The 572,291-nt window shown below is 52.7% G+C and overlaps 8 protein-coding genes and 1 non-coding gene across 15 annotated transcripts; 3 read left to right on the top strand and 6 right to left on the bottom strand.

Annotated features, from left to right (window-relative positions):
* The first annotated feature begins 18,535 nt into the window (after positions 1-18,535).
* On the top strand, positions 18,536-61,280 carry SLC6A9 (solute carrier family 6 member 9). The gene is made up of 14 exons (XM_065409266.1): positions 18,536-18,582; positions 24,486-24,653; positions 48,986-49,142; positions 49,604-49,735; positions 51,088-51,343; positions 52,446-52,578; positions 54,096-54,230; positions 54,913-55,016; positions 55,592-55,829; positions 56,123-56,257; positions 58,114-58,213; positions 59,248-59,348; positions 60,336-60,506; positions 61,089-61,280. Exons 2-14 carry the CDS (start codon positions 24,624-24,626, stop codon positions 61,278-61,280), a joined length of 1,884 nt encoding a protein of 627 aa, XP_065265338.1. The 5' UTR covers positions 18,536-18,582; positions 24,486-24,623.
* Positions 61,281-78,644: 17,364 nt separating this feature from the next.
* Positions 78,645-81,453, top strand: LOC135882366 (von Willebrand factor C domain-containing protein 2-like). Its single transcript, XM_065409262.1, has 3 exons — positions 78,645-78,959; positions 80,779-80,908; positions 81,269-81,453. Exons 1-3 carry the CDS (start codon positions 78,645-78,647, stop codon positions 81,451-81,453), a joined length of 630 nt encoding a protein of 209 aa, XP_065265334.1.
* A 2,821-nt stretch (positions 81,454-84,274) lies between these two features.
* B4GALT2 (beta-1,4-galactosyltransferase 2) lies at positions 84,275-90,431 on the bottom strand. Its single transcript, XM_065409364.1, has 6 exons — positions 90,119-90,431; positions 89,138-89,373; positions 88,031-88,221; positions 87,441-87,563; positions 84,981-85,085; positions 84,275-84,425 (listed from the first exon to the last, which is right to left on the bottom strand). The coding sequence occupies exons 1-6, from the start codon at positions 90,414-90,416 to the stop codon at positions 84,275-84,277; spliced, it is 1,104 nt and encodes a 367-aa protein (XP_065265436.1). The 5' UTR covers positions 90,417-90,431.
* A 17,111-nt stretch (positions 90,432-107,542) lies between these two features.
* ATP6V0B (ATPase H+ transporting V0 subunit b) lies at positions 107,543-121,336 on the bottom strand. Its single transcript, XM_065409127.1, has 8 exons — positions 121,210-121,336; positions 113,585-113,633; positions 112,468-112,551; positions 111,876-111,953; positions 111,088-111,157; positions 110,064-110,115; positions 108,364-108,554; positions 107,543-107,891 (listed from the first exon to the last, which is right to left on the bottom strand). Exons 1-8 carry the CDS (start codon positions 121,274-121,276, stop codon positions 107,865-107,867), a joined length of 618 nt encoding a protein of 205 aa, XP_065265199.1. The 5' UTR covers positions 121,277-121,336; the 3' UTR covers positions 107,543-107,864.
* A 1,754-nt stretch (positions 121,337-123,090) lies between these two features.
* DPH2 (diphthamide biosynthesis 2) lies at positions 123,091-129,697 on the top strand. Its single transcript, XM_065410077.1, has 6 exons — positions 123,091-123,243; positions 123,731-123,843; positions 124,529-124,749; positions 127,757-128,398; positions 128,914-129,087; positions 129,573-129,697. Exons 1-6 carry the CDS (start codon positions 123,091-123,093, stop codon positions 129,695-129,697), a joined length of 1,428 nt encoding a protein of 475 aa, XP_065266149.1.
* Positions 129,698-134,429: 4,732 nt separating this feature from the next.
* IPO13 (importin 13) lies at positions 134,430-194,511 on the bottom strand. The gene is made up of 20 exons (XM_065409204.1): positions 194,443-194,511; positions 180,566-181,302; positions 167,772-167,912; positions 161,584-161,725; positions 156,014-156,180; positions 155,296-155,416; positions 153,939-154,086; positions 153,359-153,540; positions 151,928-151,954; positions 151,065-151,199; positions 150,247-150,390; positions 149,628-149,708; positions 149,011-149,148; positions 148,481-148,577; positions 146,549-146,601; positions 136,996-137,062; positions 136,796-136,854; positions 136,278-136,367; positions 135,686-135,867; positions 134,430-134,637 (listed from the first exon to the last, which is right to left on the bottom strand). The coding sequence occupies exons 1-20, from the start codon at positions 194,503-194,505 to the stop codon at positions 134,541-134,543; spliced, it is 2,871 nt and encodes a 956-aa protein (XP_065265276.1). The 5' UTR covers positions 194,506-194,511; the 3' UTR covers positions 134,430-134,540.
* Positions 194,512-200,332: 5,821 nt separating this feature from the next.
* ARTN (artemin) lies at positions 200,333-209,174 on the bottom strand. Its single transcript, XM_065408831.1, has 5 exons — positions 209,151-209,174; positions 208,310-208,412; positions 201,759-201,826; positions 201,279-201,468; positions 200,333-200,757 (listed from the first exon to the last, which is right to left on the bottom strand). The coding sequence occupies exons 1-5, from the start codon at positions 209,172-209,174 to the stop codon at positions 200,333-200,335; spliced, it is 810 nt and encodes a 269-aa protein (XP_065264903.1).
* Positions 209,175-234,960: 25,786 nt separating this feature from the next.
* ST3GAL3 (ST3 beta-galactoside alpha-2,3-sialyltransferase 3) lies at positions 234,961-570,486 on the bottom strand. Of its 7 annotated transcripts, none has more exons than XM_065409115.1 (11): positions 570,366-570,486; positions 494,399-494,446; positions 470,286-470,328; positions 434,290-434,382; positions 370,575-370,669; positions 358,978-359,041; positions 339,455-339,550; positions 336,480-336,666; positions 292,280-292,426; positions 263,341-263,487; positions 234,961-235,050 (listed from the first exon to the last, which is right to left on the bottom strand). In XM_065409115.1, exons 1-11 carry the CDS (start codon positions 570,484-570,486, stop codon positions 234,961-234,963), a joined length of 1,131 nt encoding a protein of 376 aa, XP_065265187.1. The 7 variants fall into 7 exon arrangements, with proteins under 7 accessions (XP_065265187.1, XP_065265189.1, XP_065265188.1 ...); XM_065409117.1 differs by having other exon boundaries at positions 292,280-292,336; positions 570,366-570,480; XM_065409116.1 differs by lacking the exon at positions 494,399-494,446.
* Positions 545,520-545,625, bottom strand: LOC135883188 (U6 spliceosomal RNA). The gene has a single exon (XR_010561626.1). It is a non-coding gene; the product is annotated as a U6 spliceosomal RNA (small nuclear RNA).
* Positions 570,487-572,291: the final 1,805 nt, after the last annotated feature.

The following is a 572,291-nucleotide window of genomic DNA, read 5'->3' as shown; positions in this document are numbered from 1 at the left end:
GGTGAATCGCAAGACGCCGGGGGTGCAGGGCCCTGAGTCCCCCCACACTCCGCGACACCGGTAAGCAGGGGGGGTCAGTGGGGCTGGTAAGCGGGGGGGTCAGCAGGGCTGGTAAGCTGGGGCTCAGCGGGGCTGGTAAGCGGGGGGGGTCAGCGGGGCTGGTAAGCAGGGAGGTCAGCGGGGCTGGTAACTGGGGTGGTCAGCAGGGCTGGTAAGCGGGGGGGGTCAGCGGGGCTGGTAAGCAGGGGGCTCAGCGGGGCCGGTAAGCTGGGGCTCAGCGGGGCCGGTAAACGGGGGGGGTCAGCGGGGCTGGTAAGCTGGGGGCTCAGCGGGGCTGGTAAGCTGGGGCTCAGCGGGGCCGGTAAACGGGGGGGCTCAGCGGGGCCGGTAAACGGGGGGGGTCAGCGGGGCTGGTAAGCTGGGGGGTCAGCGGGGCTGGTAACTGGGGGGGTCAGCGGGGCTGGTAAGCTGGGGGCTCAGCGGGGCTGGTAAGCTGGGGGCTCAGCGGGGCTGGTAAGCTGGGTGCACTGTTCCTTTGGGAACAGCGGATCTGTCAATACTGCAAGTGTCCGCTGGGCCGGGGCTGGTCCCTGCAGGGGGCTGCTCGTAGGGCTTGGGGGTGGCTGTGCCTATCACTAACCTGCAGAGGGATAGCAGGGCCAGAAGGCCGTGGGGCAGAGCTTCTGTTGCCTGCAGCCGGTGGACCTGGGGAGCTGACCCATGGCTGGGAGCCCGTGGGGAGCTAGGTGGCCGGGCACGGGAGCCCATGGAGGGCTGGGTGCCTGGATATGGGTGCCCACGGGGGGCTGGCGGCCGGGCGTGGGAGCCCATGCAGGGCTGGGAGGCTGCTGGGTGCTGGCATCCCAGGGCCTATGCGGATCCCTACGCATGTCCATGGAAAGCGCCTGCCAAGCGCCCAGGGCCCGGCTCGCCCAGCCTATGGCTAAGGAATGAGCGGCAGAGCCATCATCGGAAATTGGTAATTACTCGACACATGGGAGGGTGCAGAGGAGCCAATTCTGCATTGCCCGGAGGGGGATCCCAGCAGGGACTGGCCTGGGCATTCCTGGGCTAGCGGGGAAGCCGAGCGGAGCTGACTTTAAAGGAGCAATTCACAAACACCGGACGATCAAGATACAGTTGGAGCAACTCAGGATGTCCATGCGCTCTACGGCACTTCCTTGCTACGGCAGCGTACGCGGGAGCCAGTGAATGCAACTTCCTGGGGCTTCCAAAGAGCGTCTGACCAAGCCCCCCTCTCCCCCCCCCCGGGAGAGGCTTAGGAAAGGTGGGGGGCATGGTTCGAGAGGGAAAGTGTTGTCTTGGGTCTGAAACCGGCTGGGGACAAAACACACAGTGTGGAGAACTGCTCAGGTCCCAACATGGTGAAATGCTGACAGGGAACCCGAGGCCCCAGCGTTCTGTCCCAGGCCCCGATGTCCTGTATCAGCTCCAGGGTTCTGTCCCAGGCCCCGATGTCCTGTATCAGCTCCAGGGTTCTGTCCCAGGCCCCGATGTCCTGTATCGGCTCCAGGGTTCTGTCCCAGGCCCTGATGTCCTGTATCGGTCCCCATGTTCTGTACCGGGCTCGCACTGTTACCACGTTTATTAACAATCTGGAAGGGGGAGGAAGCTAAATCTGCAGCCGACCCGAAAGGACTGTGATTAGTCAAGCCCTGGAGAAGAGATCAAACCCCCCTGGGATTTCTTCGCTCTCGGGGGTGGCGGGAGCCGAGGAGGGAAATTCACCCCAGTGCAGAGGGCTGATGCCAGCATGAGGCACCACTTACGCTATGTAAGCAGCACTTACGTGGTGCAGCCTAGACCTGGCGTCAGCTCCCTGTCCCCTCCGAGAGCCCCAGCCCGGCAGAAGGCAGCGCTCAGCCCGGCTGACCGGGTCCTGCAGAGCCGGGGGTCATGCACCCTGCAGGCCGCTCGGCGTGGGCTCTGCGTGGGCTGTCGCTGGGGCAGGGAAGCAAACAAGCAGGAGGGGGAAGAGAAATTCGGGAAATGTTGCATAAAGCCACGGGGCGCAGCTGTGGGCAGGTCTGGACGTCCTGTCTCAGGCAGAACAGAGGGGCTCAGAGCCGGATGCAGTCAGACGCCTGGAGAGGGTCTCGCTCGAAGGGGGTGGAACTGGTTACTTCAGAGAGCTGGGGGTTGAGCAATACCCTCTAATGACCGGGGTGGAGATGCTGGGTCGCGCCCTCCAACTTACCATGGGTCCAAGCACAGCAGGGCGGGCAGGGGAGTGGGAGGGGAGAGGCCACAGAAGCCCAAACGGAGAATGCCGGAGTGTTCTCCACGACGCAGCCAGGGCCTATGGGTTGGGAACTCGCTGCCACACGAGATCAGTGAGGCCGGGAATTGGACTCCCAAACCAGCGCCCCCTGCCAGTGCTAGAGAGATGTGCAGTCACCCGCATCTTGGGGCTCTTCGCACGTCCCCTGGCAGGACCCACACCAGGGCCAGCCCCACTGCAGAGCCGCCCACACCCGTGAGGCCGAGCTTTGGCGTGGGCCCTGCACGTGGCGGGGACAAGGCACTTTCCCACCCACCCCCAGCACAGACCCCGAAGGGTCCGGCTTTCCTCTGAGAATGAGAGACCCCAGAATCCCAGCAGAATCAAACAGACTGATCCCCCCGCTCGCTGACTGCCCGTGGTTAGTGCCCCCCACTCCCTCTGGGGGCAGGCGATCACCGAATGCCCCACCAGGGGCTTTCCTGCAGCTGCCTCTGGGTGGGGGTGGGCACCACTCCTCCCGCTCCTCCCCCTCCCTCCTCCCCACAGGCAGGGCTGCCCCTTTCCCCCAAAGGGAGGGGAAGGTCAAGGCAATAGCTCCAATTCCTTATTGCTCAGCACCTGAGCAGGCGGCAAACTGGTTCTGCTGCATTCAGAGACCAGGAGCCTGGCCCCTAGCAGCCGGCAGTGGGGCCTGGGCTGCACTGGCCCAGTGGGAGCTGCAGCAGTGGGGCCAAGGGAGAGCTGGGGTCTCGGGGCTGGCTAGCACCCTCAGAGGCTGGGGACAAAGGGATGATTTTGACTGGTTTCCCCCCTCCCCACCCCCGGACTCATGCTGCACCGGAACCTGGCACTTTTCACCCCTGCCCCACTACATCCCCGCTGCACCCAGGGGTGGGGAAAGGAGCAGCGGGGTGGGGCGTCGCTAACGGCACCTGGACCCAGTCCCAGCTCCACTGCGATAAATAGAGGAAAGACAGAGGCCTAGCGCTGGGCTCAGCCTGCATGAACGTCTAACCCCGCCGCTCTGGGACACGCCGCGTTCAGCACAGCCCCAGAACCCAGTGGGCCCCCACCTCCCCGAAAGCCCTGCCTGGGTGCCTTGCACCCCAAACCAGCCCCCCTACAATTGCTAGGGAGGCGTGTGATCAAACCCACCTGGGCCCCTGTGACGTTATTGACATAAACTGGGACCATATAGATCATTGTTGCAACCAAGGTCCTGTAGTGGCACCCAAATCTTGTATAAAGGGGGTCAAAGGGGGTGTGTAGTGAAGCCATATTGGTTAACCGGGAGGTGGGCGGGCTCACCCGCCCACTACTAAAGGCCCCAGAGGGAGAGGAACCAGAACAGCCACTCAAGTGGGCGGAGCCACCACCACCTGTTCCCGCCCCCCGGAAGTCAAGGGGCGGGACAGGAAGTATAAAAGCCCGGCCCCAACACTCAGTTGGGGCCGAGCGGCCGGGGAGGACAGACGCTCCTGCTTGGGCTCCCGAGAGACGGAGCCTACCCCGAGCCCGGTACTTGGACGCCGACGGACCGAGCCTCCCCCGAACCAGGCACCCAAACACCCAGCGCCGCCCAAACCTCCCGCTCGGCAGGTACCCCGAGGTGGACTGGCCCAGCCTGCCCCGAGCGCGGTACCCTGAGGTGGACCGGCCGAGATTGCCCCGAGGAAGGTACCCCGAGGTGGACTGGCCCAGCCTGCCCCGAGCGCGGTACCCCGAGGTGGACCGGCCGAGATTGCCCCGAGGAAGGTACCCCGACGTGGACTGGCCGAGCCTGCCCCGGCCGAGATTGCCCCGAGGAAGGTACCCCGACGTGGACTGGCAGAGCCTGCCCCGAGCACGGTACCTCGAGGGGCCACCCGAACCTGAGCCGGACCCGAGACCGGAGGAGCGGCCCGACCTAGACAGCCCCCAGCAACCCGAGGAGCCCATGGTGTGGGACCCCGCTGCCGAGCCCAGCGAGGAGCAGGTACCCAGGGAGGAGGAGATGGGAAGTAGCCCGGGGATAGCAGACCCCGAGCCTATGTCAGTGTGTTGCGGGCAGGATCCCCACTGACCCCGTGGCAGACGGACTGCTGTGGATAGGGCCCCGGGCTGGAACACAGTGGAGTGGGTGGGCCTGTGTTCCCCCCTGCCACCCCCACGCCGGGTGGCAGTCTCTCCTCCTCCCTACCTGAGGGCCTGAGCCTAGAACTGCTGTTTACTGCCCTGCCCTAATTGAGGGCCTGGGCTTAACTTACTGACTGTGTTCCTGTGTGTTTGCTCAGCCCCTACCTGCGGGTCTGAGCCTAGCACTGCTGTTTGCTGTCCCGCCCTGACCTAGGGCCTGGGCTGACCCCAACTGACCCAGTCCCTGGCTAAGGGCCTGGGCCCCCAGAGAGAGAGACTGATTGGTTGCAGCCCCCCCCCGACCCAGGGCCTGGGTTGTGGTTACCTGCCTGCTCACTCCCTGACTGGGAGACTGGGCTTACTGACTTTGTGAGTGCTCCGCTCCCGCGACCAGGACCGGAGCCCCTTGAACCCTGGGGTATCACCCCGCCCTGAGCTAGCACACGGGCTTATTTGACCGGGCAAGTGTTCAGCTCCGGCTGCCTGAACCAGAGCTTAGGACTGGTATACTGCCCAGCCCTGTCTGAGGGCTGGAGCCCCTTGCAGCCGCAGGGAGCCTTTTGTTTAGCCCCTGCCTAAGGGGCGGAACCCTTAGACCTCCCGGATCCGAGGTCGGACTTGGCCGTACAGTGAAGCGGCCTGGCGCCCGACGGCCCTTAAGAGGGCGCAAACCCCCACACCGGACTATTACAGGGTGTCTAAGACAAGGTTATGGTTTGCTGGTTATGATTATGCTGTCTATATGTGTGTATCAGTTTTGTAGTTGAAGTTATGAATATTGGCTCTATACTGTCTGTATGGCAAATTTATGCTATGCTTCTGGGTGACATCCCAGACAAACTAGGATTAGCTCTGCCTAGCCTGCTTGATGGCCCATTAAGGGCCATCAGCTATACAATGGACCCATTAAGAGAAGGCAAATATGCCTTCAGACTCAGCAAAGTATGCAGGGACTGGCCCATGTAACTCCAGACTCCATTTTGCTGTAATTTTCCACAGTAAGAACAAAGGGGTGTTCTTACACCTGGAAAAGACTATATAAGGCTGATGCCTCATCTCCATTTTGTCTTCAATCCTGCTTCACACCTCTGGAGGAACTTTGCTACAAACTGAAGCTTTGAACAAAGGACTGAGGACCCATCCCAGCGGGGGATGTATTCCAGAGACTTGATTTGAACCTGCAGTTTATTCTATCGCTGCTGCAAGCCTGAACCAAGAACTTTGCCATTACTTATGTAATTGATTCCATTTAACCAAGTCTAACTCTCATCTCTATCTTTTTCCTTTTATGAATAAACCTTTAGATTTTAGATTCTAAGGGATTGGCAACAGCGTGACCTGGGTCTGGGGCTTGGTCCTTTGGGATCAGGAGAACCTTTTTTGTGTATATTGGGATATTGGTTTTCATAACCATTTGTCCCCATAACGAGTGGCACTGGTGGTGATACTGGGAAACTGGAGTGTCTAAGGGAATTGTTTGTGTGACTTGTGGTTAGCCAGTGGGGTGAGACCGAAGTTCTCTTTGTCTGGCTGGTTTAGTTTGCCTTGGAGGTGGAGAAACCCCAGCCTTGGGCTGTAACTGCCCTGTTTTAGCAATTTGTCCTGAATTGGCACTCTCCGTTGGGTCCTGCCAGAACCGCATCGTCACAGCCCCCTTAGCTCTCGGGGGGCAGGGGAGCTTAGGAGGGGAAATTCGCCCCCAGTGCAGAGGGCTGGTGCCACGTCTGGGCACCTGGCATTCAGGCCTCTGCCCGCGGGGGGAGGCGGAGGGGCGTTTCTGCCCTGTGAGACGCACAAGGCTTCCCCCCCTGCCCCCGGTGCTTTCCATCTCAGATCCCAAAGCATCGGGCAAGGCCTCGGCCCCCCTCAGACCCGTCCCCACCATCCACAACAATCGATTGTGGCCTATTGAACACTGCCCCCCCCCCAGGGGTTTCCTAGGCGACCAGCAAGCTGTCCCGAAAGGACGTTGTGGAAGTACAACGTGAAAGCAAGAGACACGCACTGGGCTTCGGCTGGGGGCTCTGCCTGGCTGGGGATGGCCCCACGCCAGCAGGGGAACGGGCCTGGGCTGGTGGCACGGGGGCATCGGTGTGAACGGGGTTATAGCTGCCTGCTGGCTCGCAGACCAATCCCGTCCCACCCCCCACTGCCTGCCCTCTCCCCATTGCAGTCACTGTGGGGAGCTGACCGGGGGGGCTGCATTGGGGCAGCAGGGCACGCGGTAGTACCGGAGCATTGCCTGCAGCCCAGCCCCAGCCCGCAGCAGCTGCCCAAGCTGAGGGCACCCCAGTGATTTATGCCAGGGGCGGGTCCAGCCAACAGTCTCCCCCCAGTCACTCGGGCCCAGGGCTGCAGTGCCCCCATGGCAATGCCATGTCATTACATAGTCACCATCCCTCAGCTGGGCACCGCGAAGGCACCGCCCCGAGGCCTCGCTCGGCAGGCCCGGGGAGTGGAGGCTGTGAGGCCAGGGGGACAAGGGAGATGGGGGTGGATAATCCATTGGTCTCAATAAACCCCCCGCCAGGCCGTCGTGAGCAGCCACTGGGGTGCCAGTACCTGGCCCTGCACCTCTCTGGCTGGGCTCCCCCCAAGCAGCGGCTGCATCTCAGAGTTGTGCCCCGGGCCTGGCTGCACCCGGCAGTGGGAGCCTGGCGCTGCCCTGCTGAGAGGAAGCCAACAAGGGCAGAGGAGCTGAGCTTGTGCCGCAGACCGACCCAGGCCCTGGCACTTCAGAGCCCCCTGTGGCTCGCAGCACGTTGCCCACAGAGGGACCAGGCCCGGTGGCTGGGACCACATAATAGGATTGGGGCCAGCTGGGGGCCCTGGCACTGCTCACGCCAGCAGAGAGACTGGGCCTTTGCTGCTCTTCAGGGGACTGGCCATAGAAACCGTCCCCTACAAAGCCGCAGCGTGCAGTGGGGTGCAGAAGGAGTTGGGGAAGGGATGCAAGGTCAACGCTGCTTCCAGGGGACCCCAGCCCGGCCTGCTGCTGCCTCACAGCGAGAGCATCACAGTCGCTCTGTACAGCTGGGGACAAACCCCCCAAGCCAGCCAGCCCCCCGGCCGTCTCCTCAGGGAGCCGGGGCACAGGCCACTCCACTGGTGGATGGATGGGGCGCAGGGTCCCGGGGGGCTGAGGTGTTCAGGAGGCAGCCGGCAGAGGAGGGGTTGGCTTGAGCATGGTTTTAGGGGGCCTGGGAGGAACGGGGCAGCTCTGGGAAGGGCAGGAGGGGGCTGGGCCTTGACTCTCCGGAGCTGGGAGAGTGAAACCAGGATTCAGAGATGTTAGTGCCGGGGGCGGGGGGGAGACGACGAAGGGGACAGGTGTGATGCTGGGGGAGGCACATGGCAGCCTGGGTGCTGCAGGCAGGGCGCTGCTCCTCATGGTTGGTGAGCATGGCCTGGGTGTCTCAGCGCCGTCTGCCGTCCCCAGATGGCACCGTGCTGTGCTGTGCCACTCGTCAGTGGGCGACAAGACGTGGCAGCAGGAACATTGGCTGTGACAGGCTCATCTGGGCCACACTGAGGGATCTGCCTGGTCTGGGAGCCACATCGCAGCTTGGGGGGGGCTGGGCCACCTGCACATGAGAGGGGCTGGAGTCTGCAAGGGGTGGGGCGGGGAAGGATCGTCTTCTGCTATTTGTAACAGAGGTGGGAACAAACTCCTTCCCTGTTGTGCGTGAACCAGGCCGTGCCTAGGTCCTGTGCCAGGCGCCCTGCACAGGGGTGCTTTCCGCCCATTGGGCAGGGCACCGTGACTCTAGCCTGCAGCTACCAACCAACGACTGGTGCCAAATTAATGCCACATGCCCCCCGCCTTCCTCCCTGTCACTCTGCCTAGGAGCGAGAGGTCTCTGCAGCCCAGGGACGGGGATGAGGAACATTGCAGACGTCCTGAAGGTGGTCAGAAAGCAGGACCCCAGGGGTCTGGGTGCATTGAAACATCCATTGGTTAAATGTGGGGGTGAGGAATTCGAGATCTGCAAGGGGCCACATGTGTAGGAACATGGAACTGCCAGGCTGGGTCAGACCCCAGGTCCTGCTAGTCCAACAGCGGCCAGTACCCACTGCTCAGGGGAAGGGGCCCAATCCCCCCGGCAGCAGAGGTAAGATAATCTGCCCCCATGATGGTCTCATCCTCAGCTCTAATCGTTCGAGGTTTGCTGAAACAGCCAGATGCCAGGTCCTACATGTAGGAACAAGGGATTCTGGCCACACCCACAGAGAGGGGGACTGTATCCTGGGAAGGATCCAGGGGGCAGAGTGGACAAAAAACTCCTCGTGAGCTCCCAGGGCCATGCTGTGAGCCCAAGGGCTGATCTGATCCTGGGGTGTATGGACAGGAGAGTGGGGGGCAGGGAGGGGAGTTTACCTCAGCATACGCCACTGGGGAGATGGATTCTGGGCACTGTGGCCAGTTCTGGGGTACATGTTTTTAAAAGGATGTTGAGAAAATTGGAGAAGGTGCAAAAACTGAATGGAGGGCTGGAGAAAACCTCTGGCAGCAAGAGCCGGTGAGCTCGGGCTGTTCAGCTTGTCCAAACGAAGAGAGAGGTGACTCGGTGAGAGGGCTTAAGGACCTTCCCAGGGAGAAAATACGGTACTAGTGGGCTCTTTAACCGAGCCGAGAACGGCTGGCCAAGGACCCAGGACTGGACACTGAAGCCAGACAAATTCGCTCAGAGATCAGCCCACATTTCTTTTTCTCTCTTTTTTTTAAATTTTGGATTATTTTCATTTGTCCTCTAGTTTTTGAGGCTCTATGGTTCACATTTTCAAGTGTTTTGCTGCAATCACAAAGGCTAGAAATGTCCTGATTTCTTCTTCTTTCAAAACAAAAAACCTCCTCAGTTCAGTAGTGTTAACAGGCTCACAAATCCTGCCATGTAAATATCAGAAACTCAACCATCATTACAACAGTGAGCTTGTGCTTAAAGAGACATTGGACAATGTCAGATCCTTCTGTTTAACAGGGTGTCACCATATTGAAGAGTGAGTATCATTAAACACCTGTGTCGTTTCTAGTTCAGTGAAATCTCACCAGATCAGGTATGGCTGTTCAATGTTAATATTCAAAAAAAATGGCCAGGTGTGCTGGGTGTTTTGCAGGAGAATGTACTTTGTCTGTGTATTGAATAAAGGTAACCAGATACGTAAGTATCTCTCTACCCTCTGTTTTGCTGGGTACATAATTTTTCCATAACCACTGTAACCCAAGCGCCCCAAGTGTAATGCTTCTGAGAAGCAAACTCTTCCTGAAGGCTCTGAATCAGAGATTGACAGGAGGTTAGTAATCCTTTGCAGGTCCCCTCCGCACCCATCTATCAGAGTTTGCCTAGGAAGAATGCCACCCAACTTTCCTTTAATTACTAAGGGAGGAAGGGAAGGGAGAGGATTAGAGCCTAAATCCAACAAACACACAGGCAAGCACACAAGGTGGTAACTACAAAAACAACAAGGAGTCCGGTGGCACCTTAAAGACTAACAGATTTATTTGGGCATAAGCTTTCGTGGGTAAAAACCTCCCTTCTTCGGATGTTTGCTACAGGGATTGGTTCCTGGGTTGGTATTTCTGTGGTGTGGTGTGTAGTTGCTGGTGAGTATTTGCTCACCGGACATTGACTCTTATCTGAGCTGGATCAGACGCCTCCCGAGGAGTTCAGGTGAGTGTCCCACCCTAACCCCTTTGCGCCGTCCTGGCTGCAAGTAAGGGCCTACCTCTGCAAGTGCGCTCCCCCAAAACAACAAACCCCGACAATAAGGCACTTACTGGTATCAACAGCTGTCACGGGCTGACAGCTGATCCCCACTGTTAGGGAGAGAGAGAGATCCTGATTGCTACTGTGCTTAAAATCACAGCTCAGCAGCAGGGCCGGCTCCAGGGTTTTGGCCGCCCCAAGCAACCAACCAAACAAAAAAAAAAAGCCGCGATCGCGATCTGCGGCGGCAATTCGGCGGGAGGTCCTTCGCTCCGAGCAGGAGTGAGGGACCGTCCGCCGAATTGCCGCCGAACAGCTGGACGTGCCGCCCCTCTCCGAAGTGGCCGCCCCAAGCACCTGCTTGGTAAGCTGGTGCCTGGAGCCAGCCCTGCTCAGCAGACAGGCACCTTCTCACTCTCCTGAGAAAGAGTAAAAAAAAACCCCTCCCCACCAGACCGGCTTCCCTAAATACCCTTCTGGTTGCTAGGCAACTCCCCCTGGTAGGTTCCCGCTCTTTTTGTGCTTCCCGCCCTGTGCCTTTTGCAGGGAACTGAAACTTTGCAAGACCTATGCATAACCCAACTTTGCAAAACCTATGCATAACCCTTCTTAACTGCATGCATGCACCCTACATGGATGTGTCCCAAGCATGCACAATTTAACTAAGGAACCTCATTTTTTACACCACAACCTCCCACGTTTTTAACCATTCCTCGATGGTTGGGCTGTTTTTCTGTTTCCAGTGAGGACTGAGAGGCCACTAACAGCCAAGCAGCCCCTAGCAGCTGAGAGGTTAATTCTTCATCCCCGCCGTGTGACCTTTTCTGCTAGGAAGCCGCAGGAGGATTCCCAAAGGCTCATTTGGCAATACCCAACCGTTTGGGATGTTTGGGTACAGATTGCATCCCAAGACTCTCCAACGACTGGCCAGGTTCTCCATCTCTGCACAAAACCTCCTCTTTCACCACCATTTCCCCATCAGTGTGTTTTTAACCTGCCTTGTGCGAGGTACCACTGAAACCATGTCTTAAAGACATTTTCTTTTTTGTGCTGCAGACTGAGGTCACTGGTGTCCTCTTTTCCGGATCAAGCCCCATTCCTCTGGGCAGGGCCGGCTCTAGGATTTTTGCCTCCCCAAGCAAAAAAAAAACCAAAACAACCTCCGGGAGTGCAACTGCCAAAGCAAAAAAAAAAAGGTGTCCGGAATTGTGCCGCCCCTGAAATTGTGCCACCCCAAGCACGTGCTTGGTTTGCTGGTGCCTAGAGCCGGCCCTGCCTCTGGGGTAATTTGTCTCCCCACATCCTTTTCCCAGCAGGTCACATATGGACACTTTTTTTGTTTGGAAAGCTACCAGCAAAGGCTGGTTTGAATTAGTTCTAATTTTTTGTTTCCTAATTGACCAGACGCCATGGCTTCTATTAAAGTTAGCTGGCTGTCTAGGTGTTCTAGAAAGTTGAGAAACCTAATCATAGAATCATAGAATCATAGAATATCAGGGCTGGAAGGGACCTCAGCAGGTCATCTAGTCCAACCCCCTGCTCAAAGCAGGACCAATCCCCAACTAAATCATCCCAGCCAGGGCTTTGTCAAGCCGGGCCTTAAAAACCTCCAAGGAAGGAGACTCCACCACCTCCCTAGGTAACCCATTCCAGTGCTTCACCACCCTCCTAGTGAAATAGTGTTTCCTAATATCCAACCCAGACCTCCCCCACTGCAACTTGAGACCATTGCTCCTTGTTCTGTCATCTGCCACCATTGAGAACAGCCGAGTTCCATCCTCTTTGGAACCTCCCATTCAGGTAGTTGAAAGCAGCTATCAAATCCCCCCTCATTCTTCTCTTCTGGAGACTAAACAATCCCAGTTCCCTCAGCCTCTCCTCATAAGTCATGCGCTCCAGACCCCTAATCATTTTTGTTGCCCTCCGCTGGACTTTTTCCAATTTTTCCACATCCTTCTTGTAGTGTGGGGCCCAAAGCTGGACACAGTACTCCAGATGAGGCCTCACCAATGTCGAATAAAGGGGAACGATCACGTTCCTCGATCTGCTGGCAATGCCCCTACTTATACAGCCCAAAATGCCGTTAGCCTTCTTGGCAACAAGAGCACACTGTTGACTCATATCCAGCTTCTCGTCCACTGTGACCCCTAGGTCCTTTTCTGCAGAACTGCTGCCTAGCCATTCGGTCCCTAGTCTGTAGCAGTGCATGGGATTCTTCCGTCCAAAGTGCAGGACTCTGCACTTGTCCTTGTTGAACCTCATCAGGTTTCTTTTGGCCCAATCCTCTAATTTGTCTAGGTCCCTCTGTATCCGATCCCTACCCTCTAGTGTATCTACCACGCCTCCCAGTTTAGTGTCATCTGCAAACTTGCTGAGAGTGCAGTCCACACCATCCTCCAGATCATTAATGAAGATATTAAACAAAACCGGCCCCAGGACCGACCCTTGGGGCACTCCGCTTGAAACCGGCTGCCAACTAGACATGGAGCCATTGATCACTACCCGTTGAGCCCGACGATCTAGCCAGCTTTCTATCCACCTTATAGTCCATTCATCCAGCCCATACTTCTTTAACTTGGCAGCAAGAATACTGTGGGAGACCGTATCAAAAGCTTTGCTAAAGTCAAGGAATAACACATCCACTGCTTTCCCCTCATCCACAAAGGCAGTTATCTCATCATAGAAGGCAATTAAGTTAGTCAGGCACGACTTCCCCTTGGTGAATCCATGCTGACTGTTCCTGATCACTTTCCTCTCCTCTAAGTGTTTCATAATTGATTCCTTGAGGACCTGCTCCATGATTTTTCCAGGGACTGAGGTGAGGCTGACTGGCCTGTAGTTCCCCAGATCCTCCTTCTTCCCTTTTTTAAAGATGGGCACTACATTAGCCTTTTTCCAGTCATCCGGGACCTCCCCCGATCGCCATGAGTTTTCAAAAATAATGGCTAATGGCTCTGCAATCTCATCTGCCAACTCCTTTAGCACCCTCGGATGCAGTGCATCCGGCCCCATGGACTTGTGCACGTCCAGCTTTTCTAAATAGTCCCAAACCACTTCTTTCTCCACAGAGGGCTGGTCACCTTCTCCCCATACTGTGCTGCCCAGTGCAGCAGTCTGGGAGCTGACCTTGTTCGTGAAGACAGAGGCAAAAATATAATTGAGTACATTAGCTTTTTCCACATCCTCGGTCACTAGGTTGCCTCCCTAATGCCTGACTTGAAGTACTAGTACCAGGGGAAAGTGGGCCAGTTAAAGTTAGTTTTGATCTCTAAATAAGTTAGAAAAGTGTCTTTACTGAATGGCTGGCCATCCGTGTGTATTCCAGGGCTCTCCCGATCTTTGAAGCTCTCTGGTTCATGATTTGGGTTAAGATCTGGATTATTTTCAGTGGGTGTCATTGGTGAGGGAAAAGAACTGATCTGATCTCTAGTTCTAGCCCAAACCCACAGAGCAGCCTTTGCTAAAGGAGGTGTGTACATTTCTGGTGGGATTTTTTTTTATCAATCAGTGGTAGCCGAGGGATGTTTACACTGCTCCAATTTTCTTGTTCCATAAAGACCCAGGGTTTGTCAGGGTTAGAGCGCCCCCCGTACTGCTTTGAGCGGGCTAGCTTGATAGTACCAGAGAAGATTTGAAACAGTGAGTCCACCCTGTTCAATGGGCATCTGCTCTCTTCCCTGGTCTTTTCTTATTCCGTATAAATTCTAACAACACCCTTTGTGTCCCTGCTAGCGTTTCATCTGGGGTAACAACAGAGAGATTCGGAAACCGGAAAGCTATCCTTAGCAGAATAGTCCTTTTGACTGTGGCTATTCTTCCCAACCCAAAAATCGCAGGCTTCCCCGAGCACTCCAGGGGAAGTGCTCTGTTCATTTGCTGACGCCGTGTCTTCACATTTAAATCATGGAGCAATTCTAGGCTGTCTGAGATTTGAATTCCCACCGATCTTACAGAAACTGTTGCCCATTTTGTACCCAAATGTTTTTGGGAGGAGAGACTTTTCAGAGTCTGGCAAGTTTCTAGGTAACATTTCAGATTTGGCGTAATTGATTTTAAATCCAGACGCTTTCCCAACATCCTGCATTTCTCTAGAAACGAATTTTAGGGAAATATTTGGGTTAGATAAAAATATTATTACATCATCGGTATCGAATGCTGTTTCCTGATGTGTGCCTGCACCTTTAATTCCTGTGGCCCATTGTTCCTTATCCTCTGAGCAAAAGGCGCTGTCACCAGTGCACAAAGTAAAGGAGACATAGACACATTTCTAACATCAAGCGGTGGATTCCCCATCTCTTGATGAAATTCTCTGGCCTGTGCTATACAGGGGTCAGATTAGATGAGCTAATGGTCCCTTTGGGGGAGGGGGTGGTAATATTCCTTCTAAAACTCTTGGCTATTGTTTAGTATTTGCTGTTATAACTCAGTCTCACTATCCAGAGAAACGTCTGATCGATTTTCAAATCTTGCTAAGTTATGGCCTCAGTGATGTCCAGTGGCAGTGAGTTCCACCGGATATTTGTGTATTTCCTTTTCTTCGTTTTGAGTTTGTCCACTTTCGTTGTCACTGAACTGCCCCTTTATTCTTGTGTTCAGACACAGGGTAAACAAATATTCCCGTCTAGTGTGTGTATTCCATTCATCCATTTCTGTCCTGCCCCTTCTGATTCACCCCCTCTCTTTTCACCTCCCATCTTTTCTGTCTCTCTTCAGATGAGTTTATCCAGACCCGTCATTCTTGTCTCCCTTCTTTGAACCCCCCTCTAATTCTTAAGACTTGCATCTGAAGAAGTGAGGTTCTTACCCACGAAAGCTTTATGCTCCCAATACTTCTGTTAGTCTTAAAGGTGCCACAGGACCCTCTGTTGCTTCCTCTAATTCTTGTGGAGTAAGAATTACTACTTAGCTGGAGTAATAGTGGCAGAATACGTCCTTATTGGATTTATCTAAAATTGACATTTTAATGGCTTTTAACTGTGGTAAAAGAAAGCCCCGTGTTATTTCTCTGCTGATTCACCCTTCTGAACAGCCAGCCTGGCTAATGGGCTCTAGGAACCTGAACTAAACATTCTGGAACTCAGGATTTTAGCCACTTGTAGTCATCAAAACTCCCCAGTGTGTCAGGTGTGTTACTGGGGAGCTTTTCTTTCCAATTGGGAGGTAAGTGGGACTGTGCTGTAGAGCGCGATTCCTTGGAGAGGAGTGGGGCTGCAGCTTGCAAGCAGGGCCCGGCACTACCTGCTAGTGGGTAGCCTACAACGGCTCTCTGGCTATTTACCCCGGGGAGCTGGCAGCTCAGAAGTAGGAAGGCGAGGCGGATATGACCTGCCAGTGGTTCTGACTCGGGTGAGAATTCCCCAGCGTTGCCTTAAAGCCATTAGCCTTACAAGAACTGTCCTGGAGCAAAGGCAGCCGGGCAGCTTTGTCCCCTGGTCTGTGCTGCAAACCCCAAGTGTGATGCAACACAGAGAAAGGCCAGACCAGACCTGCCCCCACCCACTGGCACATCGACCCCATGGCATTGCTGTGCCCAGCACAGCTCGGAGGATTTTGTCAGGGACTCAGCCCCTCTCTCTGGACACCGAGGAGTCTGGGCTAGTGGTGAGAGCTGAGGAATGGGGGTCCCCGCTCTGTCCCTGACTCCCTGGGTGCAGGGAGGTGTGGGGGCGGGAGGCAGGTGTGAAGTAGCCCTGTGCTGCCTAGGCAGTGCCCCTGAGCCAGGGAGCTCCCTTGGACCAGCCCGCAGCCCCAGGTGTGGCATGGAGGTAGGGGGGCTGTAAGGTCTCAGCGCCGGCTGGTTCCGCTGGCTTCTTCCCTCCCCTGCTGTGGGTAAGTTCCCAGGCCCCCCAACCTGAAAGCAGCACTGTCCCACCCTCGCCCGAAGAGACGCCACCTGCATGCAGCGTGGGGGCTGCCCACGGCCTGTGCCCTCTGGGCTAATGGGCTGGAGAGCACCTGGCCGGCAGCAGCACTGGAGAACCCGGGCACCTGTGCAGCTGAGGGCAGAAATGGAGACGCCCACACACAGAGGCCATGGAGACACCAGGGCTGTGACCTCGCCACAGCACATATGCCCGGCCAGACTGGGCCTCATTCAGAACTGGGTGGCAGACCCAGGGTCGCTCCGTGGGGACGCTCTCCCCAGACGCAGAGCTGACCCCACGGTCCCTGCGGGAGGCTGGGGCACAGTGCCGCAGGCAGTAGTGAAGGGGGCCCACAAGGCGGCCCTGCGGGTCTGGGGCTCTGTGTGTCAGACACTGTCACTCTAAGCAGCTGAGCGCCTGCAGCCCCTCAGTGCCCGGGAGGTGTCAGCCCAGCTGCCCCTGCTAACCCCCTTGGGGGCATGACCCGGCCTCCCAACCACCCCCAGCCCGGCACTCGGCTTGGCTTGCTGCCCCCAGCAGCTGTGGGGCGCTGCTGTGCCGCGGCTGGCTCCACTCCAGAGGTGGCTGCATGTCGCTGGCAGGGGGCAGGAGAGACGGGTCATGCAAACACACGTTTCCGCGGCGCTCGGCAGGGAAGGCGCGACATGAAAGCGAAGCCGCTGGTGACTCGCAGGCGCCCGGCTGTGCCCTGCCCCGTTCGGCAGAGGGCAGAGCGCGCATGACGCCGGTGTTTACACGGGGGCGCTAGGGCGCAAGGGAGGGCAGGCAGCGGAAAGCGGAGTTAGCAAATTCTCCGGCCTAATTCACTCGGAGCGCGGCAGGGGGAATCGGCGCAGCCGGGGGCCGCGCAGCCCCATCTGCGTCCCGGCCTCATGCGCTTCACTTGAAACATCTGGTCCGGATTTGGGGGGAGGCGAGGGGGGCCTCCTGCCGCCGCCTGCTCGGAGCCCGGCCGAGCGCGCGTCTGCGGCCCCCGGGCTCGCCAGGCTCCCGAGCTCGGGCCGAGCGGAGCAGAGCCGGGCCCGGCGAGCCCGGGCGGGCGCAAAGTCCTGGGCACGGCCCTGGCAGAGCCTCGGGCAGGGCTCGGGGTCTGTCCATGGTGCTGCGTGTGTGTGTGTGTGTGTGTGTCCCTGACCGCCGGTCTCCAGGGCGGTGTGTGTGTGTGTATCTGTGTGCAGGGCTCTGTGTGTCGCCAGGGGTGTGTGTGTGTATCTGTGTGCAGGGCTCTGTGTGTGTCGCCAGGGGTGTGTGTGTGTATCTGTGTGCAGGGCTCTGTGTGTGTCGCCAGAGGGGATTGTCTGTCCATGGCGGGGTGTATCTGTGTGTGTGTCCGTCCATGGCTCTGTGTGTGTGTGTCTCCATGGCTCTGTGTGTGTGTGTGTGTGTGTGCGTGTGTGTCTCCATGACGGTGTGTGTCTGTGTGTATATCTGTGTGCAGAGCTCTGTGTGTGTCGCCAGAGGGGGTTGTCTGTCCATGGAGGGGTGTATCTCTGTGTGTGTCCGTCCATGGCTCTGTGTGTGTGTGTGTGTGTGTGTATCTATCTGTGTCCATGGTTCTGTGTGTCTCCTGGCGGGTGTGTGTGTGTGTGTATCTGTGTGCAGGGCTCTGTGTGTGTCGCCAGGGGGTTTGTCTGTCCATGGCGGGGTGTATCTCTGTGTGTGTGTCTCCAGGGCAGGGTGTGTGTGTGTGTGTGTCTACCTAGCTATGTCCGTGGCTCTGTGTGTGTGTGTGTGTCTCCATGGCTGTGTGTGTCTCCATGGCTGTGTGTCTGTGTGTGTCCATGGCGGTGTGTGTCTGTGTGTATATCTGTGTGCAGAGCTCTGTGTGTGTCGCCAGAGGGGATTGTCTGTCCATGGAGGGGTGTATCTGTGTGTGTGTGTCCGTCCATGGCTCTGTGTGTGTGTGTGTGTATCTATATGTGTCCATGGCTGTGTGTATGTGTCTCCAGGGCGGTGTGTGTGTGTGTGTGTGTGTCTATATCTGTGTGCAGGGCTCTGTGTGTGTGTGTGTGTGTGTGTCTCCAGAGCGGTGTGTGTGTGTGTGTCTATATCTGTGTGCAGGGCTCTGTGTGTGTCCAGGGCGGTGTGTGTGTGTCTATATCTGTGTACAGGGCTCTGTCTGTGTGTCTCCAGAGCGGTGTGTGTGTCTATATCTGTGTGCAGGGCTCTGTGTGTGTCCAGGGCGGTGTGTGAGTGTGTGTGCGCGCGCGTCTCCAGGGCGGTGTGTGTGTGTCCATGGCTCTGCGTGCCCGTGGCGGGCTCAGCTCCCCGCCCCCGCCCGACACCGGGCTGTGTTTACACGCGCACTGAAGGAACGCGGAGCACACTCCCCCCAGCCCCCAGGAGGGAGCGGGGCCGCGGCGCGGGGAGGGTCGGGGCTGGAGCCGGCCGGCGGGGGGCGGAGCCGGCGGGGGGCGGGGCTTGCTCGCTTTTGCCCCCCAGCCTCCCAAACTTTCCTGCAACTCGGCAGCAGAAGCCCCCGCAAAGCAGCCGCCGCGTCCCCAGCGGAGCCCGGGCGGGGAAGGAGCAGCGGGGCCCGCGGGCTGGACCGGGGCTTCCCTGGGCTGACGCAACGTCCCCGCGGGGATCCACCTGGCCGGGCTGCGAGCCGGCTCCGGGCGGCATGGAGGGGGTAAGGGGCGGGCTGGGGTGCAGAGCCGGGGGGGACGGGGGGCTCAGAGCCGCGGGGGGCGCAGAGCCAGCTGGAGAGCGGGGTCGCAGAGCCGGGGGGGGGTCGCAGAGCCAGCTGGGGAGCGGGGTCGCAGAGCCGGGGGGGAGCGAGGGGTGCAGAGCCAGGGGGGCCGGGGGGCTCAGAGCCGGGGGAGAGCGAGGGATGCAGAGCCAGGGGGGCCGGGGGGCTCAGAGCCGCGGGGGGCGCAGAGCCAGCTGGGGAGCGGGGTCGCGGGGCCGGGGGGCGCAGAGCCAGGGGGCCGGGGGGAGGCACCGCAGAGCCTGGGGGCCGGCGAGGGTCGGACTGGGCGCGCCGGAGGCGGCACTTTGCCCCCGTGCGCTGGTTGTTGCCGGCTCGGCAGGAACGTGCTGCGGGGAGCCCGGGCGGAGTCGGCCCCGGGGCGCTGGGGTGGGGGTGGGGGTCGGTACACGGGGGGGTATCTCAGGCGCTGGGGGGGTCAGTGGTGCTGGAACTAGGGGGGCTGCCGCACCCCTGGCTTGCAGCGGTAACAATAAACAGGGAATCCGTGGTTTCCATGGTTCCCATCATCTGCACCCCCCACTGTCAACATTGCTCCAGCACCGCTGGGGGGGGGCGGTGCCCGGGGAGGGGGGGGCTGGTACATGGGGGGGTGCCCGGGGCAGGACATGGGGAGGGGCGGTGCCCAAGGAAGGGGGATGCCCGGGGGGCGGTGCCCAGGGAAGAGGGGGTGGTACAAGGGGAGGGGGCGGTGCCCGGGGAGGGGGGGCTGGTACATGGGGCCTCCAGGGTAGCCCCGCTCCTTGGTTACGTTAGTTGCTCTCAGGCTCGGCGAGCCCGACCTGCATCTTCCCGCCTCGGGTCGCCCGAGCCCGGCGGGGGCCGGAGCGACGCCCCGGAGCTAGCCTGGGTAGCCCCCCCATCCCCACGGGGCCCGTGCTCCGCCCGCTGGGGGCGGGGCAGGGAGACCCGGGGGGCCGGGGCGGGGGTCGGACGTAGCGGGGGACAGGGGGACCCCGAGGGGGGCGGGGCAGGGGGTCCCCCTCTCAGTAATTTTCCACCCGGCATGTGGTGGGGCAGGGCCGAGGAGTAACCATGTGGCGGCTGATGTAACACCCCCGCCCCCCTCCCCGCTGCTTAAAGGAGCCAGAGCCTCTACTGGGGAAGACCTTGGAGGACGTGGGGGGGCTCTCCTACCTTGGGGCCATTGACCCCCCCATAGAGACGTGGGGGCTCCCCTCCTGTGGGGCCACTGACCCCCATGGGGATGGGGGGGCTCTGCCCTGGGGTCAGTAGCCTCGCAGAGTCAGGGCAAAGTGTTATGTTGGGTTAAGACCTTGCTCAGAGCTGGGGTCCGTGGGTACCTAACCCCGGGCAGCAAGAGGAGGTGTGAGAGCCGCCGAGCTCCGTGGGCTGGGGGGGATCCCAGAGCTGGTCTGGGGCTGGAACACCTAGATCCCAAGGCCAGAAGGGGCCGTTGCGACCTGGTCTGACCCCCTGTACAGCCCAGGCCAGAGCCCTGCCCCCCATAACTCCTATTAGACAAGCAGCCAGCCCTGGAGAATCCACCCCAGCCTGGGGAAATTGTTCCAACAGTTAATTACTCTGGCGGTTAAACTCTCACACTGTATTGCCAGTCTGTCTGGCCTCAGCCTTCAGCCGCTGATGGGGGCCGTGATGGGGTGGCGCTGGTGGAGGGCGCCCTGCCGGGGAGCCGGTCAGTCACGCCCATTGCCCTGTGTGTGTGGGTGGGGGGTGGGCAGAGGACTTGAGCTGGGCTCAGTGAGGCTGGAGCTTCCAGGCGGGACGGGCTTGGAGCGCGTGGGCGCTGGGTGGTGATTAGGCGCTAGCAGCCGGAAAGGTCAGTGCCGGGGGTCTGGGGGGATTTGGGAGGGAGGGCAGGGCCTGGGGTGTTCAGCCCTGCCTGGGGGTGTCACGTCCCAGGGCAGACGAGGCTAGAGGGCAGGTCCGGTTATTCTGAGCAGCATGGATTCCCAGACCCTGCAGTGTGACCCATGGAGCTCCCTGCCACAGGGCCTGCAGAGTCCGGACCTGAGGCTGCGTTTACAGGGGGCTGGCTGAGTGTGTGAGCTACGGGAAGGGGCATCAGCTCTCATGCTTCAGGGCTCAGCACATGCGTCAGGAAGGCCTCTGGCTCCCTGAAGGACACAGGGCTCTTGCCACCCTCTGGGATGTTCCCCTCCCTTGCCTGTGGTTGGAGGGGGTTCCAGGTCCAGCCCCGAGCGGGAGCCAAACCTCCACTGAGCAACTTACCGAGGGTCGGATGCATTCTCCATTGCTGGCCACTCTGAAGTCACAGGAGCAGTTGGGGCCAGGGCCATGGTCAGGCATCTGTGGGTGACGCAGCCCCGGCCAGCCCTTAAAGGGGCCATGCACCCCCGAGCTCGTTCTCCAAAGGGCAGTTGGCTGGGCGCTGGCTGCCAATCCTCTGAAAGGAACAGTGTTCTCCCTCAGACCTCCAGCAGGTCTTGGAGAGGCAGGACACTACGCCGGAGCCCAGTCCCCTCTGAACAGGGACGGCACCGCTGCCCACTGCCTCTGGATCTAGTTCCGGCGGAGATGAGCGAGCCCCTTTAACTCTTAAAGGGATGCTACCTCTCCCCTTGGGTCTCAGCCCCCCGCATCTCAGTACGATGCCCTACGCCCCGGCCAGTACCGAGCGGAGAACGAGAACCGGTGGCCAGGCACACGTGTGTGGCACGGGTGGTGAAGGGGCACTGGGCAGCACTGGCTCTCAGAGCCAGCCCCGCTGCCAGACACAAATTCTAGGGCTCAGTACAGGGTACCTGGGTGACATTGGGCCATGCTAGACAGGGCGTCAGATGGGACAGTCACCGACGTGGTTCCTTCTGCTCTTGAGCTCCGTGCCTCTCTGACTCGGATTTCTGCTCTAGAACTGGGTCTTCACCAGTGCTTGGAGCAGGGCCAGTAGCTCTGGTTTATGACAAATTAAAGGATTGGGCCAAAGGAAATCTGATGAGGTTCAACAAGGACAAGTGCAGAGTCCTGCACTTAGGACGGAAGAATCCCATTCACTGTTACAGACTAGGGACCGAATGGCTAGGAAGCAGTTCTGCAGAAAAGGACCTAGGGGTCACAGTGGACGAGAAGCTGGATATGAGTCAACAGTGTGCTCTTGTTGCCAAGAAGGCTAACGGCATTTTGGGCTGTATAAGTAGGGGCATTGCCAGCAGATCGAGGGACGTGATCGTTCCCCTTTATTCGACATTGGTGAGGTCTCATCTGGAGTAGTGTCCAGTTTTGGGCCCCACACTACAAGAAGGATGTGGAAAAATTGGAAAGAGTCCAGCGGAGGGCAACAAAAATGATTAGGGGGCTGGAGCACGTGACTTATGAGGAGAGGCTGAGGGAACTGGGATTGTTTAGTCTGCAGACGAGAAGAATGAGGGGGGATTTGATAGCAGCCTTCAACTACCTGAAAGGGGGTTCCAAAGAAGATGGATCTAGACTGTTCTCAGTGGTAGCAGATGACAGAACAAGGAGCAATGGTCTCAAGTTGCAGTGGGGGAGGTCTAGGTTGGATATTAGGAAAAACTTTTTCACTAGGAGGGTGGTGAAGCACTGGAATGGGATGATTTAGCAGGAGATCAGTCCTACTTTGAGCAGGGGGTTGGACTAGATGACCTCCTGAGGTCCCTTCCAACCCTGATATTCTATGATTCTATGTCCCTCCCCACATGGGAGTGAGCAGGGGTGGGCGTGGGATGGGCAAGAGACAGTAGAAACCTGATTTGCCTACATGCAAATTGCCTGAGCCCAGTCTTGGTGGTGGCATTTTCCATCCTGGAGGATTGGTAGCTGGGACTGTACCCTTCGCTCACTACTGAAATGCAGCCACCTCTGGGGTGGGGTGCAGCAGCTGTTTGACCAGACCACAGTTTAGGACAGGCAGGGGAAGGAGGCTCCTGTATCCGTTTGCAGCCGGGGGCAGGAGGTTGCAGTTGCCCATGGTGCGGATCCAGGGCAGCAGGAGGGAAGGCAGCTCGGGGTGGCCAGTGTCCGTGTGCCAGGCAGGCTCTTGGTTTCCATCTCGCCCGGAAGCGCCGCTCTGAAATAGACGCGCCGTACTGAGTGCCCGGTGAATGCCGGGGCAGCGAGATGGCTGGGAGAGGTTTTCTAGCATCCTTACTGCAGGGGGGGCTTGGGACATGGAGCCGGATCCCTGCCAACCCCGGAGCTCGACAGCAGCTGGGCCCAGCTAGCCATGGGGGAGGGTGGGCTGGGGCCTCCTGGAGGGGAAGAAAGGAGTCGGGAGCATGGCCCAGGGCATTGGGATTGGCTTAGCACCCGGGATGGGTGAGTAACCCCCCCCCCCCCGCCGCCTGCTCTGTGCAGCGCCTGTAGCGCACCTGCTCCAAGCAGCCGGCACCCTGACCGGGCTGGGGGCTGTGCCAGGGTTCATGCCCCTGCCCGGGACCCCGTCCCTGCACCCTCGGAGCTGCTGGGTAGGAGGCAGGGGCTGGGGACTGGCCCAGGAGCCATCGGCTCTGGGCGGTGCCTCCTGCTCCTTATCTCACCCGCTCAGGCCCTGCTGCAGCCCAGCTGGCCTGGCTCTGGAGGCCCCGCACCCTGCTCCAGCCCCACCTCCTCCCAGCAGGCCAACACCCCCACCCCGGCCTGCTCCAGGCCCCACTCCCCCGGCACCTCCCCAGGCCGTAGCTCTCTCCGGCGGGGGCTCGAGCCACGCTGGGGCGCAGGACGAGGGGCAGGGGACTACGGGGGATTGCAAGGTGGCCCTGCCGCTGTGGGTGGAGCTGAGTCTGGGGGCCAGAGGGCTCCTGGCAGCCTGGCGAGCTGCGCTCCTGGCGCAGTGACCTGTGCGCTGGCAGCGAGGCAGGGCTCTGTCAGGGCCCGAGCGGGGGGCTCAGACTGTGAGCAGGGCGGCCCAAGCGTGTGGCGCGCCGAGGAATGGGGGGGTGGCAGCATCCCCCCAGGTCTGGCAGCAGCTGGTCCCCGGCAGCGGCAGTAGCACGCGCGGTGCAGCAGGGCAGAAGGAAATCGCCTCCCATCTGTGTCCTCCGCGGCAGCTGAGCTCCGGCCGAGTCCCTCTGCTCCCGCCTGTGCCAGGCGCAGCCACGTGCCGCCTCCAGCTCAGTCTTTGTGTGGGGCGAGCATGGGGCAAACTCCCCCCAGCCCTGCCTGTGCCCCTGGATCCCGACCCGCAGCCCCTGCCAGCCCAGCCCTGCCTGTGCCCCTGGATCCCGACCCGCAGCCCCTGCCAGCCCAGCCCTGCCTGTGCCCCTGGATCCCGACCCGCAGCCCCTGCCAGCCCAGCCCTGCCTGTGCCCCTGGATCCCGACCCGCAGCCCCTGCCAGCCCAGCCCTGCCCAGCCCTGCCTGTGCCCCTGGATCCCGACCCGCAGCCCCTGCCAGCCCAGCCCTGCCCTGCCTGTGCCCCTGGATCCCGACCCGCAGCCCCTGCCAGCCCAGCCCTGGCCTTCTCCTAAGCATAGCTGCCGGACGGTGGAACCATGCAATGATTATGTGATGGCAAGAAGTGACCCCCCAGAGACCAGCCTGACTAGAGGAACAAGCCCTAATCTAGGAATGAAAACAGATTTTGGAGGTGCAGGACAGGAGTCCGCCCCCCCCCCCCCGCTCCCCCAGGAGGGTAGGGGTCGGGCTGACCCCCCCCCCCCCGGGAGAGTAGGGGCGGGGGTGCAGGAAGAGAGTGCCCCCCCCAGGAGGGTAGGGGTGGGGCTGACCCCCTGGGGAGAGTGCCCCCCCAGGAGAGATGGGGCAGTGGTGCAGGATGGGGGTGCTCCCCCATGAGGGCAGGGGCACTTCCCAACCGGCTCCTCTCCCCCGTGCCCACGAGTCACTCCCGTCTCGTTTCTCCCCAGCTCTCTCCTGCACTGTCTGTGGACTGAGCCGCTTGGTGCCGACGTCTCCGTGCCAGCCGGGTGCAGCCAGCGAGACGGAGAGTGGGCAGGCGGGAGCCCCCGTGGCGGGCTGCGCAGCACACGCCCCAGCCCCCAGCCATGGCGGATAAATGCAGCGGGGGGTTACTGGTGAGTGCTGGGGGTCCCACTGCCTGGGTGCCCGGGAGGGCTTTGCTGGGGGTTGGATGGTGCCAGGCACCCTGCGCTCTCCAGGTCAGTGGCTGGCAGGCGAAGTCTCTGGGAGCAGCTGAGAAGGCAGAGCCCCCCTCCCCCGGTCAGCTGTGCATTACTGCGGGGGGGGTTGGTGGGGACAATGCTGCCTGACTCCCTGGAGCGTGAGATCTGACTGTTCTGGGCCAGGCTGTCACGAGGGAGAAGCTGGAACAGGAGTCTGGTGATCAGGACTCCTGGGTCCTCTTCCTGGTCCTATCCTGATTTGCTGCGTTCCACCCCTCCCATGCCTCAGTTTCCCCATCTGTCTGGAGGGGCCGGGGGAATGGCTGGCATTGCAGTTGCTCTGTCCCGGGGCCTGCCCATGGCATTTCCAGAGGCCCCTGCTGTTCCATTCGCTGTCTGGGCAGTGGTGGGGGGATTGGCAGCGCCACCCCATGGCCCAGTTGGTGCCGGTGCAAGGGCTGGGCTCTGCCCCATGGCGCCCTGCTGGACTGTCCGTGTGGTGGCTCTGGCGCTGCCCGTCCCCATTGTTCCGGGGGGTGGGGGTGGCGCCAGGCACGGGATTCGGGCAGGAGCTGAGCCGGCTCCAACTTGCAGAGCACAGTTTAGATCTTGGCGCTGCTGGCTCCCCTTGGAATGCATCAAGTGTTGATGGGGGGCTGAGACCCCCTCCCTCCCTCCCGGGCTCTGCCACCCTCTCGGGCTCCCTCTCCAGTTCTGGCTCAGTGGCGCGGTGGGTGGCGCGGGAAGTCTTGTGCATGAGCCCATGGTTGTCTCAGGGGAGGGGGGGGGGGGGCTGCGTCATGGGCTCGGCTGGCAGGGAAGGGCGGGGGCTGCCCTAGAGGTGCCAGGGCTGAGCACAGCCACCCCCAGAACAATGCCTCTTACTCAGGGGTGAGGGCGCTGGACCGGGAGCCGGGACTCCTGGGTTCCCTCCTGACTCACTGTGAAGGCTCCGTCCCGCTCTGTGCCTCGGTTTCCCCTGGGAAGCAGTAGCACGTAACCAGCCTGCTTTGTCACCACGAGCTGGATGGTCCCAGCTGGGCCCCCTCCAAACTTCACACATCCCCGAGAGCAGCTGGTCCCCCTGGGCCTGTCTGTGGCAGGGCCCTTGGCAGCAGTCGCTGTGAGCCCGAGGGGTGGCCCATAGAGCCTCCATCTCCCAGCATGCACTGCGGGGTGTGAGTGTGTGCCCTGTTAACCCTTCGTGGCGAGAGCCCCACCCCGACGGAGTCCTGCTCGCGTGGTGCACGTGTGACACCGCTCGCGTGGCCAGCACCCCAGGGATTGTCCCGGGCTCCTCTGGAGCCGCCGCAGCTGAACTGAGGAGCCGGGTTCAGGAGCCAGGGTTCCTGGCCTTGTGCGTCACGAGGGCTGTGCACACTCACTGGTGGGCTGGTCCCACGATCACCCGTGCCCAGCCCCTGTGCACCGAGAGCAGGAGTTGCTGCCGTTCCCATCAGCTCCCACGGTGCCCCAGGACCCAGGGGCCGATCGGCTCGCAGACCTGTGCTCTGACCACTAGGCCCTGCTTCTGTGACCTCTGGGGGGCCTGTGGGTGTGGTGCCCGTGGTATCGCCACTCCCAGGTGCTCTGCTCCTCCCTTATCACCCCTGCCCCGGGCTCCTCCCGCCGCAGAGCGGAGTTCCCTCCCCCATTGTGCTCGCCTGTGGTCCCCCCACCAGGCCTAGTCAGCCTCGGGGGGGTCTGCGGCCCGCGGGCACCTTCCCGTGCCCCTCTCGTGTTTTGCCGGGGCAGGGTGCAAAAAGGGCGCTGAGCGGGGGCAAAAGGCTGCAGAGAGCCCCGGGCGTGGGGCTGGGCAGATCTGTGGCGGGCAGGCGGCTGGGGAAGGGGAGGGTTGTCTCTAGTCCAGGGCGCTGTGTGTGGGGATACAGTGCAGCCTGCCAGGGCTCGGGGTCCCCCCAGGCAGGCCGGGGCGGGAGGAGAGCCCGGCTCTGCCTCCCCACATGGCCCCCTCCCCCGCGCGGGCTGGGGACGTGGCAGGAGATCAGTGCCTGCCCGAGGAGCGGCCTCTGCTGCAGGAAACGCTGGAGCAGCTGCAGAGCTCAGCCAAGCCTGGGCCCGCCCCCCGCCCGGGAGCCCTCCGAGGGGCTGGGGAGGCTCCCAGGGCCAGAGGCCGGCTATGGCATTTGTAACGGGCCCAGCTGCAGGCACCCGCGGGGGCGGAGGTTGCTCTGAGTGATGGGTGACTGCAGGTCCGACCCCCGTGGGTGGGATGCCAGGTCCTGCCCCGCTCTGCCCCCCATGCTGGTGCATCCTGTAGCCCTGTGCCCGTGTCCTGCTCCCCATCTCTCACGTACCGTCTGTGCTGAACCCCCTGCCCATGGCGCCGCCCTCTGGCACCCCCTCTGCCCCAAACTGCCTGCCCCAGAGCCTCCCCCATCTCAGCCTCTCCTGGGAGCCGCTGGCCCTGCCCCCTCCCCTGTCACTTACTGCCAGCGGGCCCCCAAGCGGGGGGCTGGGAGACCCCATCCAGCAGTGGCCTTTTGGGGCGCTGTGGCCCTCACGGCTCTGTGCCAAGCAGAGTGTGCGGGCTGTGCCCAGCTGGCGACCTGACCCACGTGTGCCATGGCCCCTGCTGGATGCTCTGCAGCGTCTCAGGACCCCTTACTGCTCCCAGCAGGGGAGAGTCTCCTGCAGCTTAGGGAGCAGCGCCCGGGGGCATCTAGGCCCCCCTCCCCCTGTCGGTGACTGAGCCTGGGCTCAGCCCAGAGCCCGACATCTGCCTCGCCTGCCCGCACCTGCCCAGCCCTCCTGTTTCCCTGGCAATAGGGTAAATGTCACCGGTACCCAAAGCAGCATCGCTGGGTTCTGGGGAAGGTGCAGGTCCCGGCAGGTATGGGAGGTCCCGGCAGATACAGGCAGCCCGGCCCCTCCCTGCACCTGGGCTTGGCTGTGGTTTTATTTTCCCCAGCAGATGGGAATAAAGATCCCAGGATGAATCGGCGGCTGGTCCCTCCCGCTCCCGCGGGCCTCCCAAAATAGCCCTGCGCCCCAGCCAAAGGGAACAGAGCCAGGACTTCCCTGGGAAGCATGGGAGCTGGTGGGGAGGGAGTGGGGTATGCCAGCGAGTGTGTGTAGTGCAGCTACGCACGCACGATCCTGCCTCTCGGCTGTGCACATGCGCGTGCGCTCTGCACACCCCCGTTCAGAGTAGTGTTTGTGTGAGCTGTGGGGGCCCTCGCGCCGGGTCTGGGCTTGGCTCCCGGCTCCATTCCTGCCCCGGGGCAGGTTGCTCCAGCACATGGGGCCACGTCTCTGCGTCCCTTGGGGATGGGGCATGCAGTGAAATGGAGAGGGGGAAATTCCAGCCTCCTGAAAGCACCAGGCGGGGTGTGATTAGCTGGTGGGACTCTCACACAGGGTGTCTCTGGGGCCCAGCGAGAGCTGTGGCTATTGGAGTATTTGGCGTTATCGTGGCTACTGCGAAGCCTTCTGTAGTCAGGGCCAAAGCCAACCTCTCGCTGTCGGAGACCAGGAGACCTTCTGGGGGAGGAGTACGCCGCAGCTGCTCCTGCGGGCCTGCGGTAGCCGGGCCAGGGGCTGATGGGGGTCGGGGCGGGACGTGCCTGGCGACTGTGGGGCCAGGCTGTTTCCCCGGTGGCTTTGGGAGGAGCAGATCCGGCCGGGGAGCAGGGCCCCAGACCCCTGCCACTTGTAGCAGCCTGCCCCTGCTGAACACCCCACCCTCAAGCCGAGATCTCCCCCTGGGCAGGCTGAGGAGCCAGCGACCCCAAGGCCATTGCTGTTGGTTTGAGGTGGAGGGGCCCAGAGGTGGCGGTGATGGGCAGTGGTATAAACCCCCTGATATTAGCCAGCTCGCTCCCTCGTGCTCCCTGGCCAGAGCGCGCGGGAATCTCGCCCTGCGCCTGCTGCAATGGGAGGCCTCTGCCCCTGGGGCGGGGCGCGGGGCTGCACTGCACAGGGCAGGCACCCCCCGTTGCCACTGCTCGGCTCTGGGCGCGCGCACCCGCTCTCGCACGCACGCCGGTGGCTCGTTTGGCGGGGGGCAGCCGCCGTGGGCCTGGGCTCAGCTCCTGGCTCGCTGGGGGCTGGGGGCCCCGAGTTTGGGGTGGGGGATGTCCTGTGCCCCTGTCAACGGGCACTCGGCCTCAGGTGGGCAGGGCCACAGGGCAGGGCCTTTAGTGCAGTATAGGAGCTCCCGACGCACACGCCGTGCCCGCCTGTGCCCACCCCCAGGCCCTTGCTCTGCGGGGCACCACGGGGTGGCTGGTTTGCTGGCATTGACCGCCCCACAGGTCACCAGGCTCTGATGCTTGCTGGCCTCTCCAGCCGCCCCCACCCCACCCCCCAGCACAGGGACCCCGTGCAGTGGGGCACAGGCTACCCTCGTGCTCACAGCTGGTCACGCTCATGTGCCTGTGCGCTCACGCGCTGCCCCCTGTGCGCTCACGCGCTGCCCTGCGCTGCCCCTTGTGTGTTCACGCGCAGCCCCCTGTGTGCTCACACGCTTCCCTGCTCCCTTTTGCCCTGGCACGGCTCCCTCCCAGCACCCCAGCCACTGCTTTGCACTTCCCTGAGCTGGGGGGAGCCCAGCATGGACACCTGAGTGTGCGTGGGGGGGGGGGGGGGGCTGGCACAAACACCTGTGCCGCGGCAGGGAGCCAGGCAGGCGTGAGGTCCCAGATCCGCTCTGGGTGAATCTTTAACAGCTTCCTGGAAAATGCCCAGTCCCAGCTCAGTTTGGGAAGGCAGCATGGGGGGGAGGGGGGGATAGAAGTCACCTGGCTGGCTCCCCCCAGCTCTGCTGATGCCCCTCAATCCTGCCCCGCTGCCCCCTCTATCCCAGCCCTGGGCTCCCCACCCAGCCCCCTTCCTTCTCTGTATTGGGCTTGTGACCTGGAGCCCCAGCCCGCAAGCAGGGCTGAGGTAGAGAGGGCCCCATGGGGGGCAAGCCAGTGGGGGTGGGGCAGGGCGGGAGCTGTCAGGGCTGAGGGGTGGCAGCCCACACCCCTGTTTGTTTGGGATGGGGTCGGTTAGGGCCCCCCCCGGGCAGCTGCTCCCAGCTCAGCTCCCAGCAGTGCCTGGGGAGTGGGGGCTCCCTGTGGCGCCCTGCCCTGGGCCAGAGGCCGTGGCTGCTGAGCTCTCGGGGCCATAAGGAAGGGAGCTAATCCCCTTGGACAGCCTCCAAAGCCATAGAAATAGCATCGTAAACCCGGCTGCAGCCGTGCCCCGGCCCTGCCCACTAATCCTGCCAGCAGGTGCATCCCCACCCCACCCCCCGCCGCTCACCATGGCAGCCTCTGACCCTGGCGGGGGGCCGGTGCCAGGTGTCTGGCCATGCTGGGCTGCAGCTCTGGGGGTGGGGGGCCCTGCTGGCACCTCCCCCGGGCGTTTCCGGGAGCTGCTGTGGTGTGGGGAGCTGCCTGCCCGGGGTCAGTCACACGGGTCCCAGCTCGAGGGCTGTACCTGGGGCCCCGGCTCGTGGACTCCAAGTCTGTGCTGCCCAGAGCCCGGGGGGGGGGCTGCCCCATGCCTCTGTGGGGCATTAACTGCACACCCCATTGCACTGCCTGCCCCAGGGCTGTGTCCCTGCCCCACGTGGTGCCTGCCCCCCCCCCCCCCCCGTGCTGCACTGACCCTGGCTCCCCCAGCGCCGCATCTCTGCCCAGCTCCCCCAGCGCCGCATCTCTGCCCCACGTGGTGCCTGCGCCCCCCAGCGCTGCACAGTACCCGGCTCCCCCCCCAGCGCCACGTCTCTGCCCTGCTGGCACCCAGCTCCCCCAGGGCCGTGTCTCTGCTCCACACAGCGCCAAGGAGAGCCAGGGGCTGTGGGGCGGGGTTGAGGGGCTCCGGCAGAGCAGGGGTGAAGTGTGCAAATCCCGGTCCAGCCCCCGGAGCTGCCATAGCCAAACTTCTCCCCCCAGCCCTGCGTGTGTGGGGGGTGTTCAGCACTCTGGGGGCAAGCTCACCCCCAGCCCGATGGGACCAATCCTCTGCCCCCTGCGGCACTGGAGGGTGGGGCCAGGGAGCCGCGCCCCAGGGTGTCTGTGCTGATGCCAGGGCGGGAGGAAGCAGGGCCCGAGAGCCAGGGGAGTGCCCTGCGCATGCCCCGTGCCCCGCCTGGTGGGCTCTTCTTGAATCCTGTTGGCTCTCGGGGGCCATAGAGGGGCCTGAGGACGGCAGCCCGCTGCCCCTGTGCCCAGCGAGAGGCCGGGCTGCGCAGGCCCCGGGGCTGGTACCCCACTGCGGGAGGGAGCTCCTGGGCTGGTGGGGCGGGGGAGAGGGCTGCTGTCTCATCAGGCAGCGCCCACCCCAGTGCTGCGGGGAGCTCTGGCCTGGGGGGCGCTGGGGGGTGCTAAGGGGTCTCCAGGGAAGGCATTGGCACAGCTCCTGTCCGAAGCTCTCCCGGGTCTGGTCCCGACGCCCTCAGAGGGGCTGCGCTGGGTTCCCGGGGAGCAGCCCCCCACCTGCGCTGGGGGGTCGCCCCAGCCGATGGGGCCAGGGCGGGGGGCTGATGGGTAAGGACGTTCTGTTTTGTTCTTGTAGCTGTGGGCTTTCTTTGTTGTCCGGCCCTGCCAGCGGCGCCGGACTCCTGGGCAGCTGCCGGGAAGGGGGAGGCGGGGGAAGGAGGGGTCGCAGGCTGGAAGGGGCAGGAGGAGGCGTTTGTGCTGCATCCGACTCTGAGTCCTGGCTCAGGCGCTGGTGCCACCTGGGTGCGGGCGCCCCTGGCAAAGCCCGGGGGGAGTTAAGGACAGGGGGGGCGCATCACAAACAACCCACCCCCGCCCGGCTGCAGCACAGCGCAAACCACACTTGGCCGGAGCGTGCTGCCCAGAATAACAAGGGGCTGCATGGGGGGGGGGGTTGGCACCGGGGGATTTTCTGCCTGAGCGCCCTGGGAAAATGGAGTCCGCGCCAGTTGAATGGAAAAGTCGCCCCAGGGCTGGCTGTGCCTGGCACCAGGCTCACAGCCCAGCGGTGCCGCCTCTGCACCAGCACCAGTGCCCTCCCCAGGCCCCCGCTCTGCACCACCCTCGGGGCTCACTGGTGCACCCCGGGGTGTCCCTTCGGGGGGAGGCGCCCGCGGTCGGGGCAGGCGAGCGGCAGGGAGGGCCTGGCCAGTCTGTGCATGCGGCCCCAGCCTTGGCCCACGAGCACAGCAATCAACAGGCGCGCTCAGCCCCCTCCACCCGCCCAGCTGCTGCAGAGTTTGGTGCCGGAGCAGAGGGGGCTGACCCGTCCCAGGGGAGGTCTCGTTCTGGTCTCTGACAGTGTTTTCACTTTCCCCGCCGGCAGCTTTATCAATGTCTCCGGAGAGTCTTGTTACCCGCGCAAACATCCAGTCGCTCTTGGAACCTCACAAAGGTCTTGGCCTCGACTTCCTGTGGCAGTGAGTTCCACCGGCTGATTGTGATTGCCTCTGAGTTCCCCCCCTTCCATTGAATTAAACGGCCTCTGGGTCTCGTGCTGGGAGCGAAGCCCTTCGTTTTCCATTTGTGTTTTGTTTAAAACTTCCCGGGGATGGATCAGGATAAAAACTGGGTGAAAATCAGTACAAAAAAGTAACTCTTTAGGTTTGTGGGTAAATATCAGCATCCATATTAGGGGATGGGAGGCAGAAAAAAGCAACGAATGAGAACATAAGAGTACTGAAAGCAAAAGCAGGTGAAGGCTGTGGTGTATTTCCCAGTGCACACTCACACACGCGTGTATCTTCCACTCCATTGCCTTACGCTGAAACAGCCTGGCCTTTACACGTGGATAGGTTCCGTGTTAACAACAGAGCCTGGATTATCTGACCAGGATCGCACCTTCCTGGGCTGGAGGGGTCCAAACTGCGGGTGACAATCAGTGCCCCCTGGAAAGGAGGGGCCGTAGCTGGGAGACGGGGGAACAGCTGGGTCCAGTCCCTGTCTCTGGCCCTGTCGGTATTTTATAGACTTTGATGCCGTCTTCTCTCTGAGGGCGCCGTCCCAGTCGTGTTCCAGGCCCCTGCTTGTCCCCGTCGCTTGTCTCTGCTGCTCTAGCTCCTGACGGGGTGGGGTGGCCGGTGCTGCAGGTGGCGTCCAGCTGAGGCCGCCCCACTGATTTCTAGGGTCTGGGTAATGGGGCCTGTCATTCCCCCCCGGTCTGTGGTTTGGGGCCAGAACAACCACCGGCGCTGTGTGACCCAGCCACACCCAGCGCGGGGGCAAGAGGGGACGGGCCCGGGCTGAGCACGGCTCGCTGCGCCATGGCTGTTGATGTGTTTCCTCGGGGCGTCTGATGGGAGCACGGGAGGGCGCGAGCACCGGGTGTGGGCGTTGCAGAGGGGTGCCCCGTGCCAGCGCCGCGGCTCGGATACAGGTGGCGATGGCCCGCACGGGACAGCTTTACAATTAGCATTTCGGGTCACCCGCCTGCCCGTCCCCTGGCCATTTCCTCGCTCCCCGGCCCCGTGCTGCTAGCTTCTCCCTGGCTTTGCCAAAGCTAGCGAGTGGGGGGTGGGCCGGGGCCGACCCGGAGGCCCGTGCTGCCTGGTGAGCTGGCACCCACGTGTCCCTGCGAGTGACAGCCCAGAGCTGGCCCGTGCCCATACATGTGTGCTGCTGACGTGTGATCGTGTGGCCCCCTCTGCCCACTCCCCGGACCCCAGATGGTCTCCAGAAAGCCCAGCCCCCCTCCCCGGTCTGTCATTCACGCCTCGCTGGGCACCTTGGACGCATTCTCCCGAAAGGGAGCTTGGCTGGCTCCCGCCTGCCCGGGAACAGCTGGGGTGCTCTGAGCTAAGCGGGGGGGCATATTGGCGCTAGCACGCTGGGGGGCCGGGGCAGGGGAAGAGAGGGACCCAGGCGTGACCCCGCCGCTGGGCAAGCACTGGGTGGGCGGGCAGCCCCCCACGTGGGCAGGCTAGGCTGGGCAGGGCTGGACCATGCCAGGGCGCTGGCAGAACTGTACCGCGGAGGGGGCGGCTGGTGACAGGGGAGGAGCTGGGTGAAGGGCTGGAGGGGAGACGGCCCCGGCCCCCCGCATGGGCCCAGGGCGCCAGGGAGGTAGGGGAACTCCGGCTCCCCAAACCGCTGAGCGGAGCCCGCCCGAGAGCCAGATGGCCGGGCTGATGGGCAGTGACCTCGCCAGGCGTTGCCATGGAGACAAGTGTGATGTCGCAAGTGGGGTCTGATGATGTCAGGAGAAGAGACTGAGCAGCTGGCGCTGGGCTCCTGTTCCACACGGAGACCCCTGGGGGGGCTGCAGCTCGCTAGGGAACCCATCCCCCGACCGTGCGGGGTGGTCCCTGCCTCAGCCCCAGCTCTCCAAGGGGCAGCCGCAGAGCCGGGCTCTGCAAGCCCAGCAGGCTGCCCGCAGGCACTAGGGCCTAGAGAGATGCGCTGAGCCCCCGGGGGGGAGGGAACAGTGCCCGGGTGCATCCTCAGCAAGACGTCCGAGCCCGTCTGCCCTGGGCACCGGGCAGCTCCACTGTGGGCAGTGCTGGAGCCGCCGTTCCCCCCAGGCCCTGCCGCGCACCCCTGGCCCCCAGCCCTGGGACCCCTCGGCTGCACTGCCCCAGGCGGGGCTGGACGAGTGCGTAGGCCTCTAGGCCGGTGACCCCAGTGTGTCCTCAGGGTGCTTTGGGCACCAGTGGCCGGCACATCCTGGGCCAGGCCTGCCCAGATCTCCTTTCTCACCCGGCACCCCAGCGCCAGCCCCCTCACTGCCCTGTGCGCCAAGATCAGGACCCTCAGGCTGCCCCTCCTGCAGCCCCCCACCGCTCTCTGACCTGCTCATCCCACCCCCACCGCACCCCTCCAGCCCCTTTTGTCTCCTCCCACGGGCCCCCAGCCACCCCCTCCTCAGCTCTCCCCCGCCCTGGCCAGGGGCAGAGTTTGGCTCAATGCTGTTAATAACAGGTCTCGGTCTAGCTCTGATTTACCGACGGTTAGTGGCACTTACACTACCGGGCACGTGGCATCACCAGTACAGGTCACGTTATTCCTCATTTCATCACCCTCCATTTTTGTTTTAACTTAATTGTTCGCCATGTTTAGCAGTGGCCACTTACAGCTCAACACCAGCATAGAAACCAACCCGACCCGAGTACCATGTGAACCCAGCTCCTGGGCTGCCCCTCGCCATCTGCCTCAGCACGGTCCCCTCCCGTGTTACCTGCCTGGCTCCTTCCGTCCCAGCCAACGCAGCTGCAGCCCCCGGCTACCGGCGCCGATCAGCACGTGGCCCCCGGCCAGACCCGGAGCTCTGGGGCCAATCTCTTCTTTTATAGGCTAGTAAAACTGAAACGGCCCCAGCGGGAGCTGTGCTGGGAGGCTCAGGAGCTGCATGTGGGGAAACAGGCCTGGACACAGAGAGCGCCTGGCGTCGCCACTCGCCCCCCAGAACGTGCCAAATAGACGGGAGAAATCTGGGTGCCCCCAAGCGTCACCTCTGCAACGTATCCAGTTTGGGGGGGACAACGCCCCCCAGTCTCTGCCCCGGCCCTGGCGCCCACCCGCAGGGGGAGGAGACGTTAAAGGAACACGACCAGCGAGCTGGGCTGAGCCAGGCCGCAGCCCTGTGCCCCCCGGACGCTGGCTCCCTGTGTGGCACTGGGTGCAGGCTGCCCGCTCTTGCAGGGGGCTGGAGGCTAAGTCGCCCCTGTCCCAGTCTCTTTCTAGCCTGCTTTGCCCTCCAGTCCCCCCTGCTGCTCCTCTCCCCAGCGTCTGGGAAGGGGCACTGCAGCCTCGCGCTGGTGGACGCCAATGTAAGCGCCCAGGCAGATGGGCACATGGCAGCTGCTCCCTCACCAGGGAGGCTGGTTCCCAGAGGGGCGGGCTTGGAACCAGCTTTCTGGGCTAATGAGCCACGTCTTCATTAATGGGGTGAGGAGCCGCTCGCCCCCTGGGGGCTCAGAGGCGGTTGTGCTGAGTGCCAGGCCCGGCATCCTGTTCTGCCACGCCTCCTCCCGCCACACCACCTCCTGCCACCCCATGCCGCTGCCACGCCTCCTCCCACCACCCCATGCCCCTGCCATGCCGCCTCCCGCCACGCCTCCTCCCGTCACCCCATGCCGCTGCCACGCCTCCTCCTGCCACCCCATGCTCCTGCCACGCCTCCTCCCGCCATGTCTCCTCCCGTCACCCCATGCCGCTGCCACGCCTCCTCCTGCCACCCCATGCTCCTGCCACGCCTCCTCCCGCCATGTCTCCTCCTGCCACGCCACCTCCCGCCACACCATGGTTGTGCTATGCCTCCTCCCCACCCCATGCTCCTGCCACGCCTCCTCCCGCCACCCCATGCTCCCGCCACCCCATGCCGCTGCCACGCCGCCTCCTGCCACGCCTCCTCCTGCCACCCCATGCCCCTGCCACGCCTACTCCCACCACCCCATGCCGTTGCCACACCTCCTCCGCCACCCCATGCTCCTGCCACGCCTCCTCCCACCACCCCATGCCGCTGCCACGCCTCCGCCCGCCACCCCATGCTCCTGCCATGCCTCCTCCCGCCACGCCTCCTCCCGTCACCCCATGCCGCTGCCACGCCTCCTCCCGCCACCCCATGATCCTGCCACGCCGCCTCCTGCCACGCCTCCTCCCGTCACCCCATGCTGCTGCCACGCCTCCTCCCGCCATGTCTCCTCCTGCCACGCCACCTCCCGCCACCCCATGGTTGTGCTATGCCTCCTCCCCACCCCATGCTCCTGCCACGCCTCCTCCCGCCACCCCATGCTCCCACCACCCCATGCCGCTGCCACGCCGCCTCCTGCCACGCCGCCTCCCGTCACCCCATGCCCCTGCCACGCCTACTCCCACCACCCCATGCCATTGCCACACCTCCTCCGCCACCCCATGCTCCTGCCACGCCTCCTCCCACCACCCCATGCTGCTGCCACGCCTCCTCCCGCCACCCCATGCTCCTGCCACGCCTCCTCCTGCCACGCCTCCCCCCGTCATCCCATGCCGCTGCCACGCCTCCTCCCACCACCCCATGCCACTGCCACGCCTCCTCCTATCACCCCATGCTCCTGCCATGCCTCCTCCCGCCATGTCTCCTCCCGCCACCCCATGCTTGTGCGAGACCACCTCCAGCCACCTCATGCTCCTACCACGCCACCTCCCGCCACCCCATGCTTGTGCTATGTCTCCTCCCCACCCCATGCTCCTGCCACGCCTCCTCCCACCACCCCATGCCCCTGCCACGTCTCCTCCCGCCACGTCTCCTCCCGCCACCCCATGCTTGTGCGAGACCACCTCCAGCCACCTCATGCTCCTGCCACGCCTCCTCCTGCCATCCCATGCGCCTGCCACACCTCCTCCCCGGCGCCAGGCACCAGCACTACTGGGACATGGGGCTGGAGGAGCCTCAGGGCTGAGCCCACCTGGCAGCCCCTGTTTGCCCAGGAGCCCAGAGTCCCTCCACCCTTGGGGGGCGTCGCACCCCACAGCTCCCCAGGCTGGGGGGCTCGGTCACCAAGTCACCGGGTGTGCATACGTGCCTGGTGTGCATGCGCACGTCGGGGGGTGCCACGGACTCACTCTAGCTGCTCGCCTCCCCTGTAGTTGGTAGCCCCCCACCCTTCCCCGGTCTGTGCCATGCCCGCAGGCCCAGCGCCAGCCGTCACCCTGGGGTGTGCTCCTGCTCCTGCCCCCATCTCCGGCCCCCAGCGGGGCTGCCAGGCGGGACGCCCGGGAACAGGTGGGCCAAGGCCGGGGCAGGCGAGGGCAGGGGATTTAAATAGCAACAGGAATCTGCACACAGTGTGGAGCCAGCTGGGCCGGGACACGGACACGGGGCCCCGAGCCAGGGGCTGCCCCATGGAGCCAGGCCAGGGTGACCTGAGCGGCGACCTGAGTGGCGTCAGCCTCAGCACTGGGGGGCGTTGGCAGTGCCCCAGGGACAGGCTGGGCCAGACGCCCCCATCCGAGAGGGCCGGCAGGAGGGGTGGGGGGAGGGGGGTTGGAGGCTCAGGCTTGGCAGTGGCAGGCGACACTAGCCCAGTGCCCGCAGCCCTGGCGCCGAGCTCTGATGACTTTGGTCTGAGCTAATTCTCCATTCCCCACCGTCGCCCTCGCCTGCCGGTGGCGGGGAGTTCCCCAGGCCGCTGCCGTGCGGCAGGGAGAAGGGGGGATCGTGGTGGGGGGAGCGGGGTGGAGATGGGGCAGAGAGGTAGGGTGCCCCCATAGTGAGACCGAGGCTCTCTCCCGGCTTTGGGCTCCTCATGGCACTGACCAAGCCCCATGCCCGTGGCCAGCGGCTCCGGGGGGGCAGGCGCCGAAGGGGCAAAGCCAGGCCGGGGGGGCCGGCTCAGCCAGGGGAAGGGTGTCAAAGGGATGGGGTGAGCCCTGGGACTGTTCCTGGCAGGGTGGGGCCCGGCAGGGCCAGGCCCTGAGCACTGGGGTGCGGGGGGGGCAGGTCCCCAGCAAGGTCCCAGCCTGCCCCTCTCTCCTGGGGTCCCGGATTCCTGGGGCAGGGTGGGGAGGGCACTGGTAAGGTCCATCTCTCTTGGGGGGAGAGGGAGCTGGACGCTGGCTTGGAGACAGGGTCCCCCCGATGCCAGCTGCTCTCGTGGGCACAGGTGGGGTGGCCAGCAGCCTCCAGCCCCCTGCACTGCAGGTCGATGCTGTGGGCCCAGGCGGGGGCAGGGGGGAGGGGCTGCGAGCAGCTGGGTCCCACTAATGAGGCTTCATTAAGGCCAAACTGCGCTGGCCGCCCAGCCGGGAAGGGGGGGGGGCAGCCTGCCACTGCCCCACTGTCAGATCAGTGCCCTGGAGCAGAGCCCAGCTGGGTGGGGCAGGTCTCGGGGGGTTCTCAGGGGGCAGAAGCATCTCTGGCCCTTGCAAGCCGAATCCCCATGAGCCGCAGACCCCGACCCACCAGCCCCTCCTGGAGCCCAGCTGCCCCGGTGCCGTCCTGGGGGAGCCCAACGGGCCTGGAACGCTGAGGCCAGAGCCACCAGCAGGGGGCGACCCTGGGCTGAGTCCCTCGGGGCCAGGCCACGATCCCGGGGGGCTGGGAGAGAGATGGCGAGTCAAGCTCCCCCTGCCCCCAGCTGGGATCCCTCACTCCCGACCCACAGCCCCCTACTAAGCCAGCCCTGGCTTCCCCCCCCAGCTCTGCCGGTGCCCCTCAATCCTGACCCCCCAAGGAGCCCTCTCTGTCCCTGTCCCGGTGTCACAGAGTGAGGGGGAGTCAGGGCCCTGCACCCCCCACTTCCTGCGATTCCCCAGGACTCTCAGGCAGCCAGTAAAGCGGAAGGTTTATTAGACACAGGAACAAGTCAAAGCAGGGCTTGTAGGTACAGAAGACAGGACCCCTCAGTCAGGTCCATCTTAGGGGGTGGGGATCCCAGACCCAGGCTCTGGGCCTCCCCCCCCCCCCCCGGCCAGCTCCAAACTGACTCCCTCCAGCAGCCTCCCCCAGCCACCGCCGCCCCCCCCCCCCCGCCCCTCCAGCCTTTGTCCAGTTTCCCCGGCAGGTGTCACCTGGCCCCAACCCCCACCTGGGCTCAGGTTACGCTGCCAGGTTTTATGGGTGGGCTCCAAGTGTCATCCCTCAGTGACGTCCCCCCCTTATTTCCCCTCCACGTCTAGTCTCAATGCAGACAGTAAACTAGTAAAACTCCCACGCAACATTCCCAGGTTAATACTCCCTGCTCCCTTCTCCATCACACCCTGTCCCTAAGTCTGTCACCAGCAGGGACCAGTAAATCCTTCTCCCTGGGGGTGGGGGAAATGGGGAAACTGAGGCACGGTGGGGTGAGCTGCAAGGGGTTGGTGGCATCGCTCTTCGGGAGTGCTCTTGGCCAGGTGACTTGGCCCAAGGCCACTGACAGGCTGGATACACTGGTGATAGGAGTGGTGGGGCCTGATCCTGATCTGACCCCTGCGGGGGCACCGGAGAGCAGGATCGGGGCGGGGGCAAGGAGCTGTTCTGGCTCCCCCGTGCTGTGTGGGATCTGGTGGGGCAAGGTCTCATCAAGCCGCGTAGCCTGCACCCGCCTGGCGCTTGGAGCTTGTGAGTGACGCTCCCGGCCCCCCCATCTCACAGTCCCTGGGGTGCAGCTCCCATTGGGTGCTGGCCTCGCTGACTGCGCTTGGCTCAGGTGCTGGAGCCCTGTCCTGAGCTCGGGCCACTACCCCGGCGACCCTCACTGCCCCGGCCAGAGAGCGGCTGCTTTGGGGTCAGGCTGCGTGGGTGTGCCATGGCCCTGAGCCAGGGGCTTGTGCCAGCGGGGGCCGGGGGAGCCCTGGGCACTGCCAGCGCCCTTGCTGGGGGGGTGAGCTGTTCTGCTAGCGAGAGAGCCGAGCCGGGTGGGGGGCAGTGCCACGCCGGAGGAGCTGAGCCGAAAGTAATGCCAAGTCCCCGAGCGAGCGAGCGAGGAGCACGCGGGGGAGGGGCCGGGGCCGCTCGCTCGCTGGCCGCGCTGAGCCCAGGGGTGTGAATGAAGCTGCAGAAGAATAGCGGCTCTGAGAATCTCCCCCAGGATGGCGGGCGCCGGCGGCCAGGCCCCTCCCTGCCCTGCTGAGCAGGTCAGTGGGGAGCCGGGTGGGGGGAGCTGCCCGGCTCTCCCTCACAGCCCCTTTGTGCCCACGCCAGTGAGACGGGGCCCAGGCTGAGGAATGGCTTTGTCCCTGCCCGGCTGGCAGCAAGGGGCGGGCCTGGGGGTTGCGTGTGGGGATGAGCCGCTCAGCCCTGCCCCGGCTCTGGGGGGTGGGCGGGCCAGGGGCGTCTCAGGGGACGGGGGTGCAAAATGGCATGGCCCCCCTGGCTGGCTTCCTAGGGGCACCAGCCCTCCCCAAGCCGAGAGCCAACCCCCCTGTGTCCAGCTGGGGCCTGGCTCCGGGCCACGCGGGCCCCTGGGCTGGCCGGGGGGAGCCACTTTCCCCGGCTTCTCTCACCAGCATCGCCGAGTTGAGCCGCCTCCCTGGGACCAGGGCACCGACTAGATCCCAGCACGGCCGCATGGGGCAGGGCAGCCACGTGAACGGCCCCCTCCCCGTCACACCCAGCCCCCCGTCACACCCACCCCGTCACACTCAGCCCCCTGCCCCATCACACCCAGCCCCCATCACACCTAGCCCCCTCCCTGTCACACCCAGCTCTGCCCCATCACACCCAAGCCCCCCTCCCTGTCACACCCATCCCATCACACCCAGCCCCCATCACACCCACCCCCATCACACCCAGCCCCCTGCCCCATCACACCGAGCCCTGTCACACCCAAGCCCCCCTCTCCATCACACACACCCCATCACACCCAGCCCCCTCCCCATCATATCCAGCCCCCATCACACCCACCCCCGTCACACCCAGCCCCCTCCCCCATCACACCCAGCCCCTGTCACACCTCGTTCCCTCCTTGCCCTGGTGCTGTGGGCTCCCACGCTCTCCCATCACCGAGATGCAGCCAGTTCTGGGCTGGAACGCAGCAGCCCTTTAACAGCCGTGTATCTGCTTAGGAAGTTAAGGCCAATCCAAGGGGAGCAGCAGGAGCTGGGGTGTCTGGGGAGCGTTTCGCTGGGGACGTGGGGAGGATGGGAAGCCCGGGGCCCTGATGGGCAAGCTGAGCTTCCCCCAAACTGCCCGGGTGGTTGGGACATGGCACGACCTGGCTGCGGGGTCTTTGCATCTCCAGGGCTGGCAGAGCCGTGGCGAGGGGTGTGGATGGCTCGGTGGAGTCAGCTGCCCCCAGGGTTTGCATCGGTTCAGATATCTCTGTGTAGACAGGCCCTCGTGTGGGGAGCCCAGGGCTGGGCTAGGAGGATGTGTTGTGTCTCTGCAGCCATCTCCTTGTCATGAGCCCACAAGCCCACAGTGCCAAATGATCCTGGCTCCCCCCCCACACACACACATGCACAGTTACACACACACACACACAGATGCACAGTTACACACACACAATTACACACACACAGTTACACACAGACGCAGTTACACACGGTTACACACAAGACAATTACACACACAGAGTTATACACAGACGCAGTTACACACACAGTTACACAGATGCACAGTTACACACACAGAGTTATACACAGACGCAGTTACACACACAATTACACACACAGTTACACACACTTGCTGTTTTCATCTGCTCATCTCAGGCCGCCTGTGACACAGACAGTTGCGGCTGCTGCTGGGTGGAGCCCAGCCAGCTCCGTGGCCGGTTCACGTGGCACAGGGGTGGCAGGAGGAGTGGGCCCAGTGCCGGCCCGGGCCCCGAGGGAGGCGCAGGCTGGCGGGAGCCGTCGAGCGCCCGTGTCCCTGTGCAGATGGGCGCAGGGCAGGCAGTGCCCCCCCCAGCGGGCTCCAGGAGCTGCCAAGGGAGGAGGGGCAAACAGACCCCCCCTTCCCCTGTGGCCGGGCTGTCAGCCCGGCACCCCTCCCCCGGAGCCTGCGCTGCAGTGAGGCTCCCTGTCCCGGGGCTGGGTTGGTGCAGTGTCCCCTCCCCCCAGCCGAGCTGGGGGGTGTCCCTGGAGAGAGGCTGCTGGGGGAGGGGCTGGGAAAGGGCTATTTGGAAACATTTTAATTAGCATCTATTTATACCTCACTGCCCCCCGCCCCAGCTCTCTGCCTGTGACCTCACAGCCATCCCCATGGAAACCAGCTGTGATGTTGGTGCCAGAGGCGGATGATGTCAGGGGGGGTTTTCTCGGTGCCCAGGGTGCCCAGGTCTGACCTGCCTGGGTCCCTGGCCCGGCGGGGGGCTCACAGCCAGGCCCCGGCACAGGGAGGGGGCTGCTGGTCCGGAGCCTGGGCCTGGTGACCCTGGTGGGACTCTGGGGTAACGCCGTGGAGACCCTGAGCAGGGGCAGCCCCCCAGCCTGATGGGCACGGGGGGGGCGGGGGCCATGCGCTGGCAGAGCAGGGGGCCTGGGCAGACGGCACCGGAAGAGCCGGCACAGCAGCTCGCAGCTTCCCTGGGTGCCCCAGTCACCGCGTCGGGAGCCAAAGGCCAACCAGCCGTTAGGGCAGGCAGGGCAGGGGGCTGGTCCCAGGCCCCCGGCAGAGAGGTCCCCAGCCATGTGTTGGGCAGCTCCATACGTGGGGCTTTATGCTAATTATTTAATGAGCCAATTTGCATCTAGTTCCCATAGGACTGTAAATTTCAGCTTCAGAAGCCGGGCGTCAGCGCAGGGGCAGCCCCATGGCACCCGCAGAGCCCACCCCAAGCGGGGCAGCGTCTAGGGTGACCAGATGTCCCGATTTTATAGGGACAGTCCCGATATTTGGGGCTTTTGCTTATATAGGTGCCTATTACCTCCCACCCCCGTCCCGATTTTTCACACTTGCTATCTGGTCAGCCTAGCAGCGTCCCACAGGGGCTCGGGCCGGCCAGTCTCCCTGGGCCAGGCGGGCTTGGTGTCACTGCGGAGCCTGCCTGTGATGTGGGTGCTGGAACTGAGCCCCCCACAGCTCAGCTCATGGGGCCCCCACTGTTGCTGGGTGGCACTGACTGACCCGCCGCTGGCTGGCAGGAGTCACCCACCGGGTGGGCAGGACCATGCCCAGGGAAACCCAGGGGGTGGGGCTCAGTGGGAGGGCACTCTCCCCCCACAGGCAGTGCTGGCACTAGGGGGCACTGGGGCAGGGAGCGGGGCAGGGGCTCAGTGGGGGGCGCTGGCCCCCATAGGCAGTGCTGGCCCCAATGCCCAGGGCAGCACAAGGGGGCACCTTTCTGGCCTGCAAGGAGCTTTCGGCCCTCCCCATCCCTAGCGGCCCCATGGCCCAGTTCCTCACGGGTTTTAGTCCCTCGGGGCCTTTGTCCCTTTCCTCCAGTGCCACGTCGTCCACTCGCCCGGGGCAAACCTCGGCTCCGGGCACTTCACGCTGGTGCTGCAGGTACCCGGAACAGGGGGGTTTCCTCCATTCCCTCTCCTGCCCCGGGTCACGGTGCTGGGTGCTGGTGAACTGCAGCTGCCTTGTCCCACCCCAGAGCTGGCTGCATTTCAGCCTGGCAGTTCGGTGTGAGAGTGTTCGGGGATCTTCCGGCAGTCAGGGTATTAGAGAAATCCACATGGCCAGAGCGAGGGGCTGAACTGCGCCTCCTGGTCGTGTGTGTGTGTGCGTGCGCACGCGCGTGTGCGTGTGTGTGCACGTGTATGTGTGTGTGTGCTTGGGTGTGGGTGTGTGCGCGCGTGTGGGTGTGTGCGTGCGTGTGTGTGCGTGCGCACTGGGGAAGGGGTGCCGTACACCCTGTGTTGGGAAGAGTCTGGGGAGATAGGACGGACTCCCAGCATGCCGACCCCTCCATCCCCCCTCCCGCCAGTTGCACTGGGATCTGCCCCTTGTGCTGGCACCAGGATCCGCCCTGCCCCACGACCCTGGTTGTGATCCGGGCTGGCACACACAGGATGTCACTCACAGTGCGGGGTTTGCACTCTCCCTGTTCCTTAGCCTCGTGCCAGTGATGTCCTGGGTGGCCGGGAGAGCCAGGCTGGACTCCCAGTGCCCGGGTGTGGCTCCGGAGGGAATCCCGATCCTCCCCCTGCGGCGCCTCGGGTGACTCCAGAGTGAGACGTGGCTGTGACTCAGGGCAGTCTGGCCTAGTGACCCAGCGGGGGCTGCCCGTTCCCACTCCCCGCACTGGGGTCGGGTCAGGGCTGAGTCTGGCCCAGGAAAACTTGTGACCCAGACGTTGAGCCAGTCCCTGCCGCCTGGAGCTCCCTGCAGGAGTCTGGCCCTTAGCTAGTTACCAGCCCGGGGGCGGGGGCGCACGGCCAGGCAGGGCTGCCTAGGGCAGGCGTGTGGGGAGCAGGCTGCCGTGGCAGGATCCAAGCCAGGAAGGCTGATTGCTGGTGCCTGCTGCGCCTGAGGCCAGACCGGGGCTGTGTGTGCTCCAGCCCTGCCTCACCCCCCATCTGTGGGGCCATCCCCAAGGGGCGGTGATGGGGCCCTAGGTGGGGAGGGCTCAAGTCACTGCAGAGAATTCTCTCCCGGGTGCCTGGCTGGGGGGGTCCTGCCATGCTCAGGGTCTAACCAATCGCCCGGTTTGGGGTGGGGAAGGAATTTTCCCTGGGTCAGATTGGCAGAGACCATGGGGGGGGGGGGTTCGCTTCCCCTGCAGCACGGGGCACAGGGCACTCGCTGGTTTGAACGAGGGTAAATGGCAGATTCTCTGTACCGTGACGGCCAGAGGTCGGGGTCTGTTACAGGAGGGGGGTGAGGGGCTGGGCCATGTGCGGGTCAGACCAGATCACGATGGCCCCTTGTGCCCTTTGAGCCGGGGCCTGTGACGGGCCTGTGAGCGCATTGGGCCGTGATTCCCGCCTGGCCGTCCTCCCGCGCTGCTCGCTGGGCCAGCCTGAGGGGGAGGCGTGTTTGGCGAAGGCAGGGGAAGGAGCCAGGATGCCTGGGTTCTGGCCCAGCCCTTGTGTGATGTCGGGCAAGTCCCTTCCCTCCGGGGCCTGCGGGAGGGTGCACGGCCCTGGCCCACCCCACCAGCGTCGGTGTGACTGGGGCTGACGGGCAGGACAAGGCTCTGGCACCAGGGAGGGCAAAGGGCTGGGATGAGCTGGCTCCTGTGTGTGTGTGTACCTGCACCAGTGCATGTGTGTGCGTGTAAGCATATGAGTGTGCATGCACATGTGCGTACATGCGAATGTGCGTGTGCACACATGTGTGCGTACATGTTTGTGCGTGCACATGTGTGTGTACATGTGAGTGTGTGCACATATGAGTGTGTGTGCACATGTGTGTATGTGTGTGCACATGTGAGTGTGCATGTGTGTGTGTGCTCGTGAGTGTCCCTGCATGTGTGCACATGCACATGTGTGTGCACCCACTGCCGTCAGCCGGACTCAGTCCAAGGGGCCTGGCTGTGAGCGAGGCCCAGAGCAGAGCCACCTTTGAGCCGGGCTGGTGCCAGGGACCACGGGGTGCAGTGGCTCTGGTTATGCTGGTTGCTGGGTTCCCAGTGGGGACTGTGTTGTGGCTGTGTTTGCTTCAGGGCTGAACTGGCTGGGGGCAGTGGGCACCTGCGTCTGTGCAGGCTGGGGGGTGAGGCGGGTGGGTGCCTGTCCATGGCTGGCTGTGGGAGCGACACGGACCGAGCTGGGGAGCCAGCCGGGGGGCCCGGGGGCGCTGGAGCCGTGCAGTGGGGGCGCGGGGCAGTGGGTGCTGACAGTGGGTTCATCTCAGCGCCGGGATGGGCTGCGGTGCTCCCTGGAGCGTGGGCAGCAGGGTGCCCCTGTCCAGCATGCCTGGCCTCGCACAGGGACTGCCCGCGGCTGGGCTCACGGCAGGCGTTGGCGCACCTCTCCCGGGGCAGGGCTCCTCCCAGGGGGCTCAGGCACCTGTCCCAGGCCAAGGCAGGTCCAAGGCAGGGTGAGGGCCGTATGCACAGCCCTGGTGTCCCACTGCATCTCATTGGCTGGGCATGACTGTGGCACCATCATGCCCCCCAGGACTTGGGCTCTGGGCCCCTCCCCCGGGGAGCAGAGCTTGGGGGCCCTGTCTGCCAGGGCGGGGGGGCAGATAGGGCCTCATGGCAGGGGGCCGGGGCGCTGGCTCTGGCCCCACAGGCTGCTTTGCCTCCTCCCCGCTTAGTGCTGCAAGGTGCCACCCATGGAGCCAGGTCCCCACATGCCATGCACCGGGCACTCCCATGGCACGGCTGCCCCCAGGGTCATCGCCTGGGTCTGAACCCAGCCCCTCGCGAGGGCAGCGCCCGGCCCCTGGCCCACGCACGCTGCTGCTGATTAGGCTGAACGGCTGCCAGCCTCGTTAGCGCTGCTTCCACTGCTCTGCAAGTCAACCAGGCAATTAGCCTGCGCACGTGGGCTGCACCCCCCATCCCCCAGCGCCTCCTCCCCCGTCAAAGGGGTCAGGGCCAGCACGCCCCATCTCGCAGAGAGGCTGGCAGCACCCAGTGAGACCCACTTGCCGCACGTGCCAGCCCCTGGCTCCCTGCCTGTGGGGGCGAGAGGGGCCCGGGCAGGGCAGAACAGAGGAAAGGGCCTGCGGGATGGAGGGGGACTGCGGGGGCTGCAGGAGAGACGAGGACAGCTGTTCCCCAAGCCAGGCGCTGCGCTCCATCAGGAGCCCACAGCTCCGTGCTGAAATGCCTGAGCAATTGTGCACCTCGTGCCCACGCCGGCCAGGCACCCAGGCATGTAAGCCCGGTAATGGGGCACGCAGCTGTGTGGCGCCGTCACATGCAGCCGGCCGGGGCCCCAGCCTCGTGCCTCGAGCTTGCCCAGAGCCCCGCCGTGGGTCAGCACGGAAGGCTCTAGGAGCGACAGAGCGAGGCATGGGCTGCCAGCCTAGCGGTGTGTGGGGCTGGAGAGCCGCCCTGGGCCCCTGTGCGCAGCAGGGAGGGCCCAGGCTCTGAGTGCCCCATGGCTTCATGTGGCAGGGCAGGGACTGGGGCCTGCTGGGAATGGGGCAGGCTGGGAGAAGAATGGCCCAAAGCGCCTGTCCTCCCCCCATGCCCTGTGAGCTGGGGGACCCCCATTCACAGCCGTGGGGCTGGGATCCCCACTGGCTCAATGGGGCTGTGGCTTGCTCTCTGTGAGTAGGACATCCCGTCCAGGCTGGGGCTGGGCGGTTCTCAGCGGCTTGGCGTGTGTGGGGTTGGCTCTCAGCAGATGCTGGGCTTGGCCGAGCCGTGCAGGAGAAGTGGCTGCAGCCGCCCGGCTGCTCCGGGCACTAATGGAATGACACGGTCCGGCGCCCCACGCGCCTGAGGCCGATCCGAAGCGATGGCTGCATTGGCATGGCGCTCGCAGCAGCTGTTAGCGAGCGGGAGGCTCACCCGTGGTGTGGGGGGAACGGCCGGCATTCCCTCAGCTCCCACTGCAGGGCCGAGAGCTCGCCTGGAGCCCCCGGGGCAAGGAGACATGGACAGGTCCCCTAAAGCCCTGGGGTGCCGTCTCCCTGCCCAGCCGGGCATGGGGGGCGCTGGCCCGGGGTCACTGCCAGGCCCAGCCTGGGAGCCCCCTCCCCGTATCTGGCTGGGCTCCGCGGGGGGTGGCTGAGCAGGAACCCCACAGCAGCAGATGGGGGACAATCCCCCTCCCGGCCGGGGGTCGGCTTCCGGACCCTGCCCTGGAGAGGGGGGTCCGCCCCTCCCTGTGCTGTGCGTGAGCGTGAACTGTGATGACTCTGGGCCCTCTGTCACCCCAACACACACCTCATCCCCCCAGTTCCACCAGCTAACACACGCTGTATGGCAGCTGTTCTCAGGGGACCCCTGGCAGGGAGCTGCCTTGTCCTGCAGACCCCAAGTTTCACCTCCCTTAGAAGTGCCTTGCTCCCAAAATCAGCCCTGGACGCAGTGTCCCAGCCACCAGCCCTCCTCCATCTGACCCTGCAACTATAAAAGCAAGCGACTCTGTACCCCACCCGGTTGAGACCCACTGCCCTGCCGACTGGGCCGGAGAAGGGAGGGGGAGCGCAGTGGGTCTCGGCCTGGGGTGCGGGTACCCCGGGGGCCCGAGCTCCTCCGGGGGGTAGGGATGTGCCTGGGCGGCATGAGAAGCACTAGCCGAGTCAGGAGTTGTGTACACGGCTGTGTGTGCTACACACGGACACACAAGGCCAGTGGAATATTCCAACCCACTGATTTCTCCTGATTCGGAGGAATCGCCCAGGACCGGCGGCCGGGCACTTCTCTAGTTTAGGTCTGAGTTTGGATCAAGGGGTTTTTAAGTGAGGTGTAATTTGGGGGGCGCCAGACACATCAGCCCCTGCCCTAGATCCCGCTCCCTGAGCTGGGGTGGGAACCCAGGAGTCCTGCCCCCCCCAACCCCCCAGGGCCAGCTTCCCCACCCCCTGGGCGCCCTCCCCCGTGGGGGTGTCACTTTGGCCCCCAGGGGAGGTGGGGGGGCTGGGGGGGTCAATCCCCTCCCCCCGCGGCTCCAGGCTCGCAGTGCGAGGCTCCGGCTGCCCAGCGGCCCCGCAGGCCGGGCGGGGGGGCGGTGGGAACAGAGGCGGCTTTGTGCTGCCTCCGCTCAGCCCTGCTTTGTATGGGCTGCAGCCTCCCGCTTCCCTGCAGCCGGGCGGGGGGGGGGGGGGAGAGGGCAAAGCTGGGGGGCCACTGCCACCTCCCCCTGCAGGGCCGGGGTCCCCTTCCCCTCCTCCTCCCTGCAGGGCTCAAGTCCCCCTTCCCCTCCTCCTCCCTGCAGGGCTGGGGCCCCCCAGCATCTGGGGAGGAGGATTGGAGCAGCCATGGGGGCCGGAATCGGGGGGGGAACTGGCTGCATAACACAGTATCTCCCCTCCCCCATTTTCTCCCACGGGGGGGGGGGGGGGCTCTTTCCAGCTGCGCAGGGCCCTGGGGGGCGGGGGGGCACCCCATTGCTAATGGCACCTGCCTCCTCTCTCCGCAGAATGGCGCCGTCCCCGGAGAGGTGACCAAGCGAGACGAGAACGTGAAACGGGGCAACTGGACAAACCAGATTGAGTTTGTGCTGACGAGCGTGGGCTACGCCGTGGGGCTGGGCAACGTGTGGCGCTTCCCCTACCTCTGCTACCGCAACGGGGGAGGTGTGTGCCCCAGTGCGGCCTGGCAGCAGGAGCGGGTGGGGTCAGCAGGGGGCGCTGGGCTGCGAGGAGCGGGCGGGGGTCAGCAGGGGGCGCTGGGCTGTGGGGTGTGGGCGGGGTCAGCAGGGGGCGCTGGGCTGCGGGGAGCGGGGGGGGCAGCAGGGGGGCTGGTACTGCAAGGCAGGGGTCAGCAGGGGGAGCTGGGCTGCCGGGAGCGGGCGGGGTCAGCAGGGGGGCTGGGCTGCGGGGAGCGGGGGGTCAGCAGGGGATGCTGGGCTGCGGGGAGCAGGGGGGTCAGCAGGGGGCGCTGGGCTGCGGTGAGCGGGCAGGGGTCAGCAGGGGATGCTGGGCTGCGGGGAGCGGGGGGGCAGCAGAGGGGCTGGTACTGCAGGGCAGGGCTGGCTCTCAGGGCCAGGGGGCAACGGGTCCCAGCCATGCCCTCATCCTCTGTGCCTCGCCCCCAGGAGCCTTCATGTTCCCCTACTTCATCATGCTGGTCTTCTGTGGCATCCCCCTCTTCTTCATGGAGCTCTCCTTCGGGCAGTTCGCCAGCCAGGGCTGCCTGGGCGTCTGGAGGATCAGCCCCATGTTCAAAGGTGAGAGGGCGCTCACGCCCGGCCCCGCGCACACTCACGCCCGCCCAGCGCACGCTCACACCCCCACAGCACACGCTCACGCCCGGCCCAGCGCGTGCTCACGCCTGCCCAGCGCACGCTCACGCCCGCCCAGCACACGCTCACGCCCCCACAGCACACGCTCACGCCCAGCCCAGTGCACGCTCACGCCCCCACAGCGCACGCTCACACCCGGCCCAGCGCACGCTCACGCCGCCACAGCGCACGCTAATGCCCCCACAGCACACACTCACACCCCCACAGCTCACGCTCACCCCCAGCCCAGCGCACGCTCACACCCCCACAGCTCACGCTCACCCCCAGCCCAGCGCACGCTCACGCCCGCCCAGTGCACACTCATGCCCGCCCAGTGCACGCTCACGCCTGGCCCAGGGCATGGTCACGCTCCCACAGCGCACGCTCACGCCCTCCCAGCGCATGCTCACGCCCCCACAGCACACGTTCACACCCACCCAATGCACACTCACGCCCAGCCCAGTGCACATTCACGCCCGCCCTGTGCACGCTCACGCCCCCACAGCCCACTCTCACACCCGGCCTGTGCACACTTATGTCCACTGTATGCACACTCACATCCCCCAGCACACGCTCACACCTGGCCCTGCACACACTCATGCCCAGCCCTGTGCATGCTCATGCCCCCCAGCGTACCCTCACACCTGCCCCAGTGCACACTCACACCTGACCCTGTGCACGCTCACGCCCAGCCCTGCTCATGCTCATGCACCTGCCCATAGATACTCTAGGGAGAACACTCTCAGGTTTGTACACACCCATTCATGCTCCTCCATGCTTTCCTACACCACCACTGTATGCATGTGTTCCCTCTCATGCACCAACATCCACAGGCTACACACACTTTGGCACGCTTGCTCCTGTACACTCAACCTGCACACTCACCTATTCATACACTCGTATTGCACACTCATGTGTACACTTCCTTACACACTTGTCCCTGTAAACACACCCAGCTTGTCCACTTACATGCACACACTCACACATTCCCTGCTCTACACAAACACGCTCATCTCTGAACAGCCTCATTGCATACTCACCTGTATGTTCACACGTGCTCTTAGACATACTCTTGTACATGCACATGCACACACATGTTTGTGTGATTGGTCCTGTATGCACACACATTTGTATGTGAACACAATTGTTGCACACTTACTTGCACACACCCACTTGCTCTGGTACAGCCCCACTCTTTTTGCACACTCACCCAACCCTCACTCCTGTTACACACTTGTACGTACACGCTCGTCCCCCCCAGGCCTGCCCCTCCCCTCACGTGCTGCCTCTCCCCCCAGGCGTGGGCTATGGGATGATGGTGGTCTCCACATACATTGGCATCTACTACAATGTGGTGATCTGCCTCGCCTTCTACTACTTCTTCTCCTCCATGACGCGGGTGCTGCCCTGGACCTACTGCACCAACCCCTGGAACACCCCCGACTGCTCTGGGGTGCTGGACGCCACCAACGGCTCTGCCGCGCCACCCCTCAACCTCACCCAGCTCCTCAACCACACGCTCAAGCGCACCAGCCCCAGCGAGGAGTACTGGAGGTGCCAGCCCCATGGGACCCCGAGGCAGAGGGGAAACCCAGGCCCCGGGGGACAGGGTCTCCTGACTGCCTAGGGCAGAGGGGATTGTACTCCTCAGGGCAAAGAGGGGTGAGGGCTCTGGGGGAGGGGCAGGGCTGCTGTGGCCAGAGCAGAGGTCCGGGGCGGGGCTCTGGAGCAGGGGGGTGGGGCTTTGGGGCAGAGGGGTGGGGCTCCAGGCAAAGGGGATGGGCTCCGGGGCAGACAGACGGGGCTCTGGAGCAGAGAGGAGGGGCTCTGGAGCAGAGAGGCAGGGCTCTGGAGCAGGGGGGTGGGGCTCTGGAGCAGAGAGGCGGGGCTCTGTAGTAGAGAGGCAGAGCTCTGTAGTAGAGAGGCAGGGCTCTGGAGCAGAGGGGTGGGGCTCCAGGCAAAGGGGATGGGCTCCGGGGCAGACAGACGGGGCTCTGGAGCAGAGAGGCGGGGCTCTGGAGCAGGTGGGTGGGGCTCTGGAGCAGAGAGGCGGGGCTCTGGAGCAGGGGGGTGGGGCTCTGGAGCAGAGAGGCGGGGCTCTGGAGCAGAGGGGTGGGGCTCCAGGCAAATGAGATGGGCTCCGGGGCAGACAGACGGGGCTCTGGAGCAGAGAGGCGGGGCTCTGGAGCAGGGGGGTGGGGCTCTGGAGCAGAGAGGCGGGGCTCTGGAGCAGAGGGGTGGGGTCCAGGCAAAGGGGATGGGCTCTGGAGCAGGTGGGTGGGGCTCTGGAGCAGAGAGGCGGGGCTCTGGAGCAGGGGGGTGGGGCTCTGGAGCAGAGAGGCGGGGCTCTGGAGCAGAGGGGTGGGGCTCCAGGCAAAGGGGATGGGCTCCGGGGCAGACAGACGGGGCTCTGGAGCAGAGAGGCGGGGCTCTGGAGCAGGGGGGTGGGGCTCTGAAGCAGAGAGGTGGGGCTCTGGAGCAGGGGGGTGGGGCTCTGGAGCAGAGAGGCGGGGCTCTGGAGCAGAGGGGTGGGGCTCCAGGCAAAGGGGATGGGCTCCGGAGCAGAGGGGCGGGGCTCTGGAGCAGAGCAGGGTCTCCGGGGCAGAGGGGGGGCTGGTGCAGCTGGCGTCTCACGCTCTCTGTCCCCGTGGGGCAGGCGGTACGTGCTGAAGCTCTCGGACGACATCGGGAACCTGGGCGAGGTGCGGCTCCCCCTGCTGGGCTGCCTGGGCATCTCCTGGGTCGTCGTCTTCCTCTGCCTCTTCAAGGGCGTCAAGTCGTCAGGAAAAGCAAGTAGATCAGTGGTCCCCAATCTTTTTCATTTGGCGGGCGCCAGACGACGAGCCACGGAGGACCGTGGTGGCGGACGAGCATCCGCCGAAATGCTGCCGACAAGCAGCGTCATCCAGCAGCACCTGGTCAGAGCCCCATGTCTCCGCGAGCTCCAGAAAATCGGCTGCATATCAGCAGCGACGCCTCTGGATGCTGCTGCTTGTCGGCGGCATTTTGGCGGATGCTTGTCTGCCGGCCAGTACGCGGGCACACTTAGACGCTCTGGTGGGTGCCATGGCACCCGCGGGCACCGCGTTGGGGACCCCTGAAGTAGAGTCTGTCCTCCTCCTCTCCTCCCTGTGCCTGGCCCCTCCCCTCTCTGTAGCTCCTCCTCCCCTCCCTGTGCTTGGCCCCTCCCCTCTCCATAGCTCCTCCCCTCCCTGTGCCTGGCCCCTCCCCTCTCCATAGCTCCTCCCCTCCCAGTGCCTGGCTCCTCCCCTCCCCATGCTTGGCTCCTCTTTCCTTGTGCCTGGTCACGGCTCTGTGGTACACCGCAGCTTTTTAGACTGTCTCTTGGACAGGGCTTCAGTCCAGCCAGAGCTGGTGTGGAGCAAAAGCCACTAGCCCCAGCGCCCGTTTCCGCCCCCCGGGGCTGAAGCCCCAAGACCCCCCTCCCCGTGGCTAAAGCCCGGAGCCCCAAGCTCCCCCCCACACCCCAGCCCAGCGGCTGAAGCCCGGAGCCCCACCCGCTGGGCCCTGGAGTTTCTATAGCATGTTCAGGGGTGGGGGTGGGGGGCTCCAGGAAATACTCAGTGGGAATTTAAGCCCTGCCCTTGAAGGAACCCTCAGGGCACCGGCCCCCCAAGGGGCCCTGCCCCCTTCCTCCAGGGCAAGCCCCGCAGCCCCACCACCTCCGGGCTCCAGCCCCCCTGCTCCGCAGTGCAGCTCTGTGCAGCGCCCCCCGACACAGGCGCCGGGAGGAGATTCTCACCGTCAGGAGGGCTCCGTGACCCCGGCAGCCCTGTCCGAATGGGCTGGGTTTGGCATTCACCCGACCTGGCCCCAGGAGTGCTGGGTTAGCAGGAGAGGCGCCTGCCGCCCTGTCCCGCTCAGTGCCGGCTCAGAGCCCCATGTGTTCGCCAGGCTGCGAGCCCCTGGCCGGCTGCGTGGCTGTGCGGGGATCACCCATCCGTTTGTGCGCCGGGCCCGCGGCTGACTCCAGCCCTGGCAGCTCTGTCTCGGGCGCCCCCGTCCCAGGGAGCAAACGAATCCGTGATGCCCCACAGGTAGCAATGCCGAGGGGGCTGGCACGGAGCCAAACAGATATTACCGAGAACTCCCACCTTCGTCACATGCGGCTCCCCGCCCCCCTCCTCCCGGCCCTGGGCTCGCTGAGCCGCGTTCCTGGGGCAGCCCCCCTTGGGGGTTCGAGTGGTGCCCCCGGCCGAGCCCATGGGGGTCCCCGCCTCGCTCCCTGGCTGGGCTGGACGGGGGCGGGGCCGTGGCTGAGGCGTGGCTCTGTCTGTCCGTCCAGGTGGTGTACTTCACAGCCACCTTCCCCTACGTGGTGCTCACCATCCTCTTCGTGCGCGGCATCACCCTGGAGGGCGCCGTCACCGGGATCATGTACTACCTGACGCCACAGTGGGACAAGATCCTGGATGCCAAGGTGGGTCCGAGCCTGGGGCGGCGCTCGGCCCTTCCAGCACCCAGGGCAGTGTCCGTCCCCACTCGGTAGGGGGTCCCTGTGAGCACCCCAGGAACGCCCCCCACCCCAGTACGGCCCTGTATGGTCACCAGGCCCCCCGCCCTGCCCCACAGGCAGACGGGAGGGGAAGGGAGAGACTCTGGGCCACACGGGAGTCTTGAGGCGGCAGCATTGGGTCCCACATGGGCCTGACCCCAGGCTAAACCCATGCCCCCTGCTAGACCAGCCCTGGGCTACCCCGGCCCACAGCTCCACCAGCGCCCCTCAGTCCCGACCCGCAGCCCCCTGCTAGCCCAGCCCTGGGCTCCCCCACCCACAGCTCCGCCAGCGCCCCTCAGTCCCGACCCACAGCCCCCTGCTAGCCCAGCCCTGGGCTCCCCCACCCACAGCTCTGCCAGCGCCCCTAAGTCCCGACCCGCAGCCCCCTGCTAGCCCAGCCCTGGGCTCCCCCACCCACAGCTCTGCCAGCGCCCCTAAGTCCCGACCTGCAGCCCCCTGCTAGCCCAGCCCTGGGCCGTCTCTGGCTACCAACCCTGGCTGTATGATGTGAGGGTGACCCTGGGCTGGGCGCCTGCCCCATGGCATTGTGGGGGCGAGACCCCGGTGCCCTCTCTGCCAGTGGTAACATCTTTGTGTCTGCCAGGTCTGGGGAGACGCTGCCTCCCAGATCTTCTACTCTCTGGGCTGCGCCTGGGGTGGGCTCATCACCATGGCATCCTACAACAAATTCCACAACAACTGCTACAGGTGAGCCCGGGCCACGCCCCCTGACTCCCACCCCCTGCTGGGCCACGCCCCCGACTCCCACCCCTGCTGGGCCACGCCCCCAAATCCCACCCCCTGCTGGGCCACGCCCCCTGACTCCCACCCCTTGCTGGGCCACGCCCCCAAATCCCACCCCCTGCTGGGCCATGCCCCCTGATTCCCACTGCCCCCTGCCTGGGCCACGCCCCCCGACTCCCACCCCATGCTGGGCCAGCCCCCCGACTCCCACCCCTGCTGGGCCACGCCCCCAAATCCCACCCCCTGCTGGGCCACGCCCCCCGACTCCCACCCCCCGGTCTCACTGCACCCCCCACTTCCCTCTGCCTGGCTGTGTCCCCCCCAGGCCACACCACGCCCCCCCCCAACCCTCACCCTCTGCCAGGCGAGTTCTCTCCCCAACCCTGGTGGCCCAAGCCTCCTACCCATTCTCACTCCACCTGCTCTGTCTGTGCTGATCCCCCGTCCTGACTGCACCCAGCCCCCACGCCCCCCAGCCAGCTAGGTTCCTGCCCCACGGCGTGCCCCCCCCACCACTCTCTGACCCGCCTGCCCTGCAGGGACAGCATCATCATCAGCATCACCAACTGCGCCACCAGCGTCTATGCCGGCTTCGTCATCTTCTCCATCCTGGGCTTCATGGCCCACCACCTGGGCGTGGACGTCTCCCAGGTGGCCGACCACGGGCCCGGCCTGGCCTTCGTGGCCTACCCCGAGGCCCTGACCCTGCTGCCCATCTCGCCCCTCTGGTCCGTCCTCTTCTTCTTCATGCTCATCCTGCTGGGGCTGGGCACGCAGGTACCAGGGCCTGGGGAAAGTGGGGGCCGCAGGGGGGTCGGGAGGGCAGAGGGGGAGAGTGGGGGGCACAGGGGGGTGGGGAAGGCAGGGGGTGAGGGGAGGGGCCCCAGGGGGACAGAGAGGGCAGAGGGGGTTGAGGGCAGTCGGGGGGGGGGGAGAGGCAGCCAAGGGGGCTGGGGGCAGCCTGAGGATCTGGGGGAGTTGGGGGCAGCCAAGGGGGCTGGAGGGCAGCCTGAGGAGCCGGGGGCACCATGTCCAGGCCAGGCACTGGCTGACCCTGGCTCCCTGCCTAGTTCTGCCTGCTGGAGACACTGGTGACGGCCATTGTGGACGAGGTGGGGAACGACTGGATCATCCGCAGGAAGATGTTTGTGACGCTGGGCATGGCCGTGGTGGGCTTCCTGCTGGGCATCCCACTCACCACCCAGGTACGGGCACGGGGCTCGCTGCCGGGCGTCCCACTCGCCAACCAGGTACGGGCACGGGGTTCCCTGGCAGGCGTCCCGCTCGCCACCCAGGTACGGGCACGGGGCTCCCTGCCGGGCGTCCCGCTCGCCACCCAGGTACGGGCACGGGGCTGCCCTGGGGGGGGAGCAAGAGGCCTCGCCCTGCTGGGCCCCCTTCAACCCGCCCCCACTGTCCCCCCAGCCCCCTTCCTTCCTGCCCCCTCGGTCTGTCTGCTCCCCGCCCATGGCCTCAGAGTGGGAGTGTTACGGACCCTGCCTGGCAGTGTAGCAGAGAGGGAGCCGGAGACATGGGCCTGGCGTGAGGCCTGAACCGAAGCAGGGGGCAGGCCGAGCCTGGCTGATGGAAAGCAGCGAGCAGAACTCCGGGTGTTGGCGATACCAGCCCGGCTCCTGCCAGGTTTGGTGTGTGCAGGCAGGCACCAGCTGGTCCCCATCGTACGCCCACTGCATCTCCTCCCCTCCCTTCCCAGAGGGCCATGCCTGTGCGATGCTGGGCTGGGTGGCGATTCCCCCTGCTGGGTGCCTTGCCGGGTGGGGATGGCGGTGCTGGGCTATAATAGCGGTGCCTGGCGGCAGTAGTGGTGCTGAGTGGGGATGGTGGTGCCAGGTGGCAGTGCCCACACCAGGTGGGAAGGCTGTGCTGGGTGGTGGTGCCAGGTGGCAGTGTCAGGCAGGGATGGTGGTGCCAGGCGGGGATGGCAGTCCCCAGACTGTCTCACTCTGACCCCTGTGTGACGGTGCTGCCTGTGGGAGCCAGCTGAGGTCACTCAATTAGGGTGAACTGCAAATAAAACGGGGCAGACAAACCCCAAACGCTGGTGGATATTCCAGTACTTAGATTTACCAACCAGCACAAAACAGCTCCTGTATTACCTCAGTGGTTACTCAGAAGTCCAAACAACACAGTTTCCTTAAAGTGCCCAGCCTCAGACCTCCACCCAGACACACCTGTCAGATATGATGGTGATTACTGAAAATCTTATCTCATCATATAAAAGAAAAGGTTCTTCCATTCCCAAAGGATCAGCCACACACCCAGGTCCAATTATAACTTAGGTCGTACCCAAAATACACGCTTAGAGCCAATGCTTGTTAACTAAAATAAAATGTATTAAGAAAAGAGATTAAAGTGTTGCTTAAAAGATCAATATACAGACAGACTTGAATTCAATTCTTGAGGTTCAGATTCATAGCAGAGATGATCTTGTAGTTGCCAAAAGCCCTTTTAGAAATAGTCCTTAGGTTATAGCCCAATGTCCATATTCAGGGTGGCTCCAGTCAGTGACTGGGGATCTCAATCCTTGTGGCTTAAGGTTTCCCCCTCTTGAACCCCAAAGCAGATCTGAGATGAAGCAGGATCATGTCCCAGGGTCTTTATACATTTCCTGCAGCCTGTCGGCCTGAGAAAACAATAGGCTCAACTCTCCTTCTCCCAAACATCCTGGCAATTAGCACAGGGTAATTTATCCATTAAACAGTTCAGATACAGGTTACCACAACCTTCAAAGAGACATAGAGACAATAATACTATTTCCCTCAAGTGTCTTCCTAAATGTTAATATTCCTTTTTTGATCTTTGAATCAACGCCATAGGAATAGACAAGACTTGTTTGCTTCCATCACAAGCCCTGAGCACACAGCTCCCCTTCTATCTCTAACAATGCCGGTTGCATGTCAAAGCTCTGTTCATTTACAGATCTTCCTAACCAGTCTTTAGAGTTTGGCCTTGGGTCAGGTCAGTCTGTGAGTTTCTGGCCCTGTCACCTTTCAGTGAGATATTATATTACACTCCTAACGTCACACCCTGCTCTCTCCAGGCTGGGATATACTGGCTCCTGCTGATGGACAATTACGCTGCCAGCTTCTCCCTGGTCATCATCTCCTGCATCATGTGCGTCTCCATCATGTACATCTACGGTACGTTGTCCACCTGCTGGCGCCATGGCAACGGTGGCCCATAGCCTCCGCCCCGCGATCACAGGTGGGGTTCCTGGCCTGTCAGCAGCCAATGGGAGCCCAGCTGATGCAGACACCAGAGCCACCAGGAATAGACTGTGTTCTGATTGGCTGGGCCACATGCCCAAAGAGCAGCTCTCAGTGCAGTGCCGGACTCCTGGGTTCCATCCCCAGCCCTGGGAGGGGAATGGAGTCTAATGGCACCGGGGGAGGGAGCCCGGACTCCTGGGTTCTGTCCCCACTGGTCCTGGCCTCTCTGTGTTGGTCTATGGGGTGAAGGGCTGAGCTCCCCAACGGGGGTGCTGGCGATGGGCAGGGGGTGCGGTCAGTACTTCATTTATTATGAAAGAGGGGCTGGGGCTCAAGCAATTGTTTTACATTCATAACTGATGTAGTAAGCCCAGCGGTGCCAGGGCTGAGACCTGCCAGGCCCAGCAGTGCCGGGCTCTAAACTGCCAGGCCCGGAGGTGCCGGGGCTCTGAACTGCCAGACCCAGCGGTGCCAGGGCTGAGACCTGCCAGGCCCAGCGGTGCCGGGCTCTGAACTGCCAAGCCCAGAGGTGCCGGGGCTGAGACCTGCCAGGCCCAGCGGTGCCGGGCTCTAAACTGCCAGGCCCAGAGGTGCCGGGGCTGAGACCTGCCAGGCCCAGCGGTGCCGGAGCTCTGAACGGCCAGGCCCAGCGGTGCCGGGGCTCTGACCTGCCAGGCCCAGCGGTGCCGGGCTCTGAACTGCCAAGCCCAGAGGTGCCGGGGCTGAGACCTGCCAGGCCCAGCGGTGCCGGGCTATGAACTGCCAGGCCCAGCGGTGCCGGGGCTCTGACCTGCCCGGCCCAGAGGTGCCGGGGCTCAGCCCTGCCAGGCCCTGGCACAAATTGAGCACTGGGCACGGTTATTCCACCCCGGTTCCCGGTTTCCCAGGGGAGGGTGCGTGCGTTCGGGGGGCATTGCCCGTCCCTGTGCCTCCGGGCGCTGAGTATCCCTGTCTGCCCCCACCAGGACACCGGAACTACTTCAAGGACATCGAGATGATGCTGGGCTTCCCGCCCCCCCTCTTCTTCCAGATCTGCTGGAGGTTCTTCTCACCCGCCATCATCTTCGTACGTGCTGCGCCCCTCCTGTAGCAGGGCTGGGCCGGGGAGTGCCAGCCCATGGGGGGGGCAGGGCAAGGGATATGACAGACCGTGGGGGAGGTGGATGGAGGGCTGTGCTGGCCCTTAGAGGGGTGGGGGAAAGGCGGGGGGATGCCAGCCTGGGGAGAGGCAGGGAAGAGGGATGTGCCGTGTAGGGGGTGGTGCTGGGAGGCTGGTGGGGGCGGAGGTTATGAGGTGGCGGGGGTGGAAGATGTCAGGCTGTGTGGGGGTGGTGAAGGGAGGCTGGGGGGTAGCAGTGATGGGGTGGCAGGGGTGGAAGATGTCAGGCCATGGGGGGGTGATGAGAGGCTGGTGGGGGCAGTGATGGGGTGGCAGGGGTGAAAGATGTCAGGCCGTGGGGGGCAGTGATGGGGTGGTGGGGGTGGAAGATGCCAGGCCGTGGGGGGGGGAGATGGGAGGCTGGTGGGGGTGGAGGTGATGGGGTGGCAGGGGTGGAAGATGTCAGGCCGTGGGGGGGCAGTGATGGGGTGGCGGGGGTGGAAGATGTCGGCCATGTTGGGAGGCTGGTGGGGGCAGTGATGGGGTGGCGGGGGTGGAAGATGCCAGGCCGTCGGGGGTGGGGGATGGGAGGCTGGTGGGGGCGGAGGTGATGGGGTGGCGGGAGTGGAAGATGCCAGGCCGTCGGGGGTGGGGGATGGGAGGCTGGTGGGGGCGGAGGTGATGGGGTGGCGGGGGTGGAAGATGTAAGGCCGTGGGGGGGGGGGGTTGGGAGGGCTGGTGGGGATGGCAATGATGGGGCAGGAGTGACGGGGTGGCAGGAGCTGGGGGGGCTGGCGAGGGCTAGCAGGCAGTGGGGGCTGACAGGGATGTGGGGCTGGTAGGTGTGGGGCCCGTGGGACACAGGGACCTGCTCCGCTCTCCACCCCAGTGCAGGGGCCTCAGGCAGGCCTGGGGTCCCCGGCTGAGCCCACACCCCCCTTCTGTGCCCCCCAGTTCATCCTGGTGTTCACGGTGATCCAGTACCGGCCCATCGCCTACAACACCTACGTCTACCCCCCCTGGGCCATCAGCATCGGGTTCCTCATGGCGCTGTCCTCCGTGCTCTGCATTCCACTCTACGCTGTCTACAAGCTCTGCCGCGCCGAAGGGGACACGCTGCTCCAGGTGTGGGGGGGGTGCTGCTCCCCTTCCCCAGCCCCCCAACCGCCCTGTGCCCCAGCAGCACCACGGGGCTGAGACGGGCTGTCCCCTTGTGCTGCCCTGGCCCGTGGGCCAGAGATCCAGGCCCTGCTGCTACTGTGGGATAGGCTCCGGGGCCCTGGCCAGCAAAGCCTGCCCCCCCCCCCCCAGACATCTGCTCCCCCGGGCAGGAGGCTGACAGGCCAAGCACTGGGAGTTGGGGCTGGGAGCCAGGACTCCTGGGTTCTCTCCCTGGCTCTGGGAGGGGAGTGGGGTCTGATGGGTTAGAGCAGGGGGGCTGGGAGCCAGGACTCCTGGGTTCTGTCTAGGAGGCAGTGGGGTCTAGTGGGTTGGCTTGGACTCCTGCCCTGGAGGTGGCTGGGGGTCCCTGCTGGCCCCTCGGGCCTGGCTGAATGTCTGGCTGCTCCCCGGCTTGGGGGTCACGGAGGGGTCTGAGGTGGAGGCGGGCGCTCGAGGCCCCCTCGCGTCCTGTCTCTGGGCAGGGGGCCTACGGGCACAGGGCCGGTGCCCAAGTGGCCGAGTTAACGCCCTTCTCCCTCTCTCTAGCGTTTGAAAAACGCCACCAAGCCGAGCCAGGACTGGGGCCCGGCGCTGGCTGAGCACCGGGCCGGGCGCTACGCCCCCGCGGCCCGCCTGGAGGCGCAGTCGTTGAACCCCGAGAAGCCGCGGAGTGAGGACGTGGCCCTCCCGGTGCAGGGCAGCAACGGCTCCGCCCACAGCCAGGACTCCAGACTGTGACCCAGCTCCAGCCCCTGCGCCCCCGACCTGCCCTGCTCGGTGACGCACTGCAGTGCCCCCGGCTGGGGGAGCCCAGGCTGCACCGGGCACCGCCGGGGGCTCCCCGTGTGTGTGTGTCCCCCTCCTCCCCTCCCCACGGTGTGTGTTCCCCCTCATGTTTACAGTAAGGGCCCCGCAGCCGGGCCCAGCGCACCGCCGGCAGGAGGGGAGCGGCTGCCCAGCCCCAGCCCGCCCGCGCGGGGCCCGCTCGGCAGGGGCCGAAGGAGCCGTGGAGGGCGTGTGGACCTCGGGGGAGCAGCTCGGCCCCTGCCCAGCCTGTGACTGGGGTACGGGGAAGCCGGGGCCCAAGTGTCCTGGGCTGGGGGCCGTGCCCTGTGAGATGGGGGCTCCCAGTTGCCACGTGGCCCAAAGCGGCACAGGGGCCACGAATCCAGCAGGCCGCACAGATGGGGCTCTGGGAGGAGGGGGCCCAGGAAACCAGCTGCCAGGGCCAGGAGGCGCCAGGCCCCGCTGTGGAGGGGCAGCGAAGGGGCGGGCAGTGGGGGGGGGGGCAGACAGCAGTGGGGTCAGGCTAGCCTGGCCCTTTGCTCTGTCTTCCAGGCCCTCCCCTCCTAGCTAGGCTGAAGCAGGGTGGGGGGCTGCAGCTACTGAGGATGGAGATGGTGTCAGGCTGAGACTGAGCAGGGGCAGAGCCCGGGGACGGGTGGCAGTGCCAAGGCCAGGGTTTTGTCTGGGGCAGGCAGGGTCCAACCCACCCGGCAGGACTCCTACCTGTGCCCCAGGCATGGCCCAAGCCGTAGGGTGGCACCATCTCCCCGCCAGAGCCCGGCGCGCCCCCCAGCTGGCGCCAAGGGTGGAGCACTTAGAAAGGGATGGCAGAGGAGATCCAGGGCGGGGGGGAGCCCCTTTTCTGGCATGCGCGCCCACACGCACTGCTCCCACCGGCCCACGCACGGCCAAGAGCACACTCCTAGGGCACAGCCACACACACACACACGGCACAGACATGCACGGCCCACACATGCACAGCACACGTGCAGACACGCAGGACACACACACACGCGGCACATGCACAGACATGCACAGCCCACACATGCACAGCACACATGCAGACACGCAGGACACACACACACGGCACATGCACAGACATGCACAGCCCACACATGCACAGCACACATGCAGACACGCAGGACACACACACACGGCACATGCACAGACATGCACGGCCCACACATGCACAGCACACATGCAGACACGCAGGACACACACACACGGCACGTGCAGACATGCACAGCCCACGCACGCACAGCACACGTGCAGACACGCACACACATACATGGCCCAGGCACATGTATATACACACGCCCATACACCCTCACCCAGCTCTCGCTCATGCACATTGCCTGGGGGCGCAGGGCCGGACCCAGCCATGTCCCTGACACGCTGTGAGCAGAGCGTCCCCCCCCCCCCGCTGTATCCCATGGGGGGCTGCAGCCAGGCTTCCTAGAATCATAGAATATCAGGGTTGGAAGGGACCTCAGGAGGTCATCTAGTCCAACCCCCTGCTCAAAGCTGGACCAATTCCCAACTAAATCATCCCAGCCAGGGCTTTGTCAAGCCTGACCTTAAAAACCTCTAAGGAAGGAGACTCCACCACCTCCCTAGGTAACGCATTCCAGTGCTTCACCACCCTCCTAGTGAAAAAGTGTTTCCTAATATCCAACCTAAACCTCCCCCACTGCAACTTGAGACCATTGCTCCTTGTTCTGTCATCTGGTACCACTGAGAACAGCCGAGCTCCATCCTCTTTGGAACCCTCCTTTCAGGTAGTTGCAGGTCGTTGGCTGGGTCCGTATGCCAGTGCCAGCCAGGTGCCTATGCCCTCAGCCAGCCGCTGCAGGCCCCAGCTGTTAGCCTGTGGCTGGCACGAGGGGGGGGGGGGTGTCTCCATTTGCTCAGCCCTGCCCTGAGGGGCTTCACAGAGCTAGCAGGACCCACGGCCTTGTCTGCTCCCTGCTGGGGGGGCTGGGCATGGGGCTGGGGGTGGCTCTGCCCCAGGGAGGGGAAGCACTTTATGGCCCAGGGGCCGGGTCCAGACCCTACTGCGAAGGGGATTGCTTGGCCCAGCTGGACTCACCCTGGGCCCCACAGCCCCCATGGTGGGGAGGGGCAGCTGGGGGAGGGGCAGCGCCCCAGCCTGCTGCTAAGTTGCACACGAGGCCCCTGGGGCCGGAAGCACTAAGTCGAGGGGGGGGGGGGCCTGCCCCCAACAGGCACTTTCCTCTATGTCAGACACGTATTAACGGGGGGGTGCTCCCCAGATCACTGACCGCCACCCCCCAAGGAGGTGCCCACGGCATGGGGCTGGGCTGGCTCAGACAGGCACTGGGCCCCGTTGGGCATGGGGGTGACCGGCTCCCAGCCCGCGTGGTGCCTGGGGGCGTGTTACAAGGCCTGGCCCAAGGGGGGGGGCAGGTACAGTCCTTTGGACACTCCCCAAACGCCCACGTGGGCCAGGCATGGCCTCGTCACCCCCATGCCAGGGCACCGAACAGAGCCGAGCCTGACGGGTGGGGCAGGGGGCATGCGGGGCCCTGCGGCTGCTCACGCCACCATTGAAACGAGTTTGGTGGGACGTCCCCGGGGACAGGGGCCACGGGCAGCGGAGCCGGCCCCGCTCCTGCCACCAAGGCAGCGGCTGGGGAATTTGCCAACACAGGGGGGCCTGCGGGGCCCTGTCAGCACCTTTCCCTGCCCTGCCCCCCAAGCCAACGCGGAGCTGCACTTCTTCCTGCATGGATCCTGTGCCCTGCCCCGTGTGCCAGTGATGCCCACGCGCCTCTTCCCGTCTAATCGTTAGCGCTACGGTGCTGGGGCCTGGGCCGCGCCGCCCGCACCGGAGACGCCCCGTGTAGAGTTTTAAAGTCTGATAGATTTTAATGAAATTTATATTCCTGCGTCCATGTGCCGGCTGCCTTTCTTGGGGGGGGCCACGCGTGAGAGACCCTGGTACCCTGCCCCCACGGCACTGCCCGCCCAGGCCTGGCCCAGTGCAGCCGGGAGATCGACGGGTCCTCAGGCCCCGATCCCAGGCACCAGGCCCTGCCCCACAACTCACTGGCGCTGGGCACAGGCACCCGGCAGGTCCCAGCTCCTAGCCCCATGCCAGTGGGCAGCTGTGTGGGTCCTGCCCAGGGTGGGGGAGGGCAGGGGGCCAGCCTGGGGGCAGGAGACCCAGCACCAAGGGCCCATCCCCCCCAGAGGCAGGAGCACTGAGAAGTGCCCAGGCCCCAGGCAGCTTCCCACCCCACACTGCCCCTCACCCCCACCTGAGCACTAGGCCAGTGCACCCTGCACAGCTCCCCACGCACCATGGTAGGGGGCAGCCAGGAGGGGGTGCTGCAGGCCAGGCCCAGTGCTCAGCTCAGGAGCTGCCCCCCGAGATGCGGAGGGGGCGGATACCGGATGGGGGCAATGCCCCGGCAGGTGGGGTGCCTCCAGGGCAGAGCAAGGCTGAGCCGGGGACACAGGTACCCAGCAGGGCAGGAGCCAGTGCCGGGGGGAGATGGGGCAGGACCCCCTCCCCATGCCAGCCTGCCCCGGGCTCCCCTCCCTGTGCCCCAGGACGGGCGGGCGAGGCTCCCTGCACTAGCTGGGCCCCGGGCAGCCCAGCAGCCTGAGGCGGCGGCCGGAGAGGGGGCGCAGGGGCGGGCGCTGCTCTGGGGGTGGCGAGGGGAGGAAGGCCAGGCTGGGCCCTGGTGCTGCTGGCGGGGGCACCAGGCGGCTGCAGGCTGGGCTTGCAGGAGGGAGCCCAGCTCCCTGGGGTGATGGCGTGGCCAGGTCCCGTTGCTCAGCATCACTGTCCATCTGTCCTTGGCCAGGGGCCCAGCCGGGGGTCGCAGCCCCTCCATGGAGCTCCCCAGCCAGGCCGCCCAGAGAACAGATGCCCCCGTCGGGGGGCACTCGGCCCAACACAGTGCCCGGGGCTCGCGGTGCTGGTTCTCTGCGGCCCGACAGGGACGGAGCGGCTGGTGCCAGGCGGGGGGACACGCTGACGGGGCAGCTGCAGACAGGGAGACAGTGCCATCAGCAGAGCCTGGCCGGGACGTAGCACCGTCCACCCCGCCCCGCCCCGCCCCACATCCCAAGCCTGAGACAGGCTAAAGCCCTGGCACCGCCCCAGCCTGCAGTGATAGCCCAAGGGCCTGCGATAATCCAGCAATGGGCCCCCCTGCAACCAGCACTGCCTATGTCCCTCACTCCGACCCGCTGCCCCCGGGGGTCCCAGCCTGCCCCCTGCAGCCCTCCCGGTGCCCCTCACTCCTCCCCGGAGCCCTCTGGGGTCCCAGCCTGCTCCCCTCACTCCGACCCGCTGCCTCCCGGGGTCCCAGCCTGCCCCCTGCAGCCCTGCCAGTGCCTCTAACTCCAACCCACTGCCCCCTGGGGTCCCTGTAGCCCTGCCGGTGCCCCGCGATCTGACCCACAGCCCAGCCCACCCCATCCCTGGGGCCCCCCTCTCTGCCCCACACACACAGCCCTGCCAGTGCCCCTCAGTCCCAAGCCTGAGGGGCTTGTATTTGCTGGTACGCAGGGGTCCCCCTGGGCAATTTCTTCAAAGGGGTTACCTGAGCTGTCGGGGGGCCGCAGGCTCAGGGCGCTGGACCTCCTGGGAGAGGCCAGGCCTGGGGTCCAACTGGCCCAGCTGCAGGTCCCGCTCCATGGCTCGTCTCTGCTCCTGCAGCTCTGCACGGAAGGGAAGCACTGGTGAGAGGCAGAGCCCGAAGCACTCCCCGGGGGGTGCAGAGTGAGCTCACCTCCCTCAGTGCCACCGGCTCAGCCTGCTCCTGGCTGCCCTGCACTACTGGCATTGTCCCTGTGTGGCTGTTAAACACCCCCGCACCCCTCCTCAGAGCCAGCTGCATCTCCGTGCTGGGGACGTGGCGGGGAGGCTGGGCCGGGGCACTGGCTGTGTGCTCCCCGCACGGGCACACCCGGGAGAGGTCGGGCGGGTCCCTTACCAGCCATCGTTGGCTCCTGCGCCGGCTGCACTGGCCCCGTGGCGGCCCGGTGTTCCTCCTCCAGGCAGCGCTGGGGAGAGGGGGAGAGAGTCAGAGCTCGGCCTGCCCCATTGCCCCTGGGGTGGGGGGGCATGTTTGTTATTGTAGGGTCTCTCAGAGTAGGGCGGGGCCCCTCCCACCCCCACCGATGGACACCCACCCCGGGAGGGCCTGCAACAGCCGCCCCTGCACTGAGCGCCTCCAGGGGCCGGACTGTCCCGCGGGGGCTGGCGCTGGTCCCTCACCATGGCACTGCCCGGAAAAGGCCCCGTGAAATATTTCACCAGCGCACGCTGCACTGGGAAACCCAGAACCCAACCAGGCTGCGGCCGAGGCCGCCGGCCCCCAGCAGAGGGCGCTGCCGCTTCACTTGGCCACAAACCCCTCCCCAGCACAGAGCCACAGAACCCAGGAGTCCTGGCTCCCAGCCCCCCCTGCTCTAACCCACTAGACCCCACTCCCGTCCCAGAGCCGGGGATAGAACCCAGGAGTCCTGGCTCACAGCCTCCCCCCCCCCTACCCAGTAGCCCACGCTGCCCCCCCCCCCAACGCCTCCTGCAGGGACTGCTCTGAGAGCTGCTGTTAGGGAGGGCTGCCCGGGACTGGGCCACCCCCTGTGCTGGTCCAGGCACCTGGGGATCTCCCAGCCCCTGCCCATTACAGCTCTCGCAGTGCCAGGGGCCACGGCTGTGCCCTGCGGGGCTGGCAGGACCAGGCAGGCCCTGAGTCCGGGCCTGCGGAGATCTGCAAGAAGCTGCCCCCTCTCTCAGCGCAGCCGGTGCGAAGGCCCCAGAGACCCCCACCTCCCGAGGTCTCAGCTCAGCCCACGGCCCAGCCACTCCGGGGGCCAGCGACGGCAGGTGCCCGCCACTGCACCTTCAGGGACCCTGCGAGAGCCCCCCCCACACCTGCACCAGCCCGGGGCAATCCAACAGCACCACCCAGGTGCCACCCACGGCCGAAAGGTACCAGCCGAGCTCCCGCAGGACATGCTGGGGCTCGGTGCCCTGCAGTGCCAGCACAGGGACCCCCTGCGGGCAGCACGGACCCTTCTGAGGACCCTTCCCCTCACTGCCCCAGGCTGGCGGGAGCCTGCCCTGCTCCAGGAGGTGCTGGGAGCTGGACCCACCCGCCCTGCCCGCTGCCCTGGAGCGTCTCTCCGGCTCCCGCCTGCAGCCAGGAGGGGATGGGAGCTGGCCAAGGCCTGGGCCCGGCCCTCAGCCAGGCTGGGAGGAGTCACCGACCCACAGCAGCACCCTCCAGCTTTTGGGAGCAGTGCCTGCGGGCAGCCTGGCCCCTCAGGGCCACTCGCCCGGCCCGGCCGCATCAGTAGCTGTGTGCACAAGACCCTCCAAGAGCAACGGGCCCTGGTGAGTGACCCACTCTCCCTGCCCAGTGCCCATGGGAGAAGAGCGGCACACCCAGGAAGGGCTGTGAGCCAGGGCCTGCCCAAGGCAGCCTTGGCACGGGCAGCTGGAGAGGCCTGGAAAGGCCACGATCCCCCCGGCTCCTGCCAGGGGGCCCCTTGTTCTAACAGAGGAAACCTGCGGGACCTCACAGCCAGCGCCCCACAGAGGAGAGGAGAGGAGCTGCCAAGGGCAGGGCTGAGGCGTCTGGGCCGAGGGCCCGGCCCAGGGCCTGGCTCCTGACCCTTCCCCCACAGGGCTCCCTTGGACTCTGCTCGCCAGGCGATCCCACAGCTCAGCGCCAGGCACGGCGCCTGCCAGCAGCCCTCCCCCTGCACACACGAGCCCTGGGGGCAGGGCAAGTCCATCCCTGCAGGGCCCAACAGGCTGCCCGGTGGGGGCCCCGGCCTGGCGCGACCAGAGATAGTCACCCGCCTGGTGAGGTCTGCAGGGTGGCTCGGGGCGGGGCGACTCTCTGCTCCTAGAAAAACAACAAGGAGTCTGGTGGCACCTTAAAGACTAACAGATTTATTTGGGCATAAGCTTTCGTGGGTAAAAACCTCACTTCTTCAGATGCAGTTTGGTTTTTACCCACGAAAGCTTATGCCCAAATAAATCTGTTAGTCTTTAAGGTGCCACCGGACTCCTTGTTGTTTTTGTAGATACAGACTAACACGGCTACCCCCTGATACTCTCTGCTCCAAGGCAGCCCGGGGCGGGGCCGGTGCCCCCTGCTGATCCCGCCATCCCAGGGGTCCTACCTGGAGGTGGTAGATGTGTCTCTCCAGAGCCCGGCACTCCTCCTCCAGCAGGGCCCTGCAGAAGAGACAGGTGGGTTAGGCGGGTGTGATGACAGAGAAGGGACTGGGGAGTGTTAACCTGGGAATGGGGCCTGGGAGTTTTACTAGTTTACTCTCTTCTGCTAACACGGGGCGTGCCTCAGTTTCCCTGGGCTGCACCAGTACGAGATGGGGATGGGAAATAAGGGGGTGACGTCACTGAGGGATGATACCTGAGCACGTAATGATGGCGGCTGCCCTGCGTAACCTGAGCCCAGGTGGGGGTTGGGGCCAGGTGACACCTTCTGCCCAGGAAACTGGACAAAGGCTGGAGGGGTGGCTGGGGGAGGGAGCAGGAAGGGGTTTCAGTTGGGTCTGGGCTCCCCACCCCCCAAGATGGACCTGACTGAGGGGTCCTGTTTTCTGTACCTACAAGCTCTGCTTTGACTGTGTTCCTGTCGTCCAATAAACCGTTGTGTTACTGGCTGGCTGAGAGTCCCGGGGAAATCGCAGGAAGTGGGGGGTGCAGGGCCCTGACTCCCCCTCACTCCGTGACACCGGGAATGAGGAGGGCCGGGACAAGGGTCAACGGCTGCTCTAAGCAGCTCCCTGCCGCGCTCTGGGGTCCCCTGGGCACAAACCCGGCACTCGGTCGGGCACGTGCGCCCTGGCAGTGGGACCTTGTCTCACCAGATGCCAGGGTTAACCCGCCTCCCAGGAACCCCCAGCCCTGGAGCTGTGTGGGGCACCAAGGTGGGCCCTGCCCCTAGGTGCTGGCTGCCCAAGAGCTGGGCTGGGCGGGGTGGCCAGGAAGGTTCAGGAGAGCGGACAGAGGACCAACCTGCCGGGGTGGGAGCCCATGTCTGGAGGAGGGGCTGGGCACTAGGAGGGCACCTGGAGGCTGGGTACAGGTAACCCCCAGTGCCCACGGCCTCCCTGACCCTGACGCTGGGGACAGGCACAGAGCAGGGAAGGAATGCACCCCAGGGGGCTAGTAGCAGAGCCAGGGACGGAGCCCGGCACCCCAGCCCTGGGCCAGGCCAGGCCAGGAGCAGCGCAGCGGGGTGGGGAGGGGCCCCTGGGATGGCAGGATCAGCAGGGGGCACCGGCCCCGCCCCAGGCTGCCTGGGAGCAGGAAGATTCCCCCTGCGCACGTCCACTGGTCGCGCCAGGCCGCGGCCCCCACCCGGGCAGCCTGCTGGGCCCTGCAGGGGTGGAATGGCCACTGCCCCCAAGTGCCCCTCCCCTCCAGGAGGCCTGGCTGCCCTCCAGCTGGCAGCACGCAGGGGCCAGGCAGTGAGGGGGCAGGGCAGCCGTGACAGACCACAGGACCACCTGCTTCCCCTCTGGCCCCGTCGGCTTCTCATTCCCCACAATCCACCCTTTGTTCTCCCCAGGCCGTGGGCCCCAGGCCCGGCCGCCAGGCTCTGCCACGGGACGCAGCACCAGCCCCGCCAGGGAAGGAGGCAGGGGGGTGCTGGGGCATGCCCCCCCCCAGGCACTGATATTCCCCTGCCAAGGTCCCACCTCCAGCAGCTCCCCCACAAGGGGCTGCTCCCCAGGGAGGGTCGAGATATTGACATGCCAACGCCGGGGAAACAACCCGTTACCCAGTGGGGAGCCAGACTCACCCCCAGCTCTGCGGTGCCCCTCAGTCCCGACCCGCAGCCCCTGCGATCCCAGCCCCGGGCTCCCCCCACAGCTCTGCGGTGCCCCTAAGTCCCGACCCGCAGCCCCTGCGATCCCAGCGCCGGGCTCCCCCCACAGCTCTGCCGGTGCCCCTCACTCCCGACCCGCAGCCCGTGCGATCCCAGCCCCGGGCTCCCCCCACAGCTCTGCGGTGCCCCTAAGTCCCGACCCGCAGCCCCTGCGATCCCAGCCCCGGGCTCCCCCCACAGCTCTGCGGTGCCCCTAAGTCCCGACCCGCAGCCCCTGCGATCCCAGCCCCGGGCTCCCCCCACAGCTCTGCCGGTGCCCCTCACTCCCGACCCGCAGCCCCTGCGATCCCAGCCCCGGGCTCCCGCCACAGCTCTGCCGGTGCCCCTAAGTCCCGACCCGCAGCCCCTGCGATCCCAGCCCCGGGCTCCCCCCACAGCTCTGCGGTGCCCCTAAGTCCCGACCCGCAGCCCCTGCGATCCCAGCCCCGGGCTCCCCCCACAGCTCTGCCGGTGCCCCTCACTCCCGACCCGCAGCCCCTGCGATCCCAGCCCCGGGCTCCCGCCACAGCTCTGCGGTGCCCCTCACTCCCGACCCGCAGCCCCTGCTATCCCAGCCCCGGGCTCCCCTCACAGCTCTGCGGTGCCCCTAAGTCCCGACCCGCAGCCCCTGCGATCCCAGCCCCGGGCTCCCCTCACAGCTCTGCGGTGCCCCTAAGTCCCGACCCGCAGCCCCTGCTATCCCAGCCCTGGGCTCCCCCCACAGCTCTGCGGTGCCCCTCACTCCCGACCCGCAGCCCCTGCTATCCCAGCCCTGGGCTCCCCCCACAGCTCTGCGGTGCCCCTCACTCCCGACCCGCAGCCCCTGCGATCCCAGCCCCGGGCTCCCCCCACAGGTCTGCGGTGCCCCTAAGTCCCGACCCGCAGCCCCTGCTAGCCCAGCCCTGGGCTCCCCCCACAGCTCTGCGGTGCCCCTCACTCCCGACCCGCAGCCCCTGCTATTCCAGCCCCGGGCTCCCCTCACAGCTCTGCGGTGCCCCTCACTCCCGACCCGCAGCCCCTGCGATCCCAGCCCCGGGCTCCCCCCACAGGTCTGCGGTGCCCCTAAGTCCCGACCCGCAGCCCCTGCTATCCCAGCCCCGGGCTCCCCCCACAGCTCTGCGGTGCCCCTCACTCCCGACCCGCAGCCCCTGCGATCCCAGCCCCGGGCTCCCCCCACAGCTCTGCGGTGCCCCTCACTCCCGACCCGCAGCCCCTGCGATCCCAGCCCCGGGCTCCCCCCACAGCTCTGCGGTGCCCCTCACTCCCGACCCGCAGCCCCTGCGATCCCAGCCCCGGGCTCCCCCCACAGCTATGCGGTGCCCCTAAGTCCCGACCCGCAGCCCCTGCTAGCCCAGCCCTGCCCCCACAGCTCTGCGGTGCCCCTCACTCCCGACCCGCAGCCCCTGCTAGCCCAGCCCTGCCCCCACAGCTCTGCGGTGCCCCTCACTCCCGACCCGCAGCCAGGGCGTTAGCACTTGGCTCTTGGCAGGAGCCTGCTGCAGGGCAGGGCGCAGCCATGGGGGCGAGGCTGGGAGGTTTCCTGGTGCAGAGCCCAGAGTGAGCCCACAGCAGCGCTGGGCTGGAAGGGCAGAGCTGAGGCACCGGGGGCATCGCTCTGAGCCCTGGCACGGCCCCCTGCTCCAGCCAACCCCTCCCCATGCCCCACTCAGGCGCTCACTCCAGTCCCCCTCTGCTCCCAGGCGCAGCCGCTGGGCCTCTCCCTGGCTCCCCGCAGGCAGCTCTGGGCCGTGGTGGGGCGGACGGTCTCTGCCAGCTCCTGGCTCACCTACCGGAGATGGGCCTGCGCCTGGTGGATGCGGGAGATGCTCAGCTTGTCCTTGAGGGGCTCCAGGCGGTGGACGAGGCCGGGGCTTGGGCTGGGGCAGAGCACAGACAGAGTTTGCCAGGGAACCATGTCGGGGGGGCCCTTTCCCAGAACCGTTAGGGGGGTAGGGAGCAGCACCTCCCGTGGGGGCAGGGCTGGCAGCTCTGGCTCGTCCCCCCCGACTGGGGTGGGGACATTCCACGCGCTCACAGACCCAGGCCCTGGGCTGGGCCCCACAGCCAGCCCCTAGGAACCCTGCAGAGAGAGGCTCAGCCCTGGTGCAGGGCTGGGGGGCAGAGTCGCTGGCAGAGAGGGGTGGGAGGACGGGAAGGGGATAGCAGGACTTTGAGTCCCTGGGGAGATGTCAGGGGCAGTTTGGGGCGAGAGATGTGCACACGTTCCCACTGTAATCAGAGCACCAGGAGCTGGGGGTTCGGAAGGAACCAGTTTGCAGCGTCCTGTCATCATTAGGTTCCAGAGTTACCAGACAGTGGAGACGACTGGGATGGAGCACTCGGGCGGGTGGCATCGTCGTGGTGCCCAGCTCCAGGAGAGCTCCAATGCAGGAGCCAGGGTCTGGCCTACACAGTGCTGGCCCCACACTGCCTGCACCACCCGTCCTCCGGCCACCCCCCGATGCCCCCGGAGCGCCCTGCTGCTGACCCACAGGAGGGAGGGCTGCCCGGGGGGCGTCAGTTCGTGGGTGGCCCAGTTCCCATCTGTCCAGTGGAGACGAGCCCAGCCCTGCTCCCAGGGCGGAGGGTGACTGAGGGGCCCAGACACCACAGGATGGGGGCCAGCTAGGTAGACCATCTGTCCAGCTGAGGGGCAGTCGCAGCGCTCGCTGTGCCCGGGCACAGACCCACCTGGTGGTGGTGCTCCCAGACAGGGACTTGTCCTGTCCTGTACGCTCCCCTCCAGCGTGCGGCCCCAGGGCAAAGCTGACCACGTGGGGGCTGTACTTAGCGATGGCCCCAGCTGTGTCCCTGTGGTGAGGAGGAGACGTGGCGTGAGCCCCCTGCCCTGGGTTGGGCCCTGGGGGGCTGGGCTGGGGAGCCCGGACCAGCCAGACCAGGCCACCAGCCCATGGGGGGGGCAGGTGGGCAGGAAGGGCTGGCATTAGGGATGCCCCCGAGCAGGGAGCCCAGGCTCCGGCCAGACATCGCCCGGGGCAGAGCGCCCAGCGCTGCTCATGCTGGGCACCGTCCCAGCCCAGGGCTGTCGGGATCGAGGGGCACTGGCAGAGCCGGGGAGAGGACAAAGCGCGCCCAGGCACAGGGAGCCAGCGGCAATGGAAAGGACCTGGCGCCCTGCTGCCTGGTGGGATCTTCAGTGCCCAGCCCGTCCCAGGGCATCTCCCCACTCTGCCCCAGCCCCCTCCAGCTGCGAGTGCCCCGCCCGTGACCCCTCACGCCTGGCCCAAGCAGAGTCTCCGGCGCTGCCGGGGGACTGGGCTGCCCCTGGTGCTGCACCTGGCTAATGTCTGGCTCCCAAAGCCCTGGGAAGTGCTGCCCACAGTGCAGCTGGCCCAGAGAGCGGCTAAGCCGGGCGGCTGCTGCGTGAGCTGTTCTGCAATCCCAGCCCCAGGCAGGGAGAGGGGCTCAGCCAGCCGCGAGGCGCGCGCAGCCATGCAGCCAGGAATTCCAGCTGGGGGCGGGAGCCGGCTGTGCGTGGGTCCTCGGCTCCCCACACCCAGCAGGGCCCTTCCAGCAGCACCGACCCCTACAGCACAGCGGGGGCAGCACAAGGGTGCCCCCCACACCGACTGGGGCATGCAGGTCGCAGGGTGGGACAGCTCCTGTAGCTGGGCAGCGATCAGGAAGGGCTGGGGGCCCTGGGGAGGCTGGAGTGAGGTGACGGGGCTCCATTGCTGGGTACTGAGCAGAGACAATTCCCCCCCACCCCGCACTGGGGGAGTCTGACAAAGGGGGAATTTTCTGTAGTATTTTCATGAAGCGTCTGTGTGCCTCAGTTTCCCCTCTATTGTCAGCGTTACCGGGGCGGGGAGGGGGACAGGCAGACCGGGAGACGGAGATAGGGATGGTGCAGCTGGCTGAGCCAGGATGGGCCATGAAAAAGGACTGGGGGGGGGGGCCAAGGGAGCTGGATTCCCCACCTCTCGGCAGGGAAGCTGAGCCCAGAACAAAGGACTGGTGGGGGAGGCTGCAGGAAGGAGGCGGGGGCGCCTGGGGGTCAGACAGACACAGGGCGGCTGACCAATAAACCCACCTGGCTTGGCCCCGTTGCAGGCGCTGGGGGTGCGTTTGTCCCTGCGCCGGGCACCAGGCTCCCCCAGGGGCGTCTCGGGGCGCGGAGCAGGAGGGGGCCCAGAGCTGTCTCGGAGGCGGTGGTGCTGGCCCTGGAGGCAGAACGGGGTCCCCTGGGGGTCTGGTGCACTGAAGGTTCCTCCCAGACACTGTTCCCAAGCTGGGGGCAGGGCACGATCCTGGGGCTTCGTGGCAGGACCCCCCCAGCCCAGGTACCTGCCCTCCTGGGACGCCTTCTGCTGGAGGCTAAGCAGCAGCAGCCGGAGCTCGCGTCTCACCAGCTCCTTGAGGTGTGGGGGGGCTGTCAGGAGAGCCCAACCCCCGGCCCCCTGCGGGGGGCACTGATCCAGCCGGGTGCAGGCCGAGCGCTCCTCCCGCCACAGCTCCACCAGGGTCTCCACCTAGACAGCATGGGGCAGGAGAGGCGTTACCTGGGAACGCAGCCCCGAGCCCCACCCCAGCCCCATGGCATCGCACCGGGTCCAGCCCCACGGCCCAAGGGGGACTCTGCATGGAGAGGGAGGGGCATGCAGGCGGCAGGGATGAGGACACCCCTCCCACATGCACCCCACACACACATGCAGACACCCCCCATCCCGTCCCCAGGCAGGAGCCCGCAGCAACGTCTGCCCCAGGGCACCGTGACTCCACAGCCGGGGCAGAGGGCACAGGACAGCAGCCGGCAGCATTCGGGCTCCCGAAAAGGCCTGAAGCTGCTGCCCCCCGCCCTGCCCCCCAGTGTCCCGCAGCCTGAGCAAGGAGCGTGACGAGCGAGCCAGGCCTCACGGGGCAGTCCCAGAGCGGGGGGGAAGGGTCAGGGGGCCCCCTCGCTTCCCGATGGGGGGCGGGATGGATCCAGACATGCATCATTCCCCTGGGGGAGGGGCGGGCCCCCAGTTCTGAGGCCATTGCCATGTAGAAATGAGTGCGGGAAGGGCTGTTTATGGGCCCGCAGAGAAGCACGTGAAAGGAGCTGGGCTGCAGCTGGGCCGTTGCCCCAGGGCAACACAGCTACGGCCCAGGGGCCTGAACGAGGGCGAAGGAGACACACACCCTGGGGGGGATTACATGGAACCCCTTCACCCAGGGGCCCCACCTGGGGCAGCAAGCCCAGGAGGGCGGGGGCCCTTGGGTGCGTGCTGGCAGCATCCTGGCGGGGGCCCGGCGGGGAGCACAGAGTGAAGGCTGCACAGTCGCTTACACCCCACGTTCCCTGAGTGCGGGGGTTTCTGTTCGGGGCTGGACTCTCCCCGCAGGAGGGGAAGAATGACGCTTCTCCCACTGGGGAAAGGACTGTCCCCCCCCTCGCCCAGCCCCACCCAGCTCACCGGGCAACAGCTGAGCCCAGCCCTTGGCATGGGACGAGGCCCCTCTGCAGGGGATCGGGGGGGGGGGGGGGATCCACATCTGCGGAGGCCGGTAGCAGCGCCAGCGAAGGGCCAAGCCTGGCCCAGGAGGCTGCAGGAAAGCCCGGGCCTGGCTCTCCGATGGGCAGGTCCTACCCCCCCCCCCACCTGGCAGGGTTGCCCAGCCCGGCCCGTTCAATGCCAGGATCCTGCCTCGCCCCACAAGGCCCCCTTGCCCCACTGGGCCCCCCCCCAGCAGGGGAGCCGCCTGCACCCAGCCAGGAGGGGCGCTGGGCTGGCTCTGGGTGGCTAAACCCCAAGGGGAATGAACTGCTCCTGTGGGATGAGGGCACCGCCCTGGGCAGGGGGCAGCGGGGGGCCGGACCCAGGGCTGGCGGGGGGGGGGGGGGCCCACCTCCGCGTGCAGCTCCAAGCTGCGCTCCACCACGTCCACCCCCACGATGCTCTTCACCTCGGGCTTCTCGCCGGGCATCACCTGCTCCTCCACCAGCCTCCAGAGTGAGGGCAGCGGCTGCCAGGGTTCCCCGGGGCCGCCGGGGGCAAGGAACATGGGGGCAGTGCCCACTGCGGGGGAGGGGAGAGGGGGGTCAGGCTGGCTCAGCGCAGGTAGGCCCCTGTTCTTCGGCTGAGCCCCACACCCTGCCCCCACCCTGTCTGCCCCCCACTGCCCCACACCCTGTCTGCCCCCCACCCCATCTGCCGCCCCGCAGCCCCACACCCCGTCTGCCCCCCCACAGCTCCAAACCCCATCTACCGCCCCACTGCCTCCCACCCTGTCTGCCCCCCACTGCCCCAACCCCCATCTGCCCCCACCCCATCTGCCCCCCCACTACCTCCCACCCCGTCTGTTGCCCTACAGGCCCAAACCCCGTCTGCCCCCCCACTACCTCCCACCCCATCTGCCGCCCCACAGCCCCAAACCCCATCTACTCCCCACTGCCTCCCACCCCGTCTGCCCCCCACAGCCCCAAACCCCATCTGCCGCCCCACTGCCCCACACCCTGTCTGCCCCCCATCTGCCCCCCACTACCTCCCACCCCGTCTGCCATCCCGCAGCCCCAAACCCCGTCTGCCACCCCACTGCCCCCACTCCGTCTGCTCCCCCACTGCCCCACACCCCGTCTGCCCCCCACTACCTCCCACCCCGTCTGCTGCCCCACTGCCCCAAACCCCGTCTGACCCCCACCCCATCTGCCCCCCCACTACCTCCCATCCCGTCTGCTGCCCCACAGCCCCAAACCCCGTCTGCTGCCCCACTGCTCCACACCCTGTCTGCCCCCCACCCCATCTGCCCCCCCACTACCTCCCACCCCGTCTGCCGTCCCACAGCCCCAAACCCCGTCTGCTCCCCCACTGCCCCCACCCCGTCTGCCCCCCACTGCCCCCCACCCTATCTGCCCCCACCCCATCTGCCCCCCCACTACCTCCCACCCCGTCTGCCGTCCCGCAGCCCCAAACCCCATCTGCCGCCCCACAGCCCCAAACCCCATCTGCTCCCCCACCCCCACACACACCCTGTCTGCCCCCCACCCCATCTGCCCCCCCACTACCTCCCACTCCGTCTGCCGCCCCACAGCCCCAAACCCCGTCTGCCGCCCCATAGCCCCAAACCCATCTACCCCCCCACTGCCTCCCACCCCATCTGCCGCCCACTGCCCCCCACCCCATCTGCCCCCCCAGAGCCCCCCACCCCTTCTGCCGCCCCACAGCCCCAAACCCCGTCTGCCGCCCCACAGCCCCAAACCCCATCTACCCACCCACTGCTCCACACCCCATCTGTCACTCACTACTCCTAACCCCCCCTCTATCCCCACCCCATCTACCCCTGCCCCATCTACACCCACTGCCCCCAAGCCTCCCTCTAACCCCCACTTCCCCCCACCCTGTCTGCCACCCCACTGCCCCACACCCCGTCTGCCCCCCACTGCGCCAAACCCCATCTGCGCCCCACTGCCCCCCACCCCGTCTGGCCCCCCCAGCCCCACTCCCCGCCTGCCACCCCACTGCGCCACTCTCTGTCTACCGCTCACTACTCCTACCCCCCTCAATCCCCAGCCTATCTAACCCCGCACAGCCCATCTACCCCTGCCCCACCTACACCCACTGCCCCCAAGCCTCCCTCTACCCCCCCCACTGCCCCACACCCCGTCCCATTTACCCCACATCCCCCACCCCATCTATCCCCTGACCCCCCACATCCCATCCACCCCACCTGCCCCATCTACCCCCCGCCCCGTGGAGCCCCCCAGGCCCTGCCCCACCGAACCCGCAGCCCCGGGAGGGGGGTAGCTCCGCCCCTTCCAGCCCGACGCTCCTCGCCCCCCCCCGTTACCAGGATAAACTCCCCGTCTCCATAGAGACGCCCCGCCCCCTCCCGCCAGCTCGGCCCCTTAAAGGGGAAGAGACCAGAAGGTGCCCGTACCCCCTCCCGCGAAGGGGAGGGGTGCGGTGGGGAGAGCAGGGGGCGGGGCAGAGTCCCAGCGGGACACGCGCTGCAGAGGGGGAGGGGGCGCAGGGAGCGGGGCTGGGCGAGGCTAGGGGGCCGGGCTAGGGGAGGGGGGGCGCAGGGGGCGGGGCTCGCAGTGGGGGCGGGGCGCGGGGAGTACAGGAGGCGGGGCTAGGGGAGGGGGTACAGGGGGCGGGTCTCGCAGCGGGGCGGGGGGTGCAGCGGGCGGGGCTAGGGGAGGGCGTACCGGGGGCGGGGCTCGCAGCGGGGCAGGGGGCACAGGGAGCGGGGCTCGCAGCGGGGGAGGGGGCGCGGGGAGTGCAGGAGGCGGGGCTAGGGGAGGGGGTACCGGGGGCGGGGCTCGCAGTGGGGGAGGGGTGGCGGGGGCGCAGCGGGCGCAGCTGGCGGGGGCGGGGCTCGCCGTGGGGGAGGGGCGCGGGGGGCACAGCTGGTGGGGTGGGAGCTCGCCCGGCCCGGCGGGACTCGCAGCGCGCTGCCCGGCGGAGCGGCCCCTGGAGCCATGCGGCCCCTGCTGCTGCTGCTGCTGGCGGCGGCGCTGCCGGGCGAGGAGGCGGCGGCGGCGGCGGGCCCGGCGGCGCCCTGCGAGGCGGGCGGCAGGCGCTACTCGGCGGGCGAGCGGTTCGTGCCGCCGGGCGAGCCCTGCAGCCGCTGCGAGTGCACGGCCCGGGGTCCCGCCTGCGCCCGAGCCCCCTGCCCGGCCCTGCCGCCCGCCTGCATCCACGTGAGCCGCTACCCGGCCGCCTGCTGCCCCCGCTGCGAGCGCGTCGGCTGCGAGCACCGCGGCCGCGTCTACGGGCTGGGCCAGCGCTTCCAGGTGCGCCCCGGCCGGGCACCGGCGGAGCTGCCCGGGGGGTGGATGGTGGGCACTGAGTGGGGCTGGGCACCGGGGGGTGGGCACTGAGCAGGGTAGGGGATGGATGCTGGGCATTGGGGGGTGGACACTGAACAGGGTGGGGGGGTGGATGCTGGGCATTGGGGGGTGGGCACTGGGGGGTGGAGGCTGGGCACTGGGGGTGGGCACTGAGCAGGGCTGGGCACTGGGGGGTGGGCACTGAACAGGGTGGGGGTGGATGCTGGGCATTGGGTGGGCACTGGGGGGTGGAGGCTGGGCACTGGGGGTGGGCACTGAGCGGGGTGGGGGGTGGAGGCTGGGCACTGGGGGTGGGCACTGAGCAGGGTGGGGGGGTGGATGCTGGGCACTGGGGGTGGGCACTGAGCGGGGTGGGGGGTGGAGGCTGGGCACTGAGGGTGGGCACTGAGCAGGGTGGGGGGTGGAGGCTGGGCACTGGGGGATGGATGCTGGGCACCGGGGGTGGGCACTGAGCAGGGGGCAGGGCTGGTTGGGGGGCACTGAAGGGGCAGGACGGGATGGGGCTGGGTGCAGGGCTGGCCAGTGTTGGGCTGCTCGGGAGGTGGCAGTGGGTGGGTGCCAGGCATCAGGGTGGGGATGGGCACTGGGCAGGGGGATTTGCTGCAGTCTGGGGCCAGGGTCTGCAGGCTTGTGCCATTGCCAAGGGGCTGGTGAAAAGGCACTGGGGCAGCGCCAGAGCACGACCTGGGTCAGTGGAAGGGCTGGTGGGTCCAGCTGAGAGCCAGGACTCCTCTGGGTTCTGTTCTGGGCTCGCGGGTTGGGGGGGATCCGGTGTGGGGAGCGGGGGAGCTGGGTCCGGCTGTCTGTGCCTGTGACCCCATCCCGGAGCCGACGGTGCGAAGCGCCGGGGCTGGCGGAGCGGCACTGATGTGACTGTGCAGGGGATTATATCGGAGCTGAGTCAGTCTGATCCCTGTCCCTGGGGCACTGGTGGGGTCTGGCCGAGGGCCCAACCCTGCTCTGGCCTGTCGGGAGCAAGGGGAGGCAGGACCCCGCTGGCCTACTCCTGCCAGGGGGATCCTTGGGCCGGCCAGAGCCAGGGAGGGGTTGGTGTCCAGGTGTCCCCAGGCTCCTATGGCCAGTGCCCATCTCCTCCAGGCTCAGCGTGCCCCGGGGCAGGGCCCCTCCTGCTGCCACGTTTCCTCTGCTGCCCAGATGTGCCACGGGGCACGTCCGAAACAGCCTGGCCTGGGAGTCAGAGCAGCTCCAGCCACCACCTCAGTTCTGGGCCCAGCGGGCTCTGACTACAGGGGTGCTGGAGCCAGGGTGCTGCCCGGGCTCTGGGGACTCCCGGCTTGGGGGCATGGAGAATGGGGAACAGAGACTTCCCCTGGAGCAGGCACCGGTTCTCATTCAGCCCCAGGGTGGGGGAACTGGCTGGCTCATGGGGTCGTTCCCATCTTGGGCTCCCACCTCCCCTTGTGGGATCGCTGCCCGGCCCAGGCCATCACCCCTCCGCGGGTGGGTGACCCCAGGGTCAAAGCCTGTCCCTGGGCCTGGCAGTGAGGACGGGGCCTGACTGCTGCTCGAGCATTGGCACAGGAGGGACCAGGGATCCCAGAGCACATGTGGGTTTGTGCCCCCTCGGCTGGGCCACCCGGCTGGGAACAGGACTGGTGGATTTCAGAGCGGGACCAAGGGGGGCACTGAGGGTGTTGGGAGCCGGGCACGTGGGGGGGCAGCCCTGTACCCCCAGTGAGGGAGCGGGGAGGATGCCCCCCTGGGGCCGGCCCACCTCTGACCCACGGCCCCTTGTCCCCAGCCCTCGGAGTGTGAGCAGTGCACCTGTGACCCGGACGGCATCGCTCGCTGCCTTGTGGCCGACTGCGCCCCCCCGCCCTGCGTCAACGCCGTCTACGAGACGGGCCAGTGCTGCCCCACGTGCCAGGATGGTGAGCATGGGGGAGGGGCTTTGGCTTGGGAGAAGGGGGTGCGACGGCCCCGGGGCGGGGGCATTTGCAGCCCCCCCCCCGAGAGGCAGGGAGTGGTGCAATCACGGTGGGGCCCTGGGCAAGGGTGGGGGAGGGGAGAGGTGCTCAGCTGTGGGGCGGAGAATGAGACGGGAGGGGAAGGGGAAGGCAAAGCCTGAAGTTTGGGGAATGGCCCTGGGTGGGGCTGGACAGGGCCCCTGGGGACACTGGGCTCTGCACTGCTGGGGGAGGCTGGCTGGAGGCTCCCGTGGCAGCCGGGCGGGCGGTACCAGGAGCCGCCCGGCCATGCCCACTGCTGACCGGAGCCCCGCACTCCCCCAGGTCCCAACTGCTACGCGGACAGGAGCCGGACGCGCGTCATCCCCGCCGGAGAGGTCGTCTGGGTGGAGCCCTGCACCCGGTGCCGCTGCCACGACGGCCAGGACGCAGGCTACTGGGAGGGCAACCGGGTGGCCAAGTGCGAACTGCTCCGCAACTGCGGCCCGCTGGACCGGCGCAACTCCTGAGCGCCCCCCTCCAGCTGGGCTGCAGAGCCCCTCCCCCCAACCCCATCCCCCACCTCCGGCTGGGCTGCGGAGCCCCTCCCCCCAACCCCATCCCCCACTTCCCGCTGGGCTGCGGAGCTCTGCCCCCTCCCCTCCCCCACCTCCGGCTGGGCTGCAGAGCCCCGCTGGGCCAGAGCCCCACCCGCACCCCTCCCCCACCTCCTGCTGGGCCGCAGAGCCCCCCCCACCTCCACCCCTCTCCCCCCCGCTGGGCCGCAGAGGCCCCCCCCCAATTCCCGCTGGGCCACAGAGCCCCGCCCCCCCTCCTGCTGGGTCCCTTGGGCCACAGAGCGCCCCCAGCTGCACCACTGACCCCTTCCCAGCCATGCCACTAGTCTCCTCTGGACCATGAGCCCCTTCCTAGCCCCATGGCTGGACCCCAGGCTCTTCCCCATCGCCCCCCAGCTGGGCTGCAGCAGGGGGCCCCCTCCCCAGCTCCAGCGCCTGCCCCCCTCAGCCCTGGTCAGGCTCCCTCTGGAGTCGTCCCCCCCCCACCCCCCCGCCGTGTGGCTGCGAGCCCTGTGGCAGCAAACCCACCCACCCCAGCCACAGCCCCTGCTGGGTGGGCTCCCAGAGCAGTGCCCCCGTGGGGTCGGGGCTACCCACACCAGCAGGGTAGACAGGGGGCACCCCAGTCTCCCCCCCCTGCAGTGCAACATCCACCTCCCACCCTCAGCCTTGTTGGGAGGACCCTGAAACCCAGCCCTAACTCGGGGAGCCCTCAGGGAGTCGGACAGAGGCTCCCGCGTGGACAGCCCTAAGCCACTGGCAATAAAGCTCCTTCTGGGTATGACTCCCTCTGGCTTCTTCCCGCCGGGACCTGCCCCCATCCTGGGACAGGGGGGCTTGGCTGGCTCTCAAATCCTGGGGTCCCCCAGCTCTGCCAGCAGGTAGGGGCTCGACAGGGCTGCAGGATTGGCCCCAGCACCCCAGGGGCCCAGGTCCGGAGAAATACTCTGCCCCCTGCCCCAGGCCTGCCCCCCAAATCCATAACCCAGGCTCTGAGTTTTTGCAACTTTATTAAATACAAAAGTCTGGTCGCTGGGACCAAAGGCTGCATTCAGGATACGCTCAAAACAGGTCAAACATTCAAATATACAAAAGTCAGCGGTGCCCCTGGCCTGGGCATGCTGCCTGCTGCCTTCCCTGCCCCCCCCCCCGGTGTCCAGAGGGGAGGGGGCCCACTCACCACACCGAGGCACTGGTTTTTTCTCATCGCTCCAGGAGAGGGCTGGGCTCAGAACTGGGGGGAGCAGTGCAGGGGAGGGGGTGTGGCAGGGTGCTGTGCCCCCCCACTCCCTGGCAGTGGAGGTGGTACTGGTTCCTTGCCCCCTGGCAGTGTTCTCGCACGCATCACGCTTGGGGCCCGGCTGGGGCAGTCAGCAAGGGATGGGGCTGGGGGGTGGACAGGTTAAGCTGTACATGGAGCTTGACGCCGGAGCAATGGCCCTGGGCGGGGGAGAGAGGGAGGGAACCCCGCAGGGCTCTGCCCACCACCAGCTCCTGCCCTCCAGGGCGGGCAGTGCCCATCCCCACCAAGGAGCCTTCCCCTTCCTAGGGCACCAGGCAAACTAGTTCTAGAGATAGCGGCCGCCTCCTGCCAAGGCCCCGGCCCCAGAGAAGAGCTGGGCTGGAATGTTCTGTGCTGTAAAAGGGCCCTTGGGTGGGTGCAGCAGCAGGCACGGCTGGAATCGGCAGGCAGGGGAGGTGCAGGACTGCTTGACAGGCAGCACCAGGGGACAGCGTGCAAGGGGCTGGGCCCCCGCCCACAGCTGGGGAGATCCACAGAGTCTCTGACCTTCCTTTCACCAACAGCCGTTTTGGTGTGTCTACCGCCCCAGGCTCCGAGACACCTTGCCCCGCTAATTGGAGCAGCCGCTCGGGGGGGCTGCAGGGAGGGAATGGGGCAGACAAGGGCTCCCCCGATTCTGAAACCTGCAGCGCGGCCCTCAGGCAGGGCCAGGATGGGAATAGTCCCTTTGAAGCCCCCCGGGATACAGTACATCCACACACACAGCCGCAGTGTGCAGGAGGGGCCAGCCCCTGAGTCCCTGGCAGGGGGGAAACTGAGGCACAAAGGGGGGCAGAGCTGAGACTAGGACCCAGGTGTCCTGGCCTGGGCTCTAAGCACTAGCTGACACGGCCGAGGAAGACAGCGAGAGGGGCTGCGTCTGTGCTCAGAGCCCTGTGCCCCACTAGGAGCAAGGCAGGAGGGGGAGCAGGTGGCAGGGAGCCGCACTGGCCCCTCTCCCAGCCACGCTCCCCCCCGGGAGCCCTGCGAGCGCCCACAGAATGAGCCCTGGCCCAGCTGGAGCTGAACCCGCGGGGCACAGAGCCCCTGCTGCCGCTGGCCCAGACTGAGCCAGTCAGGGCAATGGGGTGACACGCCCGGCCCAGGACCACAGCGCAGAGCATCCCCGCCCCAGGGAAGCTGCAGCTCAGTCCTTGGCTCTCCTCGTAAAGGGGGGGGGGGGGAGCTCGTTAGCCAGAGCCTGAAGCTCCCCCAGCCCCTGGCTGGGGCCATTTTGGATAGTGGGGGGCTGCTGCGTTGTCCCCGGCCTGCGGGGCAGGGCTAACCGCCACGCGGTGAGGGGGGATTCTGGGGTGCAGCCACGTCCAGAAGGCAGACAGAGTGGGCCGAACACGTCCTGGTTCGATCCGCACCCCCGGGCCACGGCGAGGCTCCTCTGCATCCAGCCCGCCCAGGGCACAGAGCCTCCCCTGCCAGGGCACGGCCAGCCCTGCACTCCAGCCTCATGCTCCCGTGGGCCGGGGGAAGGTGCTAGCCCCGGGCCGGGCGTGGGGGCGGCTTGCCGATGTCCACCGTGATGTTCGTGTACATGGGCCAGCGCGTCACCTCCACCAGCCGATACTGCAGGGAACTGATGCCGTCCCGTTTCATCGTCACCTTGGTGTTCTGGATCTTGGTGAACCTGGCCGAGGTGCAGAGAGGTGTGAGCGGGCGCAGAGCTGAGCTCTCCCCTGGCCAGCAGTAGCCCCGGAGGGCAGTGAGGCACAGCCCTGGGTGGCCCTTGGGGCTGCGGTCCCTGCCTGGCAGTGCCAGCCCAGTACTGCACAGGCTGGCTTCCCTCTCCCCCAGCCAGAGAGCACCGTGTGTGCAAAGGGAGCAGGGAAACTGAGGCACAGAGAAAGGGGGGGGTGCCTCTTCAAGGCCACACTGTGAGTCAGTGGCAGAGAAGGGAAGAGAACCCAGGCGTCCTGGCTCCCAGCACCACACCCCAGGGTTTACTCAGCAGCTGTCCCCACCATCTGCTGCCTGCTGAGGTGCCCATCTGGAGGCTCCCCCCGCCCCACTCCAGCAGCCTCAGCCTAGGGGGTGGGGTGGGCTCTTGGATGGTATGGGGGGGGGAGCTTTCCTAGGCAGGCTTCCCCCGGGCAGTGCCAAGCCACGGAGTCCAGGCAACACATGGGGCACTGGAGGTGGTGACCAGCTGTGGGGCTCGGGGCGGGCCGGGCCGGGGTCTCACCTCTGTGGGTTGGGCTCGTTGTGTTTGTCGCGCTCATGTTTGATCATGCGGTACCTCCCGATGTGGCCGCTGGGACGCGACACCTTCATGCCGTTCAGAGAGATCCTGGGGACAGAGCGAGCCGAGCTGGCAAGAGCGGCACATCGCTTGGGCCAGCTGGGATCTGGCACCAGCCCCGGAGGGCCCAGCCCTCTGCCATCGCTGCAAGCAGCAAAGGGATTGGGCCCCTCTGCCCCCCCCAGCCTGACAGCGACTGGCATGAGCCCCTCTGCCACAGGGCCTGTGCCCGCCCCACCGCCCGCCCCCACGGGAAGCAGGCCCAGCTGGCACCTGCCGCTCCGAGCATGACTGGGGAGCGGAGCAAGGGCAGGCCAAAGCCAGAGGCTCCTGTCTGCTCAGGGCCCACCTGCACCACCACTGGGACGCCAGCAGGGGGCAGTCAGAGCCAGGGCCCGGGAGCAGGACTGCACCGCTGAGCGGGGTGACGCCAGGGACTCTACTATCAGTACTAAAAAGCGGCTGCGCACTGGGGAGTTCAAGGCCTGGCTCCTTGTGTAATTTACACCATCAGGGAAACCCCTCAGCTTCTGAGGTCAGCTCCAGCTCCAGCTCCAGCACCGCGCTGGGAACTAGCCAGACCAGGGCTTCCGCCTCTCGCTCGGCCGGGTCAGCGCAGTCGCTGCCGAAAAGCCTTTGCCACTAGCCCTTTGGGTGCCAGGTTGTCTGGCAGGTGCAGAGGAAACTCCCCCCGCCCCCTCCAGCAGGAAAGCTTCCTCAAGGAGAGCTGCCAACCCCGTGCACAAGGGACGGCGCCAGATGGTCCAAGGTGGGCAGGCACCTAAAGAGGAAGCCAGGTGGCTAGGGGGGATTTCAAGAGCACCTGAGCAGGTGAGCTGGATTTCATGGGCGTCGGGCACTTCACCTAACCCTGCTTCCAAAGTCCCACTAGCCACCTAGCTGCACCTTTAGGCTCCTAAATCCCTTTGGAGCCTGGCCCCTGGGGAGCATAAACAATCTCAACTCAGTAACTACAGCTCGCCCGCCCTTGCTTTAACACAGCCCAGTTCAACGCCAAACACGGTCTGACGGGCTTCTTTCTTCTGGGGTCTCCAGCCACCAGGGTGGGTTTCAAGTTTTAACTGACCTCCAATTTCCATCCAAATCCAGCTTGACCCCAAGCCAGGAGTAAAACGTCCCCACTGAGCAAACCAGAGCCGTGTCCCTCCCCGGGCCCAAGGGACGAGTACATGCACACTGAGCGAGGGAATTGCTGAAATCAGCGCCCAGACAGCAGCCCCGGGCCGAGCGGGAGGCGCTCTGGGGTTACAAAGCCACGGGGTGCTGGCACCCCACCAATGAACAAAGAACTAACACGGACCAATGCAAACCACGACTGAACTCAGGGATTTCAATCAACCTGCCCTGCTGCCGAGTGGCTCCAGGAGCGAGGCCGAGCCACCTGGAGCCAGCCACTGCGGGGAGCTGCTGGCCCAGGGAATGGGACTCACCCAGCCCCCAACCACTCCCTGATCGATCCAGGCCAGGCACTGCCCTGCTCCATGCCCAGCCCGGCCCCAACACAGCCCCTCTCCCCATGTGCCCCCCATCCCAGCTGTGTCTCAGACCTGGCACCACACGTTGGCTTTGTCCCGTGGCAGCACTCGGTCACATCTCCACCTCGACGGCATCTATGTGGCCACGGAGGCTGCAAGTCCCACAAAAGCCGGCAAAGCGCCAGGGCAGCGAGAGCAGCTCAGGGGCAGATCCCGCACCGGGACCAGAGACGCCGCCGGAGCGCGCCCAGCTGGGCTTGACCAGCCCCTCCCAAGGTAGGGCCAGGGGACCCCACAGCTGCTCCCAGCGGGCAGCCTGGGGAAGCACAACCAGGCCAGCTACCCCACAGCTGCAGAGACCCCCTGGGGCAGGGCAGGGCACAGCAGCGTGACTCAGCCGTGCCACACCACCGAGGGCACGGGCACTGCCAGGCAGCTCAGTGGGGCTCGCTGTGCCGGGCACACCGGGCTGGCTGCACCGCTGGCTCCTCTCCCAGGCAGTGGGACAGACAGAGGCTGCAGAGACGGCGACTCCCTTCCACCCCCCCGGAACTGAGCACTCCGCCCCCCAAGTGCGGCACACAGGCCCTGCTGGCGGAGGCGAACGGGCAGCTGGAGTGGCAGCGAGCGGCAAGCCGAATGTCAGGCAGGACCCAGGATCCCTCACCCTGCTCAGCCCATTCCATGGGGCCACACTTCCCCAGCCAGCCCTGTCCATCCCGAGTCCGGCCGCAGGGGGGCAGAGCGCCGACGTCCGTGGGTGGGGCTGCCTGGGAGCCTGACCGATGGGAGGTGCTTTGTGGGGCAGGTGCCTGTTTCAGGGCCTGACGGTTGGACTCTGGGCCCTCCAGCCACAGTGGAGGGCTGGGCTCTGGGCTGGCACAGCAGCACTGGGGGGCTCACCCACCGGTTAAAGATGTCGTCGTCCTCGCCTCCCCAGCCCCAGTACTCGTTGGGGAAGCCGTTGATCTTCAGGAACTGGGACCTGCTCAGGCCTGAGACGCCCCCGAAGTAACCAGCGTATGGCAGCCTGCAGGGACAAGCAGCAGCCGGCGTCAGCGCGGGCACGGGCAGGCCAAGGGGGAGCCGGGGACCGTGCTCTCTTCCCCCCGGGGCACTCTCTGGGTTCTGCTCTCGCTCAGGAAGGGGGCCAGGCTCCCAGGCACCGAGAGCCTACAAGGAAAGCTGCTGCCAGCCCCCATCTCCCTCTCCCCCCATGGCCCGGTTCTCTGCCAATTGGCACCCCGTGCCCCTCTGCGATGCCCAGCATGGCACCTCCCCCACCCACTCCCACATCTCTGCCCTACTGCCTCCATGCTCCCCGCAGCCCCAGGGCACACGCCACCCCTCCCACTGAACCTCCCTCCCAGAGAGCCACCTCCTTGCCCGCCGAGCCGGGGCCCAGCACACTGGGCCAGGGCTGGCTCGCTCCGTGGCAGGTACCCGCCCTGGCGTCCAACCCCTGCCAGCTCCACCCGCGGCCCCGCCGGCACTCGCCTGAAGCTGAACTTGTCCATGGCGATGGCGAAGTGCCGCGGCTGCTCGTAGCACCGGTACAGGTTGCGGTCGTCCATGGGGACCAGGTCCACATCGCTGAAGATGAAGCAGTCGTAGTCGTCCTCGTCCTTCAGGGCCTCCAGGAAGCCCACGTTGAGCAGCTTGGCCCGGTTGAAGGTATCCTCGCCGTACTGTGCAGGGGTGGGGGGGACAAGTGTCGGAGGGGGGCTCCCAGGCCAGCGCCAGCCGCCCGTCCCCCCGGCACTACTGCCCTACACACTGACGCTTAGCCCAGCTGTACAGACAGCCCCGCCCCACCAGCCCCCGAGCACCCCACTCTGCCGCCCCCTTTCTGCACGCCGGGAGCAGGGCAAGCAGAGCCCCGGGGGAGGGCAGCCGGCCCCAGCACCCCAAGATCGTGCTGTCCCGCCAGGGAGAGGCGCTAGAATGGCCCTTCCTGGAGGGAGGCAGCCAGTGAGTAGTGACAGGAAAGGGCCCTCTGCCACCGGCCCTGCCCATGGGCCATGCCCAGTCACTTCTGGGCAGCAGCCTCGTGTCCCCGGCTCGCCCTGCTTGGCTGGAGACACCGTAACCCTGGGCACTGTCAGAGGGGCTGCGGGTCAGGATAGAGGGGCACCGGTTGGGCTGTGAGCAGAGCCAGGCCTCAAATCCGTCCGACAGGCCAGTAGGTCTCGGCATCACGCCCGACGCCAGCTGGGGCCCCCTCTCGTCGGCAGCTGCAGGGCCAGGGAGCCCGTGGGCCAGAGGGCTCTCTGGGCTAGCTGCCACGTGAGCCGCCCCGGGCAAACAGGTCCATTTAGCGCAGTTCACCCCAGGGGCACCCCTGGAACCCAGCCAGGAAGGGAGCCGAGCCAGCCGGGGGCACAGAAGAGCAGCCACGCGGTCTGCCCTGGGCTCAGCCGGCCGGGTGCACAGAGCCAGCCCGGCCATGAGTCCAATACGCCACGCACACGCCAGACTGCAGGGCCCTCCTCGGGCGGGGCAGTGAGTCTGCCGGGGCTCAGTCTCCCGCTGGGAATGGGAGACCCCTGAGCTGGGCCCTTGGCACCTGGGGGAGGGGCTGTTATCCTGCCCCCAGGCCCTCACCTGGTTGATGATGTAGATGCCGTAGGCGACCTTCTGCCGGCGCAGGATGGGGTGCAGGTAGTGCAGCCAGTAGCGCAGGTGGTGCTCCCGGTGGCGGAAGGGGATGAGGATGGCGACCTTCTGGCGGGGCTGGCAGTCCAGGGGCACGTACTTGCCGCCCTCCCGCACGTCTGGGTTCTCCCGCTGCACCCGCTCCATGCTCATGGGCGAGCTGAACTCGATGAGGAGCCGGCCAACTGCGGGGGGTTGGGGGAGCCGGTTACCAGGCGCCCCACCACAGCCCCTGGGAGCAAGGGGCAGGGCTCACCAGCAAGAGGGGGCGCTGTGACCCAGCTCTGCCCGTGCCCTCAGTCCTGACCCACAGCCCCTGGCACCCCCGCCCTGGGCTCCCCACCCAGGACTGGCAGTGCCCCGGGGGTCGGGTGCAGTCACTTCTGATGGGGCAACCCCTCCCATCGGCTCAGGCGCCACACAGGCTGGGAGCAGTCAGCTCTGACCCCCTGAACCTATGTACACTGAGCCCGGCCCAGCAGCTCCCAGCCCCCAGCCCAGCCAGTTCCCAGCCTGCCCCCCGGCCCAGCCCGTCCCCGGCTGCTCCCCGCCCCAGCCCTGGCCTGCCCCTGCCCCAGCCCCAGCCCCAGCCCAGCCAGCTCCCCGCCCCAGCCCTGGCCTGCCCCTGCCCCTGCCCCAGCCCAGCCAGCTCCCCGCCCCAGCCCTGGCCTGCCCCTGCCCCAGCCCAGCCAGCTCCCCGCCCCAGCCCTGGCCTGCCCCTGCCCCAGCCCAGCCAGCTCCCCGCCCCAGCCTTGGCCTGCCCCTGCCCCAGCCCCAGCCCAGCCAGCTCCCCGGCCCAGCCCGTCCCCGGCAGCTCCCCGCCTCAGCCCTGGCCTGCCCCTGCCCCTGCCCCAGCCCCAGCCCAGCCAGCTCCCCGCCCCAGCCCTGGCCCACCCTCGACCCAGCAGCTCCCCAGCCCCAGCCGCTCACCTAAGCCAGGCGGCACCTCCTGGCAGGGCGGTAAGGGCTTCTCGGTGCCAGAGTGGTTGGCGCTGGAGGCTGGGTCAGCGCCAGCCGGCCCACAGCTGGGGGCGGTGCCGTTGGGCCGGGAGGAGTTGGAGGACTGGGCCCGGGAGGAGTTCCTGCCGTTGAAGCGGCTGAAGAAGTCCAGGTGCTGGGCATAGACGTCGAAGTAGAGAATCATAATGATGACGAAGTGCAGCAGGCACAGCAGCAACACGGCCTTGCAGATCCTCTCCAGGGTCACCCCCAGGAGCAGCCTGGTCATCTTCCGGGCGCTGGCGGGCGGGCATGTGCGCCGAGCTCCGGGGCGGTTCCCGGTTCCCGGTTCCCCGCTCCTGCCCAGGGGACACCAACAGTCAGGACAAGGCCCCCGCACCCCACCCAGGCCTGGGAGAGGTCGGGTCCCCGCGTGTCCTGTGGACACATCCAGCCACGCCGACTCCAGCTGCTTGTCACTCCCCAGCCCCATGCTGGTCTCCCCCAGCCAAGTGGCCCCAATGCCCTGCAGGCCCCCCCAAGCCGTCTGCCCCGACATGCCCAGCCCCCTCCTGGGGCACAGAAAACTAGGTTTGTTGCCCCCACGCGGAGAGAAAAGCCCAGCTCCCCGGAGCTCCCGATCCCTCCCGTTCCCAGCCAGACCCGCGCCAGGAACCCATCACTTAACACAGAGGGGTTTAGGGGAGTTTAAATGCCAGGGATAAAGACAAACCAGCTACAAGCAAATCGGAGTCACACACGCTTCCGAGGGGCTCAGACTGAACCCTGCAAGCTGCAGCCTGGGGTCTTCCTGGTCCTCCTCCTTCCAGCCATGGCCGGCTCTCTGCCAGGGCTGCCGGGCGAGGAGCAGGGTGCTCACCTTATTCAGACCCCGGAGACTCTGAGCCCCCGGCGGAACAGCCCATCCTCCTCAGGTCGCTCGCACTCCGGCCCCTCGTGTGCGTCCAGCGACGGACGCCAATACCTCTGCTCGTCTCAGCTTCCCAAACACACTGTCCTGTCCTGCACTCAGGGTGAGCTCCTGCTGCTCGTCCCTTCCTGGGCACGCGGCTGGAAAGGGGGCGCCCACTGGCTTTGGGCACGCTCTGACGTAACTTCCCCGGAGACAGGGAGCCAGCTGCCTTCCCCCTCCCGTCTGGGGGAAAAGCAGACCACAGGAGCAGTGACGGGGGTGCCATTCACCGCCAGCGGGCACCTCCTCCCGGCCGCGGTGGGGCCTAGCTTGCCAGGTCCATGCCCCTTCGCTGTCCCTCTGCTTGCAGCCCCAGGAGCTGCCGCGGCCTCCTCGTGACTCAGCCTCCAGCTAGTCACGCTCGGGGTTTCCCCTTCTGGGGGCAGGAAAGTCTCTTCTGACAAAGAGGCTCAGGCAGTCTTCCTGTTCACTGCCCCGCCGGTGCCACGTCCCCAGGGGCTGGGCCCACCCTCAGCTCTCGGTTCCGGCTCAGGGACCTCTATTCAGCAGCCAAGGCCTGTTCCACCCCAGAGCTTGCTGCATTTCCCCGAGCCCTTTCCTAACCTGGCTCTCCCTCCCTTCCCTGGTGTCACCACTCGTCCTCCCAGCCTGCATGTCTCTACCACCTCCACGCCCCCCTCCACCCAGGGAGCCGCTGCAGCCTTTCCCCACGGCCTGCTCCACGGGCAGCCTCCTGGCTGCTCCAGGCCCGGCTGCGCTTCTGCCAAGTAAGGCTCCTCTGTCTTCGTTCCCCGCAGCCCCACGGGGCCCTGCAGGGCAGGGTTGGGAGGACCCCCCACCTCAGGGTCACAGACCCGAAAGCACTAGAGCAGGAAGGAGCGTATTCTCTCAGCTAGTGTTAATCCACATGCACACTGATCTTAACCACCAGCAGGGGTGGGACTAGACAACCTCCTGAGGTCTCTTCCAACCCTAAACTTCTATGATTCTCTCTCGCTCCTGTTCCACCGAGACCCGCAAGGCGCAGTCAGCAGCAGGGTGTGGATAGGGGGTGCTCGAGGTCACCCCCTCCACAGGGCCGGCTTTAGCAAGAGCGGGGCCTGATTCCTGGGGGCGGGGCTTGCGGCAAGCCCCGCCCCCAGGAATCGAGCCGCACTCCGGCCAGGTTCGCCGGGCTTGGGTCCGGCCCAGAGCCCCTCGGCGGCTGGAGCCGCGCCATGCCGCGGGGGTCGGGCCAAGCCGGACCCGAGCCGCGCCGCAGGGGCCGGGCCGGGCCGGGCCCGAGCCGAGCCCCGCCGCGGGGGCCGGGCCGGGCCTGAGCCGGGCCGGAGCCGCGCCGGAGCCGCGGGGGCCGGCGTGCTCGGCCGGAACCGGGGTCGGACTAGGCCGTGCCTCCCCGGAGCCCTTCTCGCGCCCCCCGCCACCCCAGCTTACCTGGTGCTGCCTGCCCGCCCCTGCTTCTTTTCAGACTTCCCGCAAACCTCTGATTCGCGGGAAGGGGAGGAGCAGGGGGCGGAGCATTCAGGGGAGGGGAGGAGGGGGAAGTGAGCTGGGGGCGGGGTGGAGAGCTGCGGCACGGGGCCCTCTTAGCGCGGGGCCCAATTCAGCCGAATCGGCTGAATCGGCCTAAAGCCGGCCCTGCCACTCCAGTGATGTCACTCCCCAGCCAGAGGGTAGAAAGGCCAGGCTGGGTCTGCTTGGCACCAAGTGGCTCTGGTCATGGCCCGCGTTCAGCACCGTAATGGGGGAATCGTCACCAAGTGGGTGTTTCCAGGGGGTCCCGCAGCTGCACCACTGAATGCTTTTATCAATGACCTGGAGGAAAACCTCAAATCATCCCTGATAAAAGTTGGCAGAGGGCACAAAGGTTGAGGGAGGGTGAAGACGACAGGGCACCGGTTCACAGCCATCTGGGGCACTTGGTAGGTTGAGCTCAAGCAAACAATATGCCTTTTAATACGGCTAAATGTAAACGTCTCTCTCTAGGAAGAAAGGACATGGGTTGTACGTACCAGGAAGCCGGGACTCTGAAAACGCTTGGGAGTCGTGGTGGACAATCAGCGGAACATGAGCTCCCGGTGCGACACTCCGGCCAAAAGGGCTAATTGCGAAGCTTGGATACATAAACAGGCAAATCTCGAGTAGGAGCAGAGGATCTGGATCTGGCCCTGCTGGAATCCTGGGTCCAGCTCTGGTGGCCACAATTCAGGGAGGAGGTTGGTAAATTGGGGAGGGGTCAGAGAAGAGCCATGAGAATGATTCAAGGATTAGAAAACCTGCCTTTAGTGATCGGCTCCAGGAGCTCCATCGAGTTCGTGAACAAAGAGAAGTTAAGGGGTGACTCGATCCCAGTCTACAAGTACCCGCAGGCGGACCCAGTATTTGGTAATGGTCTCTCCCATCTAGCAGCGGAAGCTCCAACACAATCCAATGGATGGAAGCTGAAGCTAAACAATTCCAGGTGAGGGTAATTAGCCAGTGGAACAATGTCCCGGGGCTGGGGAGATTCCCCATCCCTGGCAACTGCTCTAGCAGTTACCCGGGGCAGGTCTCTGGTGGTCAGACTAGGCGATCACAGTGGGCCCTTCTGGCCTTGGGATCGACGAAGGGGGCTGGCCGCGTGGCTGCTTCAGAGGCGATCGCCAAAGTCTTTCTTTAGAAATTGAGCGTTTTCCCCCTTGTTTGTCTTCAGAGCAGAGACAGAGGGTCTGGACTGTGCTTAGAAACCCCCGCCTGGGCCGCAGGCTGTCCCAGACGTGCCCTGTTCCCGGCAGGGGCAGCTTTACCAGGGAATCCTTTTCCACGCTGCAGGTCAGTCGGGGTTAGCAGGACGACGCGTTTCAAACCCTTTTGCCTCTGTCCCAGCAGCTTGCCTCCACCGCACGACGATCCAGCCAGCGCACAGACTGACTTCAGCACTCGTGAGCTCACAGGGGGAAGACACGGCCCCGTCAGCACCCCCCACCTGGCAAGAGACCAGCAGGGCCACTCACGGCCAGCACTATGCTGCACACTGTGGCCACCCAGAATGTAGTGACAGGTTATCCTGCTCCACACACACCCTCCTCAGCCGCTCTGGCGCTCAGAGACTCTCCCAGGGCCTATGACTAGAGTGGATTTCCTGCAGGAGAGGGGGGGGCGGCACAGACAGGCACCAGTTCGTTAGTCAGGGCCTGTGGTGCTCCAGAGCCTCAGCAGGCCTGTGTCCAGCCCTCCTGGCTGGGAAGAGCCTTGAGCCAAGTATATTGATACAATGCTGCTTGCCTGAGTCTGCAAAGAGCCTGAAACAACGGCTCAGAGAGGTGTGAAATGGCCCACCCATCTCGACAGGCTTGGCAACGCCCACGGTAGCATGTACTGCAGTTCAACAGAGGGTAACTGGAGCCCAACGCCTCCTTCAGCCTGACGCCTACAGATCACAGCTTACAGGGCAACACCCTAGCTTCAGCAGTCACCAGGTCCCGTTTCTCCCCCACTCCCAGCCTGCCTGCCAGGCGCCCCAGGCCCCCAAAGCCCCAACAGCCCCCACCCTCAACAACTTCTGGACTGCAGACATGGGTTGTCAATACAAACATCCACCACACACCAAAACGGGGGGCGTGGGAGCCAGAGCCCCAGAAATCGCCCATCACAACAGCAGAGAGGCTGCCCAGCCCTGAAGCCGAGTGCAGAGAACTGGCACAACTCGGATGTATTTTTATGAAAGGTGTGGGTGACTCAGTTTCCCTCTCCCCTCAGACGGTTACCCGCAGGCTGGGAAGGGGTTACAGTCTTTCCTGAAACGAGACAAGCAAGGCAGGGATTGGAGGAAGTCACCGATAGGCTGGATGAAGCAGCGCGAGCTAACATCACCGGGCATAATTCCTGAAAAGCACGCGAGAGGGAACCATCCCGGGGGGCGCTGCACAGACTGGGTCTGACAGGTTACCCAGCAGGCCCGGGGGGGAAGCGGTTTCTGGGTTTAGGATGTCTTCACGGCACTGCCACATTCTGACTGACCACCTGGGCCTTCTGAGGCTGCCTGGCCGCTGGCTAAGCCTGGGGGTTACAGGAGGCAGGTGCCGAGGTGATGAAAGGGAAGGACAGGAGGCACTGGAGTGGAACGGCAGAGGCCGCCCCAGGAAAGGATTTGGCTAACGGCCTGAGGGGGGCGCTCTCCGGGAGGCCACGAAGGGGTCAGAGGTGCCGTTCTCGCAGGAACTGGGAGGTGTGATTCTAGGAGAGCGGTGAATGCCAGCAGCAGTGAAAGCAAGTGCCGCGGAAGGCACACGCCAAGGGAAAAGCCGCTCACCCTTTTCACAAAGGACGAGGGAGCCAGACGGGGAATTGCTAGAGACACTGAGACATGCTGAGGGACAACCGGACTCTCAGGAGCTGACCGGCCCAGCTAGCTGACCTGCTCTGAGGACCAGAAAAGACACAATGCTCCAGAACCCCGGGGGCGGCCAGGCTGCTGGAGACACACCAGCCCGCCAGGGAAACCTTGCGGACAAGGCCTTCGGGGTGTGTGGAAGAGGGTGACAGAGGCAGCAGCAGTGCTCCATCCAGACCAGATTCACCACGTCAGCAGCAGTCGGGCACAAGCCGGCTACAGGCTGAGAAGCGACTGTAACTAGACACACACACTGTACTTGGAAGCCCTGCAGACCAGGAGCAAGAGAGACATTGCTAAGGACCAGAGCAGCTCTGCCTCCCACCCCACAGCACCCACAAGCCAGTTCCCTTCCTATTGTTATTATTTAAGGCAGACAATTCAGTAGCTGGGGCTGGGACGCTAGGAACCCCGGGCTGTGGAAATGCAGAGAAGGGCTAACAGCAGCAACATGAGCCTGGCCAGGTGGCCCATCTGAGAAATGTTCTATTTCTTCCCCCCTTCTAAAGCGTGTAGCTGGATCTGGTGAAGAAGGCCTGGACCAGGCAGGGTGTGTCGGCAAGCCGGCGTTGCTAGGGGAAGGAGGCTGGGTGGGATTTTAACAGTCCATTAGTGGAGTTTGCTGCAGCTGAGCAGAGCCAGGCCCGTTACTGGTTGTGAATAATTGACTGGGTCAATTCAGCATTTTCCCTGTTTGCAAACGGCCCATGAAAACAGCGATTTTCGTTCCGTTCTCTGGGACTCAAACGGCTCCGTTAGGGCTGCACAGCCAGCCATTCTGACCAGCCAGGACCGGTCGCCCAAGGCAGCAGCTCCCTCTGCCGCGGCCCGACTGGATGAGGGAAACTTTTGGACCAGCAAATACCTCTGTTGGAGCCCAAATCCCCCCCGTCCCGTGTGACCGCCGGGGGGGCCGCCCCAGCCACTCCCAGACAGAAACGCTGCTGGCACAAACGTCGGCAGAGCACAAAGAAACAGGGTCACGGCTGGTCAGAATTCAAACCCACCCTCCCCTCTGCGGGTGGCTGTCCTCACGGCTCCGGAGTCGCCGGGTGTGGGCCGATGGCCGGGACGGGTGCCCACGTGTACCCGTTACACACAACGTGATTTGAGCTCCAGCCCTGCACTTGTGGGTACCCCGTCCACAGGCCACTCGCAGCGGGACATGCTGCCCCCTAGGGAGCCCCATTCAGACCTGGCAGCCTGACCCATTCCCATCCGCAGTCTCTCAGGCGCTCAGAGCAGCTGCCCGGGGCCCCAGAGCAATGAATGCTGCTGGGAAAAGGTGAGCTGCATGCCAGCCCCCAGAGCAGCGCTGGGTCCCAGGGTCTGAGACAAGGCGGGTGAGGTCATCGCTTTTATTGTACCGGCTTCTGTCAGAAGCTTGTCTCTCGCACCCGCAACCTGGTCCGGCAAAAGCTATCACCACCGCCCCCCTTGTCTCCCTTCTGCTGAATGGCTCCAGATGCCAGAGACAAGGCCAGGCAGCCAGTCCTGGCAGAGCAAAGCCCTGCTGGGAACATGCAGACCCCATTATCTTCCCCGCGGCCCATCCCTCCAACGCCATTAGCCAGCCTGGAGCGGCAGCTCCCTGCCCCCCTTCCCTGGAGACCCCGCTTCCAGCACGCAGCCTCCTGCCTTGCCAAGGACGGAGCTGCCCAGAGCCCAGGCAGCACCCCTGGGCGATGCTGCACCCGCCCAGCGCTGCCCGGGACAAGGCCCCTCACCCAGCCAGGGGCCCAGGCTCGGCCCCCCCCAAGGCAGCCCCCCCAGGAGCTGCCTGGGGGACTGTGCAGGAGCCATTTTGGGTGGGGTGGGGAGATGGCTGTAGATAAAGGCAAGGAGGAGCCAAGCGTGTGTGACGGGGGGGGGGGGTTCTGCCGGGGCTAGCCCGGGGGGGCCCTAAGCGGGATGTCCCGTCCCCCCCCCCCAAACACTAGAACAGGCCCCGGGTTACAAACAGGAACTATGGGGCCGCTCGATCTGCGCCGGCCCAGCCCAGGGGGCTGCAGGGACGGGCCAGGAACCCTCGGCCAGGGGCCCCCCGACTCCCCTCCGCCCGCGGGGTAGCCGGGCAGGGACAGTCACAGGCCACCCACCCGGGGGGGGGGAGCCGGCAGCTGGTGGGCCCCGCCCAGCCCCTGGGGGATGCTGACAATGGGAAGGCCGGGGGAGGGGGAATGGATAGGTCTGTCGGACGGGGGGGGAGGAAGTGATGGTGAGGCTGGTGTCGGGACGGGGGGGGCGGTGATATCGGGGGGGGGCCGGCGATGGGGGAGTGTCGAGGCGGGGTGGGCGGTCGGTGTCGGGGGGGGCGGTGATGGAGGGGGACCGGTGATGGGGCGTGGGGGCGATATCGGGGGGGCAGTGACGGGCCAGCAGGGGCCGATATCGGGGTGTCGGGGCGGGGGGGCGGCGATGGGGGGTATCGGGCCGGGGGGGGCGGCGATGGGGGGGTATCGGGCAGGGGGGGGCGGCGATGGCGGGGTATCGGGCCGGGGGGGGCGGTCGGTGTCGCGGGGGGCGGCGATGGGGGGGTATCGGGCCGGGGGGGGCGGCGATGGCGGGGTATCGGGCCGGGGGGGGCTCGCTGTCGGACCGGCCGCACTCACCGGTCCGGGTGTCGGGGGCCGGGCGCCTGCGGGGACGCGGCGGCTCCCCCGGCCCGGCCGGGCTCAGTGCGGGCGGCTCCGGCTCCTCCGCCAGCCCCGCAGCCCGGCCCCGTCAGCAGCGGCAGCGCCCGGTCCGGGCCACGGGGCGCCCATCGCGGGCTGCGGGGCCTCCCGGCCGCTCCTCCGCTCGCAGCGACCAGGCCCGGCCGCTCCCGCACCGCAGCGCCGCCGCCCTAGGCCCCGCCCCCTCCCTGCCTCCGCTGCCCTAGGCCCCGCCCCCATGTCTAGCCCCGCCCCCGTCACCCCTAGTTCCGGGACCGGCCCCGCTCCGCCTCTGCTGCCCTAGGCCCCGCCCCCCATGTCTAGCCCCGCCCTGCCAGCACTAGTACCACCCCCTCTCTGCCTCCGCTGTCCTAGGCCCCACCCCCATGTCTAGCCCCGCCCCCGGCACCCCTAGTTCCGCCCCCGGGACCAGCCCCGCTCCGCCTCTGCTGCCTTAGGCCCTGCCCCCCATGTCTAGTCCCGCCCCCGCTGCCCTGGGCCCCGCCCTCAGGACTGGCCCCGCCTCTGCTTCCCCTAGTTCCGTCCTTGGGACCGGCCCTGCTCCGCCTCCACTGCCATAGGCACCACCCCCAGATCCGGCCCTGCCCCTGCTTCCCCTAGTCCTGCTGCCTCTCCGCCCCCCAGGACCAGCCTCGCCTGCTCCCTCCATAGGTCACGCCCTCTCCGCCCCCACAAAGACCGGCCACGCCCCCTCCATCCATAGGCCCCACCTCCAGGCCTGGCGACGCCCTTGCTCCACCCCTGCTTCGCTCCCTGCCCTCACCCCGTCCCTGCCCCCGATCCCCACCCCTTCCCTCGGTCCCTGCAGCACCGGGCACCACACCGGGACCCCCAGGGCTTACTCCCGGCTGGATCCCCCCCCTTGTCTGGGGACAGGGCCCTGGCGCTCGGGCACCAGTGACTGGGGACAGGGCAGGGTGGGGGCACTAGCGAGTGGCGGTGGGGCAGGGCAGGGGGGCATCAGAGGGGTGGGTGGTGCAGGGAAGGGGCACCAGGAACATAAGAACATAAGAACGGCCATACTGGGTCAGACCAAAGGTCCATCTAGCCCAGTATCCTGTCTTCTGACAGTGGCCAATGCCAGGTGCCCCAGAGGGAGTGAACCTAACAGGTAATGATCAAGTGATCTCTCTCCTGCCATCCATCTCCATCCTCTGACAGAGGCTAGGGACACCATTTCTTACCCGTCCTGGCTAATAGCCATTAATGGACTTAACCTCCATGAATTTATCTAGTTCTCTTTTAAACCCTGTTATATCCTAGCCTTCACAACCTCCTCAGGCAAGGAGTTCCACAGGCTGACTGTACGCTGTGTGAAGAACTTCCTTTTATTTGTTTTAAACCTGCTGCCCATTAATTTCATTTGGTGGCCCCTAGTGCTTGCATTATGGGAATAAGTAAATAACTTTTCCTTATCTACTTTCTCCACATCACTCATGATTTTATATACCTCTATCATATCCCCCCTTAGTGTCCTCTTTTCCAAGCTGAAAAGTCCTAACCTCTTTAATCTCTTCTCATATGGGACCCGTTCCAAACCCCTCATCATTTTAGTTGCCCTTCTCTGAACTTTTTCTAGTGCCAGTATATCTTTTTTGAGATGAGGAGACCACATCTGTATGCAGTATTCAAGATGTGGGCGTACCATCGATTTATATATGGGCAATAAGATATTCTTCGTCTTATTCTCTATGCCCTTTTTAATGATTCCTAACATCCTGTTTGCTTTTTTGACCGCTTCTGCACACTGCGTGTGTAGAACCAATGTGAATGAAATTGTTTTTAGTTATTCACTGTACCATTGTAACTTCTGTTCACCATTTCATTACACTTGCCATTTTGCCTACATTGTAACATTGTAACTTCTGTGCAATATTGTAATTCAAAACCCATTTTAAAATGCTGACTCCATTTTGTAAAAGGCTTGTGCTGCAGCCTCCATTTTTGCAAGCCAGACTGTAATTGTATTAGTCTAGTTGAGATGTGTGAATGAGGGATGCATGGGTGATAGAATCAACCTCCAGCACCAGCCCGGCCTGATGAGATAAAGTTCAAATGCCAACGGCTGAAGAACTAGACAACAGCCCTAACTCAAGCAAGAAGCATCCACCCTACAAAGAAAAAAACAACAGAAGGAAGATCAAAGCCAGGTCCCAGGCTGACAGTCACGCCTGCAATTGATGGGTGATCAAGCACCAAACCCAGAGGCGGCGTGACACAGCAAGACCTAGAGACTTTGGATCCAAACTAAAAGCCTATAAAAAAGGAAGGGTGAGATGAGAGACTTTGGGTAACGTTCTGCTATCAACATCAAGGAGCATCGGTGCCCGACACCGGCTCCTCCTCGGGCTCAGCCTTCCTGGCCAGTTAGCTGCCACGAGCTCCGATCCCAAGCTGCGAACTCAAACTACAATCAGGACCGGTAACTATCCAGCAGCTGCAGAACATTTTGGTGTGTGTGTGTGTGTGTGTGTGAGTGTGAGTGTATGTGTATAAGCATTAAGGTATTTGCTAATAGTTACAGATTAATAATAAATGTGGCATCTTTATCTTGTCCCCTTTAATAAGATCCTGCTAGTTTTTATTGGTATAACACGTGGACGTCTTCAGAGAACTATCCACGATGACTCCAAGATCTTTTTCCTGATTTGTTGTAGCTAAATTAGCCCCCATCATATTGTATGTATAGTTCGGGTTATTTTTTCCAATGTGCATTACTTTACATTTATCCACATTAAATTTCATTTGCCATTTTGTTGCCCAATCACTTAGTTTTGTGAGGTCTTTTTGAAGTTCTTCAGTCTGCTTTGGTCTTAACTATCTTGAGCAGTTTAGTATCGTCTGCAAACTTTGCCACCTCACTGTTTACTGCTTTCTCCAGATCATTTATGAATAAGTTGAATAGGATTGGTCCTAGGACAGACCCTTGGGGAACACCACTAGTTACCCCTCTCCATCCTGAGAATTTACCATTTATTCCTACCCTTTGTTCCCGGTCTTTTAACCAGTTCCCAATCCATGAAAGGACCTTCCCTTTTATCCCATGACAACTTAATTTACGTAAGAACCTTTGGTGAGGGACTTTGTCAAAGGCTTTCTGGAAATCTAAGTACACTATGTCCACTGGATCCCCCTTGTCCACATGTTTGTTGACCCCTTCAAAGAACTCTAATAGATTAGTAAGACACGATTTCCCTTTACAGAAACCATGTTGACTCTTCCCCAACATACTGTGTTTATCTACATGTCTGACAATTTTATTCTTTACTATTGTTTCAACTAATTTGCCTGGTACTGACGTTAGACTTACCGGTCTGTAATTGCCAGGATCACCTCTAGAGCCCTTTTTAAATATTGGTGTTACATTAGCTAACTTCCAGTCATTGGGTACAGAAGCCGATTTAAAGGACAGGTTACAAACCATAGTTAATAGTTCCACAACTTCACATTTGAGTTCTTTCAGAACTCTTGGGTGAATGCCATCTGGTCCCGATGACTTGTTAATGTTAAGTTTATCAATTAATTCCAAAACCTCCTCTAGTGACACTTCAATCTGTGACAGTTCCTCAGATTTGTCACCTACAAAAGCCGGCTCAGGTTTGGGAATCTCCCTAACATCCTCAGCCGTGAAGACTGAAGCAAAGAATCCATTTAGTTTCTCCACAATGACTTTATCGTCTTTAAGCGCTCCTTTTGTATCTCAATCATCCAGAGGCCCCACTGGTTGTTTAGCAGGCTTCCTGCTTCTGATGTACTTAAAAAACATTTTGTTATTACCTTTGGAGGTTTTGGCTAGCCGTTCTTCAAACTCCTCTTTGGCTTTTCTTATTACATTCTTGCACTTAATTTGGCAGTGTTTATGCTCCTTTCTATTTGCCTCACTAGGATTTGATTTCCACTTTTTAAAGGAAGTCTTTTTATCTCTCACTGCTTCTTTTACATGATTGTTAAGCCACGGTGGCTCTTTTTTAGTTCTTTTACTGTGTTTCTTAATTTAGGGTATACATTGAAGTTGGGCCTCTATTATGGGGTCTTTAAAAAGCACCCACGCAGCTTGCAGGGATTTCACTTTAGTCACTGTACTTTTTAACTTCTGTTTAACTAACCCTCTCGTTTTTTCATAGTTCCCCCTTTTGAAATTAAATGCCACAGTGTTGGGCTGTTGAGATGTTCTTCCCCCCACAGGGATGTTGAATGCTGTTGTATTATGGTCACTATTTCCAAGCGGTCCTGTTATGGTTACCTCTTGGACCAGCTCCTGCGCTCCACTCAGGACTAAATCTAGAGTTGCCTCTCCCCTTGTGGGTTCCCGTCCCAGCTGCTCCATGAAGCAGTCATTTAAAGTATCGAGAAATTTCATCTCTGCATTTCGTCCTGAAGTGAAATGTTCCCAGTCAATATGGGGATAATTGAAATCCCCCACTATTATTGAGTTCTTAATTTTGATAGCCTAATTTCCCTTAGCATTTCATCATCACGATCACTGTCCTGGTCAGGTGGTCTATAATAGATCCCTAATGTTATATTCTTATTAGAGCATGAAATTTCTATCCATAGAGATTCTATGGAACATGTGGATTCACTTAAGATTTTTACTTCATTTGATTCTACATTTTCTTTCATATATAGTGCCAAGTCTCCTCCCCCCCACGACCTGTTCTGTCCTTCCAATATATTTTGTACCCCGGAATGATTGTGTCCCATTGATTGCTCTCAGTCCACCAGGTTTCTGTGATGCCTATTATATCTATATCCTCCTTTAACACGAGGCACTCTAGTTCACCCATCTTCTTATTTAGACTTCTAGCATTTGTGTACAAGCACTTTAAAAGCTTGTCACTGTTTATTTGTTTGCCCTTTTCTGATGTGTCAGATTCTTTATGTGAATGTTTCTCATCTGATCTGTCCCTTACATTATCCTCCTCCATCCTCTGCTCCTGACTAGAACCTGGAGATTCTCTATCATTAGACTCTCCTCTAAGAGAAGTCTCTGTCCGATCCACGTGCTCCTCTGCAGCAGTCGGCTTTCCCCCATCTCCTAGTTTAAAAACTGCTCTACAACCTTTTTAATGTTTAGTGCCAGCCGTCTGGTTCCACTTTGGTTTAGGTGGAGCCCATCTCTCCTGTATAGGCTCCCCCCATCCCAAAAGTGTCCCCAGGTCCTAGTGAATGTAAACCCCTCCTCTCTACACCATCGTCTCATCCACGCATTGAGACTCGGAAGCTCTGCCTGCATTCTCTCCTACAGCTACCTAAGTTAATGGAGGGGTTTTGTTTAAATCAAGAAGTTTTGAATGTAGTTTAGTTTACAGGTTTTAAAGAACAGCAAGGGGCCCTTGCCCCCTTCCCAACTCCTCTTCCCAACTCCCTTGCGAAACTCCCTGTTAGCAGCCCCTGGTCGCTTGCGCATGGCTTTATAAAGCCCTGGCCTGTATGAATGCCCCGCCCACTGACTAAGGCTCAGCCAATTACCAGAGGATTTTAGCTTTCAAACCTTCCTTGGAAGCTCACAGCTTCCAGCTGCCGGCCACAGCACACGGTCCTTCAAACAACCAACCAGACAGACAAACACAAGCTCAGCACACAGCGAGTAACCCACAAACACACACTACACACAGCCACTTACCCCAAGGGTGTTGTATTTGCTCCTCCTTCACCTGGAGAACTCCCTTGCGACACTCCCTGTTAGCAGCCCCTGGTTGCAAAGCTCTTGCAGGGGGCACCAGTGGGTGGGTGGGGGCCCCAGGGGGCAGGTGGGATGGCACCAGTGGTGGGAGTGGGGCAGGGTGGGGGCCTGTGCACCAGCGAGTGGGCTGTGGGGCAGAGGGCCGTGCCCTGGTGGGTGGGGGCCTGGGCTCCAACATCAGTCTCCTGGGTAATAGGAAAGAGGAATTAGAAACACTGGTGTATGACACCCAATGTGCTACACATGGGCAGGTTTCCCTGAGCCCCGGTGGGGGGAGTCACCCGGCTGCAATGTTAAACTCTGGCTCCGCCCCATTTAGGAATGGGGGCCAGGGGTGTCACGGCCAGGCGGTGGCCCTCAGCCTTGGAGACACCATCCCCTGCTCTGGCATTACTGCTACTGCAGGACAGGATCCAGGGCATGCCTGGGTCACTGTCCCCATACATCCCAAAACGTGGGAGGGCTTGGCTAGAGCCCCCCACTCAGACAGGGAACAAGAAGAGCTGCTCCTCCAACATCGCAATGTGTAGAAAGAAAACCTGTGTGATCGGGGGGGATTTCAGGTTGTGGGCCAGGCTGCAGCGCTCAGTGGGCCAGTCTAAAACAGAACTTTCCACACAAACAGTATTGCAACCAACAAGAGCCAAGTTTGTATTGGACACTCTGATCACGCTGAATTCTTCACTGACCTAAAAACTGATGGATGCAGGGCTGCTATAGCCAGGTGGGACCCAGGCATTAGACCAAGCTGTCTAGGTCTGTGTAAGCTCAACGGAGTCTCTCTCACCCCCAGAGGTTGGGCCAATACACCCACCTTGTCTCACTAAAAAATTATGGTTGCCTGGTGTGACGTTGCACTCCATATGTGTATGGAAATATGCTTATGAGTGTGAACATAATGTAACTGGAATATGCTTTGCGCAAAAGGTATCTTGTAAGGTATCATTACAAAGCTTATAATTGACTGAGTGTGTTCATCCTATTTGTATGTATGTATCACTCTTGTATCTGAAACTATAAGTCTGGGGTCCTATTGTAATTATGCAAAGTGTGAGCCATTAACGGTGGTTTAGAATCTTGATGGCTCCCATTGACTAGGACAATTGGTTGTAGATGGTTTATTTACCTGCAAGCCTTCTTGGGGACCTGGGGGCCAACCCGTGAGTAATGAAGAATGAGGCGTTACAGTGGCATGTGACCATGTCACCTGGTACTGGAATCCATCTTAAACCTGGTGCTTTTCCATGTAGGAGGAGGGGTGGGGACCCAGAGAAACAAAAGATTCCCGCCTTGTGCCAAAGCCATGAAAGGGGATGGAACAGAACAAAGGGGGCTGCCAGTCATGAGAAATCCCCTAGTTACCACCAGAGCTGGAACTAACAAGGGCTGTACCAGGGGAAAGGATTGGGCCCAGGCTAGGAAGGAGTCTAGTCTGTGAAAGCAGCTTATTGGAACATCTCTGAGGGTGAGATTTACCTGTATTCAGTTTCTTAATGTATTAGCCTTAGACTTGCGTGTTTTGTTTTATTTTGCTTGATGACTTACTTTGTTCTGTCTGTTATTACTTGAAACCACTTAAATCCTACTTTTTATATTTAATAAAATCACTTTTTACTTATTAACCCAGAGCAAGTATTATTTCCTGGGGGAGCAAACAGCTGTGCATATCTATCAGTGTTATAGAGGGCAAACAATTTATGAGTTTACCCTGTATAAGCTTTATACAGAGCAAAACGGATTTGTTTGGATCCCATTGGGAGCTGGGTGACCTACTGAGTGGTTTTCAGTTAAAGCCTGCAGCTTTGGGGGCGTGGTTCAGACCTTGGGTCTGTGTTGCAGCAGGCTTGTGTGTCTGGCTCAACAAGGCAGGGTTCTGGAGTCCTAAGCTGGCAGGGAAAACGGGCTCAGAGGTAGTTTCAGCACATCAGGTGACAGTCCCAAGGGGGTCTCTGTGACCGAACCCATCACACCTGGGTGCTAGCAACCACGAACTAAGCTCATTTGCGAGCATGTGAGTGTCCCAACTAGCACTAGCCAGACTTGGGCTTTAAAAGGGCCAGTTTCCCAAGGCTGAAAACAATCGTGAGCAATGGTGGGTGACTGAGAGAACAAATGTCAACAAAACATGTGAAGGTGAGGAACTGCTTAAGGACGCAGCGTTCGACACCCAGAAACCAATTCTGCAATCATGACAGGCGCCTTCTTGGGTTAAAAGAGGGGAGGTGAAGGCGGCTGCTACCCAACCTCTCTCCACCCCTCCCCACCCCCAAACCAAAATGGAAAAATGAGAAGTTGGTAGCAATGAGTAGAAACTGGAAGTTAGGAAGTGCAGACAGTTGTTCGGGAAGCTAAAGGTATCAGCGAGGAATAGGGCCTGGAGGGGTAAGGACCGAGCAGGAATCCTTTCAATAGACGAGGAACAAGCCAAATCCTAGCAATGGGCCACAGCCAGTATTAGAGCAGAATAGTAAAATTGTCAATCACAGAAGTACTCAACAAATATCTCTCTTCTATATTTGGAAAGAGACAGGACGATACGTCCATATCTGAGTGTGATAATGAAACACTCTCTAGTCCCTCAGGAACTAGGGCGAATGCTAGACAGCAAATATTAAAGTGAAACCTTTGGAACCCGCAGTCCTGGATAACTTGCACCCAAACGTGTTAAAAGACTTGGCCGAGGAATTCTCTAAATCCCTTGTGTCATTTTGAACATGCTCCACCGGAGGACTGAGGAAAAGCTAACATTGCACCACGACTGAAAGGGGGGAACGGGGTGACCCAGGAAGCTATAACCCAGTTAGCCTGAGCCTGATGTCAGTCCAAGACAAAGTTGGGGCAAGACTGGTAGTGGGATGGAACCCTACAAGAATTCAAGGCTGGGAGCATGATGGGTTTAATCTACGGCCAGGGAGCTCGAGGTTAGCTATTAGAAACAAGCTGGCTAACTCCCAGGGGAGTTCCACTCTGGGACAGGCGTCCAAGGGCAGGTGCGGAAGCCCCATCACTGGAGGTGTTTAAGAACAGGTTGGATAAACCCCAGCCAGGGCTGGTCTAGGTTTACTTGTGGCTGCCTATTTCAGGCCTGTATTTCAAAACTTGTGCTCGGCTTCTGGGTGACACCCCAGACAAGTTGGTGTCAGCTCTGCCTAGCCTGCTTGATGGCCATTAAGGACCATCAGCTGTACAACTGACCCATTGAGAAAAGGCAGATACACCTTATGACTCAGCAATGCATGCAGGGGCGTGCCTATGGACAGGACTCTAAGCACCTGGCATTGGCCACTGTCGGCAGACAGGATTCTGGGCTAGATGGACCATTGGTCTGACCCAGTGTGGCCGTTCTGATGACATTACCTCCTTCCCCCCATGTCCACTGTGCCTCACTCCCAACCCTCAGCTCTCTGCCAGCCTGACCCCAGGGTCTCCCTCAGCTGCAGCAGTGATCTAAGGCAGGCCCCCCTTCCACTAACCCACTGGCACACTGGGCATAGGTCCATGCCAGCTTAAGAATTTTCTCCTTGTGTCCCCCCCTGGCATTAGCAGAGGGCAGCACCATGGCTGGTAGCTGCCTGCAGAGGCCAGCTCTGAGCTAGATCTGGGCTAGCCCGGCCACTGCTGGAAGAGAGCACCGGGAACACCAGTGCCATGCTCAATGCCATGTCCCCGTGGCCAGGCAGGGCTGGCAGTGCCCCGGCATGCCCTGAGCGCAGTATGGGAGCGCATGGCACAGACAGAATGCAGCAGACAGGGACAGGAACCATGTTTATTTCACGTGACACTGACTTACACTGGTCAATTGATTTGTACACACACCGGGAACACTCAGGCAGCAACCCCCCCAACCCCGCCCCCCCGGCTGGCTGGGCCGGCAGGAGGGAGCCGAATTCACACACAGATGATTATTTCTTCCATGGGGCCAGCAGGCAGCGGATCAACAGGGACGGTTCTATACACCTGGGCTCCCGCTCCCGACGCGGCGAAGCGACGCCCCCCGATCAGGAAATAGAAACATTAAATAAATATGTACAGTCGCGCCCGCAGGGGGCCAGGCTGGAACGGGCAGGGGCTCAGTCCCCCATTTTTACTTTAGATGTCTGCAGAGAGAAAGGAGACAGGTCAGAGCACGCCCTGAGCCCCTCCCAGGAGCACACCCTGCCAAGCGCCCCCCAACTGCCCTGATCAGGCAGCCTGGCTGAAGCTGCAGGACCCACAGGCCGCTCCTCCCCGATCAGCCCTGGGCACAAACTGCTCCAATTCCGGTGCCCAGTCAAACCATTCCCTGTGGCTGCTGGGGGGGGCCTGGCACTGCCAAGATGGGTTCCAGCAGCCAGGCCAGATGGTGCTATCACATGGAGCCACTGCATCATTCCCCCGCCCGTGTCCCCTGGGTGGGCTTCTCTGTTCACCAGAGAGCAGTGGCTGCACCCCTCCCATCACCCCCCTTGGGGCACTGAGGCCCTGCAGACACCTAGGCCTGTCTGATGAGCTGGGCAGCCCACGCCTGGGGCTGATGTGGGGCTTGGGGCCCCAGGAGCACGCTGGGCCCAGCGGGGCAGGAGCCGGTACCTGCAGGATGGCGACTATGACCCCGAAGAGCCCGATGGCGCTGCCGAAGATCTCCACGATCAGGATCTTGACGAAGAGGCTGGCGTTCTGGGCATCGGCCAGCGCAGCCCCGCTGCCCACAATGCCCACGCACACCCCGCAGAACAGGTTGGAGAGGCCCACGGTCAGACCAGCCCCAAACATGGAGAAACCTGGAAGGGATGGGGCAGGGAGCGGTGAGATGCAGCAGGCCCCAGGCCAAGGCCTGGCTTGCACAGGGGCTTGGCCTCCTCCTGTGAGAGCCCGCTGGGGCACTCCGGGCGCTGGCCCAGGCTGGGAAACTCTTAGGAGCTGCCAGGGGCAGAGTTAAGGGGACAGAGCAGAATATGAAGAGGACAAACCAAGGCTGCCAAATTCCAGCCATTTCCCTGAAGTGCCTTTGCCAGGCAGGGCCCTGTGCGCTCAGCCGGCCACAGATCTGCGCCTGCAGTGCCAAGGTGAGCTCAAATCGCCGCCACGCACCAAGAGCAGGTGACACTGTGCCTTTGGGGCAAGGGAAGCAGAGGTAGCGAACCCAGACCCCAGCTACCTAGGAAGATGCCCCCAGAGACTGGTCCCCCATCTATGGCCACATAGGAGCGTCTGAGAGGAAGCAACATTTTCCTGCCCTGTGGCAGCCGCCCTGGGTCCAGAGCCCGGCTGCAGGTGCCCAGTAGGGTGGAGATTGGGAGGGCACAGGGCGCTCTCCTGGCAGGCTCAGGAAGGGCCCCAGGGGCTGTGTGGTACAAGGGGTCACATCTTTTACAAATGCCAATTTCTCAGTCTCCTCTCTGGGAGCCTTCTTAAAAGACTGCTTACGTTTAAACATTTTCTAGTATACCCGACCTCCTATGGGGACTAAAATAGCAATGCTTATCTCTTTACTCTTATTTACCAATACCTCTTTTCTTGGAGCGAGAAAGCTACTTCTCCTCCTCTCTTTACCCGGCCTTCTACCACCAGGGGTGTGCATACTTTAATGATCAATCACTTCTTAATACTTTTCAAGGTTTACGATCACTTTTCCATACTTCTCAAAGTTTGTTTCATTACTCAATAAATGCTCGTGATACCTTTCCCCCTTTCGCAAGTCTCCACCGAACGGTTGTAGTTAAAGTGCTGCACAGGATCTTTTCAGGGGGAATAAGGCAAAGTCCCACATTTATGGGTAATACATGTATGCTATAGTGTGGATTGATACATGTATTACTAATAAATGTGGGGCTTTGCCTTACTCCCTCTGGAAAGATCCTGTGCAGTACTTTAACTACAACACTATCCAGCCAGCCACCCTGCTCCCAATGCTAGGCGAGGCGGGCGGCCCTTCTGACCAGCTGGGCCTGCAGGGGCGGAAGTGGGACAGGCCAGTGCTCCCCAGCCGTGCCTGCCCCAGAGGAGAGGTGCAGCTCCTAGGGCAGGGCCCAGACAGGGCTCACAGCTGCTCTCACAGGGGTCCGGTTGCCGCCAAGCATCCCAGGAAGGGCTGCACTGCACACACAGGGGCCCGTCGCTCACTGGGGGAGCAAACAAGGACCACTGTGCACACCTTAGGGGAACAGTATGCTGGAGCGTGCAGCGAGAACGGGCACTGGCATGGGGCCGGGGTGCAGGAGCCTCCCTCCACACAGGGCAGAGCCCGCTAGCCCCACAGGCCCCTCGACACGGGGCAGGGCACAGCTTACCTGCGTGGTAGTTCTTGGCGCCGATGGTCTCTGGGGTGGTGCCGCTGAAAGGCTGGAAGACGACACACGGCGCAGGGTTAGCGGCAGGGGTACAGCAGCCTGGCCAGAGCTCCCTGCCATGGGGACGGGCCAGACCCCCAGAGTCCCAGTCCTGGGTCTTAGCTCCCTGCTCCACAGGCCCCTCCCCGCTCCACACCGGGGCAGAGGGAGATTGCCCCGCACAGAACCAGCATCTGTGTCTGTCTGAGCGGGCATATGGCGGCAAGACACGCCTGTTAAGGCGTCGCCCGCAGGTTGGGACCCTGCTGTTGCGCTGCCCTGCCCAAGCCGCACCCCCTGGGCCGCATCGGACAAACGCACCCGGCTCCCCAGCGTGACGGGCGGGCTAGGGAGAAACGGCTCTGCCTCGGAGATGGGCTGGGACTCACAGCCACGTCTGATTCAAGTCACAGTGGGACCCGGGGCAAGTCCTGCCCTGCTCTGGACAATGGAGCCACAACCCTCCCCGAGAGGGCCAGGCCTGCTCCGGCTGTGAGCTCAGGCACCGCCCCTTGCCTGGGTTAGGCTGGACTAACAGGGTTTTACCAGAGCCCTGCCATCTCCCCTCCTGAAGCCCAGCTCAACTCCTCCATGCCACAGTGGCTTCTGAACCTGAACCCACGCACCCGTTATCCCAGCCAAGGAACGCCCCGTGGGCACCCAGCACCCAGCCCTGCAGGGCGCCAGGCTCTGCCCACTGCCACCCGCTCCCCGGGCTCCTGGCCCTGCCTCAGCTGGTACAGGCCCCTTAGAGCCAGGACCGCAGGCCAGGGGAGCCAGGGACACCCCATGTGGAAGAGGATCCCCCCGCCAGGCGCCTGCGCTGGGTTTGCTGCTCTGCCCAGCGATATTTGAGGGAAGCAGTGAAGAGACCCTGAGCCTTGGCTATGTCCCTCCCCCCCCCGGTACGGACGTGTCAGGGGAGACAGTGCAGAGCTCCAGGGGCTGCCTGGGGGGTGCCCCCTCCCCCCCCGCCCCCAGGCACCTCAGCCATGTTGCTGATGACGATCGCCATGATGATCCCGTAGATGGCAACGGCCTCACAGAAGATGATGCTGTGGATGAGGGGCAGCGTTAGCAACTGGAGCCAGAGACCCACAGCCCAGCCTCTGCCCCCCACAACTGCCTGTCGTGCTGACAGACGAGGCGTCTCCCCCATGCTGACACCACCCAGTGCATCTCCCCCTGCTAAGCCCCCCGGCCCCGCTGCGGAGACGCTCCAGCGGGGGGCGGCGCTGGCCCTTCGCCACCCCAGCACAGATGGGAAGCATCCAACAGGCAGACACAAGGGTGGGAGGCCTCATACCCCACACAGCTAACTCAGCCCCCACACCCCCATGCAGGCCACTGCACCGCCCCATAGCCCCTGGGGGCCTGCAGCCAGCCAGGGACAGGAAGCACTGCCTTTCCCAGCATGCACTGGTGCTTCAGGATGTTTCACATTTCCAGTCCGAGGGCGAGGAGCCCAGAGGCCCAGGCAGAAGCGGTTTCCTTCAGATCTGGACTGGCTGGTGCCCCCGCCCGCCGGAGCAGGGGGCGGGCTGTGGGGACAGGACCCAGCAGCTGCACAGTGACCCGGCCTGACCCCTAGCAGGGCTGGGATCCCAGCCCCAGACCAAGGGGCTCAGCACTCTACCGCACAGCCCAGAGGGGCCAGTGTGCTGGGGAAGCGTGAGCAGCTCCGGTGAATCGCTGACTAGCTCCCTGGGGCGCTGTCCCCCCAGGTGCCAGGTTCTGTCCCGGAGCACCACACTGGGGACCAGCTGTCCTTACCTGACCAGGTTCTTTGTTTTAATCCTGGGGGCCTTCACTCCCCCGCCGATGATGCTGGAGCCAGTGATGTAGATCCCCCTGCGAGAGACAGGGCAGTCAGTGAGGGAGCCCTGGGCGGGCGCCTGCCTGAACGGAGAGCTAGCAGCTGCCAACGAGGAGATGGTGCCTCCCTGGGGCAGAGCCGAGCGCCGACCGGAGAGAGCTCGCAGCAAGCTCAGCGGGAGCTGAATGCCCAGCTTGTCCCGCTCACACCCCAGGCGCACACGGTGAGACGGGCTGGGAAAAGCAATGGCACCCAGGGACACAGGGCAGTTGCCAGCCCGACCGGGACTCGCTGGCACAGAACCCACGGAGACCAGCCTGGCATCTCCCAGGCCACCAGCATCCCCGGCAGCTCTCCAGAGCCGTCAGCAGGAGCTGCCCCAGACCCAAGGTGCCCTGCTGAGATGTTGGAGCCAGGCAGCAGCCGAGGGGCTGACTCAGGCATGGCAGCACCCCCCACCCCCCCCGGGGCACATCTCCCCGGTCCCCCAGCAGGAGCCTCAGCAAACCCCACGGGACCAGCAGCCCCGGACAATGGGACCCATCTCACCAGGCTGCGCCCACCACGGACAGCGAGATGGCCAGGCCGATGCCCAGGTTGGACCACATGAAGGGGGAGGTTTCCGTTAAGAACCTAGAGGCAGAAGGGAACCTCGTTAGTGCAGAGTCAGGGCCGGCCCCGCCCGCCCCAGCACTCCAGGGGCCGACGGCCAGCGCCTCCCTTCCACGGGAGGAGGGCAGCAGGCGAGACGGCTGCCTGCTGTGCGGCCCCCCCCAGTGCAATGGCCACCCTCACGTGCGCACACAGCTCCTGGGGGCTCCAGCACAGGGCCCACCTGTCCTTCCCCAGCACGTGGCAGAGCCATGAGCTCGGTAAGAGACCAGCCCGACGCTGCCCCCCAAGCAGACCCAGCCACGCCTCATCCCCAGCCGTCACCCCCCAGAGCCCTGACGTGACCGGGCAGACTCCTCCTGCGGCGCAGCCCAGGCCAGGCAGGAGAACACTTGAAAGCCCTGTCCCCATTGCCCTTGGAGGAGGAAGGCGTAGGGCCGGCTGCTGGGGGAATCAGCCAGCCCAGCCCAGGGCAATCTGGATAGTGCCTGCCAGCAATCAGCGCCACAGGCAGCTGGCAGAGAGCACAGGAAGGGGCAGGGCAGGGGCAGCAGAGCGCGACTGGACGCTGAGGGCAGGGTGCAGGCTTTCCTGGTTGCAATGGGGAGGGGAGCAGAGCTGCAGCCCGGCGCCCTGTGGCAGGATCCAGCAGTGGAACGGGACAGTGCACAGCGGGAGTGAGCAGGGCGCTGGGCCAGCCGGGTGCAGCATGCCCTCAGTCCACGCCAGCACCGAGCGGGCTCCGAGCCATGGGAGACAGAGAGAGGAGCGGCTCCTACGCCAGGGGAGCGATGAAGGTTCTGGGTCTCTGCTGTCGGAGGTACAGTCTCTCCGCGCAGCCGCACGTTCTCCCTGCACGCCCCTGGCCCTTACACTGCCCGGGCCGAGGACGACTGCTGGCCAACGTGACAGAGCAGGTGCTGCTTTCTGGTCACCTCTGCCAGCTATCGCTCTCAGTGGGAAGCCCTGCTCGCTGGAACCTGCCCGTCTAAGCACCCGCCTAGCCCCGGGCAGGGCGCCCAGCCGCAGGGTCGGCACTTGAGAGCCATCTTACCAGGCCACATCGAAACGGAAGCCCAGGTCAAATATCGTGTAGCAGATACCTGAAAAGAAGAGCAAGAGGGAAACCTTCAGTCAGCCCGAGCCCCAGCCTGGCCTAGCTGCTCCCACCCTGCCCAGCCCGGCTGCTGTGAGCCACCCACACCAACCGAGCAGCCTGGCTGCCAGTGGACAGAAGGGCACCAGGAAGCCCCGGGCCAGGCAGCACTCTAGGGCACGGCCCTCCAGACAGACGGGGAGCCCTGCTCTGGGGAGCTTAGGGTGGGACGGATTCCCTGTGGCTTCCCCACGCCCAGGGCGCCCGCCAGCAGCTGTCCCGGTGATTCCCGCCACATACGCTGAAAGCAGCCACGGTCCAGCCTGACGACCACCTCATTCGCACACATAGGGGGTGTCGCACCAACGCTGACTGGAGACAGATCCTGCACGTGCTGCTACTGCGCCCATCACTGTGGTATCTGGCCGCTCCTCCACCCACAAAGCAGGGTCAGCGGTGAGAGACAACCACCCCATTCCAGCTGGGCCACGGGCGCCAATCTGGCCCTGAAGGTACAGATGAGGTCGCTCGCCAGCCAGGGCAAGGCAGCCCTTGGGGCCCAGCGGGGTCTGCCCGGCTCCCCCAGCGCCCTGCCCCTCAGGGAGTGCGCGTGAGCACTCGGCATGGCTGGCTCATTCCTTCCGCAGTGCAGAGCCCGGGCTCCTTTACTGATCCTCACATGCTGTCCCGTCACCCTGAGCCTGCGACCACACCCATGTGTCAGCGCCAGCACGAGTCACGGGGCGGACAGTCTGCACTTGGCTGGGCACAGCAATCCGGGATGGGTCTGGGCTGCCCGCTCCTGGGGCACTAGGTCTGAGAGCCCTGCGGGGGAACGGCTGCTGGCTTAGGAGCGTTGGCAGGTGCTGGCTGAGGATGCCACAGCAGCGGTGCTGGCAGGATATGAAGCAGGGGCCGAGCAGCGACCGGGACTAGAACTCTGCCCTTCCTGGCACCCAGAGCCGTGCTCTAACCACTAGACCACTGTGCCCAACCTAGTTACCACTGTGGGCCGCATATGCAGCTCTCTGTGTTATGTGGGCCCCATCCACACCATATAGACACTACCTGTATGGCCCTGAGGGTGTCACATGGGCGCAGCTGAGAGCTGATTGGGCCGCACGTGGCCCGCGGGTTGAGAATCACTGCACTAGGCCATAGTGCCCCCAAACCCAGAAATGAGCTGGAGCAGCCTGAGCAGGATGGAGGAGCATGTGCCAGCACCAGCGCACCCACCGGCCCCTTTGCTGAGGAGGATCCCAGGGTTGGCTGAGCCCCTGCTGGCCTAGGAGTGGATTCTAGGAGGATTGTGTTCCCGTGAGGACGTGTAGCTGGCTGTGGACTTACGGTCCCCTGCGGTGAGGCACCAACAGGTGGGGGATCCGACACCAAGGGCAGAGTGTCTCTGGTGCTCTTGGCCACAGCGTCACTTGGCCCAGCCATGCACACAGGTGTGCTGCACCCCTGCCCCTCCAGTCCACAGGTGGGTACGACCCTGCGGGGCTCCCTGGGCCGTTAGCCTGGGACACTGGCCCTCGCCCTGGCAGAGATCCGGGCCCTGCAGGAGCCGTGGAGGTTGCTGCAGCTTGAGGCCGCGTGGGATCTGCCCATCACCTCACCTTCCAACCCATGGCTTGTTCTCTTCCATGACTCCTGAAAAACACCTCTCTCCTTGCTCCAACAGCGCAGGGGGCCCAGCACTGTGGGGACTGGGGAGGGAGCTGCAGGGGACATGCTGGGGCAGGAGGCCACACTCTGGTGGGCGTGAGACTCACCCCCACTAGCAGCCCATTACGGAGATGCCGAGAGCTGCAAGGAGCCCAGCTTAGGCAGGCGGGCTAGGAAAGGCCCCCACACCCTGTTCTGCACATCCCTGGGCACCCCCAGCAGCGCCCCAGTGCCCATCGTAAAGGGGAAGGGGGGTCTAACTGAAACTGGCTCCCCGCTAGCCTGGGGCCATTTCTCCCATTTCAGTGGCTGGCGGAGGGGACTCAGCCCCCTCCTTCCCAGGACAGTCTTGCTTGTAAAGGTATTTCTGGTGCCCCAGCACTTGGCCTCTTCCCCCCAGAATTAATCTCCTGATTTCCAGACTACGGCGCTCCCTCGCACTCACAGCAGCTGCCAGGCACAAGCCCTGCTAGAGACACTAGGCCTAGAAACCCCTCCCCATGAAAACCACACAGCGCGGGGCCTGCTCCCCTGTTAAGCGCTTGCAATCAGCTGTCATACAATCACTAGAACCCACGTGGCGCGGGCATTGCACCGAAGCTCACCAACATGGCCACACCACCGAGAGCTGGTGACTAAATCCTTTACACGGTCTCTTTAAACAAACTCACACTGTTGTGAGGATGATTGGTTGGTTTCTGAGGTTTACATGGCAGGGACTCGTAAAACTTCCTAAATAAATAGCTTAACTCCCCCGACCCCCAAACCAGGACCTGAAAGCGTCCCACTCCCCAGCCAGCCAGAGGGGATAGGGGAGAGACCAGCCACCGCTCAGATTCAAGGCCAGTTGCTGCTCAGAGCCTGCCCAAGCAATAGCAGCAAGAAATTAACAAGCCTTGAGTCAGTTTCCTGACTGCCCCCAGGTCTCCCCGTAGCAGCAGGGAACTGCCCAGTGCCACGCCAATCTCCCTCTGCGCCCACTGAGCAGTGGCAGGCACTGGTGACGCCGCAGCGGGGCCAGAAGCTTGATACAACAGTGGAAGCGGCGCAGAGTTCTATGGCTGGCCAGGGAGGGGGACGCCTCACCCCACAGGTACAAACGCTGCGTTTTGAAGATAAGTAGCTCCGAAGCCATGAGTACTGAGCACTCCGCCAGGGAGTCCAAACGCTCCCCAGTCGGGGCCAGCTTGACCGGTGCCCAGAGCAGGAGAGGCTCTGAAACACAGCGTGCTGCGCAGAGGCTGAAGCAGTAACCAATTTCTGCCTGCAGGAGGAAAAGGCCAACAACTCATCTGTCAGGTCCCAGCCGAGAACCCAGGCCTCAAACAAGCACAATGAAGGGCCAGCAGCAGGGCCCAGCTCCATCCAATCCAGCTCCCTCCTTTACAGAGTTTGAAATTCACATGCACTTAACCCCCCCTCCAGTGCGGGAACATCTGACTCAGAACGGTTTCCAGCCCTTCCTTGGCCACTGGTTGTGAGAAGTCTCCCCTCACTAACAGCACATCTCCTCCACGCTTTCCAAGGGGCACTAGGAAGCGCAGGCTGGAAAATCGAGCTGCAGAATGGAGAAGACATGCATTATTTATACAGCCCCAGAACCATACAGGCTGCATCCCAGGCACAGAGGAGGCCGCGCCCCTGCTCCAAGGAGCAGATAACTGAAGGCAGCCGTTCCAGTCCTGGCATCACACCAGATACACGGGGCGGGTAACAGAGCGGAGGCTGGATGGCTGCATGGTGTATGCAGCATGTCAATCACACCTTCAGCAAAGCAGGGTTAGAAGGGAACACGGAGGAAGAGAGTGTGGCAAGTCACCTCCAAAACATCAAATACCTTCCCTCGTACGCCAAGGCCAGAATCCATGGCTTCGCCGGCCCCCGCAGAATTCACAGGCTCACCACAGGCCTGCGCCCCATAGTCACTGCCATAAACACAGCCCCAGCAGGGAGTGGACGGATCAGCAGGCTCACATCAGCCCAGCTCCCCTCCCCCTGCTCACTAGCCACCTATGCGCTGCTGAACCCAGGTTAGGCCTGGTCCACCAACAAGCTGCGCCGACTGAACTAGCTGTCGAGGGATCAGTGCAGTCCGGCCGGTGCCAGCCCCTAGTGCGGGCACTGATTTGGCACGAGTGCTGTATGGCTACTGCCAAGCCAGCGCTCACCCCGCACGCAGGCCAGCCTGGCACCTCGCAGGCCGGGCGCTCACAGGCTCCTTGGGGCAGGGAGCTGGCGTCCTGGCAGTCTCTAAAGCACCGAGCGCTCAGTGCACTGAGCAGACCTTCGTGGAGAGTCACCTGGCAGCTAACTCAGCCACCTCACGTGGGTCAGAACACACAGGGTGGCCTGCATGGAGGACGACACCCAGGCCCCCCCAGATGCCTTAGGGGGACTATTGGAACCACAAGCCCTGAGGGAAGGTGGCTGGCTGCCCTGGCCCCTCACATCTGTGGCCAGCCTCTAGCCGGAGGGACTCGCCCAGAGTTAACCCACCAGGCTGGCTGGGACGCTTGCTCTGGGCAGTGTCAATGCTCCAGCTGAGGGGACAGTCCTGGCTGCGTGCAGGGGAGTCAGGCCCGGCCCGGCTGTTCGACCATTGCCAGACAGCCAGTCCCCCAGGGACCCCCAGCTCTAGGCTCTGAATCACTGGGGTTAGCAGGGAGTTGGCAGCTCACGTGGTGCTGGCTCCTCACCGGACAGTGCTCAAATTGCATTAAAAGCAGCTCAGAGCCCACTACACTCTGCCTGCCTCCCAGCCTCTGGCCAGCAAGGGCTGGGGCTGGGAAGGTGGGCAAGGGAGGTGTCTAGCCCAGCCCTGCCCTGCTCCAGACCAGCCGGCTGGGTGTTGCTTCTGTCTGCGATGCCCAGGACCCACCACCCCGGCCCTGCCCACTCCTGCCCTCACTGGCTGGTAAGAACTCTGTCCCCAGCCTGTGATCTGGGACAAAGTGCAGGCCTCTCCAGGGACCTATCCTGGGCCCATGGGAGACACCCCCCACAATAGCCACAGGGCCTCAGTGGCTCGTGTTCTCCCCACGCTAGGGGCTGAAAGACTGGGGTCACCACGCACCGGTCAGTTACAGCCATCCTGACTACAATATGCCAAGTGGGGGCCCAGTGCAACCTGGGGGAGGGTGACTCAACACCCCAGGCTCCGGCTGCAGTGGCCACGGGGTGAGGAACCCAAGAGAGGAAGCAAAACTGTTCCCAGCAGCCCCGCCACAAAAGGAGGAAGGAACGAGTCACCCTGGCCAATTGAGCAAGCTGCACGGCACCCAAGGAACGGCCTGCAAAGGGGCAGTGCATCGCATGGGCCCCTTTCCCTTCTCCCCACCCCCGCGTGTGCCCAGAGGCCTGAGTGTCTCCGCCAGGGCAGACGTGTCTGCACTGGGGCTATTTACTGTTTTGGGTTCTGCAGTTCCTGCTCCACAGACCAGGGCCCAGCCACCAGGCCCAGCCAGTCTCAGCTGCCACTGACTAGCACAAGGCCAAACCCAAAGCAGGTTCCTACAGCACCTTCTCACTGGCTCAGAACATATTGGGCCCTGGGTTTATTGACAAAACATGCCGGGTGACAGACACCGGTTCCATTGTGTGCCAGCTCCCAGACTGCACGGCACAGGTGCGAGGGTCACTGCAGGCTGCGAGCCCTGGCGCATTCCCAGTGGGTTCTCTGGCACTTCGCTGACCAGCCAAGAATGCAGAAACAAAGGCGCAGATTGGTTCCGGCCTCCTCTTTACTGGAGCTGGGATTGCACAGGACGTGGGCAGTCAATGCCCGGCCTCAACTAGAAACCGTTCCCAGATGGCTCAGCAAGCCCACGTCACGATGTTGCATCCAGCACGTCTCCGAGAGCCGCCTGATTCATGGATTGCATTGAGCTGACTCTCGATGGGTTCACTTCGGCAGGGGGTGGATTAGAGCAGGGCAGGCCCACGGGACTTCTGGGGAGATCCTGACTGAGCCAGCAGCACTGTCACCTTGTTATTCAGTTGCCCCTTCGTCTGAGCACCGAGTCTGGAGTCTTCTCTCAGAGAGAAGCCAGGCTGTTCGTGCCCACCTCACTCGGCTACGAGAGCAGGCGCTAACCTGCAACTCCATCAAAGTACAGGCCTGACTAGTTGTCAGTGCTCAGCGATGCTCTGACCCTCAAAACCATGGTCACCGCGAGGATACCAGACAGTCTGAGCCCACTGCCGGAGAGCTGCCCTTCCATGCGGCATCTCCATTGCGCTGCAGAAGTGCTACGCCACCGGCTTCAAGCCAAAGCTTGGAGAAACTCGTGCACCTACTCAAAACAACATCATTCGGACAACTACTAAGGAGAGCCAGCTTCTCAGCCTGGAAGAGGCTGGGTTACTCCATCCGGAAAGCCACAGGGCCTGTTTTCCTGCAGTCCTGCTGCTGCCCCTCCTCCCCCTTTGAGCCAAATGACAACTTGTCTCGCACTTGATAGACCCAGACTAGCCCCCACAACACCACCCGTCACCCGTTTCCCAATGGGGAAGAGGTGAAGCAGGGCACCGGGTGGGTCAGAGAGCCAGGAACAGACCCCAGGAGGCCTGGCTCCCAGTTCTGTGCTCTGACTGGGAGACCTGTCCCCTTTAACACGAGGGCTTGAAGTGAAATGCCCCCCAAAAGTGACTATCTAGACCCAGCCGAAGACACTCCCGGGGGAGGCTCACCAAGAACAACTATATTAGTGCAAGAGTCCTTCGGGCTCAGCAGGGGAGAGAGACTCCTACCCCAGGGAAGTCTTAGCGGGAGAATCCTTGCAGTGAAAGGAGCCTGGGCCCTCGCTGGCCCACAGGACCTGTCCAGCCTCCCCCCAGCTCGTCTGCAGGACCTGTCCAGCAGACAGCAGTGACGCAGACCTGCCGCAGCCTCCCACTGATGCCTCTCAACCCTGTTCTGAAGAACCCCACTGCAGGTCCTTCCAAAGCCCCCATCACTGCCATGCTCAGGCTCCAGAGGTCATTCATTCCTGGCCTTTGCAGGGGCTGCCAAAGGGGACAGATGGGGCCTCTGGACTCACTAAGAACTGGACGGCTCTACCCCACCGCGGCAGACACTTGCAAGCGAATGTCCAGCTAAGGAACGCAGCCCAGGGGCCGAGCACACTGGTACAAACTGCAGCTCAGCCCACGCACCGCAGCCAGAGCCAAACCGGACAGGAGGAACGCTCAGAGCCCACCAGGCAGCTGGCCCAAACGTAGCTGCCTGTGCTACAAGAGGAGATTGGGAGCACCCCGCAGCAGGAGAGGCAGCGTCCCCCGGCCCATTGCCACAGTCTGGGGGTCGCCACCGGCCTGGGCTCAGCGTAAAGGGCGACAGGAACAAGAAGCCCTACGCTCCTGCCTGGAGCCAGCCCTGTGCAACTCTCCTGCCCCAGGAGGTGCCAAGCGAAGGCAAGAGGGCGCTGCCCTGGGGCAGGGGTGTGAGGCGGATCCCTACCCAGACAGAAGGGACTTCACGCACCAGGACTCCTGCCTCTGCCCCCACAGCCCCTACCCTTCCCCCCAACTCTGACCCCCACCCCATCCCGCTCCATATCCACCCCTCCCCCAACTAACCATCTCCCCCCGGCCCCCTCCTCTCCATGTCCACCCCTCCCCCAACTAACCCCCAACCCCCCAACTCTGAGCCCCTCCCCCAACTAACCCCCAACCCCGAGCCCCTCCCCCAACTGACCCCCTCCATGTCCACCCCTCCCCCAACTCTGACCCCCTCCCCCAACTGAGCACCTCCCCCATCCCCCTCCATGTCCACCCCTCCCCCAACTAACCCCCAACTCTGACCCCCTCCCCCAACTGACCCCCTCCATGTCCACTCCTCCCCGAAATGACCATCTCCGCCCCCCCGCCCACACCCCTCCCCCCAAGCGAGCCCCGCGCCGCGCCGCTCCGCTCACCCACGCCGGCCAGCGTGGCCCAGAAGGCGAGGCCGAGGCCCGTGTACAGCAGGAGCGGCCCGGTCATGGCGGCGGCTCCTCAGCGCGGACTGCGGGGAAGGACCGGCCGGGAGGCGAGCAGGTCACCTGACTCACACCATGTGACCGGGCGGGCCGGGCCTCCCGCACGTGACCGGAGCGAGGCTGGCGATTGGCTCCGGGGAGGGCGGGCGGTACCAGGGGATCAAACTACAAAGCCCAGAGTGCTCCGCGCCAGCTCCTTCCTCCCCGCATGTCTGTGCCGGCTCCTCCCATTGGCTGCGGCCGCAGCCTCAGTCCGAAACGTGATGCGATTGGCTCCGGGCTCTGGGGGCGAGATTTGCAGACGGGGCAATGCCGGCTCGTCATTGGCTGGCGCTGTCCTTGCCCTGGAAGCGAGTCCCGGGTGAGTCCACGTGGTTTGTGCTGGGGAGGCCGGTGAGTGCGAGCGACTGGGACCCCCGTGGGGCGGGGGCTGTTCACTCTGGGCCCTAGTGACGGCCCGACCTGGGCGCCGGGCTACTTACCCCGCTCCGCGCCTGGAACCCGCTGGGAGCCCCAGCCAGCCAGACCCCGCCCCCCCGACCTCACCCGAGCCAGCCAGTCCCCGGCCCCCCCGACCTCGCCCTCCTCCCCCAGCCAGCCAGTCCCCGGCCCCCCCGACCTCGCCCTCCTCCCCCAGCCAGCCAGTCCCCGGCCCCCCCGACCTCACCCGAGCCAGCCAGTCCCCGGCCCCCCCGACCTCGCCCCCCCCCCGAGCCAGCCAGTCCCCCCCCCTCGAGCCAGCCAGTCCCCCCCCCCTCGAGCCAGCCAGTCCCCGGCCCCCCCGACCTCACCCGAGCCAGCCAGTCCCCGGCCCCCCCGACCTCGCCCCTCCCCGAGCCAGCCAGACCCCGCCCCCGAGCCAGCCAGTCCCCCCCCCCTCGAGCCAGCCAGTCCCCGGCCCCCCCGACCTCTCCCTCCTCCCCCAGCCAGCCAGTCCCCTGCCCCCCCGACCTCACCCGAGCCAGCCAGTCCCCTGCCCCCCGACCTCGCCCTCCTCCCCCAGCCAGCCAGTCCCCTGCCCCCCCGACCTCACCCGAGCCAGCCAGTCCCCTGCCCCCCGACCTCGCCCTCCTCCCCCAGCCAGCCAGTCCCCTGCCCCCCGACCTCGCCCTCCTCCCCCAGCCAGCCAGTCCCCTGCCCCCCCGACCTCACCCGAGCCAGCCAGTCCCCTGCCCCCCGACCTCGCCCTCCTCCCCCAGCCAGCCAGTCCCCTGCCCCCCCGACCTCACCCGAGCCAGCCAGTCCCCTGCCCCCCCGACCTCGCCCTCCTCCCCCAGCCAGCCAGTCCCCGGCCCCCCTGACCTCACCCCCCCCGAGACAGCCAGTCCCTCTGACACCCCCCCAGTCAGCCAGACCCACACTCTGGAGCCGGATTGGGGTCGGCGCTCCCTCGAGACGAAAGGCCCTGAGTCCCCTTCCCCAGGCTAGGGAGCCAGGTCGGTGCAGGGGTCCCTCTGCGCTGGTGCCGGCTGGGGAGCTCTGCCCAGCGCTTTCCTGCCCCTCTCCTTTCCCGGGGCCGTGTGGGGTCCGGCGACACCCTCGCCGCGCGGACATTCCAGTGCAGAGACCGAGGCCAGGGCTACGCTCAGGGGCGTGAGCGCTGTGGGGAAACTGACCTAAGCCCCACGTGGCCAGTGCTAGGCTGGTGGGAGGGGACCCGGGGTACCTACAGCGACCCGAGGGGTTCCCCGGCACTGCAGTGTCTGCACTGACCCATCACAGCCAGGCCGCTGCAGCCTCTGGAGCGCGGACAAACCCTGAGAAATACTCGCGCTTCCTTCCTGATGGCCTGTGGTTGCAGGTGATGCTGGGGTAACCATGGCGACCCTCTTCAGTAACGATGGGGCCGAGGTGGTCCAGAGGGCCCTGCCTGCCAAGGAGTCGAGTGGCAGGACCCCCGCTGAGGCCCTCGAGGAGTTCTACGAGCTGGAGCGAGCCGCAGCCTTCGTCACAGCAAGCGGGTTTCAGAGGGTGAGTCACTGCCGAGGGCTCGGACGTTCTCCCCCCCCCAAGCCTGTCCAAGCGCCCGCATGGTCCTTTAGCTCCATTGGGTAGCGCGCTGGCGTCAGCCCCACCTCCCACCCCTGGGTGCAGGCCCACACCAGGCTGGCGCTGCTAGAGACCCTCCCACAGAGATGTGGCCCCATGTGCCCTTCAGCCTGTGCCGCTTCTCCAGACAGCTGGGGCAGGTTCCCTCGGGAGCTGGGGATTGTCCTGGCCGGCTCCCCTCTGCCGGTGGAGCAGGCAGCAGCCCCCCAGCTGTGAGGGGGTGTTACCAGGAATTGAATGACTGCTGGGCTCCCTGCCCCAGGCGGCTCACTTGGGCCACAGCTGGCTGTAGAGATTCCTGTTCTGCTCCATGGGGCGGGGGGGCTGCCCTGAGCGTGGCTGGGCAGGGGCTCCATGTGTGCTGGGCCTCGTATGTATCCACGTCTCCCTGCGCTGGCCCCGCCGGCAGGTTGCCCTGCAGTTCCCCGACGAGCTCCTGGCAGATTCAGCCGCCGTCGCAGCTAAGATGGAGGCGGCGACCGGCAGCAAAATGTACATCCTGGGGGATACGTCGTACGGCAGGTTGGTGCCCCACCCCCACCTGTGCTCAGGTTGGCCTCCAGCCCCAGCCCTTCCCCCGTGCTGGATCGGTGGGAGGGGAGAAGCTGCCCCCCAGGACAGGAACCGCTGTGCGCCCAGCCTTGTGCTGCCAGGTGCCATGGCCGATCCCCCTTTCCCCCCCCTTGGGCCCCTTCCTCCTCTTGGGGCTCAGAGGGCTCCCCCCGCCCTGTTTTTCCTCCTGTCCTGCGGCCCCTCTGGCTCTCTCACTTCTCCCCTAGGTCCTGTTAACACGCCCGTCCTGATCATTCTGTGCCAGGTCCCATTACAGTGAGCAGCCAGCCGCTCCCCCCGGGGGGCATGGCTCGTACCCCGCCCCCTAAGCGACAGCAGCTTTGGCATTGATTTGACTGATGGGTCGCCCGTGCCAGCCCTGTTGGTTTGAGGGGCTCCTGGCTCCGTGAGGAGCAGGGCGCATTGCTTACTGCTGGGCTGCCAGGCCCGTGGCCAGTGCAGGCTCCGGGGAGGTTGCCCAAAGCGATGCTGGGCCTGCTGTGACTGTGCCCAGAGTGGCTGGGCACCCTGGTGTCGGAGCGCAGGGCCCTGCGGGCGGAGGTGGGGGCAGAGGAGAGCAGCCTCCTGCGCTGTGCTGCCCGCGGCCCCCCCAGGTCGCCGTGTCTCCAGCTGACACTTTCCCTTCCTCCGGTAGCTGCTGCGTGGACGAGGTGGCCGCGGAGCACGTGGGGGCGGAGGCCGTGGTGCACTACGGCCCCGCGTGTCTGAGCCCCTGCAGGAAGTTGCCGGTGCTGCACGTGTTTGGCCGGCAGCCCCTGGACACGGAGCGCTGCGCGGGGGCCTTCCGGGAGCTCTACCCTGACCCCCAGAGCCACGTGGTGGTGCTGAGTGATGTGGTCTACGCCCACGCGCTAGGTGAGAGTGGCATCCGGGGTGGGCCGTGCGTGACGGGTTGTCACCCCCGGGTGCTGTCTGGGGGTCGTGGGAACCGCTGTGCCCCTGAACCATCCAGCTGGGCTGGCCTGTCTCACGCTGCTCCGCCCCCACTGCCCCTCTCCAGGCCCTGTTATCACCCAACGCGACAGCAGGTGGCGCCACACACCCAGCTGAGCTACCTGAGTGCTTCACCTAAGCCACAAGGACAAACAGGAGACACCAGCCAATTGCCAGCTCCCCAGCCCGGCACCCCTACTGGAGTCTAAACCCAGTATTACAGCGTCTTGCGCCGCATGTGGATCTGTACAGTTCAAGCTCATTAAGATAGTTCCCTCGGGCAGGGAGAGACGTGCACAACAAGCCTGCATTAACCAAGCGGAGATTTTCCAGACACTTCACTTAAAGTCACGCTGGTTAAGAGAAAACATAAAACAAGTTTATTAACTACAGAAAGAGACTGGAAGTGATTCTAAGGGACAGCGAACAGAGCAAAGCAGATACCTAGCAAATAAACAAAACCGCTGTCACGGGGTCCCCGGGCGATGCTCTGGAACTGCTCCCCACAAAGCCAGTCAGGACTTTGGGGAGCCTCCTTTCCCTCGGAGCAGACCGTCTTCAGGGCAAGACGCTCACACGGCTTCACCTCCTGGGTCTCTCCTGGGAGCATTCAGCATATGTCCCTCCGTGCGCTTCCCACAGTGAGTCCGCCCAGGCGGGGTCCTGGGGAAGCCAAAGGGTTCTGCACCCCCCACTTTGCAGTCAGACGTGACTCTCGGCCAGCCAGTAAAACAGGTTTATTAGACGACAGGAACACGGTCTAAAACAGAGCTTGTAGGTCCAGCGAACGGGACCCCTCCGCCGGGTCCATTCTGGGGCCCATCGAGGCAGACCCCCATCTGCCCTCCCTTCCAGTCCCCAGCTAGCTCCAAACTCTGAAAACTCCTCCAGCCCCTCCTTCTCTGGGCTTTGTCTCTTTCCCGGGCCAGGAGGTCACCTGATCTTTTTGTTCACCTTTAGCTATTTCCTTGCAGGGGGGAAGGGGCCCTGGCCATTTGTTGCCAGGGAGACAGAGTGTCAGTGATTGATGCACACTGGCCTTTCCCCACCACCTAGAGACTTAAGAAATGCATAGGGGAAACTGAGGCACCCACACAATATTCAGAGGAAACATTAAGAACAGGCCCACTTAGTCACAACCACAAACTAAGCCTAACATACTAGATAGGTGGGATTGGAATGATCTGTTTCTCACCCTGACGGATGGTCCAAGCCGGCCTGCAGATTAAGGCACAGACTGCAATTGCTGGGCAGCCTGGGTGCCTGTAATGGGGCTTTGCCGAGGTTCGTCCCTCGGCGGGGCTGTGGGGTATCCCACCGCCTCGCCCTAGTTCGCTGTCAGTCCTGGCTCTGCGGTAGTGTGGGACAGCAAACACTCGGTTAGGGACTCAGGCCCTTTACGCCAGGGCTGAGTCAATAGTTCTGTAGCAGCCCAGGCCCTAGGTCAGGGCGGGGCAGCAACCACACAGTCAGGGACTCAGGCCCTTAAGCAGGGGCTGAGTCAATGAGCAACAGGTCCCAGCCTCTCCAGGCCAGGGAAAAGGGGGTGTCTGCCACCCACGGGTTGGGTGGCAGGGGGGACGCAGGCCCTCCCACTCCACTGCGTCCCAGCCCGGGGCCCTAGCAGCGGCAGAAACTCGCTGCTGTCAGTGGGGATCCTGGCCGCAACACACTGACATGGGCTCTGGCAGTGCTGCAGCCAGATGGGGGTCGGCTGCCCCCGGGCTACTTCCCCACTCCCCCTCGTAGGGTACCTGGGCCGTACTAGTGTCGTCGGTGCTCTCCACCAGCATCGGCTCCTCTGGGTAGGTGGCGAAGGGCAGGCTCGGCTCCTCCTCGGGGTAGCCGTCACGGGGCAGGCTCGGCTCCTCGGGGTAGCTGGCACGGGGCAGGCTCGGCCAGTCCTCCTCAGGGTACCGGGCGAGAGGTAGGCTCGGCTGGCCTGGTGAGTCAGCAGGCCGGTCGCGGCCTGCGGCCGTCTCCCAAGCGGGAGCTCAGCCAGAGACGTCTGCTCTCTTCGCCGGCATGGGCTCCACTGAGCTTGGCAGGCGGGCTTTTATACTTCCGGGTCGGTGCCGTGACCTCTGAGGGGCGGGCGCCGAACCCGGTGGCTCCGCCCACGTTGGTATTAGGGGAGGTTCGGCCCTCAGCGGGGCTGTGGGGTATCCCACCGCCTCTCTACAGTGCCCCTCCCCCGTTCCAAGTCCTTTGTCTTTTGGAGCTTCTTCCAGGGGTGGGGGTGTGGGGGAGTGAAGACCAATCGTGATGTCTCTCCCTTTGTTCCCAGCCCAGTTTGTGGAAAAATACAGGTACCAAAATGGAGTTAAGTGTCATGTGGTCTGGTCACATGTCCTTGCTGGGTGCTAGCAGCCATTAGTCATTGGCTGGCTGCAACGTTCACCGGAAGGCTCAGCTCTTCCATGGCCCATTGACTTTGCTGATGGGCCATGGGCACTGTCTGGCTTCTTCCTCGCTGTACCTGACAGGCTGGCTGTGGGTGTCGCCCAGAATGAGCCCGTTGGAAGTACAGGTCCCTAGTCATATTTATAATTTCAGATACAAAACTGACCCAAAGAGGGTGATCCTATTCGGCAAATCAGCCCTTTTCCCGAGACCCCTCACACGACTAATCTTGTACCATAATCATACCACAGTGGGGAATCTGGGGTGCAGTGTCACAGCGTGCACGGGGGGGTCGCGTGCCCTCTCCGGGGCCCAACCTAGCCTGCGGGGGGGAGGGGGGGAGGGATCAGAGCAGCAGGAACCAAACCGGGTGGGCTGGCCAGTCTCATCCCCTGAGCTTCGCCAGCCCCTGCTGCCCCAGCCTGGGTCCCCCATACACAGGCCTGCCGATGCCCCTGCCTGGGGGGCTCTGTGCATGGGGCTGGCCTGCCTGGGGCCTGCTCAACCTGTCATCCCTCCCCCCCAGGTGAGCTGGAGCAGCTGCTGGGCCCGGAGTACCCCCACGTTGTCTTCTCCCGCCTGGCGAGTGATGGGGCCCCCGACTGCCCGCAGGGCCCGGGGCTAGTGCAGCAGTTTGGGCGCCTCTTTGCCGTGGCGGCGCGGCGCAGGCTGCAGGACTACGCCGTGTTCTACGTGGGCGCCGAGGGCCTGGCCCTCACCAACTTCATGCTGAGCTGGAACCGCTGCCCCTTCAGCTCCTTCGACCCGGCCACGGGCTGCGGGCGCCACGAGAGCCTCGACGCCAACCGGGCGCTGCTGCGGCGCCTCTACCTGGTGGAGCGGGCCCGGGATGCCCGCGTGGTGGGCATCCTGGTGGGCACGCTGGGCGTGGCCGGCTACCTCTCCGTCCTGGAGCACTTGCGGGACACCCTGCGCCGGGCTGGCAAGCGCAGCTACACTCTGGCCATGGGCAAGCTGAGCCCCGCCAAGCTGGCCAACTTCCTGGAGGTGGACGTGTTCGTGCTGGTGGCTTGTCCCCAGAACTCCCTGCTGGACTCCAGGGACTTCTACCGGCCTGTGGTGACGCCCTACGAGCTGGAGCTGGCCTGTAACCCAGCCCGGGAGTGGAGCAGCCTCTACGTCACTGACTTCAGAGACCTGCTGCCAGGTACCAGGCCGGCGCCATGCCAGGGGGTAGCGCCAGAGCCGCCGGGAGCTATTGTAGCGCCCCCTGCCGGGAGAGGCCGGGGCCGGGGCTGGGGCTCCCCCCCCCCCCCAGCCAGCGCTCCTGTCCCACTCCCCACAGCGCCCCCTGCCGGGGGAGGCTGGGGCTGGGCCCCCCCCCCCGCCAGCGCTCCTGTCCCGCTCCCCATAGCGCCCCCTGCTGGGGGAGGCCGGGGCTGGGGCTCCCCCCAGCCAGCGCTCCTGTCCCGCTCCCCACAGCGCCCCCTGCTGGGAGAGGCCAGGGCTGGAGTAGCCGGGAGCCCTGCCATACCCAGTTCTCACACGTTATCTGGCCGTAGCTCCCACCCTGACTCACTGGGTGAGCTGGAGCCCGGGAGGCTCCAGATGCAGGGTAACCCCAGTGTGGGTAGCTGTGGGTGTGGGCCCCAGCCTGGCAGGGTGGATTTGGGGCTGGCCGCCCCCCTGGAGGCTGCTCTCTGACGTCTCTCCCCCTGGCAGGCGGCTGTGCACATGTCGACTTCCCAGACACGGTCCCCGGGGACGTTCCTGACGTGTCGCTGATCACTGGGGAGCTGCGCGCGGCTGGGCTTTCCAGCTCCCCGGCCCCGGCCTCCAGCTCTGCCCTGGCCTGCCGGAACCCGGAGCTCGCGCTGGCCCAGATCAGCCCGGCTGGTTTGTGCTTTGCTTTATTTACCCCTCCCCGTGTCTCCGCTGCCCACCCTTTCCACCCCATAGAGTGATGCCAAACCTCTGCCCACAGCGCCCCCTGCTGGGGCTGCTGTATCCGAACCCCACCCAGCCCCTCCCACTCCCCACAGCGCCCCCTGCTGGGGCTGGAGTATCCGGAACCCCACCCAGCCCACCCCACTCCCCACAGCGCCCCCTGCTGGGGCTGGAGTATCTGGAACCCCACCCAGCCCACCCCACTCCCCACAGCGCCCCCTGCTGGGGCTGGAGTATCCGGAACCCCACCCAGCCCACCCCACTCCCCACAGCGCCCCCTGCTGGGGCTGGAGTAGTCAGGACCCCCCCAGCCCCTTCCAGTGCTCCTGTCCCTGCAGCACCCCCTGCTGGGAGAGGCCAGGGCTGGCACAGCCAGGAGCTCCCCCACAGGGCTGTGCCCGGTCCCCACTAACCGCTCCCTCCCTTGCTCCCAGCCTCCTTCCTGGAGTCGCGCAGTTGGCGGGGCTTGGAGCAGCAGCTGGGCCAGACGCCCGTGACAAAGGCCGTGTCGGGCCGGCGGGGGATCGCGATCGCCTACGAGGATGAGGCTTCTGGGTGACCCTGACCCTGCAGGACGCCACTGTTGGGAGACGGGCCCTGCGGGGCTCCAGCCTCCTGCCGTGGGTCGCCCTGGGCCCGCCTGCAGCTCAGTCCTGGGGCCGACGCGAACAGCTGCCCTCTCCTGCTGGGGCCTGGCATCGGAACCGGACTCGAGTGCAGGATCCCGGGGGCTGCCGGCGCGGCTCTGCCAGGGACGCTGGCCTGGGTTCAGCTGTGCGTTAGTGAACCCCATGGCGTCCGGGGTGCGACTCCGTGGGGTGGGCGGACACACGGACACACCAACCCCCCGCAGCCCACTCTGCCACCACCCCACATGGCCGCCGTGGACAGGGGCCACCTGGGAGTGACCCCCCCCCCCCCCCGCTACCCCAGCTGGCTGCTCCCAGGGGCAAGGGCTGGGCTGGGCAGGGCCTGGCCTCTGCCCTGAGCCTGTATCCCCCCCGCCTGCCTGACCAGCGCCGGGGGGCGGGTAGAGGAGCTCGGCATCCCCCCGGCTCCCCTTGCAGCGCTCGCCCAGCACTAGCCTGAAGCCAGCGAGGCAAAGGCAGCCGTGTCTGAGGGCAGGAGGCAGTGCCCAGGCAGTTGGGCTAACGGGGCCTTCAGGTAGTCTATTAACCCCTTCCTGCCTTGGGGGGAAAGGCGTCTGCCCCATTCCGTGGAGATGGGCTGTGTAGGGTTGCCAGCCCTCCAGGAGTGCCCTGGAGTCACCAAGAATTAAAGCTTAATTTTGTGAACGCTCGTGTCATGTGATGAAACCTCCAGGGACACGTCCCCCACACGGGCAGCCACAGCTCTGCTCGGGGGCTGTTCCCGGGCCTGGGCGGGGCGGGTCACACTCGCTGATCACAACGGGCCCTGCCGGCCGCTGGTGCTGCGCATTACAGGGCGTGGCACCAGCAGTGCTGGCTCTAACATCAGAGCAGCCAGAGTGGGTCAGACCAAAGGTCCATCTAGCCCAGTCTCCTGTCTGCTGACAGTGGCCAATGCCAGGTGCCCAGAGGGAATGAACAGAACAAGTAAGCCTCAAGTGATCCATCCCCTGTTGCCCATTCCCAGCTTCTGGCAAACTGAGCCGAGGGCCACCATCCCTGCCCATCTTGGCTAACAGCCATTGAGGGACCGATCCTCCATGAATTTATCTAGTTCTTTTTTCAACCCTGTTATAGTCTTGGCCTTCACCACATCCTCTGGCAAGGAGTTCCACAAGTTCACTGTGTGTTGTGTGAAGAAATACTTCCTTTTGTTTGTGTTAAAGCTGCTGTCTGGAATGAATGAGCCACTCAAACATGAACTCTCACCCTGTGTGACGGGGTGGGGATTTTTTCCTTTGGGACGACTACTGTGTGCCTCAGTTTCCCCTAAGAGCTGCATGGTTAACTAGGGCTGGGGAGATTGTTTACTCTGCAGAGAGCCGGCTGTGACCAATGCCTAGCCGGGGCCTGGCCCCATGCCATGGAGAGTCCCCAAAGACAACTGCCCAGACCCTGGGTACCTACCAACCAACGACCAGGGGCTGCCCTCTCTGGAAGGCAGCCCTTTGCAACTAGAGAGCAGAGGCCTGAGGAGGAGGCCAGGTGACAGTGGTTCCCTAGGAACAAGAACATAAGCCAAAGGGGGTCAGTGGGGCTGCTGGCGTCAGGGACGCTCCTGGCTGGGCTGCAGCAGGGCTCAGAGGGGAGCGCTGGACTCCAGACTAACCCAGAGGGACACGCTGTGAATTGCTGCTAACCAAGGACGCTGTGTCCAGAAACCCGCCTGCCCTTACCCCGGTGATGGAGTCACCCAGCGTCAGGGAATTGGGGGCTCCCTGCGGGGTGCAAGCCCAGGGGACTTGCTGCGGGCAGCTCCCAGCCCTGCTGGAGGGGCCGAGGTTGGTCCCAGGAGGGGGGGAAGCCAAGGGGCTGGTGCCAGCGAGCATGTGACCCTGAGGGGCAGACACAAGCTGTGGGTCCCCCAGGCAGCACCCTCCCAGGAGCCAGCTAAAGTGTCACCGCCTGCACTGCAATGCCAGCACTGCGCAGACGAACCAGAGGTGTGAGCCTGCCAGGCCCGGGCCCTCTGCGCCAGCCACCACCTGGGACTGGGTCAAACTCAAACACATCCCAGGGCAGGACGCCGCAGCACCAGGCCCCGAGGCAGACGGCCAGCGGGTGCCCCAAAGAGCTGGGGCTGACAGGAGGAGCCGGCCGGAGGTGGGTGGGTGGGGGGGGTGTGGGTGTGTGAGAGAGGGGGGGGGGGGAAGAGCAGGGGCTGGGGGACCCAGTGCTGGAGCAGCCCCCAGCTGGGCTAGGAGGGGCAGGACTCCGCCTGCTCCTAAGGTCAGCTGGTGCTTTCCCCCCCACAACCAGCCAGGCTCGAGTTCCTCCCCCTACTAGCCTGGAGAGGGGTGTGTGCTGCTCTGCCCCTCCCCCCAAAGCCTGTGGCCCCCCGCTCCGCACCTCTATCCATGGCCGCTAAGGGAGGGGGACATGGCACCTGGGAGGGCAAGGCAAGAACGTGTCTTGTGCAAACGACTCTGGCTGGCTGCTCGTTCCATCAGCCCTGCAGCAAGTGCCAGTGGCTGGCCAGCAGCCAGCTCTGGGGTGGATCATGGCAGCTGGCTGCCCCCTGCAGCACTCGCAAGGGGGAGGCCCCATGGTGGGATTGGGCCAGGACAGCAGGGCTGCAATGGCCCAGGGGGCTGTGACCTCCCTCCCATGATCTGCAGCAGAGCTGCCCAGCACCATGCTGGGGCCTTGGGGTCAGCGCTGACTCCGCAGGGAGCGGGGCCAACACAGCTCCCTCCTCCCCCAAGGCTGACAGGACGTAGCGCGTTTTCCCCAGCCCAGCCAGCAACCTGGGGCTGTTCCCACCCTCCGCCTGCAGCCCCGCAACAGGGTGCAGGAAGCAGCAGGCACATCAGCCACCCCCCCCCCCGCCCTGTGGTGACTGGGAGCCGACCCCCAGCAGGGCTATGGTGGCAGCAGCAAGCCGGGGGCACGGCTCAGTAGCCACAGGGCCCAGGCCCCTCTTGTCCCACGTTCAGGCTGGGGCCCGGGAGGGGCTGCCCTGGCTGTTCCGGCACCACTCCGGGCCAGGCTTGGGCCCTGCCTGGCAGAGCTGGGTCTGAACATGCCCAGCCAGCTGCCCGCTGTGCGCCCTGCCTCACCAGACAGCGGTCAGGACTCATCCTGCTGCACTCCACTGAGCCCCTGCTAAGGACAAGGCATGAGGCTGCCCCACACATGGGGGGCAGTAGGGAGATGCCCAAGGCAAGGTCCAGCCTTTGGCCCATATCAAAGGAAACCAAGAAGGCTGATGCAACAGCATCACGCAGTGGCAGGCTGAGCCACTGCAGGGGAAATTAAACCTGGCCCACAAGGCCCTGGGCCTGGCTCTGTGCCATGGGGCAGCCTCGCTCCTGACCCTTGAGAAACCCACCTGGCCTCCCTGTACCTGTGGCTGAAGAGAAGCCAGCGAGGCTGGGATGAACCAGGCAGGGTCCCATGTGACAGCGCAAACTGGCAGCATGTGGGTGCTGTTCCATGTGACTGGCGCACCCCTGAACTGAGCATCCCCAAACCCCGCTAAGCACATGAAGGGCTGGGCCCGGCTGCCCAGCTGAGGTTCAGGCTTGGGGGCAAGGCCGGGGGCGTGGCCAGCTGGATTGCATTCTCACAGGCCGGGTGAGCCTGCAGCCCTGGTGAGAACATGCCCTGCCCACCCCAGGGCACCCTACAGCGACCTCTCCCAGGGCTGAGGCATAGCTGTGCCCATCAGCTGGGCGCCCGAAGGAGCAGCAGCCCACACCCCTGCTTAGAGTGACCGCAGGGCGGTTGTGAAGAGAAGGGCGCTCTGGGAACTGGGCGTCGCTGGTCCCTAGACACACTCCAGCCCTGGCTGCCTACGCTTGGGGTGGCACAGGAGATGCTCCAGCAGCCCTGGCCCCTGTGAGAGCCTCCCCCCACCCGACCAGACGGACAAGTCTTCGCCTGCTCTGCTGCAGGCCGCTTCGGCTAGTGCGGAGTTCCAGTCAGATGCAGCGGCTGCTTGCTCCGTTCTCAGGCCAGTACCTGCAGCACAGCCACCAGCTCTCCCGGCCCTGGCCTGGTGCTTTTCCTCGGGCAGCGAGACAGGGGTCCCAAGCTACCACCTCTAGGGCGAAGCCGCTCCACGCAGCCGCACCAGCCTCATGCTGATTCCCCTGGGCTCCCAGGCCCCAGAGCCTGTTCAGAGAGCGGCAGGGTAAGGAGCAACAAGCCAAACCCCTGGCAGACAGCAGCTCCCAGCACCTGCGTGCTGAGCTCCTCGCCCCTGGGGTTGCAGCCTGAGCACCCCCTGCTGGCCATGCACAGAGGGGTACCAAGGCCATATGCTCCAGTGGAGAGGGGAGGCTCTGGGGGGTGCCCCTGGCGCTGGGCTGAGCAGGACCCAGGCAGAAGAAACAGCCACAGCGTAGAAATATCCTGACTATAATTAGGTGCAGGGCTCCCCCAAACCATACACACACGGCCAGAGGGCAAGGGCCCTGGTGCGGGACAGTCACCACCATGGACACGCTAGGGGCAGCTTTCTGCAGGGACTCCAGCCCACGGCTGCCCACGGGAAGGGCTGGCAGCCCAGCCACAGGTCCGTCTGTCCAGCCTCCCCGCCATGTCCTGCAGCCGCTGCCGCCCGCTCCCAGCCCCTGCCGGGGGAGCATGCTGGGGAACGGAGGATGGTAGCTGAGCAGCGTCCGGAGCGGGTTACTTCGAGGTGGAGGGTTATTCTACGAGCCGGATTGCAGCGGGGCAGGGAGGACGGGGGCTGCCGTGCGGGGAAGAGCTGGCCCGGGCGATCCGTCTGCTCTCCCGGTGGGGCTCTCAGTAGTCGGCCGTGTACTCTGTGCCATGCAGCCCCCGGCACAGCAGGGTGAACTCCTTCACCATCTCCTTCACACGCCGCTTGTTCACACGCTCTCTGCTAACACAGAGACAGGGACACGCGTGAGCCAGACTCTGCTAATACTCACCCATGGCCCACAGCCAGCCCGCTGCCCGTGGGACCAGCAGCACCGGCACGGCAGAACCAAAGGGGAGAGCAGGCTGGGGCAGCACGCAAAACCGGGGGGCAGGGGCCCCTCTTGCGGGGCCGGCCGGCATGCAGAGCCGGGGGGGGGGGCTCCCCTTGCGGGGCCGGTTGGCAGGCGTGCAGAGCCGGGGGGGGGGCTCCCCTTGCGGGGCCGGTTGGCAGGCGTGCAGAGCCGGGGGGGGGGGCTCCCCTTGCGGGGCCGGTTGGCAGGCGTGCAGAGCCGGGGGGGGGGGCTCCCCTTGCGGGGCCGGTTGGCAGGCGTGCAGAGCCGGGGGGGGGCTCCCCTTGCGGGGCCGGTTGGCAGGCGTGCAGAGCCGGAAGGGGGGGAGGGGCTCCCCTTGCGGGGCCGGTTGGCAGGCGTGCCGAGCCGGGGGGGGGGGCTCCCCTTGCAGGGCCGGTTGGCAGGCGTGCCGAGCCGAGCCGGGGGGGGGCTCCCCTTGCGGGGCCGGTTGGCAGGCGTGCCGAGCCGGGGGGGGGGCTCCCCTTGCGGGGCCGGTTGGCAGGCGTGCCGAGCCGGGGGGGGGCTCCCCTTGCGGGGCCGGTTGGCAGGCGTGCCGAGCCGGGGGGGGGGCTCCCCTTGCGGGGCCGGTTGGCAGGCGTGCCGAGCCGGGGGGGGGGGGGGCGCTCCCCTTGCGGGGCCGGTTGGCAGGCGTGCCGAGCCGGGGGGGGGGGGGGGCGCTCCCCTTGCGGGGCCGGTTGGCAGGCGTGCCGAGCCGGGGGGGGGGCTCCCCTTGCGGGGCCGGTTGGCAGGCATGCCGAGCCGGGGGGGGGGCTCCCCTTGCGGGGCTGGCCGGCACACAGAGCCAGGGGGGCGGGGGAGGGGCTCCCCTTGCACGGTCAGCTGGCATGCAGAGCCGGGGGGGACAGGAGTTGGCCCTGCGAGGGGCGCCTCCCCTCTGGGATCAGCCTGGGCTGTGAGCTCCTCGGTCAGCCCCACCTGAGGATCTGCTGGCTGAAGGTGTCCTTCTGCTCCGGGCTGACGCGGGCCGAGGGGAAGGCCTCCTGCTGCATGGCCTCCTTCATCCAGACGCTCAGGTAGCTGAAGCAGTGCTTGCTCAGGGCGAAGAGGATCTCTGCAAAGTGATCCATCAGGCTGCGGGAGGCCTGGCCTCCGACGCCCTGTGAAGCACAGAGCCTGCTGAGCGCGGGCCAGAGGAGCGCTGGACTGGCAGCACCAGCCAAGGGCCCGATTTTCAGGGCCCCTCCTCCTGGGGGGAGCCCTGGCGTAGCATCACCGAGTGCACCAAGAACACACTGCCCAGGGCGCAAGGAGCTGCCCGGGACAGTGCAGACCCAGCAGGCACAGGTCCATGGGGGAGGACTCAACGCTTGGCCAAGGCTGCTGAGGGGAAGCTACGTTGGCAGGTAAAACGTGCCCCAGGGTCTGCCCCCCCGACTCCTGTAGTACCCCCGGGGCCCTGCCCCAAACCTGCCCCCCTCCTGGGCCCTGCCTCAAACCCTCCCCCGCCCCTCTCCGGGGTCCTGCCCCAAACCCTCCCCCTCCCCCACTCCAGGGCCTGCCCCCTTACCTCCAGCACAGCCTGCAGCAGCAGCTTGCCATTCTCATGCACCACCTGCCCCACAGGGGGGATTTCTCCACACCGAGGCAGCAGCTCCGTCTGCAACAGGACCCGGGAAGTTCAGCCCGGCCCCAGAGACCAGCCCTTCAGGCAGCACCCAAGCAGCGAGCCCGGAGAGCCGCCATTCCCCCACCCCCAGGGCACGCCAAGCCCTTCCCCTCTAGCCCCTCCTCCGTAGCAGGGTCAGTGAATTTGGAGCAGAACCCAGGGGGGCCCCAGGGCCCAAAGGAGCAGGACGCCTGGTGCCAGCACCCTGCCGAGCCATGGGGGAGGGGCACAGAACAGTGCACGGCAGGGCCTGGCTGGCACAGGGGAGCAGCAGGAGAGGAGCCCTGGGATGGGGCCCGTCGGCCTGGGGCCCCCAGGGGACTGCATGGGAACAGCTTCCCCCAAGCAGAGCCCTACAGTAACGCTGGAATGCAGCCACGTGACCAGCACCAGCCACAAAGGGAAGCCACAATACTCACAAAAAAGCCACAGGAAGCTTTGACGGTCAGGGCCTCAGGGAACTTCAAGGAGAGGACACCTGCGGGGCAGAAGCCATCAGGGTTAGCAGCCAGAAGAGCCACCCCCCCTCCCCGGACCTCTCCAGGACACCCCCGCAGCCGCCCCACAAGGGGGAGGCGGTTCCCTATAGGGTTTGGGGCTGGCTGCCAGGGGTACTCACCACACTGGAACACCGCTTGGACGTCCAGGCTGCTGCACAGGAACAGGTCGGGCTTCCTTTTGAGAGCCTGCAAAGCAGACACAGAGCCACAATAACCCGCTCTGCAGAGCCAGCGGACACAGCGAACCCGAGCTCACCGCTGCTCCACCACTGGGCACACACTTACCTGGCGCGGCCAGTCTGCAGAGCAGCTCTCCCACAGCAGAAAGGGGGAAACCCATTTCCCCCAGGAAACACCCATCGAGCCCATCCCGGTGCTCCCCTAGGCCCTGGGACTCGGTGGCCAGTGGCCACGGCTGTTCCAGACACACTACTGGCACACGGACACGGACAGAGCTCCTCTCTTCCCACCGCGCCAGGGCCGAGCAGAGCCTGGCTCAGCAGGGGGTGGTAGAAGCACTCCGGTTCTGGCCACCTCTTTTCTTATGAAGAGAGGTTTCCCCCTTGGGGGGCTAACTGAGTTTACCGGGTCAGAGCAAGGGCCCTGCTTCCAGGGCTGAACAGTCACCCCCCTACACCTTGGTTCTGGGGCTGGGGGCCAGAGATCAATGGGGGGTGGCTGGAGAAGGGGAGGCAGCTCTAGGCTGCTTGGCATCTCCTGAGCAGCAAGCGGCTCTGAAGTGTGAGGAGCTTCAGCCTTCTGCTGCCTGGTGGGCTCAGACGTTTGCTGTTCAGCCGCCCCCATTGGTGGGAGGGACGCCCTATGCCCTGGCATGCCAGGCCCCCTCCAGCCAGACGGCTTGACGCCCCCCCCTCCCCCCTCAGAGCAGAGGCAGGGGATTTCTGCCACCAGTTAATGGGAAATGTAGGGATTCAAACCGAGCTGCTCCGGCGTGGGCCCAGCGGGAGAAAGCCAAGGAATTCCCTGATCCCGGAGCCCTCCCATGGCAGGAGGGACTGGCCGGGCAGAGGGGCAGCTTCTCGTGCCATTTCTACAGCCTGCAAGGGAGCCTGGAGGACACGCACTCCGGTGGCCTGGCTAGTGCCCAGTGCGGCCCGCCAGCACCACGGACAGCGCAACAGCGGATCATCCTTCCCAGCCTGGTCACCGCAGCACCGGGGAGAAACCCCCGCCAGCAAACAGGCCCCACGCCCTGTGCGCACAGCCGGAGGGGAGGGGCAAGCTACCAGTGACAAACACCAGCCAGGAAACCGGCTTCTGCCCCTGCTGGGCCTTTGACCAGCCTCTCGCCGAGCCGTGTGCCCAGCTACTGGGGCAGGCGCAGACCCAGACACCTGCCCGATTCCCATTGCCTGGGATAATGCCAGCCCCTCAGCGTGTTGCAGACTGGCAAGCAGCCCACCGCCCGCCATCCCAGCAGACTGCCCCCTGCCCTTCTCACAAGCTCTGCAGCGCGTCACCAGGCCAGCCATGAGCTGTGCTCCTCACAAACAGGGTTCTTTCTACAGCTGTGACTGGGGGTCTGACTATGCAGGTGTGTACAGACAAACAGGATGCAGCTCTCCATGCCGGGCAGTGGGAAAGGCTGGGACGTCTACCGTAAACAATAAAGTCGTTGCCCGGCCCTTCCCCTAGCGCGGCTGTGGTGACTGCACGGGGCTCTCCCCACAAAGCAGCGGGCTGGCTGGCCCGACATCCCTGCGTGACGGGCCAGGCCCGTGTTTGCAGGAACTTGCATGGATGGAATAGAAGTTTTGTGCTCTGGAGCGTGAGGACTGAGATCCCTCATTTCTAGCATAGTGTCGCTGCAGCTGTTCTCATCAAAGGGGACATCAGCCTCTGCTGACGGGCAGCTGTCTGCCTGCATGACCTGCTGCTGTGACTGCACAGATTACACTTAACCAGCGTTTCACACTGCAAAGACTGACCTCTGAGACACTACAGGAGTCGTCCAGGGACACAGGCCCGAGGAATGAAAGCCATCTACCCGGTCTGTGCGCCCACAGGACAGGTGCTATAATCAAGCAGCGCAGCCTGCAGCTGGAACTAGCAGATTTCTCTGCACTGGTTTGGGGCAGCTGACTTACCTGCCTCCACCTCAGCCATGTGTCAGTGATGCCAAGGAGGGGAAGCTCAGTGTAACATTCGGATGATCCGTTATATTCCTTGTACCTAGGGGCAATATCCAGGTGTATCCATGCACATCCCGTGCACGACCCAGGGAGGGATTCGCACCACACACTCGAAGCAGGAGACCCTTACTGGGTTTGTTCTAGAGCGAGGAGTAGATTTCACATGCGCTGAGGCCTGTGCAGGCCTCCCCCAGCCAGCGAGCTCTGCGGGACCCCTCCGTCCACCTGCCTGGAGGCAGGAACATGCACACGCTCCACGCACCAGCCCTGCTCGGGTACGGCCACACCGGAATAAAAGACCCACGGCAGGCCCACATCAGCTGACTCAGGCTCACGCTGCGGGGCTAAAAATTGCTGTGTAGACGTTTGGGCTCAGGGCTGGACCCCCTCCCCCTTTGTGGGGTCCCAGAACCCAGGTTCCAGCCTGCGCCCGACCATCTACACAGCCATTGTACAGCTCCACAGCCGGATCCCAAGACAGCTGTACCCAGGTCCGGTGTGGAGTTGTGTGCAGACGTATCCTTTGGGCCATGCTGGCGCCCAAAGTCCCAGAGAACAGCCAGGGCACATAGGGCCGCTCTGGAAGGGTGCAGGCCACCCCACAGCAAGGCCCAGGAAGGGAGCGGAGCTGCAAAAACAGAGGAAGGCAGGCAGGTTGCAGCCAGAGGCCTGGGGAGTGGCCATAGGAGGCTCTGTCCTCCTCGGAGAAGGCCGACGGGAGCGAGCCAAGTCCAGGAGAGGGCTCTGGGGCACTTTGCACAGACAGCAGATCCCTGGACACGCTGCCCCTTAGTGCAGTGGCCAAAGGCCTGGCCTGTCAGACAAGGCAGAGCTGCTTCCTTTGGAGGACGGGGTAGGGCACAAGGAGGGAGCAGCCAGCTCTTGATGGGCAAGGCCGGTGGGAGCTGGGGAGCTGACCCGGGCAGGGCCCCCTGCTCAGAGGTAGCTGCTCCATGGGCGGAGATGGAGGAGAAGCGTTTCTAGGAGGCTCACAGGAGCCATGGTGAGAACACAAGGGGCCAAACCGAAACTCCACTTCTCGACAGGCCCTTGCGAGCGGGCCTGAGATGTGAGCAGCTGCCCAGATGGTCTCTGTAGCTGAGCTCCAAGGCAGCAGCGGTTCCTACAGAGACTCGTAGCTGGGCCCGCTACTAAACCCAGCGTGGGGGAATCCCCACACCCATAAGGACGAAGGCTTTGAGTCTCATGCCATGGAAAGGGCGCCCAGGCTGCCGATGGCTTGTGTGAAATGGCTTCTCTCACAGGGATCAGCTGAGAGATGGGAGCAGCCAGCCAGCCTCCAGCCCGTTAAGTTCAGCAGCTCCACCTCCACTGCAGCAGGGCTCCTGCCATAGGGGAGTCTCCGCAGACAGAGGCCTTGGCCCAGCAGGGGAAGGCACTGAGAGTTCCCCCCACTCAGTACGCTCTGATCTACCTGGGAAAGATCTGCCCATGCCCCAACCAATGGAAGGGGAAGGTGTGGGCCTGCCACGGCTGGAGGACACACCGGGAGCTGCTTGCTGAGCTGGGATGGAGGCCCCATGTGGAGCAGCATTGCCGAGGGTTGCAGGATTCAGCTGAGCGAAGGGCTATTCTGCTCATCCCATCGGCCTAGTTCCAGCTTCCCACGGACGCAGGGGGCCAGGCTGGTCCGATGGGTGTGCTCTACTTGGGCTGAGAGGTGGAGAGTCTGGGTCCCGAGCAAGAAACTCTTGGGGCTGTCCAGGCAGTAACAGGCACCTGCTGCCCAACTGCGACATCCTGTTTGAATCAAGAGTGGTGGAAAAAGTGCCGAGGAGCTGGGCTCTCTGCTCCGAGCCTGGGCGCGTGGACTCTCTCCGGGAGCTCATGCCCCAGTCCTGCCCCCTTTGGGCAGGCTGGCATCCGCTGGGATTCTGGGTGAGGCTTCCTGGAAGTCACATGACTCCCCAGCAGCCCCCATTCCAGAGACTGATGGACTAGGGTGGAGAGCGCCACCAGGCCAGAGAGGAGGAAGGCCTGGAGGGGCCTCACCTGCAGCACAGTCCTGAGTCCCTGGCCTGCTGTGACCCGTGGACAGGAAAGGCAGGTCTGGAACATGGCTGGGGCCTCGGAGGCCCTGCTGCACCAGGAACCGGGCCCCCAGGCAGCTCAAAGCTTGGGAAGGAGCCAGAGTGCGCTTCTTCCTGCTGCTGACAGACGGCTCCGCTGAGACAGAGCCAGTGGGAAGAAGGGCTGCCCAGATCATGAAAAACATGGCCTCTCCTCCTCCTCCAGGCTAGGGGCTAAGAGGAGAGGTGAGTCTGATCTGTGTCCCACAGGGCCAGCGTCATGCAAAGGAGGCAGGGAGGCCCCATGCTGGTGTTGGAGCAACCGCTCCTGCGTGCACTGCTGGGTCTGAGCAGGAGGCAGAGCCCTCAGCCAGAAACCCAAACTTTCTGGGTGGCTTCAGGCCCGAGGCATCCACATTGGTCTGGAGGCACAAGTGCTTCTGGACCTTATAAAGCACACGGCAGACATGGGCAGTGGCTTGCTCAGCTCGGGAGGAGACACCAATCCCAGGCAGAAGAATAGAAAAGCAGGCCTGGGTTCAGTGGATAAAGAATGGTGATGTACTCAGTGCCAGACAGCATGGCTTTATGGACAGCAGGCTCTGCTACACAAAGCGCATTTTGTTCTTTGCCGAGATGACAAGTCCGGCTGGTAAAGGTGAGTGCACAGATAGAATATTTCGACTTTTGTAGATGTTTGGAATGAAATTCGGATTAAAAACTAGCACTACACACCTTCAAGAAAGCACGTGATAAATGGGTTAAGAACTGGCTAACTTCTTTCTCCTCCCCAATACCCTAAAGATCCATGTTCTAGAAACAGTGCGGTTAATATGTGGGAACCCAAGATTTCAGGAATCTGTTGCTCTCTCACTTCTGGTGTGTAGTGTTTTTAGAGGCTGGCACCTAGAATGTTTGGGTTAGTATAAGAAAGTGAAATAAATATTTTTTATATATATATATATACACATACATACATATATATATATACACATACATACATAGAGAGAGTGTGAGTGTGAGTGAGTATATATATATATATATATATATATATATAAATATATATATATATATAAAAACTAAATGACTGCTAGGAGCCGGGCCTGGGCGACAGGGGATGGATCACTGGATAACTGCCCTGTTCTGTTCATTCCCTCGGAGGCACCTGGCATCAGCCCGTCGGAAGACAGGATATTGGGCTAGCTGGACCACTGGTCTGACCCAGTCTGGCCGTTCTCATGTTCTTAAAGAAAGGAATTGTCTGGCTCACAGATCTCATCGAATGGGGTGTTTCTAGTGGGGTCCCCCAGGGACCGGCTCAAGGCCTGACACCACCGTCAATGGCCTGGAAGTTAACACAGAATCACCGCTGAGCAGATCTGTGGATGGCACGAAGTCTGGCAGCATGTTAAGTAATGAGGACAGGACAGTCATATGGAGCAAACCGGATGGCTTGGCAAGCTGGGCCCAGGGACCCAAACTGCTTTAATGCAGCCGACTGCAAAATCATCCATCTGAGACCAAGGAATGCCAGCCACCCCTGCAGCCTGCGGCTGTATCCTGGAAAAAGGATCCAGGGGTCATAGCGGACAAGCCACTCAATAGGAGCTCCCAGTGCCCGGCTGTGGCACAGGGGGATAAAGCCACAGAAGAGCAGGGAGTGGGAGGAGAGTGGGGACTGCAGCTCTGTACGCAGCATTGGCACAACTCACATTGGCGCACTGGGGGCCACATTTTTAAAAGGATGTGGAAAAACTGAAAAGGGTGCAGGAAAGAGACACTTGGTTTGGAGGGCTGGAGGAAATGCCTGACAGTGAGAGATTTAAAGAGCTTGGTCTGTTCAGTTTATCCAAACAAAGGCCGAGAGTTGACCTGACAACTATCTGCAGGTACCTTCCTGGGGAGAAAATCCCAGGTACTGAAGGGCTCCTGAACCGAGCAGAGAAAGGCTGGCCAAGGACCCAGGGCTGGAAGCTGAAGCCAGACAAATTCAATCAGAGATCAGGCCAGGTTTCGAATGGGGAAGGTGACCAAAGCGCCAGGGCAGGGGTGGATTCTCCATCCGAAATCTGCTGCACTTGGATGTGGTGAGTGAGGCCGTCCAGGCCCACGTCAGACCAGCTCCTGGAAGCAGAGTCCTCAGGAGGAGGAGATTTTGCCTTCCTCTGCACAAGGCAATTCCTCGAACTCCTGGGTTTGGGCATGTGGAGAGCTGCCTTGGCCTTCTGTCTAGAGAAAGAGGCGGCCAGAGAAGAGGTGGCAGCTCCGGCAAGCCAGAAGGGCTTGAGAGACTGCATTAAAACATGTGGCCTTCATCCGCAACGTGTGGTGGATAAACGCTGTGCCCCATGCCCCACGAGAGGCTGCAGTCCCAGAGGGGGATGCATGGGGCTGCAAGAGGGGGGACGAAGGGCAGGGGGATGACGAGCATCCAACGGATGCTGAGGCAGAGGCTGGCTTTGGGAGGGGTGGGGTGCAGTCACTGCCTGACCATGACCCTAACAGCCACCCCTGACCCTAACAGCCACCCATGGTGCGGAGTCCTTCCCTCCACTGACAGAGATGCTGGGGCAGGCAGGAGAGAGCAGGTATTCCCAGTAGAAACAGACACTGTGCCAGCTGCCAGCAGTGCTCCTGGGGGCAGGAAGGCTGGGAGCGTGGGCATCCACCAGGTTCTGGCAGGGCTGGGGCAATGCCTAGAGAAACGTGCTCATTCCGGCCTCGGGAGGCCAGCGGGTGTGGCATTATCCAGGATGGGCAGAGGGCACTGCATGAGCATCAAAGAACGGCGTAGCCAGGCCACGCCTTTGCTGCATCCCGGCACAGAGGAGGGGTCACCGCGGCTTGGGAGGGCTCGGAGGAGACCCCACATTTTCAAGACACCGCAATTGTCTCATGACTCTTATGGATTTCAATGGGAAGCGACCAGCCCCTGGGAAGTCCCTCTCACGGCAGGTGGGTAGAACTAGGCTGGGGTCAGAAGGCTGAGTTTCAAAACATCACATTTATGTATTGGTTTTCATTACACCAGTGTCAGGCAAAGCGAGTCTGTGAAATGCAAGATAATTCACCGCCCACTCCCTTGCCAGCTCCACCCACTAGAGGGGGCAGCCAGACAATCTACAGGGGAAAGCCAGGGCGGGCAGGAAGTTGGCAGGGAACTGGTAGCCAGGAATGCTAGGAAGAGCGCAGGAGGGCTGCCAGGACGGCCCCTGTACTAACCGCCCCGTTCCAGCACCAGCCAGTTCTGCACTTGAAAGAACTGGGCACATTTCAGAGGCAGAAGGGTGCTGGCCGAGACCCCCACCCCACACTCCCCTCCATGCTGCACTCGAGATCCCAGACACTCAGCTGTGCCCAGGCCCCGGCTGCCCAGTGCTCTTACTGGCTGCAGGGCTACAGCAGCTAGGGCAGGGGCTGGGAGGAGACGCACAGCTGGAAAACAAGAGCCACGTGGTGCCTGGGCTTGTATTGGTCTATGCTAGAGAGCGCAGGAGGGAGCGGAGCCCAGTTAGGAGCAACGCAGGACAGACGTACCTGTATCTACAGCCCACTGCAGTGTGTGCTCCAGCCACGCGGGTTTGTGGGGCCCAGACACATGCGCTGGTGCATCACTGTGCAGGCAGGCAGAGCACCTGTAAGAACATCAGACTGGAGGAAGAAGGTGGTGCCAGCATTCCCCACAGAGGGCGGGTCCCAGGCACCATGCACTGGAGCCTGGCAGCCCTGGCCTGGGGGCTAGGGGTTGTGACTCGCTGACCGGCCTGGCTCCCCTGGAGCAGCAGCATGTGCAGTCTCGATCCGCTCCCAATGGGGGACATGGCCACAGCGAGTGAGCCAGCCAGACTGGACCCACACACGACTCAGGCTCATCGCAACTGCGTCCAGCCCAACCCCACCCCACCGACTGCCTGGGCCAGCCCATGGCCACCATGTCTGTAGGGCCCTGGGGCTGGGATCCAGCCAACCCAGTCGGGAGGCTGCTCCACCCGTCAGTTCAGAGAGGCACCTGCACGGCTCCTGGCAGTGCAGGCACACATCAAAGGCCTGGCCATTTGGTTACCGAGGAGAGCAGCACGTCAGCTCCTTGATGGGGTTCCTTCAAACCCACCACGATGGTGAGGCCCAGGCCAATTCCAGGCCCTGGTGAGGGGTCCCCCTGTCCCGGGAAGCTGGAGCTGCACACAGCATTGTGCCCGGAGGCTGCCCCCCTCCGGCTGAGGGTGTTAGACGTTCTCTTGGGAAGCTGGCTCCCAGGTTGGGGCGAGGCGCCAGCATCCTGGGTCTCCCCCGACAGGTATATATACACACCAGCATAACACCTCTGCGCAGCCCTGTGCTCCAGCCCCTCCAAACCATGGGCGTTCTGACAGCTGGGCTGGCTTGGACAGTGCCCCTTGTGACGGCAGCCAGCACTGCCTCTGGCGAAGCACGCTCCAGGCGCAGTGGCCTTTCACACTGCCACGCCGACAGAGCCAACAGAGCGGAGCGCTCAAAGCCCTGTGCGGCCTGCCACCCTCAGCTCAAGACTCAGCAGCCAAGAGAAAGGCACCGAGCCGACGTGTGAAGAGGGGTGGCCAGCGAATGTTGTGTCAGAGACCTGCAGACACCAACTCTGCCGTCCCTGGGACAGGCAGCCCCGTCTCCTCCCGTGCCAAAGAGCCAGGCAGCATCTCCCCATGGGGCTTCAGGGCCTGCCCTCAGAAACTGCATTTCTAGCACCACCCTGCTGGGCTCGGGACTCAGCCTCCCCGAGCCAGTGCCCCAGGACTGCTCCCCGTGAGAGCAGGCTGCGGGGGGGCAGCACAGAACAGGTGCAGGGCTCTCCCTGAGCCGGACGCCAGCCTCCAGCAGCGGGGGCCCTGCCCAGGCGGCACAAGCGGCTCCCTGGACCCACGGGGCGGACAGGCTGAAGCCCAGCTGCCACCACAGACATCTTGCTCCCATCACCAGACGGCTCCAGATCGAACCCCAGATGCTGCTCCCCCTGCAGGCTTGGAGGGAGACTGCCTTGCTAAAGGGCAGTTTGGGGCCACGCTGCGATGGCTGGGGGCACTGCCCCCAACGGCAAGGGAGCTCTGTCCCCCATGAGAGAGCCATCTAGCTAGGCTGGTCTCGGCGCCAGAGGACCTCCCACCTGGCAGAGAGGCAGCTGGAGGAGTGGAAAACGCTCTAGTTTTCTTTAGAACAAGTCTGAGCTCGGAGCAGCATGCGGTATCCCGTCCCAGCTCTGGCCGCCCCCCGCATTTCGCCGGGAGGCAGCAGCTCCGAGACTCCTGCAGAGCAGGGCACTGCCCGGGGGATGGCGCAAACCCAGAACTAAAGGAGAATGTTTTGTTTTCAACTTCCACGGAAACAGATGGAGAAACTCGATATTCAACTAAAAGGAAAAAAACGTTGTCAACAGAAAGCTAAAAATAGGTTTAAATTGAATTAAATAAGAGAAAGAGAGAGAACAGAAAGTGAATGAATAAGAAACTAAAACACACCTGTGCCAGGAGTTGCATAAATGAATCAACAATATCAGGATGATCCCTGGGCCCTAAAAATATAATAAAGATGTAACTTAAGAGAAAATCATACAAACAGCAACTCAACATCATATAGTTATGTGATACAGAAAGAATTTACAAGTGAAAACAGGAGTGTGGGGGGACGGGGGAGGAGTGCGAGGGGGGAGGAGGGGGGGACATGAGCAGCTTGAAGCAAGTTAAAGAAACAAAACATACAAAAATCATGAAACTGGAGAACCCAAGAACAAAAAGAAACCGCAAAGGAAAGGGTCCGAAGCCCCCGGGACTGCGGCCAAGCGCCCAGGAGGAGCTCTTCGTGTCTCGGAGAGGAAGAGGAGCGGGAGGAGAAGCGGGGGTCGAGCTGGGCACCAGCTCCATGAGGAGAGTTAGAGCGTTTGCACTGGGGGACTGAACGGGTGTCTGCAAAACCATTTGGTCCTGAAAAGTAACTACAAATAAATGACAAACCTCAGCAAATGCTCAACAGGCCAGGAGGGGGCTCAGGCTCCCGCGTCCAAGTCACCGGAGCCTCCGGCACAGCCCCCCTCCCCGGCCCTGCTCCCCAGGCGCTCGGCTGGCTTTGCGATCCACTCTGCGTGCAGGAACCCGAGAGCCGGCTCCCCGCGTCCCTTCCATGCTAGCGCTCACAGCTTCGAGAACTCCACGCACGGCCACCTGGCCTCTGATTCTACACAAGCCTCTTTCAGCTAACGCAGGTTAGGCATTCAGTCCAGCTCCCTGGGCAGGCACAGCCAGCACGCACACAGAATCCACTTGCTCGGCTTAGGGCTGTTTGCCACAGAACAGGGTCCCCGGCTCCTGAAGGGGGTGAAGCCCCCATGGGCAGGGGCGCTGGACTGCACTCGGGCAGGCGGTCTCCCCTGGTGCTGGTTCTTGCTCATTTCCCAGCCCTTTGAAACGAGTGAGGCTATCTACCCCCCGCTCCTCAGAGCCGGGACCATCGCTGCCCTGGGGTGTGCCGTGCCCACTGGGACCTGGGCCAAGAGCCCCCCCCCACCCAAGGCTGCTCCCGCTGACATCGGCAGAGTTCTGCACAGACTTCCAGGGAAGCAGGCCCAGCCGTTTGCCAGAGACCCAGAACTATATCATTAGCACAGGCCCCTCACCCCAGCAAGCCCCCGAGGGCTCGGGGCACACCACGCCAGGGAGGGCCCTTGCCTCGCCCCAGTACGGGGCTGGCTGCATGTCCCCAAACCCGCTCGGGGGCAGCGCACAGCACAGCCGACGTAGTCGGAGAGGCCAGGGGCCCCGTGTACCCGGCTCCACCAGTGGCAGAAAGCGGAGCGGGCTGGCTCCAGAGCTCCCAGCTCCACCACACACCAGGGGAGCGGAACTCCTGAGAGCTCAGGTCAGGGGCGACCCTGCCCCCCAGGAATCCAGGCTCTGGGGTCGGCCCATGGAAGGGGAGCAGGAGCTTTGAAGAGGGATGTCCCTGTCTGCTCCTGCACCTGCTGGGTGCCGGAGTGACTAGAACACCACTGGCCTGTGAGAAGAACCCCGATACCAGCTTTACATTAACCCTTTGGTGCCAGCCAGCGCTATACGTCCCACGAGAGCAGCACAGGCGCGGCTAGAACTGCCAGCGAGGCCGCTCCCCACTGCAGGGCACCGCCAACCCTGGACTGAGGCCCTGCTTTCCTGCAACGTGCTCTCAGCGGCTTGCGTGGGGCTGGGCTGTGAGCTGAACTCACAGTTCTGTGCTGGGGGGAAGGAGACGCCTGTCACTTCCACTGGGCCGGAGGGGAAGGGACCCGCCTCCCAGGAGCAGAGGGGGCCCTGTGAGCTTGGCTAGGAGTGAAAATGGCCATTCCTGGGAAGACACCTGAGAGCCCATGCACGTAACAGGCTGACCAGGCCCCCAGCAGGAGGGAGAGCTCGTACACGTACCTTGCTGGAAGAGGGTGAGCGTGACGGAGGTGACGAGCAGGAAGAGGGCTTTGATGGGAGGGAAGTGGGCAGGCTCGTGAGCAAAGATGTGAACCAGCTGGAAGAGAGAGAGGGATGGAAGCTATGGGTGGCCTGTGACCCACCCAGGGCTGCAGGGCGTCTAGACGGAGCTGCGAGCCCAGCTGCAGGCGCTCTAGCCCAGCACACAAAGCGATGCCCGGCCTGCTTCCAGACTGGACGGGCAGAGAGACCCCTGCCCTTCCCCGCTTACAGGGGGCTGGAGGCCAAGGGAGCAGCTGTGGGGTCACCTCGACAACACAGCCTGCTCTCCGAGGTCAGGGGATCAGCCCCCAGCAGCAGGGCTGGATCGGGAGGCCTGTGTGGGATGCCCTCGCGCAGCAGGAGCAAGGGAGGCAACTGGAGAGAAGAGAACAGGCCACACCAGCAACAACAGCAAGTGGGGTTCTGGCCCCAGCTCTGAGATCCCAGCGCCTGGCACACGCTGGGGGCCCTGCAGCACCAACACTTACCTGCCGAGTGAGGTCCAGCGCAGACGCTTGGGGGATGGTGCTGTACATCTGACCCAGCATCTCACACAGCTGGGGAACCATGGGGGCAAAGTCGTCGAGCAGGGTCTTCACGGACTTCTCAAAGATGGCGCAGACGGACTGCAGAGACAGGAGGGGCCTCGTGCGTCACACTTCAAAGCATGCACCCAGCACCGTGCAGGGCGGGGCAGGCTGGGGGGGGGGGGGGCGCGAGGAGCCGGCATTACGGGCTCAGAGACCAGCCAGACCGAGAAGCATGCTGCATTGTGCAGATTAACGTCACTGGCAATGCACCTCCCTCCCGCCACCCACTATCCCAGCCCTGGGCTCCCCCAGCTCTGCCTGTGCCCCTCACTCCCAACCCACAGCCCCCTGCTAGCCCAGCCCTGGGCTCCCCCACCCACAGCTCTGCCGGTGCCCCTCACTCCCGACCCGCAGCCCCCTGCTATCCCTGCCCAGGGTTCCCCCAGCTCTGCCAGTGCCCCTCAATCTGCTGAACAGAAAGGCTCTGCCCAGAGCAGGAGACCAGTGGTGTCACCCAGCACCCTGCCCATCGGACTGGTGCGGCACGTCAGTCTGACCCAGCAGGTGCCAGTTACCTCCACCACCTGGGCATCGTTCAGCCACTTGCTCAGAACCTTCTGGATGAGCTGGAAGACTTGCTGCAGAACCACCACCACCTGCCAGGGAGGAGAGGGGACGGCTCAGTCACTCGGCTGTACTGCACCCAGCTGCCCTACCCGGAGTCCCCATCACGGACAGGGCTCTGCCCACGCCTGGGGTTCGTGGGTGTTAAACAAGGCCCAGACCCAAACCTTTGCGCATTCAGAGACTGCGACACCCTTCCCTCCCCCCCACCAAACAGACACCCCCCCACCAGGTGGGCAACCCACAATGCAGCCACCAGCCCGCAGCCCACGAGGATCCTGCTGAGAAGGGGCGAGGAGGGAAGCAGCGCAGCTGGGTTCCGCTAGCACCATCATCCACAGGACATGACCGGCGTTAGCTGCCTCTCCATTGCCTGGCCGTACCAGCCTCACGCTGCCAGCTGGCAGGGGCGGCTCCGGGTGGGCTGCAGGCCAGCTGCTCCGTGGGCGGCAGTGAGAGCCCCAGCAGGGCTGCCCTTCGCCGAGAGCCCCAGCAGGGCTGCCCTTCGCCCAGAGCCTGTCGCTAAGGGAGGGTGGGGAAGCGTTGGAGCCTAACATCTGCTACACCCACCGGGTTGGGTCCCTGCGGCACAGGCAGCTTCTTGACCTCTGTGCTCTCGTGGTCATCGTCATGGTGGCTGATGTCCAGCGTGGTGAAGAGGTTGGAGAGCAGGCCCAGGATGTGGATGATGGCCAGTTTGTTGGAGGGGTTGGGCTGGCAGGGGAAGCAAAGCTATCAGCCCCAGGCTGCCTGCACGTGGGACGGAGCCTCTCCCAGCCCAGAACCGCACCGGGATTCCCGCAGACGGCCCTGCCCAAGTCACTCCCCACACCTGGTCAATGCGTCCCCACCTTCACCCCGCCGCACCCTCCCACCAGCACAACTCCCAGCTGAGGCGCTCCAGTGACTTCCTGTGTGCTTCCCCTGGAAGACGCGAAGTCCCAGCTGTTGGCAGCAGCAGGAGGCGGGGAGAGAGGCATCACGGACGCTTGCTGTGAGCCAGGCCAGGTGGCAGAGCTAACACGCAGCCCGTCTGGCACCGGTCTGCCCCGTGACACCCTAGGGAGGTGGCATGGGCTCCACGTGGGACGACCCTGAGGAGCCAGGGGACTGCTGCCCATGAGAGCCCAGGGAGTCTCTGGTGCGAGGGAAGGAGGCTCTCAGATCCACCAGGGCCGAGGGGGTGGCAAAGGCAACCTGCACCCCAAGAGCCAGCCCCATGGCGAGGGCCCCACACCACTGGGTCTGACGGGGGGCTATGCCAGGAGGAAAAGCACCTTTTGTTCAGCAGCTCCTCCCTCCAAAGGGAGCCTCGGCCAGCTGAGCTGGGAGCGGGACCGGGCAGGGCTGGCCAGAGAGAGGAAGAACCCCAGGGGCTGGTGACTCACTGTTTCGTCAGCCAGCTTTTCCAGCTGCTGGATGTAGGGAGTGATGAGAGAATGCAGGTTCTTCAGGATCTCCTCCACTTGCAGCGCCGAGAGCAGGAAGCCCAGAGCCTGCATCAGCCACATGCACTGACTCGTCTGGGGAGAAGATTTGGGGGACAGGTCATGGCCCAGCCTGTCACCTTCAAGCCCCTGCCCCAAGCACACAATGTGGCCAGCACTTTGCTAAGAGCTCTGGGCTGGGGGAGAGGCCAGGGGACTCTGACGTGCTGCAGCACTAGAATATGCCTGCCCCGAGCTGGGTAGAGAGGGACAGCCACCTCCATGTCGCAAAGAACAACGAGTGCACTCTGGCTGCCACCTGCCTCTGTTAACTCATCAGAGTCGGCCCTCGGCCTGCCTGCTGAATGGGCGAGGTGGAGAGGCTCCTGGCTGGACAGAGGGGGAGCCCTGCCATCCCCTCTGGCCGAGGGTGGCTGGTAGGCAGCCCACAGAGCGGCAGGGAGCCATCGCAGACGTTAAGGTCGGAGGAACTGTGAGGCCCATTTCAGTCTGGCCCCGTGCGTCGCACCGAGGAGTGCTTCCCTTTCTGCAATGTGGTTTGCTGGCAGGTCAAGCTAGGGAGGCAGCCTGGAGATGAGTTGTGCCACTGAGGCAGCCGTTAGGTCTCCCGTTCCTGCTTGGGAGGGACCACACCTTCCCACGACAGCCAGCGCATGGCAGCTGCCTCGGGCTGCCCCCCTCCTGGTCTCTGTCCCTCTCTGCCTTGCCAGGATGCTGAGCTGTGCTGCGGGACCAGGGCCCCTGGGGGAGCCTGGCTCTGGGGGCTGGCGACACTACCGAGGAGGGGAAGGAGCATGCCTTACCTTGTGGATCTGCTTCATTAACACGTCCTGAAGGGGGAGAGAGAGAGTGAGTGAGGGAGGCTGAATCTCAGGAGTGCCCTCCCCCATTGCCAGGGGAGGGCAAGTTACAACTGCTGACCAAATTCAACTCTGTGCCGCCCAACAGACGGGCGCAGCGTGCAGCTCTCCATGGACCCGAGCTCTGGGCAGGGAGCGCTGCTGGGGCCCCCTCACAACCAGCAGGAGGAGGAGGAGTTAAATCCATCTCTCTGTCCCGGGCAGGGCCTCCTGAGCCAGGACAGGGGCTCTCCGGCCGATTCCGTTCCCTTGTGCAGCGACGGGTGCTGGGTCAGAGCACAGCAGGATTGCAGGGCCCAGACCCCGCTTCCCTTGGTCCCATCTGAACACCGGCTTGTTGACCAGACCAGACAAGCTGCAGGCCCCCCAGGGCTGCACAGAACCTACTGTGCATCTGACCAAAGTCTCCCACCAGAACCAAAACAATTTACCCTGGCCTTGGCCGTGGGGCTGAAACGGGCCAAGCTCTGGAGCCCTGGGGCTCTCACCTGCTGGCCCTACCAGTCCAAGTCCCAGAGGAAGGTCAGCAGCCGATCTGGGCGGTCTGCGCTTTCCCGCTGCACCTGACCCTGTGCTATGGCCCAGTTACGTGGCTGGACAACTCAAACCGCCCCCCAGTCTCACAGCTCTCCCGGTGCAGGACGTGCTGATGCCAGGTGTGCACCAGTCTGTGCTCTGAGTGCCGGCCCCGCGAGGCCGGGGCAGTGAGCGAGCACTGGGCTCTAGAGGCGGGGCCTTCCCTGGTTTCTAACAGCGAGGACAGGGCTCCCGTGAGCTCCTGGCCTCTACCTGCCATTTTCTGCTCACAGGTAGGGCGCGGCGGGAGCCCCATGGCAGCCCCACAGCCCTGGAAGAGCTGGGCAGGGCGTAAGGCTGGACTAGGAGCAAACGAACCCACTCTTTGCTCCTAGATCTTTAGTGCACAGAGCGGCTGATCTCTGGCACCGAGCAGGCCCCAGGGAACACCCCACGGAAGCACTGCAGAAGGGAGCTCAGCAGGCAGCTTAAGGAAGGCTGGGCTTCCCTGATAGGCGCCTCCTCCAGGGCTCAGGAAGCAGCCCACTGGATGGGCAGACCCCCACCTCGTGGCATGGAGAACAGTCCCCACCAAAGGCCCAGACTGAATTCAATGCAGTCCTGCCCCCTCGCTGGTGTCACTTGCTCAGTAGCCTGCCAAGTCGCCTCCCCACTACTCACTTCCGCTTCCTGCTCCGCTGTCCACTTCCGCCCCCTCGCCCCACGCTGCCCTTGCACCCTTGGGCCAGTGCCAGGTACGTGAGCCCATGCTGGGCAGCCCCAGATTCTGGCCTGGCTCAGGAGAACAAGGGCGCGCTCCAGGCTCCCCTTCGCTGCCCGGCCACACCTACGCCTTACCTGGGACACAGCAACGATGTTGGCGGCGTAGGGGGGCAGGTCGTACTTGCACTCCCGGCAGATCTTCTTCAGGGTGGAGACGCTGGAGATGGAGAGCTCTGGGTTGCCCAAGGCCTGGAGCACCAGGGGCAGCACGTTGTTGATCATGACGGGGTGGTCAGCCAGCCACTCGGACAGGGCCCCTGCGCATAGCGGACGGGAGGCAGGGTCAGTGAGTGCAGGGCAGTGCCACCACGGCGCAGGTCACTCATCCTGCTCTTACCTCTCACTGCAACAAGCAGCTCAGCCTCTTTCCCCAGGAGAGCCCTGCCAGACCCCATCCCTGCTCCCCGGAAAGGGCAGGTGGAGGGGAGACGCTCAGCGTCAAGGCAACGGAAGGCCTGGCCCTGCAGCCAGTGGCTTGTGGCACTCAAGGCACAACACTGCACCATGAAGTGCTGCCAATGGGGAGGAGGAAGCAGGGCCTAGCAGCTGGAGCCTGGGAGGAGGAGGAGAGGGAAGGCTCAGCTCCTCTGCAGGGCGCCCTCCCTCCCCTAGTGTGCACACCCCCGGCGAGCGCAGCCCCCCCCGGCCAGCTCACCGATGGTGAACATGACAGTGTCGGCCAGCTGCACGTTGCTGATACTGATCCGGGGGATGAGGCCAATCAGACCCGGCACCACGTCAGAGTAGTTCACGTCTATGGTCTCGGCGATGGACTGGAACCCGTAGAGCAAGGCTTCCGTGTGCTACCGGGGCAGACACACACCCCAAGTCAGAGCCCTGCCCCAGCCCCCACCCAGCTCGCTGCCCAGGTTCCAGCCCTGGGCCACAGGGACAGGGCAGCCCCACCCGTGCTGAGATCTGCAGCTCCTTTGCACACTGCTGGGGCTTGGTGAGTGAATTTCAGCCAGAGGTTTAAACAGTTACCAACATGGGCAAAAGGACTCCTGGTTTCACTGCCTGCAAGTGAGATGGGGGAGAACAGGGAGCCCAGGGCTGGGCTAGCAGGGGGCTGTGGGTCAGGAGTGAGGGCACAGGCAGAGCTGTGGGGGAGCCCAGCGCTGGGCTAGCAGGGGGCTGTGCGCAGGGAGGGACAGGCACCAGCAGAGCTGGGGGGGGGGGGGCAGGGGAGCCCAGGGCAGGGCTAGCAGGGGGCTGCAGGGTTGCTAGGAAGAATGCTGCCTTCTGTGGGCCATGCTGCTTTCCCTTGGCACCCACCTACACTGCAATAGGGCACAGAGTCAACCCCGGAGAGATGGGACCTCCAGTGGCAACATCCCTTTAGCAGAAACAGCCGGCTGACCCCACAAGCCAAAAGCCCCTCTACTCCCTTCCCATCTGCCCAAGCCTCCAGGGTGCCCTGTCCCCTGATAATTTCCACATTGTGTCCATCAGTACAGAAACATGGCGACTGAGGGCAGGGCTGGGCCCCCAGGGCCCCTACCCTGGGTGCGTGATTCAGAGCCATTGCTCGCTCCGTATCGCTGCCGTCTGCCCGAGCAGGGGCCCGGCCACTTGCACGCTGTCCCTCCAGACGGGAACGTGGGACACAGTCCGGCAGCAGGGGCAGCCTGCCCAGGGAGGCTGCAGCCATCAGCTGCTGAGTGCCGGCAGTGCCTGGGCTGTGAATTAGCACTCCCGCTGGCTGACCGGGACGCCGAGGGGAGGAGATGCATGCTGATTAGCGCCCAGCAGTGCCCTAGCCCCCTCGGCTCCCATGCCGCAGCACCGGAGCTGGCTCGGCCCGGTCCTGACACTGCTGAACGAGTTCATGGTGAGCTGGTAGACGAGACACCAGGGACCCTTCCGGATGCCCCCCAGCACATGCCCGGGGGTAACGGCTTCTGCTGTTCGTTCCCCACGCAGGTTGGTATTTTTGTTCTCCCTTCCTGTGCCAAGCCCTGTCCAAAGTGGGCGAGCCAGGCCCCAGGGCGCCAGCGCGGCTCCTCGCTCACCTGCCACGAGGACGGCTGCTCTGTGTTGGTGAGGAGGCGGCCCAACTTGTCGTAGAGGCTGCTCAGCAGCTCTGCTCCCAGCATCTCGTACACGTACATCAGGGTGTCAGAGATGTCCACCCTGGGGGAGGGAAGCACCACGGGAGTCACCGAGTGCTGCCCACCTTCCCCCGGCACTCTGTCGGTAGCGCCCCCCACCCCCACCCCAAAAGAGCTCTGGCCAAGAAGCTACCACAGCAGCACTGTGCTCTGGGTCCCTGGCAGGGGAGAAGGGGGGCAGTGCCTCCACCCCCCTGAATCACACCGCTGAGCACTGCCCCGCCCGTCACAGACTGCTCTACCATCTCCCAGCCGCTTCTTGAGGTGCTCTGAGCCGTCAGCACCCCAAGATCAGCTCCAAACCCCAACCCACTCCCGCAGCCCCTCCCCCAAGAGAGCCATTCGTGGTCCCCAGAGAGGTTTACACCGCACTCCTCCCCGAGGAAGCAAAGTGCCCACTGACTATCCCCAGGGATCCCCCGGTGGCTCTGCATTCCCTGGAGGTCAGGCCACCCCTCCAGACAGGTGGTTGTCCCATGCCATCTGCTGCCTGACATGCACACCGCCCCTCAGGGCACATCTGGGCACAGGACAGCATGCTCGCCTCCTGTCACCCCCAGGGGAGACGATTCCAGGCAGGAGGGGCATTGGAACCCCCCAGGGCATGGCCCCAACCTACCTGTAGATCCGGAACTGCTCCTTCTCGTCCGTGGACCAGAACCCGTACTCCTCGTCGGAGGGGAACTGCGCTTTGTGCAGCAGCACGTCCACCAGCTGGAAGTAGACGGGCCGGTAAACCTGCTGGTACACGGCCTGCTTGTCCGGCTCGAAGGACAGGATGTCGTCCTAGAGTGCAGGAACAAACCACATCTCAGAGAGGAGGAGGCAGTCCACCTCTGGGTCCAACAGCATTGACATCCCAGGAGCCCTCAGCTGTCTCCCCAGGGTTAGCAGGGATCTGCTGGAGATTCACCAACACCGTGAGGAACAGGCCCCTCCAGGGGCTGGCAGGGCCCGGGCAGAACTTGCTGGAGCCCCAGCCCTGCCCCAGCCAGGGATAGCTCTTGGGGCCGTGTCCCTGGAGGAGATGCCACGGGCCGTGGCAGACCTGCTGGCCTTCACAGCCCACAGCATGGCCCATGTCACGCCACCTGGCATGCTCTTCATTGGGCTCCGGGCTTGGGATCCAGGGCACACACTCCCCCGCATGCAAACTCTGCTTAGCCAATGCTTTCAGGGAAGGCTCACAAGACCCAGCCGACTCTGCCCCAGGAAGGGGGTAACTTCCTCCTCCCCACAGCACCCTCAGACCCAAGCCCCGAGAATTCCCTGCTCCTTGAGTGACAGCAGGGGCTGACGTGGACTCAGAGTAAAGGTCAAGGGTTCCACGCTCTCCCTCAGGGCTGCCTGGAGACCAGCCACTTGGCTGAGCCCTGGCTGGTGTCAGAGCGGCCAGCACTGAGCTGACAACCCTCCTTCCCCCTGCCCACAATCAGCAGCACCTTGGCAGCTGCAGAGCAGAAAGCAAAGGAAGGAGCACAGAGGTTGAACTAGGGGCTAAAAATAGACCATTACCTTGGTGGTGACATTCTGCTGCCTCTTTCCAGCGGGGGACAGAGGCAGACAGGAGCGTTTGCTCAGCTCCACTCCCAGCAAGGCCAGACAGAGCCTCGGGCTCTCCCCACCCCCACAGATGTGGGCTGTGATCTCATGTGACGCCAGCTAAGAGGGGCTGGTGCCTGGTGAATGCCATGGGAGCTGCAGGCTGGGGCGCTCGCCCAGCAGTCAGTACAGACCCCAGTGCCTGAGCACAGCGCGAAGGGGTGTTAGGCAGCTGTCTCCTGAAGAGATGCAGAGATTGCCTGCAAAGTGCCATATTCCCACAGCAGGCAGACACCAGGGCACATCCCAGTCCAGGGTTAACCCTGCGCACTGAGGGACCCTGGTCTCTCCTCACTGCCACGCAAGGGAAGCGGCTTGCACTGCAGAGTGGTTAGGACACGTCAGCTAGCAGGGACACAGCCTCACGGCCCTGTGCTTTTGTGCTCTGCCTCCACACAGCAGCCACAGAGAGATCAGGCCAAGGAGCTCGGCCATCAGCCGGAGCTCCAGGTCACAGCGGCCTCCCAAGTTCCCTGGGCTGGCCTCAGGCAGTCTGTTCGTGACAGCAGTGGGGAGCTCCTGGCCCATATCTGGCTGCTGGCAGCAGGATGCACGGCAGGCACTGCTTGGGGAGTTGGGAGCTGTGCTCCCTGCTTCGGCATAGAGGTACTGGCCAACATGGCAGCACAGGGGGCTGGGAGTGGCAGGGGATCTCTGAACCCTGGGCTCAGATCACAAGTGACCAGCAGGGCTCTCGCCATCCTGTGCAGGTTCTTCACCAGCCCTATCACTGGGGGGCTGAGCGCCGAAGCCTGGCAGGCTCAGCCTAGCCACGATACGCCAGTGACAAAAACAATGCCGCTGACTGTGTGCTAACGGAGGCCAAGGAACCACCAGTAAAACCACTCCTTCCTTCGCCAGGGATCCCTAGACAGCTGCCCCAGTCATCAGCTCACCCCACAACTGGTCCTGGGGATGTGGAGGATTCAGAGGAACATAAGAACAGCCATACTGGGTCATACCAAAGGTCCATCTAGCCCAGTCTCCAGTCTTCTGACAGTGGCCAATGCCAGGTGCCCCAGAGGGAATGAACAGAACAGGTAATCATCAAGTGATCCATCCCCTGTTGCCCATTCCCAGCTTCTGGCAAACAGAGGCTGGGGACACCATCCCTGCCCATCCTGGCTAATAGCCATCGATGGACCTATCCTCCATGAACTTATCTAGTTCCTTTTTGAACCCTGTTATAGTCTTAGCCTTCACCACATCCTCTGGCAAGGAGTTCCACAGGTTGACTCTGCATTGTGTGAAAAAATATTTCATTTTGTTTGTTTTAAACCTGCTGCCTATTAATTTCATATGGCTACCCCTAGTTCTTGTGTTATGAGGAGTAAATAACACTTCCTTATTTAACTTTCTCCACATCAGTCATGATTTTATAGACCTCTATCATATCCCCCCTTAGTCGTCTCTTTTCCAAGCTGAAAAGTCCCAGTCTGATTAATCTCTCCTCATACGGCAGCCGTTCCATACCCCAATCATGTTTGTTGTCCTTTTCTGAACCTTTTCCAAGTCCAATATAACTTTTTTGAGATGGGGCGACCACATCTGCATGCAGTATTCAAGATGTGGGCGTACCATGGATTTATATAGAGGCAATATAATATTTTCTGTCTTATTATCTATCCCTTTCTTAATGATTCTCACCATTCTGTTTGCTTTTTTGACTGCCGCTGCATATTGAGTGGATGTTTTCAGAGAACTATCCACAATGACTCCAATTTCTTGAGCGGTAACAGCTAATTTAGACCTCATCATTTTATATGTATAGTTGGGATCATGTTTTCCAATGTGCATTACTTTGCATTTATCAACATTGAATTTTATCTGCCATTTTGTTGCCCAGGCACCCAGTTTTGTGAGATCCTTTTGTAGCTCTTCGCAGTCTGCCTGGGACTTAACTATCTTGAGTAGTTTTGTATCATCTGCAAATTTTGCCACCTCACTGTTTACCCCTTTTCCAGATCATTTATGAATATGTTGAATGGGACTGGGCCCAGAAAAGATCCCTGGGGGACACCACTATTTATCTCTCTCCATTCTGAAAACTGACCATTTATTCCTACCCTTTGTTTTCTATCTTTTAACCAGTTACTGATCTTTGAAAGAACCTTCCCTCTTATCCCATGTCAGCTTACTTTGCTTAAGAGCCTTGGTGAGGGACCTTGTCATAGAATATCAAAGTTGGAAGGGACCTCAGGAGGTCATCTAGTCCAACCCCCTGCTCAAAGCAGGACCAATCCCAAACTAAATCATCCCAGCCAGGGCTTTGTCAAGCCTGACCGTAAAAACCTCTAAGGAAGGAGATTCCATCACCTCCCTAGGTAACCCATTCCAGTGCTTCACCACCCTCCTAGTGAAATAGTTTCCAATTGGGCCACTGTGTTGGGCCACTGTGTTGGGCCACTGTGGTGTTTTCCCCGCCACAGGGATGTTACATTTAATTATATTATGGTCACTATTACCAAGCGGTCCAGCTATATTCACCTCTTGGACCAGATCCTGTGCTCCACTTCAGACTAAATCAAGAATTGCCTCTCCTCTTGTGGGTTCCAGGACTAGCTACTCCAAGAAGCAGTCATTAATGGTGTCTAGAAATTTTCTCTCTTCATCCCGTCCTGAGGTGACATGCACCCAGTCAATATGGGGATAGTTGAAATCCCCCATCATTAGTGAGTTTTTAACTTTAATAGCCTCGCTAATCTCCCTGAGCATTTCACAGTCACTATCACCATCCTGGTCAGGTTGTCGGTAATACAGCCCTACTGCTATAGTCTTATTATTCAAGCATAGAATTACTATCCATAGAGATTCTATGGTACAGTTTGGTTCATTTAAGATTTTTACTTCATTTGATTCTACACTTTCTTTCACATATAGTGTCACTCCCCCACCAGCACGACCTGTTCTGTCCTTCTGCTAGATTTCGTACCCTGGTATTACTATGTCCCATTGATTATCCTCATTCCACCAAGTTTCTGTGATGCCTCTTATATCAATATCCTCATTGAATACGAGGCACTCTAGCTCACCCATCGTATTATTTAGACTCCTAGCATTGGTATATAAGCACTTTAAAAACATGTCACTTTTCAGCTATCTGCCATTACGTGATGTAATTGAATGTTTTTTTTTCATTTGACTGTTCCTCATCGGAGCGAAGATGCTGGGGCAGAGGAAGGGAAGGGCACACACAGGGTGGGGGAGTCAGTGAAGCCTGCCAGGGTGTGGAGGGCTCTAAGGCCTGGCGCCTCTGCATTGAGCTGATGTGTCATCACAAGGAAAAGGGGGATTGCAAAAAGCCCAGGAGGAGGGAGACCTGTAGCAAACTCCAGCCCTGTCCACTAGCTATGCCACCTGCACCGACCCCAACAGCCCAGGGTTAAGGCCATCAGATTCTAACAGGCCGGCTCCAGGAGACAGGCGGTGCTGCTGGAGGCCAAGCCAGAAGCGTCTTCAATGTTGGAGAAGACAGGACTGCAGGCCCAACAACAGAGAATGTGTCACCCCAGCTCCCTCTGCAGCTGGCAGCCGGAGACGCAGCCAGGGGCTGGACAATCAGGCCTGCTGTTGGGCAAAGCTGGGGTGTGAAGTTTTAATTAGCCATGCTAATGAGGCCCTGGAAGTGCTTGGGCTCTCCTTTCAGCTCAGACCCCAAGGGAACATGGGGGTGGGGCAACCGAGCCACAGGGCCTATGTTCCTAAGCTAACCTCCTGCAATGGCTTTGAACTGCTGGGGCCAAACTTTGGCCATGCAGAGCTGCAGGGAGGCAGACACTTAGAGGACAGGACTGCCCAGAGAGCCCCCGGCTGGCACACACCAAGCCCCTCTCCGCAAGTTCTGGCAGCCATGGCAGGAGTTCTACGAAGGACAAGCAGACCTGTGGCCCCCCTGCCCTGCACTAGAACAGGTGCCCGGGTTTGGGCTGGCATGGGGGAGGGAGCTAGGGGGAGGGAACAGCAGCAGCCTCTCCTCTGCCATGGCTGACCGGTGACGTGCCCCAGTCAGTTCACCCCCCAACCTCTCCCGGCTGGAGCTGGGCTCAGTTCCCAGCTCTGCTCAGCCACACCCCGACGGGGGCAGTACTGCAGGGAAAAGGGCCCGTTTCAGACAGTCACATGGCGGGGAAAGGCCTGGGTGCAGCACTCGAGCCATAAACGAGCAGGAAGCCCAATACCCATCTGTCGCAGCCCCTCACATGCCTGGGACCATGGGGTGGGGGAACGCCCAGTGTTCTAGCTCACACAGCAGCGACCCTGGGCCAGAGAGCAGTGTACGTGTGTTCCTGCACGCACGGCCCCCCCCCAGCCACCCCCAGCTCTGCCACCGAGCCACACTTGGTTGCAAGGGGAGGCTGAGCCCTGACTTGGCCATGAGCTGCTCAAGGCAACATCGCCCAGTGCAATCCATGCCTGGGGAGGGCAGGACTCCCAGCTCTCGCCCCCCCGCCCCTGCCACCCCTCCAAACAGATGAAGGGCTGCAGTGTGAGCTCTGAGGTGCTAATAGAGCCAGGGAGCATGGCAGTGACCCGGCCAGGTGCCCACTTGCCCACAGCAATGCCATTGCACAAGGGACAGTCACTCACCTGCAGCGTGTACCAGAAGGTGAGCGTCAGGGAGCTGGTGGTTTCGTTGACAGGGTAGTGCCCGGGGATACCTGTGCAGAACATGATCATGTTGACCAGCGCCAGGAAGCTCTGCCAATGCTGCACCTGGTCCAGCAGGGCTCTGGGGGGACAGCAGAGAGCACCAGGACTGTTGTGATAACTGGACCCACAGAAGAAGTGAGTGGAAGTTACAAAATTTCAATAGCCCACCACTACAAACACTGCTGGGGAAAGGCACCAACAGCAAGGCAGCCTGAACTAGTCCAAACAAAAAGGCCCCTTGATGGAACTCGAGGACTGCGTTAACACCACGGCTGGTACACAAGAACAGTGCGGGACCGGAAATCAAAGGCCAAAATGGGTGTATCAGAAATTAGGCCTAATTGGTGAACAAAATAAAGAGGGGATGGGCTATTCCACATACCACTCCCTTCAGGTGCTTGCAGAGAAAAGCCTCTGGGGGAAAATCATCAGCAGAAGAATAAGCTGTCTACTGACAATTGCTGCAGCAAGCTTTATCATGGCTGCCACTCCCACCATCTCCTGGGATCCCAGGATCTACCCTAACATTGCGGGGAGGGGAGGGCTTTTGTCATCCTGGGCCTGAGAGACGTCCTGGCCAGGCCAGGCCAGGCCAGAGAGGGGAACCCAGATGACATTGCCACCTGTGTCTCTAATGGTTCTGGCTAAACTCCCAACCACCTGGGATGGAGACTATCATACCCCACATGTATACTTTCTCTTCCCATTTTATTTCTTCTCTCTCCTATAGCTCTCCTTTTGCCTCCTGGCTCAGCAGAGTTTGGCTGAGCCGGCCAATACTGTCTATTCTGCACCACTGCTGAAAGCTTGTGACTAGAGAAGCAACTAAAATCAATGCCCTAAATAGCCCAATGCTGGTACCAGTTTGCCAGGCCTTGGAGTGGCTGATAAGAATCATAGAATATCAGGGTTGGAAGGGACCTCAGGAGGGCATCTAGTCCAACCCCCTGCACAAAGCAGGACCAATCCCCAACTAAATCATCCCAGCCAGGGCTTTGTCAAGTCTGACCTTGAAAACCTCTAAGGAAGGAGATTCCACCACCTCCCTAGGTAACCCGTTCCAGTGCTTCACCTTCACCACCCTCCTAGTGAAATAATGTTTCCTAATATCCAACCTAAACCTCCCCCACCGCAACTTGAGACCATTGCTCCTTGTTCTGTCATCTGCTACCACTGAGAACAGTCTAGATCCATCTTCTTTGGAACCCCCTTTCAGGTAGTTGAAAGCAGCTATCAAATCCCCCCTCATTCTTCTCTTCTGGAGACTAAACAATCCCAGTTCCCTCAGCCTCTCCTCATAAGTCATGTGCTCCAGCCCCCTAATCATTTTTGTTGCCCTCCGCTGGACTCTTTCCAATTTTTCCACATCCTTCTTGTAGTGTGGGGCCCAAAACTGGACACAGTACTCCAGATGAGGCCTCACCAATGTCGACTAGAGGGGAACGATCACATCCCTCGATCTGCTGGCAATGCCCCTACTTATACAGCCCAAAATGCCGTTAGCCTTCTTGGCAACAAGGGCACACTGTTGACTCATATCCAGCTTCTCGTCCACTGTAACCCCTAGGTCCTTTTCTGCAGAACTGATGCCTAGCCACTCGGTCCCTAGTCTGTAGCGGTGCATGGGATTCTTCCGTCCTAAGTGCAGGACTCTGCACTTGTCCTTGTTGAATCTCAGATTTCTTTTGGCCCAATCCTTTAATTTGTCTAGGTCCCTCTGTATCCTATCCCTACCCTCCAGCTTATCTACCACTTCTCCCAGTTAGCGTCTGTGACGGTACCTCCCATAAGGCTTTATGGAAATATGCTTTTTTATATATATAACATAACTAGAATGTGTTTTATGCTACATGCGCCATGTAACATATCTCTGTAAAGGTTACGATTTACTGAATGTATTAATCGTATTTGTATGCATGTATCATTTTTGTATTCGACGTTATGAATGTTGGCTGTGTACTGGCTTGATTTCTAAATAACCTTAGTAGAGCATTTGGTCAGCTCCTGGAGAAAGGAATGTTGAAATTAAGTACCTAATCAAGAAACACTTAAAGGACAATGGATCTTGGAATGCTCCAATCCACATAAGAAGTCTACTTGAGGACGTTCAAGGTAGCATGTAAACAATGGATGCTACCTGTAAAAACTGAGTCATGCATGGACATGTGACATGCCCAGGTGACTCCAAAACTCCATCTTGGAGCTGGACTTTGCATAGGAGAGAGGAGGGGGGTCTACACCCACAAGAGAAAGTCTATTTAAGCCCGTGGGAGACCCCTCCATTTTGTCTTCAGCTGGCTAAAGAGAGAGCCTCTCCACCCCCAAAGATACCTAAAAGAAACTGGAACAAAGGACAGTGACTGCAAGGGGTGTGAGTGATTGCTGGACCCAGGCTAAAAGGAGACTAGTCTGTAAAAGGGAGCATTCTGGAACTGGTGAGGATCTTATCTGTATTCAGTTTGATTAGACATAGATTTGCGCGTTTTATTTTATTTATTTTGCTTGGTGACTTACTTTGTTCTGTCTGTTACAACCTGAAACCACTTAAATCCTACTTTCTGTATTTAATAAAATCACTTTTTACTTATTAATTAACTCAGAGTATGTGTTAATACCTGAGTGGGCAAACAGCTGTGCATATCTTTCTATCAGTGTTATAGAGGGCGAACAATTTATGAATTTACCCTGTATAAGCTTTATACAGGGTAAAACGGATTTATTTGGGTTTAGACCCCACTGGGAGTTAGGCATCTGAGCGTTAAAGACAAGAACACTTCTGTAAGCTGCTTTCAGGTAAGCCTACAGCTGTTAGGGGATGTGATTCAGACCTGGGTCTGGGTTTGCAGCAGGCTAGCAAGTCTGGCTCAGACCAGGCAGGACACTGAAGTCCTAAGCTGACAGGGCAGGAAAGTAGGGGCAGAAGTAGTCTTGGCACATCAGTTGGCAGCTCCCAGAGGGTTTCTGTGATCCAACCCGCCACAGCGTCATCTGCAAACTTGCTGAGAGTGCAGTCCATGCCATCCTCCAGATCATTAATGAAGTTATTGAACAAAACCGGCCCCAGAACCGACCCTTGGAGCACTCCGCTTGATACCAGCTGCCAATTAGACATGGAGCCATTGATCACTACCCATTGAGCCCGACAATCTAGCCAGTTTTCTATCCACCTTATAGTTCATTCATCCAGCCCATACTTCTTTAACTTGCTGGCAAGAATACGGTGGGAGACCGTATCAAAAGCTTTGCTAAAGTCAAGGAATAACAAGTCCACTGCTTTCCCCTCATCCACAGAGCCAGTTATCTCGTCATAGAAGGCAATTAGGTTAGTCAGGCATGACTTGCCCTTGGTGAATCCATGCTGACTGTGGGCTGGGCCTGTGTTTCTCCAGCAGTGAGGATGCAAGAGAGTCAATATCATAGACAGAAGCTGCAGCCTCTCTCTCTGCTGCTCTTTTCTCTCCCCCTTCCATGTGTGTTCGTCTGGTTTCATCTTCTAGGAAACAGGATCAAACTTCAACAGCACCAGCTCCAGCCCAGCTCCACTAACCCCAAAAGGCCAGTTACTCCCGTCTCTGACACCATCTACCAGCCTGTCGAGTGAGGGGGTGGGGTCCTTCTAAAACAAGGGATGTTGTTACAACAAAAACCTGACTAAATACTTCACATTTCAAAGGCTTCAACTGGTTTTCCTTCTTTTCCTGTATCTTTAATGAAAGGTTGAAGGGTTGTTCCTGGTGTCTTTACCTTGGGACGGAGCAGTCCGAGGTCTCTGGATAGCAAACCCTGACCCTTGTTTAACACTGGACAGTTTCAGGGTCATGTTAACACTAGGGCTGTCATTTAATCGCAGTTAACTCACACGATTAACTAAAAAAAAAATTAACTGTGATTAAAAAAATTAATCGCGATTAATCGGACTGTTAAACAATAGACTACCAATTGAAATTTATTAAATATTTGTGGATCTTTTTCTACATTTTCAAATATATTGCTTTCTATTACAACACAATACAAAGTGTACAGTGCTCACTTTATATTATTACTTTTTTACAGTGCAAATATTTGTAATAAAAATGATAAACAAAAGAAACAGTATTTTTCAATTCACCTCATACAAGTACTGTAGGTACAACTGCTTTATCATGAAAGTGCAACTTACAAATGTAGGGTTTTATTGTTACATAACTGCACTCAAAAACAAAATGTAAAACTTTAGAGCCTACAAGTCCACTCAGTCCTACTTCTTGTTCAGCCAATCGTTAAGAGAAACAAGTTTGTTTACATTTACGGGAGATAATGCTGCCTGCTTATTTACAATGTCACCAGAAAGTTAGAACAGACATTCGCATGGCACTTTTGTAGCCGGCATTGCAAGGTATTTACGTGCCAGATATGCTAAACATTCATATGCCCCTTCATGTTTCAGCCACCATTCCAGAGGACATGCTTCCATGCTGATGATGCTCATTAAAAAAATAACGTGTTAAATTTGTGACTGAACTACTTGGGGGAGAATTGTAGGTCTCCTGTTCTGTTTCACCCACATTCTGCCATATATTTCATGTTATAGCAGTCTCGGATGATGACCATTTTGTTCATTTTACGAACACTTTCACTGCAGATTTGACAAAACGCAAAGAAGGGACCAATGTGAGATTTCTAAAAATAGCTACAGCACTCGACCCAGGGTTTAAGAATCTGAAGTGCCGTCCAAAATCTGAGAGGGACGAGGTGTGGAGCACGCTCTCCGAAGTCTTAAAAGAGCAACACTCTGATGCGGAAACTACAGAACCCGAACCACCAAAAAAGAAAATCAACCTTCTGCTGGTGGCATCTGACTCAGATGATGAAAATGAACATGCATCGGTCCACTCTGCTTTGGATCGTGATTGAGCAGAACCTGTCATCAGCATGGATGCATGTCCTCTGGAAGGGTGGTTGAAGCATGAAGGGACATATGAATCTTTAGCGCATCTGGCACATAAATATCTTGCGACGCCAGCTACAACAGTGCCACGCGAACGTCTGTTCTCACTTTCAGGTGACATTGTAAACAAGATGTGGACAGCATTATCTCCTGCATTTGTAACCAAACTTGTTTGTCTGAGCAATTGGCTGAAGTAGGACTGAGTGGACTTGTAGGTTCTAAAGTTTTACATTGTTTTATTTTTTAATGCAGTTATTTTTTGTACACAATTTTATATTTGTATGTTCAACTTTCATGATAAAGATTGCACTAAAGTACTTGTACTACGTGAATTGAAATATACTATTTCTTTTGTTTTTTACAGTGCAAATATTTGTAATAAATATAAACAAAGTGAGCACTGTACACTTTTTATTCTGTGTTGTAATTGAAATCAATAGATTTGAAAAATGTAGAAAACATCCAAAAATATTTAAATAAATTGTATTCTATTATTACCGCGCGATTAATTTTTTTAGTTGCGCGATTAATTGTGATTAATTTTTTTAATCGCTTGACAGCCCTAGTTAACATCTTTGGCTTTTTGGGCCCATATATTCCATCTACATGAATACAACAGCCCCCTGCGCTAATAAGGACCCAGGGCAAGGCCAAGCCCCACCGAAAGCACGGATATGCCACCGTGGCTGGGTGCAATCTCTGAAGTGAGGCTGTGCTGGTGCAGCTGGCTAGTCCGGACTCAGTCCCCCTTAAAATTCCCTTCTAGTGAAGAAGCCGGGGTAAGGTGCAGGCCCCGGTATGCCCACAGGCCTGCTCACCAGTGCAGCAGGCTGCCTCAGGAGGGGATGGGGAGGACGACCGGTCCCATGGGCTCCTCCATACACACTCAGAGGCGAGGTGGGAGGAGCAGCAGGTCTACCAAATGTGCTGTCCAGCCAGCAGACTGATCTCAGGGGATGGTCCGTTCAGCTCAGCATTTGAAGGCGACGTTCCCCCTTCACCCCCGCCCCCCAGGAAATCTGACACAGCACCATGCAGATTTGCCCAGCCACAGTGACGAGGAGGGGCGCAGTAGAGACCAAGTACCTGCTCTCTTATCCCCAGAGGGCATCATGGCATCAGTCCAAGCGGACATTCCCCCTCCACAAGAGCATGGGCACTTCCAAGGCAGCGCCAAGCCCTTGGATCCCCAACTCACCGGGAATGGTTCTCTCCCAGGGCCACGGCAATACGGCAGATCCCATGTGACGTCTCCATGTCTCCACCCTGGACAGCCTGGCGCAGCTGCTCCTGGAGGCCCAGCACGGGGGGAATGAGCTTCAGTAGGGTGTTCACGTACCTGCCAGCAGAAGAGAGCTTGCATCAGGTACAAGGAAACATTCACCCACCCCACAGGCCCTGTCCCCTGCCAGGAGATGGTCTCTCCTTCCCTTCCTCCCATCACACGGCCAAGTCTCTGGTTAAAAGTTACTGGTTAAAAGATAGGAAACAAAGGGTAGGAACAAACGGTCAGTTTTCAGAATGGAGAGAGGTAAATAGTGGTGTCCCCCAGTGATCTGTACTGGGCCCAGTCCTATTCAACATATTCATAAGTGATCTGGAAAAAGGGGTAAACAGGGAGATGGCAAAATTTGCAGATAATACAAAACTACTCAAGATAGTTAAGTCCCAGGCAGACTGCAAAAAGCTACTAAACTGGGTGACTGGGCAACAAAATGGCAGATGAAATTCAAATGTTGATAAATGCAAATTAATGCACATTGGAAAACATAATCCCAAATATACATATAAAATGATGGGGTCTAAATTAGGTGTTACCACTCAAGAAAGATCTTGGGAGTCATTGTGGATAATTCTCTGAAAACATCCACTCAATATGCAGCGGCAGTCAAAAGTGAACAGAACGTTGGGAATCATTAGGAAAAGGATAGATAATAGACAGAAAATATCCTATTGCTTCTATATAAATCCATGGTACACCTACATCTCGAATACTGTGTGCAGATGTGGCGGCCCCATCTCAAAAAAGATATATTGGACTTGGAAAAGGTTCAGAAAAGAGCAACAAAAATGATTAGGGGTATGGAACGGCTGCCGTAGGAGGAGAGATTAATAAGACTGGGACTTTTCAGCTTGGAAAAGAGACGACTAAGGGGGGATAGATAGAGGTCTATAAAATCATGACTGGTGTGGAGAAAGTGAATAAGGAAGTGTTATTTACTCCTTCTCATAACACACGAACTAGGGGTAGCCAAATGAAATTAATAGGCAGCAGGTTTAAAACAAACAAAACGAAATATTTTTTCACACAATGCAGAGTCAACCTGTGGAACTTCTTGCCAGAGGATGTTGTGAAGGCCAAGACTATAAACAGGGTTGAAAAAAGAACTAGATAAATTCATGGAGGATAGGTCCATCTCAATGGCCGTTAGCCAGGATGGGCAGGGATGGTGTCCCTAGCCTCTGTTTGCCAGAAGCTGGGAATGGGCGACTGGGGCTGGATCACTTGATGATTCCCTGTTCTGTTCATTCCCTCTGGGGCACCTGGCATTGGCCACTATCAGAAGACAGGATACTGGGCTAGATGGACCTTTGGTCTGACCCAGTACGGCCGTTCTTATGTTCGCCTTCTCGGCTCAGACGAGCCAGAGGTTGGCTCCTCATCACCAGAGGGATACTCTCCTCCCATCAGCAGGAGATGGGCTTGAGGAGGAAGTCCACGGGGGAGCCAAGGCCCTCCTGGACCATTCCCACAGCTTAACTCCTCTGGGAGAGAGGGGCCCAGAACCAGCATCGATACAGAACAGGCCTGTGGGGGTAGTCCCCAGCCCTCAGTCACCTCTAGGCTCCCCAACAACTCTCCAGCAGCTCGTGCTGCCCTGGGCAGGAGCCATGGGAGCTCTGGCCCCAGAAGAACGGGGGAGGGGGGGGAGATTAGTCATCCTCCCCTCCAAACTCTGTGTGCATGAAGGAGCCATGGGCCACTCTGCCATGCTCCTGCCCTCCCCAGGCAGGGTGGGCTGGCAGCAGAGCACAGCTACCAGACACTGGTCCTGTGCAGAGGCTCAGGCAGCTCACGCGCAGGGGCCTGCCTTGCAGCAACATCACACCAGTCAGCGTTCACACAAATCCATCGATTACGTCAAGGCAACGCTTGCCCCTCGGTCGCTGACTCCCCAGTCCTGCTCCGCAGGGAGCTCCGGGGAGGTACTTTCTGGGCCATTTGTAATGGAACGCCACCTGGTAGCTCCAAGTGAGCAGAACACCCAAGCCTAGGGACAGTGCCCTGAAAGCAGGGGTGGCAGTCCCCTGGCACCATGCACCTCCATCACCATTACACACCACGCTGCATGTGGGAGACACACTTGCTGCACCTGCACCGAGGCAGACCAGAGCAGCAGCTCCCACTGAGAGTCCAGCACTCAGGCCCCACTCCACATGGACACTGTTTGTACCCGCCCCCCAAGTAGGGGAGTGAGTGAAGTTTCCCAGGGAGAAACATCATCCAGATTTCACAAGCGGCATCAGGGAGGTCATGGCACCTGGGCAGTGCCTGCCTCATATGAATGACGGGCACCCCGCATCCGGCGCTAACAGAGCCTCTCCGAGCAGGCATCCCTGCGTGCGCAGTGCAGTGCAGTGCAGTGGTACTTTACAGCAGAGAAGGCACTGCATGCGCCCTGTCACATCCTGCCCTTCCCCAAGCCAGCCGTGGAGGGCTCTTGCCCCTCTTGCTGAGCTGGCCGCCTTTTCCCTCGATCAACTACTGCGTGCACGCCCATCTCCCAGGCCCCCGACAGCTGCCCCCACACAGCGCCGCAATTCCACGCATGTCAATCTACTCAGGGCTGCCAATAACGGATTATAACCATGGCGACAAGCGAGAAGTGACAGGGAAGAGCAGCTGATGGCCCCCAGAGAGAGGCTGTGCTGGAGGCGAATATGCAGCCTGTCAGTTACCTGGTCACCGAGGCATATTATCTGGAGATGCAGCTGTTCCGCCCTCCCCTGCCACCCTCACCCAGTGATAGAGAACATGCAGACACACAAGCTGCACGCGGTGTCCAGCACCCCCTGGCCCTTACTTGAGAGTGCCACTGCCAATGAACGAAGCATGGCCAGTGAAGTATTGGCTAGGACCAGTGCAGAGTGCTCTCTGGGGGCATTTTTATTATCTCTTCTGTAAGAGAAGGAAATGTAAAGAATTATGATGTACATGAAGGCTGAGATTTTGTGGCCAAGGAGTCTGGACCTTCCAAGTGAAGGCTCCAGGGGCAGGATGAAGAGTGGGGGGTAAATGCTTCCCCCACAGATCCTTTCCTATTTCAGAGACATGACTCTGCCAAGTCTTTAAAATGCTGAAAGACTCTTTACAAGCCCATGGAGCTGGCAGGGCTGGGCTGAGGGCTCCACTTGATTCAAAAGCAGTCTTCACCCTGAAGACCGAGAAGAGACCCCTCTGAAAACCACTTAGAGACCTCCCAGAACCCAGAATCAACAACATGGTCTCCTCAAACCACACTGGTGTGGAGATCTCAGGGACAAGGATAGAAAGATATAAAAATTAACATGGCACATATCAAATGGATTAAAAGCTGGCTGATAGATCTCAAAATGTAACTGCGAAAGGGGAATCATCACGTGGGCGTGTTTCTGGTGGGATCTCGCAAGGCCGGGGGTTGGCCCTTCACTATTTAATTTATTTGAATCAATGACCTGGAAGAAAACATAAAATCATCGCCGATAAAGTTTGCAAATCACATAAATATTGGGGGAGCAATACATAATGAAGAGAACAGGGCGTAGATACGGAGCAATCCGGATTGCTTGGTAAGCTGGGTACAAACAAACAATGCAGCGTTTAAATACAGCTATATGTAAATGTACACATCTAGGAACAAACAATGCAGGCCCCACTTACAGGATAGGGACTCTGTCTTGGGCAGCAGTGACTCTGAAAAAGATTGGGGAGTCATGGTGGATAATGAACTGAACACAAGCTTGCAGTTGGACGCTGTGGTCAAAAGAGCTCATAGGATCCTGGGGTGCATAAATGGGAACCTTGAGTAGGAGCAGAAAGGTAATTTTACCTCTGTCTTTGGCACTGGGTGCGACTGCTGCTGGAATCCTGTGTCCAGTTTTGGTGGCCACAATTCAAGAAGGATGTTGATAAATTGGGGAGGGTTCAGAGAAGAGCCATGAAAATGATTAAAGGATGAGAAAACCTGCCTTAGCGATAGACTGTAATCATCACCCCTCAACCTTCTTTATTAAGCTAAATAGATTGAGCTCTCTGAGTCTAAGTATCTACATGGGGAACAAATAGTTACAAATGGGATCTTCAGTCTAGCAGAGGAAGGTCTAACACCACGCAATGGCTGGAAGTTGAAGCCAGACACATTCAGACTGGAAGTAAGACGTAAGTTTTGACAGGGAGATATTTAACCATTGGAACAATCTACCGAGCGTCGTGGTGGATTCTCCATCACTGGCAATTTTAAAATCACGACTGGATGTTCTTCTAAAAGATCTCCTCTAGGAATTATTTGGGGGCAGCTCTCTGGCCTGCATTGTACAGGTCAGACTAGATGATCATAACAGTCCATTCTGGCCTTGGGACCTATGAAAATAAAACGGGGGCTTGTGCCTTTACCATATGGCAAAACCCAGGACAGAATGGGCCTGGGGAATCTGCACTAAGCAACTAGCACTGAGGACGTGTAACGGCAGGCAGAGAGCTGGCCACCCCAAAGCGAGAGACATTAGGATTCTGTGCCAGAGAAGATCATAGAATCATAGAATATCAGGGTTGGAAGGGACCTCAGGAGGTCATCTAGTCCAACCCCCTGCTCAAAGCAGGACCAATCTCCAGACAGATTTTTGCCCCAGATCCCTAAATGGCCCCCTCAAGGATTGAACTCACAACCCTGGGTTTAGCAGGCCAATGCTCAAACCACTGAGCTATCCCTCCCCCCAAGATGGATTTTGTTGCCCTGAATGACCTGGTGGAAGAGCCCCAGTATAAAGGAGGCTGCTCTCTCCTGAGCCCTGCTATCAAATTCCAATGCAATCAAACTGAGGACAGATCCTCCATCTAACCACCAAGCGAGGAAAAATGTCCCTCATTCTTCAGCCAATCTGATCTTCCCTGACCAGCAACCAGCAGCAGAGCTAAGGGACTTCTGATCGACGAGTCTGTGTGTACTCCACCAGGGGACGCTCTGGGCCTGGGCCTGCTCTCCTAGAGGAGCTTCCTCTTCTGGGATGGGAATCCAGTAGCCTGGTTACTGGAGAGGAGAGACCAAGAACAGCAAACGAGGACACCACGTGATCCACCCAGCACCTTCTCAGGGGACAGGAACTGCCCATTTCAAATGGCAAGCCTTACCTCCTGGCTCCCATCTCCCCACATGCTGGTGTGGAGTGGCGATGTGTCATCCTACTAGCAGAAAGAGACCAAAAACCTAAGTAATATCTCCCGGCCAATAGAAGGGGCTGGGCAGTGTAGATGTACCCGATGTCTCTCTGAATGAAGCTCCTGACAGTCTGAAATGCCAACATACCATGCCTAGTGGGGCTGTCGTGGTAAGAGATGGAACTGCTGGCTAGAGACAGACTGCGCGGCAGCATCTTGCCTGGGCCCAGGAAGGGCTGCTCTCTGAAACGCCTTATAGCTGAAGGCTCCCTCATCCAAAGTGCTAATGTTTCTCTCCCCACTTGCCATGCTGCCCATGATTGACACTGAGCTTCATCCAACCAAACAGCTTCCTTAGCCTGCTCTCAAACTCCAGCACAGACCGACTGCCATCCCGGGAGAAGTGATTAGGTGCCCTGCTCTGCTCCCGAAGCCCCGAACAGATCCCACTCACCCTGCACCAAGGGAAGTGACACCTTCACGGCTTGCCCTTGCCACAGCCTGGTGAAACTCCAGTAAATAGATGGCAGAGAGGTGCTGAAACCAGTGGAGGGGTGTCTCAACAGGCCCCTTTCCTTCCAAAGGACAGTTCCTTGTGGGAGCAGAAAGGGCACCGACTCCACTGGTCTCATCCCACCATGTGGAGATGACATTAGATATCGAATGGTCATTTCAGCTAAGGTTCCAGGGACCTGTGGCTTGCCATCAGCACTGCAGAGATGCCCAGGGGGCAGAGGGTCCCAAACTCCAGGAGAGCACTGGCTGGGAGAGTCTCCTTGCCCAGTGACAAGCTGAATTCCATGCCGATCCCATAGCGTGAGCCAAAGAGAGATCCCAGCAGATTAGCTCCATGCTGACAGCACTTTATCAGAATTAAAAATGAACTTCAAAGGGTCGTCTGGTCACAGATTATCTCAGTGAAGCAGGCCGAGGGAATGGACGGGAGGGGCTCAGAGGACCCAAGCAGAGGGAGATGGGAGGGGAGGCACACCTCTGAAGGCCTTTGAACCGTGAGGAGCACAGTCAATGGCAGAGAGGGAGTGGTCAGGGGACAGAGAAGGAAGAGTAGAAATAGATTAATAAAGTCACAGATTCCAAAGCCAGAAAGACCCATTGTGATCACAGGTCAAGAACTGGAAGTTCATGTTCCACTGATTGTTATTCCTGAAGGCATTCCGCGCCAAACAATTAAAAATTCTACACACACACACACAAATTCTGCACACAATATTTTAAAATTCTGCTAATTTTATTTGTCAAATCAATGTGGAGGCTCCAGCCTGGCAGCAGGGAGCACAGGCACTGGCTGCACAGAGCTGGGAGATCACTGTGCAGCTCCCCTATCCCAGGACATGGACTCAGTGATGAGGCTGCACCCAACCCAGACAGCGCGAGGACTGGGCCTGCCCCAGAAACACCCCAGTGCCCTGCCCCTCCGTGCCAGGTGCACCAGGTGTGGGCAGGCAGGCTCAGTCCGGCAAGTGTTGAGGGATCCAGGTGTGGGTTGAGAGCGTTCTGCAGGAAGGTCTGGGTGTGGGGGGAGCAGGGCTCAGTGGGGTGACAATCTAGATGCAGCTGGTTGGAGCTCAGTGAGGTGGGGATCCGGGTGCCGGTGGCTCATCGGGGTGGTCTAGGTACAGGGGGAGTGGGGCTCGTCAGGGGGGTGTGAAGCTCCGCGGGAGGGTCTGGGTATGAGGGGGTCTGGATGCACGGCTGTTGGTTGGATGAGAGAGCAGCTCCCCGTACAGTGATCCCTTCCCCTGCAGCTGAGGAGTGATGGGTGCAGAAAGCTGGGGGGTGGGGGAGTTTGCAGAGCTTCCTACAGCTGGGGGGGAAATCTGGGGGGTGGATCTGCCCCAGACGTCGTGCCGGGGAAGAGGAAGTCCTGTCCACCCCAGCCCAGCCGGGACTAGCAGCTGAGCCTGGCGCAGGGTAGGAGCCACCAGCCAGGTCTTCCCCAGTCTCTCCCCCTGCCCTACTGTGATTTACTTCTCTGCCGGCTGCCATGGGCACCCGAAACATACTGCTGGGGAAGGTCACATAACTGCTCGTGACTTCCCTTTGCTTCCCCATCAGAAAGTCATTTTTCCTCAGGGAAGCAAAGAAATCTGTGGGGGACATACATTCTGCGCATGCGCAGTGTCGTAGAATTCCCCCAGGAGTAGACTGTCCACCACGACCCCCAAATCTTTTTCAGAGTTCCTACTTCCCAGGGGGCCAGAACCAGCCCTCCTTGGGGAGGTGAGTGACTCACTGTGTGGAGTCTGTCACTCGATGAAGGTCCAGGTCAGTGGAGGAACACTAAGGATGGTCTCTGCCTGCAGCTCCAGGATGGGAGGCAGGGAGGGTGCACAAGCAGCACAGGCTAGGCACCTGCAAGAACAAAGAGCAGGGAGGAATGTGGCTGAGAAGCAACAGGAACCTCAGAGATGGATGTGGAAAGAGCCAGACAGACAAAAAGGTCAGGAGACTCCCTGGAGGCTTTTGAGAGAACTGGATGGGCTGTGGCTCCTCTCACCGCTGAGCGACACAGACAGGAGTGGGTGGCGCTGCGCGCATCCAGGAAGGAGAAGAAACAAGCGGGGCAGAGCCAGGGTGGACCAGCACCGTGTGCCCGCTGCTCGTGGTGACTCTGCCCGCTCAGAGTGCAGCAAGGAGGCTGGGGATGCAGTGAAGGAGGAGCAGTTACAAGAAGAAACACGGTTTGGCCCCAGGATACTGTCGGATACCCCCATTCAAACACACCTTGTCCCCTCCCAAGGCCAATGGAGTCCGATCTAGGGAACCTCAGGTCTCTCCTATGCTGCCAAAGCTAGACACAGGGAGAAACGCAGTGGGGAGTCACACCTAACAAGCAGGTAGATGTTCCCGCAGGTGAGACAGATGCACAGGGATGGCTGGCTGGTGTCCCACAGAACAAATGATGGGGGAGAGGGACACATTGGTTATGTCTACGCTGCAAACAAACACCCATGGCTGGCCCATGCCAGCTGACTCAGAGTTGGGGGGGCTCAGGCTAAGGGGCTGTTTAATTGCCATGTAGACGTTCGGGCTTAGACTGGAGCCTGGGCTCTAGGACCCTATGAGGTGGGAGGGGTCCAGACAAGCCTGAATGTTTCTTGGTAGTCCATCGAATCCGATGATGACAAATCTGTGAAGATCATCAGTTGTTGGTCTCATGGTGTGCCCTTTGGTGACTGTACAAGCCAATTCTAGAGGTGCACATTTTGCTGCAGATGGTGCATGGGAAGTTTGCGGTCAGTGGATTGTGTGCTGCTGATGCTCTGTGATGTCATTCGTGTGCCTCTTGTAGACGCCGGCAGCGGTCTTCCTCAAAGGCGATGCAGGTATTTCTGACTGTTGCACACCACTGTGTTCTGTCGCTGGCGGCGTCCTCAAGGTCCCTAGGTTTGATACTGCTGTACTGCAGATTGGCTTTGATGGTGTCCTTGTAATGTTTCCGTGGACGACCTATATGCCGGATGCCCTGGGAGAGCTCACCATACAGAAGCTGGCGGGGGATTCTGTTGGCATCCATGCTGCTGACATGACCGGTCCAACGTAGCTGTGACTTCATGATCATCATTTCGATCCTTGTCATCTGGGCTCTCTCGAGGACCTCGAGATTGGGCACTTTGTCTTGCCAGCGGATCTTCATGATGTTGCGGAGGCAGCGCATGTGAAATGCTTCGAGCTGCTTGATGTGACGCCTATATAGTGTCCATGTTTCGCACCCATATAAAAGAGATGAAAGAACAACAGCTCTGTACACAAGCAGTTTAGTTGACATCCGGATGTTGTGGTGATTTAAAACTTTGACACGCAGACAGCCAAGTGCCTGGCTTGCTTTGGATATTCGTGCATTGATCTCATTATCCAGTGATCCATCACTGGATATGACACTACCCAGATATTTAAAGTTCTCCACTACTTTCAGCTGAGTGCCGTCGATGGAGATACTCGGGACAGAAGCATTTGATCCAAGTGCAGGTTGATGGAGAACTTCTGTCTTTCCGAGGCTGATAGTTAGTCCGAAAAGTTGCGAGGCCTCAGCAAACTTGTTGACAATGTGCTGAAGATCATTTTCAGTGTGAGCCATGAGGGCACAGTCGTCAGCAAAGAGTGCCTCAAGAAGGAGTTTCTGCACTGTCTTAGTCTTTGCATTCAGGCGACGGAGGTCAAAAAGTGAACCATCGTGCCGTTATTTCAAGTATATACCTCGGTCCAGATCTTTCACTGCATGGTTAAGGACACATGCAAAGAACAGGTTAAATAGGACAGGAGCGAGAACACATCCTTGTTTCACGCCGTTGGTGATGTTAAAGGGGGCTGATGTGGCTCCATCAGACAATACTTCACCTGTCATGAAAAAGGCGTATAATCTGGACAAATTTTCTTGGGCAGCCAAGTCGTGTTAGAATGGTCCAAAGGGCTTCCCTGTTGACGGTATCAAACGCCTTTGTCAGATCTACACCACAATTAAACATCCCCTTAGCCCAAGCCTGCTGGCACAGGCCAGCCGCAGGTGCCTAATTGCAGCGTAGGCATACCCCGAAGGAGCAGACATCCACTAGCCTGCTCTAGTTCTACAAGACTTAGGGACCAGGGCAGCAGGGAGGGGGCTGTGAATCCCAGGCAGGAAGCTGATGGATCTCAGTGCCCTCGGGCCACAAGAGCGACCAGCATGATAAAAGAACCAGGAGGGAGGAGGGGGGGGGGCAGGACAGCAGCTTAAAGTGAGCAGAGGAAACTGGCTGCTGGATTGAGACAAACGGTAATGCACCGAGGCTACCGTCAACGGTCCACAGACCTACAGCCTACGGAGAGAGCACCTGTTACTCTGGACAGACAGGAGCAACGGTGTCAGCAGCAGCAGCAGCTCAGACCCAACACCCGCCATCACCAAGGAGGAGCACTCAGGCCCAGGTTCATGCATCCTAGCAGGCCAGACAGATGGAAACAGCAGGTGGAGAGAAGGGGAGTGGAGTCCCACCATCCAGCCCCAATGTTCGGACCTGCCACCTTGGCACGTCCTGATGGGATGGATCCTTTGCTACTGTCACCGTGGTCAAATCACCGCCTCAGCACTTCAGCTCCCTTATCCACAGAGCAGGGATAACACTGACCTACCTCCCCACGATGCACAGCTCAAACAGAATGATGTTTATCTGCTGACTGACGGCATGAGGTGCTGTATTAGCAGCACTAACACCTCCCCATTTTATATTTACTGCTGTCGCATCAGGACCAGCCCCCACAGCCCCCCACCGTTCATTATCACACCTTACTGACTGTGCGCTCAGCACTGTGTAAAGACCTAAAGACAATCCCTCTCCTGAGTAGCTGCCAGCTCAGAACAATGTCTCAGAGCAAGGCCTCATGCCTCACGTTGCCCCTCTGGTGGTATCCCCTCCCCCTGGAGATCTGTGCTGCGCAGTGCCTGGCACCGAGTCTGTGCTGATGACACGTCCCATCTCTGCTTTCCTGCCGCGGCAGCCCCAGAACGATGCACGCTGAACTGGACAGTCAGGTTTGCGCTCGTTCCATAGTGTTCAGTGCAAGGTGCTTTACACATTCGTAAGTGATAACATACACTCAGTGTGCCCAGAGCCTGGGTATCCTCATCCCTGCACACCATGGGAAAGGGGAATTAGAGTCCCTGCCTGCTCCAGGGGGGACAGATCAGAGTGCAGAGTCCAGCGGACCGAGTATGAGGCTGGGAACCAGGGACTCCTGCGTTCTAGTCCCAGCCTTGAGGCCAATTCCCACGTGCCGTTGGGCAGTCACTTGGCTCCCTGTGACCTTGGTTTCCCATCTGTGAGGTGGGGAGAACACAGAACTCCATCACGGGCTGGGGGAGGACTGGTTTATGAAGTGCTGTGAAGGCCAGTAGTGGGTGCTAGAAACCCCCTCCAGGTACCCGTGTCCTTGGCAAGGCTCTCCTTGTGGCTCCCCAGTCTGTCAATCCAACACCTCTCACCAGCCCCAAATTCACGTCCAGGGTAAGGGCTGGAGGAGTCAGTCCAGGAGAAGCTATCATAAGTCACAGGATGCTAGCTGGTATCCAGGGCTCCCCCTCCCCAACAGTGCCTGATGCGGTTTCTGGGGACAGGCAGGATGGAAGGACGGCACACAGGGTCAGCAAGTCAGCTGGGGCCCTGGGAAAGAGGGCGATGGTCTGGGGCAATTAACAGAACTGAACATGGCAGCAGCTTCTCTGGTTTTTCATATCACGCCCATCACCACAGTGTCTGAGCTCGCCTGGAATAGATTGTTTGTGCCCATTCTCATTTAGTGCTGGTAAAGGAGACTACAGCTCCCAGGAAGCAATGCTCCATCACGACCCAAACAATCAGGCTACAATGCATGCTGGGACCTTTAGTCTCCAGAAGCAGCACCTGTATCTTAGAGGCCCCTGTGAACCTTGGCCTAGACTTCAGCAACCTCTGCCCTAGAATCAGCGTATGCACCAACGCTGGGAATCCTGGCAGTTATTCAGACTCCTGGGGAAGAGCCGTAGCTTGACGCACAGCAGCACCTAGCTCACCCAGATCCCTAATTCAGCCCTTCTCCTCCCAGGGAAAATGGGGAGAGGTGCTAAGCAATGAAGCGGGAACGTGACCGATGAGACCCATGTACTCTCCATTTTGTGGGCATCAGTGTCACGGCCTGGAGGATGGCTGCTGCTCAGATACGGCCTAATTAGGGGCTCAGGGCACCGGAGCCATGGTCCAAGGGGGCCTCTCCCCTAGCCCTCGCCGTCTCACGGCTCTGCTCTCCAGGGAGAGTCGCAGCCAAGATCAAAGGGGAATTGACACACCTTGGACGTACAAAGAAGCTAGGGACACGGCGAGAGGAGACAAGCCTACATGAAATATGCTCTTTGGCTGCCCAGTGTCTGTAAAGCAGCCGAGCGGAGTCTCCCTGGACTGAGCTGAGCCATCTGTTTCTCAGCCAGGTGTTTCATTCCTCAGACACTGAGACAACAGGAAACCCTATCTGCAGGAGAGAAGAAGGGCAGAGCTGCATAGCATCTACTTCCTGAGGGCTCTTCAGAGAGCTGACAGCTGCTGCCCCTCAGAGACAGCGTCTGTCAAAGCAGGAGTCTGCGGAAGAGCTCATGGGTCAGTGGCAAGGGGCCTCTGCACAGCACCCATGGCGTTCAAGGCCCTGCTCTCCAGTCACTAGGGAGACTAAATGGCTAACCATGTCCCCCTTCTCCAGCCTGAGCCAGCTCAGCGTGCGGGCGTCTGGGCAGCCTGCAGTGGGACGGACAGGAGCAGTAACATGTATGTAGAGAGCTGGCAGCCCTGACCTCCTGGGTCTGTGGGTAAGGCAGGGGAAGAAGTCACCCAGACAGACTAGCACCGCATTGAAACCCTCAAGGCTGGGGCTTCTCTTCCCCTCTCCCAGTCTCCTATGCCCACGTGCGCCATCGCCATCATCCCTCCGTCTGCAGCCCGCTCAGTCCCGAGGCTTCCCCTCCACTCTCATATCCAAGGGGACCAGGCCATCACTGCAGGCAAACAGGCTTAAACGACGCAGCCTGAGCAGGGAATGGGGAATGCCGCTCTTACCTCTGGGCATCCGGTTGGGAAATGGCACTGACGATGGCCTCCACAGCCGTGTCGAAGAGCTCCGGGTCCTGCAGGGAGGCGAAGGCTGCCTGGATCAGGTTCTCGCAGTCCATTAGCGGGATCTCCAGCTGCACCCAGCTGGAGAAACACTTCAGCACCTTCTGCTTGATGAAACCCGGGGAGTCCTGCTGCTGCAGCAGCTGCTCCAGCAAAGGGAAGACAGAGCCGCACTCCTGGGCCAGGACACTGCGCACCTGCCCCTTGCGGTACTGAGGCAGGCGGCTGGTCTGGAACTCCTCAGGTAGTACGGTCAGCAGTTCCAGGAGTGCCAGGCAGCGTGCCCGTCCATCCACATTGGAGTCCTCCGCCTGGAACATGCGTACCATGTCCGCCACAGCACAGGGCCAGGCGTCAGGCATCATGCTGAGTGCCAGCGAGGCCAGCGCCACACAGAGCCGGGTAAGCACTATCTTGGAGCCACTGGCAAAGCGGGTGATCTGGCTGAAGAGTTGCGACTTGAGGCTCTCGTACTGGTCGGCAGGGATGTCGTTCCAGTAGCGGGAGATCTTGATGTGGAGGGCGCTGGCCCCAAAGTACTGGATCTCTGGCACCTTGTCCAGGTTGAGGAGGAGCCAGCTGAAGTGCCATGCCTGGGGCGAGACCTGTGCCTGCATCAGCCATTTCTGAGCCAGGTTCTTGTTCTCAATATTTGGGTCGTAATACAACTGATGGAGTGCCTGGAAGAGAGAGAAGAGCACATTGGAACTGGAGCAGGGCTGGGCCATGGCTCACCCTCAGCCCCATGGCCAGTCAACAGCACAAGGGACAGGCCCCCAAACCAGCTCTCCAAGCACTCGGTCACTAGGTCTCCAAAGACACCACCCCACTTCCCATGTCTTGGATTAGAACAGCTGATTTAAGCAACCTGCTTCACGGGACTGTACCACAGCACAAGGGGGGGAGAGGGGAGAGAAGAGCTGGAGAGAAGTTACCATTCTCCTCGCATCCCCAAATGCTAAGAACGTTTTCTTCTCTTACACGTCTGCGCTCACCGCTGAGCCAGTTTGTTCTCATTCTACCCTTCACTTAGTCTGGACCATGACGCTAACAGGCTCAGCTTCATTTCTGACTCATCACTGTCATCTGCTGCTTGTCAAGAACTAGCATAACACCCCCTCCTCTGTTTGGGCCTCAGAGGTCACCCCCTGCCCCCCAGTCTCAAAAACCTATGGAATTCCCATGGGGCTCTCGAGCCTCGGAGAGGAGGTAAACCCTCCTGACCAAACCTCCCCACTTCCCAGCATGAGATCAGACAGCAGGGCAGCATGGCGGATACGTTACAGTAGCAGGAGGGGGGATACAGGAAGAGGTTGACACAACGAAGGTGTTTTTAAACATTTGTGGAGGGGAGAAAATAGGAGCGAGTTTCTGAGAGACGTACAGGGAGGCTGTTCCAGATGGCAGGAGATGCCCAAGAGAAGGCTCTTGCCCCTCCAGTGGGATGCATGTGCAGACGCAGAAGAGGCTTGTCCTCAACGAAGAGTGAGCGGGGAAAGGGGGGGGGGGGGGGGGGAGAGACTTGTCCTGAGAGGCTGGCTGGCAGAAGCCCATGCAGAGCCTTAAGCCTACAGAGAGCAATTCTGAAATGAAAGAGGTCCCAGCTGGGACCGGAGAGGATGGAGTTTGGGCAAGAAAGCAGGCAGCAGGATTCTGGGAGGCTGTGCATTTCAGTGAGACTGCAGAATCCTGGGAGGGAGAAGGAGGAGGAAGCAAGAGGGATAGCATGAAACCAGGATTGATTGACTAGAACTCAGCTCCCTGCAGTCAAAAAAATCACTTTCTTTGCTGCCACAGTGCCCTTTGCAAGGGAGAAGTTGTACCAGGCTTGCAGGAAAGGAGCTCTCTCCTGTGCCATCCCAAAGTGCATGAGTCAGGCCAGTCCAAGGGGTCCTGCTGAATACCTCTACATCAGGGGATTTAAAAAAATCTCACATCAAACAGTGTGGAGAACCCGGTGAGTACTCTGCTAAGGGACCATCACATCTGTACAGCTCCTGGCACAATGGGACCCAACCTGGTCATGACCTTTAGGTGCTACTGCATTACAAGCACTGAATAATAATTGTCAGCAGAGGCCAAAGATAAGGCTGAACATATAACCCTAACTCTGCCCCTTTGCATGCACCATTATGCATTACATCAGAGTCTGTGATTACTCAATCATACAGTTTCTCAAATAAAATACAAAGGTATCATGCAGTTTTATCTACAAGCTTGTGTGCAGCAATTTGTAGTACAATGAACTCCTGCGTGCATGTCAAACAGTGTCCATTAAAGTCATTTAAGTGACAAGCACGCAGTAAACAATTCTTACACAACATTACACATAAAGTACAACATGGCAGACTACTGGTGAAAATGTGCTGGCACATACAGCCCACCCAACTACGAAGCTAATGCAGCTGCAAGCTCCTTCTCTGAGCTCTGACTAGAAGGTGGCAGTGGATGCTGATTAAAGAGTATGTAGTACACAGTTGCTGACTAGAGCCTGATCCTGCCACTGGCTCTGAGCACGCAGAGCCTGGTGCTTGCATGGACCCCACCAATTTCAGAGGGGGCTGACCAGCCAGAACCAGCTGCAGGATTGCAGTGTAAACTATTAAAATACTGTACCTGTGTTATACAGAGAAGACCTTAGCACGCAGTCTAAATCCACGCCTGGCTAGCGCACTGTGACACTGAGTAAAATGCGAGTGCACAAAACGAAAGCTAGGACAAGAGCTCCCTCCCGCGAGGCGAAGGCAAGACACGCGTCTACGTTATATTGCGGTATTTGGGAAGCAGTGTGCAATCAGGTAACGAGACGTAAGGGGGTAGAGTTAAGGGTGCACTGTTGACTTTGCCATTGGCACTTCCTGACGTTTGAGTGCTTGACCATGTACCCTGCCCATCCTCTCCACATAGCATTACACATCTAGCTATAGCAGCTAGGAGCCTCCTGAGACGCACAGTCCTCACCCAACAATGTGCTACCCGGAGAACCTCACTCCTGTCATGAAACAGACCTTGCATTAAGAAACCAAACAGGAAGGCAGCTAGAGACAAGCCGACGTGTTTGCGCTGGGGCTTGCTGATTTGGGTTCGATGTGGAGTGTTCTGACTGGCTGCGTTTGTGCCTGGAATCTGTCACTGCCTGCAGCATGCCAGCAAGAAATCCAGCAAGCAGATCCACTGGGACAGGCACCTACTGAAATCTGGTCTAATCTGACCCAATTTCTTACACTGGGTGCAGCAGTGCTCTCTCCCTACCCCACCATGTATTACCCAGGGCATGCCAAGCTGGGAGAGCACGCTTCAGGGCTACCTGTGCTCTACAGAACGCTCCCCGAGTGCATGCGTGCCCATGCCCCCAGGGAGCGAAGACAAGGTCACCGCAAAGTTCTCATGCCAGGGCACTTGAGAGGCAAGCGTTGGCACCTGCTGCTGTCTGACCGTCACTCCAGGCTGCTTCAGTCCTGCTGGACCATGGCTTCGGCTCTACAATGAAGTGCTGGTGATAGGAGACAAGCACATTAGTCTGATGCCAGGGAAAGAAAAAGGAATGAAACTCAGTGGGGGGGGAAGAGTGACAGCTCCAGGGAGGGCATTGTGGATTCTGACCCGCCCAGTATGTGTGTGTCTGACACCAGAGCTAGCTTCTCCACAGCTGACCAGGTAACCTTAGACCTTGTAAACAGCCAGGCCTGCCTGGCATGCCCTCAGCCAGAGGAGGAGGTTCCTCCAACACCTCAGAACTCCGCTGGAGTGAAAGTAAGGTAAGCCTGCTGTCAGCGTCTCTGCTCTACAATGCTGTGCATTATGCTGTGGTAAGGTCCTAGCTACCTGCACAGCGTAGCAGCCACCTGGGAACTCCGACAAGCCTCCCACTGTGACAGCTCAGGGCTTTTAATCTGGTTACGTCGGGGGGCAGGGAAGGAGTAACAAGCAAGCCCCAGAAGCCTGAGTGCCAGCTGACGGCTTTAGAGCTTTCATCCTAGTACTAATATTTTAAAAAGGGAGCGTTGGAACCTGCCAGAGACCTGGCATCCCTGGAGCCCTCCCCTCCCTTTCTTCGCCTTCTCTGAGCTTCTGAACAGAGCAAAAAAAATAGCAATTTGTCTCCCTGACAGCACTCTAGGTAAATAAATAAGAGTGGGGCTGCCGGCTCACCAGAGATGGGTGCCCAGACAAGACCGGTCAGTGGAATGGGAGGGCTGATAGGAGAAGTGAGAGATTCTCAGCTCCATGCAGTAGGGTGTAAGGTACGGAGTCAGGCCTGCACCGCACGTACCGGGAACGCACTGTATGTTCTCACACTAGCCTGCTGTCCCCCAGGAGCCTCATGAAAGCAAGATGCCGCATCTCTGGGGGTTTATCTGGCTGAGCAAACAGAGATAATACAGGTGCTGGTGCAACGCCTGTGAAGCAGGAATGGAAGACACCAGGCAGCGAATTCAGGAGCACAGTGCCTGTATGCAGGGCATGGCCCCAGCGACCTAGCACTGGCAGCCCCCACAAAGCAAAGACAGTGGGGGCTGCACCTCTAAAGGAGGGCACTGTTGGCTGGCAGTAGCTATCATGCTGCTATTTCCAGAAGGAATCATTCTTGGGTTGTCTCCTGCAGAAGATGCTCCTTTCCCACTGGCCAAAGGCAGACCCACGCAGCCAGCATCCTATCCCTGCGTCAGCCCTGCCTACTGCCACCAAGCAACGGAAACCATGGCTACACCAAGCAACCAGAGCTCCAGGCCCCCCAGGAAAAGCCAACCACCTTCCCCCCGCCACGACTGGATAGGCTGAACGGAAAGGATCCCTAACGAGAGCAGGCACAAAATGGAAATTCCCAGCTCACTGCTCACCAAGCACAGTCACTGGGGACAAGCCAGCATCATCTTCATAGGACTCCCCATGTACAAGCCCATTCTCTTCCAGACCAAATGGGCAGCCTGCTGCTCCCCACCAGCAGGGGCCCAGCGATCCTGCAGGGTCGTGGGCAGCCAGCCCTGCCTCCCCTGGGTGGAAGGTGGGTGACACAGGCCTTGCCAATGGCCCTGAGTCAATCCTGCAGTAACCACATCATCCCCTCCCTACACAACATACTGGGGGCCTCCAGCCAAGCCAGTGACTCCTCAGGCAGATCATTCCCAACTCAGTGACGGCAGGTTAGGCCTGAAGCCTCAATGGACCATGCTGAGGCGATGGCATTCGGCTTGGTTATTTCTGCGGTGGAGGGGAAGAGGGAGGATATTACAGCAGCAATAGCCCGCCCTATTGCAGCAGCCCAGGGAGGATAGGAAAACACCTGCATGGCATAGGTGCACCAGCAGAGCTGCAAGGGAGCGCAGGACTGGAACAGCAGGGAGGCCGCGGGTCAGGCCCGAGCAGCCTCGGCAGGGGGCTGATGGTGAGGGGAGCTTCCTCAGCATTAGTGCACACTGTGCTTCTTTCCAACAGCATTGTCACTTTCAGGGACAAATTCCGGCAAACATGTCAGAGACAGAATTCCCGCTGGCCTCCCTGACACACAGATTCCCCCACCCCGCAACAAGGGCAGAATGCAGGACAGGATGCAGCTGGCAGTGAAGGTTCCAGGCCAGGCCCTGCCAGGACAGAGCACCAGAGCTGGGAACTGGACAGCCACACTGACATCCCACTTATTCGGCAAAGGAAGGCACTAAGAACTGTGGCAAAGGTTTGTCCTGGGTGGAGTTTAAATAAATCTAATGTTACTATAGAAGGTACTCTGGGAGCAAAGGAACTTGATGCAATTCTGAATGTCCCAGGGACCCTCAAAACGCTTCCCCACAAACACCTGCCATCACCTCTGGCGAGGCCATACGTCCATCCAAGCCATGTCTCTGCTGCTTTGGGAGAAGATACAGCTCCGGAGATGCTGTTCTCAGCAACACACTGGGAAAGAGAAAGCCCATCCAAATCCAGCCCTGTGCCTCAGAAGCCTCTGCAGATCTCTCTATTCTGGCATCAGTAAATGGGCAGTAACATTTTCTGAAGAAAGCAGATGCACCTGTCTTTCTATTCCTCAATCTCCTAATCTGAAGGCAGACACAGCAGCTGTCACAGCACCCATCTCCAGTATCTCTCTGTCTCAAAGGAGGTGATCAAAACCAAATCTGACTATCCACGGAAGAGACTTTGGGTGTCTGCTCCCCAAAGACCCACTGGGAAGGCTGAGTGGAATTCACGCAGCCCTATAAATGTGTCAGAGAGGGCACATCAGCAAAGCATTCCAGCACTGCAAAGGGGGAAAGGCGGAGAAGCAAAGGGCAGGATGCAGAAAGGAGATCAGCCATAGCTCCAGCAGAAAGGGAGCAGGTGCCACTGGGGTTTCCACAGAAGCCAGGATATGGAATCAGCCAGGAAAGTTGTGGGCTTCTTTTTGTTTTCCAAGGTGCGAGGTATATGGGGCAGATAAAATACATCTAAAGCAGGGGAAGAGAGGTTTAGCCTCCTTTCCCTGTCCCCAGCCGCAGTGTTGGGTACTGCAGATCTCAACCCAGCGAGGACCAAAAGGCAAGACAAGAGTCCTACAAGACTCCGCTTTAACAGGGAGGTGTGGCCAGCAGAGGTCAGGTGCCAGCATGCAACAATCCACCTAGACCGGAGAGGAGGCCATACTGCAGTGTAGTGTACGCCTCCCAACTGGAAAGGAGGCTGCTGCCGTTAGGGGCAGCCCTGCAGTGGGCTCTCTGCCTACCATGCACAGCAGCTGCAACGCACAGGCTATGCCTCGGGAAGCAGGCCCCGAGGACTGGCTGGTGTTCTTGGCTTGTTGAGCCCTTCCTGTCACCGAGCCAACTCTTCCACCTGTGCGAGCTCAGCCTTATTCACTGGCAGGTGCGAAGGGAAGGGGAAGCCAGCCCAGGCCCCCTGGGAGCGCACAGCAGCCAGGACTGACACATGTGCGGCCACACCGGCTTGCACTCGTTTAAGTCATTTGGTTTTTAAAGTGATTTAACTTAAACCAGTGCAGCTTCTGCCTGTAAAGCCTGTCTTAAGAAAGCAATGAAGTTCTAGAGCCCAGGAGCTGGGGCTGGGAGACCCTCTGACAACAAGGAAAACCTTCCTGAGCCTCATCAGCCAGAGATGGGGCCTCTCCCCTCCTGCCTGCCAGGAAAGAGCGCAGCACTGAGAGACCAGAGCAGGATTACGGGCTGCACATTTCAATATGGTTCCAAAGAGCTCTCCCAGGCACCTGGGGTGGGGGTAGCACGTGGCACTGTCTTGGGAACCAATAGCATTACCTGCTGCTTAGCTGTTGGCGGTGAGCTTTCAGGATAAATCAATGGCACCAGCAGGATTGTGAAGGGAGACGTGGCCGAGCCCATGACTGCCGTGCCTAGGAAACCCTCACAGCCCCACCTTGCCCACCACTGTTTTCTCTCTCTTTGGCAGTTTCATGCAAGCAAAAGGTGCTGGATTCACACACCATAGAGCCTGTATATCCACAGAGCAAGTGCAGCACAGACCACAAGTGCACCAGCCCCCTATACAGGCAAAAGAAGATTTCCAACTTATCCCTGGGCTCTGCTGAGACACCAGTAAAGTGTTTAAATTGCAGCCATTTGTCTGGATGGAGGCCACCCCACCAAACAGTCAGTGTATAATAACCTTCCACCATTACTCGGGGCTGGCTTAGATCTCGTGGCCTGGAGATGAAAGGTTCCACAATCCATTCCCAATTCCCTCAGGCCATTCATATTCCAAGCACCAGTGTTTGCATTAACCTGACCCAGATGGGAGTCAGAACCTCCCATTTCTAGTCCTGTTGGATGTCATTACTAGAGCTGCCCGAACACTCAAACGGCAGAGAAAACCCAACCCAGTACAAGCGCTGTCTATTCATTAGAATCAACGGACAAAGCTGCTCCCTCAGGAGCCCTCCCAGGAGTCCAGCCCCCAGCAAGAGCCCATTTTTCACTCCGTTCGTCTCGGAAGAGTCCAAAACCCTGCTCTGGAAAAGCAGCGTTGCAGGAGATTTTCCTGCTGTCTCTGCAAAGGGCTTTTGAACCCCAGGGCTTTGCTTACACTGCACTAAGCGATTCCAGCCCCATGTCTCTAGAGCTGCCTTTAATTCTTATTGATGCCCGACCTGGGCAGTGACTCTGCCCCCGAAACCCCACCCCCACCAACAGGGCCACCCCCCCCAAATTGTCAAGCCCCTCCCCCAGAACAGCTCACCAGCAGTTCTGAGCCCACCCAGCACAGAGCTGCAGCTACAGGAAAGCACAATATTGAGATTGCCAGGCCTGCCAAGGGAAAGGCTCAGGCAGGCTGGGGGAAGGGAAGCAGCGGATCACATTCACCTACTCCCAGATTGCAGGGAGCCTCATTCCAGAGCAGCAGGGAGAGCTCCATTTCCGCACACAGCACCTCACCCAGCACATGCTGGGCTAATCACCACCCGGAGTGCCACTGACCTTTCAGAAAGCCAACATTTGTTCTATTGTTGGCGCAAACAAAAGAGCCGTCTCTGTCTGTGTGCGCCCTTGGGGGAAATTCAGGAGCAGAATGATCCAGCAGACTAGAACATATGCAGATTAGACTGCAGAGCTCGGCGTTTCTAGAGCACTTTGCAGAGATTCACTAATGCTCACTACCAGCCCCACACCCTTCCCAGGGGCATTGTCCCCACTTTGTAGACCGGTGGACCTGGGACACCCAAGGCACAAAGGATGGCAGTGTCGGAGATGGGATTAGAGTCCTGACCATGGCCACCTACTAAGCAGAGGAGTAAGCCTTCCAGACACAGACCCGGGACAAACGAACAAGGTGCCCACAAGCAAGCGCCCTGGTGAGAAAACCAGTATCTGTTTTTTTCTGGGAAAGGGGAGGATACTGGGATTCCCACTGGCTGTCTCTGGAGCTTGCGACTGGATCCATCTGTTGAAGCAGCCCCTGGAGAGTGCACATCTAATCCATTTTAAGCTCGTCCATTCCAGAGATATGACTGTGAAAGAGAACCTCTCTCTCACTCCCCTCACCCCTCAAACCAAGCACCAGAGCCTTTTGGCTGCTGTAAGGAAAGTTCTCTGCTACTCTGCCTTCACCAGCAGTCATTTGTGTGTTGTCCTCGACTCCATGGTTAACTCAAATGCCTGGCTGGCCTTGATGCTGCTCAGAGCTTTTCCAGGAAGCAGCAGGAGCATGCCCGCTGGATTCTAGATAGCATCAATGCAACTGACCACACCCTGTTTCATTTTACTCTGCCACTGCTTAGGAGAGCCTTGAGCAGTAGCAGAGGCACTGCGGCTGGCTGGCTGCAGGCTCAGGCAGATCTCACCTTATCAGTCACACTCTGAAAGCTCTTCATAATTGTAAGAGCTAGAAACAGGTTGATTTTCTGACAATGAAAGCTTAAGTTCTGCAGACGCTGCTGGTGTAGGACCCTCTCGCTCACCAAAGGCAAGTAGACAAGTGGGGTGCTCAAACCCCAAAAAGAACCAGGTCCGTCCCCCCCCAGCCTTGGGTCCTTGGAACAATGTCCTGAAGAACACCTGTTCACTGGGCCACTCAGCTCCCACTTCCTGTCCATCATTTTCACCATGTTTAATTTGTCTCAGACAGCAACAACAGACAGGTCAGCTTCACCTTCTGGCTCTCTAGCTCCAGACAATGGTTAAGCCAGTGGCTTGCAGGGGCAAATACCAAATATTACCTACTACCTGAATGACTCTGATCAATCTCGCTGTGCTCATGGCTAGTGTAGAAATATAATTGTCACAAACAACTGCAGTATCTCAGGAACAGAGCAGCCACCACATCCAATCAAACCCATGGTCTGGTTACACCACTGTCCTGTCTCCACAAGTGGGCTGGGCCAGATGCTTCAGCAGAAGGCACAAGAAACTACCTACTGGGCAAGTAGGGAATGACCTGATTGCTTGGCACCTCCCACAACACATACACACTTCCCATCAGTAAAGTTGTATTTATGGATGCTCTATTATCCATATGCACGTCCAATAGTTTTTCTTAATCCTACTAAGCTCCTGATCGTAACGTTCCCTTGTAGCAATGAGTTCCACAAGTTAATTACATAAACTATTTCTTTTGCTCAATTTTCCATTTGTCATCTTTCAGTGGAATTGGCTGGCCCTTGTTCTCATGACAGATGGTAGGGAGTACCCTCCCCACCATCTCTAGTTCAGTCATCACTACTTATACCCTCTACCACACCCCCTCTAGAACTGCTCTCTTTGTATGGAAGCTTTTCCTTGCCTGTAATCATTATTTTGCCTTAGAGCAGGTTGTAAGATTCCCCTCTTTTGTATCTGTCCAGTGCTTGACACAATGCTTGACACTGCCCCCCCACAGTTGGGGGTCTCCAGGCTCTAGTGTGATCCACAGTAATTTAGCACATGGTGTCCCCAACCCTTCGGGAGGACATGTGCAGCCAGAACCCTCTTTTCACTGACATTGTAGAACATTCTTACCAATATTTCTATTCTGTTGAAAAGCCTTTTAAAAAACATAACTGTGCCTAAAACGAATTGCCAGTGCCCTTTTGTTTCTAAAGCAGAAGAGAGATCATTAATTATTCTTTATATTACCATAGCATCCAGGAGCCCGAATAATGGACCAGGAGCCCACAGTGCTAGGCACTGTACAAACACAGATTCTACCTGGGTTCTACTCCCAGCTCTGGCGCTGTATAACCTGAGGTCGGCCACATCACCGTCTCTCTCTCTCTTTATACAGGGTTTACCTTCTCTGCAGAGACTGACGATTAATTCACGTTTGTAAAGTGCTTTAACATCCTCAGATGAAGTGTCCTGTAGAAGTGAGGACTATGTTACTACAGAAGGAATCTGGGGGTCATGGTGCACCACTGAGTCAACAGTGTAACCTGGTTGCAAAAATAGCAAACATCATGCTGGGATGCATTAGGCAGCAGTGTTGTAAGCCAGACAAAAGTAGTAATTTTTCCGCTCTACTCTGCGCTGATTAGGCCTCAGCTGGAGTATAGTGTCCAGTTCTGGGCGCCACATTTCAGGAAAGATGGTGACAAATTGGAGAAAGTCCAAAGAAGAGCAACAAAAATGATTAAAGGTCTAGAAAACATGACCTATGAGGAAAGATTGAAAAAACCTGGACTTGTTTAGTCTGGAGAAAAGACGACTGGGGAGCCGGGGGGACGGGACGACGACGACATGATAACAGTTTCAAGTACATAAAAGGTTGTTACAAGGAAGAAGGGGAAAAATTGTTCTCCTTAACCTCTGATGATAGGACAAGGAACAATGGGCTTAAATTGCAGCAAGGGAGGTTTAGGTTGGACATAAGGAAAAACTTCCTGTCAGGGTGGTTAAGCACTGAAATAAATTGCCTAGGGAGGTTGTGGAATCTCCATCATTGGGGATTTTTAAGAGCAGGTTGGACAAACACCTGTCAGGGATGGTCTAGATAATACTCAGTCCTGCCATGAGTGCAGGGGACTGGACTAGATGACCTCTCGAGGTCTCTTCCAGGCCTACAATTCTATGATTATACAGTACACACAAGTCTGCTCATCTGACCCCTCTGTGGGCACGGGAGTGGCAGGCTACTAAAGTTGTTTTCTTGATAGCCCACTGGGCTGCTGCATAACGAACAGAGCATTACCGCACCCAAATACTATCAACAGGCATGATAGAAGTGTATATTATAGTTAACCACCATCTCTAGAATGGCATGAATCCAGTGACAAGGGAGCAGGGTTTGCAGCACATGGATCACCCAGTTAGCCACAAAACCTATTCTAAACAAAAAAAAAAAAAAAAAATGGGATGACCGGGTGGGAACTGCTATTGCAGAAGGCGGTGAAAGTAACTAGTCCGTGGCCCCTTGGCCTATTTGCAGGAAATGCTGGGAGCCTCCCTGGGAGGATTGTCAGTCAAAATACACACCAATGTCATGAGCAAGTGGGCACTGCTGCTCCATGGGGCAGAAGAGAAGAGGAGCATTCTGCTCAGAGAGCTCCTGGGGTGCGGGGAGAGGAGTGGTGCTCGCGCCAGTGGCTAGAGCAGAGGACTGGGAGGGGGTTGTTTTGTTGAGTTTGGGGTTTGAAGAGAGAAATTAAAAGTTTAAATAACTTGAATCCCTCAGCAAAACACTACACCCAAATTCTACCCCTAGCTTTACCACTGACCTCGGGCATGTTACTTGACTGCTCTAGGACTGGATCTCCTCCTCTGTGAAATGAGGAGAATGCTCCTGACCTACTTCACAGGTTGCGCTATGAGGTTTTCTCAAATCCTCCCACCACAGCAGCTCCCCAGGGCAGATCAGCCGCATGTCAACCAACCCTGCTCAGAAGACGGTGACATCTTTAGAAGACACCTGACCAGTGTCTGCATTTCAGTTTCCATCACTGTGATTACAATTAGTGCGGCACCAGCAGGGAATTCTGGGCACCAATTTCCCTAGCAGAGACAAGGCCTTAGGGGACCTCAGAGCTGTGCACTGGAAGGATGGAGATGCTGAATCTTTCACCGAGAGGGCCTTTCTCCAGAACGTTATGATGACAACACCCCCGTCCCCCTGCTGCTGAAGGCTGGCTCCTGTAGTGTCATTTCACTGGCATGCCAGACAGCATCTGAATGTCTAATGTACAAAACAAGCAGGGGAAGAAACACGCCTTCCAGCCCTTTATGTCCATCAGCAAGGAAGGGCACAAGCCCACATTCTTTGTCCCCTTTGCAGGTCACCTTTAAGGGCTGTCTCCAAAGAGGGCCCTGGGGTCACAGCCCGAGAGGAAGGCTAACGGGGAATGGCAAAGTGAGGCAAACAGGCAGGAGCAAACCACCGTGGCTGGGTAAAACCCGCTGGCCTGCATCAGCTCTCGTCACTGACCCCAACAGCAGCACACCCCCTTGGTGGAGGCAAAAACCAAAGAAAAACCCAATCTGGCTGCTCCACAGGGATGCCAGCTGTCATGGCGAGGCTCCTCCACGCCTCCATGGGGAGCAGTCACCTCCATGGGGAGCAGAATCCCCAAGCCACCCAGCTCAGCCACAAGCAGCGACAGCTCGGCAAGGCACAGGCAGGCTGTGGACCGGCCCTGGCACCCAGGCCAGCGCCCACCTGCCAATGGGGTGGGGTGATGCCCCAGGGCAGGGGGGCCCAGCCGGGATGCCCAGAGCAGTCACAGTGCTGGGGCATGGTGATGCTCTGGGGCGGGGGGCCAGGGCAGTTGCAGCGCTGGGGGAGTATGGGGAATGATGGCCAGGGTGCCCTGCTGGGGGGGGAGGGGCAGTCACAGCACAGGGGGGAGAGGCGGCAGGGGGGGTGATGTGCGGGGATGGGGGGGCCTAGCTGGGGTGCCAGGGCAGATCTAGCCCAGGGCAGTCACAGCACTGGGGGTGGGGGTGAGGCGGGGGGGGGCAGCTGGGTGCCTGAGGCAAATGCAGCACTGGGGGGAGGCAGGGAGGGCAGCCAGGTGACCAGGGCAGAGCCAGCCCAGCCAGACACAGTGCTGGGGGGGGGGGGGGGGCATACCTGGGGGGAGGGTAGCCGAATGCCCAGGGCAAACACAGCACGGGGGGGGGGGGAAGAAACAGGGCGATACCCAGGGCAGACACAGCGTGGGGGGGGGGCAGGGAAGAGGTTCGGGGGGGGACAGGGCGATACCCGGGGCAGACATAGCGGGGGGAGGGGGGCAGGGAAGAGGTTCGGGGGGGGGACAGGGCGATACCCGGGGGGGCGATACCCGGGGCAGACACAGCGGGGGGGGGGGACAGGGCGATACCCGGGGCGGACACAGCGCGGGGGGGGGGGGGGGGAACAGGGCGATACCTGGGGCAGACACAGCGCGGGGGGGGGGGGGCAGCCCCTCTCACCTGCTCCACGTTCTCCACCGTGAAGTCCAGGCTCTGCGGCGGCGCCGGCCCCCTTCGCTCCATCACTGCGGGGGGGGGGGGGGGGGGGGGGCTCGCGCTGCCTGCGCCTCAGCGGCCCCGGCCCGGCGCGGGGGGGCCCGGCGGGGGCGGCAGCGCCATGGCTGCGGGCGCGAGGCGGGTCGGGGCGGGGGCTGCCCCCGCGGGGGGGCGGGGGGGGGTCGGTCTGTCCGCGCCCTGCCCCACGCCGCTCCCTCAGGCCGTCCCTCCCGGCTCGGGCTGGCGCGCGGGGGGGCGGGGCGTGCGAGGGGGCGGGGCGCTGGGGCACGGCGGGGGGGAGGGTCCGAGGCCTGCGGGCGCCGCGCTCGCGCCCCGCCGTTGCTCCCCTGGCTGCCTGACAGCGGGGCCGGGCGCCGGGCGGGGGCCTCGCCGGGCGGGGTCTGCCCGCCGCGCTGCCTGACCGGACCGGACCGGACCGCCGCCCTGCCGCTCCGCCGCGCTGGCTGCCGCAGGCCCGGCCCCGCCCTTCGCTCTTGCCGCCACCAGTCCCCGGCCCGGCACCTCTCCCCGCAGGCGCAGCCCGGCCGACCGCAATCAGGACCCCCCAGGCGCGATGCACCCTGGGAGTTATAGTTCCCTACCGTTCTGGCGCCCCCTGGCGGCTAGACGGGAGCGGCGTGCCGCTGGGCACCGCCCTGGCAGCCTAGCGCCGGGGGTTGGGGGCGTGATACACGGCCAGGGGCGTCACTGGGCGCTGTGCTGGGGGTACATGGGGTGAGGGGTCACTGGGGGGCTGTGCTGGGGGCATATGGGGGTCACTGGGCGCTGTGCTGGGGGTACATGGGATGAGGGGTCACTGGGGGGCTGTGCTGGGGGCATATGGGGGTCACTGGGGGCTGTGCTGGGGGTACATGGAGCAGGGGGGTCACTGGGGGGCTGTGCTGTGGGTACATGGGGCAGGGGGGTCACTGAGGGGGGCTGTGCTGGGGTACATGGGGGTCACTGGGGGCTGTGCTGGGGGTACATGGAGCAGGGGGGTCACTGGGGGCTGTGCTGTGGGTACATGGGGCGGGGGGTCACTGAGGGAGGCTGTGCTGGGGTACATGGGGGTCACTGGGGGCTGTGCTGGGGGTACATGGAGCAGGGGGGTCACTGGGGGCTGTGCTGTGGGTACATGGGGCAGGGGGGTCACTGGGGGGCTGTGCTGGGGGTACATGGGGTGAGGGGTCACTGGGGGGCTGTGCTGGGGGTACATGGGGGTCACTAGGGGGGCTGTGCTGGGGGCACATGGGGTGAGGGGTCACTGGGGGGTTGTGCTGGGGGTACATGGGGGTCACTGGAGGTCTGTGCTGTGGGTACATGGGGCAGGGGGATCACTGGGGGGCTGTGCTGGGGGTACATGGGGGTCACGAGGGCTGTGCTGGGGGTACATGGAGCAGGGGGGTCACTGGGGGGTTGTACTGGGGGTACATGGGGGTCACTGGGGGGCTGTGCTGGGGGTACATGGAGCAGGGGGGTCACGGGGGGGCTGTGCTGGGGGTACATGGGGGTCACTGGGGGCTGTGCTGTGGATACATGGAGCAGGGGGGTCACTGGGGGGCTGTGCTGGGGGTACATGGGGGTCACTGGAGGTCTGTGCTGTGGGTACATGGGGCAGGGGTGTGTGACGTTAGGAGTGTAATATAATATCTCATTGAAAGGTGACAGGGCCAGAAAGAGTTAATTACCTCCCAGACTGACCTGACCCATGGCTGAACTTTAGAGACAGGTTAGGAAGATAGGTAAATGAACAGAGCTTTGAAATGTAAGTCTGCATTGTTAGAGATAGAAGAGGAGCTGTGTGCTCAGGGCTTGTGATGTCAGCAAACAAGTCTTGTCTATTGCTATAGCTTTAATTCAAAGATCAAAAAAGGAATATTAACATTTAGGAAGACACTTGAGTGAAATAGTATTATTGTCTCTATGTCTCTTTGAAGGTTGTGGTAACCTGTATCTGAACTGTTTAATGGATAAATTACCCTGTGCTAATTGCCAGGGTGTTTGGAAGAAGGAGAGTTGAGCCTATTGTTTTCTCAGGCCAAAAGGCTGCAGGAAATGTATAAAGACCTTGAGACACCATCCTTCTTCATCTCAGATCTGCTTTGGGTTTCAAGAGGGGGAAACCTTAAGCCATAAGGATTGAGATCCCCAGTTACTGATTGGAGTCACCCTGAATATGGACATTGGACTATAACCTATGGACTATTTCTAAAAGGACTTTTGGCAATTACAAGCTCATCTCTGCTATGTATCTGAACCTCAAGAATTGAATTCAAGTCTGTCTGTATATTGATCTTTTAACCAACACTCTCTCTCTTTTCTTTTTTAATAAACTTTAGTTTAGTTAATAAGAATGGTCTCTAAGCATGTATTTTGGGTCAGATCTAAGTTATAATTGGACCTGGGTGTGTGGCTGATCCTTTGGGGTTGGAAGAACCTTTTCTTTTATATGATGAGATAAGATTTTCAGTGATCATCATCATATCTGACAGGTGTGTCTGGACAGAGGCCTGAGGCTGGGCACTTTAAGGAAACTGCGTTGTTTGGACTTCTAAGTAACCAGTGAGGTACTATAGAAGCTGTTTTGTGCTGGTTGGTAAATCTAAGTACTGGAATATCCACCAGCGTTTGGGGTTTGTCTGCCCCTTTTTCTTTGCAGTTCACCCTGATTGAGTGACCTCAGCTGGCTCCCACGGGCAGCACCATCACAGGGGGTCACTGGAGGACTGTGCTGGGTGTATATGGGGCAAGGGTCACTGGCCAGCCTGCTGGCTCTCATGGGACGATCGCTGCATGTTCCTGAGGGTGGGGTAGCACCCCCCTGCGCCTGCCCCACACACACACACATGGGGAACGTGTCCCTGACCCCATCAGTCACTGGTGGATTCATGCCCAGGAGCATGGGTCTGTGACACTGGTTGCCATTTTCCATAGAAATGCTGTTCTATTCAGGAATGCTGCTGAGCTCTTGGCCTGCCACCTATCCAGGGGCAGAGAGTTCCACAGGTGAATTAGTCAGTCCCACTCCCTGGCCATCCTGTGTCTGTACAGCACAGTTCTCCTTTGCAAGGCAGGGGCAGAGCTGCCTGGAGCCCCACCCCTCAGCATGGCCTGGCACCTGGCCTCTCTGGCCAGACCAGGGGTAGGCAACCTATGGCACGTGTGCCGAAGGCGGCACACAAGCTGATTTTCAGTGGCACTCACACTGCCCGGGTCCTGGTCATCGGTCCGGGGGGCTCTGCATTTTAATTTAATTTTAAATGAAGCTTCTTAAACATTTTAAAAACCTTATTTACTTTGCATACAACAATAGTTTAGTTATATATTATAGACTTAGAGAAAGAGACCTTCTAAAAACGTTAAAATGTATGACTGGCACGTGAAACCTTAAATCAGCGCGACTAAATGAAGACTCAGCCCAGCACTTCTGAAAGGTTGCCGACCCCTGGGCCAGACAGTAGCAGCCTGCTTTCAGTGCCCCTGGCAGAGCCCCCTTTGCCCCCCGCATAAGCACCATGGCTGAATTGCATTTGACTCCAAAGCTGGTGCAGGGCCTGGCTGGGTTACCTGCTACCTGCCCAACTCCGGCTCTCCCTCTCCAGCGCCCAGAGGACCCAACGTGGGTGGGGACATGGCAGCTGCAGTGAGGCTGTACCTGCCTTCATGAGGAAATCCCCGTCCCCACCGGCTGGACCACGGCCAGGCAGCTGCTCCTCCCTCCCTTAGGAAACAGCAGCCAAGCCCCCTGCCTGGAAGAGTGTGGGTCCTGCTCTGCCCAGGGGAGAGGCCAGGGCCCAGGACAGAGAGGAGAGGAGGGACAGCCCCAGATGTTGCCCCTGGGCAGAGCAGAAGTGGGGGGAGTTCCCACGCTGGGGTGTGCAGGGGTCACACAGAGGGGACGGGTGTACCCCAGAGGCAGGAAGGCCAGGGGACTGCACCGGGAGGGGCCTCCTGAGGAGGGATGGCTTGAAATGAGGTCACAGGCCAGGGGCAGACTCCAGTTAGACTGCGGGAGCGTGGGAGATGGGGCAGCAGTGTGGGGCAGGGTGGCAGCCTCCCTTGTCTCCCCCCAGGCGCAGACTCAGCCACATGGCCCATCACTTTATTGCTACAGAAAAATACAACTGTACAAAAATAGAGTTTATCCAACTTTACAAATGCAAATACGGGTCAGAATAATATAAAAGGGGGTGGGGGGCAGGACTGCTAGCCACAGGCCCAGGCCTTCATAGCAACATCAACACCCCCCCCCCTCCCCGCCCGGCCCAACGTCATAAATAGGAGCCGCCGCTCGAGACCAATAAATAAATAACTTAGAGTAATAAATAGTCAGTGCCCAGCATGGCCAGGGGGTGCCCTGCTGGCCCCACTCCCCTGCATGGGCACCAGCGCTGGGCAGCCGACGCTGCTCCCCGTGGGGGCAGACACAGGCTGCCCAGCCCCACAGCGGTGGGTGCCAGTGCCTGGCTGTGGCCTCTGCCCTAGGCTGGGTCCCTGCCACCTGCACCCTGGGCTGGCACCTGCTCCTCTGCCAGCAGCCCTCAGGCCCCCATCACTTTCCTCTGCTGCAGCCACCCTGCTCCCCAATGGGGCCCCCAGGACGGCTCCGTGCCCCCCCCCCCAGCTGCCCTGTCCAAGGGGCCGGGGCAGCAGCAGGGGGAGGGGGATGTTTTCCAGAGGGACAGGATGGGACACCAAGGGACGAGCTCGGCCTGCCTGGTTTCTAGCCCCCCGCGCCTCCTTTGCTGGGCTGGACGCTCAGCTCCAGCTTCCCCCAGCAGGCGGGAGGAGGTGGGGAGCGTCTGGGAGGCCCCCACGCCCCTTCGCTTCCACAGCACTGGCAGCTCTTCCCCCAGAAATACGGGGGCTAAAAACTGTCCCCCTGGGAGTGGGGGGGTCCTGAGTTTAAATCCCAGGGAAAGGGGCCAGGCCACAAGCAGCTAGGAAGGGTGCACCCCAAAGCACAATGAGGGGCCTGTCCCTTTATGGGGCTCAGAGGTCAGCACAGTCTCTAGGCTAGGGCCAGCCCCTGCTCACACTGCCCCAGCCCGGGCCCTGGGGCCAGCTGCCCCCCAGCCCTCCCACACACTCTGCGGCTCGGCTAGATCCAGCTGGAGCCGGGGGACAGCGTCCTGCAGAGTCACGCATCCCCCAGGGCTCTGGACCAAGCAGGGAGCCCATGCAGCCAAGGGCCCAGCCTGGCAGCTCTGCCCCTGATGCTAGGGGGTGCAGCTGGGCCAGGAGAGTGCGCACAGGGGCTGCCTGGTTCTTACACATCTGACTCCGCAACAGATGCGCTCAGGTTACCAGCCACCAGCCTGGGCAGCCCGTTGTTGAGCTGGGACCGGAGCGGATGCCAGCCCTGCAGCTGGCACTCCGGGGAGGGCTGGGCAGGCCGTGCCAGGCAGGCGAGGCTGGCTGTTTGGCACTGGAGCGGGCAGCTCGGAGGCTGCTGAGCGAACATGGCAGAGCAGCGAGCAGGGCCCGGCTGGCGGGCTACCTGCCAATGCTCGGCAAACTCCTAGGTCCCCAACGGCAGCACCAGCGGGCAGGCAGCCAGTGACTGGGGAGGGAGGGGCGGTGTTCAGCCCAAGCAACAAGACTCGCCCTACTGCCACCAGCCCCACGCTGGGGGTCCCGCTACCCCCCGGTCTCAGCACAAGGGGCTCCTCTCCAAGCGGCTGGGGCAGGGTGAACTCTCGTCTCCCCACTGAGCCGCTCCTCTGGCAGGGTTGGCACCGCTGCAGTCTTCGCATAGCCCCACCGCTCTCCATGTGCCATGGGGCCCCGAGTCTGGGCAGCGCCAGGCGGGCAGTGCCGTGAGCTTAGAGTGGGCACCAAGCCTGCAGCCCAGTCAGCCGATGCACTTGCACTCAGCCGCAGAGAGCTTCTCCACCGTCTGCCAGGTGTTTTGCACGTTCATGAAGGAGACGGCTTCGTAGCGGGTGGGCCGGCAGCAGGGATGGCTGGCCACGTGGCCCGGCGGGCCCGGCTTGATGGCCTTCTCCTGCAGCAGGGTGGCCAGTGTCAGGTCGTAGTTGCTTCGGCTGCGGTGGCAGGACCCGCTGCAGTACTTGAAGGGCACGATCTCGTCCGAGTCGAAGCCCAGCCCCAGGTCGCGCACCTTCACCATCAGCCTGCGGACGGTGCAGTTGGGGCCGTCCCTGCGCCGGCCTAGTTTCTTGCCTTTGGCGGAGGCCAGGGGCGAGCGCTCAGCCCGGAGCAGCAGGTCCTTGGCCAGCTCCCCCTCCTCGGGCCCCGCTGCCGTCACATTGTCCCCTGGGAACACAGGGTAGTCAGCCAGAGTACGCCCCCCCCCACACACACACTCCTTCCTGCCCCAGAGGGGCTGTCTGGTGCCAGGAGGACCCGCAGCGCGGGGAGCACCCGCCTGCCCATGCACACAGCCAGGGCTCAGAGCGGGCAGGTAGATGCCAACTGGCTCCCGTGGCCAGGACTCAGCCCTAGCATCAGCTCCGGGGGCTGGGCCCCACTGCCCTGGGCTCCGCCCGTCCCCTCCTGCGGTGGCCAGGGGCCCTTTTGGGGGCGCACTCCTGCCTCAGCTCTGGGGCTCAGGGTCACCAGGAGCCTGCCCCCTCCTGGTAGCCCTGCTGCCCCCCAGGCCCCGAGCAGTGCTGGGACCCACAGGGCTCTCTGCTCCTGGAGCGTGAGGCATGACACAGGGGTACAAGGGGCCTGCCCTTCCCTGAGCAATACTGACCCCAGGCACCCCCATAGTGCCTGGTCCTTCTCCTGCCCCATGCCCTCCCGCTCACCCCTCCTCCCACACCCACACCTACCGGAGAGGTGGCTCCAGGCTGCGGCGAGCGGTGCCTCCAGGCTGTCCTCTGCTCCGGGGCTGGCGGTGCCCACGCCGCCCGCAGTGGGTGCAGCCCCCAGGGTCGTGTTGCGGTGCCAGGTGTGCGGGGTTCCCGTGGCCACGCCACTCAGCAGCGACAGGATGGCGAGGGCACCCCACAGCGCCCCCTCCTGGAACACAGCACAGGCTCAGCATGGCAGCAACGCACACAGGGCGGGATAGGGTGCTCCATGCGGCAGCCCCAAAGGCAGGGCTCCCAGCCCGCCCAGGAGAGGGCCAGAGCCCGGGAGTATGGGGGGGCAGGAGAGGGCAGGCCAGGGGAGGGGAGCAGGGCCCACAGGGGAAAGCCAAATGAGCCAAGGCTGCATACCCCTCACCTGGGCCCTGCTGCCCCCAGCCCTCCGGGCGTTGCTTCTGCAGGGGCTCTGGAGCGGGCCCTCTCCCGTGGGGCTGCACTCACCCTGGGCCTTTGGCACAGAGTCCTCGTGGGGGGGGAGGCCGGCCCCCCCGCTGTCTGCTCCATCCTGTCTGCAAACACAAAGATGGGGGTGAGTGTGAATGCCCCTGGGCTGGGGATGCCGGGGAAGGAAACCCACCCATGGGGCTCCTCCACCCACCCCACCCGGCCAACCACCCCCTGCCCCAGACACATGGCGCCTTCACCCAGCCCCACATGCCTGGCCCCTGCCTCGCTCCGGACAGGCAGCGTTCCCAGGGAGGGCTGGACTAACGTGGGGAGCCGGGGGTCAGGACACAACTCCCTCCAGCCTGTTAGTAAACAGAGCCCCATACCCCGCACTTGAAATGTCACCCCCCACCTTCCCCTCACTGTCCTCCACCCCAACATTGACCTCTGCCCTCTGACCCCCAATATCGCCCCCCCCCCCGTTGGTCCCTGGGGCTCTAACTAGCAGCTGGCCGGCCCATGGCCTCCCAACAGGGGTTTAGTGCCAGTGCTCTGGCCTGGGCCCTCTTCCCAGGGCCCTGGGAACGTGGCTTCCCCTGACTGGCATAGGCTGGGCTGCCAGGGCCACCCCGGCAGGAGATCAGGGTTCTGGGGGCGTTGTTCCCAGGGCCCTTCCCCCGGAACCTTTTCCTTGTTCAGGGTGGGACCTGAGCTCGGAGATCCATTAACGCCGTGGTCTCTAGGTGCCAGAGTATGCCCAGCTCTGCCAATCTCACGTCCACAGCCCTGCGCCCAGCTGCTGCGACCCACTTGAGAGGAGGAGCCGTGCCCAGTGATGGAGGCAGGGGAGCTGGGGTGCCAGGGTTTGGGCAGGGTTTGGGGTGCAGCTGGGCCATGAGAGTGGCAGGGGGTGCAGAGCCCTACAAGGACCCTCCCTCTCCAGGGCAGCCCCACAGGCAGGGGGAAAAGCAGGGGAGCCCACTAGGCTGCCAGACCCAGGGTGAGCATGGCTCCTTGGGGGGAGGGCTGCGGGGCCATGGGCGGCTTCCCACCCTCCCCCTCTGCATGGGCTGGGGTGGGGGCACAGGCCCCAGGGCTGTCCACGGGCAGCATGGGCTGGCAGAGAGCCTCCCGCTGTGGGTGCTGCAGGCAGGCGGGGGGCACCGTGTGACCAGGCAGCCCAGGACAATCCCGCCAGCCTTGCTCAGGCCCCAGGCGGCCCCGGCCAACGCCTGGACTCGGCCCCCGTTCATAACCCACAGGGCCAAGGCACTGCAGCTGCGCAGGAGAAGGGGGCGAGCATGGGGCTGGGACAGAGCTGGAGATGCCAGCCTGAGAGAAGAGGGCCCGGGCCAGGCCTTTGCAGCGGGAGCGAGTGCGCGGGGGCAGTCACCTCCGGCTGGGTGCCTCCGGGGAGACAGGGCCCGGCGCCATCACCTCGGGCTGTGGGCCTGTGCTGCTCGAGATGCCAGCAGGGTCTCTGCCCAGCTGCAGCTGGTCCTGGGGGTGGTTGGGAGCCTCCCCGCGTGGGGAGCTGGGCGCCACCTGCCCTGCCAGGTCGGGCCCCCTCCGGTATCCCACGGCTGGCTGAGCTGCAATTCTCCACTAGCCCTGAGGGTGGCAGCACAGACCCAGCCTGTGCCTGCCCTTCACCCTGTCACTGCAAACCCAATCCGGAGAGAATTCCCCCCTTCCCCATCCCTTCCCACGCCCCTGGGGGCCAGCCAGCCCCGCACCGTCACCTCCAATCCCGCACTAAGGGCCAGCACCTCACAGGCGGGAGGATCCGCAGGGGCCAAGGGGCACCCAGCGACCCCAAAGTGCTGGCAGACATGAGCCCCCAGGGTCACCCCCCTCCACGCAGCGAAGGGGACTCTGGCCCCAGCCTGACCCGAGGGGGATGGGCAGTCTGTCACCCGGCAGGGTGCCCACACGCTGCCCACGCCTCAGCCCGCACCGGCTGCCTTGCCAGACCCAGCAGAGGCCGAGCTCAGAGCCCAGCTCTGCTGGAAGGAGCGATTCCACCCATACCAGCTGTCAGGGCGCCGTGGGCAGCAGAGAGGGCTGCCGGCTCCCCGCAGGCTAGGCGTGCCCACCTCTGCCAGACACTTGGGACGGAGCTCAGAGGGGGGCACTGTGCCCCGGCAGTGCAGACACCCAGGGGCTGGGCGGGCAGCTTCCGTCCCTCCCAAGGCCCCTGGGGAGCAAACCCAGGACAGAACCGAATCTGCTCCAGCAAGAATGGCTCCTCCTGCCCACCCCATTAGCTGTGCCCACACCCTCGGGGACTGGGATGGGGGCAGAGTCACACCTGGGGCCGCAGCCCTGCCCTGGAGGAAACACAAGGACACAGACCCACAAGTCACCTGCCTCGGGCGCTGGCCCAGCCGTCTTCTCAGCAGGCCTGTTAACTGCAGCCGGCGCCCCGGCCTCAATCGCCAAGTCAAGGAAACCTGGGCTCTGGGCTTGTCTCCCTCCCACTGGGCAACAGAGACAGGCAGGTCTGTGGGAAACACCTGTCGCGGGCGCCCACCCTGGTAGGCTTGGAGCTGTCCAGACCCGCCCAGGGTCCACAATGGGGGACAGGACAAGGTCAGGCCACCCTTTCAGCACGAAAGGGCAGCCGCTCCGGATATGGGATTCCCAGCCCCTCCTGCCGCTGGAGCCAGCCCCAAAGCTTCTCCTCCAACAGCTCCTCAGCCTGGGGATTGGCACGTGCCACTCCCAGCCCCGGTTCCCCGGCTCGACGGGCCCACGGAGAACAGCTCCCGTAGGGTGGTGGGGCGACAGAGCACGGCACGGCCGGCACTGCTAGCCAACAGCAGGGTTTAGTGACTCAAGCAGGGCCAGCGAGAGCAGGACACACAACAAAGGCAGGCAGCCGGGGGGCGCCAGGAGGGAAGGGCCGGGGCGCCTGGAGCCTCTGTGGGAAGGAAGGGACCCAGCATGGTGCCCATGGCTGGGAGGCTGCTCACAGCTGTGGGATCAAAGGATTGAGCCAGACAAGGTGCCTGGCAAAGCACAGGGAGGGCGAGAGCACACATGGCACCGTCACAGCCTCCAGCTCACAGCACTGCAGGCAGAACCCAGGCATCTGGGCCACCAGCCCGGCTGAGTGCAGCGGGCTGGGCGGGCAGGGGGCGCTGGGGACAGCACGGAAGGAGGCGCAGGAGGGACCGGCAGAGGCAGAGCAGCCAGGACTGGAGGGCGGAGCTGGGGAGGCTGCAGCAGCCAGGCAGGCAGTGAGCAGAGCACAGACTTGCCCAGGGCAGCAGGAAGGGCAGGAAGGCGGGGGAGGGAGGACAGGCCCCTCGAGGGCCCGGAAAGCAAGTGCCACCGCTGGGGCGTGTGCCGGGCAGAGGCAGCACAAGGAGGCAGGACGTTGATGGGGATCCTCGAGCCTCAGGTACCCGACACTCACAGCGCCAGGAGAGCTGAGCAGTTGCTGCCAAGCTCTGGCCCCTGGAGAGTGGCTGCTCACATGGGGCTGGCTCCTGGCTCCTCTTCTCTCTGCAAGACCTGGCCATGGAGCCCAGCATTGCCACAGACGCTGCCCCGGGGGGACTCCTGAGTAAGGCAGAGAGGCGCTGACCGGAAGCCGGCGGGGGTCACGCAGACCGTGTGGCGTGCAGGCGGGACACATTCACACACAGCCCACGCCGGAGGAATGACGGAAGTGGGCCGAGAGCAGAAGCAGCAGGTGAACGGAAGCAGTTGGTGGCTCGTGCAGGAAGGCAGGCCCCGGGCACGGACTGGGGGCGCTGGGCTGGGCCCAAGCCATGGCATTCTCTTGGGGCGCATCAGTGAGAACCCCACGTAACCCACACCATCTCTATCCCACTGCCCTGGGCTCCGCCAGGCTCCAGGGACGGACTGGCGAGCGCTCAGTGCGGGGGGGGGGGGGTACCCGGAGTCACGGGGGGGCCAAGGCCCCGGGGCCTGCTCTGCGGCTGTGGTGTGCTGCAGACACAGGGTGCATCCTGCTCACTAGCCCCAGGCTGCAGCAGGCCGGATTCCGGCTACAGGCTCTTTGGGACGCACACCTGCCTGAAAGGACACCTGGCCCCCGAAAACGAGCGTGCACCTCTCCGGCCCTCCCCCTCGGCCTGGCTGTTCTCTGCTGGCTGGAGACAGGACATAAAGGCAGCAGGGCCATGGTGGGAGTTCCATGGGTGACAGCCCCCTGCCCACACACACTGCCAGCCTCTGGCTAGCATGACCCCAAGCTGCCTGCTGGGAGGGAGACACTCTTCTCCCCGGCCCCCAGCAGCCTCCTGGCTCTAAAGGGCAGTGTGGGGGGAGGGGGAGACCGGCTCCAGGAGCTCTGCTGGGGCAATCCCACCTAAGGTCTGGGGGAGCCAGGAGCATCCTGTCGGAGACCAGGGCTGCTGGGGGGCCGTGGCTGGGAGTCTAGCTCTCCCTGGGTCTCCTGGCTGCAGCAGAAAGAGGATTGTGGAGCTACCTTCCCAGTCCCTGAGTAGCTCCAGGGCTGCGCCTGCTGCTGTTCAGCACTAAATAAAGCCAACACGCTTCTAGGCACCATGAGTGCCGCCCCAGGGCTCTGGGGAGCAGCAGCCGAACCCACCAGGGTCCAGGTAAGCTCAGCAGGCAGCTGCGGTGGAGGGGAGAGCAGCGCTGAGCAGCAGCAGAGACGCCGGAGCTGGCTGCAGGCTCAGGCAGACCACGCTGCGTCGAGCTCGGCAAGCAGGTGCTAGTTAGTAGGATTAGCTGAGTGTCTGCAGCAAATACGCCTTCATTAACTCTGCCAGAGCTCTGGAGAAACGAATGTACCCACCACCCCAAGCTTCCTGCATCCCCTTTGCCAGTGGATTTGTCGCGCCCTGACCCTCAGGGCTCTCTCTAGTCTTGGCTGAGCCTAGACACCCAAGTATCGCAGACAGGGAAGGACAAATTGCCCAGGCCTGACGGAGGGGGAGGGACTGGGCGCTCCCAGCAGGTCCCTGCCAGTGACTGATTTGCACAGACCGCAAGGGCGATGCAGCGAAGGAAGGTGGCTATGGGCAGATGGGACAGGGTCCCTGGTCCCTCCTGCTGGAGGGGGAGGGAGCCAGCTGGAGAATCGTCCCTGCAGACCAGAGGATGTTTACATCCTCTTCCCAGGCGCTACTGCCTCAGGACGCCTCATTCCCACACCAGGCACGGCTGGAAGAGCGACCTGGGGCTTCCCCTCCCCCCGGCCTCCGCAGGCAGCATGCTGCAGAAAGGGGCTGCAGGGCCGTGCGTTGCCCGGACAAGCCAGAGCTCCGGCTGCTGCTCCGGGAGAAACTTTCCAGAGGAAGGGAGGAGGGAGATTTATGTTTACGTTCCTACACAAACACTTTGAAATGTCAGCGTGAAGCCTTCCATGGTGTCCCGCTCACCTCACAGAGAGCCCGCCCGACGCCTCACGTCCGCCTGCGGCGCTGCCTCCGCGGGGCCCAGCTCACCGGCTCGGGGGCTGAGATGAGAACGCAGCGCCCAGCCCATCCTCCTGCATGGGGCCACCCGACTGCAGCCTCGCACGCCCCCTAAACCGCAGCCAGAGCCCGGTGTGGCACCCAGCAGCATCAGGCCAGCCAGGCTCCCGCAGCCCCAGACCTTGCCCAGGGCCAGAGACAAATGAGAAGCCATGTGCTACCTCCACGCTCCAGCCAGGCCAGGGGGGTTGGCAGGTCAGGCTGGGCGTGAGTCAGGAGTGACTCCAGGCCGCTCGCTGGGGGGGGGGGGGTGTGAGGAGACACATCCCCAGCGAGATACGTCCTGGCAGGTTTCCGCCGCCCGGGGCACGTGCACAGGAATCCAACCGTCAAGTGGCCGATGACAGAACCGCCAGCTCCCAGCCACCCAAAGCTGAGGCATGAATCAACCCCTGGGAACCGGAACAGAGGCCCCAGCTCTGCCCCACGCTGCCCCCTTCCTCTCGTCCTGCTGGTGAGGGCTCCGGGAGCGGGACGCCAGCCCCACAGATCCCGGGCCAGGGCACCTCCAGCCTGGCCCCGCAACCACCCCTTGGGGCAGGGGAAGGAAGTGCCCGGCCCTAGGGGGTCCCAGCAGGGCGTAGCCCCAGACTACCCCTAACGCTGGGAAGGAGATGCACTGTAGGGGGGGGACAAGGCCTTGGGGCGCCCGGCTGTGCAGCCCCAGGGAGCGGAGGAGGGAGGCCCCTGCAGGGAGCTTATATGGGCAGCTGCCAGAGGCTAAACAGGGGATTAGCCCGGAGTGGCTCGGCTCAGCTGGGCCCAGCGTGCGGGGGCCACGTGTGCCTTGTCTGGGGGCGGCCCCAGAGTGACCCACCTCAGGGCCCCCCTCCCCTGCACACAGCCCAGGGCAGGCTGGACACAGCGACCCTACCACAATCCCCCCCCACACACACACGCGGCGCAACCCTACCACAACAACCCCCCCGCGGCGCAACCCTACCACAGCGCCCCCCCCCCGCGACCCTACCACAATAACTCCCGCCCCTCCCCCCCGCGCGGCGCGACCCTACCACAACAACCCCACGTCTGCTGCCGAGGCGGGCCAGCTGCAGCTCGGGTCTCAGTCTGGGGAAACGGCTGCAGCGGACCCCGGCCCGGGCTCCCCCCGCCCCCGGCTCCACTCACCGTGCGCGCCGGGAGCCTGCGGAACATGCTCCGGGGGTCGCGGCTGGGACGCGCCTCCCTCTGGCCCCGGGCACCGGTCCCTGGCGGGCATCGAGTCCGCTCCCTGCGGCCGCCAGAGGGACAAAATCACCGGGGTTCCCGGACCGGGGCACAGACAGACCGACCCCCCTCCCCAGTCCCGGGACAGACCGACCGACCCCCCACCAGACCGACCCCCCGTCCCGGGACAGACCGACCGACACCCCTCCCCAGTCCCGGGACAGACCGCCCGCCCCACCACCAGACCGACCCCCCGTCCCGGGACAGACCGACCGACCCCCCACCACACTGACCCCCCCCCCCGCCCCCGGCCAGACCGACCCCCCTCCTCAGTCTCGGGACAGACCGCCCGCCCCCCCACCAGACCGACCCCCAGTCCCGGGACAGACCGACCGCCCCCCCACCACACTGACCCCCCCCCCCGCCCCCGGCCAGACCGACCCCCCGTCCCGGGACAGACCGACCGACCCCCCACCACACTGACCCCCCCCCCCCGCCCCCGGCCAGACCGACCCCCCTCCTCAGTCTCGGGACAGACCGCCCGCCCCCCCACCAGACCGACCCCCCGGGACAGACCGCCCGCCCCACCACCAGACCGACCCCCCGTCCCGGGACAGACCGACCGACCCCCCACCACACTGACCCCCCCCCCGCCCCCGGCCAGACCGACCCCCCTCCCCAGTCCCGGGACAGACCGCCCGCCCCCCCACCAAACTGACCCCCCCCGCCCCCGGCCAGACCGACCCCCCGTCCCGGGACGGGCAGACCGACCCCCCGGACAGACCCAGGCCCCACCCGGTACCTCTTGGCTGCGGTGCGGGCGCATCCCCGGCGGGGCTCCGGCGCTCAGCCGGCCCCGGGGGCCATGACCGGGCTCCGGGACTCGCCGCCCTGCCCGGGGGGGGGGGGTCACGTTGTCCGCATGGCGAGCCCCGGGGGGCAGGTGCCCGGCGCTGCCTGCGCCGCCCTGCGCGGGAGAGGAGGCGGGTTAGAGCCGGGCGGGCCGGGACTCGCCCCCCCCCGGAGCCGGCAGGTGGGACCAGGGGCCGGGCCGGGCTTCGCCCCCAGGCGCGGGGGGCAGCGCCGGGCCGGGACTCACCGAGCGGGGCGAAGCGGCTCCCGGGCCGGGCGGGCGGGCTCGGACCTGCGGCTGCTGGCGGGGCTCGCGGGCGGCCTCTGGGAGGCAGGAGCCGGCTCCATCCTCCGCGCCCGGCCGCTTCTGGTGTCAAATTCCAGCGGCCCCGTCACCTGATCCCCGGGCGGGGCGGAGCTGGGGGCACCCACGGGCCGGGAGCCACCCCCCGGCCAGCGGGACAGACACACGGACACCCCCCCGCCCCCCGCGGGACAGACACACGGACACCCCCCCCTCCAGCGGGACAGACACACGGACACTCCCCCCCCCGCGGGACAGACACACGGACACCCCCCCGCCCCCCGGGACAGACACACGGACACCCCCCCCTCCAGCGGGACAGACACACGGACACTCCCCCCCCCCCCCCGCGGGACAGACACCCCCCTCCACCCCCCCCCGGGACAGACACACGGACACCCCCCCTCCAGCGGGACAGACACATGGACACTCAACCCCCCGCGGGACAGACACACGGACACCCCCCGCCCCCCGGGACAGACACACGGACACTCCGCCCCCGCCAGCGGGACAGACACAGGGACACCCCCCCCCTCGGCGCCGCGGGACAGACACACGGACACGCACACACACACCCCCCGCCAGCGGGACAGACACACGGACACCCACTCACACACCCTCCCCCAGCCAGGGACAGACACGGGCTTGCTCAAGTTCAGGCCTTTCCCTTTATTGTCCTGGTTTGCTTGGGCCAAATCATGTAACAGAGGAGTGGGGCGCCAGGGCATTCTGGGTAGCGGAGACGGGGGCACCCGGCTGGGGCCCGAGGGCATTCTGGGTAGCAGAGACGGGGGCACCCGGCTGGGGCCCGAGGGCATTCTGGGTAGCAGAGACAGGGGCGCCAGGGCATTCTGGGTAGCAGAGACGGGGGCGCCAGGCTGGGGCCCGAGGGCATTCTGGGTAGCAGAGATGGGGGCGCCAGGCTGGGGCCCGAGGGCATTCTGGGTAGCGGAGACGGGGGCACCCGGCTGGGGCCCGAGGGCATTCTGGGTAGCAGAGACGGGGGCGCCAGGCTGGGGCCCGAGGGCATTCTGGATAGCAGAGACGGGGGCACCCGGCTGGGGCCCGAGGGCATTCTGGGTAGCAGAGACGGGGGCGCCAGGGCATTCTGGGTAGCAGAGACGGGGGCGCCAGGCTGGGGCCCGAGGGCATTCTGGGTAGCAGAGATGGGGGCGCCAGGCTGGGGCCCGAGGGCATTCTGGGTAGCAGAGATGGGGGCGCCAGGCTGGGGCCCGAGGGCATTCTGGGTAGCAGAAACAGGGGCGCTAGGGCATTCTGGGTAGCAGAGATGGGGGCGCCAGGCTGGGGCCCCAGGGCATTCTGGGTAGCAGAGACGGGGGCGCCAGGCTGGGGCCCGAGGGCATTCTGGGTAGCAGAAACAGGGGCGCCAGGGCATTCTGGGTAGCAGAGATGGGGGCGCCAGGCTGGGGCCCCAGGGCATTCTGGGTAGCAGAGACGGGGGCGCCAGGCTGGGGCCCCAGGGCATTCTGGGTAACAGAGACTCAGGTGGGCAGCGGTTCTGGGAATGTCTGAGCACCAGGCTCCCAGTAGCCGTCACGGCCTTTGGGCCACGCCAGGGCTCGCCCAGCTCAGCCTCTCCAGCCCGATGCCCCCTTAGGGCGGCCACGAGGGCCCTTCACGTTCTCTCAGGTTTTGTTCCAGCGGGTGGTGCTGACCTGCCCAGCCCCCACCCCAGCAGTGGGCGTGAGCCCACAGCAGTGCCCAGGGACAAAGCTCCCAAACACCCCTTTGAGTCCTCAGTTCCTAGCGCCTCTCACTTCATTACTGCAGAACCTCTGCCCCTCCTCTATTCTCCCAGCCCTTCCACTGACCCCTCCGACAGTCTCTGCCCTGCCCCCTTGCCGCCCCCCCCTGGACCCACCCCGAATAAACCACCCGCCGTAATCCGCTCGCACCGTTGAGCCCACGTAAATAGTCGCTTCACCTCTTGGGCACCTTTGTGCTTAATCCCGTTGCGGCCAGTCTCTCCTCGGCCGGGCCAAAGCGCGAGGCTGTTCCTGCGCTTTCCCGCGGCCCTTCGGCAGGGACCCCCTTTGCTCTGCCGCTGTGCACAGCTGCCCGGGGCCGGGCTCCCTTCGAACGGGCCCTGTGCTCGCTGTGAGCCACTCACGCAAAGCGTAGGGAACATGGGGTCACGTAACACGCCGGGCTGGCGCCAGGCCAGCCGCACCTTGGCCATTCGGGCTGCTGCACGCTGGCCTGAGCGTGGCCAGTTCGGGTCTGTGCCCCCCCAGTCTGCCCCTTTGCCACACTAACGCCCGGGGGCCTGAGGCCTGGCACCTCTTACACTGCGGCCGGCGGCATTGTCTACGCCGAACCCATTTACCTAATGCAGCAGGATTAGCTTGTGAGCCCTGAGGCTCAACCGCGTCCCCGCGTCCCGCTTGCTCTGCCCCGCTGTGTGCTGAGCCGACCTGGCGCGGCCCTTCAGAGCCACAGCAAAGCCAAATCTAGCAGGGCCCAAGCCCCGGCCCCCCAGGTACGGCCTGCACAGCTGGACTAGCCCCGCCTGGGGCCAGCTCAGCCTGGCACGAAGGTGGGCACTGAACAGGGCAATGGTGCCCGGGGGCCATGCTGGAGTCGCCAGCACTGACAATGTTTCAATCAGGCGTGGCTGGTTTCTAACAGATCTGCTCCCCCCACCGCCGCTCATGCTGCCTCCCCTTTCTCACGAGCCACGCTGGGGGTCCAGGAGCCCCTCCCAGCCAGGGCCTGGCGCTGCAGCCCCCGCCAATGCCCTTTGGTGTCATTGCCGTAATAGCTCCCTGTTGGGTTGGGGGCAGCACACTGGGCACGGCTCTGATGGGCTGACAGGTGCCTCCTGGTCCCTGCTGCCTCCTCCAGGCCTGGCAGCAGCGCTGGGAAGCTGGGAAGCTTTGGGGACATGGTTGGGGAGCGACTCCAGTCGTTCTTCGCATGGAAATCCCAAAGGGCAGGTGGGGCCCATTGCTTCCCTGCCTGGTGGGCTCTCCTCTGAGCTGCCTCCCTGCCCACCCTCTCGGCGAGCCTGGGCACTGCGCTGTCGTGCTGGGGGACGCCCTCTATCTCCCTACCCTCAGCTGACATGGAGGCTGCACGTAACCCCACCTGCCTGGAAAATGACCCATTTGCTGCGGCAGCACTGACGTGTTGTCCTGCTGGCACCCGCAGTGAGCTGCTCTGGGTGACGAGGGGCTGGGGCCCTCGGGTAGCGTGCCAGGGCTGGGCCTGGCCCCCGGAAAGGGGCTCTGGTAGGGTGTGGGGAGGGGCTGGCTGGTAGTTCCAGCCTCTCACAGGGATGTGCCCATGGCCTCGGGGAGAGCTGGGGGCCTATTTCCATGTGAGTCTGGCCAGGATGTTTGGAGCCAGACCCTCCCCCCAGCAACCCAGGCCCCTGGGGGGCTCCCTGCAGTAGCTCTGTAACTAGGGAATGCGGCCAGCTGCCCATGCACTAAGCAGCGTGAGTCACACCCGATCCCAGCAGCTTTCCACCCACTGCCCTCGCTCCCTGTTGGCTTTGCTCTGTAGAGCCCGACGTGGCTGGTGGCCTGGGACCGGAGAACCCACTCGCCAGCACCATTACAGGGGGCCGCAGGAGAGGGAGGCAGCATCATGCGTCTCCCCCCTGCACTAAGTCGCCCGTGTGAGCCGCCGGAGCAGGTGGGAACAGGGCCTGGTCCCACCCCAGTCTGGACACCCAAATTCCTATTACACCCAGCGCCAGTCACAGCTGTGCAGTCCCTGGGGTGACCAGACAGCAAATGTGAAAAATCGGGACGGGGGTGGGGGGTAATAAGAGCCTATATAAGAAAAAGACCCAAAAATCGGGACTGTCCCTATAGAATCGGGACATCTGGTCCCCCTAGCAGTCCCCGGGGAAGGCAGAGGCCTGGGGACTCTCGCAGGGAAGCAGCTGAAGCTGGCTGGAAAATGCTGGTGAGTGGAACAAAGATGAACGGCTCCAGGCTCCAGGCCCGTCTCCTGCTGAGGGCTGGACGCTGCAGGACGCCCACGAGTCCCGGGCGCAGGCGTGGAAGCCCAGCCCGGCCACAGCGAAGGAGCCTGTAATGCCCCAGCTGCCCCTTCCTTGTCCTACTCCTGCCCTGCTGGGCTGCAGACTCGGAGCTGCCGTGATGGGGCCTGGTGAGCCCCAGGCCGGGGAAGCGTCCCGGCCCCGGTGCTGCGCAGTAAAACCCAGCGGCTTTGGCCACAGTCTCAGCTCCTCAGGCGGTCAGGCAGGGTCCCGGGGGGGAACCAGAGCAGAGGAGAAGCTGCAAAGTGCACCCCAGGGACTATCGGTGGTTCGGATGCTAGACGTGGTGTGTGGGGCTGCGACTCGGAGCCAGGGCTGGGAACTCTGCTGGGGCCCCCTGTGGGGTTAGCAAAGTGCTCACGGGACAGGCCCGGCTCTGCTCAGGGGTGCTGGGCCAGCCCTTCCCTCCTCTGCGGGGTGCAATGGGGGGGCGGCGCAGTAATTGCTGCCCTTGGGAAGCGGACAGGTGGCAGCAGAGCCCCAGCCCCCGAAGAGCGGGATTCAGGGCAACAGAGAACACAGGGGTGTCGTAATCCCGAGGGGCTGCTGCCTGGCCCCACTGCCCCCCACATGGTCCCATGAGCAACTGGGCCCAGCCTATCCGCTCCATCCCTGGCCACTGAACTGGGCGAAAGGGGCTCTTGGCAGACTATTGTCCCGTATAAGTCACAGCGCTAGGGCCCAGGGCCCCAGCAACACAGCAGGACGGCTGACGCTCCTGCAGCACACGGCCCCTAGGATCGCGCCAAGCACAGGTGCTGTGACGTGGCCACGCGCCCCAGGAGCTCTGCGAGGCTGGACCATCGGCTCACCAGGGGAAGGGCAGGGGCCCTGTTCTGGAGACATTGAAACCTACAGCCGACACGGTGCTGAAAGCAGCAAGAGCGTGCTAGCCCCTGGCCTGGAGCCCAGCGGGGTCTGGGGGTTCTAGCCCTTGGACAAACCGGATGTTTCGAATCCAGGGCAGGCTCCTTGTGCAGCAGGTGGCTGTGATTGGTCAGTTCTGAGACAGCTGCCTGGGAGCACGAGGGGTTAAACGCTGGGAGGGCAGGTGGGGTTTCTGGGGTGAGCAATGGGACAGGGCGAAAGAAAATGGCTCCAACACTTTCCCGGGGCACCAGGGAACGCTACTGGCCCTTCCTTGCAGGATCAGTTTTCACCAGAAACTAACGGGCTGGCGAAAGGACACAGACCAGAGCCCTTGGCAGGGCACAGGGGGAAGATCTCCTTGCAAGCAGCCCACCCCTTGGGGATCCCTTGGGGGCAGGGCTGGGCTCTGTGCAGTGCCGGGGGCAGGGCCCGGCCTTGGAGGCATGATGAGTAGCCTGGCTAGGGGGGCTGGGCAAAGACAAAAAGGCGCCTGGTCTCCAGCCAGAGCCCAGAGGTGTAGGGAGAGAGCAGGTGGCCCAGCGGGCGCCCCCAGCAGAGCTGGTGTGTGGGGCGGGGCAGCCAGCCAGCCAGGTGGAAGCAACGCACGCAGTCCATGCCCTACAGGGAGAGGCCCTGGGAACGGGCAGCAGCTCCTCCTACGGGCCTCGTCAGCAGAAATTCATGTAAAGATTTGCATTCCAACGCAGCTGCCGCAGAGCAGGAGAGCGGGGCTCCAACCGCTGCATGCTTCAGTATGCATCGGCCCTGTTCCCATAGGCCAGGGCAGGCTTCAACCCCAGCCCAACCCATCAGACCTAGGCAAGTCATCACGGCAAACCACAGACCTTCCCTGCATGCTTCCTCTCCCCGCGGGCCTCACCCGGCTCCTGCAGCCCGAGGCCCCGCAGGGGCCAAAGCCAGCTCCAAGCTCGGCTGGGTCCTGGCTCCACCTGGCTCCCTCTAGGCCTTCACCGGGCGGCTGCACCACTGCTGTCCTGGCTTGCAGGGCGCTGGCGATTCCTGCATGAAGGCTGCCGAGCACCCACCTCCGTGAGACAGAGGAGGGCCAGAGCTGCCGGCGTGGGTCTGAGCTATTGCACCTGGGAGAAAAGCCACGTTACAGAGAGCGCAGCAACACGGGGCAGCGGGGACCGCCCCAGCGACCCCCATGGGGAGTCAGATGAGGCACATGCAGGGCAGCTGTCCCCTATAGTACACAGGGGAGCTCGACCTCCGGGAGATCTTGGACCAGGTTACCCCACTTGTGTCACAAGGTCCACTCACCACCTCCTGGCTGCTCTGGGGATTAGCTCCTCCCAGGTCCAACCCCCTCCTCTGCCAGGCGGGGTGGGCCCTACCGCCTCTCTCTGTGCCTCTGGGGGCTCCGTCTTTGTGGCTTGGCCTGAGGGCCAGGTCACGGTGTTTTCCTTCTGCACAACTGCCCTAGGCATCCTTCTGCTCCACTGCCTGGTCTGCCACTTCCCCAGTGGCTGCTCGGGAACGTGGGCCCACCCATTGCTCTAGGGTCCAGCCCACAGCCCCCCCCAGCCAGCAGCCGAGGCCTGCACAGTCCCAAACCTTGCTACAGTTTCCCTGAGCTACTCCTGCTTTACCTCCGTCAGGCTCTTTCTCCACCTCCTCTGGACTTGCCCTTCCCTCAGGGCCAGGCCCCGACGCTGCTCCTCTCCCCCCGCTTTCCTCCTTCCCTCTCAAAGGCTAGAGAGTGACCACAGGCATCCACACTGCAGCCCCTTTCTGCTGCCAGCTTCCTGGCTCCAGCCCAGCCCCGCCTGTATCTGCTCAGCTGGGCTCCAGCACCATTCCGGGATTACTTAGGCCACCTAATTCCTCTCAGCTGTGGCCTATCCAGCTAACTGGCCCCTTCCCAGACTCATTAACCCCTTCTAGGCTGGGGTGGGGTGAAGACCGCACCACAAGTAGCATAACCCTTTACATGGTTCTCTGGCCCCCCCGGCGATGGTGGACAGCTGTTCTCCTGGGACGTGGGACGTGTTTGGCATTAGACCAGCTCTCACTTTTCTTTCCAAAGGAGCAAGAATTAAGCCATAAGAGAGCCCGCCCTCACTCCCCAAACCCAAAGCAGCCGCTGCATCACGAAGGCAGCAGGAGTCACCCCAGAGTGACCAGAGCAATTTGCTGTTCACTTAAGGGAGGGCGAAGGATGGACGTGTCAGCAGGTCAGGCACTAGATGAAGACTTGGGAGACCTTGCTCTGCCACAGACTCCGTGTGACCTTGGGCAAGTCCCTTAGCTTCTCTGGGCTTCAGTGGAGACCACAGCTGGCCCTACCTGGCAGTAAAGGTTGGGAGGTGCTCAGAGGGGCCTGCTAAGTGCCTTAGATCCATATCATTGTTGAAGTCACACCTGATTTCTCACAATTACCACTTAGGGAAACTGAGTCTTGATTAAAAGCGCTGATATTACTTTTAGAGCAAACAGTTAAAACCCAGTTTTTAAATGTAGCCTCACATGCTCTGTGAGGCCGACAGGTGAGGGGCCGTGCTGCAGGGCCATAAAACAGACTGGGAGCTCTTTACCCTCTAGCGTAATGCACAATCCAAGGGACAGCCCATGAAATGGAGAGGGAGCAAACTGAGACCTCTTAAAGGGGCACACACTAGTTTTCCACATAATGCACAATTAACTTGTGCAACTCACTGCCACAAGCTCCCAAGGAGCCCAAGAGCTCAGCAGCGTTGGCCATTTGCATGGCTAATGAGAATGGCCAGAAGTGCATTAGCGTGGTTTCAAAGTACAGAGAGCTTGGACGTGATAGATCCTGTCGTCTTGGCTGGGCCACAAGCCGAGGGCTGTCTGAGGGGGGTGACCGAGGGGCTCCCCAGGCACCAGATTCCAGAATGGCCCATGACAGGTTTCCTGCCGCTCCTTCTGCAGCAGGTGAGGCTGGGCGGGTCAGAGACAGGTTGGGCTGGAGCAGCTGCTCCCCACATTTCTGACACAGCCTCCCTGCCTCGGCAGAGGTGGAGGGGGCAGCAGGGCCAGGGAGACAGCAGGCGGGAGCAGAAGCACCCAGAGAATTGCTCCCTGGCCTGGCCCGACTAGAGCCTGCAGCTGTTGGGCTGGCTGGGCAGCATCCCGACAAGCTGCTCCCGCAGCTCCTCACACTCACCTTCCCTTGGCTGCCAGGCAGGGCCAGGTCCCCAGCCGGTCTGGTGAGGTTCCAGCTGCTCTCCCTCACTGTGCGGGGCTCCCACAACCACAAAGGGGAGCCGGGCCTGGCTGAGCCGGGCAGTCCGTCACCCCGGGGCTCCCCTTGAGCTTGGGGAGCCATGGCTGTCCCCACCCCGTAACAGAATCATGGGAATGTGGGGCTAGCCCAGCCCCCTGCTGAGGCAGGACCAAGTACCCCTAGACCAGCCATGACGGGGGTTTGCCCAGCTGGTCGGTAACAGGGCCGGCTCTACACCAACGTCCCAAGCATGTGCTTGGGGCGGCAAAAAACCTGGAGTCGGTAAAACCGCCAATTAATTGTGCGCCCTCTGGGATCAATAACCCCTTGTGGCTGGTGACCTCACAGGCATGGCTACCCGAGGCTGTCTTCCTCGGGCCGAGGAGGGAGCTCGGGGGACGTGCGTGAGCAGGACTCCAAGGCTCGCTGCTAGGGGTCTGTGACCTGGGGAGCTGGGGCTGCTGGTGATGTGCCCCTCCGCTAACCTCGTCACCTCAATTCCCTGCCGCTTGCCGGGCGGGATGAGCACTTGAGCAACCTTACGTAAAAGTTCATGAAGGTCTGTGAGCCGGGGCGGCCGCTGGGGGGCGGTTTAGTCACAGGTGGTTTCCATCAGTAGAAACATGGAGAACCAAGAAAAGAAGGAGCCAAAAGGCTGTGTAGGTTGAAGTCTGTGCCCTGGCTTAGACCAAGATTTACCTATATGCAAAGTGTCATGGAAACCAGACACCCAAGTCAGAGGTGAGCACAGAGGGAGTCCAGAAAAACGGAGTCTGACACACACAACAGGTCCTCTCAGCCTGGCCACAGCTAAGGAAGCAGAACCAGACCGGTCAGTCACTGACGGGGGGAAGGCGTCGCCAGCGACACTGACGAGCCACCACTCGAGATAGCATCTGTAGCAAAGGACAACAGCCCCGTGGCCTGACGCTTGTGTGGCAAGGCACCTCCGTCGTCTCGCCAGACTTACCCCCCCCCCCCCCCCCGGCCATGGCGGGCCTGGGGTAAACAGCCCCACTCCAGGCAGGGCTTTGCCTTGTGCGCTCCCTTGGTCGTATTTTCAGGGCAGGCCTCAGGGGTGATCCGCCACCAAACAAAAAGGAAACCGTCTCAAACAAAACCCCGGGACGGAGGGTACCTTTCGCTGCCTCCTCGCGGGGGCAGGGTGTCGTCCTGTTGGTACCTGGGTGTCAGTCCTCGCCCGGCCGGCACTCAGGTTTGCATTTCCCCTATGGGAAGGAGCACGGCCTCTCGCCCCGGAACAGCTCATTTCCCTAGCGTGGCAGCAGCTGGTCTCTCTCCTCCCCCCTTCTGTGCCCAGGGGAGGGTTTTTAAAGGCCTCAGGCAGCCCGTACTTGGAATCGGGTGTCCCTGACTGACCTGAGGTAACCCCTTCTCAGGTTGGAGGAAAAAGGGCCTTTAACATCGTAGGGCTCACACCTTGGCCTCCCAAGACCCTCCTGCAGCCGCCCGGCCGGACTTCGTCACACTTGTTACTGAACTTCCGTGTGTTGCAATAACCAATTCCTACTGCCGAGCAGGACTTGCTGAGCCAATTGGAACGAACCAAACAGAACTCTTTATCCTGCGGCTCAGGTCGGCCTCCAAAGAAGGGGGGCGGGGGGCTGTGGGCCTTCTAACTCAGAGAAAAGAAATTTTCAGTAAGTCAAATAAAATTGTCCCATTTTCTTGTGTCTACAAGGTCCACAGACCTGCTGCCCAACAGGGTTTTATAGTGGTGAGCTCCCAAGGAGGCGTCACAAGGAAGTATATACAGGGTTTTCAGTTCCTCCTCTGCTACTGGGAGCCTACAGTGCAGAGCATTCGCCTACTGAAGGCAGCATCCGGGGATGCCTGAGTTGTCCAGCTTGTGAAATCTGGAGGAGGTCTGAATGGATGACTGTGGGCAGGTAGGAGCTTGAAGTGCGTGTGTCCTGTGAATAGGTCTCGGTGGGACCCCAAATTTCCTCACTGGGAACTGAAACATTCCTGGTTTAAGACTCCACTCTGCCTTCGGCCACAGTGTTTTTCTGTCCTTGAACACGTAGCGCTCTCAGAGCTGGAGGGCTTGTTCTGCCCAGGACATCAGCCAACGGGCTTCCCTCTGCAGGGATGAGGACCTCGCCCCCCCTTGTTTGTCGGCACTGGCCATTGTCTGTCATGATCCGGACCAGGGAGCTGTTCACCCATGCGTAGTCTCTAGGGAATTGCCCTGAGCTCTAACCAGTTTATACTGCGTTTGCATCCCGCGCGCTGTCCAAACTGCCTGTGTTGACTTCACCATCTGCACGTGAGCTACCGATCCCTCATGGCTGGCCTCAGCGCAAGCACAGGTCTGTCCAGCTCGGCTACAGGGGAGTTCTGCATTACGGGGCTCGGGGAAGTTGGACTCTCCTGGCGGGAGGAGACAGGAACTGCAGAAAGAAGTGGAGCGGTTTCATGTGTGCTCAAGCCCACTGCACCGTCCATGTGAGACCAACATCCCAGCACGGACATCGGGGCTGGTCTGAAGTGTCCTGGAGGCTGCTGACTGTCCTGGCCAAAGAAGTTAATTTGTTCTGTCCCCCCCCCGTGAGGCTGTGTGGATTTCCCCTGTAGGCCTTGCTGGAGCCCTGGGCACAACTAAGCGTATGGACCAAAGCAGATCTTGGCAGGATAGTAATACACGAGGTCAGCCCAGTCCTGAGTGGAGAGGTTGGTACATGAACCCACAGGGCTCTCAAGTAAGTACGTATGCACATTCCTACGAGATGGCACAGGGACACAGCCCCTCGTCTGACCAGGCGGGACTGACAGGGTAACGGATGAGGACACGTTGTTTGAACGAGCAGGTAGAGGAGTGGTAGCGAAAAGCAGCTTGAGTGTAATGCGTAACTTGATTGTATCAGGGCACAAAAGAAGAGTGGAAGCAGGGGCACCTTCGTATTGGCCTAGGGGACAGGCCGCCGAGGGGAGCTCTTGCTGTGTGGTAGGTGGCGCTTTTCCTAGTTCAGGGAAACAAAAACCTGTGGTGCTTGAGGATCCAGGTTGTCCTTTTGTGCCACTTTGCCTCTGGCTGGTGCTCTTAGCAACAGGTTGTCAAGGAATGGCTAGAGCTGACCCCTTCCTTCTTGCCTGCCGCTACCAAGACCAGGAACACATCTGCAGTTACCCTGTGGTCCGTGGCCAGGCCAGAGAGTGACGACCTGTACTGGACGTGCTGGGATCCAGAGGGGGAAATGGAGAGCACTCGGTGAGACTTATGGATGGAGATGGACGAATGGGCTGCCGGTTGACAACAGACCGTCTCCTTTGTTGATAGCTGCCAGGGGGGACTTTAACGTTTCTGTCTTGAACCTCAGCATCCTCGGGAACTCATTAAGCAGAGACATCTGGGAGGAGAACTGAGGAGATCCCGGGTACATTCTCTCTGGACAATCTCCAGAACCCACTTGTTGTAGGGGGTTTGAGGCCAACACTCTGCAAGCTGGAGGAGACGCTGGGTGTCAGGGAGGACCAGACAGTCAAGTGGATGTGTTACCCCCTGGAGCGGCCACCTCTGGTTCTAGACCACCTTCACCTGGAGGAGCTGGAATCATTTCGTCTGCTAAACTGCTGGTTTGGAAGCCTTAAAAAGACTGCTTGGGTTTGGAACAGGAACTTTTATTCCCCACTGTGGGGCTGGGCAGGAGCCAGAGTCATTATTTCTTTATCTAAGGAGTCAGACACCACTTCATCCATCGATTCCCCATATAATTTCCCTCCTGAATGCTAACCGATGCCAAAGTCACTTAGTCTGGACATCTGCCTTACATATGAGGCAGTTACATATGCCAACAGGTAGCAGCACTGAAGCCCATTACTATTGCTGAGTGCCTGAGGACGTCCAAAGAAGAGTCCGAACTGAAGGCAGTCCCAGACCCAGGCGTTTTCTGCATCTGAGGGGGACAGAGTCAGACAGACCATCCATCCAGGCCCATACTGCTGACTGAGCGTGTGGATTCAGTGGACGGTCTCGGAGACAGGCAGGCGTCTCAAAGTGTGTCCCGAGTGGTATGTCCATCCTCAGGTCTGTGGGATTCCCAGGACTTGGGTCTCCCTCTGTAGGCATTGACGTGTCCTTAGCTAGAGATGTCAGTGCAGCACTGACCTTAGGAAGGAAAACAAAATCTGATTTAGACTGGTTTAATTATAAGGTTTCCGTGAGAACTCCCCTTCCTGCTTGGAGAAAGTAAATAAGGAAGTATTATTTACCTCTTCACATAAACACAAGCCCCAGGGGTCACCCAATTAAATTAATAGGCATCAGGTTTAAAACAAATATAAGGAAGTACTTCTTCAAACAACGTACAGTCAATCTGTGGAACTCGTTGCCAGGGGATGTTGTGAAGGCCAAAAGTATAACGGGGTTAAAAAAAGAACTAGATAAGTTCATGGAGGACAGGTCCATCAGTGGCTATTAGCCAAGAAGGTCAGGGATGCAAAACCATGCCCCGGGTGTCCCTAAGCCTCTGACTGCCGGAAGCTGGGAGTGGATGACGGGATGGATCACTTGATGACTCGTCTGTTCTATTCATTCCCTCTTCGGCACCTGGCATTGGCCCCTGTTGGCAGACAGGAGACTGGGCTTGATGGACCATTGGTCTGACCCAGTCTGGCCGTTCTGATATCTAACAAGGCAGCATTGAGAGGAATGTAAGGTTCTGTTTGGGGCTGGTGAGGGGGATTTCTACTCTGATTCCCCCTCTTTGCCTTTCTTAGGGGTTGCATTAGGCGGTTGATCTAAACTGGACACTGCCCTCGTAAGCATGTATTCAAAGGATCTGAACTGGTTCTTTTTTGCTTTTCCTCCCCCAGTGGGTCCTGTTCTGAATCGGAGAGTTATCCCTCCTTCCAGAAGGATGCTGATTGGCTCCTGGGTTTGCCTTTCCAGGGGGCTAAAGCCTTTTTAGGGGCATTTTGCTATTTGGGCTAAGACTTTGGGAAGAGGAAACCCAATGACCTTGGGGACTGGTCCCTGCGCCCCCTTCCCATTGTCTCTCTCTCTCGTGTGCCCCGTGGATGCTCACCATCAGGGAGCTCTGCTGAAGGGCGTTAACTCACCTCCTCCTGTTTCTCCAGCCATACGCTCCTGACATGGGCATGTGGGCTAAGCAGGTCAGTGTCCTGCGTCACCGCTGGATTTGCCCTGTGTGTTTTCCTCTTCATCACAAACACGAGACTACAAATCTTCCGGCCTTCCCATGGCTCCCCCAACGCAGGCGACGTTGTCAATGTGGCAACAGCATGACAAAAAGGAAGAGACACCCAGAGCGTGTTCGTGTCAGACAAACGCCCGATTCCTAGCGAGAGACAGGGACGGCACAGCTCTTCCTACCGTCCAGGTTTCTATTAAGCTAGGTCGCCGGCTCTTCCACCATAGAAAGGAACCGACGCGGAGCTGCTTTGGGTTTCACAGTGCCCATCGGCAGGCAGCCACAAACACACTCTTAGCAGCAGCCTCATGCTGCAGGTTAGCATTTCAAAGTGCTGGCCAAATGTTAATTAATCCTAATTAGCCTTGTATTCCTTTGGGCTAATTGGCTCCCGACCCAGCCATTGCTACGGTGTGTGTGGTTACAGGCGAGCCAGCCTCTCGCCAGTCAAGAACACAAAGTCACCACATCCACCAGGGCTGGCGCGGGGGGGGGGGGGGGGGGCTGTCTGCGTTAGACCATCGCTGGAAAGCTTTGGTTTGGTTATATCCCACCACGCTGCTAGCTGGGCACTGGGGCAGCTCTCAGAAGTGGGAGGAAGGACAGGCCCCTCAGCCGTGCTCCCAGGAACAGTGATGCTGGTACGGAGCCTGCAGAGGAGGTTGGCGTTTGGATCCAGGAGCAGCAGTTGGTGGCTGGAGGTGAGGTGAACGTTTCCCAGTGTAAGGGCCTGGACAAACGCTCAGGCATGGCCACCGTCGGGCCCCGCTCCCCAGTAACATTTGCGAAGAAGCTCAGTGCTGTGCAATACCTCGTGTGGCGCCGAAGCCTACGTGGGCCATTTACCCCAAACCCGCCCACCCACGCCCGATAGACACTAGCAGGAGTCAGACCTGGCACCAGGTGTCAAAGCATTTCAACAGCCTCTGGAAGTGCATCCTGGGTTACAAGCGGAATTGGAGAACCCAGGCGTCAGAGCCACCATGTGAGCCGGAGGCACAGCCCCGTGCTCACGCACCTCCCAGGAAGCCCAGACTGGCAGGCCGTGTGTGTGTAACGTGCCCTGCCAGCAGCAGCACGTCCGGCTGGACAGACCTCACCAATCTCATTCTCCTGCAGCCTAGTACCGTGGCAAGGACGCCCCTAAAACAAGCCCAGCTTCTGCACGGCTACCAACCGCTGCTGAAGATGATTAGAAATGTTCTTCCCGGGACGGCTCTCCTGCTGGCTCCTCCAACCCTAGGTGAAACCCTTGCTGCTGGCTGCAATTAAAATCCTGCCCATCTTCCCCACGCACCACCAGGGAGCAGGACAGTTTGTATTTCCTTCCTGTTCCAAGTGTGCTGGTGCTGCAGGGGAACGCCCATGGTCCCTCCATGCAATGCCAATGACATGCAGGGACTGAATCGGGGATAGCAGGTGCGGGAGTGAGCTGCACTCTTGTAGCAGGTGTCCTATAGTTACCTTTTCATGCAGGACTTTAAGGGTTAATGAACATGCAGGGGCAACACCTATGGAGAGATACAGGCAAACAGCCAAACAGCAGGCAAGTCCTCCTCCCAACACTTCCTCTAGGAGAGGGCGGGAGGGAGACCAAGGAGCAGAATAAAGAGACCAACCGAGGCTAGTTTGATAGTTTTATTGCTTCTGGGATATGACTGAATTGATGTGACACAAGCCATGGAGAAGCCCACAAAAGATCTGCCCTCCCTGCAAGGCCTCTGTGCCTACAGGGGAAATTCAAAAAATAGAAACTAAAACTATTTTAAAAACTCCACGAGCTCGAATACTTCACCTGGGTAAAATACAAAGAGCCACCAAGCCTTTGGCGTGAGCAACCGCAGCGTGGGACAATCGAGGGGTCAGGGTAAGGGCCTGCTGCTCATTCATACCAAAGGAAGTGTCTCTGCAGTGCTTTGATTGTACCGCTGGCTTTCATGCAGACTGTGCATAGTGAATACTGGGTTCTGGCTGGTTCTGCTCTCGTTCACAGGTGTTGTGAAGCATTCATAGAATCATAGAATCTCAGGGTTGGAAGGGACCTCAGGAGGTCAGATAGTCCAACCCCCTGCTCAAAGCAGGACCAATCCCCAACTAAATCATTAATTGGCCCGATCCCTTTCTCGGTGGCTTCCCTGAGCACCTGGCCAGCATGTCAGTTAAGAAGAGCTCCCATCACAGTTGGGTAAATGCCAATTAACAGACCGTTACCCAACCCCCTTTGGTGCCATGTCCCGTCTCTGCACTTCCCTTCCCCTCCCAGCACCTGCATCGAGGTGGGAAGGTCACAACAGTGTGTGTGTGGGGATCCCTGACAGGAGATGGGAGTCTCGAGAAGACACAGAGGGAGCTGGTGAGCAGCAATGAGAAGGGAAATGCAGAGATAGGACAGGGCAAACTGTGCCTCCCGCCCATCATATCTACTCTGGGCACAGATGAGAGCTCAGCAAATCCATGAAGGTTACTTGTCTGTACCTGGAGGCCCCTCTCTGTATTCCACGCCTGGGATATGCATGCACACCACGCGCCTGACTCTGGAATTTCTTGCAAGCAGTGTCCGTTGGCCGGCACATGTGCTGTAGGTCTGCTCTGCTCCCAGCCGAGGGCATAAAGGGCATGTAGGCTGGCACCTCCAGTTTCCCATTCTCGCTGCAGTGTAATGACTACGCAGCAGAGGGGACGAAGGGCAGGCAGTGGAATACAGACAGGGACCACACATCTTGAAGAACCTCCAGTTGCAGGTAAGTAACCTCCTCTCCTTTGAGCGATGCTCCCTATTGTATTCCATGCATAGAAGATTAACAAGCAGTAGTCAAACAGATGGTGGGTGCAAGGATGCAGAAGTAATAGCCGACTGCACAGTTCCCCACAGCCGTATCCACAGCTGATGAGGGTTCCAGGGTGTAATGTCTCATGAAGGCATGCAAAGAGCTCCAAGTCACTGCCCTACATATCTCTAATATGAGTATGTCTCTCAGGGCTGCAGCTGAAGTAGCTTGCCCTTTTATCCCTTCCGGGGAGATGCCAGCTAATAGATAACAAAAGGCAATATAACCCAAGATCCATTTCAAATGTCTCTGCACTGATATAGGTTGACCTCTTGATCACTTTGCTATGGAAACAAATAGTTTAGGTGCCTTTCTAACATCCTTTGTTCTTTGCAGATAAAAAGCCAAGCCCTCTGGAAGTCCAGAGGCTGCAGAGATCAATCCTATTCCAAGCATGTAGTTTAGGAAAAAGTATGATGACCTGGCTCTCATGAAACTACCCTGGATATGAATCTGGGGTGGGGGTGTAGCAAGACCTTTTCTTTATAGAAGGGAGTACGTGGTGGACCCGCTGTAAGTGCTCCCAGGTCACTGACATTATAGCTATCTGGCTGATGTTATAGCTATCAGAAAGCCCACCTTGGCAGACAGATGAGTCACAGAGCACATAGCCAGCAGCTCAAAGGGAGTCTTAGAGAGAGACGATAGAACAAAACTGAGGTTCCACTGAGGTGCAAACTTCACCACTAGTGGAAAGGATTTGAGAATCTCCTTCAAAAACCTAGTTGTGAAAGGTGAGTGAAGATCACGTGGTTATCCACTGCAGGATGGAAAGTGCGGATTGCTGCTCAATGCACCTGCAGGGAACTGAATGCAAGACCCAAAGAGTTACAGGTAAGCAGATGCTCTAAGATGTTGGAGAGTCCAGCAGAGTTTGAAGACAAATTGCGTTGATAAGCCCAAGTGGAGAAACGCTTCCATTAGCTCAGTAACAGCTTCCCTTAAAATCTTTTCTACTTTGGTTAAGGGTGGATCGCACTCTCTTGGAACATGAATGTCTGATGCCCATCCAAATACCAGGCTCTGAGCTGCAGTGGCCGTGAACTTGAGTGTGTGACATTAGAAGGTCCGGCAATGTGGGGATGTTCATGGACGGCTGTACTGAGAGCTTCAACAAATCCCTGAACCAGAACTGGCTGTCTCAGTCAGTTGGGTGCGATGAGGATGACTAGAGATCTGTCTTCTTTGCTCTTCTGTAAAACCTGTGGTATCAAAGGAAGTGGAGGGAAAGCATACCCCGGGTGACCCTTCCACGACATCAAGAGGACATCTCCCAAAGAGTCTTTGCCCAGGGTTGCTGTGGAGAAGTACTGAGGACTTCTTGTTCACCTGTGAGGTGGAAAGATCCCAGGCCGGCATTCTCCATTGAGTGAAGACATCATTGAGAACTGAATCATGAATTTCTCATCTGTGATTCACGGAAAAGTGTCTGCTCAGGCAGTCTGCTAGGGAATTTTGCACCCCCAATAACTATGCTGCTGGTAGGGTTATGTGATGTTTGATGCACCAATTCCAGAAGGTGACTGCCTCTATGCACAAAGAGAGAGGTTGTGTTCCCCCTTGCTTTATATAAAATAATGTCGGACAATATGACAACAGTATCTGAACATGTTTGGATTGGATGAGTGGGAGGAAAGCATTGCAGGCCCAATGGACTGCCATGAATTCTAGTAAGTTGACGTGCATTCTGGACTCTCAGGAGGTCCAGATACCCTGTCCCATATGATTGCCCGTGTGCACACCCCAACCCAAGAGGGAGGTGTCAGCTGAGATGGTTGCCTGAGGTGTTGGTTTGAGGAAAGGGATCCCTACCTGAACCTTCTCCAGTTTTGTCCACCAGACAAGAGAGCCTAATACCTTGGGCGGAATCGTGACCTTGTTGTTTATGGTGATCTTTTGGGCGAGTACACAGAGAGAAGCCAGGCTTGTAGGCATCCTAGATGTAGCCTGTAGAACAGTGTCGTGTGTATGCAGGAAGCCATGTGGCCAAGGAGGGAAAGGCAAGTTCTGATTGATGTCCTGGGTCTGAGAGTGACCTGGTGTATGACGGTGCTCGTGGCCTGAAACCTTTCGAGAGGTAGATACGCTCCTGCTGTAGTCAAGTCGAACGTCACCCCTACAAAGTCTATGCACCTCATGGGTGTCAACATGGATTTGTTGTGACTGACACAGACACCTAGGGAAGGTAAAAGGCTGAGCAGAACACAGACTGACCCATGGACCTCCTTGTAGGAGCCACCTGTGAGAAGTCAGTCATTGAGGTATGGGAAGTCTGTAAATCCTTCTCGTCTCATCTAAGCAGCCACCACCTTCCTCGTACTCCAAGACAGTCGGAAACATACATTTCCTCAGAAGAAATCTTTGCTCTCCCCTATACACATTCATCACTCCTGTCTGGCCCATCTATATCCCAGGACATTGTTAACCGGGGGAGGAGTATATCATGAGGAGACAGTCATTCCCCCATTCCACACACCAGCCCTGAAGCGCAGCCATCTGTACTGTCAGTCCCACCGGTGACCAGGGATCTGGCCTTCTCTTGCAATGGTTCAGAGGCTCCCGAGTCGTCTCTGAGGCACCAAGACAAGGCGGCCCTGGACAGATTCCGACCTCCAACCAAACATGACTACCCAAAGGACAGGTAGAAGCCCTATGCCATGGGGTCCCCCTCCACTGGTGGATCCATCTTATTGGCAATACTGAGGATCATGGGAGCCCTTTTGTCTGTCAGATGGAGGGAGCCTTGTGCCTGCTCCAAACAGCTGGGAGCACCCCGCACAGGGAGCCGAATGCCAGCAGGAGGAGCTGTTCTGGACAGCCCAGGCAGAGCGTGCTCCCGGCCATAGCATCCAGTCCCACCTCTTTCCCCTCCTACAAAACCACTTCTCAGGCACCTCTGCAGTTGATGGGCTCCCACCTCCTCCATTCCTGCCACAGGCAGCCTCTGGTTTGAGGGTATTCTCACCCTGCCCCTGTGCCGCACCCACACGGTCAGTGGCAAACGCCCGACAAGCCATTACAGAGATGCTCTAGTCTGACAGCCTGTGGTGCTGTTTGTGGGGGATGGCTGTACAGCAAGCTGCTGTCCAAGCCTGCTCCTTGGGACCGGATGGGGGAAGTGTCCCTCGCGTCTCCTCACGTCATAGCTCCCAGACACTCCAGCTCTGTCAGCCAGCACAGCATGGCCTGCAGGAGTCTCAGCACCTAGAGAAATTCCTTGCCAGCGGATTGGCTCTGTGATATCGACTCCTGTCAGAGACCTCCGGCCTCCCAGCTCCATATTTAGGCGGTCGAGAACTCCCCGTGATTTTCTCTTCTCCAATGGAAAGGCGAGACCCACCTTTGCCCTATGGGCCCTGCGGTGACCCCCAGGCTCAGCGACTCCAGCCCCGCCAGCTCCAATGTGCCAGGCACTGTGCAACGGTTGCGGATGCGTGTGGGAAAAGGGCCAGGCCAGCCAGGCTTATGCTTCATGAACCAAACCAAACAGCAGGCTACGCCTCGGGGGTGAGAACGAACTCCAGCAGCCTCTGGGGGGTGTGCTGGCTAGACCCACTCCATTCACCAGCCAGGCACTGCCTTCTGGTTAGCACAGAGATCCTGGGGTCTCCTGCCCCACAGCCCTCTGGGGCTACCACACGCGGGAGATGGTGACAGGGACAGGAACCCCCCCCCCAGGCTGAGCTGCCTTCTCCCTATTGCATGCCTGTGTGCTACAGATGTTTCCTCTGACCTAGTGTAACACCCACAGACCCCGTCATTGTCGGGCAGGATCAAACCTGGGACCTCAGGAGCTTAGTGCACGAGCCTCTACAGCATGAGCTCAAAGCCAACTGGCTGTTAGCTAAGGCTGTCGAGCAGACTCATTATCTCTCTCTAAGTGGTCTCGGTGCCACTGATGGGACAGAACACCACACCCAGGAGGTGTGTGGGTTACACCAGCAGTGCGGCCTACCAAAGTCACCCCGGCACCAGGATCTCTATCTCCTCAGCCAATGGGGCTCCTGCCAGAGGCCCTACAGAGAGCTGCAGTGTGGCAGACGGAGAGGGCGCGGAGTCAGTAGCTGTGGTTCCTTAGGTCCCGGGAGAGGAGCGAGCTCACGGTCAGGGACTGCCCCTGGTCCCTGCGGGGACGAGATGCTCCTGTGAAGCCAAAGGAGGGAGTTTGCTCTGTCTGCTGATTCAGAGGGATAAAAGCTCCGGTGAGGCTTTGTAATGCCACCTAAAAATGACAAAACCCGAACAAGTTCCATTTCCAAAGCCCCTGCAGCTAGTCCTGGGTGAGCTGGGCCAGGAGGGGGTCGCCCGGCCATAGGTGATCACAGAGCCAGTCTAACCCGAAATGCTTCATGCAGCACCCAGCTCCATGCCGCTGGCCCTCCCGAGCATCACATGCACCGGTACCGCGTACAGCCAGCTCCATGCCGCTGGCCCTCCCGAGCATCGCACTGCACCGGTACCGCGTACAGCCAGCTCCATGCCGCTGGCCCTCCCGAGCATCACACTGCACCGGTACCGCGTACAGCCAGCTCCATGCCGCTGGCCCTCCCGAGCATCGCACTGCACCGGTACCGCGTACAGCCAGCTCCATGTCGCTGGCCCTCCCGAGCATCGCACTGCACCGGTACCGCGTACAGCCAGCTCCATGCCGCTGGCCCTCCCGAGCATCGCACTGCACCGGTACCGCGTACAGCCAGCTCCATGCCGCTGGCCCTCCCGAGCATCACACTGCACCGGTACCGCGTACAGCCAGCTCCATGCCGCTGGCCCTCCCGAGCATCGCACTGCACCGGTACCGCGTACAGCCAGCTCCATGCCGCTGGCCCTCCCGAGCATCGCACTGCACCGGTACCGCGTACAGCCAGCTCCATGCCGCTGGCCCTCCCGAGCATCACACTGCACCGGTACCGCGTACAGCCAGCTCCATGCCGCTGGCCCTCCCGAGCATCGCACTGCACCGGTACCGCGTACAGCCAGCTCCATGCCGCTGGCCCTCCCGAGCATCGCACTGCACCGGTACCGCGTACAGCCAGCTCCATGCCGCTGGCCCTCCCGAGCATCACACTGCACCGGTACCGCGTACAGCCAGCTCCATGCCGCTGGCCCTCCCGAGCATCGCACTGCACCGGTACCGCGTACAGCCAGCTCCATGCCGCTGGCCCTCCCGAGCATCGCACTGCACCGGTACCGCGTACAGCCAGCTCCATGCCGCTGGCCCTCCCGAGCATCGCACTGCACCGGTACCGCGTACAGCCAGCTCCATGCCGCTGGCCCTCCCGAGCATCGCACTGCACCGGTACCGCGTACAGCCAGCTCCATGCCGCTGGCCCTCCCGAGCATCGCACTGCACCGGTACCGCGTACAGCCAGCTCCATGCCGCTGGCCCTCCCGAGCATCGCACTGCACCGGTACCGCGTACAGCCAGCTCCATGCCGCTGGCCCTCCCGAGCATCGCACTGCACCGGTACCGCGTACAGCCAGCTCCATGCCGCTGGCCCTCCCGAGCATCACACTGCACCGGTACCGCGTACAGCCAGCTCCATGCCGCTGGCCCTCCCGAGCATCGCACTGCACCGGTACCGCGTACAGCCAGCTCCAGCCGTGGTGAGACCTTGGACTCAGACACATGGGAACCAGCAAGCTGGCAGCATAGCCGTGGGTAGAGGAAAGGAGAAGAAACCTCTTAGTCCTGACTGCCGGAGGGGCAGCGGGCACAGGCCTGTATGGTGATAGCCCTGGCATAACACTCACTCCTGTGGTGACGAGCATGGGCAAAGTCCCCCTTAAAACTCTCCTTTGCCGTGACGTCTACCAGCAACTTGTCAATGGTTATGGGGAGGCTGCTGGTGTGCTGAGCCCAGGGCCGCTCATGCGGACCCATGTCCCCCGTTTCCTCGTGCTCCCTCGTCTGTCCGTATCCAGCTGCTGTCTCTTGGCTTACGCTGAGATCGGGGCAGGGATTGTCTGGCTATTCCTGCACCTACCATACCGGAGCCCGGGTCGTGATCAGCACTCCGCTGATCTAGATCAGCAGCCCCGTAACTGCAGAGCCTGGGCGGGAGCAGGGCTACGGGCTGCCAGTCTCTGCACCTGTCAAGGATCAAGGGATCCGGAGGTGGCAGGAAGGGCGTGCATGATCATCGCTCACAAAACCCACCTAGAACCTCGCTGAGGGGCAACTGCCCCCGGGGTCCCTTCCTCGCACACACACGGGGCTGCGGCTGGCTTGCTCTGGAAGGATCGGGGGCAGCGTATTTATGCTCCGTCCAGAGCAGGAGAGGCCTCGGGGGACCGATCACCGCTCTAAGCAGCATCAAGAGCAGGGCGCTATGCAGGAGACCCAGCTGAAGAACAGGGTGAGCCAAAGGAAGTCACTTCCCTTCCTGACATCCCTGGCCTGGCAGCTTGCACATCTAGAGGGGAAGTTTTGCTACGAGCTGCCCTGGTTGCAGCAGGAATTGGTCTGGGGATGTGCTATACAGGAAGTCAGACAATCGCAGAGGGAGGGAAGGGGGCCAGCACACATGCCTGTTGTGTAATACTGATGTTATCGGGTAGGCGGGGCCAGCAGCCCCTCTCCTCGGATCCATCGCCACCCTGCCTGGCACAGGTGTGAGGAAAGCATCTCCTGCGGCTGGCTGGGCTACAGTGCCCGATGCGGGCCCTGAGCCAGCTCTCTGCACCTGCACTCCCCAGCTGGTTGGGTCCTGCCCTACCGCAAAGGTAACAACAACGTCAAAGCCGCGGCGCTGACACGACAAGAGGGAGGGAAGGGAGTACGATCCGGCCTGGAGAGCACGTGGACAAAGCTCCCAAGCTCTCAGGGCGAGCGCTTCCCACTGTGCTGTAGCGCATGCAGGAGGGAGGATGCACGTGGAGGTGCCCGGAGCCCCTCGGAGCAGGGCAGGCTGAGGGAGCAGGAGGGCTGGGCTGGGGACTCTGCCCCCCATGTACCAGTGTTGCTTTGGAAGGTTGGGAAATGTAGTGTGAGCGTCTGCGTGTGGCATTTACTGAAACACAATCCCTGGGCTGAATGGAACAGGAAAAACAACTCGGGAGAATATTCCAACGAGCTCCCACCACAGCACAAGCTCAGTGTCCTGCAAACTCCTCCGAGCAGCACGGGGAGGGATGGACTGAGAGCCAGAGGCAATAGAGAAAGCAGGGAGGCTCAGACAGACAGACCCACCCTCCAGAGAGGAGCAGGAAAGGGCCCCCAGCTGCCTTGTCTCCGAGGGACTGGAACAGGGCCAGGCCTCTGCAAGTTGTTCAGAGAATACACGCTCGGAGCAGCCCTGGACACAAAGCCGAGGTGCTGTCCAAGACTGGGAGCTGCAAGGAGACAGCTCGTTCTCCCTGCAGTGATCTGAGCAGGCAGCTCACGCTCGGAGCACAGAAGCGCAGCGCTGCTGAGGGCAGCCCATGCCAGCACCCAAAGCCATGTCTCACCAGGCCTGTGCCTCTACCCCCTGCAGGCGACAGCACCTACTGCACCAGCCCACTCTCACAGCTCAACTCGCCCAGTTCTGGTTCTTTCTTCTGACCCAGGCAGTGTGTCTTGCGCTGGTAAACCTCTTCGCCACGTTTACGAGCCCTGGCCCAGGGAAGGCTGGAGGAGCAGGAGACGAGCTGTAGGCTTTGGTCTGCTCCAAGTGCCCCTTGTCCTGGGGTTAGTTACACTTCCTGGAACCAAGTTCTCGCTCTGCAATCCAGAGCAAGACTCTGAGCCCTCTGGAAACGAATTACAGGGACCCCCAAGGCAAAGTGCAGTGACCCATCCACCTTCTCTGCCTCGGGTTCGTGACCTCTGCATGGCCTCCTCCCCAGCACCCAAATCAACCAGCACAAGAAGTGCAGCTGGCAGGAGGAGAAGAGTGGGGCCAGGTTATCCCGGACCAGTAGCCAGTCCATTTCTGCCCTGGGGCTCAGATCCAGAGCACACACTGCCGCACAGCCCAGCCTGATGTATTCACATTACAGTACAGGAGGGAAAGGTTAGTTCCATCCCCTCCCAAGTGCCGCCCTCTTCTGCACAGAGAGGCCAGCTCTCTCCCCACCCAGCCTGGTTGCTTTGCTCAGTCTATTGCCAACTTCTCTGCAGAAGGTACAGAACCCAAATGTGCAAATACTGCATGCCAAAGTAACGGACACGCTCGTACCCCGCTGACAACAGCAATGGAGCAGCAGCGGCCCAGCCGCGTGGGAGCAGCCAGGAAACGAAGAAAGCGAAATGCCCGGGGAGGGGATGAGAAGTGAAGGTTTCCAGTCAGGTCACTCCCCTGCCCCTCGCCGGGGGGGTCCATCGTCAAGGAGTCATTAGCAGGGAACAAGCCCAGGTGTGGAACATTAACACGGCTGTAGCTGTCTGCTGCTGAACACTGTGAAGCTTGGATCGCAACATGACCTCTGACCTCACTCAGAAAATAAATTATCCCTCTCCCACATACAGATAAAGTATGACACCGTTGAGAACCCCTGGTACCGCTGAACAGAGATCCGCCTGCCCCCGGCGCGGGGCCCGGCCGGCTCAGACCGAGGGCCGAACGCCCCTCGGCGCCAGGGGCCTGTCTGCCACTCCTCCAGGACACAAGCTGGCTCCTGGCTCCAGCTCAGGGTCAAGGCAGAGCCAGGGTGGAGCAAACAGCTGTGGAAAATGCAGCTGGATGAATGGCAGCTGCAGCTTCTATGCGGGAAGCCAGGGAAGTGCAGAAAAACAAAGCCATGCTCAGCTCCCACCAGCAGCCCTGTGGGGAGACCAGCGGAAGGCCATTGTCCTTTTCAAGTCTAGCAGCACCAACAGGAGTAAAGTCCTGGACGGAGCTGTTTTCCCAGGGCAAGGACTAAGGCCAGGAGCTGCGGACTGCGTGTGGGGAGGCCAGGCTTCTGCTGGAGGTGGGCACAAGCCAGTCTTCGCTTTGTACTGTGATATTATTAGCATGATTCAACAAAGTTTCTTTTAAAAAATACTACTTGGTACATTCAGGCGGTGCTGCCCCGGCCAGCACCGCTCCTGCTTGGCCCTCTCTGCTTTGGGTCACTGACCTGTCTTCCTTTCTCTCCTCAGTCTTTCCCAGCTAATTCTAGACACAAGTTCTATCTGCGGAGCTGAGGTCAAGAAACCGCCCTCAGCCCCACTCCCAGTTCTCCCCTGCCAGCTCCATGAGGGACGCAGCAGGTGCAGCACTGGTGCACACTGGAGATCCGGGAAGTCTCTCCCAGAGCACCTGTGCATTTCTTGTGTTTCCTTTGAGTTGGGATTCCTGTGTGGCTCTCCCACTGCCTGCTCCCTTAGCTGTAGCGTGCATCTCTCGCCTCCCTCTGACGCGGGGTCTGGGACAACTCAGATTCCACTGGTGAGGTCGGTGATGACTCGGGCTTTCACCAGCTTCCGCAGGAACTCCTTCTCTCGCTGGATGTTGTGCGTCCAGGACTGAAAGGAAGAGACAAGAAGCGAGTCACTCTCCTGCCCAGTGTGCATGTGTGCGCCCCACGTTCACCTCCCGCCAGCAGCTGCCCTGAGCTCTGCCGCCACAATCTCTTCACGACAGCACCTTCCAATACCAGCGAACACAGCCTTCCTCGCCGACACACGTCCTGCCTTAGGCAGCAGCAAGGCAGACACTGCGCCGCGCCACGAACGCGTTCCGGATAGCCAGCCTGGGAAAGAGCCCGATTCCCTATGCAGCCATCTCCACCACCGCCACGCAGCTGGAGGAGCTCCGTCCCCAGGGACAGGCCCAGGTGTTTAACGCCTGGTGTGCCTCTTCTCGGGGCATTTCCCCGCCATAGACAGAGAGTCTCTCTGACAGCAAAGCCCAGGCGTGTGAGGATCCTGAGAGCCCGTCCCAGGGACAGAATAATGAGTACAGCCGAACCAGCCCAAGAGAGCCGGGGGCAGGGTGCTGCATGCTGGCTGGCTGGAGTTGGAGGACAGGGGGCTCTGGCAGAAGGGAGGTCCCTCAGAACACAGACACCTACCAGGAGCAGGGTCCAGGGAAGGCCTTGCAGACAGCGAAGTCCCCCGCTCTGACAAGAGCTTTGCAAAGCAACCGGCTAATTTAAAGCTAATCCTTCACTTTACAGGCTGCCAGTGCAGAGTGGATGAAACCTGATCCAGGCTTCCTCAAACAGCGGCTCTGCTGCAAAGGCAGGCCCGGGCTCCGGCCCCGTCAGGGGCTGTGCTGATGTCCCGTGGCCATGGGGAAAGGGACAATGCCTGCAGAGAAAAGCTGTTTCTGGCCTGAGTCCAACACATGCAGCTCTCAGGGACAGGGTGAGCCTGGAACAACATCAGGATTCCTAGCCACGTCCCCTGCTTCCACACGCGGCCCTCAGCCAGAACAGCCTGCTCCGTACACACGTGGCCAGGTCGGAAGGGTCAGCCAGGCATCCCGCTGGGGCTAGCAGGGTGCACAGGACAAGAGCTGTCCCTCGTCTCCCTCTGGTGTAGGAAGGATCCAGCCCAGAGGCCAGCGGAGGGGCCCTTCCGGAAGGGAGGGGGCAGGCACCCTGGGTTTGGTGCTCTAGCGAGCAATTGACAGACAGGAGGGCAGGTGATCTCACACACGCAGAGGAAGGATGCGTGGAGACCCAGCCTCAGGGCAGTGGTGGCTGCTGCCCCGGGGAGAGCCCAGGGCAGCTGGGCTGACCTCAGGGGAAAGCAGCACCTCCCAGCCCATGCTCCAAGCCCTCTCTGCTTTGGACAGAGGCTGTGTAGGGCGGCGGCTCTCACCAGCGCTGAGCTCATACAGGGTGGCCTGGCTTGGGGTTCACTGCTCTGGGGTGGGGTGTGTGCTCCAGGTCTGATGGTCGCTTTGGATCTTGGGGGTTAGCAATGAGGAATGGCCCAGAATGCCTCCAGGACAGTCACTGACCAAATGAACAATACATTCTAAGGAACGTGCCTTGTAAACTGAAACGGCTTCTCTGAGAACGGAGACCGCCAGCTCGGAGACCATCGTGGGGTTGTTCGTTCCCCCAGAAAACTCCTGGTGTTGGAACTGCTTGTGGCCTGTCTCCTGGGTCTCCCTCCAGAGAGGAGCTGGCTGAGCAAGCAAGTGCCTGGAGACTCCCCTGGAGTTAACAGCACCACAGAGAAGTTAAGGGGACAGGTTACGCCCCACACACGCTCTCCTGCCCCCCCATCCGTCTCCAAACAACAGCTCCTTCTGCTCCCGCAAACCCTGCCCAGCACTCCAGGAGCAGCCAGACCGGGGCAAAGCCGGGACCCACACATGCCACACGGTGCACAGAGCTTCACAGTGGACAATTACAGAGTAACCTGCCCACTGCGCTGCAGCCCAGAGCTTCCCTCCCGTCCTACCCCTGCAGTTTCACTGTCGGCCTCTGCACCCCAAGCCAGGCAGACAAGTCAGGCGGGGAGTGGGGGGGGAACGACAGATCTCCTGACTCCCAATCCAGTGCTCCAGCTACTATCTTACCCTTCCCCCCACACCCAGCGTTCACGTCCCCTCCTGCATCCTAAGGTACAGTCCTTCGGTGCTGCCTTCCTGCTCTCTTGGCCTCCTGAGCCCAGGGCCCGCGTCCTGTCATCTTTTCTTGTACCCGGTTTCCATCCTGCCTGCTGCTTTCTTGGAGGGGGGAAGATGAAGTGGAGTCGTGCCCCAGAACTCAGCAGGTGAATGACGCTGAACACTTCTGACGTGGTTATTATTGGCCAGGCAAAGAACCACTCTCTGCTCCTTCCCTGAGCCACAACTGGCGGGAGGATGAGGAACAGGAGCAGGGCCCAGGGACACCCCCCTGCCCCCGTCTCCCTTCCTGGCTCCTGGGGGCTTGGGGAACCAAACTCCTTCCAGGGCACAGTCTGAACACTCCCTAGAGCAGAGGTGGCCAACCTGAGCCTGAGAAGGAGCCAGAATTTACCAGTGTACATTGCCAAAGAGCCACAGTCACACGTCAGCAGCCCCCCATCAGCTCCCGTCCCGCCCACTGCTCCCAGCGCCTCCCACCCACCGGCAGCCCCGCTGATCAGCCCTTCCCTCTCCCTCCCCGCACGTCCTGATCAGCTGTTTTGTGGCGTGCAGGAGGCTCTGGGAGGGAGGAGCGAGGGCACGGCAGGCTCAGGGGAGGGGGCGGGAAGGGGTGGAGTGGGGGCAGGGTCTGTGGCAGAGCCAGGGGTTGAGCAGTGAGCACCCCCGGCACATTGGAAAGTTGGCGCCTGTAGCTCCAGCCCCGGAGTCAGTGCCTAGACAAGGAGCCGCATGTGGCTCCGGAGCCCCAGGTTGGCCACTAGAGGACTAGAGCCTGGGCAGGAGCAGAGCCCCCTCCCCGCTTGACTCACTCCCACTCCCCAGGCACGGGCAGGGTTTTCTGACCCCAAAGGTTCTGTGATCAGAGAGCAGCTGTGCAGACAAGGGACCGGCGCCTCTCACTGGCTCTCGACCTGGCTCCTTACGCCACGCCAGTCACACCGCTATGGACCAGCGTCTTGTGGCAAGGCACTCCTGGGGGCCTGCTGAGGCCTAGGCTCCAACAGCAGAGGTGTCCCCCAGCATGCACCAAGCCCTGCGCCCCCCCGGACAGCTCTCTGCGCCCCACTGCACAGCTCTCTGCCCCCCCGCACAGCGCTCTGCCCCCCACTGCAGTTCTCTGCGCCCCCCCCCGCACAGCGCTCTGCCCACGCGGGCCTGCTCCTGAGGCACGTGTGTGTATTTTTGCACTAGGCAGCTGCAGCTCTTGTGCCACCTGTGTAGCACGCCCCGCAGTTCAGTTCCACCCCACCCAGCTCGGGAGTGATACGTCCTTTAGTCCCTTTCCCAAAGCCACGGTCACAACCGCCACCGACTGACCCTTGGGGGCGGGCTCAGCAGCGGGGTCCAGGCCTGACTAGCGCCAATGCAAAGGGAACGGCGGGCAGCAGGCGACATTACCGCCACTGGCAGGGGCGACTGTAACATCTTGGGGGTAGGGAATCCCGAGCTGTGACTGCCGAGGCCAGCGTGTGCTCACAGCGAGCCCTTTACAACACGTCTGCCATCGTGTGCAGCCACGGGGGCTCCTTGCTAGTCCTCACTGGGTAGGATGCGCAGCCCACTGGGGTGCAGCTGTTATGATGCACCCCCGTTCCCTAGGGTTACCATACGTCCGTTTTTTCCCGGATATGTCCGGCTTTTCGGCAATCAAACCCCCGTCCGGGGGGAATTGCCAAAAAGCCGAACATGTCCGGGAAAAATGCCGGCCGGGCACTTCCCCTCCCGCGGCTGCTCTGCTCCTCCCCTGACTCTTCGGCTCTGTTTAAGAGCCGAGCCGCCCGAGCGCTATGGGCTTCAGGCAGCCCCCTTGCCTCCGGACCCCAGCCGCCGGCCGGGCACTTCCCCTCCCGGGCTCCGGCGGCGCAGGGTCCGGAGGCATGGGGGCTGCCCGAAGCCGGTAGCGCTCGGGCAGCTTGGCTCTTAAACAGAGCCGAAGAGTCAGGGGAGGAACAGAGCCTCCGGCCGTGGCGGCTCTGCTCCTCCCCGACTCTTCGGCTCTGTTTAAGAGCCGAGCGCTACGGGCTTCGGGCAGCCCCCATGCCTCCGGACCCTGTACCGCCGGAGCCCGGGAGGGGAAGTGCCCGGCCGGGGGCGCAGGGTCCGGAGGCATGGGGGCTGCCCGAAGCCCGAGCACTACCGGCTTCACGGTTTGCCGGGCAGCCTCCAGACCCTGCGCCCCTGGCTGGGCGCTTCCCCTCCCGGGCTCCGCTGCGCTGGGGAAGCGCCGGCCGGGGGCGCAGGGTCTGGGGGCTGCCAGGCAAACCGTGAAGCCGGTAGCGCTCGGGCAGCCCTTTTCGCGTGGCTGGGAGTGGGAGGGAGGAGGGGCGGGGTTGGGGCGGAGTTGGGGCAGGGCTGGGGGTGGGAAATGGGCGGGACCAGGGCCCCGTGGAGGGTCCTCTTTTTTTATTTGTTAAATATGGTAACCCTACCGTTCCCCTCTGATGGGGAGCTTCTGCTGAGCGTCCTGACTCTGTGCAATAATCCTCGCAAAATACACCCCCTCCAGCCCACTGCCCGGCACCAGGCACAGACACCCCACCCCGCCCCGCTCCTCCCCAGAGGCAGACACCCCCAGCCCACTGCCCGGCACCAGGAGTAGACACCCCCCCACACCCTGCTCCTCCCCAGAGGCAGACACCCACTGCCCGGCACAGACACCCTCCCCCCCGCCCTGCCCCGCTCCTCCCCAGAGGCAGACACCCACTGCCCGGCACCAAGCACAGACACACCCCCCTCGCCCCGCCCCGCTCCTCCCCAGAGGCAGACACCCACTGCCCGGCACCAGGAGCACCCTCCCCCCCGCCCCGCTCCTCCCCAGAGGCAGACACCCCCAGCCCACTGCCCGGCACCAGGAGCACCCTCCCCCCCGCCCCGCTCCTCCCCAGAGGCAGACACCCCCAGCCCACTGCCCGACACCAGGCGCAGACACCCCCCCCACCCCACTCCTCCCCAGAGGCAGACACCCCCAGCCCACTGCCCGGCACCAGGAGCAGACACTCCCTCTCCTGCCCTCACCAGCACCAGGGGCAGACACTCTTCCCCCTCCCTGCCCCTCTCCCAGGGGCAGACACCCATCTCCACTACAGCCAAACCCTACTGTTTGAAGAGGGAAAAATGAAATGCAAGACGCCCTTAAGAATCAAAGCCTCCCGAGCCCCTAGTTGAGTTAGAGAGCTCAGAGTCTGTAGGGCCTCCGCATCACGGCACACGAGGTCCCACAACAGAGGCAAGAGGGCATGCGGCAGTACATGGGTCACTACAAGCTGCTCCGGCTGTGATGAACTGAGCTAGCTGACCCTGTGCTGACTGCAACTCTGTCAGTCAGTGTGGACTGGGGCAAGCTGTGACCAGTCTCCTGCCAACTAGCCCTAGCTCTCTTACACACGGGTCTGACTTCCAGCGCTTCACACAAGCAGCAGATATTTGTACAGCTGGGGAGAGTGAGGGACAAAGGAGGGAAGTGACCTGCTCACCCAGCTGGCCCATGGCAGAGCCAGGAGCAGAAGCTGGTTCCCAAAGCCCAGGCCAGCGCTGTCCACTGGGTCACACGGGCTCTGATGCAGAGCTCAAATGTATGTGCAACAACCTCCCTGGAATTGCCTCTCTCATCAGGTCACCTCTGAAACGGCCAGTTTACCATCTCACTGGTGTCAGGCTGTGAGAAATGGTGCCCGAGGTGTGCATGGAGTGCTGGGGGGTTTGATTGGACTCGCTCCTCCCAGGCGTCTTCTTTCTTCACCGTCTAACACAACAGGAGAATCCAATGGGTTCGCTCACTACAGCCTGACTGGGTCCCTCGGCATGCACAGAAACTGGAGAAGCAGCCAGCTCTGGCCAAGCCACACTCTCTGAAATGCCAGGCACTCCCACAGAACACGCGTTACACTGGCACCTAGGGACGCCCTGTCCAGAGGCAACAGCAAAGTGGCGCTGGGATTCAAGTGCAAAGCCTCCTGGGCCAACCTCAGCCCTGGGGAAAGGCCAATGAAGGCAGGAGAGGGGCACTCTCTGACCACGGCTGAATCTGGCTCCCGGCGTTTAAGGAGCATTCCTGTAAGCCTGGCATGGTCAATGGCTACTTCTAGCAGCTCCGGCTGGCATCAAGAGGCCACATCACTGAGATCTCAGCCTGCGTGTGGAGCTGGTGGACTGGTGGCTGTGGGGCTACGACTACACCACTGGTGGCTGAATTTAAAGTCACAGCAGAAGAGATTCCCTCACAGTGAAGGGCTTTGACCCACACCAGGGCCGGCAATTCCAGAGCCTTCAACGTGGTGCGGCTCCACAAAGACTTTTCTCCACGGGACTCTTCTGCCCGGGTACAGGCAGGAGGGATGAGCCAAGTCTCCAGCACCAGCTCAGGTTACAGATTACAGGAGAGGGACTTACCCCTACTGACAGACTCAGCTTAGCCGGCACGTACAAATGAGTCCCACAGTGGGTGGGAGAAAGATGTGGGGTCAAACTTTCCAAAGTGCCTAAGAGACTTAGGCTCCTAAATCACTTTTTCAAATGGTATTTAGGAGCCCAAGATGTTCAATGCCCTTGGGCTCCTCAGTCACGGGAGCGATTTGGAAAAGGTAACCGCTGCTGCTCTTCACACAGCAGCAGGCTGGCCCAAGGATCAGCTGCAGCTTGGCGGTTCTGGTGGAACCAGGAGCTCCATGGGCTCTCACTGAAGGGCTGCAGACTCCAGCAGCAATACGAATAAACACGTGGAAATGGCATGTGCCAGCGGGGAGCTGGTTACAATGGGACTTAGGAGAATGTTAAGGGTGAAGCGTCTGCCAGCAGGGCTCACAGGCTCTGGGACCAGGCATCACAGAAGGGAGGACATAAGGGAAAGCTCTCTGCATTGCACCAAAGTTACAGGACACCTGATGTCGCCCACTGCCGGGCGCCGTCGGGTGACCACATCTGGGGATTAGCTCCACTCAGGTCTGCTGCCCCCTTCCGTCAGTTTCTCACGCTGCATCCTCGCTCGCTCTCCAGGACACACAGTGCTCTCTCGTATGACTCAGCACTCTGGCCAGGGCACCATGTGTTCTCCCGTTTCTGGGGCATCAAAGTCTCACTAGACAAGTTGTCTCAGGCCATCTTCAACTCCATTGTCCAGCCCGTACCACTTCCCCAGGGGCTGGTAGGGGAACCCCGGCCAGTCCTCCAGCTCAGGGACCCTCTAATCAGCAGTCACAGTCTGCTCTGTCTTAAACCCGGCTGCGTTTCTCCTGGGCCTTTTCCTACACTGTCCTCTCTCAGGCTTCTGCTCCAACATCCTTCTGGGTAAACCCTTCCTTCAGGGCCTGGATCCTCAGGGTTTCTACTCTCCCGCTGGCTTTCTTCCTGTCCCTCTCTAATGCCCAGAGAGTGAGCACAGTCTTCCTCACTGCAGCCCCTTTCTGCTGCCAACTTCCTGGCTTTATACCAGCCCCGCTGTTCCTTCTCCGCTGGGCTCCATCATCATTCAGGGGCTGCTTAGGTCACCTAACTGCCCTCAGCTGTGGCCTATCCGGTTAACTGGCCCCTTCCCAGCCTCATGAACCCTTTCCAGGCTAGTGTGCGTGTGACACTACGCCTCATATTCTTCATAGAAATATTGTTATGATATACATATAGTATAACTAAGATGTGTTTTGTGCAAGATAAGTCATGTGAGATATCATTGGAAAGGTTATGATTTGCTGAATATGATTATCCTATTTGTATGCATGTATAATTTCTGTACCTGAAGATAGAAATATTGACTATGTATCAATTACAAAAGTGTTTGCTCCTGGGGAATGCCCACCAGACAGAATGCAATCAGTCTGGATGGGCCATTAGGGACAACAATAGGACTTTGAAGATGCTAATCTCCCACCTTCCCGAGAAGCTTCCTGGGATGCTAAGCCTTTGACCCATGCCTGCTTTGACACTGCAGGGTCATGTGATCATGTCACCTGGTACTGGACTCTCAAACCGAAGTGCTTCTGCCAGGGGAGCGGGCTCTCCTCCAGTCCAATTCCATCCCTATTGTCCACCTCCATTCTGACCTCCCAGTGCCTCCAATGTCTACAGCCTTGGGGTTATCCTTGACCCTGGACTTTCCTTTTCCTCCTACATCTCTACGGCTGCCTGCCAACACCTCTGCGGCATTGCTAGGTTCACATCAGACTCTGCTCCATATCTGCTGAATGCTTTGTCCTGCCTAAATCACCTCTCCCCTATTTGCCAGCATGGTATTTTAGCTGGAGGTACTGAAACAGGGGAGGAAGTAGGATCTGAGCTCTGGTCTGTTGGGAAGAGATGGAATTTTCCCTCACAAATCATTTTCCTATCACAGAAACTACTAATGACTTCCACATCTTTAACAGTTTGGAGGCACAATTACTGTCTTGTAGAGAATAATGGTCAATTAATGTGACTGGAGACAGGAGATCTGGTTGTTTGTATTATACGTATTTTACTAGCCCCGCTCCTCGCACCAGCCCTAAGTCTCTCTCTCTCTCTCTCTCCTAACTGGGTCCCCAGTTACATATGTGCTATCTTTACACTAGTGAGTAATCCTATTGAGTTCAATGGGACTACTCGATGCCTAGAGCCAAACTCTGTGTGGTTGCAGGATGAGGGTTAAAAATGACCAGCAAAGGGGGTTTAAATCATTCGGTTTTGTGCCTTTTTTTTGCTTCTTACGGTTTGTATAAAAAGGTTTCTTTTAAAAACCTTAAAAACTAAAAAGATTGTTTTTTAAATGATGCTTTGCACATTATAAAGAGGAACTGCTAACTCCTGCTCTCGCCCGGCTCTGCTGGAGTTGTGTATTGGCAGCACTCATTGGCGGTGGGGAGAAGGTATGAAATCCGTAACACAGCTGTCCCTTCTCCCTTGTTCATCAGGCAGTGATGTGAAAGAGAAGTTTAAAACTCTGTTTTTAAAATGATTTGTTTTTAAATGGCCTCTTCCCCTCTAGGACCTGCAGCTTCTGGTCTCTTGTGACATCCTAATTACTCTAGGTCTCCAGTTGCCATAGCGTCTTCTAGGCAATGCAAGACCTGAGGTTGAAAAACAAGCAGAATAAAATCGCCCCAGAAATCATTTTGGCCCACCTTTACCCAGCCTAGAGCAGCAAAAGGAGGGAACTTGCCCATTTCGCCCCCTTTTCAGGTTACCATTCATCCGTCTCCACTTCACATTTCCAGCAGCCTCAAGGCCAGTGTGCCCATGGAGTTAGATCCTCTTGTTCTTTGCCGTCTCCTTGAGATTGGGAGTTCTAGGAACAGGACTCAACCCTTCGCTCCAAGCACTGGGAAAGGTTTAATCCTGAGGTGCCCATGGGACTGCAGCAGGGGCAGTGGGGCATAGCAGCTGCCCGTCACAGTCTTTGAGAGAGATGAGTTCTGATCACTCCCTCCCTACCTGGCAGTCTCCCCTCTGGGCTACCAGACAGCACATTTTACTCATGCCATTCCCATCAACAACGTTATCTTGGACTTGCTGCATCTCAAAACGTAGTTAAAGCTGCAGGCCAGCAGGGTAGGACAGGGCAGATTGCAACGTGAAATAGCTAGTGGCAGACTCTGAGCTGCAATGGGCGGGGGAGGGGAGGGTTCTCTTCAATAACTAACTAAATGCTAACAGCACCTAGATCTTACATAGCACTTTCCACCTATTGCTACAAAGGAGGTCAGTAGCATCATCCCCATTTCACAGATGGGAAACTCTGGCACAGGGAGGTGAAATGCCAACCCCAAGATCACGCAACAGGTCAGTGTCAGAGACAGGAAGAGACCCCAGTCCAATACTCTATCCAGTAGGCAACTCTGCCTCTTGAGTACTGCGCTCATGTGCGGGCAAACCAGGTGTGACATTCTGTAGCTGGCGGGAGCGCCCTGGAACCCCCATATTCCTCGTTTTTATATAATCGTGATCTTACATATAAAGCATATGTGTATCAGTAATGCATATGAAGTTATGAGAATTGTGTTGTATGGTTGTCACTAAAACATGCTGTAAGTTGGGGAATCGGCCAGATTCAGCTCCCCAGAGACAACAGCAAGGAAAGTAACCAACGCCCAGGCGGGTGTCAAACAACCCATCAACAGCGATTGTCCAGCAAGGGAACTACCATGCGATGACTCACCTGCATGAGGCCCCACCAGGGGAATTGCTCAGTCTTGCCTGGGGACTTAGCAATGCTCACCAGACAGGCCTGGACTTGTGCTCCCCAAGCACATGGACTGAGGGTATAAAACTGAACACAGGGGCCCCATGTCTGGCCTTTCTCCTGCCCCCATCTATGCGGCAAACAACAAGGACACTGAAGACTTGAGACTCCAACAGATACTGCCCAGTCTAATAGGGTTGAGAGTTTAGACTGAGTGCTTAGATTTTATTTTATTTTGGTAACTAACTGACTTTTTGCCTATCACTTATAATCACTTAGAATTTATCTTTTGTGGTCAATAAATTTGTTTAACTGTTTATCTTTACCAGCGAGTTTGCCTGAAGTGTGGGGCAAATCTGCTCAGGTTTGCAAAGGTTGGTCTATGTCCACGTTCCATTGATGAAGTGGTGAACCAATTAATAAAGTTATATTTATTCCTGAGGTGCAAGGCTGGGAGCTGGGGGGATTTGGCGGGTGCCTTTCTCTGGGTGATTCGTGAGTGGCTCTGGGAGCATTCAAGCAAGCTAGCTGGCTGGGGGCTCCACATGCAGTTGGGCTGAGTGATAACAGCACCTCGAGGGGTTTGCTGCTGGTCACTAGCAAGGCATTGTGAGAGACAGCCCAGGCAGGCGAGAATTAAGGGGGTACAGCAGTCCCACGGTCCCCAGGCTGCACCCCAGGGAACCTGTCACACCAGGAAACCGGACTGGTCTGGCAAAGCCAGGCTTTGTCCAAGTGCCACATCCCATCTGTCTCTGAAGCAATGCCCTCTGCTTCTCACCCTGCCCTAGGCTGCCCTGCGGAAGCTGTCTTCTGAGCGACAAGATATTGCAAGCGAGACAGATGTGGAATCTCCTCACTGCTGCCAGGCTGGGGTTGATGGGTTAAGCAGATCTGATGCCTTGTGGAGCCCTGGTGCCTTCCCCCCTCTGCTGCGTTTTACATAAAGCAGCATCCACTGGGCACGTCAAAAACACAGCAACCGGCACCAGCAAAAGAGCCCAGACCCTGCCAGGGCCGGTGCAAGGAAGTTTCGCGCCCTAGGCGAAACTTCCACCTTGCGCCCCCCCCCCCCAGCCCTGCGGCAGCTCCCTGCCCCCCCGCCCTGTGGCGCCCCCCCCCCGCGGCAGCTCCCCCTCCTCTGCCCAGAGGCGCCCCCCCCTGCGGGAGCTCCCCCCAGGGAGCCGTGCGGCAGCTCCCCACCCCAGCTCACCTCTGCTCCGCCTCCTCCCCGAGCATGCCGCCCCCGCTCTAATTCTCCTCCCAGGCTTGCGGCGCCAAACAGCTGATTGGCGCTGCAAGTCTGCGAGGCGGGAGAAGTGGAGCGGCAACCGCGTGCTCGGGGAGGAACGCTGTAAAAAAAAAAAAAAAAAAAAAAAAAATTGGGGGCACCGCTTTTTGGTGCCCCCAAAGCTTGGCGCCCTAAGCAACCACCTAGTTCGCCTTAATGGTAGCACCGGCCCTGGACCCTGCCAGCTACTGACCTCAGACAGCATGTGCCAGCTTGGACGCTCCCCTCTCTTGGTGCTACAGGGCACCCTAGAGCTGTGGGGCAATTACACGGGACACCACCAGTCATGCCAGGGATTCTTAGTTCCCACCCAGTCGCCCAGGACAGAAGAAGTTTGGCCACAGTCACTCAGGGATTGCTCACTGTCATTTCTTCACAGGCGTCAGTCCAGGGAGGGGAGGAGGGACTGCAGCAGCATGGTGAACACAAGGGCAGAGAGATGCCAGGACAGGCAGAAGGGCAGAGACACCCCAGCTCACAGATCCCTGACCAATTCCTGAGCTTTCACCGTGGGCACAGCAGCAGTTCAATGTCCCTGATAAGGAAAGTGGTAGAAATTAGGGATAGACAAGATCTATGAGATCCATGCAAGTGCATCTCCTGGTGGGTCTGTGCATCTCACTCACCCAGGCATTGGTCAGTCTAATGTTAAATGCCTTTAGAGATTTTCTCTCTGCTCAGCTGCATCCCATATTCCCTCGTTAGAGCCCCTTGTACCATCTGGGTATCTTTGTCCAGTCTGATGGCAGCACGAGGGCTGGGGGCGGGGGGAGGGGGGCATGAAGCTCAGCTGTATCAGTACAGATTTGGTTCACCCTTCCTCCTAAGCAGCAGCTGGGTAAGATAAAATGGATCCGGGATTCCACACCCCAAGAAATCTCTTCCGCCAGGGAGAAGATCTCACAGTAAAAGATGGCTCATTCGAAGGACTCCCATTACTGTCTTGTTTGCAGTTGTGTTGCCAGCAGCTTTCATTTCTCTTACCCCAAAGTATATAACCCAGCAGTTCCCACTGTGCACACGCGATTCACTCCTGTGCTAGGTAGCTAATGCTCACTCCCTGGGTGTCTCTGCTGGTATATTTCTGTCCTACGCATAGAAACAGAGCCTGAGGCCTCTGTCTAATCGAGAGGACGGTAGAGTCAAACAGGTGGCTTTAAACAATCGTTAAAATTGTACAACCTCATCAGTCATCACAGCACAAAACAGACCGTCCTTTCGGAGATCCCCCGGCCCAAACCCTACGCCCCCCTCTGATGTTGACCACCATTTCTTGCATGCCAGTGATAATCCATCAGCCAGGCTCGAATGGCTCTGTTCTCAGTCCATAAACACCAGGCTAGACATCTACGGTGTATTCAAAGGAGTTTGTTCTTGCCTGCTGTTGAACCCTTCGGATAGCCAGATGCCTGGGGCAGCCCCACCCCCGCCCACCCGCCCACGTTTGCTGATTTAAAACGCAGCGGACGGTTGCAGAGTTCAGATGGAAACACAGCGCTATTGTTTGCCCCTTTAAAGACCAAGGCAATGTTACGTTATGGATTCATTGGAGAGGTAGCTACTGCCTGCATGAGACAAAGCCAAAGCTGAGTGTCATCCGCACACGGACAGCTCTGCACCCAGGGCTAACAAGAAAGCGCCTGGCAGCATCTCACACTGGGAGCTCAGAGGCAAGCAGAGCCCTTGCCCGCTTATCTCGGCCAGAGGCGAACGAGGCCATGGAAGGGCAGCGCCCTCTACACCCACCCAGGTCTGGATGGGAGTAAGTCAACAACATCCCATGTCCAGCTGTATCAAAGGCATCGGATAGCTCGAATGATGTCAGCATGGGCACTTGCTCTACCGCAGAGCAAGGAGATCAGCACCACCAGTGCAGGCTTCAGGACAAAACCAGATGGGACCAGATGGACGGGGGTGACCACGTACCACCCATTTTTACCAATTTTAGTAGAATGAAGTTTCTTCTTTTTACCAACTACTGTAGAGCCCTGGTGGGCCCTTCTGCTGAGCAGGTCTAACTCCTCCCCCTTGACACCCTGTTTGGCGGGTCTTTCCTTAAATGCATCTCCTGCAGGAAAAGATCAGTATTTTTTATATCCTAAGGGGGGAAGTCACCCCTGCGCAGAGGGGCCAAGAGACAGTCTCTGTACCACTACCTCAGAGGCTGGGCCCTGGCCTGCTCTTGTGCACAGGGCTGAATTTCACCTGATATTCCCCCATTGGTTTACTTACACCTCATGTTCCATGAACACATTTGTATTGTTTCAGTGGCTGTCACTGTCCACCCTGAATTCATTTCTCCATGAAGCAGAGGATTCTTTTGGTAACGTGATAGCAATGAAACCCTTGGCTAGAATTCTTACTATTGTGTTCTTGGTTTGAATGGCCCGTTTTACTCTTTTACAATTATTTCCCTCTTCCTCTCCTCCAGCCTCATTCTTCCCCATCTGTATATTTCCTGGGGATGTTCTGTCTCCCCTGCCCTTTATTAGTAAAAGTGGTTTGTGAGATTAAATATACATTCATGGGGCATTTTGGGAGCAACAGCGGGAACCCTGAATAGGCCTGAAAAGAAGGTAAAAATAGGAGCTACTGCAAACTGTACTAATACCCAGTGCCAAGGAGCTGATCACAAGGAAGGCAGAACAAGTAAGAACCCCCCCCTGGCAAGGGGCCACTGATTGCTTCTCTGTTCTGCACAGCACTCATAGAGGCACCGGAGGGTCAAAAGTTGCTAGAAAGTTATTGGGAAAAAAAATTGTTCACTAAGAGATGAGCTGCTCAGGGCTTCTGTGGTTTGTAAGAATTAATAGAGGGAGATAGAACACAAATATCAGAAGCTGAGATAGAACGTCAGTAAGATTTGCAGGTCAATGCATGCTCTGCTGGGAACAAGCTCCGCGGGTACCAATAGGTGTGAGGGTGAGAGGTATGTAAATCCAAAATTATCCAACGGATACACTTATAGGCCACAGCTCCCAAGGGTGTAATCCACTGTCCAGAATGTATCCATCCCTTTCCCCCTTCTTCCACCAGGGTGCAGGATTTGGCTCCTCCCCCTAAAACCCCTCGGAAATAGCAGCAGGTCCAGCTCCTCAGCTCTGCCGATCAGCTGGTGATACCCATCCAGAGGTTCTGTGCCTCCCTCCTCCAGCTCCCACCAAGTGATGGTGCAAGCAAATCCTGTATAGGGAACTGCTGCAGGATATCCCACATGTAGAGGGGTTCCCCCCCGCAGGGCTCTCCCTCACAACTTGCATCTCCCTGCATCCTCCACAGGTCTGGAGACAGCATCCTGGAGGGGACTTCTGAGTGGGCAGGGGAGATGGGTACACAGGATCTCCTACACACACACACACACGCACCCCCAGGGCACCCCCCACCTCACAGTACAATTCAGACCAGTGAGTTCCTGTTTGACCAGCTTAGAACAGAAGCCCCAGGGGCCCAGACTGGGTCTCTCTCTCTCTGTCTGCACAGTGACTTTCCAGCGATAACAGCAGCTCAGCAGTGTCCATGTCTTGCAATAGCTGCCATTAACAGAGATTGTATTACCAGAATGGGACCAGCCGGTCTGTTGTGCAGTTTGTTGGAAAAGAAGAATCAAAAATACCTCGAGAACTGCTAAGCCCCGTTGTAGCTGAGCTGCCGTTTATGCTGTGTGGCTTTGTTAGTTTGTTATTCCTTGGGGGCTGAGGAAGTCCTTTAAGCAATTATGGCTGAGACTGGGTTGGGAACTGACATTTGCTGAACTGAGACAGCGTATTGTTCTAAATCAAGCTGTGAGAATTGGGGGGCATTTTCCAGTACCCCAGACAGTAGAAGTCTCTCAATAAACGGTAACTGGAGCAAGTGCATCTTTAGAGACATTTATTAGTTTTCTGAGACAGTCTAGTTTCTCCTGCTTTCAGTGTTGTAAGATGATTGTTTGCTAAGGCTCAGCTGGATCACCACCAAGACGAGTTTATTAGTTACATTTTTTTAATCTTTTAAAAATATTTGTATATGAAATGAAATCAAAATAACCCAGCTGTTTTATAATGGGATGAAAATGCTTCAGATTACCCCCTGGCCTGTGTCGAGGGAGAGAACATCCCCGAGCTGTGAAGATATTGGACGAGGTGGAGAGTGGAACCAGCGGGGTCTCCAGGAGGAAATGCATGGGGATTGAGGGAGGGAATCCTGGCTTTTAAGGTGATGTTAATAGGGTAAGGCCAGGTCCTTCAGCGTTGGGCAGGTCACCAAAACCTTCTATATGACACCTTGCTGACTCCCCCCCCAACAGGGTTTCTTCTTATTCAAAAATGCATCGTCTGGTCTCATGCAGAAAGCTGAGATGCATGACACCATTACTGGTGCCATCCTGTTGCTTACTGCAGTAGCAGTGTGGGATGAGAAAGTGGCAGAGGAAAAAAAGGTCTAGAATGAGCCAACCCTGTCAAGAGCTCGGAAGCGCTGCAAACAAGGTTTGCTGAAAGCCTGCAAGCCGTTCCAAACAACATGGACCCAAAGTCCTAGCCAGAGCTGTTAGCAAAATAAATTGTGATTGAAACATGAGCCCCCTGGATGGTACTGCAGGTAAAGCTCTCACAGATCATACACAACCCTCCATGTCACCCCTAGGAGGAGACAATGCCAAGCAGCACCAAAATTCTGTGAAGGCCTGGGCTGCAAGGGACACCTTTGAATGGGGCACACTCTGTCCCCCAGCAGGAGTTTAAATGGACAGCCGAGCAGCAGCAGGCTTTCACTCTGAAGTTTCTCACACATGATCACATTTCCTTGTGAACTGAAGTGAATTCCACAGTCAGCCTCTCTTGCCTGCTGGAGAACTACGCAGCCCCAGGGAAGTCATTAACCAGAAGGCCTGTGCTCTGCTAGAGTTACCAGCAGCATTGGTGCTACACAGGAGGCAACCACAAAGCTCATCATCAGAAATATTCAAGATCACCAGAAACCATTGTGGAGATGGCTGGCCCTGGCTTCACCGTCCTACCAGCACAAAAGGGATGAGGAAAAACAGCCCTTTCTTAGCAGATCCTCAGCTGAGCTAACCTGCCTTAGCTCCATTAAAGTCAATCTGCCCCCTGTGTGGGGGGAAGCAAGCTCACCTACGAGGAAACTCTCTGATGGAAATTAACTCCCAGGCCTTCAGGAGTTCTCACGAGCTGCCCCCTTGTGTTCTGCTGCTCAGGGATCCTTGCTGGGCAGCTAAACTGTCCTAAGGGGCACACGAGGAATGAGTTCAGTGGTTCCAAACCCAGACTTCTGCCCGCAGGGAACATACACAGAACTCTTGGATGGCCAAGAAACCACAGCATTCAGGTGTCCTCAGCCGCTCCTCCTGGCGGCAGGGCAATGTTCGTACAGCCATACAGGACACGGGAGGACACGATGCCGGGAGAAGCCTTCTGCGCACAGATAATGGTGCCTCCCTGGACATCGAGGGACCATGACACATTGTCCCATGAGGGAGCAGAGACCAAGCAAGTGTACACACTTGTTCAGACTGTGCTTCACCTCTTCTGCACAGCTCCATGCCACTCAGCATTTCTACAGTGAAAAATTATCCCCCACCCCCAGCAGTGAGCCAACGAGTGTCTTTCCCTGGCCTTTTTGTGTAATCAGAACCAATTCCTTCGAGATGAGTCACTGGGCTTTCAGGGGTGTCCAGGGAGATGTCAAGTAGGCATCTCATGTAAATCAGTGACACACCTTGTGGTTGGGAAACACACACTGTAGCCCGCAGGCCTGTTCCCTTCCAGACACAGCACAATGAACAGTCGGTTTGATGGACATTCCCAAAGAGATTTTCTCTCTCACTCACACGCTCACACACGGGCGGGAGAAAGTGTGTGTTTACGTTCTCTGTAAGAATAACAGTGGTTTCGGGGAGGAGCTCTAGCACCTTTCTGCAGCTGCTAACTGGCGCTTACACACTGTAAAGGTTTCACAGTCTTTTATGCTGGAAGAGACCTCCAGTGGGGGCTGTCCCAGGCTAGCCCCCCGCACCAGGGCCAAGCCCATCGTAGGGGATCCAGGCCATCCTCTGATATCCCCCACAGCTTTGAATCAGCCTCAGATTTGACCAGCACATTGTTCACTGCACCCTCCGAGTTGTTACGGACTATTTGGAATAGCACTAGGCCCAAACCAGAACCTGGCAGGAACTCTGGAACGGGGCTGCCACCCACTCACAGCATGCCTCCTTGTGTCTGGAAATGTCGCTGTCCCTGCATTGGGTTCTCCCTTCCTGCTCGCTGCTCGCTCTGCAATAGCCTCTGTTCTGGTAACTTGGCCCTCTGACTCACCATAGAGTCCACCCCTTCTGGGGTTACAATGTGCACCAGGGAACCGTCCAAATGCTGTTTCCAGGGGGTGTTCAGCCCCTCCCTGGGCTCTGTGCCACTCTACCAGAGGCTGGTGGGGGAACCAGCTCACCTGCTACACCAGGTTCCAGCCCAGGGACCTAGAACCAGCAATCTAGGTCTGCTCAGTCCCAGTTTCCCTGGGCTCCTTCCTACCAAGCCTCTATCTTCTCTCGCCTTGTTCTGGGTTTACCACAGGAGCCGACTCTACTCCCTGTGGCTGCTTCAGCCCCTTCTAGTTCCTTGCCAGAGTCCTTTCTCCAGGACAGCTCTGAGGGCTCACTCTCCCCCGGTCTCACTCCTTGTCCCTGATGACCTCCCTCATCCCAGGGACTGACTGCAGACTCCTTCCCCTGCTGCCCCTCTCTGCTCCCAGCTCCCTGGCTTTATATGCTGCCCCAGCTGAGCTTCCTTTTCAGGCCTCCATTAACCCCGTGATGGCCGGTGAGGGGTGGATACACCATCACAACCCCACCTCCAATATCTCCCCACAACTCATTATTACACCAAAGGGGTCCTTGTCGAGCCACATGCAGTCTCAGTTGGTATTGGTATTTAGCCCTCCCTTAGTGCTTTTCATTCTCAGATCTTAAAGCTCTTTGAAAGAGAGGGACACGGAGGTGCAGCGAATTGCCCCAGGTTGTATGGCAAGTTTGTGGCAGAGCAAAACGAGAAGCCAGGTCTCCAGACTGCAGTCCCTTGTCTTATCAATCCTGACTTTGTTTCAATGGCCGACTGGCAGAGAAAGGAGGGACAGGAAATTGTCTGTGGACTCATTTAATCCTGGGCTTTATGGCTCTGCCTTATGCACAACTCGGAGGAATTCAAGTTTCACTGGTACACTCCACCCACCCAGCACGACTACTTCAGGGGGTCAGCTCCCGGCTCTCCGGAGAGCCCGTTTTAGAGACACACTCTGCCCAAGTCAGTCCAGAATAAACTAGGGAGGCTCTTCTCTGTGACATGCTGATAGTCCAGTAGAACGGACCTGACACTCGCTCCAGTGTTAACACATTGCTACCCTCAGCTGTGTTCTACGAGCGACACACAAAGTCCCTCCCCCGCTCCCTACGCTAGATTCCCTCCCATTTCTGCAGCTCTCTGTCAAACTAAAAACAGTTAGTATACAACTGGCTTCAATACAGCAACCTACATGAACTGCTCCTCCAGGTACGTGACGGGCTGGGACACAGGGGCAGTATGGGAAGGGCTAGGCCACAGAGGCCCACAGGCAGAGCCGAAATAAGTGCACTTGATGCTCTAGGTCTGTGGGATGAAGCCTCCGCGGGGACACAGTAGTGACTGGCAGAGACAAGTCTCACTTGGACCTCAGCTTAGGCTGTTAGTGCTAAGAGCAGCATTTCGCACAGGCTACCAACATGGCAGGTTGGGGAAAGCCTTCTGGTTGTGAACAACATATTGGTATCTTCTCTGAATGCTGTCTTCACCCAACATCTACTATTCAGGTTTGGTCAACCCCAGCCTGCGAGTTCTTTGAGAGACGCTGCAGCAGGCACAATCCAGCCAACTGTCCCCTTCACCGTCCAACTTTCTCCCCAGGTGACTAACAGGCACCAGCTACCATGACTATTAACATGAGAGGAAGAAATGCAATCCACCTGCCTCTCTTCAGATTCCACAATATCACAAACCATTTGTCATGGGGGCAGGCAAGGAGGCTCATGGGGCATCAATTATTGATAGTTGGGAGCAGATGGCTTTTCTTGTAGCAAGGAACTGAAACGTAAGAGGAACCTGTGTGTGAGGTGAGGATTAGACTGGCAGCCACATATCGAATAACCACACTTCAAACAGAACAGGACCCTATCTACAAAGATCAAATGTGAGCAGCTCATGGTCCTTCAGGGCTCTCACCAACAGCCCCAGCTTTGGAAACAAATCAAAATAAAAAGGGGATTCATGATGCTTTGATTAGTGATGAAATTACTAAGCAGCAGGTTTCAAACAAACAAAACGAAGTAGGGCTGTCAAGCGATAAAAAAATTAATTGCTATTAATCGCACTGTTAAACAATAATAGAATACCATTTATTTAAATATTTTTGGATGTTTTCTACATTTTCAAATATATTGATTTCAATTACAACACAGAATACAAAGTGTACAGTAAAAAGCGACTGTAAAAAAGGTTTTTGGTATAGGGTGGCGTTAACGTGACCGTCATTTATTTGTACCGTGGTGTCTAGGAAGTGGACCTCCCGTGTAGATTAGTCCAGGTTGAGGTTGATGGTGGGGTGGAAGCTGTTGAAATCGTGGTGGAATTCTTCCAGAGTCTCCTTCCCATGGGTCCATATGATGAAGATGTCATCAATGCAGCGTATGTAGAGAAGGGGCGTGAGTGGACGAGAGCTGAGGAAGCATTGTTCCAGGTCAGCCATCAAAATGTTAGCATATTGTGGGGCCATGCGGGTGCCCACAGCGGTGCAACTGGTCTGGAGGTATATATTGTCACCAAATTTGAAATAATTGTGCGTGAGGATAAAGTCACAGAGCTCAGCAACCAGTTGTGCTGTGGCATTAAATATAAAGTGTACAGTGCTCACTTTATATTTATTTTTGATTACAAGTATTTGCACTGTAAAAAACAACAGAAATAGTATTTTTAAATTCACCAAATACAAGTACTGTAGTGCAATCTCTTTATCATTAAAGTTGAACTTACAAATGTAGAATTGTGTACAAAAAAACTGCATTAAAAATAAAACAATGTAAAATTTTAGAGCCTGCAAGTCCACTCAGTCCTACTACTTGTTAAGCCAATTGCTAAGACAAACAAGTTTGTTTACATTTGCAGGAAATAATACTGCCCTGTTCTTGTTTACAATGTCATCTGAAAGTGAGAACAGGCGTTCGCATGGCACTGTTGTAGCACCTTACCAGTTGCACTACAAACTGGTTTATCCTAGATGCTTTCTCATTTGAATCATAGCTACATGCTGTCCAGCATATAATAATTTCCTCAGGTGATTCGCAAGATATTTATGTGCCAGATGCACTAAAGATTCATATGTCCCTCCATGCTTCAACCAGGGCCAGCTCCAGGGTTTTGGCCGCCCCAAGCAGCCAAACAAACAAACAAAACAAAACAAAAAGCCGCGATCGCAATCTGCGGCGGCAATTCGGCGGGAGGTCCTTCGCTCCGAGCAGGAGTGAGGGACCGTTGGCCGAATTGCCGCCGAACAGCTGGACGTGCCGCCCCTCTCCGAAGTGGCCGCCCCAAGCACCTGCTTGGTAAGCTGGTGCCTGGAGCCAGCCCTGGCTTCAACCACCATTTCAGAGGACATGCGTCCATGCTGATGACGGGTTCTGCTCGATGAGAATCAAAAGCAGAGCGGACCAACACATGTTCATTTTCATTATCTGAGTCAGATGCCACCAGCACAAGGATGATTTTCCTTTTTGGTGGTTCGGGTTCTGTAGTTTCCGCATTGGAGTGTTGCTCTTTTAAGACTTCTGAAAGCATGCTCCACACCTCGTCCCTCTCAGATTTTGGAAGGCACTTCAGATTCTTAAACCTTGGATCAAGTGCTGTATCTATCCTTAGAAATCTCACATTAGTACCTTATTTGATTTTGTCAAATCTGCAGTGAAAGTGTTCTTAAAGTGAACAACATGTCCTGGGTCATCATCCGAGACTGCTATAACATGAAATATATGGCAGAATGCGGGTAAAACAGTCACAAATTTAATTAACACATTATTTTTTTAACGAGCATCATCAGCATGGAAGCATGTCCTCTGGAATGGTGGCTGAAGCATGAAGGAGCATATGAATGTTTAGCATATCTGGCATGTAAATACCTTGCAATGCCATCTACAAAAGTGCCATGCAAACACCTGTTCTCACTTTCAGGTGACATTGTAAATAAGAAGCGGGCAGCATTATCTCCCATAAATGCAAACAAACTTGTTTGTCTTAGCGATTGGCTGAACAAGAAGTAGGACTGAGTGGACTTGTTTTACATTGTTTTGTTTTTGAGTGTAGTTATGTAACAAAACAAAATGTACATTTATAAATTGCACTTTCACAGCAAAGAGACTGTACTACAATACTTGTATGAGGTGAATTGAAAAATACTATTTATTTTGTTTATAATTTTTACAGTGAAAATATTTGTAATAAAAAATTATATAGACTTTGATTTCAGTTACAACACAGAATACAATATATATGAAAATGTAGAAAAACATCCAAAATATTTAATAAATTTCAATTGGTATGCTATTGTTTAACAGTGCAATTAAAACTGCGATTAATCGCAATTAATTTTTTTAATCACGATTAATTTTTTTGAGTTAATCGCATTAGTTAACTGCGATTAATTGACAGCCCTAAAACAAAGTACTTCTTCACACAACGCACAGCCAACCTGTGGAACTCTTTGACAGGGGATGCTTTGAAGGCCAAAACTATAACTGGATTCAACAGAGAATTAGATAAGGTCCATCAATAGCTATTAGCCAAGACGTTCAGAGATGCAACTCCATGCTCAGGGTGTCCTTAAGCCTCTGACTGCCAGAGGATGGATCATTTGATGATTGCTCTGTTCTGTTAATTCCATTTGAAGCATCTGGCATTGGCCACTGTCAGAAGACAGGATACTGGGATAGAGGGACCACTGGTCTGACCTGGTGTGGCCATTCTTATGTCAGGAGTTTCCAACTCTCCCTCACCTTTGTACAGAGCACCCTGGACAAAGTGACAGATAGCTTCTCAGTGAGCAGAGGAGTGTAAATCTGAGGTACCATGCTCCCAATCAAAGACTGAACCATCAGGCCAGTTATGGAAAGAAGGTGGGTTTGAATTGAAATACACCATATAACAAATGGAAGTAAGGGGAAGTTAATAGTAATGAATATACTTCAGAAGCTAGAACTGTAGACAATTGATAAGGGAAGCAAAGGAAAACAAGGAGAAATCTATGGACAGCAGCATTAAGGACAATAAGAAGGAGTTTAAAAAATGTATTAGGAACAAAAAGAATCCTAACCATGGTATTGGTCCATAATAGATGGAAATGATAGAATCATCAATAATGCAGAAGTGGCAGAAGTGTTCAATACATTCCTCTGTTCTGTGTTTGGGAAAAGAACAAATGATGTAGTCATGTAGTATGATGATCAGAACACTCTTTCAATTCCACTAGTATCTCAGGAGTATGTTAAATAGAAGCTAGTAAAGTCAGACATTTTAAAATCAGCACGTGTGGATAACTTGCATCCAAGAGTTTTAAAAGAGCTGGCGGAGGAGCTCGCTGGACTGCTAATGCTAATTTTCAAAAAAATCTTGGGACATCAGGGAAGTTCCAGAAGACTGGAAGAAAGCTAATGTTGTGCTGATATTTAAAAATGGGATGACCTGGGTAATTATAGGCCTGTCAGTCTGACACTGATCCTGGGCAAGAGAATGGAGCAGTTGATACAGGATTCTGCTAGTAAAGAATTAAAGGAGAGTGTGATGAGGTGTACAAAACCCACACTGGGCCTGAAGGGGTTAACGGATAACATGGGGGCCAAGATAGCCCCGCCCCTCCAGGCCTGCAAAGCATGCTCCAGCTGGAGGGGAAGCTTAAAAGGGGGCAACTCCGTTCAGAAGTGGGAGGAGGGGGAGGAAGACAGACCTCTCTGAGGGCTCCTGGACAAGGGCGCTGAAGAAAACAGGACTGCACACTGTGCCCGGGAAGGGCTGAAGGTTTAGCTGTCTTTTCTTTTGTTACCTTGTATTGGACTTGGAGCTGGGGGGAGGGGTAGGTGGTAGGAAGTGACCCAGGAAGGGTAACTCTGAGGGCACTCCAGGGAGCTGGAACGGAACCTGGTGGAGTGGAGGGGCCCCGGCTCCCCTTCCAACTGCCCCCGCTGCAGGAGGGGCACAAGCCACATTCCAGTCTCACTCACCTCTGATAAGAAGGGGGCAAGGACACTGCAAACCCAAGGTGAAGCTAACCCCGTCCTTGGGTGATGAACTGAACTGAAAGGCCCTCTCTCTGAGACACAGTACTGGGTGCGCTACCTAATAGGCCACCTATTAGAGAGGGTACTATAATTAATGCCAAACACATGGGTTAATGGAAAACAGATTCTGTCAAACCAACTTGATATGTTTTTTATGAGATTACAAGTTTGGTTGATAAAGGTAAGAGTGTTGATATTACAGACTTCTGCAAGGAGCTTGACTTAGCACTGCACGACATCTTGATTAAAAACCTAGAAGGATATAAAATTACCATGGCACACATGAAATGGATTAAAAGCTGGCTGACTGATAGGTCTCCATGTAACCCTCCCTTGGTTCTTGGCCCTTTGCTATTTAATATTTTTATCAATGACCTGGAAGAAAACATAAAATCATCCCTGATAAAGTTTGCAGATGACACAGAAATTGAGTATCAGAGGGGTAGCTGTGTGCCAGCAATGCCCCTCTGCTATGTACATCGGCCAAACTGGACAGTCCCTACGTAAAAGGATAAATGGACACAAGTCAGATATCAGGAATGGCAATATACAAAAACCTGTAGGAGAACACTTCAACCTCCCTGGCCACACAATAGCAGATGTAAAGGTAGCCATCCTGCAGCAAAAAACCTTCAGAACCAGACTTCAAAGAGAAACTGCTGAGCTTCAGTTCATTTGCAAATTTGACACCATCAGATCAGGATTAAACAAGGACTGTGAATGGCTAGCCAACTACAAGAGCAGTTTCTCCTCCCTTGGTGTTCACACCTCAACTGCTAGAAGAGGGCCTCACCCTCCCTGATTGAACTAACCTCGTTATCTCCAGACTGATTCTTGCCTGCATATTTATACCTGCCTCTGGAAATTTCCATTACATGCATCTGACGAAGTGGGTATTCACCCACGAAAGCTTATGCTCCCATACATCTGTTGGTCTATAAGGTGCCACAGGACTCCTTGTCGCTTTTTACAGAAATTGAGGGAGTGGGAAATAACGAAGAGGACAAGTCACTGAAACAGCGCGATCTGGATCGTTTGGTAAGCTGGTCACAAGGAAACTATGCATTTTAATATGGTTTATATATAAGTGTACACATCTAGGAACAGAGAATGTCGGCCATACTTACAGGGTGGGGGACTCCATCCTGGGAAGCAGGGACTCTGAAAACGATTTGGGGGTCATGGTGGATAATCACCTGAACCTGAGATCTCAGTGCGATGCTTGGCCAAAAGAGCTAATGTGATCCTGGGATCCATAAATAGGGGAATCTCAAATAGGAGACAAGACGATATTTTACCTCTGTGTTTGGCACTGGTGCAACTGCTGCTGGAATCCTGTGCCCACAATTCAGGGAGGATGTTGGTAAATTGGAGAGGATTCAGAGAAGAGCCACGAGAATGATTAAAGGATTAGAAAACCTGCCTTACAATGACAGACTCAAGGAACTCAGTCTATTTAGCTAAACTAAGAGAAGGTTAAAGGGTAACTTGACTACAGTCTTTAAGTACCTGCATGGGGAACAAATATTTTGCCAATGGGCTCTCCAGTCTAGCAGAGGATGGTAAAACACAACCCAAGGGCTGGAAGTTAAAGCTACATGAATTCAGACTGGAAATAAGGTGTACATTTTTAACAGGGAGGGAAATTAACCACTGGAACAATGTACCAAGGTCATGGTGACTCACTGGCAATTTTTAAATCAAGACTGCATGTTTTTCTAAAGCTCTGCCCTAGGAATGGTTGTGGGACAGGTCTCTGACCTGTGCTGTACAGGAGGTCAGACTAGATGATCACCACACTTCCTTCTGGCCTTGGAAGCTGTGCACCTCTTTCCCAGGCTGCCAGAATCAAACTCAGAGAGAGGAGGTGGGCGAGGGCTAGGGGCTTTTATTGGGCTAGCTTCTGTTGGTGAGAGATTAACTATCCCAGTGCAGGGCCTGCTCTCCAGGGAGCTCTCCCCATGCCCAGGGCAGGACACAGCAAGAGAGTGAGGTCATTAAATGGGAGACAGGAAGGGCAACTGAACAAAACAGCTAATCAGATTCTGCACAAAGCGACAAAACTTTCCTTGCTAGCAGTTGTTACAAACATGTCCCTACAGCAGAAGACGATGTTTTCATGACAGGTGCTGGAGATGACTCTCCACATTAGTGCAGTTGCATCACAGACTATGCTAATGGTGACACAGCAAAGCCCTGGGCTCATTCCATTCTACAGAGTGCAACTTCCTGCCACCTCCCTGGAGAGAGAGCTCTGCTTTACCCACACGTTCTGTGACTCACCAGGACTTCGCCAGTGGGAGTCCCCTACACACCTGTAACAGCAGCGATGGAGAACATGCAAGAGCAGAGAGGTGAGCATCTCTCCCCGGCCTTTTTGTACCAGAGCAATGGTCACTTTGTATGGAGGCAGCTTGCTGAGGCCTGGCATGCAGCGTCCCCGTTCTCCGGCGCAGCTGCCCTGTGTGAATGCAGCTGTGCGCGCGCTCGCCTGACAGAGGCGGGTCTCAGCAGTGATTCTGCTGCAGCGCTCTGAGGTGAGCTAACTGGCCGTGGCCAGGAAACAACCCTTGTGTGTGAGGAACAGCTGAGGACCCCGGTGGCTGCGCACCAGCTGCACACTGCTGTGGGCTGGCTGTGACATTCGATCGCAGATGGATGTAGGGTCCGAGCTATGCTGGGCACTTTACAGCTCAAGTAAGAACACGGGCCCTGCCCTGAAGAGTTTCTTCTGTGAAGTGATCGTGGCAAGGCACTGTGGGGAGAGAAAAGCATGGGGCTCGGCCCGAGGCAGGAATGTACAGAGCAGAGTTCTGGGGCTGCCTGGGTGGGACAGTCCCAGCGTGCCCGTTCCCAGGCAGCTCTTCGTGTATGTGATCATGTAGGGGAATCAGTGGGACGGTGGAGAATCTGACAGAGGAGAGGGGGGCTGTATGGCATGCAGCATCAGGGAGGACTCCCGGGCAGCATGGACAGGGCAGGAGGTTGTGCTGGGGGAAGCAGACAGAATGCAGAACTGGAAGAGGAGTGTGGCTGGCAGGGAGGAGCCCTGGAAGTGAGGACCAGGAGTTTGGAATGGATGTAGAGAGGATGGGGAGCCCGTGGCGTGGGGCGAGGAGCTCAGAACAGTGGGAGCTCTGGTTTAGCTATGATGGCTGGACAACCTGGAAGAGATGTAGGAAAGAGCATCAAGGGGAACACTGCTCATGGCCACAGGTGTGGGATAGATCTGAGGGTCATTTCCACATGTGGCAACAGAAGCCCTGCCAGTGGATGGGCTCAGAGGTTGAACAAGAAGGAGAGTTGCCACAGCCCACTATTTACCTGTTGCAGGTTACCTAGCTGGCCTCCCATCACCAGAGTATCTTGGACCCCAAGATATTTCTCTTCACAACGCCCCTGTCAGGAAAGGAAGCTCCCTTCTTCAGTTGCTACATAGGGAAACTGAGGCACAGAGGGACTGAGTGACTTATCCAAGGTGTCTTCATACATGAACATCTGTATCAGGAGCTAGGAACTGAACCCAGCTCTCCCAAGTCCCAGCTTAGCACCCCTAAGCACTGAGCCATCCTTCCCTTTGCCAGGCCCCGTCCCCTCACGATGCCCCTGAGAACTGGCAAACCACAGGAGGCACCTTTAAAAAGACTGAGGCCAGGTCTACACTAGAAAAGTTTAGCTAGATCAGCAAACCCTTCCTGTGTAGACTCAGCTCAAACTGGCAAAAAGGCGCTTTCACCAGTGTAATTTACACCAGTTCCCCGACTGAAATAAGCTATACCAGCAACACCATTTTTATGCCAGTATAACTATGTCTACACCAAGGATTTTATCAGTATAGAAATGTTGCAAAAGTCACACCCCTGCCCAAGATTACTGTTCCAGTAAAAGTTTCTAGTGTAGATCTGGCCTCGTCAAATACTTCTGTAGAGGTGGAAGGACGTGTGTATACATTAGTTTGCAGCTTCACAGCCAGCGGGAAGACAACATGCATCGGCAAAGTCCTCTCCTCCACATTTCTCAGCAGGAGTGGAGAGGAGAGGATCATATGACAAAAAAGTATATTGGTTAGAGTAATAAAATACATGGAAAAACCCAACCAGCACCATCTCCCCAGCACCAGTGCAGGATTTAGTCCATTCTAGTTTACATTTATCTGTAACTTTTCCATCCTTCACTTTGGCCTCCGGCGCTAGCTCTGAGAAGGGGAAGCGATCACACACACGTGTATGCAGAGGACTTTCCCAAGCAGACTGTAACCGTTCGTAACATCCATTCTGCTTGAGCGTGTCCCTGGAAGTGTAAGGGTAAACATCCTGGCCGTCGTGTGCTTGGCAGTGGCTTGGAGCCCAGACACCCTTGCCTCATGCTCCTCCACAGGAAAAGCAATATCCATTATCACCCATTTCACAGTCCTGGACTCAGGCAGCTCAGCTAGCCCCCGGGCGCCTTACCTCCTTTATGGCAGACATCTTGATGCTCTCGTAGTAATGTAGTGGTGCATTTGGTGAATTCATGTCATAGCCAAATCCAGCTACTGCGACCTCATCACAGTTGTGCAGTGCCATGGTGACGGCGACACTTCCCAAGGTGGGGATGTTCTGAGGTGGGGAAAAGAAGGAAGATACATTGTGAGTTGTCATCCTTAGCACGAACCCTGATGTCCAGCGAATGGCTCTGAGACAGAGATTGCCTCTGCAGGGCTGCTCAGAGGTAGGGCATTCAGCCACCTCTGCGCCTCAGCTGCCAAGTGCTAACTCTGAGCCAACAGCCTCTGGATCGGTAGAGAAAACTACAGCAATACGAACAACAAGAATACATCCGGCTTGCCAGGTAGCTGCTTCCTGCCCCTCTAGCCAGCGCCATCTGAAACCCCCAGCCCACAAGCAGAGGCTCCTGTTCAAGGGACCATGCTCGGCCTTTCCTGCAGGAATATAGCAAGGCAGAGCAATTCACGCACGAGGTTAAACCTCCCCTTCTCCAGCCGTTGGACCTTGGGGCTAGGACAGTGAGTACTGCTGGGAGAGGAAGCACGAAATAGGTCAATTCTTTGCTGGAAGTGGGTAAATTTGTTTTCAGAGATTAAAATAGCCATAGGCACGGAGCTGCTGTTCTAAATCCAGGAGAGGTTCTCAGTTAGTACTGATGCTGAACGGGGAACGTAACGCACGGGATTCTGCGGAGTCGCAACTGCAGCAGCTCTCAAAGCAGTTTAACAGGTACCGCTGCACTGCCAGCCAGGAGTACCCCTTCCTCCCCAGCACAGTTCTGGGTTGGGGGAAACCCCCATTAGGGGGCACTAGGACCCAGGCAGCACTCCCCAGCCATGTGGCCTTAGAGAAAGAAACTGCAGGGAGGAGCCAGCCAGAGATTGAAGCCAGTAGAGCAGCTGCAGAACAGTCCAAGCAGGGAACGAGAACACAGAGGGTGTCGGAGTGTTTGCTGCATTTTCACTCCGAACAGTCTCCCCCGTGGGCTGATCAGTTTGCCCCAAAACCCTCTTCTCATTACCCTCCTCCCTTCCTTTGTCTTTCCATTTCTCTCCTAAATGCACCCACCCAAAGACTGAAACCACAAAGAAAGGGGCAGGCGAATACGCTGTACGCCCCCATAGGATGGCCAGGTCGAAAAGGGGACCTGACAGCGTCCGGTCACTCCCAAGGTCCGCTTACTGCAGGTGGGGGAGGCGCTGGGTCATCACTTGCGCCAGCCCCTACTCAGCCTGGGCCGTCTCCTATCTGCGTTGGGTGGCTGCAGCTCCCTGCCCTGGCTCCACAGGCGAGTCCCTCCTGACCTGCGCGGGGTGGTAGGAAAGAGGGGAAGAGCAGATGGGGGAAAGAGGGAAGAAGAATGAGCAAGGGGCATGGTCTCAGACAAGGCGGGGTAGGGGTAGGGCAGGGGTGGGGCCTCAGGGGGAAGAGGCGGGGCAGGGGAGATTCCCGCACTCCTGCTGGAGTGTCTGGTTTTTAAATATTGCAAAGTTGGCAACCTGACTTCCCCTGTGTGTCGTATTGCTTTAACTACTCCAGTTTAGTTAAAACAGTGCAACTGCCGTGTTTAGACAGGCTTGAGTGATGTCCTCATGCCAGGTGAGTAAAGTCACTGCTTGACAGAGCTCCTGAACGTCTCAGCAAGCAGGTGAACCCAAGCAGCACTGCCTATCACTCTGGAGCCCAGCTCTTCTTGAGCTCAAGAGACAGTGAGAGATTGATTTATTCGGTCCTCTCTTTGGCATCTCTAGAGCCCCCACCACTGTCCTGGCAAAGAACTAGTCAATGTGATCAGCACTTGCTACACAAAGACCTCCACCCGACCTGCTCCTGAGGGAGCAGCAGCTTCGAGCACAGCTCCTTGGCTCGAGCAGGATGGAGCGCCCAGCAGTTTATGGGGTGTTGTAGTGTATTGGAGGTACCTGTGAAAGGGCAAAAACTACAGGTGACTAAAATAATGACATTTATTAAACTCAAACTTGCCTAATGCAATTAGAAGGGTGTCCACTTGAAACGAACAGGGAACCTGGACGTATTTTTTCCAAGCTCCTTAGCAAAGCATCCAGACACGGGAGGTAACTGTCCCGCTCTACTCGGCACTGGTGAGGCCTCGGCTGGAGCACTGAGTGCCATGCTTTAGGAAAGATGTGGACAAACTGGAGAGAGTCCAGAGCAGAGCAACGAAGAGGGCAAAAGGTTTAGCAACCCTGACCTATGGAGAAAGGTTAAAAACCTGGGCCTGGTTAGTCATGGGAAAAGAAGCCAGAGGGGGACCTAATGGTAATCTTCAAATAGGTTAAGGGTTGTTATAAAGAGGACAGTGACCAATTGTTCTCCACCTCCACTGAAGGTAGGACAAGCAGTCATCAGCTTCATCTGCAGCAAGGGAGATTCGGGTTAGGATTAGGAAAAACTTTCTAACGCTAAGGGTAACTAAGCTCTGGGACAGGCTTCCAAGGGACGTTGTGCAATCCTCATGATTGGAGGGTTCTAAGAACAGGTTGGACAAACGCCTGTCAGGGATGGTCTAGGGTCCTGCCTCAGCCCAGGGGACTGGACTTGATGAGTTCTCGAGGTCCCTTCCAGCCCTACAGTTCTAGGTACTTCCCCTAAAGCCCTGTCCATTAGCGACACTGTAGTTCCGTTCATTGCAGTGTCACACACACACGTTGTGTTGCAGCAGCATGCAAACCGTTATGTTCATGAGAACACAAAGCTGCAGAAGAGTCTGATGGCCTGACTCTGCCCGCACTTACCGGGGCCCCACTCTGATGGGGTAGCTGATGGGAGAACTGGGGCCTTTACCTGCAGCGATTTTTACTGGCCAAGTAAACACATAAGAGCAAACGTTCTAGTATGAGAATTGATCGTCACACCCAGTCTTCACTGGGAATTTCCAAACGGTCACAATTTGACGTTTTTTAAACACAATCCTGATTCTGTTTGCATACAGCTTGTTAATACACAGATTCTAGTAATAAAAGGTGAATTTTCTCCTGGTCACAGAAATTTGAGCAAAGGACCTATTTGGGTGTAACTGGTACAATTCCTGTATTGTCCCTATCATGAGGATTTCTGAGCACGTCTTTGGCTGCTCCTCTTTAAACCCCAACAAACAACCCCCAAAGATTTCTTGATTTCTAACATTACACCAGCAACAGCTGTCTAGTCCCATTACACTAAGAACTGACCCACGGCCCTTAGAAAACTAATTGTGTATGCCCCTAAACTTACATACAATTAGAAGACTTGACTCTTGGCAGCAGCTTTTACATGAACTAAGCAGCAATGCCCATAGAGTTCCCTTGCAACATCATAGTTAAACTGAACAACAACTAAATCCATGTTCTCAGTCCCCCACGCCTGTGGCTCTCCGCTAGCCAAGAGAAATATGCAGCCATGATGTGTTTACACCACTGCTGCTGAGCTACAGTATCCCAATCTCAAAGCGTGAAACCCGCCGCCTACAGGAGAGCCACCAGGAGACTTACTGAGCTCTTCTGGCCGCCCCCAGACAATGCCTGGGTCTCTGATTTTCTTCCCTCCATTAAACAATGAAGTGAGCTCTCAGCTCCACAGTGAAGGCCCCAGGATCCCCGGCCCAAAGTACAGAGGAGCCAATATAGCAGCATGTCCCTCCCCCCTACTCCCAAGATCGATGACCCAGTGGAAGCACCTCTCGGCTCTGCTCAGTGGAGGCACTGCAGCTCTGGGGGTTCACTGGGACCAGGGAAGCATGTCCTTAGAAGATGCCTGTTCCTTCCACACTGTCCTACGCTACAGGAAGAGGAGGACAGGGTGTTCCTCTAAGGGACTGGAGTTTCCATCCCCTGTGAACCCTGCTGTCTGTGGGGTTTGGAGGCTGTGCTCCTGTCCCTTGCCCCCTACGAGAGAACTCCACCCCTGTACACTGCACAGTTCCCTTCACTCTCCATCCCCAGCCTGCAAGTTTAAATGGGGAGGTACCATATGCCCCACCAGCCTGGGTCCACAGAGCCTGTGCTGTTTAAAAGCAACAGGACCCAAGTGAAACTTTCACTGAACTTTAACTGCTGCATGTGAAATCTCTTGTTGCTTTTAATGCCTTACCAGGGTCATTCCCGTGTCACTGCCTTTTGGGCTGGAAGGAAATGACTGCTGTAAATCTGTTTTGCGAAATATTTGACACTCTTCTTACGTTAAATGAGTTCCAGTCATTTATGGGGTTTTACCTAGTTCAGTTAAAGAAATACTAAATTTTCCAAATATTTCCATTATCTTTGGCTTTAAATAAAAGGACAAGTGTTGTTAAAATACATTTCTGAAAAGCAGCATAACTACAACGGAATAATAACATTAACTGTATCAACTGATACAGTAACTTAATGTCGCCTTATTTCTTTGGGAAAAAGGAGAGGTTTCTCCGAGGTGTGTGTCACCCTCCTCCCCCCGTGGGGGCTCCATGCGAGTTCTCTGAGGTGTGGGTCCCCGTAGGTGCTCCACGCGAGTTCTCTGAGGTGTGGGTCCCTCCACCTCCACTTTAGGTGCACATGTGCCCCAGTGCCTTTGGTCGAAGAGTTCTGGTAGCAGTACCTGTTTGGCCCATGCATGCACCCTACACATCCTTGGGCCCTGTACTGCGGCTATCTAGGGCTGTGTGGGCAAACCACCCGCAGTTCCTTCTCTACAGCAAAGCCCACAGAGGCAGCTCCGAAGCAGAAGGGTAAGTGGAGCACCCACAGAGGGATGCAGTTACTGCAGAAGGTGTGTAATCTCTCCTTCTTCTCTGAGCAGCACCCCTGTAGGTGCTCCACTTTAGGTGATTCCCTAGCAGTAACACTTTAAGGAGGTGGGAGTTTCAGAGTAGAGTCCGTCACCGAAGAAACAACTGTGTTGCTTGCTGCCACATCTGATCCTGCAGCATGAACTGGGCACAGAGGTTGGAAAATGTGCGCACTGAGGACCACGCTGCAGCCCTGCAGATTTCAGCAACTGGAACGTCTTTGAGTAGGGCTACAGATGTAGAGTGTGATCTAGAAGAGTGCAGGCACTCTTAGGGAAGGTGAAACCTCAGCGAAACCATAACAAGCAATAACACATCCAGAGACCCACTCAGAAAAAACCTCTGCGTGGAGACAGGTGCTCCCTTAGACCTGTCTGCAATAGAAACAAAGGGTCAAGGGGGTCTTCTTGAGTGGCCTAGTCCTGTCCAAATAAAAGGTTAATGCCCTCTTAACATCTAGCATATGAAAGGCAGACTCCTGTATGGACTGATGCTTCTTCGGAAAACCCCCAGAAGGTGAATAGTTTGGTTGATGTGAAATTCAGGGGACACGTTAGATAAAAACTTTGGATGGGGTTGTAAAGATATCCTCTCGTTGAAGAGCAAAGTAAAAGGACAGTCTGCCATTAGAGCCCCTGTCTCCACAAACCTTCAAGCAGAAGTGATAGCCACCACAAACACCATCTTCATAGACAGATGTAGCAGTGAGCACCTAGCTAGTGGCTCAAAGGGCTGTTTCATAAGGCAGTTAAGAACAAGGCTGAGATCCCAAAGTGGTGTAGGGGCTCTAACGTATGGAAAAAGTTTGATAAATCCTTTTAGGAATCTCGCTGTGCTTGGACAAGTGAATACTGAGAAACCTTCTACTGGCACATAGAAAGCTGTTATTGCAGCTAAATGAACCTTCATGGAACTCATAGGAAGGCCTGCCTTTTTCAATTCCAACAGGTAATCCAAGATTGAGGAAAGGAATGAGTGGACAGGAGAAAGATGGCACCCATTACACCAAAGTTATCTTCTCCATTTCTGATGGTACGTATGCCTCGTAGTTTCCTTTCTGCTATTTAAAAGTACCTTTTGTACTTCCCATGAATGGGCAATCTCTAGTCCCAAGAACCACTGAGGAACCAAGCTTGCAGTTACAGAATGTCCAGACTGGGGTGAAGCATCTGACCCACACCGAGATACTAGCCGAGGTATGCTCAGGAGCCGCCATGGAGGGTGAGAGGTGAGTTTGATGAGGTAAGGAAACCAAACTTGCCTTGGCCAAGCTGGTGCAATCAGAATGACTTGGGCGTGGTCCTGTTTGATCTTTAAAAGCAATGGAGTTGGAGGATATGCATAAAAAAGATCTTTTGGTCACGTAATGAGAAAAGCATCTCCTAGAGATTGGGGATTTTGTCGCCTTCTGGAACAGAATTTCCTGCACTTTGTGTTGGCTGCTGTGGCAAAGAGGTCGATGTCTGGGAATTCCAGGCTAGGAATATTTTGTTGAGAACTGAAGAATCCAACTTCCACTTGTAATTTAGGGAGAAATGTTGGCTGAGGTCATCCACCATAGTGTTTTGTGTAGCGGGGAGGTCAGAAGCCGAGATGATTAGCTATGCACCAGTGCCAAAGCTTTGTCGCTTGGTGCAGTGTGAAGGGGACTGCACCCTGCCTGACAATTGATATAATACATGCATGCTGTTTGTTTGTCATGATCTTGATGGGCTTGTTTTTGAGTAGGGGAAGAAAGTGCAGGCGAGCATTTCTGATTGCTCTTAATTCCAACAGATTGATGTGCAAGCACTGTTCCTGTTGTGACCATTCGCCTTGGTCTGCGTGAGGACCCAAGTGTGCTTCCCATCCCCAGGGGGAAGTGTCCGATGTTAACATGACCGTAGGGGGATTCTGGTTGAACAGGAAACCTTGGAAGGATTCATCCACCAGGTGAGCGACTGTGGGACCCGGCTGAGTACTGATACCTGCTTGTTCAGACTGTTTGCTGGGTACAAAAACTGTCCTAAACCACCTCTGGAGACATTGAAGATACAACCTGGCGTTATGCGTCACAAAAACACAAGTTGCCATGTGCCCCAGCAGTTGCAGACATGCCCTTGTTGAAACGTGAGGGCTGAGCTGCACTCTTCTTTAGCGTAAGGAACCTGTCGAGAGGGGGATAAGCTCTGGCCATGATCAAATCCAAAGATGCCCCATAAAGAGAATTCGTTGTATAGGGATCAAGATTGATTTCTCGAGATTTATCTGCAGGCCTAGACTTTGGAATAATTAAGTTGTTGTTTGAACTGCCGACCATCCCTCCTGACATGACCGATCCTGGTGGAGCCAGTTGTCAAGGTAGGGAAAGACTGCCTTGATTTTGGAGAACACCCTTGGGGAGGATGACAGGCAGAAGGTTGAATCTGGCACTGGTAATGATTGTGATTGAACATGAAACAAAGAGATCTTTACTGAGAAGGATGAATTGCTATGTGGAAGTATGCATCTTTGAGGTCAAGGGTCGCAAACCAGCCCCCTAGTTCCAGGGAGGGAATTATGGCTGCTAGGGACACCAGCCTGAATTTCAGATGTCGGACATGCTTGTTCAATTGTCTGAGATCTAATATCAGCCTCCAACTCCTGTTTTTCTTGGGTATCAGAAAATATCTTGAATAGGGCCCTTTTCCCGTGTTGAAGTGGGACTGGGTCTATGGCTCCTAGACTAAGGAGCCATGAGATTTCCTGTGTCAGCAATTGATCATGAGACAGGTCCCTGAAGAGGTTGGAAGGGTGGGATTGAGGTAAATGGAGAGAATGAACAGAAGTAATGGCCCCCAACACCTGTTTGTCTGATGGTCTAGTCTGGACAATGGCAATTGATCATGAGACAGGTTCCTGAAGAGGTTGGAAGGGTGGGATGGAGGTAAATGGAGAGAATGAACAGAAGTAATGGCCCCCAACACCTGTTTGTCTGATGGTCTAGTCTGGACAATGGCAATTGATCATGAGACAGGTTCCTGAAGAGGTTGGAAGGGTGGGATGGAGGTAAATGGAGAGAATGAACAGAAGTAATGGCCCCCAACACCTGTTTGTCTGATGGTCTAGTCTGGACAATGGCAATTGATCATGAGACAGGTCCCTGAAGAGGCTGGAAGAGTGGGATGGAGGTAAATGGAGAGAATGAACAGAAGTAATGGCCCCCAACACCTGTTTGTCTGATGGTCTAGTCTGGACAATGTGGATGGCTGGGCTGAAGCAGTCGAGGTAGGTGCAAGGCTTCTTTTTGAAACCTTGACCTCTTCAGCCAGTGGTTCTGGTGGCCCACGGAAGGCGGAAAATTGAGCAGGGCAGGATCTTTGTGCCAACGGAGACCTGCTAAACTTTCTTTTATTTGCAGCTGTGTATATCCCTAAAGACCCACGTGTCACTCTGGAGTCCTTTAAGGTATGAAGTGAGTTGTCCGTGGAATCTGGAAAAAGCTTCTGGCCATCGAAAAGTAAATCTTCCACCACTGATTGTAGCTCTCGCAGAAACCCAGACAACGGACACCAGGAAGCTTGCCTCATCACTACTGCAGTGGAAACGGACCTGGATGCAGTGTCTGCCGCATCAAGTGAAGACTGCTGTGAAATATTTGCCAAGAGCTGACCCTCCTTTATTACGGCGCTGAGCTGTTTTAGATGTTCCCGTGGTAAATGGTCACTACAAGAATTAAACGTCCCGTAGTTCAGGTGGTCAGACGGTGCCAGGTGGTCAGCTCTCCTGAACTGAAGTGTTGCTGACGAGTAGCTCTTATGACACAAAAGGTCCAGAATTTGAAAACGCACCATTTTAAATAGAAAGTTAGTCACTTATTAAGTACCGAGAAAGTGCTCAGCATCCTACAGAACACACAGACAGACGTGGTCCCTGCCGGAGGAGCTCAAAATCCAAGGCTGAAGCTGACTCCATGCGGACAGAACCTGAATCAGAGACAACCAAAAGTGCCTCTTTGCTTTCCTTGCCCCCGTCCCTGCCCCAGCCTCCCATCTCATCTCTTTCTGTAAATGGGGGATTCTCCTGAACCTGTCAGCGATTTGATGGTGGAGAGAAGGGACAAGGTAGTGACTGACCAACAGAGGAAATGTGATGCCCCAGTAGATTTTAGTTTTGCTATTTAATGGAAGATGGAGAGCCCCTCCCTCTCTTTCCTGAATGATTTATGCTTCAATCTCAGGACTCTGATCACTGTTGAGCTGGCGTGTAATGAGCTCTCCCAACTAGAGTTGCCAACTTTGTAATCTTTAAAAACTGGACACTCAAGCAGGAGTGCCAGAACCCCTCCACCCCACCCTCTCTTCCCTGCGAGGGCCTGCCTCTGCCCCGCCTCTTCTCCCGAGGTCCTGCCTTTTCCACCCAAGGCCCCGCCCCTTCCCCTGAGGCCCCGCCCCCGGTCGCTTCTCTTTCCCCCACCCCTGTCCCCAGCTGCTTTTCCCCTCTCCCCGGGTCGGGAGGAACTCACCTGCAGAGCTGGGTTGGGAGCTGCAGCTGCCCGATGCAGGTAGGAGGCAGCGCTGGCTGAGTAGGGGCTGGCACGGGTAATGACCTGGTGCCTCCATGCCCACAGTAACTGGACTTTGGGTGTCCGGTCAGTAGATCTGACTGGACACTGTCAGTTCCCATTTCAACCGGACTTTCTGGTTGAAAACTGGGCACCTTGCCACCCTACTCCCAACTCTGTTGTCTAGGAGGGTTCCTGGGCAGATGATTGGCACTGCAGAGGGCAGCATGGGGATCAGGAAGAGGGGATCTCTTTTGACACTCAGTAGCTTGCCTGGCAGTGCTGATGGATTTAACAGTCCAGCAGAGACTGAAGAGAAGTACATTCACTCTCTTGCAGACTCAAAGCTTGTGTTTAACTCGAACCATTGCTGTAACTAACTGGAAATGCAGCTGAGTGGCCCCTTTCCCTGGTTCTCGATCTGCCTCCTAGGATGGCATACGGTGCAGGAAAAGGAAGCACAGCTGAGACTGGAATAATGGGGATGGCAGACCCATCAGCTCCCTCCATTCCTTACACTGCTTGTGCACCCCTCCCCTCCCCCCCCCCACACACAGTGGCAGGAACCCAAGGATTGCAATACACAGCCCTCATGCAGTGACGAGGCCACAGCTCCTGCTAAGGAAATAGAGCTTAATGATGGTGTGATGGGACCCTTGTCCTGCAAGGGTCACGACTCAGATGACTGGTGCCCTGAGGGGCTGCTTGCCCTCCCCCCCACCCAAGGTTACCATAGGCACCTCAGGGGCACTGCTTCCCCGTCTACTCACCAAGCAGGGGTTTTACCACCGGCACCGAGGGACGGGTCGCCTGCCCATCATGGACACGGCTTCATCCCAGCAAAGAGGAGCTTTGGGAAATGAAGCACTAACTTTGCAGCGCCAAAGGTTAATCCCGTAAGTGCAGCAGGGCTGTCAGCACTCTGCCGAGGCGGTGATCCATGGCTGGGTGCCTGACACATGCTGATAACATTCCTGCTCACAGCTCCTCCTGGCCAAGCCAGGCCTGGCCAGTGCGTGATGCCTTGGGAGACATTGTTATCTCCCTAACAAAGGTTCTGAAAATCTCAGCTGTTTCCATAACAGGACAAAACAAAGGATTAGAAGGAAACTCTGGGCTGCAGAGTCCCATTTTCACAGCTCATTGTGCCACAGACAATCTGTACCAGCACGGAGAGAAACAAATGCCACACGGCAGCATGAGCACTTCTGGCCCTGTTCATTTACAAGTGTGACATTTGAAATGCCCTTCTGGGCACCACACGCCGTGATCCCGGATTCCAATCAGTCAGTGCAGCCAACAGGGACACCAATTAAATTGCTCTGGATCCATCTTGATGGACAAAGTGTCCTGGCGCTGACATGGCCCCCCTTTCCGCATAGCGCACACATGGTACCCCGGCAACAGCCATTGGGGGACTCGTGCGATCGCTGCATCAGTGATGCCTAGCTCTCCCCAGGGAGCACTAGGATGCTCACACGCCATCCCAAGAGCAAATCGCCTTATTCGCCAGGTTTCTGGCCTGATAGGGACGCTGCTACGCCTGCTTCCATGGTTTCAGCAGCCTGGCTCCCAATGGCATGTCCTCCAAGAAAGCAGAATATTCCTGTGTGGGTACATTACACCATTTCAAAAACACCTAATCCTTCTAGGGCAGAATAACCGCAAAGGTCAGAACTCTTCTGCCCCCATCTGCCCTTGGGCCACACAACCTCCCTCTGGGCAGTTGAGATGATGGGTGAAACCTGCAGGAGTTAATGCTACCAGGGTCAATTTTCATTCCCCTGGATGTTTTCCTACAGGTGCTTGGGGGATGAAGCTCCATAAAGTGCCTGTCCTCCTCCTCCTCCCGGCCAGCCATGCCCTGCTGAAGTCTGCAGAACCTGGGCTGCATGGAGCTCACAGGGGGCTTCTGGGGCCTGAGAAGGATTGTCAAAGACTCCAATCTCTCCCCCCGCAGCCCAACTGTTCACTGTACATTTTAGCATTTTGCCTAGTCTAGTTGTATGTGTCCCAAGTGAGGCAGCTCCCATCCCTTCCCTATCAGTAGCCTAATACATAATGACACATCCTCAACTCTGACCAATTTGGGATTTTCAACTCCCAGTGTCACCTGGCAGGGTGAAAGAGATGGCCTGGCCCGGCCCTCAACTGACACGCTACATACAGGAGAAGCAGGTCAGCAAGCGTACAAGCCTGCTGGGGCCCCAGAGCCAGCCCCTGCCCCTCTGTGTGCCCAGCGCTGGAAGAGAGGCAGTTTCCCCTGGACATCACTGGGATCCCAACCAACCTTGCCTCCAACTTGTCCCACAAAGCAGAGACAACATAGCACCAGAAATGGTTTGCTCATTTCTTAGGAGTCTGGACTAACCGTGCTCCCCATCCCTGCCACAAATGGACTGTCACAGCCTCAGGAACGTCTGCTCACTCCCAAAGAGGGGCCGTTGTTCATGGTTGGTCCAGCCTTGGACTTGCCCTCCCAGTGAGCTTGTGTCCCAATCTAACCCCATGCTGCTTTAAAGGAACCTTCTGACACCCGTGCTGCACATGCAACCTGAACACGCCTCTTCCTCGGACCTGCTGCCATCCTCCGGGCCCATCTGGCCCCAATTACATTAGCAAAGCAGAGGAAGTCCCTGAATTCACCCTTTATTAAATCCTGGAAAAAACGCTTTGAGATCAGCCTTGAACCATTTACTTACCCTCCTCAACCTCACTGCGAAAGCCCGAACAGTAATTGGCAGCATATTGTTACCATATGTGGTGCGCTAGGAGCCTGGACGTTGATTTAAGCATTGCAAACAAAGATGAGTGGAATATTACTGCTCTTGATGCGGATTTCATGTCGGCCTTGGTTATCGAGGAGTCTCTGAGCCCTGATCCTCCTGAGCGAGGCCTGCCTGACACGCATGAGCAGTGCAGGGCGCCAATCCGCCCCCGAGCAGACTCCCCAGTGGAAAGTCTGACCCTGCAGTGTGACACAGCTTTATTATAGCTCCTCAGGGCTTTCCTTTGCCCGCCCCCGCGTCCCCTCCTGACAACACAGAGCCCTCGCACGCTCACCGCAGTTCCAGGGGCAGGTGTTTCTAGAGCACAGCTCTGGACTGAACAGGCTGCAGTAATGCAGCTGTAGGGTTTTCTTTCCCCACAGCCTCACTGGTGAAACTATCTGGATTATGCTCATTGATATCCCTGCATTATAGGGGCCAAATTCCCTCCAGGAACACTCCCGGTCTGGGAGAATGAGTCACAATACCTAGACCCACAGGGTCCCATTTCCTTCTCCCATTTCAATGCTTCAGTGACATGGTCTATATTAAACCTGTAGCTACAGGGTCCTACTCTCCCTCCCCTCTGTAACTGCTCAGCTTCCGGGCTGCTGCAAAAGTCAGCCATGTTCCTTTGGAGTGCAGGCAGACTGGGCACCAGGGGCAGCCCTGGAAGCTCACTGATGGAAGAGTTTGCATTACGTTAAACATCATATTTGCACCCACAGGACCTTCCTCCCTTCCCTTCAGGCAAGCTCTGATGGAATCACTGCATCATGCTGTTCCAGCTCCTACCTGCCCCTGGCTCCCCTGCCGATGGAGCGAACTATCGGCTACACAATCCGACAGAGGTCACCCACAAAGCCTGCTTCTCAGAAAGCCTCATAAACTAGTTTTCTTCTAAATGCCCAATGAAGTGAAACATCAGGTTCCAATTAAGCCCTCTTGGTTTCCCAATCTGATGTGTGTTAAACAACCTATCAAAACCTCATAAACTTCAGTTCACAGCATTCTCATTTCCGGATACTCGCTGTTCCTCTCAGAGCAAATGAAATATCTCGTGTATTAAGACACAATGCTTAAAAATAAAACCAAGTCCAGAGAAAATAAAGGTCTGGTGGTTTCTGTCCCTCCTCAGGGCCTGGCAGACACCTCCTCCCAGGGTAGCCACTAGAGCAAACACCAAGAGTCAGCTAAGTGGATTCCTACCTGGAGGGAATGGCTGGAGTAGGGAACTCTACTTGCCAGAGCAGAAATTTGGTGCATCCAGAACTGCATGACAGCATGTGTGTGCGTGTGCTGCAAAACGTCACCTCCGCACACGAACAGTCCTCCTAGGCTGTCTGCAGCTCTTTAATGGGGCACGTTGGCTGCGTCCGAAGTGTTTCCTATCTCCAGGCATCCACCGATCAGCACTTGGACAAAAAATCAAGCACCGAACTCCCAATGGTTCCAAACAGTTCACTCTTCATTGACAGCATGACAACCAATGCGTTTAATCCGTCAGAGATCAAATGCACTAACACGCTCTGGGCTGGCTCAGTTAGGAGCAAGCAGTCAGTGGCACTAGCTCTCTGAACAGGACTCCCTAGCTCACCAAGTGCCAGGTGCAGGACTCAGCGTCGTAAGACGAACCCAGAGACAGGGCCTTTGTGAGAGGCCAGGGAGATTCAGTTCAGAAGCTGTCTGAGGCATGCCATTCCGAGGCAAGTCTGAGATTTTTAACTGGTTTTATTATTCTCTCTCTCTCTCCGCATTTAGTTATTAATGAAGAACGGTCGAAGTGTGCCGGCACAGGGAGAGGAAATATAAAACTATCACCAGAAAGCACAGAGCTAGGGAATCCAGTGTGCCTGCTGTGGTCTCCCTCCCAATAGATTTGTGAGCACTGGATTGCTCTACCGCTCACTACAAAGCAGCAAGCCCGGGGAGCTGGCCTGTTACAGACATGATGTTCCACCGCACAGCGAGCTCTGGTGGGCAGAGTGCAAGGTGGGGAATGATGTTCCCAATCTGTAGGCAGCATCGTCCTTACTTCTCATACCGCACATACGGGCAGCTCTGCAGAAGACTCTGCCTTAGAGCCCTCACTTGGAATACGGTGTTCGCTCCTGGTCTCCCCGGCTCGGAAAGGACAGAGCAGCAATAGAGGAGATTCAGAGAACCGGAAGGAGAGGGATCAGGAGCATACAGGGAGATTGGCACTCGTTTTCTTAGACAGGAGACACAGAAGAGGGGACATGATAAAGCTAAAGTAGACAAACAACTTGTTGAAATGAAGTAGATCAGGAGCTTCTAGTCCCCTTCTCTCATAACACAAGCACCAGGAAGCATTCCATGAAACTGAAAGGTGGCAAGTTCAAAGTGGATAAAAGGACCTCCCCAGTCTTGTTTAAATGGAGAGTTAAAGCACAGCACGTCAGCACACTAGCTTGCAGCGCACGATCTCCCCATGTGGACCTGGCTACAGTGCACTAGAAGTTCCTTAGCGCACTTCGGTGGCGGTACATCAAAGTGCACCACTGAACTTTTAGCTCACTGTAGCAGGGTCCACGCATTGAGTTAGAGCAGGGTAAGCTAGTGTGCTGTCAGTTTACACTCTGGCTTACCGTGCACTAACTCTCTGTGTAGACAAGCCCCACGTAATGCACATTTGGCTTGTGGAACTCACTGCCACTGGATATCATTAGAGACCAGCTCAGCAGGATAAAAATAAAGATTAGATATTTACATGGGTAACAAGAATAGACAGAGAGACAATAGTAAACATTACAATAATCAGAGTTTTGGAAGGGATTTGAACCATTCGTCAGGGCTTAAGGCACTGTCTATAGGGGTTAGGGGGGAAGTCTCCCGGGGGCAGGTTATCCTGTAACAGTCTATGGAAGGCTTCTATAAATAGGGCTGGGAGCATTGCCCATTATTAAGGCTGCCCAACACTTGCCATTATAAGACCCTGTTTTCAGTTGCTTATAGTTTTGCCAAGTTTTAACAATCTGGACTGACATTTTCCATGCTGGGTGACTGCCTCGGGCTGACTTTGGGGTGTGTGTGTGGGGGGGTGGGGGGACGACTTTGGCCAAAACGGTTCAGTGGTTTCTGAGAATGAGGCTAAGGGGAAATATGTTGTTTCCCCACATGAAAAAATTCTGATGATGTTTTCTTTGAAAAATCTCGAGTCCTGCCAAGCGTTGAAGAAGGAACTTGACCAGTGGTGGACAACCTGCGGCCCGTCAGGGTAATTTGCTGGCGGGCCATGAGACAGTTTGTTAACATTGGCCGTCCGCAGCTCCCAGTGGCCGCGGTTCGCTGTTCCCAGCCACTGGGAGCTGCGGGCGGCCGTGCCTGCGGACAGTCAATGTAAACACTGTCTCGCTGCCCGCCAGTGGATTACCCTGACGGGCCGCAGATTGCCCACCTCTGAACTTGACCTTTGGGATGGGGTGACGTTTTGCCAACTCTGTGAAAATCTGGCCAAATTCGGGCAAGGTATAAGCCTTTGAAACATTGCTCAAGAGAGGCTCAGATTTTAGCAGCTAAATTCCCTGAAGAGCCTGTCCACAGCAAGCTCCAGTCCAGAGCTGAGAGGTCTCCCTGCAATTGCAGGTCTGTGCTGCTATGGACTAGGCCAGGGCCAGTTTCAGGCAGGGAGTCAGTCTCTTCTGCGCTCTCAGTGCCTCTCTCGTTGGACCCAGGCAGTATGGGGCAGGAAGCTGCCTGATTTGAATGCCGGGGCCAGACTGGGTGTGGGGGAGATGGAACAAGGAGCTGGGGGGAGGCAGAAACTGGAGCTGGGGGAGAGAGACTGGGACCGGGTGTCCCAGAACACTGGGATTAGGAGCCATGGAGGGAAATGGGGCAGAAAGAAAACTGGGAGCCAGTAGGTGAGACTGGAGAGCATTGCGGGGGAGAAGGAAGGAGGCAAAGGGGGAGAGAAGACGGATCTCATGAGAAGCCAGGATACAGGGGAAGAACTGGGACTGGCTGGGCAAAGACACTGAGCCTGGATGAGGAGCCTGGGGAGGGAAGCTGAGACCAGCAGCCAGTGGGAACTGGGAACATGGGCAGTGTTGGGGGTGGGGACTGGAGGCCAGGCTGGGGGAGAAAGATAGGCTGGATGAGGAACTGGAAATCCAGAGGGACGGGGGAACTGGGACTGGCTAGACAAGGAGACTGGGATGGAACTTAGCTGTGTGTAGGGGGAACTGGGGTGGCTGGCCGAGGAGACTGGGAGTCCAGAGGTGGGAGACTAGGACCTGCTGGGCAAGGAGACAAACTGCCTAAGTGCGGAGAATGGGACTGGAATGAGGAGCCAGAGGTGGGGAAGAGACAGGACTGGGATAGGAACAGGTTGGAGAACATGGGGAAGAAAGGGTCAAGCTTGGGGGGGATGGGAAAAGTCTGTGCCCCCTGGAACCCACACCTCTGCGGAGCATGGAATGGAACCCAAGATTCATGAGTCTCACCATTCCTCTGCCCTCCGCAAATATCTGTGCAACACACTGGCAAAACCACCTCTAGTGCTGGTCCACATAGATGATAACCTACTACTGCTATCAGTTACTCTGTTAGCTGAAGTGGCAGATGTCTGTGCAGTAGATTTAAAGGTCCCAGCTCCATTGAAGACCCACGTGGGTGTCAACATGATGCCACATGACGGAATTTGGTTTTTCAGTCTGCCTTTTTACAAATCCTGGGAAATGACTCCTCAGTCAGTGCACAGGCTGGCCCTGCCCTGGGGACGAATCAGGGCTGTGCAGTGAAGGAGGCTGTTGTCTGTAGGACCCGGCCTCGCTTGTTGTAGGAAGAGAAAGGATGGTCTCATGGTTAAAGGAGCTGAATGCTGCCCTGGGGAACCAGATTCTATCCCTGCCCCGACACAGAGTTCCTGTGTGATGCCAGGCAAGTCACTTAACCCAAACTTTTCACAGGGGTCCCTAGCTGTGAGTTCCTCATTTCTGGGTGCCTGACTTCAGATGCGGGGGTCTGATCAGCAGAAGCACCCACAGCTGCAGCTGAGGGCAGTGGGAGCTGTGCTTTGCAGAGCAATCTATAAACTTACTGTAAGTACTCTGAAAATTCAGGTCTGTGGGTGTCTCAAATTGGACACCCAAAATTAGTGGTTATTTTTACACTTGCTGTCTCTGCCGCGGCTCCCCACTTGTAAACGAAGGGGACTTACCTGTAACCCAGGTGCTTTGAGATGGACTCTGCCTATTCCCACTCAGGGGATGCTCTGCCCGGTGCAGCCGGAATGGCAAAGTTCCAGCTAGCAGAAGCAGTTGGAGCGCTCACACCCCTCCCTCGTTCCTCCCTCCCTCCCTCCAGGAACGCCTCATCTTCCAGGGCAAGGGTATAAAAGGGACGTGGTGCTCCAGCCACCTCTGTTCCTCCCCCCGTGACCTAAGCCCTTTGGTCAGTAGGACTCCGAAGCAGTAGGGAAAGGAGGGCAAGGAGTGTCAATGTGCAGCATCCATCTCAAAGCACCTCAGTTACAGGGAAGTCACCTTCACTTCTTTGAGTGTCTTCTGCACATTCCCACCCATGGGACAGATGAATAAGCAGTTCTCTGACCCAGGCCAGTGGGACCATGGAGTACTCACTGAAGGAGGACAGCAGGACATCTGTGGCAAATCTCACATCAGCTCTAGATTCTTCACCTAAGGAACAGTGTTTAGGAAAGGTGTGAGCAGAACTCCATCTTGCCGCTCTGCACAGCTCTGTTAGAGGAATATGCCCAGAAACAGCCACACAGGCTGTCTTAGATCTAGTGGAATGTGTTCTAATTCGCTGAGGAAGGGACAACCTCATTCATTTATAAGCTTCATTAAAACATCATCTAACCCACCTTGAGAGTGTTTGCACAGCAATAGCTTTTCCCTTTTTCTTTCTTTCATAAGAAATAAACAATTTTGGCAACTGTGTAAATTGTTTAGCTCTGTCTAAATAAAAAGCTAAAGCCTTTCTAACATCCAGAGTATGCAATTTAGCCTCTCCAGCATGAGTGTGGGGTTTGGGAAAGAAAACCAGGAAAATTAGAGACTGGTTGATATGAAAATTGAGATCGCTTTTGGTATAATCTTGTGTGTATGAAGAACTACCTTATCTTTATGAAAACAGTGAATGGCGGCTGAGCCACTAATGCACGTGCTTCACTTACACGCCTTACAGAGGTGTTAGCTATCAAAAACACTGTCTTAATAGGCAAATGAAATAAATTACAGCTTCCCAAAGGCTCAAAGGGAGGTCTCATGAATTGGAAAGCACTATGTTTAAATCCAAAAATGGCACAGGGTGGCTTATTGGAGGATATAAATTATTTAGGCCCTTTAGGAACCTTTTAACTACATCATTTATAAACATTGATTGGTATGCGGCTATGGCTGAGAGATGAACCTTTACTGAAAGAGACTGAAAGATCTGCTTATTTTGAGGTACAATAAATATTGCAAAATATAAGTAATTGGTGCTGTATATGGATAAATATACATCGAAATCCACAACAACCATCTTTGCCATTTATGACTATAACGTCTTTGTGTGGACTTTTCCCTGGAACGCGATATACCTTGTGTAGCTCTAATGAACAATCCCAGAGTCCTATTCCCTAGGCTGTTAGATGAAGAGACGGAAGATCTGGGTGATAAACCATCCCGTGTTGTTGTGGCAGAGGTTTTATTTACCCTCTTGACAAGTGAAGTAAGTCTGGGTACCACTGTTGTCTGGCCCATGCAGCACTAATAACATTATCCTGGCTTTGTCTGTTCTTACCTCATCACTCTCTGAATGAGGGGAAATGCATACATTAAGCCCTGAGCCCAGAGTACTAGAAAGACATCTGATGTCGAGTCCCTGTCTCTGCTGGATCTTGAACAGAATTTCAGACACTTCCTGTTGCTGCTGGACACAAAAAGCTCTATTATCAGATTCCCCCAGAACCTGGAGAGGTGTGCTACTATTTTGTCCATCAGAGGCCACTCGTGCCTCTGACATGTGGACCTGCTCAGATGTTCTGCAAGCGTATTTTGCTCCCCCGATACATGGATTGCTATTGGGTTAACATTGTGTTCTATACACGTGTTCCAAAGACTCTTTGTCTCCAGGTGTAACTATGGAGAATGAGCGCCCCCCGCTTGTTCAGATAATATAATGCTGTCATATTTTCTGTTATCACCTGAAGTACCTTGGGTTTGCCTGAGGCAGAAATGACTATAGAGCCGGTCTGATTGCTCTCAGCTCTAATACATGATTCGTAGCTCTTTTTCTTTTGATGACCATTGAGCTCCAACTAACAGCGCCTATCCCAGTGGTGAAGTAGTACTGATGGCGGAGGGGGATCGGAAAGCATACTCTTCATCACATTCTCAGCATTTGTTCACACCTGTGGTGGAATTACTAATTTGTGATGCCTGCTATGTAAGCCTGGATTGTCAGTACTGGTAACCAGTGCTGAAGATCCCTCAGCTGAAGACAAGCATATGGTGTCACTGTCATGGTTGATGCCAGTTAACCCAGGAACTCGAGAAAAAGGAGCATCTGTTGGGGGTGGATATTGGAGACGGAGCTATAGAGAGATTTTTATTTGTACATCTCCCTCTGGGAGAAAGGCTCTTGCCACAGTATGGTCACTATATGGCCCCTATCAAGAGGATTCTCTGAGCTGAGTTTAAGAACGACTTTCCCCAATTATCTGTAATCCCAGAATGGCAAACGGACAATATTTGCTTTACATGTAATATGATGGTGGTGGTCATGATGGGGGACTTCAACTATCCAGACAACTCTTGGGAAAATAATACAGCAAGGCACAGATTACCCAACACATTTTTGGACTGCATCATTGACAACCTTTTATTGCAGAAGATGAAGAAAGCAACTAGGGGAGAGGCTGTTCTACATCTGATTCTGACAAACAGGGAGGAACTGGTCAAGAATGTGAAGGTAGAAAGCTTAAGTGATGATGAAATGATAGAATTCATGATTCTAAGGGATGGTAGGAGGGAAAACAGTGAATAAAGACAGACAGACTTCAAGAAGGGAGACTTTAGCAAGCTCAAAGAATTGGTAGGCAAGATCCTGTGGGAAGCAAGTCTACGGGAAAAAAAGAGGTCAGGAAAATTCACAGCTTTTTAAAGAGATATTATTAAAGGACAAGAGCAAACTATCCCAATGTGTAGGAAGGAAGGAAGTGTGGTAAGACACCACCCTGGCTTAACCAGATCTTCAACAAACCGAAACTCAAACAAGAGTCACATAAAAAGTGACAACTAGTTCAAATGACAAAGGATGACTATTAAAAAAAACAACACAACCAGGTAGGGACAAAATTAGTAAGGCCAAGGTAAAAAACAAGATTAAACCAGCCAGGGGCAACAAGAAAGCATTTTACAAGTACATGAGAAGCAAGAAGATGACCAAGGACAGGGTAGGTCTGTTACTCACGAGGCAGGAAAAACAGCAACAAAAAACAAAGCAATGGCCAAAGTGTTAACTGCCTTGTTTGTTTCAGTTTTCCCCAGACAGGTTAGCAGTGATCAGGTGACTAACCTAGTGACTATCTGTGTAAATGAGCTACGATCTAAGGTAAAATAGGGAAAGAACAAGTTAAGAATTACTTAGACAAGTTAGATGTCTTCAGGTCAGCAGGGTCTGACGAAAACATCACAGATTACTTAAGGAACTGGCTGAAGAAATCTCTGAGTCATTAGTAGGGCCCATCCAAATTCACGGTCCATTTTGGTCAATTTCACGGTCATAGTATTTATGATTTCAGATATTTAAATCTGAAATTTCACAGTGTTGTCACTGTAGGGGTCTTGACCCAATTCTGAAGGCAGCAGCACAGAAGGGTGGCAAGGTATGGCATTGCCATCCTTACTTCTGTGCTGCTGGCAGGGCGCTGCCTTCAGAGCTGGGTGCCAGGCCAGCAGCCGCCACTCTCCCGCCTCCCAGCTCTGAGGGCAGCGCAGAAATAAGGGTGGCAATACCGCGACCCCACTACAAGAACCTTGTGACACCCCCACTCAACCCTCTTTTGGGTCAGGACCCCCAATTTGAGAAACACTGGTCTCCCCCGTGAAATCTGTATAGTATAGGGTACAAGTACACAAAAGACCAGATTTCACGATCCGTGACACGTTTTTCACTGCTGTGAATCTGGTAGGGCCCTAGCCATTAGTGATTATCTTTGAGAACTCATGGAGGATGGGAAAGATCCAAGAGGACTGGAAAAGGGCAAATATAGTACTGTGGAAGGAGTGAGAACTCTGTTTTTCTCCGACAGTACCTCTCTTTAAAAAGGGGAATAAGGACAGCCCAGAGAATTGCAGACCTGTCCGCTTTACTTCGTACCCAGAAAGATAATGGAGCAAATAAACAATCAATTTGTAAGCACCTAGAAGATAATAAGGTGATAAGTAACAGTCCACATGGATTTGTCAAGATTATAATATCCTTCTCTGGCAGGGAAACAAGTCTTGTGGATAGGGGGGAAGCAGGAGATGTGATATATCATGACTTTCGTAAGGCATTTGATACTGTCTCACATGACCTTCTCATAAACAAGCTAGGGAAATATACCCTAGACAAACCTACTATAAGGTGAGTGCCAGGAAAACCGTACTCAGAGAGTAGTTATCAATGTTTCACAGTCAAGCTGGAAGGGCATAACGAGTGGGGCCCCATAGAGATCTGGCCTGGGTCTGGTTCTATTCAATATCTTCATAAAAGGTTTGGACAGTGAGATAGAGAGTACAGATATACACTTCGAGGACAATACCAAGTGCTAAGGGGTTGCAGGCATTTTGGAGGACAAGATTAGTATTCAAAATGATCTTGACAACCTGGAGAAATGGTCTGAAATAAATAGGATGAAATTCAATAAGAACAAATGCAAAGTACTATACTTAGGAAGGAACAATCAATTGCACTAATACAAAATGGGCAATGACTGCCTAGGAAGGAGTATTGCGGAAAGGGATCTGGGGGTTACACTGGATCACAAACTAAGTGAGAGTCAACAGTGTAATACTTTTGCAAAAAAAGTAAACATTATGGGGTATTAGGAGTATTGTAAGCAAGACATGAGAAGTAATTCTTCCACTCTATTCGGCACTGATAAGGCCTCAACTGGAGTATTGTGTGCAATTCTGGGCACAACACTTTGGGAAAGATGTGGACAAACTGGAGAAAGTCCACAGAAGAGCAACAAAAAAAAATGATTAAAGGTCTAGAAATCATGACCTATGAGGGAAGATTGAATAAACTGGGTTTGTTTAGTCTAGAGAAGAGAAGACTGAGAAGGGACATGATAACAGTTTTCAAGTACGTAAAAGTTTGTTACAAGGAGGAGCAATAAAAATTGTTCTTAACCTCTGAGGATAGGACAAGAAGCAATGGGCTTAAATTGCAGCAAGGGTCAGTTTAGATTGGACATTTGGAAAAACTTGCTAACTGTCAGGGTGGTTAAGCACTAGAACAAACTACCTAAGAAGGTTGTTGTCAGGGACCAGGGGTCTCGAACGCTGGTCCACGGGGCTCTCAAGACTAAGGCAGTCCCAATCTGCCACCCAGTGACCTGCTGCCAGCTGCTAGAATAGCAGCTGAACTCTTGCAGAGGACTTCAGTCATGGGATCTGATTGGTCACCAGCCTCTATTTAACCCATGCACAGGAACAGAAAGTTATCCATGCAGCTAGGCTCTTTCTGATATACTTGCTCCTACTGCCTGCTGCTGATCTCCTGATACCTGACTCTCGGTTTGCGCTCTGGCCTGTCTTGGACTCTGACATCCTGGTATTGGACCTGGCCTGACTCCTGCTCTGACCTCTTGATCAGACCGCCCATGTCACAGTAGCGACAGCTGTAGAATCTCCGTCATTGGAGGTTTTTATGAACAGGTTAAACATATCCCTGTCAGGGATGGTCTACATAATACTTAGTCCTGCTTCAGCGCAGGGGACTGGACTAGAGACCTATCGAGGTCCCTTCCAGTCTTATATTTCTATGATGTTTTCCTTGAATCATAGAATATCAGGGTTGGAAGGGACCTCAGGAAGTCATCTAGTCCAACCCCCTGCTCAAAGCAGGACCAATTCCCAACTAAATCATCCCAGCCAGGGCTTTGTCAAGCCGGGCCTTAAAAACCTCCAAGGAAGGAGACTCCACCACCTCCCTAGGTAACGCATTCCAGTGCTTCACCACCCTCCTAGTGAAATAGTGTTTCCTAATATCCAACCTAGACCTCCCCCACTGCAACTTGAGACCATTGCTCCTTGTTCTGTCATCTGCCACCATTCAGAACAGCCGAGTTCCATCCTCTTTGGAACCCCCCTTCAGGTAGTTGAAGGCTGCTATCAAATCCCCCCTCATTCTTCTCTTCTGGAGACTAAACAATCCCAGTTCCCTCAGCCTCTCCTCATAAGTCATGCGCTCCAATAAAATAAATAATAAAAAAAATAATAAAAAAAATAATTAATGGAGATATCCCATCTCCTAGAACTGGAAGGGACCTTGAAAGGTTATCGAGTCCAGCCCCCTGCCTTCACTAGCAGGACCAAGTACTGATTTTGCCCCAGATCCCCAAGTGGCCCCCTCAAGGATTGAACTCACAACCCTGGGTTTAGCAGGCCAATGCTCAAACCACTGAGCTATCCCTCCCCCCAGACCCCTAATCATTTTTGTTGCCCTCCGCTGGACTCTTTCCAATTTTTCCACATCCTTCTTGCAGTGTGGGGCCCAAAACTGGACACAGTACTCCAGATGAGGCCTCACCAATGTCGAATAAAGGAGAACGATCACGTCCCTCGATCTGCTGGCAATGCCCCTACTTATACAGCCCAAAATGCTGTTAGCCTTCTTGGCAACAAGAGCACACTGTTGACTCATATCCAGCTTCTCGTCCACTGTGACTCCTAGGTCCTTTTCTGCAGAACTGCTACCTAGCCATTCGGTCCCTAGTCTGTAGCTGTGCATGGGATTCTTCCGTCCTAAGTGCAGGACTCTGCACTTGTCCTTGTTGAACCTCATCAGGTTTCTTTTGGCCCAATCCTCTAATTTGTCTAGGTCCCTCTGTATCCGATCCCTACCCTCTAGTGTATCTACCACGCCTCCTAGTTTAGTGTCATCGGCAAACTTGCTGAGAGTGCAGTCCACACCATCCTCCAGATCATTAATAAAGATATTAAACAAAACCGGCCCCAGGACCGACCCTTGGGGCACTCCGCTTGAAACTGGCTGCCAACTAGACATGGAGCCATTGATCACTACCCGTTGAGCCCGACGATCTAGCCAGCTTTCTATCCACCTTAAGTCCATTCATCCAGCTCATACTTCTTTAACTTGGCAGCAAGAATACTGTGGGAGACCGTATCAAAAGCTTTGCTAAAGTCAAGGAATAACACATCCACTGCATTCCCCTCATCCACAGAGCCAGTTATCTCCTCATAGAAGGCAATTAGGTTAGTCAGGCACGACATCCCCTTGGTGAATCCATGCTGACTGTTCCTGATCACCTTCCTCTCCTCTAAGTGTTTCATAATTGATTCCTTGAGGACCTGCTCCATGATTTTTCCAGGGACTGAGGTGAGGCTGACTGGCCTGTAGTTCCCCGGATCCTCCTTCTTCCCTTTTTTAAAGATGGGCACTACATTAGCCTTTTTCCAGTCATCCGGGACCTCCCCCGATCGCCATGAGTTTTCAAAAATAATGGCTAATGGCTCTGCAATCTCATCCGCCAACTCCTTTAGCACCCTCGGATGCAGCGCATCCGGCCCCATGGACTTGTACTTTAGTAGTTTTTCTAAATAGTCCCGAACCACTTCTTTCTCCACAGAGGGCTGGTCACCTTCTCCCCATATTGTGCTGCCCAGTGCAGCAGTCTGGGAGCTGACCTTGTTTGTGAAGACAGAGGCAAAAAAATCATTGAGATTACACTTATATTAACAAGTTGTCCACATATGGATACACAAACATCCCCTGCCTTCTTAGGTATGCCGCTACTACATATAGGCATTTTGTAAATACCCTGGACACGCGTAGACAACCCAAAGGGGAGGACCTTGCACCGAAAACAGTCCTTTCCTACCATAAAGCACAGGTATTTCCGTTGACAAGGTCTGATTGAAATATGAAAATATGCGTCTTTTAAATCCAGAGCTACAAACCAATCCAGAAGGGATTATAGAAGTTAGAGAAAGCTTGTGGAAATGAAACTTTTTTGTGTGTGTTTAATTTCCTTAAATCCAAACTGGGATGAAGGCCCCCCCCCCCCACTTTTTTGAAATTAGAAAATAACACAAGTAAACAGTGTTAAAGGTAACACTTGTTCTAAGGTCCAGAAGGAGGTGGGAGGCAGACCCGTTGCGAGAAGAGGTTCTTTAATACATAAGGAGCAAGAGAAAGATGAAGTGGGAAAGGAAAGCTCATAACTGATGACATCTAGAAAGCCGAGGTGTTTAATGCCTGTTTTGCCTGAGTCTCCACTAAACAGGGTAATGGTGACCAGATACTCAACACAAGTAATACTGACAACCAGGGGGAAGGAACACATGCCAAAACAGAGAAAAAACAGTTTAAAGAATATTTACGTAAGTTAGATGTATTCAAGTCAGCAGAGCCTGAAGAAAGACCGTAGGCACAGAGTAGTTATCAATGGCTCGCTGTCAAATGGAGAGGGCGTATCTAGTGAGAACCTAAGAACATAAAAATGGCTGTACTGGGTCAGACCAAAGGTCCATCCAGCCCAGTATCCTGTCTACCGACAGTGGCCAATAGAGGTCAGTCCTGGATCCAGTACTAGTCAATATTTTCATTAATGACTTGGATAGTGGAGTGGAGAGTATGTTTATAAAATTTACAGATGACACCAAGCTGGGAGAGGTTGCAAGAACTTTGGAGAACCAGATTAGAATTCAAAACAACCTTGACAAAATGGAGAACTGGTCTGAATTCAAGAAGATGAAATTCAGTGAAGACAAGTTCATCGTACTTCACTTAGAAAGGAAAGTTCAAGTGCACAACTATGAAATGGGGAATCGCTGGCTAGGTGGTTGTACTGCTGAAAAGGATCTGGGCGTGTGATGGGGTTTTACAAGCCCCATACTGAGCATAGGCAAAAGGGAGAGGACAGTCTTCCCTGCTTACAGCGATCAGGCTGATCACACCCAGGCACTGTTGCCAGAAAAGCCAATCATGGAGACATGAAACCACAGCTGTGACCAGTAAAAGAAACAGGCCCAACTATAAAGTGGCATTTTCCAGTCAGGCAGAAAACCATATTTGGCTCTGGTTGTACATATCTTTGTCTGCAATCCATAGTCTGGTCTGCAATCAATATTCTTACTCCTCTCTGTGGTCATTCTCGGTTCAGAAAGAACCGGAGACAGCAATACCCTTGGCTGGACAAGGAAACGTGAGAAAAATTCTTCTCTGGGAAAACAGAGGGTGTTTTAGGTGGTGAAACTAGAGGAGAAATTCTAAATTCTTCTACACATCCTCTCCTTTCTGGAGAAACACACATCTGAGGCTGTTGCATACGTCTTCTGCCTGTTCGCTTACGATACCTGATTCAATCTCTGGCTGAACCAGGGATGGATCTGATCTACGAACCTCGACTACGACCTGCTGTGGTGCCGCAGCATCCCCTCATCTCACCAGTTACTTAAGCCTGACCTTCAGAACTGGCTCATCCGGATCCGAGAATATCCGACCTGAGGAAGAATCTTTCCTCACCTTCCCATGAGGATATATATCGTGCATTGGCTCCTTAAATATGTCTTGTTCAGAAAAGTCTCTCTCCCATGGATTGGCTCTTTTCAAAGAGGCTGACACTGCTGAGCGCTGTCTTACCAGTCAAAACTTTATCCAAAAGCTTGTCTGTAAACAAGAGGCCCATACCTCAGTGGGTTTCCTTTTCTGATCCTTGTCACTGGATTTTTTTAGCAGTAGATGTAGAGGAGGAAGATTTCTCTTTCTCTCTAGTAGACATGTCTGCTGCCAGGGAGGGCCAGCCTGCGGGCTTTCCTGGAATCTTGTTCTTTCCAAGTTCCTGAGGATTTTGCCAACTGTACCTTCTTGTAAGAGAATTGCTTGAAGCCTCTTTTGTCTTTCCTTCTTTGACCTCATTGTGAACACTGAGCAAACTGAACACTTGGAGGGTGAGTGTCCTTCACTTAAACATGGGAGGCATTAGCATGTGTATCTGATGCCAAGAACACTACCGGACAAAATACACATCTTCTGAAACCAGGCGTGTTCTTCAGTTCCATACCAAGTAACTAACTTACTGTAACTATATTATTACCTAACTGACAACAATTTAATTACTTCATAACTAAGTTTTAAACCAGCTAACTAATCTCAGACCCGAGGGGACTTTGGCGCCTCACAGAAAACCATTCTGCTGCTCGTGGTTAGAAGGAACTAAGGCTGTGGGAGCGTCACGTCCCGTTTATACCCTCACCTTGGGATTTCCCATGTTCACGGAGGAGAGGGAGGCATGTGAGTGCTCTAAAGGCTGCTGCTAGCTAGAGTTCTACCCTTCAGGCTGTGTCAGAGCATCCCACGAGTAGGAATAGGCAGAGCACTCAAAGGAGAAAATGGGGATAAAACCCATTCATCTCACTGAAGTGGTGTGAAAATAAATAAATTAATGTATGTGAAGCATTCAAGTACTACAGTGGAGAGCCCCAGAGACAAGCCAGTGGGGAAATCTGTAATTCTATCTTCTGAGCAAGGTTTGAAGTGTGCAATGAACAAGGAACAGGGCCATACATCGAACAATAAGGAGAAAACAAACTATTGAACAGCTGTTCATTCTGTGAGCACCGTCCATCCTGTGCACTGAATGAGGCAGGATTTGTGTGGAAATGACAGTATGTGATTGTATAAGTAATGATTGTCCTAATGTAGATTCACAAAGGGGCTGAATTAAGATCGCACAGGCAGCCTTAATTCTGGCATTTCCTCAGTTTTGAGAGCTTGACCCTGCAACCTTACTAATGTTATTTGAATGTAGTTTTTGTGTGTGTGATATGTATGTTTTGCACCTTCCTCCAGAACAGCTCACATTGACCACTATGGAGACAGGATATTGGGCTAGGGGGCCTCTTGCTCTGATCTGGCCTGGCAACTGCTATATTCCTGAAGGAAAGGTCAGGTTATAGGAGCTGATGAAAAGGGTCCTGGATAGATTCACACTTGCTCTTGTTAATGAGGACATAAGCCAACGCACATTAACCTCTCACATCTCAACACTGAAGATTGGGACCCAATTTGGGATGCAGTTTGGGGCTGTATGCAAAGCCATCACACCACACAGCACGGAGTCAACAGTCTATCTCAATATGACTCTGGGTTAACTACACCTAAAACATTGCGTTCAAATTCTGGCCTTCTCATTGCCAGAAAGATACTGACCCACTGAAGGGAGTCAGAAGAAGAGGAATAACTGATCACAGGGTTGGAGGAATTAATCTAGGAGGAAAAATGAACGGAACATTAAGATCGCACGATAAAACACACACAAGTCGGCAATGCCAAACGGCCCCCTTGTGTACATGCAGCATTACGATACAGTCTGATTAAATGATCACAGATTGTCTCCCAAATTACAATACGATAGACATGTTTCTTTAAGTCCTTACACACGTGTTTTCACTCTGCTAGTTTACACTATGTGCCCTGTTCGAATGCTCCAATCAATCTCGACTGACACACTTAACAGGATATGTTCTGTTGTCAGCACCCTCATACTTCACATTTCCTTTTCAACCAGCAGCAGATGTGTAAACAGACTAAGTTCTGGTGTCTTCTTCCATCCCCTCTGATTTCTTTCCCCCACCTTGCACCTACCCCTCTGCCCATCAGGCCATTGTTGAAAGGCAGGCCAATGAAGCTGAAAGCTGCCTCCTGGATGAAGTACGGATTCAGGATGCGGATCTCATGAGGTTCTCTTGGGACACGGGTAGCCACTGACTTCCAAAATCCATCAGATGCACTCTAGGGAATGGAGACAGCAAAACGAGCACAGGTGGTTAGATAACACAGATGCCATGTCCCTGTCATCCTCAGAAAATCCACCAGGGACAGCTGTTCTCATTCTCCCCTTGGACACAGCATTAGTACTGGTCACAGCTGATCAAAAATCATTAGCCAAACATCCAAGAAAATCTCTAACTGATGCCATATGCCGCATACTCCTCCTGTGCGTGAATCATATTTTCCCATGTCCCACTTCTACCCTAGAGTTACTGTCATCCCTTGCTGGGTCATACTTGAATTAGGCTGTAAGCTTATAAGGGACTATCTTGCTCTGTAAACTGCCACGCACACGCATGGTGCAGAATAAAAACAAACCAACCAACCATAAATAAACAGGGTAATTGTGTCTTCCCCATTAATTGGTCTTCCTAGAGTGTTTACTCAGCAAACTTGAGAGACCAGTGGGATGGACACAGCCACTTGGCTTTGGAAGCTGCCCTTATGAACACGTCTCATTCCGTGCCAAACTGGCCTTTTCAGAGCTACCCGGGAGCCACTAGCCTCCAGAAATATCCCACAGCTACCGAAAGTGGAAAACATAAAAAAGGAGGGAGGAGCCTAGGACACTGGGATGGGGCCAATTATGAGAGAACTGTTCTACTCCTCTTCCAGTGTCCTCCCACTGGGAAACGACTGGGAATTAACACGCAGGAGAAGAAAACAGACAGAGGGAACATTCATGATCATAACAAGAACAGGGAGAAGGTGGCTGATAAAATGACTGATAATGACTGTGGATAGTTTCTCTCCATTTTAATCACGTTCTCTAGCCAACCCTTTTTGCATTCACCAAATCTCACACATGTGAAAGGACGATTCTCCTCGCTCTTGGCAGACTCAGCTCTACAATGCTCAGGTAGCCTCATCCTCAGCTTCTCTAACAGATTGTTTACCTGTAGGAATACACACCCAGCTAGAACCTTGTAGGTGTAAAATAAAATTGCTAAAGAAATAACCACGTCTGGGGGATCTAGGCCATGATTACCTGGTAGTATTCTGGATCTTTACATCAGAGGAAAGCAGAATTTAAACATGGGAAGAACTAGAGGGCTTTTAACCCATTGGCAGCCACAATGCAGTAACAAGACTTGCTAGCTGAGGTTGCCTGTTTGTCCCAGTGACCCAGGAACCTCTTAATCCCGAATGGCAAGGGGACGCAGAGGGTTACAGGCCTCTCGTGGGTCACAGATACTAGATTCATAGATGTTAAGGTCAGAAGGGACCATTGCAATCATCTAGTCCAGGGGTAGGCAACCTATGGCACGCATGCCGAAGGCGGCACGCAAGCTGATTTTCAGTGGCACTCACACTGCCCGGGTCCTGGCCACAGGTCCGGGGGGCTCTGCATTTTAATTTAATTTTAAATGAAGCTTCTTAAACATTTTTAAAACCTTATTTACTTTACATACAACAATAGTTTAATTATATATTATAGACTTATAGAAAGAGACCGTCTAAAAATGTTAAAATGTATTACTGGCCCACGGAACCTTAAATTAGAGTGAATAAATGAAGACTCGGCACACCATTTCTGAAAGGTTGCCGACCCCTGATCTAGTCTGACCTCCTCATAGCACAGGCCAGAGACCTGCCCCCAAATAATTCCTAGAACGCGTCTTCTAGATAAACATCCAATCTCGATTTAAAAACTCAATGATGAAGAATCCTCCAAGACCCTTGGCAAATTGTTCCAGTGGTTAATTATTCTCACTGTTAAAAATTGACACCTTACTTCCAGTCTGAATTAGTCTAGCTTCAACTTCTAGCCATTGGATCACGTTAGACCTTTCTCTGCTAGACTGGAGAGCCCCTTATTAAATATTTGTTCCCCAGTTAAATATAGACTGTGATCAAATTACCCCTTAACCGTCTCTTTGTTAAACTGAACAGATTAAGCTCCTTGAGTCTATTTCTAGACTCCTTTAATCATTCTCATGGCTCTTCTTGGAACCCTCTCCAATTTATCAACATCGTTCTTGAACTGTGGGCACCAGAACTGGACACAGGATCCCAGCAGCGGTCGCACCAGGGCCAAATCCAGAGGTAAAATAACCTCTCTGCTCCTACTCCAGATTCCTGTTTTTGCAGCCCAGGATTACACTAGTTCTTTGTTCCTAGAGGTATATATTGGCATTTAGCCATATCAAAACACATACTGTTTACTTGTGGCCAGTTTGCCAAACAATCTAGATTACTCTGAATCAGTGATCTGTCCTCTTCATTATTAACCACTCCCCCAAGTATTGTGTTATCTGCAAACTTTATCAGTGATGATTTTATGTTTTCTTCCAGGCCATTGATAAAGATGCTAAACAGCATGAAGCCAAAACCTGATCCCTGTGGGACCCCACGGGAATCAGACCCACTCAATAATGATTCCCCAGGTCTGGGGTGTCCATTCTAGTTCACCAAAGGGTGTCAGGTGAGGTCTTGAATAAATGCCTGTGCCACTCCGGTCATCAAAATCATTGCGACATGTATGTACACAAACTATACAAGGAGAAATGTATATATACGGAAGTTATGTTCCTGAAGTCGGTAGGTACTGGTCACCAGCGAAGGTGAAAAACAGGTTTTCTGTCAGACAAGAATGTTTATTCAGCAACCTGTTAATATGTAAATTGAGTGTGAGGACTTCAGAGGGAGGAACTAAGGACTGGTCTACAGTGAAAAGTCCCATCGTCATAGCGATGTCTCTCAGGAGTGTGAAAAATCCACACCTTGCAGAGACGCAGTTAAGCCAACCTAACCTCCAGTATAGACAGTGCTGGGTCAATGGAAGAATTCCTTCCTCAGCCCAGCGACCGCTGCATGGGGAGGTGGATTCACTCTGCAGACAGGAGAGTCCCCTTGGCGCAGGAACTCTCCACACTGGAGTGCTGCAGGTCTGCGGCCAGACAAGCCCGAAGTGTCGACACGGTCAAAGAGAGAGAGAGAGAGAAACAGTGGGGGAGAAGAACCGTCACTGGAGATGCACAGTTTCAAAGGTTTGCCTGACTGTCTGCAGGGAGCGGGGAAGACACCCAGGCACCCTTCACCAAGGAAGAAAGAAAAACAAGTGGTTTTGCTTCCTGGAAAAGGGATCTCAACCAGACTTGGATGAAAATGCTGAAGAGAATTTTGGGTGAGACAAAGCTTCAGGAGGTTAACGGGCTAGTTCGGTTTATTCTCTAGAAAGTATTGTGATTTTGTTTTATATTTAACCATTTGTTTCCTACATTCTTACTCACTATTACTTGAATCTTTGATGATAAACTTATTCTTGTTTTCACTATAAATGTATCGAAGTGCTGTGGTTAAGCAAGGTGGTGGTCCTGAGCTAACCCAGACAAGCTGGTGTGTTCTCTCCTTTGGGAACAGCAGGGCTGGTAATTCTGTCAGTGCTCAGTGGAGAAGGGGCTGGACACTGCAGGGAACGCTCTGTGAACTCGGGGGCTGGGGTGTGCCTATCGTTACCAGTACAGAGAGCGTGAGGCCTGCAGAGGCCTGGAAGGCAGAGCTTGTGCTGCCAGAGGCTGGTTGTTTGGGGGAGCTGACCCACAGCAAACACAGAGAAAGCTGCCTCACACTAAGGGCAGGTGGTGGTGAGGTGCCTCACAACCCTGGATACCCCTAGGGAGCAACAGTCATACTCCTCATAGGATCGAGCCACAGAAACATGGACCTTCCAATACATATATGCAGCATGTGTCCAGTAAGTACACAACTCCTCCTCCAATGCCGGAGGGCAGGGCCTGGGAGGTAATGCCCCAAAAGACACCAGGTGCATCTAGAACCATTTCAAGTACATGGAACATTCGCTCTGGACCATGGCTACTCCCTCCACAATTCCACTACTTTTGTCACTGTGAACTCTTGTTATTCCCCCAAAACCACCAAGCTGAATCTAAGCCCAAGACACAGTGAACTGAAGAATAGTGAAATTCTGCCTGCCTGCCCCCCAAACTGACCTCTGCAGTCAGTTACACATTTCCCTCACTCTGGCAGCAAAAAGTACAGACTGCCCGAGTCTTTCATACCCTAGCTGTGGGAAAGAGTAATTGACTGCGGAGTGGAACACTTCATAAATCCAGTGACAGCTGTGCCCTGACAGATAAGGAAGCGGGGCCTTTGACTCATGTATAAAATGGATTAAGCATCTTTATTTACTGCTTTCTTCAAGTGTGGTGTCCACTTCTTAACAAACCATTGGGAAAACAGACTGTATGAGAAGGTATCCACATTTGGGTGAAGAATAACACAAATAGAACAGCTCCAACAAATACAGGCGCCCTATTATAAATGGGGCCCTACCAATGTCACAGTCCATTTTGGTCAATTTCATGGTCATAAGATTTTAAAAATCATAAATTTCTATTTGACTCTGAAATTTCACGGTGTTGTAGTTGTAGGGGTCCTGACCCAAAAAGGAGTTGTGGGGGAGGGTTGCACGATTATTGGGGTGGGGAGGGGGTTGTGGCACTGCCACCCTTATTTCTACACTACTGCTGGCAGGGCACTGCCTTCAGAGCTGGGCATCTGGCCAACAGCCACTGCTCTCCGGTGGCCCAGCTCTGAAGGCAGCGCAGAAGTAAAGGTGGGTGGCCATACCACGAGCCCCTAAAATAACCTTGTGACCCCCCCCGCAACTCCCTTTTGGCTCAGGACCTCCAATTTGAGAAACACTTGTCTCCCCTGTGAAATCTGTATAGTAGAGAATAAAAGCACACACAACACCAGATTTCACAGTCCGTGACATGTTTTTCATGGCCATGAAAGATACTAAACAAAGACTCTCAAACCCATTCTCAGCTATTTTAGACCAATCCATCATAAACAGTCGCTGCTCCTACCGGCGGGAGGTAACGGTAAGGAATGGCACAGGGACAGTGCCTGTGGGGAAGCTCATTTTCTGCAGGCCCAGGCTTCTGGAGAAGACGATGCTGCAGGGAACTTGGCAGCAGCTCACAACTACTCCACTGCCCACCTCGCCCAGCATTAAGGACAGTATGGACAGCTTTAGAAATACCTGCAGGAGCGTCTACTTTCTGCAGTACCAGCCCCACCCAGCAAGAGGTGATGTAGGGCATGAGGTGTATTACCAAGTCCCATCATTCCTTCAGCTCCCCCGGCGTTCCTTGTGCTCCCCAATGACTTTAATCAGCATTTTGTGCTATTGTCTTTGACCAATGCACCACAGCTCAGGTGCCTTGGTCCCACCGTTTCCACCTCACACCACAGGTGAAACATTTTGTTTGCCTTGTCTCTGAGAATTATCCCCAACACACCTGAATTCCAAGGTAATTTACATAAAAAAGGAAATTTATTAGAACAATTGGGAGAAGCCCTAAACTCAGACAGTACAAACATTGCTATGCAAAAGGTCCTGAATCAAATTGCCCTTTGCAAATACACACAAACTTTGGGGAAGTTCAGATCTGGAAAAAAAACTGCCCCTAGCTTTATAATAATAATTATATAGTAATAAGCAACATTACACAGCTGGCTGGGACAGGGAATGAGGATGCAGACTGTTATTCAAATGAAACAGTGTAAGATGCCCAGATGCCGTGACAACCATGTTATGGACCAATGTCCCACCTCAAAGGGGGCTGCACTTCAAAGGCAGATGAATCTGTTTGTGTACCGTACACATTCTATGTCCACATGATAGGAGTGTTCTAAGCTTTAATTCAGATTGTGGCCTTGGTAAAAGTGATCTGAGAGCTTTGGATGGAAGAGCCTACAGAACTGCAAAGTTCTCCTTACAGCACAGGTGGGGATTTGGCCCACTGCTTCTTTTCATCCGGCCCGCGGCAAGTCTCCGTGCCACAGGCCAGATGCCCCAAGCCTTGGCTCCCCACCGTGGGGCTGGAGCCGTGACCACCAGCTCGCCGGCATGTCCCTGCGGCCCCTAGCCAGAGGAGCGACCAGGGAAGCTCTGCGTGCTGCCACCGTCCCCAGTGCCGGCTCTGCAGCTCCCATTAGTCAGGAACCGCAGCCAATAGGAGATGCAAGGGAAGTGCCAGAGGGCGTGGGCAGCGCGCACTGCGCAGAGCCACCAGGCCCCTCCGCTTAGGGGCCACACATGCCGGCCACCTTGGGGAGCAGAGCAGCACGGAGCCAGGGCAGGCAGGGAGCCTGCCTTAGCCCTGCTGCGCCACCGACCGGAAGGTAAGCGCTTCCCGGCCAGAGCCTGCACCCCGCACATCCTCCTGCACCCCAACCCCCTACCCCAGCCCGGAGCCCCCTCCTGCACCCATACTCCCTCCCAGACCCCAGACCTCCTCCTGCACCCCAACCCCCTACCCCAGCCCGGAGCCCCCTCCTGCACCCACACTCCCTCCAAGACCCCAGACCTCCTCCTGCACCCCAACCCCCTACCCCAGCCAGGAGCCCCCTCCTGCACCCAAACTCCCTCCCAGACCCCACACCCCCACACGCACCCCAACCCCCTACCCCAGCCCGGAGCCCCCTCCTGCACCCACACTCCCTCCCAGACCCCCCACGCACCCCAAGCCCCAGTCCCAGCCCTGAACCCCCTTCTGCACCCCAACCCCCTACCCCAGCCCGGAGCCCCCTCCTGCACCCACACTCCCTCCCAGACCCCACACCCCCACACGCACCCCAACCCCCTACCCCAGCCCGGAGCCCCCTCCTGCACCCACACTCCCTCCCAGACCCCACACGCACCCCAAGCCCCTGTCCCAGCCCTGAACCCCCTTCTGCACCCCAACCCCCTACCCCAGCCCGGAGCCCCCTCCTGCACCCAAACTCCCTCCCAGACCCCCCCCCCAACTCCCTACCCCAGCCCGGAGCCCCCTCCTGCACCCACACTCCCTCCCAGACCCCACACGCACCCCAAGCCCCTGTCCCAGCCCTGAACCCCCTTCTGCACCCCAACCCCCTACCCCAGCCCGGAGCCCCCTCCTGCACCCACACTCCCTCCCAGACCCCACACGCACCCCAACCCCCTGTCCCAGCCGTGAACCCCCTCCTGCACCCACACTCCCTCCCAGACCCCACACACACCCCTACCCCCTGTCCCAGCCCGGAGCCCCCTCGTGTACCCACACTCCCTCCCAGACCCCACACGCACCCCAACCCCCTGTCCCAGCCCTGAACCCCCTTCTGCACCCCAACCCCCTACCCCAGCCCGGAGCCCCCTCCTGCACTCACACTCCCTCCCAGACTCCACACACAACCCTACCCCCTGTCCCAGCCCGGAGCCCCCTCATGCACCCCAACCCCCTACCCCAGCCCGGATCCCCCTCCTGCACCCAAACTCCCTCCCAGACCCCACACGCACCCCAACCCCCTGTCCCAGCCGTGAACCCCCTCCTGCACCCACACTCCCTCCCAGACCCCACACACACCCCAACCTCCTACCCCAGCCCGGAGCCCCCTCCTGCACCCCAACCCCCTACCCCAGCCCAGAGCCCCCTCCTGCACCCACACTCCCTCCCAGACCCCACACGCACCCCAACCCCCTGTCCCAGCCCGGAGCCCCCTCCTGCACCCAAACTCCCTCCCAGACCCCACACCCCCACACGCACCCCAACCCCCTACCCCAGCCCGGAGCCCCCTCCTGCACCCACACTCCCTCCCAGACCCCACACCCCCACACGCACCCCAACCCCCTTTCCCAGCCTGGAGCCCCCTCCTGCACCCCAACCCCCTACCCCAGCCCGGAGCCCCCTCCTGCACCCATACTCCCTCCAAGACCCCACACGCACCCCAACCTCCTACCCCAGCCCGGAGCCCCCTCCTGCACCCCAACCCCCTACCCCAGCCCAGAGCCCCCTCCTGCACCCACACTCCCTCCCAGACCCCACACGCACCCCAACCCCCTGTCCCAGCCCGGAGCCCCCTCCTGCACCCAAACTCCCTCCCAGACCCCACACCCCCACACGCACCCCAACCCCCTACCCCAGCCCGGAGCCCCCTCCTGCACCCACACTCCCTCCCTGACCCCACACGCACCCCAAGCCCCTGTCCCAGCCCTGAACCCCCTTCTGCACCCCAACCCCCTACCCCAGCCCGGAGCCCCCTCCTGCACCCAAACTCCCTCCCAGACCCCACACCCCCACACGCACCCCAACCCCCTACCCCAGCCCGGAGCCCCCTCCTGCACCCACACTCCCTCCCAGACCCCACACGCACCCCAAGCCCCTGTCCCAGCCCTGAACCCCCTTCTGCACCCCAACCCCCTACCCCAGCCCGGAGCCCCCTCCTGCACCCACACTCCCTCCCAGACCCCACACACACCCCAACCCCCTGTCCCAGCCGTGAACCCCCTCCAGCACCCACACTCCCTCCCAGACCCCACACACACCCCTACCCCCTGTCCCAGCCCGGAGCCCCCTCCTGCACCCACACTCCCTCCCAGACCCCACACGCACCCCAACCCCCTGTCCCAGCCCTGAACCCCCTTCTGCACCCCAACCCCCTACCCCAGCCCGGAGCCCCCTCCTGCACCCACACTCCCTCCCAGACTCCACACACACCCCTACCCCCTGTCCCAGCCCGGAGCCCCCTCCTGCACCCAAACTCCCTCCCAGACCCCACACACACCCCAACCCCCTACACCATCCCGGAGCCCTCTCCTGCACCCATACTCCCTCCCAGACCCCACACGCACCCCAACCTCCTACCCCAGCCCGGAGCCCCCTCCTGCACCCCAACCCCTACCCCAGCCCAGAGCCCCCTCCTGCACCCACACTCCCTCCCAGACCCCACACGCACCCCAACCCCCTGTCCCAGCCCGGAGCCCCCTCCTGCACCCAAACTCCCTCCCAGACCCCACACCCCCACACGCACCCCAACACCCTACCCCAGCCCGGAGCCCCCTCCTGCACCCAAACTCCCTCCCAGACCCCGCACCTCCTCCTGCATCCCAACCCCCTACCCCAGCCCGGAGCCCCCTCCTGCACCCACACTCCCTCCCAGACCCCACACGCACCCCAACCCCCTACCCCAGCCTGGAGCCCCCTCCTGCACCCCAACCCCCTACCCCAGCCCGGAGCCCCCTCCTGCACCCACACTCCCTCCCAGACCCCACACCCCCACACGCACCCCAACCCCCTACCCCAGCCCAGAGCCCCCTCCTGCACCCACACTCCCTCCCAGACCCCACACGCACCCCAACCCCCTACCCCAGCCTGGAGCCCCCTCCTGCACCCCAACCCCCTACCCCAGCCCGGAGCCCCCTCCTGCACCCACACTCCCTCCCAGACCCCACACCCCCACACGCACCCCAACCCCCTACCCCAGCCCGGAGCCCCCTCCTGCACCCACACTCCCTCCCAGACCCCACACGCACCCCAACCCCCTGTCCCAGCCCTGAACCCCCTTCTGCACCCCAACCCCCTACCCCAGCCCGGAGCCCCCTCCTGCACCCACACTCCCTCCCAGACCCCACACGCACCCCAACCCCCTGTCCCAGCCCTGAACACCCTTCTGTACCCCAACCCCCTACCCCAGCCCGGAGCCCCCTCCTGCACCCACACTCCCTCCCAGACCCCACACGCACCCCAACCCCCTGTCCCAGCCCTGAACCCCCTTCTGCACCCCAACCTCCTACCCCAGCCCGGAGCCCCCTCCTGCACCCACACTCCCTCCCAGACCCCACACGCACCCCAACCCCCTGTCCCAGCCCTGAACACCCTTCTGCACCCCAACCCCCTACCCCAGCCCGGAGCCTCCTCCTGCACCCACACTCCCTCCCAGACCCCACACCCCCACACGCACCCCAACCCCCTACCCCAGCCCGGAGCCCCCTCCTGCACCCAAACTCCCTCCCAAACCCCACACGCACCCCAACCCCCTACCCCAGCCCGGAGCCCCCTCCTGCACCCACACTCCCTCCCAGACCCCACACTCCCACATGCACCCCAACCCCCTACCCCAGCCTGGAGCCCCCTCCTGCACCCACACTCCCTCCCAGACCCCACACCCCCACACGCACCCCAACCCCCTACCCCAGCCTGGAGCCCCCTCCTGCACCCACACTCCCTCCCGGACCCCACACGCACCCCAACCCCCTGTCCCAGCCCTGAACCCCCTTCTGCACCCCAACCCCCTACCCCAGCCTGGAGCCCCCTCCTGCACCCACACTCCCTCCCAGACCCCACACGCACCCCAACCCCCTACCCCAGCCCGGAGCCCCCTCCTGCACCCACACTCCCTCCCAGACCCCACATGCACCCCAACCCCCTGTCCCAGCCCTGAACCCCCTTCTGCACCCCAACTCCCTACCCCAGCCCTGAACCCCCTCCTGCACCCAAACTCCCTCCCAGACCCCACATCCCCACATGCACCCTAACCCCGTCCCAGCCCTGAACCCCCTTCTGCACCCAAGATCCCACCTGAAACCCGCACACCGAACCTCAGTTATCCAGCTTTTAACCCATTTAATGTAACCAACATGTATGCCATGTTAATTTTATAATCATTCTATTTTTTTAAATCAAAATGTTATCCAGGAACAAGTCAAATGCCTTACAGAAGTCTAAGTCTATTTCATCAACATTATTACCTTTATCAAGCAAACTTGTAATCTCATCAAAAAGGTATCAAGTTGGTTTGACAGGATCTATTCGCCATAAACCCATGTTGATTGGCATTAATTACATTACCATTCTTTATTAATTGAGTCCCATATTAGCTGCTCCATTATCTTGCTTGGGATTGATGTCAGACTGCTAGGTCTATAGCTACCCAGGTCATCCCATTTATCCTTTATAAATATTGGCACAACATTAGCTTTCTTTCCCACTGTTCCAAGAATTATTGAAAATCAACAATAATTCTCCAGCAAGCTCCTCAGCCAGGTCTTTTAAAACTCTTGGATGCAAGTTATCTGGACTTGCTGATTTCAAAACATCTAACGTTAGTAGTTGCTGTTTAATATTCTCCTGAGATACTAGTGGAATGGAAGGCATTTATCATATGATATGGCTACCTCATCTGTTTTTTCCACAAATACACAACAGAAATATTTGTATATGTATCAGTAGAGGTCTGCTAGAGATTGGCTGAGAAAACAAATCTAAGCAGCATGTGCTTGCTCAAGCCCCGGGCTACAGGGCTGGTGCAGAACTTTCTCTGAAATTGCTCCACCCCAACTGCCTCGAGCTACTGAGACACTGTCATTGACAGCAAGGAGACTCTCTCTCCTGTACTCTCAATAGTACTCCTGCACTGTCACTGAGGCAGCAGGGAGCAGGTGATGCAACCTGACTTGAGTGAAGAGGGATGAAGAGAAGAGATGGGTAGGCTGCGGATGGAAAGACAAGGGTAGCATGGGACACTCGGGGCGGGGGCGAGGGACACCGGGAGAAGGGTCTGTTACCACTAAAAAACACTCCTCTTCAGAAACTGGAACATAAGCAGGGGGTCCTGATTCCCAACATTTCTCTGCTGCCAGTAAACAGCTGGGAAACTTACCCGGCACCACATGTGAATGAGGATGATAGAACGAAACCCTGAATAGCCACCGACTTATTGAGCACCGTCCTGTGCACAGAATGAGGTCGGAGCACATGATCCTGTCATTAAAACGAGCCCAAGGGGTAGAAGCCAGGTGACATGCACAACCTGACTTACGGCCTTTCCTAACTTTTGAGTGCTTGACTTTGCAAACAAGCTAAAAAGAGCAGTAACTATCTCAGAGGCGACACGTAACTGTTGATAGTTGGGGGGCAGGGGCTGTCACTGCCCCATGCATTGCTGATGGGTGTAGAACAGAAGTTTTTCGACCTGTGGTGCACCCCATAAGGGAGCAGGGAGGAACATTGGGGGGAGGAGCAGCTTGGCCTGGCGGCTAAGGCTGGCGACGCCAGGCAGCTCGGCCAGCCCCATGCCGCAGGGCTCAGGGAGGGAGTGCCACTTGCACCCCAACTCCCCTTAGAAGCTGTAGCCAAATGGAAGGCCGGGCAAGCAGAGCGGCAGTGTGAGGGGAGCAGTTTTCCCTGGGCCCAGCCCCTGCTACAGGAGTGGGAGAGCGGCCTCTGCCCTGGGAACAGGCATGGGACGTTCGCCCCTGGGCAATCGGCAAAGCCAGCAGAGGGAAGTGCAGCAGGGAAGGAGAAGCAGTCCCCTATAGTGTGCGTGGGGGCTCAGCCCTTAGCCAGCTGACCTGCTGCTTTCCCCTCTCCGCCCTGCACGGACAAATGGTGAGTGCTGCCGTCAGGGGGAACTACTGCCTCCTCGTGGCGTGCGGGTGAGCAGCAGCCCGAGGCCTTGCCCACTCCCACTGCCCTATGGGGCAGAGTCTGCACTGGTCCCTCTGGATGGGTCCCCTCAGAACACTGAACTGTTGCTAAATGGAAGGCAGAAATCTGGGGGGGAGGGACCCCCTCTGAACTATCTATTGCCTGGACTACATCTCCAGCAGTTTCTGAAGAGGTTACAGGAGTTAAATGGAAACTGGTTTTAAGCTACAAACAAAACCTTAACCACCACCAAAGCTTTTTGCTTTGCGCTTTTCATAAAAAGGTAAAACATAAAAAGCATAACCTAGCTTGGTTTAACATCCCCCCTTGACTGCGTTCCAGAGTGGCCCTTCACAGAGCAGTCTGAGGTTTGTGTTTCACTTTAGTTTTACAAGTATTTTCTATGTCAGCTTAGCCTCTGGGCATCTTGATTCCCAAGAACAACCACCCTCAAAAACAGACAAGGCCTCGCCTCTGGTAGCCAAATAAACTGCTATTACTGGGAAACCGGCGGCTGCACACACCCGTCCTCATTGCCAAGAGTCATCAGGCAAAGGAAGGGCCCTGGGGGACTCACCCGCTGGTGACTAGCGGGGTGTAAGGGGCGAGGCAGTCAGCTCAGGCACCGGGGTGGCAGGAAGTTCAGGGCCTTGGAGATGGTCGCCAAGCCCCCGTATTGCAGCCAGGTGCAGAGCACAGGTGTTCCATGTGCTGTAGCTGGCACGGTGGGATGCCAAGGGGGAAGTGCAATGGGAATTGAGCTGAAGCTTGGTGCTCCGGGGGAGAGGACAGCAGGGTTGACCTGAGGTATTCACCAGGGAATGGAGGAATTTGCGGGAAGTAGCTAACGGTTCCCGCTTTCCCTGGGAGGTATCCAGCAGAGGGCTCTGGGATCAGACTGACGTTGTGTCAGTCATTCACCCATGTGGCTGTTTGGGCATCTGGCTGCTCCTGCTTGGAGGGCTCTCTGCATTCCTCACTGCGGTGCTCTCTCGCCGTTTGCAAGTTATTACCTCAGGAGTTCCTCACAAGAGCGCCAGAGTGTGAGAAATACAGCCCTGCACACGAAGGGGAGATAGGAAATTGACAGCACCTGTACGGAAGCCAGGGACTGGGCGTGACGGCCAGGCTCTCCTTTCTCCCATACTCCAGTGCCTTCCCTGAATTACAGCCTTAACTGGCATCCCTCCGCAGCCCTGGGAGCAGGCCCTGCACCTGCACTGCCCTGGAGTGACGCAGGGAGCAAGGCTGAACGCACTCATTTGAGCAAAGCCAGCTTGCATCGGATTGTTCTAAAATGTCACCATTTCCCAGGCTGCTTTGCAAGGCCTCAAAGGCTGCTGTTACTGTGCATTAAAGGGCATGTGTCCGTATCCCCCAGAAACACACACACAAGTCAGGCTGCAGCCGTCTGGGGCCAGCTTGGAACTCCCCCCATCCCGCACACATCTGTGTGGCTTTACCAGGCTCTGGACGTTACGGGGGTGATGTTTAACCCAACAGCAACAACGGAGCAGTTTTACAAGGGGCAGAAAAGCCAAAGGGAGTAGATTGAAACAGGAATGGGATAGAGGGGAAGGGGAGACGCCCCGGAGGATTTTCTACACGTGGGTGGCCCTGCGTGAAGAGCGGGGCAAATACCTGTGGTGCTCTCAGATAGCTCGGGGTAGATACAAAATACCTGTGGATATTACCAGCTCTGGGCCCATCACCTGCCTGTTTTGGTGCTTTCAATACGGCTGTTCCTCTGGCCCTTCGGTAGTGCTACCTCCCTAGCTGCCTGTGTCTCCCTTTCTCAGCTCCTTGTGGCTCTGCAATGGCTCAGGAGGCCCCTTTCATCTCTCACTAGCTGCCTCATCTCACTCCCTTCCACGTCTTGCGGCTCCTCCTGCGGAATCTCCTCTCTCTCGGTAACATTTGCCTCGGGAATTTCACTAGACTGAATCTGGAAAGAAAATACAGAAGAAGGTGAGAAGAGTGTTCCTCACATTGCTACCTCTGCAGCAGGCAGTCTCAAGCTTGGCCTTCTTGTCAAAGGGCCGAAGGAAACGAGTTCCTGGCTCGTAATTACTGGCGTTCTCACCAATATGGTTTGGTTCTGCAAACCCAGCAGTTTTGTGATGTATCTCGCGGTTTGTGGTTTTGTTTGCTAGCTCGCCACAGGTGCACAGCAATGCACTGCAAACCACAGGCAGCCTGCTACTAATGCTGCCAGCTCCGAGCCCCGTTGCTGCTGGTGCTCCCCTAGGGCAGCCTCTATTACGTCTAAGAGATGTGCACTCTGATTGGACACAGATGTTCAGTGAAGTTTCCAAAGCAGTTACTTTCTTCCCATCACAGAATCCTGGCGTAGGTGGCGGGTACAATAGGCCAGGGCAGGCTCAGCCTCCTTGGCACAGCTGCAGGATGCCGGTTGCAGGGTTGCACAAGGATGTTTTTGCTTATTATGATGTCCCATGCAGGTTCCGGGGCGGCTGAGGGGGCGGTATGTGCTACTCCCTGAACTCCAGGGAGATGACTGATGAATCCAGGAAGCTGAGCAGCAGATGTGCCTCCTCAGCCGCCCCAGAACCTGCATGGGACATAGGAAAAGCTCAGGTGGTTCATTGGGAAGAGACACACTTTTCCCGCGAGGCGGCTTGGGGTCTCAGAAGGGGAGGCGAGGTGCTGCTGGGGGGGCTCTGGCTGGGGGAGGGGGGCTCTGGCCGTCCTGGGGGGGGGGTCCCTCTGGTTCCGGGGGAGGGGTGGGGCCTCTGGTGGAAGGAGGTCTGGGGGGACTAGCCTCCCCAAAGGGGGGGGTCCACCTGCTACCCATGAATCCTGTCCCTCTTTAGGCTGGAAGGAGGGAAACAGGACAACTGACAAGCACCACCCACATTTCTCTGCAGCCAGATTCATGAGCTCCTTTCAGTTACCGCCTCCGGCCCTGGGAAAGGCACATCTGGGTACAACAGAGCAAGCCCCAGAGTGCAGTGGCACCCCACGGAGGGCAAGTTCTGCTGTAAGAGCACAAGTGGGAGAAGGATCTGAGCCCCACATTTCTCTGCAGCCAGATTCATGAGCTCCTTTCAGTTACCGCCTCCGGCCCTGGGAAAGGCACATCTGGGTACAACAGAGCAAGCCCCAGAGTGCAGTGGCACCCCACGGAGGGCAAGTTCTGCTGTAAGAGCACAAGTGGGAGAAGGATCTGAGCCCCAGCCCGGAGGCAGTCACAGCACTCAGCCCAGCAACAGCAGTAGATCACCGTAGAGCGAGGGGTGATGCTGCCTTGTCCGTGGGGACACAGTGTGCCGCCTCTGGGTAGGAGGCCACTGAATCTAGCAGCACTTGCCCTGCAAGGGAAGCAAGCAGGACACTTGTTAAGGGCATGGGCGGTGGGTGAACACCTGGCTTGGGGCGGGGGAACCCCAGCCCTACCCCTTCCGCACCCACCAGAGCCCCTCTTCTGGCCTTCAAACCACCCACCAACTGTGCCAAGCTCATCATCAGAAGCAACCTCCCCACAGAACAGGACATGCCAACTTAAAGCAGCACCAGACCTGCCAGAACAACAGATGGAAAACCTGCAGACACATCTCCACTGCTACAATGATCAACACCGCCACAACACACCTTTCGAGATCCCTGGGACCTACGCATGCCCATCACAACATGTGGTGTACCGCATCCAGTGCACTAAATGCCCCAGTAACAATTATGTGGGTGAAACCAGATAATCACTACGGTCTCGAATTAACTCATACAAGAAAATGATAAAAGGCAAAAACACCGTGGCACATGTGGGCGAACACTTTTCACAAAGTCTGTCCTATCTCGGGCCCTCTCCTTTTGTCCCTCCAGACCCACGAACATGATACAGTTCTGCGGTGACCTAGAATCCTACTTTCGACGTCTCCGACTCAAAGAATATTTCCAACATACCTCTGAACGGCATACTAACCCACAGAATCCCCCCTACCAGCACTACAAAAAAAAAAAAGGATTCTGCGTGGACTCCTCCGGACGGTCGAAACAACAGACTGGATTTCTACATAGATTGCTTCCGTCAACGTGCAAAGGCTGAAATTGTGGAAAAGCAACATCACTTGCCCCATAACCTCAGCCATGCTGAACACAACGCCATCTACAGCCTCAGAAACAACCCTGACATCATAATCAAAAAGGCTGACAAAGGAGGTGCTGTCGTCATCATGAATAAATTGGAATATGACCAAGAGGCTGCTAGACAGCTCTCCACCACCACATTCTACAGGCCATTATCCTCTGATCCCACTGAGGATTACCTAAAGAAACTACACCATCTGCTAAAAAAACCTCCCTGACAAAGCACAGAAACAAATCTGTACAGACACATGCCTAGAACCCCGACCAGGGGTATTCTATTTGCTACCCAAGATCCATAAACCTGGAAATCCTGGACACCCCATCATCTCAGGCATTGGCACCCTAACATCAGGATTGTCTGGTTATGTGGACTCTCTCCTCAGGCCCTATGCTACAAGCACTCCCAGCTATCTTCAAGACACCACTGACTTCCTGAGGAAACTACAATCCATCGGTGATCTTCCAGAAAACACCATCCTGACCACTATGGACGTAGAAGCCCTCTACACCAATATTCCACACAAAGATGGACTACAAGCTATCAGGGACAGTATCCCTGATAATGTCACAGCTAACCTGGTGGCTGAAGTTTGTGACTTTGTCCTCACCCACAACTATTTCACATTTGGGGACAATATATACCTTCAAGTCAGCGGCACTGCTATGGGTACCCGCATGGCCCCACAGTATGCCAACATTTTTATGGCGGACTTAGAACAACGCTTCCTTAGCTCTCGTCCCCTAACGCCCCTACTCTACTTGTGCTACATTGATGACATCTTCATCATCTGGACCCATGGAAAAGAAGCCCTTGAGGAATTCCACCATGATTTCAATAATTTCCATCCCACCATCAACCTCAGCCTAGATCAATCCACACAAGCGGTCCATTTCCTGGACACTACTGTGCTAATAAGCGATGGTCACATAAATACCACCCTATACCGGAAACCTACTGACCGCTACACTTACCTACACGCCTCCAGCTTCCATCCAGGACACACCACACGATCCATTGTCTACAGCCAAGCTCTAAGATATAACCACATTTGCTCCAATCCCTCAGACAGAGACAAGCACCTACAAGATCTCTATCAAGCATTCTTAAAACTACAATACCCACCTGCTGAAGTGAAAAAACAGATTGACAGAGCCAGATGAGTACCCAGAAGTCACCTTCTACAAGACAGGCCCAACAAAGAAAATAACAGAACACCACTAGCTGTCACCTTCAGCCCCCAACTAAAACCTCTCCAGCGCATCATCAAAGATCTACAACCTATCCTGAAAGATGATCCCTCACTCTCACAGATCTTGGGAGACAGACCTGTCCTCGCTTACAGACAACCCCCCAACCTAAAGCAAATACTCACTAGCAACCACACATCACTGAACAAAAACACTGACCCAGGAACCTATCCTTGTAACAAAGCCCGATGCCAACTCTGTCCACATATCTATTCAAGTGACATCATCATAGGACCTAATCACATCAGCCATACCATCAGGGGCTCGTTCACCTGCACATCTACCAATGTGATTCATAGATTCATAGATTCTAGGACTGGAAGGGACCTCGAGAGGTCATCGAGTCCAGTCCCCTGCCCGCATGTCAGGACCATCATGTGCCAGCAATGCCCCTCTGCCATGTACATTGGCCAAACTGGACAGTCTCTACGCAAATGAATTAATGGACACAAATCTGACATCAGGAATCATAATACTCAAAAACCAGTGGGAGAACACTTTAACCTGTCTGGTCATTCAATGACAGACCTGCGGGTGGCTATTTTACAACAGAAAAACAGACTCCAACGAGAAACTGCTGAGCTGGAATTGATATGCAAACTAGATACAATCAATTTAGGATTGAATAAGGACTGGGAATGGCTGAGCCATTACAAACATTGAATCTATCTCCCCTTGTAAGTATTCTCACACTTCTTATCAAACTGTCTGTACTGGGCTATCTTGATTATCACTTCAAAAGTTTTTTTTTTTCTCTTACTTAATTGGCCTCTCAGAGTTGGTAAGACAACTCCCACCTGTTCATGCTCTCTGTATGTGTGTATATATATCTCCTCAATATATGTTCCATTCTATATGCATCCGAAGAAGTGGACTGTAGCCCACGAAAGCTTATGCTCTAATAAATTTGTTAGTCTCTAAGGTGCCACAAGTACTCCTGTTCTTTTTGCGGATACAGACTAACACGGCTGCTACTCTGAAACTTTTCACAAAGTGATCACTCTGTATCTGACCTCTCAGTCCTCATCCTTAAAGGACACCTGCACAGTGCTTTCAAAAGACGAACCTGGGAGCTTGAATTCATAACTTTGCTAGACACTAAAAATAATGGACTGAATAGTGTCACTGGATTTATGGCTTATTACATAACAACCCCCCACTTACCTCACCTACCTTCTGCCCCACCCCCTTCCTTCCTCCCCCACTATGACTGGAGGGGTGGTAACAGGCCCCTCCAACCTTGAACGGTCCTTTGAAATATGTGTTAACTACTAATGCTAAACAATCTGTTCCACTTCCACTCTATGTAGCTGTGACACTCTTAGCACCTTTCCCAGCCCTGAGGAAGAGCTCTGTGTAAGCTCAAAAGCGTCTCTCTCTCACCACAGAGAAGTTGGTCCAATAAAAGCTATCACCTCCCCCATCTTGTCTCTCTAGTATCCTGGGACCGACATGGCCACAGCAGCCCTGCCTGCGCTGTCAGCTACCTGGCTCCGGCTGCCCTATAACATGCTGTGCACGTCTTTGGCACTAGCTAAAGAGTGAATAAAGAGGCAACGAACGCCAAACGACAAACACAACCTGGGGGGCCAGACCACCCTGCAGTGTTGAGGACACTGGCCCAGCGGGGCAGGGCTGCATGGGGGCCCTTCCCTTTTTTCTCCAGGTCCTGTTTTAAAGGGAGGGTCAGCCCCACTCACAGCCTGGGCCCTCTCCAGAGCCCAAACAAAGCCCTGTCCTTCCGATTCTGCAAGCACAGCTCATATAAGGGAAGCAAGGACACACTTTTTAATGAGGCACTCCACCTCACTCAGCTATGACAATCTGATAAGGTGGAAGAATCCAGCCATGAATTGCTTAATGCACATCTCAGGGTATGTCTACACTACGACATTAGATCGAATTAATAGAAGCCGGTTTTATAGAAATCGGTTGTGTACAGCCGATTGTGTGTGTCCCCACATAAAATGCTCTAAGTCCATTACGTCGGCGGACCGCGTCCACAGTACCGAGGCTAGCGTCGACTTCCGGCGCATTGCACTATGGGTAGCTATCCCACAGTTCCCACAGTCTCCGGCGCCTATTGGAATTATGGGTTGAGATCCCAATGCCCGAATGATGCAAAACAGTGCCGCGGGGGGTTCTGGGTACATATCGTCAGGCTCCTCCCCCTCCGTCACAGCAACGGCAGACAATAGATTCGCGCCTTTTTACCTGGGTTACCTGTGCAGACAACATACCACGGCAAGCATGGAGCCCGCTCAGCTCAGCTCACCGTCACCATATGTCATCCGGGTGCCGGCAGACGTGGGACTGCATTGCTACACAGCAGCAGCAGCTAACTGCCTTTTGGCGGTGGATGGTGCAGCATGACTGGTAGCCTTCATCGGCGATATGGGTGCTGGTAGCCATGGGGCTGGCAGCCGTAGGGCTGCATTGCACCAGCCCTTGCCCTTTGCCTTTTGGCAGTAGATGGTTTATTACGACTGGTAACCGTCCTCGTCGTACAGCAGTGGCTGTCAATCATGGGCACCTGGGCAGACATGCTCTGTCCTATCGAACTGTCTTGACAATGATGGCTATCAGTCGTAGTATGCTATTTTCTGCCAAGCGCCCAGTATTTTCTGCTAAGCACTCAGAAGAGGCCGAGGGCGATCTGGGTGCTGGCAGACATGGGGCTGGCAGACGTGGGGCTACATTGCTACACAGCAGCAACCCCTTGCCTTTTGGCAGTAGATAGTATATTATGACTGGTATTCATCGTCATCATACTGCAGTGGGTATCAGATCGTGCAATAGGCCTGAAGGCTAACTGCCAAGCGCCCAGTATTTGCTGCCAAGCACCCAGAAAATGCCGAGGGCTATCAGTCATGCTGCACCGTCGTCTTAAGATGTAAAAAATAGATTTGTTCTGTATTCATTTCCTTCCCCCCTCCCTCCGTCAAATCAACGGCCTGCTAAACCCAGGCTTAGGAGTTCAATCTCTGGGGGGGGGGGCATTCTGTGTGACAGTTGTTTGTGTTTCTCCCTGATGCACAGCCACCTTTCTTGATTTTAATTCCCTGTACCTGTACGCCATGTCGTCACTCGCCCCTCCCTCCCTCCTTCCCCTGGTCCTTCAGATACTAGTTTCGCGCCTTTTTTCAGACCAGACGCCATAGCTAGCACTGGGATCATGGAGCCCGCTCAGATCACCGCGGCAATTATGAGCACTATGAACACCACGCGCATTGTCCTGGAGTATATGCAGAGCCAGGACATGCCAAAGCAAAACCAGGACCAGCCGAGGAGGCGATTGCAGCGCGGCGACGAGAGTGATGAGGAAATTGACATGGACCTAGACCAAGGCACAGGCCCCAGCAATGTGGAAATCATGGTGTTCCTGGGGCAGGTTGATGCCGTGGAACGCCGATTCTGGGCCCGGGAAACAAGCACAGACTGGTGGGACCGCATCGTGTTGCAGGTGTGGGACGATTCCCAGTGGCTGCGAAACTTTCGCATGCGTAAGGGCACTTTCATGGAACTTTGTGACTTGCTTTCCCCTGCCCTGAAGTGCCAGAATACCAGGATGAGAGCAGCCCTCACAGTTGAGAAGCGAGTGGCGATAGCCCTGTGGAAGCTTGCAACGCCAGACAGCTACCGGTCAGTCGGGAATCAATTTGGAGTGGGCAAATCTACTGTGGGGGCTGCTGTGATCCAAGTTGCCAGGGCAATGAGAGACCTGGTGATATCAAGGGTAGTGACTCTGGGAAACGTGCAGGCCATAGTGGATGGCTTTGCTGCAATGGGATTCCCAAACTGTGGTGGGGCGATAGACGGAACCCATATGCCTATCTTGGCACCGGAGCACCAAGCCACCGAGTACATAAACCGCAAGGGGTACTTTTCAGTGCTGCTGCAAGCCCTGGTGGATCACAAGGGACGTTTCACCGACATCAACGTGGGCTGGCCGGGAAGGGTACATGATGCTCGCGTCTTCAGGCACTCTGTTCTGTTTCGAAAGCTGGAGGAAGGGACTTTCTTCCCGGACCAGAAAATAACCGTTGGGGATGTTGAAATGCCTATCGTGATCCTTGGGGACCCAGCCTACCCCTTAATGCCATGGCTCATGAAGCCATACACAGGCAGCCTGGACAGGAGTCAGGACCTGTTCAACTACAGGCTGAGCAAGTGCCGAATGGTGGTGGAATGTGCATTTGGGCGTTTAAAAGCGCGCTGGCGCAGCTTACTGACTCGCTCAGACCATAGCGAAAAGAATATCCCAATTGTTATTGCTGCTTGCTGTGCGCTCCACAATATCTGTGAGAGTAAGGGGGAGACATTTATGGCGGGGTGGGAGGTAGAGGCAAATCGCCTGGCCGCTGATTACGCGCAGCCAGACACCAGGGCGGTTAGAGGAGCACAGCAAGGTGCGGTGCGCATCAGAGAAGCTTTGAAAACTAGTTTTGTGACTGGCCAGGCTACGGTGTGAAACTTCTGTTTGTTTCTCCTTGATGAAATCTCCGCCCCCCCCCCCCCACCCGGTTAACTCTACTTCCCTGTAAACCAACCACCCCACCCTCCCCTACCCTCCCCCCTTCAAGCACCACTTGCAGAGGCAATAAAGTCATTGTTACTTCACATTCATGCATTCTTTATTAATTCATCACACAACTAGGGGGATAATTGCCAAGGTAGCCCGGGATGGGTGGGGGAGGAAGGAAGGAAAAGGACACACTGCAGTTTAAAACTTTAACACTTATTGCTCGGGAAATCATCGAGGGTGGAGTGACTGGGTGGCCAGAGGCCCCCCCACCGTGTTCTTGGGCGTCTGGGTGAGGAGGCAATGGGACTTGGGGAGGAGGGCTGTTGGTTACACAGGGGCTGTAGCGGCGGTCTCTGCTCCTGCTGCCTTTCCTGCAGCTCAACCATACGCTGGAGCATATCAGTTTGATGCTCCAGCAGCCGGAGCATCGACTCTTGCCTTCTGTGTGCAAGCTGACGCCACCTCTCATCTTCAGCCCGCGATTCAGCCCGCCACCTCTCCTCTCGCTCATATTGGGCTTTTCTATAATCAGTAATTGACTGCCTCCACGCATTCTGCTGTGCTCTGTCAGCGTGGGAGGCAGTCTGTAGTTCTGTAAACATTTCATCACGCGTCCTTCGCTTCCGCTTTCGAATATTCACTAGCCTCTGTGAAGGAGAAAGATTTGCAGCTGGTGGAGGAGAAGGGAGAGGTGGTTAAAAAAGATACATTTTAGAGAACCTGTTCAACTACAGGCTGAGCAAGTGCCGAATGGTGGTGGAATGTGCATTTTAGAGAACAACTCTTTCACGTTAAATTTTGCTGTTCACATCACACAGCACATGTGCTTTCGTTACAAGGTCGCATTTTTCCTCTTATATTGAGGGCCTGCCGGTTTGGTGTGAGAGATCACTCACGCAGTGCCAGGCCACAGATTTCAGCTTGCAGGCAGCCATGGTAAGACACAGTCTTTTGGCTTTTTAACCTTGTTAACATGTGGGGATGGTTTAAAACAGTACTGCTCTCATTAACCATACCAAGCACCCGTTGGGTTGGCCATTTAAAATGGGTTTGCAATGTAAAAGGAGGGGCTGCGGTTTCAGGGTTAACGTGCAGCACAAACCCAACTAATTCCCCTCCCCCACACACCCAATTCTCTGGGATGATCACTTCACCCCTCCCCCCCACCGCGTGGCTAACAGCGGGGAATATTTCTGTTCAGCAGAGCAGGAAGGGGCACCTCTGAATGTCCCCTTAATAAAATTGCCCCATTTCAACCAGGTGACCGTGAATGATATCACTCTCCTGAGGATAACAAAGAGCGATAAGGAATGGATGTTGTCTGCATGCCAGCAAACACCGGGACCATACGCTGCCATGCTTTGTTATGCAATGATTCCAGACTACGTGCTACTGGCCTGGCGTGGTAAAGTGTCCTACCATGGCGGACGGGATAAGGCAGCCCTCCCCAGAAACCTTTTGCAAAGGCTTTGGGAGTACATGAAGGAGAGCTTTCTGGAGATGTCCCTGGAGGATTTCCGCTCCATCCCCATACACGTTAACAGACTTTTCCAGTAGCTGTACTGGCCGCGATTGCCAGGGCAAATTAATCATGAATCATTAAACACGCTTGCTTTTAAACCACGTGTAATATTTACAAAGGTACACTCACCAGAGGTCCCCTGTGTGCCCCCAGGGTCTTGGGTGAGTTCGGGGGTTACTGGTTCCAGGTCCAGGGTGATAAACATATCCTGGCTGTTGGGGAAACCGGTTTCTCCGCTTCCTTGCTGCTGTGAGCTATTTACATTATCTTCATCCTCATCTTCCTTGTACCCCGAACCCGCTTCCCTGTGTGTTTCTCCAGTGAGGGACTCATAGCACACGGTTGGGGTAGTGGTGGCTGCACCCCCTAGAATGGCATGCAGCTCCGCGTAGAAGCGGCATGTTTGCGGCTCAGCCCCGGACCTTCCGTTTGCTTCTCTGGCTTTGTGGTAGGCTTGCCGTAGCTCCTTAATTTTCACGCGGCACTGCTGTGTGTCCCTGTTATGGCCTCTGTCCTTCATGGCCTTGGAGACCTTTTCTAATATTTTGCCATTTCGTTTACTGCTTCGGAGTTCAGCCAGCACTGATTCATCTCCCCATATGGCGAGCAGATCCCATACCTCCCGTTCTGTCCATGCTGGAGCTCTTTTGCGATCCTGGGACTCCATCACAGTTACCTGTGCTGATGAGCTCTGCGTGGTCACCTGTGCTCTCCACGCTGAGCAAACAGGAAATGAAATTCAAACGTTCGCGGGGCTTTTCCTGTCTACCTGGCCAGTGCATCTGAGTTGAGAGTGCTGTCCAGAGCGGTCACAATGAAGCACTGTGGGATAGCTCCCGGAGGCCAATAACGTCGAATTCCGTCCACACTACCCCAATTCCGACCCCCTAAGGCCAATTTTATCGCTAATCCCCTCGTCGGAGGTGGAGTAAAGAAACCGGTTTAAAGGGCCCTTTAAGTCGAAAGAAAGGGCTTCGTCGTGTGAACGTGTCCAGGCTAAATTCGATTTAACGCGGCTAAAGTCGACCTAAACTCGTAGTGTAGACCAGGCCTCAGTGTCTTTCAATAGTAAAAGCAGTGGGAGTGCTACAACATACATGAAACTGATAAAGGCCCCCATATCTCCCATGCTCCCCACTCCTCCGTCCTTACAGAGCACAATGGCTCCTTGGCTGGCTACTTATAATAAAGCACAAGGTGAAGGTACGCAGATCCCCCCAATCTTACCTTCCTAAAGCAGATCACCTGCCCCATGGCAGGGGAACACACTTCTCCAGTTAGCCAGTGTCTGACCTCTGTACCTTACATCGCCCAAGGTCCCCTCCCAGTCACTAGCTGAGTCTTTGCAAGACACTCTTAAAGGAATCATAGAATATCAGGGTTGGAAGGGACCTCAGGAGGTATCTAGTCCAACCCCCTGCTCAAAGCAGGACCAATCCCCAACTAAATCATCCCAGCCAGGGCTTCGTCAAGCCTGACCTTAAAAACCTCTAAGGAAGGAGATTCCACCATCTCCCTAGGTAACCCATTCCAGTGCTTCACCACCCTCCCTAGTGAAAAAGTTTTTCCTAATATCCGACCTAGACCTCCCCCACTGCAACTTGAGACCATTACTCCTTGTTCTGTCATCTGCTACCACTGAGAACAGTCTAGATCCATCTTCTTTGGAACCCCCTTTCAGGTAGATGAAAGCAGCTATCAAATCCCCACTCACTCTTCTCTTCTGCAGACTAAACAATCCCAGTTCCCTCAGCCTCTCCTCATAAGTCATGTGCTCCAGTCCACTAATCAAAGAGAGAAAAATGGCAAGACCTTCCTCCCACAAGAACCTGAGCAGCACCTTGGCTAGGTTCCCAGACATGCTCAATTATTAAAAGTAACCAGCAATTTTTGACTTCCAGAGGCTGGAAGCTCGGTTCTTTCTGAAACCAGGCCCCTTTCCGGTAGCTCAGGCTAGGCACTCCAAATTGCTAATCGGTTTTGGAAATCGTAGGCTCCAGCACTAGGCAGACGCTGCTGGATCACTGAATGTGTACATTATTTGTGTCACGAAGACGTGAAATACTGCGGGGCTTCCCCTACCTTTCAACCTGCTGCTTTCAGCTGTGTATTTCCCATTCCACCCCACGTGCTTCTTTACTGCCTGCACTACAGCAATAAACAGAAACGCTCTGAGGCTGACAGCATGGGAAGTTCTCCAAGAAAACAAGGCACCTCAGAAGGTTATTCTCTCTCACTGGGGGGGTGTCACTCAGATACACTTTCACCTCCTTCGTCCCCCTGATGTTTTCCCACTCTGAGGCTTTGAGCTTCCCAAGTACTGAACTCAGAAATGTCGCACCATGGAAAGGAAGTTTTTAAAGAAGCCACCTTAAAGAAATCCAACTGATCAGACATCAGGCTTCATCCTCAGTTTGATTTTGTTTCATCCTTTTTGGAGAGCATGGACTCTGGCACATATTTAAGAACATAAGAACTGGGTCAGACCATGGTCCATCTTGCCCCGTATCCTGTGTCTGACAGTGACCCATACCAGAGCTTCAGGTGGAGTGTACAGAAAAAGGTAATTATGGAGAGCTCCAACTGTCTTCCACTCCTGGCACTCAGAAGTTTAGGGTCTTCCCAAGCATGGGGTTGAATCTCTGACCATCGTGGCTATTGGTGGACCTACCCTCCATGAGCGTATCCAGTTCTTTTTGAACCAGTTATATTTTTGGCCTTCACAACTCATAGCAATGAGTTCCACAAGTTAACTGTGCATTATGTGAAAAAGCACTTCCTCTTGTTAGTATTGAACCTGCTACCTATTAATTTCATGGGCTAACCCCTGGTATTTGTACTGTGCGAAAAGGTAACACTTCTCTATTCACTTTTTCCACACTAGTCATGATTTTATTGACCTCTATCATATCTTTCTTCAGTTGTCTCTTTTCTAAACTCAACAGCCCCAATCTTTTTAGTTTCTCCTCATGTGGAAGCTGTTCTATACCCTTGATCATCTTTGTTGCTCTTCTCTGAACCTTTTCTAGTTCCACTGTATCCTTTTTGAGATGGAGGAGCAGAACTGGCCACAGTATTCCAGGTATGGGTGCACCATGGATTTAGCTAGTGGCATTATTATATTTTCATACCCTTTCCTAATTGTTCCTAATATATTGCTAGATTTTTTGACTGGAGTACTGTGCATTGGGTGGAAGTTTTCAGAGAACAATCCACGATTACTCCAAGTTCTCTGCCTTGAGTGGTAACAGCTAATTTAGACCCCATCATTTTATATGTATAGTTGGGATTATGTTTTCCAATGTGCATTACTTTGCATTTATCAACATTGAATTTCATCTGCCATTTTGTTGCCCACACAACCAGTTTTGTGAGAACCCTCTCTATCTCCTTGCAGTCTGCTTTGGATGTAACTAACTTGAATAATTTTGTATAGTTAGCAGTTAGGTTGACACAGTGTTAGTGTAGACACTGTGTTAATTATGACAACTGTTACTGGCCTCCAGGAGCTGTCCCACACTTACAGCGCTGTAAGTGAGCTGCTGTAGAGTTTAGTGAAGCCACATCTCCATCGACGGGGGAGCGTCTCCCATTGGCATGGATACTCTCTTCCCAAGAGGTGGCAGCACTGCCGACAGGAGAAGGACTCCCGTCAACACAGCACTGTCTGCACCAGGGGTTAGGTCAGTATAACAGCGTTGCTCACGGGTGTGGATTTCCCACTCTCCTAAGCAATGTAGTTTTACCGGCATAAGCTGGGAGTGTAGACCAAGCCTAAAGCAATTAGCTAGCAGTGTCACTGATAATGCCTGAAGGCGGGCGTGCGGAAGTGAAAAAGCCACAGAAAGAAAGAGATGTGGCAGTCACAAGACCCTGCAGCGCCCCGGTTTGCACAGTTCACTGAGAACCTCCTGGCTCTCCCCACTCAGGTAGGGATGTGGCTATTCAATCCCCATATCTGCACAAACACGCACTGTCACACTGACACAAGGAACAGACAAGAGTGTTACAATACCACCTGTGGAGGCTCTGAAAAGGTTTCTGCTCAGACATAACTGGATTAGATCTGGACAGTGCATTCCCACTGGGGAATTACAATCTATCCAGGTCACGTTGCATGTCTGAGGAGCATAAGTAGGTACCAAGGCCTAGAAAATGCTATTCTATAAATGGGAAAATGAAATAAAACGCATCACCTCCACTAAACAGCTCAGCAATGAGAACGGGGGGGGGGGGGGGGGAGGTGCAGTGGGTCAGGACTGAGGGGCAGGGGCTGTACTGTTAGAACTACCCGGGGAGACCCGGGCAGGAAGAGCAGGGGCAGCTGAGCCTGGGCCTCGTGTTCATAAGCACTAAAATTCAGCTAATCAACGGGAAGGGGAATTTCAAAAGAAACTAACAAATCCCCACCAGGTGCAGGCCCACAGCACCGTCCGAAAGCTGCAGCAAACATTGACAGAGAAATTCTAGGACTCCTACTCAGTTCAGTAGGGCAGCACTAGCCTGTTCTGGAATTAGAGCTGGGAACGCTTTCCCACAGGAATGACGCAGGCCTAGTCTACACTAGCAGCGCTACAGCAGCCAGGTGAAAACTCTCCAGTCCGCATGATCAACCCACCTCCCCGAGCGGCCGTAGCTACGTCAGCGGGAGCAGCTCTCCTCCCGACATAGCACTGTCTACGCTGGTTGGTGTAACTACGTCAGCGTTACTTACCTGTCAGTGTAACTTCCATCGCTCAGGGGGTGGCCTATTCACACCCTGGAGTGACACAAGTTGTACCAACATAACCTACAGTGTAGACAAGCCCTCAGGGACCGATTTTCTCGCCCCACTAACTTTCTTGTTTAAGGAGCAGGCAGGGGCAGTGCTGGACACTAAGCCAGAGTCATTAGCCCACTGTAGCTATGCCAGTCAATTTCCCTTGGGGACAAGCTCTTAGAAAGCTGTCTCTCATTGCGGAGTCTGGGGCGGGATGTTCTGGAAGTTCGAAGCACTGCCTGATCCCACAGAACTTGATGGTAAAATTCCCAGTGACAGTGGTGTGCTCCCACTAAGCACTTCTGAAATCCAGCCCCAGATTCCCGCGCTTGCTGTGTATGTCTAGGCCTCTTTGGCTTTTGTTCATTTCTGCTACAAACAGTTTCCTCTTGAAATAAATTCATAGATTATAAAGAAGGGACCACTGTGCTCATACAGCCTGACCTCCTGCCTAACAAGGCCCACAGGACTTCCCTGAATTGATTGCTGTTTGAACTAGAGCACATCACTTAGAAAACATCCAATCTTGTTTTAAAAACTTCCACTGATGAACAATCCACCAGGATCCTTGGCAAACTGTTCCAGAGGTTAATGACCCTCGCTGGTAAAAATGTGAGCCTTATTTCCAGTCTGAATCTGTCTAGCTTCAGCTCCCAGCCATTGGATTGCGTTAGATCTTTGCTAAATTGAAGAGGCCTCTATTGTCAAATTTCTCTTCCCACCGCGGCACCTCCTGTAGACAGTGATCACATCACTTCTTAACCTTCTTGTTAAACTGAACAGATTGAGCCCCTGTGTCTTTGGGCATTTCCTCCCCCCCAATCCGTTAATCATTCTTGTGGCTCTTCTCAGAACTCGCCCGTGTGTTCCACATCAAGAATTCATTGTTCTAACTCTTCACCATAGTCCCCTGCAAGAGTCTCCCACCCAACACCCTCAGGGGACTGATGGCTAAGAAACAAGGGGTGAAGAGAATTCTTGACAAGCCACACCAAATCCACACTGACCTTTAACCTCTTTGCCACCTTTGCCTTCACCCCTCCTCTCTCTGCTTAGTGAAGAACTCTTCCTAGGGGATTCCACAGCAAGAGCAACCCCAGTGAGATGGAGAATAAGACACGGGGCAGAGTCAGGAAAACCAGTCTATTGCCAGCTCTCTCTAAGGCATTTTCTGCAACCTAGACCCGTGGTTCTCAACCAGGGGTCCGGAGCCCCCTGGGGAGCCGTGAGCAGGTTTCAGGAGGGCTGCCAAGCAGGACCAGTATCAGACTCACTACAGCCCAGGGCAGAAAGCTGAATCCCTGCTGCATGGGGCTGAAGCCCGGGGCCCTGAGCCCCGCCATTTGGGGCTGAAGCTGAAGCCTGATCAATGTAGCTTCACGGGGGCCCCTGCAGCGTGGGTCCCTGGGCAATTGCCCTGCTTGCTACCCCCTAATGCCGGCCCTGGCTTTTATATGCAGAAAAACAGTTGTTGTGACACAGGTGGGCCGTGGTGTTTTTATAGCATGTTGGGGGGGCCTCAGAAAGAAAGTTGAGAACCCCGACCTAGACAAGTATCTATCATCTCTGTGCCTATGCGTCTCCATTGTATAGGGGGCTAATAATGCTTCAACACATTGGTCTGAGCCTGATTCATTAATCTCTGCCAAGTGTGTGGAGATTCTTGGATGGAAAGCACTGGGGAAGGGCAGAGTATTATTTCCAAGCAGTAGTCTCAGGCTTTTGAGTTCAAGTGGATTAAATATATGGACTACTTTATGTATGATCTGACCAGTACCCTCAGCGAGCAGAGGACCACATCAAGAACAAGCAAGACCACATCTTCTAGATAAGGACTTTGCAGTGCAGGACGCTGCTCCGACAATGGGCACCGACTTCAGTAGTGCTGGGAGGCGAAAGGTGAGCTGCGAGGAGGGTGTGGCGTGGTTGTATGGAGCACGAGTTCCGTTTTTACAACACCCATGATTGCTTGTGCATTCCTGTGGCTGACGTTGGGACATTTCTGCCCTGCATACACATAAACATACATTGTGAACACGTGGAAAACTAAACAAACAACCCCCTGACTTTCAGGCTTTGTTTAATCTGTGCGGATTTGTGAGCATTCCTCCTGACAGCAGAGCATTTCTAGCTAAGCTGAGCTGGGTGAAAAATGCAAAGTTCCTGTGGTGCGACCCTCCTCTCCTGGCTTGCCTGCTCGCTTCCAGTTAGCTGCACACGGGCAGTGCGAGGCGCAAGCCTGCCTCTGCGAGTCAGGAGGCCCAGTCCAGCGTTCAGTTCCATTAGTGTAAACCCCAGTAACACCATTGGTTTTAACGTGTCTCTCTGGCGTTACAATGGTGCAGGCCAGAGCAGAACGTAGTCCGCAGTGTGAGGACAGGACACTGCAGGAAAGATTATTGGGGAGAAACTGGACATCAAGATGACACCCTTAAGGCTACCTGCAAAACACTCTTCGTTTGAACGTTATTCCGATTGTTCCTGTATCCCACAGGTAAGGGGAGAAGTGTCACTTTTAAAAGACGGCCTAATTATTTTGTCTGAAGACATGGCTATGCTATTTCCCCATGCTAATTTTCCCCCCCTATTGTTACTCACACCTTCTTGTCAACTGTTGGAAATGGGCCATCCTGATTATCACTACAAACGTTTCTTTACAAGTATAAAATTAGCATGGGGAAATAGTTTTTACTTTACAAGTAAAAACTATTTCCCCATGCTAATTTTTTCCCCCTACTGTTACTCACACCTTCCTGTCAACTGTTGGAAATGGGCCATCCTGATTATCACTACAAAAGTTTCTTTTCTCCTGCTGATAATAGCCCACCTTAATTGATTACTCTCGTTACAGTTGGTATGGCAACACCCATTTTTTCATGTTCTCTGTGTATATATATCTTCCTACTGTATTTTCCACTGCATGCATCCGATGAAGTGGGTTTTAGCCCATGAAAGCTTATGCCCAAATAAATTTGTTAGTCTCTAAGGTGCCACAAGGACTCCTCGTTCTTTTTGCTGATACAGACTAACACGGCTACCCCTCTGAAACCTGTCACAGATGAGGAATTCAGGACTCATGTTCTAAGGCCAGCAGCACTGGGAGCAGGCAGGCAGATAAATGAAGATGGGGCATATGGCTACCTCAGCATTTATTACACAAACTGGAGATGTAGATCAAACTCCTGTCCTGGAGCTTTCGGTCATCTGAGGCAGAGCAAGCCCTACAAACTGCTCCGACAGCCCTAACTCTACAAGTAACCTGTGAAGCCCGCCAAGGAACACATGTATTTCAGGCATAAATCATCCAATCCGTATTCCTTTCTGAATTAACGTCTGTCGTCATGACACCGTTCCGAATGACTGAAATCTGGATTGTATTCACCACCACACATCTCGGATAAATATTTCTTGTTCAGACTTTTTTTGGTGTACAGAAAGCAAACGCAGATAGCAAAACCCCTGGAGCTGAGTAAGGGAGTCTCTTTTCAGACTGAAATATACCACAGGCACTGGCAAAATGCAAATAAAATAATAACACATTTCCCAGGAAACATGAATTACGAAATAAAATCTAATTTCCTCGTCTCTGACTCCTTTCCCTGCCCAGGGGCAACAGTCCCAGCTGACAGCTTCCCTGGCACGTGAAACACAACCCCCAACAAATAAGCCCCCTCCCAGAGTGGGACGAGCCACAGGCCAGACCAATGGGCTGCTGAAGCACTGCGCAGTATTATGGCTCAGGGATGCTCTCTTAAGGGGAAATCTGTGCAATTTCTTTTATATTGTGGCTCCGTCTCTCCAAGGATCCCATGGAGGCCCCATCACTTAGGACAGCAGCTCTTAGCCTTTCCAGATGACTGGACCCCTTTCAGGAGTCTGATTTGTCTTGCGTATCCCAAGTTTCACCTCACTTAAAAACTACTTGCTTACAAAATCAGACATAAAAATATACAAGTGTCACAGCACACTATTACTAGAAAATTGCGTACTTTCTCATTTTTACCAAATAATTATAAAATAAATCAACTGGAATATAACTATTTTACTTAAATTTCAGTGTATAGTACATAGAGCAGCATAAACAACTCATTGTCTGTATGACATTTTAGTTTGAACCGATTTTGCTAGTGCTTTTTATGTAGTTTGTTGTAAAACTAGGCAACTATCTGGATGAGTTGACGTACCCCCGGAAGACCTCTGCATACCCCAGGGGTACACGTACCCTTGGTTGAGAACCACTGCCTTAGGACATTTAATAGATTCTAAGGCCAAAAGGGACCGTTATGACCATCTAGTTTGACCTCCTGAAAAGCATCTAACCCAGTGATTTCCCCACCGAGCCCATAACTGATCAATCCCTCCCATCCCATAATATGAGAATGTGTCACCTGATTAAGTTAACAGCAGGTGAATTAAGAACGAAGGGTAAAAACACTTTCTAAGTGGGAATCATGGCTGTAAAGGACAGACAAACAACTACTCAGACTGAATTATAAAAAGAACCTTGAGTGATAAGGGCTCAGGGAAACTTCATGCCTTAGGACTCGTGGTCCTGAATCTCTTCCCCAGGTGCAATACAGCTGCTGTCCAGGTTCACTATAATTTTCTTCATCTGCCTTTAAAACCTTAGGGTTTGTACATACGCTACCACTTATGTCGCTATAACTTATGTTGCTCCAGGGTGTGAACAGGTCACCCCCCGAGTGACGTTAGTCACACCGACCTAACGGCTGGTGTGGACAGCACTAGGTCAGTGGGAGAGCTCTCCCCCATTGGCATAGAGCATCTTCACCAGACGCGCTATAGCTGCATGAGTGCAGCCACGCTGCTGTAGCGCCCCCCAGATTTGAAAGGTGAGTTGCGGAGGGTGTTTTCTTTGGTTCACTTTTAACACTTCAGCTGCCCTGAGTCCGGCACTGCAGTACTTTGAGACAGGGACTGGCGGGTTCTCTTTCACTGTTGCTCCTGGAAGTGCTTCCAAATCCTCTGTAGCTTGCTGCGCTCCTGGAAATACCACAACCTGAAGAGGGTTTTGCTGACCCAGGCATGTTGCACGCCTCCTGGTGCATACAAGCTGTCTTAGTCACCAGCAATGCCTTCCCAGTGCACTCCCCTAAGGACACAGTTTGCGAAAGGGTTTTCAGGGGAAAGGTTCTTGCTTATGAAAGAAACAGGCACAACCTCTAAGTACATTTCTCAAATCAACCACCTCCCCTCAACAACACCACATCCCGGAGCCCAGGGCCTGTCCTCTCCCATTGGACAGTTACACCAGAACAGGTGGATGTAGTGTGGGGTGTAACACTGCACGTGGACTTGTTCAGAGTCCTGTAGCCTCCCATGCCTGCTCTTCACATTGGAGACTGTCATCAACAACGGGGGAGGAGTCTCCCTATACACAGTTCCAATAACACTCCACTCACAACTTGAATGTAAAAGCTACTTTCCAAACTCCAGCTTCTTGTGTTGGACAAACTGGTCCCACGTCAGAATAGCTTTTGGCCTCTGCCTACCAGGGCTTTATCCCAAAGCCTAGCTTCACTCAAGAGAGACCTTCAGAAAAACTCTGCTCATTGCAGCACACAGGAATTTTTTAAATTTAAAAATAGGTTTAAGGGCAGAGCCGGAGAGCTTGGAAAGCACAGTAACTGCGGCGAGATTCCAAGACTTGATTACCCAGCTCAGGAAGCTGCAGCAATTACTTTAGTGTCGTCTTTGAAATTCAGAGGGAACTACAGGGTCCAGCTCCAGTGTTCTAAGTCCAACAAGTAGCTGAACAGCACCCCCACCTGGCTGTGCGTCACCAGGCATGGGCCTCTCTAGTAAATCAATGCTACAGGGTGGCTGCAGTGGCGGCTTTGCTGTCTCCCACTGAGCATCTGGCCCGTCTGTTCAGAGGGAGAGAGACATTACTTGTTTGCTTTACAATTTGAATGAGAACAAAGGTAACAGGCAGCAAGTGGGAGACAGCAAAGGAGAGGAAAAGCATGCGTAGAGAGAAGACAGCAATTGCACACACTCGATAATGGACGTGCAGTAGTGGAGAGCAGATAGCAGCACAGCAAGAGGGCGCCCGCCCAGTGTTGGGCGCCAATGACAGCAAAGGTTATGCCTAGGCACAGAACGGTTCAGCCTTTGTTCAGCCCACCACCTCACATACCTGCACTCCCCACTCCCTGACTCTGCAGGGCACAGGAGAGAAAGGAGCAGTGTGCAGAAGGTGTGTCCACAGAAACAAACAGAGACTGAGAGTTGAAGCCAATACTACCAGTAAAGGAAAAACAAGGGGAATACCCACCTTCAAGCAGCACTCCGTCCAAAGGCCACACAAACAGATGGAGGGCTATTCCAGACCAGGTGAGGGAGCTAGCAGAGAATGCCCTCCCACCAACACCCCCTCTCCACTGAGGGAACAATGCTGATCTCAACTGTGGCACTAGGGGATCCCGCATGGGACCCAGGTATGCCATGACATAAGCAATACTAACCAGAGCCGAGAGAGGCTCCTCTGTACTGTGCCACCCAGTGGCTGGTTTGCGGTTGACCCGAGAATCACATCACCAATCCCAGGTGGCACCCGTCAGCATCTCCGGGAGCTATTCACCAGGAGTGCTATGGCCTGAAAGGGGGACCTTGCACTCTCACCTGGGACAAGGCAGCTGCACCCACATTGCTCCATTTCCAAAGAGACCTCTTGGAACAGCAACATTTAGGCTTCGCCTCTGACTGTTTGACTGTCCCTGACAAGCTGATGGTCAAAGATCTGGGGGCATAAGAGTACCACACGGGTGGGGAATCTCTGGGCTTTCCTTCTCTGCTCTTGGACTCACTTTCCATCCCTCTAATGAAGCAGTTTCCTCTTCAGTGCACGGCAGGGAAAATCTTGGAATCCTACAGAATCAGCTGCTGCTTTGGCCCAACTAGGTGGTTTTTCCGGCTTTCCCCAGAGATGCGAGATAGCGTACGATGGAGGCTCTCAAACAAACCCTATCAGTCAGAGATCACAAACTGGCAATGTAGGGAGGAGCAGCGAAGTTATCAGTCAGCCCCAGCAAGCAGGTAATATGGCAGGGCCACCAAACGAGGGAAGAAGGGAACCTCCAGAAAAAGCGCTCAGGTATTCTGTCTTCTTGTAGCACTGAGGGGTCCGGCTTTGGTGTGGCATGATAAATCCAGCCAGGGAGCCATGCACTTACCAGCTCGATATTCAGCTAGGATTACAACAGCCTACTGACTAAACACACAAACGTGGCTCTGAAGTAGAAATCTCAGAGTATTTATTTCAAGTGAAAAGAAAACCAAAGTCGTCCTCCACTGCTGGTCCCCAAAGTCCTCAGCACCAAGACATGGCAGGAGGGGAAACTTTCCACTTCAAAGGAGAGAGATGCATTTGAATGTCCCTCATCCAGGAGCATTACTCAGAGATCAACCTTAGTGAATCCCTACAGGTGACAGGCAGTAGATGCACTTTAGGATTAGAAGGGGCAGAGTCTATGCCCTGCCTGCTATTGCGGTGCTGATACTTGCTGGAGAACAGCTGCACCTGGCTCCCTCTCCCTCTTGTCATTGCACAGTGCAGCGTGCCAGACAGACATGCCTCTACAATGGGCAAACACCTGAACTTGGCCTCACTTGCAAGCAGGCTCACTCACCTCCAGACTTTCACTATCAAAGGATTTCCTGATGCCCCAGGCACTTACTCCACAAGCTGCTCCTTCTGGCCAATGCTATTCAGGTTGCAGCTGGAAGTGTTAGCATGGTTATTACTACAAGAGAAGGAAGTCTGGAAGCTGCCAATTTCCAGTGAAACCTTTGCCCTCACTTGGCTTCTTTACCACCATGAGCCAAATGTTCAGGGAAGAGAGCCCTACTCAGTCTGTTAATGTTGATTTGCAGTAAGTCTTGGAACCCTGGGGAAGTTCCTGAAGACTGGAATGAAAGCTCATGTTATTCCAATACTTACAAAGGGTAAATGGGATGAGCGGAGTAATTACAGGTCTGTCAGTCTGACATTGATCCCAGGCAAGATAACGGAGCAGCATACACAGGACTCGGTTAATAAAGAATTAAAGGAGGGTAACAATTAATATCAACATGGGTTTATGGAAAATAGATCCTCTCAAACTAATCTGGTATCTTTTTTTGATGAGATGACAAGATTTGTTGATAATGGTAACAGTGTTGATGTAATAGACTTTTGTGAGACATTTCAGTTGGGACCACACAACATTTTGATTAAAAAATTAGAATGGTTATAAAATTACCATGGCACACATTAAATGGATTAAAAGCTGGCTGACTGATGGGTCTCAACATTTAATCGTACACAGGGAAATCATCATAAATCAGTGTGTTTCTAGTGAGGTCCTTCAGGGATTGGTTCTTGGCCCTAGGCTATTTAACACTTTTGTCAATGAGCTGGAAGAAAAAGAAATCATCGCTGATAAAGTCTGCAGATGACACAAAATTGGGGGAGTGGTAAATAATAAAGAGGACACTGATACAAAGCGATCTGGATTGCTTGGTAAGCTGGGTGCAAGCACACAGTCTGCGTTTTAGTGCAGCTAAATGTAAACGTACACATCTGGGAACAAAGAACGTAGGCCATACATACAGGATGGGGGACTCTATCCTGGGAAGCAGGGACTTGGAAAAAGATTAGGGGACAGGGGGGTCATGGTGGACAATCAGCTGAACATGAGCTGCCAACGTGACACTGTGGCCAAAAGGGCTAATGTGACACTGGGATGCATAAACACGGGAATCTTGAATAGGAGCAGAGAGGCCATTTTACCTCTGTCTTTGTCATTGGTGCGTCCACTGCTGGAATCCTGTACCCATTTCTGGTGTCCACAATTCAAGACAGATGTTAATAAAGTGGAGAAGGTTCAGAGAAGAGCCACGAGACTGATTAAAGGATTAGAAAACCTGCCTTGTAGTGACAGACTCAAGGAGCTCAATCTATTTAGCTTAATGAAAAGCAGCATAAGGAGTAATTTGATCACAGTCGATAAATAGAACAGGAGTACTTGTGGCACCTTAGAGACTAACAAATTTATTAGAGCATAAGCTTTCGTGGGCTACAGCCCACTTCTTTGGATGCATATAGAATGGAACATATATTGAGGAGATATATATACACACAAACAGAGAGCATGAACAGGTAGGAGTTGTCTTACCAACTCTGAGAGGCCAATTAAGTAAGAGAAAAAAAAGCAACATCACTTGCCCCATAACCTCAGCCTTGCTGAACACCACGCCATCTACAGCCTCAGAAACAACTCTGACATCATAATCAAAAAGGCTGACAAAGGAGGTGCTGTCGTCATCATGAATAAATTGGAATATGACCAAGAGGCTGCTAGACAGCTCTCTAACACCACATTCTACAGGCCATTATCCTCTGATCCCACTGAGGATTACCTAAAGAAACTACACCATCTGCTAAAAAAACCTCCCTGACAAAGCACAGGAACAAATCTGTACAGACACATGCCTAGAACCCCGACCAGGGGTATTCTATTTGCTACCCAAGATCCATAAACCTGGAAATCCTGGACACCCCATCATCTCAGGCATTGGCACCCTAACATCAGGCTTGTCTGGTTATGTGGACTCTCTTCTCAGGCCCTTCGCTACCAGCACTCCCAGCTATCTTCGAGACACCACTGACTTCCTGAGGAAACTACAATCCATCGGTGATCTTCCAGAAAACACCATCCTGGCCACTATGGATGCAGAAGCCCTCTACACCAACATTCCACACAAAGATGGACTACAAGCTATCAGGGACAGTATCCCTGATAATGTCACAGCTAACCTGGTGGCTGAACTTTGTGACTTTGTCCTCACCCACAACTATTTCACATTTGGGGACAATATATACCTTCAAGTCAGCGGCACTGCTATGGGTACCCACATGGCCCCACAGTATGCCAACATTTTTATGGCGGACTTAGAACAACGCTTCCTTAGCTCTCGTCCCCTAACACCCCTACTCTACTTGCGCTACATTGATGACATCTTCAGCATCTGGACCCATGGAAAAGAAGCCCTTGAGGAATTCCACCATGATTTCAATAATTTCCATCCCACCATCAACCTCAGCCTGCCCTAGATCAATCCACACAAGCGGTCCATTTCCTGGACACTACTGTGCTAATAAGCGATGGTCACATAAATACAACCCTATACCGGAAACCTACTGATCGCTATACTTACCTACATGCCTCCAGCTTCCATCCAGGACACATCACACGATCCATTGTCTACAGCCAAGCTCTAAGATATAACCGCATTTGCTCCAATCCCTCAGACAGAGACAAGCACCTACAAGATCTCTATCAAGCATTCTTAAAACTACAATACCCACCTGCTGAAGTGAAAAAAACAGATTGACAGAGCCAGACGAGTACCCAGAAGTCACCTCCTACAAGATAGGCCCAACAAAGAAAATAACAGAACACCACTAGCTGTCACCTTCAGCCCCCAACTAAAACCTCTCCAGCGCATCATCAAAGATCTACAACCTATCCTGAAAGATGATCCCTCACTCTCACAGATCTTGGGAGACTGACCTGTCCTCACTTACAGACAACCCCCCAACCTAAAGCAAATACTCACCAACAACCACACATCACTGAACAAAAACACTGACCCAGGAACCTATCCTTGTAACAAAGCCCGATGCCAACTCTGTCCACATATCTATTCAAGTGACATCATCATAGGGCCTAATCACATCAGCCATACCATCAGGGGCTCGTTCACCTGCACATCTACCAATGTGATATATGCCATCATGTGCCAGCAATGCCCCTCTGCCATGTACATTGGCCAAACCGGACAGTCTCTACGCAAAAGAATTAATGGACACAAATCTGACATCAGGAATCATAATACTCAAAAACCAGTGGAAGAACACTTTAACCTGTCTGGTCATTCAATGACAGACCTGCGGGTGGCTATTTTACAACAGAAAAGCTTCAAAAACAGACTCCAAGAGAGACTGCTGAGCTGGAATTGATATGCAAACTAGATACAATCAACTTAGGATTGAATAAGGACTGGGAATGGCCGAGCCACTACAAACATTGAATATATCTCCTCTTGAAAGTATTCTCACACTTTTTATCAAACTGTCTGTATTGGGCTATCTTGATTATCACTTCAAAAGTTTTTTTTCTCTTACTTAATTGGCCTCTCAGAGTTGGTAAGACAACTCCCACCTGTTCATGCTCTCTGTATGTGTGTATATATATCTCCTCAATATATGTTCCATTCTATATGCATCCGAAGAAGTGAGCTGTAGCCCATGAAAGCTTATGCTCTAATAAATTTGTTAGTCTCTAAGGTGCCACAAGTACTCCTGTTCTTTTTGCAGATACAGACTAACACGGCTGCTACTCTGAAACCAGTCCATAAATAGATACACAGGGAACAAATATTTGATAATGGGCTCTCCAGGCTAGCATAGGAAGGTCTAACACCATCCAATGGCTGGAAGTTGAAGCTAGACGCATTCAGACTGGAAATAAGGTATACATTTTTAACAGTGAGGGTAATTAGCCATTGGAACAATGTATCAAGGGTCATGATGGATTCTCCATCACTGGCATTTTTAAATCAAGACTGGATGTTTTTCTGAAAGATCTGCTTTAGGAATTATTTTGGGGAAGTTCTCTGGCCTGTGCTATACAGGAGGTCAGACTAGGTGGTCACGGTGGTCCCTTCCGGCCTTGGGATCTATGAATGTATAAAATGCAGTAACTTGTTCTGACGAAATGTTGCACGAAGAACTATCTTTGATTCAGCCCCAACTCCATTTCCTTATATGCCTAGTTTGCATAAGGGTGCGCACATGCTGGTCTGGTGGTTTCAGGAACTGTCTGCTCTTAACATAATAGACAATCTTTCATTCTCTGATTTGTTATTCTGTTTGGGGTTTTTTTTGGCTGACTAGAGCAGACATGCCACTTGGCCACCTCCTGGCCAGAACAACTATCCAACCAACAGTTACTTTTCAGTAACTGGTTCCTGGAGATGTGTGGTCCACATGGATTCTGATGGAATGAGATTCTGATGTGAGATCAGCATCTTTTGACGAGCACTGTCTGTTGGAACCACGCCTGTGCCCTGGATGCCCTCATCCCCTCTCACTTAAGGGTATAAAATGTGGAGTGAGTTCAACTACCCCTCAGTCCCTTCACTGAAACAGAATCCAGATGATACAGGCATCTGTAGTAGCAGGGAAGGGCGGGTCATGGAATACATACAGTCCGACACCCATTTGGGTAAGCACAGGTTGACCCTTCATCCTGTCAACAAAGGCCAGTAACAGTCTGGGAGAGTTTCTGAAGGGTCTTGACCTAGCCAGGTAGTAGGAGAAGGATCTCACAACATTGAGGGTGTGAAGTTTATCTTCCCCTTGGCTAATGTGAGGCTTAGGAAAGAAAACTGGCAGATGGATTTACTTGGTTCAAGTGAAAATTAGAAACAACTCTAAGATCTCACCAAACATTTTTTGTTCCAGGAGCCTGAGACATGCTCTAAGTGATGTCTTCAGGTGTATCTGGAGTTGACTGAGAGGGTTCAGTATAGAGTGGACCTTTTCCTGCAGTAGGTAAGCTCTTGCTGCTTTGGAATCTAATACTGCTCCTATGAACGCTCTGCTCTGAGTAGGAGCGAGAACAGGCACCTCTGCTCACTGAGACCCAGAGCAGCGAAGAGCACTAGAGTTACTTGGCTGGAGCTGTTCATTTGTTCAGGTGACTGCCCCTGAATACGCCAGCCGGCGAGGTCTGGGTATAGTGTATCCTTTGTTTCTGCAGGAGGGCTGCCATGGCCCGGCAGGTACTTGGTAAGTACTCTGGGAGCCGTGGAGGGAAGCACTCTGGACTGATATTGGGACTTCCCCATGAGGAACCTGAGATATTTCCTGTGGGCTGGGTGACTAGCTGTATGGAAACTCTATATGCATCCGAAGAAGTGGGTTGTAGCCCACGAAAGCTTATGCTCTAATAAATTTGTTAGTCTCTAAGGTGCCACAAGTACTCCTGTTATTTTTGCGGATACAGACTAACACGGCTGCTACTCTGAAACCTGTATGGAAACTGGCATCTTGCAAGTCGAGAGGCATGAACTGTCCTGAGGATCGACAGTGGCGATTATGAACACTAGGGTTACCATCCTGAACTTGAAACAAAGGGGCTTTGTTGAGACATTAAAGGTCCAGAATGGGGTGCCCCCGCTTTCTTCTCTGGGATCAGGAAATAATGTGAATAAGCCTCCCTGGCCCTGGAACTCCCAGGGCACTCCGAATTGCAGACAGGAGTTTACTTTGTTCCTTAGCCATATCCTGTGAGATTAGACCCTGAGGAGGGACAGGGAAGGGGGTAGGGAGGAACTGGATAGAATACTCCTAGTCTATCACCTCCAGGACCGACTGGTCTGGTGTTTTCACCAAAGAGGCGCAAGGGGGTAGGATGGAGCCAATGGTTCTATATGGCTCTTGACCATAGCGTTAAATCTGCTGATAAGAGGTCAACACAGAAGTATGTGGCAGAAGAGGAGCAGGGAGAGGGTCTTCTTCTCAGGCGCTGTCTTTGCCTTGGAGATGCTGATGACCTCTGTTGGCTATAACAGTAAGAGGCAGCCATGGGTGGTAACAAGGATCTGATATGATGGCTGGGCCGGGTCTTCCCTTTATGGCCTGGGGTGGGAAGGGCACGAGAGCATCCAGGACACAGGGGTGGCCCCAGACACTGATAGTCAACAGCATCTGATTTCAGGTGCCTGACACCATAAGTGGAATCCATGTGGTCAACCACTTGAAGAAGAGAATATTGTTTCTCTGGCCTCCCCTCCACATTTCTGAAGATTCTGATCTAAAGCTCCACACAACGTGCTGGCGTCTCTATTCTCAGGCAGCTAAAGAAAACATCAGAACATCACAAAATGTGATACAGAGTAGCTTGCGAAGGCAGCACATCAGACAAAATAGCTAAATCCCTCCGTGGAAGCTTGCTCCCACACAGATCCCCCACCTCTCTTCTCAAACTTCTGTGTGTGGTTTCATAGATTTCATAGAGTTTAAGGCCAGAAGGGACCATTAGATCATCTGGTCTGACCTCCTGTATATCACGGGCCATTACATTTCCATGCAGTTACCCCTGTATTGGCCCAATAACTTGTGTTTGGCTACAGCATACTTTCCAGAAAAGCATCAGTCTGGATTTGAAGACATCAAGAGATGGAGAATCCACCACTTCCCGTGGTAGCTTGCTCTAGTGGTTAATCACCCAAACTGTTAAAAATCTGTGCTTTATTTCTAATTTGAATTTTTGTGGCTTCACTTCCAGCCATTGGTTCTTGTTACTTGCCTGTGATATATAGGAGGTCAGGTTAGACGCTGTAACGGTCCCATTTGGCCTTAAACTCTATGAATCTATGAAATAGATTAAAATCAACACTCGCCTTTTCACATAATTTGGGATCAGTATACAATTAAATTCACTGTTTATAACGAGATTCATAAGATTAATAGTGAGACTCATTCAAGGAGCATAAACTCTGGCAAGTCAAGCATTGATGAGTGGTAAGAGTAAATTTAGATCCCATCATTTTGTATGGAAAAATAATCCCAAATATACATACAAAGTGACAGGGTATAAATTAGCTCTTACCCACTCATGAAAGAGATCTTGGAGTCATCATGGACAGTTCTCTGAAAACATCTGCTCAATGTGCAATGGCAGTCAAAAAAAGCTAACGATGTTAGGAACCATTAGGAAAGGGATAGATAATACAACAGAAAATATCACAGTGCCACTGTATAAATCCATGGTACGCCCACTCCTTGAATACTGCATGCAGTTCTGATTACCCCATCTAAAAAAATATACATTAGAATTGGAGACGGTGCAGAGAAGAGCAACAAAAATTATTAGGGGTATGGAACAGCTTCCATAGGAGGAGAGATTAAAAAGACTGGGACTGTTCAACTAAGGGTGATACAATAGATATCTGTAAAATCATGACTGGTGTGGAGAAAGTGAATAGGGAAGTGTTATTTACCCCTTCACATAACACAAGGACTAGGCGTCACTCACTGAAATTAATAAGTAGAAGGTTTAAAACAAACCAAAGGAAATATTTCTTCACACAATGCCCAGTCAACCTGTGGAACTCCTTGCCATGGAATGTTGTGGAGGCCAAAAGTAAAACTGGGTTCAGAAAAGAATTAGATAAGTTCATGGAGGACAGGTCCATCAAAGGCTATTAGCCAAGATGGACAGGGATGCAACCCCACACTCCAGGTTTCCCTAAACCTCCAACTGCCAAAAGCACCTGGCATTGGCCACTGTCAGAGACAGGATTCTAGGCTAGATGGACTTTTGCTCTGACCCAGTCTGGCTGTTCTTACATTCTTATGGTGTGAGCCCAGATTATACAGAGGCAGCCCGATCCATTAAGCTGGCATTACAAAGCCTATTTCATTAAAAACGGGGTCCCTGGAAGTGACAAACCATCCAGTGAAATGCAGACACCTGGGCAGGGGCAGACAGAAACCGGGCCCAGACCCAAACACTGTAGGTAAAATCATGACATACTAATAGTGCCCCACCCCATCCACCTAAGCGACGCAGACCAAGTCTTACCACTTTCTCCTTATAAACAATGTATTTGAGCCACTTGAAATCCTGCCACTTGAATCCGGCCAGAACAAAGAAGGAGTCCTTCTCATACTGCTCCAGTTTCTGGATGGCCCCTTCAGGGTACGTGATCCGCAGCGTTGTCTTGCCTCCCACATCCTTCTCAAAGCCCTTCACTGGAGCAGAGTTCAGCCTGCCGGGTGACAAGAGGATAAACTACCAGACTCTCACATCTACATTCACATACGGCTGGTGAGGTAGCAGCCATTGGGCAGTGATTTCCTTGACCACGAAACCCAGCACTATGCCTAACCACAGCCATAGCTTATTGTTATCAGTCAGGTTCATTAGGAAGCAATTCCAGTCAAGGCAATGTAAAACACCTGATTTAAGAAACCAAAAAACAGCTCCAATGATTTAAATCAGGCTAGGGCTTTGGAAAACTAATTTGAAAATTTGTGCTCTTGAAATTTTAGACAAAAGATCATTATGGAGTAAATTATAAATAGTGTTGTTTTAAGAGCCACTACTGCTAAAGTGACTTATCTGAATTTCACAACACTGCTATAGACAACAAACAAAATACTGAAAATTAAGGCCCTGCAAACACTTAAGCAGGTGCATAACTTTACTCGCATGAAGAGTCAAGTCAGTGGGACTATTCATGTGCTTAAAGTGTTACAGCATAAGGGGGTTAAGTCTGTACTATTAAAACTTTTCTCAGTGACACAAAATCTTTGTCACTTTAAAACAAAATTCCTACAGTATTAACAGTACAAAGTTATTAAGACTTTCAAGAAATTAAAGTTATTGGGAACTTCTTATACACAGGCCAAAAATGTCAAAACAAAATCACTTGATTTAAGAACTCAAGCCCATACTTTGGCGCGTGAGGGTGGGATTTTCAAAAGCCCCGTCTGACTTCAGGCTGCGTTCCCGGTGGAGGAGCAGAGCCTGGTTACATTATTGACTTGGATCCTCCTTCCAGGCTGCCCCACCTACCACTAAGTACCTCCCCTCACTTTCTCTCCCCCTAAGCTTCTGCCCTCTCATTCACAGGGAGTGTCCGCCTCACCTGACCCTTGCTGTTTAAACAGGGCCGGCTCTAACTTTTTTGCTGCCCCAAGCAGCAAAAAAAAGCGCCGCCCCCCGAGCCCCCCCCGAGCGCCACGCCCCGCACCCCCGCCGAGCCGCCGGAACCCCCCCCGAGCGCCGCACCGCGCCGCCGGAGCCCGCCCCCCCCGCCGAGCGCCGTGCCGCCGGAGCGCCCCCCCCCCCCGCGGAATGCCGCGCTGCCCCCCGCCACCCCAAGATTGGCTGCCCCTTACCAGGGGCCGCCCCAAGCATGTGCGGAGCCGGCCCTGTGTTTAAAACCCAAGTCTTATTTCCAGTCTGAATTTGTCTAGCTTCTAATTCCAGCCAGCTCACACAGGGACTGACTTTATTTCATGGATACACCCCCCCTAGATGACGGGGCTCCAAATGCAACCAGAAACCAAACTGCCAATATTATCCCATGCAGGATCCCCTGGAGGTGCCCAGGCTTTAAAGCCTGCACTTAACAGCATGTGGGGATTGCCCGTCAGCTGAGTGTCATAGTTCAGACCAGCTCAACTCCTCTTTTCATGGAGCACCAAGTGGCGCTAGCCTGGGATCGCTAGGGCAAGTCTGCCTTTGTTTTTACCTCAGGAAAACTGGTCCACGCCCTGCTAGGAGTCAATCAGAACCCCACTATGTGACTGGGCCCCTGCATTATCTGCTAGCTGCACCAATGGATTCTCCATATTTCTCTGCCGCAGAGATCCACCTCCTAGCTCCCAGGTCTAGTTCCTGCAAATCCTGCTAATGCAGCCAAGTAGCCCAGAACGAAAGGAGCTCAATGTACAAGTGAAAGGCACCTCTCCTTCCCCGGACTTCCATGGGACCCAAGCTAGCAGGTGGAGACATTTAAGAAGATGTCTGCTCTCACCCGCTCACTCACACAGCTGAGCACCTGGCTTCACTTAACCTTTAAGGTTGCCTTTTCACTTCCTCTCACAGCCCCCTGCCAGCACAGATGCTCAGATACCACCCTCATCATCCCAGGCCACAGACTAGCTTCAGATTTACTGATGTGAGGAGAAGGGTCACGTTGGGTGTGGAAATGACACACTACAGGCAACCCATCCAGTTATTAGCTATAGGAATGGGTTTATTTTTGCCAGACCACTGAACTCCTCATGGAGTTTCTTATTTTTTGAGGGATTTTGGATTTAAATCTAAGTGGGTGGCTTAGTGCAAAGAATTGAAGCCTTTCCTCCTCCTGCTTTCTGCGCAGAGTCGGAGTCCCAGGAGGGGCCCTACGAGAACAGAGATTGGTGCAGTCCAAAGGCCATCACAAAGAATTAAGCACATTCTGCCAGGGGGTGTGAGGTGGAAAAGATTTATCCCACTCTGAGCACTTTTCCCAGTGTCCAGGGCCAGGGAGGGGAGAAGTGAGCAGCTTCTGCCAGAGACTCTCCTACCTTGGGCAGGACACAGCTCTGCTCCTGCCTAGCTCTGAAGCGGTAGGTCCTGGGCAACGCTGCACATGTGTGCGTGACAGTACCTGGCCTATGGAATCTAACTGGGAGCAGTTCTTTAATAGCAGCTAATTAGATAGTATTGATGCACACACACTGCGGGCATCATCCAAGAGGTGGCTGTTTGGGAAGAACTTCAGTAAGGAGAGGGTAACAGCTTGACTCGCGGAAGGGACAGCATGGGGGCACCTGTGGGATAAGTGAGACAAACGACCTTCCTCATCAGGAGGACCACAAACATTTAGAATTCGGACAATCTGTACATTCTTGGTTTATTTTACACTTCATTGTAAGCGTCCCTACCAATGGCGATTGTTCCTGGTCAATGTGTGAACAATGGAGGCTGAACCTCTCTACAGGCTATTCATGCTATACTGAAAACGAATAAAAAATATCCAAAATGGGATACCAAGGACTCACCTGACCACAACATCGTAGTCATCAATTTTCAGCCCCAATGACTTATTTGCAAGCACTCCTCCATTTCCCACAATGATACATCGCCGGCAGCTGAGACTGAGGAGGAAACGCAGAGAAAGGCTGCTTGTAACAACATGTTAAAATTCACTATCACACAGAGCTGCTTGGAGGCAAGTTTCCGTGCAGCCTGCATCTCTCCAGACATTACAGGAAATCTTTGGCAACGTTCAGAACAAAGGGAAGGATGCTGAGTCAAGGGGGAGGGCAGAGCTGCACTCATCCTTAGCTCATCCCATTGTGCCGAGGTGGCAAACTCCTCGGTATTTCACACCCCGTGCAGCATGGTGAGATGGGCTACCAGGGCAGGCAATCTCCTCTCATCATTTCCTCACTCTGCTTGGGTCAAATGAAACTCATTAATTATTTAAACAATTACTCAACCTCCATTTCATAGAATCACAGGACGGGAAGGGACCTCGAGAGGTCGACTAGTCCAGTCCCCTGCACTCGTGGCAGGGCTAATTATCTAGACCATCCCTGACAGGTGTGTGTCTAACCTGCTCTTAAAAATCTCCAGTGATGGAGATTCCACAGCCTCCCTAGGCAATTTATTCCAGTGTTAACCACCCTGACAGTTAGGAAGTTTTTTCTAATGTCCAACCTAAACCTCCCTTGCTGCAATTTAAGCCCATTGCTTCTTGTCCTGTCCCCAGAGGTTAAGAACAACAATTTTTCTCCCTCCTCCTTGTAACAACCTTTTATGTACTTGAAAACTGTTATGTCCCCTCCCAGTCTTCTCTTCTCCAGACTAAACAAACCCAATTTTTTCAATCTTCCCTCATAGGTCATGTTTTCTAGACCTTTAATCATTTTTGTTGCTCTTCTTTGGACTTTCTCCAATTTGTCCACATCTTTCCTGAAATGTGGCGCCCAGAACTGGACACAATACTCCAGTTGAGGCCTAATCAGCGCGGAGTAGAGCAGAAGAATTACTTCTCGTGTCTTGCTTACAACGCTCCTGTTAGTACATCCTAGAATGATGTTAGCTTTTTTTGCAACAGAGTTACACTGTTGACTCATATTTAGCTTGTGATCCACTGTGACCCCCAGATCCCTTTCCACAGTACTTCCTAGGCAGTCATTTCCCATTTTGTATGTGTGCAACTGATTGTTGCATAATGAAATAAATGCATAAATAATAAAATGTCCCTTCTCTCCATTATATAGACTACACTAGATGTAAATAATTCAGTCTCTATTCTAGAAATGAATAGCTGTTTGACAGACAGTATCTGATAATGCACAGGATGGGGACATTAAATGGCAACCTCTCTCCTCACACAGTCATGACGCAGGACTTGATTCAGATTCAGAAGACCTAAGTTCAATTCCTGGCTCTGACACTGGTTTGCTGGCTGACCCTGGGAAAGTCACTTGCCTCCCTGTGCGTCAGGTTCCTGATCTGTAAAATGAGGACAATGATACTGACCACTCCTTTATAAAGCACTCTAAGATGTACAAATGAAAAGCGCTATGTCAGAGCGGGGTGGTGTTATATTATTTTGCAGGAATACAAGCCATTAAAATGCTCAGCCAAAAATCACCCATCATGCATATGGCAGAAGTGACAGTACTGTATAAAAAGTAACCACTCATCAGAGACTAATAAGAACCAAACATATAGGTAAGAGACTTGCACATTCTTTCATAACCTGTGTCATGTACTTCTGAAAAAATTAAGGGCCAGACTCTGGCTAGACCTTCCCCTTTGGGTTCCCACGGAAGGGGCCACCCACACTCACAGCAGGGAACACAAGGACTTTCAGCCTAGTGCTGGTCTCCCTAGAAAGGGTTGGCCCAGTGCAGCTGTCAATGAGGGGAGTGTACACCGGACCTTCTGAAGGGGGAGGGCAGCGGCGGGAGTGAGTTCTCTCCAGAGCCCCCAGAGGAATTCTGGGAGAGCCGCCAAAATGCTTCCATGGGCTCTCTCTCTTGGGTGTCCTCACCACCCCCGCTCCCCAACACAAAAGGTGCCTTAAAAGCTATAGCACATGGCTGAGATTTTAAAAATATACATCAGTCCAAAGAGAGGACCCAGCACCAGAGCTATAACGGGAAGGGGGATTAGGTGAGCCAACTTTTGAAACGAATCTAACCAAGAGTTCACTTCGCTGCAACCACTCCTAACACAACTGTACAGGAAACCCATCCCCTGCCAAGCTTAGCTGTTGTTCATGAAGACTGGGCCTGAAGCGAACGTCCTGGCTTGGGTTAAAGAACTGAGGATTGACCTGCTGACAGGCCTGTTAGGGGGAGACTCACACAGAGTTAACAAATACAGTGCCCAAGGAATACTCAGGAACTGCTTCCAAGCACAGCTAAAAAGCTATTAGAGAACTACAGGAACTGAGCCTCTCAGCACAGCCACACTGCGTATTAATGAACGCCAGAAATCCCGCTAGTCCAGCTGGGAAAGCTTCCGGCAGGGCCAGCCTCTTTGAACATCTCTAAGCAGCTAATGTGGGGCTGGAACACGGACAGGAAGCCCAATTTAGGGCCACCTTCTCCTTTGAAATCGCCCTAAAAGGAATCAGCCAACCAGCAAGAGCTAAGTCATGGACTAGTGGGGGTGGGCAGATTTTAATGTAATTAGGGTTTTTTAAAATTAAAACCAGCCTTTTGGGGGTCTTTTTGTTTTTTGGTTTGGAGCCATTAGGAATCATCAAGCTGTGCGACACTCAGCATGTGAGGTATAAGCTATCTTCGTTACCCACTGCTGCCTTTCCCACTTCCCTCGTGCTGCTTGCATCTAGTCTTAGAATAGGGACATAGGACTGGAGGGGATCTCCTGGGTCATCGAGTCCAGTCCCCTGCTATATCAGACAACTCTGTCATATCATCCCTTCCCATTCATAAACTTATCTAGATCCATCTTAAAACTACAGTAACTCCTCACTTAACATAGTTATGTTCCTGAAAAATGCGACTTTAAGTGAAACGATGTTAAGCGAATCCAATTTCCCTATAGGAATTAATGTAAATGAGGGGGTTAGGTTCCAGCGAAATTTTTTTCACCAGACAAAAGACTATATATATACACACACACACACACACACACACACACACACACACACACACACACACAGTATAAGTTTTAAACAAATAATTTAATACTGGTACACAGTGATGATGATTGTGAAGCTTGGTTGAGGTGGAGGAGTCAGAGGGTGGGATATTTCCCAGGTAATGCCTTCCTGCTAAATGATGAACTAGGAATTGGCTGAGCCCTCAAGGGTTAACTCTCACAGTCTACTGTACAAGGCAGCAGGAAAGGAGGGAGGGCAGACAGAGACAGAGACACACAGCCTGAGTGTGTGTGTGTGTGTGTGTGTGTGTGTGTGAGAGAGAGAGAGAGAGAGAGATGCGCATTTCCCCTTTAAGTATGAAGAGTGGGGACAGAAGGACACTGCCTTGTTAATTAGATCAGCAAGCTGAGACTGGACTACAGCTGCAGCTGCCTGGAAGCTCCCTCTGTCATGAGTCCCCCCTGCTCTATGGAAGATGGGGTAAGCGGGGTGCAGGAGCAGGGGGGAGGGGGACACCCTGACATTAGCCCCCCTCTTCCTCCCCTCCCACACAGCAAGCAGGAGTCTCGGGGAGCAGCTCCAAGGCAGAGGGCAGGAGCAGCACATGGCAGTGGGGGGAGGGACAGCTGCAATTGGTAGCCTGCTGGGCAGCTGCTGCTCAGGGAACTTAGGGGAGCGGGGAGCTGATAGGGGGGCTGTCAGTCCACCCTGGTTCCAGCTACCCACCAGCTAGCTCCACCGGGCTGCTCTTCCTGCAAGCAGTGGACAAAGCAGGCGGCTGCCAATCGACATTAGAAGGGAGCCTTGCACAACTTTAAACGAGCATGTTCCCTAATTGATCAGCAACGTAACAACGAAACAACCTTAACCGGGATGACTTTAAGTGAGGAGTTACTGTAGTTAGGTTGTTTGCCATCACCCTCCCCCACTACCCTGACTGGGAGGCTGCTCCAGCCTTTAGATAGCATGCTATTTGGGGCAGGGGTTATGTCTTTGATACAGCACCAAACACAATGGGGTCCTGGCTGGTACTGAGGCGGCTCCCAGAGGCCCCAATAACAGTGTGAGTATAGGGATCTGGCACACCACGAATGGGAAGAAGTGTGGACCAAGGCACTGAAACTGGAGTGGGAGAAGATCCTAAAAGGGCTTTAAAGACTGGCATTGTTGGAAAAGTAAAAGGTGTGATGGGCCGTGATACATCACAAGATAAAAGCTGTAGACAACGGTAGAGCTGTGCAGAGCTTTGATGGGAGGGCCAGAATCTTAAACTGGACATGCTGACCAAGGGAGAGCAAGATGGAGAGATGTGACAAGGGGAATGATATGGTTGGATTAATTGGCGATTAAGATAATTTTGGACACTGTATTTTGGAGTGACTGGAGAATGCAATATAGATGTCACGAGGGCAGAGAGGATGTGATAGTTACACTAGTCAAGGCAAAAGATTACCCAGGGTATGAACAAAAGCCTTAGACAATGGGACAGAAAGGGATATATTTTCTAAATGATGCGGAGAAAGCAGTGGCAGGACTTGGTGGTAATAACCAGCACATGAGGCAAGGAGGAGAGGATGTAGTCAATTTGATCCCTGTAGTAAGAAGAGAGCCTGAGACATAAGCCCTTGTATTAGAGGCCTGGTATGAGGCAGGACCTGTTTAAAGAATCTGGCAAGAACAGGGCTGGTATGGTAGAAATACACATTCCTAAGAAGTGCTAGTTACAGAGTACTTACACAAACACATCCCGATATTAAGTGGTACCAGAACATTCCGATATCAAGGATGGTACAAACACATTCCCCAAGGATAACAGTAACACTCTGACCCCTCCTAAAAAAATGTCAAGAGGACAGTACGGAGAGAGATGTTTTAATCAAACCAACATGTACAAGGTGATGGGTGATAACTAGCCACGTAAGCGGGCAGTAACTATGTCAGAGGGGCAGTACTAACTTGTTTGTATCGGGGTATAAAATGTATCTCAAAGGAAGTATCTCTGTCTGGCCTAGGGAGGAACGGAAAGTCCTGCCATTCACTAAGCTGATCCATTGTTACGGGCATACATGTATTAGTGGTCTGGTAAAGTCTGCGGAACACTAGTACAGTGCTTCATTGACAAGAAACCTAGCTGGGTGTCTTCATCCCTTAACAAATCTTGTGGTCATTGGGCAGTTCACTCGAGGTCTGCCATGCCAGTTGTCTGCGCAGGGCTGGAGCGGTACACAAAAGAAACACACACACAGACAGCCAAACATCTATCAACATCTAACCACAATGATGACTCTGACCACATTGAGCAGATGTTTTCAGAGAACTATCCACAATGATTCCAAGATCTCTTTCTTGAGTGGTAACAGCTAAGTTAGACCCCATCATTTTGTATGTATAGTTGGGATTATGCATTACTTTGCATTTATCAACATTGAATTTCATCAGCCATTTTGTTGCCCAGGCACCCAGTTGTGTGAGATTCCTTTGTAACTCTTCGCAGTCTGCTTTGGACTTAAATATCATGAGTAATTTAGTATCTGCAAACTTTGCCACCTCACTGTTTACCCCTTTTTCCAGATAATTTATGAATACGTTGAACAGCACTGGCCCCAGAACAGACCCTTGGGGGACTCCGCTATTTACTTCTTTTCACTGTGAAAACTGATCGCTTATTCCTACCATTTGTTTCTTATCTTTTAAACAATTACTGATCCACCAGAGGACCTTCTCTTTTATCCCATGACGGCTTACTTTGCTTAACAGCCTTAGGCGAGGGACCTTGTCAAAGGCTTTCTGAAAGTCCAAGTACACTATATCCATTGTGACAAAGAGTCCTGTGGCACCTTATAGACTAACAGACATATTGGAGCATAAGCTTTCGTGGGTGAATACCCACTTCGTCAGACGCATATTCATCACATGCGTCTGATGAAGTGGGTATTCACCCACGAAAGCTTATGCTCCAATACGTATGTTAGTCTATAAGGTGCCACAGGACTCTCTGTCGCTTTTTACAGATCCAGACTAACACGGCTACCCCTCTGATACTATATCCATTGTTTCACCCCATCCACGTTTGAGGATCCTCTCAAAGAATTCTGAGGCATGATTTCCCCTTACAAAGCCATGTTGGCTCTTCCCCAACAAATTGTGTTAATCTCCGTGTCTGATAATTCTGTTCTTTGCTACAGTTTGGAATTAATTGATAAACTTAACAGTAACAAGTCACTGGGACCAGATGGCATTCACCCAAGAGTTCTGAAAGAACTCAAATGTGAAATTGCGGAACTATTAACTATGGTTTGTAACCTGTCCTTTAAATCAACTTCTGTACCCAACGACTGGAAGATAGCTAATGTAACGCCAATATTTAAAAAGGGCTCTAGAGGTGATCCCAGCAATTACAGACCGGTAAGTCTAACGTCAGTACCGGGCAAATTAGTTGAAACAATAGTAAAGAATAAAATTGTCAGTCGCATAGAAGAACATAACTTGTTGGGCAAAAGTCAACATGGTTTCTGTAAAGGGAAATCGTGTCTTACTAATCTATTAGAGTTCTCTGAAGGGGTCAACAAACATGTGGACAAGGGGGATCCAGTGGACATAGTATACTTAGATTTCCAGAGAGCCTTTGACAAGTTCCCTCACCAAAGGCTCTTATGTAAATTAAGTTGTCATGGGATAAGAGGGAAGATCCTTTCATGGATTGAGAACTGGTTAAAAGACAGGGAACAAAGGGTAGGAATAAATGGCAAATTTTCAGAATGGACAGGGGTAACTAGTGGTGTTCCCCAAGGGTCAGTCCTCGGACCAATCCTATTCAACTTATTCATAAATGATCTGGATAAAGCAGTAAACAGGAGGTGGCAAAGTTTGCAGATGATACTAAACTGCTCAAGATAGTTAAGACCAAAGCAGACTGTGAAGAACTTCAAAAAGCTCTCACAAAACTAAGTGATTGGGCAACAAAATGGCAAATGAAATTTAATGTGGATAAATGTAAAGTAATGCACATTGGAAAAAATAACCCCAACTATACATACAACATGATGGGGGCTAATTTATTTACAACTAATCAGGAAAGAGATCTTGGAGTCATCGTGGATAGTTCTCTGAAGACATCCATGCAGTGTGCAGCAGCAGTCAAAAAACAGGATGTTAGGAATCATTAAAAAGGGATAGAGAATAAGACGGAGAATATCTTATTGCCCTTATATAAACCCATGGTACGCCCACATCTTGAATACTGCATACAGATGTGGTCTCCTCATCTCAAAAAAGATATACTGGCATTAGAAAAGGTTCAGAGAAGGGCAACTAAAATGATTAGCGGTTTGGAACAAGTCCCATATGAGGAGAGATTAAAGAGGCTAGGACTTTTCAGCTTGGAAAAGAGGAGACTAAGGGGGGATATGATAGAGGTCTATAAAATCGTGAGTGGTGTGGAGAAAGTGAATAAGGACAAGTTATTTACTTGTTCCCATAATATAAGAACTAGGGGCCACCAAATGAAATTCATGGGCAGCAGGTTTAAAACAAATAAAAGGAAGTTCTTCACACAGCGCACAGTCAACCTGTGGAACTCCCTGCCTGAGGAGGTTGTGAAGGCTAGGACTATAACAGGGTTTACAAGAGAACTAGATAAATTCATGGTTGTTAAGTCCATTAATGGCTATTAGCCAGGATGGTTAAGGAATGGTGTCCCTAGCCTCTGTTTGTTAGAGGATGGAGATGGATGGCAGGAGAGAGATCACTTGATCATTACCTGTTAGGTCCACTCCCTCTGGGGCACCTGGCATTGGCCACTGTCGATAGACAGGATGCTGGGCTGGATGGACCTTTGGTCTGACCCAATATGGCCGTTCTTATTTACAGTTTCAACCAATTTGCCTGGTACTGAAGTCAGGCTTACCGGCCTGTAATTGCCAGGATCACCTCTGGAGCTTTTTTTTTTGGGGGGGGGGGGCATCACATTAGGTATCTGCCAGTCATCTGATACAGGAGCTGAGTTAAGCAATAGGTTACATATCAGTTGGTTCTGTAAGTTCATATTTGGGTTCCCTTCAGAAGTCTTGGGTGATACCATCTGGTCGGGGTGACATATGACTTTTTAAACGCATTAATTAGTTCCAAAACCTCTTCCATTGACACCTCATCTGGGGCAGTTCCTCACATTTGTGACCTAAGAACAGTGGTTCTCAAACTGTGGGTCGGAACCCCAAAGTGGGTCGTGACCCCATTTTAATGGGGTTTCCAGGGCCAGTATTAGACTTGCTGGGACCAGGGGCAGAAGCGGAAGTCCAAGCTCCACTCCCACCTGGGGCAGCGGGGCTCGGGCTGCGGCCCCCTCTCCCTCAACCCGGGGCAGCGGGGCTCGGGCTGCGGCCCCCTCTCCCCGCACCCAGGGCAGCGGGGCTCGGGCTGCAGCCCCCTCTCCCCCCACCCAGGGCAGAGGGGCTCAGGCTCTGCCCCGGTCCCCCTCCTCCTGGGGTCATGTAGTAACTTTGCTGTCAGAAGGGGGTTGCCGTGCAATGAAGTTTGAGAAACGCTGCCTAAGAAGAATGGCTCAGGTTTTGGAATCTCACTCACATCTTCTACAATGAAGACTGATGCAAAGAATTCATTTAGCTTTTCGCAATGGCTTTGTCTTCCTTGAGTGCTCCTTTAGCACCTAGATTGTCCAGGAGCCCCACTGGTTGGTTGGCAGGCTTCCGACATGTGATGTATTTAAAAAAAATAATTGCCGTTAGTTTGTGTGTCTTTTGCTAGTTGCTCTTAAAATTCTTTCTGGGCTGCCTGGTTGTACCTTTGCACTTGCCGTTCCAGGATTTCTGCTCCTTTCTATTTGCCTCAGCAGGATCTGACTGACAATGTTTAAAGATGTCTTTTTGACCATGATCAAGTCACCTCTTAACCTTCTCTTGGATAAACTAAGTAGATTAAGATCCTCAAGTGTCTCACTCTCAAGCAGATTTTCCATATCTTGAATCAGTCTTATAACTCTTTTCTGAACTCATTCTATTTTTCAACATCTTTTTTGAAGTGCTGAAACCAGTAACAGTCTCACTGGTGCCACATGAGGGGTAATGCCACCTGCCTACTACTCAATATCCTCCTGCGTAGGCATCCTAGAATCGCATTTGCTCTTTTAGCTACACCATCACACTGGGAACTCATGTTCAACTGGTTACCATCAACCCCAAGTCTTTTTCAGTGTCACTGACTTTCAGGAGACCATCTCTCATCTTATCAGTGTGACCCACCTAGAGATCTCATCTTCCATTTGGCTCTGTTAAAATGCATGTTGCTCAAATGAGTCCCGTTTACAAGCAATCTGGAGCAGCCTTTATAACTGACCTGTCCACTTCATTATTTACCACTCCACCAATTTGTGTGTTATCTGCAAGTTTCACCAGCATTGATTTTCTATTTTCTTCCATATCACTGATGAAAATGTTGAACAACATTGGGCCGAGAACAGATCCCTGCAGGGCCACACTAAAACCACACCTACTAGATAATGATTTCCCATTTATAATTACTTTTTGAAATCTCTCATTTAATTAGCTTTTAATCCATATAATATGGGCTACATTTATCTTGTATAGTGATACTTTTTTTTTAGAGCAGGATGTCATTTGGACTAAGTCAAATGCCTGACAGAAGTCTAACTACACAACACATTTACCTTTATCAATCAAACTTGTATTCTCATAAAAAATACCAAATTTGCTTGACAAGATTCATTTTCCATAAAACCCATGTTAATTTGCACTAGTTGAGATACCATCTTTTTACTGATTCTATTCCATGTTAACCTTTCCATGATTTTGCCCAGGACTGATGTCAAGCTCTTCAGTCTATACTAATTCATGTCATCTCATTTACCCTTTTAAAATAACGGTGCAACAGTAGCTTTTCCAGCTCTCTAGAGCTTCCCTTGATGAAGTAACCCAGTGACTTGCTTTCCTTTGATCCCATTCAGTCACATTGTTCAAGCAACAGGTGAGGAAAAGACGGTTACTTACCTTCTGTAACTGTTGTTCTTCGAGATGTGTTGTTCACGTCCATTCCACATTAGGTGTACGCGCGCCGCATGCACGAACGTCGGAAACTTTTTCCCTCAGCGGCTCCCGTCGGGCCCTCAGGGTCTCCCTTCCCGCCAGAGCGGCGCCCCGCCCCAGCGTATATATACCCCTGCTGGCCCGACCCTCCCTCAGTTCCTTCTTGCCGGTGACTCCGACAGAGGGGAAGGAGGGTGGGAAGTGGAATGGACGTGAACAACACATCTCGAAGAACAACAGTTACAGAAGGTAAGTAACCGTCTTTTCTTCTTCGAGTGCTTGTTCACGTCCATTCCACATTAGGTGACTCACAAGCTTACCATTGGAGGAGGGTAGGAGTCAAGGAATAACGGATTGAAGCACCGCCCTGCCGACCATCGCGTCATCTCTGGTCTGATGGTGGATCGCGTAGTGGGCCGTGAAGGTATGAATCGACGACCAGGTGGCTGCCTTGCAGATCTCCTGAAGCGGGACCTGCGCCAAGAAGGCCGTCGAGGACGCTTGGGCCCTAGTAGAGTGAGCTCGGATCGGAGGTGCAGGCACGTTGGCGAGCTCATAGCACGTGCCTATGCAAAGCACGATCCACGCCGACAGGCGTTGCGTTGAAATAGGCTGGCCCTTCATCCGTTCCGCAATGGCCACGAATAGCTGAGTCGATTTGCGGAAAGGCCTGGTATGGTCCAGATAGAAAGCCAACGCCCGCCGCACATCGAGGGTATGCAGGCTACAATGGCGAGGGTCCGTATGGGGCTTGGGGAAGAACACCGGCAAACAGATGTCCTGCCCCATGTGAAAACTCGTGACCACCTTAGGGAGGAACTTAGGGTGAGGCCTAAGTTGCACCTTATCCTTATAAAAAACAGTATAAGGAGGTTCTGAGGTGAGGGCCCTCAGCTCCGACACCCTCCTAGCCGAGGTGACAGCCACGAGGAACGCGACCTTCCATGAAAGGTGCATGAGGGAGCAAGAGGCCAGGGGTTCAAAGGGGGCCCCATGAGTTTAGTGAGGACCAGGTTGAGGTCCCACGGGGGTATAGGTGGGCGAGTGTAGGGGAACATCCTATCCAGCCCCTTGAGGAAACGGACCACCGTGGGGTTGGAAAACACGGACAGCCCCAATTCCCGCGGGTGAAACGCCGATATGGCGGCTAGATGCACTTTAATAGAAGCGGGGGCCAGGCCCTGGCGCCTAAGGCTCAGCACGTAATCCAGGATCATTGGTATCGAGGCCCGCAAGGGCTGGACGCGCTGAGACTCACACCAGAGGGAGAAGCGCTTCCACTTTGCCAGGTAGGTTGCCCTTGTGGAGGGTTTCCTACTACCCAGGAGGATTTGCTGGACCTCCTGGGAGCATCTGTGCTCCGCCTCATTTAGCCAGAGAGCAGCCACGCCGTGAGATGCAGCGATGGCAGGTTCGGGTGGAGTAGGCGACCTCGATCTTGTGTTATGAGGTCGTGATGGAGGGGGAGGGTTATCGGAGAGGCCACGGACAGCTCTAAGAGAGTTGTGAACCAGTGTTGACGTGGCCACCCCGGGGCGATGAGAATGACCTTCGCCCTGTCCCTGCGGGTCTTTAGAAGGACCCTGTGGATGAGTGGGAACGGGGGGAAGGCATACCGCAGGCTCCCGCCCCACGGGATTGCAAAGGCGTCCGCCAGAGAGCCCGGACTGCGGTTCTGGAAGGAGCAAAACTGTGGGCACTGGCTGTTGTCCATGGTGGCAAACAGATCCACCCGGGGAAACCCCCACCTCAGGAAGATTGAACGGAGGATGTCCCGCCTCAGCCTCCACTCGTGTGTGAGATAGGACCGGCTGAGACGGTCCGCCAATCCGTTCTGGACCCCGGGGAGATATGCAGCCTGGAGGTGTACTGAATGGGCTATGCAGAAGTCCCAGAGGAGGAGCGCCTCGCGACAGAGGGGAGAGGACCCGCCCTGCTTGTTTATGTAAAACATAGCGGTAGTGTTGTCCGTCAGAACTGACACGCCGTGCCCTCTTATGGTGGCGTGAAAGGTCTGGCAGGCGAGGCGAACCGCCCTCAGCTCCTTCAGGTTGATGTGAAGCGACTGTTCCTCCCTGGACCACAAGCCCTGAGTGCGTAGGTCCCCTAGGTGTGCCCCCCAACCCAGGTCCGACGCGTCTGTCACCAACGTCAGAACTGGTTGTGGGGCAGCGAACGGGACCCCCGCACAGACCTGCTGTTGGTCGAGCCACCAACAGAGGGCATTCGACACCCGAGCCGGGATCGTGACAACCATGTCTAATGGGTCGCTGTTGGGGCGATATACTTGGGCCAACCACAGCTGCAGAGGCCGGAGCCGGAGGCGGGCGTGTCCAACCACGTGGGTGCATGCCGCCATGTGCCCCAAGAGCTGTAAGCAACATCTGGCCATGGTCGTGGGGAATCTCTGGATGGAGGTCACGGCCTCCTGGATAGCCCAGAAACGCGATACGGGAAGGCTCGCCCTCGCCGCCACCGAGTCCAGGACTGCCCCTATGAACTCCAGTCTCTGTGTGGGGACTAGTGAGGACTTGGGCACATTGACCAACAGGCCGAGATCGCGGAACACCTGTAGCGCCAAAGTCACGTGGGCGTGAACCTCTGCCTCTGACCGGCCCGCTAGGAGCCAGTCGTCTAGGTATGGGTAGACGCGCATCCGTCGCTTCCGAAGGAAGGCCGCCACCACGGACATGCATTTCGTGAAGACACGCGGGGCCGTTGCGAGGCCGAAGGGCAAGACCGCAAACTGAAAATGGCGTTGCTGGATAGTGAAGCGCAGGAACCGCCGGTGAGCCGGGCGGATAGCGATGTGAAAGTAAGCGTCTTTCATATCGAGGGCAGCGTACCAATCCCCCGGATCCAGGGAAGGAATGATGGTACCGAGGGAGACCATACGGAAACGTGGTTTTTGCAAGTACTTGTTCAGCTTGCGAAGGTCCAGGATAGGACGGAGGCCCCCTTTTGCTTTGGGAATGAGGAAGTATCTGGAATAGAACCCTTTTCCTCTGAGGTCTGGAGGAACCTCTTCCACCGCCCCTACAGCGAGGAGGGTCCGTACCTCCTGCATAAGGAGTTGCTCGTGAGAGGGGTCCCTGAAGAGGGACGGGGGTGGGGGTGGGGGGGGGGGGGGCGAGGAAAACTGGAGGGCATATCCTGACTCTACCGTGCGGCGGACCCAATGGTCTGATGTTATATGGGACCAGGCACGGAAAAAACGGGATAGGCGGTCCCTGAAACACAGGGGAGGATCCGGGGAAGAGATCGGTACTCTGTCCTCGATCGCGTCTTCAAAATCCTTGTTTATTGCCCGGCTGCGGCTTGTTGTTGTGGTTGCCCTGGCCTTGACCCTGGTTAGGCGTATTGTTGCGCCTACGCCTATTGTCTCTGCCCCGCCTACGGTAAGGCTCGTGTCGAGGGCGAGGCTGGTACTGCCTCTGTGGAGGCTGTGGTTTAAAGGGTTTCCTCTGCGTCACAGGGGTATGCATCCCCAAGGACTTGAGGGTAGCCCGCGAATCTTTGAGGCCATGGAGCCTGGCATCAGTCTGCTCCGAAAACAACCCCGTCCCTTCAAACGGAAGGTCTTGGAGGGTGTTTTGCACCTCTGGAGGAAGACCAGACGCTTGCAACCACGCTGAGCGTCTCATTACCATGCCGGACGCGATAGTCCTGGCGGCCGCATCGGCCGAGTCGAGCGAGGCCTGTAACGAAGTCTTGGCCACCGCCTTTCCCTCGTCCACAATGGCCGCAAACTCGGGCTGCGATCCCTGAGGTAAGGCCTCCTTGAATTTAGACACCGACGCCCAGGAGTTAAAGTTATGCCTGTTGAGGATCGCCTGCTGGTTTGCGATCCGCAAGTGGAGGCCTCCCGACGAGTAGACCTTTCTGCCGAATAGGTCTAATCGTTTCGCCTCCTTGGCCTTGGGGGCTGGGGCCTGCTGGCCATGCCGCTCCTTCTCGTTGACCGCCGAAACGACCAGCGAACATGGGGCCGGATGGGAGAAGAGGAAGTCAAACCCCCTGGATGGGGCAAAGTACTTCCTCTCGACGCCCCGTGCGGTCGGCGCAGAGGAGGCTGGCGTCTGCCACACAGTCTTATAGTTCGACTGTACGGTCTTTATTAACGGAAGAGCAATCCTGGAGGGACCCTCCGGGCTGAGAATGTCTACCATGGGGTCCTCCTGCTCGACCGTCTCCTCCGCCTGCAACCCCAAGTTGAGGGCCACCCGGCGGAGCAGGTCCTGGTGTGCCCGGTGGTCAATTGGGGGAGGGCCGGACACTGTTGTGCCCGCCAGGGCTTCATCTGGTGAGGAGGAGGAGGTCATGGCCTTTTGAGCGTCCTCATCCTCCTGTAAGTCCTCCTCAGCGGGCTGACCCTCCGGGGTGCGTCCCCTGCCCTGGGTCACGGACGGTGCCGGGCTCGGTGCCGAGTCCGCCCTCTCAGCCTCAGGTGGTCTGGAGACCGTAGCCTCCGCACGGGAGGTGGGGCGGCACCGTGGGGAGCGGGACCGGTCCCCTGAAGGGCCTGACCTCGAAGTTCTGGATGGCGGGCCTTGCTGATGATAGGCCCACGGGATCCAGAACGGCCACTGTCCCGGATGGCTCCAGTGCGGTTGCCAAGAGGCCTCGTGCCGTGTAGTGGCATGCCCTCTGCGACCGTATCTCGACAGCCCCGAGCTCTCTTCCGACGCAAGCGACGGTGACCTGGAGGGCCACGGCGGTGCCGTGGAGCGGTGCCGGTCCGGTGTCGGGGAGCGGTGCCGTCGGGACCGGGACCGTGAGTAGCGCCGTACCGATCTGGATCGAGAACGGTACCGTTGACCGCGGGACCGGGAACGGCTGCGGGAGGACGGTCTTGGGGTCCTCACCGTCGAAGCGTCCCGGTGCCTGCTCGGGCCGGGTTGCTGGGACGGTGCCTCGCTCGCGCCGGGGCCCGTCTGCTTGGAGGCCCGTTGCGCGGCGGGAAGCCGGGAGTCCACCGAGGCGGGGCTCGACCGGGACCGGCGCCGGGAGCGGTGCCAAGATGGTGACCGCGATGGGCGCATCATCGCCGGCTTGCCCTTGGAAGGCAGTCTCGGCGGAATGTCTTTGGCGCGGAGTGTGCTGACGGAGGACAATTCAATGAGGTCCTTCGCCGCCTCAAATGTGTCCGGGGTGGAGGGCTGTTCCAACAGTTCCTCCAGCCCCTCCTCCTCACTCGACGCGCTTGTCCCGGGGCTCGACGGGCCTTTCGGCGCCGGAGCCACTGGTACCGGGACCTGTGCCGGGGCCGGCACGGCCTTGGGCGCACTAGCGGTCTTCGTAGGTGCCACCTTCTTGTGCGGGGAGCGACCCCGGGCCTTGGGCTGGCTCTTGGGCTTGGCCGGCGAAGCAGACCGGTGCCGGGCGTGATCTCGCCGAGACGGCACCGTAGGTTTAGTCTGCACCGCCTGTGTCGGGTCGCGGACCGATGCCGGGGCACTTCGCACCGAAGCCGACGGTGCCGTGGGAGCGGAGGGCTGTAACGCCATCTCCATGAGGAGCTGTTTCAGGCGAAAGTCTCTCTCTTTTTGAGTCCTGGGCTTGAAAGCCTTACAAATTTTACAGCGCTCCTTCTGGTGAGCTTCCCCCAGGCAACGGAGACACGACTCGTGCGGGTCGCTCACTGGCATGGGCCTGCGGCACGCGGCACAAGCCTTGAAGCCTTGGGCGTGCGGCATGCCGCGCCGCCCAGGGCCGGTGCCGGGGTTGACCAAACCCCTATCACCAAGAGTTTGGTTGGTCTTTGTAACAACTAAATAACTACCTAACTCTAACACTTACTAAACAATGAACTGATAACTACTGCTAATGACTATGCTAAGGGATACTCTCGAGTGAGAGAAGAGCTGTTGCAACGTCGCCACGGGCGGTAAGAAGGAACTGAGGGAGGGTCAGGCCAGCAGGGGTATATATACGCTGGGGCGGGGCGCCGCTCTGGCGGGAAGGGAGACCCTGCGGGCCCGACGGGAGCCGCTGAGGGAAAAAGTTTCCGACGTTCGTGCACGCGGCGCGCGTACACCTAATGTGGAATGGACGTGAACAAGCACTCGAAGAAGAACGTGAGTTGTGATTATATTACCCTAACTGCTTACTAGAGTCTGTTCTCTGTTAAATTAAGGCTAATTTCCTTGACAACACATCTAAAGTAGAATCAGAGTCTGCATGTGGATTTTAGAGAACTCTGAAATATTGGCTCTTAAACCATAAGTTTTGGTCTCAGGGAAAAACTTCCTAAAGAAGTTTCTAATGAACGCAGGCAGAGACATAACAACATGCACAACAGTCTCAAAAAGCTGCCAAGGTTAGGACTCAAAATCATAGTCCATGGAGGCTGCTCAGGTTAAAGGGCCACAGCATGTCCCCTCGAGCCACCCAATTACTGTGACATAAGTCTGCCTGCAAACCCTCTGACCTGCAAAAGAGCACCAATCTTGTGGCACATGTGCACTTCGCTGTCTTTAGTGTGTCAGTTCAGCTCAAACTGAGTTGGAATTACAAACTTAATCCTCAGAGGGTCCAGAGGGTCAGATGCAAGAAGTGAGGTTCTTACCCACGAAAGCTTATGCTCCCAATACTTCTGTTAGTCTTAAAGGTGCCACAGGACCCTCTGTTGCTTTTTACAGATTCAGACTAACACGGCTACCCCTCTGAAACTTAACCCTCAACACCGTTGGAAATACTGCTTCCTCAAAGGAGCAGTGCAAGCCGTGCACTACCTGAGCTAATTCCCGAGTGGGTGAGATCAGTTTGGGGAGGATTAAAGCAACTGTTTGAGCCCCAGGTGTGAGCCAAAAACCCCGCTTCAGAACCCGGTAATTTTCTAAACACATGGTTTCTTAAAAGGGGGCTGTATCTCAAGAGCCTCTTTCTCAAAGAACTCCAACTTTGGACCACTAACCCTGCCCGCCCCACACTCCCATGAGGCACAGGAAATTTCAGGATAATCTGAGTCTGCAAATTTTAGATCCAGATGTGCATTTTAGAGCACCTAGAATAGTCATATTTTAAACAGTAAGCAATTCTCCACCTTAACTACAGCAGAGCTACTGCTCTGGAAGCAACAGAGCCGAGGGGAGTGGGGAGGCAGCTGACAGCTGCAGAGATATCAGGAATGCTGATGAGTTTGGTGGTCATGGAAAGTCTGATTGGAAGCTCAGAAGGGGTCAGGAGGCAAAAAATGAATTGGTCAGAAAGCAAGAACTTTGTTAGTGTGAGATCAAAGCGGGAGAATGTTCAGTAAAGAACAGGGCTAACATTTTTCAAAAGCTCCTAAGTCACCTAAGAGCTTCTGAAAATTTTTTACCCTAGGTCCAGAAATTGACACTTAGTGAGGGAGTTAATCAAAGGGCAAATCATGCCTGACTAACCTGATTGCCCTCTGTGATGAGATAACTGGCTCTGTGGATATGGGGAAAGTGGTGGATGTGATATATCTTGACTTTAGCAAAGCTTTTGATACGGTCTCCCACAGTACTCTTGCCAGCAAGTTAAAAAAGTATGGATTGGATGAATGGACTGTAAGATGGATAGAAAGCCAGCTAGATTGTCAGGCTCAACAGGTAGTGATCACAGAATATCAGGGTTGGAAGGGACCTCAGGAGGTCATCTAGTCCCACCCCCTGCTCAAAGCAGGACCAATCCCCAGACAGATTTTTGCCCCAGATACCTAAATGGCCCCCTCAAGGATTGAACTCATAACCCTGGGTTTAGCAGGCCAATGCTCAAATCACTGAGCTATCCCTCCCCCCCAACGGGTTGATGTCTAGTTGGCAGCCAGTATCAAGTGGAGTGCCCCAAGGGTCTGTCCTGGGGCCGGTTTTGTTCAGCATCTTCATTAATGATCTAGATGATGGGATGGATTGCATCCTCAGCAAGTTCACGGATGACATTAAGATGGGGGGGAGAAGTAGATACGCTGGAGAGTAGGGATAGGGTCTGGAGTGACCTAGACAAATTGGAGGATTGGGGTAAAAGAAATCTGATGAGGTTCAACAAGGACAAGTGCAGAGTCCTGCACTTAGGACGGAAGAATCCCAGGCACTGCTACAGGCTGGGGACTGACTGGCTAAGCGGCAGTTCTGCAGAAAAGGACCTGGGGATTACAGTGGACGAGAAGCTGGATATGAGTCAGCAGTGTGCCCTTGTTGCCGAGAAGGCTAACGGCATTTTGGGCTGAATAAGTAGGAGCATTGCCAGCAGATCAAGAGAAGTGATTATTCCCCTCTATTCGGCACAGGTGAGGTCACATCTGGAGTACTGCATCCAGTTTTGGTCCCCCCACTACAGAAGGGATGTGAGGACAAATTGGAAAGAGTCCAGCAGAGGACAACGAAAATGATTAGGGGGCTGGGGCACATGACTTATGAGGAGAGGCTGAGGGAACTGGGCTTATTTAGTCTGCAGAAGAGTGAGGGGGGATTTGATAGCAGCCTTCAACGACCTGAAGGGGGGTTCCAAAGAGGATGGAGCTCGGCTGTTCTCAGTGGTGGCAGATGACAGAACAAGGAGCAATGGTCTCAAGTTGCAGTGGGGGAGGTCTAGGTTGGATATTAGGAAAAACTATTTCACTAGGAGGGTGGTGAAGCACTGGAATGGGTTACCTAGGGAGGTGGTGGAATCTCCTTCCTTACAGATTTTTAAGGCCCAGCTTCACAAAGCCCTGGCTGGAATGATTTAGTTGGGGTTGGTCCTGCTTTGAGCAGGGGTTGGACTAGATGACTTCCTGAGGTCTCTTCCAACCCTGATATTCTATGATTCAAGGCTGAAGGTCAAACAAGGAGGGAAGGCTCAGGATGCAAGAGGGTAAAGGATCAGACAGCTGATCATAAACATGCCAAGGATTTTCCAGAACAAGCTCTATGATAGGACCAGAAAGTCTGAAGGAGCTTGTTCTGAATACACAAATATGCATTATACCAGTTCAAACCTTCAAGTCCCCATGAAAGTTCCTACATCCATCTTATCACCAACTCAACCACTGCAGTCATACCTACCAGCTTTAAGAGTGAGATATTAGTGAACTGTTCTTGTTGGAACAAGCTGCACCCCTTTTCTTGAATAAACCTTTGCGTGATTTGGTTGTGTTGCCAGTACATTGCTGGGGGATGAGGGGAGGGTGTAGCTATGCAATGGTACACGCTCCTTTTGTGCTTTTAGAAGCAAACAATTAGGAAGCAGTCAAAATGTAAACGTACTCTTTGTATGTTTAAGCTAACAAAGCTCCTGGGGTTCACTGGAACAGAACTCTATTCTCAGCTCCTGACCTATATCCAAAGCACAGGCAATTCCTGGGAGACGTGTTTAGGAAATGTGATGAAGTGTCACTATTTGCTCCTTCTGCTTCAGAAGGGTCTCACCTTACCTGTCAAGGGCTGGAGTGAGGCGATACTCTTTGGTTGCTGACAGGATGGCTTTGATCAGATTATCTGGGGAGAAAGGAAAGGAGGCATTAGAAAGGTCAGACCATTTCAAACAAGTTTTCACCTTTAATGAAGATTATGTGCAAGGTGGAGTAAGTCAGGGAGTCTACGAGTGCAACTTACACTCCGAGGAGCTGACGGTAAGTGTCTGTTAGGAGTAGCGGTAACCCACTGAAATTTACCTGTTCCTATATCCTCCTAGTAGCTGCTCTAAGTCTAGACCCTCAGGGTGTGAGATACTTGAACTCAAGGGGATCTCGTGTGCCACATTCAGAGGTGATTAGTTCCCACCATCACAGGTCTCTCTGCACTGTCTGGAGAAGTCTCTCTCTTGGGGGAACTACGTGTCTGAGGTATAGTGATGTAGACATGAATCCTGGAAGAATCCCCCTGGGTATCCAATAGGGCAATGGAGGGGTCTGGTAAGGTACCAGTCCCCAGGCATGTCTGGCCCAGGCGTCCTGACCCCTCGCAGAAGTCTTCTCAAACCCACATAGGTGGGAGCAAGAACAAGATTGGGAGGAAGCTCTTAACTCTCAGTGACGACACGCCCCATAGCCTGCCTCAGAGTCTGATGAAGAATTGGAGTATTCGGAGAGCCGGGGTGGTGTGACACTGGGTGGGGTTCTCAGTGACCAAGATATAGATTGATGTCAGGGGAAGTGTGCATGACTTTCTAGCCACCAATAACATGCAGTGCGGAGAATATGGTCCCTGACCAGAAGTGGAAGGAGGCAGTATCTAGCCCAATGCTGGTGGCCCGAATTAGACCATACGGGTGCTGACAGTCTCAGCAGCTGTGCCAGTGCCAGATGAGGGACTTAACCCTGAATCAGTGGTGACAAAACAAGATGCTGGCCACCGCATAAGCTTTGGGAGTAGTCAGTACAGACACACATGACTGTGAGCAGGGAGAACTGCTCTGTTGCCGCTGGAGAGGTAACCAGTCTCGATGGTCCCTGGAAGGGAACAGGAGTCGATGGCTCAGGTTCCTCTATACAAGCCGGAGGGTGCACTCTACCATTAGTACCAGAATGACCAGCTGTAGAGGAGTCCTGGGGTCTGGACTTAGAAGAGGCTAATACTAATTTCTTCTTGTGCATCTGAGGCTGGGGCTGCTCTGAAGCCATGGACCTGGAATGAGATTGTCGCAGACAAGGCTTTCCTTGTCTGCAGGCAAAGCTGGGGGGCACACGGGGAGGCAGTCAAAGAACGAACCTGGGATGACCGAGGGGCTTCTGATGCCAGTGCAAGGGCAGCTTCCATGAGGATGTAAGTGAGACACTCCTTCCTCCCCTCCCTGCATTTGAAACAGGACAAACGGGGCACCTGTCTCCAACGTGACCCTCGCCTAAGCCCTGAGACAGTGAGAATGAGAGTCACTTACAGGCATAGGTTTTCTGCAGCCTGAGCAAGGTTTAAAACGCAGAGACCTTGGCATAGGCTCCCCTGGTACTGAGCAGGTCCTGGAGGCCCTGCTGATGGGAAAAAACTAAAAAGAACTAAACTAAAATAAAGATTTTAAAAGCATCGAGTGATGAAAAGGACAGACAAGAAGGGAACATAAATGCTCCAATCACTGACCACAGACGGTAAGGAACAGGAGGGGCGGGGCAACTCTGCTATTTATCCTCTCACTTTACAGCACGAGGAGCTCGGCTGTGGGCAGGACTGCGCCTACAGGTACTGCCAGCACCGGGGCAGAGGACATGCACGCCCCGATAGTGTTATGGACACAGAGGAAACAGTGGATTCTGGGAGATTTTGGAGGCCAAGCTAGACTGTGGGAAAGTGGTGGCAGGGCTATCTGAACTATTCTAAGGCCATCCACACTGGTACTAAAATGGTGCAGACTGGAGTAGTTTCTACTAAACCAATATTTAGACCTGCTGAAAGCAAGTCTAGTCCAAACTGGAGCGGATATGTACATACACCACTCAGAGCACTTGTGTGTGGATGTGACACTAGATATTTAGCATGGTAAGTTTCTCAAATGTAGACAAGGCCCAAGAAGGAAGCTTGATCTACTTGAATTCAACACAGCAAGGAATGGGGAGTCACATACTGGAGCAGTGCATGGGCAGTAGATTTCAGAGAGCACATGTGGAGGATCTGTTCCTGGTTACCCTTGCGTATTCATTTTGTGAAGGGCTTTAGCTGCCTCCGCCCCTTGCTTTAATATTGGGCTATTTCAAAAAAAGAAAATGAGGAGAGCAGGAGCAGTAGATCCACGTATGGGAAGGTTCCCTAGCACTTTCCATTTAACCCTTAGACTGAACTCCTGTGCCCACAGCATGGGCAGCATCACCACACAGCTCAGCATTCCTCTCCCCTGCCCTATAGAGGTGGAAGGGGAGTTCATGCTCCAAAACCCATTCGATGCTTGGCCTCTCTCCTCAGCCTGCCAACAAAAGGACCCGTACGTATTAACAGCTCTGATGGGTTTGTGAAGCACACACCTTCCCACTGGGAACCCGACTCAAATCACCAAACTTGTTTCACACAGGTCACCAAACAGCATCTGATGGTCACAGCTTTCAGCGACTCCCATGAAACGTGGGCAGTCAAATGCCAGGGCAGCGTGGAGGAAATTACTCAGTATCAACCTCCTCCTTCCAGCTACAGCCAGCCAATTATACTCCAATGGCCTGGGCAATGCAACTGTGCTTAGGGATGCTGTGGATGTTTGCAGACTCCTGGGAGTGCCACACGTCACAGTGGGGGCTTCCCTCATGAGCACCTCTACTCACAGATAATAGGAGCCTGGGCCCTTCAAATGCCTTTGCTGGAAACATTTCCACGCCAAGTGTGTCCATGTGATGCTGCATCTCCCAGACAACACGCTTCATAAACTAGCTTCTTCCTTTCTTAAAAGCTTAAGCTCCCCCGACCCCTTAGCCGTCTTGTTTGCTCCACAGCCTCTGACTCACCTCCCAAGGAAGCCAGAGATGCACCCCTGCTCCTGCCAGCATGGGGATGCAGAGGCTGCTGCGTGACACCAGGGGAGCGAGAATGAAGAAACACAGGAACAGCCCTTTGGACCAGCTGCATTTGTTTATGAAGCCTGATTACTCATCCCTCACTTCCCTCTGGCACTACTCAAGGAATCTCCCATCTACCTCCCTGGAGCTCCCTGCCCCTCCACTGAGCTACACCCGAGTCGTGTGTCATTTCCAAACAATGCAATGATTCTGCAACTGAGTCTCTGCATCCTTTGAAGGGCACAGCCACTGTACCCAAAGCCATCTCGGCAAGCTCCCTGCATTTCCAGCTGCTCCATCCTCGCTAGATATTATCTAAGAACCCTGAGTTGCTGTGATATATTCTGCCAGGTTTTGTCTCCAGATATCAGAAGATTCAAAAGCAGGGCAGCATTGCACAGTTTCTCTGGACTTGACTTCAGGTTGACCTTGAAGTTTGCAGGCTTCTGGAAAAAGCTAAAAGTAAATAGTAAGGAAACAGGCAGGCAATGACCACACAGAGAGAACCAGCCTGAGTCTGACTAACATTTCCATCAAGGTTATTTATGTGGAAAGGCAGAAAACTTCACTGCTGCATCAGCAAGACTGACCAGTGAACTTCAGCAATCTTTATTATTGGGTCAGTGAGAAGCTGAACATGTCTGACCCAGTAGGGGTCACCTATGGCTCTCCCAAGTGCCAGTTTCTGCCTTGGCAGTGAGCGATTCAGGCCTTTCCTGCACTCTTCTCTGGTAAAGTGACGAAGAGAATTTGCAGTAAGTATGTCCCCGTCAGTCACGTTCCTCACTGAACAGCAAGTCCCGATGCCAGTATTGCTAACCCCAGAGCATTCAGATGTCATGAGTTAGGCTCCAAAAATTATAAGATTACCTTAAAAATAAAAATAATGAGATTTTTAGACTAGCCACTAGGTTCTCTGTTTGCCTTGGAGCATCACGTGACCCTGAAACCATATCCACCACATCTCAATGTCTGACCTCCTCTCATCCCTCTAAGGCCCACAAAAGCATCAGGAGGTTACATTTCCCTTGGGGGGGGGGGAGGGGGAGACTCGTAAAAGTCAGCAGGAGAGTGTGAGAGTTTCTCTCTCCTGAGCAGACTGAAAAGGAGGGAATTATCCACGTCTTAGTCACTCAGAGACACATCCGTGAGGAATTTTAATTCGGAGCTCACGAGTCATTGGATTAGATTGGTGCTGGAACTAGGGGTTGGGGATTGCTGCCGCACCCCCTGGCTTGAAGTGGTTTCCATTATATACAGGGTTCAATGGCTCTTAGCCCCCCACTACACAAACTGCTCCAGCAGTGCTGATTAACTATGGACTCAGGGTTTGAGACCTCACCCAAGAGCTGGTCCCTGCTCTTTCTGACTGTTGTTCAGAAAAATCTCATCGGGTTTAGAGAAGCCCACTACTGTGCAAGGCACCAGCCTTGATTGAAATAGGGGACTCCGCAAAGAGATTCTCCTCTTCTCCAGAGGTTGTTCAGGGAGATCTATTGTTTTAACCCCAACAGTCACAAAAGAACCTCACCTTGGAGTCCTCGTTTAGTAATCAAAAGCCAGTGCCTGTACTCCAGTAGAATCCTTGGCTTCTTGCCCTCAACTTATTCATTTAAAAGTTTCCTTTCTCGTGGCCATATCAACTAGCTGAACTGGGGAAAGAGAAACTTTTATCACATGGAAATCTGCATGAAATAAGCAATTCCCAGTTTTGGTCCAAAGAAAAATTCTAATTTGGGGGTTAACTCAGAATTTTGCATTAACCAATCATCAGAGAAGGACAAACAACTATGTGTTAGCAGCTAATGTGGCTCACAATCCCAAGTTCTTCTTGGACAGATCTAAAGATGTCACTGTGACGTTATTGACATTAATTGGGACCATATAGATCATTGTTGCAACCAAGGTCCTGTAGTGGCACCCAAATCTTGTATAAAGGGGGTCAAATGGGGTGTCTTAGACAAGGTCAGGGTTTACTGGTTATGATTATGCTGTCTATATGTGTGTATCAGTTTTGTAGTTGAAGTTATGAATCTTGGCACTATACTGTCTGTATGGCAAACTTATGCTATGCTTCTGGGTGACATCCCAGACAAGCTGGGATTAGCTCTGCCTAGCCTCCTTGATGGCCCATTAAGGACCATCAGCTATACAATGGACCCATGGAGAGAAGGCAGATACGCCTTGTAACTCAGCAAAGTATGCAGGAACTGGCCCATATGACTCCAGACTCCATGTTGCTGTAATTTTCCACAGTAAGAACAAAGAGGTGTTCTTACACCTGGAAAAGACTATAAAAGGCTGATGCCTCATCTCCATTTTGTCTTCAATCCTGCTTCATACCTCTGGAGGAACTTTACTACAAGCTGAAGCTTTGAACAAAGGACTGAGGACCCATCCCAGTGGGGGTGTATTCCAGAGACTTGATTTGAACCTGCAGTTTATTCCATCGCTGCTGCAAGCCTGAACCAAGAACTTGGCCATTACTGTATGTAATTGATTCCATTTAACCAATTCTAGCTCTCATCTCTATCTTTTTCCCTTTTATGAATAAACCTTTAGATTTTAGATTCTAAAGGATTGGTAACAGCGTGATTTGTGGGAAAGATCTGATTTGTATATTGACCTGGATCTGGGGCTTGGTCCTTTGGGATCGAGAGAACCTTTTTGTGTATATTGGGATATTGGTTTTCATAGCCATTTATCCCCCATAACGAGCGGCACTGGTGGTGATACTGGGAAACTGGAGTGTCTAAGGAAATTGCGTGTGAGGTTGCGGTTAGCCAGTGGGGTGAGACCGAAGTCCTCTTAGTCTGGCTGGTTTGGTTGCCTTAGAGGTAGAGAAACCCCAGCCTTGGGCTGTAACTGCCCTGTGTTAGCAATTTGTCCTGAGTTGGCACTCTCAGTTGGGTCCCGCCAGAACCGCATTGTCACAGTCACATCCTTGCATTTCTTTTTTATTAGTTAGAGGGGATTCAAGCAGGGCCAAAAGGCTCGACCTGGGACAGACAGCAGTGCAACAGAACCTGCCCAGCAAATAAATATAAAAGACACCCTCCTACCCAGCTGGAGAGGTGAGAGAAACAGGGAAGAGAGACCTGGCTATGAGATGGCCCTCCCAAAAGCCTGGTAAGTTTCCTGCATGCACCACTGTAACTTCTATGGAGGCACGGTCCTGGGGAGGGGGAAGAAATATTTTGGTCCATTGTAAATTTTGGTTTTGATGTCAAAGTGACTCTGTTTTATCAACAGAGATAAAACATGATTCATGCCAGGAAGCCAGATGTGGCGGAGACACTGCTATGCAACTAGAGTGTGTGGAGAAGGAAGGGAGAGCCAGCGTTTCCGATGGTGCTCTGGTGGGCTAGCTCTAGCCTGCCCTTGAATTCTAGGGGTGGGCCTGCACTGCAAAGAAAACCCCCGGCTGGCCCATGCCGGCTGACCTGGCCTCGCGGGGCTATTTCATGGCAGTGCAGACTTCCGGGCTTGGGCAGCTCTGGGACCCTCCCACCTCGCACGGTTCTAGAACCTGGGCTTCAGTCTGAGCCCAGCAGCCTGCACGGGCCACCCGCGGGTGTCTAATTGATGTGTAGACAAACCCTCTATTTCCACGGAGAGAGCAGAGCTTTCTAGTCAGATCAAAACCAGCAAGGAGCTGGGCAGCTCTGAACCCAGAGTTCCTCCCGGATGCACTGACACACCAAGGAAAACATCCCAACATACAGCCAGGCACAGGAAGGACAATTAACTGTTGCAGAAGCCAGCAATTAGGCTGCGTGCCCAGGCAAAGCCTTAGATTTCTTTGTCACGCAATCTGTCACTAATTCCGGCTGTCACTCTTGTCACGGGGAGGGAGCAAGTCCCCTTCTTATTGCTGTATTTTACATTAAACAAAACCAAGATGCATCAAGATGAACTTCCTATTTTCTTATTACAGCTGGAAAAAAAAAATCACTTTTTAGATCCCAGAGCGGAATGCAAATTCTGGGCTGGTGACAGGACCGTCCCGCCCAGTGGAACAGATATCACCTCAAAAGGCGAGCCGATTTCAGTGCCAGCAAAGCAGGCCCTCTGCATAAAAACAGCTCCAGAGGAAACAAAGATAATTGAAGAGCGGCAATTACGGCTAAACAATGACACGATTCCTGGCTAAATACAGGAGAAGAGATTAACACGTTACATTTTGTTTGTTTAGTTTTTAAGCCAAAAGCATTTGACACAGTGTAAACTGAAGTCCAGCAAAGAAGCCTGTTAACTCTCCCTTTCTCATATCAGAGACCACAGACAGATACTAGCCACACTTCTCCGCTTAATCACTTTTTATACAACTTAAGCTGCATCTAGTGACAAATGCTATTCATTGAGATTTCCAAAAATAGCTAGGGAGTCCTCCGATCTTGCTCACTGTCCCTCTATACTCCAGATAACCCAGCTGAGAGAGGTGGATTCCTCTAGTGTTACTAGTCTCACTGGAAAAACAAGGAGGAATCCTTGTGGCACCTACATTTGTTAGTCTCTAAGGTGCCACAAGAATTCCTCGTTTTTGCTGACCCAGACTAACACGGCTCCCACTCTGAAACTAGTCTCTCTGGTGCTGTAAGCCCTTTTTGCACTGTTTGTTCACTGACGAATCCTGCCCATAAAGCAGTACACATATCAGAGAAACCCCAGAGGGCCCTTGACACTGCATGCACACTCAGCCCAGTATAACCTTCCATGCCAACAGAGGAGTGCTGCCAGAAACTTGTACAAAGAGAAAAGAAGAAATTTCAACTGAAAAACCCCCAAAGAGTTAAACTGCTCAGGATTCCTGGAACCATCCCACCCTGTGCTGTGATCGCCTCGTTCCTTCATAAAATAAGCCCCGGGACTGAACTCAGTTAGTGCTTGGTGGGAAATACCCTTAAGGGAAAACCTAGACACTGTATAAAAACAACGAGGAGTCCAGTGGCACCTTAAAGACTAACAGATTTAGTCTCTAAGGTGCCACAAGTACTCCTGTTCTTTTTACGGATACAGACTAACACGGCTGCTACTCTGAAATCTATTTCCAATGACGTGTATAAAAGAACGGGTAGCTCATTGTTCAGCAAAGCTCATCACGTGACTTTCAACTGTGTACCTCAGGTGAAAAAGTTCTTGTCTACTACCTCCTGCTCCAGGGACTATTCATGGCGAGCCTACTACTGAGCAGCTTATCCTGTTTGCAAGTGTGTTTCTCTTACCTAGCAGGTAACTGATCCCCAGGAAAGTTTGCACTGCAAACTGCCAAGCCTGCAGGGATTCCTGGCAGGGTAGGTGGGCACCCAATGCCTCACCGCTTGATTATGAAGAACATATGATGGACCTCACTGTTTGTCTGGCTCACAGCCACACCCAGTCTCTGAAGGTCCTCACCTATTCAGGGCTACACTCACCTTGGGGACCTTTATGTGCAGCTGTTCTTCTCGACGCGACTCAGCCCATTGGTTGTGAAATCCCTCCTCATAGGCCAATGGCCAAATTAAGAAGTGAAGCCCTGAGGAAAGGGGGATCTTACTGGTCCTCCTGAACGGTGTTAGAATAATCAGCATGCTGCCTTCTCTTGCTGTGATAGCGTATAAAGAGTTTGTAACACTGGCCTGTGCCTTTCTGACCCGATTCTAGCCTTTGGGGTAACATGTACAGACATGTTACCCCAAAATAGTGCAGCTCTGTAAACAGGACTCTGCAAGATCGTTCCTGCCTGGAACCCTAATGAATAAACCAGAGACTAGGTGAAACAGGGTCTGCTACCAGTTTCATTTCAAAGACACAAGCACTGAACAAAAGGCCATGAATTCGAAAGCCCTTTGGAGTTCAAAGCTTGGAACACAGAAAGCAGCTTCAATAATACAAGGTAGAATGGGAGGGTTCTGCCTGAAGAACCGTTGATTCCATTGCATCATTACCTTTAAGTAATTAGATCAGAGTGTAACTATTGGGTAGGAATCTCCAGGAATGCCCCGAGTAGTAGATCAGCAAACCCTTCCTGTAACATTTACTTCACAAAATAAGCCTCCCGCACGTGGACTAGATCATGATGAGATTCACAAGTCCTCAATAAAACCTTTCCGACCTCAGCCTAGCTGGTGCCGATAAACACCCAATACCTTTCACAAGGTACATCTTGTAGGGAAATTCCAACTCTCAGCATTAAGGGGCTTCCTACCACACCGAACAGAACCCCACCCCATCCATTTGAACGTACGCATATCTCCTCCTAATTTCCTGAGCTACCCAGTCTGCTCTGTCTTTCCCACGCACAGCACAGCTCTGACAGTCTTCAGCTTGCACAAGCACGGTGACTTATCTCCACACTGCCTGCCTAGGTCAGTTGTTTGGATATCATTAGACGGGCTCTGACTGAAGGCCCTAATGAGGTGCTGATCCCATCATCAAGTCACTCAATTCATCCAGAACGTGTCCCGTGGGATGGCTAGAAAAGACTGATGCACGAATTCCAAGTGACGTGTGACACGAAAGGGGCGCCATTCACATCGCTAGAACTCTGCGCCTGTCAGCACAGCCATTAGAAACCCCGCTTTACACAGATTTATAATTCATCCCTCCCACACACAGAAATTGCTCTAGACTGAAACTTGGCACAAAGTTTAGTCCCAGGAGGGCATTAAAAAAACCCATTCAGCTGTTTCCGTCCCATTGCTTCAGCTCTCAGCCATTTAAATAATGGCAATTTCTCATTTCTCTTCTTAACTGAGGAAATCCAATATAAAACAACAGATTTACATAACACTGGTGGTGACACAAGCTGGCAGCAGCCAGGAAACCCAGAGCAAAGGCTGCCAAAGCTACTCAGTCATCCCTCTCTGGCAAGTTTCTCCATTTGGATTCAGTTTAGCAAAATGAGTTTTATTAGGCCTGGCTGCAGTCATGTGTAATCTTCAAACCTCATCCCCAGCCTGGTCAGGATGCCTGCCCCTGCCCTTGTACACCTCGTGTGTCTGCTTAAAGCAAAGAGCCCTTCTCTTGTGCCTGATGTAGCATTTCCACTTGTGCTTCCACTGTCGCTTCTAATGACCTTTGCAGCAATCCCTTCTGGCTGATTTACACAGCAGTATCACTTTCTCACTGAGCTGGGAGGGAAACATACAAACCAGAGGGGAGAAGGACTACACTGCGAGACAGAAGAACTTGGTCATTAAAGTCTGAGCTTTGATCAGAGACTTTTTGTTCCTACTACTGCCACGTTCAGCTAACTGAACCTGCCTCCAAGGCTCGACTAAGACACAGGCACCCTAGGGCCATGCCTAAGACCCCCCCAGTTCGCAGTTACATCAGAATCTAATCTAAAGCTTTAACTTTAAGCAGGGAAAAAGAAGTTTCTAGCCCTCATGGTTGCGAAAAAACTTGAAAATGTGACCCACATGTAAGTGATGCAGCAACATCTGCCTGGGTCTGCCGACAATCTGAAATGATAGCTCAGAGATGTGAACTGCTCCATTCATGTCAATGGGGTGTTAATCCTGAAATCCACTGCTCAGGGCGGGGGGAGGAGATGCACACCAACACCTCACCGGCAGAGAACTGTGGCATGGAAGGAGAAGAAGAATGAAAGCAGGCCTGTTCCACTCACCCAAGCAGGCACACACCTTGGCTGCAGGGGTAGTTAATTGTCCATGCTTCCCTGCTGCCGTGCCTGCCTTTCTCAGGAAGGAGGAGGGGAGCTACCTCGCCACCAGCACTCCAAATGGTTGGGAAGGGCCATGGGAATCGACCCGTGCCCCACCATCATCACCATGCGATGATGTGCCCAGGGCCCCAGTTTGCTTTCGTATGACCGCCCTGCCTTATCTTCAACAAGGACATTTCAGACCAGATTACTACCCCACAGAGAGAAGCGCTCTTCTCACTGCATTCAGTATATTCTACCACTGGTCACACAGCTCCAAATATCTCAGCCACATGAATAAAAGCTAATGATAGGGGTCACATTTTCTGTTTTTCTTATACTAAGCCCATCACTGTGGTATCTGAGTGGGGTTTTTTGGGTCCGTTGTGGATCCTCAGGGAACCCACAAGTAGCCTAACGATGTAGGCACGTATACGGAAATAATCATCAGCCAGTGGTCACGCCAGGGCTCTGCAAACCTATCCATGAGCAGCGCTACTCGCCCTTCTGTCAATGGCCAATTAGAATAATTTTCAAATCAGTTTGGTGCTTGAAGGGGCATTTCAGCTGCTGCTGCCAGCCAAATTACTACAAACCAACATCCTTAGTGACACTGGAATATTGTATATACTAATAGAGTGCTCTGCATAACACTGCCACTGCTGCACTCTGAGTCTCACTGGGGTCTTAACTGTGCTCGCAAATGCCAGCTTCTGGGGCATACGCTCTGGCTGTGCCATGCGGGTCTCTCAGAGCATGCATATGTACTCCATATTCAAACTGGAAAGAAACCACAGCACAACAGATCAAACCACTCTGCGTTTACAAAGGAAAACAAAATTGCAGGGCCAATTTACTGACTGCACAACCATATCTGCTCTCCCACTGACATACAGTCCCATCATACCTTGTCCTTTAATTCCAAAGGGAGGTACAAAGTCCCTGATCCGTGCCCACTTTTTGAAGGAATCATCCAAGAACATTGGTGCTGGCTTGGAGAACCTGAAAAACAAAACAAGAGACACACAAATGTGAACCAAGGGAGGAATATCTTTCTGTAGGAGGCTCCGGGGACTCACTGCCCAAGTGCTGATTGCATACTCTCAGAAGGAAAACAACTGTAGGTCTATTGTCAGGTTTTATTACTACCTTGGAATCCACCCACAGAGGACCCAACGGTGTTTTGAAACAACTGTGGCACTTCACAAACCTGCAACTCACTGCCCACTCAGCAGGTTAGAAAGCCCTGCCAGGTGAGCTTAAGTTACAGCGAGGCAGGAAACTCTCCGAGATGCCAGAAACTAGCCAAGTTAGAATGAGTTTTAGTTGATGCTAACAAGCCACTGCCACGTTCTTAACACAGAATCTGCTGGGGCAGGGGCTAGTAGACGGAGAGCCGAAATCGTTCGTCTTGTAGAACAACGACCTTCTGATTAAAATAGCAGAGAGGGGCTGCTCAGCAAGACAACACAGACATGTGCAGCAAAGCATTTAATCCCTAATCACTTAAACCACAAGCCGGTTTGTCTGGGATAACTGAAGCTTGCCAGGACTGGCACTCTGGCAAGCCTCTGTGGGCACAGCAGTGCCTGGAGCACTTTTCTTGGAAGTCGAGGTACACCTGCGAGGGCACAGGCAAGCGTGGGTGCTCACGCAGACATGGGTGCAAAGATGTGCATGTAGGTAGAGCTGCACCAGTGTGTTTGTGGTGTATTTTAGATACAGATGCACAAGTATGGCTCTGAGAGTATATGAATGTGCCGGGTGAGTTGTGAAAGTAGATAAAGGGGCATCTACATAGGTGGCTGCTTTCGTTTGGTCTAGGCAAGCAGAGCTACTATCTGAGCCACCACACAAACCCAAGAATGCAGACATGGGTCAGGAGGTTGTGAAATAGCACTTAATAGTTTACAGAGACTGGAAACCAATGCAGTTCTTTTCTTCTCTAATCAGGAATATCCATTCACTAAACATACAAATGATCCAGGAGACATGCCACACCAAGCCAAACAAGTACCGTCACTCCAGAACCACTTACAAATGACAGGTTTCAGAGTAGCAGCCGTGTTAGTCTGTATCTGCAAAAAGAACAGGAGTACTTGTGGCACCTTAGAGACTAACTGTATTTTCCACTACATGCATCCAATGAAGTGGGCTGTAGCCCACGAAAGCTTATGCTCAAATAAATGTGTTAGTCTCTAAGGTGCCACAAGTACTCCTGTTCTTTTTACAAATGAAAGAGAACTTGCCCTTAACTTCTGGGACTGAAAGCCCGTGGAAACATTCCCGCTAGGGAAAGACAACAGCTAGTTTGTTCTTTTCTGGATGAAGAATCACGGGCCTGAAGCTAAGACAATGCCACTCTGAAGGAAAAGGTCACCACGCTACCATGCAGGAGCAACTCTGGAAATATTAGCTCCCAAGAGAGGCAGGAGTTGAGGACAGATTTAGAGGCCTGACAGGGAACACTAGTCAGCATGGAGTGCAGCAAGAGCATTTCCCAGCAAGTACAGTAGAACCTGAGAGTTACGAACACCTCAGGAGTGGAGGAGGTGTTTGTAACTCTGAAATGTTCATAACTCTGAACAAAACATTATGGATGTTCTTGCAAAAGTTTACAATTGAACAGTGACTTAATATAGCACTGAAACTTTACTAGGCAGAAGAAAAATGCAGCTTTTCCTGGTTTTTTAAAGTAGCTTATGTTTAACACAGCACTGCACTGTATTTGCTTTTTTGTGTGTCTCTCTGCTGCTTCCTGATTGTGTACTTCCAGTTCCGAATGGTGTGTGTGGTTGACTGGTCAGTTCATAACTCTGAGGTTCTACTCTATACAAACCCTACCAGAAATCTGTTCATTTCAGAGCATTAAAACAGCAGCAGCAGCCTACCAATGCAAAACTGAAAAGCAAGCTGTGAAAAAGCATGAAAGCTGCAGGTGAAGCTAGGAAACAAATGCAACACAGCCACTTTCAGATCCCAGTACAACCACCACACAGGAAGAAGGAAGATTGGCTGAATTCCATATCACTTGAAATATGGTGCAACCACAAATTCAGGTGAAATCAGAAAGAGCCTGCACAAATCACTGGGAGGGGGAGAGAAGCCAGGAGTATCTAATGAACTACCAGAACAGAATGAGTCGCACCCACTCAAGCATCCATTAACAAGATAATCCACAATCATAAAAGTAGGACACAGCAGATTGCGTGACAGCTCTAGGAGAGGAAGACAACTCTGCAATGCACAGCAGGCCCAAGGATGGTAGAAGAGCCCATGTAACTTTGGTGGGAGGCCAGGGAAGGCAGGCTAATCACCTTGGAATCTCTGGAAGTCAGGTAAAATAATTTTTCTGTAATCTAAATAATATTAGATTCAATATTTCTCTGATTAAACAGCCAGAAGAATTAGCTCAGTATTTACGCTGGAGGATTTATCAGATCTATCTGTGCTCTGCAATTTAAGCATGGAGTTACATTAAATACCAAAAACTGAAAGTACCTGTGACGGGTTGGATCACAGAAACCCCCTTGGGAGCTGCCACCTGATGTGCCAAGACTACCCCTGCTTCTGTTTTCCCTGCCAGCTCAGGACTCCAGCACCCTGTCTTGCTGAGCGAGACACTCCCGTCTGCTCCAACACAGACCCAGGGTCTGAATCACTTGTCCCAAAGCTGCAAGTTTACCTGAAAACAGCTCCCAGAAATGTGCTTGTCTTTAGCACTCAGATGCCCAACTCCCAATGGGGTCTAAACCCAGATAAATCCGTTTTACCCTGCATAAAGCTTATGCAGGGCAAACTCATAAATTGTTCGCCCTCTATAACACTGATAGAGAGATGCACAGTTGTTTGCTCCCCCAGGTATTAATACATACTCTGAGTAAATTACTAAATAAAAAGTGATTTTATTAAATACAGACAGTAGGATTTAAGTGGTTCCAAGTAGTAACAGACAGAACAAAGTAAGTCACCAAGCAAAATAAAATAAAATGCGCAAATCTATGTCTAATCAAACTAAATACAGATAATCTCACCCTCAGAGATGCTTCAGTAAGCTTTTTCTCAGACTGGACACCTTCCAGGCCTGGGCACAATTCTTTCCCCTGGTACAGCTCTTGTTCCAGCTCAGGTGGTAGCTAGGGGATTCTTCATGATGGCTCCTCTCTCTCTCTCTTCTGTTCCACCCCTTTATATATCTTTTGCATAAGGCGGGAACCCTTTGTCCCTCTGGGTTTCCACCCCCCCCTCACTGGAAAAGCACCAGGTTAAAGATGGATTCCAGTTCAGGTGACATGATCACATGTCACTGCAAGACTTCATTACTCACTTGCCAGCACACACATATACAGGGAGACTCACAGGTAAACACAGTCATCTGCAGACAATGGTCCTTGTTAATGGGAGTCATCAAGATTCCAAACCACGCTTTACATAATTACAATAGGCCCTCAGAGTTACATTTTATATTTCTAGTTTTAGATACAAGAGTGGTACATTTATACAAATAGGATGATCACACTCAGTAGATTATGAGCTTTGTAATGATACCTTACAAGAGACCTTTTGCACGAAGCATATCCCATTTGCATTATAGTCACTTATTATCAAATTTTTATAAAACTATCCCAGTTACATTATATTCACTTATTATGTTTTAATAAAACCATATAGACTGCACAACGTCACAGTACCTCTCTTTGGTTACTACTTGGGAAATACAGAATTCCCCCACCCCTCCCAGCACTGACTGAGAGATAGTTTTCATCACTTCTAACCAATGCAGGAGGATGTCACACCTGAATTCCAATTCTGGTATTTATTTGCAGCAGAGACAAACGGGCAAAAGTCAGGTACTGACTGTTTAGGCCAATGCTGATACACTGGTTGGAGAGTTCTTTCCTTTTTCAATGATGCTTGTTAAAAGCTGAGAGGGGGAGCAGATCCCGCCCACATGAAGAGTCCTCAGCAGACAAAAGTTGGCATAACAGGCTCTTATGTTACCCCTCCCCACAGCTGCTGGTGCAGGGGTGTGTTGGGGGCAGGGAGGGGGGAAATGGATGGAGAGAGATGTGTCTAACCATTCCCATCGGGTATAGTGTTTCAGCGACCATATCAAGCTAGGCAAGTTCTAACAGGCCCAGGCTGCTCTAACTTGGGCTGGGGGAGAGAATCAGGGACCTGTGACCAACTCTTTGTCAGCCCCCCAGTTTGATGTGCCCAAAGGAAGCTAGAAACAGCACAGAACCCGCCTCAGTGGCTGACAACACGCATGCCTCGACTTTGGTTAGTATGGACTACACTATCATAATTACCGTTTTCCCATTATTTTGATGAGGAAAAATTTACTTGCAGAAGATTACAGTCCCTTATTTACTGAAGAGAGAATGGCTCCAGAATTTCATCCCACGGTGTATTATTTACCTGACAACCGACTGTAACAGTGCTTTTCATCCTGTCGATCTGGGTGTGCACCAGGTATAGACAACTGCATACTGGACTGGAAATTCCTGGCGGAAAAAGTCACTGCAAACGCACAGCAGCTACTTGTCCAGTTAAGCTTCGCTATTGTAACAAAAAGCCAGGCAGGAATGAGAGATGGACAAGAGCATTAGCTCATCATTCCAGGCTATCCTATCTCCTGTCACCAGGACTACAAGGACACAGGGGCACTGTGACGGAGTCCCCTTGCCTCCTGGCCATCCTGGGGATCAGCTCTGCCAGGAGCTTCGCCCTCGTCAGCAGTGTCTCTACCCATCTTCTGCTCTGTCTGCAGCCTCTCCCCCCCTCTCGGAGCGGCAGCTTCCGGTTTGTGGCTTGGCCCTCTGGCCAGGTCACTAAGTTCTTCTCCTTCCAGGGAAAATCACAATCCTTCTGGACCAATGCCCTGTGCTACTCCCCAGTGGCTGGTAGGGGAATCCAGGCCTGCCCTCTACACTGGGTTCCAGCCCAGGGACCCTATAATATTTAGCCAAGGCCTGTACTGTCTTAGACCTTGCTGCTGTTTCCCTGGGCTTCTTCCTACATCACTGGCTCCCACCCTCTCTGGGTACGCCAGCCTCCCAACTCCCTCCTCTCAGGGAGTAACTGCAGCCTGCCTTCCTGCAGCCCCCCCCTTGCTACTTGCAGCTCCTGGGCTTTTTACAGGCCCCTCCTGTTCCTTCCCAGCTGCGCCTGCCTCTAATTAGTTGCCCATGCAACCTTAATGCTACTCTCTTTCAGTAATGCCCCAATGCCTCATTAACACACAGACCTTTACTCTGCCAACCCCACAGTCCTAAAGTGTACGCGCTGTTCACTTCCTTTTACAACCCTTCACCATTCCATCTACCGCTGTAAAAGGACAACAACAACACAGGGTTTTTGAACAGGAAAAGCTGTGTTGTTAGTAGTCATTTAGGTAGGTGTACATATCATCTCCTGCAATTTGTATACTGAGCCACCCAGGCCCGCCTCCCCCCACATCAGCTGGGTCCCACAGGCCCAGCTCTGGCACACCTCCCCGGCTATGTCCCAACCCATTCACCCCCTCTCCAACCTGCCCCTCACCCCACTTCTGTACCAAGGGAACACATCTCCCTTAAGTGCGCGCTCCCTGGTATACAAAGGTTTCTAATGCTGTTACTCCCGCCCCCTTGTAACCTGATTTACACGCGGTGCCTTGAGCAAAGGACAACTATGTTACAGCCGAATGGTGTCCCTGATCGTGTTTCAGAATGGTTGGAGGGGGCAGTTTGTGGCAGGGCTGGCGAGAGACATCACAAAACACTGACAGCTTTACGTTTGAGAGAGAGATCCTCTGACCGCTGATCAATAGGCGTACGCCCTCTCTGAGAGCCAGCGAGGTGTCAGAGCTCCTAATGTTTCTATGCCACCCCGTACATTTTCTGGTCAGCCACGAACCCTCTGATTTCCATAAGTGATACTGCAGGTGCTCTCCACCCTCACATGCAAGGGTTGGCAGCCTGTGCTGTAAGCTTGGTGTCAGTCTCTAAACAATCAAGTAACAAAACAGCAACTCAGGATTAGTTGTCGGCACCTTTAAACAAAGAGAAAAACTCCCCCAAACCTTCAAAATGCAAGCGCTTAGGTGCAGCGCTTAGAGCAAGACCCTGCCTGGGCAAGTCTCACCCAGCTCTGCCTCTGAGCAAAACTGGCCTACTGGTTCTTGATTGGTCCGTATTCCTCTTGGCCCTTCTCGGCCTCTGGAGGACTGTCTTGTTGGCTACCCACTCTGAATGGATTTTCCACAGGCAGGGCATGTCAGTCCAGCAGGGAGCAGAGAAGGCTGGATAGACGCCACATCACATTCAGACACTCAGCCAAAGCACAGAAAACTATCACAGCTCCTGACAAATCTCTCGGATGTGTTCCACGTCTGCCCTCAGACCCGTAGGAGGTGCACATCAGGAACAAGGCCCAGATCATTTTGACCTGAGTGAATCATCACTACGTCCAGTAGCTCACAACCTCATAAGTCACCGGTTCGAGGCTGCAGAGTGGGCAAAACAAGATGCCAGTGCAGACCACCTCTCTGCGCCCCAATCAGCCTGTAGTCAGCAACCCCCGTGTCATGGTGCACTCCTTGCTCTCCCACAAGCTTCTGCAACCTCGTGACCCAGGAATGGGCCCAGAATCAACATGCTGGCAACCCTGTCAGCGCAGATATTTCTTTTCCCGCAGAGCTCAAGGTACCTGCATGACCAGTTTCAACCCCCCACACGAGTCATCTTTTGAAACACCACATTATTCTGCCCTGAGATCAAGAAGTAGCCACTTGTACACACCCCAAATCCTCCTCGAGAAGCTAGTAAAATACAGATTTTCTCAAACAACCAATCCAAGGCTTGCCTACTGCCTATCCTAATTTCCCACCCTCTCCTGCCTGTCTCCAGCTCCTCCCCACCCAATGTAACAAAAAATTGCTGACTCCTCTGCTGTGTTCCCAGGAAATCTCCCAATAAAATAAAAACATGTTATAATAGAGAACTTGTAGCAAGCAACATGAATGATTAAATCTTTACTGCACAGGTTTACAAAGATTTGGACTAGAAACATCACTGGTGTATGTTCACTGAGGCAATGGCATTGGCACATTCCCTTGAACGACACAGGCAGCCAAGCAGTGGCTGCATCAAGACCCTCTCATGTTTGATGGTTTTCTTTCTTGGCACATGTGCACTGTCTTCCCTCCAGACTGCCATCTACCAAGTGAAGAAGTGACCACGTTCTTCACTACTGTTCACAATCTCACCGCCTCAGAGACTCAGTGGGTGCCGTGCACTCCCTCGGGTACAAACTGACCGAGCGAAACCATTCTGACCAGCATCCCAGCAATAGTTCGATCTCTTGCTGTGCAGAAAACCCCCCACCTAGAAACTTAGACACCCGCAAGGGGCAAGGCTCCTATATTCCAGCTCGTATGAGGGGGAGCTTGGTGGGGGGGGGGTCAGACCTCTCTTTAGAAGGGCAAGAGCTCCCCAGCTCTGGGCACAGACACTGGAGGGGAGACTATGGGGTTCACAGGTGCCCCTGCCGTTATTCTCTTCCCTAGCCACCCTACCACTCACCCCCAGATTCACCCCTTTCCCAGTGTTTCACCTCTCCCCTCCACCACCTTCCTCTCCCCTATCATCCATCCCTGGAGCCCCCCTTCTCTCACTGCAGCCCCAAACCCCCATTGCCCACTATTCCCCAATCCTCCGCCCCCGGTAGCCCTCCCCTCCCAGGACGCATTCATGACAAATCCCCCCACCCCAATGCTTTGATTCTATTCCCCCCAAAATAAAATTAACATCCATTACTCACCAATTGTAACAACCTCCAGCCATTCAGTCCAAAACTCCTTTTGTTTTAGTTGGGGGCTTATCCTTCCTTGTGTTACTTGAAGGGTGAGTTCACAGCCAGTAATCTCAGCTAGGTCTGTGATTCATCCAGTTGTCAGTACCTCTCAGTTTAACAGCACAAGGCAGCAGAAGGAAACTGAATTTTTTGGGACAGCCTGTAACTTGGGAACCCTTTTGTCAAATGACCCCAAATTTGGATCATTAATACTACCTGTGGCCCATGAGGCACATCAAATTTCAAAGCACTCCAAGTAACCATTCGCATTTTAGAGCGCTCAAAAGAGTCGAGCTTTAAAGCATATAAGATGGCGGGCATGGAAACCCACTAGCCATTTTTCTGTATTGGTGTGTGCACACTGTAAACATGTATGTTTTCTTAAATATCACTCTCAGTGTAGGTTCCCCCAAAGATTGAGAGGGCACCATGCACTACCTTGGGTAAAACTGGACAGATTGAAACCGTTCTGACCTGCATGACATCAATAGCTGGATTTTTAAATCTGTACAAAACCCCTCCAAAAAAAGAAAAATCCAACCTCCTAGAAACTTTTTGAAAGATGGCTATTAAGCAGAAGTCGTGAGAACGATATAATCTGGCTCTTTCCCTCCTACACACTCATATGACCAGCTGTTCTGCACGTCACTTTTTGGGGAATCTCAAATAATTTTAAGTTGGTACTTAACACATTTTCAGATTGTTTCAAAAAGACCATGTCCACGTGAACTACTAGAAATGTGATGAAGACCTACCTCTAGAGTTTGATATTGATTTAGCAGCTATTACAATGGAAGACATTAGAAAAGTCATCAGTAAACGCAAAAACAGTAAATACGCTGACATCATTATTGGAGAGACGTTTATAGTAAGTGACGAAACTTTACTTGCATTTTTGGATAAAATATGGAATGAAGAAAAGAACCCAGCCCAATGGAAGAGAGGCCTTAGCGTAAACTTGCCAAAGAAGGGTGCCCTTACCAACAGCAATAACTGGAGAGGAATCACATCACTCAGTGCCTGGGAAAATCATGTGCAGCATCCTCCTGGAAGGTAACAAGAAACAAATGAATCTCCAACTCAGAGGAACAAGCAGGGTTTAGAACACTGGGATCATGTGCAGACCAGTGTTGTTCTCAGACATAACACCTCTTGTGATCATTTTTACAGATTTCCAGAATGCTTTTGACAACATACACAGAGATAGACTTTGTCTTTAGGTTGGAGATTCATTTTTCTTGTTACATTCCAGGAGAATGCCACACATGATTTTCCCAGGCACTGAGAGTGATGTGATTCCTCTCCAGTTATTGCAATTGGTAAGGCCACCCTTCCATTGGGTTGGGTTCTTTTCTTTGCTCCATATTTATCAAAAAACCAAGGAAAATGTCATCACTTGCTTTGAACAGTATGGCATATTACTGAATACCAGCAAAAATAATTATCATATAGATCCTTGATTACTGTAATGCTGAATATGCAGTCAGAGATGGTGACAACATCAGCCAATGGTTTTCAGTGACAACTGGAGTGAGACAAGGGTATACTAAGGCCCCCTTCTGTTTGCACTGGTCATTGACTATGTCATGAGGAAAGTAACCACAGAAGGCAACAGAGGAATTTGATGGACAAATGATAAAGCACAGTTGGATGACCTCAGTTTTGCTGATGCACTGCTTAGTTCAACACACAAGTTAATGGGGGAAAAGGCCCGGTTTTTGGCATACAAGTTAGTATATTTGCAACAAGGGGAAGACAAAATATGGCTCTGAATGTCATAGAATCATAGAATATCAGGGTTGGAAGGGACCTCAGGAGGTCATCTAGTCCAACCCCCTGCTCAAAACAGGACCAAATCCCCAACTAAATCATCCCAGCCAGGGCTTCGTCAAACCTAACCTTAAAAACCTCTAAGGAAGGAGATTCCACCACCTCCCTAGGTAACCCATTCCAGTGCTTTACCACCCTCCTCGTGAAAAAGTTTTTCCTAATATCCAACCTAGACCTCCCCCACTGCAACTTGAGACCGTTACTACCTTGTTCTGTCGTCAGGTACCACTGAGAACAGTCTAGATCCATCCTCTTTGGATCCCCCTTTCAGGTGGTTGAAAGCAGCTATCAAATCCCCCCTCATTCTTCTCTTCTGCAGACTAAACAAGCCCAGTTCCCTCAGCCTCTCCTCATAAGTCATGTGCTCCAGCCCCCTAATCATTTTTGTTGCCCTCCGCTGGACTCTTTCCAATTTTTCCACATCCTTCTTGTAGTGTGGGGCCCAAAACTGGACACAGTACTCCAGATGAGGCCTCACCAATGCCGAATAGAGGGGAATGATCACGTCCCTCGATCTGCTGGCAATGCCCCTACTTATACAGCCCAAAATGCCGTTAGCCTTCTTGGCAACAAGGGCACACTGTCGACTCATCTCCAGCTTCTCGTCCACTGTAACCCCTAGGTCCTTTTCTGCAGAACTGCTGCCTAGCCACTCGGTCCCTAGTCTGTAGCAGTGCATGGGATTCTTCCGTCCAAAGTGCAGGACTCTGCACTTGTCCCAAAAGCAACCATCAGAGTAGACTGAGAAACACTAGAAGAAGCTAGTCATTTTACCTATCTAGGGAGTGAGATGTGCAATGTTGGTGACACCATGCTAGATGTCAAGCAACTAATATCTAAAGCAGCAAACAACTTCCATAAACTTGAAAAGATTTGAAAAAGTAGCATGATTGGCACTGATAAAACTATGAATTTTTAACACCAGCATCATGTCTGTCATAAGAACATAAGAACTGCCATACTGGGTCAGACCAATGGTCTATTTAGCCCAGTACCCTGTCTCCAACCATGGCCAAAGCATCAGGAAGTGTACAGCAGTGCATCCACTTACAGCTTCTGGTATTAGAACATAAGAACGGCCATATCGGGTCAGACCAATGGTACATCTAGCCCAGTATCCTGTCTGCCAGCAGTGGCCAATGCCAAGTGCCCCAGAGAGAATGAACAGAACAGGTAATCATCGAGTGATCTCCTGTCACCCATTCCCAGCTTCTGGGAAACAAAGGCTAGGGACACCATCCATGCCCATCCTGGCTAATAGCCATTGATGGACCTATCCTCCATGAATTTATCTAGTTCTTTTTTTAACCCAATTATAGTCTTGGCCTTCACAACATCCTCTGGCAAAGAGTTCCACAGGTTGACTGTGCATTGTGTGAAGAAATACCTCCTTTTGTTTGTTTTAATTTCATTGGGTGGCCCCTAGTTCTTGCGTTATGAGTAGTAAATAACACTTCTTTATGCATTTTCTCCACAGCAGTCATGATTTTATAGACCCCTATCATATTCCCTCTTAGTCGTCTCTTTTCAAAGCTGAAATGTCCCAGTCTTATAATCTCTCCTCTACTCCTGGGGGAATTCTGCGTCACTGCGCATGTGCAGAATTCATGTCCCCCACAGATTTCTTTGCTTCCCCTCAGAAAAATGACTTCTGACAGGGAAGCAAAAAGAAGCCGTAAGAGCAGTCATGTGCCCCTCCCCGGCAGTGCAGGCAGGTTGGTTTGGGCAGTCCGGAGCAGCTGGTAGAGATGTAAATCACTGCTGGGGGGGGGCGGGGGAAGGGAGGGCTGGGCAGTCGTGCGTGTGAGAGAGACACACACTCTGTCCCTCTGGCTTGCTATTGCTGCACACATGGCATGGAAGGGCAGGGATTTGGGGTGTTTCTGAGGAAGTAGGCGTAGGCAGGCTATGCCCCCACAGACAGAACAGAATTTAGCAGCCTCCTACTTAGTGAATTGTTCCCATTGTCTTTGTGAACTCTCCCAGGAGTATAAAACACGTTTAAAAGTTTTAAGGCTCCTTTACATTGCCAGAGTGTGGTAAAAGACAGTATGGCCTTATAAATGCTTATGATGCTTTAGTGATTAGAACTGGTCTGAATTTTTGGACTGAAAAAATTTCCTATCAACATTTGCTACTGACCTTTCTGGAGATAGTCAGTAGTGAATATAAATTGTGAGTTTGATTTCCAGCCCTCACTTGCTCTTCGGTTGCCTACGATGTAACACTGCGCATATGGCTGTATATATTTGTTGACTAATAACTAGAAATAAAGGGTCAGACCTAGCTACATTACTATTAGACAAAGGGGGTTTGGAGATTTCCTCCAATGTGCCCCACTCCCATTCTCCATCCACTGTATTGTAGTTTAAATAAATTACCAAAATAATTGAAACCAGCGCGATTATATTGTGTTACTTTGACAAATAAAATATGCAGAATTTTAAAAATATTGCGTGCATAATTTTTAATATTTTGGCACAGAATTCCCCCAGGAGTACTCCTCATATGGAAGCTATTCCACACCCCTACTCATTTTTGTTGCCATTTTCTGTACTTTTTCCAATTCCAATATATCTTTTTTGAGATGGGCTGGCCAGATCTGTACACAGTATTCAAGATGTGGATGTACCATGGATTTATATAGGAGCAATATGATATTTTCTGTCTGTTTACTTATCACTTTCCTAATAATTCCCAACATTCTGTTCGCTTTTTTTGACTGCCGCAGCACATTGCGTGAATGTTTTCAGAGAACTACCCACAATGACTCCAAGATCTCTTTCTTGAATGGTAACAGCTAATTTAGATTCCTTCATTTTATATGTATACTTTCATAAGTTAGGGTCCGTCCTGAGCATGGGATTGCATCCCTTACCATCATGGCTAATAGCCATTGATGAACCTACCAATCATTAACTTATCCAATTCTTCTTTGAACCCAGTATACTTTTGGCCATCATAACATCCCATAGCAGTGAGTTTCACAGATGAATTGTGTGTTGTGTGAAAAAGTGTTTCCTCTTGTTTGTATTAAACTTGCTGCTTATTAATTTCATTGGATGTTCCCAGGTTTTTGTTTGTGGAAAAAAGTAACAACACTTCTCTATTCACTTTTTCCACACCATTCATGATTTTATAGACCTCTAACATATCCCCTCTTAGTTGTTCCGTTTCTTAGCTGAACAGACCTACTCTTTTTAGTCTCTCTTTGTATGGAAGTCTTTCCATACCTTTGATCACCTTTGTTCCTCTCTTTCTGAACCTTTTCTAATTCCACTGTATCCTTTGTGAGATGGGATGACCAGAACTCGACACTGTATTCAAGGTGTGGGAGCACAGTGGCATTCTGATAATTTTAGTCTTGTTTACTATCCCTTTCCTAATAGTTCTGAACATTCTATTAGCCGTTTTGACTGCTGCTGCTGCACACTGAACTGAAATTGTCCTACTTTATGCAGCAGAGTCATGAAAATCTACAACAGAAATTGATAAGAAGATCAGGTCATTCCAAAGTAAATGCCTGCCAAAGATCTTCAGAGTCCATTAAAAAGAGTTTCTTGCAACACCAGAAATTCTATTAGAGCAAACCAACTTAAAGCATCAAAGTTGTAAAAAGACAAGGATGAACACGTTTGGAACATGCTTTAAGGATCCCACCAGCATGACTTCCATGTCAAGTAATAAAAATTGGAAGTAAAATCCTACTGAGGAAAATAGAAAGGAGCATCAACTCTGGCAAGACAAGTGTAAAAGCATAATTAGGCGGCCAAAAAAGAATTTGAAGACCAACTAGCAAGACCAGCAAAACAGCAAAAAAAAATTTAAGTACATCAGAAGCAGGAAGCCTGCCAAACAATCAGTGGGGGCGACTAGACAATCGAGGTGCTAAAGGAGCACTCAAGGAAGACAAGGTTAATGTAGAGAAGCTAAATGAATTCTTTGCATTGATCTTCACTGCGGACGATATGAGGGAGATTCGCACACCTGAGTCATTCTTTTTAGGTGACAAATCTGAGGAACTATCCCAAATTGAGGTGTCAGTAGAAGAGGTTTTGGAACAAACTGATAAATTAAAAGTAGGAAATCACCAGGACCAGAGGGTATTCACCCCAGGCTTCTGAAGGAACTCAAATATGAAATTGCAGAACTACTAACTGTGGTATGTAACCTATCACTTAAATCAGCCTCTGTACCAGATGACTGGAGGATAGATACTGAGACGCCAATTTTTAAAAAACTTTCCAGAGGTGATCCCGGCAACTATAGGCCACTAAGCCTAACTTAAGTACCAAGCAAATTGGTTGAATTTATAGTAAAGAACAGAATGATCAGACACATTTGTAACAATATCTGCTCTGGTTAGGCCTCAGCTGGAGTATTGTGTCCAATTCTGGGCACCGCATTTCAAGAAAGATGTGGAGAAATTGGAAAGGGTCCAGAGAAGAGCAACAAGAATGATTAAAGGTCTTGAGAACATGACCTATGAAGGAAGGCTGAAAGAATTGGGTTTGTTTAGTTTGGAAAAGAGAAGACTGAGAGGGGACATGATAGCAGTTTTCAGGTATCTAAAAGGGTGTCATAAGGAGGAGGGAGAAAACTTGTTCACCTTAGCCTCTAAGGATAGAACAAGAAGCAATGGGCTTAAACTGCAGCAAGGGAGGTCTAGGTTGGACGTTAGGAAAAAGTTCCTAACTGTCAGGGTGGTTAAACACTGGAATAAATTGCCTAGGGAGGTTGTGGAATCTCCATCTCTGGAGATATTTAAGAGTAGGTTAGATAAATGTCTATCAGGGATGGTCTAGACAGTATTTGGTCCTGCCATGCGGGCAGGGGACTGGACTCGATGACCTCTCGAGGTCCCTTCCAGTCCTAGAATCTATGAATCTATGAAAACAACCGACTAAAGGGGGATATGATGGAGGTATATAAAATCATGAGTGGTATGGAGAAAGTGAATAAGAAAGTGTTATTGACAACTTCACATAACACAAGAATCAGGAGTCATCCAATGAAATTAATAGGCAGCATGTTTAAAACAAACAAAAGGAAGTATTTCTCCGTACAATGCACAGCCAACCTGTGGAATTCACTGTCAAGGGATGTTGTGAAGGACAAAAATATAACTAGGTTCAAAAAAGAATTAGGTAAATTCATGGAGGACAGGTCCATGAATGATTGTTAGCCGAGATGATCGGGGATGCTATAACATGCTCCAGGTGTCCTCCACCTCTAACTGCCAGAGGCTGGGGGTGGACAACAGGGGATGGATAATTGCCCTGTTCATTCCCTCTGAAGCACCCTGCATTGGCCGCTGTCAGAAGACAGGATACTGGACTAGATGGACCATTGGTCTAACCCAGTATGGACGTTCTTATTTTCTTAATATTGACACCAACTCGGAAGATAAAAAGAGGGCAACCCTGAGAAACATTAAGCAGAACTATAGAGAAAGAAGCCAAATCTGTCAACATAAAACTCAGAAGCCTGAGCAGACCTGCACAACACTGAAATAAATGGCAGAAACTGGTGGACGCCCTATGCACCTGGTGATCCAGGAGGACAAAGGAGAAGAAAGACATTTGAGTGGCATATCCAGATACCACAGTGACAGAGCACTAGACGAAATGATAGACTACACAAGATGCAATAGATGTTGCTCCCAGCTCTGAGATTTGTCCTCCTTACACAGAAGCCATTAAGAATCTCTCTGCATGATGTTGCTCACTGGAAATAAATGCATTGCAAGAAAAGTATCTCCAAATAGGTCAATCTATATGGGACTATGGATAACTGACACAGATATTTGACTATAGGAATGCTGCTCAGAACCCAAAACAGTTCCAATCAGTTCTTCCTTAATTATTAAGGAGAGACATGATCTTGACATGTTTCTACTTATGAGGCCGAACTAGCGCTCTGTGTGGATTCATACTACAACTCCTGCACCTGATCATAAGTCATTTTCTCCTAAACCAAACCCTAGAGGCTCAGAACAACGGATAGGGATGAGAAGAGACAGTCCTGCTCGAAAACATACACTTTTTAGGAGGATTACATTTTCCTTTGGCACAGAACCGACATTACAGTTATTAGCTTTGTCCAGTTGGGATGGAAGCTGTCAAACCAGCTTCTCTGAACATTTCATTGTGCACCTTGATTTGTAGCTCTGCTATTTTTGACTAGTTTTTTGTCTGTTTCAGGTGCTGACCTAGTCACGTGACAGTGTGTGTATGTTCATCCAGTTCCCTACATACTGGGCTAAATTCTGAATTTGTTCCTCATCTACCACCATTGATATCAGCGGTGTTTCAGAAAGTCTAAGACAGAGCAAAATCTGGCCCAACAACTTGCACAAATCCGCCTGTCCTTACATGCTGGTTTTAGGCAAACACTTAATCTAGCCCTAAATGCCGGTGAGGGAAGAAACTAGAGCAAAAGTGGAGGAAGAGGAAGCTAGTGCTAGCCCTTGAATGAGGGAGGCAAAAGAAAGAGGCAGAACAGGATAGGGCCAAGTGCCTGCGAGGGGAGGAGAAAATGCATGAGGATGAGAGACACTGTTTCACGTTGTAAGAATGCAACAAGAAGTGAGACTGACAGCCACTGAGTACTGTATACAGGCTACAGTCCTCGTGAATCACAGTTTTTTTCTAAGACACTCTCACAGACTGATAAGAGTTCTACTGTAGTCTTGACCTTTTGTTATTAGTGAGGAGCAGCAGAGTAGGAACTAGAGGGAGAAGGAAAAACCCACTCCAGAGTGATGGAATGTCATGTACACAGTATGCACATTACATCTGCAAAGCTTACAAAGGCAGCATATAGCCTCCAAAATCAGATTTCTAAAATAAACAGACACACAACTTATTTGTTTTGGCATGAAACCGATCTCCTTCTCTGTTTTTTCAGGTTCAGATGTACTCAGGATTAGCTCAACACCTTCTAAAGCAGGCACAAGAGCTAGAGAGTTTAGTAATAAAATGGCTAGTGGGAGACCGACCTAACCTGACAAACTCCTGATAAGTACCCAGCATAACTCCCCAGAATAACTGGCTCAGCTCTCGAGACACCAGCACTTATAAAAGCATGAAGAGAAAGGTTAATTTAGGTAAGAGATCTCTTCCAACCAGCCCCGATGTACATTCTGCTTCTCATCCCCTTCCTCTAGAGAAGTGGCATGGTTTGATAGTGCAGGGGGAGGGGGAGGCTTGTTTTAGCCTGACTTCACATCTCTCCCTGACATTAATCCCCGTCAAAAATCAAATTAGCTTGAAGATTCCTCAAGCTCCAGGGAGGTGAAGCAGTTTAAGAAATGGTATGTAAAAGGATTAACCCCATCCTGCAAACGACACACTTCCGTTCCCTCACTCAACATGGCAGGCTATGCCATGAATGGCTGGCTGGGAGAGGAAAAGCTGAAAGATTTCTTCTCTAAAGATACCATCTGTGCAGGATTGTTTTACAAGGTCTCAGCTTCTTAGCATGAGACAGGCAGAACACCCAAGGTCTAGGTAGATTTTGGGCCTCACAGAGAGCGGTAGGGCCAGGCTGACAACAAAGCCCCTTCTTGAGCCTTCAAGCTGCTGCCCTGTGAACATCCCAGTTAGTCCCTTCCAGAATCCTGGGCTAGCCGATGCATCTGGGCTCCTGGCACAGAGCACTGATGAGACAATCAGTTGCTTCTGGGTGGCTCCTTTGAAGCCCTCGATAGACATTCCAAAGGAACCCCAAATTTGGACCCCAGCCATAAAGGTGGATGGCTTCAAAGTTCTCAATAATAACATTATCACTAGATCACACTCTACCCTGCAGCAACTCAGAAATCGACAGAACTGAAGTGCTGTTTCATCAATGGCAGCATCTGCACCCGAGGGGCTCTCTGTCTGCATGTCAGGTATTGGTCTCAATGCTGATGTTCCCAGTGCCTTCTGCACCTAGAGTGTCCACGCAAACAGTGTTTTCTGCACCTACAGTCTCCACGCAAACAGTGTCTATACTGTCCCAGATTTTGTTGGATTCCTGGGTTCTGATATCAGAGAACTACGAGGTGGAAGCTGAGTGAGAACAGCAGCTAATCCAAGAGATATAGGGTTCTCCTTAGTCACAGACTAACCACAGATTTCTCTGATTTTGAGTAGATCTTTGCAGCTGTGTGTGAGATCAAGGGTAATATACTGTCCCCAAGAAGGTTATAGGCTCTCCCTTTTTGTCCTGCTCTGCATGGTAATACCTAGAGGGTGTTGATTGCACAGTGTTGTGCTCTAGCACCACCAACTTTGTTGGTAGCTCTCATTCTAAGGAGGAGGTTACCAGCCCATGGCGCTACAGTAATACTGTAGGACGGGGGGTTCTCAAACTGTGGGTCGTGACCCCATTTTAATGGCATCAGCATGGCTGGTGTTAGACTTGCTGGGGCCTGGGGCCAAAGCCGAAGCTCGAGCCCCACCGCCCAGGGTCAAAGATGAAGCCCAAGGACTAAATCCCTGGGCTGCAGGGCTTCGGCTTCAGCCCTGGGCAGCGGGGCTTAGGTTACAGGCCCCCTGCCAAGGCCAGGGCTTCAGCTTTGGCCCCTCTACCTGGGGTGGCAGGGCTTGGGTGGGCTCAGGCGTTGTTTCCCCCCACCCCCCCAGGGTCGAGTAGTAATTTGAGTTGTCAGAAGGGGGTCGCAGTGCAATGAAGTTTGAGAACTGCTGCTGTCGGGTAACAGGCCTTCATGACTGGTAGTTAGTTACGCTGTGAAAGGAGACTTCTGCCTTGGTGGAGTGTCTTCCCCAAACCTACCACCTAGTCTCTGATTGCTCCAGGAGAGCCACAAGAACCTACCACCAGAAAGAGCCTCTTAGGGTAAAGTAGAGCTGTGTCTCATCTGCATATTGTTGGCACTTGAGTCCATGTTGTCTGACCAGTTCACCTAATGGTTGCATGTAAATTTTGAGAAGAACTTGGAAAGAGATAATTGTTCCTTCTGGGACTCCACAAGTGAGGGGTCTAGTGGTGGATGTGCAATTTCCTATTACAACTCTTTGGGTGTGTCCCTCCAGGAAGAACTCAAATCATTTAGTGCATTAATCTGGACCCCTGCCACCTCTCCACTGAGAAAGCAGTATTTCACGGTCAGTGTCAAAGTGCAGTGCAGAGAGGTCCAGGAGAATGAGAATGGATGTTTGCCCTCTATCTATTGACAAATTATCTTATCAGTGCCACTAACATGGTTTCAGTTCCATGTCCTGGCTTGAGTCCAGACTGTGCCAGAGCTAGAACGTTAGCTTTGGTTAGAGGAGCTTATAGTGGCCTTTGGCTAGCTTCTCTACGAGCGTGCTCAGGAATGGAGGCTTGACACGGGGCGGTAGTTGGTTAAACAGATGTATCCCAGGGTTGGGGTTCTTCAGTGTTGGTCAGACTACTGCATGTTTCAAGGAGGAAGGGAAGATTCCTTCTCTGAATGAGGGGTTGGCTCTTTTGATCAGGAGTGGCAACAGTTGTTCATGACTCTCTTTCACAAGCCAGGAAGGGCATGGTCAGATTCACAGGTCTTGGGTACAGACTCCTTTAGGGTGTCCAGCTCTTCTCAATGAGTGACTGTACTGAATGCTGGTAATGCAGGGGGTTGTTGGCTGCAGGTGGAGCAGATCCACGGTGTTTGAGAAGGCTTCTGGAATGCATGTGATCTTTTCACTGCAGTAGGATGACAGTTCTTTGCCACACTTGGTGCTGGGATCTGATGCAGGTCGTGGTCACTCATGATTGATGAAGTGGTTTACCACCCTAGATAGCTCCTTGGGGCAAGAGTCGGCAGCTTCAATGGAGGCTAAGAAGAAGATTCTTTTGGCCTGTAATACGGCCTCAGCACAGACTTGGACACATTTGTTATATTTGATCCTGTCTGATTCAGCCTTTGTTTTCTACTATCATCACTTGAGTTTCCCTGCTCTCTTCATCTGTCACATGGTGTTTGAAAACCAAGCAAATCTGCATGGGTGACGGGGAGGAAGGGGCCATTTTAGGCCACTGTGTCAATGGACAAGGCTAGGGTACAATGATAATGATTCACGAGGTCCTCTAAGGTGCTTATATAGCCCCCCACCTCCTTAGTTTCTAAGCACCTCACAATCTTTAATGTATTTAGCCCCATAACTTCCCTGTGAAGAAGGGCAGTGCTTTTATCCCCATTTCACAGATGGGGAACAGAGGGCCAGACCAACTGAGTGACTTGCCAGAGGTCACAGAGGAAGTCTGAGATGGAGCAGGGAACGGAACCGGGTCTCTGAGGTCCCAGGCTAGTTCTCTAACTGGTAGACCATCCTTCCTCAGCTACTCAGCCTATGGGCGGAGTGCTGCTCTCATTTAGCAGCCTTTGAAATTTGTTTATGTCCATGAGTTTTTGTGATCACATCAGGCTCATTGGTCTTTCTTGTTATCTGGGAGCTGGAAGCGCTTTGACCACTGTGTTAATGAGGTGATAGTCTGTCCAAGACAGCGGCTGGGTTGCGATGTCCGCAGTCTTGACATCTAGACCAAAAGTATGACTGGCTGCGTGGGTTGGACCAGAGATGACCCACGTAAGTCCTAGGGAAGTAAGGGAAGGGCTTTTGCATCTGCAGCCTTGTCAGTAGGATTGTGGAGATCTCCCAGGGCAACAAGTCTGGGGTATTTCACAATCATCGCTAATAAAGTGCCAGTGAGCTCCTTCATTAATCCCTTTCCACGTGAGGTGGTCTGTACCTGAGCATAAAAAAATATTTTAGCTTTGGCTCTGATTTCTATTATCAGATGAATGAACTCAAATAAAGTTGTCTTGCCTCAGGTCTCTCTCGGATTTGACATTTGCAGAGAAGATTAACACAGTGCCACCTGCCCTGTTAGGTCTGTGATGTACCAAGTATCCTGAGGAGACAAGGCAACTTGCACAGGGTTCGTGGGGTCATCCAGTCAGGTCTCGATGAGGCAGGCTACGCTGGGTGCTTCATTGCTGATGCAGTAGTGTATGGTTTGTTAGCAGCTGAGCCTGTTGTTGATCAACATCACATTTAGTTCATGTTGCTATGTGCGGTCTGGCTCTGGTCCATGCCCAGCTAGTGGTCCTGTGCAATGTACAGATGTTAGAGGTCTGGAATCTGGTTTCCTATGTCTGCTTTTCTGTTTCTTTGGGCTGTTCCTGACAGTTTGGACTATGCTAGGTGATTAAGTGGGTTGTTCTAAGGGATGGTCTGAGTAGAATAACAGCTGTCTGTTGGATACTTTTTGGAACTGTAATCTGGCTGAGAATGAGCAGAGCTGGAGCAATAGGTTCCTGGAGTAGTGGTGAGTGTGCTGGAAACATGGTGGCAAAGCAGTAATGGAAACAGTGTTAATACCAATAGTCATTGGTAGGGTTGACCCCAGGAGGAGGAAGCATCAATGGCATCAGACATTCATTTCCCTGAAATATGGTATCTGTTGTCTCATGATGCCCATTGCTCCTGTGAAGTATTTTTTCACACAACGCAGTCAACTTGTGGAACTTCTTGCCAGAGGATGTTGTGAAGGCCAAGACTATAACAGGGTTAAAAAAAGAACTAGATAACTTCATGGAGGATAGGTCCATCAATGGCTATTAGCCAGGATGGGCAGGGTTGGCGTCCCTAGCATCTGTTTGCCAGAAGCTGGGAATGGGTGACGGGATGGATCACTTGATTCCCTGTTCTGTTCATTCCCTCTGGGATACCGGGCATTGGCCACAGTCAGCAGACAGGAGACTGGGCTAGATGGACCTTTGGTCTGACCCAGTATGTATGGCCCTTCTTATGTTCCTATGTTCTATGCTTGGGAAGGGAGGAAAGGAGTCACGTCAGAGTTAGAGCTGTAAAGCAGTTTTCTCACCAGCATGTGACATCGAGGCTGGAGGAGCACAGCTGGGATTGCCTCTGCTCACACGCATGCGGGAACACAATCATGCACACCAGTCCAGGACTAGGAGGATCCAGTCTCTTCTGCTAACGACTGTTGCTGTGTATGTCTTGACATGTGCGAGCCAGTCTAGCAAAGTGCAGGAACAGGCAACCTTCAGTGATCCTGTGCAATGGAAATGATGACTCATGGTCATGGAGACTCTTTGGAGATATGACGACTCCACAATTAAAAACACAAGTCACCAGTTCATCTGCTCTTAAAGGTGCCACAGGACCCTCTGTTGCTTTTTACAGATTTTTACAGATTCAGACTAACACGGCTACCCCTCTGATACTGGAGAATCAGTGCGGCACCTTATGCTCCCAAGACTTCTGTTAGCCTAAGCTTTCGTGGGTAAGAACCTCACTTCTTCAGATTCTCCAAACACTGTGAAAGACGAGAAATAGAAGTAACATTATTGTAGAGAGAGGTTTTGTATTTAAGTGTTTGGCGCCAACTTGACAAAAGCCAGGAAATTCAGTTAAGGCAGAAAAACGCTGTCCTGACCTGCCCCATTATGCCCGGAGATTGCAGCTTGCAAAATCCGCCATTGTTTGCAGGCCCCTCTGATACGCAGCACAATGAGGCAAGAGATGAAAAGCAGAGTTTCAGACACGGGGTTAGAAAGATGTTGGTCTAAAAACCAGTCCCTTAAAATTATTTCAGTGTCATGTTTTGTATTTCATGTGTTATTGTCAACGTTGCAAGATTCTATTACGACTAGTCTTTATTACCAGAAGCCAGGTGGGGCGTTCAGGGCCGCAGAGAGAGGACTGAGCCGAAGGGATGAGGTTAAAGTGTCATGGTATTTGGAAACATGATGGTGAGCAAAACAGAGTGAGATTGCAGCCTTGAGTGTGTAAAGCCTCCTGTGCAAAGTAAAGAAGGGAGCCGGTGTTCAGTCCGTACTCCATGGCACAGGGGCTCAGCTCTCAGAGATACTGGCATGCCCAGTCACGCACAGCCTGGAGTCGGCAACTCCATCAGTCAGCCAAAGTTTAGCACAATTATGTTCCAGATCACATTTCACCAGGACAGGAGGGCAACTGCTGTTTCTAATGAATGAACAGAACAGAGGAAGGGGGAGAGCAGTCATCAGCTGGACACAGCCTGTACTATTACTCAAGAGTCCGTGTTAACGGCACTACAGAGAAAGGGCGTGTAATCCCTTCTGAACAGGCCTACGGGCAGAGGAAAGTGTACATGACGGGGAATGCAAGCAAGGGGCACAGCTCACATTGTCATTAACCCTGTCCCGCATCACAATACAAACAGAAGAACAATTTACTACGCGTATTTCAGAAGTACTCTGGGCAGTTAAAACAGCGACTATCCTTGTGCAGAGTCAAAGGTTTTTACAAGATTCTCTCTCAGTGCTCTTCTCCCTGTATGCCGAGACAAATGTGGACATCAAAGCCTTCCCCTGTCCAACTGCTTCAGCCATCTCTTCACTACCTGTCACTGCTGCAGTGATTGCGTGTGACTGTCCTGAACTGCACTGGAGGTTTCATGGAAAATACATGCTAAACTGCATTCACTGCCCGGGAGTTCTTTGCTCCCATCCTACTCCTAATGTATGGTCTATTTTGGAATTCTATACTGCTGACCAACACCCCAGTATGAGTTACTTCCACATACAAATCAATAGCAGACACTAAATCCCTAGTGGACTTCAAGAAGTCTCTGATACTTCTCCCCTTTTCAGGGTCAGAGAGCTGCTGGGGGTAGGGTTTTGGGGGGGGCGTTGTATTAAGATGTTTTTAGTGGTAGGGGTTCTGTGGTAGAAGCGGTGTTAATGTTGAGTTATTTTTATAATGGAAAGACTTGTCTGGAAGAGGACTGTTTAGGCTCAAGTACCACAGTGATGAGTGCCATAGAAGAATCTGAGTACACCAGAAATTCTATTTGTGGGGGGTGAAAACAGGGACGTAAAGGCTACAAACTGCACCAAGATACGAAGAGAAATGTTGCCAACTCTCATAATTTTATCACAATATTTGGTGCTTTTTTTGAGGCCCTGGTTCCCAGCGTCAAATTATTTTGTGAAAGAAAGCTTCTAGCCCTCATGATTGCAAGAAAAGCTTGGCGAGGTACCCCAAGGGCATGCTAAAGGCTCACAGACCAGAAGGCATATAAAAAGAACCCAACTTTCCTTTCTAAAAAAAAAACAAAACAAAAAAACACTCAACCACCTTAGGATTTTGGAGGCCTGACTCATGATTTTTGAAGACTTGGGTTGACAGTCATTTTAAAGGTGTTACAGAGAAACAAAGCCTGTGATGGAGATGTAAGCAGAGCACAGGAAGGGGGCCAGAAGAATGCAAGTGACAGAGGAGAAGAGCTGCAGAAACTGGTGGAGAGAGGCTACTAGCAAGGCTGCCCACCAACAGCACTCAAGGTAAGCAGGCAATTAAACCCAGAAGGACCAAGGCAGGGGAATGAAAGTAGTTCATTCAGTTTGTCAGGCCACTGCATAAATGAACATGCAATGAGGGTCACATGGATACTCCAACTATGATGTTTCTTAGTTAGCATTTTTGCTAAGGATCAAGGCAATTTGTGTCTAACTCAGGAGGCTTCCACCCCCATTTCATAAAGCTGTTTTTATGACATCAGTTATTGCCATGATAGTCAACTGATGTGAAACACAGGTTTATGATTTCACTGCAGAAAGGAGGAAGAAATCTGAGCTGGGAAGGAGAAAGACCTACTCAAAACAATTCTGCAATAAAAGGAAACGGTTAAAAACCACACACACAAGAGACTGGACAAGTACATTTCTCTTTGTACATATGATTTCTTTTATCCAGTTTGCTCTTGTGTGACAGCCCCATTTTTAATCACTGGGTAGGAAGGATATCCGGCTTGGGATCAGCACTGGCATACTCTGACATCCAGGACATGAAATATACCCTAACTAACATTGTGGGTGGAAATGGTTTCTGTTGGACAAATTCCTAGTGCCAACAGAATTTACCTGGGCATGCTTCTTCTTGCATAGGGCTGTTCAAGGAACACACATGCAACTTTTAAACAGTTCTGTCAATCAAGGGCGCATAGTTCACCTGCTCCTAGAATGAGGTTGTTCCCTTTAACAGTGAGGTGCAGGGTGATTTAACTGAAGGATGGTCAAGCCAGCATTTTGTAAAACGTGTACTAGAATTCATTAATAATAGAATGTAATGATTTTGTTACAGGGAAACTACAAAGCAAGTATTATTGAATCCATCCCAATTTGGACAGGAAAATATCCCAGATGTTACTCAACTAAGGAAATCCACTTTCCATTACATTTGCAAGACCCACTGGTGTCAGCCAACTGTGGCTGTTTTAAAGTCCAGAGAGAGACCTTTTTTCCTTCTGAGCATATATAAGAATCCCCAGTGATTTTAGCATCTTCCATCCTTTGGCTGAGAGAGATAGGCTGAGCAGACAGAAATATACACACCAAGTGAAAAGTGAGCCTTTTTAGAAGGGGTTTTTAAAAAGCAGCCTCCTCAGGCGCCAATGCCAGCAGGTCTCCCTGCAGTTCCAGAGAGTGATTGATATGTGAGATAGGGACCCTGTGCCCAGTTCCATGTATTTCTCTGTCTGCCTGCCCTACTAATTCCAGCCCCCAGACTCAGAGTTATCAGTAAAGCAACATGCTTTCGAATCTGCCAGATAACATTGGCGCTGTTTAATATAACCCTCTCTCCTTTGATCCTTGGGGACATTAAATAAATTTTAAAAAAAATAAACAAATATTTTAACAAAACAAGGGTAAGACACTGAGCTTGTAAAACCTCTTTCTGAGAACCACTCTGAGAGATACGGCCTGAGGAACGGATACTGAAGAAAGTGCCTATGTTAGACAGGCCACACAACAATGGAGCAAATGGCTTTTCCGTTCCCCTTCAGAAATGGCCCGAGTTTACCCCAAAGGTGGGGAAAATTACCAGACACAGATGGAGGTGCAGAGAGCTAGCTCCAAACTGGACATCCTTGTGCTCGTAGGACGGACACCAATGCTAATTTAAATTTATTCTAATTTCCAGCTGGAATGGTGTTATCACATTCCATACACATTAATAAAACTTGGGGAACAGGAAGGGTATGCTGCCCTTTTCCCATCCCTTCCTAAGACCTGTGAGATGAGCTTAAAGATTAGGCCGGGGAGAGAACTACTGGCTAATGGAGGTTCCACTTGATTAATATGATAAACAAACAAACAAAAATCATGAACCCAGGTGACCTTTCCTGTCCCACTTCCACTGCAGGTGCCAGACAATTTGACTCACCTTTCCAGCCACTATACTCACTGGTCTTACTACACTAACATCCTTCAACCTCTTGCTGCCCTGAGTCAAAACCCAATATGCATTTATCAGCAGATTAGTCAGCTGTGGATAGGCTCCTTGACCACTGCGGCTGTAGATCTCACGAGATTTCATTCAGAGATTTGAGACGTGCGGAGAAAAAACAGTTTACCCACATTTTCGTAACTGTTATTCTTCAAGATGTGCTGCTCATGTCCATTCCATTGTAGGTGTGAGCGTGCGCCCATGTGCGCGGCCATTGGAGATTTTTGCCTTAGCGGTATCCGTAGGACTGGCTGTGTCGCCCCCTTGAGTGCTGCTTTCATGCGCTGGTATATCAGGCGCTGCCGGCCTTACGCCCTCTCGGTTCCTTCTTGCCGACAACTCCAACAGAGGGGCAGGTAATGGAACAACAGTTATGAAAGGTGGGTAACTTCTTCTTCGAGTGCTTGCTCATGTCGATTCCACTGTAGGTGACTCACAAGCAGAATCCTCAAAGGTGGGCTCAGAGTTCACAGTCTTGCAGATTGGAGCACTGCTCTGCCGAAGCCAAGGGTTCAAAGGGAGGGCCCATGAGCCTTGACAGCACAAGATTCAGGTCCCAAGGGGGGAATGGGTCCCGGACGTGTGGGTAGAAGCACTTCAGTCCTTTCAGGAATCGTGCCATCATGGGATGGGTGAAGAGAGACCTTCCCTGGACCAAGGAATGCAATGCTAAGATGGCTGCCAGTTGGACCTTAATGGAAGAGAGGGAAAACTCTTGAAGCTTGAGATGCAGCAAGTAGTCCAGGACATCCTGCAGCGAGGCCTGCGAGGCCCGAAGGCGCCGTTTCGAGGCCCAATACTTGAACCTTTTCCACTTTACCAGGTAGGTCGCCCTGGTCGCGGGTTTTCTGCTGCCCAGCAAAACCTGCTGGACACGGCCTGAACATGCCCATTCATCCACGCTTAGCCACGCAGGAGCCAAGCCATCAGATGCAGCGCGATGAGGTTCATTGCAGCAGGTTGCTGTGGTTCTGCGATAGCTGATCCGGTCGAAGAGGCAGCGGAAGAGGGGCGGCTGCTGACAGGTCCAACAGCATGCTGACCCAGTGTTGACGGGGCCATGCAGGGCCACAAAATGACTTTCGCTCTGTCCTGCTGGACTTTCACCAGGCCCTGTGGATTAACGGCACTGGCGAAAAGGGATACATGAGCACCCCCGACCAAGGGATGAGGAAGGCGTCCGAAAGGGAATCTTTGCCCAGACCCTGGATGGAGCAGAACTGGTGGCACTTCCTGTTCTGTCTGGATGTGAATAGGTCCACCTGGGGAGTCCCCACCTCTGGAAGATTATGTCAACCATCTCCGGATGGAGGGACCACTCGTGGCAAGATGAGAAGGTCCTGCTGGGGCGATCTGCTAGGACATTCTTGGAGCCAGGTAGATGGGCGGCAATCAGATGAATGGCACACTGCACACAGAAGTCCCAGAGGCTGAGCGCCTCCTGACACAGGGCTGAGGATCTGGCCCCTCCCTGCCTCCTGGGAGAGCCCAGCGGTTCGAAGCCAGGCGCTGCGCCTCATCACCACTGGGGATGCCACCACCCTGGCTGCCGAACCTGCCACATCCAACGCTATCTGCAGGGCGCTACGGGCTGTCGTAGTGCCCTCCTGCTCCAGGGGGTCAAACTCCTGGGCCTGATCCTGCGGGAGGGACTCCTTGAACTTACGGAGGGAGTCCCAGAAGTTGAAATTATAACAGCCCAGAAGAGCTTGGTGGTTCACCACCTGAAACTGTAAACTTGCTGTGGAATCCTTGAGGGGGCCATTTGAGGATCTGGGGCAAAAATCTGTCTGGAGATTGGTCCTGCTTTGAGCAGGGGGTTGGACTAGATGACCTCCTGAGGGATGGTCCTGGGGGAGGGATAGCTCAGTGGTTTGAGCATTGGCCTGCTAAACCCAGGGTTGTGAGTTCAATCCTTGAGGGGGCCACTTAGGGATCTGGGGAAAAATCAGTACTTGGTCCTGCTAGTGAAGGCAGGGGGCTGGACTCTGACCTTTCAGGGTCCCTTCCAGTTCTAGGAGATAGGTATATCTCCATACATTATTTACATTACATTATAACCCTGATATTCTATGAAAACATTCTATAAATAAATTTTTCTTCTAAACAAGTCCAGTCGCTTGGCCTCCTTATTTTTCAGGGTTGAACTGGAGTGCCCCTGCTTCTCTTTTACATTGGCCGCAGAGACCACCAGCAAGCCAGGGGGAGGGCAGGTATACAAATACTCAAAACTTTTGGTTGGGAAAAAGTGTTTCTTTTCGGCCCATTTTGAGGTGGGAGGAATGGAGGAAGGCGTCTGCCGGATGGCCTGGGCAATTTTGAGGACCCCGTCGTGCACTGGTAGTGCGACACGGGTAAGGTTCGAGCTTGACAGGACACTGAACAAGGAATCCTCCTGCTCAGCCATCTTCTCCACTTTCAGGCCCAAATTCTCGGCCACCAATGGTAAGTCTGTGCTGATCTTGATGGCGGCACCAGCGTCCGGTGGCGCAGAGGTGGAGAGCATGCCATCGTCTCGTGGGATCAGCGGCACTCCACCGCTCCCTGGGGAGCCTTATCGGCTAGCTTGCCCTCTTGGGGAGCCTTTGCTGAAGACTGCAGCACCTGCTGCGCTGGCGGAGGCCAGTACTCCTTCAATGCCTGAGGACCTCTCGAAGGCGTTGGTGCCAGCAGGGGAGTTGGTCCAGTCCTGCTCGCAGGAGGAGGACCTTTCACCGGGTTAACAGCTCCGAATGGAGAAGGCTGACCATGGGGTTCCGGGATGGGCAAGTGGTCTGGGACAGGCTCTTTGCTGAATGTTGCCCTTCTTTGGCGGTGCCGGGAGCCATGCTTCTTCGCCCTCATTTTCAGTACCGGTGATGAAGAGCGGTGCTGGGCAGAGCCCAGTGCCGGTGCCGCACTTCACACCGATGTCGAGGTGCTTGAAGATTCGACGCGGGCGCAGGGCAGACTCCATAAGGAGAGCTCTACGCCTGATGTCTCGTTGCGGGGCCGCGGGCCGAAAGTTTTTACAAATCCAGCACATCTCTTTAACATGCGCCCCGGGCACTTGGGACAGCTGTGTGTGTGTGTGTGTGTGTCTGTCTGTCTGTCTCTAACAGGTATAGGCCTCTTATAGGAGTCACAGGGCTTGAAACCTGGAGCATGCCCCGCCTGGGGCAAAGTCCCCACTGGGACCTTAACTAACAACAAACAATTAATCAACAGATACTTACCACTAACTACAAAGGATAACTATATACAAGGCCTTAAGACACAAAGTCCAAGACAAGAAACCACTAGCCCTTGACAAGCTAGGAAGGCGCTCTGACTGACCACCACAGGTGGTTAGAAGGAACTGAGAGGGAGTAGGGCCGGCAGCACCTGCTATACCAGTGCATGAGTGTGGCACTCAAGGGGGCGATGCAGCCAGCCCAACGGATAGCGCCAAGGCAAAAATCTCTGATGGCCATGCATGTGGGCGCCCGCACACCGACAGTGGAACACTTTGGGGCAGTATTGGTGAATAAAAAGGGGGCTATACTGGAAATACTCAGGCAACATTAACCACCATTAAACTCCCCAGCTCTCTTTTACAATATTTTTATCTTGTGAGAATATATGTTAGAAGGGGTAATACAAAATGGTAGTAAGAGTAAAAAACAACTTTTTTTTTTTTTAAAGTGAAATTGATTTATAGCTCAAAGCCATAACAAAATCCCACAGTGTATTTTAAGAGAGTCCTTGGAAATCCTTTCCAAAAATGTCTGTCTCTAAAAACAATTTTTCTGTATTTGCGCATTGCACTAAAAGGGCTAAAATACACAACATAATCCGATCACTCGGGCCACTCAATTTTCCTGGCTGAACTGGAAGGATGAAAGGGACTGGTTCAGCTGACTAGTCCTGGATACTTTGGAGGGAAGAGGGTGCAGATTGTCATTAGTTAGCAAAATAGCACTACTATATTCGTATTCAATAGCTAAATGAAATACATCCTATGGATGTTTACAGGTGCACAACCGTTCAAACTGGCTCCAGTCTGACCCATGGCACAAGCAAACCCCTGAGTAACATCTCCCCTTACTTCACATTTACTATTAAGACCTATAATGATCAGGCTAAGCACAAGTCGTACCAATCCCTCCCTTCCACCCCCGTTTCCCACCCTCTCTTTTCAGCTGAGTTGCAGGTTGAGTGTGCTTGGCAATGATGTCCAGAAACAATGGAATTAAAACTTTCAAGTTAACAGGCCAACATTTGTCAGAACATCAGGGCCTAACCTTAGGCACTAAATGCATAAATAAAGTAGTCTGATTTTCAGAGGTTCTGAACACTTGTCTTTCTCACTGAATTCAATGGAAGCTGCAGGTCCTCAGTCCCTCTGAAAATGAGGTCACTTGTTTACATGCCTCCTTCTAGGTATGCATGTGGTGAAGGGTTCTGACCTTCCCTGGTATTTTTCCACAGTGACATTCCTCAGCTGTCATTCTGTTTTGCAGAAAACAATGATTGTTTCTCAAGTGCTAGATATCAGGCTTCAGGTGGATCAAATCAACAATACTGGCTGGTCTAAAAGCAACGAACAACAACAAACCAGATGCACTTAAGATCCAGTCAAGTTTTATTAATTAAATCTGGAATTCCTACTTATACTGTAGCTCTGTAAGCAATTGAGAATAGGAATTCTGAATAAAAGGAAAACCACAACCGTAGCTAATATTATTATTAGCTATGTTTATTACACTAGTGCCTAAGGCCGAGGCACTACACAAACACAGAGTAGTAGACAGACCCTGTTTAGAAGAGCTCACAGCCTACCTAGCCAGGAGGTACAATTAGCTATATTAAAAAGTTTTCAAATGCTGCACAGACAACAAACTTAAGTGTGACCAAGAGTTACTGTTGTAGTTAAAAGCCAAAGAGCATCGCTCGCGCCGAGTAAGTGTCCAGAGTCTGTAGAAGATATGTAATCATGTAGTGAAATACCTCCAGGTCTCCATATCAGAAAATCTCCCTTGTCTTAGTCACATCAACCTAGATACTAGGGTGATGGACCTTAAGAAATGCAGATAGCCAACATCTGCTCCTGCAGTGCACTGCAGCCTGGTGCCTCTTTCTGAAGTTAGTGTAAAACTAAGCTCTGCATGCAATTCAAAAATGGCAAGTCTTGAACACTAATTGGGACCATTAAATAAAATCTAGTTTCTTCAAACACATCAAAGCACACCTGTAGTCACTCAGAACTCTGGGAAATTTGGTTTTCAATAATCCAAAGAGAAGTTGAAATTTTGAGAACTTTTGAAACAAACTCACTTGATCTGAGCTCCGAGGAGCCTACTACATGCTTTTCAAAACCCACTGAACCAATTGCTATTAATCCTTCCTTCCCCACAAAAACCTCTACTTCTGGGCCCCAGACCAAGCATGAAAAATGTTAGCCCGAAAGGTAATGATTTTAAGGAAGTTGTAAACAACTGAACATAAAGGTTTACAATGGCATTGCCGTCTCATCAGAGCTGTACAAAACACGACACACTCTGGGGAATGCCAACAACGGATGGAAGTCAAGGGAATCGTGCTTCTGCTTTGTAAAGAACACAATGCCAGCAGGTCCCTAGAACACGATGTTCTGAACAGGAAGGGGTGGAAAAAGCAACCATGTCTTCCATCAGCAGCTCTGAGCAGATCTTGACAAGGTTGTCCAGCACCATGAGAAGTAAAACGTGGCTTTTTGAATGCAAATTTTTCACATGGAAATGGGGAGCACATGCAGTTACAAATGACAAATAGCCACAAGATCAGGCCCTCCCCTGACCCACAGCTAGCGTGGGAACAAACCTCAGTAGGAAAACTATCTCTGTAGCAGTGTCAGCAGCTGTCACAGAGCTGGCATATGAACAAGTCTGAGACACAGGAAGGAGAGAGAAAAAGTGTCTCACTGGTAGCTATGAACCAGTCTAGTAGTGTAATTCCACGGTCCCAACAAGGTAACCCCAACACAGGTAGATGACCAGGCTTGGAGTGTCTGTGCATGTGTGCGCGCGCACACACATGCGCAGGAATGGGGGCAGAAGTGTCTTGTGTACCCACAATTGTCTCTGATTTTGTGGGAAGCACAGTAAAATGCACACATTTGTATCTGGTTACCTGGTCTTTGGTACAGCAAAAATGACCTAAGACCAAGAACCATATGGGAAGTGCTGACATAGTGCTGTGCTAGGAGCTGGAGTCACTTAACCACACTATTAAAATCAGACTAGGTCAAGGTTTGGAAAAATATTTCCTATGAGATGTGCACAGCCATGTGTGTTGATTCATCTATATGACAGTGGAACATGTGTTACTTAGAAACATCACACAAGTGGTATCAGAATAGGCCAGTGATTCATCTAAAACAAGGGCTAGTAACAGACGCTTCAGATGTATGTGAAAGAAACGCTGTACTGAACAATTGTGGAATACACTGCTCATGGAGGACATTTCTTTAGTAACTGACAAACGCCCCGAAGCGGGAGGGTATATATTATATTCCTATGTTTTCCTATCTAAGGTATCTGTGGATGGTCTCATATTTTATATCCTGCTCAGCTCTTAGCCTCAGTGATATACTGTGGCACTGAATTCCACAGGTTAATTAGGTAAAAAAAGCATTTCTTTAACCAGTTTTTAAAATGTTGCTTTTCAATTCAGTTGCAGATCTCCTTGTTCTATTATGAGAGAGGGTAAATAACAGTGCCATTTATCCTTTCTGCACAATGCTCCAGGGGAGCATATACCATTAGTTGAGAACAATGGCATAATATTTCCAGTATCTTTTATCCCATTCTTTATGAACCCTAATATTGTGTTTACTTTGCTGACCATCACAGAGTGTTGAGCACATGTTTTCCTTGAGATAGTCACAAAGATGCTCAAATCTTTTCCCTGAATGGTTACAGTTAATATAGAACCCAGGAGAGTACATGAGACATTCAAATTGTTCTTCCCATTGCATTTGTCAACAGAGAGTTTCATCTGCCATTTTGCTATCCAGTCAGGTAGATTTGTTAGGTTGCTCTGAAGCACCTCACTATCTTCTCTAGCCTTAACTAACCTAAATCATTTTGCAACATACACAGATTTTACCATATCCCCATTCAACCCCCTCCTACAGGTCCTGAACAAATATATCGAGCACCAGCCTCAGTGCAGAACCTGGATGCCTACGGTTAGCTTTTTGCCATCTTGAAAACTGACAATTTATTTCTTCTGTAAGTTCAGTATCTTCACCCATTTCTAACCTATGACAGTGCTTCCTCTCTCATACAATGGCTACTATGTTTGTTTTGAGGGACATAGTCAGAGGTTTTTTGAAAGACCACAAGTTATATCAACTGGTTCTCCTTTATATACGGTTATTTGTATTATCGTGGCACTAGGAGCCTTGGCATGGCCCAGGCCCCCATTATGCTCTGAGCTGTACAAACACAGAACAAAAATTCAGTCCCTGCCCTCGAGAGCTGACAATCTACATATAAGACAAGAGACAACAGATGGATACAGAAAGACCGGGAGGTACAAGGAAACAGAGTCGATATTGGTCAACAGGAGGGACAGTGGTCTCACTGCACGAGCCAGCCTAACCATTACCCAGGTTTTTGTAGGCATCATAGCAAAGGATAGTTTTAAGGGGACAGCTCTGCAGGTATTTGTGGGCAGCTCCTCCCAAGCATCAGGTGCAGCAGGGAGAAAGCACAAAGGTGCTTATTTGAACATTTAACAAGTGGGTGAAGAAGGCTGACATCACTGCTGATCCAAGGCAGGACTCCACATCTCGATAATGAAGGAGAGATGATAGTGTGGAGACAGGCATAAGGGGACTTAAAAGTGCAGACTAGTAGTTTGTTTGATACAATGGAGAAGGGGGAGCCAGTGGGGGGATGAGGTGATCCAAATGAGGGGCGAGGAGAATGATCTTTGCAGCAGCATTTCAAATGGAGGTGAGCGGGGCAGACTGCATTTGTCAGGGCCAGAGTAAAGACTATTGCAGTACTTGAGAAGTGAGAACAGCCTGGACGAGGGTTTTAGCTGTGTGGATGAACAGGATAAGCCATATCTTAAAGGTGTTCTGCAGAAAGAACTGGCAAGGTTCAGAGACAGCCTGGACGCGAGGACCTAGAGAGAGGTCGGAGGGTATGTCCACACAGCAAAGAAAAAGCCTTGGCTGGCCTGTGCCAGCCAACTTGGGCTCATGGGGCTTGGGCTGCAGGGCTGTTTCATTGCTGCGTAAACTTCTCAGCTTGAGCTGGAGCCTGGGCTCTAGGACCCTGCGAGGTGGGAGAGTCACAGAGCCCAGAAGTCTACATAGCAATGAAACAGCCACATAATCTGAGCCCCGGAGCCTGAGCCAGCTGCAGGTGCCCAGTCACTGAGTAGACACCCAGGTTACGGGCCTGAGTGACAGGCAGAATGGTGGTGTGCTCCACAGTGATGGAGAAAGGGGCAAGGGAGATACAGAGCTCTGGTTTAGCCGGGGTGAGCGCAACGCTGTGTGAAGCGCCCTTGCTCCAGGTCTGAACGATGGGCTACAGGAAGCAAAGTGCAGAACAAGAGGCTGGTCTTTGAGAAACGATTCCCTTAGCAGGGGTCTTTACTTCTGCATTTGGCACTGGTACAACTGCTGCTGGAGTACTGTGTCCAGTTCTGGTGCTCACAATTCAAAAGGATACTGTCAAACTGAAGAGGGTTCAGAGATGAGCCACAATCATGCCTAAAGGATTAGAAAGCATAACTTATAGTGCTAAATAGATTAAGCTCCTTGAATCTATTTTAGCAAAGAAAAAGTTACGGGATGATAATCACAATCCCTAGGTACCTAATGGGGCACAAATATTTGATAATGGGCTCTTCAACCTGCCAGATAAAGATATAACAAAATCCAACGGTTGGATGTTAAAGCTAGAGAAATTCAGACTGGAAATAAGGTGTAAACTGTTAATAGTGAGGATAATTAACCATTGGAACGGTTTACAAGAGCTATGGTGGATTTTTCATCACTGGCGATTTTAAATCAAAATTAGATTTTTTCTAAAAGATCTGCCTTAGTTTTAACAGGATTTATTTCAAGGAAGTTCTCTTGCCTGTGTTACACAGCAGGTCTGACTGGATGATCACTGTGGCCCTTCTGGCCTTGGAATCTAAGAATCTATGGAGAGAATCAATAACCGTATCATGGAAGATGGGAAGAGAGGGCAGGAAGGAGAAGTTTGAGAGCAGATGACAAGTCAAATGCTGACTGACTGGAAGTCTGGGTAAGACCAAGAGACAGAGCAATGCTAACATGCTCAAACTTCTAGCAGATTAGAGTGGTACAATTTTCCTTGATAGCAACAAATGAACAGAGGTTCTATAATCTCATGACCATCCAAGTGTTTTTTAATTCTATTTTAAATTATTCTTTTATTGAAGTATGACTAATTGAGCTGTAGTGCCCTGTACCATCTTCTATTGTCTCTCTTTAAATTTAGGGAACACATTTGCTACTTCCAGTCCTCCTGTACAGAAACTTAATGAGAGATTGCATATTTTTGTTAGCCGCTCAGTCCCTTCATTCTTAAGCCCTCACAGAACTGTTGAATGAATGCCATGCTGTTGTGGTGACTATCAGTTCGGCCCCAAACCTCCTCTTCTGGCAGTGCTTTGGGGGGCGCTGGAACAGGGGGAACCAGGGGGGCCATGGCTCCATCACTTTTAAATCTGGGAGGACTATGCCCTCCCACTTTTTACTGGCCATAAGGGTGAGCGACGGAGGGGAGGGGGCGGAGAGGAGTGAGTGGGGGACGGGGTGCCTCAGGGGGGAGGGGAAGCACAAGGGCAGGGCCTCGGGGAAAGGAGAGGCGTGAGGGTGGGGCCCCAGTTCAGGCGCCAGTGGGCCCCCACCCCTCACTTTTAGGGAGCTTCCGCTGCTCTTGGCTGAAGTTGTTCCTACCACAGGGACTTGGGAAGACAAGAGGCAGGAGGTCAGGTTACAAAGTTCCTGCCACTCAGGACCTGCGAGTGTTCCTCCTGTACCATGAAAGAGACATGGGTTCTGAACAGGGGAACAGATTATTTCCCTCTCCCCCCAGAATACACACAGTTACAAAAGAGCCCAATTTTACTTAAAATTCAAGTACAACTTTTTTTATTTACCTTCTGTAGCTACTTGGAGGAGAATGTAAAAAGGGAAGGGTCTCGCAGTCCTGCCTCCATGTCTGACTCCCCAAGACACTGTATAGTTTCTGCAGTTCTTCTCCAGTGTTTAAAGCGAGTGCCAGGGAATGTTGCTAAGGTCAGTGAAAGGTGAGAGCAAAGAGGTGAGAGAGAACTCTTAGAGAAGAAAGTGAAGGCTTCCTTTAGTCCTCCTCGTGGATTCTTTATACACTGGCCAGCACATGCCCTGCTTACCCCCTAAATAACGAGGAACATTCAGATCAGACTAGTCAAGTTCCTCCCCTGTACAAGTCTCAGAAACAATGGATTGCTAGACCTACATGTCTGACAAATTCTGGCAGTTCTCAACCAACCAGCTCAACAGTGATGAGATTTCGAGATCGAAAAATGGTGTTTGATTTTCATGGGAGCTATTCAAATGAGCTAATACTAGGACAGACAGAACTTGAGGTACATTGGAGTCATGGCTAGAGACGTTCACCTCTGGAGACCCCAGGTCAAGCCTGGCACCTATCACAACTAACAGCAGTGGGGTACCTTAATCCAGTTCCTAGTGGGCATCTGTCCCCATCATAAAGCACCTAAGGAGCACTCAACCAATCAGTGCACTTGTTGAGCTAAACATTCCTAACCCTCAGACTTTGAACTGAGGGTGTCCTTACAATGCGAATACCGTTTGTTTTAAAAGAAAATACTCTCTATCACTGTTGCCTAGGAGCTATTATTACAGGCTACAGATTATTCCACTTCGATTGGGTTGAGAAAGAGGGAGGAATTAGTTGACAAAAAAGTGATTTTCTCTATTTTATGGTTTAGTTTTCCTGCTTCATAATAACTATATAAACACCTCAGATTTACTCAAGTATCAGGGGATAGCCGTGTTAGACTGTATCCACAAAAACAACAAGGAGTCAGTGGCACCTTAAAGACTAACAGATTTATTTGGGCATAAGCTCTCGTGGGTAAAAACCCACTTCTTCAGACGCACTCTATGCATCAGATTTATTCAGATAGCTCAGCACCTTCTAATTCTAACAGAGGTGACCTCAGAGGCACTTATAAATAAGCTTACATCAGAATACATCACACAATCTGGAACTGTGTCTACTGAAAAGAGATCCAGGACTGGAATAGCCGGGGTGCTGCAGGTCAGGATTGAGTTGCAGTAGCAACAAAGCTGGGGAATAGGGGTAATAAAAAGCTTTAAACGCCCTCAGTTTTGTCCTAGAATTATCTTAGCAGAGTTCAGAAATGCATCAGCTTCTCTTTTAGTTCTCAACAGCCTTTTTATGACTCATCCAGCGACTGGCACAGAAGCGATTACATTCCAAAAGGGCACAGCTCAGAGCACATGACCTGGCTTCAAAACCTTGTACCTAGCTGTGGGGTCAACCAGGATAAAACCATGACATTTCTGAAGTCTAATAGAGGAGGTAATTGTTTTCCCACTTCTCTGGTATGAGAGTTTCATTTTTAACATCATTTGAGCATCAAGCCTATTGGATTGGCAAAGGCACAAAGCAAGAGATCAGTTTAGATAGATGGCAGACAGAAATGGAAAGCTTTACCCTCCCCATGAAATATCCTTTAAAGAACAAAAACATGGGGCACGGCAGTAGTTTAATTCAAATCACATGTTTGTGAACTGTTACACCCCCTCCCCAGCTGCCACCAGGAAGTGTAAGAAAAAATTGGAGTTTGGGGAGGTGATAGTTAGGTGGTTGTTAGAATAAAAAAAAACCTGTAAATTGTTGGCTGAATGAAAAGGTCTTATGTTCATTCTTCTGTGTCCTTGAGTTCAACCAAAATCTTCTCCACACTGAACTAGTATTTTCATTACTGGAGGCTTTCAGCAGGAGACTCACAGGATGGTACAGAATTGTATCACAGAAGCAGCAGCAGCCCAGTGTTCAATCCTTCTTTATAAATCAGGGACAGGAATTCATAGCATTGTGCATAAAGCAATAAGGAACAAATCCACCAGAAAGCACGGCAAATCCCAATAGAGATCCCAATATGACTTCAGAAGGGTCATCCTGTAGGCAAAGCCCTCAGGAGTTGCAAAATCCATCCAACCAGCAAGTAGTTTAGAGCAGACCGCCTGCTGATTCAAAAGGTAGTTAGTGTTGTAGTACCCAACTCAACCCACAAAGAACACACATATGTCTGCCATATTTAATGTACTTCCAACATTCATGGAACCGTTGGTGGGCAAAATACAGATATAAACTTATATTCCCTGAGATATTTGGGAAATTTGTCTATCTGAAACTTATAAATTCCGATTGATTTTATGAAACTGCTGTATCGCTGAATGTCTTGGTATATACTGAATCACCCATTTGCTACCAGGGCTGGCGTCATGTAGCTTCCAGATCAGGAACAACTGAGTCATTAACCTGAATATCCTGCCATCCAAACTGGAGAACCTTAGAACAACGGGACGGCCATAGCACAGATGAAACCAGTTCTGTCCAGGTTGCCTGAAGGTGGAGATGTAGAAGCAGTAGAAAATCCCCAGCAGAAAAGAAGGAACAAAGAAACAAGGTATTGGAACTGGCTTTTAAAAGACAGATTCTGGGAAGTTCTGGGAACACAATGTAACCACAGGACCTGAACCAGCTGAAGGGAGCTTGGTGCAGGAGTCAGAGAAGCCTGAGCCTGGTGAAATAGCGTCCAGCAGAAAGAACCTGGGACTCCGAAGGCACCAACCCAAACCTAAAGAACGCTCAGGAGTAGTAAGGACTCTGAGGGAGGGAGCTGATCACAGGTGTCTCTTATTTTGCCTACATCTATGTATCTCCTTTGCTCTGTTTGTGAGTAAAGACAGATTGGTTTAGAAGTTACTCTGCAACATCTGTGTCCTACTTGCTTCAACTGTCAAGTCGCTGAAGGGTTAAACTGTAAATCCGAGAACCCACAAGGATGGAGGTCTGGGGAAGATGTGCTGGAGCAACCGAGGGATCAGCACTGACCCTGGGGACCCAGGGCAGTTGGATCACAGGGTTCCATTCCTAGAGGTGGCACCAGGCAGAGAGTCTGTGCCTAGGACGTATGCCCAAAAGGTCAGAGGCTGAGACTGTGGCTGGAGCCTTCTGAGACCCAGGGGATCTTCAGAGACATGGACCCAGCATGTGGATCCACCACTGCCACTGGTAAGCTCTGCTATGACTGTGAAACACCCAAACAAGACATTTCGTTAAGACAGAATTAGGGTGGGAAACACACTATATTACACGTAGGGAAATTCGGAGTTAAGGTTCACACACTTCCACATTTTGCCACCAGCTGAATCCCCAACCATCCCATTTCCTAAATCTCTGGCGCACCCCATAGCACTTTCTCTAAACTCCCATAAAACCCGCTTACCCTCAATACATTATCACATACTCTACATACTGACCAATCTACACAACCCACTGCACTCAGGCCAAAGACACACCTCTAATTCATACTCCTAGTTCCCAAGACGCTACCTTCATGGAGATGTCTGCCTTCTTCCTGTGGAAGCTGATGAGCCTGCAGGAGACCCCAGCCTTACCTCATTATCTTCCCCAGCACCTGTGCGAGGAAAGGAGGGAGCAGAGCTGAGTGAAGCCCCTCATTGCTAGTGACCAGGCAGGGCCTCGGCACCTGTCACACAGCCTTTTCAAATGTCTTTTGAGCTGAATTGATCCATAATAGCTTTCACCCCAAAGGAGACTTATTTTAGAAAGCTTTAGCACATACTCAGTCAAGTCACTTCTGAGTAATGCCTGCTGGAGTTGAAAGACATTTTTTCCAAATGCACCAAATAGAATGTTGTGCATTCCTGCTCAGCAATGATGGAGGGCAACATTTTCAACCCTGGATTCCTAGCGGAAAGCAGTCTAAATCCATTTTTTAGGCACCTAGCTAAAAGAGGTCTTGTGCTCAGAGGTACTGACACATACAGCTCTAATTGACTGAAGTACCTATGAAAAATCAGTCAATTGTTTATTCACATGCCTAAACTATGGATTTGGATTACTTAATTTATAGGCATCCAACTTTGAAAATAATGGCTTGAATCTACAGACCTCAAGCTTAGTTTATTTTACAGAGTTTGTGATCATTGGAAACAATACAGGTTTGGAGAAAAGCATTTCAGTACTTTCAAAGGTATGAATGGTTCGAGATAGCAAAAATTCTCTCAGCTTGTGAAAGTATTTTCTATTCATTTTTTCCTGGCACCTTTAAGCTAGAACTGCTTAGAATATTGAATGCATGCAGTGAAGGATTTCTGAGTTGTTGTTTTGTTGGTCACTGTCTCTTCCCTTTTAAATTTTTTTTTTAAAACTAACATTAATATGGTCTTGCACTAAGTTGAAAATACAACCACACAAAAGCCAAGAGATTCCAAAGTTCAGCTTTTTAACATTAACTAAGCAACACTGCTCACATGTAACATTTTCTATTGATATTTTCATTCTGACACACAAGCTTTAGGCACTTCTGAAAAAATTACCTAAAATGACTCAGGTTATTAAATATCTGCCATACACCTAGCTGCATTAATGTTCATTTTTGCATACAATTATTAATGCTAACAACAGGTAGCTTCAATATGACACACGACAGATAACGCTGCTGGAAAATGCAGTGATTGTCACTGGGCATGGGCTTTGCTACTTCATCTGCAGTGCCCTCAAGAGATGCTTCTCCTTTAGAATGAAATGGGAAAGATTTGCCTTTTCCTTTAACATGAGTCCCCTAAGTATCTAGCAGGCAGAGGTTTGACCTTCGCACCAGAATTATCGTCCTTTTACATTTCCTTCATCCTCCTACGTAAGAAGCAAGAGCCCCAACTGCTGTTCTTTCAGAGAAATAACCCTCCTTACCATCACGCTGAGGGGAGGACATGGGAACAAATACATGACAGTAAACACAGAGCTGCATCAACTCAATGCAAAAAGTGCACCCAGGCAGTACACAGAATGCTAATTAACCATACCAAAATTAGTGCCTTCAAAATCTTCCACAATTGGTCTTCTCATCTGCAGGCTGCCATTTCAGTCCAAACCAGAGGAGTCAATCTAGTTTACAAATGCAAGTGTAACTTGCAGTAGTGAAGACTTCAACATGGTTCAGAAGTAAGACTTCCCCTTCTCCATGACCAACCTCCATTGCCATCTATCTGCAAGTTTGTGAACACTCCATTAAGGACCCCCCCCAAATTAAAAGTGTCTGTAAATAGGAGTTTTGAGCTGAAATGACCTCTGTGATGCAGGACTGGCCACTAACCCTATTCTTTGACTGGATTACTGACCTAGGGGGGATGGGGGAAAGAAGTAGATGTGATAGATCTTGATTTTAGTAAAGCTTTTGACACTCCCACATGACATTCTCATAAGCAAACTAGGGAAATGTGGTCTACATGAAATCACTATAAGGTGAGTGCAAAATTGGCTGAAAGATCAAAGAGTAATTATCAAGGTTTGCTGTCAAATTGGGAGGACATATCTAAGCGGGTTCCGCAGGGGTCAGTGCTGGGTCCAGTACCAATAAATATTTTCATTAATGACTTAGATAATGGAGTGGAGAATATGCTTATAAAATTTGCGGATTACATCAAGCTGGGAGGGGTTGCTAGCACTTTGGAGGACAGGATTAGAATTCAGAATGACCTTGGAGAATTGGTCTGAAATCAACAAGATGAAATTCAATAAAGAATTGAGAAGTTACTATATTTAGGAAGGAAAATCAAATGCACAGCTATAAAATGGGGAATAACTGGCTAGGTGACAATACAGCACATACTGAATATGAGCCAACAATGTTATGCAGTTGTGGAAAAGGCTATCATCATTCTGGGGTTTTTTAACAGGAGTGTCGTATGTAAAACATGGGAGGTGACTGTCCTGCTCTACTCAGCACTAGTGAGGCCTCAGCTGGAGCACTGCGTCCAAATCCGGATGCCACACTTTAGGAAAAATGTTGATAAATTGGAGAGAGTCCAGAAGAGAGCAACAAAAATGATAAAAGGTTTTAAAAAAATTTATCTATGAGGAAGGGTTAAAAAACTGGACATAATGTTTAATCTTGAGAAAGGACAAGTGAGGGGGGACCTGATCACAGTTTTCAAATATGTTAAGGGCAGTTATGAAGGGGACAGTGATCAATTGTTCTCCATTCCACTGAAGGCAGAACAAGTAGTAAAACGCTTATTCTGAAACAAGGGACATTTACCTTATTCATAGATTAATAGATTCCAAGACCAGAAAGAACCAATGTGATAGCTAGTCTGACCTCCTGTATAGCACAGGCCAGAGAACAACCTCAAAATAATTCCTAGAGCAGAGCTTTTAGAAAAACATCCAATCTTGCTTTAAAAAATTGCCCGTTATGGAGAATCCACCATGACCCTGTGTAAATTGTTCCAAAGGTTAATTACACTCATTGTTAAAGGTTTAGGCCTTATTTCCAGTCTAAATTTGTCTAGCTTCTACTTCCAGCCACTGGATGTGTTATAAATTTCTCTGCTAGACTGAAGAGCCCATTATTAAATGTGTTTCCCATGTACATACTTATAAACGGTAATCAGCTCTTAACCTTCTCTTGATTAACCTAAATAGCTTGAGCTCCTTGAATCGATCACTAAAGGCACATTTTCTAATCCTTTAATCATTCTGGTAGCTCTTCTCTGATCTCTCTCCAATTTATCAATATCCTTCTTGAATTGTGGACAGCAGAACTAGACAAAGGATTCCAGCACCGGTCGCACTAGTGCCAAATATAGAGGTAAAATAACCTCTCTGCTCCTTAGCTCTTTTGACCACAGTGTCGCACTGGGAGCTCATGTTCAGCTGATTGTCCACCATGACCCCCCCCCCCCAAATATTTTTCAGACTCACTGATTCCCAGGATAGAATCCCCCATCCTGTAAGTATGGCCAACATTCTTTGTCCCTGATGTATACGTTTACATTTAGCCATATTAAAACAGATATTGTTTGCTTGTGCCCACCTTGCCAAGAACTCCAGATCTCTCTGTATCAATGACCTGTCCTCTTCACTGTTTACCACTCCTCAAATTTGTGTGTCATCTGCAAACTTTATCAGTGATGATTTTGTTTTCTTCTCATTAACAATAATGTTAAATAGTGTAGGGCCAAGAACTGATTCCTACAGGACCCCACTAGAACATCAACACCCACTCAATGGTGAATCCCCATTTACTATTGCATTTTGAGACCTGAGTTAGCCGGTTTTTAATCCACTTAATGTGTGCCATGTTATTTTTATATTGCTCTAGTTTTTTAATCAAAAAGTCATTGGTACCAAGTCAAGTGCCTTACAGAAGTCAACACTATTATCTTTATCAACCAAACCTGTAATTTCATCAAAAAAAAATCCTATCAAACTGACTTGATATCTATTTTTCATACACCCATGTGGATTGGCATTAATTCTGTATTAATCGAGTCCAGTATCAGCTGATCATTATTTTGCCAGAGATCGATGTCAGACTGACAGGCCTGTAGTTACCTGGGTTATCCCATTTACCCTTTTAAAATATTAGTACAACAAGAACTTTCTTGCAGTCTTCTGGAACTTCCCTGGTGTTCCAAGACTTCTTATTGGAAAGCAACATCAATGGTCCACTTAGCTCCCCAGCCAGCTCTTTTAAACTCTTGGATGCAAGTTATCCAGACCTGCTGATTTTAAAAATGTTCTAACTTCAGTAGTTGCTGTTTAACATCCTCCTCAGATGTTAATGGAATGGAAGAGTGCATATGACCTGACTAGATCATCTATTTTTTCCCCACATACAGAACAGAAATATTTATTGAACAGTTCTGCTTTTTCTGTTTTATTATTGACAATTTTACCATTTCTATCTAGTAATGCACCAATACTATTGTTAGGATTCTTTTTGTTCCTAACATACTTTAATAACTTCTTCATGCCCTTAACTCTGCTGGCCATAGATTTTGCCTTGTGTCCCTTAGCTTCCCTCACCAAAATTTCTACAATTCCTAACTTCTGATTTATATTCATTACTATCAGCTTCCCTTTTCTTCCATTTGTTCTATATTTATAGCTCCCTTTACTTCCTCCCTAAACCAAGTCATTTTTAAACCAATATGGCCTTCTTCCTTGACTGTCGGATTGTAGCTTTTGGGGCATCTAGTAAGGTGTTCTTAAACAATTCCCATTTTTCCTCACTAAATTCTTCCTCAAGCTGATTTGTCCAATAATTGTTTACAGCTCCGTGAAATTGACCCTTTTAAAGCACCAAGAATATATATACATATCTCACTGGTCTGGACTTTGTGTTTGCACATAACAAATGTAATCGTGTCATGATCACTTGTACCTAAGTTACCATTAATTTTTAGTTCTGTGATCAATTCCTCTGTGTGTGTCACAGTGAGGTCTAATATAGATTTCCCTTGTGCTGCATGTAACACTTTTTGATATAGGATATCACGTTCGGTATTAGGAAAAACTTTCTAGCTATGAGGATAGTTAACTTTTGGACCAGGCTTCCAAGGGAGGCTGTGGAATCCCCCTCACTGGAGGTTTTTAAGAACAGGTTGGACAAACGCCTGTCAGGGATGGTCTAGTTTTACTTGGTCCTGCCTCAGTGTAGGGGACTAGACTTGAAGACCACATAAGTTCCCTTCCAGCCTGACATTTCTATAATTCAGAAACTTCTCACGAGACTGACACGCAACATTTTGGGTCACCTTTGAGTGAATTCCCTCAACACTGGATTTCTGTTATTCCAAATGGAGTTTGATTTTTGATCTTCTGTTCTCTCTTGTCCTGCATTCCAGGAGTGTCCAGAACACTCTGAGCAGGTTTCACTACCCTCTGATTAATGACAGGAATTAGGTGATATCCCAGCTTAAAGCATCATCCTTCCTCTGCTCTATCCCGAAGGTGGACAATCTGGTCAACATCCCAGGCTCCAACTCCTTGGGCTGGTTCGTGGAAGCATCTGGCAGAGGTAGATCACTTGTTTCAAATTGGGGTACCTCCCTACTCCAAACAGACATGTTGGGACCTGTCACGGGGTCACATCACTCACTGCCAGAATGGCACCTCCTCCCGGTACTCTGGGGATTAGCTCGAGGCTGACGCCCCCCGTCCGTGCTGCGCACACCATCACTCTGTCTCTGCCGTCTGCTTGCAACCCCTCTCGCAGCCTCAAGAACCACAGTGTCCTCTTCATGGCTTGGCCCTCCAGCCGTGTTCCCCCCTTCTGGGGAGGGTTTAGCCCCTCGATAGACCTAGGCAGTCCTCTCGCTCAATGCCTCGGTGCCACTCACCCAGTGGCTGGTAGGGGAACCCGGGCCTGCCCTCTTCTCCGGCTTCCAGCCCAGGGGCACTCAGATCAGCAGTCTGGGCCTTGTCTCTCTGCCCTCACTACACTATCCCTGGGCTTCTTCCTGCTACTGGTTCCCCTTGTCTTCCTGGGCCTATCAGTTCCCAAAGCCGCCTCCTTCTTCCCAGGGAGTGACTGCAGCCTGCAGTCTCCACTCACTCCTCCCTTTCTCGTGCGAGTGTCTGTCTTTTCCCAGCAGCCCCTTTTCCTTTCAGCTCCTGGGCTTTATAGGCCCTGCCTATTCCTGCCCAGCTAAGCCTCCTTAATTAGCTGCCAAATTGGTTAATTGGCCTATCTGGCCTGCATTAAACCCTGCAGGGTGAGTGTGGGTAGACACTCCATCACAGGATCCTTTTGCCTCATCTCACTCCCCTCCTTTTCCTTCCCCATCCCTAAGGATGAGATGAGAGCTGAGCTGAGCAGATGGAAGGCAAAGGTCAAATCTTAGGAATATTCTGAGGTTGTTTGTGAAGCAATTCCTGAATGGAATCCCATGGTTTATGGCTCCGTATGATACGTAATTTCGCTCACGGGACAGTTTAGTTCCACTACTCAGCGGCTTGGATCCAGGGCTCCCACATCACCTTGCTGATCTTCCATTTTCGGAAGCCAGTCCAGAACTCGAAAGGTTCAGGTTTCCTCGCCCATTACAATTACTTGCTATTTCCAGTGCTGCTTACCATGGCAACACATCAAACTAGTCCAATCAGATCATTATCAGATGGCTGCTGAACAGGTCTTACACATTCAGAGACAACAAAGTAATGCAACACCAGCAGCACTGAACCCCTATTATTGCAGCAATAGCCTGTGTGAGTAGAACGAGGCGATGAATCTATGGCACGCTGCTGCTGCAAGCTGAACAGTGGCCCAAGGTGCATGCTACCAGTGTTGTGACCCAAAGGAACGGCGCAACATGGAGATGGAGGCTTGGCAGCCCATGGAGCAAATGGAACAGCATGACCTGGAAACGATGCAGCAGCCCACAGGAGCAGTGCATGCACAGAGTGGCTTCCGGGCTGGGCTGTGGCCACCAGGAATGACTGGAATGATGCAGCAGGGAGACAGCAGTGCAGCACAGAGATAAACCAATAACCAATCGCAGGGTTAGAAGACTATGAAAGCCCTAAGGCAGCAATGCACAAAAAGCAACAAATGAAACAGAGTTCGGCTCTGAACGGGTCAATTCAGTCAAGTCATTTGGCAATTCTAGGGCAGTTCATACTGAGAAGCATCTAGAATGAAGAGAATTCCACGATTCTAGATTTGTTTGAATTACTTGTGTCTATTTTAGCTGTTGCTGCTCTCTAAACTTTCCTAAACCCAGGGTGACCTTTTAAAAAAAATAAAAACCTGAAAAATCTGCCAGCACATACAAACATATACTAAAACATGCTGTCCGGAACAAACAGTCCTCCAGAAAGGGCACCAAATAGTCTCTATAATAAACCAAGAGCAATTAGTGTGCTGGGAAACAACTCAGCTGATTTGACTTCAGTGGAGTAAAGGGGGTATAGGACAAGGAAGGCTTTGCAATCCCACGAGACAAACATTCCCTACGTCTAGCTAGAGACAGGATTATCTCAGAATAAACCACCCTCCTGGTATTAGCTTGTTTTAATTATGGAATCTTCTGTTAATCATAAAATGACATTGAAATATTTTGAATCTAACTGAATAAAGACAGCCCTGTCAGTGAAAATATCCATAATAAACTCACTGGTGGGGGCGACTTTCAGCTCACTCACCCTCACTGTAAAAAGCTAAGTACCTTCACCAAAATGAAACAAATAGTGCATGAATAAAGACAAACATTTAACAACAAAGACAACAAACTGCTTAAAAAGTGCGCCTCTAGTCGTTAAAAGGAGTCTGTACGGGTGACCCCCTGAATGGCATCTGTCACAATGACTCCGTGACTTCCCCAGTACGTGTGTTTGGTTTCGACACTGACAGATGATAGTTCTAATGGCCAGCATGATAAACTTCACCTAGAATCCGAAACTCGGAGTGGGTTCTTTCTGCGTCTCACAGCCATCTGTTGCAGCGTCATTCACGGTACAGCTCCTGTTACTGTCAGAAGGCCAGCTACTGTCACTGCTTCCTCAAACTCAGAAAGCAGAGCAGTGTCTAGATGCTACCTGTGCACAATGGCCTTAGTGCTACCCCAGAGAGGGTGCTGCTTCTTTCCTCCTCCTGGATTTCCAGGAATAAAAACACCACATGCTGAAGTGTTACACGCCTGCAAGAACTGCGTTGCTACACAGCTGATCTGACAGCAAGCAAGAAGCAAATAGGAGAAGGGTTGCAGGACGGGGGCACGTTTTCTGTTAGAGTAGTCAGGGTCTTAGCATCAAATGCTAGAAAGATCCTAAAGGAGAAATACTTTAATGCACAAGCTTCCCAGCACAAAGCTTCCCTGCTTTAACCAGTTTATAGAAAGGGAACCCGAGGCTTCCTTCAGCTTCATTCCCCAGACAGGGTCCTCTGCCAGATCCAGAGAGAGACGTCATTGTCTGGTGAGGGTAGCTCAGTCCATTCCCTAGACTCTCCATGACCCTGGGTCAGGGCTGTGTCTAGGCCCTGCCTATCTCTGTTGCCTTGCCACATGGGGGAAGTCAAGTCCTGCTGCTGGATATGAACAAAGCCGTTAGTTCCAGACGCTCCCATGCCTCCTTGTTGGGCTTGATTTGGGAGTGCTCTAGCTCTCATCTACCAGAGTTGTGTGGCCAGGGAGAAAAGCATGTCACCCAGGGGTGCCTCCGCAGTCAGTATCTCTCAGACACTTCAAGCCCTCTAGTTGGGAACTTCCCAGATTGGCTGCCGCACTGAACTGGGAGGAGGGCAAGGACACTTCCTCTTCCTGCTAAAATTACCTCTCCTGCAGAACCCAGGAGAAAATCCTACTTGGCTGGCTGAGCAGGACAGAAAACTGTCTTGCTCTTTTTGCAGGGAATTAACTTCTCTTTTCTTGATCTAATGTGTACCACAGAGGGTACAGAAAAATGCTTTTCAAATAGCAGTCTGAAAGCAAAGGGAAAGGCACAGACATTGCTCCCATCCCTGCAAGGAGTTCTACTCTTACTATACCATCAAGGAACCCCCAAGTAATTTCACATGCTCACAACATTCAAGGAGCCAAATACTGTTATTCTCATAAAACCCAAAGAAGTTCAAAGGTAAGTGAGAACAGAACTTGATCCAGGATAGTTTAACAGCAGTGAACTGTTGAGCCATTCCAGTGTAGGGTGATCAGTTTCCTTACAAACGCGTGTTTATTTAAGCCAAGTTTCTTTATTCTGGACATATGAGGAAATCCCCACTTGAAATGACCAGCTACACAGCAGAAGTAAACAGACTCTGCCTTTATAAACTGTTTAGTATCCTGTTGTTCCATAAATAGTCCGTTGTAGTTTGCCTGTAGAGCAGGGCTGGCCAAAGGAGAGCCAAAGGCTGATTCTGTCGGGGGCCAATAGTCCCAGACAGCATTTCAGGTTTTGTGAGGAAGGTGGTGAGGTTTTCACACTCCTCTCCTCTTACACCAGGACCTGTACGTCTACCCTGCCCTCCCTGAGTTATGGATACTCCCCTGCCAACAGGCACAGCGCAGCAGGAACAAGTTCAGCAGTGGGAGAATGCATGCTAACTTATTCAACAGAGCTTTGAGCCCCACATCTTCCGTGACAGCTGTCTCACTCCCCCAGGTGATGTTTAAGTAAATAAGAAACACAAATCAAAAGCAGAGAGTCTGCCACAACCTGCTCCACGGAGGCGCCTGTTTGCCAAAACACAGGTTACATTAAGGCAGCCTGGAGCTGGTAGCTTTAAATATCTATCCATCCATCAGGTCATGCATTACAAAACAGCATCGAAATCTAAACACAGGACACAGGGAACAGCTTGCTTGTGTTGCTCCTCTCTCATCTGCCGCCTGGTGAATGACTTGGCGAAGCTTTGAGCATTCCCGTTAGCACACTCTTCAAAAGTTGTTTTCCCCCCCTCCAAAAACAAAGTGTAAGATGTACAGCTTAAGGAGCGTTGTGCTGTGAACCATAAAGGTTGCTGTCCAAAGTACTTGAGCTGCAGGTGCAGGGCTCAGCAGTGAGAGGCTAGCCCAGGGTGTTGGCCTTGTACAGTTTGTAGCAGACCGGTCACTGCAGCAGTCCATGATGATGAAGAAAGCCCCAAACGGTTTCTCCACTGACTGCCCAGCTCTGGTCAGTTGCTTCTGTTCCTCCTTTCCTGAAGTAATTGTAACAGCTCCTAATATTTGGAGTAGCTCTTTCCCCAAACAAGTTCTTTTCTCTTGCTTTAATAGTCAATTAATTTAAATAAATAAATCCAAGCCTGTAAATGACCATTTCAGATGGAGACATGAGAAAGCAGAGAGCCCACAACCAGAGGCACATCTAATTATTTAGGAGTAGAAATAAAACCAGACGCATGCAGGCATTTAAATTGGAATAACCTGGCAGTAAAGCCCATTTGCCCTGATCCATCATGATTTTTCAGCACAACCATATTGGCTGGGAAGTGATTTTAGCACTAGCGTATTGATGCCTTTGCACTGGGACAAAATACTTCATACAGTTGGAACTTATTTGGCATCACCAAACCAGAATACACTCCACTAGCCTAAGTCATTTTATACTAGTCTAACTGCTTCTACACGAGGAGTTTTTGCCACTTTAACTCTGCTGGCACAGTTAAAGCACCAAAGTTTGTAAGGGTGGCCAACGGCTGCCTGTAAACCTTGGGATGGAGGGGCCCAGAGAAGGGCGAAGCAAGCTGGATGGCACGGTGCCATGCAAATACTCCAGCAGCCAGCCAGGAATGTTGTGGGTGGAGGGCGACCCTGGTGTATCCTCCACCCGCACACGGTGATGACAGCAGGTGGTTGAGGATCTTGGCCCAGATTCTCATGGTATTTAGGCACCTAACTCCAACTGAAATTAAAGGGAATTAGGATCCGGCTCTTGCTCCACACCCCTGAGGCCTCCTCCTCCCCACCACAGCCGTGTTCTAGAGCAGAGTGTATGCCACGTCACATCCCAGCCTGGCCATGGGCTGGTGCAAACCTCCGCGGGCTCTCTGCCCCACACCTCCACACCCTGACCCCCGAGCCAGCACACAGAGGGTTCCCACTGGCAACTTCACACAGGGCTGGACAGCCACTGCCAGCCTGGGGCCTCACCTCCCCATACATCCTGGGGGGCAGAGATTCCTTTCTTCTTGGTCTGCAGGGGACACACACCAGTGGCTCTGCGCAGCTCACCCCTCCCAGAGGTGGTGCATCCTCCCCCAGCCTCTTCCTCACCCCATTAGACCCACTGCTGGCACATCCAGACCTGCTCTTTGTTCCTTGCCCTGATGGCTGCTTGGCTCTGGGGAGGGGAGAAGAGGGGAACGGAGTCAGAGACCAGCTCTCTGCCAGTCTGCTAGGGGTAGCCACTAGCAGAGCATGGGGTAGCCACTGGCTGTGCCCACCCCCAATCCAAAGCACCTTAGAGCCACTCAGGGATGTAGCCTCAACCCCCCATCCCACCCAGGAGGGACATATTGGTGTCCCCATTTGCTAAGAAGTGAGGCACAGACAGGAAAGTGACTTGTTTAAAATCAGGGAGTCAAGGCACAACCATCAGAAACAGAACCCTGGAGTCCTGGCTCCCCAGTCCTCTGCTCTACTTTCTAGGCCAAACTCCCCTACCCATAGCCCCGCTCCCAGGCTGCGAGCACCAGAGAGAGGGGTGTGTGTGTGTGTGTGTGTGTGTGTGTGTGTGTGTGTAGACTACTGTAATTATAAGAACATAAGAACGGCCACACTGAGTCAGACCAATGGTCCATCTAGCCCAGTGTCCTGTCTGCCGACAGTGACCAATGCCAGGTGCTTCAGAGGGAATGACCAGAAAACGGCAATTATCCAGTGATCCATCCATCCCCTGTCATTCAGCCCCAGCTTCTGGCAGTCAGAGGTTTAGGGACACCCTAAGCATGGTGTTGTGTCCCTGACCATCCTGGCTAGTAGCCATTGATGGGCCTATCCTCCAGGAACTTGTCTAATTCCCTTCTGAACCCAGTTATATTTCTGGCCTTCGCAACATCCCCTGGCAACACATTCCACACATTGACTGTGGTTGTGTGAAGCAGGTTTGTGTGTCCATAGGTTTGGAAGGATGAGATTTTTAATTGGTAAATATCAATTTCACTGTATAGACAAACTGATGAAAAAATATTTTAACTGATTAATAATTGAAATGTACAGAGAGGCAAAGTAAGAAAAATGCTGCTTGAGAACTTATTGATTTAAAGATATTTACTTTGTATATTTTGACATGTGCTGTTGATAATTTGTGTTTTAATAATTACAAATCTTTAACTTTTTGAATCCTGGTTGTCTGAGCAACCCCATTGTCTGACATCCCTTAATTTCCCACAACTGAATATGTAAAATAAAAGGATTAAAACACAATTTTGTACAATTGTGACAATTTAAATTGATAAAAAAATTCTTAAAATAAACATTGATATCTGTTGAAATTATAAAAAAATAAAAATCCCACTTATAGTCACCCTCTGTTTTCAGTGTGTAGCAAAGTGACCACTTTCATGGTTAGATAGTTTCGATTGTTTTGTGTTTCATCAGTCTGTAAGAGCCCTTCAGGAACCAGGGAGATTCTCCAGGCTGCTAATTTTCCTGTAAACGTCTCTTCTCTCCAGCTTGTTAACTCCCCTATTCCCTCCCTCAGCTGAAACCAAGAGGAGCATTCTTCCAAGGAGGAAGCAAGAACTCTCTTTGGAATGAAAAGCAGCCACCACACTGTGTCAGAAGACCACCCGGGGACATCCTGAATGGGACTGTTTGCCAACTGATTATTTCTCACACTGACGCTTAGGGAGGAGATGGGTGCTGCACAGTTCACGTGCAGGATTTGGAAGAAATACAATACTGTCCTAATTCACTCCTTGATTTTCTTTCACTGTGTATTTAGCCCAGGACTACAGTAAAAAGCACAAGCGGAGAGGGTCACTGTACTGATGGAACCCAGATGGCAGTACAGCCATGATGTTTTCCTTTGCAATCCAGTACAGTCTGGGTAACCTCTGTCCATAAGAACGGCCATACTGGGTCAGACCAAAGGTCCAGCTAGCCCAGTATCCTGTCTGCTGACAGTGGCCAATGCCAGGTGCCCCAGAGGGAATGAACAGAACAGGGAATCATCAACTGATCCATCCCGTCATCAGTTACTAAGAGTCCCAGTCATCAGTTACTCAGCATCCATGGAAACAGGTACTTTTACAGCAGTTTGAAATATTCATTGTTGTAATAGCTCGGAGCATCTTTTATTCCGTTTAATTGCTATTTTATCCTTCATTTCTATTGGTCTGGGATGTTATGAAGTCTGACGGACTGAGCGCTGGGGCTACCTAAGGAAGTGGGTAGCAGTTGGCATTCCCCTGAGGGAAACATGCCTGTATTGATTTGTCACCCAGAACTCAACCCTTGAAACTGTGAAGAGTGTAAAAAGGTAATCTATCTCCTTAGGTCTTTGTCTCAGAACAGCAGAGGAAAGTAAGTTTCAGCCTATGGTTTGAGCTGCCCAGGAATCCACGCTGAACTTACCAGATCAGCGTTCAAAGGAGCCTTTTTCCTGCCAGTTATTTGCAAATTTCCTCAGTGAGTTACGATTGCAGCAGTCACTGGGAAGCTGAATAAAATCCCAGACTCTTAAAACAGTTTCTGTCTCCATCATATACTATCCAGACTGAACAAAGCCCATGGCAGAATATCTCAGTTGAAGAATGACCTGGAGTCTGAATACTGTCCCCTTTCTAGAATGTTAGCACAGGAATGCCATCCGTTTCAAAAGTAAAAATTGTATCGAGACCTCTGACTAAGTCTGTAGAGCACTTAGAGCAATGGGACCCCATTCTCAGCTGGGGCTTCTAGACACGACCATAATAAGAGGAGGTTACTTACCTGCAACTGGAGGTTCTTGGGACCATGCGGCAGTGAGAAAGAACTGGAGATGTGGTCGGTCTACCCCTCCCTTTATCTCCTTGGATGAAACATGAGGTGAGGCAAGGGCCCACGTGGGGACCAACAGACGCTATTACTTTCCAGTTCTCCAGCTCCAGATGCACGGTGCACATGCATAAACCCTCAGTAGAATACAATAGGGACCATAACTCAAAGAAGAGCAACATAATACAGTCACGCCCAACAATCACCTGGTCCTGAGCAGATTTCTTCTTCTTTCCCTTTTCCCAACTAGCAGGGGTTGGGTCGCCAGATCAGGCTTTTCCAGGCTCGCCAGTCCAACTCTCGTTCCATATTCACTCCATCCCTTGGTACACAATGGGACTACCATTTTCTTGGCTATCTTCTTGTTCTCAACCCCGGAACTCCAGTCTCAAATGCCTTCCTAACAGGATCCCTTTCATCCATCCTTTGTACATACCCACACCATCTCAGCCTCCTCTCTTGCAGCTTCGCCCAGATAGCACAGAGCTTGGTCTCTCTCCCGATGACATCATTCTGCATGTGGTCCAGCAATGTCACCTCTCCCACTGCCACTCCCACCCCTCCAACATCTCATTTCAATGGCTTCATGTCTTCTCAAGTGCCTTTTTGGTCGCCCACGTCTCTGGTACTTACAGAAGAGCTGACCTTACTATGGTTTTGTATAGTTGCCTCTTAAGTAGCCTGGGTATTTGTTTATCATAAAGCACTCTATTTATTTTGGGCCAGACTTCCGCTAAGCTCAGCAGCCTTGCCTACAGTCATTTGCTGCTGACCAGCCACAAGGTACTTGTATGAATGCAGAAACCAGATTTAGATAATGGCCCTCAATGTTGATAGTCATCTGTCTTGGTTCCACACAAGTCACCCACATGACTTCAGTCTCTGCTTTTCACATTTTGAGGCCATATGGTACCTAAAACTAGACATTAAGATTCAGGTACAAAGACCTTGTGTCAGTGCAGAACTGAACTGGATTTGTGGCGAAGGGACACAATTTCAAGATAGCTATGGACCCAATTAAAATCCAACAGCTCTAGTTCAACACAACAATACAGTCCCATGCTAAACTCTGAAGAGGTTCCTCAACTGAACAGAGGAATGCTTTTTTTTTTTAAACATAAAGATTGTGTAAACCATATTTGAAGGAAACAATTACAACCAGAGCTTCCCCAGGACACTTTTGTTCAGCACTGATCTCATGGGGTTGGTGAAGATATGTTGCACATGCAGTACTATTAAGGGGGTGGTCAAGCTTTACAAGTAAGTTCATCTTCAAGGACAGAACGCACTACAGTACCTGGGAGTTGGAATCCCCACTTCAGACAAGCTGTCTCTTTTTTAAAGGTTTTATACATTATTCTTCTATTATTATTATTATTGATGGGTTGATTTTTAAATTTTTCTGAAATGTATCAATAAATGCACTGAAGTATTAAAAAAAATCCCAGTGAACAATTTGAACTCCTCCCCCCATTCTCTATACATGGTCCTGGTGCACTAATAATTAGCAGTGGCATCACTTTTAACCCGACCACTCCAGCAGAGCTAACTTGCATGGGTAAGACCAGACACAAGATACCAGCACTGTGAACACGTATCACAAAGAGAATAGGAGTTGATGGGAAGGGAGCAGGTGCTCCACGTGCAGAGTGCTAGATAAAATTAAATCATTCTGATTTTATAGCAGGAGTTCTCCCTCACTTATATCCTGTTGTGATTTGAGGAACTATTGTGAGTTAATAGGTTTGTGGCAAAAGTGACGAAGATATTAAACTACTAACCTTACTGTAATAAATCTCTCTGATAGGAAAACACAGCAGGGGTTAACAACCACAGCAGATACAACTAGCTCAGTTTAGTTGAGGTGAATTAATTTGTGAGGACAATTGGAGCCTTTGAATTGAATAGACGCTTAACAGCAGCTACTTCAGCACTTGTGCTGAAGCTGAACTGAGGTGAATGTGATTTTGTTTTGCAAGCAGCCAAGAGTATGTGATGGGGGAGTCCTGGCAAGGGAGAAAGACCTTTTAGTTTAAACTATGTTGATTTTTAATTTTAAGGTAAACAATGTGCTCCACGTAGGATTTTAAATCTTGATTTTTTTTAAACTGTATTCTTTCAATAGGTAAATTGTGAAAGCACCTATAGGGTTAACCAGATTGGGACCTTATGGTGCTAGACACTGCACTAAATGTATGTCTTAAAAAATGCATGCCCATTTAACTTTGAAGAAGAAATATTTAGAAAGGTGGCAAAACTCACTGTGGAATGGAGTTTGGTGGCATGGTCTGTTAACTCTTCAGCTTTTCATTATGTGGGTCTTAAGTTCAAATCCTACCTCAGGTACCTAGTGAAAGAGAGTGTAATACTCTCATCCTACTTCCCCATTTACCCACATAAAAAAAAAAAAAAAGAACAATACATTTTGTCAAGATCCAGCACTCTCTCCTTGGGAGTACTGCAGGTTAGGACTGAGAATCATCTGCAGAGCTTGGAGAAGCCCAGGACTGGAAGAGAAGCAGGGTCCAGGTTAGGACTGACATGCACCGACAAAGACAGAGAGGGGAAGTGATAAAGACCAAGATGAGAATAGCAAGGGATGCTGCAGAACAGAGTTGAGGGGCACTGGAAGAATTGCAGTGGGTGGAAATTTACACAGCACTTATCGTTCTATGCACGGCTCTACTCTGTGCTGTTGTCCTCTTCTTCTGTGAGAGCTAAAATGTGTTTTGAAACTTATTTAAAAAGAGAGAGCTCAGCAGGGAAATATAAACCCAGCATTGCTCAAATGGGGGTTGTTTTTCTCAGCGTGGAGAATGAGGTGTGGTTTTAAAGATGAAAGGAGTTGGAATGGAATGAGTTAATACTGAGAGAATGACAATCTGTGATTTTCTAGAAAGCTGGCATCAAAATAATTAACCAAACTATTGTAGTCTTTCTGCTCCCAGCCAACAACAAAATAAGGAAGTCTATGATTCATGTCAATGACTTGGGTTACTAAGAGAGACTCTTACCACTACAGCTGTGGTCATATACATCTTTTCCATTGCCTTGTATGTCCATTCATTGCTGTGGCCACATTATGACCTACAGTTCCACCATGCTATTGAATTTCCCCTCTTCTCTCTACCCTTGCTTTGAAATTCTCATCCTTGGTCAAAATCCACTTCACTCTCAAGGTCAAAGGGCAGTCTCAAGAGATAACCTCTTTTGGGAGGGGGACATTCAGCACGTAAGGATGTCATTCATTGAGTCAAATACCTTTAAGCACCCTTTCCCCATATTATCTCTTCTCAGCAGCAAATTCAGGCTCATTCATGGGCTATGAACACGCCTTCCCTAATCCACCACAAATCTTATTTTTAGTCTTAGCCATCATCACACGAGTCTGTGGTTGGAAAGCTGTCGGCAGCTGAACCCTGTTTAACAAGCATATGAACAGCAGATTTGTGGTTTGCAGGCAGAAGTTTCCTTTCTATTCTGATCAAGAATAGGGTGTACAGAAAGAAAGGGGAGACAGTCATGTGCAGACACACACAAAATAGACCAGGCATATAGAGCGCTCTGGTGTTAACACAAATGCAGCAAGTTAGCCTTCCCCATTAAAAGGTCAAAACATTAGCTGAGTACTGAAATCTTTAAGCTGACCGAAGTCCCAGTAAAAATAGCTTTTTTCACTGAACCAGAACCCAGAGATGCCATTGAGGAACTGGTTTTCACTGAGGGTGCTTTTACTTCTAATTTTCTCCACACCATTCCTCAGGCAGCAGTCCTGCACCTGACCAAAAAAAGGCTACTTTGGTTAACAGAAAACATGCTGGTTAAGACGGGACATGAGAAAGCAGCAATCAAAAATAAATATGAAACAAATAAAAAAAGGGAAGCTAATTGCAATGTATGTAAATGGAAATTAAGATATGCATGCTAATGATAAGGAAAGCTGAAGTTTCTAATGAAAAAATCAGTAGCCAATAAGATTAGGCACAATAAGGAAGATTTAAAAACAATATATCAGGAACAAAAGGAATCCTAGCAGCGCTAATGGTCTGTTACTAGATAAAATTGTTGATGATAATGCAGCTAAGGCAGGAGTATTGAATAACTATTTGCTCGGTTGTTGGAAGAAAACTGGATGATATATTTGTCTAATGATGATTAAATACTTTCTACTTCAACAGTAAATAAGGAAGATATTAAACAGAATCTACTCAAGTTAAACCTTTTAAAATCAACAGGTCTGGATAACTTGCCCTGAAGAGTTTAGGCCGAGGAGCTCTCTGGACTGTTCATGTTAATTTGTAATAAATCTTGGGAAACTGGGGACGTTCCCAGGGACAGGAGGAAAGCCAATGTTGTGTCACTATTTTAAAAAGATTACATGGGATAAACTGGTAAGTATAAATCTGTTAGTTTGACATCAATCCTGGGCAAAACAATGGAATGGCTGATATGAGACTTGATCAGTAAAGAACTAAAGGACAGTACTATAACTAATTAGCTTTATGGAAAATAGGACTTGTCAAAAGAACTTAATATTCTCTGATGAGATTAAAAATTTGGTTGATAAAGGTAAGTGAGTTCACAAAATAAACTTGGACTTCTGTCAGGCATCTGACTTGGTATTGTACAACGTTTTGATTAAACATTAGCACTACACAAGATCAATATGACACATATCATAGATTAAAAACTAGCTAACTGAAAAAATCTCAAAAAGTACATACTAATGAGGAATCAGAAATTAGTGAGGATGCTCTGGATGGATTCCTGCAAGGACTGATTCCCAACACATTATTATTCAATATTTTTAATAACGAGCTGGAAGAAAATAAAAGGTCACCCTTGATAAAGTTCACAGATGACACAAAGATTGATGGAGAAGAAAATGAGAATGAGGATAGATCACTTATACAGAGCCATCTAGATCTCTTAGTAAGCTAGGAACAATTGAACAACATGCATTTTAATGCAGCCAAATACAAGGTCATATCTAGGAACAAGAACGTAGGCCGTATATGCAGATTGGAAAATTGTATCCTGAAAGCAGTGACTCTGATTAAGACTTAGGAGTCATGGTAGATAATCAACTGAACATGAACTTTCAGAACAATATTACATCTAAAAGAGCTAACGCGATTCTTGAATGCATCATCAGGTGACTACACCTCTACCTCGATATAACGCTGTCCTTGTGAGCCAAAAAATCTTATTGTGTTATAGGTGAAACCACATTATATCGAACTGGCTTTGATCCACCGGAGTGCGCAGCCCCACCCCCCGGAGCGCTGCTTTACCGCGTTCTATCCGAATTCGTGTTCTATCAGGTCACATTATATCGGGGTAGAGGTGTATCTAGTTGGGAGTAGGGAGATGTCATTACTTCTGTGTATTGCAGAGGTGAAACACCTAATGGAATACTGTGGTGTTTCCACACTGTAAAAAGAATGTTGACACATTGGAAAGACTTGACAAAAGGGCTACATGAATGAACCGAGGTCTGGTAAACAGGCCTTATAATGACAGCCAGACACACAGAGTGCTACTGAAGAGAAGGTTAAAGATGACTTGATCATGGTCTGGAAGTACTCATTCAGGGAGAAGATATCGAATACTTAGGGCTTTGTAAGCTATCAGGAAAAGACACAAGATCCCATGGTAGGGAGCTGAAGCTAGAAAAATTGAAACTGGAAATAAGATGCACATTTTGGACAGTGAAGGTGATTGGAATAGTTTAACAAGGGATGTAATAGATGCTCCATCAGTTGAAATCTTTAAATCAAGATAACTAGGATATGACAGATATCAGAATCACTGGGTGAAGTTCTCTGGCCTGTACTATGCAGGAGGTCAGACTAGGTGATCATAATGGTCTCTTTGTGCCTTAAACTTTATGGCTATATTAAATAGTCTTGCCCTGCCCCTACGACAAGTCATTTTCAGCCTCATAATCCAGCATTCCCCTCTCACTGTTAGCTATTTCAAAGCCTCTGCAGCCCAACCCTTCTCAGAGGTTAGGGGTATCCTTTTGATATGCAAATACTGTGGTGATCATTCTCTAAGTCTACTCTCAAGCAAGCAAAATAGATTTTTAGCAGCCACATTCCTGAGAGAGAGGCTGTTCGTCTCCCTTCACAGCAAATCGGGAGGTCTGCTTTTTGTTTTGTTGCTTTTTCTAAAGGTGGCATACGCACCAGTCAGTTTCAGACCTCTCCCCCTATACAGGGAAGGCAGAGACAAAGGACTTTTAGTTTCAAAGACTTTAAAGTATGGCTTTATTCAACTTTAACATTTTCAATATGTGGAATCAGTGAATATAAAACAAAGCCCATTACTTCAGTAAAACAAGAGGTAACTATTTTATTAAGCTTTTAACATCCTCCCCTCCTTATTTAGTTACTCCCCTTTCTACAACAGATGTATTTTTTACTCTCATACTAAGAATCTGCTATAATGCTGCTGAAATCATTGCTAAAATTATATACACTCTCTTGCATGTAGTTTTTCCATGGCAGATAGGCCAAGTAACAGACGGCAGAGACTGGAGATTAAGAATGAAAGGAGCTTCAATGAAAATACTGTAATCTTGCAGCAACAGCCTCATTCTGGTGTGACCCACTGCCAGGCTGGGAAAATGAGAGCTGGTTCCCCACGGCCAGAGAGACCAGCAACACTGGGCCTGCACGAAGCCACCCGAGTTCTGACAGCACCAAGCAGCTCAGTGCCTAAATCATGCCTAAGCTTCAGCAGGATTCACAAACTCCGTGTTTCCCCGCATCTTGCCCTCAGGACCTGTTCTGGTCGGGGTGCCCAGAGGCTGCCTAAGAACATGGCTATCAGATCAGGTTCTGCACAAAATATGGTGTGAGCGGTGGCATCCACAAGCCCAGTGGCACTATCTCAGGATGTGGGAGACCTGGGTTCAAATCCCTTCTCTGCCTGATTCAGAGAGGGACTTGGACCCAGCTCTCCCACATCCCAGGTGAGTGCCCTAACCAATGGGCTACAGGAGGTGTTTTGGAGCGGGGCTCTCTCAATCCCTCCTGTTGAAGATATCCCCTTTGTCTGAAATATACCGTCATTGGGCCAGAGTGAGTGAGTGAGAACAACACTACAGCTCAGCACTCACCTGGGCCAGAGAACCTGAGCATAAGGGAGGCACCAGCACTTCCTCATGCTCTTGAGAAAGGGCTGATCTGGGTTAGGCATCTAACTCCAGGAGAGGGTTCACAGCACCTCTCTCCAGCCTAACTCCATTTGGGGGGCAGGGCTTTGGCCACTCCCCTCCCCCAACATTTCCTACTGGCTAGCTAAGGCGGCTCCCCGCTCAGCATGCCGCTCAGCTCCCCCCCCCCCTTTTTTTTTTTAAGTCACCTCATTCTCCCCAGGCATTATATAGAGAGACTGGGTGCCTAACTCAGGGTTGTGAATTCCTCTAGGCAGCAAGGCACCTAAAAGTTAGGTATTGCAATGCTAAGCACTGGAGTGCCTAACTCCCCTTGTGTATCTAGCCCATGGTGTTTTTCTTAAAGGCCCAGCTTCAGGAATTTTGTGATTACATGGGGAGAGGAAGTTACTTTCCTTGTGGTAAATGGAAGCTCTTTGAGATGTGTGGTCCCTATCTGTACCACAAGTTAAGTAATTTCCTCTTCTTCTTTGAGTGCTGGTCCCTATGTGTATTCCACTGTGGGTAACTGACCAGCAGGAGGAGGATGCAAGGATGCAGAGCCGTTCGGAGAACTGCTGTCGCAAAGGATGCGGTGCAGTTCTGCACTAGTGCATACGGTCTCTCAAACGTGGGGATGGAACTCCATGTAGCTGCTCTGCAGACGTTGAGTAAGACTTTGGGATTGGGATGCTTGATCCTGCCCTTCTCCTGGGTCAAGAGATTGGGAAAGGACTGGATGCTGAATGGAGGACGAGATGACAATCACAGGAGATTTGAGAACCAAAACTGTCTGCGCGACGACTGGGGGTGATGAGGACGGTGCCCTGTCCTGACGAGTTTTCCGAAACACCTGAGGTAGGAGCGGTAAGGGAAGAAAGGCATAGCTCAGGTGGCCTGCCTGGGGAGAACGAGAGCATCGACCTAACAGCATAGTCCTAGAGCTCCTCTGCACCAATATATGTTGCTGTTCTTGTTCATTCAAAGGGCCGAAAGATCCCGAGTGGGGGAGCACATTGAACGAGGAAGCTATCTACTACTGAGTCATGCGATCAATGGCAAAATGCCTGCTGAGGGTGTCCACCAACACATTCGATAAGCTGCTGACAGGCTGATTCAATACCTGATACACCATTCCACAGGGCGACTGCTTCTACACATAGGGGACTGATTTCGCCCCTCCCTGTTTGTTGGTGTAAAAGAGGGTTGTCTTGTCGTCTGACATTATGTGGACATGTTGGGACAGATGAATTGTAAACAAACCTTGCAAGCTTCTTGGATTAGCCAGGGTGCCAGAAGGTTGATGTGCATCCCGGTCTTTAGGGATCTCCAAGTGCTCTGTGCCATATGGCTGTCCATGTGGGCCCACCAGTAAGACAGAAGCATCTCTAACGATCACCTTGCCTGGCAAGAACGATAGGAAGGGGACGCCTACATGTACCTGATGGGAATACTTCCACCACTTCAGGGTAGACGTGACTCTGGAAGAAATTCTTGTTATGGTATTATACTGTGTTTGGTCTGGAGCGCCGTCTGAAGGCAATCTAGGTGGAGTCAGGTGACTAGGGTAATGTAAGTACATGAAGCCATGTGCCCCAGGAGGGAAAAACAAGCTCTGACTGGAGCTTGAGGGTTGTACATAACCTGATCTATTAGGTTGCTTATGGTTGTTGATGTCCCTTGATAGGTAAATTCTCACCATGACTGGACCTACAGTGGCCCCTATGAAGTCTATAGTCCACAGTGGAGCAAAGACAGACTTTTCCAATTCACACTGACTCCTAGAGAGGAAAGTAGCTGAAGCACTGATGAGGTTGACTTATAGGCTTCCTGACGTGTCTTGGCAATGAGAAGCCAATCGTCAAGATGGGGAAAATGAAGAAGACATTCTGTCTGAAATGAGCTGCTGTTACGAGAAAGACCTTGGTAAAGACACTGGGGGCAGTGGCTAGGCCGAATGGGAATACCCTGTATTGAAACTATTCAGGGTTCTCCATGAATCTGAGACAATGCCATTACATTGAGAGCTGTGAGCCATATGCCATTTTCCAGCGATGGGATTATTTATGCCAGAGTGACCATGCGAAATCTCATTTTACAAATAAAGCTGCACTTGTAGTTTCAATGGAGTTGCACCTGCTTACACCAGCAGTGAATTTGGCACTGAGCCTACACTCTTTGTTGATCTACTACTTGCATCATTGAAGATACCGTACTGTATAGTCATGGGGTGAAATCCTGGCCCGACTGAAGTCAATGGCAAAACCCCATTGATTTCCATAAAGCCAGGATTTTACAAGGGGCTTTATGTTCCAGTTTCCAGCGGAACTAGAATAGCAAAATAAAGCAGCAACCATCTACAAGACAAGCTACCTACGAGTAGCATACTGAGGTTCCCCTGAGACCTCTTCCACTTGGGTCCCCACAAACTCAGTTCAATTCCAGTCTCGTCACTCAGGCTCCTTTACTAGCATACAATCAAACTACGCTTGAGTTGATCAGGCTCAAGCATACGGGGTGGGTACAGAGTATACCACACATCCAAAGCTACACAGCAAACCTCTTCCTTTATATACATTTATACATTACATTGTATTTACTATACATTGCATCACATGTTCTGGCATTGGCTTGGTCGCTTTTTAGGAACCAATCCATGTACTACACACGTTGTCCATGCACAACTTGCTCTTTACTTCATCTTACATTCCAGGTTTATTGGATTCATTATTATCTTGTCAACTGTAAATGGTTCCCTGGGTATCCCCCCTTATCTTAGCCAGTACAGATATTCTGTTCCCAGCCTGCTGATCATTTCTGGGGAGACAGGATTAGGGAGGTAAATGGGAGGCCTCACTCACAGCCAATTACTCATGTCAAGCCAGGCCTACAGAGAATCCTGCATGCAGAGGGGGAAGACAGTTTGGGAAGAGCAGGGCTGTCAATTACAAACACTGGGGAACTGATCACTTACTTTGGGAAGATGGAAGTCATGAGCGCTGATGCATACCCAGGTTTGCAAACTCCCTCAGAGAAATTTGCATACTTTGATGCTAGTTCTGGAGGCCTGTGGAAAAAAGGATGAGAGTCAAGACTTTCCAGGGTATGTAAATGCTGAGTGTGTCACCCTGATCCTTTTATTATTAAAATCTTTTCCTTAACAGTGCTGCTCCAAAACAGCTATGAAGAATCTTAACAGAAACAAAAGGTTTTTTGTTTGTTTTTTACACTAATATGGGAGAATATCAAACCACCGTGGGGTCAGAAATATCTGAAACACCACTAAATCACTACTTCTATTGCGGGACTTCAAACTCTTAGGAAGGTGACGCTCCAGGAAGGAATTAAAGCTATCCAGATACTATTTTAGATGGCTGCCTCTCCAAAAGGAAGTGAAGACTAAAAGGTAACAGAGAACCACTTGTTCAGGCTATTTTTCTACTACACCTCTACCTCGATATAACGCTGTCCTCGGGAGCCAAAAAATCTTACCGCGTTATAGGTGAAACCGTGTTATATTGAACTTGCCTTGATCCGCCGGAGCGCGCAGCCCCGCCCCCCCCCCCGGAGCACTGCTTTACCGCGTTATATCCGAATTCGTGTTCTATCGGGTGGCGTTATATCGGGGCAGAGGTGTACTTGCTGCTAGAAGTAAGATGTCAGTGGAAGTATTACTTACAGGACAAGTTTCAAACATTTTAATCAAATTACAAAGCAGATTTCTACTAGACTACAGCCATCAGCCACTGTTTAGACTTGAAAGGGGATGGAACCTTTGGGCAGCCAAATAGACAGAGCTGCCCTTGTTCTATTGGGAAGTGGCCTAATAGCACAGCCGGTCAAGGGCCGAGCAGTGACTCCAGATACAGAAGCCTAAAGAAAAGAGCAGTAACTGACACACAGTCTAAGTGGTTAAAGCTCGGCACTTGGAGAGAGGAGATTTGAGTCTAGTACACAACTTTACCACAGACTTACTGTGTGACCTTGAGCAAACCTCTCTGTGCCTCTGCTCCCCATCTGCAAAATGGAGATAATACTACTCATCCATATTACAGATATATTGCAAGGCATAAATCATTAATGGAGATACCTAGATGCAAGCCACTACACAAAAATTATTATTCCAAACAAAAAACTGATGAGAAATGGTCCTACAGCACCAGAGATATACTGCACCATTGATAGCAACTATTCAACAATGACATTTTGATAAGGTTCTAAAATAGTAGCGAGAGAAGGCGAGTAGTGTGGATCCATGCAGACAGTCCTCTCAAAGAATCTCAGTTACCACCAGAACTGTTCTTTCTTCTCCAAGCATTGCCTACATGGATCCCGCCTCTAGTTATTTTGTCCTCCCACACCTGTTGGCATTGGGATCTGATGTATTCATTTAGATTGAATATGCAGATCCAAAGAGTTAAAGGTGTTAACATGACCACTCACTATCAACACTGAACAGTTTTAAACAAGGTTAAGGGACCACAGGCTACTTAGTACCACAGCAAATACGCCATTAAAAATCCTTTTAACCTTTTATTAAAGACCGGGGGTGGGGGAGGAAAAACAGTTAAAGCATTTGAAATGTAAAGTATTAATTAACGCTTTCATTTTAATAACATTCCTTGTTCTCTTTCCCTTCCAAGAGAGTCTGTCAAACATGGAGGGTTTTCCTTCTAAAGTCTCTTAAGATGGCAATAACTATCCTTTTTGGGGAAAAGAGAAGACGTTAATTAAAACAGGCTGGAGCTGTTGTTGTTAAAGTCTGATCCTGTTTCCTAGAAGACAAAACAAGACAAAAACACACACAAAAGAAGGAGAGAAAAGACCAGCAGAGATAGAAAATTAAGCTTCTGTCTCTGATATTGACTAGCTTGCAACCTCACTGCTGGAGAAACACAGGCCCAGCCCACAGTCTTACCAGCCACTCCGAGACCTAGCAAACTGGTATCAGCATCAGGCTGTTTAGGATATTGCATTTAGCTGCCTCTTTCTGATCACAGGCTCACAGCAGTGTTGCAAAATATACAGTCTAGGCTGACTAAGCCAGACGGAAAAAAGAGGAGAGGAAAGAGAAGAAATAAGGTGGGGAAGGAAAAGAAGACATAAATAGGGCACAGTGGGGGGATTGGGGGGGAGAGGTGGGTATATGTGAGTGAGTGAGAGAGAGACAAGAGAAAGTCTCACATCACAGGTGGTACGTAAGATTTAGATGGAGCAGGTGGCGATGTCATCTGGGCTCCCTCTCTCTGACCCAGTCTGATCAGGACATCTTTCAGGATTAGCATGAAGACGGTCCCAGGTCCAAGGAGACAGTAGGGATGGCAGCCATGACGATAAAGCTGGCGCCAGCAATTATTGGCAGACAGATGCTTCTTCTGCTAATTTTTCCCAAAAGTCTTTTCTTTTTAAGAACCCCAGAAAGGAGTGTTGGGCAGAATACTCCATCCGCTCATTATTTTGACCTCCAATAGACAAATTTTAAACACACCAATTTTGGTTCATTGATTTCCATTCCTCTACTCCTCTTGTTTACCAATCATCTTAACACAGTCCTTGAGTGGAATCAGTACAGCCCTTTCTGTTCGGACTAATTCAGTCTGTCTCTTTTTTGTGTCTTTTCTCATCAATATTTGTTGTGATCACTTATTGTGGCACTTTATCAACTTTCTCTCACTTTTTACAGTTGAACAATTAGTGGAAATTTGTAGGCCCATTTATCACAACATAATCTCTCTCATGGCAAGGGAACACCCATATATCCTACAAAATCTGCATTATAAGGAACAGCTTCCTTCTGTTGATTTAATAATAAGAGCTATTTACATCTAAGCAATGTAGTTTATACACATTTGGGAATAGATGGGAGTTGGAGAAAAGGAAAAGTTATTCCTACTTGGGAATTTCCTTTCTTAGAACCTTCATAGGCTCGTGGTTAAGGCACAGGCTGAAGATTCTGGAGATATGGGGACAATTCTCAGATCTGCCAGATCTTAATTCTCATTACTTTATCCATCTGTTCCTCATCTATAAAGTGAAAGTAATAATACTTCCTTTCGCAATCTTGTCTATTTATGTTGTAAACTCTTCAGAGTAGGGACTATCCTTGCTATGTCTGTGTGCAGGGCCCAGCACAACAGGGTCCCTCTCCTGCTTGGTGCTACTATCATACAAAGGAAAACAGTAAAGGTGGGATTTTAAAAAGTGCCTAAGGAGTTAGCAGCACAAGTCCCACTGTGACGTTCAATGGGGTTTGTGTTCTTCACTTCCTTAGGTGATTTTGAAAAATCTCACCCTAACTAAATAATTGAGTCACCAAGACTGCTGGCTCCTGTCAAACAGAGAGCAGTACTACTAATAAATAATGATGATTATGTGGACTTGGACCGTGCCGTCCAATCAAGGAACTCAAAGTAGTTTACAAACATCAAATAACTCAGGCACTACTGTGAATCACAGAATCATAGAAAGAGGTAAATATTTTACATATACAGAAAGAGGCTCTTTTTAACTTAAAAGACCCCAGAACCACTAAAGTGCAGTCGGGAGTTGGAGCATGATATGTCAGTCAGCCAGACCACAGCACTCGGTAAAGTGTGTAAGGATGTGTGTATGTATAGGAAAGAGGGTAAAATTTTAGATACACCAGGCAAACTCTAACTCTGAAGTGACATTGGATCTTTACTGTCTAAACAGTGAAGTACTGACAGGACAGAAAGCCCCTCAATTTGTTAAGGTTTTCTCCAACAGACCCTGGCATCATAAACTGCATAATGTAGAATTCACTTATGTCAGTAGAAAAAGCGGAGTCATCCCTGCCAGGATTTGAACCTGGCATTCCAGGGGGTCCAGGTATCCCAAACCTATGGCTGAGACTGCTAATCTGCTGTTTCCAGTTTACTGTAATACTATATTAATCTGCTATTCACACCATGGTCTGGTGGTGGTGGCAGAGACTTTCAGTGAGTTCAATTATAATGAGTGGTTCTCCCCTGGCCAGGGTGTGAGACAAGGTGTATTTTGTCCCCAAGCCTCTTTAACATACGTGCAGAATTTATGGATGTGAATCATGGGAAGTTAATGCTTCTGACAAGAAGAAAACTGAAGCTTTGAAATGTGGTGCTAGCAAAGATTCTAAGGTATCTCCTGGATGAAAAACCGAAAAATGCCTACATTATAAATATTATTGGAGAGAAAACTGATGTCAGAAATCAACAGATGGAAACTTACGTACTTTGGTCACACTAGGAGTAGATATGGAAATAACCTGAAGAAAGTTACTATGGAAGGAATGGTGGAGGGTCATGACAGTAGGGGTCAACCAGTGAAAAGATGGATGGATGGTGTGCACTGGGTCTCTGGAAAGTTAGTAATGGACTGAGAAGACTTCTCGCAATTCTGTCATGTAATAGTAGTAGGCATCCTTCAGTCTCGAGAGACCATGGGTATGCACCCCTGAGAGGTAAAGAATTTACTCAGTTGGCTTTTTGGCAGCCGCATACATGGCTGAAGAGACCCACTTGAGAGAAACAATCTCTGCCGCATCTGTCACATGTAAAGGTGACGTTTCGACCGTTGGGCTCTGCCTTCTGCAAGCTCTTTTCTCCTCTGCTAAACTGGGCGGCTTCCTCTCAGAACCCCAGACACCTTTGTTAAGCTCTTGTTTCCAAAGACTGTGGTCTTGAGTGTGATCTTCCCATCTGTCCACATCCATGTCCATTTCTTTAAGGCCTCGCTTGCACACATCCTTGAAACACAATTTTGGGCATCCTTTGGGTCTTTTACTAGATGCCAGTTTGCCGTAGAGGATGTCCTTTGGTATGTACCCATCATTCATTCAGCACACATGCCCAAGCCAGCAGAGGTGTCTCTGTTTGAGGAGTGTTTGTATGCTGGCCCTCTTGAGCACCTCAGTGTTGGTGACTCTGTCCCTACAGGAGATTCCAAAGATCTGATGAAGGCAACGCATATGAAAGCTGTTCAGCCTCTTTTCCTGATGAAAGTATAAGGTCCCTGTCTCACTCCCATACAAAAGTGTGCTGATCACACACGCTCCATACACACAGATCGTTGTGTGTTCTGTCAGTTTGTTGTTTTGCCATACCCTCTTGTCTAGACATTGTTGAGGTGGCTTTTCCAATGCGGATGTAGAGTTTGGTTTCAAGTGAAAGGTTGACTGCAATAGTGGACCCCTGGTATGTTAACTCGTTCAGCATTTCACATTCACAGTTGTTGATCTTGATGGAGGGTGCTTCCTCAACTCCTTGGCACATTATGTTCATCTTTTTTAGGCTTATAGTAAGCCCGAAGTATTGGCAGGCTTTGGAAAACTGTCCATTAGGCTTTGAAGATGAGCTTCTGTGTGGGGTGTCACTGCTGTGTCATCAGCAAAGAGGAGGTGTTGGATAAGGGCCTCCTGAGTTTTGTGAGTCCTGCAAGATTGAACAGCTTTCCATCAGATCTTGCATGCAAGTAGAGTCCCTCAGTTCAGTAACCAAAAGCTTGTTTCAGTAGCAGAGAGGAGAAGATCCCAAACAGAGTTGGGGCAAGTACACGGCCTTGCTTAACTCTGCTACGAATCTGGAAAGCCTCAGACACTGAGCTGTCATATTGGACACTGTGCCGTACATCTTTTCATGGAAGGATCAAATCATGCTTAAGAGCTTGGGGGGACATCCAATCTTTTCTAGAAGCATGAAAAGTCCACTTCTACTGACAAAGTCCAAAAGCCTTTGTGAGATCAATGAAGGCTATGTAGAGGGGCTTCTTTTGTTCTCTGCATTTCTCTTGTAGTTATCTCAGCGAGAAGATCATGTCGATAGTAGACCTTTCTGCTCTGAAAGCCGCACTGTGATTCAGGACAGATTCTGTCTGCAAGGCTCTGAAGTCTGTTCAGGGCAACTCGGGCAAAGACTTTTCCCATAATGCTAAGAAGGGAAATGCCACGATAGTTCTTACAGTCGCTCTTGTCACCCTTGTTTTTATAGAGAGAGTGATGATGTTGGCATCTCTCATTTCTTGAGGTACTTCGCCTTCTTTCCAGCACAGACAGAGCAATCATGAAGATGTTGCAGTAGAATAGGTTTTCTGCATTTATGACCTCGGAGGGTATGCAGTCTTTTCCAGGGGCTTTTCCATTGGGGAGGCCATCTGTGGCAAAGCTAAGCTCCTCGACAGTTGGTTCGTCGTCGAGTTGGTTCATAAAAGGTAGGCTTTCGGTGGCGCTGATGGCTGCGTCCGTAACAATATTTTCACAAGAGTAAAGCTCAGAGTAGTGTTCTACCCAGTGATCCATCTGCTTGGTGCAGTCGTTGATTGTTTCCCCGGTTGTTGATTTCAATGGGGCTGTCTTTTTTTAAGTTGGACCCACGGCTTTCTTGATCTCGTCATACATGTTTCTGATGTTGCCTCCATCAGCTGCTACTTGGATGCTTACACATAAGTGCAGCCAATAGTCACTGGCGCAGCGTTGAGCAGTTTGTTGTACCTTGGTTCTTGCCACTCTCGGTGCTTGTAAGGCTTTTTCATTTGGGTCTTTCTTGTAGTTGGTTTGGGCTATGCATTTGGCCTCTATGACTGGGTGTCAACACACTGGAATATGCCATCAAACCAGTCGTTGGTCTTGTTTCCTTCTTCCCAAAGGCTGACAGAGCTGCATCGTAGATTGTGTTCTTCAGTTGCTCCCACTTCAGCTGGGCGCTTGTGGCACAATCACTGGTGTCAAGGGCTTGTTGTAGTATGTTCTTGTACTCCTGTGACTTTTCTTGGTCCGCTATGGCACTGATGTTAATACGAGGACATCATTTTACTTTAGATCTGTGTATTTTCTTTGGTTTAAGTCTGACCTTGCTGCATACCAGAGAGCGGTCTGTGTCACAATCAGCACTTTGATAATTGCAGGTAATGAGGAGGATGTTAAGGTTGGTATGCCTTGTGATAAGATCCGCTTGGTGCCAGTGGCCAGATCTGGGATGTTTCCAAGACACTTTGTGTTGCGGCTTTGTCTGGAAGAATGAGTTTGTTACACAGAGATTGTAATAGGAACAAAATTCTAGCAGTCTCTGACCATTTCCATTCATCTTACCAGTTCCGTGTTGACCAAGACAGCTGGTCCATGCTTCATGATCAACTCCCACCCTTGCATTAAAGTCCCCTAGCAGGAAAACATATTTGTGTTCCGGAATCTTGCTGATGGTGGTGTTCAACTGGTCGCAGAACTGGTCCTTGATGTCAGAAGATGAAGAGAGTGTTGGGGCATAAACACTCACAAGGTTGACTGGGCCCTCAGATGTGAACCAGCATAGTGCCAAAATTCTTTCTGATCCATCTGTAGGTGGCTCAACCATCCCCAGAAGGGAGCTCTTGATGGCAAATACCACTCCGCGCTCTCACGTTTCTTCTGCACTTATCCCCTGCCAGAAAAATGTGTAGTCTTTTTCTCTGAGAGATCTGCTTGATATTAGCTGTGTTTCTTGGAGGGATGCGATATCTATATTGAGTTGTTTCAGCTCATCACTGACCACGACAGTTTCACATGCATTGTTGATCTGTTCAAGGTGCTCAGATAATACAGTTGTCATGGTGCGAACGTTCCCGCTCTCTATCTTTAAGGATGTTTTCTTTCTTTTACTTGATTTGCCAGGTGCATTGGTTACAGTCCACTTGTCAAATTATAAAAATCTAAGCTCCAAGCACCCATTGCAGCAGGCAGACTGCGGCGGCTATTGTCTGGGGGCTGTCCAGTTTTATGGAGGGCGGTGGTTGTCCAGTGAGATATGATGATCTCTCCCACCGTCGGAGACAGCCGCTGGCGCTCAACTCTACAGCAATTGTGTAAGAGCTTAGAATTCTGTCATGATATCGGTGATATTCAGGCATGAATAAATGAATTGACCTTTTTTATGCTACCCTCAATTATACAGGAATTGTATGACTTGCCCAGTTTCAAACACTGAATCAATGAGAAGCAGGAATTTATCCTAGAGTCTTGATTAAAATCCCTGCACTAACTACTGAGTAACACTGTCTCCTGAACTAGTACTACCTACTTCCTCCTTGTCTCACACATAGGCACTATAATACCTGCCTTTGGACCACTACCAAACACTGTCAGCAAAGTTGACATGAAATTGAAAGCAACTGGAATATATCTGAAGCCACCATGGCAGAGTCTCATTACTGGCATACAGTTTGAGTAGCTAACGACTGACATAACTATTTAAACCACAGTGATCAACTTGAAAATGATCCCAGAATTCCCACAAAAATCCCCTTCCCACAAAACATTCAGATTTTCCCCCATGCTGCTTCTATACTGTTGCCTTCATTATCAAATTAAAATGCCATCATCCACACAATCCCTGTAAAAGAATAATAGGCTGAAGTGTTCAGTGCATTTGACTCATGTACGGTGGCCAGTGGGTACAGTGTAGCGGATGTTTGAGCTGTCAATTAGGAAAACCACAAAAATATCCAGAACTGCTGATGCCTGAGGGGCAAAGCAGTTAACATTTCTCAGCAGTCATAAAACTCACGTTCCAGAGCGCCAGAGGCAGAACAGCACTCATAAGCCAACCGCAGCTGCTATCTCAAATCATTTAGCACTTGTTTATCTCCCCGACCCTACTCACATTGGGCTAGCCTTTTACAGAGCCCTTGAAATAGGAATTTTAAATTTTAATCCCATTTGGGGACATTTTTATTAGACCGCATTAACATCAGTCACCACAGCTTTCAAATTTTAAGAAACTGTTACAAAGATGCTCATAGACAGCATTAGAAATAATTATCAAACACAAAACGTGGGCCATGTCAAAGAAACATCCTGGAGTAAGATTGTATGACTGCTGTCCCTCAGTCCCCTTGAGACCCCCACAAAAGTGAGATATGTATCCCATGAGGTTATCCAAGTGAATACAATTTAACTATATAAACGTGTTCTAGGATTTTTCAACAAGATCCAAAATCCTGGCACAGAATTAAAGCCTTTGCTTCAATCAGACTACAGTCCTTCCTCTATAATAAGAAGCTGTACAAGAGGGCAGGGAGTACACACGTAATTCATCAATTGAATTCACACACAGTTATCTGGTTTAAATCTGGGTGACATCAGTAACCAGACAGCTACATAACAAAAGCATGCACTGATTACTAGATGAGTAAGAGCATTAAAATGAACAAACAGGTACCTCCTCTGGGATGACCTTACACTTAGAGGTAACTTCTGAATCAGTTGCTTCTTTGGAGATCAAACATGGATTTCCTTTCTTCTGTCATTATTTTCCTTTGCTATGAAAGGAAGATATGGCCTCATTCACAGAGCACTTTATAAGATGGCCTTTATGAGGCAGCAGAAAACATGGTGCATGGTATTATCTGAGCTTACTATTTTTTGCTGCTTGCTTTAAAATCTTGTCTATTATCTACACTTAGGAGATGCTTATGTTCACCATCTGTCAACAATGCAGCCTTTGCTTAGAAAATTGGATTAAAAATGCTCAAGATAACCATATCCAGATTCATATATTGCAAGGCCAAAGGGACCATTGTGATCATCTAGTCTGACTTCCTGTGTAACACCGGCCAGAGAACTGCCCTATAAGAATTCCAAGAGCAGATCTTTCAGAAAAACATCCAATCTTGATTTTAAAATGGTCACGGATGGAGAAACCACCATGATCCTTGGTAAACTGGTTCCAAAGGTTAACTACTCTCACTGTCAAAAATTTAGGCCTTATATCTAGTCTGAATTTGTCTAGCTTCAACTTCCAGCCATTAGATTGTGTTATACCTTTCGCTGCTAGATTGCAGAGCCCATTATTAAATATGTGTTCCCCATATACATACTTATTAGGGCTGTCAAGTGATTAGAAACATTAATTGCGATTAATCGCACTGTTAAACAATAATAGAATACCATTTATTTAAATATTTTTGATGTTTTCTACATTTTCAAATATATTGATTTCAATTACAACACAGAATACAAAGTGTACAGTGCTCACTTTATATTTTTGATTACAAATATTTGTACTGTTTTTCAATTCACCTAATACAAGTACAGTAGTGCAATCTCTTTATCATGAAAGTTGAACTTACAAATGTATTATGTATAAAAAATAACTGCATTCAAAAATAAAACAAATGTAAAACTTTACAGCCTACAAGTACACTCAGTCCTATTTCTTCTTCAGCCAATCAAGTTTGTTTACGTTTGCAGGAGATAATGCTGCCCGCTTCTTGTTCATAACGTCACCTGAAAGTGAGAACAGGCTTTCGCATGGCGCTGTTGCAGCCGGCGTCGCAAGATATTTATGTGCCAGATGCGCTAAAGATTCATATATCCCTTTTTGCTTCAGCCACCATTCCAGAGGACATGCGTCCATGCTGATGACAGGTTCTGCTCGATAACATTCCAAAGCAATGCGGACCAACACACGCTCATTTTCATAATCTGAGTCAGATGCCACCAGCAGAAGGTTGATTTTCTTTTTTGGTGGTTCGGGTTCTGTAGTTTCTGCATCGAAGTGTTCCTCTTTAAGACTTCTGAACGCACGCCCCACACCTCGTCCTTCTCAGATTTTGGAAGGCACTTCAGATTCTTAAACCTTGGGTCGAGTGCTGTAGCTATTTTTAGAAATCTCACATTGGTACCTTCTTTGTGTTTTGTCAAATCTACAGTGAAAGTGTTCTTAATATGAACCACATGTGCTGGGTCATCATCTGAGACTGCTATAACATGAAATATATGGCAGAATGCAGGTAAAACAGAGCCAGAGACATATGATTCTCTCCCAAGGAGTTCAGTCACAAATTTAATTAACACATTGCTTTTTTAACGAGCGTCATCAGCATGGAAGCGCATCCTCTGAAATGGTGGCCAGCATGAAGGGGCATACGAATGTTTAGCATATCTGGCACATAAATACCTGGCAATGCTGGCTACAAAAGTCCCATGCGGACTCCTGTTCTCAGTTTCTGGTGACATTGTAAATAAGAAGCGGGCAGCATTATCTCCTGTAAATGTAAACAAACTTGTTTGTCTTAGCAATTGGCTGAAGAAGAAATAGGACTGAGTGGACTTGTAGGCTCTAAAGTTTCACATTGTTTTGTTTTTGAGTGCAGTCAATTTTTCATCACAAATACAGACCTTTTCACCATAATTCATGCCTTTGTCATCTCTAAGTTACATGACTGCAATTCCATCTACATAGGACTGCACTCTACATCAGTTTTAACATTAGCAGCATAAAAAGCAAAATAAGGGAATTGTGTTTATAGGGACATTGAAAGTTGAGAAAGATGGCAGAAATAATTGACAAGAATTCTTCTGACAAAAAAAGGGAAAGGATGAAAAGGAGAGGTTACTCAACTTGTGCAGTAACTGGAGTTCTTCAAGATGCTTGTCCCTCAGGGGTCCTCCACTTCAGGTGAATTTATGCCCTGCACATTTAATCAGAAATTTTTGGTAGTGGTGCCCGTTTGTCCCACATATGCTCCCCACACATCCACGTGCCCCATGCCAAGGCTATCGGGGCTACATGGGTGAACTGTCCTGAGTTCCTTCTTCACCACAAAGTCCCATAAGAGCAACTCTGAAGCAGAAGGGAAGGAGGACAGGTAGTGTAGCACCCACAGGGACACACACCTCAAAGAACTCCATGTACTGCACAAGGGGGACACTGCTCAGGAGTCACCTGAAGTGGAACAGGGGAGGACTCTAGGTAAGAATCTTAGATGGGCCCGTAGCAACACTTTCTCTCTGAAAAACACCATAAATGGGGGGTCAGCCATTAAAGCCCCCAATTCTCCTACCCTTAGGGGAGTACTGATTGCTACCAGAAAGGCTGTCTTCACAGATAAATCTAGTAATGAACACATAGTTAGTGATTCAAACAGATGGTTCATAAGGCTATTAAGGACTAGGTTCAGGTCCCAGCTAGGGGTAGGGTGTCCGATTTGTGGGAAGATATTTGACCAATCTCAAAGGAATCTTGCCATAGTTGAGTGAGCAAAGAGAGAAAAATCTCCTATGGATGTGTGAAAGACTGGTATTGCTGCTAAATGTACCCTAACACAATTCATAGAAAGACCTGATATCTTCAATTCCAACAACTAATCCAGTACCCTAGGAAGAGGAGAATGAGTTGGGAAAATCTGATGGACTGTTACACCAAAGATGGTATCATTTCCATTTCTGGAGCCAACGTATTTCTTGTCGATTATTTTTTTACTATTTAATAAACCTTGTAGTATATTTCAGCAACAAAACCTCTCTATCCCTGAGAACCATTGCTTGGAGCCTCACAATATGTAAGCTGGGCTGAAGTGTTTGACCTGCTTCTTGAGTCAGTACGTAAGGAATGATCAGAAGCTTCCATGAAGGACGAGAGGCAAGACTGATGAGATAGGGATGCCAGACTTGTCTTGGCCACATTGGTGCAATTAGTATGACTCTGGCCCAATCCTGTTGAGAATCTTCAAGAGAAATGATGTTGATGGATACGTGTAGAGATGTCCTTTTGTTCATGAGATGAGAAGTGTGACTCAGAGATAGGGGATCAAGACCTCCTATGGAGCAATATGTGATGCATTTTGCATTGGCTGCCCTGGCAAACAGATCAACCTACGGGAACCCCCAAGCTGGTAATATCATGTGAAGGACTCTGGAGTTTAGTTCCCATTCGTAATTTAGAGAGAAATGTCTGCTGAGGTCATCTGCCATGGTGTTTTGAATACCTGGGAGGTAAGAAGCTGAGATGACCTCATGTTTGGTTATGCACCAGTTCCAGAGTTTTCTTGCTTCAGCACAGAGAGATGGGACATGTGCTCCTCCCTGACAGTTGATATAATACATGCATGCCATCTTGCCTGTCACTATCTTTATTGACTTCTATTTGATAAGAGATAGAAAGCGTAGGCAAGCATTTTTGACTGCCCTCAATTCCAAAAGGTTTATGTGGAGAAGCTGCTATTGTGGCGATCATTTGCTCTGTACCTTGGGAAGTGTCAGATAATGCCCCCCAACCAAAAAGCAAAGCATCTGATGTTATCATCATGGTAGGGGGAAGCTGAACAAATGGAAAATCTGCACAGGTGTTGGTTGGGTCCTTCCACTAGCATAGAACCCATTGGGGAACAGACAGTAACCTGCCTGGATTGTGTTTGCTGGGTTTATAAACCTTTAAAAGCCGTCCCTGTAGACCCTGGAGATGTAACCTGGCACACTGCACTACAAAGACAATGTGGATATGTGTCCATCAGTTCAAGGCAATCTCTTACTGTAACTCAAGGACTGCCCTGAATCCTTGAGATGAGGTTCACTACGCTAGAAACCTGCTGGATGGTAGGTATGTTCTCCCTGTCAATGCATACAGGGAAGTCCCTATGAAATCTAGATGCTGTAGTGGACTCAAAACAGACTTTTCAACATTGATTTGAAGGTCCAGACTGAAACAGAGAACATGTGATCTACAGACTCCAACATCTCCCAATAGGTTCTGCCCTTTATCAGCCAATTATCTACGTACGGGAAAACAATTACGCCCAAATGACCTAGGTGGGCAGCAACTACTGCCAAACTCTTTGAGAACATCCTGGGTGCCGAAGATAGCCCAAAAGGGAGCACCCTGTATTGGGTGTTTCCAACTCAACAGCAAACACTAAGACATCTCCTATGTGATGGGTGAACGGTGATATGAAAATGTGTCTTGTAGGTCAAGAGTCACGAACCAATCTCCTAATTCTAACGACGGAATTATTGCTGCCAGAGTCACCATCCTGAATTTTTGCTGTTTTACGTGTCTGTTTAGTGACTTGAAGTGTGAGGCAAACCCACAGCCAAACGAGGGCTGCTTGCTCAGCTGCCCCTCAAACAACCGGCGTGAATAATCAGGCATGCTGTAACAACTCGTCTGCATTGACTTACTCTTCCAAGGGAGCCTGCAGTGACTCAGCCTTCAGGCATGCGGCAGCAGCCTACTTCTGAGCACAGCCTAGGTCAGATGACCCCCCAGGCTTAGATATTTCTTCTACCCCACCAGAGCTGCAAATCAGTCTGTGCAAAAGCACTACCTGATCAGGAATTCTCATGGTGCCTCCCAGGAGACTCTCTCGACTCCCAGCCTGCTCTTGATCCAGTTCCTGCCACAACCTTGCCCAAGCCCTGTTCCAGTCTCCTCCAGCCTTGTCCTTATCCTACTCTGATCTTGCTCCAGCCCTTTTATCAACTCACTCCAGCCTTACCTCCTCCTCCTGACCCCCTTGGATGCTCAGATTCTGACCACCCAGCTTCGCTCTTTGGCCTGCATGTGGTCTCTGACTACAGTATTGATTTGGGCCTGTCTAGGGCCTCTGATCTCAGTTCTGACCCCTGCTTGTCCCCAGAACCTGGTTCCAGTACTACCCTCAGCCCAGTCCCAACCCTATGCCTAGCTTCAACCTCCACTGCAACCACAAGGCCTGACTATCGGGAGGCAGCACCTGACGTGACGGCTAAAATTGGTCTCCACACTCCATTTTTTGGGTATAAGTAAGTATTTTTAGTAAAAACAACAAGGAGTCTGGTGGCACCTTAAAGACTAACAGATTTATTTGGGCATAAGCTTTCGTGGGTAAAAACCTGAGGTTTTTACCCACGAAAGCTTATGCCCAAATAAATCTGTTAGTCTTTAAGGTGCCACCAGACTCCTTGTTGTTTTTGTAGATACAGACTAACACGGCTACCCCCTGATATTTTTAGTAGAATCTCCTTCCTCTGTGTTGTACAGGAACTGGTTCTATTGCTCCTAAATTTAACAGTGAGGTCACTTCTTGTTCTAATAATTGATGGTGAGAAAGGTTCCTGAGGAGGGACAGGGATGGGTAGGAGTGAGAGCCTTGAAATGGATAGTGTAACCAGAAGCTATGGATTCCAAATCTCATTTGTCTGATGTTGTATGCTGCCGCGCATCCTGAAAATGGTAGAGGTGGCATCCAACTGGATGGTTGAGACTCTTGACCAGCCATCTTAACCATGACTTGGAGGAGATGGATGTCTGGGAGGATGTAGTTTTAGTTGATGGGAGTTTTTTTTTTTTTTTTTTTTTTTAAAGTACCGTGGTCTCTTGGCCAGGGGTTCAGAGGGTCTACGGTAGGTTGAATATGGGAGTGCTCTTTGTGCTGTGTGAAATCTACTAAATCTCTTATTTACAGGAGTATAGATTCCGAGAGATCTCAGCGTGGCTCTCAAGTCCTTTAAAGAGTAAAGGGGCATCCGTTGAGTACGCAAAGAGCTTGCAATCATCAAAGGGGAGGTCTTCCATGGTACTTTGAACCTCTCTCAGAAAGCCTGACATCTGCAGCCAAGACGCTCTTCTCATGACCACTGCAGCAGATACAGACTGTGCTGCAGTATCTGCCGTATCTAAGGAGGCCTGGTGTGATGTCTGTGCTACAAGCTGACCCTCTTGACTAGTGGCTTAGAACCGATCACAGTATTCCTCTGGCAGATGCTCAATAAAGGAATTAAATTTGTTATAATTTATGTAGTCATATTTGGCCAGGAGTGCCTGATGGTTCACCATTCTGACCTGAAATGTGACTGTAGTGTACGATTTGATGCCAAAAGGATCGAGCCTCTTATGGTCCTTGGTGTAGAGGGTGGACTCCGAGATATGTTGCCTGCCTCGTTCATTAACGGCCTCTACTACTAGGGAGTTCAGAGCTGGGTAAGAGAATAGAAACTCCAATTCCCTGGCAGGAATGTAATACTTTTTATTCACTCTTTTGCAGGTAGGTGATGTCGTAGCTGGGATTTGCCCAACGGTCATAGCGGGCTCCATAAGAGCTTCGTTCACTGGAATGGCAATTCTCATAGATGACGAGGTGTGTAAGATATCCAAGGAGCTTATGGTGGGACTTCTGAACCTCTTCTAAGGGAATCTGAAGCATATCAGCAATTTGCTTCATCAGGACCTGAATCTGTCTGAATTCATCTGCCAGATAAGGTGGTGGAGGCATGACAGCATTACCAGGTGAAGAGGAGGAAATATTTGTAAGAGATGTCACCTCCTTCTCTGCCCTTGCTTCTTGCTCCTCAAAGGTCTCTTCCTCTGGCGTGGGTGGTAGTTAAAGGGGGTTGAGGAGAATGGACCCTTCTCTGTTCTCTCTGGTGGTGTGAAGACCTCATAGCAAATGCCCGTGGATCCCTGCAAGGCCACTGAGGGAAGCCAAAAGGAAAAGGTGGAGGCATCCATCTGTGTTTTTCACAGGAGAGTGTCATTTGAGGTCTATCCTCTTGTAAAACATCAGTGTAGGAGGGAGACCGATGTGTTCTAAAATAGACAGGCACTAAAAGCTGAGAATCGGAAGTCCTCTTCTACGTACTCCGGGGTAGGGGGGAGTGGAGGAGGGAGAGGGAAGAGGGAGAAGCTGTTCAGCTTGAAAAGCAAATGAGGGCAAGCATGTGGGGGTTGGGACCGAGAGGATCTTGATGCTGACAAACCCCCAGCACTCCTTAATAGGGGAGATTCTGGCTCCAAAGTGTCAGGAATCAGGGCCTGCAGCAGAGCTAGTCTCCAGGCAGCCTCATTGGTAGAGCTGGCCTGCAGCATGGGCCTGATTCGCCACACAACCCGACAGGCTGCTGAGGCCAACAGGCTGGCTCCTAAGCCAACAGCAGCAGCAGCAGCTCGTTGGCTTGTCAATGCTCATGCGCTATCTAGGTCTTGCTGCTCCTGCCTTGCACCCAGCCTTGTCTCTGTCCCATCCCCGCCTTGAGCCCCCGCTCTGGCGACTGACTACAGCTCTGACTCCAGCCACTAGGCCTGCTGCCCACCCTCATCCCAGTTATCTGACACAAAGAGATTATCAAGTCCTTAGGGTACCTGATGCTTGCGGTACTGACAGTAACAAAGACTAGCCCAGGAGAGAGACTGTGGAGAGTGGCACTGGTACTGATGTAGCCAGCCCCAAGTGCTTGGCCTCAGACTCCCTCAATACCTTATGAGGAGGCCTAGCAGTCTTTGGTACAGTTGACTTCCTTGATATCGGTACCAAGCATTGTTCTGGGATGGGTTTATAACTCTTTTCACCCATATCTCTTCCAGTCAGGGTCCAGGTACCCAAACTCGGTACCGAGTCTTCTTAGATTGAGTTTTCTTCTTTGTCTTTGCAGTCCTGGCATCACTTGGAACCTGCATGGAATTCCTCCTGAGACCTGAGGTCTCAGTAGCCCTCTCCCATGTCGGTGACTGAGATCATCTTGGAAATTTACTCCCTGCCTCCTTCTGTTTAGAGGAAGATACAGATGAAGACTTTGGTATTGTAGAAGTACTCAGTACTGCAGTACTGTCTCTCTCTCTAGCGGTTTCCAGTAACTGAAATCTTGATGTGGACGGGGCACTAGTGGTACTGGGAGGTCTATGTACGGGGGGTCCTCTGCCCCTCAATATGCAACTGGATGTGAGGGTCCATCATTAGAAGTTTAAACTTGATCTCCCTATTTTTTCGGGAGCTACCCTTGAAGGATGTGCGGATGAGGAAGTTACTTACCTGTAACTGAAGTTTCTGTGAGATGTGTGGTCCCTATCTGTACTCCACTGAAGGCTATGAAGAAACAAAAAAAAGCCTCCAAACTACCTATCCTGCGCTAAAACTATTAAAAACAGTGAAATGTTGTAAAAAAATAACAATATAAAAGTGTGTTTGTTGAAGTGCGTCACACAGAAGCAGACATAGTTCGTTCTGATCCAGACAATGCAGCGGTGAGAAGGAACTGAAGACGTGGTCAGTCTGCCCCACCCTTTATCACCTCGGACAAAACCATGAGGCGAGTCAGAGTACATGCACGGACCAACAGATACTACTTTTACATTTTTCTCGCTCCGGTCACATGCTGCACATGCATAAAACCCTCAGTGGAATACAACAGGGACCATCACTTGAAGAAGAACTTGCACTTATTAGGAATATGGGTATCACCCAAACAACAGAAGCACTGAGAATGCCCATTACTGATGGGAATAGTCTCACGGCAGGAGACTCATCTCTTAAACACCGGGGAATCCAGCATTCCCAAAGAAAAACAACAAAAGGGACAACCACAAGAAGGGGAAGTTCTAAACTACTATCTAACTATATCTAAGAATTAAAGGTGTTTTTTTTTTTAAACTAATTTTTTTTGGGGGCGGGGAGGAGGGAAACAAAGGAAACACAAAAGGTAAGTAACTATAAACTGTCTACCTAAATGCTAAATAGAGAACAGGCACAGGTTACAGACTCCGTCTCAAGCTAAAGGTGGTTGACAAGGAACTGAGAGGGGTTCGCCACTGCAGTCTCACAGTCTCAGCATGGGGCATGAAGATGTATGGAGCGCACATGCAGGCCGAATGGGCACAGCTACCAAATATTTCCAATCAAAGGGACAGGGCGCAAGCACACCTGAAGTGGAACACCTAGAAGGAAACTATTCGCAGAAGAACAAGTTGTTTTAGATAACATTTGCTGGTCTAAATGAAAACGATGAAATGCACTGAGCTTTCACAACCTCAGCTACTTAGGGCAGGAAGAGAGCAATGCTGAGATACAGAGTAAGATGACTTCTTATGATAATTTTGCAGAAGATTCAATGCAAGGAGGACAGTTCCAGAAAACAACATGTGCTTTCCAAGGATCAAAACAGAAGCAGGGTTTTGTCAAGGTAAGTTTTAAATGTCCTAATGATGGGTTTCCACCACTTCCCTAGGAAAACTGTTCCAGAGCCTCATGAATCTCACTGTCAGAAAGATTTTCCCTGATGTTTTACTTAAGTTTTGCTTTCGGCTTCATCCCATCACTCCTCCCACCATTCTACCATCGTACATATTTCACCTACATTCGTGGTTTTTACAACCTTCACCACTTAATCATCACTTAGCCCAGCTACATTATATATAAAATGTATTTTTACCATTTATTTTTTCCTCCTAAATCAAACCCTATAGTCTTCTGGTCATTTGTGTGTCTCCCCTCTGCTGTGACAAAGTCAGACCTGACAGATATAAGAGTGGTGGAAGCCAGATATGTCAGTCCCAAAATGGTGAAGGCCTTTTCCCCTATAAACTGAAAAGAGATTACCTCATGTTAATTAGACACACCTGAGGCCAATTAAGGGCTGCCAGTGATTTTTAAAGATTTCTTTAAAAACCCCTCTTCTGGTGAGAGGAAGAGAAGGGAGGGAGACGCAAGCTGCAGCAGGGAGAGAAGGTCTCTCCTGGATGGAAGGCTGTCTGTTCTCCTTATAGGAAGCTGACTGTTCTTTGGTAAAGGACTGGCTACCAGAAGCCAGCGTAATAAGACAACACCCCGGAAGGCGGCAGGGAAAGTTATTCCTTTTTGTGCTGAGTTTGGGGTTTTGTTGCTTTGCATCGGAGAACGACTCGGGCCTACCCTGAGGCCACCTTGTAAATATATTGAACAATCAACCAGAGTGAAGAACAGAAACCCAACAGAGTAGGATTGATTTACTCCAGGCCCCCACCTTCCGAGGGAGAAACTCCGAGGCCGACGAGGCGAAGGAGGTAACTTGCCACATTGCACTCCCTTCAATTTTCCAAGGTATTTCTGGTAATGAGGTACCCTAATAGTACACAATATTCCAGGTGTGGCCACAAGAGAAATATAAAGAGGAATTATCATCTCCTTAGTCTATGACTAGATGCCTTATAGAAGAGTTTTCACTGCAGGATTTCAAAGTATTTTACACACAGTGAAATATGCCTCAATAACCCTGGGAGGAAGGTATTCTCATTCTCATGTTACATATGGGGAAACTGAGGCACAGAAAGGTGCAAAGTCTTACTTAAAGTTACACAACATATCATGTTCAGATCTTTGATAAACAAAACACTAGAGTCTGATCATTTAAATCACTTAAGGGTAACCTCTACTATGATACCCATAAAAATGAAACCAAGAAAATGTGTAAAGGACCCAAAAAGTTATTACTGACCCATGAAGCAGTGCTCATGCCTAAGTTAAGATAATTGCATGATCTTATTATTATTATTCAGCCCTTCCTTTCATTTGTTACCTTCGATTTGATAAACTAATCAGATTGAGCACTTGAGTCTCAGATAAGGTACGTTTTCCGGTCCATTGATCATTTTCATGGCTCTTCCATGAACCCGATCTAATTATTCAATTAATTTTTTTAATTTTTGAGAAGAGAACTGGACACAGTATTTCAATATCAGTTGCACCAGTGCCAAATACAGAGGTAATATAACCTCCCTACTCATACTCAATATTCCTGTTGGAACAGCCAAGGATCACATTAGCCTTTTAGCCACAGTGTTGCACTGGGAGCTCATGCTCAGCTGATGATCGACCATGGCCCCAAGTCACTGTTTCCCAGGATGTAGGCCATGTTACAGGATGGGGACTCTATTATTTCTTCCTAGCTTTCTCTACACCAAGGGGTTAGGTCAGCATAGCTACAGTACTCCAGGGTACAGATTTTTCACACCTCTGAACACTGTCGCTATCTCAATCTAAGTTTTAAGTGGCCAGGCCATATTAAAAATCAATATTTATGATCCAGAAACCTCCCTAGCTGTTTTTGCCCCAAAAATCTTGGATACAAGTTATCCAGATGGACTGATTTAAAAATGTCTGTCTTCAGTAGCTCCTGTTTAACATCCTCCTGAGTTACTACTGGAATAGAAAGTACTTACTGATCATCAAATGATCTGACTACATCATTTGGCTTTTTTCCAAATACAGGATAGAAATATTTATTAAACACTTTTACCTTTCTGCATTATTATTGACAACTGATGCACTTCCATCTAGTAGTGTTCCAATACCACTGTTAGAATTCCTTTTCTTGGTGATGTACTTAAACTACTTCTTATTGTCCTTAACTCTGCTAGCCACAGATTTCTTCTTGAGTCCTTTTGTTTCCCCTTTAAATTTTCTACAATTCCTAGCTTCTAATTTATATTCATTGTTGTCAACCTCCCCTTTGTTATATGTTTTTTATTGCTGTTTTCACTTACCCTCTCTAAGCCAACCTAGTTTTTTAACCAGTGTAGTCTTCTCTCTTGAATGTGCAATCGTGTTTTTGGGGCATCTAATAAAATGTTCTTAAAACAGTTCCCAATTATCATCACATAAAATGGTTACCTCCTTTCTGTAACTGTTGTTCTTTGAGATGTGCTGCACGTGTCTGTTCCATTGTACATGTGTACAGTCATCGGAGAACTTTTTCCCACAGTGGTACCTATCAGGGTGGCTCGAATGCCCTATGTTGCCATGTGCCACTGCATGCCAGTATAAGAAGGTGGAGGCACTCCCGATCTCCCTCAGTCCCTTCTTACCGGGTAGACTCTAGTAGCGAGGGGAAGGAGGGTGGTCGTGGATTGGACATATGCAACACATCACAAAGAATAAGAGTTACAGAAAGGTAGGTAACTCATTTTTCTTCTTCAAGTGATTATAAATCTATTCCACTGCAGGTGAATCACAAGCAGATTAACGTGGAGGTGGGCTCAGAGTCTACCTAAACAGCAGCTGAAAAACAATCCATCCAAAACTGGCATCATTCCTGAACTGATGGGAAATGGTAAAATGAGCAGTAAAAGTGTGAAATTATGGTCGGGCTGCTGCCTTACAAATGTCTTTAACAGAACTTGTCCCAGCAAAACTGCTGAAGCCACTTGCACTCTAGTCAAATGAGCCAATGCTCTTGGAGGGTGGTGTGATATTAGCTAACTGGCAGCACAACCGAATGCAAGAGGAAATCTTCTGAGTGGAAACCACTTTGCCCTTTGCCCTGTCTGCAATCCTGACAAATAACTGCGCTGAGGATCAAAATAGTCTGATGTGGTCCAACTAGAAGGCCAATGTTCTCCTTACATCTGGTGAATCAAGCTTTTGCTCATCTGGGCTCTACTCTGCTCTGGCCTCAACTGGAGTATTGTGTCCAGTTCTGGGCACCGCATTTCAAGAAAGATGTGGAGGAATTGGAGAGGGTCCAGAGAAGAGCAACAAGAATGATTAAAGGTCTTGAGAACATGACCTATGAAGGAAGGCTGAAAGAATTGGGTTTGTTTAGTTTGGAAAAGAGAAGACTGAGAGGGGACATGATAGCAGTTTTCAGGTATCTAAAAGGGTGTCATAAGGAGGAGGGAGAAAACTTGTTCACCTTAGCCTCTAAGGATAGAACAAGAAGCAATGGGCTTAAACTGCAGCAAGGGAGGTTTAGGTTGGACATTAGGAAAAAGTTCCTAATTGTCAGGGTGGTTAAACACTGGAATAAACTGCCTAGGGAGGTTGTGGAATCTCCATCTCTGGAGATATTTAAGAGTAGGTTAGATAAATGTCTATCCGGGATGGTCTAGACAGTATTTGGTCCTGCCATGAGGGCAGGGGACTGGACTCGATGACCTCTTGAGGTCCCTTCCAGTCCTAGAATCTATGAATGCATGTGAGGCTTTTAAACCTGTTCTCCAAAGTGCTTGCAACCACTCCCAACCTGGTGTGATCTGCAAATTTCGTAAGCATACTATCTACTCCATTATCCAAGTCATTAATGAAAATATTGAATAGTGCCAGACCCAGGACTGACCCCTGCAGAACCCCACTAAATATACCCTCACAGTTTGCCAGTGAACCATTGATAACTACTCTCTGAGTATGGTCTTTCAGTCAGTTGTGCACCCACCTTATAATAAATTCATCTAGACCACATTTCCTTAGTTTGATTATGTGAAGTCATGTGGAACAGTACCAAAAGCCTTACTAAAATCAAGGTATATCGCATCTACTGCTTTCCCCCCCCCCCCCTCCACTACATCAGTAATCCTATCAAAGAAGGAAATTAGGTTGGTTTGACATGATTTGTTTTTGACAAATCCATGCTAACTATTCCTTATAACCGTATTATCTTCCAGGTGCTTGCAAACTGATTGTTTAATAATTTGCTCCAGAATTGTCCAGGTACTGAAGCTAGGCTGACTGGTCTATAATTCTCCAGGTCCTGCTTGTTCACCTTTTTAAATATAGGTACCATGTTTGCTGTTCTCTAGTCTAAGACCTCCTTTGTCCTCCAGAAGCGCTAAAAAAAAAATGCTAATGGCTCTGAGATTGCTGACTTAAATACATCTAAATTATCTAAATATTCTTTAACCTGTTCTTTCCCTATTTCATCTTGCATTCCTTCCTCCTGATTGTCAATATTAATTGTGTTGAGTATCTGGTCATCATTAATATTTTAAGTGAAGACTGAGGGAAAATAGGCATTAAGCACCTCAGCTTTCTTGAGGTCACCAGTTATTAGCTCTCCTTCCTTGCTAAGTAGAGGACCTATACTTTCCTTCATCTTTCTCCTAATGTATTTAAAGAACTTCTTCTTGTTGCCTTTTATGTCCCTTGCCAGATGTAACTCATTTTCTGCCTTCGCTTTTCTGACTTTGTCCCTACATTCTTGTGCTTGTTCTTTTGTGTTCCTCATCAATATGACCATGTTTCCACTTTTTGTAGGATTTTCAGGTCATTAAAGAGCTCCTGGTGGAGCTATATTGACCTCTTACTATTCTTCCTATCTTTCCTTTGCCTTTAATATTGTTTCCTTGAGGAGCTGCCAGCTCTCCTAAACTCCTTTTTCTCTTAGATTTTCTTCCCATGGGACCTTGCCTACCAATTCTCTGAGTTTGTTAACGTCTGATTTTTTAAAGTCCATTATCCTTATTCTGCTGCACTTGCTCCTTCCTTCCTTAGAATCCTGAAATTTCTTGATCACTGTCAGCCAAACTGCTTTTCACCTTCAGATTCACTACCAATCCCTTGCTGTTGGTCAGAATCACGTCTAAAATGGCTGTGCCCCTGGTTATATCCTCCACTTTCTGGAAAAAAAAGTTGTCCCCAAGTACATTCCAATAACTTATTGGAGATTTTGTGTTTTGCCGTATTACTTTCCCAACAGATGTCTAGACAGTTAAAGTCCCCCATTACTACCAGGTCCTGTTATTTGTTCTAGAAATGCCTCATCCACCTCCTCTTCCTGATTTGGTAGTCTATGTAGACCCTCACAATGGCATCGCCCCTATTTTTATCTCTTATCTTTACCCAGAGACTCTCAACTGGTCTGCCTCCCATCTCCTTCTGGACGTCAGAACAAGTATATATATCCTTTATGTATAATGCAAAGAAAGGGATGCATTAATCCATAGAATAGTTTCTCAAGGGGAACAATGGAAGCTCCATTACCTTGGACAGTTAAAATTGGCTTGTGGAAACAATGAGAAATACACAACGGAGAATGTTCCTACCATGGCAGATTGGAAAAAATTTGATGTGTCTGATTTCTGTGAGTCTATGGGGGAAAAAAAGAAAGATAAAAATCAATGTAGAGATAGGCAGGGACAAATCTCTCAGCAACAAGTACCAGGGAAGTCTAGAATTCCACAAGTTTACCACTTGTTTTTTTTTTATGGCAAAGCACCACGTAAAGACACACACACACACACACACACACACACACACACACACACACTTTCAAATCTACCTCGCACCCCAAAAACAAAGTGAAGAGAAAAGGGTTTGTTTCAGCTGTTAGTAAAGTTCTGAAGGGAAGGAATTTAAACAAACAGCAGTAATCCAATCTGTCTGTATTCCTAGCACAGGCTCCCTCCATTTTTATGGCTCTCTCACAGTCTGGATCAAGTTTAATTTGAATTTGGAGAGTGAAAGTTAGGTTTTTTTGGCTCTCCGTTTATTTTTTACAAAGACCTCAATTTCTTCACATTTTATTTCTTATGAGATCAGGTTTGTGATTACACTGAATATTCAAACATCTCTGTAACATCTCCCACATCTTCACTATAAAATAAAATTGCAAGACAACATACACCAACTACTCAGTACCACAGAGTGTCTAGCCACTGAGCCCAGAAGATTTAAAGAACATCCCTCATTTTATTTAAATAAGCACCCAAAAAGCTGATGTAAACCCAAAATATATACAAAATCCTATTTATTAATAGTGGTTGCTATTATAATAATCTAAGTTGATCTAATAGCTTCTTTTTCAAATTAGTATTTTTTTGGCAAATCTTTTGCACATATACGATAAATATCTCACTTCTATGTCTCACACTACACACTACTATCCTTCTGCGTCACTGTGTAGTCACCCATCAGCAATCATCATTTTATTAAGTCAAGTGCTATCACTGCGTTCAGACCTGCCATTAATGCAATGATGCTCCATTCAAACTTCATTGTGAAAATGGCTGGTAGCATTAGGTTATGTTTCCACTCCATGCTTCACCGCTCAATTTTGGAAATAATCCAAATATTTCTTGTTCAATATAATAAATAAATGTTTACGTCAATTAAATTGAATTAGTTAGCACAATAGAATTCTCATTCTATAATTTAAAATAAATTACCCTCACAAAAACTACATTACAAAGAACATTATTAAGGTTGCAAAGTCAAGCACTCAAAGTTTGGTAATGCTTAATAAAGGCTGCCTGTGCAACCTTAATGTGGCCCCCCAGTGCATATGCATTATGTTATAGTCTTAATTATATGATCACATACTATTTTTTTCATAGGACACCTGCCTCATTCCCTGCACAGAACGGATGGTGCTAATTTAATGAGCAGCTATTCAATATTCATTCTCTCCTTGTTGTTCAATGTGTGGGCCCATTCCCTATTTACTACATGCTATTCAAACCCTGCTCTGGGGACAATTATTAATTTCTTCATTACTATCGTATCTGATTGCCTCACAAATATTAATTAAATTTAATTTCACAACCCCGGTGAGATGAGTAGTATTTTTAGTCCCATTTTCGGATGGAGATGTTAGACAGCAGCGCCTGTCGGGGGTGCGCATGCACCCAATGCCTCCTCATGAGCCCATGTGAGGCCATAACAGGTGAGGCAACTGCCACACTCCCTCAATTCCTTCACAACTAAACCAGACTTAGCTGAGGACTCCAAAAGCAAGGACAGAGGCAGGTTATGTATTCTAGGATGGACACCACCACCTCAAAGAACCAAGTTACTGCTAAGTAACCATTCCTTCTTCTCCGAGGATGTTATTGATATCACCGTCATTGCTTGGGTGCCCTAGTCCACGGCAAAGAGAATTCTAAGGAGGTATTTGAAGAAGTTAATAAGGTAGCTTTGCAGACGTTTACAGGGAACTCCTCCCAAGCAATCTGGGGCAGCAGGGGAGAAGCACAAAGGTGATTATTTGACAATCTAACAAGTGGGCGAGGCAGGTTGGCATCATGGGCTGATCAGAGGCAGGAGTTGACCTCTCAAAACTGAAGGTGAGATGATAGGTAGGGTGAAGACAGGCCATGAAGGGCCTTGAAAATGAAGACAAGCAGCTTTTGTTTGATGTGATGGAGAATGGGGAGCCAGCGGAGGGATGCAAAGAGAGAAGTGATGTGGTCAAAGGAATGGGCTAGGACAGTCGTTCCCAAACTGGGGTTCGCAGAACGTTACAGGGGGTTCGCCAGAAAAAAATCACTAATGGCGGACAGAGGACCCCGGGTATTGGAGACAGCAGGTGGGACCCGGTTGCAGGGCAGACACCCCGAGCCCCAGGGAGAGCGGGGCCGGGTAGTTGGGGCTGGCAGCCCAAGTCCCGGCGGTCAGCGGGGGAACCGGCAGCCCGAACCCCAGCACTCCCCATGCAGGGCTGGCAGCCCGAGCCCCAGGGAGAGTGGGGCTGGGCAGTTGGGGCTGGCAGCCTGAGCACTGCCCCCGTCAGCGAGGGAGCCGGCAGCCCGAACCCCAGCGCTCCGCGGGGACTGGCAGCCTGAGCCCCAGGGAGAGCGGGACCAGGCAGTTGGGGCCGGCAGCACGAATCCTGCCCCCGCGTCAGTGGGGGGCCCGGCAGCCCGAACCCCAGCGCTCCGCGGGGGGCTGGCAGCCTGAGCCCCAGGAAGAGCGGGGCTGGGCAGTTGGGGCTGGCAGCCCGAACCCTGCCCCCGTCAGCGGGGGAGTCGGCAGCCCGAACCTCAGCCCGAGCCCCAGGAAGAGCGGGGCCGGCAGTTGGGGCATCCATCTCACTGAGGAAATTTAAACTTAAATCCCTGAAAATATTCATTTTTAGGAGGGGGTTCACGAGATTTCACAATTTAGTGACAGGGGTTCGCGGGCTGTTAACGTTTGGGAACCACTGGGCTAGGAGAATGATCTTTACAGCAGACTTCCGAATGGAGATGTGTGGGCAAGACTGCATTTGTCCAGGCCAGAGAAAAGGATATTGCGGTAATTGAAAAGAGAGATGACAACACCCTGGATGACAGGGATAGATCAGTGGTTTGAGCATTGGCCTGCTAAACCCAGGGTTGTGAGTTCAATCCTTAAGGGGGCCATTTAGGGAACTGGGGTAAAAATCTGTCTGGGGATTGGTCCTGCTTTGAGCAGGGGGTTGGACTAGATGACCTCCTGAGGTCCCTTCCAACCCTGATATTCTATGATTATGCTCGTTTTAAACCTGCCACCTATTAATTTAATCAGGTGACCCCTAGTCATTGTTTTATGTGAAGGAGTAAATAACATTTCCCTATTCACTTTCTCCATAACATTCATGATTTTATAGACCTCTAGCATATCCCACCTTAATCATCGCTTTTCTAAATTCAACAGTCCCAGTCTTTTTAATCTCTCCTCACAGAAGCTGTTCCATACCCCTGATCATTTTTGTTGCCTCTCTCTATACCTTTTCCAATTATATGTTTTTTGAGATGGAGTGGGTGACCAGAACTGCACGCAGTATTCAAGGTGGGGGTGTACCAGGGATTTATATAGTGGCATTATCGTATTTTCTGTCTTGTTATCTATCCCATTCCTAATGGTTCCTAACACTGCTCGCTTTTTTCACTATCGTTGCATATTGAGCAGATGTTTTCTGAGAACTCTCCAGTTATTCCAAGATCTCTTTGTTGAGTGGTAATGGATAATTTAGACCCCCTCATTTTGTATGTCTAAATGGAATTGTGTTTTCCAATGTGCATTACTTTGCATTTATCAACACTGAATTTTGTTGCTCCGTCACCCAGTTTTGCCTGGTCTCTTTGTAACTCTTTGCAGTCTGCTTTGGACTTAACTATCTTGAGTAATTTTTTTATAGACTGCAAATTTTGCCATCTCACTATTCACCCCCTTTTCCAGATCATATATGAACAGCACGGGTCCCAGTACAGATACTTGCGGCACCCGCTATTTACTACTCTCCATTGTGAAAACTAACCATTTATTCCTACCCTTTGTTTCTTATGTTTTAACTAGTTACTGGTCCATGACAGGACCTTCTCTCTTATCCCATGACTGCATAGTTTGCTTTAGAGCCAAAGACTTTCTGAAAGTCCAAGTACACTATATCCACTGGATCACCTTTGTCCACACGCTTGCTGATACCCTCAAAGCATTCCAATAGAATGGTGATTCCCCCATATGATTTCCCTTTACAAAAGCCATGTTGACTCTTCCCCAACATATTGTATTCATCTCGCTGTCTGATGATTCTGTTCTGTACTATAGTTTTAACCAGTTTGCCTGGTACTGAAGTTAGGCTTCTGCAATTGCCAGGATCACCTCCGAAACCTTTTAAAAAATCGGCGTTACATTAGCTACACTCCAGTCATCTGGTACAAAGCCTGATTAAGCAACATGTTACAAACAATAGTTAGTAATGCTGCAATTTCATATACGAGTTCCTTCACAACTCTTGGATGAATACATCTGGTCCTGATGATTTATTACTGTTTAGTTGATCAATCTGTTCCAAAACTGATAAATCTTGCAGATGACACAAAAATTAGGGGAGTAATAAATAATGAAGATCACAGGTCACCAACACAGAGCAATCTGGATTGCTTGGTAAACTGGGCACAAGCAAACAATATGAGTTTTAATATGGTTCTATGCAAATGGATACATCTAGGAACAGAGCACACAGGCCATACTTACAATGGGGGACTCTCTCCTGGGAAGCCGGGGCTCTGAAAAAGATCTGAGGGTCCTGGTGGACAATCAGCTGAACAGGAGCTCCCAGAGTGACGCTGTGGCCAGAAGAGCTAATGCGACCCTGCCATGCATAAACAGGGGAACCTCGAGTGGGAGTAGAGAGTATTTCACCTCTGTATTTGGCACTGCTGCAACCACTGCTAGAATAGTGTGGCCAGTTCCAGGGTCCACAATTCAAGAAGGATGTTGATAAATTGGAGAGGGTTCAAAGAAGAGCCACGAGAATGATTAAAGGATTAGAAATATGCCTTGTCGTGATAGACTCAGAGAGCTCAATCTATTTAGCTTAAAGAAAAAGTTAAGGGGTGACTTGATTGCAGTCTATAAGTGCCTGCATGGGGCACAAATATTTAATAATGGGCTCCTCAATCTAGCAGAGTAAGGTCTAACATGATCCAATGGCCAGAAGTTGAAGCTAGACAAATCAAAGTATTCTTAGAATCGGAAGGTCTTCTAGGAATCCAATTTGTTTCATGCGCTATGCATATTTTTTGGTTTGAGATTCTAATTTCTGCAACTGCATATATGATAGCTACAAATGTAAATAAAAAAAATAAACAACTCACTGAGTCACTTAACAGACCTCTTTCCCTGAGCATCCATGAAGGTACTCAGAACCTGTGCCCTGTTTGCAAATGTGTCCACCTTGCCACTCGCCCCTCTCTCCTGCCACTTGCAAGTCATTAACAAACCCCACCTTTAAAAAAAAGGCAAAGCATTCCCACAGAATGAGTCTACATAATACTTAGCCAATACACGCCAGAAGAGAACAAGGAGTCTTTCCCTCCCACATATATATTGCAAAGCTTTCCTCCCAGCTGAGAGGAGGGCTCCTCAGGATGCATGGTTTTTCTTCACTAAGGACAAGGTTTTTGGCCTGAAACAGTCTGTGCAAAGAGAACTATTTTCCAGATGTCCCTTTAACAGACAAACAGCACAATAGTATAAAGATCTGCATTCCACTTCCAAGTCAGATTCCCCCTGCAAGGCCAGCCTTGCTAAACATTTCAGGGAGGTATGCATCAGAAACAAGATTTCAAAGGAAAATAGAATTCAAAGCAATTCCAGATATTCCTACAAAGGGGGAGAAACAAATCTGGTTTCCGTGCAACTCCCATAAACACAGGAGAATTCCAAAAGCAAAAGAATTGTTATATAGCTATAATTATAACAACTACACTATAAATCAATCTGACTAAACTGGACTGGGCATGTGCAGTGTAAAAGAGGCAGAGATAGCAACAGGGGTAAAATTAAACTGCCAAACGTGAAATACCACCCTATATTTATACCAGCTAAATAATTTCCTGTGTATAATTTGTTTTAAACTGTGAACCAAGGCATTTACGTCTTACTGCAGGGCTACCTTCACAAGGGAGGTTAGTCCTTCTCGAATACCTTAAATGTCACCAACTAATGACAAAAGACAGACATGGAACAACTGAAAGAGTACGGGAAACAGGAGAAACTGAGTTCTGTTGCCCCAAGTGTTTCGCCTGGTCACACAAGCTTCTCACATGCTGTCAATAGTTAAGGCAACACGCAAGTGGCAGAATCTACAGCAGCAGCCATGTAATGAAGCCATATCAACAGGGTCTTCAACACAGAACCCTTATCTATCAGGCCTTGAGCCCAGGTGTCCACCAACACAGTACTATCTTCATTATTAAGTTCTGTAGAAAACGTATCAGCTACCTAGCTTTTAAGCTTTGCCTTTCACTGAGTTCATAGCATGTATTCAGAATACAAGGAGAGCACAATACCAAATCCACTAATGGCAACTACTGTAAACATCCACAGGATCTTATCCATGCAGCACTTCCTGCCCCATAACCATAATCTAATTTCACAGTATTTGTTTTCTTCGTGTCAGGCCTCAGTCTGCAAGCTTTTCAGGAGTGTTTTACTAACTCACATGATGGGCGCCAAACATGCACATTTATGATGCTATATACATATTTCATTTAAGAAGTCAGTAAAGAAAATATATTATTATTTTATCACCCAGAGACCCCAACCAAGACCAGGGTCTCATTGTGCGAGGTACAGCACAGAATAACAAACAGTCCCTGTTCCAAAGAGCTTACCATCTAAATAGACAAGACAGACAAAGGGTGGGAAAAAGAGAGAGAACACACAAGCAGAGTGGAAGGGAAGGCTGGAAGGGATTAGCTAAAAGCTAAAAACAAAGGGAGAGGTGACCGGAAGGAGGGAAGGGAGAATGAGAAGAGCACAGAGGACAGGGTGGAGGGAGACTGAAGTGATGATGAGGGTCAAACAGCAGAAGGAAAAGAATATCCAGAGGAAAAACTGTAGCAAGTATAGTCTGGTATCATCAGTGTCCACCAGTCCCTGCTGAGACAGCTTCTGTAGATGCTCTTACCAGCTTGAGTCTCTGCCCTGAGTCTGGCTCCATTATGGAGACTTTCCTTTCCCTGGGCCCATCTGGCTGGATAGGGATCTCCCCTGCACATTTTCCGTCCAAAGAGGGCTACTGTTAAATTCGTGCAGAGAAGTACTCAAATATCAGGAAAGGCCTACATTAAGATTGCCCAGATTCATAGATTCCAAGGCCAGAAGGGACCACTAGGATTACCCACTCTGTCCTCCTGTATAACATGGACCAGAGAACTCCCCCACAATAACTCAGAGAGCATATATTTAAAACAAAATAAAAAAAATCCAATCATTTTAAAATGGTCAGTGATAGAGAATCCACCACAATCCTTGGTAAATTGTTCCAATGGTTAATTACTTTCACTGTTAATATTTTTTCTTCTTGTTCTAAACACTTATGTAAAACATATAGTGCCGAAATGTGAGGTTTACTTTACTGGAAATGCTGGTCAGAAATTCTTCAGAGTACATACTGGTATGGGTCTACCTTTCCTTGGTCTGAAGAAGCATTGGAGTAAGCCATGCTATAGAGAACGGATGGCTAAATATGGTTTTCATGTTGCTACATTTTGGTTTTTTAGCCCATCTTGTCTCTTCCATTCTCAATTGTTCTATTCCGGTTTCATCATTGCAGAAGGAGTGCACCTGAGACCCAAGCAGTACAGATGTGAATATGAGAAACAGGGGAGCCTCAAAACACAAGAGGATAAGAAGGATCACTGTAGCTGGTGGAGACAAGGAGCTGCATTTTTTCCAGTCTTCTTCAAAGCAATACAGGAAGTAAAGTCCCACCATGACTGGCGCATGCAGGGAAATTATTGCTATATACATTGTAAATGGTACACAGTCCTTCTGGTTATTCTCTCCTACCCAGTATTAACCCATGAAAAGTGATAATCCATTTTCAAAAAACCCCTCTTCAGACCGAGACCAGGAGCCGCGGCCACCTGTCCCTGATGCCAGCAGGCGCAAGTTCAGCACCTCACAGCCACCCAGGTCAATGTTCCGTTACCCAGTGCAACACGCCATTTGCCTTACAAGCCAGGGAAGCCAGCACACAATGCCCTAGTGCTGCTACTTCCTGCAGGCAACCTTATCAGTGCGCAGCACTGCAATACAATCGTTAATTACATGCTCACATAATAGTTCTCACATAATTATAGGTGGTGCAAGTAGCAACACCTAAAGCTAAGGCTGCCTGACCCTTTCCATGATAAGACTCTGTTTTGATGCGTCATTCCATATTCCTTATGAAAATATGCTTATGATATGAATATGACATAACTGAGATGTACTTTATACAAGATGGCTCATGTGAGATCTCATTGGAAAGGTTATGATTTACTGAATGTGATTATCCAATCTGTATGCCTGTATCATGTCTGTATCTGAAGTTAGGAATATTGACTATGTATCTGTATTTCAACTATGCTACTTTAGGTGACGCCCCCTGCTACCACTTCAGGTACAACAATGGAAAAGCCAGACGGGGCGGATGGCCCATCAGCGAGGACAATAGACTGTGAAAAGCTTGGCTTTCCTGTGGACACTCCATACTGCCCCTGACTCATGGATGCTGTGATCCTACAGAGTCAGGAGGTCTTGTCACCTGATACTAAAACATTAGCTGGGACTTCTTGTAACTTTCCACTGGAAGGGAAGGGGGGGTCAAGTTTGGAAACAAAGGATTCCCGCCTTATGTTAATCCTATTTAAGGGTGAGGAGGAAGGCAAACTGGACTCCTCCTCTCCACGGCTGTCTGCCCAAGAAGACAGACTGCAAAAGCCACCTGAAGGGAAGGCAAGGGGGGAGTCCAGACTGAGACAGGGGTCCAGTCTGAAAAGGAATATAACTGGAACTCTGAACCACAGAACCTTTGTAAACTGCCTGCAACAATATCTAAAGTGAGAAATACTATTTGTAACCAATTTCTCTAGTGAAACTAGCTTAGTAATCTGCTTTGTTCTGTTTGTTACCCCTTTTACCACTTAAAATCTGCCTTTTATACTTAATAAAAATGGTTGTGTTTATTATTAAACCCAGTTTCTGTAATTTCTAACTGTGGGGGCAAGAAGTGTGCACACCTCGCTCCACATTGAGGGAGGGGGTGAAATTCATACTAGATCTTTGGGTCTGCACTCCAAGGGAGGTGGACAGCTGAGTGCTGGAGCAAGTCCCTGAAGCTGAGTCTTCCCAGAGCTGATCTGCTGCTGGGTGTGGCCCTGCCTGTGTGTGGGTTAGAGGAGGTTTTAAGAGCCTGGCTCAGCAAGACAGGTTAAAGGGGGCCCGGGCTGGCAGAACAGGTAGACTCCGTGGTATCTCAGCAGATCAGGTGGCGTTTCAAGGGATCCAACCTGTCACACCTGTTTTCACTTGTTTATAATTTTGCCAACGTAAACAATTTGGGCTGAAATTTCCTATCCCAGATTTCTGCTTCCGGATGAATATTTTTGAAACATTAGATCAAAAACACTTCAGTCATTTCTGAGAACAATATTAGGAGAAAATACATTATTTTGTCTATGTTAAAAAAAAATCTTACAGACGTTTACCTGAGGAGCCCTGCCGTCTCCAGGCTTTGAAGTAGAAACTTGAAATTTGGCGGGGGAAGGAGGGGAGGGTCAGCCTGGTGTCAAAGATGTATCTTTGATCATCCCTGTGAAAATTTACCCAAATTTGACCAAGTTATAAGCTTCATTTTTTGAGTCCCCAATTTAAGACACCTGGGGTCTGGTTTGCAGAAGTGCTAAACACTCACAACTGTAACTGAAGTCAATGGGACCTCTGCTCTAAACATAGAAAGTGCTATAAAATGCTACGTACTTTGAAATATCAGGCCCAAGGCTTCTCAAATTGGGCACCCATAACTAGTTAACAATTTTTCACTTAATCTCTGTGCCTCAGTTTCACATGTGTAGAATGGAGTTGGACTTCCAACCTTAACAGTCTTTTCATGCAGTTTTTTGGGGATCTACACAGTAACTAATACACAATTATTTCTACTATCTCAGATACATGCATAGCATCTTCTGCTACTGTTACTACTCTTTAAGCCAGAAAAAAACAGATGATGGTACTTTACATACCAAATGTACAGTGAAAGAGAGTGGCTTCTACACAGAGACCTTTTTATTCACTGTGCACCATACGTTATTTGCAGTGGATGAGATAAGGGCTTTTATGGGGCTTCCCATTCACAATGGGGAGATCCTGGGTAGAATGCAGCATTTCAGCCAGCCCTGAGCTAAGACTTCAATGAAATGTTGCAATCAATCAATACAACCAATCCTTACACGACATCAAGGGCAGCTGTTGTGCGGACCTGAGCCATTGTACAGGTAATGCAAATTCACGCCATTCCAGCCAATGGATTGTTTCAATGCCTTTTCACCTAGCACAGATAGGAGGAGGAGGCCAACTTAACACCCTCTTACAATGAAATTATTATACAGTCACTGACATCAGACTACAGAGTTGCTGCTCACCATTAGTCAGCAAATTTAGCCTAAAATTGACTGGTATAAGGCTATTCCATCTGGTGTCACAATCAGACCTACCCACCTTCGTAACTTTTGCCCCATCTACGACATGCAAATTGATCTACTACCACCAGCAGCCACTAAACATACAACTCAGCTTCACAGATTTTAAGGCCAGAAGGGACCATTAGATCATCTAGTCAGACCTTCTGGATAACCCAGGCCAGAGAATTTCATCCCGTTATTCCTGTATTGAGGCCAATAACTTGTGTTTGGCTAAAGCATCTTCCCAGAAGGCAGCCTGCTTTGATCTGAAGACTTCAAGAGATAGAGAATCCACCTCTACGCTTGGTGGTTGTTAATCACCCTCACGGATAAAATTTGTGCCTGATTTCTAATTTCAATTTGTCTGGCTTTAACTTCCAGACACTGATTCTTGTTATGTCTTTCTCTGCTGTTAAAGAGCCAGTTAGTACCTTGTATCTCCCTGTGAAGGTATTTATACACTTTACTGAAGTCACCTCTTAATTTTCTTTTTGATACACTACATGGCTTAAGTTCCTTAAGTTTCTTGCTTTTAGGCATTTTTTCCAGCCCCCAAATAATTTTTGTGGCCCTTCTTTGCACCATCTCCAATTTTTCAACAAGCTTCTGGGGTCATGTGTGAATGGCCCAGATGTGAAGGAATCAGTTTCCAACCTCTGAGTTACATTACAGCTTATTATTTTCCATGGTTCCACAGGCTTAATTAACTTTTCCTAATTTTGAAGACTCGGAATAAGACTCATAGGGCAGAAAGACAGGCATAGTTTAAGGTTGATGTTACTATCCTCTTGATCAGCCATCAAGAATTGAAAGGGAGTGGACCAGAGTCTCTGCCAGCCTGGCTAGGCATGCGGCAGTGACACCCAGAGAGCAGGAACCTTCAGTCTGCTCCTAACCTCAGCTCTCCCATCTGACAATGCACTGTCCTCTCAACCAATCCACACTGCACGAGTAACCCAGAATTTTTGTTGTCTGCAATAGAAACCATAACAAAAAAGGCAAAGGAAAGTAGCATTCCCATTGTTCTACTCACAGTTTCGAGTCCAGCTTCAGAAGAAAGCCCAGTTTGTCATATTCTGAAAGACAAAAACAGGAGACTTCATGAAACAACAGCAGCTAGTCACTTCTCCCACCACAAAACAGGACAGCAGCTCCTCACTGAACAGCACAACTATTTCTGATTGGCAATGACAGCTGAATATACAGTGCAGTCAACCTATACACATTATAGAGTGACGTTAATTAAATGTACTCCCTCAAAATAATACCTCTGAATCTTCAGGTTCATTAATTCCAAAGTCATTAGAACTAGTTGAGACCTGTGCAGGAAGAGCCTGAACAAGCAGCACCATGCAAGACAGTGAATAGGAAGGCATATAATGCTTTCCTGATTGGAGTGGGGCTAGTCTGGTCACTAACTCACCCATGCAAATGTCTTCCTCACTCCGGGAACTGGTAGAGCTTTCCAATTTCTCTTGACTGCCTAAGACCACCCCACGCCTCCAGCCTTGTGATTAAACAAGTGCTCTCCTGACCAGGGTTGCTAACAGGGGCATAGTTACACTCTGGGTACAGCTGGTAATGCAGGAACTGCATCTGAGAGGAGTGTAGAGCTCTGGAGCCCTGCAATGAGAATCTGGGGATGAGCTAGTCAGAATTTGTCCCTCTCCGGAACAACAGGGAACAGCTACAGAAACATTCCCACGGGAAACTCTGTTTCTATGATTCATGTGTAGAATTAAACGCAAACACTTATTTTAACAACTAGAAATACCTTGTGATCTTGTAAATCAATTAAAATATTGTAGTAAAATAATGATTTCTCTAAGAATCCAGGTGATACACCCCAAGAGACTTAATTTTTGCTTATTAATATAATGTATTATTTGTATTGTGGTAGTGCCTAGGGGCCCCCATACATGCAGCCTCCCCCAGGCTTCACTGCACTGGGGGCTGTACAAATATATAACAAAAACATGATCCCTGCTCCAAAGAGTTTAACAATCAGGACATACTAAAGGAAAAAGAATGAAAATGCTGCTCCTGCACATACCAGGGGAAAGGGGCAAGAGGAAAGCCCGTGCTATTGTGAAGCTGAGTAACTGAGGGGTGTTGAGAAGAGGTGGCCTATAAGATGGTCTCACTGCTAAGAGTTAGTCTTCATTATAAAATGAGTTGGGAAACCCTGCTGTAAATATTGCTTATGAGCTCAGGGGTCATCCACACTCTCTACAGCCAGAAGGAGACAGCTTATCTACGTACCTGGGATGAAATCTTGGCCCCAAAGTCAGTGGAGGTTTTTCCATTGACTTCAATGTGACTGCGATTTCACCCGTGGTAAATGAGGAGAATTAAGATCCAAGCTCACAATGGGTTGCACACTTCACAGCACCTGTAGGCTGAGTTTACTGCATGCAGCAGAGGTTCCTTGCATTCCTCCATTCTCCCTCTATTTCAGGGACTTGTGCAATCCCCTTACCCCTCCCTGAGGCTCTGTCTCCCCCCTATACCACTGCCACCATCCTCCCATGTCAGGCGCTCTGTGCCCCCCATTCTCCCTTTTCCCTCCAAGTCCCAAATTTTGCCTGTACCCAAGTCCCCATTCTTCTCCTGCCAGGAGATGTGTGTCCCCCATTCCCCCCAGGTCAGAGTCTCTGTATGCCCTCCCCCCCCAATACCAGGGTCCCCCATAATCCTCCCTATACCATGGCTGTGTGCATCCCCCACCCCCTGCAATCATTATTATTTCTTTTCTTTCTATCTAGGAGATAAGTCATTCAGGGTGCCAACTATACACCACCAAACCAGGAAGAAGAGGTAGACAAGACTATTTTAAAACAACTAACAAAATAGAATCATAGAATACCAGGGTTGGAAGGGACCTCAGGAGGTCATCTAGTCCAAGCCCCTGCTCAAAGCAGGACCAACCCCCAACTAAATCATCCCAGCCAGGGCTTTGTCAAGCCTGACCGTAAAAACCTCTAAGGATGGAGATTCCACCACCTCGCTAGGTAACCCATTCCAGTGCTTCACCACCCTCCTAGTGAAAAAGTTTTTCCTAATATCCAGCCTAAACCTCCCCCACTGCAACTTGAGACCATTACTCCTTGTTCTGTCATCTGCTACCACTGAGAACAGTCTAGATCCATCCTCTTTGGAACCCCCTTTCAGGTAGCTGAAAGCAGCTATCAAATCCCCCCTCATTCTTCTCTTCCGCAGACTAAACAAGCCCAGTTCCCTCAGCCTCTCCTCATAAGTCATGTGTTCCAGCCCCCTAATCATTTTTGTTGCCCTCCGCTGGACTCTTTCCAATTTTTCCACATCCTTCTTGTAGTGTGGGCCCAAAACTGGACACAGTACTCCAGATGAGGCCTCACCAATGTCGAATAGAGGGGAATGATCACGTCCCTCAATCTGCTGGCAATGCTCCTACTTATACAGCCCAAAATGCCGTTAGCCTTCTTGGCAACAAGAGCACACTGTTGACTCATATCCAGCTTCTCGTCCACTGTAACCCCTAGGTCCTTTTCTGCAAAACTGCTGCCTAGCCACTCGGACCCTGGTCTGTAGCAGTGCATGGGATTCTTCCGTCCTAAGTGCAGGACTCTGCACTTGTCCTTGTTGAACCTCATCAGATTCCTTTTAGCCCAATCCTCCAATTTGTCTAGGTCACTCCAGACCCTATCCCTACTCTCCAGCCTCCCCCCCATCTTAATGTCATCCATGAACTTGCTGAGCATGCAGTCCACGCCATCCTCCAGATCGTTAATGAAGATATTGAACAAAACCGGCCCCAGGACTGACCCTTCAGGCACTCCACTTGATACCAGCTGCCAACTAGACATGGAGCCATTGATCACTACCCGTTGAGCCTGACGATCTAGCCAGCTTTCTATCCACCTTACAGTCCATTCATCCAGCCCATACTACTTTAACTTGCCGGAAAGAATACTGTGGGAGACCGCATCAAAAGCTTTGCTAAAGTCAAGGAATAACGCGTCCACTGCTTTCCCCTCATCCACAGAGCCAGTTATCTTGTCATAGAAGGCAATTAGGTTAGTCAGTTTAATCATACAAAGCAAAGGAACTGGTGGTGATGGGGGACTTATCTCTTGGGAAAATAATACAGTAGGGCACACATTATCCAACAAGTTCTTGGAATTGGGGACCGTTTTTTATTTCAGAAGATGGAGAAAGCAACTAGGGGAGAGACTGACCTAGATTTGATTTTGACAAATAGTGAGGAACTGGTTGAGAATTTGAGTGAAAGTGAAATGAGAGAGTTCATGATTCTAAGGAATGGTAGGAGGGAAAACAGCAGAATAAAGATAATGGATTTCAAGAAGGCAGATTTTAACAAACTCAGGGAGTTGATAGGTAAGATCCCATGGGAAGCAAATCTAAGGGGAAAAAGAGCTTGAGAGAGTTGGCAGTTTTTCAAAGAGACAGTACAGGCAAAAGTGCAAACTATCCCACTGCATAGGAAAGATAGGAAGTATGGCAAGAAACCACTGGGTCTTAACCAGGAGATATTCAATGATCTGAAACTCAAAAAAAAAAAAAAAAGTCCTACAAAAAGTGAAAACTAGGTCAAATTACAAAGAATGAATATAAAAAAACAACACGAGCATGTAGGGACAAAACTGGAAAGGCCAAGGCACAAAACTAAATTAAACTAGCGAGGGACATAAAGGGTAACAAGAAAACATTCTACAAATACATTAGAAGCAAGAGGAAGACCAAGGACAGAATAGGCCCATTACTCAATGGGGGGTGGGGGGGAGAAAGACAATACAGACTCTCCCCGGGTTACACAAGACCTGACTTACGCAAATTTGCACATACGGAAAAAGTTCCATAAGCCAGAAATAGGATTTTCTAGTTGGGGAAATTTTTGCGTAACGTACGGGTATACGTTTCCGGCCTCCCCAAGTTCGAGTTACGCAAGGCTTTCCAGAACAGAACAATTGCGTAAGTCGGGGGGTGTCTGTAGCAGAAAATATGGTCATGGCAGGAGTGCTAAATGCCTTTTTTGTTTCAGTTTTCACCAGTAAGGTTAGTAGTTATCAAACATCTAACAGAATGAATGCCAGTGATGATGAGGTAGGATCTGAAGCTAAAATAGGGGGAAAAACAAGTTAAAAAGCACTTAGACAAGTTAGATGTCTTCAGAACAGCAGGGCCTCAGAAAATACATCCTAGAATACTCAAGGAGCTGACTTAGGAGATATCTGAGCCATTAGCAATTATCTTTGAAAACTCATAGAAGATGGGAGAGATTCCAGACGACTGGAAGTGAGCAAATATAGTGCCTATCTATAAAAAGGGGAGTAAGGACAACCCAGGGAATTCTTCCACTCGACTCCACATGGATAAGGCCTCAACTGGAGTATTGTGTCCAGTTCTGTGCGCCACATATCAAGAAAGATGTGGACCAATTGGAGGAAGTCCAGAGAAGAGCAACAAAAATGATGAAAGGTCTAGAAAACATGACCTATGAGGGAAGATTGGAGAAAATGGGTTTGTTTCGTCTGGACAAGAGAAGACTGAGGGGGGACATGATAACAGTTTTCAAGTACATCAAAGATTGTTACAAGGAAGAGGGTGAAAAATTGTTCTCCTTAACCTCTGAGGATAGGACAAGAAGCAATGGGCTTAAATTGCAGTAAGGGAGGTTAGGTTGGACGTTAGGAAAAACTTCATGGCAGGGTGGTTAAGCACTGGAATAAATTGCCTAGGAAGGTTGTGGAATCTCTGTCACTGGAGGCTTTTAAGAGCAGGTTGGACAAACACCTGTCAGGGATGGTCTAGATAATACTTAGTCCTACCTTGATTGCAGGGGATGGGATTAGATGACTGAACAACCTGATGTGTACAATTTACTTAGACTTCCAAACACTTTTAACGAGGCCCCACACAAAAGTCTACTACACAAGCTAAAATGCCACAGGGTGGGAAGTGAACTATTCTCATGGACAAAAAACTGTCTAGAAGACAGAAAGCAAAGACTAGAATTAAAAGGTCATTTTAATTGTTGCAAAAGGCTAACAGCAGGGATCTTAGGGTTCCATAACTAGGTTCTGTGATGTTTAATATACTATCTGGAAAGAAGGGAATGAGTAGGGAGACAGTAAATATTACTCCTGGGGAAATTTTGCACCAAAAAATTAAAAATTCTGCACACAATATTGCAAAATTCTGCATATTTTATTTGTCAAAATAACACAATATAATTATACCAGTTTCAATTATTTTTGGTCATTTATTTCAAAATACTTGTCAGCAAGTGTCTGTAACAATACAGACAACAAAAAGGGATTCAGGAAATGTTTTTTGACAAATAGATTCCTTACTAGGTATATTAATACAGAACTCTGAGTAATAATCATTTAAACTACAATACAGAACCATATTTCCCGCACCCCTCAGAAGCAGTGCAAAGGCTTGGGGAAGTCAGGGGTAACGGAGGAGCTGAGAGAGAGGGAAGTAAACTGCTGGAAGGAGCCTGGGTGTGAACTTGGAGGGTTGTTGGTATGGGTAGGAAAAGTATGGAACACGTTTTTTGAGGGTCAGGGAGGGATTGTTAGGGAGCTTTCCCCATGCAGACCCTGGCTGACCCCTAGCCTCTCCCATTCAGTCAGGGACATCTGCCCCATCCCCATGTGTTCCTACACCCCCATGTGTCCTTGAAACCTCAGTCCACGTGTCCCTCCACCCCCACTCAGACACCCACTTGACTCCCCCCATCCCCATGTGGCTCTGCACCCCCTCCCCCATCCGCATGTGTCTCTGTGCCCCCACTCAGCCACTCCCCTGTCCCTATGTAGCTCTGCACGCCCTCACCCTGCACCTCCCTCCTCCCTGTGGCCCCACTCCCATTCAGCCCCTACCCCAGTCTGTCCTCCCCCACTAGCCCATCTGACTCTCCCCGCCCAGCACCTCACGCTGTCTGTCTCCCCACAGCCCCTGCCTCCTGGCCTGGCCTGGCCTGGCCGGCGCTGCGAAGAAGGCAGCCTCTTTTTATTCCCTCGCTGTGCTGGCTGGGAGCTACTGCTTTGTTCTATCACCACAGTACCCTCTGGTGGGCAAAAGGCGGAACTGCAGCAACATTTCGGCAAAGCTTATTTTCTGCGCAAAAAATTAAAAATATGTGCAGCTCATTAATTATGCATGCACAGTAGCGCAAAATTCCCCCAGGAGTAAAATATGCAGATAGCATACAGTCTTTTAGGTTACTCAAGACCAGAGAGGACTGTGAAGGACTTCAGAGAGAGCTAAACAAGCTAGATGAATGGGCAACATGACAGCAAATGAAATTTAATTCAATAAATGCAAAGTAATGCACATTAGCAGGGAAAACAATTAAACTACTCAGACCCCTTACAGGGTTCTAGATTAATTGAATAAACCCAAGAAAGGGACCAGTGAGTCACTGCAGACAGCTCAATGAAAACCTCTGTTCAAACGTGGAGCTGGGATAAAAAACAAACACACAATGTTAGGAAAAATCAGGAATATGATAGTGACCAGTGAGAATATTCTAATGCCTTTTTATAAATCAGTGGTGCAGCCTCACCTGGATACTGTGGGCAGGACTGGTCTCCCCATCTCAAAAAGATTCAAGTAAAAAGAGTTGAGAGAAGAAGAAGGAGAATGATCCAGGGCACAGGAAAGGCTCATATGAAGAGAGATTGAAAAGAGTGTGATTGCTTACCCTGAGAGAGGAGATGAATAAGCTGGGACATGATCAAATCAAGACTGGTGCCTTTCTGGAAGATGCTTAGTCAAACACAAGTTATTGGGCTCAATACAGAGATAACTGGGTGAAAATGAATGGCCTGTGATACGCAAGAGGTCAGACAAGATGATCTTACAGTTCCTTCCTTTGGTCTTAAACTATGAATCTATGAATAATAAAAGTATATAAAGTAATCAATGATCTAGAGAAGTTAGATCAGAAACTTCTTTCCTCCCTGGGCCATAATACAAGAACAATGAAACAGTCAATCAAATTAAAAGGTGGCAAATTCAAAACTGAAAAAAGGAAATTCTTTTTCATACAATGTGTAATTGGGGGGAGGGATAGCTCAGTGGTTTGAGCATTGGCCTGCTAAACCCAGGGTTGTGAGTTCAATCCTTGAGGGGGCCACTTGGGGATCTGGGGCAAAATCAGTACTTGGTCCTGCTAGTGAAGGCAGGGGGCTGAACTCAATGACCTTTCAAGGTCCCTTCCAGTTCTAGGAGATGGGATATCTCCATTAATTTAAAAAAAAAATTAATTAAACTGTGGAACTCATTGCCACACAGAGGCCAAGAATTTAAGACTCAAAAGGGATTGTATGGATAACAAAAATATCCAGAGTTGTTACAATTAAGGATAAAGATTGGCAGGGATATTAAACCTCGTGTTTCAGGTCTTAAGCCAATCTCTAATTACTGGAGATCAGGTTGAGGCCTACTGTGGGGGGCAGCTTATTTCACAACCTCCTACAGCGGAAGATGTAAACACCCTGCAGAAGCATCTGGTACTGGCCATTGTCAGAGACAGGATACTAGACTAGATGGATACTAGACTAGATGGACCTCTGGGAATTCCTGTTTCTACCAATGGCTATTTATAGACCTAACCTTTACTAACAGTGAGGAAGGATAGTCCAGCAGTTAGGGCACCAGCCTAGGACTGAGAGTCCTGAGTTGAAGTCCCCGCTTTGCCACAGATTCCCTGGGTGGCCTTGGGCAAGTCACTTTGCTTTGCTGTGCCTCAGTTCCCTATCTGAAAAACAAGGACAACACCACTGCCTTAATTCCCAGGGGTGGTGTGAGGATAAAATACATTAAAAGATTATGAGGCACGCAGAGATAAGTACCTGTGATAGCTATTTGATGTCAGAAACTTGGTGCTGTCTGTTCTGCTATAGAAGTTCATTTTACAGGCCTTCTGAGGTGCAAACTTCATTCAAACACAGTTCAGAGTCAACCCTTACTGTTCAGCACAACACTGAAAAGCAAGACTCCAGTACCACAAGACTTCTTTGTTCAGGCTCCACTGAACAAACAGGCACACAATGATACGCTATGTCCACACAGTAGATATACATTCATCCACTTTTAATTTTAAGATGATTTTTATTTTACTTTGCTTTGATTTTAACCTGCCTTTATGATATTGTGCAATTGTACAAGCACTCTGGTGAGTGGAGGCTGAGGCTTTATAATTACTATGCAGATTACTGGAATCAAGCACAATGGGGGCACTAAAGCAATACATGATAGCATGTTTGGAAATCTGAGTGCATAACGCAGGCTTAGGGCTTGTCGACACTGTGCTGCAGTGTGGACTACAGAGGTATGAACTGCACAGCACACCAGAGTGATGCACTCTGACTGCCCTGTGTGGAGACACGCACCAGGTACCTTTTAGTTTGCATCAGCAGTGTCCATACAGGGCAGCTGGAGTGCAACACACTGTTGTGCTGTGCAACTCACACCCCCATAGTCCATACAGTATTCTTATTTTAAATTACGCTTAGCATATTGTTAATACAAAATCAGGTCTCCAGTCACTACACATTATATACTCAGGTGGTAAAACAGGAGAGCCATTCTCAAAGTACTACAGAGCATACTTCGTAGCCTTAACAGACCCTAAGATCTATCTAGAATCTTATACTACACCTACCGCTACAGCGTCTCAGTGCATTTGTAAGATGAAAAGAGGAACCAGGTCCTTCTCTTTAGACAGCTTTCACTATCATCTTTTTGTGTGGAAAACACAGCCTGATCCTAACTCATAGTTACAGTATTTCCCTCAGAGAGCAATGCCCCTCAGATTTCTTGATTTGCTTTACTACATTTGCATAGTCTATAGTGTCTGATGCCACTCTGGTATAGACAACAGGATTTCCCCTTAATTCCAAGGCATTGTGGCTATATCATCCATTACAACAGGAGTGATGTATGAAATAACAGGCCGAAAAGAAGATATTAAATTAAACAAACAAATAAAAAGATTCTTACAATGGGTTCACTGGCAGAACAGTATGAGAGAGAATCTGGAAAAGGGTTTCCCCTCTCAGCCACAGGGGAAATACACTAAAGAAGCAAAGAGTCCTGTGGCACCTTATAGACTAACAGACGTATTCGAGCAAGAGCTTTCGTGGGTGAATACCCACTTCTTCGGATATCCGAAGAAGGACTCTTTGCTTCTTTTACAGATCCAGACTAACACGGCTACCCCTTTGATACTAAAGAAGCAGTATGCTGAGAGGTAGATGTAACTGAACAGACCTGGTGACTACATTCTCACTCATGCTAGGAAATTATAGACCACAGCTGACAAAGAATGGCAGAGTAACGTGGGGAAGCCCAGAATTGAATGAACATGGGAAATAAATTTCCTCCAACCCCAGAAGACCACGAGATCTCCTCTGGTCAGAAATAAAACAAATTTATATACTGTAGGGAAGACCAGAGTTGAATCAGAACCTAATAGCTGTCAACAATTTAATAATAAAAGTATAATAGGGATTATAAAAACAGAAGTACAGCCAAGCATAGCAATCTCTATAACTGATGCAAATCCTGTGCCAAGTTAAATGCTGGCACAAATATGGACCTTTCTCCCAAGCATCCAACTGTAATCCAGCTGCTGGTCTGTGAGTGGGAAGCGCTTAGTCTAATCTCTGTAAACTGTGAACAGACCACCCAAACAGACCGTCCCAGGACATGAAGGATTAAACCAAATACAAGTTTTCAAATTTGCGTTTTACAGCGATAGCAACACAGATATATAGAAACACAGTGGGCCAAATTGTTCACTGGTGTGAACTCAACTGAAGTCAATATATGAGGGATGAATTTGGCTCACAGTATTTTTGGCCTCCAACTATAAGCCTGATTTTGAAACATTTACCCACAAATAATCACACCAGAAGGCACAAGTGCTACCCCTTCAACATCTACTTGATAACTGTGAATAGAATGATTTGTGCCACAAAAATCAAGAAAGAATTGCTGCTTGTTTGTAGATCAGGGCCTATGTATGGAATTACAGTTTTAAACTTCTTATACAGCACAGTGGAAAAGCAAGTCCAATTTCTTTTGTTATTTTAAATTTTGCTGATTGTTAGCGGAATTAAGCTGGACAACTCAGGAGACTGAAGTCCTCTAGCAGTAGTAGTTCTCCCCAACTATGTGTCAACCCTGTCCTGGTGCAGTTCAATCTCTATCAAGACTGAGAAGACTATTCAGAGGGAGGAGCAGGAAGGACTGCAAGCGGATAGGCTAAGGGTATGTCTACACTACGAAATTAGGTCGAATTTATAGAAGCCGGTTTTATAGAAATCGGTTGTATACAGCCGATTGTGTGTGTCCCCACATAAAATGCTCTAAGTGCTCTAGTCGGCGGACCGCGTCCACAGTACCGAGGCTAGCGTTGACTTCCGGAGCATTGCACTATGGGTAGCTATCCCACAGTTCCCGCAGTCTCCGCCGCCCATTGGAATTCTGGGTTGAGATCCCAATGCCTGAATGATGCAAAACAGTGTCGCGGGGGGTTCTGGGTACATGTCGTCAGGCCCCTCCCCCTCCGTCAGAGCAACGGCAGACAATAGATTTGCACCTTTTTACCTGGGTTACCTGTGCAGACAACATACCACGGCAAGCATGGAGCCCGCTCAGCTCAGCTCACCGTCACCATATGTCATCTGGGTGCCGGCAGACGTGGGACTGCATTGCTACACAGCAGCAGCTAACTGCCTTTTGGCGGTAGATGGTGCAGCATGACTGGTAGCCTTCATCGGCGATCTGGGTGCTGGTAGCTGTTGGGCTGGCAGCCGTAGGGCTGCATTGCACCAGCCCCTTACCTTTTGCCTTTTGGCAGTAGATGGTTTATTATGACTGGTAACCGTCCTCGTCGTACAGCCGTGGCCATCAATCATTGGCACCTGGACAGACATGCTCTGTCCTATCGAACTGTCTTGACAATGATGCTATTTTCTGCCAAGCGCCCAGTATTTTCTGCTAAGCACCCAGAAGAGGCCGAGGGCGATCTGGGTGCTGGCAGAGGTGGGGCTGGCAGACGTGGGGCTACATTGCTACACAGCAGCAGCCCCTTGCCTTTTGGCAGTAGATAGTATATTACGACTGGTATCCATCGTCGTCATACTGCAGTGGCTATCAGTCTTAGTACACTAACTGCCAAGCGCCTAGTATTGTCTCCCAAGCACCCAGAAGATGCCGAGGGCTATCAGTCATGCTGCACCATCGTCTTAAGATGTAAAAAATAGATTTGTTCTGTATTCATTAGCTTCCCCCTCCCGCCGTGAAATCAACGGCCTGCTAAACCCAGGGTTTTGAGTTCAATCTTTGGGGGGGGCCATTCTGTGTGACAGTTGTTTGTGTTTCTCCCTGATGCACAGCCACCTTTGTTGATTTTAATTCCCTGTACCTGTACGCCATGTCATCACTCGCCCCTCCCTCCCTCCTTCCCCTGGTCCGTCAGATACTAGTTTCACGCCTTTTTTCAGACCAGGCGCCATAGCTAGCACTGGGATCATGGAGCCCGCTCAGATCACCGCGGCAATTATGAGCACTATGAACACCACACGCATTGTCCTGGAGTATATGCAGAGCCAGGACATGCCAAAGCAAAACCAGGACCAGCCGAGGAGGCGATTGCAGCGCGGCGACGAGAGTGATGAGGAAATTGACATGGACATAGACCTCTCACAAGGCACAGGCCCCAGCAATGTGGAAATCATGGTGTTCCTGGGGCAGGTTCATGCCGTGGAACGCCGATTCTGGGCCCGGGAAACAAGCACAGACTGGTGGGACCGCATCGTGCTGCAGGTGTGGGACGATTCCCAGTGGCTCCGAAACTTTTGCATGCGTAAGGGCACTTTCATGGAACTTTGTGACTTGCTTTCCCCTGCCCAGAAGCGCCAGAATACCAGGATGAGAGCAACCCTCACAGTTGAGAAGCGAGTGGCGATAGCCCTGTGGAAGCTTGCAACGCCAGACAGCTACCGGTCAGTCGGGAATCAATTTGGAGTGGGCAAATCTACTGTGGGGGCTGCTGTGATCCAAGTTGCAAGGGCAATGAAAGACCTGGTGATATCAAGGGTAGTGACTCTGGGAAACGTGCAGGCCATAGTGGATGGCTTTGCTGCAATGGGATTCCCAAACTGTGGTGGGGCGATAGACAGAACCCATATCCCTATCTTGGCACCGGAGCACCAAGCCACCGAGTACATAAACCGCAAGGGGTACTTTTCAATGCTGCTGCAAGCCCTGGTGGATCACAAGGGACGTTTCACCAACATCAACGTGGGATGGCCGGGAAAGGTACATGATGCTCGCGTCTTCAGGCACTCTACTCTTTTTCGAAAGCTGGAGGAAGGGACTTTCTTCCCGGACCAGAAAATAACCGTTGGGGATGTTGAAATGCCTATCGTGATCCTTGGGGACCCAGCCTACCCCTTAATGCCATGGCTCATGAAGCCGTACACAGGCAGCCTGGACAGGAGTCAGGACCTGTTCAACTACAAGCTGAGCAAGTGCCGAATGGTGGTGGAATGTGCATTTGGACGTTTAAAAGCGCGCTGGCGCAGCTTACTGACTCGCTCAGACCTTAGCGAAAAGAATATCCCCATTATTATTGCTGCTTGCTGTGCGCTCCACAATATCTGTGAGAGTAAGGGGGAGACATTTATGGCGGGGTGGGAGGTTGAGGCAAATCGCCTGGCCGCTGATTACGCGCAGCCAGACACCAGGGCGGTTAGAGGAGCACAGCAGGGCGCGGTGCGCATCAGAGAAGCTTTGAAAACGAGTTTTGTGACTGGCCAGGCTACGGTGTGAAACTTCTGTTTGTTTCTCCTTGATGAACCCTCCGCCCCGCCCCCCCACCCGGTTCACTCTACTTCCCTGTAAGCCAACCACCCCACCCTCCCCTCCCCCCTTCGAGCACCGCTTGCAGAGGCAATAAAGTCATTGTTACTTCACATTCATGCATTCTTTATTAATTCATCACACAACTAGGGGGATAATTGCCAAGGTAGCCCGGGATGGGTGGGGGAGGAGGGAAGGAAAAGGACACACTGCAGTTTAAAACTTTAACTCTTATTGAAGGCCAGCCTTCTGATGCTAGGGCAATCATCTGGGGTGGAGTGACTGGGTGGCCGGAGGCCCCCCCACCGTGTTCTTGGGCGTCTGGGTGAGGAGGCTATGGAACTTGGGGAGGAGGGCTGTTGGTTACACAGGGGCTGTAGCGGCGGTCTCTGCTCCTGCTGCCTTTCCTGCAGCTCAACCATACGCTGGAGCATATCAGTTTGATGCTCCAGCAGCCGGAGCATCGACTCTTGCCTTCTGTCTGCAAGCTGACGCCACCTATCATCTTCAGCCCGCAACTTGCTCTGTTCATCCCGCGATTCAGCACGCCACCTCTCCTCTCGTTCATATTGTGCTTTTCTGTAATCAGTCATTGACTGCCTCCACGCATTCTGCTGTGCTCTGTCAGCGTGGGAGGACATCTGGAGCTCTGTGAACATGTCATCCCGCGTCCTCCTTTTTCTCTTTCTAATCTTCACTAGCCTCTGTGAAGGAGAAACATTTGCAGCTGGTGGAGGAGAAGGGAGAGGTGGTTAAAAAAGACACATTTTAGAGAACAATGGGTACAGTCTTTCACGTTAAATTTTGCTGTTCACATTACACAGCACATGTGCTTTCGTTACAAGGTCGCATTTTTCCTCTTATATTGAGGGCCTGCCGGTTTGGTGTGAGAGATCACTCACGCAGTGCCAGGCCACAGATTTCGGCTTGCAGGCAGCCATGGTAAGACAGTCTTTTGGCTTTTTTAACCTTCTTAACATGTGGGAATGGTTTCAAACAGTAGCGCTCTCATTTCCCATACCAAGCACCCGTTGGGTTGGCCATTTGAAATGGGTTTGCAATGTAAAAGGAGGGGCTGCGGTTTCAGGGTTAACATGCAGCACAAACCCAACTAACTCCCCTCCCCCACACACCCAATTCTCTGGGATGATCCCTTCACCCCTCCCCCCCACCACATCGCTAACAGCGGGGAATATTTCTGTTCAGCAGAGCAGGAACGGGCACCTCTGAATATCCCCTTAATAAAATCGCCCCATTTCAACCAGGTGACCGTGAATGATATCACTCTCCTGAGGATAACAAAGAGCGATAAGGAATGGATGTTGTCTGCATGCCAGCAAACACCGGGACCATACGCTGCCATGCTTTGTTATGCAATGATTCCAGACTACGTGCTACTGGCCTGGCGTGGTAAAGTGTCCTACCATGGCGGACGGGATAAGGCAGCCCTCCCCAGAAACCTTTTGCAAAGGCTTTGGGAGTACATCCAGGAGAGTTTTCTGGAGATGTCCCTGGAGGATTTCCGCTCCATCCCCATACACGTTAACAGACTTTTCCAGTAGCTGTACTGGCCGCGATTGCCAGGGCAAATTAATCATTAATCATTAAACATGCTTGCTTTTAAACCATGTGTAATATTTACAAAGGTACACTCACCAGAGGTCCCCTGTGTGCCCTCAGGGGATGGGAGCACGCCTTGGGTGAGTTCGGGGGTTACTGGTTCCAGGTCCAGGGTGATAAACATATCCTGGCTGTTGGGGAAACCGGTTTCTCCGCTTCCTTGCTGCTGTGAGCTATCTACATTATCTCCATCCTCAACTTCCTCGTACCCCGAACCCGCTTCCCTGTGTGTTTCTCCAGTGAGGGAGTCATAGCACACGGTTGGGGTAGTGGTGGCTGCACCCCCTAGAATGGCATGCAGCTCCGCGTAGAAGCGGCATGTTTGCGGCTCTGCCCTGGACCTTCCGTTTGCTTCTCTGGCTTTGTGGTAGGCTTGCCGTAGCTCCTTAATTTTCACGCGGCACTGCTGTGCGTCTCTGTTATGGCCTCTGTCCTTCATGGCCTTGTAGACCTTTTCTAATATTTTGCCATTTCGTTTACTGCTTCGGAGTTCAGCCAGCACTGATTCATCTCCCCATATGGCGAGCAGATCCCGTACCTCCCGTTCTGTCCATGATGGAGCTCTTTTGTGATCCTGGGACTCCATCACGGTTACCTGTGCTGATGAGCTCTGCGTGGTCACCTGTGCTCTCCACGCTGAGCAAACAGGAAATGAAATTCAAACGTTCGCGGGGCTTTTCCTGTCTACCTGGCCAGTGCATCTGAGTTGAGAGTGCTGTCCAGAGCGGTCACAATGAAGCACTGTGGGATAGCTCCCGGAGGCCAATAACGTCGAATTCCGTCCACACTAACCCAATTCCGACCCCCTAAGGCCGATTTTATCGCTAATCCCCTCGTCGGAGGTAGAGTAAAGAAACCGGTTTAAAGGGCCCTTTAAGTCGAAAGAAAGGGCTTCGTCGTGTGAACGTGTCCAGGCTTAATTCGAATTAACGCTGCTAAAGTCGACCTAGACACGTAGTGTAGACCAGGCCTAAGGGTCACTATAAATATGAATCAGCGAGGAAGAGGAGTAATTGGGTTATGGAAGGGGAAAACAAAGGGTTAGATAACTTCAATATTTAACATAGGTCCAGATTAAAGAAAGGTAATATTGAAAGTGTTGGGGGAAGCAGGGACTCGAGTTGATTCATTTTTCTACTGCTTAGATTGCAATCTCTTTGGTGCAGGAACCTGTTTAAAGCTATAAAAGCATGTAGCATGATTTGGAAGGTTATATAAATAATTAAACACAAAAAGTGTTTTTAAAAAAACCCATTAAGATTGCAAAACCAAGCAGTCAAAAGTTAGGAAATGCCATAATTAAGGTGGTCTGGTCTACTTACCCCAGGCCCAGGCTTTTGGCCCAGTTCCAGTCCCACACCCCCAGCTCCTACTTCATCTGCCCCACGCTGCTCCTCTTCCCAATCTGCTCCCTCTGCATTCAAGTCAGGCAGCTTCCTCTTGCTCACTGCCTGAGCACCAGCAGGTGGAGCATTGAGAGCAGAAGACAGTCTCCCGTGCTCCGTTCCTGCACCCACAGCAGTCCGGAGCAGAAATGGCAAAGGAAGTCCTGCTCAGCCCCTGCAACCCTAGTCTGGAGCATGCCCACTACATGTAGAAACCTGGGGAATTTAGCTGTCAAGTTCTAACAAGTCTGTACTGGTCATGCGTGAACTGAGATTTTTCAAAGACTTACAAAACTTGGCCAAATGTTGGCATTCATTTCTAACTGGTGCAGCAAAAGGCACGGGGGGGAGGGATAGCTCAGTGGTTTGAGCATTGGCCTGCTAAACCCAGGGTTGTGAGTTCAATCCTTGAGGGGGCCACTTGGGGATCTGGGGCAAAATCAGTACTTGGTCCTGCTAGTGAAGGCAGGGGGCTGGACTCAATTACCTTTCAAGGTCCCTTCCAGTTCTAGGAGATGGGATATCTCCATATTAAAAAACAAAACAAAAAAAACATCCCTGATACCATGCTGACAATCCCCCTTTACAAAATTTCACATTCTGACTCCAAAGTACAGGAGGTAATAGAATGTCTCTCAAATAAACAGTTATCAGTTCATTTTTAAAAACATGGACAAAACAATGTATTTTTCCCAAATCTTGTTCTCAGAAATGGCAGAATCTTTTTTCTGAAACTTTCCCAAATTTCAGCCTGAGACGCACAGCTAGCATAGGAAATTTCAATCCATACAGTTCAAATTTGGCACAGTCACAAGCAATTGAAAACGGGATCTGATAATAAGAAGTGTTGGGCAACCTTAAGTGTAGAAAGCCATTACCAACTCAGCCTATAATAATCACCATTTAGTGTCTATTAAAATTGCCAATAATTGTGCCAGCTAATGTGGATAAATATCCAATACCCTGAGACCAATACTTCATTTTCCACAGATTACATCAGACGGCAATGATTTTTGAACTCTACCAACACAGCTGCAACTCAAACCTGTGAGCTTAAGGAGAAAGGCTCCATATCCTATCACCAATCCCCTGAGAATACTGGTAACACCAGAAATCATGAGACTACTATTTATTGCTCCAAATTTGGCAGCAAACGCAAGTAATATCCCTTAATTTGCTTTTCCCTGTAATCCCTGATCTGGTGGCCCCCAAGACATCTGCCCCAGCTTTATATCCTGTAGAAAGCAATACACTAGAGAGGTCCTCTTCATTAGACAAAGTGATTACATAATTCATCCCCAACCAGAAAAAAAAGCAAGTGAGCAATGATTTGAGACGCAGTCGCCAATACCACTCCACGGATGATCCATCAGAAGAGGTGTCTCTAGTAGCAGTCATGACTAAGGCTACATTTATGTTGCGGGTGAAATCCGTGACGTCCAGAGACCTCCGTTACATTCTCTGCTTCAGCCCCAGGGGCTGCGGGACTCTGGAGTTGGCAGCCAGAGGGGCCCTGGCAGGGATCCGGCAACAGGAGGCCTCCTGCAAGGTTCCAGCAACGGGTGACAGCCTCGTGCCGGAGGAGGGGGATGCCTCAGGCGAGCAGCTGGGGGTGTCCCATTTTCTTCTTGTAAAATATGGTCACCCTGAGTGGAGCCCCTCTATCCCCTCCACCCCCCCCGCAGCTTCCAGTTGCCGTGGGCAGAGGGGGAGCCCCACAGCTCCAAGCCACCACGTTGGCAGGGAAAACCATGGAGCCACAAAAGCAAAGATCACAGACAGGTCACGGCTTCTGTGAATTTCTGTTTATTGCCCATGACCTGTCTATGACTTTTACTAAAAATAACCATGACAAAAGCCTTAGTCATGACCCTGCCCTCAAAATAGGTGCAAGTTTCACTAGTTCAGAGAATGAGGCAACTGATGTCATTCCAAACCCAATGTTTTAGTATTATTAAAGGCTGAGAGGTTCCAGTTTTCGTAATAAAGTGAATGGAATGTGTAAATCTTGAGAGTTTTTTCCTTTCCTAATAAATTACAGTAACTTCCAGGGACAGGAAAATCTGTTAGTCTGGTTTAGACTGAATTCAGGGAATGAATTCCAATAGGAAGGTGAAAGATTTCACCCCATGAACTGCATATGCCCTTTATTCTCCCAAGAAGTTATCTGCTTAAATCCATTCACATTCTTTGCTAAATAAACTGTTATTTCACTCAATGCCACGTGTCCACTTGCGTAAATACAGTTAATGATCCCTTAGTGAATCTTTCAAGAGAATATGTTTCTCCATTTTAGAAGTTGTATCATATTTCCTAGTAAAAATCAAAGATAATATTAATAAAAAAGTAATGTGCATGAGCTCTCAGTGACCTACAGGGGAGGCTGACAATCTGCAGAGATACCAAAGACAAAGAAAAATGACATTGAAGTTTTATTATTGTAAGATCCATTATAAACTAATTCTCAAGATTTCCGAATGGATACCCTCACAGCTGCACGTTCAACAGGAGTGGTGAGGGAACAGACAGGGATACTGAGCATGTTGGTCAAGTCATGGAAAGACTGTCTACACCAGACAACCAGCACATGAAAGTCACTGGCAAAAATCCACCATCTCCCATTTAGTCTATAGTCAGATAAATAAAATAGGAAGTAAGTCCCATTAATAAAAGATTAACAAAAAGGGAAAGCAGTTCTGCAGAATAAGTAAATATAAACCACCAAAATCCACTGTACTAAACAAAACCCTCTGACCCACCAAATTAACCCTATGTGTGCCTTAGGGAATAAAGAGAAGGCTGCTGCTGCAAAAGAAAGTGCTATATGTCCTCCCACCCCGGCCACATCCCCTTCAGTTATTTGGATGAAGAGAGAGAAACACCTTCCAGCTTTTCCCGAAGAAAAAAATCAGGGTCCAGGATTTAAGTAGAAGGATCTATGGATACCAACACAGCCCCAAACATGCAACGGCTAAGCAGTCAGTGCTTGATCAGAGGGGTCCATCCAAAATTTGTCCTTTAGGATCCCAGACTCTCTTTCTGCCATTTAGCTCTGTACTGCATTCTGTGTCATACTTTACAGTACATTTTGGGTGGGATTTTCACAAGCACCTAAAGCCCCATAGGTCTTTTGCTCTTAAATCACTCATGCATTTTTGAAAACCACTCTTTATATCCATCAGTCCACACTACTTCCCAGAAGAGAAGGGTCAGATTAGAAACCAACAGATTAAGGTTACCTTAAAATATGTGGGAGGCTCAAAACCTGTATACTATTTAAATTGCTTGAACAAAGCAGCTTAAACCAGCCAACAGCTTAAACCAGCTGCTATTATGACAAAGGGTACTGCTGGGACCAAACCAGACATGCCAAACCCACGGGGGGAAAAACACAAAAATTGGACTTGTTTTAGGCTTAATTGGCTTGTGAGTTGCTTGTTGGCTAGTTTTTGGCTTGTAGCTTGTTTGACTTGTAGCTTGTTGCTTCTTTTTTTTGATCGGCTCCTGGCAAGCAGTGGCAAGGGGCAGAGAGCACAGGGGGCCCACCACAGTCCCAGACTGCACGCCAGGGGAATCTAGTCACAGAGTGAGGGAGTTCTTAGGGACTGGCTTGTTTTGGCCTTGTTTTGAGATGGGATTAGCTTGGTTTTTGGCTTATTGTGAAAGTCGGGGGGCTTATTTACCGCATGAAAGTTGGCAACTGTGGATCAAACCTCACGTTCTGACAGGTGCACAGATCCGATTTACACACAGTCACATATGTATCAAAACTCTTATCACTTTCAGTCTGTATGTTAGCAAGATGGTGAGTAATGCTCCATCTATAGCTTCCAGCAGTCAATGCACCTTTATCCTCCCCAGGCCTGGAGCAGAGCAATTAATCTGCTTGCTCTCAGACAGAAAAAAAACCCAACAACCTCTTGGACAAAATTAGTGGAGATATAAATTTGATTTTTAAGCTCTAAGTGGGTGTAGCCAGCATCTGAATGTAAAACAAAGCAACTATAAAAAAGCACTTAGCGTCCATTCCAGGTGAATGAGATCCAGGCCCCACTCAAACTCCCTCTCTACTCTGTTTTCTGCTTTGAAGTCCCCAGAGTTCAGAACACAGGTTCTTATTATGTCTGGCCCCAACTAAAAAGCTGGTCCAGACAATACACCCAGGACTAAAGCATGAACCTTCCCTTGCTGCTCAAGATCTTATCTTTGATGCATGGGCTAGAGAACCCCAGAAACATCCAGCCCCAACTATCAGACAAGATCATGATGTGGCCTCAGGGACCCCCTTTATAAATAAAGGGCCATATGTCTTTTTACACTTCTAAACCTCACTCCTTCATCTCTCAGCACATCAGCTAGCCACAGGCTCCATGCCAATGCTATTCTGTGAATCAATCATAGCTAGGTGCTCAGTGACCGCCGGGCAATCCTTCTGCACATTTCACCGCATTATCCTGACTACCCCCTGACTTCCACCTGCTGAAGAGTTAATAGTGCAGCAGTCTTTCGGCACCCCTGAAAGTTGAGAATTGCACATAAGCAGAACAGTAAATACAAAACCAAGATGAAGTCTTACAGTCAATTCAAAAAATTATTCTGGCCATGGAAAGACGTGAATTAGTGGTTATAGTTGAGCACTTCTAAAAAGTTAAACGAAGTACCCAGTCTGCCCATTTGTAAATAGTGTTACCAGATTTGCCCATTACTTTGGGGTATGGTCATTTATTAGGGTTACTCTTCGGGGGGGGAGGGGTTTCTGTAATTCTATCAATGTACTGCTTGTGTCACTTGTGTTCCCATACAGAGCTCTACTTCTCCCTTCTGCAAGTTCCCTCCCAATGGAGCTATCCTGCAGGACCTAGGTTCCCTAGGGCTGGATTCTTCCAGCCCCAGAATCAGACAAACACACACACACCCATTAACAGAGTGCGTCTAAGAGGACCGAGTTAATCAGCACTACCAAGCTGCCCCCTTATATGTCCCTCAACTCAGCAGGCTGGGTCAAGCAGCACTTCCAAGCTGTCACCCTTGTCCGGAGGGGTTTAGGTGAGTCTTCCACCGCCTTTTCATTGCTGTTTGTAAGTCTTGCTTCTGATCGGCTTTGGTTCAAGCAGAAGCTGGGGCGAGGGGGGTAGGTCTTTCATGAGTCAGACAGGCTGGACACTGCGCCCTGGTTCCCCAAGAACACAGAGCTGATAGGTAATAATAGAAAGTTTCCTTGTGCTTGTTTAAAATATGAAATCCTAGGAATGATGATGTGATTGACAGCTTCATCTTGAATAATTAATTGATTAAACTTTTTTTTTTTTTTAATACTCAACTTTTCCCCCTTTTATACCCCGACCTGAAACAACACCTACTCGGAATGGCTGGGCCTGGTGCAGCTATAGGTTCTTTCTGGGCACTGCCAGTTCCTGGGTTCGCAGCAAGGTGTGATGGGATGGACGGCGGAAGAACAAGAATCACAGTTTTTCTCTCTCTCCTTCCTGTTTAACAAGGAAAGCTATCCCTCAGTGGGCAGAGACCACACACAGACTGATGTCTCAATTCTCAGCATGAGCTAGAATTTGCAGCATAATAAATCCAAGGGTTTTAATACAAGGGCAATTTAGCACACAGATCTCTGGAAAACCTATTCTCTTGGGCATTTCTCAGCCCCTCTCTCCTGAGTAGCAGGTTGCTTCATAATAAGAAGGGAGAAATTGGATTTTGTTGGGGGAGATGGAGTTACAGAAGGGTGTTTTACTGACTCCAACTGCTCTCCCTGAGATGTCAGAGGACAGGGACTTGTCTCTTCAAATAGTGCCAGCGAGCCAGCCTGCTTACAACTAGGCTTGTTCCCCACCCCTCACAAAAACATGACTTCAGAGACACTCATCAAGAGAATTTGTTTTTTCATGAATAAATTAAATTTCTAATTATTTATCGTCTCTCAAATTGTAACACCCCATTCCGGTGATAATGCTCCTATTTTTAACATTCATAGAAAACTGGCACATAGGAAGATAATATTGTAACTCCACATTGATGAGTAACCGGTCAGGACTCTGTAAAGGTATGCCAAACTCAAATTATCCATGGAATTAGCGGTAAGTAGCTAAGCAAAGATTCAGGGGAAACCAAGATCGAATTATGCCCCTCTGAATTCACCCAGAGATTTCATATACTTTTAATCTTTTCCATTCTTGCCCACTTCTGAGGATTAAAGAAACTGTCCTTTAGTACAAGAGAAAACTCTGCACAGTAGTTAGTGTGGCAGGGTTTGGGGGAGGGGTTAATGCAAAGCACCAAGACGACTGTTTTCACCAAAACCTGGCGTCATTTCCATTCTGCACGCAGTGCCAGCAACCCTAAGCTGTTCCTGAATCAGATCATGCACTCTTGACAGATCAGAGAATGATGAAAGAACATCAGAATGCATTTCGGGCTTAAAAATGAACCGAATGACACCAAGGCCGGGGTAACTCTGAGTTCTCTGCACAAGCGTCACTGTAGTGCCAGGCAGCAGGCTTTGTTTGATACGCATACAGGCAGAAGACTAGTACCATGCTGGAAGGCAGCAAACTATTCCTACCAACCTGGGAGGAAAGAGTATTGGACAAAAGAAATCCAGGAGCACATTTCGTTTTTGAAAAGGAAAGGGAATCAGGTCAGACTTTTAGCAGGTATAAAAGGACATGTTGTGTTAGACTTGCTGGGCCCGGGGCTGAAGCCCAAGCCCCACCACCTGGGGTCAAAGCCAAAGGGCTTCAGCCCTGGGCAGCGGGGCTTAGGTTACCGGCCCTCCGGGGGCTGAAGCCCTTGGGTTTCAGCTTTGGCCCACCCCCGCCCGGGGTGATGGGGCTCAGGCAGGCTCAGGCTTCGGTTCCCCCTCCTGGGGTCATGTAGCAATTTTTTTTTTGGTCAGAAGGGGGTCGCAGTGCAATGAAGTTTGAGAACCCCTGCGTAGGTACTTTACACGCACAACTATAAACTGTGTCAAGTGAATTTTATCCAATGTTGTGGCTACTCTATAGAAATGTCTACCTCAGTGCAGTGTGCCTTAACTACAGACCATGTTGTGCTGCAGACAGCCACACTAATATTCACTAGTTCCCTGAAGCAGCCCAAGCACAAAAGACCCTTTCAATTTTGCTTTTTGCTTCAATTTAATTATGTGATGGCCAGTAATACACATGGTCATACTCAGAGGGCAACAGGAATGTGATCATCCAGACGCTCCCCTTGGGTTCATTAACTCTGCTTAGCTCTGCAGAAAACAACATCACAGCCCTGCTTGAGAAACTATAGAAATTCCCCTCCTCAAAGCATTCCTCCTCACCCTTCCCTCACATAATTCAATTGCACGTCCAGCTGAGAACCTCTCCTGGCAGAATGAAACCGTTGTTCCCGTCAGTGGGCAACATCAATTCAATGTCTTTCACAGTAGCAACTGGGCCATTAACTTCACTGTGTGCGCCCAGCTCCTCTGCCTGACTGACTTCACATCTACAGCAGCGAGCTCACAGCAGCACAGCGGTGCCAGCCGCACTGCTGCAAGATTGCTCAGATAGCCACTCTATGCTGACAGGAGAGAGCTCTCCGTCGACATCATTAAACCACCCCCACGAGCAGCGGTAGCTATGTCGGCGGGAGAGTGTCTCCTGCAGACATCGGGCTGTACACACTGGTGCTTCTGTCACTGTAACTTATGTCACTCATAAGGTGTTTTTTTCCACACCCTGAGCGACGTAAGTTATACCCACAAAAGTACTAGTGTGGACATGGCCTGAGTATTGGAAGTGGTTTCACGTTTTAGGGCTGGCCTATACTAGAAAATTAGATCAACCCATCTACGCCCCTCAGGCATGTGAAAAATCCACACCCCTGAGCGACGTAGTTAAGCCAACCTAAGTCGCCGTGTAGACAGGCCTCTCAGGGAGGTGGATTACCTGAACTGAGGGGAGAACTCCTCCCATCGGCATAGGTAGTGTCTACACTGAAGCACTAAAGCAATGCAGCTGCATTCCTGCAGCTGTGCCATTGTAGCATTTCAAATGCAAACAAGACCTCGTGCCACAGTAAGTCCCTTAACATTTCCAGTGCTCATAACAAAGGGACATATTTAGCCAGTTTGGTTAGACAGCCAATTTTCAATGTAATTCTGCGCCAAGATCTGACTCATTGTTATCTGCCTCCCAACATGGCTACCAAGTCTAATTAAATAAAAGCCTTTTTGTGAGGGAGATAGAGGGGGAAGAAGGGGATGTTGTACCTGAGCCTACTGTACGTCCAACGGAGTCAAAGGAAAGAACCACTGAATCTGTAACACAAGAGTACAAGTTCATTTTCCCCTTTTAAAAAAATCCATGAATTGTTTACAAGAGGCTTCTCTTTCCTGTCCCCATTTATCATATAGAGGCTGCATACTCTACGTTTTAATGTGCATATGAATCAATCCATACCTTCAGAGTACGTTTAGTTGTACTGGGGCAGGAACCACATGCCATCTGGCAAATATGGGCAAATACACCACAGTCCGGCATCTATGGCCTACAGATGTCACTCTAAGCGATACCCCCATTGCCATTACAAGGCAGAGAACTACAAATCATTGCAATGCGTTTCTTGCATTTTTCTTTCGTTTTAAGGAGGTAATCCCCCTTGCTATGTTCCATCAGGAGGAACATGAACCTCTTCACCTGTCAGGTATGCATGCCCACTGTTCCCCAGTGTTACAGACGATAACAGGCATCTAGCAAAAGAGGGTGCTGTTCGAAGTTAGAGAATCTCAGATGGTGATTAGCTGATGAAAAAGAAATGATTTATACATGTGAAACCTGACAGACAGGTACACTTACGTGTTCAGCGTGGGATTTATTTATTTGTTTAGCTGTGTGGCGCAGCAAAAGTCTAATGCTTGGAGCACCCAGAGGATTCACATGTGTTGAGAAGTGGGAAAAGCTTCAGCTTGCTATCTACATCATACAAAAGAAGGATCTGAATGCTGATCCTGTTTGGGCCAGGGACTGTCTCTTTCTGTGCATGCCTGCATTTGCTGACAGCACTCACAAAATGTAGACACAGCCAGAATACACATTATTTAAAACAAATCATGAATAGTTAATAATAATGCCCCATTGCTGGGGGATGTTGCTGAGGTATAAAATAATTTTACTTTATTTCTAGTCTGAATTTGTCTAGCTCCAACTCCCAGCCACTGGATCTCGTTAGACCTCTGTTTGCTACACTGAAGAGGATTCTACAGTATAATCCAATTTCTGTTCCCCATGTAGGTACTTATCGAATGTGATCAAGTCATCCTGTGATAAGCTGGGTTTCTGTAGGTCCCATTTGGGTATTTGGAGAACCCTTTCTCCTTTAAAAGTCCTTACAATTATGGGGACACTCGGTCTCGGAGTGTTTCAAGAGAGTCTATAGAGGCCTAGCTTGCCTATGAAGGCTAAATACAGCTAGACTCCAGGTCAGGGCTTATCTTCAACCCCGCGTGCTGCAATCAGCTTGGGCCTGCTCTGGTGGGCTCTTATAGGCAGCAGAGGTTCACAAGTCATCTTCCTCCCAGCAGCTTTGTTGCAGGAATCAGCAAGCTCTGAAGCACAGCAGTCTCCCTCCTGGTTGCCACCCCTTCCTGTGACAGTCTCCCTTCTAAGCTCATTTCCTCCCAGCGGAGAGGCTCTGCTCATAGGCCTATTTAGTGTCAGCCGAGCCCAGAGGACCTCATTAACCTTTTCCTGGCTGGGATTAAGGTGTGCCCTATCACATGCTCCATCCGTCAAAATGGGAAGCAGTTCCTGGTCTCCGACCTCCCTTGAAAAAACACCATCTTTACCTGTAAGGTTGACGTGCCAGGTACCACTGCATTATATGTGGGTTCGAGTCCTTCATGGTATCCAACCAATGCCGGGGGCATGGTCAGTGATCAATGAGAAGGGATTACCCAGCAGGTAGTACTGAGAAAATCTACAAATCACTTCAATTGCCAGTGCTTGTTTTTGGATAATTGAAAAGGCCCTCTCCCCAGGGAGCAATCTTCTCCTTAAATACAGGACCGGGTGCTGCTCACCTGCAAAGTCCTGTGAAAGCACAGGGCCCTCTCCGATAGCTGAGGCATCTGTATCTGTATGTAATATAAATGCTTGCAAAAAGTCAAGATTAAAAACCATGGGCAACTGACAGGCGGGGCTTCAATGTGTTAAAAGCATCTTCACAATTCCCATCCCACTGGAGTTTTCTGGGGTTACTGTCTTTTTATAAGGTCTGTTAGAGGGCCATGAGTGAAGTGAAGTTAGAGATAAGCCTCTGGTATATCCCAGCAGGCCCAAGAACTGCCTCACTTGCCTTTTTGTTTGGAGGACAAGGCATGTGGTTAGAGCTTGTACTTTATCAATTACTGGTTTTAAGAGACCGCCCCTATGCTATACCTCAGAAAGGCCATCTCTGGGGCACGGTCCACAGTGCCAGGACAGGCAGGAAGCCTGCCTTAGCACCTCCGCTGCGCCGCTGACCAGGAGCCGCCCGAGGTAAGCCCGCGCCCCAATCCCCTGCCCCAGCCCTGAGCCCCCCAAACCCGGAGCCCCCTCCTGCACTCCAAACCCCTCATCCCCAGACCCACCCCAGAGCCCTGACCCCCTCCCACACCCTGACCCCCTCATTCCCAGCCCTATCTCCACATACCAACCCTCTGCCCCAGCCCTGAGCCCCTCCCAAACCCCTCATCCCCAGCTCCGTTGGGTCGCGGCATCAACAATTTTCTTCAACTGGGTCACCAGAAAAAAAAGTTTGAAAACCACTGCCCTAGGAGAGTAAAAATTGATTATCTTTCTGAGTTCCAAAGTTAAGCTGGCTGGTCTATAATTCCCTGGGGTGTCCTTATTTCCCTTTTCACAGATAGGTACTACACTTGCGCTTTTCCAGTCCTCTTGGATCTCTCCCGTCCTCCACAAGTTCTCAGAGATAATCGCTAATGGCTCAGAGATCTCTTCAGACAGTTCCTTAAGTATTGTAGGGCGTATTTTGCCAGGCTCTGCCAACTTGAAAACATCTTGTCTAAGTAATTCTTAAGGACTTGGCTACACTTAAAAAGGCTGCAGCTGCACCACTCTAGCGCTTCAGTGAAGACGCTACATAGGCCGATGGGAGGGCTTCTCCTGTCAGTGCAGGTAATCAACCTCCCCGAGAGGCTACAGAAGCCCTCCCATCAACACAGCGCTGTCTACCCCGGAGTTAGGTCAGTAGAACTGCATTGGTCAGGGATGTGGATTGTTCACAACATGTTACTAGTGTAGACCAAGGCGAACTCATTCTTTCCCTATTTTAGCCTCAGACCCTACCCCATTTACAGGGACGTTGTCTATGCTCGTCATTTGCTCACTGCTAACCTTTTGGGTGAAAACTGAAACAAAAAAGGGCATTTAACATTTTGGCCATTGCTGCATTTTCTGCTATTGTCTTTCCTTCCTCATTGAGTAACGAGCCTACTCTGTCCTTGGTCTTCCTCTTGCTTCTGAGATATTTGTAAAATGTTTTCCTGTTATCCTTTACGCTCCTAGCTAGTTTAATCTTGTTTTGTGCCTTGCTCTTTCTAATTTTGTCCCTATATGCTTGTGTTGTTTTTTCATATTCTTCCTTTGTAATCTGACCTAGTTTCCACTTCTTGTATGACTCTTTTTTGAGTTTCAGGTCATTGAAGATCTCCTGGTTAACCCTGGGTGATCACTTACCATACTTCCTGTCTTTCCTGCAAGCTGGGATAGTTGGCTCTTGTGCCCTTAATAAAGTCTCTTCTTAAAACTTCCAATTCTCATGATGAATACATCTGATTCACCCCACCCCCCGCAAATACAGAACAAAAATACTTATGGAACACGTCTGGATTTTCTGCTTTATAATTGACAATTCTACCACTTACATCTAGTCAAGGAACAATACCATTGTTAGGATTCCTTTTGTTCCTAATATGATTTAAGAATTCCTTATTGTCCTTAACTCTTCCCTTATCAAATTTCTACAATTCCTAGCTTCTAATTTATATTCATGTCTATCAACTTCCCCTTTCTTCCATTCTTTTATAGCTGCTTTTGCTTCCCCTCTACACTAGTTTGGTTTTTTAACCAATACAGCCTTCTTCCTGGATTGTGGTATGTTGGACATTTAGTAAAGGGTTCTTGAATAATTCTCAATTATCATTCACATTTTTCTGTTTAAATTCTTCCTTCCACCTGATTCTGGCTCATAATTGTTTTCAGATTTGTGAATGTGACCTTTTAAAGCGTCAAATACATATATTACTGGACTATATTCTGTAAATATGATCAAGTCACAATCACTGGTACCTAAGGAACCATTAATTTTTAATTCTGAGATAAATTCTTCTTTATCAGTCAAGAAGAGGTCTTGTATAGAATTCCCCCAGGCTGGATGTAATGTGCTGGATGCAACACTTTTTGAGTTAGGAAATTTTCATCTACAATTTTCCCTTCTTTATGACAGATAAACTGAAGAGGCAAGGATGCTGAATCTTAAACAAAGACATGCTTTTCCTTAAGCACTGGGTGATAAATAGTGTGAAATACAAAACAAAAACATAAAACTTTTTTAAAAGTCTGTCTTAACAATCCCTTGTCCTCTCAGCAGCTCAGCTTTCAGTCTTATCTCTTTAGATGAAACCATAATTTCACTAGTTCTTCAGTCACCACAGAAGTTTTTAGATTAGACACAAAATGCCATGGGTAGAGCCCTGCAAATCTGAAGATATCCGCAGACCCTGTTTGTGGATCACGGATTGGATGCAGATACAAAATTTGTATCCGCGCAGGGCTCTAGCCATGGGATTTTTAGTAAACTCGGGGGTCAGGATCTGACTTTTATCTCTCTTTCAAAAGCTATATAAGATTTGAAGGTCAGAAGGGGCCATTATGACAATGTCATCTGTCCATATGCATAACACAGGCCACAGAATTTCACCCAATAATTCCTTCATCAAGCCCATCATTTCTGGTTGAGCTATAGCATATGAGTGCCTTGCAGGCAGCCACTCAAACAATCAGCACTCCCTAAACATTTGCCTGCCCAGTAGCCACCAGTTCCGTCAGCATGACACAGCCTGGCGAGCATGCATCAATGTGACTGAAGCTGCAGCATGGGAAAGAATGATTCCCAAATTCCACATGCTCTTACAGGCTCTGCACATGGCCAAGAGTGAGATTTGCTTAAATCAGCTGCACAGCTAGTTAGACAAGTCTTCTGCTCCAAGTAAGAGTTACTGAGCACTAGTGGACAGATACTTGATACAGAGTGGATAAAAATAAGTGGTTAAAAATAAAATAAAACACAATAAAATAATCTGGTTTTAAATTTAAATTAAATATAGGGTGGTTTTTTTTAAAACAAACAATTAAAATTACATTTGAAATTATGACAACCTATGTTAAGGCTTAAACCTATCATCTATTTAAATCATTTAAATTAAATACAAAAAATAATATTATGCTGTACATGTCTGCTGCCAAGTTTTAAAGTAAGTCAAACCACTGATCTGGTGGAAGTCTCTGGCTAAGCACCTAGAACCAGAGTTTGCTGAAGTGCTAAACCAGCTTTTGACAGCAGTAGCCTCTTTTGCAGATGCAAAGAGTATATTTTCTTAATTTCAGTTTATTCAACATGCTCAGTTCAATGACTAGTTCATTCAAAAGTGAGAAACCAACTGGGAACTGAAAAAGCAGGGAAGCTTGTTTTCCTTTTTCATTCTATTAATAAAAACCTAAGTGTGAGAGGATGACATCTACTACTTCTAAAATCTTGAAGGACACAGTGACCAGAAACAATCAGTTCAATTAATTAATTAATTACAGATAATACTTCCTTTGTTTATAAATCAGTTAGTTATAAACACAAAACATACTTTCATAACCTTTTATAGCCTTTTTTCTTATGTATCAAGTGTTTTATTTCACAGCAAAATTTAAAATTCTGTTTGTGTATTTTTAATTGAATTCCCACCCACAAAGCTTGACACAAATCACAAGTGAAAATATTATCTAGTAAATAAGAAATGCATCATTCACCATTTTCTAACATATTACAAATGTACAAATTAAGAATCTGAATAAAAGTAAGTTAAGCTACATAATTGCTCAAACAAATTTAAGAGAAGGGGGTTGAGATAATATAGATATAGTGTATCCCCCTGGTTAGCAACAACAACAACAACAACAAAGCACCAAATTTAGTGTAAAGGCTAGATTTTAGTTGCAAACATGTTTTAATGGTTACCAACTAATGAGAATCAATCTTTCTTTAGGAAAATAACTAAAAAGTACAAATGCAAAACACGATTAAAATCAGTAATTTAAATCAAGGTTTCCTCCTTACTGATTTAAATTATGATTTCAAATGGTTTTGATTTAAATCAATCCAATCTGGATACAACACAGAATGTCCCTGACGGTACTGATACACCAACGATTATGAGCAATATGTGAACAAAACTCCAGCAGCCAGCAAGCTGTACGGTCACACTGAACTGATGCAGGGACAAGTAAGGCAGCCATTCTTTTATGCAACTGCTGTCCCTGCACTGATTTCATCATTCAGTGAAGACACCAGTTTGTTGAATATTACCACTGCTCAGTCACTTCAGATGCCCTGTACAATATATGATTACCTGTGTCTCCATCGAGTCTTACTTCAGCCGCAAGGACTGAACGTAAGATGGGGTAAAAGACAAAGAACATAGTGAACAATAGCAGTGTGCAATGGATGTAGCCAAATCCAGTTTTAGTTCACCTTTCTAAACTGTTGCTTCATCTTTTCAGTTAATATCTTTTACTGTAAAACAGTTTCTTTGTGAAGTCAGTTCCCAGCTTTTTTGTTCCTTTTACAGATTTTCTCAGAGGATTTTGAGAGACTGCCCTATCCCATCAGAAACCAAAGAAGCTGAAGTAATATCTTTTCATATCCTACACACACACAGAAGATGTTTTCAGCAGAAACAGATTTTAGTAATAGACTAACCCCCCCAACAATCCATCCCCCTCCAAAAAAAAAAAAAAAAAAGACGTTCACTAACTAATATTGCATGCTGTTTTGGAAGTGGTCCTGAGAAATCACAAAACACAAACCATTAGTCTCAGAGGAGTTATAAGAGTTTAGTAATAAAGGTTTAACACAGCCAGGATGTCATATACCACTATAATAATATGCTCCACAAACCAAGCCATACTCAGAACACAGCAATATGCTGAGACGGCACTCTGGCACATCTCCTTAGAAAAAGTACAGGCTTTAGAAACTATACTGCTTTCTGCCAAATTGTGCATCATGAACATTGTTAGGACAGCAGTGTTTTTCATCCCATAACGTTGCTCTCCAGATATCCTGTCAGGCCCACTACAGAACCAGTGGGAGCACTGAGTGCTATTAAGAAGAATTCCCACATCCAAAACTTGATCACCAGAGACCGCCAGTATCCAAAGCTTGATCACCAGGTATCTGAATTTGGGGTGGCATTTCCAATGACAACATTCATGAATCAGAAGTCTACTATTGCAGTCCAAGTGAGGCTTTAGAGTCACTTTTTCCACTTTGGAATCAGAAGATTGTACTGTAAGTGAAATGGTCTGTCATGCAAACACAGACCTCCCATTTTCAATGGCACATTGATAAAGGATAAGATCACTATTTTTCACTAGTCACCAAAACCACTATTGCCTATTTGAGTTTAAGAGATAGTAGGGAAAATTCAAGAATTTAAATAGTTGGAGACACTATTAATCTCTTACTTGTTTAGTGACTTGAAGGTGTGTAGGGTTTCCGAACTCACTAGGTTTTGGTCTCCTGATCCTTTCCAAAGCTCTGCAAAGGCCATGTCGTAGTGAAAACACAGGAGCAGTTTGAGCCATGTTAAAGAAAAACATTCCACCATTCAGCATGGGAAGTGGAGGATGATTAGAGCTCACCACTTTGTACAGTAGACACATCACAGTGGATCCGCTTGGCAGAAAGAACCAACAGTATCAGAACACTCCCCACCTCAGAAAGGAGAAAAGAAATGCCAGCCCAAGAGACAGCTTTGGCTGTAGAGAGGAGTTACCAGGCATTTGCTAAATTAATTATAGGTAGCAAAATGCGTTTACTTTTTTAATACTACTTTTCTAAAAAAGGAGCAATCCATCACAGGCAGGGTGGATAAAAATCAATGATTTAAAAAAAAAAAAAATTAAAAATTGGATTTTTTTTTAAATCGGATTTTTTTGATAAAATGCTTTTTGAGGAAAACACTTACCTAAAGATAGTTTTAATTAAGATACATTATAGCTCAAAGATATCTAATCATGGAATAGGGATTATAAATTCTAATTCTATAGTATGAGACAATATATTAATGTAATGTTTAAGAAAAGTTTTGTAAATGAGTTCCAATAGTTCATGGATTAGGGACCCAATCTTATGGGGTTCCACTGGTGTCTATATAGATTATTTAGTTTAATCTTTCTATCTACCCAATGGGACTCAGTGCTCAGTCTAGAAGATACCATCAGAAATGCTTAGTTTTGCAGTTCTCAAACTGTGGATGTGTGTCTCCAGAAGTAACAGCAAAAATGTTTTTAAATAAATAAATAATATAGAGAGGTGAGAAATAACAGACCTCAACTCTATTGTCCCTCTGCAAATTTGTGTACACAGAGTTAATCCCTTACCTCTCTCTAAAAGTGCAAAGTTTCAAAAAGTTCAATGACTAGAAGATTGTTGGGGGCGGAATAGATCTGGACCAGGAGAGGAAGTCTGGAGGTAAACGTGAGAAGCGAGGGACAGATGCTTGTTTTGTTAAAATATTATAGGTTTGCTGTTGAAGAAAAAAAATCCAGAATACTTAACGTTATTTTAGTTAAATAAAACAATTTAAATGTCTGTCTGGTGATGTTCTCCTCCTAATACAGCCTGGCAAGAAAATCCTCCAAATATTAATGATTAACCTGTTGAATTGGAGATAGTTCACCTCCCAATGACTTCATCAATATCTGCTTCAGTTACCTTTGGTAAATGAAATAACCAAACATTCATTTATTTTCTGATATAGCTGTAAAACTAATCTGAAAAGTTTTCAAAATAAATCACTGTTTAAAAATGTATAGTGTGTACCTTCTAAAAATTAAATCTACATCTATCTCTGAGTTGTGAAGAATATGTATTAAGATTATAACAACCAACAAGAATGCACTTTTATGTAGAAAACCCTGATTAAATTGAGTCTTCCTGACTAGTGATTTAAATCATTATTTAAATCAATTTGATTTAAATCAAATCCACCCTGATTACAGGTGAATGAATCCTTGGATTGCAGACTAAAAGCCCAACAGACTATAACAGCACCTTTGGAGTTCATGTCTACCATGTGAATTTAGATTAGACTTTTACAGAAACTGTTCTGACAAAAATGGCATAACAGACACAAGACTGCATCTGTGATCAATCCAGCTCTCAATTACACACATTATTACCTATCCACTAGTTCTGTAAAGAATGGTTAAAATGCCTGAGAAGGACCTTGTTATAGGACACAACAGGGGCAAATTTTATTGCCAAATCCAACCCCCAAGTTACAAGGTCTGTGAACAGGGTCCAAGATGAAAATACAATATTACCTTTTTTAAAAACACTGAACTGGACCAAAAATAATTTGCAAAAATACAAAATAAGGCCTCAGTCCTCAACTGGATCCCAAGTTTGGGGTGAGTATTAGTAAACATTCCTTGTACTAGCCAAATTCAGTCATCATATTGACTGCCTTAGAGTAGTTCAAATCAATGTACACACACGTGGGCTTCACAGAGAAAGTCTCAATCTTATTTATACAGCATCAGGGGTGCACACATCACAGATCTGAGCTGTTTCCTACCTCCAGTTAGTAACATATCCAGCCTAGAATGAATACACTGCTCTACAGCCAAAATGCTTCTGAAATAAATGTAGTCAAACTTTACTAATTCTGGGTCACTGAGAACGAAAATGATGCTTAAAATTGTTGACTGGCTCTAGTTTTCAAGACATGCTATTGGGTCAGTATATACGACCCTTGACTTGGGAATGGCGGAGGATAAGTGAGTTATAAAGGGAAGGGATCTCAATTTAAACCAGAAATGACTAAAATACATCTTTGACTGGATCTATGAATAAATCTATTACTGGGTTTGGACAGTACTTGCTTTTTAGGCAAAACAATGAATGATGCAATCTGAAGCTGGTATTGCGTCATACATACATGATATGAATTGCATCATGTTATTCCTAGAAGTCATGGATGATGCAATCATAACGAAGCTTACATCACTCTGCTGAACAAATTGCCCTATATCAGCTCTAGAAATCATACAGTGTCGTGCTCTCTTATTTGTCAGTGTTTGATTTTGCACAGGGACACATTTCTGTTTAGCCAAAGTGAGCAGAGATGCCTCGTACTTGTGTGAACAGTGCAGATAACTTCTGCTATGTTTGTGGTGAAGTGACTTTTGCATCACAAAAGCGCAGTATAACCACTATGGTTAAGAAAGCCTATCACCTTTATTTTGGCTGCAAAATTGGAGATCAGGACAAGCGGTGGGCCCCACACATATGCTGCAACACTTGTGCAACAAATCTTCGCCAGTGGTTGAACAGGAAAAGGAAATCTATGCCTTTTGCAGTGCCGATGATTTGGAGAGAGCCAACAGATCATACCAGCAATTGTTACTTCTGCATGGTGCCTCCAGTTGGGAAAGGTGTGTCAAAGAAGAAAAAGTGGACTGTGCATTATCCAAACATTCCATCAGCTATACGCCCAGTACCCCACGGAGAAGGACTGCCGGTTCCTGATGCACCAGAATCATTCTCACTTGAGTCAGACGAGGAAGAGGAAGAGGATGAAGCTTCTGGTCCTGAACCATCAATGTCACAGGACCCACATTTTCTCCCATCCTCCTCCTCTGAACCACACCTCATAACACAAGGTGAACTGAATGACCTTGTCAGGGATTTGGAACTACCCAAGAGTAAGGCAGAGCTGTTGGGCTCCAGACTACAGCAGTGGAATCTCCTGGCAGGTGATGTTAGGGTTTCCATGTTCCGTGACCATCAAAAGGATCTTGTCCCATTCTTCTTCATGGAAGGTGATCTTGTAGCCTGCAACAACATCGATGGTGTGATGGCAGCCCTCAACATTGTTCACGATCCAGATGAGTGGAGACTGTTCATTGATTCATCAAAGACGAGTCTTAAAGCTGTTTTACTGCATAATGGCAATGTTTTGCCATCAATTCCAGTTGGTCATGCAGTCCATATGAAGGAAACCTATGACAACATGAAACAACTTTTGAGGTGCATAAACTATGACCAACATCAGTGGCAGCTTTGTGGCGATTTGAAGGTTGTTGCTCTCTTGCTTGGTCTGCAGACTGGATACACAAAGTACTGTTGTTTTCTCTGCAAATGGGATAGTCGTGCAAGAGATTCCCACTACATCAAGAAAGATTGGCCACTCCGACAGTCATTGGAGCCTGGGAGGAAAAGTGTTCAGCATCCACCACTTGTTGAATCAAGGAAGATTTTGTTACCACCCTTACACATCAAGCTGGGTCTGATGAAGAGCTTTGTCAAGGCCATTGACAAAACACAAGCAGCTTTCAAGTACCTCCGTGGAAAATTTCCAAGGTTAAGTGAAGCTAAGATAAAGGAAGGTGTCTTTGTTGGTCCTCAGATTCGTGAACTTCTTCGAGATGATGCATTTGACCATGAACTGCGTGGCAAGGAAAAGACGGCATGGAAAGCCTTCCAGTTAGTGGCAATAAATTTTCTCGGAAACAACAAGGCAGACAACTACAGGTTGTTGGTGGAAAACCTACTCAAGGCATACAAAAGCCTTGGTTGCAACATGGCACTAAAGATACATTTTTTGCACTCTCATCTAGATTTTTTTCCACCGAACTGCGGAGCAGTGAGCGACGAGCACAGCAAGCGATTTCACCAGGACATTGCAACAATGGAGAAACGCTATCAGGGCAAATGGAGCCCATCAATGCTTGCAGACTATTGCTGGACAGTGACAAGAGATGCTCCATTTAATGAATACAAGAGACAAGCCAAGAAGCGCCGAGTAGACACTGAATAGGACTAAACTATGTACATAATAGTTTTTTGCCTTTTGCTTCATAATAAATTTTATTTATATAACCCTTTTGCTGATTTTTAAAGTGTTACATAAACAGGACAGGTGAAATATTATCATGTAAAGCAACCATAAACAAATGAAAAGACCTAGGTTTACAATTGATGATTAAAACTCTACTATCTACACAATATACATAGACATAAAATGTAAAAACTTAAATATCTTAGAAACAGTAGCCAATCAGTTGTTTTAATTGTCATATTTGAATTCAGCACATCAAAATACATAATGAATAGCACATTTTATCTCTGAAGCAGACGACTTCTCAAAAATTGTAGACCAGTGATATAGGTGATTCTTCCCAATCAAAGGTAATGTGAGTAGAGCAGGAGTGGCTCAGTGTACCCCATCACTAGCCAAGAGACAGATTCTGCCCTAGTTGGGGAAGGGAAGTCAGCCAGCTGGGGACGCAGTTAAAATCAGACTGCATTGAAAGTACAGTAAGGGTCATTAGCTAAATAAGTGTGAGAATTTTTTTAAATGCACTTTACATTCTATCTCGGAACTAACTCCCAGAACAAACATGGTTCTGAAGAGTTTTGTTAGGGCACATCTGCAGTAACTCACTCTTCTAAGCGAGAGAGACAAGGTGGGTGAGGTATTATCTTTTATTGGAACACCTTCTGATGCAGCAGATGATTCCTCAGTTTTTCTGAAGTCCTTTTGCAGAGTTCTTCAGCATATTTAGAGGTGTAGACAGTGTTCAGAGGGTTATAGCTAGTGAGTCCTCTGGGGATGAAGTTTTGTTTCTTGCATTTGGTAAGGAAGTAGATGTTGCTGTTAAATGTGGCTTCCCTTTTTACATTGTGGAGTTTCCATTTCAGACAGCAAAATTCAGTATCTTCCATTGTTGTTGTGGCCGTGTTGGTCCCAGGCTATGAGACCAACTCTGCAGAAGGACTTTAGAAAAAGTGAGGAACCATCTCTGACAACAGAAGTTGGTCCAATAAAAGATATTGCCTCACCCACCTTGTTTCTCTCAGAAATTAGACCCCTATACACCCCTAGCTTTCCCAAGCACCCAAAGATTTATGGCTAGTTATGAAAAAATAACCCTAAACATTTCAGCAAAAGCAGCTCTCTTTGAATTTGGGGCGGGAAGAAATAAAGCATACCTGTGGCTATTAAACTTATTTCTAGTCACTTTAATGTACAGGATTTAAGAGTTTTACATCAGATATAGAGAGGTAGCTGGCTGAGAGTCACTTCTGACTGCAGAAGTTGGGGGGTGCATGGCCCCTTTGGGGGGCATGTATGCTTCCCCAGGTATCCTATTTTTCCTGTTAAACACAGACTAGAGCAGGAATTAATCCATTTAACGATTCTCAGGCCATGTCTACACAGGAACACTCAGGAAAGTTAAGGCAAATCAAGTAAAGGTGTGAATTTTATGCTCCTTATTTACTGATGATCCTACTTTCACGTTAGCATTGCTTTTCCTCCTGGTCTTTTCATTAAAGCTCTTTATATTCACTTCACTCCCTTTGGCAGCATTAATTCATTTTACTTTTGTTGTCCTTTTTCTGAGCAAGGTAAGATAGCACTGTGTTAAGAACACTAGTGGCTGCAGAAACCTTATCTACAGCAGAGCTTCCACCTCTGCTAACCAAAATGGAGCTGCAGAGTGTTACCAAGGTTAATTTTTGCTTTAAAAAAAAACAAAACAAAACAAAAAAAACACTTTGGGCATTTACTTGAATGTCATTTATATATCACTTTACCCATTATCCGTGAGGTTTATTGGAACTAAGTCTAAGATTTTACTCGTCAATATTTTCTCAATTTACACACGTGCACACGCGCGCGCACACACACACACAGTTAAAAAATACCAAAAGTACTCCCATGCATAAGCACTGCAAGAAATTAAAACCTTAAGCACATTTTCACAGCTGAGTTATTACAACATTTTCAATATCATGAGCACAAGAGTGAATATCTATAACACACCGCATATACCACACACACAAACTTCTGACTGCAGATGTGCATGGTGACGTGAAACATGGGGACTGCAAGCTGTTGGCAAGTGAACCATGTGAATGAAGCCTTGGGCAAGTATTGTCTCCAACTGACAGGAGAACTGAGCCCAAAGTTCATTCTTATTCCCTTTACAAGAGGAAAAAAGTCACTTTAGAATCCCACAACAGGAAACATCTGATTGTAAAAACCATTTCCAATAAATTCCGGATTTTCTACTTTAATAAACCGCCTCAAAATGAGGTTCCATTCCATACTTACTGTGTTTCTGTTTCATTAAATTGGAATACCTGCTCCGGGTACCACATGGCCACCTCCGCATTGGGAAACAGACATGGGATTGGGGGAGGGAGGTTTGCAAGTTCTGGCTCAGATAGAAACATGTTTCTGCTCAACACCAACCCAAGTTTCCAAAACAAAATTTCCATTTTTTAAAAGGACAGGGCTGGGGGAAGTTATGAATCTACAGAAAACCAAAATCTTCAATTCTGCAAATAGTGAGGCTTTAATGGCTATTAGCCAGGATGGGTAAGGAATGTGTCTCTAACCTCTGTTTGTCAGAGGATGGAGATGGATGGCAGGAGAGAGATCACTTGATCTTATCTGCTAGGTTCACTCCCTCTGGGACACCTGGCATTGGTCACCCTCGGTAGACAGGATACTGGACTGGATGGACCTTTGGTCTGACCCAGTATGGCCATTCTTATGTTCTTGTCCCATTAAACCATACAGCAAATGTATGGCCAAAAACAATTGTATAAATCCATTAGAAAAAATTCAAAATAACGTACAGCTAAATAACCCAAAACAAGTCAGAGCCCCTTAGACTCAAAACAAGATTCCCCTAAAACTACCAAAAAGTATTGAGAAACCGCTTACTGATTTTTAGTGGGAGTCCTAATCTTCTGCTACATTTCCCATTCCCTGCACTTCCAGCAGTTTAAGACCTCTTAAGAGATGATGGCTCCGTTTTTGGCACACACAGGCTGCAAGTTCCAAGACAATTCCAACAGTCATGTGACTTGATTTCAGAGTGACTGCTTCCCACTTGAGACAAGAATGGGGAAAGAGAAAGGTTTATATCTTCACTCTCATGGAGAAACAGAGTTCTTCCTCTCCTATATGTGTTCACCAGGTCCTTTGCTCTTGAGCATCCTTCTTCTGCCCAAAACCCATTGCCCATCAGTTATTTTTCATGCTTTGCTGTTGGTAAGAATTTAGGCAGCCAACAGGATATCAGACTGTGTTTCACCAGGGAGTATTTCAGACAAGGACACAGGATTTACTTTAGCATATATTCTCCAAATTATACATACATCTATCAACTAATGCAATTTCCACAGCAACTTAGCATTAAAGCATCTCTCAGTATAGCCTCTCCATAGAGCACAACCATGATAAAGCAACAGAAAACAGCCTCCATTACGTTCATAGCATCAAAATGTAAGAGTTCAGTTGTGCAATGAGATTGAGAATGAATTTTCCCCATCACTTGCCCTCTAGTTGCCTCCCTTGTTATTTCATTCTTTGCACAGAGAAACTGCCATAGTTGATGAGGCCAGTGGTACTTCTAACCCAGTATCTGGTCTCTGATGGTGCCAAGTGCCAGATGCTTCAGAGGAAGGAGCAACAAACCCCACAATGGGGAAAGTTATTTCCTAACCTGAGGCAGCTAGAGGCTTAAAGTTCCCATAGTGCTCATTACTGTGAAAGATTAAAAAAGGGGGAAATTTCTCCCAGACCCAAGTGACAATCCACTTATCCCTTGCAGAATGGAGAATTGAAACGCCCATATAATTTTATCCAAGCTAGCCTCTCTATGGATGCTATGCTTATTCATATAAGCATCACAGTTTTAAACTTACAAAGCTAGGAAGGCAGTGTGGACCAATGCGTCTAGGGCAGTGGTTCCCAAACTGGGGTTCGTGAACCCCTGGGGATTCGCGAAATGTTACAGGGGGTTCTCGGGAAAAAATTCCCTAATGGCGGACAGAGCTGTCCCTAGGGACCTCAGGCACCATGGGGCCCGGAGCCCCTGGACTTCCAAGAGCTAAGCAGATCAAAGCAAGCATATCTATCACACTGAAGAGATTTAAACTTCAAGACTCCTTATAAGAAATGGAAAGGGAGGTAGATATTTTTTGCTGTTTTTAAAATTAAATAGGCAGCTAGTATTGTTTTTAAAATTATTATGAAGAACAAGTTTAAGCTTTGTTGTAACGTGTGTTGTTTGCCTGGATTGCTCAAGACCTGAATGCTTGTGTAGGAGGAACTCTGTAAGTTGGCTTCTTAAATACCTTCATGCTTGTTTCACATCTGATACTCCTTGATGAAACATAGGAGCCTTGTCTTATAACAGGCTTATTCAAAGTGATACAAGCTACGAAAGTGAGATCTTGGAAGAGTGTTGCCGTTTTCATAATGTAATAAGAATACTGTAATGATAAATAATAATTAATAAATAGTGTGTAATAAGCATGTCATAAAAACAAATTTTATATTTCCAAGATCACTGCTTTTATAATTTATACTCAGGTAAAGTTGAAAATCCCTGGAAATATTCATTTTTAGGAGGGGGTTCGCAAGACTTGACATTTTAGTGAAAGGGGTTCACAGGTTGTTAAAGTTTGGGAACCACTGGTCTAGGGTACCAAACAAGGACATCTAGATTTCCCCCCCCCAGTTACGATATTGACTTACTGCGTGAGTCACTTACTTGGCCAAGTCACTCAACCTCACTATGTCACGTTTCCTCATATACAAAATGTGCACACTCTCACCTCTGGAAAGAACTAATGTTTCTGAATGAAAACCGCTATGTCAGCCTAATTTCGATACCTGGGAAGCTACTTGAGCAAGGTATAAAACATTCAATTTGAAAATACCTGGAGGATGAAGGGGTAATCACTAGCAGTCAGCATGGATTTACTAAGAACAAATTATGCCAAACCAGTTTGATTTCCTTCTCTGACAGGTTAACTGATTTGGTATATTGGGGGAATGCGGTGGACATAATATACCTGGACATCAGCAAGGCTTTTGACACAGTCACACATAACATTCTGATAAATAAGCTCGGGAACTGGAGGCTCGGCAGAACTACCGTTAAGTGGATACATAACTGGTTTAACAACTGCAAACAAAGAGTAACTATTAATGGGATGTCGTCAAATTGGAGGGAGGTCTCAAGTGGGGTTCCACAGGGATCTGTTCTGGGTCGGTGATGTTTAACAGCTTTATTAATGACCTGGATGTAGGAATAGAGAGCTTACTGATCAAATTTGCAGAGGACACAAAGCTGGGTTGGGGGGAGGGGCGGGTTGCCAGTACTTTGGAGGATAGAGCTAAAATTCAGAAGGATTTTGATAAATTGGAGAACTGAGCTAAAGACAACCAAATGAAATTCAGCAAAGACAAATGTAAGATGCTACCCTTAGGAAAGAAAAACCTAATGCACAAATACAGAATGGGGGAGAGCTGGCTTGGCAGCAGCACTGCTAAGAAATATCTGGGAGTTGTGGTGGATCACAACCTCAACATGAGTCATCAATGTGATGATGTTGCCAAAAAAAAAAGGGGGGGGGGGAATGCAATTTTAGGTTACATTAACAGATGTATAGAGCATGCAAGTCATGGGAGGTGATAGTACCGCTCTACTCAGCGCTGGTTAGGCCTCAGGCAGATTATTGTGTCCAATTTTGGTCACCAATGTATAGAAAGGATGTAGAGAAACTGGAAAGGCTCCAGAGGTGAGCGACAAAGATGATCAAAAGAATGGAATGCAAGCTACATGAGCAAAGGCTGAAGGAACTGAGTATATTTAGTTTGCAAAAGAGGAGATTAGGAGGGGACCTGACAGTGGTCTTCAAATACTTGAAAGGCTGCCATAAAAAAGATGGAGAAAAGTTGTTCTCTCTTGCCTCAGAGGACAGGAAAAGAGGCAACTGGTCCAAACTACAGCATAGCAAATTTAGATTAAATCTAAGGACAAACTTCCTAACTCTAAGAACAATAGAACAATGAGACAAACTGCCTAAGGAGGTTGTGGAAGCTCCTTCACCGGAGGTTTTTCAAAAGGAGGCTGGATAGTCATCTGTCTTGGATGCTTTTGACACAACAAATCCTGCATCTTGGTAGGGGGTTAGACTAGATTACCTTTGAAGCCCCTTCTAACCCTATGGTTCCATGACTCTATGATTCTATTACTTACCTCAATAGTATCAAGTAGCACTGAGTTCCACGGGTTAATTATCGGCTGAAAAGTATTTCTTTTTCTCAATGCTGAATGTTACCTTTTAATTTAATCAAGCCTCTCTCGCTGTTATATTATTAATAGTGAGAAGTGTAAGGTGATGCATTTAGGGATGACTAACAAGAATTTTAGTTATAAGCTGGGGACGCATCGGTTGGAAGTGACGGAGGAGGAGAAGGACCTCGGAGTCCTGGTTGACCGCAGGATGACTATGAGTCGGCAATGTGACGTGGCTGTGAAAAAAGCTAATGCGATCTTGGGATGCATTAGGCGAGGTATTTCTAGTAGGGACAAGGAGGTGCTGCTTCCGTTATACAAGGCGCTGGTGAGACCTCATTTGGAGTACTGTGTGCAGTTCTGGTCTCCTATGTTTAAAAAGGATGAACTCAAACTGGAACGGGTACAGAGAAGGGCCACTAGGATGATCCAAGGAATGGAAAACCTTTCCTATGAAAGGAGACTCGAGGAGCTCGGTTTGTTTAGCCTAACCAAAAGAAGGCTGAGGGGAGATATGATTGCTCTCTTTAAATATATCAGAGGGATAAATAAAAGGGAGGGAGAGGAATTATTTCAGCTCAGTACCAATGTGGACACGAGAACAAATGGATATAAACTGGCCGTGGGGAAGTTTAGGCTTGAAATCAGACGAAGGTTTCTAACCGTCAGAGGGGTGAAATTTTGGAACAGCCTTCCGAGGGAAACGGTGGGGCCAAAAGACCTCTCTGGCTTCAAGATTAGGCTAGATAAGTTTATGGAGGGAATGGTTTGATGGGATAACATGATTTTAGTCAATTAGGCAATAACGTGTCATCGCTGGTAAAATGAGGGTCCGGCTGGAGAATCTTGCCTGTATGCTCGGGGTTCTACTGATCGCCATATTTGGGGTCGGGAAGGAATTTTCCTCCAGGGTAGATTGGCAGAGGCCCTGGAGGTTTTTTGCCTTCCTCCGCAGCATGGGGCAGGGGTCGCAAGCTGGAGGATTCTCTGCGACTTGAAGTCTTTAAATCACGATCTGGAGACTTCAACAGCTGAGTTAAGGGAAAGTGGGTGGGTCAGCTTTTGTGGCCTGCATCATGCAGGAGGTCAGACTAGATGACCATAATGGTCCCTTCTGACCTTAAAGTCTATGAGTCTATGAGAGGTGATCAATCTCCCTTTTCTCTGCACTACTACAAAGCCTCCCCCATCCTTATGTTTACTGATGTCGTGTTTGGCCACTCTCCATCAGGCCATTCATGAACAAATAGTGTGTTTGCAAAGCAAAGTACAATATTCATATTCCAAACACTGCTGCATGCTCAGCGTGCTTAAAGCATTTTAAAATGATTTCTTTTATCCAGCAGTAACCACAATGGAAGCCTTTAGTTTTCATGCTCCAGCTGGCAAAGGTTTCAGAAGGATTTTATTGACAGTTCCGGAACAGTCACTCAGTAACAGGGAAGTCTGACGTGATTTAATCTCAAGACTAATATTAATATGGAGTTATGTAACCTTCCCAACTCAGTGGTATACGAAGCTGTGTGAGAGACCATAATGTGACACTTCATTTATCAGCGTTCCTGTGTTTGGAGCTCCTCCGAGACACAGCTCAGGTCATTGCCCTGTAGTTCCCAGAATCTTCCACAGGCTTCTCTTTCTACTTCCCACTTTAGAAATTGCCTAAGATGTATTCTGCTTTTTGTTGCAAGGCACATTTAAAAAACAAAAAAATCTCAACATTTGAAGTACAAGTTCTCTTGGTATCAGCACAGGAATGCCATGATATGGCACAGTTGCCTGGTGTTTGTTGAAAAATAGGGAAAATGGTCCCCTTCCTACAGATGCTACAGGTGGAATCAGGGAACCGCAAGACACCAGTTAAGTACCGCAGTACAAAAGTGGCCCACGTATAGCCCTTCACAACTTGGACAGGAGCCCTTACCAGGCTCACTCTTGTATCCAGTTTTCACATAAGCACAGGCTGTACAGCATCAGAGCATACACACACCAGGTTCTGATTGCTTCTACTGCACAAGGTAGTCAACCAGAGGTGAAAGACAGGGCACGCACAAAGTGCAATTTCACCCCAAAACAACAGTGAAAAAAATTATTTACTGAGTGCCAACAGCATGCTCGGCCCTAAATGCTTTTGTCTTACAGTCCAGAAAAGCCTCCATGAATTCCACAGCAAATCAGTAACATAAAATTTCTTGTTGCTTATTCTCAGATCCAGAGTTTCAGTAAAAGTGTATTAAAAGCTGGCTGATTTCTTAAGATTGGATAGCCCTAGCTTTGAAGAGCACAAATGGCCAGATCTTCCCCTAGACGAACAACAGGTTAGGATCCAGAGCCATCGAAACAATGGTGAGAGCTCCAGGTATCTTGCAGGGAAGTAGGATCTGAGCCCAGCCTGCTGTCCAGAGATGACAGGTGAGACTCCAGTCCAGCTAGTCCTGCTTCTAATCCCGTGGGGAATCCCAGTCATCACCCTTACTAGAAGGAACATCTGCATACATATGAACTAGAGGGCGGTCTCACTGAGGCTATAGGTGTCCTCAGGTATCTCAGGAATTGTGGAGGAAGATGAGCTTGACTGTACCACTCCCCTGGAAGACTCACCCTCCAGAAGGTGAAGCCCATACAAGCTAGTATGGCCAAAGGTATGGGGATTGCCAGGGTGCTGGAGAAGCTCAAGGTGGGGTAAGCTTGGCTTCCAGAAGCCCCATTTTAAAGGGCAGAGGAGACACAGACTTACTCCTCAGTCAAGAGGAGAAAGATCAAGAGTGTAGTGTGGGATGGAGAGGATCTTGAATCCCAGAAGACTTTCCCCTTAATGGCAGAAAGAAAACTTTTGATCAGTCCCACACAGATACTAAAAAAACCTGATCTCCTTAAAGTGCTTAGTTATCTTAAAAGTTCAAATGTTCTGATATTTCATTTCTGATTAGGCCTCATTTTCCAGAAAACCAAATAGCAGTATTCTGGAGGTGCTGGTAAAGGCTCCACAGTTAAGGTTAAGTTCTATTTTGTATTTGACGTAGAGTCAGCCCATTTGTTACATATGAAAAATACAGCGTATCGCCCCCAAACTTATAGCACTTATTTTTTAAGTAGAGAATACGTTTTCTGAGACTTTACAAGTAAATCCATTACTTAGCTTATGAGTTAAAATTAATTTTAAAACAAGTCCTTTAAGAAATTCAGCATCTTTTTCAGTCTTTTCTTTGTCCTGAATGACTTTAATAATAAAGACAAAACACCACAAACTCTTGACACTTTCCATGGATTTAACATTAATTGAAACCTTGTACGTAGTCTGTCTTTGAAGAAATTACATCATAGTTAAACTAAGGCCATGTATACATGTCAAACTTTGGTCAGTACAGATTACATAGGTGTACAGCCACCGAAGTGTGTATAGTGCTCTGGTGCGTGCATAGTTGGCTGCTTGCATTGGCGCTGCATGTGGTTGAGCCGATATGAAGTGCAATGCACCATAGGTAGGTAACCTCAGTGTGCCATGTCGCCCAGAGCAATGTCTTTTGGGACATTTTCGCAATGTTTTCTGGGATACTAACAATTCACCCAGGGGTTTCTGTGAGCTAGGGGTCAAGTACCCAGCATGCAACTTTCTCCATACCATAATACATTCCACATCCCATAATTTTTGCACCATTTTTTAAAAATTTCCACAAACCTGCACAGTGGCTTTCTGGCTCTGGCATCTCTGCCAGAAGCATGGAGCTCACAGAGTTCAGCTCTGTTATCATGAACGCTGCGAATACAGGACACACAATTCTCCTGTGTTTGCAGACCTTCAGGAAGCACTGCAACAGCTGAGATCACAATGAGGAAGATGAGGGTATCTTCAAGGATAATTTGTTGATGGATGTAGCAAAATAAATAAATTCTAGGCTGCTTGTGACATTCACAGAGCAGCTGCAGACAGCAGAGTGTCACTTTTGGTCCCAAAGCAGGTTTGGGATGACAAGCAGTGACTGCAGAACTGTTGAGTGCGAAAAGCCACATTTCTGGATCTGTATGCCAAGCTCGCCCCAGCCTTCCAGCACAGGGACACCAGAAAGAGACTAGCATTGATAGAGAATCGAGTGGCAATCACACTCTGGAAACTTGCAATGCCAGATTGTTATCAGTCAGTGGGAAATCATTTTGGAGTTAGAAAATCCATGAGGGGGAGCCACTGTCATGCAAGTGTATAGGGCCATTGTCTCCTGCCACACAGGACTGACTCTTGGCAATGTGCAAGAAATAGTGGATGGATTTGTGACCATGGGGTTCCTGAACTGTGGTGGAGCAATAGATGGAACACACATCCCTATTTTGGGACCAGCCTACCATACTACTGAGAACATCAACAAAAAGGAAGACTTTTGGTAGATCGAAGAGTCTTTGGCAAATGACCTCACTAGTAATTTAAATGATGTAATTTTTGGTTTTTGCCTGCTGTAAGATAACTACTGCTGTGCCTGAGACTTTGCCTGCCACTATGAACTATGTGGTGCTTGCTGTCCATATATAAATATGGCTGGGTGTTTTCCTGAGGCTATAAATTCTGTGGTGCTTGATGCACGTTTATAAGTACTGTTTGATTTCTTGACTGCAGCTATGCATTCTGCAATATTTGTTCTGAACTAATAAAGATACTTTGATTCTCCAAAAATGGACCTTTATTATACAAAAATTCACAAAAATCAGGGCACAAAATCAACATGCAAATAAAAACATACATCATACAAACTTTTACCCTAACTTAACAGGGTGAAACTTCTAAAATTCATATTGAAAAGGAAGTAAACATTTATGTCTATTTGTGTAAACATAAAGGTTGTTCAGCATCATCCATTATGGTACACATACACCAATCTGTGGTTTGCACCCCTCAGTGTATGTGAAGCTATGGTTTTCCTTGTTCCCCAGTGTGGAGTGGTCAGGATAAGGATGCAGCCCATAATACCAAGTGGCATACTCGAAGACGTAAGGAGCAGCAACCATGGAGTTTTTCCAGGAGTGCAAAGGCTGATGAGTCCAGGATTTGTGGACCAGTACGTCAACTGGGTCTGCAGCATTTGGGTTTGCTGCCTCAGAAGACCCATTGTCCTGGTGCACTTCCCACTCCTTTTCCTCCTGGGACTCCCAGGCCTTTTGCCTGTCCTCTCTCAGTCATATTGGCCCTCCAAGCCCTCTGTTCACAGTCCAGGGAAGCCCTGGCTTGTGGGATTTCACAGAACATGTCCTCCTTAGTCCTCTTCCTTCTCCTCATCAGGGTCAGGAATTCTGCAGCTGTGGAAGGGGCTCCCCTCCAGGCCACCACGTCAGAAGCTGCTGCTAAGAACAGATGCACCATTAGATTTTCAGACACAATGGAAAGGGAAAGATGTTTCACAACTCCCTTCCCATATTCCCATCAATACTTTGAAGAAGAAATGCCCATTGACACTTCAGCTTTGGGGATCCTCAGTACAGCACCGCGTTCCAGCTCCAGCCATGGTGAGTGCGGTGTGGCAGGGAGGAAGGGTTGGGGGATGAAGTTCTGTTGTATGAAGCTATACAATTTCAGCCTCTATTCCAAGGTACGAGTAGAAGGCTGGGCAGTGAACATTGGCACTATTTTTCACTGGCAGTGGGGATTTTGGCTGATGTCTTACTCCTAAATGTCACAAAGGCACAGAGAACCAAGCTGCTGCTGGTTTCCCCCAAGCCACCTAGGCACATGTCACTAGCCTGTCTGCTGCAACGGTACCAGCCAACCTCACTGCAAAGTCGCATGGCAAAGTTCCTATTGCAGAGGAAGAAATAAGGCCGCCAACCCTAGAAACCTTTGGGAGGGGATTGCAGAGTATCCCCACAAAAGTTAAGCGAGATCTCTCAGGGGGATAAAAGGGACATCTTTCTTCACATAAACAAAGTGCTCCCCAATCCCACCTCCCCCCCCCCCCCCCAGGCAACAAGGAATTGAAAGGCAGATACCGATTCTACCTCTGTTCCACCTCTACTCTACCACTGGACACTAAATGGATGTGGATCGTGTAATCAGAGTGCCCTAGTACTGTGCAGGAATTGGTTCTGAATTTACCTTTCTAACTTTTTATTTTCTCATGGTATACCAGTAAAACAATGAAAAGTCAATATCTTTGTCTTGTACACTTGTGGATAGGCCAGGCGCCATCTTTAAATGCACACACTTACCGGAACTCCCTTCCCCTTCATGAGCAGTTCATCTGCACTTGCTGGTGGGACTGGTTAGACTCCTGCTGAGTTTCAAATGAATCCTGGCTCGTGGCATCATTGGAGTCACCCACCACGTCTTCCACCCTCCTCCTCCTCACTGTTCAGGGCAGGAGTCTCCATCTTGGGCTCCTCAGAGGTACACACAGTGGTCTGTGCGGTGCTGGTGGGGTCCCTGCCAAGTACGGCATGCAGTTCATTGTAAAAACAGCAAGTCTGATGGGCAGCACTAGATTTCTTGTTGCTCTCCCTCATCTTGTGATATCCCTAGTAAAGTTCCTTTATTTTCACATGGCACTGCTGCTGATCCCTGTTGTACCCCTTTGCCTGCATCCCCCATGCAATCTGCTCAGAGACGTCCTCTTTTCTACAGCTGGTCCATAGCAGGGGCTTGCACAGCCTCTTCTCCCCACAGGCCCAGGAGATCCAACATTTCTTGCCTGCTCCAGGCAAGAGCATGTTTAGTACCCCTGTGTGTGCATGGAGCCATGGCTAGTTGCATGCATACAACAAAAGGGAGCTGCAAGATGTGCTTGCCAAAACAGGCAACCAGGAAAACACCCAGGGTTTTTAAAGGGGAGGACAGAGCTCTGGTATGTGACTCCTGGGTAATAGAGTTTTAAATTGTGACCCTGTGACAATGACTACTTTGGACAGGGGCATTGTGAGACACTGGCTGGAGAACTGTTAGGATCAACACAGGTCATGCAGTGTCCACACTCACACTGCATTGACCAAAATAGGTCAATCACGGATCTGCACCATTCGGGGACATGGTTTTAGTACATCGCTGTAGCGGGATCCTTGTGCTAGCCAGAGACAAATTTGAGTGTAGACACATGCATAAATAAGTCAATGCAGAGTGACTTACATGGACCTCACTTTGTAATATAGAGCAGGCCTAAGTTATTAATGACTTGTATCTAATTGTTATGATTACATAGGCTGCCGGCAGATCAGGGCAACAGCTCAGGTGACTCTTCGGAGAAGCCATAGTAACAGAGGTAACTCAAACCAATCACCATTTGTTTTGCAAGCCTGCTCTTTAAAGACTACATGGCTGCATGTCAGTTTAGGCTGTTCTCAGTAGGTGGCAGATGACAGAACAAGGAGCAATGGTCTCAAGTTGCAGTGGGGGAGGTCTAGGTTGGATATTAGGAAACACTATTTCACTAGGAGGGTGGTGAAGCACTGGAATGGGTTCCCTAGGGAGGTGGTGGAATAGTCATCCTTAGAGGTTTTTAAGGTCAGGCTTGACAAAGCCCTGGCTGGGATGATTTAGTTAGGGATTGGTCCTGCCATGAGCAGGGGGTTGGACTATCTGACCTCCTGAGGTCTTTTCCAACCTTAATCTTCCATGATTCTGTGATTAGGCACCAGTGCTTAAAAGGTTTCCTATGGCACTGCTGCTTCAGCTCCACTGGTCAGAGAGGCAGGACTGCTAGAGGGACTGAAGAAGGACAACAGGGAAACTGTTAAAATACAGAGACACTTGGACTCAAGGACTGGGCTCCCCATCCCTCCTTTCACACAGCACTTCTCTCTGTAACATAGCCCTCTAAACCAATAAATCAACTGCAACTTAAGACCAAAGTTACCAGTACACTTTGGCTGCTACTCTGGCTGTAAACTCAGATCAATTGGACAGCACATTGTGCTGCTCCAATATGTCCTTAAAAAATAAAAAATTTAAAAAGGAAATTAAGGGTGATAATACAGGTCTTCAAATCATTAGCAACATAGTACGGTAGCATTCCCTTTGGGTTTCTTGTTTGGTGCATGAACGAAACTTTTAATAATTATTTAAAATGCCAAGGAAATTCCGAGACCCCCCCCAAAAAAAACACACTACATTAAAAGGGCATTAAGGTTGAGAGTGTCTATTAGTGACTTGTCATCATGAGGAGAAAAATATATAGAAAAAACTCAAATGTCTCTTTAAAAATCAGTTTAAAACTAATGTGGGATCACAAACACTAAAATGCCATAATCATATGGTTATTGAATGATGTTGCTATAGGACAGAGTTAAGGTTGTTTGGGTGCCTTACTGGTGTATTTCCATACTTCAACATGTTTGATTTCTTTTAAATGTAATCGCAAGTCTGAATTTCCTGGGTTTGTAATGTAATGTTTTGTTGCAATGTTTTTTACCCTTAAGTTACTGACAGGTACTTTCAACCTTAATTCTATTTTAATACCTTTTTTTGTCTGGGAATTATATGAGTGATAATGTTTTGCACTTATTTATCCAAAACTGACAAAAGTGCTTTATGAGGTTAGGTATTAATCATCTTTTTAATTAAAGGATGCTATCTATATGGAATTAAATGAAAATTAGATTAACTCCACAATTTTCATGCCCTCAACCTGTTTTACTGTCCACTGCATCTGTACTATCCAATCCTTGCCCTTACATTGACATAGGATTCAATCACTTTCATCTTTCCTTTCCCTTTTGGGTAAACTGTATAACTCTTAAAATACTGACATTTCTCTCAGTTTTAACTACATTTGCAAGAAAACCAACATTAAGAAAGTTCTATTACATCAAAAGGAGTAACCAGTACTCCTGAAATGTAAATACTTCCACCATGGAACGTGTGCTCTTGGGTTTCTTTGAAAATGATCTACTATTTCTGATCTGAAGCCAGTGGTCAAAAGCCTCCCAAAAACAAAGCATAATCATCTGGCCCAGCTGCCAAAAGACTTGTCAGCAAGCTCACAGACAGCTTTACATTGACACTTCCCCTCTCTCTCAGTTCTACTGAGAACATAAAAAATGACAGGCAGGATTAAGGTACAAGAAAAGAGGCATATGAGGGATAAACTATCTTCTGACAAAGAGCACTTTACAGGTACCCGCTGTAGAAAGTGGCAATGCCCTACTTTTTTCTTCATTACTAAGACCCAAAAAAGGACATTTATTGAATGAAAGTTGATATTTAACAGACCCAGCCTGTGGATCTGTTTTCCATTGCTGTCTTTGCATGGTTGTAGTGCCTTAACTGGCAGCATCACCATAATTTGAATTTCAAGAGGTTACTGGCTTTTCATCCCCTACAGGCTCACTGGCTCCATACTGCAGTGAAATTTGTGATTTAATGTGTTCTACAATAAAGAAAAACACTGCACATCTCTAGCCACTAAAGAAACATGATTTATTTCTAACCCCTAAATACAGAGAGATGTGAAACGTGTGTTCCTCCAAAAAAAAAAAAAATGCAACTTTAATATACCAGGAGTAAAGATGTTCTAGAACAAAGTCACTTAAGAGGAAATGTGAACAGCACAACTCTTAGCAGGTTAAAAACTGATCTTCTCACACATGGTTTACGACACATATAGGATCTGAAAGCGGTCAAATTCAAAATCAGAGAAAGACCATGGTAGCTCTGCTCAGTCATGTGCTGCGATTCCCATTTCGAGGTTGTTGGGTTTTTTGGGTTTGATCTCAGAAGAAAAAGAACCTTCTTCATCAGATAAGATTTGCGGTACATTAAGTTGCTGGTCATCTCTATACGCAGAAAGCTGCAGGGCAATAAAAACTATTGAAAGTGCAGCAGCAAATGAAGAAGCAAATTATGAAACTATGCAGTCCCTAGACAAATATAGCTGGAGCCTTTTGAAAGAAAAAACATTCTATTCACTATATTGAACATAAAAATATAATGAATCCCTTTAAATTAGCGCTTGGCAAAGAAATAATCCAGTGAGAAAAATAAACTCCCAGAGCACCCAAAAAGTTACATACAGAGAAGTATTTGATCTGAACAAGGATATGTGGACTTAGAACCAACTCTAAGCACGTTACTAAAGCAAGTTTCATGAACCAACACAACCCTCTTAAATCAACACGCAGTGTCGTTTTCTGAGCTGGCGGAGGCTGAGGCTCCCCCAGGTTGTGGGAGGCTGAATAAAAGCAAGTCTTGTCACATTCTGTACAATCACTCCCTGGCTGATCCTAAGCAGCACTGCCAACGCTCTGAACATTGCAGAGTTCACCCCTCTTGGTCACCACAAACCTCATTTCTGACATGCAAGCAGTGCACAGAGAAAGGTGTGAGGAAGAGGTTCATGATTACCTGAGACCTGTGCACAGGTAAGAGGAGGAGAAATTTGACTAGACTCCACCTGCTGTTCTGGCCCCAGATTTTGTGATACAACTAGAATGACCCTGCGTGTGTTTTGGCATCACACCGTCATAAGAAAAAGCAGCTGTGTAAAGGTGGAGAGAATAATATGGAAAGCAAAGAACAAAATTAAAAAGTTTGGTTGAATGAAAATTGTGGTTCTGCTCCATTTGTTTGGTCACATGACTTCACCGACACATTCCTTCACTTAGCATCTCTTGAGTGTGTGGAATAGAAAGTTTCAGCTTTAACAGCAAAATCTGTCACCCTGTCCTCTATTACTTCTGTGCACACTGCCCTAAATCATGCAGCCTCAAACCAGGAACACTTGCATTGTTCATCACACTGATCTTCAAAGCACCCACAGCCCTGGAAGGCACAGCCCTGGGCAGCCAGAGAAGTAGAAGAGTGCCCAACATCTATTCCTTCTTACAAACCTGGATCACTGGGCTGTTTGACCTCAAGACTGTGGAACAGTTTCTTTAAGAAAAGGAGGTTACTTTCCTGTAACTAGAAACTCTGACATGTGTAGCCCTGTGGCCCTGGCCCCTCCAGCGACCACACTGAGAATGCTCAATCAGGACAAACTGCAAAGAATGGGACAGACAATTCCCAAAACTGGTGGTTTATTCTTTTAATTAGATTCACTGAGCCAGTCACAAAACAGCTTCTGTAATACCTCACTGGTTACCAAGAAGCCAAAAATACAGTTACCTTTAAAAAGCGACAAGGAGTCCTGTGGCACCGTATAGACTAACAGAAGTATTGGAGCATAAGCTTTCGTGGGTGAATACCCCTGCGTCTGACGAAGTGGGTATTCACCCAAGCCTGACGAAGTGGGTATTCACCCACGAAAGCTTATGCTCCAATACTTCTGTTAGTCTATAAGATGCCACAGGACTCCTTGTCGCTTTTTACAGATCCAGACTAACACGGCTCCCCTCTGATACTAGTTCCCTTTAAGTAAGCCAACCTTTGGCTCCCACCCAGACAGCCAAATTTAATATAGTGAGGATTACTTAAAATCTTATTCACTACAAAGTTCTACCAGCCCCAGGAGATTGGACACATTACCCACCAGGTCAATGAATATTTCAGATTTTACCCATATGCATGCTTACGGCCAATTCTTAATAACTAATCTAAGATTTACTGAAAAAAAGAAAAAAGTTACTGTGGTTAAAAGGTCATTATACATACAGATATGAATAAAGTTCTTAGGTCAGTTTCACTGGACAGATGGCGAAGTTGCTGATTTGTAAAAGTCTTTCTGGAATCAATTTTAAAAGTTATAGTCCAATAGGCAGTCCATGTGCAGCGTTTGTTCAAATTCTTCCATGAGAAATAGAGGGATAATCCAGGACATACCTGGAGACCTCAGTCTTGCAGCTTGAGCTTCCCCTGACAAAATTTAAGCAAAGCTGAGATAAAAAAAGGATCAAGCCCTAGAGTTCTTTTATAGTTCTCCTGCAGGCTATGATAGCTGCTTGACAGAGGACATCACAGCAGGCATTCCCGGAATGAATAGGTAATATACACACTGTTGCTTTGAAATGAATCTCTATTTCCTAGGCACACACCAATAACTAGCTGCATTCATTAACATAAAGTAATTACTATCCAAGCAGTTCATAAGTAGTTTACTACAAATTTCAAAGAGAAATATAGAGAATGATATTATTACACCACAAGTTTCATGCACATGTTAATATTTCCTTTTGACCTCTGAATCAATATAATATAGTAACAGACAGGAACACAAGTTTATCATCTACAAGCTAATTAGATCACATTGATAAACTTCTAACAGATATAGGTAAACACAAATACAATTAGCATCTGCTTCTAATTCGTTGACAATATAAGTTTACATTTCAAAGAATTTAGCCTACTTCACATGGCTTTGATAACTATCTACAAGAAATGGCACTGTTTACCATTTCAATACTTCTCTAATATGTTCTTAAAAATTAATTTTGGGTCACTTTGCCTGCTAGTTGCTTAACCCTCGCTGGCCCAGTGTCACAGGTCCCGATCTGTATCCACTGTAGGTTTCGCATGCGTGCCATGTACCCAGAGCCAGATAATTTGAAAGCAGTGTCCTTTGGTCCAGAGATGCTCCCTGGCTCATCTCATGCCTCTGACTGATGGGATAAAGGGCGTGGCAGACAGATTGCCTCTCCAGTTACTTCTCTACCACGCATCAGATAAGATGCAAAGCAGAGGAGAAGGAGGCAGACAGGGAGGGGGAAGAGTAAGAAAATATACATATTCCTGGTCTAGCTGTGCAGTCACTTCCCCAAATACTAGGGCCAGGGGTTTTTCCCATGGATACATATAAGATGATTCTGCCACACAGGAAGGCTTTCAATGGACACCCACACAGTGACCTGGGAGGGAGCTGTGGCTTCACTGGTCTCCAGAAAGAATTTATGCTTCAGTTCCATGTAGAGCAGGGGTGGGCAAACTTTTTGGCCCGAGGGCCACATCTGGGTATGGAAATTGTATGGCGGGCCATGAATGCTCACAGAACTGGGGGTTGGGGTGCAGGAGGGGGGTGAGGGCTCCGGCTGGGGGTGCAGGCTCTGGGGTAGGGCAAAAAATGGGGAGTTCAGGCTGTGGGAGGGGACTCCAGTCTGGGGCAGGGGGTTGGGGGTGGGTGAGGTCTCTGGGGTGGGGCTGGGGATGAGGGGTTGGGGGTGCAGGAGGGTGCTCCAGGCTGGGACCGAGGGGTTTGGAGGGCGGGAGGGGGATCAGGGCTGGGGAAGGGGGTTGGGGCGCAGGAGGGGGTCAGGGGTGCAGGCTCTGGGCAGCACTTAGCTCAAGCAGCTCCCGGAAGCATTTTTATTAATGACTTGGAAGAAAACATAAAACCATCACTGATAAAGTCTGCAGATGACACAAACATTGGGCAAGAAGTAAACTGTGAAGAGGACGGGTCACTGACAGAGAGATCTGGATTGCTTGGTAGACTGGGTGCAAGCAAACAATATGCCTTTTAATATGGCTAAATGTAGGCCATACTTACTTGATGAGGGACTAGCTTGAGAAGCAGTAACTGAAAAAGATGTGGGAGTTGTGGTGAACATGAGCTCCCAGTGTGACACTGTGGCGGAAAGGGATAATACAATCCTTAGATCCATGAACATGGGAATCTCAAATAGGAGCAGAGAAGTTATTTTACCTCTGTATTTGTCACTACTGCAACCCTTGCTGGAATAGTGTGTCTAGTTCTGTTGTTCACAATTGAAGAAGGATGTTTATAAACTGAAGAGGATTCAGAGAAAAAGACACAAGAATGACTGATTAAAGTATTAAAAAATATGCCTTATAGTGAGACTCAACTGGCTCTGTAGATATGAGGAAAGCGGTGGATGTTATATACCTTGGCTTTAGCAAAGATTTTGATACAGTCTCCCACAGTATTCTTGCCAGCAAGTTAAAAAAGTATGGATTGGATGAATGGACTATAAAGTGGATAGAAAGCTGGCTATATTGTCGGGCTCAACGGGTAGTGATCAATAGCTCGATGTCTAGTTGACAGCCAGTATCAAGCGGAGTGCCCCAGGGGTCGGTCCTGGGACCGGTTTCTTCTACATCTTCATTAATGATCTGGATGATGGGATGAACTGCACCCTCAGCAAGTTTGCGGATGACACTAGGCTGGGGGGAGAGGTAGATATGCTGGAGGATAGGGATAGGATCCAGAGTGACCTAGACAAATTGGAAGATTGGGCCAAAAGAAATCTGATGAGGTTCAACAAGGACAAGTGCAGAGTCCTGCACTTAGGACGGAAGAATCCCATGCACCGCCACAGGCTGGGGACGGACTGGTTAAGCAGCAGTTCTGCAGAAAAGGACCTGGGGATTACAGTGGACGAGAAGCTGGATATGAGTCAGTAGTGTGCCCTTGTTGCTAAGAAGGCTAACGGCATATTGGGCTGCATTAGTAGGAGCATTGCCAGCAGACCGAGGGAAGTGAGTATTCCCCTCTATTCAGCACTGGTGAGACCACATCTGCAGTATTCAGCATTGGTGAGGCCACATCTGTAGTATTGTGTCCAGTTTTGGGCCCCACACTACAGAAAAGATGTGGACCAATTGAGCAGGGGGTTGGACTAGATGACCTCCTGAGATCTCTTCCAACCCTGATATTCTATGATTCTGTGATTCAAGGAGCTCGACCTGTTTAGCTTAACAAAGAAAAGGTTAAGGCATGGCTTGGTCATAGTCTACAAGATGTACATGATAATGAGCTCTTTAGTCTGGCAGATAAAGATTTAACAATATCCAATGGCTGGAAGTCAAAGCTAGACAAATTCAAACTAGAAATAAGGTGTAAATTTTAACAGAGAGGATAATTAATCATTGGAACAATTTACCAAGGGTCATGGTAGATTCTCCATCACTGGCAATTTTTAACTCAAGATTGGATGTTTTTCTAAAAGATCTGCTCTAAGAATTAAATTGGAGAAGTTCTATGGCCTGTATACAGGAAGTCAGACTAGATGATCATAATGGTCCCTTCTGGCCATGGAATCTATGAATGAGGGTAAATTGCAAATCCAGGAAGACAGCTGCATGATCAGAGAGATCAATAGTGTCAGTACTAGCACTAACCATATTATTTATGAGACTGACAGATATTAGGAACAGATCTACCCATGAGCATAGGTTATGAACAGGGAAAAGAAGGTGCAGTCTCTTGCAGAGGGGTTTAATCGGTTTCTGGGCTTGTCTTCGTTGCAACGTTGTTAGCTAAGACATAACTCGAGTGTTGCCACTAACCCAAGTCCCATGAACAAACACAAAACCTGTAGCTTGAGGTAAGTGGTGCTTTAAACTCAAACTAGTTGACCCATCGGGGGTGTGGGTTGAAGCTCAAGTGCTGCTGATGGTGGAGCTAGTATGTAATGAAGACAGCTACTCTGTGCTGTTAACGCAGTCAGACCACACTGGTTTTCATTTTGACGTTTGGCTGAGTTTTTGGAATTGTTAATGCCCCACACATAGTCAGGGGGACAGGGTTATGTGGATTCTCTATCATGCTTATCCACCACTGATAGCTATTGCACCTGGCCCATGAGGCCAAGGGCTTTAGTGGTTAGAGAGGAACACCCCAAGTATGTGTGCCAGCTCTGGGAAGATGTGTGATCCTACCCTAGAGGATCTGGTCCCAGATACTAACTAAATACAGAAAAATGATACCACTGGCATCTGGTAGGGTTATGTCATCTGAGATCTTTCTAGTACGTTGTGCCATAGGCTGGGGGTCCAAAGGATAGGACAGCACAGTGGAAATCCAGGAGAGGAGTCCTGGCTGGGCCTGGGGAAGACTGTTTCCTTGCTTGTACTCACTAGGGTGTCTGATCAGTCATCAGTGGTTGCATTACCCACAGTGTATGCTTCCAGAGAAAGTTTACAAAATGAAAAATGTGATGTTACCATTAGAGTACTGACATGAACGTAGGATGAAGAGAGATCTCATAGAAGGAATAGACCCCCTTACCCAGAAGAGGGCCTTCCATAACCATCTTGTACCACCTCTTTTTGGAACAGACATAATTTTAAACAATTTTTTACAGCACAAGGTGAGACCTTCCAAACTAGCCATGGAGTAAAAGCATTTTCAGTACACTGAAATTTTGGTTCAAATTTCACTTTCCCAGTAAAAGAAGATGCAGACCTGACTTTCTCTATCAGATTTGGACTTTCTCCCCTGAAAGCTCAAAGAGTACGTGAAAAAAACCCAACACCAGCTTATTCTCCTACTGCCAGTGGTCTCTGGGCAAATTTCCTAAGAGCTTATCTACATGGGGAATTTTACCACATAGTTATACCAGTGTAACTCCTCATGTAGACACACCTATTCCAGAATAAGAGTAGCCACATAAGGAGTTATATTATACCAGCAGAATTATGCTAGAAAAAGCCCCATGTTGGGAAGCTTTCAGCAGGGCCGGCTCCAGGCACCAGCCCAGCAAGCAGGTGCTTGGGGCGGCCAAGGGGAAGGGGCGGCACGTTGGGCTCTTCCGGGGCGGGTCCCTCGCTCCTTCTCGGAGGGAAGAACCTGCCGCCGAAGAAGAAAGCGGCGCAGTGGAGCTGCCGCCGATCGCGATTGAGGCTTTCCCCACCCACCCCCCCGCCGCTTGGGGCGGCAAAAACCCTGGAGCCGGCCCTGGCTTTAAGCAAAGAGAGCTCCAGGAGGCCTAAAAGTGAAACAGACCTTCTTATGGTAAATTTCACTGTGCTGCTGCTGTGCTCAATGGAAATAGCACACTGAACAAAGGAAGCTTATAGAATTGCATCAGTTTCACTGATGCTCTGGCTGGGGATCTGTTATGTGCTGGAGCAACAGAAGGTAAGCGAGGGGGAGGAGAGGAGAAGAAAAATCTCCTCTCTCCCCCCCTCCCTACTGGACATCAATTTTGCCCCTCCTTCTCCAGACAAGCTCCTTCCTACTGATGGGCTTGCTGGTGGACAAGTCAACACTTTCTGATAACTTGTAACAGTATGTATGTACTCCTATGTTAATGCATCCTTGAACTTTAAAGGTGCCTGCTTTAAACAGACTGGAAACAACACTTAGATCTGGCTCTATCAGTTGCAAGAGAATGCAAAAGATAACTAGGCAACTCTGGCATCACTCAAGTTCCAAAAGCCTGCTAACATGCAAAAAGGCTGCAGGACATATTAGACAGCCCAGTGAGAGATCTGGAAGAACCAGTGAGCATCTGGAACAATTCAGCCATACCCTGTCTACTTAAATGCTGGACATGAAACTGCACAACCACATAGCAAAGCCGGAGGACAGGACAGAAGCATGGAGGGTGACCCTTGAAAGAAAAACTTGTAACAGTCAATTATATAGCTCCACAGACCAACACAGAGACAGGACTACAAAAATCCACATTGCTCATTTCTCCATCAGTAGTGAGTGCACCCTATTAGCAGCTTGTAGCAACAGTGCCCTCTAATGTTGCAAGTGAGGCTAGTCAGACACTCAAAGGAAATTCACAAAGGTATCTATTTGGAAGCCATGGATATTTGGGTTTCCCCACAATCCATCTAGTCTCTCTCAAAGTCAAGGCACTCCACATTGGTCTCTCTCAGATCCACTAGCCTGTCTTAAGACGCAAAGCTATTTACTTCCCCAAGGTCTTGCTCTCCTTTCTATGTGCAGTGTCCCAGCTAAATCTTCATGAGGGCTGGAAAAGACACTCTCGAGGAGGTAAATCCTCAGATGCACATTATGCAAAAACCCAAGATTACCAACACTGAAAAAAGTTAGTAACAAAATATTCTCAATTTGTTATTTGTGCATTTGCCTGCATTCTGCTTCATTTTCCTGGATATTAAGTCAGAATCCGATCCTGCAACTGGATCCACACAAGTGAACTCTTTTGGCTGAATGGATTCAAGTACAGGATCAGGACCTTAGTCAGTTTCTTGTTCCGCTGCTGAAAAGACCTTTATAGCCATCAGGGGAACAGAAAAACTCATTTGTATTACATATATTTACAAACACACAAACATTTTAAAAGACTATTTAAAGGGACTTCATTTTTTTTTTATGAATATACACAATGCCTCAAAGTACTCATTAGAAAGTTGTGGGACTGCCACACTAGCTCTCTGGAAAAAGTTCAGAAATGCAAGATGATGGGACTTCAAGGTCCAACAAGATTCAATATTATGTGGAACTGTCACCCTGCCATGACCCTCTCCATGGCACACTGTATGGGACAAAGAAGATAGGATAGATGTACGGTAAATGAAGAGATTCAGCAGAGAGACAGAATGTGTGTAAACCGGCAATGCAGTGAATGTAAAGTTTCTCTACTTTTGAAAGTAGCTTGTCAGCTACCATGGATTGGCACTCAGGACAAATAAATATAGAACTTGATGTACTGTGGGTGCAGACCCACCTGCCCACCACATCTTAAGGCTTTTTAATTTCAAAGTACGGCCTGATTTTCAGAGGTGCTGAGCACCCACAGCTTTCATTTAAGTTCACTGAAGTTGTGGGTGCTCAACCACTGGGCGGGAGAGGGGGACCCAACCTATCCTCCCTCAGCTGAGAAAAAGCAGAAATGATCTTTGGGTACATGTTCACAAGGGAAAATATCTTCAACAAGGTCACTGCACTTCTTGGATTTGAGAGGAATGCACTATTAACAGCCTCTTGCTCGGGAAATAGCTTGCAAATATAATTTTACAGCAACTCTGGTGAAGAGTTGATCTCTGTCCAACATTCCCACTGCCTCCATACATGCACTCACAACCCAGACGTGCCCAACACTAACAGCCGGTGGCAATAATGGAATATGTTCAAATGCAATAAACGGTTCCCATGCCAATCCAGTTTTCCCATTGGCGCACAAATGAAAGTACCTAATAAGGATTAGTGAAATGTATCTCAAATGACACAATTGCCATCTGCATTCTCTCCCTCCCATCCACCATCCCTGCATGGTTCTGGCCATCTGATTGCATAGGAGGATGCAATAGCTCTCTTCTTCCAAACAGTTCCACTAGTTTGAGCTCCCTAGAGAATCATGGCTCAAAGGTTCAGGGTCTACCAGTCCTGCAAGACCCACTCTGCTCCTTTCTCCACATCATCTCTCTCCTCTATCTGGTAATGGAACTTCAAGATAACAGAGTCTTGGTTAATTTGGAGTCCCCTACATCCCGCAACATCTCAATTTAGTTTTACCTACAATGTCATCAGTGAAATTTTGAAATTTGCAGAAAAAAAGCTAGATTCCAGCAAGCACAGAGTATGGGGGTGATTTAAGAGGTAATGGAGGTAGTATGGTACTTCAGTCGCAGGGACGCACAAAGTCCTGCCCGATCCACTTGATACCTCAGTAGGCTATAAATCACAGCTGAATACCTAAATAAAGGAGTTCCGGGGAGGAGTGTCAATTCATGGTTAAGGCTCTTCTGTAAGTTACCAAACAAAATTTACTGCATGAAGAATTGCAAGACTCCTGCTGTCTAGGGAAGCTTGCCTTCTTCATGGCAACAGACAAATGCATACGACTAGAACAGATTATTCTGAGGAAAACGTTAGTGATATAAGAACAGAAGACCAGCCCCAAAGAACAACGGATTAGACCACTAGCCCCTTAGTCTAGAGATCAAAGTAAGACTGATTAGAGTAAAAGGACGGCCTTTACATCCAGCTGAATAACCAGAGCTATGACAGTGCCGAGACATCTAGGGGAATCCAGGGGACGGGAGAAGACAGGCCCATTGAAAGCCTTGTGACTAGTGAAAATACATAAAGATATGGTCTTTGGCATCATGCCACATTCAGTTTCTTTGAATACAACTGTCACAATTGGGTCCAGCCCACTCTCTGGATAGACACCAGCCTTTTGTTATGTAATTCAACTACTGAACCCCATTGCTTCTAAGTCCCCGAGCATGGGCAGTGCCTGATCATGATTTCTAGCTCTGGGTCTCTCATGAACACTCTCCCAGATGCAGATCCCATGTGTGGGACCCTGTAGTCCAGCCACCTAGCCCATGGAACCAGTGCCACTGCACTCCTGAACCTCCTGTTGCTTAGACTCATTCCCTCACAATTAGCCTGGGGAAGCTCTGGTTTGCTAAGTAACCCCATTAGGGACATGGCAGTAAAGCAAGAAACACAGGCTTAGCAAAGGAATTACTTACACACACACACACACACACACTCTTTTAAAGAAAGAGCACAAGAGTTAGGTTGACATAAGCTGCCTTATGTTGACCTATCTCTGTAGTATAGACCAGGTCTAACTCTGCAAGTGTCTACACTAAAATGTAGCTCCCACGATGTATCTCGCCCACTAAACCGACTTAATAGCTCCACCTCCACAAGAGGTCGATGTAGTTCGGTCGACGCAGCATCAGCATAGACACTGTGTTGCTTACATCGACTGTGGCTGCCTTTCAGAAGCCATCCCATACATGCCCCACACTGACAGTTCAATTGGTGCAAGCGCTCCTGGTGAGGCCGTGCACTGCTGACACAAGGAGTTTAGCGTGGACACGCACAAGCAATTTAATTACTGCAGTGGCTATACGTCGACGTAATTTAGGTCAACTTAATTTTGTAGTGTAGACTTGCCCTTGCAGATCTATGGAAAACAACTACCTCCTCAATGGGTGCGCACATGCACACGCACACCAGTGTCTTCACCACTGCTGAGAGTCCTTGGATTTGGTCACCATCCTTAGGGGAGGCAAGGTCCCTCCTGCCTGCACTCTCTCCAATGTGTTCTTCCGTTTCTGGTGATGAAATGGCAGACACAGCCATGCCAATGTAGGTTCCCAATGTAGACCAGCTGAGAGTCTTTGCATTTGGTATCAAGCTCTTCATAGAATCATAGACTATCAGGGTTGGAAGGGACCTCAGGAGGTCATCTAGTCCAACCCCCTGCTCAAAGCAGGACCAACACCAACTAACTCAAAGGGGAGGTGACATGCCCAATAGTCAGGAATAGAACCCAGGTCTCCTAATACCCAGTCCAGCATCTTACCTGCTAGACCAATGCTCAGAACCACAAATGCTACAGAACGAATGCTCAAAGCCACAAATAAGACTACACTGAAAAAGTAGGTTGAAAATATAACATGGTGTCCACAAAACAGCAAACCGAATGTAAATTGACACAGACATATTCTCCATTCTGCCATAATGACATCCTATGCCAGTCATTAACAGACTGTGTTGCAAGATTAGGGCACAAACTCATGTGAAGGAGGACTGACTGTCTCAATAAGCATGCAGTGTCATTGTAGCTGTGTCAGTCCCAGGATATTAGAGAGAGAAGGTGGGTGAGGTAATCTCTTTTATTGGACCAACTTCTGTTGTGAGAGACATGATTTTGAGCGTACAAAGAGCTCTTCCTCAGGTCTGGGAAACGAACTCAGATTGTCACTGCTAAATTCATTGCCGAAGTTGGTCCAGTAAAAGATATTACCTCACCCACCTTGGTTCAATACGTGGCACCTGATGGTTCATTAGCAGCAGCATTAAATTGAGCTTGTTTTAGCTCTTCCATCCAGCAAACAGACCCAAGGCATGTGCACAGATCGAACTTGTCTTATGCCCTGAAGCAGGAAAGTTTACATCCCTTCCAAGGCTCTTCATTTTTAAATTCGATGTTCTCGTTATCTACAGAAAAGTGTCCCCTCCTTTTTTAAAACTTGCTAAACTCTTGAACTCAATCATCTATTTTGGCAGAGAATTCCACAGGCTAATTGTGCATTCTATGAACTAGTATTTCCTCTTATCAGTTTTATATCTGTGGCCTTTTAGTTTCATCTAGTCTTTTTACAAAAGCTTCTGAAAAGTCTAAAATACATTCCCCAGTGCCCTTTATTATTTTAAAGTTTTCCAAAGAACCTTAAAAGTTTGAAGTATCTGTGCTGATTTATATTCATCAGATGTTCATCTAAGCACTTTGTAATAGACTTTCCTCCTCTCCCAGCCCCCTCCCCAACCCAGTCACCCTTGCTTCTCTTAAAAAATGGCTAGGAAGTTAGCAGTCATCCAGGGCAGGTGGTGTTTTTACAATGATACATTAACATAGTAGTTGGCACTATAGTTCGACGTCTTTAAAAAGAGCAGTTATCAATCGTTCACTGTCAAACAGGGAGGGTCCCACAAGGGTCAGTCCTGGGTCTGGTACTATTCAATATTTTAATTAATAACTTGGATTAGGGAGTGGATAGTATGCTATAAAGTTTACTGATGAGACCAAGATAGGAGGGATTGCAAGCTCTTTGGAGGACAGGATTAGAGTTAAAAATTACCTTGACAAAACTGAAGAATTGGTCTGAATTCAACAAGACAAGTACAAAGTACTACACTTATTAAGGCAACTTCAAATGTACAACTGCGCAATGGGGACTAACTGGCTAGGTGGTAGTACTGCTGAAAAGGATCTGGGGACCACACCCTGAATGAGAGTCAACAAAGAGATGCAACTGCGAAAAAAAGCTATCACCATTCTGGAGTATATTAACACGAGTGTTGTATGTAAGACAGAGGAGGTAACTGTCCCATTCTACTCAGCACCGGTGTGGCCTCTGCTGAAATAAAGTGTCCAGTTCTGGGTACCACACTTTAGGAAAGATGGAGACAAACTGGAGAGAGTCCCAAAGAGAGCAACAAAAGTGATAAAAGGTTTAGAAAATCTGATCTATGAGGAAAGGTTAAAAAACTGGGCATGTTACTCTTCAGAAAAGATGACTGAGAGGGGACCTGATAACAGTCTTCAAATATGGTATAAAGATGATAGTGATCAATTATTCTCCATGTTCACTGAAGGTAGGACAAGGAGTAATAGATCTAATCTGCAGCAAGGGAGATTTAGGTTAGATATTAGGGAAAGCTTTCTAATTCGAAGGATAGTTAAGCTCTGGAATAGGCTTCCAAGGGAAGTTGTTTTATACCCATCATTGGATGTTTTAAGAACAGGTTGGACAAACACCTGTCAGGGATGGTCTAGAATTACTTGGTCCTGCCTCAGCGCAGGGGGCTGGATTTCATGACTCTGAGATCCCTTTCAGCCCTACATTTCTATAATTCTATGATTCTTTGGTCTTTTGTTGCTTTCAGTACCATTGTATGAATTCTGCCTTGGTCTGGAGACACAGAGTAATTTAAATTTTCTCAGCCTGAGTGTTTCTGTTTGATTAAAAATGCTGCAGCTATTTTTGAGAATAAGGTTAGTGCAAATTGGTAGGTTAGCCAGTGTTAAATTTTTTCAGCCTATTTTTGAACAGGTCTAGCACTACTGTGATTTGCAACAGAAACCTGAAAATTGGCAGGGGAAGTCCTGAAGTCAGGGAGTTGATTTTTACTGTCCCCATGATCATATGCCCAGATTTGGCACAATTATAAACTGAAGAAATTCATCTTCTGTACATGCACAGTAGAAATTGCTAAACAACTTATCCTTAATTTTCTGAACATTTCAACTTCGCTGCACATGCTCTCTGATTCTGCAGAGCCTTTTTCATCATTTTGAAATAACCATGCAGCGCTATAGCTCCAGACAGGACATAGACCAAATTTGTTTCAGTGAAAGATGCCCTGGACCACCAGCTCAACTCTCACCTCTTCCACCGAGCGGTGTTAATAGCTCTAAACACTTCACAACCACCTCTGTTACTAAGGGGGTGTGTACATTACAGCAGAACAGCTACAGCGGTTTTCCATCGATATAGTTAATCCACCTCTCCAAGAGGCGGTAGCTAGATTGATGGAAGAATTCTAGCTGCATCTACAGGGGAGGTTAGGTCGACCTAACTACGTTGCACAGGTCACAACATTTTTCACAGCCCTAAGCAGTCAGTGGCATGCCCCAGGACGGGCTGTGCCTGCAAGATGATTCCATCCAGCCCTCGAACATGCAAACAAAGTGACATTCTCTGCATAGTGCGACCTTGCAAGTATGGTCCATGTGAGGTCACACTGAAGAGAAGACACTATTTTGCATGCCTGACTAAAAATATCATGGCACGCCTCTGAACGATGAAGCTAGGTTGGTCTAAATTTTAGGTGTAGACCAGGCCTAAGCAAGAACTCTCACCTCTACCCAAGGAAGCAGACAAACATCATCCTCACTCCATTTTACAGATGAAATAACAGATCACACACTTCACTTTTGACAGAGCAAGGAACAGAACCCAGGTTTCTAATTGTCTGGGTGTACTGAAAGATCCACCACTTCTCCCTCACTCAAGAGGAGCAAACAGAATTATGAAGCTAAATAGAGATGATTTTGGAGGGTTTAAGGTTTTTGTTATTGTCGTCTTTGCTGTGTACAGGGTATTGTGTTTGTAGGAATAACTGAGTTTATTTATTTCACGCTTTGTATAATTTAGAAAGTGTCAATGGCATCCAGAGCTTGGAATGGACTTTTTAATAGGATGTTGGGCAAGTCACTTAGACCGAAATATTTTCGGAGGTGGCCACTAGCTAGGCAGTCCTCATTTTCTAGGTTCCTAACGACAAACATGTAGGATATGATCTTCAAAAGTGCTGAGTGCACCAACCACTCCAATCAAAGTCAATGGGATCTGTGACTGCTCAGCAGCTTCGGAAAAAAAAATCAGATCCCAGACATCTCAAGTTGGGCACCTAATCATTAAGTCAACCAAAATTAGCAGATAAGTTTGCAAATTTTGGCCTTAAACCTTCTGTGCCAACAGTTCTCTCTGTAAACCAGAGTAAACCCGGGGATTACATTGGCAAAAATCTGGATATGAGCCAACAGTGTGCCCTTGTTGCCAAGAAGGCTAACGGCATATTGGGCTGCATTAGTAAGAGTATTGCCAGCAGATCGAGGGAAGTGATTATTCCCCTCTATTCGGCACTGGTGAGGCCACATCTGGAGTATTGCATCCAGTTTTGGGCCCCCCAATATAGAAAGGATGTGGACAAATTGGAGCAAGTCCAGCGGAGGGCAGTAAAAATGATTAGGGGGCTGGGGCACATCACTTATGAGGAGAGGCTGAGGGAACTGGGGTTATTTAGTCTGCAGAAGAGAAGAGTGAGGGGGGATTTGATAGCAGCCTTCAACTACCTGAGGGGGGGGTTCCAAAGAGGATGGAGCTCAGCTGTTCTCAGTGGTGGCAGATGACAGAACAAGAAGCAATGGTCTCGGGTTGCAGTGGGGGAGGTCTAGGTTGGATATTAGGAAACACTATTTCACTAGGAGGGTGGTGAAGCACTGGAATGGGTTCCCTAGGGAGGTGGTGGAATCGCCATCCTTAAGAGATTTTTAGGGCCCGGCTTGACAAAGCCCTGGCTGGGATGATTTAGTTGGGGATTGGTCCTGCTTTGAGCAGGGGGTTGGACTAGGTGACCTCCGAAGGTCTCTTCCAACCCTAATCTTCTATGATTCTATGATATTTTCCAACCTCACTAGGATGTTATGAAGAAATTTCATTAATGTTTCTGGGACTGTCAAATACTAGAGTAATGAATGCAATTAAAAAGCCTAGGAGGAAATAAAAAAAATTCCTAATTCAATGCGAGCTTTGTATGCTGTGCAGTAAATGAGGCAGGGGGACACGTACTGAATTATGAAGATATAGCAAAATATTGAACAGCTGCCGCATTCACTAAACCCCATCTATCCCATGCACTGATCGAGACCAGGATCCTGTAGAATGTAAACATTGTATAGGCTTTGTACTGGTCCTCCACACACCGGTAAATTCAACCCTCTGCAAGGAGACCAACCTTGTCACAAGTCACTGACATGAATTCCTCAGATATCATATTTAAGGCTACGATTTTGTCATGGAGGTCACGGAAGTCACAGAATCCATAACTTCCAAAGACCTCTGTGACTTCAGCCCCGGCAGCTAGGAGGTGCAGGGTCCCACTGCCTCCCGCAGCAGCAGTGAGCTGTGAGGTACCCCCACCGCCTAAGGCAGCAGGCCCCCAAGCTCCAAACCGTCATGGGCAGCGGGGATACCCCGCCACTCCCCGGAGGCTGCGGCAGGGCAGGGAGAACCCCCGCAGCTCTGAGCCCCCATGGGTTGTGGGGGTCCTGGAGCTCCCTGCCACCCCGCAGCTGCCCAGAACCCTTCCCATTTTATCATCGATATTTTTAGTAAAAGTCAAGGACAGGTCACGGTTTTTGTGAATTTTTCTTTATTGCCTGACTGTGACTTTTACTAAAAATATCCATGACAAAATCTTAGCGTTAATCATACTAAATCAGGGGTTGGCAACCTTTCAGAAGTGCTGGGCCGAGTTTTCATTTATTCACTCTAATTTAAGGTTTCGCGTGCCAGTAATACATTTTAACATTTTTAGAAGGTTTCTTTCTATAAGTCTATAATATATAACTAAACTATTGTTGTATGTAAAGTAAATAAGGTTTTTAAAATGTTTAAGAAGCTTCATTTAAAATTAAATTAAAATGCAGAGCCCCCCGGACCGATGACCAGGACCCGGGCAGTGTGAGTGCCACTGAAAATCAGCTCACGTGCTGCCTTCAGCACGTGTGCCATAGGTTGCCTACCCCTGTACTAAATGAATCATTGAGGAAAAGTAACATGATAAAATGTGGTTCTCTTAGGAATGACAGGAAATGATCTGCCGAGAACATAAATAACGTTAGTAGCATTTTGGCAAAAATATGTATATTTTAAATTTACCCAGATATGCTTGTTAAGGATTCATAGCTTCGGAACGGCAATGAAAGAGATGTATGCTATGCTCTTTTATATATAAAATGGCAGAGATTTGATCAATATGCAACAGAAAGTGTCTAACAATCACATTTAATGTTGCATTGCCACTGGATGAATAAAAGAATAACGATACTAAAGTAGGATCAAGCACAGGAGCAGAAAAAAAGATCTATTGCCCTCAAGTGGTACGTTGCAATCATAGCAAACACTTCACTAAGCCACTTTGTATTACTACTTTTCAAACTCCAGAATCTAAGTAGGATTTTTTCCAGACCTATAGGCCCAGCAGTCTTATACTGGCTTCATAAACATAAAAATCTCTGAACAAAAAAATAGCCAGACAGAGGACAAAGTCACTAAGCCAAAGAGGGAAAATAAAAGTCCTCAAACAGAAATGCAAGTAGTGTTATATGTGTTTTACAAAACACGTGTCATTTTCAAAATCATTGTTTATATAAAGATAAGAGACTGAAACAGGAAGGAAAGAAAACAGCTCAGTACTGAAAGTAGTAATACTTCTCAGGGATATCATAAAAGGCAGAATCTAGAGTTCCTAAGGAGGTACATGGCTGTCAGCACATATCACAAAACTGCTAACACTTTTCTCACAAATATAAACAGCTCTTCGCATCCCACTCCCAGTGTAGCCATCGATTTCACATCACAAACAACAAAGTTGACAGCTGAGCAAAGATTCATATTGTTTTTGTCTAGCTCTGTTAGCCAAGCTACTGAAAGATTTAACATTAAATGCAAGCCTCAAACTGTCCCAGGTTCCACTCAGTTCCATCACATACTTGAACAAATTTCAAACATTTTTTCTAATGAATCTTTTAAGAAAACTTTAACAGAGATTAGTTAAGCCCCTTGGGGGGAACAAAGGGTGAAGAAAGGTAGCTATGGGGGAAACTCCCTCCTTGAAAAGGTACAAGAACAACTAAAGTGGTACTACATAAAAGAACGAACTATACTTGAAAACACTATACAAAAGAACAGTAATTAATCCATCAGAGGCTGGACTTTTTAGCCTTCTAGACAGGTTTCAAACTCATAGTCAGTCAATGAAAGTGGCTCTTAAAGTTATTGAAACTGAAATTTCTATCAATGTCAGGTTCCTTATTACCAGCTATATTCACTGCAAGCATTGATATCTGACTGGTGCATTATCTCCTCAGGTAGCCTGGATTTATGCAAGCTTACTACCATTGCTTCTTGTTGTTCCTCTCATAGAATATGTGTTGGTAAGCCATCATCCCCACTCAGAGCTGTGATGCAACTCTCATAAGCAATGCTTTTTGTTAAGTGCTAACAGGAAATTTTTGCCTCCATAGGGCTGTATGAGAAGACAAGAGGAGTGGCAAATAAATACAAATAGCAGCAGCTTAGGTTTCTCTAGCACCTTCCATCCAAAGATTTCAAAGCATTCCTTTGAAGCAATGCCATGTGATATGTGTGGCATATACTGTAGAGGAGTTTAGTTAATCAAGGAGCAAGACAATATTTTTTCTATTTTTTAAAACAAGGATGTTGCACAAAACTATTTTGAAAAATTAGGAGTTAAGCACTCAAGTTAGGAAACATCAACTTACCTCTGCCTCTTTCTGTGTATGTTTTAATATAGAGTCTTTAATTGCATGAAAACATACTATTTCTCAAATACAACAACACATATAGTATATATTTGTTACTCCTGGGGGAATTCTGCACCACTGCATGGGCACAGAATTCATGTCCCCCACAGATTTCTTTGCTTCCCCACAGGAAAATGACTTTCTGACAGGGAAGCTGCAAGTGCAGTTACGCACCACTCCCTAGCTGCGCAGGTACATTGTTTCAGGCACCCAGAGCAGCTGGCAGAGAGATAAATCACTTGCAGGGCTGGGGACACCCCAGCCAGTGGCTCCTACCCTGAGCCAGGATCAGCTGCTAGTCCCGGCTGGGCTGGAGGCAGGGGAGGACAAGACTTCCTCTTCCCCCGCAAGGAGTGGCTGGGGCTGTGTCAGACCCACCCCCAGAAACCTCCCCCAGCTGCAGGAAGCTCAGCATCCTCCCCAGCTTCCTGCCCCCATCACTCCTCAGCTGCGGGGGGAGGGGTGACTGTGCGGGGAGCTCCTCCCCCATCCACCCAACCCCCATGCATCTGGACCTCCCATACACAGACACCCCCCCCAAGCCTCACCCCATACAGCCAGAACCCCCCTAGCCCTCCATTCCCGAACCACACTGAACCTCAACCTCTGCATCTGGAGTCCCCCTGCACCCAAACCTCCAGTCTCCAGACCTGCACCCAGACCACCCCCACTGAGCTCCCTGCACTCAAACCCCCACCCTGACAAGCCCCACCCCTGCACCTTCCTAAGCCCCCACATCCAGACCCCCACGCTACTGACCCCCCAACTAGCTGCACCCAGACCCCCAACCCACCAAGCCCCACTCCCCCAGCACCCAGACCCCTCCACTGAGCCCCAACTACTTTCACCTGGAAACCCCTACAGAGTCCCATTGCCCCTGCATCTGGAACCCCCCCACCCCAACAAGCCTCTGTGCATCCAGATCCCCCCATACCTCGACCCACCACTGAGCTGTCTGCACCCAGACTGTCACACACAGAATCCTCTCACCCCACACCTGGATCCCCCCACATTGAGCCCCTCCAAACTTGGATCCTGCCTGCCCCACACTTGGTGCACCGGGCACAGAGGGGCAGGGTCCCAGGGTGTTTCTGGGATAGGCCCAGACCTTGTGCTGTCTCAGGGTCAGATGCAGCCTCACCACTGAGTCCGTGTCCCGGGGTAGGGTGTGGGGAGGCTGCAGGCTGATCTCCCACCTTCGTATAACCAGTGCTCCCCACTGCCATGCTGGAGCCTCAGCATTTATTTATTGACAAATAAAACTTGCAGAATTTTAAAATATTGTGCGCAGAAATTTTAATTTTTTGGCGCAGAATGCCCTCAGGAGTAATTTGTCACATAACTTTGTACGGATCACCTCATGCATAAATGACATTTGTCTGACGCACATGGTAACAGATTGTAGAAGCTTGTGCTTAAAGTTCTATAAAAAGTTTATTATATTGTATTAGCAAAATGTGATCCTGTGATTAGAGACTACCTTTAATGCATGTACACACAGCAGACAGAGCTAAAGCAGTATATGCATATTAACAAGCATCCAAAAGTTGGGAAATGTTCATCTATTTAACATGCTGTATTGTATATTGTCCATTTAAAAATAACAAGTCAGTTAGCATAGCAATGATGATCTTAACAGTCTCGGTATCTGACTAGTGTTTAAATAGGTGATCTTAATGTTCTATTAACTTAGGTTTTTATATTTAATAGTCTGTTGTAAATCTACAAAAAACATCAAACTAGAATATGTGGAGGATAACAAAAACGTAATAATAAATCATATTTGCAAGTGGTACTGGCCCTTTTAATATCCCAAATAAGACTTCACTTATCAGTAATGGATCATATACCAGTGCTAGACATACAAACAATCTATTGCTGTTTTCATTGCTTTTGGTCCACTTGGGATGTCAAGTGTTGAGATTGCGTGGGAAGAACCTTACAAGGCAGAAGGGTCATGACAACTAAATTCATAGTAATTAGTCTTGTAATTGTAGCCGAAGCACTAGCAACAGCTATAGTTAAGGTTGCACGAGTATTTCCATTATAACCTCATTTTCACTCATCTTTCACGTGATAATTCTATAGGCTTAGTCTGTGCCTGAAAGTGATTTTTTAAAAAGGTTTTAATAAACACAGTTCAATGTTTCTGAGGACAGAAGATGAAAATACACTTTCCCATTATAAAAAAAAAAAAAATCTTGCAATTTTTTTTAAAAAGCTCTACTGCCAAAACAGCTGGAAACTACAAAGGTTAAAAAATCCCAATTTCCAAACACAGTACTTGGGGTATTTTTTTATATTGTTTTTTAAGCAACCTTTACCAAAGTTCTTACTCCTTGTCTAATAGCTGTGGTATTCTACATCATACCACCATCAGCCATTTAGATTGTTACCAACTTTTAGAACACTGTGTAGACAGTATTTTGAAATATTGCTATCCTGCATTTGCAACAAAGGTTAGTAGAAGACCTCTGCCCCCAGAAAGCAATTTGGATACACTGTTGGTTCTCTGAAGTATGCAGATGCAGAGTTATTGATTATTGGGAATACAGCATGATCTGGCCAGCAGGTCACTAGATCTAGGAGGACTGTGTGACCTTGGGCAAGTCACTTCATCTCCCTATCGCTCCGCTTCCCCTCCCTCCCACCCTTTGTCTTGTCTGTTTAGACTACAAACTCTCAGAGCAGGGGCTGTTTCTCAATACGTTAGCACAGTGCCTACCATTATGGGCCCACAAACTTGACTGGGGTCTCTAGTCACTCCTATAATAATATTGATACAGAACTATGAGATGCTTTTAAACGTAAATTCATTTCTGGTGTAGGGTATAAACAGCTTCTGAAAGCAGTTTCACAAGGTTAAATAGATATTTAATAGGAAATGTCCCTTTAAAGTTAGTCTTAGTATGCAGCAAGTCATTGGTTAAATATTTTCTAAGGCCTGGTCCACACTAACCCCCCACTTCAGACTAAGGTACGCAAATTCAGCTACGTTAATAACGTAGCTGAATTCGAAGTACCTTAGTCCGAACTTACCGCGGGTCCAGACGCGGCAGGCAGGCTCCCCCGTCGATGCCGCGTACTCCTCTCGCCGAGCTGGAGTACCGGCGTCGACGGCGAGCACTTCCGGGATCGATCCGGGATCAATTTATCGTGTCTAGACAAGATGCGATAAATCGATCCCAGAAGATCGATTGCCTGCCGCCGAACCAGGAAGTAAGTGTAGACGTACCCCAAGAAACCCCTCTAGAGCTTTACTGGTTTTAGTGTTAGCACATTTTCACTTTGTGCGTGTTTATTAAAGGAACCCATCACACTGTATCCCACTCACTACAGTTGGAAAATAGCTCTCTTAAGCTTTTCTGCTGTTATCTGAATTGCCTCTCCTTAGCTCCATAGTTAAGATTGTGATGAGCTTTCCTTTCAGCAGCTGATTTTTCAAAGTGCTCTAAAATCCGTAAGAATATTCAGATTGTCTTGAAAAGTGATGTGATCAGTGGAGTCTGGGGTAGTATTAGTGGTGCATATTTGGGTCACTGGATCAAGCGATTTCTGAGACATGGCACCTATGAGAAAAGGAAAGTAAAATGTTCCTGTTCTCAGAACATTCATGTGTGGCCAAATTATTCACAGAGTTTAAAGCCAGAAGGGACAATGAGATTATCTAATCTGACTTCCTACACAACACAGGCCTTTAAATTTCACATACAACAGGAACTGGTTTAGAGGTCAGATTGCAAATTTGAGATCATTTTGAAAGGAGATTCTGAGATAGGGCACAAGCCCGTGCACCAAAAAAGCTACTTTTAATATTATCCAATTCATATAACTTTTTTGGTGCAGAGGCAGAAAAAATAAATAAAAGACTTACCATGAGCTCCCCAGCTACTCAACAGTACAAAGGACTGGTTGAGAAATATTACAAAAGTTATTACACTATAAAAGCTTTAGTACCACTGCTTACAATTTGCATTCTCATGACCTATTGTTCTTCAGGAACTCCTTTGTGAGAGACACACTGAGCTCACATTCCTGTGGTAACTGAGGGCTAGTCTATACCTGAAACACTACAGCGGCACAGCTGCAGTGCCCCAGCTGTGCAGCTTTTGTGCTTCAGTATAGCCACTCAATACAGAGATCGGAGGGGTTCTCCCATCACTGTAGTTAATCCACCACCCCAACAGGCGGTAGCTAGATCGGCAGAAGGAAGAAGTCTTCCATCACCCTAGCACTGTCTACACCGCGGGTTAGGTCAGCATAGCTACATCTTTGAGGGATGTGGATTTTTCACACTCCTAAAAGACATAGCTATGCCAATATAAGTTTTCAGTGTACACCAGCCCTTAGAGGAAAAAGCACTGCTCCTTTAACTCAAAGATCATGACTCAAAGCATTTCCTGTGCCCATTAGTGCTTTCAATCTGCTTCTGCTTGGTGCTCGGATCCATCATGGGGCTTCTTCTGAAAGTGTAAGTAGTGTCTGTAATTTTGAAGTATTTCAGCACCCCACAAATGTATCTCCACTGTCATCTATGTAAGTTCCACCCAGGACAGTCTGATGGGTAGTACTGCATACAGGATATGACGACTGCTATGGTGATGTGAGGCTAGGCTGCTATAGGATGGACCTAGCTGTCACAAAGAAAAGGAAAAGAGAGATATTGGCACAAGACTCCCACCAGGATGAATCTCTTCTCTGCAGAGCAGCATTAAGCACAATGATGACTTTTGCAACTAGAAACAGGCATGGAAACGCGTCACAAATTTGCCGCTCATCCTTGTGCAGGGGCCATGCTAATCTACTCTGTATCATTCCAATTTCAGTACATGTGCTGCAGAAGGAAGACCAGGCATTCTGGTCTGTATATGTACCAGACACACAATGGCAAGAGCAGGGAGGGGGATAAGAACACCACGGTGACGGGTTGGACCCCCGTGTCCGGGATGCCACCTGATGTACTGGTGTTTCACTGACACTCTCCTGCTCCACCAGCCTGGCTTCCCTCTCCCTGTTTTGCTGAATTAGGCTCTCCAGCCTCTCGGCTCGCACGCGCACACACACACACACACACACACGTAGGGACACGCCCAGCAGCAGACAGACTGAAGTCAGCTCTGAGAGAGAGAGGACTCACCCAGCACTCATGTGTACGCCCCTTTTGGGAAATAAACCCAAAATAATACTGTCTTGCGCTATAGAGAAATCTGTACAACATAAACTCATAAATTCGCCCCCTCCCTCAATGTGAAGAGCGATATGCATGACTTCTTGCCCCCCCCCCGAGTTAGAAATTACACAAACTGGGTTTAATAATAAACAAAAACAGATTTTATTAACTATAAAAGGCAGATTTTAAGTGGTTAAAGAGAAGTAATCTGCTTTGTTCTGTTTGCTAAGCAAATAAAACAAAACACGCAAACTAAGCTTGATTCACTAAAGAAATTGGCTACGAATAGTAATTTCTCAGCCTAAATATTGTCACAGGCAGATTACAGGGAGTCTTGAAAGGCAACTGCACTGGCCTGCAACTTGAGACTTTATATTATTACTCACAAGCCAGGCGCCCTTACAGCTTGGGATCAACTTTTCTCCCCCCAGTTCAGTTCTTGCTTCCAGGTGTTTTTCAGTGTTTCTTTGGGTGGGGAGGCAGAGAAGAACCACGATGATTTCACTCCCCTGTCTTATATAGCTCTTGTGTATGGCGGGAACCATTCCGGGGGTAGGAGGCAGTACCACATGACTCAGACCCATGTCTCTGCAGGACTGTGGCAGCCATTACTTGTAGGCTGCCTGGAGCATCCAGAGGACAACTATGCCCTTTCACAGTCCATTGTCTCTGCTGATGGGCCATCAGCCCTGTCTGGCTTTTCACTGTTGTACCTGAAGGGCTAGTTGTGGATGACACCCGAAGTAGCACATTTGAAATACAGATATATGGTCAATATTTCTAACTTCAGATACAGAAATGATACAAGCATACAAATTGGATAATTACATTCGGTAAATCATAACCTTTCCAATGATATCTCACGAGCCATCTTGCATAAAGTATATCTCAGTTATGTCTCATCCAGATCATAAGCATTATTTTCATAAAGAATATGGAGCGTAACATCACAATCACTTGAGATGAATGGAACAGTTCACACCTCTCAGAGCTGTATTCATCTAAAAGGGTGTTCTCATTCTGTTGAAAATTCACCCACTTCACCCTTCAACACAGGAGGCTTGCAGGAAAGTCCCTTCCCCCTATAAATGGAATAGACACTTTGGAGAGCCCATTGCTACTTCAAGCTAGCGAGTAGCAACGACGTACACACAGGAAGCCCCTCAATCACACCCTCACTATCACCAGTTCCTCAAAAAGACAAGGGAAATTCACTGCCAAAAAACAGTGTTAATACAGAGTTAATGAAGCCTATCACTGCCTTGCGCCTTGCAGAATATGAGGCTGGTTAAACTTGAAAGCTCTGAAAACCAGGCAATAGAGAGTTACGGTACTCTCCTATTCTGCCCTCTCCAAGCAATGCCCCAACCCATCAGTCAGAGATCACACGACTGTGCTATTCCCAAACATGTAGAAGACAGTGGGGAAAATGCACAAGAGTGGGGAATGAGGGGCTAAGAAAAAAACGGTTACTCGCCTTCTCATAACGGTTGTTCTTCGAGATGTGTTGTTCATGTCCATTCCAACCAGGTGTGTGTCTGTCGCGTGCACACCAGCCGGAAGATTTTTCCCTTGGCAGTGTCCGTAGGGTCGGCCTGGGCGCACCCTGGAGTCGCGCCTTCATGGCACACAATATAGGGCCCTGCCGACCCTCCACCCCCTCAGTTCCTTCTTGCCGGCTACTCCGACAGAGGGGTAGGAGGGTGGGTATTGGAATGGACATGAACAACAGTTTCCTGGGTTGTTCTATTTCCCTTTTTATAGATGGGCACTATATTTGCCCTTTTCCAGTCTTCTGGAATCTCTCCCGTCTCCCATGAGCCTCTAGCTATTATCTTTGGAAAATCATGAGAGACGGGAGAGATTCCAGAAGACTGGAAAAGGGCAAATATAGTGCCCATCTACAAAAAGGGAAATAAAAACAACCCAGGAAACTACAGACCAGTTAGTTTAGCTTCTTGCATGGTGTCAAGTATCAGGGGGTAGCCGTGTTAGTCTGTATCTACAAAAACAACAAGGAGTCTGGTGGCACCTTAAAGACTAACAGATTTATTTGGGCATAAGCTTTCGTGGGTAAAAACCTCACTTCAAGAAGTGAGGTTTTTACCCACGAAAGCTTATGCCCAAATAAATCTGTTAGTCTTTAAGGTGCCACCAGACTCCTTGTTGTTTTAGTTTAACTTCTGTGCCAGGGAAGATAATGGAGCAAGTAATTAAGGAAATCATCTGCAAACACTTGGAAGGTGGTAAGGAGATAGGGAATAGCCAGCATGGATTTGTAAAGAACAAATCGTGTCAAACCAGTCTGATAGCTTTCTTTGATAGGATAACGAGCCTTGTGGATAAGGGAGAAGCTGTGGATGTGGTATACCTAGACTTTAGTAAGGCATTTGATACGGTCTCGCATGATATTCTTATCAATAAACTAGGCAAATACAATTTAGATGGGGCTACTATAAGGTGGGTGCTAACTGGCTGGATAACCGTACTCAGAGAGTTGTTATTAATGGTTCCCAATCCTGCTGGAAAGGCATAACAAGTGGGGTTCCGCAGGGGTCTGTTTTGGGACCGGCTCTGTTCAATATCTTCATTAACGACTTAGATATTGGCATAGAAAGTACACTTACTATGTTTGCGGATGATACCAAACTGGGAGGGATTGCAACTGCTTTGGAGGACAGGGTCATAATTCAAAATGATCTGGACAAATTGGAGAAATGGTCTGAGGTAAACAGGATGAAGTTTAATAAAGACAAATGCAAAGTGCTCCACTTAGGAAGAAAAAATCAGTTTCACACATACAGAATGGGAAGAGACTGTCTAGGAAGGAGTACGGCAGAAAGGGATCTAGGGGTTATAGTGGACCACAAGCTAAATATGAGTCAACTGTGTGAAGCTGTTGCAAAAAAAGCAAACGTGATTCTGGGATGCATTAACAGGTGTGTTGTGAGCAAGACATGAGAAGTCATTCTTCCGCTCTACTCTGCGCTGGTTAGGCCTCAACTGGAGTATTGTGTCCAGTTCTGGGCACCGCATTTCAAGAAAGATGTGGAGAAATTGGAGAGGGTCCAGAGAAGAGCAACAAGAATGATTAAAGGTCTTGAGAACATGATCTATGAAGGAAGGTTGAAAGAATTGGGTTTGTTTAGTTTGGAAAAGAGAAGACTGAGAGGGGACATGATAGCAGTTTTCAGGTATCTAAAAGGGTGTCATAAGGAGGAGGGAGAAAACTTGTTCACCTTAGCCTCTAAGGATAGAACAAGAAGCAATGGGCTTAAACTGCAGCAAGGGAGGTTTAGGTTGGACATTAGGAAAAAGTTCCTAACTGTCAGGGTGGTTAAACACTGGAATAAACTGCCTAGGGAGGTTGTGGAATCTCCATCTCTGGAGATATTTAAGAGTAGGTTAGATAAATGTCTATCAGGGATGGTCTAGACAGTATTTGGTCCTGCCATGAGGGCAGGGGACCGGACTCGATGACCTCTCGAGGTCCCTTCCAGTCCTAGAATCTATGAAAAAACACATCTCGAAGAACAACAGTTACAAGAAGGTGAGTAACCTTCTTCTTCGAGTGCTTGTTCATGACCATTCCAACCAGGTGACTCACAAGCCAAAGTTCAGGAGGTGGGGTCGGAGTCATCCACTGATTGGAGCACGGCTCGACAAAGGCCGCATTGTCTCTGGCCTGTTGTGTGATCGCATAGTGTCTCGTAAATGTGTGTCTCGAGGACCATGTTGCCGCTCTGCAGATTTCCTGGGTGGGGACCTGCGCCAGGAATGCACTGAGGAGGCCTGAGCCCCGGTGGAGTGAGCAGCAGAGCCGGCACCTTTGCCAGGCCGTAACACTCCCGAATGCATGATGTGATCCACGACGAGATGAGTTGGGATGAGACGGGGATGCACTTCATCCTGTCCGCCACCACTACGAATAACTGGACGGACTTTTGAAACGACTTAGTTCTCTCTATATAGAAGGCCAGCGCTCTGCGGACATCCAATGAATGAAGCCTTCGCTCCCTGTCGCAGGAATGTGGCTTAGGATAAAACACTGGGAGGAAGATGTCCTGGTTCATGTGAAACTGGGAGACAACCTTAGGGAGAAAACCCGGGTGAGGTTTGAACTGAACCTTGTCCTTATGAAATACTTTGTAAGGGGGCTCAGATGTAAGGGCCCTGAGCTCCGACACTGTCCTAGCTGAGGTTATCGCCAACAGGAACGCCACCTTGTAAGAGAGAGAAAGCAGGGAGCACATTGCCAGTGGCTCAAATGGAGGGCCCGTAAGTCTGGAAAGGACCAGGTTAAGGTCCCAGGCCAGGACAGTGAAGGGTTAAAATCCATGTGCATGTTATATAACAACCTGGTATATGGATTGTGCCAGCTCTTTCTCGGACCCAAAGTCCAGAGTTTGGTCTGGAGACCAGAGGCCTAGCTAATAGTGATCAGCTAAGAGAAAGCTGGGGTAAACAAGATGACATTGCCTTTGCTAAGATCTGCTTGGTCAGTAGAAATGCCAGATGTTGAAGCAATAACTGAATAATTATGTTTCATCCAATGTTTCAAATTGAACAAAGGATCCCTGTTCCTATTGTGTTTCTCCTGAAGGAAAAGCAGTCTTCCCACAGATCCAACCTTGAGTTTATGAAAATTGGCACATGTCAGTATAATGATATGGCATCCTTCCACCTCCCTTCCCAGGGACCAATGCCCTGCCTTAAGGCATAAAGGAGACAATCTGTATTACCATATCCTTTCACTGTTTCTTTGCTTTAACCCCTAGGAATGTACCTGTTGGACAATCAAAGGAGTTGCTCCATTCCTATGGACCCCAAATCAAAATTCAACATATGTATTTTATACTAATAACATTTTATCAAAGTATTAATTAAATGTTAACTTGCTAATTTGAGACCATGGGCGGAGACATTATGTAACCTTTTAACCATTGGCTAATGTGCTATCTTGTCTTGCTGCAAAACCTATCCTGGGGTGTGGAACTGCCTACCCCGTCACTTTCCCCCGCCCATGGAAAATCTATATATTTCATTGTAATCAATTGACTGACAGTGTCTCTGAGCCTAATAAGCCAGGTGACACTCCGCCAGCGCTGTGTGTAATAAACCCCTATGCTTTGACCTCTACACGGTGTGGATTTATGTCCTTCAACAGGCTGATGCATTTGCGGGTAGAGTCTGTCGAGGCCTTTGAGAAAACGGCTGACCATAGGGTTCGCGAAGACCAAGAAGCCGTCTGCGCTTGGATGGAAGGTGGAGATGGCGGCCAAGTGGACCCTTATTGACAACATGGACAGAGCCTGTTGTTTAAGATGGAGGAGGTAGTGCAGGATAAATGGGATCGGGGCGAGCGTCGGCGACTGATGGTGCTGCTCCAACCAGAGAGAGAACCTCTTCCACTTGGCAGGGTACATTGCCCTTGTAGAGGGCTTCCTACTGCCAAGGAGAACTTGTCTGACTTGGTCAGAACAGGACAGTTCCATAGCTTTCAGCCATGGAGCATCCAAGCTGTGAAGCGGAGCAACTCTAAGTTCGGGTGCCAGAGACGGCCGTGATCCTGCGTGATCAGGTCCGGGACCAGCGGTAAGGTGAGCAGGGTTGCCACGAACATTTCCAGGAGCGACATGAACCAGTGGTGGCGCGGCCAGGCCGGAGCTATCAATATGACCCAAGCCCAGTCCCCGTGGACCTTGAGAAGCACCTTGTGGACCAGCAGTACTAGTGGGAATGTGTAAAGCAGATGGTCCCCCCACGGAAGAAGAAAGGCATCCAGGATGGAACCCGGGCTGTGATTCATGAAGGAGCAAAATAGTTGACACTTCCTGTTGCTGCACATGGCGAACAGGTCTATCTGGGGAAAGCCCCAGAGAAGGAAAATTAAGCTCACTACGTCTGGCCGAAGGGACCACTCATGGCTGTGAAAAGATCGGCTGAGGCTGTCCACCTGTTCGTTCTGTACCCGGGGGAGGTACGAAGCCTGCAGGTGTATCGAGTGCTCTACACAGAAGTCCCACAGCATGAGGGCTTCCCAGCACAGGGGAGAGGAGCGTGCACCCCCGTTTGTTGATATAAAACATTGCTGTGGTGTTGTCCATGAGGACTGATATGCATCTGCCCGATATGTGGGCTCTGAAAACCTGGCATGCCAGGCGCACCGCTCTCAGCTCTTTGACATTGATATGCTGAGCGAGGTCCGCCTGATACCAAAGGCCGAGTCCTGAGGTCTCCCAAATGTGCCCCCCAGTCCAAATCTGAGGCATCTGTCACTAATGAAAGGGATGGCTGGGGGCTGGTGAAAGGTACTCCCACACAAACTACTTGTGGGTCGAGACACCACAGAAAGGAGTCTAGTACGGGGTGGGGAAGGGTTACAATGCTGTCCAGTGTCTCGAGCCAGTCGATAAACCGACGCAAGCCATGACTGGAGTGGGCATAGTCTGAGTCTGGCATACTGGACTACATAGGTGCACGCAGCCATGTGCCCCAGCAGTTTCAGGCAGTTCCTTGCTGTGGTCATAGGGAACTGTCCAAGGCCCTGTATGATGTCCCCTAGAGACCGAAACCTGGCTTCCGGGAGGTACACCCAGGCTTGAGTTGAGTCCAGTACTGCACCTATAAACTCTATTCTCTGCACCGGGGACAGAGTGGATTTGGCCTCGTTGAGAAGGAGACCTAGTTCGAGGAAGGTCCTTCTTATGAAGCCGACCTGATCCTCCACTTGGGATCTGGAGTGGCATTTGATCAGCCAGTCGCCGAGGTATGCGAAAACCTGAATCTGGCGCTTGCGCAGGAATGCCGCGCCGACTGACATGCATTTGGTGAAAACTCGAGGTGCTGCTGACAGGCCAAAAGGGAGGACAGTAAACTGATAGTGGCTGTTGTTCACCACAAATCTGAGATAACGTCTGGGAGGAGGAACTATTATTATGTGGAAATATGCATCCTTCAAGTCGAGGGTAGCGTACTAGTCTCCTGGATCCAATGAAGGGATAATGGAGGTCAACGAGACCATGCAGAACTTGTTTCTTTACAAACTTATTGAGCTGCCACAGGTCCAGAAGGGTCTGAGGCCACTCTTGGCTTTTGGTATTAGGAAATATCAGGAGTAGAAGCCCTTGCCCCTGAGGAACCTCTTCCACTGCCCCTACCAAGAGGAGGGACTGCACTTCCTGTATTAGAAGTTGCTCATGAGGGGGTCCCTGAAGAGGGACAGGGAAGGGGGGTGGGAGGGCTCAGAATTGGATGGAATATCCCCTCTCTACCATGCGGAGCACCCAACAGTCCGAGGTGATACAGGACCAAGCACGGTAGAAAGGGGATAGACAGGATGAGAAGGTAAGAGGGGATGGATCCAGATTCTAAACTGGTGAGCCGTCCTCGACCGCACCTTCAAAAGGGGGGTCTGGGGCCAGTCGGACACTTGGGCTGTCCAGAACTCTGCCCCGAGGAGAGTTCTGGACAGCCCAACCGCTTGTTCTTCTACCGCTCCTATTTCGCCTGCGAGGGGCGTCCTGGTGGTTTTGGGTTTGGTAGAATCTGGAGGGAGGCTGAGGTCTGAAATGTCTACACTGAGTGGCTGGTGTGTGGAGTCCCAGAGAGCTTAGGGTGGCCCTAGATTCCTTCAGACTATGAAGTCTCCTATCCATTTTCTCAGAAAACAGGGTCGAGCCCTAGAAGGGGAGGTCCTGGATCATTTGTTGGCTCTCATGGGGTAGACCAGAGACCTGCAACCAGGAAGCCCACCTCATTACAACCCCCGTGGCTAGTGTACGTGAGGCTGCATCCGCCGCGTCCAAAGCCGCCTGTAGGGTAGCTCGGGAGAACAGCTTCCCCTCCTCCACTAATGCGGAGAACTCAATACGAGAGTCCTGCAGCAGGAGCTCTGCAAACTTGGCCATCGCAGCGCAGGTATTATGCGCATATCTGCTTACGATAGCCTGCTGGTTTGCGATGCAGAGCTGTAGTCCCCCTGTTGAATAGACCTTCCTGCCGAACAGGTCGAGTCTCTTCGCCTCCCTATTTTTCAGGGTGGGATCCTGGAAACCCTGGCGCTCCCGCTGATTGGCTGCATCAACTACCAACGAGTCGGGGGGTGGGTGGGTATAAGTGTTTATACCCCTTTGAAGGGACAAAATAATGCCATTTGTATCTTTTGGCCGTAGTGGCCAGAGAAGCAGGGGTCTGCCACAGGGATTTAGTCATTTCAATTATTATCTTAATCAGCAGTAGGGCTACCCGCGATGGACCCGAGGATGTCCACAAGTGGGTCCGATTCCTCCACCACCTCCTCTGCCTGAATGCCCAGGCTTTGGGCAGCACAGCGTAGGAGCTGCTGGAGAACCTGATTATCCTCCAGAGCTGGGGCCACCGACGCCCCCGCAACCGCTTCATCCGGCGAGGATGAAGAGAGGCCTGGCAGTGAGCAGGGTCCGCTGCCTTCAGCGCCCTTTGGATCTCTCGGCACGCAGTATTCCGTGGGATGTGGTGCCGAGGCCGCTGGAGGTTGAAGCCTCGGTGCTGCAGTCAGTGCAGGAGCCGCTAGATGCGGCGGTGCCAACCTTGTTGATGCCGGTGGAGTCGGAGCCAAAGCTGTTGCCGGTGCCACTGATGGGAGGGTCAGTGCTGGAGCTGTTGTTTGTAACAGCAGGGCTGGCGCTCTGGTCGGCAGTGCCAGCGTTGCTTGCGGTGGGACAAAGGACACTGATGACACCGACGCCAACTGGGACCTTGGACCTGACCCTGGCGATATGCCCAGGGTATCCAAAAGGGCCACTGAAACTATGGCTGCCACTGCCGAGGCCATGGTGCCGGGTAGGGCTGGTGGCTCCGGCAGGATCTGGACCTCCTGCTCCTGGACCTGCTGAGGTGGTAGGAGTCCGCCTCCAACTCTGGGGTCTCCGAATAGGAAGACCACGGAGGAGCTGTGCCCTGGGCTGCCGGAGAGCGGTGCCAAGAGGCCGGGGATCGGTGCGGCTCTCCTACATGGATGGGCTGTGGCGGGGAGATGTGCGCCAGGGCTGGAGATCGGTGTGCCATCAGCACTGGTTTGCCCCTAGACTGGATGTGGCGCCGCGCACTGACTGGTGACTTGTCCCTCCTCTGTGAGGAGGTCGGCACCGAGAGGCACATCAGGTCCTTGGCCGCCTCAAACGCCTCCGGCGTAGATGGGAGCTGGTCACCTTGACGATCCGGGGACCGTGGGGGGTTCAGACTTGACTGGGCTGCAGGGACAAGGTGTTCTGTCACGAGATACCCGTGGACACCACCGAACCTTTAGACTTTGGAGGGAGGGACCAACCCCTCTCCAGCCTTTTCTTCTTTAGCGGCACTGGGGATTGAAAGCAGTGCCACACCGACAATGGTGTCTTATGGCCCAAGCCGTGGTGGTGCCGAGGGTCCTTAGTTGGCACCAGTTCACGTGCTGTCGGCGCCAGAGCACTGCGTACTGACGAAGAGGTACTCAGCGAGGGTTTAGCGGGCCCGGGGTCAGAGCGTGGTCGTAGTGCCGCCTCCATTAGCAGGATTTTAAGTCTCTGCTCCCAGTCTTTAAGGGTTCTGGGTCGGAAACCTTTACAGATCCTGCACCTGTCCTTCTGGTGGCTCTCCCCAAGGCACCACAGACAGGAAGAGTGAGGGTCATTCTTGGGCATAAACTTGCCACAGTCCTCACAGAGCTTAAACCCTGGGAACCCAGGCATACCCTGGAGGTGAGGAAGATGTTGTTGGTGGGAAACCCCCCAAACAAAGCTAAACTACCACAACTGTAACTAACGAACTTCTAACTAACTAACTATTTAAACCGTTTGTACAAAAAACTACAGAAGACACTGCCAAAGCGCTTGCCATGAGAGCGAGTGATGTTCCAGCTAGCCGTCACTGGCAGTAAGAAGGAACTGAGGGGGTGGGGGAGCTGGCAGGGCGCTATATTGGGCGCCATGAAGGCACGACTCCAGGGGGCGACCAGGCCGACCCTACGGACGCTGCTAAGGGAAAAATCTTCCGACTGGTGTGCCCGCGGCACGCACATACCTGGTTGGAATGGACAGGAACAAGCACTCAAAGAAGAACTCTTAGGTTTTGGCCAACCTTAGGTTAGACTTGAACAGTAGCTAGCTAAGCCTGACTTACACTCAACCATTTACCTACTCCTCACAAACCCCTGAAGAGCTGCTAGATATTTATAAATGTTCATCCCTGGCCTCAGAATTCCCTCTAGGACCCCATGTTTGGCTGCCCCTGACTGAGCCTTGTTCTGCTCTGTGATATATGCCAACAGTTGGCTACAGCTCCCCAGTACAATAGTGCGGCAGAAAGGCATCGGTGAATGGCAATGAAGCTATAGAGTTCTAGTGGGCACTGAGAATATGCAAGAGTGTTAGATTGAGATAAGCAATCATATTCCCCCATTTTCTTGACATACCTAGGGCAATGTCAATGGCATCTGTCTGAGCAAACCTGAAACTCCTTTCATATATTCTTAGATGTTAGAGACAAAAGGAGACATTGGGTATATTTGCACTGCAATAAAAAAACCCTGGCACTGATTCTCAGAGCCTGGGTTAGCTGACTCAGGCTCATAATCTAAGGCTATGTCATTTCACAGTAGATGTTTGACCACGGGCTGAAGCCCAAGCTCAGCGATCCTCCCCCATCATGGGATCTCAGAGCTTGGGCTCCAGCCTGAGGCCAAACATCTACACGGCTATTTTATAGCTCCGAAGCTCAAGCTGACCCAGGCCAGCCGCAGCCTTTTATTGCAGTGTAGGACACACCCATTGTGATCTTCTCTTCCGATGGTGTGTATCAACACCCAGAAAAGAAGGACCCCAACTCCTTTCACTGCTGCTGGAACCTCTCCTCAAAAGGCAGTGCAAGCTCTGGCACCTAGCAGTGAAGGCCACAGAGTGTACAAAGGGGAATGATAGTATAGAATTGGATTAGACAACACACAAAATGGCAGAATTTGTTAGGATAGGTCAGGTTTGGTGTTGGACACATAACCTTAATTGTATTTCTTGGTTTTCAGAGGGTTATGTTTATCCTCTGTCCATATTCTGTAAGTCCACAATGGAGCACTAAATAACCTTAACTGCATTAATAAAGTTTTTGGGCAGTTAATCCGTATTTATGTAACCTTTGCCCACAGATCATTAGGAGAATAGTCCATGAGTAACATTATACTTTCCAAAAATAGTCAGCTTTGGGAAGCTTCAACCCTGAAGGAAAATTGTTAGGAAAGTTATAAGCAAGTTTAAAAATAATGGTTTCAAATGAAAGCTACTTTCCAAGCCCTGATTCCAGCATTCACGACTGTAAACACTCAGATGTAACTGTCCCTCAATTTGAATCCTTCCAGCCTACCACAGCTCACTACAGAGCGCACTCTTCTCCATCCTGAATTCCCTTAAGTTTCTAAAGAGAAACAAGCAAGACCAGAACTGTTCATCCAGAGACCTGTGATTGGATTCCTTTCTTAGGAGAACCTGCCCAATACATTTTGTTCTTAATCTTTCTTTTTAATGGATACAGTATTTTTGCAGAATATAGAATGGTACAGTAAGTGAAACAAGCCATAAAGTTACTAGTGATCTAAGCATTATTAAATGGACAATTACTCAAATTGGTATCATTCCTAAATAGAACTATCCCATCTTGCAAAGCCGGGACAGCAATGGTTTCACACTTACAGTATCACAGGGTGGTTGCCTGCCATGTGATTTTCAGGAACCTTTAGGAGACTTTGCAAAACTTCTACAGAAATGAATAAAAGCATTAGTAAGCACAAAATATGCATTGGTCATGCTGTTCAACAATCAAAAATGTACAACAGTAAGAAAATTATAAAGACAAATACAAACTCATACAGCTAATTGTTCAAACATTCAATATTTCCTCATTAATATAAGTGTCATTAACTTACATTTCATAGATTCCAGGGCCAGAAGGGACCACTGATATAGTCTGATCTCCTGTATGACACAGGCCATAGAATTGTCCCAAAATAATTCCTAAAGCAGATTTTTTAGAACGATATCCAATCTCGATTTAAAAATTGCCAGTGATGCAGAATCTACCACAACCCCTTGATAAACTGTTCCAATGGTCAATTACTCTCACGGTTAAAAATTTAGACGTTTCCAGTCTAAATTTGTCTAGTTTCAACTTCCAGCCATAGGATCACATTATACCTTCTCTGCTAAACTGAAGTATCCATTATTAAATATTTGTGCCCCAAGTAGGTATTTATAGATTGTGATCAATTCACCCTTTAACAATTAACCCTCTGCTAAGCTAAATAGATTGAGTTCCTTGAATTTAAGGCATATTTTCTAATACTTTAATCATTTTGTGGCTCTTCTCTGAACCCTCTCCAATTCATCAACATCCTTCTTGAATCGTCCACCAAACTTGTAATCTCATCAAAGATATTAAATTAGTCTGCTAGGACCTATCATTCATAAACCCATGATCTGCATTAATTATATTACCCTCCTTTAATTCTTTATGAATCGAGTCCCATATCAGTCACTCCATTCTCTTTCCCAGGATCCATGTCAGACCAAAGGCCTATAATTTACTCAGGTCATCCTGTTTACCCTTTTTAAATATTAGCCCAACATTAGCTTCCTTCCAGTCTTCTGGTACTCCAAGACTTATTGAAAATCAACATTAGCGGTCCAGCAAGCTCCTCAGCCACTTCTTTTAAAACTCTACAATGCAAGTTATCTTGACCTACTGATTTAAATACATCTAATTTTGGTAGCTGTTGTTTAATATCCTCCTGAGACATCAGAGGACTAGAAAGAGTGTTATCATCCGCTGTCTTTTCCCAAATACAAAACAAATATTTATTGAACAATTCTGCCTTTTCTGCATAATTATTGATAACTCTACCATTTCCATTTAGTAATGGACCAATACCATTGTTAGGATACTTTCAGTCCAACACCACAGTATTACTGTTTTGACTATTTAAGTTTTGACAAGAATATCAAAAGCACAGATAGGTATTTTTTATACTTGACATTGATAGAAATATTACACAATGGAAAAAAATAAAATGGAGAAATAACTTGTAGGATCATACTGTCCATTTTCCAAGGATGTTGTAATAACTCAACCAACTCAAAAATTCTAACCCAGGAGGTTGTGATGGAATGCACCCCTGGATTCACACCCAACACACTACTGTAATTATCTTTGCACAGAAAATGCCTTGTAAAGTATCATTTAAAAACTAAACTTGCTGGTCAATAATATCATGGTGAAATGCATGTAGCAACATTATGAACATAAGCTGAAATCATGACTAACGTGTGTTTACCCGACAAGTCTGAGGAATGGGTAAACCTGTTTCTCAAAAGGCATCAACTTGTCCTTTGTCTCTAGCCAGGTGTCATCAAAGCTGATGGGCCATCACCTATCATGTAGCCATTCTTTGGTAAGGAAGGGGGACAGGAACAAACAGATTCTGCATCTTAGCAAACAATGGCATGAAACCTCTTTCCCACAAGACTCCAAGTCTCCTTTCTCTGAGTTGGAAAGAGCTTTACCTATGTGTCTTTCTCTGGAAAATGCACTTCAAAAAGGTGACAACTATAAAAGTGAAGGGCAAAACCACCCCAAGTTCTCTCTCCCTGTCCATCTCTCTATCTCACCTCAGAGGACAAAAGCAGCCAGCCATTGGACCTTGAAAGCAGAGCTTGACCTGAAATTGGGTCAGCAATACTACCAGAAATATGTGGTAAGAATTTCCCCTTGAACCAAGGCTAGTTTGTTAAGTTCAGTAATAGCATTTTATCTTTACTTTTCTAGTAATCATTTCTGACTTTAATGTCTTAGTACTTGTATTCACTTAAAACCTCTCTCTTTGTAGTTAAATAAACTTGTTTTATCCTCTAATCAAAACTAATCCAGTGTAGTGAACTGTGGCAGTAACTCCATTTAAAGTGGCAAACTGCTGTATCTTGATCCCCTTAGATGGGCAACGGACCTAATAGGTCTGCACTGTCCCATGCTAAACATATGTTTTTTGGGGGAAATCCAGGACTAGGAGTGTGTTAGGGTCACTCTGCAAGTGATAACCAAAGCTGGTGGAAGCCAGAGCGTGACAGATGCGTGCTGAGAGGCTGCTGGATCACGGCTGTAGCTATACACAGACCCTCAGACCAGGTCTACACTACAAACTTACATCGGTATAACAATACTGCTCAGGAGCATGAAAAATCCACACCCCTGAGCGACACAGTTATACCAACCTAACCCCCAGTGTATACAGCACTACGTAGACAGTGTAGATAGCTTCTCCTGTTGACATAGCTACCACCTCTCGCAGAAGTGGATTCACTATGCTGACAGGAGAAGCTCTCCCGTCAGCATAGTAGTGTCTTCACTAAGTTCGACAGCGTTTTAAGTGTAGACATGCCTCAGGGTGTGACCCGCATGCTGGCAAGTAGCTTTCTGAAATTTGTCAACCAACAACGATGTTTACATATTTGACCCACTTTTCTACCACTCCTCTTTCCTTAGCCCTCTTCCTGAAAGAGGGCCCTGGAGTGTGCAACCAAATGCTTTCAACGAAAGAGCCACCTGTTGGCACTGCCAAAGGAGTAGCACCAACGTCCACGGCAAAGGGAGCTGTCAATCTAGAGCCAAAGAGCCAGTGGCAGGGACCGGAGAGATGCCTCTCTCCCCTGGTCAACATAGTATCTTGATTACCAGAATGTGTTTTGTCACCATCTGAATAGCCAGGAGATAATGCCTCGATAAAACAGTCAGTAGTCTGCCAGACAGATGATTCTAGCAAGCTCCACATCAGTTGATAAGTTTTAACTTCATGTAAAGGTCTTATAAACCTCATTCTTGGCCATTAGCTATCATTTAAATTATTTTTTTTTGCCATTACACTATCTACATTATTTTTTCTCATGCTTTTAAAAAATGGCAAAATTAGTACTTCACTGTCCCTGGCTTACCATTGCATGAGAGATTAATTACTTGGATCAGCTGGCAGAAATTTTCTTGTGTTGAGGTTAGTCACTGGATCAATATAACATTGTCCCTCAACTTGAACTGTGCTCTGTATTCAGAAGTAAGAGCGTGTGTCAAGCATTCCATGAAAGCTTTAAGTATCAGCCTGAAGGAGTGAGCCGCTCTCGTTTATAGATTGCAAAGGAACAGTCTCTAGGTAAGAAAGACAAATTCTGATGATAAACAAGTATATTTTGGTTGAGCTCCCCTTGGGAAAACTATGGGGTCCGTTTGTTGCCGTATGCAACCCTCATTAGGGTGAATGTCAGCTTTGCACAGATTTGTTGAAATTCACCCAGGAACATAGGTTGCCACACAAAGTCCCCCAATGCATCAGAACTGTCGTGGTTACGCTACCTGTGAATGGGTAACTGTTCAGTGAGTGCACAGAGGACACTGTACCTCCCACATGTCACAGAACTGGGTTCCACACTAGCTTAAGGAATGGGCCAAGGAATGGAAAAAGTCCATGGTTACATGTATCCAGTGGACATGGCAAGGAATGTTACTAGACCAGTGTGCAGGAATCACAGGGTCTGGTACAGCAACTGCAAAGAGGGTATGTATCTGTTCTGGCCACAGGTTGGGATGTTTATTCTGTACCCCCAACTCAACCCACACCGTGCCTCAGTTTCCCCATTTTCCAGGTGCGAATAATTATATTGATCTTCCTGTGTAAAACACTGTGATATTTATAAATGAAAAACACTAAATATTGTTGGCTTTTTGATTTGTGTTTTAAAAGGAAATTACCAAAACTAGGACTAATGGAAATGTTTTTGTGACTGTTTTTGTCTGATTTCCAGTGACAATTCCCTGTTGTGGATTTAAACCTCCCCTCGCAGTGTTTGCAAAGCTTTTTGTGGGCAGGAGGACATGTGGTTTATCTAGGGGCCTGATCCTGTAAAGTATTACTCATGTAGCGGTTACTCACGTGAGTGGCCTCATTGAAAGAAGTGGGAGAACTTCATGTCAAGTGAAATTTTGCCTGAGTCCATGTATTTGTAAAGTGCTGTGTAAATTTACAGAGCTGCATGTGTTTCACTGTAATAACCGAGACATTAGAACACTGTATGTGTGCATGAGAATCTGAAGGTGAACTTGACTGTGCTACTTTAATTGTCCAAGCTAATCCAGTGTAAAATATAAACAACATGAAGGTTGAATAGTTCATAGGACTTTTAAAGTGCTTTGTATTGTTAATACAAGAAGGTGATAGTAAAGGGAATGTGAGTGTTTTTTAAAAATTATTTTGAGCCATAGTGTCCTGATTTAAAAAGAAACATTTACTTTGATTTCTAAATTGCAGTATTATATTTTACATTCATATGAGACCTTTACAGATGAAGCCCAGTCTGAACACTGAATATTTCAAGCATTTTGCATAAGAGGAAAAGATTCTTCCTATCCAAAATTCCCCTTCTCTTTCCAAACTACTGCACAGTGCTCTCTGTGCTGTTGGCCTAGTTGGCTGCTGACTTTCCTCCTCAGAGGTGGCTGCATTTCAGTGGTGCATTTCTATGTATAGTTTGCGAAGCACGTATTGATCCTTCTGGAAGGAGGCTTGTAGGAATGAACAGATGGGTATTGCAGACGTCACCTGAAGACAGACCATCCCTAGATGGTACTAGCAGTAGGACGTTGTGAGCTCTTAGTGGGATAAGGGCTGCCGTGAAAGTATGGAGGGGATGGCACACATCCGCATATTACCTCGATATTGGTGCTGCACATAACAAAATTTATTCAGCACATGGATGGAAAAAATTAGAGGAAACACTGGTGGGAATTATAGAGGAGCGATAGTAATTTCCATGCTTACAGTTGGGCAGCTTTGTGAGAGCACCTTGAAAAAAAATCAGCTCTAAAGTCTATATGCATATGTCTCTTGAAAACTGCTATAACTGTTAAGGGCTGGAGTGTTGGTGGTGCAAGTATTGGGTCATTTGGTCAAGGAGCTCCCAAGTTACAGCACCCCAAAGTCACCTGCTTTTAATTCTCAAATATTTGGAACCATTTGTCCTTGGACTGCCCCTAAGCTCAAATACTAAACACTATCTAGAACCAGTTTAGAAAACAAAATATTTCAAGTTATTGCAGATTTATCTTTTGGAAGGGAAGGGTGAGTGCCAGTTTGAGGAATATCAGCACTCCACCAGTAATCATCCAGTGCCAAATCCCATCGTGGGACAGGCTGGGGGCATTACTGTGCCCATGATATAAAGCCTACTATGGTAGTGTGTCACTGGCCTGATATGAGAGGGACTTGGTGCCATGGTAAAAATTACACAAGGAGAGCTGGATCAATTCTGTGCTGGGAGATGCTCACTGAATTCCTGCCAGGTTCACTAGGCATGACAGACTGAGTCTATGATGGCAAACAAGAACAGGCATGTTCAATACATGTAATATCTCGGGGGTCCTCATTCAGCTGACAGCACCCACTGAGATAAATGGGCCATTTCACACCTATGCTACACATAGCAAGTCGCCTATGCTACAGAAAGGATGTACAGAGTCCCATCCCCTCCCCAAATTAGGCCCAACATAATTCAATATTGGACCTCATTCTGACACACAAGGAAGAGTTAGGTGCTGACCTAAGACCAGCAATTACCTAGACACCAGTGATCGCAATCAGGGTACATTTACTTTGTGCAAAGAGAACACAGCACTGACCAATAATATGTATATTTGGAACTCTAAAAGAGCCAGTTTTCCAAGTTTAAAACAACTGTCAGCATAATTGGGAACATTAAATTTAAAGTGGGAAGTGTTAATGAAAACTGGGAGCTGTTTAAGGACATCCTACCAGGTACCTAAACAGACATGATTCCATAGACATGAAAAAAAGTTACAAGAAGCCATCCTGGTTAAAAGTAGATGTAAAAGCAGTAATAAAATAAATAAGAATGGAAGAGAGGGGAAGTAAATTGCAGTGAATATAAGTTACAAATTAAAAATTTAGGTGACTTAAGGGAAGCTAAAGGATTCCCTTAATGAAATATTAATGTCCAACAGGGTTAAAGACAGTCAGAAGAAATTTTTAACAATTATTAGGAACAAGAAAAACCCTGTGTCAGGTATAGGTCCATTCCTAGATGCAGACAGTAAAATTGTAAATAGTGATGTAGAAGAGGCTGAAGTATTCAATATATATTACTGGTCTATATTTGAAACAAACCAGAAGGATATGTCCATCCCATATAGTATTGGGGATAGAACAGAAAGTTTGCCATATGTAACAAAGGATGATGTGATGCAACATCTGTTAAACACTTTCAATTCCACAGGCCAGATAACTTACACCCAAGAGTCTTACAAGAACTAGCTGAGGAGCTCTCTGAATCACTAAGGTTAATTTTTAACAAATCTTGGCTATCTGGCAAAATTGCAAAGGATTGGAGGGTTGCCGATCCTTTAGTGTTAATATGCGTTAAAAAAAAAAATAAGAGAGGGAGAGTGCACGCAAAAGGGATGACCCAGAGAACTGTAGACCAGTTAACTTGATGTTAATCCTGAGTAAGCTAATGGAATGGTTAACTCAGGACTTTCAAAGCATTAGAGGCTAAAAATACAATTAATGCCAGTCAGAAGGCAGATTTTGGCAAACAACCCTGGGTGGTTGTTGGTTTGTTTTGGTTTGTTGGAGGTCTAGCTGATAAAAGGCAACTATGTTGATACAGTACACTTGGATTTCACCTAGGCATCTGACTTAGTTCCACATGACATTTTGATTAAAAAACTTGCATTATATGGAACTAACAGGGCTTACAAATTAGATGGATTAAAATTGGCTCAGTTACAGATCTCAAAATATTGTTGCTAATGGGGAAAACATCAAGGAGCAGGGCATATCTAGCAAGGTCTCTCAGGGATCAGTGCTTGGTCCAACACTATTCAGTTTTTTGTTTTTTTTTCAATTAATCTAGATAATTAAATGAAATCTGTGCTGGTAATATTTGCAGATGACAAAGATTGGGGATATTAAATAACAAGGAGGACAGATGGGTTACTGATAGAGTGATCTGAATCACCTTTGTAGACCATTATAATCCAACAAAACATGTTTTAATAAAGTAATACATCTGGAAACAAAGAATGCAATCTGTATCTATCCAGATGGGGGACTGGCTTGGAAAGCTGTGACTCAGAGAAGGGATTTGAGGTGATTACCTACAATGACCCCTAACATGAGCACACACTGCAATGCTGTGGCAAAAAGGGCTAATGTGATCCTTGGATGTATAAGAAGGAGATATAAAGTAGAAGTAGGGAAGAGATCTTGCCTCTATACTCCTTATTGGTCAGACCAATGCTAGAGTACTGTGCCCAGTTCACTTGAAAAAGGATGTGAAAATACTAGCAAGATTTTGAAAGAGGATCCCAAAAATGATCCAGCGGATGAAAAACAAACCTTACATTGTGAGGCTTAAGGAACTAAACTTATCACAGAGAAGGTTCAGGGGTGGCCTAATCTCTGTGTATAGATACTTACACATGGAAAAAGATATGATAGTGTGGGAGTTTTCAACCTTGCTTACAAAAGCATAACAGCTTCCAGCCATTGGATTTTGAAGCTCGACAAACTCAACCTTGAAACAAGATGCAACCTCCTAACAGTAAACAAAATTCAACATTAGAACAGCTTACCAGGGAAGGTGGTAGATTCAACACCGCTTGGAGTCATTAGGTGTAATTAGATATCTTTCTAAAAGCATGCTTGAATTCAGTTTCTGGGATAAATTCTACAATGTGTGTGAGAGAGTGTGTGTGGGAGAGAGAGAGAGAGAAGTTTAGGCTGGTTAGTCTTGATGGTCCCATCCAGCCTTGGTATCTGTGAATCACACTGTTCATTCCCTTCCTTCACAGGCATGGGAAGAACAGGAAGCTAGGCATTGTGCTGAACATACTCATAACACTTGTAGTTCTGCATTAAGACAATAACTATGATCAAATCTCATACTTCAGATAGATGCCTGCAGGGGTCAGGAAAGATATTCCCCTCCCCTCCCCTCCAACTGGCCTGATATATTCTGGGGTCTGTTTCCCCCGCCTTCCTCTAAAGCATCAGAGATTGGCCACAGCTGGTAATGGGACATGGAATGAAATGGACTAGTGCTCTGAGTCGGTACAGATAATCCTGTTTCTTAGATGCCTGGCTGGTGCATCTTGCTAAAATACTCAGAGTCCAACTGATCACCAGATTGTGTCTTGGGAAGGAATTCCGCCCCCACTCCACCAGATCAGACTGGCAGGGACCTTGGGAGGACCCTCACCATCACCTTCCTCTACAGCAATGTTTTTCAAAGTTCGAGTCACGACCAAGTACTGGGTCGCCGCATGTAAGGCACTGGGTCGCCTTGCTCAGCACTCAGGGACCCTAGTGGCTCTGGTCAGCACCGCTGACCGGGACGTTAAAAGTCCCGTCGGCGGTGCTACCCAGCTAAGGCAGGCTAGTGCCTACCTGTTCCGACACCGTGCTGCACCCCGGAAGTGGCCAGCAGCAGGTCCGGCTTCTAAGCGGAGATGTGCAAGTGGCTCTGCGTGGCTCTTTCCACAGGCACCACGCTCCCAGCCAATGGGAGTGTGGAGCCCTATGGCCCCCCTGCCTAGGAGCCGGACCTGTTGCTGGCCGCTTCCAGGGCGCAGCGTAGTCTGTGGTGCCAGGACAGGTGGGAAGCCTGCCTCTGCACCCGGCTGCACTGCTGACCGGGAGCCGCCGGAGGTAAGGCTGCGCCCCAACCCCACCTCCCAATCCCCTGTCCCAGCCCTGAGTCCCCTCCAAACCTGGAACCACTTCCTACACTGCAAACACCTCATCCCCGGCCCCACCCCAGAGCCTGCACCCCCCAGCACAGAGCCCTGACCCCCTCCTGCACCCCAACCCCCTACCCCAGCCCAGAGCCCCCTCCCACACCCTGAACCCCTCATTCCCAGCCCCACCCTGCAACCCTCACCCTGCACCCCAACCCTCTGCCCCAGCCCCAAACCCCTCTGCTCCGTTGGGTTGCAGGCATCAAAAATTTTCTTCAACTGGGTCCCCAGGAAAAAAGTTTGAAAACCACTGCTCTACAGCATGGATCCCCTGCTAGGATCATTTAGGCATATTTCACCTAATCAATTCCCTGACGTGGCAGGGGCTTCAGACATTGGTGTCATCTCTCCTATTCTCTGCCTATGGCACTCAATGTTTAGTCTCCTGAGGACTGAAATGCTTTAGTCTAGCTAAAGTCATTGAGCCCAATATAAGGATATCTGGATGAACAGCCCAGAATACACAGCGGGTCAGACTCGATGATCTTATGGTCCCTTCTGGCCTTAAACTTGATGGAACCTTAACTCTGTGTTAAGGAAGCTTTTTGGCCATGCATTCTTCTTTAGTTCAAACGGTACAGCAACTGCTTAGAAATCCAAAGGTTAAAGCCTAGTATGGCTAGATTCCTTACAGTTTCACCATTGTGTCACCATTCACACTCATCTAACAGTCTGGTGCACAACCATATTCTAATGCACCAAAAAGAGACCAAAGTGGATGCAAAGGTTTGTGAAGTAGGCCACACACCTTTCACGGTACTCCATCCCACTCTATGGCAAGCACAACGTAAGAGTTAAATTCACTAGAATCATGATCTCTGAAGAGAGCACAGATGCATCAGTCATCAGGATTACAGTGAATTTCATGCTGCTGGTAGCACAAAGAATGGAGCAGAATGGCAAGGGAGATGAACACCACACCACAAAAGCTGAAGAGTCATTCAGTCAATCATTCAGTCAGGACAAAAACATTGGTTATAGAAGATGGAGAAAGAGTATATAGAATTACATAAAGAAACAGTATATTTAGGGTGTCAGGACAAGTACTTAAGTTAGTAAATGCCAACCTTAATTCTGCTCTCGCATGTGTATGCTGTATAGTCATTAATTACATGGTAAGAGCACACACTGAATAATAAGGATAAAAAAAAATACTGAATGCCTGGGAAACCTTACTTTTGGCATTTCTCAAGTTTCAAGTCTTTTGACTTTGCAACCTTAACTTCCTTTTAACAGGTTTTTGTATGTAGTTCCCTAGGGTTTTGAGGGGTGTGGGGGTTTTTTTTGGTTTTTTTTTTATAAGTTAAACTTCATACTTGGATCAATAAGACCATTACAATAATTTGTAATGTTCCTGGTAACATCTTTTGTACTAACAGATAACAGCAGAAAAAGAGTTATCAGTCTGTGAGATCAGTAAGCTGCATCTTAAACAGGATCCTTTGCTGTGTATCTGTACAGCTGCTACTTCATCCTGCATTCATCTCATTGTGTCTGGGCATTATAGGGATATGAAACCTGCTCAGAAAGCAGGCCCTTTAGAAGCTATTCTGTTAGGCTGTGTCCTGTAGCAACCAACAGCATCATGCATTCACATGTTAAATTCCTGGAGATCTGGGTTCAGAGTAGCAGCCGTGTTAGTCTGTATCCGCAAAAATAACAGGAGTACTTGTGGCACCTTAGAGACTAACAAATTTATTAGAGCATAAGCTTTCGTGGGCTACAACCCACTTCTTCGGATGCATATAGAGTGAACCATATATTGAGGAGATATATATACACACACATACAGAGAGCATGAACAGGTGGGAGTTGTCTTACCAACTCTGAGAGGCCTCTCATGCTCTCTGTATGTGTGTGTATATATATCTCCTCAATATATGGTTCACTCTATATGCATCCGAAGAAGTGGGTTGTAGCCCACGAAAGCTTATGCTCTAATAAATTTGTTAGTCTCTAAGGTGCCACAAGTACTCCTGTTATTTTTGGAGATCTGGGATGTCACGTGAAGTGACTTAAAAGGATGAACAAGAAGTTAAGCATTTGTCATTACTACATAAAGAATCATGCTGGAATTAAAAACATTGGTCATTTTAGCATACCACACACAAAGCTAAATGAACAAAAGACAAACGCGCAAAAAAAAAACAACAAGGAAATTCAGAGACTATGCTAACATCTTTCCATGCACCTTGTACAGTACAAAGCACAGATAGCTTAAGTAAATTAAAATCAGATTGTGATCTGTTTGGGTAGGAACCATGTCTTTCACAGGTTCTGGAAAGCCTCAACACTTTTTGATGCTGTTAAAAAAATAAAATAAAATAAAATTAAATTAAATTAAATTAAATTAAATTAAATAAATAAATAAAAGGACGAAGATACACAGCATTCTCAACACACTAACAGGCTGTGCCACTGCATTCATTTTAAAACCTCATTCGGCTTGTTCCTTCCATTCAGAATGGAAGCACTTTCCCACAGATTATTAATAGCAGTAGCTATTAATATTTATATTGTAATAGCACCCAAAGGCCCCAATCAGGACTGAAGCACCATTTGCGCTGGTTGCTGAGCACACACACACAGACAATTCCTGCCCAGAAGGTCTTACAATCTAAAGTATCTTCTAACCTACCTGAATACCAGACAAGTTACAAACAAACTCAATAACAGCATTCCTGCTGTCTTAATGACGTAATAAGGGGGAGCCGGGTACTTACAGCTCACTGACTCAGTCATCAGACAAGATGCGATAAGAAACCAAGAGAGGTGGAAGTGAGGAGTACCCTTTACTACGGCAATAGTATAGTGAAAAGAACAGTTGCAGACCAAAGTTATATGCAAAGGAACATTAAATAATCAGCATGGATTTGAGTAACTGATTTCATAACTTAAAAATAAGGACAAGCTTTTTTCAGTTGGATGGAGGAGACATCCTTCAAGATGACAGATAACTGGCAAGTACTGAAGGTAGCGGAGAAAGGGAAAATGAGGATTGATGTAAGGAATAAATAAGGAGAGGCTGGATAGAGAATGTAAAAATTCAGAGATGGAAAGAAGAGCCCACTGAAGAAATTCAAAAGCACCTGGAGAGAGAGAGAGAGAGAGAGAGAGAGAGAGAGAGAGAGAGAGAGACCACCTTGCTTTACCTGTTTGCCATAAGCCAAAAGGTTCAAAAAATGCACAGTGAGCAAAACCTCCTCCCAGAACAGATACAAATAATTCCAAAGGTCAATTATATATAATTCCTATTTGGACAATATAATTAAGGATCCCATGCCACAAAAAAAATAATAAAACCTAAAAATTGCAAGCCTATAATTGGTATATTGGATGCATGAACTTTATTCTTGTACCCACTGATAATCCAAAGCCATGAAGAGGATCTGTAAATAGTTACAAATTCAACCTCTACAGTATGCTGAAGCTCCAGAAATTGATTGGGTTTATTCCCATCACTCTACTACCGTCAAACCTGAAACACACAAAACCAAAACCACACCACCACCAACTACTTCATGAGCATTTAAAGAGGGACCGGCAAGAGTTCCTATACTTACTTGTGTCCTCCCATCTGAGAAGGTGCAGCTTCCATGCAGAGTAATAAAGAAATCCAAGTACCAGAAAGAGACAAAGGGCTAGTAGCAGGTTACGCATAAACACCAACAATCCCATCTTCATACGAAATCTGCTCTTCTACATGACCTGGAGGAGAAAAACAGTTTGAACCTTGAACCATCTAGCTTGCAATTCATTCAAGAGCAAGTGCACTATAAACATGAGAAAGTCAAGAAGCAAGTCAATGTTCTGAGCAATGTAAAACTCATTCAAGTTATCCAAATAGGATGCCAGTGAAACTAACTAACATAACTTTGGTCTCAGTCAGTAACTACCATTCTAAAAAAACAACAAGGAGTCTGGTGGCACCTTAAAGACTAACATTCTAAAGAGCCATTAGGCCACTACATAATAACAAGAAGCCTGCTCAGCTCACTTTCAATTCACTGTTTGTGTGCGCAGCCAGCTGACCTCATAAAATACAGTGTCAGCCTATCACAGCTAAGCAGACCCTCAACAAGCTTCTTCCAAGGGAGGCAGCATAAAAAAGCCTGGACAGTGTCATTAGAAAAACATAACATTCAGAGCATACAGGAATTCCTGAGAAGTAATAAATAGGGTGTTTGGAATTATAGATTTCAGTTCCCTCAACTACCCCCATAATCCTGTTACAGGTTCCTTAATTAGCAAAGTGGAAGAAAACTCACTTGTGTGCTTAAATTTTACATCTACTACTCTCACCAGTAGGAGGACGCACAAAACACCATTTCAAGACTTCAACTGATGTCATCCTCAAAGGTGTTAATTACTTAATTTGTATAATAGACTGCATTAAACACTCTATACCAACATGCTGGTTAAATTAAAAGAAAACTTGAAGTAACTGGGGGATTGAAGGGTTTAGGATATTAGTTTCCTGGAAGTGAAAAACTCCATATACTATTGCCAGTCTAATCAGAGTAACAATGACCAAAAATCATTATCCAAAGACTGTGTGGTAACTTGTATGAAAGGAATTGGCTGGAAAAGTGTACACAATACCAAAAGCCACCATCACAACTGGTACCCTTCCTGAGAGTGTCAGCAGATGGGATTAAGACTGAGTAGAATATAAAAACTGAACTTTCCATTCTTTCCAATAGATGGGCCCTGTATATTTGACTGAAACACATGGGCAAGGCAATATGGGAAAGTTCACAAAACAGCTTCTTGGGGAAGGAAAATGCACTAATGTCCTGTGTGGTGAAGATGAGAAGGGTGCCAGCTAGAGAAAGAAGATGGTTGATTTCCTAAGTCTAACTCTCAGCAATGACAATTAAAGATTTACTCAGTTCCAGTGGACAGATTCAAAAACCTGTAGCCCATTCAAGGAAGGATGGAAGTACAACTCCCCAACGTGGACCAGTTATATTAGTATAAAAATGCTTTTACCGAAAGAGCCTATACCTTTACAGGAAGGTGAATAAAGTACAGGGGCATAACCCCCTAGTGTGAAATCTGTTACCCCAGTATAACTATTTATTTTAAAAAATGCCACACCCATAACCAAAGTAGTTACACCAATACAAAAACTATATTTAAACCAGGCCTAAGCAAAAAGAGGAATGGGGATCTTTAAGTATATCTGAAATCTACCAGCCACAGGCTGATACGAATGATAAAAGCCCCACAAGCGGGCTCCTAATGCATCCTAGTAGAAATCCCTCCACTCCTCCAAGCAGCTAGGGGAGGGGACAGCGGACTTCTCACCCACGTGGCATTCCTCGATCTTGCTGGTGGGAACCCCGACTTTGTCTTTCATGTCTACTTCTAAATGGTGCCTGGTTCTTTTCTTTTTTTTCCCCCAAGCCTTGTTCTAAACTATCTGTTTCAAACACAGCAAAAGTTCACACCAAGGAAGTCTTCCATTAACATCCCCTCAGCCTAAC

The sequence above is a fragment of the Emys orbicularis genome, chromosome 8, assembly GCF_028017835.1.
Source record: "Emys orbicularis isolate rEmyOrb1 chromosome 8, rEmyOrb1.hap1, whole genome shotgun sequence".
In the NCBI taxonomy this organism is placed as follows: domain Eukaryota; kingdom Metazoa; phylum Chordata; order Testudines; family Emydidae; genus Emys; species Emys orbicularis.
This window is presented reverse-complemented; position numbering and strand designations above follow the sequence as displayed.

Bases quoted from the DNA above. Each gene is read 5' to 3' on its own strand.
- SLC6A9 (XM_065409266.1), top strand. From the start codon at position 24,624: ATGGCGGATAAATGCAGCGGGGGGTTACTG. The intron at 49,736-51,087 runs GTGAGAGGGCGC...CTCTCCCCCCAG, and splicing joins GATCAGCCCCATGTTCAAAG to GCGTGGGCTATGGGATGATG. The intron at 56,258-58,113 runs GTACGGGCACGG...TGCTCTCTCCAG, and splicing joins GCATCCCACTCACCACCCAG to GCTGGGATATACTGGCTCCT.
- LOC135882366 (XM_065409262.1), top strand. From the start codon at position 78,645: ATGCGGCCCCTGCTGCTGCTGCTGCTGGCGGCGGCGCTGCCGGGCGAG. The intron at 78,960-80,778 runs GTGCGCCCCGGC...CCTTGTCCCCAG, and splicing joins GGCTGGGCCAGCGCTTCCAG to CCCTCGGAGTGTGAGCAGTG. The intron at 80,909-81,268 runs GTGAGCATGGGG...GCACTCCCCCAG, and splicing joins CTGCCCCACGTGCCAGGATG to GTCCCAACTGCTACGCGGAC.
- B4GALT2 (XM_065409364.1), bottom strand. From the start codon at position 90,416: ATGACCAGGCTGCTCCTGGGGGTGACCCTGGAGAGGATCTGCAAGGCC. The intron at 87,564-88,030 runs GCGAGTGCCGGC...TTGTCCCTGCAG, and splicing joins ATGGACAAGTTCAGCTTCAG to GCTGCCATACGCTGGTTACT. The intron at 85,086-87,440 runs GTGGGTGAGCCC...CTCTGTCCCCAG, and splicing joins GACGACGACATCTTTAACCG to GATCTCTCTGAACGGCATGA.
- ATP6V0B (XM_065409127.1), bottom strand. From the start codon at position 121,276: ATGACCGGGCCGCTCCTGCTGTACACGGGCCTCGGCCTCGCCTTCTGG. The intron at 112,552-113,584 runs GTAAGATGGCTC...TTCTGCCTCTAG, and splicing joins TTCCGTTTCGATGTGGCCTG to GTTCTTAACGGAAACCTCCC. The intron at 110,116-111,087 runs GTGCCTGGGGGC...GTCGTCTTCCAG, and splicing joins TCATCAGCAACATGGCTGAG to CCTTTCAGCGGCACCACCCC.
- DPH2 (XM_065410077.1), top strand. From the start codon at position 123,091: ATGGCGACCCTCTTCAGTAACGATGGGGCCGAGGTGGTCCAGAGGGCC. The intron at 123,244-123,730 runs GTGAGTCACTGC...CCCCGCCGGCAG, and splicing joins CAGCAAGCGGGTTTCAGAGG to GTTGCCCTGCAGTTCCCCGA. The intron at 123,844-124,528 runs GTTGGTGCCCCA...TTCCTCCGGTAG, and splicing joins GGGGATACGTCGTACGGCAG to CTGCTGCGTGGACGAGGTGG.
- IPO13 (XM_065409204.1), bottom strand. From the start codon at position 194,505: ATGGAGCGAAGGGGGCCGGCGCCGCCGCAGAGCCTGGACTTCACGGTG. The intron at 181,303-194,442 runs GTGAGAGGGGCT...TCTCTCTTCCAG, and splicing joins CGGTGGAGAACGTGGAGCAG to GCACTCCATCAGTTGTATTA. The intron at 148,578-149,010 runs GTAAGTGTTGGT...TCTCTCTTCCAG, and splicing joins CGCTGGACCTCACTCGGCAG to CTGGTTCACATCTTTGCTCA.
- ARTN (XM_065408831.1), bottom strand. From the start codon at position 209,174: ATGCGCCCGCACCGCAGCCAAGAG. The intron at 208,413-209,150 runs GTACCGGGTGGG...TGGCGGCCGCAG, and splicing joins GCCCGCACCGCAGCCAAGAG to GGAGCGGACTCGATGCCCGC. The intron at 201,469-201,758 runs GTGAGTGCAGCC...GCTGTGTTCCAG, and splicing joins CTCTGTGCCAAAGGCCCAGG to GAGGGGGCGCTGTGGGGTGC.
- ST3GAL3 (XM_065409115.1), bottom strand. From the start codon at position 570,486: ATGAAGATGGGATTGTTGGTGTTTATGCGTAACCTGCTACTAGCCCTT. The intron at 339,551-358,977 runs GTAAGGTGAGAC...TTTCCTCCTCAG, and splicing joins CTCACTCCAGCCCTTGACAG to TCTCAGCTGCCGGCGATGTA. The intron at 292,427-336,479 runs GTAAGACTTGGT...TCCATTCCCTAG, and splicing joins TTGTTTATAAGGAGAAAGTG to AGTGCATCTGATGGATTTTG.